General features: G+C 43.0%; 2 protein-coding genes across 13 annotated transcripts; both read right to left on the reverse strand.

The window, feature by feature from the left end:
• Positions 1 to 16,645: 16,645 nt before the first annotated feature.
• Positions 16,646 to 358,814, reverse strand: ST7 (suppression of tumorigenicity 7). Of its 11 annotated transcripts, XM_029614964.1 has the most exons (16): positions 271,498 to 272,136; positions 271,264 to 271,407; positions 187,607 to 187,689; positions 153,254 to 153,413; positions 144,539 to 144,593; positions 143,583 to 143,698; positions 139,704 to 139,779; positions 123,242 to 123,396; positions 109,259 to 109,356; positions 85,703 to 85,817; positions 70,713 to 70,785; positions 69,273 to 69,375; positions 67,546 to 67,696; positions 54,035 to 54,127; positions 43,829 to 43,968; positions 16,646 to 16,971 (listed from the first exon to the last, which is right to left on the reverse strand). In XM_029614964.1, exons 2-16 carry the CDS (start codon positions 271,277 to 271,279, stop codon positions 16,876 to 16,878), a joined length of 1,530 nt encoding a protein of 509 aa, XP_029470824.1. In that variant the 5' UTR covers positions 271,280 to 271,407; positions 271,498 to 272,136; the 3' UTR covers positions 16,646 to 16,875. The 11 variants fall into 11 exon arrangements, with proteins under 11 accessions (XP_029470824.1, XP_029470820.1, XP_029470819.1 ...); XM_029614960.1 differs by lacking the exons at positions 271,264 to 271,407; positions 271,498 to 272,136 and adding an exon at positions 358,605 to 358,814 and having other exon boundaries at positions 67,561 to 67,696; XM_029614959.1 differs by lacking the exons at positions 271,264 to 271,407; positions 271,498 to 272,136 and adding an exon at positions 358,605 to 358,812.
• Positions 358,815 to 390,806: 31,992 nt separating this feature from the next.
• CAPZA2 (capping actin protein of muscle Z-line subunit alpha 2) lies at positions 390,807 to 502,297 on the reverse strand. Of its 2 annotated transcripts, XM_029615642.1 has the most exons (10): positions 502,149 to 502,295; positions 468,563 to 468,626; positions 452,890 to 452,941; positions 428,221 to 428,284; positions 417,227 to 417,433; positions 407,563 to 407,642; positions 401,316 to 401,394; positions 400,293 to 400,364; positions 397,186 to 397,248; positions 390,807 to 391,793 (listed from the first exon to the last, which is right to left on the reverse strand). In XM_029615642.1, exons 1-10 carry the CDS (start codon positions 502,185 to 502,187, stop codon positions 391,653 to 391,655), a joined length of 861 nt encoding a protein of 286 aa, XP_029471502.1. In that variant the 5' UTR covers positions 502,188 to 502,295; the 3' UTR covers positions 390,807 to 391,652. The 2 variants fall into 2 exon arrangements, with proteins under 2 accessions (XP_029471502.1, XP_029471503.1); XM_029615643.1 differs by lacking the exons at positions 390,807 to 391,793; positions 397,186 to 397,248 and adding an exon at positions 397,474 to 398,836 and having other exon boundaries at positions 502,149 to 502,297.
• Positions 502,298 to 576,716: the final 74,419 nt, after the last annotated feature.

The raw sequence follows: 576,716 nt of genomic DNA on the forward strand, positions 1-576,716 counted from the left end.
CAAACTGTTGGTAAAACAGATATCCCTTCTATGATCCCATCTACCCTTGCTTCATATTGGCTTAATGGATATCTAGTTGCTTTTTTAAAAAAAGCTTTGACAATGATAATAGAGAGCATCATATTGAAAAATCAAGAGTTGCATTCCTAATTAGTATACTTTACGAAATAATTTAATGGAAATACAATAGCATTGTTAAATTTATAAGCAATTACTTTATCTATTTCCAGACTGACAATTACAAGACTGAGGACTTTGAATACTTTGCCCCGCCTCTGGAAGAGTATGACCTATGAAACATTTTATTTGCTATTCCATAAAATAGTCAAGGCATGGTTATATAATCAAATATTTGCTTAGCAAATGCTGTGGGTGATTATTTATACCCAATAGTCCATTGGGATGTTTTAAAGTTTTGGTTGTTCTGAAATGTGTTGTTTTATGGTATTTACTATTTGCATTTACAATGTACGGTTTGTATTTTTAATTATAACTCGCTTTTATGTCTTGTGAAAGTTGAGATATATACAAATAAATACACCACTTGGTAAAGAAGTGCATTCAATATTTACATTTTATTTATTCATTTCAAAGGAGGAGCCATAGGTCACTCGAGGGAATCAAAGGTGGAGTGCCTTGAACATTGGAATAACAATCAATGTCTCCAATGTAAATTTTAATACCAATTCAAGTATAGTTAAGCAGAGTGGAATCTGTGGTTGATTGTATCTGATGATCTTAAGATGGCCAAACATGTGGAAGAGGTGACAGTAAAAGCCAGAAAGATGCTTGGGAACATAGGAGAAGAATTGTCAGTATAACAAAGGAAGTCATATTGCCTCTGCTTAAGCATCTGATAAGATCTCATTTGGAATACTTTGTACAATTCTGGAGACCATACCTTGAAAAGTATATAAACTGGTTGGACTTGTCCAAAGGGTGGCTACTAATATAGACAGTGGACAGACTCAAAGATCTAAATATGTATACCCTAGAACAGGGGTCGGGAACCCATGGCTCGCGAGCCAGATATGGCTCTTTTGAGGGCTGCATCTGGCTCGCAGACACGTGTCGCCATACTTCGCGGTTCCCCGCTGACCCAGCTGCTCCCCGGTCCTCCGCCGCCCGGGCTTAAAATGCTATCAGCCCGGGCGGAACGCGGCAGGACAGCTGGAGTCAGCGGCACCGGCGTGCTCTCTTCTCCTCCCCCCCACCCGCGGCCCGGAAGAGGAAGTGGAGAGCATCGGGTGCCTGCGCGGGAAGAAGAGACCACACTAGCGTGGTCTCTTCTTCCGCGCAGGCACCCGATGCTCACCACTTCCTCTTCCGGGCCGCGGGGGGGAGGAGAAGAGAGCACGCCGACTGGAGTCATCCGGGTGCCTGCGCGGGAGTCATCGGGTGTCAGCCGGGTGCCAGCGCTGGAGTCATCGGGTGCCTGCGCGGGTCTTCCCGCGCAGGCACCCGATGCTCTCCACTTCCTCTTCCGGGCCGCGGGAAGAAGAGAGCACGCCGGTGCTCTCTTCTTCCCGCGGCCCGGAAGAGGAAGTGGAGAGCATCGGGTGCCTGCGCGGGAAGAAGACTGCAGCGCGGCTCGGAGGAAAATGAAAATCTTCAACCGCGGCCGATGGGACTCCGCCTTCGCCTCCGCGAGGGCTGAAAATGAAGGAGGTTAGCGTTGGGAGGTGGCTGCTGCTGCCGCGAGTTCCCGGGGGGGGGGGGGGGAGGGGGAGAGAGAGAGTGAATGAGCGAGCAAGCATGTGTGTTTGAGATCCTGTGTGTGTGAGTGAGAGATTGCATGTATGTGAATGATTGAGAGCCTGTATATGTGAAAGAGAGTATGTCTGTGATTGAGATCCTGCCTGTGAGAGAGAGAGCATGAATGTAAGTTTACCATTGGGAACCTGTATGTGTAAGTTTGTAATTGAAAACCTGTTTGTTTGAAAGAGTATGTGTGTATGATTGAGATCCTTTGTGTGTGAGAGAGATCATGTGTATGTATGATTAAGAGCCTGTGTGTATAAGTAAGAGAGAGATCATGTGTCTGTGTCTGATTAACAGCTGGTTTAGGTGATGGAGCATGTGAGTATGTGATTGAGAGCCTGTGTTTAAATGAGAGAGAGAGACCATGTGTGTCTGTGTGATTGAGAGCTGATTTAGGTGAGGGAGCATGTGAGTATGTGATTGAGAGCCTGTGTTTAAATGAGAGAGAGAGACCATGTGTGTCTGTGTGTGATTGAGAGCTGATTTAGGTGAGGGAGCATGTGAGTATGTGATTGAGAGCCTGTGTGTAAATGAGAGAAAGAGAGGACATGTTTGTAAGCATGTGAATGAGAGTCTGTGTGTGAGAGAAAAAGACAGCATGTATTTATGTGATTGAAAGCCTGTGTGTGTGTAAGCGTGAAAAGATAGACAGCATGTGTGTAAATGTGTAATTAAGAGCCTATATAAGTGAGAGAGAAAAAACATTTGTATATGTGAGTGACTGAGAGCATGTGTGTATAGGTGTGTCATTGAGAGCCAGTGTGAGAGAGAGCGCTGGTATGTGACTGAGAGAGGAGAAAGTTCCAAGCAAACCACCCCACCTCCTGCTAATTCAGAACAATCTCAGGACACCTGGATATCAAACGTTCCCAGGTATGCAGAGCAAAAAAAATTTTGTATCCTTATTATTTTTCATTACTGGATCTTTGTGTCTGCTATTTTGAAATATTTTGTTGGTATCTGGAAATGTTTTATATGAGTTTTTAATTATTGGATATTCCACTCATCAGCTGTTTCGAAATATGTTCTTTTTGTTAGTACAGTTTTACTGCTGATGATTTTATATTTCTTGATTTGTTTTATAAGGATGTGTGATGTTTCTTTTTTCCTTTGTTACACTGCATACAGAGACTCTGGCTTGTTGCAGTTTCCAATTCAGTTTTTGTCTGCATGCTTCTTGTTATGCGTTTTGGTCTCTTTATTCTATGTTAGGTGAGGGACAGCACGTGATTCAGGTGAGGTTTTCTGCTGGCGTGTAGTTTCTGTGTAGGACTCTATAGCAGCCTGACTTGGTCCGTTTTCCTAATAGGAGATGTATTGGTGTCTTAAGGCCTGGTGTAATATTTTCAGAGACTTATTGTACTTTAAAAGTGTGATCTTACATAAAATGCACACATTTACTTGTATTTAGTTTTAAACATATTGTATGGCTCTCATGGAATTACATTTTAAAATATGTGGCGTTTATGGCTCTCTCAGCCAAAAAGGTTCCTGACCCCTGCCCTAGAAGAAAGGTGGGATAGGGAAGATATGATAAAAACACTTAACTATATACAAGGTTTCCATGGACAGGAGGCAGGCCTCTTTCAATGGAAAGGAGGCTCTGTAACACAGGATAATGTGATGTGATATTTCTAAGGAAATTTTGCTTTACAAAGATTTTGATGGATGCATGGAATAGCTTTCCTGTGGGAGGTAGTGGATTCAAGGCCAGTATCTGAATTCAAGAAAGCATGGGATAAGCATACAGAATCTCTAAAGGATTGGAAGAGATTTTGTAAAGCTGAGTATTTGGTGTGGATGAGCAGTCTAGAGAGCAAAAAAAAAGTCATATGGCCTATCACATTTCTATGGGGTCAATATTTGAAAGTTGTCCATTTATTTCAGTTATCCATTTTGGGCTAACTTAATCAAACCATTGCATGCAATAGGAAGAGGGGCGTGTTTTAAGATAATAGCCTATTTATCACAATGTGTGCTATTTTAGTGCTTTGCATAGGTATTACTGCAAAGTGCAATAACTTTTTACACTTTGTGGTAATACCACAATTATATTAGAGAGAGAGAGAGAGAGAGAGAGAGAGAGAGAGAGAGAGAGAGAGAGAGAGAGAGAGAGAGAGAGAGAGAGAGAGAGAGAGAGAGAGAGAGAGAGAGTGAACCTAGCTATAATGCCCCTCTAGTAGTTAGATATTATATCTCTATAGGAGGCCCACCTAGTAACTCGAGGTGAGGTTTAGGTAGTAGTGTAGGAGTTAGGGACCACGTTGACATGAGAGTGAGATGTACGAACAGAACAGTACTCTCTTGTGAAGATATGATGTCCTTCGGCGTGAGGAAACTCACACACACAAGAGATTTGTATAATGTTCTCTCAACCTAGCTTGATGAGTCCAAGCTTGGAGGGAGGAGTAGTCTAAGGGTTAGAGCAGTGGACTATGAACCAGGAGACCAGGGTTCAAGTCCCACTGTTGCTCCTTGAGATCTTGGGCAAGTCACTTTACTCTCCATTGCCTTAGGAACAAATTTAGGCCTGCATTTATCAAAATGCACTAAATATCAGTTTTCTTATTTCTGAGAGCTCTTCATGTTCCTTTGTCATCAGCTGAAGTGCATAACACAGTTAATAGCTTCTGTGTATTTACAAGGGCTTGACCTCTAATGCTGTGCCTGTCCACCCAGGCCTTAAGTCCCTATGAGGGCTTGACCTCTAACACTGTGCCTGTCCATCCAGGCCTTATGTCCTTAAAAAGACTTGACCTCTATCCTCGAATGCTGTGCCTGCCTGTTCATCCAGGCTTTACGTCCCTACAAGGGCTTGACCTCTAATGCTGTGCCTGTCCATCCAGGCCTTATGTCCCTACAAGGGCTTGACCTCTACTGCTGTGCCTGTCCATCCAGGCCTTACATCCCTACAAGGGCTTGACCTCTAATGCTGTGCCTGTCCGTCAACAATTGGAATGTAAGAACATAAAAAGCTGACTTAAGATGTTTGGAGCTTGCATATTTCATATGCTCAATAGTTTTCCTGACTTTCATAATATGGGCCATGTTCCCGAAATCTTTCTTAGGTGCCAACAGTAATGTTTCTAGCAGAAAAGAGCTCCCTGGAATGGGTTGGCCCCTAGAGTGGAGCACGAGCCTTCAAAGCATGGCGATGTGGAGCAGGGTGCCATGTGAACAGCAGTTCAACATGGATCAACAGGTACTAAGAGTTAGGCCCCAGGGAGAATTCCCTCTCTTTTGAACAGAAAAGAGCTCCCTGGAATGGGTTGGCCCCTAGAGTGAAGCACGAGCCTTCAAATCATATTTGTTTTTATTAAGGATCCATGCTGTAAAGGATTAGTATTTTGAATTGCCAGAGACTGAGGGTTCCCTTTGCAACGAGGGTTCAGCCGTTAGGACTATAAGAAGCGCTGACATCATCTCCCGCCCAAATCTACAATATCAGCCTATGTTGACTTTGTAGTTTACACAGTGCCTCTGTAAACTATGGGAAGACAGAGGATGAACTAGAGTGCAACTACCATCAAAGGGAACTCTCCCCCGGGGTAGCTGGCCTATCTCTTAGTACCTGTTGACTCATGTTGAACCACTGTTCACATGGCACCCTCCTCCGCCTCGGCCTTGAAAATTCTCGTTTGTATATCTGCTAACTCCACCAGATTTTAAAAGACCAGCGAGAGCTCACTCGCCAATGGAAACACCCCACTCTAGGGGCAAACCCATTCTAGGGAGCCCTTTCCAGCACAAAGGAAAGGGAACTCTCCCCGGGGCCAGCCTATCTTTCTCCTATCAAAACCACGGGGAGCAGACTACCTCCGCTCTTCCAGCCTGTCTTACCCCTATCAGTTTTATGCCACTCTGTCTTGCTGCCATACACCAGATGACTCACTCAATTCCTTGTGGTGTTCTTGCCACTATCATGGTTCCTCAGTGTGTTGGTGCTAGTCTTTCTGCTTGCTATGTTCCCCCTTCATTGTACTGTAGGATGTTGATGCCACTTGTCTTGCCACTTTGCTGTCGTGCTGCCTTCGAGGGTTCATGCATCTGTTATCGATGCTCTCTTTTGAAGCTGTGGTGTGTTTTTTACACTCTCGCTGCTGCTTTGCACCTCTGTTAAAGCACGCTTGCCATTCCTGGTACCCCTTTGCCCCTTTAAAGTGCCTTAGGCTATTCATGCCACTTTGGTGCCACTTTGCCACAGTCTAAGTACCTTAGAGTTCTTTTCTTGTTCTGATGATTGCTCCCTAGAAGTTTCATCAGAATTGATAAGAAAGCTCCAATTCTGCAGCCAAAAATAGGCTGCAAATACTTCCCCCATTGACTTTAATGGGAAATCAGAAAACGAATAAAACTAATCAACGAATTGGTTTTCTCCCCTATGAAACGAATGCAACAAATTTGGGTCCTGGCAAAATGAAAACCGAATTGAAACAAATTTTTTCCTTCTGCACATCCCTACCATCTGCATGGCCCATCAAATACATTTGGGAGATAGACCCTTCTCTCATTAGGGGAAAACCTCCCATTATTTATGTACCTTAGGATGGGGATACACATGCGTATCTGTGTGTTAAATCTTTTACCGCACAGTAAATGCTGTTTAACATGCACAGGCCTGGATTTGCTAATAGGCACACCAGATCTGTGCCTAGAACAACAAAACTCTGGGGGCAGCAGGCTGGCTGAAGATTTACTGCCTTCTGGCCAAATCTCACTCAGCAGGGAACAGCTGTCTGCATCCTGCTCCAGCCCCTACCCTCATAGGGAAGTTAAAGAGAGAATAGAGATCCTCTCGGATTCCCTCTCCCAGTTCTTGCAACCTCCCTTCTCCCCAGATCCTGGAAACCACCTCCCTAAGGCCTGATCCAAGATCCTCCTTCCCTCATCCTGCTCCTCCCCATCTCAGACTCCTGATCCTCCTCTCTTTCTCCCATCTCCCATCCACCCCATGTGTGGACCTCTCTTCCTCTTCTTCCCCATTTCTAGTCTTTTCACTCTCCTCCTGCTTCCCACCTCCTCGCTTCTTCTCACACTCCTCCCCATCCCCAAATCCTTTGTTCTTCTCACTATCCTCCCCCCATCCCCAAACCTCTCGCTTTCTCCCCTCATTCCTGGTCCACCTTGTTTCTTCTCTCTAATCCTCAATAATTCCCCTCCTCCCCCATGCTGGTCCCCTCACTTGCCTCTTCTCTCCCCATCCCTGAGATCTTGTTCCTATGCTAATACTTGAGATATTTTCCTCTCTCAGTAAAAAAAAAAAAAAAAAAAAGCGAAAAAAACAAAATAAATCATACAGATGCAGGTAAAGTTGGGAAAATGGCTTTATTTTTATAGTGCAATATAAAAGATGGAAGTGTTTTCTGATGTGCCTCAGAATTTTCTAATTCTTGTTGCAGAATCTACTCCTGAGCTGCTGCAGTAAACTATGGCGCTGTGCCTTACACATTCTGCTCTCTCTTGCCTAACCTTCTGGTGGATGACACCAATAGTGCCTAGGGGCAGCAAAAACCAAAATCTGTCACTGATGCAAGGTAACATGTTAATGAGCTTAGTAAATGACCACTAATCTGCCAGAAAGATTATGCACAGTACTCTCTCCATAGTAAGGGTGGTGGTGTTACTATTCATTATACTGATCCTATTTTAAAAAAAATAATTAAAATCCTTAGCTCAGAAATGTACATTCTAGCTATTTTATACTATAAATATTAATTTGGTTTGTTTTTGTTTAAAAGATATGCCTTATATTGAGAAGGGAACTTTTTGTTCCATTGCAAAAACTCACTATTTTTGTCAGAGGCAACAGAAAATAAAATACAAGAATTATTGTTAAGTAAATGAACATCCAGTTGAAGTTCCTAGGTAAGTTTGCATACTTTTTTTTTTTTTCCACTTTTGTCCCCGATTGGCAGCTGGGCTAATGTCCAATGAAATAGAGTTGGATAAATAAGAGTTCCATCTTCCAATGAATGGAGAAAATTGTGGAGAACCATTGTGATAGAAAACATATAGAAGGAAGAACATATTATTCTATACATCCATTTGTAGTATCAAATTGTAGATTTATAATGTCTAAATCGGTAATGCTCAAACTGGTCCTTGGCCCCTCGTTCAATGCCTAAAAATATATCTCATGCAAATTCATTAGGAGTATTTGAAAACTCAACTGGCCAAAGGGGAGAGGGATATGAGGGTGATTTGGACACCACTGCTTTAAATAAATCTGCCATAAAAAGAAATGAATAAAAAAAAACAAAACAAAGAGGTCCAAAATCAAAAGCCATTTAGACAGATACATTTTGAGTTATCTGTCTAAATGGCACAAGTGGCATATTCAGCCACTTATCCAGCTAATTATAGCCAGATAACTACTTATCCCCAAATTTTAGATATGGTCTTCTTGGGCCGTGTATCCTCTAATCTCAAACCTCACCTTATACAGGTAGCTGTGCACCCCCCCCCCCCCCCACCCCCAAAACACACACACACACACACACACACAACCACACACATTCCCGGTAACATACAGCAGATAGCAGTGTACTTCCCTTCCCCAATCCCTCCCACCCACCCATTGTACGAGTAGTCCTACCTGCACCCCCCCCATCTCACTCCCATAAAAAAAAACCCCTGCTAGAGCAAGGTCTCAATTCATCCGCTCCCGGCAATCTAGAGCTGCTTCCATTTTCTAGCGCTGGAAGCCTAAACTACACATAGTGGGGCAGATTTTAAAGGGGTACGCGTGTACCCCCCGAAAACCTGCCCCAAGCTCCCCCTGCGCGCGCCGAGCCTATGTTGAATAGGCTCGGCGGCGCGTGCAAGCCCTGGGACACACGTAAGTCCCGAGGCTTTCCTGGGGGCGTGTCGGGGGCGTGCCATCTGGGGGCGGGGCCATGGGTGTGGTTCTGGCCTGGGGGCGTTTTGGGGGCATGGCCGAGGCCTCCGAAACTGTTCCTGGGCTGGGGAATCGTGCGCCGGTGGCTTGCCCGGCGCGCGCAAGTTATGCCTGCCCTTTACCAACAAAGGTGCGGGGGATTTAGATAGGGCTGGGGGGGGTGGGTTAGGTAGGGGAAGGGAAAGGAAGGTGCAGGGGAGTGGAAGGAAAGTTCTCTCCGAGGCCGCTCCGATTTCGGAGCGGCCTCGGAGGGAATGGAGGCAGGCTGTGTGGCTCGGCGCGCGCAGGCTGCCAATTTTGTGCAGCCTTGCGCACGCCAACCCCGGATTTTAAAAGATACGTGCAGCTACATGCGTATCTATTAAAATCTGGTGTACTTTTGTTTGCGCTGATCGCGCGAACAAACGTACGCGCGGGCGCAATTTTTTAAAATCTACCCCAGTGTATGTTTCCAGCGCTAGAAAAGTAAGCTCACTCTTATGTTAGCCGTATAACTTGTCCACTAAATGGCCTACTGAATATTGGCCTCAAAGGGATTAATGCTGAGCTAAATTGTGCAACATGAAAATAAAATAAATTCATTTGCCTGAGCAAACGAAGAGAGGCCATCTCTAAGGGGGTAAGCACACTGCTCACCACAGCCATACAGAGATTTTTTTCCTACAAGGTTTCTGATGTACTTAGTCAATGCATAACTATCAGCAGATTTTGTTTAACTATCAAGTAAAAAGCAAGCATTTGACTTAAAAATAAGTATCAGTGAGACCAGATCCATTTCATGTTCTGATGTGATCATACTTGATTACAATTTTTTTTTTGATTTAGGCATCATCAACGAACAATGAAAATGTATGCTGCAATTCAGTGGATTTCAGTCCCTCAGGCAAATTATAAATTTACTGCAATATTATAAAAGTTCTGTCAAAGCAGGAAGAATTATTACTGTAATTAACTGGACGTTTGCTAAATGATTAAGTCTGAAAGGCTTAGGCTATTGAAGACAAAGGTGTGAAGATTCTTACCTGTCTGTCAAGGTATGCATGCCATAATGGTACCAAAAAACAAACCGGAAATTGATCCAATATTGCAGTAGCAACCAGAAGGAAAAGGATCAATAAACACCAGGAATTCTTATTAAGCTCTTTATTTAGCACAGAGTGTGAAAAAAGCCCGACTCAGGACGAGTTTCGCTCGTTGAGCTGCTTCAGGGGCTATTTCAATTCTTGCAGATGATTATTCTTCATACAGCAGGTGAGCTTTTCCAATGAGCACCGGAGTTGAAATCAAACCTGCATTCCACTCGACTCTCTAGGCAATTTCAGCCGGATGAAAGTCGAACTAGAAGTTCCCACGATTGTAAAAAAGACTTGCAAACACTCAGCGTTTCAACCAGAATGGTACGACCATTTTCTAATTTTAGTATGCCGTTACAGGCGTCCAATAAATTCTTTTTGTTAGGAGGATGTGAGATAGGCATGCAGGACTTTGACATATGTTACTTGGCTATCTCAACTAGAAAGCCCCTTGCTCTCAACTTACCACAATATATGCCTTACCTTTAGCTTGCCTCTCAAAGACTAAAATAATTTCGGATTCTCTGTAAAGGCTGTAAACAGGACTGGACTTCAGGATGTCAACACGGAATATTCATGAGACATGTCTACATAACCTTGATTATACTGTCTGTTTGTATTTTTTGGTATCTATCTTTTGTATGTTTTATTTATATTTTATGTTGTATGTTATATTTTTGCTCAGGGCAATTGCTGGAGTGGCAATTTTATAAATGTGAGTGATAGATACATACATCATTTTATTGTTACTATTATTTAACCAAGTCAGGCAAGAGGCAGTTTTCAAAGAGACTAGATGCCTAACTTCAGGAGGTTGACCTCTTTGAAAATTTACCAGGGCTGAGTGGCTAAATTTAGCTAATCAAAGAGGGCAACCTCAGGGGTGTGAGTGGCTCAGGGGAGAAATGTTAGCTGGTTATTACTGATTTTCAAAGGTAGCTGGCTAACATACATGTCCAAAATTTGGTGCAATGAGAGCTCTCGTAAATCTAGGTGCTATCTTAGTGCCCCTGGATCAGTAATCAGCTTCCACATAAAGCCCCGATCTTATAGAGGCCCCCCTCCTCCTAGTGACCCTGGCACACATTCCTCCCCCCTCCCCCCCCCCTAAAAAAACCCCTCACATCAAATCTCTCCTGGAGCTCCCAAGCTCCAATGTTACATCAAAGCATTTCTGGAGTTGGCAGTACCTTTGCTCCCTCTCCAAAACACTAATCTATCATCAAAGCTCTCCTGGACCTGGTGACACCTCCCCCTCCCCCCCCCCCCCATCCCTGAACCCCAATCTCACTTTAAAGCTATTCTGGAGCTAGTGCTGCTCTTCTTTCAACACTCCTCCAAGCCCTGATCTCACATCAAAGCATTATGGAAGCTAGCATTATCCTTCCTCCCAAAATTCGATGTGCAACCAAGTCTTCCACCAGACCCAGTGCCGACACCCTCAATCTCCACACCCTACTCTCTTTCCCCCAAGCCCACAGCTTTCTCTTAACACTCTGGTAAGCAGGAGGAGTTGTGCGTACTTTTTCCCTGCCGCAGTGCTGAGTTCAAATTGATGCTGGTAGGCTGCACTATGGTGCTCGGGGTTCGGGGAGGTTAGAAGATTAGTGCCAGTTCTGGGACAGCTTTTATGACGGATTGGTGTTTAGGGGAAGGTAGTTCCAGTTCTGGGAGGGCTCTGATATGAACTCAGGGTTTCTGGGGAGGGAGGGCCCTATAGGCTTCAGGGGGACTTTGATGTCAGACTGAGCTTTGAGAGATGGGAGAGCTTTGATGTGAGATCAAAGTTGGGTGTTTCTGAACACATTGGGGTTTGGGGGAATCTTTATTTGAAAGGATCTAACTGCTTTACCCAAGGAGCAGCCAGCTGGTGAAGGTAATTTAGGATAATTGTATTTTATTTATGTATTTATTTATCTCAGTTTTATAAATTGCCAGTTCCATGAACAGCTCGCAGCAATGCACAACATAAATACTGCAAATAAATATTCTATACAATGAATACAAAGCTGTAGAAATTAAAATCACAATAAAAATGTAAATCAGATAAAATAATAAAGGCATTACATATTGAAAATTAAAATAAAATAATATCAACCTTGGTCAAATATATAAAACCATAAATAATTAAATCAATCATAGACTGAACAAATCATATTCTTTCTCCCCCTAATTTCCTATAATATAAAATTATAAAAAGGAAACAAAAAGAAAAATCTTAGGCCCAACCAGGAATAAAAATGTAAAATGTTTAATTTCAGCCAAATTGGTTATGGCTGAAAATTATCCTAAAGTTAGCTGGCAAAAAATAGCCAGATAGTTTAGCTGCTCAGCAGCTCTTTGAAAATGTCCTCTTAGGATAAAATTTCAAACACAATATACCAAAATCAACCCAAGAGGCAGACCAAGATGAAAAGGAGCGGACAAGGTGGGATTTAATTAGTAAAAGCAAGCTGAAGAAGATGAATGCAAGGTTTAGGGTTGTCAGCTCACCCAAGGTTAACCAAACAGGTTGGTCCTAGTACTGGTTTTTGCCCCACTGCATGCATAGAAGTGTAGTTCTGACTACATAAGGGAAATGATTGGGACAACTCTATGCAACGGGACAAAACCAGGACTGGATCAGTCTATTCGATTGATTGGGATAAGCTGGCAACCCTAACAAGGATGCATTTTAAAGGAAGACAGACATGGAATAGTATAAGTGGTATGGCTGTAATTTTGTAATGTATGGGTACCTATAAGCCTTATGTTCTGGTAGAAAAGGGAATCTTCTAGCAATGCGAGGTTCAAGGAGAGTTAGGAGGATCAGTAGCCCAGGATTATAAAGGTGACTTGAGGAAGCATCAGTGAGGGAGTGTGAGAGTGAGTGTTTCCTGGCTGTTGGATTGTTTGGAGCTGATCCAAGAGAGTCACTATCCCCAGGACACTGGGTTTGGGAGCTCATCTAGGAGGCAGTCTTCACCATCAAGGTGTTTTGAGAAATATTTTTCTAAATTGTGAGAAGTGGATTCCTAAGTTTTGAGAGGAATCTTGGGGAGAACAACTGTTCAGGAGCCTGGGGAAGTCCTAGTTTTCTTAGATTGATTTCTTCGAGGATGATGAGGATTTGTCATGCTATCTACTAACTTAAGAAAAACTGACTTTTTTTTTATTTTTCTACATTTTGTATCATTCAGACTTATTTTTTGTTTCTTCCAGTAAACTCCTTTGTTCTGGAACATAAATTTCAGGGTGGACAGCATAATTCTTTTCTTGAACAGAGCAACCCTCTTTGAGGTCCTGCAGGAGAATTCCTGCACCCATCTCACAGAACTCGAGTATTCCTCCACCCTGAGTGATCCAATGTTCATCAGGACTGGGAATGTAGCCCCCTTCCCCTAGGTGGTGGTGGGGTTACTATAACACAACCAAAAAGACATTCACTATGAATTTATGCCTTAAACTATCAAAGGTTCATTGTTTAAAGATGATGGACTCTCATATGAATTGGCCACAGATATGGGTTGTCTGGTACTGCCAGAGTATAAATGTAGGCCCCCAACTACTCTTTTTAAAGATCTTCATGCAAATAAAAACAAGATTCAAGATACTTTCCTGTTGTTTCATCAATTTTCAATTTTCCATGTAGCTCAAATCAAGACCTTTATGCTCACCATTTATTTGCATGAAAAACTTGTTTGTTGACCTTTATTTCTACATATTCAAGAAGACTAACATGGCAACCATTCTATGTTATACTAGGGATGAGCAAACAATATGGAATAAATCCAAAAGCTCCCAGAGCCAGGGGTGTTTAGATAATTTGATTCAAGTTGAGGCAGGCCATGAATGGAACTGGCAAAATCTGGAACATTCACCTGGTTTAGATTTTTTGATGTATTACATTTCTAAATATTCACACAAATCCAAGCCACAATAAATGCCTAGATTTTTGAATAAAAATCAGTCACAGTTGACAATGTTTGAGGCTACTTTTCAATTATTTTAGTATATTTAAGTTGAATATTCACAGATCTGAACCTGAATTTGAATTGGGTTAGAGGAGGTTCACGCACCCCCATACTTCTACAGTTCTTAAAACTTACTATAAATCCAAAACTAAATATTACGTAGCCATGTGGAAACATTTCCTAACAATTTTACTTTGATGTCCCTTAGTCTAATAGTTTATCTCTAGTGGCATATAAAAAGTAAACAAGAATATTTTGAAAAGCATTTAAGTACAGTGAACAGAAAAATATTTCTTATAATAAAATAATATTAAATAATATCTACGCTCATCTTTATTTAGAAAGGAGAAGCCCTTCGGGCTAATGTTTGAATTTCTGAAAAAGTTAAAAAAAAAAAAAAGCCTGATGCATGCATGAGGCAATTTAAAAAGCAGTAGCATAATATCTGTCTGAGATTTTCAAAGGCTAGGATGATAGCAGGTCTTGGCACAGGCTTTCTCTTGGACATGAGAAATGACAGCAATTACAAATACTGTGGTTTTATATCCTTAACTAACTCTAAATCATATTACTCCATAATCCTTCAAATAACCCCTTTAAGTAAAATACATCTATTCACCTCTAACCACATGCATAGAGCTATCATAATGAATTAATGCACTTTCTACAACAAGAGAAAACTGATCCTTAGCAGTGGGCTTTAAATATGATTTCCTTTCTTTTACAGCGGGGAAGACTGGGACAGCGGCCATTAGGCTCTGTCCTGGGGAAGCGTGCGCCGGCAGCTGGCCAGCACGTGGAAGTTACTCCTGCTCAGAAGTAGCAGTAAGTTATAAAACAAAAAAATTGTGGCTAGCTAGGTAGGGGTTAGGGGTCAGTGAGGAGTTCCCTCCCAGTCCTTAATTTGAGCAGACTGAAGGGGAACTGAGAAAGGCTTCCTTGTATTGCCGTGTGTATTTTTTTAAATGTCCCCTGTTGGGTGCGTGACACGACACCCGCCCACACATGCTCGCACCGATATTAAAATTGGCGCCTCCTTGTGTACACGCTGGGAACCACGCGCACATGGACGCACATGTGCGTTTTTGAAAATCGACCCCTTAGTTTTAACTGCCATAAACTGTTGTGGTTTAAATGTTTTCCTCTAAGCTGATATATTTATTTTCAGCCTAAGCAGATTGCTATACTTATGTGGAAGTATTTACCATTAATTTAATTTCTTTTATTAAACTTATTTATTATACTATGATTTTGGCCCCAAGATACATTACCTAATGGTACCTGAAATCAAGTAGGAAAACTTGCTACTTACTGAAAATAAACTATTTTTATCAAGATGCTCTTGATTTTTGTCTAGAAGACATAAGGAAAGTGAAATAAAGGCAACCTTAAAATAAAAAGGATTTCAGCCTTGTTTTGAATTTTAAGTGCGGCTTTTTGCTGGAGTTCCTGGAAACTCGGGGACTAGAGAAGAGTTATGTGTACCAAGGAGAGGCTGGGAGATATAGTAAATCTCAAACTGCCTTAGATGAAAACTTAAGAACTGCCATGCAGTGCCAGACCAGTGGCACAAAAGTGGCCAATCCAGGTCTCTTGGAAGAATCTCAGTCGGAAGATCATTTCCCTGTTCATTCCCAGACACAGCAGGTGGCAATCCCCAAGCCTCTTAGCTAATAATTGGTAATGGATCTGTCCTCCAGAAGCTTGTCCAAACCTTTTTAAAAAAACCATTTATACTATTAACCTTTACCACGACAACAGGGTACCAACAGTTAGAAAATTACAAATATACAAAATAGTACAAACCCTAACTTGTAACTAAGAAAAAAAAGGTGATAATTATTGTATACTGATAATCAGGTTCAAGTGCATGAGAAAAGAATATGCCTGTGCAGCAAGTTAATGTCTGTCAATACTACAATTACACATTAACATAGTATATGCTGGCAGAAAAAGACCAACTGATCCCTCCAGTCTGTTCAGTTGTTTCTATTCACTCTGCTAAGGATACATCAGTTACCAGCCATATAACGCCACAACTTGTAAGAGATCTTATTCAAGATAGGTTTTCTCATCTTACTCCTTTTGGCGCCATCCTCTTGCACAGATGAGCATACTGGATCCCTATTTGGTTTACACCTAGCACCCATCCCTTTCCATGTCCAACCACAAAGCTCGAAATAATCTAAATGGCTGCCAGTACTATTGCTGTCATTTCCAACATTTGTTCTTTAGTAGGCACAGGCTGAGTACCCAGTTGTTGTGATTTATATGTAGAATCTGCTATGAAAATCTATAAAAGTGAATTTTTCAGTTGATCTTGTATATCAAATAAATGCTTGAGCCTCATGTTATCTTTCAGTTCCTACACTGATTATTTTCAGACATTCCCCACTCAATATTTTTTTAAATCAAAGAACAGAATGAGAACAAGGTCTGTGGGATAGAGTGTCTTACCGATATGCTACTCTAGTATTGCTTACGGCCCAGGAAAGGACCACTAACATAAAGGAACAAATGCATTCCCTAACATTGAATTTATGGGGTTTGTGTCTTCTCTTTGCAGGAGAGATGCCCCAGCTGCCAGGGAGTGCTTCCAGCTGTTTGGGAACAATGGAATTTGCACAGTTTTGTTCTTACCTGTTAAGATCCTGAACACAGAATTACCTTTTCTAGCTGTGTGGTCAGCAGATTGACATAAGGCCTCTCGGTCATTATTTCAAATGCAGACCCAGGTCAACAATGACCAAAAATGGCTACCATCTATTAGAGCACGTGAAGTGAACTAGTATGTAAACTAGCACTACTTATAACAATAACAGTAGGCTCAGAACATGGGATCGACATTTCCCAGTTTACATGGAAAAGCTGTGCCAATGCAGAAGTAAACACATGCCAAGTCTTCAAGTATGTGCTGCCAGGATCAAATGGGTATTGAAAAAGTAGTGATAAACAAGTGCTTTGCTGCAATACACAAAAGTTTATTTTTAAGATTTGTTTTCTTTCCTTGAAGGCAAAATATAATAGAACCAAACATCAATTTAATTTTGTACAAAAAAAAAAGTCTGTATATGAGAATGGACAATCCATGGAGTCTCAGAATTTTCCCTTTTTTTTATCATGCTTTCTTGCGGTCAACAGAAGGTTGGCACGTAAGCTATCATGGCATTCAGTGCTGTTGTAGGCCTCCTCAGATCCTTGTTAGCTGGTGCCAGAGACTGGAGGGGAGGATGCTTTCTACCTTCTCCATCACAAAATTTAAAGGAGCAAAGAGAGTGCTGAGGAACTGTGAACAAACCAGACAAGACATGTCAAGAGAAAATTAACCATGCCAGAGAAATGCAGCTTAGTCTAAACTCTTATTATGCCATCAGATTCAGAGAATGCAATACTTTTTGAAATATTTCTGTAGTTTAACCTTTATAGCTCTTGTTTAAAGACTTGTTCAGATCAGTCTGCTATTTATGAAGGCTGCTATCATGCTACCTGTAAATATTGGCCATTGCAATAAGCACATTACAATCAGTAGAAGAACATTTCGTTTGTCGGGTTTTTCTTTCGTTAGGGCTGGGTACATGGTGGTGTCAAAAATGGCCAGTTTCATAGTCTGTTGATGGGAGCGCTAGTCTTGTTTGGCAGCAGGGGCAGTGATGTCATCGGTGTGAGGAAACTCGTGCACGTTCGTGGGGGGGCTGGCAGAAGCAGCAAGCAGGGAGCTTGGGTGCATTTTGGCCTGACATGAAATACGAAAGGGAGCTCGGGAACCAATTTAAATCGAAGAGGAGGACAGTTTTCAGTGGCAGCAGTGAGTTTTGACAGGGGGGGGGGTGGGCTGGCTGCAATTAAAGTGAGGTGGTTATTTTGACATGCTAACTGGAAAAGAAACAAACAAACAAAAAAATCCATCATCTTATAATTGGACCAATACAGCAGTGTTATCCCAGTCATGAAACTGACTCTCAGAAGGATGCTAGGCCCATCATTCCCTATGGGAAACATGAGCATTTCTGGTGGTTATAGAACTTCAGCGAAATCACCAACCCCTGCTCATGCTGCGTCTGATGCCCATTTATGATTACTTGCTCTGTGTGAGTGCTCGCTGCTACCGGCAATGCTGCACACTTCTATGGGAAACCATTCTTTAAACAGAAAAGAACCTGTTGTTCTTTCCCAGTGACTTATCTTCCTCTAGGATTCATGTGGAGAAAATTCAAAGCAGAGAAAAGAAGAGTTGAAGGGTAGGGCCCAATCTTATGTGCTCTTTTGAAATTCTACTTATAAAGCCTCCTCCTGGGTGAATGCTGCTACTTAGCATTGAGAAATAACTGAAGAAAAGTCAAATTAGTGGTTAGAAAGAGATTCCTCCAATAAATATTTTAGTTTATTTCTCTTTGTACATATAGGGAGTAATTTTCAAAGAAGTTACACACGTAAATGTAATATACTGTCATAGCAATTTTCAAAAGCCCATTTACACACTTAAAATGCACTTATACATGTAAAACCTATTGACAATTCAATAGCATATATTTCTGAAGCCCATTTATGCATACGAAAAGGTCAATTTTAACAGCCCGACATGCGCACAAGTTGGGCTTACATGCGCTGCCAGATTTTAAAAGCTGCCCAGATGCGCACGTATCTCCCGCTGCGCAAACATCTCACTCAGTTTCAAAAGGGGGCATGGTCTGGGCGGGGCATGGGGATTCCTGGGCGGGGCGTGGGGGGTTCCTGGGCGGGGCCAAGAGATGTGCACATAAATACTTATGTGCCTGGGCGCACACACAGGTCCGGTGCTGTGTAAATTTATTTCTGTTATGGAGGAGGTGTAACTTAAAAAAATAAAACAAGCTATCCCTTTCTTATGGGTTTAAAGGTCTTGGGTAACTGGGGGGGGGGAGGTGCAGGCTATTAAACCAGGGGGATTTGGAGGACCTAGCTCTTACATGGGTGAGCTAGTGGATGAATTTGTGAAATTGGCAATGCCCTAATTTACGCGGTAGAATTGGGATTTATGCGTCCAGGTGTACATCCATTTAAAATTTGATGCACATCTGCATGCTTCCAGTGTAATTTATAACTTGCGCCCATATGTTCGTGTCTATCATAAAATAGCGCGCGCCCATTTGAAAATTACTGTCAAGGTGCATTTATGCATGTATGACCCAGTTTTAAGTGTGTAAAACTTTTTGAAAAATACCTCCCCTACCTTCTAGTTTTATGAAGGACATAATTCATAGAAGACTGACAGTAAAAATCTTTTGAGATGGTGTGAGGTTAGAATAGCTGGTAGTGTGGGGTTCAGTTTTTTTGGGGGGGTGGTTTATTGGGAAGAGAAAGGGTTGAGGTGATTTTTAGATTTGTTACTTAGTGTAAGAACTGTTACTTTGTGATTTTATTATGCTGCACACTATGTAGGGTGGTTTCTGGTTCTGCAGGTACATAAGAAATACATTGAATGGAAACTAGCATTGCAAATATCACCACTGAACCCACTCCAGAGGAGTCCCATAGAAATGAAAAGTAGTAGAGGAGCTACCTTTCAACGCGGTGCACTAGAGATATGAGCTTTCACCATAATTGGCTTTTTTTCCATATTTGGTAAATTAAATCTTTTATTTCCCTCTTTAAAAATTTTTTAACAGATCTCAAATAGATATAAAGGTGAATTTTAAAAGCCTGACGGGTGCATCGATTAGGGGATGCGCAAATATGTCAGGCCGGTGTGTGCCGAGCGGCTATTTTATAACATGCATGCACATACGCGCGTATATTATAAAATGGCCACTTACCTGGGTGTGGGCCGATGAATGTGTGCACATTTGCGCCTGTTTAAAAGTTACCGACATTGCATGCAGCCTTTTAACCTGTGGTTGGTATGTGAAGATCAAAGCATCTGTGTTTCTTTGTACAAGATTATCTACAATTGAGATAAGGAGTTTATCTAGACAGGAGAACACTCTGGGGCCGATGCAATACAGTGCGCTCAGCCGAGTGCACTGTATAACCCGCAGTTGGACGCGGGTTGTAGAGGTGCTAACTGCACCTCTACAATGCGCGTCCAACTACGGAGTGAATCTAATAGCGCTCATCACTGCTCTCTACATTAATGGTGGGGGTGGAAGGGAAATAGAACCAAAGAGCTAAGAGAAACAGATAAGTATGAGAAAAAATGTGTGAAGCTTGCTGGGCAGACTGGATGGGCCGTTTGGTCTTCTTCTGCCGTCATTTCTATGTTTCTATGTTTCTAAATGCATATGAATGAGGCTAATAGGCATTTACTCCTGATGAAAAAAAAAATGTGTGTCTAGGATGCACATTTAGCAATCAGAGATTAACTCCTGCCTGGAGCAGGCGTTAATAGCTGAGCGCTCTTAAAACTAATACAGAAAAGCAGAAAAAAATGCTTTTCTGTACTGCTTCCTACTTAATATCGTTGCAATATTAAGTAGGAGGAAAAACAAAACTAAATAAAGTTTAAAAAAAAAAAGTAAAAAAAAAAAATACCAGGTGCAGGAAACTGACAAGTGTCCATTTCCTGAACCCCTGGCTGTGCAGTGTTTAGGAAACCGATGCTGATAAACTTCGCATCGGTTTTCCTAACTGGCGGGTGGCCTGGAGGCGCATTAAGAAAGCTTTCTGTGCATATTTATTGCATCAGCCCCTCTGTTTTTGAGAAATAGCATGGTGTGATCCCGGTCCATATAAACATGAAGCTGATCTTCACTGAGCTCAGGGGTCCAGTTCAGCCCATATTGACTGCATATTCAGGTCTGCTTGCCAGGAAAGGCTGAATCTGCTGAACAAACTGGTTCAGCCTTTCCCTATGACAAGCCTGCTGATGCTGAAAGCTTTGAGTCAGAAATTTGCATATCTTCCCACTGAAATAGAATGAGGGATAAAACCTTTTTTATTTAAAAAGGACTAATTTGTTCAGTAGTTTTATTCAGCTTCCCTTCCATGACTTTATTATTATTATTCATTTTGCAGCACATTTACATAAATTTATCCTTCATCCTCCTCTACCGTTCAATCCCCTCCTTAAAATTCCCCCCGGTTATATCAACTTCTTTGCTGCTAGGAGCTGGAGTTATGCTTTGAATCCTGCAGTTCAAAAGGGCAAGCTGGGTTCCAGGAAGAGAAGGGGAGGATGCGGCATGAGGTGGGTTTGGGATGTTGAGGGCATCATTGTGGGGAGAGTGGAAGATGGAGTGGAGAGTGGTGTGCGCACTGGACCTAGCTCCCATGATTGCGTGGCAAGGGGCAGATTTTGCAGTCTGTGGCATGGCGTTGTGGGCAACCAGGACCATGGTGATGAAAAGTATGCAGTGAGACACTGTGGCTGATGTGAATTTTATACCCATCATCTTCTGCAAGGCTATTTAGACAGCAGGATCTGTGCCCTCCCTGATGTCACACGATTCAGGTCAAACTGAAAGGAAGATGCCTCGGCCCTTTATAAATCTCTGGTCTTTGTCTTTCAAACCAAGACTTTGAATTAATAAGACAGATGAAATGATGTGGTCAGGGGTGTAAGGTCTTTGAAAGAGCTAATTCTATTTCAGCTACAACATTTTCTTTGACTTAAATGTTGTTTTCATTTGATCTGCCTTGCAGAGAAACCAATCATTTTTATTTTCACAGAAAGGTAGTCTTGGAAAGCTCTAATGAGCTTCGGCATTCTCTTCTTGTCTTTATACATGATAATACAATTTCTGCATAAAAGAAAAAAATTGCAATGCACTGAAGAAAATACTTCTGAAATATCCAAGCAGTTCCAGCTCAATTGTAAATGCTGAGATCAGACGTATGCTGCCACTGCATCAGTGGATAGGAGAAAGCATGTAATGATTCTGAAGAGAGATTGGTGTTAAGTGGAGTGCCACAGGGATCAGTGTTGGGACCGGTTCTGTTCAATATCTTTGGGCGCAACATTGCAGAAGGGATGGAAGATGAAGTTTGTCTATTTGCGGATGATGCTAAGATCTGCAACAGAGTGGACATGCCTGAAGTGATTTAAGAAAACTTGAAGAGTGGTCAAAGATTTGGCAGCTGGGATTCAATGCCAAAAAGGGCAGAGCTGAATGTGATGGGGGGGGGGGGTGAAAGACAAAGGTGCATGGACCAAAATAGGGATGATAGTGTCTGATGATTTCAAGATGGCGAAGCAATGTGACAAGGCGATAACTAAAACCAGAAGAATGCTGGGCTGCATAGGGAGAGGAATAACCAGTAAGAAAAAGGAAGTGATAATGCCCTTGTACAGCCCCTTGGTGAAGCCTCGCCAGAAGTATTGTTTTTAGTTCTGAAGCCCATATCTCAAAAAGGCTAGAGACAGGATGGAGGCAGTCCAGAGAATGGCAACCAAAATGGTGTGGGGCCTGTATCGAAAGACCCATGAAGATTAGGCTGAAGGATCTGAATATGTATACCCTGCAAGAGAGGAGGTGCAGGGGAGATATGATACAGACTTTAAGATATCTAAACGGTTTTAATGATGCACAAACTTCAAACCTTTTCCATTAGAAAGAAACCAATAAAGGAAGGGGTTATGAAATGAAACTTCAGGGGGAGCAACTCAGAACCAATGTCAGGAAATATTTCTTCATGGAGAGAGTGGTGGATGCCTGGAATACCATTCCAAAGTTGGTGGTGAACACGAAAACAGTCAAAAAATTCAAAGGGGCATGGAATAAACACTGTGGATCTCTAAAGGCTAGAGGACAGAAATGAGAAAAACATGCAGGGGGGCAACTTGCTGGTGCGGCAGTTACTATCCTTAGCAGAAGGCATGGAGATTACTACCCTTAACCAATATGCCTTGATGCTTTTAATTCAATTGCAACACTGTTTCCCACTTAGATGGCAGTGGAGAAAAGAGGAATTGAATTTAGATTATAACCAAGGGCCTTGACTGGGACTGATACACAGACATAAGGGGAAAAGCACAGGACTGCTTCTATGGCCAAGTCCATAAGCAATGCATGTCAAGAGCACTGTCTGAATTTTCAAGAAAACTCATCACTCAGTAAAAAAAATGTTGCTAGCTGAAATGTTTATGGGTTATCATAAGGCTTGTAGATACTTGCACAGAGCCGCAGTTACTACCCCTAAGAGAAACACGACAGACCATTTGGTCCTTTTCTGTCATCATTTCTATGTTTCTAAGTTTATTTATGTTTTAACTACCTTTCTGGAGGCATTTTGCTAGAGTGCCATGTCAAAAAAAGACACAGCTCTTTGGTATAATCACAAATCATTTGACTTATTGGTTGAATGAAGAAGGCAGGCCCCATCAACCACAGCAGGAATTGCACAGCTCAGCACACACCAACATATTTGTGACAAGAAATTCAGCATGGGGCTTTACAGCACCTGCTCGCTCAGAGGCCATGTGGTAGCCTCGCCCTTCGTCCTGCATGTGATTTCTGTTACCATGGAAACCCCTGTGAAAGGGCCTTGTACTGGTCCTTGGCGAGGCCTCACCTCACCTGGAGTACTGTATTCAGTTCTGGAGACCGTGTCTCAAAAGGGACAGAGACAGGATGGAGGCAATCTAGAGAAGGACGACCAAAATGGTGGGGTTCTCCATGAAATGACTTATGAGGAGAGGTTGAAGGACCAAAAGAGTAGATTTTAAAAGGTGCTCAGGTGCGTCCATGTGCGTGTGCTTCCCCGGCGCGCACACATTGGACATGCCGATTTTATAACATGTGTGCGCACATTTTTATAATCCGCATGTGCACGTGCGGGTGGCATACGCAGGGAGGGGGCTAATTTTGTAAATGTATATGCGGCGACGAGATTGGGCCTCTCCCAGTTCCCTCCTAGTCCACTCCAATTAAGCAGCGGACTGGGAAGAAACTTTTCAACCCCCTAACTGACCTTCCTCCCTCTTCCCCTCTCCCCCCCCCCTCATCCCTATCCTATCTAACCCCAAATTTTTTATTTTACCTTTTGTTCCTCTTCAGAAGCAGTAGCAACTTGCACGCGCCGGCAGGCTGCCGGCACGCGCTTCTCTGGCACAGTGGCAAATGGTCGCTGTACCGGCCGCCTCCAGCCCCGCCCCTTGGACCACCCCTTTCTCTGGGCTCGGCACTTCTGCACGTAACAGGGGTTACGCGCATGGCCAGCCCTTTTGAAAATGTGCGTGGTGCGCGCAAGGCCCAGCCATGCACATAACCATTTTAAAATTTGGCCATAGATATGTAAACCCTGGAAGAGAGGAGGTGCAGGGGAGATATGATAGAGGCCTTCAGATACATGAAAGGTTTTAATGATGCACAATCGACAAACCTTTTCCATTGGAAAGAAATCAGTAGAACTAGGGGGTCATGAACTGAAACTCCAGGGGGGACAACTCCGAACCAACATCAGGAATTTCTTCACAAAGAGGGAGGTGGATGCCTGGAATGCCTTCCAGAAGACGTGGTGAAATAAAAAACAGTGAACGAATTCAAAGGGGCATGGGATAAACACTGTAGATCCCTAAAGGCTACAGGACAATGAAGAAAAGAGTGCATGGGGTAACTTGCTGGTGTGGTGGTTACTACCCTTAACCAATAAACCTTCTTACTGTTGATGCAAATCCATCATTCCTCTCTGCTTCAATGGCAGGGGGAAAAGAGGAAAAGGGGAATTGAATTCAGACAGCAACCAACAGCGACCCCGATTTTTATGATTTGGAGAAACAAATAAGCATGGGGGGTAACTTGCTGATGTGGCTGTTACTACCCTTAACCAATAAGCCTGATACTTTTAATGCGACTCCAACATTGCTCTCTGCATCAATGGCAAGAGGTAATGGGGAATTGAATTCAGACAGCAACTAACATGGCCTTTGACTTTTATGATCTGGGAAACTGATAATATGGAGGTAACCTGCACGACGCAGCAGATACTACCATAAGCTTGCTGGGTAGAGTGGATGGACCATTTGGTCCTTTTCTGCTGTCATTTCTCTGTTTCTATGTTTAAACCCAGTTATGCTAAATGCCTTGTCCACATTCTCCAATAACAATTTCTATAGCTTGATTGTGCACTGAAAGTAAAAATAGTTTATCCAATTTGCTTTAAATGTGTTACCCGTTAGTTTTAAGGAGTGTCTCCTAGTCCTTGTACTGTTTTGAATGGTAAATAATTGTTCCCTATTTGCCTGTTTCACTCACTCATGATTTTATAAATCTCTTTCTGCTCATTTGTCTCTTCTCCAAGCTGAAGAACCCTACCCTATTTAGCCTTTCTTCATAAAGAAGCCATTCCATCCCCTTTATCATTTTTTTCTTTCTCTGTACTTTTTTTAAGTTCCGCTATATATATTTTTTTTAGATGGGGGCAATCAGAACTGCACACAATAATTCAAGCTGCAAATGCACCATGAATTGATACACAGGCATTATGATATTCTCCGTTTTATTTAACATTCCTTTCCAAATAATTCCATAAGATTCCATTCGCTTTTTTGACCACCGCTACACCCTGAATATTAATTTTTACCCATCAAAAGTATACTCTTAATTTAATTGTTATATACATTTGTTATATTAGTGTTTCAAGAAAAACCAATACAAGATGAAAAGGGTATCCAGTGGTTTGTAAGTCGACTGATTATATTTATACTGGCCTGACTGCACACCGGAGGCACATCTCTCATTACTCTTCTTGGGCATGACACAAATTACCCTCTTCTCTAGACAACACAATTGGAAGTCTGGGCCAAAGTACTTTTCTGGTTCACTGAATGAAGGTCACTGTGTGCCTTTCTGTACAGACACCCTATTCTCTCACAGCTCAGACATGTTAATAGCCAGCTGCTGCCCAAGGTAGAAGCAGCAACAGCAGCATATCTCAAGCAAAGTCTCCATATTGATTAACATGTTAAACAGTATTATCATACTGTGTAATAGCGAGTCTCGCTCAAGATACAGGCCTCATGGGAAAGGGATACACTGAAGTAGAAGAACTGGTCTGAATAAGGAAATGGATAAAGCACATGTTACGATTCCATGGGATCTCCACTTGTGATTCTGACTCACTGGTCAGGAGTAAGCAGTGTAGGTTAGACAACTATACTTTCTTGCCACAAAAATTTCACTGGAGATTGTTGCAGTGGTCATTTACTGTGTGCATAGGGGTAGGTGACCCCTAGGTTCAGTGTGGCATTTTTGTTTTGGAGTTGGTAAAGAAGGATCCGATATTTTGTAGTCCCCCTCTATCTTATTCCTGTCTATCCTTACCCAGTAGTGGCTACAACCCTGTGCTGAGTAGGTTAGGATATGAGAAAACCTCATCTACTAACCCATATCCATTTATCAGGAAGTGGATCTTGGTGTTTAGAGTATGTTTGTGTTTGGCGATTTTATTTGGGAGAAAGTTTCTGTCTACCCTTCTTACCCATGAGAGAGGAGAGGGAAAGGAGGATTTTTTTGCTTTTTTGCATTCATTTTGGATTTTTCAGTCTTAAGGATCTCAGTAACTCCTAGGAAGAGGTTGGGAGAGAGAAAGAATGCCATATGGAGTAGAGAAGAGAAACCTGAGGCTCCCCACAGGAGTTTCTGCCATGGAGAAATAAGAAAGGAGAGGTTGGGACATTTTGGAGACAATCCTTGGACCACAGGAATTTGGAAAGGGAGATCTGCAAGAGATAGGAGAATCCATTCCATTTCATGCTAGGTAACATTTGGGGTACATTTTAAGACCTACACGTGGGCGTACATGTGCGTGCGCTACCCGACGCGCACACATTTTTGCCTGATTTTATAACTTGTGCGCGCAGGCGCACACAAGTTATAAAATCAGGGATCAGCGTGCGCAAGGGGGTGCACACTAGTGCACCTTGCACGCGTCAACGCCCACGGGCTTCCCCCATTCCCTTCCCCCTAACCTAACCTTCCCACCCCTTCCCCTAACCTTTCCCCCCCAGCCCTACTCTAACCCCCCAAAAAGTTTTATCTAAGCTTTTGCGCGTGCCAGCAGCCTGCCGGCACGCGATCCTCCGATACAACAGCAAATGGCCGCTCTGTCGGAGGCCTCTGGCCCCGCCCCAGACCACTCTGCCCCGCCCACGCCCCGCGACCGCCCCTTTTTGCAAGCCCCGGGACTTACACGCGTCCCGGGGCTTTACACGTGTCGCCGGGCCTTTTTAAAAAAGGCCCGGTGCACGTAATCCCCCTATGCGCATAGGGCTTTTTAAAATCCGGCCCTTTATATTCACCATCGGAAGAAAGGGTACAAACCCTCCTCCCAGGGAAGAAGCTAAATGATCACAAACATATATCAATGTGGATTTTATTTATTTGAAATGATTTTGGATGTAATAAGAAGAAAATGTACCTGCTACCAATTAATTATCCTTAAACAAGTTGAACCGTAAACTTTTATTTTGGAATACCCTACACGTGTCCAGCCAGGTTATTGGCCATTTCCAGTACAAGAGTTTGAGCATGTGCCTACAGGAAGAGAGATTCACACTATGCCTTTGTCCTGAAGATCTAATCTGCTCCTCCACTTCAGAGAAACTACACCAGTGTTTAGTGAAACTTTGTGAGGACTAAGCCCTTGTACTGAATATGATCCCCTGCCTTCACAGCAACCACTGGAAAAGGAGCTATACATGGTAACATTGTTTTTATGTAATGTGTTTGTATAATATTTTATGTATGTTTATTGCTATCTATGTTGAACAAAACTGGAAAGCATGGAATTAATTGAGAGTAGTTAAGGGAAAGTTCCTATATCGTAATTCTTGAATGCATAAAATCAACTTAGAGATTTTATAGCTTGCAAGCCATATCTGGCCTATGGAATAAGTTGAGTCCCACTCTGTAGTGGCGACAGTATGTCACTTCCAGCAGGAAAACACCCCTTAGCTCCAGAAGGGACTCTGCCTTGCTGCAGACTCCTAGGAGGGACCCTCATTGGCCCCTAATCCAGTCAAGGCCATCAGTGTGGCCCTCAGGCTCAAATGTTATCCCATTTTTGGCTTAAACTGTAAGAAGGGAAAGTTAGTACAGGAAGGAGTCAGAATCTTCTGAATCTTCTGAATGTTATTCTTCCACACTACAGAAAAAATGAGGTTTGAAAGTGGTACCTACCCTACAGTTGTTCTCAATAAGCACTCCCTGAAGAGTTGAAATCTGAGCCTTCCATGGTTCATTTTAGGAAACTGTTAAAGGCACATTTGTTTACATGTGTTTTTAATACGAGTGGATTACATTTTATTTTACTTCAGGTTAGTTTTATATTGGTTTCCTTGTTTGACTGAATAGGCCCACTTTTCTGCATTATAGGCTAATACTATTGCGTATGTATGACTATTCATAAGACGTGCCAACTAGTTCTTATATAACTATTTTAAAAATTGGTATGTCCACGGTCCCACTCTTATGGTACATTGATGGAACATGGTCTGGTAGGTATAGGTGCTGGAGCAATAGTTTTATTTCTTATGGTTTTATTGACTTGTTTTGTGTTGTGTGCTTTGTTTTTCATTTGCATTGTGTATTAATTTATTTATTTATTTAACCAATTAATATTACGTTAATCTGTGAACCTTGGCAGATTACAATTCACATATATAGTCACAAAAATAACATGAAATAATATAACATGAGGATTAAAGCATTACAATGACGTTAAAAATTCAAACAAACTTCAAACACAACAATAATACAAATATGGACTACATAGCACAGGTGAGCTGAAAAAGGTGGGTTTTAATGAGGTTTCTAAAGCAGAGGAACATAACAACATAAGAAATTGCCATGCTGGGTCAGACTAAGAGTCCATCAAGCCCAGCATCCTGTTTGCAACAGAGGGCAAACCAGGCCACAAGAACCTGGCAATTACCCAAACACTAAGAAGATCCCATGCTACTGATGCAATTAATAGCAGTGGCTATTCCCTAAGTAAACTTGATTAATAGCCGTTAATGGACTTCTCCTCCAAGAACTTATCCAAACCTTTTCTGAACCAGCTACATTAACTGCACTAACCATATCCTCTGGCAACAAATTCCAGAGCTTTATTGTGCGTTGAGTGAAAAAACAATTTCTCCGATTAGTCTTAAATGTGCTACCTGCTAACTTCATGGAATGCCCCCTAGTCCTTCTATTATTTGAAAGAGTAAATAACTGATTCACATTTACCCGTTCTAGACCTCTCATGATTTTAAACACCTCTATCATATCCCCCCTCAGCCGTCTCTTCTCCAAGCTGAACAGCCCTAACCTCTTCAGCCTTTCCTCATAGGGGAGCTGTTCCATCCCCTTTATCATTTTCGTTGCCCATCTCTGTACCTTCTCCATCGCAACTATATCTTTTTTGAGATGCGACGACCAGAATTGTACGCAGTATTCAAGGTGCGGTCTCACCATGGAGCGATATAGAGGCATTATGACATTTTCTGTTTTATTAACTATTTCCTTCCTAATAATTCCTAACATTCTATTTGCTTTTTTGACTGCTGCAGCACACTGAGCCGACGATTTTAAAGTATTATCCACTATGATGCCTAGATCTTTCTCCTGGGTGGTAGCTCCTAATATGGAACCTAACATCGTGTTACTACAGCAAGGGTTATTTTTCCATATATGCAACACCTTGCGCTTGTCCACATTAAATTTCATCTGCCATTTGGATGCCCAATCTTTCAGTCTTGCAAGGTCCTCCTGTAATGTATCACAATCCGCTTGTGATTTAACTACTCCGAATAATTTTGTATCATCTGCAAATCTGATAACCTCACTCGTTGTATTCCTTTCCAGATCATTTATATATATATTGAAAAGCACCGGTCCAAGTACAGATCCCTGAGGCACTCCACTGTTTACCCTTTTCCACTGAGAAAATTGACCATTTAATCCTACTCTCTGTTTCCTGTCTTTTAATCAGTTTGTAATCCACGAAAGGACATCGCCTCCTATCCCATTACTTTTTAGTTTTCGTAGAAGCCTCTCATGAGGGATTTTGTCAAATGCCTTTGAAAATCCAAATACACTACACCTACCAGTTCACCTTTATCCACGTGTTTATTAACCCCTTCAAAAAAATGAAGCAGATTTGTTAGGCAAGACTTCCCTTGGGTAAATCTATGTTGACTGTGTTCCATTAAACCATATCTTTCTATATGCTCTACAATTTTGATCTTGAGAATAGTTTCCACTATTTTTCCCGGCACTGAAGTCAGGCTCACTGGTCTACAGTTACCCGGATCGCCCTTGGAGCCGTTTTTAAATATTGGGGTTACATTGGCCACCCTCCAGTCTTCAGGTACAATGGATGATTTTAATGATAGGTTACAAATTTTAACTAATAGATCAGAAATTTCATTTTTGTGTTCCTTCAGTACGCTAGTATGCATACCATCCGGTCCAGGTGATTTGCTACTCTTTAGTTTGTCAATCTGGCCTACTACATCTTCCAGGTTCACAGTGATTTTGTTCAGTTCGTCTGACTCATCACCCCTGAAAACCATCTCCGGAAATCTTCCTCTGCTCTAATCTCTTTGGAGAGGGAATTTTAAGTTCAGGGCTGCCAATTTTTAATATTCGTTCTCTGGACTCTGAAAGGCAGGCTACTTTAACAAAATTATTGCTGTGAAAATTGGAGAGTGCAATAGGGTAGATATGGCTGAATTGACTCTGACAGACAGGGAGAAGATTAACCATGGATAGCTTTAAAGATTAGTGTCAAAGGGCGTGTGATAATTCTGCAAACTGTGCTTAATGTGATTTGTGAATTTTTAATTCAGGGGTGGAGTTGGGTTTATGATGTCTCCTGACAGGCCTGTTTCCGTATGAGAGAGAGAGAGAGAGAGAGAGAGAGAGAGAGAGAGAGAGACTGACCATAGTACCTACTCCCTAGTCAGGTATTTGTATCCCTATGGGAGGCCCACCTAGTAACTCGAGGTGAGGGTTAAGTATTAGTGTAGGGGGTTAGGGGCCACTTTCACATTCAACGTGAGACATACGAACATAACAGTGGTCTCTTGTGAAGATTTGATGACCTATGGAGTGAGGAAACTCACTCCAAGATGAGATTTGTGTAATGTTCTCTCCACCTAGCTTGATGGACTCTCTACTTGGGTAACAACAAGCTAGGTGGAGAGAACATTGCACAAATCTCATCTTGGAGTGAGTTTCCTCATTCCGTAGGTAGATGTAGTATACTTGGATTTTCAGAAGGCGTTTGACAAAGTTCCTCATGAGAGGCTTCTAGGAGAAGTAAAAAGTCATGGGATAGGTGGCAATGTCCTTTCGTGGATTGCAAACTGGCTAAAAGACAGGAAACAGAGAGTAGGATTAAATGGACAATTTTCTCAGTGGAAGGGAGTGGACAGTGGAGTGCCTCAGGGATCTGTATTGGGACCCTTACTTTTCAATATATTTATAAATGATCTGGAAAGAAATACGACGAGTGAGAGAATCAAATTTGCAGATGACACAAAATTGTTCAGAGTAGTTAAATCACAAGCAGATTGTGATAAATTGCAGGAAGACCTTGTGAGACTGGAAAATTGGCCATCCAAATTGCAGATGAAATTTAATTTGGATAAGTGCAAGGTGATGCATATAGGGAAAAATAACCCATGCTATAATTACACAATGTTGGGTTCCATATTAGGTGCTACAACCCAAGAAAGAGATCTAGGTGTCATAGTGGATAACACATTGAAATCGTCGGTACAGTGTGCTGCGGCAGTCAAAAAAGCAAACAGAATGTTGGGAATTATTAGAAAGGGAATGGTGAATAAAACGGAAAATGTCATAATGCCTCTGTATCGCTCCATGGTGAGACCGCACCTTGAATACTGTGTGCAATTCTGGTCGCCGCATCTCAAAAAAGATATAATTGCTATGGAGAAGGTACAGAGAAGGGCTACCAAAATGATAAGGGGAATGGAACAGCTCCCCTATGAGGAAAGACTAAAGAGGTTAGGACTTTTCAGCTTGGAGAAGAGACGACTGAGGGGGGATATGATAGAGGTGTTTAAAATCATGAGAGGTCTAGAACGGGTAGATGTGAATCGGTTATTTACTCTTTCGGATAGTAGAAAGACTAGGGGGCACTCCATGAAGTTAGCATGGGGCACATTTAAAACTAATCGGAGAAAGTTCTTTTTTACTCAACGCACAATTAAACTCTGGAATTTGTTGCCAGAGGATGTGGTTAGTGCAGTTAGTATAGCTGTGTTTAAAAAAGGATTGGATAAGTTCTTGGAGGAGAAGTCCATTACCTGCTATTAAGTTCACTTAGAGAATAGCCACTGCCATTAGCAATGGTAACATGGAATAGTCTTAGTTTTTGGGTAATTGCCAGGTTCTTATGGCCTGGATTGGCCACTGTTGGAAACAGGATGCTGGGCTTGATGGACCCTTGGTCTGACCCAGTATGGCATTTTCTTAAATCTTCACAAGAGACCACTGTTCTGTTCATACGTCTCACGTTGAATGTGAAAGTGGCCCCTAACCCCCTACACTAATACTTAACCCTCACCTCGAGTTACTAGTTCGGCCTCCCATAGGGATACAAATACCTGTCTAGGGAGAAAGCACTATGGTAAGTGTCTCTCTCTCTCTCTCTGTCTCTCTCTTTTCCTCTCCCTCTCTCCCTCCCTCCCCATCATACTGAAAAAGGCCTGTCAGGAGAAATCATGAACTGCAATGTAGCCCAAATTGGGCTAATAGTGCAACTTGCATTAACAGCCTTTCAGATAGCTGATAGTACAATACACATGCTTATTAGCATAAGGTACACCCCTTTTTGGTATCGCATGCGATATTGGAAAATGAGGCCCAAAATCTTAAAGCGAATACGCCAGCAATAAGTAGCCAGTAGAGGCTGGCCAATATTGGAGAGATAAGAGAAAGAGTGCTTCTTATCAAGCGAGCTTCAGAGTTCTGAACTAGTTGGAGATCTAGTGTAGAAGTTTGGCAGACCCAGAAAGACTGTATTGCAGTAATCTAGAGAAGTTAGTATAATGATTGAATAACCATATGAAAGTCAAAAAGAGAGAGGATAGTTTTTAAAGGCCTCAAAAGTCGAAGACTGTAATATGACGATTGAACAAATGAATTAATATAAGAATGCAGAGACAGAGAAGAGTCAAATATGCCCCATAGATTATGAGCTTGAAATTTAATTGGAAAGGTGAGTTCATCAATGAAAAACAGGTGGCAAATCCAGTTGGTTCTGAATGGGAAAGTAAAATGATCTCCATTTTCTGGAGATTCAGTGCAAATTTATTGTCCTGCAGCCAGTTCTTTATCTGAGCCAGGCAGGAGGATAGATGGCAAAAAGCCTGGTCAAGTGTAGAAGCAATAGGAAAAAAGAATTGTATGCCATCTGTTTCCTGTTATCCATCTAGAATTGTGGATAGAGTGGGAAATTTTTAAAATATAAATAAATAAAATATACCTACTGCAACTATGTGGCTAATAGGGAGATGCTTTCATTTGTCAATGACATACTCTATATCGTTTCATGCTGTTTTGTAAATAAAAAAAAAGATTTTTTTTCATTTTTATTGCACACAATCAAAATAATATCAGCAGCTCAAAACTGTGCAACATTTTGGATTAGTGTGCATTATTTAGATTTAGTGCACACTAAAAATGAAAATCTAGAAATGAAAAATCATACAAAATGAATTTTAAATAAAATGAAAATAAACTGTAAACAAAATGGAAATATTTATTGATTTTTTGTTTTGTTATTTTAATTTGCTTTATTTCTGATTTATGTATGGTGGATTTTATTATGTTAATCTTAAGTGTAATCCGTTTAGCACGACTTGTTGTTATAGATAGAATAATACATTTTTTGTAAATAAAACAAAAAAAAATTATTGCCATGCCCAGCCCTAGTGGCTAAGCAGACCTTATTAAAAAAATATTTTTCCTGGGAGTAGGATGATAAAATAAGTCCCAGAAAAATTTGCATCTTCTTAGAAAGAGTGAGTTTTGATGAGAGTTCCCTAAAGTTGGCCTGGTCACTCCACAGCCAATCAGCATATGCATGAGATAAATGTTCATACGCTGGATCTGTATTGTGTTCAAGTTTATTTCATACATATTCATTGTGGATATCGTGAAAATCCAATGGGGGGAGGGGGAGTGGAGGGGTGGATGAGATGGCTCACCAGGTTTGGGAAGCCTGTAATGGGATTCATCTGAGTCTGGCTGACCACCTCCAAATGAATGAATCCAAGTTAATAGGCCTCACTGTCAGAGATTCTTTCTCTCAACCCAGATCATAAGATTAATTGCCAGTGCTTACAAAATGTATACAGAGTAACAACACATATATCTGGGGTAGTTAAAACCCCCAAATGAAGCAACTTGCTTTGCTTCCTGGAACTAGGTTTCAGGAGGAGGCACCCTTCCTGAGACATGGTTTCAGATAAGTTACAGAAAGAAAGGAATGCGGTCCGTCTCGTCACTTGTCAGAAGAATTGTTATTCTGAACTTCAGGAAGCAACAGCAGAAGCTGGACAAATTTCCTTGGGCCCTCTCTATCAGAAAGAAACGTAAGCGTCTGTTTACTTTATTGCATGAATTATTATAACCACTACTTATTACCATTGTGTGCTTGATTTCATATTGCTGTTGGCATAACCCCCAGCTGCTATTTCCGGGAATATAAACATGTGCTGACTCAAGAGTCTGCATGTGAGTGTGTAACAGTGAGCTCCAATACAGGATAAGCTGCAGTGAGCTCTTATAAGGCAAATGCTTCTACCCTCTGGGGCTGGCTTGCAACCTGTATTAGATTCTAAATTAATCAGATGGAAAAAAAAGTTAAAAGCAATATAGTTTAATGCTACAGCTAAAAAGTAACAAACAAAGAGTTAAAATCCTTAGGGCCTAGTTTCAGCAGCTAGGTGACTGGGATATTTAATGGTGTGGGCATGCTGCTGAGTATACCTAGCTATCTAAAAGTAAGCCAGGTAAGTTTATTTGGTTAACTTTAGGAGTGCTCTTCAGCAGTCCCAAAGTTATCCAGCTACATTAGCTGGATAATGCTGAAAATTGGCATTATCTAGCTAACTTACAGGGAGATGCATCAAACTGTGGTAGGGCTCTAACATGCTTTACATTGCATGATATATGTGATATTTTGCATCTCCCTACCGAGGTTCCCTCCCTATTACAATGGCTAGAAAATAGCCACTGCTATTACTAGCAACAGTAACATGGAATAGACTTAGTTTTTGGGTACTCGCCAGGTTCTTATGGCCTGAATTGGTCACCGTTGGAAACAGGATGCTGGGCTTCATGAACCATTGGCCTGACCCAGTATGGCATTTTCTTATGTTCTTAATTACCTTCTTTGCATGTGATTTGCATGCATGAATAATGTAAATGCATGCAAAGAGGGTCATGCATAGGCAATCCTGTGCAAATATTTTATTGCAGCCGAGCAAGAAGGTGGTCAGCTGTGATAAAATATCTGTACCTTTTGGGAAAGTGGTAAATGTGAGAGCATCTGTGTGCATGTATATGAAAAAGCATGTATTAGATCATCTGTGTGCATGTGTAAGAAAGGGCAGATATGAGAGCATTTGTGTGCATCTGTGTGCATGTGTGTGAAAGAACATGTATGGGTGTGTGAGAGAGAGAGCATCAACATGTGTGTATAAGAGGAGAAAGTTCACCTTCCCCATTCCCCTGCATTAATCCACGGCATCTCAAGGTGATTGGAAATCAAAAATCCTCAGGTATGGAAACGGTATGGAAATAAAACATCCTCAGGTATGGAAAGCAGGAATTTTTAAAATCCTTATTAGTTTTAATTATGAGGAGTTATTTGATATCTGCAATTTTGAAATAGTGATGTTTGGGTAATTTTAAAAATGTTATATAAGTTTTTAATTATTGGCTGTTATTCTATTCATCAGCTGTTTTAAAAAATTCTTATTAGTATGTTTTTACAAAGTCCTTGATTTTATTGTTTAGAAGAATGGCATTTCCATTTTTCCATTGTTGCTCTGCATACAGTCTGGCATGCTGAGGTTTCTAGTTCATTTCTGTTTGTACTTTATGGTCTCTTTATTCTGTATTTGGTGAGGGTCTGTCTGTGTTATGCATGTGTGACTGAAGTGAGGTATTCTGCTAGTGTGTACTTTCTGTGTGAGAATCTATAGCAGGCTGGCTTGTTCTGTTTTTCTAATAGTAAGTGAATTGGTGTTTTGGGCCTGGTGTAATATTTGCAGTATGGCATTTTAATAGTTAGGGCTTTTATTGTTTGAGGGCTGGCAGTTAGAGCTCTTTTAGTATGGGAGGTTTATTATATTGTAATTTTACATTACAAGAGGTCTAATACCATATGCATTCCAAGTGTGGTTTTTGCTTTTTTGCAGAATTGTGATGTTTTTACCTCAGAAGACTATAATTTCAATATCCTTTTTCATGTAAAATTATTATAAATGCAGAATTTTTAATTGTGTGTGGTGAGGGCAGAGGGGCATGGGCACAAGGCTGTAAAGTTCGCCTAGGTGCCTCATGCCCTTGCACCAGCCTGGAGAGTGTGCTACACTAAGACTCACACTTGGCCAGGAGAAAATGCCGGGGAAAAGGTGGGAAGCAGGTCTTAGGGTTCCTGGGAGTATGGCAGAGTGGCTAACTTCCTAGAAACATTCTCACTGACACTCTATCTGCCACTCCTCTGGGAATTCTGACCCTTACTTTCCCCCTTCTGCAGCATTTGAAATCACTGGAAAGAGATACCTTTTTTTTATTTATTTATAAAGAGACACCTTTTTATTTATTTATTTATTTATATTTAAAAACTTTTCTATACCGTCATTAAGTTATAACCATCACAACGGTTTACAGAAGGGCACGATAATGAACAATAAGGGTGGTATAAATTACAAATTAATCATTTGCCATCATAGTACGGTAACACTTTAAAATAATAAACTAAGTGTGTAAGTTAAGCCTGTTTGATAGGAACATATTAGGCGGTTTGGTTTTAATATTAATATGTTTGTGTAGGTTAAAAATTACAACTTCTAGTTTGGTGCGTCCTTATCCCTCAACTGTTTTTCACCATCTCTTTATCTTTGTAAAAAGCTTGTTTAAAAAGCCAGGTTTTCAGATTGGTTTTGAATATTTTCAAATTTCTCTGTAGTCTTATTTCAATTGGCATGGTGTTCCATAGTACGGGACCAGCTAGTGACAGAGCTCTTTCCTTTTGATGATGTGACCTGTACCGTGCCTTAAAGGTGAGTGTGGGGGGGGGGGTGCCATCTCATCCCTCACCTCAGGCAGCAGATTGCCTTGAGCCACCCCAGATGTGTGTGAGATTGTGTGGGGGAGCACTTCTCTGAGGAGTGCTTGTGTATGTATGTGTGTCTGAGGGAATGCATCAGCATGTGTGTGTGTGTGTGTGTGTGAGAGAGCATGTGTTTGTGTAAGCTTGCGTGTGTGAGAGAAAAAACTTGTTTCAGTTTGAGTATGAGCATGCATGTGTGTGAGCACCTGTGTGAGAGAGGGAGTGTGTGTGTAAGAGCATGTGTGTGAGAGAGGAAGCATGTAAGTGTGTGAGCATATGTGTGAAAGAGAGATTATATGTGAGAGGGATCATGTGTGTATGTGAGCTTGTGTTTGTGTGAGTGTGTGAGAAGGAGCATGTGTGTGTGGGTATACAGATATCTATATATATAGATATATTTTTTTATAATTATATCTTTATTGAATTTCTTATTTAATCATAATAAAATAAAGAAAATACAATTGGTGTACCTATATAATTGCAAGCAATTTTGCTATCAAAAATAAACTAGATTACAACAATTGTATACCCTATAATCCTTGGGAGTTAAAATAAAACTACATCACAATAACAACGTTATTGAAGGAAGAGGAGAATGTACCTGGGTTTAATACAAATTGTATAGACTTTCCCCACAGCTACCTCCTTACATAAACAATGAAACCCTAGTCTTCTGAGCCTTTCTCAGCATTCTTATTTAAAATAAAGGTTTCCAAATGTAGGAAGATCAGTAAACACAAACTTATATGTATGTATGTATTATATATATATATATATATATATATATATGTATATATCTATCTATCTTTATTTGTATATATTTGTATGTATATATTTATGTATATATATATGTATGTATATATGAAAGAGGAGAAAGTTTGTGTACCCCACTCACTAGTCCACAACAATCTCTGGGTGACTGGAAATCAAAAGTTACCAGAGCATACATTTTTTAAATCCAAATTAGTTTTGAGTGTTACTTGATGTCTCTGCAGGTTTTAAATATTTTATTAGTTTTGGGGAAATTTTTAAAAACTGTATAAGTGTTTTTAATTATTGGGTCTGCCAGTTTTTAAAATATTCTTTTTATTAGTATGTTTTTATTATGATGATGATGTACTTATTATATTTATTGATTTTATTGTTTGATGTTTGAGGAATTGCGATGGTTCTGTTTTCCATTGTTGCACTCCATACAGAGTCTAGCTTGTTGCAGTTTCCAGTTCAGTTTTTCCATGCATTTTTTTATTTATACTTTTCGCTTGCTCTATTCTGTATTTGGTGATGGTCTGTAAGTGTTCTGCATGTATGACTGAGATGAGGCATTCTCCTAATAGGAGTTGTATTGTTGTTTTGGGACCTGGTATAACATTTGCAATGTTTCTTGTACAAAGGTAGGGTTGATATTATTTGAGTGATGGCAGTTCATGCTGTTTGGTATAGGAGATTTATTATATTGTAATTGAGTTTACTCATGCCTTTCTGAGGTTCAACCACATATCCAAGACTCGTTAAACCAGACCTAAAATCACGAGTTCCAAGTAGTGGCAGCACAACAGTGCATATAAATATAATATAATGCTAGTGATATTTTTACCTCAGAAGACTTACTTTGTTCTTTTTCATGTAAAATAAATAAATAAATAAATAAAACCTAATATAAATGCATAATTCTTAACTATGTGCATGAAGAGGGCTTGGGGAGTTTGTGCAAAGCTATAAGGTTCGCCTAGGGCACCTAATATTCTTGAACTGGCCATGAGTTCTGGGGAGGGGATGAATCTCCTGAGGGATGTCAGTTTTTAAAGTTTTAATAACTGGAGAGAGCTGGGCTTTTTTTAGTGAGTCGGGGAGCGAGACTGAATAAACAGAGCAGCAAAGTAATTGTTCACACAGGGTAGCAAAAAAGCTAGCACTGGTCCTGGAAAGAGGGGTAACGGGTGGATTTTAAAAGCCCTGCTCGCGTAAATCCGCCCGGATTTACGCGAGCAGGGCCTTGCGCGCCGGCGTGCCTATTTTCCATAGGTCGCCGGCGCGCGCAGAGCCCCGGGACGCGCGTAGGTCCCGGGGTTTTTGGAAGGGGGCGTGTCAGGGGCGGGACCCAATGACGCGGCGTTTCGGGGGCGGGGCGCGGCATTTCGGGGGCGGGACCGGGGGCGTGGTGCAGGCCCGGGGGCGTGGTCCAGGCCTTCGGACCAGCCCCCGGCGCGCCAGCAGTCCGCTGGCACGCGTAGATTTACATCTGCTTCTCGCAGGCATAAATCTACGGATAAAGGTAAGGGGGGGTTTAGATAGGGCCGGGGGGGTGGGTTAGGGAGGGGAAGGTGAGGGGAGGGCGAAAGAGAGTTCCCTCCGAGGCCGCTCCGATTTTGGAGCGGCCTCGGAGGGAACGGTGACAGGCTGCGTGGCTCGGCGTGCGCCGGCTGCCCAAAATCGGCAGCCTTGCGCGCGCCGATCCAGGATTTTAGAAGATACGCGCGGCTACGTGCGTATCTTATAAAATCCAGCGTACTTTTTTTAAAAATCTACCCCTAAGTGTATATTGTTGGAATTGGCATTTATTGTGTGATTGAAAATTTAAACAATCCCATTTCAAATAACAATGCGATGCACAAATCTCCTGTGCATATTTATTATAAATCAAGATAACAGATTGAGCAGCAAGATTGCACTGACATTGCTGTACTTGGATTAATGACTCAAATTAAATAACTAACCATGCCCCAAATCAACACTTCCCTCAACAAAACACACTCTCAGTGACTCAGTACCACTAAGGCAGTGACCAATTGGTATGTTTCATGCCTTAGCCACAGGAACATCACCATGTTCTCTATCTGGCTGGCATAAAATAAAACAGGTGGATAGCAGCTGTACCCCATCCACAACATCATGAGTGGCATTTCCATCAAACGTCAGGAGAAGGTTCATGACAGATTTTGAAAGTGAGACAGCATGTGGGAACGAGCAGCAATTCCTATAGGCCTGGAAACATACTAGTCTGATTCCAGCCTTTCTTAATACAGTATGGGGCGGATTTTCAGAGCCCTGCTCGCGTAAATCCGCCCAAAACCGGGCGGATTTACGCGAGCAGGGCCCTGCGTGCCGGGAAGCCTATTTTACATAGGCCTCCCGGCGCGCGCAGAGCCCCGGGACTCGCGTAAGTCCCGGGGTTCTCCGAGGGGGGCGTGCCGGGGGCATGTCGGGGGGCGGGCCCGGTCGTCGCGGCGTTTCGGGGGCGTGTCGGCAGCGTTTTGGGGGCGGGTACGGGGGCATGGCTACGGCCCGGGGCGGTCCGGGGGCGTGGCCGCGCCCTCCGTACCCGCCCCCAGGTCGCGGCCCGGCGCGCAGGAGGACCGCTCGCGCGCGGGGATTTACGCCTCCCTCTGGGAGGCGTAAATCCCCCGACAAAGGTAAGGGGGGGGGTTTAGACAGGGCCGGGTGGGTGGGTTAGGTAGGGGAAGGTGAGGGGAGGGCAAAGGAAAGTTCCCTCCAAGGCCGCTCCGATTTCGGAGCGGCCTTGGAGGGAACGGGGGTAGGCTGCGCGGCTTGGCGCGCGCCGGCTATACAAAATCCATAGCCTTGCGCGCGCCGATCCAGGTTTTTAGCAGATACGCGCGGCTCCGCGCGTATCTACTAAAATCCAGCGTACTTTTGTTTGCGCCTGGAGCGCAAACAAAAGTAGGCTATTCGCGCGCCTTTTAAAATCCGCCCCTATATCTTTATTACAGTTTCACACATGCGCAATAGTAGACTGTCTTCCCTTCATAACAGTGTACTCTCTTTACTTACAGTTCAATACTGCTTCCCTCAGTACTCACAGTTCAGCTTTGTCTCTGGTCAGTGTTTGGATAGTGTTATGTTACAGGAGTTACCTTTCTCCTGGAGGCCTGGGCCTGGTCTGGTTATCCTCACCTGGATCCCAGCTCTTATTCCCCAGTCTCTGGTTACACCCTCTGAGTCCCATCTACCCCGCAGGATCCTGCCCATACAGCATAATCTCCTTAGTGGATTTAAGGTAGACCAGCCGTCTAGCCTGGTCTTCCACAGGTAAATAGGGGAACACTAGAGGCACTGCCTCACATACCCCTCCCCTCAGCTTGGACCCATCGGTTCAAGCATCCCTACTCCCTCCTGGATCCCATCCAGGAGAGACCAAGACATCCCATTCCCCTTCCTCTGGTTTTCCACCAGCTACGCATAGAAAGGGGACCAAATGACATGCTCTTCCCCATCTCTTAGAATTACTCTCAACAATGTCATGACCACCACCCAGTATGCCGTTCGCATAGTGCTCTTCCCCAGTCCTTTAACTAAGTCCTTTGTTGGCTCCAGGTTTGAATCCCAGCTCAATGGAGCTTTATGGACTGACTGTGGAACCATAAGTACTGGTTCCTCTATAACCAGTTGTGCCCACTTCCTGGCATCTTGTATCTGTACTGTAGAGTGCCTTCTTGGCTCCTCTGTAACCTCAGTTGCGGAGTCTCCACAGTGCCATCCTCTGGACTCTCCATGGACTCTTCCTCCAGGTTCTCGGCAGCACCTTCCTCTGGGCTCTCCGCAGTTTCCTCCTCTGTACACTCTGCAGCACTCCCTCTGTGCACTCTAGCCACTTGCCCAAGCTGGTTGCTAGATCCTCTGAAGCCTCATTCACTGGGGTCTCTGGAGCGCCACTATCTGGGCTCTCCATAGCATCTCTCACTTGTCTTTCTGTGCCTTCTTTCTGGTCTTCTCGTGGGAGTTGTCTCTGGACTTCCAGTAGTGTTTTGGCACCCTGCAGGGTCTTCCTTGGGACCTCCTGCAGCACTGACTTCCACCTTCTTAATCCTGCCTCCTCCTGGGTAGTTTCTTTTGCCCTCTCCAGGATGCTCTGTGACCCCTCTCTCAGGGTTTTTCACCGCCTCTTCTCGGGGCTTCTCAAAGGTGTAATCTCTGGACTCCCAGTTGTGTTTAGGCACCCTACAGGATCTTCCTCAGGACCACCTGTAGCGCCATCCTCTGGCCAATTGATGTTGAAGCCCACTGGCTACTCTGTAGTGCCTCCTCTTGGGCACTCTGTGTTGCCACTTCATGACAAGGCCACAAAGTTCCACTCCAAATAGAAGTTGACCACGGCCCAGTGTGTTTCTTGGTTCTGTTTTTGCTCAGCCCAGGCCCGCTGACTCCTTGCAAGGCTCTCTTGTAACTTCCTATCTCCCTCCTGGAGATTCTGGATCAGTGCTTGCTGGCTTCTTGCTCCCAGACTGTTGCATTCTGGTGCTGCAGTACTCTGGCTGCTCCATTCCAAGTTTTCTTGTGGCTGTACACCGTCCTTGCAGAGTGGCTTGCTGGAAGAGGGCCTGGTCCTGTTTCCATTCACCACACTCACAGCCCACTCTGGCAGCTTTTCCAGGGACACACCCTGTTCAGCACAGCCCTGCTATATCAGTGTTCCTTCCTCTTTTCTTTTTTCAAGGCAAAAAAAGTAAAAGAAAAAAAAAAAGCCTGCATAACCAGCAATAACTAAATCACTTTAAATCTCTATCTACCTCCAGCCAGGCTTCTCCCCTTAGCCGATATAAACCTACCACTTTTTGGCTGTCCCTGCAACCAGATCCATTCACAGTTTCCTCTGTACTTGAAACTTTTAACTTTGTTTTTTTCTTCTTCAGTGCAGCTTCTAAGCCATACCCTTTCACAAGCTACCATGCTCTGTGTACTCCTTTACTTTGTTTTAGAGACACAGGCCCCCTGTGTTCTGTACTACATTTAGAACCACAGGTCCTCTTCAAAACAAACAGACACTTTCTTGGAGGCTGTTTTTCTTTTCTGTGCAAAGCTTTAGAAAAAATGCCATGCATGACACCATTTATTCCCACAGTCCTGAAGACAATCAAGTCTGATTCTAGCCTTTCTTAAAAGGCTAGAATCAGACTTTATTATAGCTTCATAGCTTCACACATGCACAACAGTACACTGTCTTCCCTTCAGAATAGTGTTACAGTTCAGTACTGCTTCCCTCAGTACTCGCAGTTCAGCTTCGTCTCAGCACAGTGTTTGGACAGTGTTACGTTACAGGAGCTGCCTTCCCCCTGGAGACCTGAGCCTGGTCTAGTTATCCCCACCTGGATCCCAGCTCTTATTCCCCAGTCTCTGGTTATGCCCTTTCAGTCCCACCTGCCCCGCAGGATCCCACCAATAGAGCATACTCTCCTTAGTGAAATTAAAATGGACCAGGCATCTAGCCTTGTCCTGCACAGGTAAATAGGAGAACACTGGGGGCACTGCCTCATACAGCATAACATGGCCTCCTTTCAGTGGGCTCGTCCCTGTTTGCCGTAGGTAAGGAGGACAGTTTGTTATATTAGATTGGGACCAATGCTGTAGATCCAGAATGGATGGACTCAGTCCAACAAACTGTATAAACATTGGGCTTAGTAGATGGTCTGGCATAAAAGATGAGATTATTTCACCATATCATCAGCTAATCATTGCAAGTTATGTTTTATTGCCTCTAGGCAGTGTAATAATGTTAAGGGAAGGGAAAGAGATGAGCCTGCTTAGAAAGATACCCATATAAAGCATAAACAAATTCAAAAGGCAGAGCAAGTTTACCATGCTCAATTCCATTCTGAAGCAACAATCCAGACAAGGTAATTACATGCCAAATCATCTTTTTATTAACAATTCTCAATCTAAGAAGTTTCTGAAGGTCAAGAGACCCAAAGGCTCCCAAAGCCAGTGGAATATGACACAGCATCCATGCTCTGCAATTTGCATCCCCTTTCTTATGTGGCAGGTCCATGCACTTCACTATGGGTTTCACAATTTAAGCAAAGCCCTGTTCATTTTATTTTACTTGCAAATGCACTGAAAACAATACTCACAGCTTTTGCAAAGACACCCATAAGCTCTGGGAACTGATGTGTCAGCAGGGCCAGCATGGCTGTGAAGGAGCATAACCCAGCGGTGAAGAGAATAAAGAAAGGGAGTTCCTTTTTGGGGTAGACTGAAACTTCATGAAATGCTGCACAAGAGATAAAAAAAATATAAAAACACCAAAGGTTAATCCAAGACGAGAGCGGAAGCCTCTTAATTATCAAGGTGGCAGTGCCACATGTAAGTCTGTATTTGACTAATCTTTTTCTCTGAAAGGAAAAAAATATAAGTTTTTAGATGGCTTAAATATGCTTAAGTCACTATTCAGTAAGTCAGCAAATGGCAAAGTTATCCAGGTGAAGTTACCCAGATACTGTTAGCATAGTGTATTTAGTAGAAGATAAATTACAATGAATATGCCTAGAAGGCAATGCAGGAGACCTGACAGCCCTCCACAGGATCTACCCCCTTGCCACCAAGTTAACAAAGGCAGGGGTCCCAAAAGCCCCCCAGAGGATCTCTTCTCTGCCAAGTTATCAAAGTAACACGGGGGCTGGGGGGGAGGCCTGAAAGCCCCTAGCAGGATCCCTTCTTTTCTACAGTCAAAAGGAGAAATTACTACTTAGCTGATAATTTCCTTTACTTTAGTGAAGGGTAGGTCAGTCCCAACGAATGGGTTATACACCTCTGCCAACAGATGGAGACAGAGCAAAAGCTGACGTCACGGCCATATAATCTCACCCTGACATCAGCCCATCAGTATTCTCTGGAAAAATCCAAACTGTGGACAAAAGTGATTATACTTGAACATTATTAGCAACAGACAATCATTCGGGTTTCTCGACCAACAGGAACACTGAGCTTAGCCAAAAGAAGGAACATATCTAGCAAACTAAGGGCTAGAGAAGCCACTTACCAGTTGTCAATGAAGAGCTGGAATCATACTTTGCATAGCTCACCCTAAGAAAGGATAACTACAAATTCAAACTCCAGCAGCCATGGGCGGGTCTGGGATTGATCTACCCTTCACTAAAGGAAAGGAAATTATCAGGTAAGTAGTAATTTCTCCTTCCTTAGTATTTGGGTAGGTCAATCACAACGAATGGGATGTACCAAAGCTAATCTCAAAAAGGGTGGGAAGCTGCCAGCAAACCAGTCAAAACTGCTCACACAAAAGCAACGTTCTTCCTAGCCCTAACATCCAAGCGGTAATACTTGAAAGTGTGCAAAGATGACCATGTTGCTGCTCGGCAAATTTCAGCAGGCAACAAACGAAGTTCCGCCCACGATACCGCCTAAGCCCTTGTGGAGTACAGTCTAATCTGTTTCAGTAAGGTAACTTCAGCAGCCACATAGGCTGCCATAATAACATCCTTAACCTAGCGGGCAATCGTTGCCCGTATCACTGGTGCTCCCTGCTTACTTCCACCATGGAGCACAAACAGGCAATCAAACTTCTGAAAAGCCTTAGTCATCTCCAAATACCACAGTAAATGACGCCTGGTGTCCAAGGAATGCAAAAGGCGGTACTCAACTTCATCTCTGTCCCTGTCCAAGGCTGGCAGAGAAATGGACTGATTCAAATGAAACGCCGAAACCACTTTAGGCAAAAAGGAAGGCACAATCTGAAGTTGGACCGCAACTGGAGTCATAAGGATAAAAGGCTCACAGCAGAAAAGGGCCTGCAGTTCAGAGACCCGACGTGCCGAACAGATTGCTACCAGAAAAAAGTGTCTTCAAGGCAAACCATCGCAAGGAAAGAGTATGCAGCAGTCAAAATTGGACCTGCCAAAAACTCGAGGTCCAAGTTAAGGTCCCACAGAGGCACCGGAAGCCACAATGGGAGATGCAGATACTTAACTCCCTGCATGAACCAGGACATGTCTGGATGGGTAGACAAAGGTCCTCCATTGACTTTCCCCCAAAACAAGGCAGGGCTGCAACTTGAACCTTCAAAGAGTTAAGGACCAAACCCTTCAGCATGCCTTGCTGTAAAAATTCCAAAATCAAGGGAATATACACCAAGAGTGGCTGAGTACTTTTCTAAAAACAGCAGGCATCACAAACCCTTCAAACTCTAACCTAGGTTAGAGAAGAGTGGAAATTACAGCAGGCAAAAAACCCTGCTTCAACAACTGAGCCCTTTCAATGGCCAAAACCGCAAGACAGAATCGACCAGGATCTTCGTGCAGAATGGACCCCTGACATAACAGATCCATCCATGACTGTAGCCTGAGGGGATTGCACACTAGCAGGCTCTGGAGATTGGTATCCCATGGCCTTCAAGCCTAACCTTAAAAGGCTGGATTTGGTTTGACTTGCAATCTTCTGGACCAGCTTGCATATCAGAGCCAGAGCAGAAGCACCTAGAGAAGGGCGCTGCATGGCCACTTCTGTACAAGAGTGTTGATGCGATCGCTTCCGGGTCCCACCTGCAACAGAAAAAGCATGGAAACTTTGCATTGTTGAAGGTCACCAATAGGGCTAGATGCAGTAGGTCCCAGTGGTTTACCAAGAGCTGAAAAGTCTCATCTGTCAGCTTCTATTCTCCTGGGTCCAAGTTTCTCCTGCTGAGGAAATCAGCTCTGATATTGTCCTTTCCGGCCATGTGAAAGGAGGAGATGCTTAGGAGATGCTGCTCTAATCGCTTGGCGAATCGCCAGCATGTCAACCAAACCACTTGTGCTTCCTGTTTGTTCATGTTCCACAACCGCTCTGCTGCATTCCAGTGCCCTTGCACCATCAACTCCTGACAGTAAGCCCCCCTAGTCCCAGGGGCTCGCATCTGTCGTGAGTACAAACCAATCCAGTGCTGACATGAAATTCCTTTCCTGAGATGATCCGCCTGTAACCATCAGCCCAACTGGGATCTCACCTCTAACAGGAAGAACTGCGTCACAGCATAGTTCTTCAACTGCAGACTCCATCAGGAGAGCAACAGGCACTGAAAAGGGTGCATTTGTGCCCTCATCCAGGGAACCACTTCTAATGTAGCAGCCATCAACCTACATATAAGACCCCATGGTCAGATGAACAGGGTTCTGCAGGGATCAAATTCTCAGCATCAAAGTGTGGATCAGAGACTTCAGCAGAAATACTCTGCCCCACCTTGAATCTCGAGATACTCCAGGGTCCGAGACAGCTGCAAATCACTCTAGGCCAGATTCTCCACTGAGCTTAGTTCCTGTAGCAAGGAACCACCCTGCAGGAAGCATGAAGACTCTCTTCCACAGTCTTGTTCGAATCAACCAGTCGCCTAGATAGGGGTGAACTAGAATGCCCCCCTTGTGGAGAGCCACCCTTACCACCACCATGACCTAGGAAAAAGGTCCTGGGCGACACAGCTAGCCCGAAAGGCAAGGCCTGAAACTGGAAAAGAAATTCTAGAACAAACCCATCCCAAATAACTTTGAGAACACAGTGATCCAAAGTAATCCGGAACCACCTGTGGTAAAAATGGGATAGATGCCACCTATCTCCTGAACCAATAGGTGAACCTGCAAATCTTCATTGGGAAGACTGAGAGGCTCCACCTCCAGAGTCCATATCCTTTCAAGGTCCTCGGGGGTGAAAGGACAGAGACCTGTGGAAGGGATGGGACTTCTGGGAAGAACCTTTCCTATAAGGCCAAAAACGCCTCAAAGGCTTTGCTTTAGGATAGCCTCAATCCTCCTATCCTGAGCATCCCTTCAATGCTATGCCTCCTTCTACTGGGATAGTGGTATGGTTCGTGACAGACCACACTAAGGCATCCACCATAGGAAAATGCAGCTACTCTCTGGTCTGCGGATCCAAGGGGTATAAACCCACCAAGAAAAGTCCTTCAAAAGACGCCCCTGTGCACTCCATACCAGTTCAATCAACTCCTGGAGTATATCCAGGAGGGGAAGGAAACAAGAAGTCTTACATAGGGTGACCAAAATAGGAACTTTCTTTTGCATTGCCAAGGAGGGTCTTCAGGGTCTGAGAGACCAAACCCGGCAATTCCTCTCTAAGAAATGGAGAAGAGATTGATTTGGGCCCAAAGCTGGGGCAATGTTCCCCTCCACCATCATAATCATTGGTGTTATTTTGATCCACCTGCATTCGAGCTTAGTCAGGTCGCATTGTGCCACAGCACTTGACATGGAGACAGGCGGAGGAGCACTTGGAGCACATAGGCCAACCGCAGTAGGCACTGCTGATTCAGAAGACCGATCCTGTAGAAATGTCTACAATCCCTGGAAGAATCTTCATTCAAAAATTTGAAGAAGGATCCATCAGAAGAAAATAGGATTAAGCATAGCACTGGCAAGTTAAATGTAAGACATTGATAAGACAGGCTAAGAGAGAATTTGAGAAGTTGGCAGTAGAGGCAAAAACTCACAATAAAAACTTTAAAAAATATATCTGAAGCAGAAAGCCTGCAAGGGAGATGGTTGGACTGTTAGATGATCGAGGGGTTAAAGGGGCACTTAAGGAAGATAAGGCCATCAAGGAAAGATTAAACAATTTCTTTGCTTCAGTGTTTACCAAAGAGGATGTTGGGGAGATACCTATTCCAGAGACGGTTTTCAAGGGTGATGTTTCAGATGAACTAAACCAAATTATGGTGAACCTGGAAAATGTGGTAGACCAGACTGACAAACTGAAAAGTAGTAAATCACCTGGACCGAATGGAATACTCCACAGGGTTCTGAAAGAACTAAAAAATGAAATTTCAGGCCTATTTCAATTAATTTGTAAACTATCATTAAAATCATCCATTGTTACTGAAGACTGGAAGATGGCCAATGTAACCCCGATATTTAAAAAGGGCTCTAGGGGTATTCTGGGAAACTATAGACCGGTGAGCCTGATTTCAGTGCCGGAAAAAATCGGAATAAAATCACAAAATATTTAGCTAGACATGGTTTAATGGGACACAGCCAGCTTGGATTTACCCAAGGGAAGTCTTGCCTCACAAATCTACATTTTTTGAAGGGGTGAATAAACATGTGGACAAAGGTGAATTGGTAGATGTGGTGTATTTGGATTTTCAGAGGGCGTTCGACAAAGTCCTGCATGAAAGACTTCTAAGAAAACTAAAAAGTCATAGAATAGGAGGCGATGCACTTTTGTGGATTGAAAGTTGGTTAAAACACAGGAAACAGAGTTTTCCACAGTGGAAACAGTGGAGTGCCTCAGGGATCTGTACACAGACCGGTGCTTTTTAATATATTCATAAATGATCTGGAAAGGGGTATGACGAGTGAGGTGATCAAATTTGTGGATGACACAAAATTATGCAGAGTAGTTAAACCTTAAGTGGATTATGATAAATTACAGGAGGACCTTGCGAGATTGGGCTTCCAAATGGCAGATGAAATTGAATGTGGACACGTACAAAGTGATGCATTAAGGTGAAAAATAACCCTTGATGTAGTTTTATGATGTTAGGTTCTATCTTAGGAGTTACCATACAGGAAAGAGATCTTGGTGTCATTATGGATAATACATTGAAATCGTCGACCCTGTGTGCTGTGGAGATCAAAAAAGCAAACAGAATGTTAGGAATTATTAAGCAGGGAATGGAAAATAAACTGATGGATGTCATAATGCCTCTGTATCACTCCAGAGTGAGAGTGCATCTTGAATACTGTGTGCAATTCTAGTTGCCGCATCTCAAAAAAGATATATTTTAACCAAAGAAAATGCAGAGAAGAGCAATAAAAATAACTGGCATGGAACGGCTGCCCTATGAGGAAAAGCTAAGAAAGTTAGGGCTGTTCAATTTGGAGAAGAGACAACTGAGGCAGGATATGACAGAAGTTTACAAAATTGTGAAAGGACTTGAACAAGTTAATGTAAATCGGTTATTTACTCTCTCAGATAATAGAAGGACAAGGGGGCACTCCATGAAGTTAGGAAGTAGCTCCTTTAAAACAAATTGAAAAAAATTATTTCTCCCTCAGTGCATAGTTAAGCTCTAGAATTCATTGCCAGAGGATGTGGTTACAGCAGTTAGTGTAACTGGGTTTAAAAAAAGATTTGGATAAGTTGCTAGAGGAAAAATTCATAAACTACTATTAATTAATTAATAAGCAATAGAAGCTGGAGATTTATTTAATGTTTGGGTACTTGTGACTTGGATTGGCCGTTGTTGGAGACAGATACTGGGCTTGATGGCCCCTTGGTCTGACCCAGTATAGCATATCTTATGTTCTTAATTCTAACCAGGAAAAGGAGGATGGGTTCATTCCAGGCCCCATAGGCCTGAACCTGACATCCTGAGAGCTAGCGGCTCTTGATGACTCAGCCCGTGGATCAATTAAGGGAGGGGATACCCCCGTCATGTCTCCCTCAGTCCCATTCCCTACAGACCGAGGAGATGGGACCATCACCAGCAAAATCAGAAGTGGGTAAATCGTCCAAAGCATCCAAGCAGCTCTGACACAGGCTTATGGAAAGCTGCAACTGAATGGCCCTGATATGGCATGTAGCAAAAATAAATAAGCACTTAGGCTTCTTCATCGTGGGCACCATAGATGTAATTGTGCAGAATGATAAAAGCTCGTGCCTAGAATATGTGTGCATAAAACCAGCGCCCAAAATGGATGCCCAAAAAAATGGGCACACAAAAATGTGTGCGCAAATATACGCGCCTAGGCTGCATGTCCAACTAGGCGCCCAATCTGGGGGCCCAGTATCGACACCAAGAAATGCAGTAAGTAGGATACACAAAACGGGTACACAGGTGCGTGCAGAGCAGCCCACAGCACAAAAACGTGCAAAAACACTTCACGGCTTTCCACGAATTCAAAAAGGGAGAAGTCTGCGAGCGGGGCCTAGCCAAATGGCTGCTCAACCTGCCATGCCTGCACTGCCTCCTCACCTCATGAAACTCCCCAGAGACATGAGCGGGATACCAATGTTTCTCTTTTTTTTTTTTTAAGTAAGAATAAAGTCCACCTGAGTTCAGCCCTACTTGGCTGAGAGCAGGAATGGGCCTGTAACCGCTAATGAAACTATAGGTCCACGCCACTCAAGGCAACTGGATTGAAGTACTCTATTGAGAGAGGAACTGCACAGTATCACCTCAGGAGGCAAGCAGTGCTATATAGACGTTTTGTCCCAAAAAATGTCAAAATTGGGCACACAACTGGGCACGCAGAGAAAAAGGCATGCAATCATGTCATTGTCTATCATGCGCCAAAGGAGAGAAGCCTGGAAGCGAGGCCTAGTCATTAGGTTGCTTAACCCGCCATGCCTGCACTACCTTTTCACCTCACCGAAGTCACTAGAGACTTCAGTGGGACAGGCAAACACTGATGACACAGACCCTTTCTGCTGTTTTCCTCTCACTGGTTTATTTATTTATTTTTATAAAGAAAAAAACTTTTAGCCAAGGTCAGCCCTCCCTGGTTGAGAGCAGAAATGGGTCTCGGCTATGGGGGAAGAGGGCTAAAGCCTTCACCGCTGAGCCTCTCTCGGTCTGCAACCACTATTGAAATTTCTGGTCTACGGCAGACAAGGCTACCGGACTGAGGGCACTCTACCAAGGGAGGGACCACACAGTATGACAGGCAATCTCCTGAAGGAAAATGCATGTCCACCATGCATTTTGGAGATGGAGAATACTGCGGGCTGATGCAGGGCGGGACTATATGGCCTTGATGTCAGCTTTTGCTCCATCTCCATCTGCTGGCAGGAGTGCATAACTCACTCGCTGGGACAGACCTTCCCGAACACTAAGGAAATATAATTTAAAATGTGTGGGCTTACGCTACCACTGTGGCGTTTAGAACAATGCTGGACACTGCTTGAAGCGCATAAAGACTCTACTGCCTCCTGGCTTGGGTTTGGGGGTTTTGGGGCATTTCAGGTAGGTCAGGAGGCAGGAGGGAGACCAGAATCATAGCATTATATTTAAGTATTTTGGGGGGAGGAAAGAATTTTTTAAATTTGGTATTAGAGGGCTGGGCTGGGCGGCGTTACGTTTTTTGATTTATTGCTTGGCTGCAAAGGAGGGGAGATGCTGTGGGGGGCTGTTGGGCCCCCTGCCTTAACTTTTTAAAATGTGAGCAAGTGGGGAGCAGTTACCCAGCTAACTGTAGGACTGAGATTGCTTCAGCTAGAGTTAGCTCACCAGCCAAACAAATCTCCCCCACCCTCACCTCAGAACACCCTCGAGCCACCTCCTTTTTATCCGTAATAATTTACCAGGTTAACATTTAACCACTGAGAAAGGCTAGAATTTCAAAACTCCGGACTTGTGACAAACCCTTTTGATTATCGACCCAGCTATGAATACTTGCATTCAGCATAACATAATTATATAATACATTATTTTGTTTGGAAGCGTTTAATTCTCGTGTTTTAGCAATGTTTGTTACATCATCATGTCTCCAGCAGGGTCGAGTAGCAGGAGATTAACCCCTACTCCCATTCCTCTTCCACTGTATTCAACAGCATTCAATCTCGGCCAAAAGTCCATGAAGGGATCACCCACAGCCAATAGCTCAAAACCCTGTGTTTCATTCTATACTTTGATCTTAGTGAAAAGGCCATGAAGAGATGGGAAGCAAACAGATGCACACATACACAAGATAAATAAATGTGCTATGGCATACCTTTTGCAGGCAGCTGATAGCTCCTTGCCTTTGTTCACATAGCCTGGGTCACACTCTACTGACTATGGGAACTGGAATATCTCCACCCCACACACAAAAAAGGTCAATTTGATTGGCTCAAACAGCCTGTTCTGCTTTGCAAACCCTTTTAAGGGGGAAGAGGAACACCATTGGCATAGTCTGAATCAACACTATGGAGGTAATTTTCAAAGAGGTTCCACATGTAAAAATAGCATATACACATGTAAGTTGTATGTACGCATGTATATTCTAATTTTTATCTGATTTTTTAATAAATGCCGAGAGTACGCACATATTTTTGTTTTCACTTGCACGTTTTACCAGAGAAAAAAGGGGCATTCCGGGACAGGATTCAGAAGCATGTGTAGTAGTTGCTGTTTTGTAAAACATGTAACTATATACATTACCAAACTTATTTGTACACTTTCACACCTGTTAATTGACTTGCACAGGTGAAATCAAGCTAGTCTGTTATCTGTAGTTTTTGGGTGGGAGGTCTGGGTAAACTTGTGTGGGTTCAGGGTTCGGATAATAGAAGGACTAGGGGGCATTCCATGAAGTTTGCAAGTAGCACATTTAAGACTAATCAGAGAAAATTCTTTTTCACTCAATGCACAAACTTGATAAATAGCAGGTAATGGACTTCTCCAAGAACTTATTCAAACCTTTTTTGAACCCAGCTACACTAACTGCACTAACCACATCCTCTGGCAACAAATTCCAGAGCTTTATTGTGCGTTGAGTGAAAAATAATTTTCTCCGATTAGTCTTAAATGTGCTACTTGCTAACTTCATGGAGTGCCCCCTAGTCCTTTTATTATTTGAAAGTGTAAATAACCGATTCACTTCTACTCATTCAAGACCTCTCATGATCTTAAAGACCTCTATCATATCCCCCTTCAGCCGTCTCTTCTCCAAGCTGAGAAAATATGTGTGCTCCTGCACTACAAATACATACATATATGCGTACTTTCAGGGCAAAAATACAAGGTATTTTATAAACTGTGCGGTTCTCGCCACACAATTTATAAAGTACTACAATAAATCTCCTTATGCCCACTTAAGTGTGCAAACAGTTTTGAAACTTGGGTTCTCTGAGTATTAGAAAAAGCAAAATTGAGCTTCTACTTTATAATCGTCCCATCTTTTAGTTGGTACAGGAAATACATTAGTCTACTTTCTGGCTAATTTTCCCTAATAAAGCATGCACTACAGGAAGTTAAGCATGGGACCTTCCACTAGCTGAGTGATTCCTGGAAGAAACTGTATCCCATAGGCTGTGATACATTTTCATTGGACCAACAAAAAAAAAAGATGGTGGAGTGAACGAGAGCTTTCAGGAGTACATAGGTCCTTTGCCCTGATGCTAAGAGAATGGACACCAAGGGACCTCACATGAATGATAACCTCCTGTTTGCTGGTATAATAAAAAGTATCATACACCTAATTATAAATGAGATTTTGGTGGTGAATGAGAGCAAATAAAAAACAAATTTGTGAAAGATTTAAAAAATTACTTGCATACATCATGTCATAAGAATATAGACTTAGTTCTGAGCAATACAAAAAAAACCATTAAAAATCTCTTTGCTACTGACTTACATGGGAGTAATTCTCTGTCTGCAGTTTCTGTACAGATAGGGTAGGGGTAGAAAAGGTGACCTTTTTCCAAAGGGTAGGGAATCATTCTGAAGGCTAAAAAGAAGAAAAATCAACAAATATAAAATAACGAATACTTCAGATATTACATTCTATGTCCCAAGAATCTTTTTAAAATTAGAACCAGATACTATTATGATGCCTAAAACTTGATGCCAGCAACTCTGAAAGTATAATGGTAATAACAAATTCTGGATAGTATGATCAAGTACATGGAAGTCATATGCGAGCATTAAATGGAGGAACTGAAAGATGAAATAGTTCATTCACCTTCTCTAACTATGGAAAATATATCAAAATAATGCTAAAGATATCCATTCTTTTAATTACATTATCAATATGTACACTGTTAGACAACATAATTCACATGGCCTGCCCAAACAGCTTACCAGCTATGTTAGTATAGGGAACTTAAGTAACTTTTTCAGGGCCAGGATACATTTGAGCCATTTATAAATTCACTCTAATTCAGGCCTCCTGAATTTTGAGTGAGTGAATGAATACTGCAATATACACAGAGATTGTTTTGCAAATATGTTTATATGCTTCAGCCTGTAAAATTAGCCCTCTTTAATCTGTAACAACTATGCTGCATCATTTCCAACCCTTCTCCCTTTCTGGCCAATGATGAGAATCACTTGCCAAATGCTTTTTTTTTTTTTTCCAATCTAATTCTCAATAACCACCTGAGAGCTATAAGCAGAGCCCCAGTTTCCTAAGGTAGATTTTTCAAGGTTCAATGGCAACAGTAGGCAAATTCTGTGACAGAGTTTTAACAATTCTGTGGCAAATTTCCCTGACCGTGCAAAAATGGTTTTTTGTTTTTTTTTTAATGAAAACCTTTCATATTATTTTAATCAATATAATATGCAAATACTAAATTTATGAAGTACAAAAAATAATTTATCAAATAAAGCCCTTTAATTTAAAACTTTTAACCATGAAGTGTCGCTTTTGTTTTGGATTGAAATGAGTGAAACCATCCTTTTTTAGATTTTCTTGAGAAAGTCCTTTCCAAGGGTATGAGCTTATGTATGCTCTAAGGGCCAGCTTTTCAAAGGGGTACGCGCGTACCCCCGAAAACCTGTCCCAAACACCCCCTGCACGTGCCGAGCCTATGTTGCATAGGCTTCCGGCGCGCACAAAGCCCCGGGACATGCGTAAGTCCAGGGGCTTTCCTGGGGGGGGGGCGTTTCAGGGGGCGTGTCGTGATTCGCGCGTCATCGGGGGGCGTGACACGTTCAGTGTGTCATCCGAGGCTTGGCGCCGCGGGCGTGGTTTCGGCCCAGGGGCGTGGCTGCGGGCTCCGGACCAGCTCCCGGACCGGAACATGGAGCGTGGCAGCCAGCCCGGCGTGCGCAACGTTACGCCTGCTTCGAGCAGGCGTAACTTTTGTGATAGAGGTGGGGGGGGGGGGGTGGGTTAGGTAGGGGAAGGTGGGGGGAGGTGGGGGGAGGGAACGGAGGCAGGCTGCGTGGCTCGGTGTGCGCAGGCTGCCGATTTTGGGCAGCCTTGCACGTGCCGACCCCAGATTTTAATGGATAGGCGCGGCTACGTGCATATCTATTGAAATCCTGCGTACTCTTGTTCGCGCCTGGTGAGCGAACAAAAGTACACGTGTGCGCAGATTTATAAAATCTGCCCCTTAGTGTTCTCTGCATCAGCAGTTTGTTCTGCGGTTAATTACACAGAAAGATATGTATGCATATACTGGGGACACACTAACACACACAAAAAGTGGATGAATTAGCACAAGTCTAAAATTTGTCAGCAGTAATGCCACACATCAAGCCTTCTAGGAATTGAAATTAATGCTGTTTCTGACAACTGTGAGACACCAGTAATTGCCGATTTCCAAAACACTTCCAAATCTTTACAGCTGGCGTATGGGTGGCCATATATTCAGGTGCAAGAACTTTTGTATAAAGATGAAAATCTTCTAAAGGGACAACACTGAATCCCGGAATTATATCAAAATCATCTTAACCTCTTTTATTATAATGCCTACATCCAAATCAAGATTTATTTATTTTTTTAAAGAAAATACAAATTGGATTTCAAATGGTTGGAGTCTTTGTAGGTTATGATACCTTTTAAAGGACCAAAAGAAAAAATGTAGTACTGCATGAGTTTTTCAGACTTCACAGACTTCATCTTCAGTTGTCTACTCTACATTCCAAATGGTCAAAACCGTCTCCAAGTGCATGCACAAACTTTTCAGAAATCCAAGGTAAGTTTGACCTAGACTGGAGGAGTTTGGTCTATACTATACATATAGGGGCGGATTTTCAGAGCCCTGCTCGCGTAAATCCGCCCAAAACCGGGCGGATTTACGCGAGCAGGGCCCTGCGCTCCGAGAAGCCTATTTTACATAGGCCTCCCGGCGCGCGCAGAGCCCCGGGACTCGCGTAAGTCCCGGGGGTTCTCGGAGGGGGGCGTGTCGGGGGCGGGCCCGGTCGTCGCGGCGTTCCGGGGGCGTGTCGGCAGCGTTTTGGGGGCGGGTACGGGGGGCGTGGCTACGGCCCGGGGGCGTGGCCGCGCCCTCCGTACCCGCCCCCAGGTCGCGGCCCGGCGCGCAGCAGGCCCGCTGGCGCGCGGGGATTTACGTCTCCCTCCGGGAGGCGTAAATCCCCCGACAAAGGTAAAGGGGGGGTGTAGACAGGGCCGGGTGGGTGGGTTAGGTAGGGGAAGGGAGGGTAAGGTGAGGGGAGGGCAAAGGAAAGTTCCCTCCGAGGCCGCTCCGATTTCGGAGCGGCCTTGGAGGGAACGGGGGGAGGCAGCGCGGCTCGGCGCGCGCAGGCTATACAAAATCGATAGCCTTGCGCGCGCCGATCCAGGATTTTAGTGGATACGCGCGGCTCCGCGCGTATCTACTAAAATCCAGCGTACTTTTGCTTGAGTCTGATGTGCAAGCAAAAGTAGGCTGATCGCGCTTCTTTTAAAATCTACCCCATAATATACAACAAGTCAAATTATAGGAACAATAGAGTACTAAAGAAATATTTAAAAATTATATAAAATATTTATTAATTTCTAAAATATTTACATGAAATGTTATCCCTAAAACAACATTATCATTCTTCACTAAAATGCTTTACAAAATTGTTATTTAAAAGGCATTAGACATATCTAGTGGTGAGTGCAAAGATTTTGAAGTTCAAAGAGTACTAACGCAAAGTTCACTAAGCTTGATAGTCTTTATGTCTCTAGCGTTTTGGTTCCTGCAGGAAGTTTGATAGCAGGTGGAAGGTACAGCTTGCACCTATAGCGGTGCTAGGTCATCTGTCATTTTCTGCGCTGGAAGCAACTGCCCTTCCTTGGAGGCATGCCGGCACCATTTCAGGCCATAAAATTTTCGTTAGAGACTCTTAGGTTTCTCTGACTTTGTAATTTATTCTCACTCATTTTGGACTCAGCGATTTTTCACTGGCAGGACTAGTCGGGGAAGCGACTCCTGCAAAAGGGGTTTCGTAGCCAGCAACAGCATTATCCGTATCTCAGCTCGCACTTCACCAAGAGGAAGTTCTTTATCTGAAATTTTGTGAGGCGTCCCAATAGTAACAGAGAATCAGAAGCTTCAGCCAGCATTTTCAATTTTTTAGCATGGCATTGCTGCTAACATAATTGTCTGCTAAAAGCAGTTCCTTTATGCTTATGACCCTCAGTCCTTCACCCCATAAGTTAGTTCAGCTTTTAGACTTTCGGTGTTCTTTGTACATGGGTTCCCTCTGAGGAAGCCTTCACTGGCGAAACAAGGGCCTTGTTGGGACATTTTGTCATCAGACACGACATACTGTATATTACTAATCCTGGTTGTATGGTGTGGATGTTAGTATGAGTGTGTAGTTATATCTCACAGTTACAGTACTCTATGTACTCACATGTAGTTAATATGTATTCATAAAACATGTATCTGTTTATGTATATGTGGTAAAAAACAACAATAGCATATTACTTCTAGCTTAGATAGTCTTTTATGTATAGACAGTCATTAAGTTCAGCTATTTGGCTTTTAAACATATTCAAATGCTTTGGCATTAATTACAGATATTAGTTTATCATACTAAGATTTTTTTAAACAAATATTGTTGTAAGAAGACAATTTAATGTCATACATAACATTGTATTTAGTTACAAATGCATTAGATTAGTTCACATTAGGAACTGCTCATTTATATTATATCTAAAAGATTTTTGAATAAAGCTTTTTCATTTTAATTGTAAACATTTTACATTAATGCTTTTTCTCCTTTTTTGGCATTGTTTCATTGCAATTTCCCAAAGCACTTTACAGACTACATACATTGCCCAATTTCTATTTCTTCTCTTGCTCTCTCTGTATATAATGGGCCGGATTTTATGATCTTCGAGCGGGCGTAGATTTGTGCGCACAACCCAGCGCGCACAAATCTATGCCCGATTTTATAAAATGCACGCGCCGAGTCCTTGGGGAGCCAAGATAGCTTTCCCTGTTCCCTCCAAGGCCGCTCCGGTTACCGGCATGGTTAAAAGGGGAGGTGAAAGTAGCTATTTTAGCCAAAAGATCTTCATTCAAAAATTGGAAGAAGGATCCAACAGAAGAAAATAGGATAATGCATAAACGTTGGCAAGTTAAATGTAAGACATTGATAAGACAGGCTAAGAGAGAATTTGAAAAGAAGTTGGCCGCAGAGGCAAAAACTCACAGGAAAAACTTTTGAAAATATATCCGAAACAGAAAGCCTGTGAGGCAGTCAGTTGGACCGTTAGATGATCGAGGAGTTAAAGGGGCACTTAGAGAAGATAAGGCCATCGCGGAAAGATTAAATGATTTCTTTGCTTCAGTGTTTACTGAAGAGGATGTTGGGGAGGTACCCGTACTGGAGAAGGTTTTCATGGGTAATGATTCAGATGGACTGAATCAAATCACGGTGAACCTAGAAGATGTGGTAGACCTGATTGACAAACTGAAGAGTAGTAAATCACCTGGACCGGATGGTATACACCCCAGAGTTCTGAAGGAACTAAAAAATGAAATTTCAGACCTATTAGTAAAAATTTGTAACCTATCATTAAAATCATCCATTGTACCTGAAGACTGGAGGATAGCAAATGTAACCCCAATATTTAAAAAGGGCTCCAGGGGCGATCTGAGAAACTACAGTCCGGTTAGCCTGACTTCAGTATCAGGAAAAATAGTGGAAAGTGTTCTAAACATCAAAATCACAGAAAATATAGAAAGACATGGTTTAATGGAACAAAGTCAGCATGGCTTTACCCAAGGCAAGTCTTGCCTCACAAATCTGCTTCACTTTTTTGAAGGAGTTAATAAACATGTGGATAATGGTGAACCGGTAGATGTAGTATACTTGGATTTTCAGAAGGCGTTTGACAAAGTTCCTCTTGAGAGGCTTCTAGGAAAAGTAAAAAGTCATGGGATAGGTGGTGATGTCCTTTCGTGGATTGAAAACTGGCTAAAAGACAGGAAACAGAGAGTAGGATTAAATGGACAATTTTCTCAGTGGAAGGGAGTGGGCAGTGGAGTGCCTCAGGGATCTGTATTGGGACCCTTACTTTTCAATGTATTTATAAATGATCTGGAAAGAAATACGATGAGTGAGATAATCAAATTTGCAGATGATACAAAATTGTTCAGAGTAGTTAAATCACAAGCAGATTGTGATAAATTGCAAGAAGACCTTGTGAGACTGGAAAATTGGGCATCAAACTGGCAGATGAAATTTAATGTGGATAAGTGCAAGGTGATGCATGTAGGGCAGTCAAAAAAGCAAACAGAATGTTGGGAATTATTAGAAAGGGAATGGTGAATAAAACGGAAAATGTCATAATGCCTCTGTATCGCTCCATGGTGAGACCGCACCTTGAATACTGTATACAATTCTGGTCGCCGCATCTCAAAAAAGATATAATTGCGATGGAGAAGGTACAGAGAAGGGCTACCAAAATGATAAGGGGAATGGAACAGCTCCCCTATGAGGAAAGACTAAAGAGGTTAGGACTTTTCAGCTTGGAGAAGAGACGACTGAGGGGGGGGGGGATATGATAGAGATGTTTAAAATCATGAGAGGTCTAGAACGGGTAGATGTTAATTGGTTATTTACTCTTTCGGATAGTAGAAAGACTAGGGGGCACTCCATGAAGTTAGCATGGGGCACATTTAAAACTAATCGGAGAAAGTTCTTTTTTACTCAACGCACAATTAAACTCTGGAATTTGTTGCCAGAGGATGTGGTTAGTGCAGTTAGTATAGCTGTGTTTAAAAAAGGATTGGATAAGTTCTTGGAGGAGAAGTCCATTACCTGCTATTAATTAAGTTGATTTAGAAAATAGCCACTGCTATTACTATCAACGGTAACATGGAACAGACTTAGTTTTTGGGTTCTTGCCAAGTTCTTATGGCCTGGATTGGCCACTGTTGGAAACAGGATGCTGGGCTTGATGGACCCTTGGTCTGACCCAGTATGGCATGTTCTTATGTTCTTAAAACCCTGGAGAAGCACTGTTGCAGATTGAGAAGACCATAGATGGGGATGGGATAGATGAAATTCTGTTTACTGAAAAGAATGTATGGGAAGAGCTAGGCAAAATGAAAGTGGACAAGGCCTGAGGAAGAGCTCTTGATGTAATCTACTTGGATTTCAGCAAAGCTTTTGATACATTCCAGCATAGGAGATTTGTGATAAAATAAAATGATTGGGAATGAGTGCCAAGGTGGTTGACTGATAGGAAACAGCGTGTAATAATAAATGGAACTTACTCTGAAGAGAGAACCGTGTTAAGTGATGTACCATGAGGATCGGTACTGAGACCGGTTCTGTTCAATATCTTTGTGAGTAACATTGCAGAAGGGATAGAAGGTAAAGATTGTCTATTTGCAGATGATACTAAGATCTGCAACAGCGTGGACAAGCCTGATGGATTAAGAAGAATGAAAAGTGATTCAAGAAATCTTGAAGAGTGGTCGAAGTCTTGGCAGCTGGGATTCAATGCCAATAAGTGCAGAGTCATGCATTTGGGATGCAGTAATACAAAACAGCACTATGTGATGGGAGGTGAAAGACTGATGTGCATGGACCTAGAGAGGGATCTAGGGATAATAGTGTCTGGCGATCTGAAGATGGTAAAGCAATGTGACAAGGCGCTAGCTAAAGCCAGAAGAATGCTGGGCTGCAAAGAGAGGGGAATAACCAGTAAGAAAAAGATGATAATGCCCTTTTACAGGTCCTTGGTGAGGCTTCGCGTGGAGTACTGGAGATCGTATCTCAAAAAGGATAAAGACAGGATTTATTGCAAATCTTGGTTCGGGCATATCGCACAGCTTTACGCCAGGAAAAAAGGTGTACTTATTTCCAGCATTAAAACGTGTTATGCTATCGCACAAACTGTTAAATACCCCTCATTTTCACAAACCGTGCCCAAACTCCTTCCCTTTGACTAAATTCTCAAAATTTGCAAACACATCTCATGATGCGAAAAGTAATGCATGCATTAGGGTGATATGGCGGGCATTAGGGCCCTAACGCATTTTGATGAATGACCCAGTTAGTGTTTATGGTTGTGACCATAAAGTTCAATTTTGGTCTTATCACTCCAAATTATTTTGTTCTAGATGTTTTGTGGCTTCTTTAGGCACTGTTTGGCGTACTGTAAGCGGACTATTTTGTGGCATTGGTGCAGCAATGGCTTTTTTCTGGCAACTCTACTAGGTAGCCCATTTTTGTTCATGTGTCTCCTTATTGTGCATGCTGAAATATCCACACTACTTTGTTTCAGATAAGCCTATATTTCAGGAGAAGTTGCTTGTGCACATTTCTTTGCATACTAACAAATTTTCCTGGCAATTGTGCTTGAAAACTTTCTTCATCTTTCTGACTGTGGCTTGGTATTAACAGAACCCATAATTCTCCACTTCTTGACCAGCTTTTGAACAGTACTGATTGGCATTTCAAATCTTTGAATATCTTTTTATATCCTTTTTCTGATTTATAAAGTTGAACTACATTTGCTTACAGATCCTTTGACAGTTCTTTTGCTTTCACCATGATTCAGTAACCACCAAAATTGGTGCAGCTCTGGATAAAATGTACAAGGGTTTCTCAAGAGCTAAGAAATTATTGACACTAATTATTGACACTAATTATAATCAAATCAAATTATAATTATTGACACTAATTATAATCAAACAAGGCACATGTGTGGATACCTACCCTTCATTGCCATCTCCACCTGTGTGGGTCAACCTGAGGTATATTAATTGCCCAAACATTCAAGGATATGTAAACTTTTGAACAGGACCATTTTATTATCTCCTTTATTGCTATGGTTTATTTAATGATTGTGCTATTCTGTGATGTATAATAGTTTAATTTGAAACACATTAAAAATAACAGATGTTTGTCTGATCACTCATGTTTACTTAAAATGCTACATATCTTACAAATTCTGCCAGGGGTATGTAAACTTATGATCACAAGTATATAAATATATATATTTTGGCAGAAGTACGCCTGGTCATGTGATTTTAAAACATTTCATGTTTTTTCTCACTAAGAAATAAAAGTGGTGCAGATTTTTCACATGAAGCTAATAGGCAGCACACTTAAAACAAATTTGAGAAAGTAATTTTTTACTCAGTGAACAGTTAAACTGGAAATTATCATTAGAGGATGTGGTGTAAACAGCATAGCTAGGTTTAAAAAGAGTTTAGACATGTTCCTGGAGGAAACGTCCATAAACTATTATTAGCCATATAGATTTGGGAAAGCCACTGCTTATCCCTGATTATGAGCAAGAAGGATTCAATCTATTCTGGATTGGCCACTGTTAGAGATAGGATGCTGGGCTTGATGGAACGTTGGTCGGACCCAGTATTGCATTTCTTATGTTCTCGTCAATAGCATGTTATTCTCACTGTTACTCAGAATAAAACTGAGGTCAATTTTCCTTGCCAGTTGGTCTATAAATACAATGTTAAAACATCCTGGAAAAGCTCCTGCACAAAGACTGACAGCAGTTCCTAACAATATACCTTACTACAGCTCAGCAAGAAATCATTTTAACAGCTTTTTCTGTACAGCAATATTTTCAGATGTAAATAACACAGTGAAAAAAGTTGCATCTGAAAGCATGTCATTTCTTCAACTTCTAAACTACCAGCATGCATATTTGTTTTCAGCTTAGTAATGGAGATTATAATTAAAAAGGACTAAGGAAAGCTGATTGCTCATATTCCCATGGAGTGACAGGGTTTCATTGCGACTGGGACCATCTCTTGTCTGGTAATCTTTTTTGTAGTTTTGACTGGTGTCTGAATAATAATTTAAAAGTACAGAGGCTGCCCCCATTGTTCAGGCTACAGCGCTGTATGCTGCAAGACACTAGACTGAGCTAGTTTCTTGTCCAATGTGGAAAGAGGGGGTTAGGCACTCAGTGGCAAGGCTGGTGGAAGCACCACCTACAGCAGCAGGACTGGGTCAGCATCAAATTCGGGCCAGCTGCAATAGGTCTTGGTTACCCATCCTGCGGCCGCTGGCTGGAGATGAAAAGCATTGAAAGATGGACCGGATCGAGGGGCAACTATCTCTGCCCCCCTGCCCTGACATCACACCTGTGCATGAGTGGTCCGCAAGTACTCAAATGCAGCAAAGAAGCACACGCATGCAGGGCATGAAGACAGCAGGAGCAGAGCAGTGTAGAAAGGAGGAAGGCTGAGACCAATTCAAATGCAGCAGCAGGATCAAACCATCCATGTGGAGTGCAGCCTCACCTGGCCCATTCTTTTGTGTTCTGCCTTTGCCTTCCTGCAGGCTGTGACTGCTGACAGCACCAAGGAGGACTAGCAGCCAGGCTGCGGGGGATAACCCATCTCTACGGCACTTGTACCTGCCTGCTGCTTGAAAAACAAAAACCATTGGGAGGGCTGACCTAGCGGGATTGGCTTGCTGTGGGACAGAGTGCATTCAGCTGCTATGTCCTGCAGCAGTACTTGGTGGAGCAGATGGAGCCAGCCCAGTCCTTGCCTTCCTTGCTGTTCTGTGATTTGTTTGGGGCATTGGTTTGGGGGCGGGGGGTGGAGAAAGAGGGTAGAATAGAGCGAGAGAAATAGATTGCAGCCCCAAGTGACTAGAGGAGAAAAGGAATTCCTGTTGCAGAGGGAGATGGGATGGAAGGGAGAAAGAGATGCCTGGAGAGGAGTGAGTGGAACTCAGGGAATGGGTAAGGATAGGTTGTCTAGGGACTGAGGAATAAGTGGGAGAGCAGAAATATGGGGATTTAGAGGGCAGAATATAAATAAATAAGAAATAAGAATGAGCAGAGACTCAGACTAAGTGTGTGTGTGGGGGCCTCTGAGGGCTGGGGGATTGAGAGAGTGGCCCCAGTTGGGATGGAAGAATAGGGACTAGTTGGAAAGAGGTCTGGGGATGGGAGAACAGGGATTTGGATTGGGGGGCATGATCAGGGATTAAGTGGGAAAGCAGGAACATGGGAATTGGAGGAAGGAGGAGTGTGACTCAGAGAGAGTGTGTACATCTGTGGCAAAGATTGAGAGAGAGAACATATGAGTGTGTGAGAGCAAGTGAGAATGTGTGTGTGTGTGTGTGAGAAAGAGAGTAAAGAAGTTGTGCAAATCTCCATGACCTTCCTCCTCCATGGGTGACTAGAAATCAATAACCCCAAGTGTGGACAGCATAGGATTTTTAAAAATCTTTATTGGTTTTAATTATTGGGTGTTATTGATGTATGTTCTGTTTTAAATTGTTTTATTGGTGTTTGGGACATTTTTAAAAATGTGTATATGACTTTTTATTTATTGGTTGTTATTCTATTCTTTTGCTGTTTTTGAAATATTCTTAGTATGGTTTTACTATTATGACTGATGTTTATATTACTTGATTATATTATTTGATGTGTTATGAGGAATGTTGTTCTGTTTTTCCATTGTTGCACTATATACAGAGTCTGGCTTGTTGTGGTTTCCTGTTCAGTCTTTGTCTATAGTTTCTAATTATACTTTATTGTCTTTTTATTCTGTATTTCAGAGGGTATGTCTGTGTTCTGCATGTATGAGGTATTCTGCTAGTATGTGTTACAGTAGTGAGCAGGTGTGGTTGACGCAACCTAATTGGTGAACCTATCTATTAGGTCCATGCCAAAAGCTGGTGGACATGTCCTGACTGGGACTGAACAGGAACTTCTCTTGTATCAGCCCTGTTCCCCACAGAAGAACGGTCCGGGTCCGTAGCAGAGATTAGTACTAGGCGGCAGGCAAGAGATTGGTCCAGGTCCGTAGCAGAGGTCAGTACCAGGGAAGCAGACCAAGACAAACAGAACAAGCAAGGACAAGGTACTGAGGGAGTGAGAAGGGCAAGGCAAGGTAAGGCTACGGGGATCAAGACTAGACAAAGCAAGATGAAGAGACAACAAAGCATGCAAGGAACACCAAGTCAAGGCATGAGAGAAGCAACATGCACTGAGGTGCCAGCTGAAAAAGCGGCCGTGGTTTAAATCCCCGGCCCACGCAGACATCATCTTGCTGGTGCTGTTCCTGTTTTCCGCTGCAGGGACCTTATCATCTGGTGTGCACCTAAGGGGGTCCAAGGAGGAGGCAGGATGGTGGCGTCCATGCCGTGATGAAGGCAGCCTGGCGTCTGAGTGGTCTGGTGGTGTTCTGTGGTGAGTGCAGTCAGTCATAGGGCTGTCCTGCGACCAGCAAAATGTTATAGTGTGTAGTTTCTGTTTAGGAATCTATAAGCACTTGGCTTGTTCTGTTTTCCTAATGGAAGGTATATTGGAGTTATAGGGTTTGGTGTAATATTTGCAGTGTTGCCTTTTCATAGGTAGGGATTGTTATTGTTTAAGTGCTGGTAATTAGTGCTGTTTTTATATTGGAGGCTCATTATATTGTAATTGTAATTCAGTTTACTCATGGCTTTCTGAGGGCCAAGTCCATACCCAACAAGTATTACAATAGGCCTAATACGTATCTGTTCTAAGTGAATTTTTTTACAGGGTTTTCTGGTTGACACCACAGCAGTGTATGTAAATATAATATACATGTTGTAAGTTATATATTTTTTTTTTTACCTCAAAATGTCCTTTTTCTTGTAAAGATTTGTTATTATAAAAGCATAATTTGTAATTGTGTGTGGAGAAAGCTGGGGGGGACACAAAGCTGTATTTTTTGATGCATCAATGTTTTGTGCACAACTATGTACCACTGTATATGAAATTATTTTGAATACTGCACATAGTAAAAAAAAAAAAAAATTATATATATATCTTATATAGCACCATGACTGACATCAGATACAATTATTATTACCCATTTCTACCTGGTACAAACCAGCCATAATGGGATAGATCTGGCTTGACGGTTGGTCTATAAATGTTTCATTAATGCGTGGGTACAAGAGCAGTAAATCAACCAATTGGGTTTTCTAGAATATATCGGATGGTGAGTTGTTTACCTTGGACAGGCAGAAGCATGATGGGTGAAACAGTCCCCCCCCCCCCCCCATGAGCATGATAGAGCAAATTCTTATGAGAAAACATTTCATATTTTAAACAACTTCACATGATCCTCCATTGTTCCCTTTCCCTTTGAACCTTTAAAAGGACAAGACTCTTCGGTGGTGAGGCATGGATGAAAGCAAATTATTAGCTCTGATTTTGGTAGCACCTGAATATTCTAAGGAATTTTAGCTCTAAAGCGGTGGTTCCCAACCCTGTCCTGGCGACCCCCACCAGCCAGTCGGGTTTTCAGGATATCCACAATGAAAATGCATGAGAGAACACTTGCATGTTATGGAGGCAGTGCATGCAAATGTTCTCTCATGCATATTCATTGTGGATATCCTGAAAATCTGACTGGCTGGAGGGTCCCCAGGACAGGGTTGGGAACCACTGCTCTCTAACATTCATAACATAAAGAGCCATGAAAAAATGTGTTAATAATTTAGGTCAGATGTGCTATGATTTTACTGTGGGTCTGCTGAATTGGGTACAAAAAAAGACTAGATGGGACTAGATAGGACTAGATGTCAACTCTTGGGATAAGGCACCTTTTGGTTTGTTTATATCTACTCAATACCATCATGCTATACGTTAATGGCAATGAGTAAGCAATAAAAATCATCTTCTTTGTGCAGCATCACCTGAACACCAGGGATCCATCCCTACAACAACAACTATAACATATGTAAAACATCAGTTATCCTAACAGAGATCTTCAATATGGCAGCAATGTGATTTTTAGAATTTTTGTTATACTTAAGGGAATATAATTAGTGGGTAACTGATTTCATCGTGAAGCCTAACCAACACAATACGAGCTTTAAGACCCAATCAGATATGACATAAGAGAATTAAAAGATTAATGATCGATATGGCATATTGATTTTTTTTCACCAGAAAATTTGTTAGGAAATATTAAAAAAATAAAAATAAATACTTACTCCCTTCCCACGTACAATGTAAGAGATTTAAGGCCCCCTCTACCCTCTTCCAATGCTGAAGATGAAAAAAAGCATATGCTATTGCTTCACTGTCCCCCCTTTTCAGAATATGTTCAGGGGGTAGTATTAAACTTTTCATTTCTAGGAGGTACTGAAATAGAAAGAAAAGACAGCAACTGTATTAGATGCATTATATCAGTGCACCTTTGCAATGCCATACAGCCCAATAAGCAGACTGACAGAAATTGGCAGTAAATGTTGGTAATTTTAGGTTTAAGAAAAATCTGAAGATCTATAGACCTCTCTACTAAAACAAAAGTATATTAGTCCGGAAAACAGTCATTAGAGAATGTCATTAATCCATATTTAACTATCACCAATGCAATAATAAATTGTTTACATCACTTTACATGCAATGGATTTTCCATATTGGGTTGCATGTGTACACCTAGAAAATTGGTGCTCATTGTAATGTACAGATGCTGATGCAAATGGTTTACACATCTTAATTTTGCTGGTGTGCTAGCACTATGACTAATTGCTGTACCAAGGGGCAACTGCAATAGGAAAATGGAGCTCTAGTAGTGGAGATATTTCACAAAGAGACGTTCCCTTGTGTTTTATTAAAAGAACATCCCCACCAAGTACTTTGTGCAAAGGAATGGGGGAGACAGTTTTCAAACTATCTGTACTGAGACAAAGATGGTGTGCACTTTTTACCCTCGGGCTTTGCGCCAATTTTCAAGGCAAAAGAATGTACATAATTTTGCTTATAATCTTGCCACAGATACAAAGTACATGTTGTCACTTGCACCTGTTTTTTTCTACGGGTACGTTTTCACTGTAAAAGTACTCATGAAGATGTGAAAATTCCATCTACACATATAGGGGCAGATTTTCGAATCGGCACACACAGGGTACATTTTTACGCGCTACCCGGCGCGCACACATGTACACCCGATTGTACATTTGTACCAAATGTATACCCGCGCGCTTGTTATAAAATCCAGGGTCGGCGCGCGCAAGGTGCACAATTGTGCACCTTGCGCGCGCCGAGCCCTAAGGGAGCCCGATGGCTTTCCCCGTTCCCTCGGAGGGAACTTTTCTTCCGCTCCCCCCTCCTTCCCCTCCCTTCCCCTATCTATCCCACCCCCCAGCCCTACCTAAATCCCCCCCTACCTTATTTCACTTTTTAAGCCTGCCTCTGGCAGGTGTATCTTGTGTGTGCTGGCCGGCTGCCGGTGCGCCATCCCCCGGCACAGCCGCTGTGCCGGAGGCCTCTGTCCCGCCCCTGGACTGCCCCTGGAACTGCACCACGCCCATGCCCAACCCCTTCCCGCCCCTTTTTCAAAGCCCCGGGATACATGCGCATCCCGGGGCTTGCGTGCGCCGCCGAGTCTATGCAAATTAGGCTCGGCGCGTGCAGGAGGGTTTTTAAAGGGTTATGCGCGTATCCCTTTGAAAACCTACCCCATACTTTTTCTCACCCAACCTAAACATGCCCCTGGAATTGTCTTCTCTCCGTGTAGCTAAAGGTACACACATTGTCGAAAATACATACTTTTAGCCACATTGAGGGAGGGCAATTTTCAGATAATGACTAATGTGGGTGAAATGCTTTTTGCTGGCCTAAGTTGCTTTGAAAATTGGCCTCCCCAGCAATAACCTTTCTATCAGTAGCCATCTTGTCATTCAGATGGACATGACCATGGGTGGGGTGCACTTACTTTTGGCACATGTGGGTTGAACTCTACAGCTCTGTGTATGGCCTCCACAGCATTCATCTCTGCTGTACTCAGCCCTCGCCGAGATGCGGCCTCTGGAGAGAATCTAGGAAAGCAAGAAAAAGAATGTTGCTGAAAAACACAAAAAGCAAAGGAATGTAAACGAAATAAACTAAAAGCTAACTCAGCTACTTATGTTTATCCAACATGAACAGAAACTCTTCATTTTCCCCTGGAAAAAAAACATCTTATCACACCAGGAAGCAAGCTTGGAACATCACTTATTTTGTCTGTTGCAAATCTAAACATCTTTATGCTATGGGTACTTTGGGAGTTTGCCAGGACAGAAAGTGCTGGAATAGGAGAAATCAAAGTTAGACAAAATGGAACACTTTTATGCACGTTCCCAACCTAATGCCACTGGGCAGGTTGAGAGAAAAGCCTGGTGCAGCAGCAGAAGCAGGTGGTCTGCTCAGTTGTACCAGCAAGGGTCACATCCCCAGACTGTAGGCAGAACCACATCTGCCCCAGTGTGCAAAAAAAAAAACCAGACCATGCAATCTCTTTCTCACCTCACACCCCACGGCTGACTCCAGAGATGTACTTGGCAGGCAGACAGCACAGGGAAAGCTGTGAGAACCCTTGCCTTGCCCTCCCAAGCTGGAGTCGCTGTGTAGGGAGGAGAGATGTTGCAGTGGGTACTGGCGATCTACAGGACAAAAAAAAATCAATGACTCATATCTTGAACTATGTACACAACTAAATGAATGCCATCTCACCTGAAGAAAGCTGGCAGCTTCAACTTGGTTTCTCTTTTTGAAGAGATAATAGTTAAAAAAAACCCAAAAAACAAACCCCCCCAAACTGTAAATACATTTAAATGCATGATTATCTCTACGGTTAAGTTTTAATAATTTCAGCATACTTTATCCAAAAGCCAGAGCAACTTGCCTGCAATGATAAAAAAAAGTGCATATAGTGCCACCATATTTCTTCCATTAAACTGGTAATAACATTTCACAGCTTCTTTACTAACGGAATTTGCTTTTAGCTATTACACATTATTTATATGAAATAACTTTTGATTAAAACACAGTGACTCTATTGAATATGAAATCGAGATATATATATATTTTATACTGTCTCATGGAGGCTTATAAGCAGTTAGTGGAGGGGGATTCCCCCTTTTTAAATTTTATAAGTTTTGCTTAGGTGGAATATTTGTTAAGCAAATTGATTTTTGCCTAAAGTAAAATCGTATTGCAAGACTGAAGAACCATAGGCCAAAATATTACCAGTTGATGTCCAAAGGTCAAATGATACCGGGCTTCTCCTATATGCTACATGATACAAATTTATTAGCAGGGGCTGGGTTGCTAACGCTCCACTTAGGAGGCTCACTTAGGAGGATTTTACTTTGTGCAGCAGAAGTTATGTACTTACTTGTCCGAGACAGCTCTTGCTTTGAGCAGTGCAGCTGTGTAACAAATTGTTGCTGACTTTGGTAAGCTTATATCTGTCAAAAAAAAAAAAAAAGGAAATCATAAAAACCTTTGGCAGCTTAAACATGTAGAAAAATGGCTGCTAATCACTGTCCTGTACATCTTGAGCTTATAGCATCTAAACTACAACAATCGAGCAAAATTAGTGGTGTTTGGAATAGCTCTACAGCTGTTGGGTTGGTTATGCAAGTAATCTGGCAGAGCTAATCTTTAAAAAAAAAGTGTATAATTAGCCTCTTTGGCCCATGCTGTGGTTTTCTTTATGCCACATGTGATACATCATTCTAGTGAACTGCAGCATAAGTTCACCTAATGAGATGTTTAACCCAGGAAACAGATGCTGTAAAGGAGATCTTTTTTATATGTGCAAGGAACCCTTGACATCCAAGCAACGAGGATACATTTCTGTTGGTCTTTTTTTCTACTTCTGTGTACTAGCACGATATCCTTCTCGCTACACAGCTTTTGACAACAAAGCAAAATGTAACCTCGCAGTGTGCCGAACAAAAAATGGAAAAAAGGTTCAACAAGCTTAAATTCTATCCACACATGCATGTATGTTTTGTGATTTGGGTCATATTGTTCAGTCCATTATTGCTCCAGATGATGATTATTTAATGAGTGAAGTTACAACATATCAAAGCATAGCTAATGAACCTCACTGATCCAGCAGATTCTGAGACTGTGGCAGCTATAACTATGTCTACCATAAATATAGCTCATGTGTGCCAAAAAATCACTTTAGAATTGAATCCTGTTTAGGTCATCTGCATTGTATTGACAAGCCCTAAACCTGAAAACCATAATGTGGTATCTCAGCAGCAGTACACATCTTGCTTCTAATGAGACATTTTTTCCATGAACAACCAGTAGAGCCATCATCACGGTTGCCAGGTTCGTAACACAAACAGAAACACAAAACATTTTTGTACTGCAGTAATTCTGCCTGCAAGTTAACCACTTAAAATTTAAAGCTGAACCTACCATGAAGACTTATTTATGCAGACGATTAAAGGGGTAAGAGAAGAGGAAGAGGACACTGTTCAGTGATTTCTATATCAGTTACAAGGAAAATAAATCGGAACTGTTCCTGATTAGGTAAAGATAGTGGAGTAGGATTAGCAGAAACTGCAAAAAATAAAAATAGTGTAAACAAATGTATTGTTTTATATGCCTGCAAATCATCCAGCGCATGAAGATAAACTAAGTCCCTGGGTCTTCAGGACTCCTTATTCACAGGAGATCTTCAGGGCAAACAAATGGTCTATGATTAACTAGTTTGTTTTGCTGTTTCTATAATAATGTTCTTTAAAAAAAAGTATTGCAGAGTAATGTCAATGAAGATTTTTGAATGTATTATTTATTTATTATTTTTATATACTGATATTTGATCTCAATTGAGATATCACACTGGTTTACAGTCAGGTACTGTAGGTATTTCCCTATCCCCAGACGGCTTACAATCTAAGTTTTGTACCTGAGGCAATGGAGGGTAAAGTGACTTGCCCAAGGTCACAAGGAGTGACAACAGGACTCAAACCCTGGTCTCCTGGTTCATAGGCCACTGCTCTAACCACTAGGCTATTCTCCTCCCCTATTATTAATTCTGTTAATTAAAAAAACAGTTATATAACAAACTTACGATTGAATTTTCTATTTAAAGTGAAGTGTCCATAACAATCTGTGATATGGAAATTAGGAACTAAAATTAAGTTTCAAGTACTCATAGTAAATATATTTTTTCTTTTTTCAATTTTTATTTCTTGAAAGCTGAAAACATTAAATAACACCTACCCTAAACAACTGCCTACAGGAGTACTGTGGTACTTCCACTAATAGACTGACGTATCAGCAGAAGGCCTTGCAACAAATCTAAATTTATTCCCATAGACTACTGCATGCTAGGGAAGAGTGCTACCAATGTTTTATATGAACTAATTATACCAGCTTCCAACGCTTGGTCAACCTAGTGTTATGGCCCCATCGAGAGTATGCAGTCTTGTACATCAACGACATTCTCATCCACTCTACTAGTTGAGAGTCGCACCTTCCCAGAGTAGAGGCAGTACTAAAGTCATTAGGAGCAGCTGGGTTAACCGTGAATGCAAAACAGTGCAAGATAGCACAGAGGGAAGTAGACAGTGGAGTGCCTCAGGGATCTGTATTGGGACCCTTACTTTTCAATATATTTATAAATGATCTGGAAAGAAATACGACAAGTGAGATAATCAAATTTGCAGATGACACAAAATTGTTCAGAGTAGTTAAATCACAAGCAGATTGTGATAAATTGCAGGAAGACCTTGTGAGACTGGAAAATTGGGCATCCAAATGTCAGATGAAATTTAATGTGGATAATTGCAAGGTGCAAGGTGCAAGGTGCTGCATATAGGGAAAAATAACCCATGCTATAATTACACAATGTTGGGTTCCATATTAGGTGCTACAACCCAAGAAAGAGATCTAGGTGTCATAGTGGATAACACATTGAAATCGTCGGTTCAGTGTGCTGCGGCAGTCAAAAAAGCAAACAGAATGTTGGGAATTATTAGAAAGGGATTGGTGAATAAAACGGAAAATGTCATAATGCCTCTGTATCGCTCCATGGTGAGACCGCACCTTGAATACTGTGTACAATTCTGGTCGCCGCATCTCAAAAAAGATATAATTGCGATGGAGAAGGTACAGAGAAGGGCTACCAAAATGATAAGGGGAATGGAACAGCTCCCCTATGAGGAAAGATTAAAGAGGTTAGGACTTTTCAGCTTGGAGAAGATGTGAATCGGTTATTTACTCTTTTGGATAGTAGAAAGTCTAGGGGGCACTCCATGAAGTTAGCATGGGGCACATTTAAAACTAATCGGAGAAAGTTCTTTTTTACTCAACGCACAATTAAACTCTGGAATTTGTTGCCAGAGGATGTGGATAGTGCAGTTAGTATAGCTGTGTTTAAAATAGGATTGGATAAGTTCTTGGAGGAGAAGTCCATTACCTGATATTAAATTCACTTAGAGAATAGCCACTGCCATTAGCAATGGTTACATGGAATGGACTTAGTTTTTGGGTACTTGCCAGGTTCTTATGGCCTGGATTGGCCACTGTTGGAAACAGGATGCTGGGCTTGATGGACCCTTGGTCTGACCCAGTATGGCATTTTCTTATGTTCTTAGGCTACGTTGTAGATCAGGGGCAGGTATGCCCTCTGGTAGATAAAAGTTGTGAGTGTCTGGGATTATAAGCAGCCACAGACTAACAAACAGTTACTCACCTTTCTAGGGTTAGTAGGGTCCTATAGGTGTTTTATAACCCACTTTGCTAACCTAACTATCCCCTCACTGAGATGTTGAAAACAAATACACCTAACCAATTGCCCTGGACCCCTGTCACTCAGGGGGCTTTTGAAGCCCTAAAGGCCACTCTCTGTAGTGAACACGTTTTGAAGGGGGTAGACTTTAACAGGGGGTTTATATTACCATTGGACGTGTGCGTGCATGTGCTTGTGTTATAAAATAGCTGCGTCCATAAGCTTATGATTTTCATATACGGCATAGGTCCAGGAAGGAACATGTGAATGCCGACTTTCTGTCATGGAGTGAGGAGTACACCCTACATCAGGGGGAACACAAAGTGGGGAGTCTTAAAAGGTGTGTGTGTGTGTGACATAATGAGGTCCCTCCCTCAACCCAAAATACAGCAAGACACACAGAGCCATAGAGCCAGACTCAAGAAAAGGAAACCCAGAGTACGGCTCCAGCACAAGGGCTCAGGGGAATCTAAGGCACTGAGGCTGTATCTAGGTCAAGATCACGCTGAGGGTGGAGGACCTAGCAACCCACCTGCAACTGCAGGCAGGGAATTAGGACCTGACCAATCTTGGAGGTAAGACTTTCCCTGAAACCGAGGCTTATAAACCCCCTCGGCAGCAGGCCAAGCTCTCTATGGAAGAGATGAAGATGGACCAGACACTAGCGCAGACCTGCACAGAGGAGAACTATGAGATGGACATTGACTAAGGTCAGTCTTGTGAAAAACTGGACTTGCAGGGAATTAGAGTAATTCCAAGACGAGTTGTTATATAATCCCAGGCATAAGAGGGCATACGTTTGTGTCTGAGTTTTGCTTTCTTTTGTTTTCCCCTGTTAAGCCAGGGTTGAGGAAAAGCTGTTATACAGCCTCTGGCTGGTAAGAACAACTCATGGGGGAGAGAGGTGAGAGAGTTGTTCTGGGCACCTTCCCAATACTAATAGTTGGAATTCATAAGGTGACCCTGGACCCCCGTCCTGTGTTTGTTGATGTGCATTTTGAAGTGGACAAATACTCCTGTGGGATTGGGAGAGGACCAGGGACTGTGGGATCCAGTGACCACACAGAAGCTAGTTCAGTCTTTTGTGTTTTTCCTTTTTCCTTGCGCTTCCTGTTTTTCTTCTTTTGAGGAGTGGAGCTAGAGTTGCTTCCTTTCACTCCAGTGACTGCTGGGCTTCTGGCCCAGGAAGTTCGGAAAGGAAGAATTGGGATGCTACAGGACCCCGAGGCCTCCGCATCTGATGACCGACACCTTACTCCCCGGAGCCTACCTGACATATATAATTTTGGTGTGTCATCCAAAATATCGTGGCGTGTCACCTTTGACATATGTGTCATAGGTTCGCCATCACTGCTCTAGGTAGATTTACAGGGAAAGAAAATAACTTCTTTTCTATTTAAGATTATGCAAATGATGTCCTAGTCTCAACCATCAGGAATGGCAAGTATCAACAAAAGTGAATGAAACTAATTAAAGTACCTATTTGGATGTTACATACACTAAAACATGATGAGGTCTATATTCAGAGAAAGTCCAGATAGCAAACTTCTCTGGCTAATTTTGGAGACATATTCAATAGTGAAGCCACACAATTAAATATAGCCAGCTATCTTAGGCCTGGATTCACCATTCTATCGCAGAATGGTGAATCCAGCGAAAATGGGGGGGGCAGGCCTGTGAAAGCCGGCAGCCTTCGCACCACCGCGGTGTTTTCGCTGCCAGCTTTCGCACCCAATAGCGCCATCGTGAAAGGTGGTGCTATTGGGCTCGCTACTGGTGACGATAACGTTACTTACCTTATCGCCGCCAGCGAAGACACCGCTGAGTCTGCCTCCTTACCGCCCTAACTCCTCCCCTCACCGCCCCGACTCCGCCCCCAGCATGCTATCACACGCAAAAATGACCCCCTTAATTAGTTAGCTGGCTAACTATAGGACAGCTCTTTGACTTGATCAGACTTAGGGGGTCATTTTCCAAGGTGTTATCGCGGGAGATAAATTCGCAAATCACGCTAACATCCGTTAACGCGATTTGCGGAGCATATGTAAAGCAGGAAACAGCCGCAGTGTTAGCGCGGCTCATAGCTACAACCCTTCCATTTGGAAATGAGGCCCTTAGCCAGCTAAGTCATCCAGGTAACTCTGGATATCGGAGTTAGCTGGCTAACTCAACTTCTCCCAGTTATGCCCCTGGACCACCCCTAACTTATTCAGCTAAATCCTAATTTATTAGCTGGATAAGGGCTGAATATAGCCAGATAGATGGATAACTATTAAATTATCCATCTAAATGTTTTTTTAATACGGACGTCCGTATTAAAATAGAAATTTAATTTAATTTTGTCTTCAGTAAATAATTAGGTTGGCAGTAAGTTGGTTTATTACATATACCAATTAACCATTCATCAAGGTTATTAAACAATAGGAATTATAAACTTTCAATAAAGCAAAAGTTCACTAAATCTTCAGAAACAATTCACATTATTAATTGACTTTGAATATCTTTTCTTATAATAATAATCATTTATTTCAGAATACTACTCCAGAGAAATTATATTTAACTTGTCTCAATATTTATCTATTTATTTATTTATTTAAAATATGTATAGTACACCTTATCTAACTTTTACATAAGTATTAATATTTATTCCATTTATCTTTGAGTACTCAAATATTATGTACTGGTATTATTTAAGAAATGTGATTCTTTGTATGCATTTTTTTTATAAAGCGTTCCGAATCTCTGGATGATGCTAAGTATGAAGGTACTTGTTTAATGACCAGTTTTCTCTTGTGTACCTCTCTGGTTTCTTATATGCTAGTTGTATATTATGTTTTTCTTGTAGTAGTAGTCCTTTCTTTTCTCACTCACTATTTCATTTTTATTGGTGCTGTGTCTTTCTCTGATTTTTCTCTGTCCATCTCTTGTTGTTTATATCTTCTATTCCTTGTTGTTTGTCCTTTGTCTAGCTAGACTTTTTCTATATATTTGTGTGCACACTTATCTTTCCTGGGTCTTTATGCAGCTTGGGTATGTGGTTTGCGTTCACAGCTAGGGTGCATTGATTCTTTTACCGTAGCTAGAGATTGTTGCTTGGGTAAGCAGCTTGGGAGTATAGCTTGCAGCACTTAGATTCTGCCCCACAGCCTCCAGGTTGCAAAATCTCTTCTTTGGTCTTTTTCCCTATTACTCTATTCTTTAACTAACATAAAAGAAAAAAAACCTAACTACACTGTCACCGAGTATCTTCACAGTATAACTGTGTTCCCTCTGTATATTGTTGTGATCCCCCCTGTTTCTGCGCTACAGGAGGTATCTTACCTTCCTCCAGAGGCCGCTTTGAAGCCAGGGCCTCGCCTGTGTTCCATCCGGGACTTGCTCCAGGGCCTGAGAGGCCTAGCTGTTCCTGTGGCGTCGTGCCTGTGTTTGGACTTCCTGCTTCCAGCCACGCCCGTTTCTCTAGGGGCTGGCCCGCAGCTCTCTTCCCCAGTTATAGGGCCAGCAAGGGGCGGTCCTGTCTAACTCCTCCCAGGGAGTTGCCTACAACCTCCAGTATATAAGGACTTGCTTGTTAGTTCCTGTTTGCCTTTGGATTGGGTTACACAGTTGTCTGTGGCCTCTCCCGATCCAGGTCCTCTGTGGTCTGCCGTGTCTAGATGGTACCTTGTCTCGTTGTCTGTTTCTGACCTTGCCTAGATGTCTTCGTGTCTCTGCCTTGACCTACATCCTCGTCTGGTTCCTGAGCCTTCTGTCCTGTTGGGCCCTGGAGTGGCCAACAGGAGGGATTCGTCCCACTGGCTCTTGAGCTTCTGCCAGCCGAAGGGGCTTCGGATGTTAGTATCCCAGCATCGGAGTTCCTGCTCGCCTGGATCTTTCCTATGTCTCGCTTCAGCCCTTGCCCTGATGTCTCCAACGTCTTGCTTCAGCCTCTCTTGGATGTCTGCTTCAGCCCTCGTCTCACGTCCTCAGTGTAAGGACTCTGTCTGCCCTCGCCTCTGTCCGGCCTGCTGCCCATTGCCGTTCCCAGCGGCAGGTCCGAAAGGGCCGGGAACAGTCGGAGGACCGTTCATTAGTCAACTTCCCCGTGTTGGCTACCATGGGCATGCAGGTCTGGCTGAGGGTCGGACTCCCTGCTTCTGTTCCTGCCTGCCTGGCTCACCATGCCTGCTCAGCTCACCTCCCACGGTGTGGCTTGGGGCTCCTCCTTGAGTCCTGCCGTGGCCCAAGGGCTCACCACCCGCTTACGACGACCGTGCCCGCGCGCGCTCGTAACATATATGTCTTGAAGACTTGTTGGACTTATTTTTCTAACTAATAGAAATAAAAAGTTAATTATTTATCCCTGTGCTTGGATCTGGAATTGAAGTTGAAGGAACAATTACTGCAATTTATTTATTTATATATATTATTTTGTATACGATATTCTGTACTCAATCATACTGGTTTCCAAATATTAAAAATAAACACAATACAAAAATTCATAATAAAACTCATATGCAATAAACAAAAAATCTAAAATTAGGATAAAACATGCCATAAAAGTTAATAGTTAAATTAAAAATATGAAAACAGATAACAATAAGAATAGAAATAAAAGTGTAAAATAAAAAAACATTGATAAAACATAATGAAAATAAAATAAAAGCAGTAGTAGTCTCTCCATATGTTTATAACACAGTTTTAGATAAAAGTCTAAAATATAACACACTGTTATGTCTACTTTCACAGTTTCTTCTCTGTCTCTCTACTATGTATATACATAGCAGTACGTTCTCTGTAGATTTTGTTGTGTTCCCCTACCTGACTGACCCAGCAGGCCACCGCGGCAGCGTTGGGGGAATCGCCAGTGCTGGACTGTTGGCCTCCGCGCGCCGGCGCGGGCATCCGTGGGGGTCCCCGAGCTTGGGAGCCGGCCCTGCTCCCTCTTCGCGGCATCGGGTAGCTTCCCCCGCGGGTCGGGAATTCAAGATGGCTGCCGCCATCTTAGGCGCAAGGCCGCGCCCCCTCACTAGAATTAAAGGGATCTAAGCCCTTTAATTACCCACAGCTGCTGCCAATGATCCAGAGCAGAGGAAGTATAAAAGGAGGCTTCCTCTGCTCATTCCTTGACTTGGCAACGTAGTCAGGTCTGCTTGCTTCAGTGAGTTCCTCTACTTCGGATCCTTGTTCGTGTCTTGTCTTGGTGTTCCTGGTTCCTGACTTCGGATTGGCTAGCGGTGATTCCTGGTGTGTGACTTCGGACTGGCAAGCGGTGATTCCTGGTGTGTGACTTCGGACTGGCAAGCAGCGATCCCTTGGCGTGTGACTTCGGACTGGTTAGCGACGACCCTCTGGCACTTGACCTTGGACTTCTTCTTGACCATCGTCTCCAAGGGCCCACCTAAGGTGGGCCCTTGGAGGTTCACCCCTGGAAGCCCTGGGGGACCACGGGCTTCCAGGGGTGAAGCTCCAGTTGGCCCTTGCACCACTCCTTGATCTCTCAAAGGTCCACCTAAGTCCCAGCGCTCCGGGTCCCTACGGGCTCCTCCTGGAGGGACCACGGGCTTCCAGTGGTGAAGACACAGTTCCTTTCCTTGATGTCACGACTCTTCGTCTGCCTCCATAGTCGCCTCAGTCTCCAGTGCAGAGGGTCAGCTGGTCACGTCTTCTGTTCCTGCTTTGCCAGGCTCAGGCTCCGCTCCATAGCATTGCCTTTGCAACAGGTCTCCTCGCTCGTCGAGTACTCATTGCTACTAGAGAGTCGACTCTTCCCTGCGTTCCTGATTCCTTGTTGTTCCTGGCTCCTGTTTCCTTGTTCCTGCTCAGATTATGCTTCAGGTTGGCTACACGGACTTTGACTTTGCTTCGCCTGACTAATTTCCAGCCTATCTCCAGACCCAGACCTCTGCTTCGCCTGACCACGCTACAGCCTATCTCCAGACCCAGACCTCTGCTTTGCCTGACTACACTATAATCTATCTTCAGACCTCTGCTTTGCCTGTCTACGATACAGCCTATCTCCAGATCCAGACCTCTGCTTCGCCTGACTACGATACAGCTTCACCTGACTACAATACAGCCTATCTCCAGACACAGACCTCTGCTTCACTTGACTTCGATACAGCCTCACCTGACTACAATACAGCCTATCTCCAGACACAGACCTCTGCTTCACTTGACTACGATACAGCCTATCTCCAGCCCAGACCTTCACTTCGTCCGACTATGCTATTGACTATCTCCGTGATCAGACCTTAGCTTTGCTTGACTACGCTATTGACTATTTCCGTGATCAGACCTCAGCTTTGCTTGCCATTGCCTCCGGATTGCGCCACCCTAAATCAAGCCTTCCATTGGACACCCTTCTGTCTATTTCCTGGATGTGGATTCATCAGGCTTCGGCCTACCTTTGCTCAAGCGCCCTCTATCTGCCTTCGTTCCATTGGCGCCCGAGTTTCCAGGACATTATCCAGTCCAAAGTAGAACTGTACCATTCCTCGCCTGCTGTCTCTGGGCTGAATCCTCTTTTCCTACGACTATACACAGAGGCCCACCTAAGGCTCAACCCGCGGGGAACAAGGGCTGGTATAGGTGAAGCTCCAGCGGCCTCTGCCTTTCAGCCCATTCCACCTGCAGATGGTGGGGACCTGTAGGTCCTTACCTACGGGTTACTTCAACCCCATCTCAGCCCAAGGGTCCACCTCCGACCAACACTGGATCCAGAAGAATAGGAATTGTCAAACGAAGCATTCGAGCACATAGTGGGCTGCTGGGTTCTTCCATTTCTAGACTTGCTGGCGAAATCACACAATGGGAAGGTTCCTCACTTCTTCAGGTGCAGGAGAGATCTGAAGTCTTTGGGCTTTGATGCCCTTGTGCAGAAGTGGCTGGAAGGCAAGCTTCTATGTGCCTTTCTCCTGTGGCCCATGTTGGGCAGAATGATTCAGAGGATCGAGAAACACACAGGGATGGTGCTTCTAGTGGCGCCAGATTGGCCCAGGAAGCCATGATATGCAGATCTGCGGAGCCTCCTGCTGGACTCTCCTCTCTGCTTATTGGTCCACAGAGATCTGCTGTGGAAGGGGCCTATTCTTCACGAAGATCCAACTCGATTTTGTCTTACGGTATGGCTCTTGAGGGGGCTCGGTTGCTGCAGCATAGATACACCACTGCTATGATTTCCACCCTGCTTTGAGTGCGAAAGTTCTCTACTTCCTTAGCCTATGTTCGGGTTTGGCGAGAGTTTGAGGCTTGATGTGAGGAATGAGGGGTTCATCCTCATTTTGGATTTTTTGCAGGATGGGTTGATTAAGGGTTTAGCCCTTAATTCCTTGAAGGTACAGGTGGCTGCTCTTGCCTATTTATGAGGTCAGGTGAATGGTGAACCCTTGTCGGTCCATCTAGATGTGGCCCAGTCCTTAAAAAGGGTGAAGAATCTTCGTACTCCCTTATGGTTGCCGGTGCCCTTGTGGAGTCTTAATCTGGTTTTAGATTTGTTGGTGGGTCCCACATTTCGACCACTGCATAGCCTCTCCTTGAGGTTACTTATTTTGAAAACTGTGTTTCTTGTGGTGATTTGTTCTGTGTGTAGAGTTTATGAACTGCAGGCCTTGTCTTGCTGGGATTCATTTCTGTGAGTGACCCCGGAGGCAGTACAGCGGCGAACTGTTCCATCCTTTTTTGCCGAAGGTGGTCTTGGATTTTCACTTGAATCAATCAATTTCCCTGCCGACACTGGATAGGAAGAGAGATGTGGATGAATATTGCTGATATGGACCTTGAATGTTAAGTGGCATATCATGAGGTATTTGGAGGTTTCTTAACCTCTCAGGAAGACGGACTGGCTGCTTATACTTCATGGTAGTAGTAAACAGATTGAGCAGGCATCCCGGGCTACGATAGCCTGCTGGATTAAGGAGGTTATCATGGCCACGTATGTGGATGCTGAGCAGCAGTGTCATGGGTGGAGGTTAGATTGTTGTCTCTTATTGAAATTTGCCGAGCTACAATGTGGTCCTCCTCCTTACACACCTTTTCTAGGCATTACTGCCTAGATATGCAAGCCCGGGAAGATGCAGCCTTCACATGTGTGGTATTGATCAGATCGCGGCCAGCCCTCCATCCTGTTTGGGTGTACCTTTGGTACATCCCACTGGTATGGATTAACCTATCTGAATGCTAAGAAAGGGTAAATTACTATTATCTGATAATTTTGTTTTCTTTAATGAAGACAGGTTAATCCAACTTCCCGCCCTTGGCTGCCAGATGGTGGTGCAGTTGTCCTCCTGAGTGGCTATGTCTCCGGGGATTACTGGTAAATGTCAGATCCAGTCCATAGATTAGTGATATTACATTCCTTGTCTAAACTCAATGTTTTCCTGTTAAATGAGTATTTGAATGGTTGTCTTAATGGTTATGATCATGTATTTTTAGATCATACCTAAGTAACAGATATTATCAAGTTCAAATAAAAAACACATTGTCAGAGAAAATAAATCTAGTAACTGGCGTACCACAAGGATCAGCACTTTCAGCTACACTCTTTAATATCTACCTACTTCCTCTGTGCCACCTCCTAGCTGGACTGGGTATCATACACTACATATACGCTGATGATATTCAGATTTTACTACCAATTGACGACTCACTGGAAAAAACACTAAATCTAGCAATCATGTACCTTGACATTATTAAACAGCTACTAAACCAAATGGAGCTAGTCATCAACATCGAGAAAACTGAATTCCTCCATCTTGAACGAACAAACATGACAGTCATCTAATCCCCGATCCTACTAAAAAACAATCAGAAAATTGGAATAGCCGAGAAAGTACGGAACCTTGGTGTAATAATAGACACAGAACTCAGCCTCAAACAACACATATCATTAAAAGTCAAAGAAGGATATGCCAAGTCAAAGTCAAAGAAGGATATGCCAAGCTAATGGTCCTCAGGAAACTTAAACCGTTACTAAATCAAACTAACTTCCGAACTGTCCTACAAGCTTTAATATTTGCAAGCACTGACTACTGCAATGCCTTACTATTAGGATTACCGTACACAACATTAAGACCACTCCAAATACTCCAAAACTCAGCTGCAAGAGTTTTGACAGGAAAAAGAAGAGATCATATAACTGAAACACTAGCTGAACTACACTGGCTGCCAATTGAATACAGGGTAAAATATAAAACCCTTTGCATTATACATAAACTAATCCATGACGAAAAAGCAGAATGGCTAAACACAGCACTCCGCATCCACGTCCCTAACAGAAACCTGAGATCCGCCAACAAAGCCCTCCTAACCATCCCCTCAGTAAAAACTGCAAAACTAACTCAAGTCAGAGAAAGAGCACTATCATTGGCCGGACCGTTACTATGGAACACCATGCCATAGAGATAAGACTACAGGGAGATTTCAAGACTTTCAAAAAGAGCTTAAAGACATGGCTCTTTAGAGAAGCCTTTCCACAAAGAGAGCGAGAAAGAGAAAAACGCTGAAAGCTGTACACATAAAATCTTCATACAGCACTAGCACATTTTATGTATGTACGTCATGAGTTTGTCTATTGCACCTTTTAATTTAAATGTATAATTTAACAGTCTTTATCTTAGTCACAGGTCAGATTAATCATCACTAAACTCTTTCGGGCGGATTTTCAAAGCCCTGCTCGCCGGCACGCCTATTTTCCATAGGCCGCCGGCGCGCGCAAGGTCCTGGGTTTTCGGAAGGGGGGCGTGTCGGGGGCGTGTCGAAGGCGTGTTGGGGGTGGGGCCGATCGATGCGGTGTTTTGGGGGCGGGACGCAGCGTTTCGGGGGCGGGCCCGGGGGCGTGGTTTCGGCCGGGGGCAGTCCGGGGGCATGGCCGCGCCCTCCGGAACCGCCCCGGGTCGCGTCTCGGCACGCCAGCGGCCCGCTGCGCGCGTGGATTTACTTCTCCCTCCGGGAGGCCGTAAATCCGTGGACAAAGGTGGGGGGTGGGGTTTAGTTAGGGCCGTGGGGGTGGGTTAGGTAGAGGAAGGGAGGGGAAGGTGAGGGGAGGGCGAAAGAGAGTTCCCTCCGAGGCCGCTCCGATTTTGGAGCGGCCTCGGAGGGAACGGAGGCAGGCTGCACGGCTCGGCGCGCGCCGGCTGCCCAAAATCGGCAGCCTTGCGCGCGCCGATCCTGGATATTAGAAGATACGCGCGTAGCCGCGCGTATCTTCTAAAATCCAGCGTACTTTTGTTTGCGACCGGTGCGCCAACAAAAGTACGCGAACGCGCATTTTTTAAAAATCTACCCCTTAGCCTTTACTATGAAACGATGTTACCGAGATCATCAGGCACGTCCATTACTAATAATAGGAACAGTTGCATATACAATTTACTATATGTACCTATATGTGAACCGTTGTGACGGTATTCTACTAAACGACAGTATAGAAAAGATTTTAAATAAATAAATAAATAAATAGTTGTCCACAGTTGACTTTTGCAGAGAATACTGGCGGGCTGATGTCAGCACATTTGCTGTTAGAGGTACATAACACATTGGTATGCATTAACCTGTCTTCATTAAAGAAAAGAAAATTATCAGGTAAGTAGTAAATTCTCCTTCCTGGGTTACATATTGTAATATCAGTGCAGGGTCTGTAAATGGATCCCTCTAATCGCTCCGCTGTGACTGGCTCCCCTGGAGTTTCTGAGATTATTTTAGATTGTTTTAGAAAGTGTAATCAAACATTTTTACAGATGGACTTCACCTGTAGAAGGGGGGTATCATGATATAAAGAGTTTTAAATACCATATGGGCACTATTTTTCTATTGACATCATCAGAGTAAGGATATCACTGTACAGAAAAGTATGTGTCAGTTTATAATGTGTCTTATATTTACAGTTCATACTGCATTTAGCAGGAGTGCTGCAGGTGAGTTGCCGAAATAAAACATTATTTGTGACAGCTAAAACGTTTCACCAGGAACGTATTTATTTATTTATTTATTTGCAGATTTTTATATACCGGGGTACGTAAGTAACATCACCTCGGTTTACATTAAAACAATAATTCAGCATTGCGCTTTACAATATAACATAGAAACTGAACAAATACAAAACCATGTATAACTTTGTATTAAAAGAATATAATCGAAATATAACAGACTGTGGAAATGGTGAAGAATGGTATAGGACTCAGATCATTAATAGTAGGCTTTTTTAAATAGCCAGGTTTTAAGGTTTTGTTTAAATTTTTTGTGAGAAATTTCCTGGTGTAATTCAGAGGGCATGGTGTTCCATATTGTTATTCCATATTGTTTATTCCATATTGTTATTCCATATTGCTTATTCTATTCTTGCACTTTTTTGCGTATGCTGATATATTTTGAGTGCAAGTGGTGCTCCGGTGTGTTTTTAGGTTACAAACAGAACATATAATGGCGGTCTATCCAATGGAGGTCTTATTATCAATGCTTACTTGTGAAGGAAGACATTTCCATAATTCGGAATGATAAAGCCTTCATGAAGTTATGGAAACTTCATCTCTGAATCCATTAGTGAAAATAAAACTTTCATCTAATAGAAATTGTGAACGTCAGGTAGTAGACAATGGCAGATAAGGACCACTGGCCCACCCAATTATTTTAGATAAAATTACATGTAGACTTACCATCATATTTTGCTAAAACCGCCTGAACATCTGCATACGCCTGCAGTTCCAATAGAGCTTCCAACAAGTTTTCATGAATGTTGAACATGCTTAGAAGAGGGAACTCCTTCATTAGCTAAATAAACAAAGCCAACAAGCTATTAACATAGCATAACGGATATTTACAGTGCACAGATTGAATCTGAATAGTCAGAAATGCTGGATGTCAATCATGGTCACCTTGGCAATGACAGCTAATGTCTTGCATGCAATTTAGGGAATAAACAAACTCTAAGAAAGCGAGAGAGCTTTTATTGCCTTTCATAGGAAGAGTCAGAAAATACATGTTCGTTTTGATGGCAGAAAAAAACATCAGCAGATAAATATTTAGACAGAACCCTCCTGTAAATTGTTCACTGTTGCTAAATAGAAATTGTCATTAAAAAAGTGGTGCTTATGTGAGTCTTAACACATGGTTTAAAGAGGCATCATATAAAGCTTTTAATTTAACTGTGTCGCACAGCCTCAAAATGTAATTGTTGGTGTTCAATGTTACATTTATATTCGGAGCCTACGAGAAGAAAATCTCTAGAAAAAAAACCTCTCTGAATTAACAACAGTTTTACAAATCCTGCACAGCTTAAACAGGTGTTGCGCTCTACAGAGAAAGAGATCTAAAGTTGTCTAGCTGCAGTACAGAGCACGGTAAGGTCTATTTCAAGCAGCAATGTTTCTATCTGAAACGCCGCAGGAAGTCTGACTTTCATGGAAGCCTCTTGTACATGCCTTTCAGTTGGAGTGCAGAAGTAAAAGGTCAGCATAATGCTTTCCTTCAACACAACAAATTAGAGACCAAGCAGGCATTTATGGCTCCCAACGAAAGAGAAAACTTATTGAGACAATACCAGTTCCAAGGTGATCCGAGTGTAAACATTTTATGAGGGGCATTACGCTTAAAGGTGAATTTTCAAAGGGGTTCCACATGTGCAAGTAGTAAGTATGGATATATAATGCTATTTTATAAACATCAAGAGTACATTTTACGGGGAACAAAAGGGGCGGTCCAGGGGGTGATCTGGGACGGGTTCAGAGGTACGCATGGTAGTTGTTATTTTGGATATAGATGCATATTCGTCACCAAACATATTTGTACACTTTTACACCTCCTACCTGACTTGTGCAAATTACATTGCACTTCTCTGTTCCCGCTTTGGGGTTGGAGGTCTGGGTGAATGGGTAGGGGTTGAGAGCGAAATGTTAAAAGGGTCTAGGTGAACTGGAAAAGGACTGGGTGAATTGGTGGAAATGTCGGCAAATTAGTGAATTCCAAGTACACACACACAAGTATTTTCAAAATGTTATAAGCGCATACTTTATAAAATACCTGCTTCCATAATTAAATCTGGGTAGTGTCACAGTTATTTCACACACAAAATATATGCACTTATGTTTATAAACTGGGTTTCTTGCACTGGAAATATACCCATGCACTGAAACATGCATGCATGCTGTTGGAGTTGCACAGTTAATAAAACACTGACAATCTTTGCGTGTCCACTTACTTATACAAATGCCATGCCGCAAATAGGTTTGAAATTTGGGGTTCTTAAAAACAAATGCGCTATAACATTTTACAATCAACTATACACTATTTAGAGGATGGAGGCTGTAAAATGATATAGTGTCAAAAATATCATACCTATTTTATGTATTATAAACACAAAACTAATAGTTTCTTTTACAAATAAATAACAGGTAAGCTGTTCCCAGTTGGCACTGCATGGCTGTCGATCTATAAACGGCATTATACACTTTTAAATACCTCTCTTCTGTGCTCTGCAAGCAGCAGTCAACATGTCATTAACTATTTGAAGTTAACCCTCACGGAGTTTGAGGGTAATGCATGATCTTAAAGAGAAACAATATTTCCTCATTTTGAGCCAAGTTCTTAAGGCTTTAAGAGGCAGAGGCACTAATGGGTAATTTCCCAGTTCAAGCCTGATTCATAAAAATGTGTTTCCGTTCTGAGCCTAGGAGGAAGGTGCTTAACACCCCTGGCCCTAAATATAATGTCCAAGTACAAAATCATTTGCTTATTTAAACATAACCTTAAGTCTGTTTTACAAGCAAGGAATCTGCAGGGTGTAAAGTTGTGCTATGATAACAACCTGCCTCAAGAGTGCTGTGAGGTAAAAAAAAAAACAACCAAAAAATAAACTACTACCCAAGACGTGAACCATTTGCATCATCCGCTCACAAACCCAAGTGGGTTTAATTAAAGGCAACCTGCCTTCTGCTCAGGCCATAATCATTTCTGTGAGTAGTTGAAAGCCATTATGGTATAACTGAAATCAAATAATATTCATTTTCCCTATTTAAAACTGGGTATTAGGTATTATCTAACCTGCCTTAAGAAGAAAGAGCCATTTTCTTTACTAGTGGTGCCATGAATGCACGATTGCCCTCATTCTAGGAAGCTGAACTAGCTCAGGGAAGCAGAGCAGTGATCTGGCCACTAGGCTAAAGTTTTAGCACAGGAAAACCTGTAGTCCAGAAGAAAATGAGTCTGATGTTGGGACCCAGTACTCACATCTCCAAGGATCCTGACTGGATTCTGAAACCAGAATGAAACAGCCCTCTACCCATACTTTGATTTAACTGAACCTGTTACTGGTAAACTCATCTGCTACTTTTTAATACTGCTAGACCAATCCTGTGCTGGCTCTGAACTGTAAGCGAACCAGAGCTATCTACGGTCCCCACACCCAGGGAGAGGCCTCTGGTCTGGGAACCTGACAATCTCGTGCATATTCCTTGGGGCTATCCTGAAAATCTGACTGGTTATGGGGGTCACAGAACAGGTTTAGGAAACCTTCTATAATGCTCTTGGGCAGATAGTCCGAAATGGAGAAGAAGCTAGCTCTCGTTTAGTTTACAAGATAATCTGAAACTGAATCTAAAAACCGCAAAAACAAAAGTAATGGATATTTTCACAGTTTCTATCTGCTGACAGTAAAATAATATTTTGAAAACAGAATCTAAATGAGGTTTTCTTAAAACAACTGCATTTGTGGATGTTAATCGCTGTTAATGTTAATCGCTGTTATAGTTGCTCCTTTGATTTTAATGTATATCGTTGTTATAAATGTAAACCGGAGTGAAGGCCAACACTAATACTTCGGTATATAAAAACTTACAAAATAAAAATAAAAATGATATTTGGAGACAAAAGCATGTCCTTTGAACCATTTTCTAAGGCTGTATTGCTATATACTACTGCACCAGAAAATTCAGGTGGTCACTTGGGTCCCTGACAGAGCATGGGTGAGGAGGCAACTATTGCTGCAAGAAAGATCTCTGCTGGTACAGCGCGGTGCTGAGTCACGCAGGGCACCTCTTTCCAGCTCTGAGCTCGTACGCAGACCCATGTCACGCAACTGACATGGGGAAGGAGAGAAGAATGCTTCCGTCTAGCCCCCAGCTATGGAGGCTCTTCATGTCTATATCTACTGACAGAAAGAGAAGCCTCCTGCAAGCTATTAATGTGCAACACCTGCAAATCAACTTCCTTATAAAATACCTGATTTATATTTCTTCTCTATTTGTTAAAAATAATACAAAAAAAAAACCCAAAACAACACAACCCCAGGGTGATCCTCTTTTTTTGTTTGAGAATGTTTGGGGCTTCAAGACCCTGTTGGCAAATCAAGAAACCCTCCAAATCTCCATAAAAAAAACCTTTAATTTGAAGGACTGCTCTCCTACAAATGATTTATTAATCCATTTCTAGCCAGAGGTTAACTTCCACACCTCAGACCTTGAGAGGATTTACTGGATCTGAAAGCCTCATTGACTGTTTTCAGGGGCACAGCCCCTTTACGTTCAACTTTTATTGCCTTTGCAATTCTGTAAGTGGCGCTGTAAGCCCCTGAAGAACTGATTTCTGCCTTCCAAGATCTTTTATTTGGTTCTGCGTAGCTTATGTAGATACTAATGAAATGATGTGTACAATCTGCCCATTTTAAGGGCAATAAAAACAAAAAAAAAGTAAGACAGTGTATACTGTGTTCTGTGACATGAAGTAACTTGTTCGGTGGTAAAACTGTAATATAACTTTACAGTGCATTCATCTCTCCTTTTCCTTGGCTTGTCCCTCACTTTGTTCTCTCCCCCCTCAGGGACTAAGACCATATGTGCCCCTTACTGCAGCAGCCCATTCCCATATTTTTTTACTATTTTTGGGTCTCCCTCCCTATCCCACCCTGCTGTTCCTGTTGTCTTGCCACATTGGATACGTGCCTGGAGGGTGCCAGGGCAGGCTTTCTGAAAATAATTAATACAGCATCAGCCCCATGTACTTCCGTCTACAATGATGAATGCAGTGAAATGTTAGAGGAAAAAAAAGAGGAAGGGTAAGGATTTTAACTAGCATAAGGCCAAGAAAGGAGGAGGAGTAGCTTAGAGGCTAGAGCAGCAGGCTTTAGACCAGCAAGATCAGGGTTCAAATCCCACTGCTGCTCCTTGTGACCTTGGGCAAGTCACTTTACCCTCTGTTGCCCCAGGTACAAACTAACCCCTGCATTCATCAAAATGCTATAATAATGCCTGTGGTAAGAAAAAGGGATGCATTTATGGTAATTTTAGAATTACCACACACTACCATACCACTTCACACAGGTAGTATTGTGGGGTGCGGTAAAGTTTTCACACCCCACGACATTACTTCACAGCTCATGAAGTGCCCAGATAGGTGTGAGAGAGAAAGAGACTCTTTAAAAGGCCTTTATAGTAGTCAACTATTTATATCTCTTTAGGAGTGCCAGCTGATAGCTTGAGGTGAGATGTTGGTGGTGGTTTAAAGGCCAGTTTTAGAGGCGGAGTGAGACGTGCAAACAGCAAAGTACACCGAGGTAAAGATTTGACGTCCTGGCTCTTTCACATTCATTCAGTTTAAAGGGCAAAGGGATGGGAAGCTGCAAGAAAAGACCACTATCTTTCAAGAAAAGGTAGGTCAAAAACGTTGATGGACACAGGACACATAAACTAGGAGGCAGATATGTTCATTAGCTGCTGTGGAGAAATAATGGCTAAGAGGGAATCAGGGTATCATGATATTCTCTATGATGTATGCAAGTGTGCACTATTAGGGGTGTGCATTCGTTTGCAACGTATTGGCAATCCGCAACATATAGGGCCATATTCGTTGTGTTCATGGGGAAGCGAAACATATCGTGATTCCCACGAATACAACAAATCTTCACCAAATTATTCGGCCATCTAAAGGAGCAAATTTAAACAAAACCCCCACCCTCCTGACCACCCCCCCCAAGACTTGCCAAAACTCCTTGGTGGTCTAGCGGGGGTCCGGGAGCGATCTCCTGCATTTTGATTACCGGCAGCCGACGACCCGAGTGCAGGAGATCGCTCCCGGACCCCCGCTAGACCACCAGGGACTTGTCAGGAGGGTCCCCCAAGACTTGCCAAAAGGCCCTGGTGGTCCAGCGGGGGTCCGGCAGTGATCTCCTACACTCGGGCTGTCGGCTGCCAGTATTCAAAATGGCGCCGATAGCCTTTGCCCTTACTATGTCACAGGGGCTACTGGTGCCATTGGTCGGCCCCTGTCACATGGTAGGATCACAAGATGGCGCCTGCTATCCATTGCTCCTACCATGTGACAGGAGCCGACCAATGGCACCGGTAGCCCCTGTGACATAGTAAGGTCAAAGGCTATCAGCGCCATTTTGAATACCAGCAGCCGACGGCGAGAGTGCAGTAGATGGCTCTCGGACCCCCGCTGGACCACCAGGGAGTTTTGGTAAGTCTTGGGGGGGGGGGTCAGGAGGGTGGGGGGTTGTAGTTAATTAAATTTTAGCCGGGAAACGAATAAGAATGGAATGCATGAACGGATCGGGGCCCCCCCTTGCCGAATGCAACGTATCTGCCCCCCCCCCCCCACAAATACCGAATGTAACATATGCGGTCCCTCTGCACATTCCTACTGTATATAGCATGCATAAATTGCATTGTATGCATTACCATCTTTGCCTATATACTTAACTAGGTGGGTCACCAGTAATAGAAAAAGAATGAGGTATGCGTGCAAATTAAGTATAATAATGCACGTTCTAATTAATTCACACATTAATACTATCCATTTTAACAATATACACTTGCATGATCTCTCTGCATAATACATGGCTATGCACATGCATATATCTGGCCAATTTGCCCATTACTTCTTATGTGCTGCTATATGGCCATAACATGCTATGTACATAGTACCTCCAGACCTACCACACTGGACAAGTCTTTTAGCATTGATAAGCCCATCACCAGTGTTCTCCCACCCCCAGTATAATATATGATGCAGCCTCATTACTAAAAATCTGTAAACCTACAGGCAGTAAGCAGCCTGATTCCATGGCCACCCCATTTACTCTGCCCTTTCTAAGGCATATATTGCAGGTGCTAACAGATGTTTCCAGGGCTTCTGTCTGTAACACAGGAAAGTTTTGTATACAGTGAGTGGTATATCAGCAGGTGCTACATTAGGGATCACAGAGCAGTTCTCTCACAAGTAGGAAAGAGTTCTGAGTGGGAAAGATACAAAAAAGGTGAACATATATGTTCAAGCCAACAAATATTTTCTCTATTGCAGGGGAGCAGCATAGTGAGGAGACAGAAGAAGCTGGACCAAGTGACTCCCAAAGGAGAAGACAGCACTCAAGGGTGCTGCCTGCCAGCTCTGAGGAGGACAGTGAGAGGGCAGATGGAGTTGCAGAAAAGCAGCGAGTGTCATGTACAAACCTACCTAGAAGTCAGCCCCCGGTAATGTTTCCTTCCTGGAAGTAGTCATGTATTCCTGACTGCAAGAGAATGTAGGCATTGTGAGTCTATCCCGGAAACTGGGGGACTACATCCAGGAAGATGCTCTTGGCGTCACACACCACCTGCATATTGAGGGAGTGAAAGCTCTTGCAGTTGTGCAAGTGGCCTCATCTATTCCTGGTGCTCTTGTAGAGACATGAGTGCAATCGATAGCCCTCAAGACAGAGAGGAAATGTGCTATTTGATAGAAATCATACATTATATCATGTTGTTCATGTATTCTCCAAGGGAAGGATATATATTGGTGTTCTCCTGAGCAAGGAATCTAGGACCTGCTCTATACACATAGAGGTGAAAGACTGGCTGAGGCAAGCCATGATGCCTAGAGGTGTTTGAAAGGTGCCAGTGGCAAAGAATGCAAGGGCAGTTGTCACTTTGACATGTACTGGCAAGGCCTGGCCCCTTCGGGTGGTTGGTTCCAGATCCCCCTCTAACTACTGGCATAGGTAGTGCATAGATTCCTTGTTGAACCTGAACCTGTGCATGACTTGTTCCTCTGAGAGAGCCATAACATTTATCTGAGTCCTATATACCCTGAGTAAGGGGTACCTGCTCCTCCTCCTCTGCTCTGTCTTCCTCCTCAGTCGCATAGACCTTCGTATCTAATAGAGTCAGTAGAGTCATCTTAAAAGGGGACTCTCCAGTACAGACTATCTAACCCTTGAATGTTGCTGGAAGAAACACTGGCATTCCCTCTTTATAGGCTTTCATGTCCCTGTATCTCCCCAATCTGTTCCTCTAACCCCAGTATATACCTGTATGTCCCACACAGCAAGCAGTAAGGCTCTTATCTATCCAAGGAACATGGTGTTAAGCCCCCTCCCCATAGTTTGTCTTTGATGCCCCCATATCACCCAAAATTTCCCAGTGTCCATCAGCAGGCCCCCATCTGGCCCTGAGACCTTCCCTCACACTCTGAAGCCTGCACCAGCATCCACTCACCCGGAGAAGCCAAGCCAGTGAATGCCAAAAGAGAACAGAAAGGAAACGTTTGCAAGTGTATGTGCAGATGAGCTGAAGTAACTATACACGCGTAAATGCGCATATGTAAGTGCATACCCTTTACCACATGTCCCCGACACCCCCCCAAACTGCCCGGTTTTCCTGCGCTTAAAAACTACGCTTTTACGTTTATATACGTGCATATATGGCACCTTTATAAAATCCAGATTACATGCATTCTGCTCTTAAACATACGTAAATGGTCTTTTCTTTTGCGCAAGTAATCTTTTGAAAATTCATTTGTAAGAGAGCAATTTCCAAAATGCTCGCATTGGTGCACAGTTGGCACACAGTTTACACCCACAGCCTTAGCACCGATTTTCAAGGGGAGAGTGCGTGAGAACTTTCATGTTGACCCAAACAAGGCCTGGTCTCCTCTCAATGTGGCTAAAGGTCCACATGGAAAAGTAGCACAACGCACAGACTTTTAGCCACATTGAGAATGGGGAAATTTTCAGATGGCTGATTTATGTTGATAAAACTCTTTTTACCTGTGCAAACTTCTTTGAAGATTGCCCTCCCTGTGGGAGGCAATGATGCAGGCAATGCAATGATGCAATGATGCAGGCAATGATGCAGGCAATTAAATAAGGAGTAGCGGCATAAAGCACCAAATGTCTCACTTAATGCTCCTAACTGAACTAGTTCAAACTTTTTTTAACTGTAGTCAACCATCAGGACAAATTGCTATGAAACACTCAATCCCCCATATAAAACACCTTTGGATATAAAACTCCTGTTTGTTACCGAAAACTAATGGCTCCACCCATGTAATGTACGACCCATTTTTTTCTTTGATATAGGTAAACCTATTGTAAACCGTTATGATGGTGAATAACTTAATGACGGTATATAAAAACTCTCAACTAAATAAATAAATAAATAAATAATGAGCTGTTATTGCTATATTATGCAATTAGAAATCAAGATGATAGCTTCTAGATTGACAATGTATCAGTGTTTATTACTTTTTATCATGAATTAGCAACAAGCCTGACTGAACAAAATGTATCAGATCACATGTGAGCCACTGAGAAACTTTCTCTCTAAAGAAATAAATATCATTAGACAAGAGGTATTCAGACAGGGCGTAACAAAAAGGGAGATGAAGCTGCTCCTGTGGATGCTAAATCGATGCTGCATGTCGAAGTGGAAAGTCCAGTAAGTGAAGAGCCAGTTGTGATGGGGAGAAGAAAATCAGTGACAATCCTCACCCAGGAGCCTTGCACCGGAACCCAATAATCATAAGCCCTGGATCTCACCACTAGATGTCGCTGTCGTGCAAGGATGGTGGTTCCTTCCTCCCAAGAGGGGCTGTGAATACTGCCTCCACAGCAACCCCAGCCCCAGCTGATCTGGGGAGAGGTAGACCCGAGCTGGGAATCAGAACTCAGTCTCTCCGCTTGGTTCTGCTATGCAATTGAACCACTGGACTGGCCTTTACTGCTTTCATTTCTGACATGTTTCAGTGGCAGAAAAACTATAAGCACCGGTCAAAACCTCCAGTTATCATCTGACAGGTATTGGAAGAAACTAACACCTCACATTTCCAGGGTTCTTCTCACAAGGCACTTACAGACTTTACAGCAGCAATTCATGATCCAACAAAACCCCTTAATGCATGCTAGTTTTAACTTCATTATGTTATTTTACATGGTACTTGGTCCAAGTGTGTTTATTCTGACAGGCTCCATCTAAAGTATATATTTTATTTTAAATATATATTATCTATTGGGAACCGAAAACACTTATAATTCAATTTAAGATCAATTATAAAAATTCATTTCTGAACAGCTCTGCCCAAGCCCCCAATCAAAATGCCGTTGATGAGATAGGTTTTATGAGTAATATTTGCCAAGATTCATTCTATGCACACTGCTCACAGACAATCAGTCTGAGGTTACTGATCTCCCCGTCGAAGACTGAGACACAATTATGCATTCAGGTGACAGTATCAGGAAATAGAAGGGTGGAAAAAAACCCCTGCAGTTGACTCACCATTCAAAAGGCCAGAGATGTGACACATCTGCTCAATAATTCAGAGAAGAAAGCAAGCAGAGCTGGTCTATGAATGACTGCTGAGAAGATCCATGAGGGGTTAGAAGTACGGTAGTTAAGATCTACTGAAGATATTTTTTTTTTTTAGTTGCTATCATTGTCTGTTTTCTTGGTTGCAGGACTTTAGAGGCAGAGAAGAGTGTAAGTGACTTAGAGGTTAGAGAAATGGGCTGGTTCAAATCATGTTTATGCCACTGACACTCTTTGGGCAAGTCAATTTATCTCTCATTGCCTCAGGTATTCACAGAGAGTTTATAGCCCTCTTAGGGCAGGGACTCATTGTGCCTGGTTGTATTTTGCATTTTGTAAGAAACTTGGAGTTATTTTTCGAAAACGTGGGGTAGAACAGGAATGGAATTATATCTGTACGTAATTTATTGTTAGGTACCCTGGCATAGGGGTACTATATAAAAGCTGAAATAATAAGACAAAGGTTTGGCACATTTCCTAGTTTATTTGTCATACTTGAAGTATGCCTATTTCTCATGCACACATCAATATTTAATATGGAAAAATAAGGCAGAGAGAGAACTCAAGAAAATGTTTTAACCTCTTGTGTTCCGATATTGTTAGACTGGAAAATACAGACAGTGATAGGTGATGAAGCTATCATGTCCAAATATACTGCAAAATAAACATCTGCAGTGAGCATATGCCAAATTCAGAATGAGGGAATTTAATGGAAAGTGTCTACAATTATCAGATTGGAGCCCATCATCAAGGGATCAACCTTTCTAGAAAATATAATCTGAACATATTTAAAAAAACATGATCTGAATGTTTATTTTAACTGTAACTTCATCTACAAGAAACAGGAGGCTTCTAGCATCAGATAACATTTTTTTTTGTAGGTGATGTTTTAGAAGAACGAAATCAAATCAGTGTGAATCTGGAAGAGATGCTACAGCAAACCAACAAACTAAATATATGCAAATCACCAGGACCTGACAGTATTCACCCCAGAGATGTAAAGGAACACAAATATGAAATTTCAGACCTAATACAGGTAATCTGTAACCTATCATTCAAATCTACCTCTACACTTAAGGCCTGGAGGGTAGCAAATATAATATCAATTTTCGAAAAGGGATTCAGGAAAGACCCAAATAACTGCAGACTGGTAAGCCTGACACTGGTGCCAGGAAAAATAGTGGAAGCTATTAAGAACAAAATTGACTTGGCGCGACTGGACGGCGCCCTGCGTCGATTTATATGGAAGGGTGGGAAATCGAGGGTACCGCTTTCATGGTTGAGAAACAGGTGGGGAGATGGTGGACTTGGACTTCCTGACCTGGCCTTATACAATTTGGCGTGTAATATGCGGATCATACGTGATTGGTTGATGACCAAATCCTATTATACTGCCTTGGGAGCAGATTCTGCGGTGACATATCCTAGGACCCCCTCCTATGTATTACAGGGAAGGGCGACCAGTCTTCCCTCGTTTTTAACTCAATCAGCCCTTCTTAAACCGATCCGGCAGACTTGGCTGCGACTTACGAAATTGTTACATATCCCTAGAATCTGTGCTTATTTCTTACCTATAATAGGAAATGATGATTTCCCCCCAGGATCCCAGTCCAAGTCTTTTCACTTGTGGGCAGATAAAGGAATAACTTATATAGGACATTTTTTTACTAATGATGGGGAATTTTTGCAGTTCAAAGACTTCTGTGATATGTATGGGGTGGGGGTTGCGCATACCTTTCCTTACATACAAATCCGTCACTATATTGGGGCGCTACCAGTCGACTCCAAACAACCTTTGGTATTTCACACATTAAATAACCTCTTTCATTTTGATAAGGACAAAATCCCATCTTTATCTAATTATTATAGATCATTACGATGTACAACACGCTTCGATATATGTTCATCGTTGACAGACCGTTGGAACCAGGATGGGGAATTCCTGGTAACTAGCTCCATTTTGAGAGCGGGCTTTCGGCGTATTGCCAAGGTTTCTTCGAACATGTATTATAGGGAACTACAATTTAAATTTCTGAGCAGGGCTTATATCTCACCTCTGGTAGCAAAACAGATGACAATTACGCCACTAGCACTGTGTGCACGATGTAACAGGGATGTGGGTACTCTGTCACATGTCTTCTGGTCTTGTCCCACTGTACATAGCTTTTGGCGTAAAATAGCCCATTATCTAGAAGATATTCTGGATGTGACTCTTCCCCTATCCCCTATGTGGTTTCTATTTGGCTGTGTTTCCCCCATCAGAGTGGTTCCAGACTACTGCTGCAGAAAGCTTGCTTAGTGGGGAAGAAAGTGATCCTGTTGTTGTGGCGCTCCACTGACTCTCCATCGTTTTGGGCCTGGAGAAACCATTTTCATGCCATGATGTCTATGGAACATGTGGGATCTCATGAATCCCCTCGACGTTGGAAAACCTTCCTGCTTATTTGGGACCCATATTTACAAAGCCTACCACATAGAGCCCGTAGTTTGGTGGTAAATGATTGACCCTGCGATTAATGAGATTTTGTAACCTTTCATTGCCTACTTGTTTGTATGTTGTTTTTGATGACACACACCGGGAGGGTGGGGGGGTTGGGTGGGGATGGGTAGTGGGGAAGGGAAGGGGGGGGGGGGGGAAATTTTACTTTGTATGATGTAGGTTATGGGTCGGGTCAGTATCCCACCTGACTCATTGTTGTCTTAACTTAGTGGTTGTATGAAACTCATTAATACCAATTGTTTGAAATAAACTTTGGGAAGGGGAGGGGGGAGGTGGACGGGGATATCAATGTATGGGTGGAACTGTGTTAAGCGTTCTCCTGAGGAGGGTTCAGAAATCAGCCCGACTCAGTATTGTTATGATCTGTTTATTCAAAATATTAATAAAAACGTTTAAACATAAAAAATTAAAAAAAAAATTAAAAAAGAACAAAATTACTGGAGATCACATGATGCTGTGAGGGGATAGGATGCACGCTTCCCTTCTCGGCGCCCTCGCCCAGCATCTAACACCATCCGCTCCGGCAACCATGCAATTTTGCTTTATCGGATAGGTGTGGTGAATACTAAGCAATTGCAGGCTTGACTTGTGGAATGATGGCCTCCCGTCAACAAAAGAAGGACAAAGAAAAAGAGAAAGAATGCTCGCGGGCCCCAGAGGCCCCGGTGGAGGAGGGGGACTCGCTTCCTGTCCCGATTCCAGCTACAGGGCTTGCGGAACTTAAATTAGCGATTCAAGAGACAATTCACCCAGAATTGCTGCTAATTTCTACTAAATTTACCGAGATGTCTGCCTCTGTTGCCTCTTATGAGACCCGTTTCCTTGATGCCGAACATCGCATCTCAGAGCTCCAAGATGGCCACCAGACCCTCCACCAGGAAATGGTAGCGCTGAAGAGCATGGTGAGTAAACATACAGAGCGTTTAGAGGATCTCGAGAATCGCGCTCGCGGATCCAATCTCCGCTTCGTCGGGCTGCCAGAAAGAATCGCGGACACGGACCTCCCGGTTTTTAGAGGAATGGATCCCCCACGCGCTCGATTTACCTCGTGCTCTGGGCCTGTTCTGCATTGAAAGGGCACATCGCCTCGGCCCTAGACGCGCGCCTGATGCCCGCTCGAGAGTTGTCATAGCCAAGGTGCTTAATTATGTGCACAAAGTCGGGGTCCTGACTGCGATCCGCAAGGGGCAGGTGCTGCAGCATAACAACCAGAAGATTTTGGTTTTCCAAGATTTTTCGGCTGCAGTCACCCAGCAACGCCAGGTCATGGCCCCCCTTTGTAATAAACTTTATGCCTTGGGAGAGAAAGTGGTAATAATTTACCCGGCACGACTTCGCGTGGCCTTGGAACAGGGCATTAAATGGTTTTCTGATCCAGTGGAGGCAGCGAAATATGTGCAAGAATGTGGCAGCGTACGAGATAACTCCGTGGGACCTCCTTGAACTGATGATCCTGATGCGCTATACCGGGCCTGTAGTGGTTACCTCGGACACACGGACAGGCTGTTCTTCTTCATGTGCTGGTTGTGTTCTATTTAGTTCCCGGTCTAACGATCGAATATGGGCCCAGTGCAACTCATGTTTCCTGCGTGGATGGGACACAACACTGGTCTAACCATTCTTTTCTTTTTTTTTCTCAAATTAAACTGTTTCAGTGCCGGTGACTGCGCTGGGCCACAAGTGCTCTGGGAATTGGGAAACCACCTGATGTTCATCTCAAGAGCAGTTTGTTTATCTTTTCTGGAGTTCACAGTTTGAGCTATCAAGATATGCTTGTTGAAGGCGCCATTCTGATTCAAGATGGCTAGGCCAGATTTCATCTATGTGGTTAGCCTTCATACTGGTTGAGGCTTTTCTCACTTGAAATGTTCAGCGGTGGGTGGGGCTGGATGGGGGGGGCGGGGGGCGGTGGGCTCTTAAGTGATCTTCTTTTCCTCTTCGGAGGTTTTTTGGGGGTAAGAGATTGCAGTTTGCTCTGGGAGTGGGGGGATGGTTGGCGGGGGACAGGGGGAAGGGGGGAGGGGTTTCTTTTTTGGCTCTGTGCACTCATGGTCCGTAAAGGGGAAATTTGCTTCATGATTTTATGGTTTGGAACGTGGCTCCTGGGAGTCCCACTTGGCTTTTTATGGAGGTCTCAGCTGGGATGGCCTCCATATATCAGAATTTTCATGTACTGTGTTCTGTTTTTCCTTTTCCCATTTCACTCTATAGGTCCTAATTAATGTCTAATAAATCATTGAAATTAATTTCCTGGAATGTTTGTGGTATAAATTCTCCCTGCAAGAGAACAAAGATATTAACGGTTTTACAAAAGAAAGCTGCTACGGTGGCCTTTGTAAAGGAAACGCATCTTAATGATGCGGAACATCGAAAGCTCCTCTTCTTGGAGGAGAAGTCCATTACCTGCTATTAATTAAGTTGACTTAGAAAATAGCCACTGCTATTACTAGCAACGGTAACATGGAATAGACTTAGTTTTTGGGTTCTTGCCAGGTTCTTGTAGCCTGGATTGGCCACTGTTGGAAACAGGATGCTGGGCTTGATGGACCCTTGGTCTGACCCAGTATGGCATGTTCTTATGTTCTTATGTCAATGGGTGGGGGCAGTGCACTATGCCTCGGCGACAACGCGGTCTGCCGGAGTCGCCATTCTAATACATAAAAGTCTCCCACTATCGATTAAAACTGAAATTAAGGATCCCCAGGGACGCTACCTAATTTTAGTAGCAGAATTTGATGGGCAACCGGTTCTCTTGTGCAATAACAGCCCTCGTTTTGATTTTTTTCAAAAATTATATAGATTGCTCCTCCCTTACTGTCATAATCCGCTATGCTGATGGGAGGAGCAATCAGATAGGAGTATCAATCTGATGCATTCCATAGGCAGACTTAGCAATCTGTTGTTATAGACTGCAGGAGATAGTAGTAGGTGGATCCTTGGGCCAGTGGCAGATGACCACGCCCCCAGGGGAAGATCCCGAGAGGGATTACCGGCTAGGCTTAGAGTATTTATTTGAAACTTTTATATACCGGTATTAGTAAGCATACATCATACCGGTTCACATTGTAACTAGTAGGCTGAAATTACAATCAACAGGGAGGGGAAAACCGGGGGGAATATACATAGAGCAGCAAGGCATTGAAGTTAAAGCAATAAAACTGAAACGGGCTATTTACAGGTCTATATATAAAGGCTTAAAACAACTTATTTACAGCAGTCTATATACAGTATGGAGACAGACACACACTAGTTATTTTATTAAACAGGTCTTGAAACCACCAGAGGTGGCAGTAGTGAGCTGAAGTGCCCGGCAGGGCTGAAGTCCCTCAGATACTGGAACAGCGATCCCTGGATGGCTGAGCTGTTGAGAAACTGTAGACAGTGAATAGGCAGGATATGCAGAGTTCATGAACAGAACTAGATGACAACACTCACATATTGGTCTCAGGGAGCTCAGGAGCTGGAAAGGATAGGCCCTCGAGAAGCGAGTACCTGGTTCCAGGGAAAGCTCTGAGAGAGCGATGGTAACTCACAATGATGTAGATAATGATGGCTTCCAAGAAGAAGAGAATCAGCAGATAGTCAGGAACAAGGCCCTCGAGGAGCGAGTACCGCTTTCTGTCTGCAACTTGAAAAGTAAAGAGAGAGAGCGAGGCCCCTGAGGAGCGGGTACCTCTGGTAAGTCCGAGGAGGCAGAGTAGCTTAGGTAGAAACCCCATGCTAACTCAATTTGTTAGCGATATCAGAGACCTTTAAATATCGGAAGCGGATGACATCATCCCAGGGAGATGCCCCTGAGGTTCGCGCCCTTGCTGGAACTTCACACAGAGCGCGCGTGCCCTAGGCTTCAGGCAACATGGCGGATCTGCAGCGTCGAGCCGGTCCGGGGACGCCGGAGGGAGACGGCAGGGAGACGCTGCAGCAGCCAGCCATCCTTCAGACCTGGAGGGAGTTGCCACAGAGGTAAAGAGGGCAGAGTGAAGACGTCGGGCAGCAATGGTCGCAACAATACCCCCCTTCAAAGGGCGATCTCCTCTTTGGGTACCAGGCTTAGGTTTTGAAGTATGCGCAAGGTGGAACTGACGAAGTATCTCTTTGTCCAAGATATTGGTCTGAGGCTCCCAATAGATTATATCTGGGCCGAAACCCTCCCATAACAGAAGGTATTCAAAAGTCTTGCCTCTTTTACGAACATCCAGAATCTCTTTGATCTTAATCTCTAAGTCGTCTTCTGCATCGATGACAGGTGGATCTTGAGTTTTGGAAGATGTTTGTTTGTAGATATCAATAAACAAACCAAAAATCAGTCTAGCTTGAAATCAAAAGGATTGTATGTGATCAAACTGGGGAAACCTCATAAAGGGCCAATACAAGGCTAAATCAAATGCCTATTTGGCTGCTTACTTTGAGGGTCTAACTCCAACAATGTGGTTGTTAGATAGAGTTTATAATCATTGGAAACCCCAGCCGAAAGATGCTTAATAAATATTGTGCCATTAAGCTATCTTATTAGTCCAGTTCAAATCCACTGTTGTAGGAGTGAAATATGGTATACAGACAACTATTATACCAATAAAACACTCACTGTTATGACGCCAAGGTACTCCGTGGGAAACTTCATGCAAACAGTGTATCGATCCCGACACTGCAGTGTTTCGAATAAATTATCTTCATCAGGGAATCACCTTTGAGCATGGAGTGTACTTGTATATCTCGGCTGTATAAACGCACTCTGTAAATGATGGCGGGTATGCTCCTTCATTAGAGTGCTATGCGTGCACTGACGATGTAACAGTGACTTTTGGTGGTCGAAGTGCTTCTTCCTCTTTAGGATTGCGCGACTGCAATCCGTTCGTTTTGAAACGAACGGATCACAGTCACGCTGGCTGGAGCTGGCATTGCTGTGGAGGTGGCATTTATAGTCCCTTGGGAAGACGGGTGTGGGAGGGGAGGAGAAAGCCATGATTGCTGTTAAGGGCAGCACGTGATGGCCCAGATTCAGGTCCTCATGATACAGGAGTCCATACAGCTGCATGGCTCCCAGCTTCAGGATCAATACTGCAATAACCGTACTAGGAACAGTGGATGGAAGGGTCTATTATTGAGAGCTCATGATGCCAGATTCCAATTGAGCTGGAAGGAAAAGGAGAAAGGAAGAACTACAGGGCTGGGAAAAAAAAACAGAGGAGACTTGACGGAATGTGCACCGAACTGTTTCGACACAGGGCTTTGAATGTGTTTTGTCTTAATTGCCTCTTTTGCTATCAACGAAATGCCTGGGAACTGAACATGACGAGTGTTCTGGGGGAGGGAGGGGGGTGATGGTGGCTCTGTAGCAGTTTGTCCTGCAGAAGGACCCGACTCAGATCTTCCACTGGCTGTGGCTGGGGGTTCTGTGGCGGCGGTGTCATGAAGTCGCAGCCATCACACACAGCTGACACTCAGTGGCTGCATTTAGGGCCTATGATTACAGGGTCTGGGGCGGGTGCATGGGCCCTGGCTGCATTTATTGGAGGAAAGTGAGTTGGGAGGGGGATATAAAACAGAGGATGGGGAGTGTTTAGGAAATGCTTGCCAGTATTTAGTGACCCACAGCTTTGTGTGCATCACAGGAAGAGTAATCAAGGTTTGTCCCGGCTGTTCTCCAGATATAGATTTAGCAATGAAGCATAACCCAGTTAATTTCAATGGGAAAAACACCGGTGCAAAACTGGAGAAAAACTTTGATAAATGTTTGTCATAGCAGAGTAAATGGAAGTTATAAAAAAAAAAAAAAAAAACCCACTCAGAAACCAGGATTCTCCAAGCTGGGTATCCCCATAGCCAGGAGACCCGAATCAGGCTACCCCCACCTGGGAGACCTAAGTCTGGGACACCTGCACTTGAGAGACCTGGTTCGGGACCTCCCACTCCATCTAACATTCCAATCCTCCCAACCTACCCCTTGCCCTCGCACTAATCCAGCCCCCCCCAATCACCTACCTACCATTTTAAACTGGACTATCGCGAAGGCAGGAGGAGCCATTCAACAGAAAATGTAAGTATAGGGAGGCCTGTAATATGGGTGGTGAGCTGGGCTACTGAGTGGGTAGTGTGATTAGAGAGGTGGTGGTGGGGCGGGGGGAGTTGTGAACTCTCTGATCCTGTGGCAGAGCCCCTCTGGCTCGGAGCTCCTGGGGCACAGGTTGTTTGGCTCGGAGTCTCATGCTGGGCCAGAGACCCTGCAATTTTTTTGATTCAATAATTATACTTGTAAGTTAATATTAGCTTCCAGCTCTAACCACTGACATTAAAAATGATATTAAAGTTAGTGCACTTTTTACCAAGCAATTTGCATAAAGGGGATACGTTTTTAACAGCTTGCATTGGTGAAAAATCCACAGGTAATTTTTATTCATGCATTTTGCATCATTTTTCAAAGAGAAAGCATCTGCATACTTTCGCTTTGAAAATTATCTCGGGGAAAATAACTCGCACGCATTTACACCTGCCAATTTATGCATTCAGGTTTTCTGAGGGAAAATACGCACAAACTTTTGAAAATGCAAATGTATGGGCAGAAGTGCAAACCCTGCCCCTCAGAATGCCTCCTTCTCCTGCTGCAGGTGAAGCTGCGCACATAGGGCCGGATTTTAAAAGGGTTACACGCATAAGTTATGTGCGTAACCCTTTTAAAACCCCCCTGTGCGCGCCGAGCCTATTTTGCATAGGCTCGGCGGCGCGCGCAAGCCCCGGCACTCGCGTAAGTCCCGGGGCTTCGCTAGGGGGACATGTCGGGGTCGACGCGACATTTGGGGCATTCCGGGGGGCGTGTCGGGGGGCATGGTGCCGGCCCGGGGGTGTTTCAGGGGCGTGGCCGAGGCCTCCGAAACGGGTCCCGGGCCGGGGAATCGCGCGCCAGCAGCCCGCTGGCGCGCGCGACTTACGCTTGCTTCTGGAAAGGTGTAACTTTTAAAACACAGGTGGGGGGGGGGGTTAGATAGGGCCGGGAGGGTGGGTTAGGGAGGGGAAGGGAGGGCAAGTTGCGGGGGGGGGGGGGGGGGGGGTGGACGTTTACCTACACACGAGGACGGCAATTTACTAAAGCATCGTTTAATCCACAAAAATGACTTTTAAAATCACCCTCGTAATTAGCTTATTGCATCAGTAGTACAGTATTTTTAGAGCAATAGTAAAGAAAACGCAGGCCAAATCTTAGTTCACGCTTTTTAGTTTTTTAATACCGCTTTCTTTCATCGGCCTTCTACTTCTTGCACGTCTGCTCCTGTGGATTAGCAGTGAGCAGCAAGAAATGGCAGTTCAGAGCCTTGGATCTGGGCAGCACTATTCCTGGTGCTGGGTCCCTCAATGCAGTGATTCTGTTTTCTAACAGGCCCATACTGTGAAGTGCGAGGGAAAACGGGCGCTCAGCGTTGACTGCCCGCTTTCCCACTGCGCGGCCAGCCATATCTCCTGGGTGCACGATACCGTATTTAAATGAGGGGTCGTGCTAAAAAGGAGGCAGTAGGGACAATAGCGCGTCCCTAGCGCCTCCTTAGCAGCGGAAACCCAGGAGCGGTGGCTGTCAGCGGGTTCAGAAAACAGATGCTCAGTTTTACGAGCTGACAGTCATTTATTTATTTATTTATTTAAAGAATTTATATACCGGGGTTCCTGTATAGTATACATATCACCCCGGTTTACAAGGAACCATAACTATCGCTAAGGAAACGATCATTTAGCGGTTTACATTGAACATTTAGCGGTTTACATTGAACATAGTTAATTTGAGAAAAACATAATGAAACATAAATAAACATAAATAAACATAAATGAACATAAATAGTTAATTTGAGAGAAGTATATAAAATGGTTAACCAGTTAATAACTAAAAAGCAGGTTAATAAGTAAATAAGTAAGTAAATAACATTGAACTTGGTAGAATCTGGTAACAGGATAAAATATAGTGTTGCATATGTTTAAGTACAGTTTCGTGTTAATTTCTTCAGAAAGATGTAAGCTGGGGAAGATACGGAGGATATGAAATGCCTTTTTTCTTGCTCATTAGCTCTATGGGAATGCTTGTTCGAACAACCAAGTCTTAAGTTTCTTTTTAAATGTAGTGTGGCACGGTTCAAGGCGAAGGTCCGGAGGGAGCGAGTTCCAGAGAGAAGGGCCCGCTGTGGATAGAGCACGTTTCCTCAGGGAGGATTTCGCCTGTTGTGTGGTTAGTCTGTACTGATATGCGCTTCTAGTTGGTTTCACTGATGTGTGTAGCTGAATTTGAAATGTTAAATTGAGTGGAGCGATATTATGTAAGGCCTTATGTATCATCATTAAGGACTTGAATTGGATCCTGTATTTTATCGGGAGCCAGTGTAGATGATGCAGGATTGGGGTGATATGGTCTCTTTTTTTGGCATTTGAGAGGATCCTTGCCGAGGCATTCAGGACCATCTGAAGTGGTTTTGTGGTGCAAGCTGGTAGGCCAAGGAGGAGAGAGTTACAGTAGTCCAGTTTTGGGAGTATGATGGCTTGTAGCACCATGCGGAAATCTCTGTACAGAAGGAGTGGTTTTAGTTTCTTTAAGGTTTGTAGTTTAAAGAAACATTCTTTTGTTGTGTTGTTGACGAATTTGTTGAAGCTGAATCCACCGTCTAAGATGACTCCCAGGTCCTTTACTTGTTGAGAAAAGGTATCCGGAATTTGGTTGGCATTCGGAGGAGTGGATGGGACATAGTTTTCCGGTGCTATAATGAGGATTTCAGTTTTGTTTGTGTTTAAGACTAGGTTGAGGCTGGTGAGTAGGTTGTTGATAGCTGCGAGACATTTACTCCAGTGTGACATGGCTTTGTGTAGTGTGTCCTCTATAGGGATGAGGATTTGTATGTCATCCGCATATAGGAAGTGTATAAGCTTGAGGTTGGTGAGTAATTGGCAGAGAGGGAGAAGATATATATTGAAGAGAGTCGGGGAGAGGGATGATCCTTGCGGAACTCCCCTTTTAGATTCGATGGCACGAGACTCTTTGTTATTTATCCTGACCTTGTATGATCTGTCCTCCAAAAATGATTCGAACCAGTTGAACGCTGCTCCTGTAATGCCAATGTCCGTTAGGCGTTGCAGGAGGCACGGGTGGTTTACGGTATCGAACGCTGAAGAGAGATCCAGGAGAGCGAGGAGGCAAGGTTGGCCTTTTTCTAGGTTAAAGATAATGGTGTCTGATAGTGAGGCTAATAGCGATTCTGTGTTCCTAGTTTTACGAAATCCAAATTGGTTTGGGGTGAGGATGTTATTTTCTTCAAGAAAATCTGAGAGTTGTTTGTTAACCACTTTTTCCATAGTTTTGGCTAACATAGGGAGGTTTGCTATAGGTCTGAAGTTGGCTGGATCTGAGGTGGGAAGGTTGGGCTTTTTGAGGAGCGGTTTGAGTATGGCTAACTTGAGTTGGTTGGGAACTTGCCCTTGAGTGAGAGAGCAGTTGATGATGTCTGCAACAGGTTTGGCTATGGTGTTGGTGATCATACTCAGGGTGTTTGAAGGGATATAGTCCGATGGGTGAGAGGAAGGTTTTATCTTCTTGAGAATGTTCTCTATTTCTAAAGTAGATGTGGGATCAAACTTGTCCAGCACTGATGGGGTTGTGTTAGGTTGTAAGGTGGTTGAGTGCAATGATTGTTGGGTGGTTGAGTGCGGAGGCTGTTGATCTGTTGTGTCCAAAGATTGTTGAGCGGTTGAGTGATCTGATTTTTGAATGTGGTTTGGAAGTGTAGCTGCTCCTTTGAGGGGGGCTAGGAGTGATGTGATTTTGTTGTCGAAGAAGGCAGCTAGTTCATTCGCTTTGTTGAGAGCTTGGTCGTCTGGAATGGTAGGCGCAGGAGGTAACCCATGACTCCTGCGCAGGAGGCGCAGGAGTCATGGGTTACAAAAAGGGATGCTCGTGAAATTGAGCATCCGTTTTCCTAATCTGACCCACCTGCACATTTTTTAACCTTTTTGGTTCCTCCGACTTACTATCGCTAGAAAGTACAGAAAAGCAGTACCTTCTGTTTTTCTGTACACTTTTTCGGGCTGCTCAGCGTAAAATGTGCGGCTCGGGCGCATTTGCATGTGATGAGTGCTATTACTTTCAGGGGGGGGGTTGGACGTGCGTTACGGATGCGCTAAACCCCTTATTGTATAAGGGGTCATGGACGTGCGTCCAAAATGTGCATCCAAATAGTGTGTTAAACAGTTTACAGTATCGGCCTGTAAGTGCATGCATAGCTCTTTCCAAACTGGCAACGGAGGAACAACGATAATTGTAAGCTGATTTTTTATTGACTGTTTGCCTGGCACCTTTTGAAATAGACCCATGATATTATGAAACCAATCACACTGCTCAGTTATTTTTTCAACCACGAGATAAACAAAGCAGTCAAAATTATACATAGATTTTATAGCACTTTTCACTTTTTCTTTTAACATAACACAGGGATGGAAAGGTGTCAAAAATCTGCTTTTCACAAAGCTTTGAACATTTTGCAATGGCTAATTATCAGTTTCAGGTGAATTTCAATAGGGTGATTTCCGGCACTGTGATTAGCCTTCGTGTGAATTCTGAACCTGTTTGGTCCAATTCAGCGAAAGTTATCTTGCCTGCAGATGGATGAATAGATTGAATCACTGCATGCGTACTTTCCAGATATGTTGAAAATGTAGTAAACAGTCAGTTAAGATGCTGATACCGATGCTAATGAGAATATATTTCCAAGCCTATTTACTTACTCTCATGTGCAAGGCCACACTTCTTACTCTCCAGTCCAGGTCTTCTCAGGGAACGACTCTACAACACCTCCTGTATTTTACATGTTTTCTCCTATGTCCCCCCTCTCCTATATAGATAACTTTCCGGTTCAGACAGAGCTGCTCCTCAAGTGATTCTTTGGCAAACCACCAAAATGGCCTGTTCCAAGCAGTGCTGAGCTTTCTCCTCAGGGACTGTTGAGTACTGCTTCAGATGCACAGCCAGTCAGTTCAAGGAGCCCTAGCTAGGAAACACGTTCAGATCTCCTGCGCAGCTCTGCGGAGCATTAACAATCAGACTCATTTCAGAACATGCTGCAATCATTATTATACTTAACAATATCGTTTTATACTGGAAATCACAACAGAAAGTGTTTAGGGGAATGCAGACTCACATCTCTCATCATTTTCACCGCTTCCCGGGTCCTTCCCAGCTTCCTTGCACACATCGCGAGCCTCCTTTTAATGTACACTAATACATTGGTGTCTCGTCCTTAGAGAAGCAAAGAGTTAAAAAAAACATGTGTCAGTGTTGTACATTATTTGAGAAGAAATTTAGAAGAAGAAAAAAAATATTTCTTTCTCTATTACAAGTGTTCTTAAGAATATAGGGTTGCGCATACAACAGTGAATGTTGGCTCAATTCACCCAAAATCAGGACTACATTTTACAGTTTAATACATCAAGAATAACTTGAAGCAAAAATAAAGAAGAGACAGGCATCCAATAATCCTTCCATCCGAAAATAGCTCAAACAAAAGTGACATCTGCACCCTTCATTATAGTCCACAAAAGAGAAAGAGATCCAAGAAAAAGAATCTGGGAGCAGGATTTACAGAAAATTGTAAAAAGAAAAAACTTAACCTAAAATATTATCCAGCAGCTACTTCCCCCAGCTATATCACCACAGTTCTAACAGCCAGACCTAACCTCCCCCTCCCTTACCAATCTCTGAGAATCTAGGGAAAAAAATGCAATTGGGAGGGCTCAAAAATACCGTATATAACAAACATTGTCAATTTTTCAGCAGCATTTACATGGAAATTTAATTTAGCAATTCTGAGGCCAGGGAGACAGCCTACTGGTAGAATTCTAGAAATGTTTTCCTGTGTTCCTGGCATTGCTTTGCAAAGGTGACTTAGAAAAATTTACAGCACAAAGCTATTTGTCGACTTTGGTGAATAAAAATGCCCTGAGGGCTTGAATACCTCAGAACAGTTATGCACACCTTTTTAAACCGAACTTCCAATCAGAAACATACAGTACATTAACATATACGTGACCTTCAGTATTTTAATTTATTTTAATTTAAAATATTTGTTACCCACCCAGCTACCATTCTGGATGGGTTAGAGATAGCACTCATAAAATGAACATACATATAACATATATAGAGAGAGAGTTGCTCTCTTGATATCACACTGTCTGGGATTAGGCATGGGAAGAGCAAAGAGCATGAGGTGATGTCATGAAAACCGCCTGCTCACATATCAGTCACTACACTGTGTCTCGTGTACACGAACTCCACATTCTGCTGGAAGTGCGACCCTAAGGTCAGAGTGGCTGGTACACTGGCAAGACAAATCAGATAGCTGAAACAGCAGCAGTGTCTTCTGCCTGTGATGACCACCTTCCCCTTGGGTGGACTCCTTGGGGTGCAGCTGGCTAGAAGAGCTTAGTAGGGGTGTACAGGAGTAAAAATTTCATTTTGTTTTCCATTTTGTTTTTGGGGGTGGATTTCTCCTTGAATTTCATTTCATTTCATGTTTATTTTGATTTTAAAAAAAAAAAAAAAAAAAGAAATTTCATTGGAATTTAAATAGTTTCATTTTGAAAACGACCCAAAATGAAACAGGAAATTTTGTCTCGTTGCCTATTTCATTTCTCCCGAATGCACGTCCCTAGGGCTTAGATAATAGGCCCCAAACCAGGAGTCAGCAGGAACTCAGCACAATCGAACTGGAATCAGGAAGACAAAAATGAGATGAATCAACAGATTTGGAGAAGCGAGGAATATGCTAGAGTCAACACAATGAGATAAACTCTGGAGGCAGGACTCTAACGAGGAGGTCGGAGAACGAGAACCAAGCTCTGGCAATCTGCTGACTGGAAGTCTGGAACATATATGTGTCCAGATAGGAAACAAGAAGGTTTTCAGCACGAAGTGTGGGCCAAGCACCTGGGAGGCTGACCAGCTAATCCCCAAAGATCAGGGGCATCTGCTGGCAGGAGGTAAGAATTACCTATCAGGACTTTGCAAGAAATCAATGGCATAAAAGGGAACATAAAAGAAGCAAAGAAATTGTTCATTCTTGGTGGAAAAAATATTGTCTAATAGAAGAAGAAAGTTAAACAGAATGTTTTACAGGAATAAAGGAAGGTTCACATTTTTATAAAAAAAAACCTTCCTTATAATTAACATTGCTTACTCCTTTACGAGCAGTTTTGATAACAAAGGGGTTGATTCATGCATGCTTGAGCCCTAGAAAAATTTCCTGCAAAAATGTATTTGCCAGCTTGGGTAATTTGACAAAAAATTGAACAGGCTTGATACACCTTGGCAATACCAAATAAATCTGCTTTATGCACGGTTTGAGATCTAGCTTCACTTTCCATTTATATTATTGGCTTCCTTACAATTATCCATTTCCAGACATGTAAAGTTACACTGCTGATGCCAGTTACCTCTGAAAAAAGCAGAAGAAAGTGCATGAAGCATGTTCATGACACAATATCAACACAAAAGCACTTGCCCACACACTTCACTCACAGCTCAGTCTCTTTTACAGTGGCGTAGCCACGGGTGGGCCTGGGTGGGCAGGTGCCCACCCAACTTAGACCCAGGCCCACCCAACTGGCACCGGAACTGCAAGGCTGTCGCGGGATCCCATCCCCGCGACAGCGAACAAGAGAACCCACGCCTCGCGCGCCATCACCGCACACATGGGGAAGCGCTGCTGCGGCCGTATGGCCAACCGGTCTTCCTGTTCGGGGGGGGGGGGAGCGGAAGCGCCGCGCGCAGCTTCCGCTTCCTCCCCCCCAATGCAGGAAGATCAGCTGCCTCTCCTGCTGCCACCCGTTCTCCTGCTATCTTCGGGCCCGCCGAACTTCCTGTTTGGGGGAGCGGAAGCGCCGCGCACAGCTTCCGCTTTCTCCCCCAAAGCAGGAAGATCAGCTGCCTCTCCTGCTGCCACCGGCCTCCTGCTATCTTCGGGCGTCGGGCCGATCTTCCTGCTTGGGGGGGGGGGAGGGAGGAAGCGGACGTTGTGCGCTGCGCTTCCGCTCCCCCCCCCCCCGACAGGAAGTTCGGCCCGACGCCCGAAGATAGCAGGAGTCCGGTGGCAGCAGGAGAGGCAGCTGATCTTCCTGCTCTGGGGAGAAAGCGGAAGCTGTGCACGTGCTTGAATGTGTATGTGTGGATGAGAATGGGAGTGTGTGTGGGTGAAAACTGGAGCCTGGGTGGGTATGTGGGTGAGAATGGAAGCTTGAATATGTGGGTGAATGGGAGCTCGAATGTGTGTATGTGTGGTTGAGAATGGGAGCCTGGGTTTGTGGGTGGGTGAGAATGGGAGCTTGAATGTGTGTATATATGGGTGAGAATGAGAGCCTGGGTTTGTGTGGGTGGGTGAGAATGGAAGCTTGAATATGTGGATAAGAATGGGTGCTTGAATGTGTGTATGTGTGGGTGAGAATAGTACCTTAAATGTGTATATGTATGGATGAGAATGGGAGCTTGAATATGTGTGGGTGAGACTGGGAGCATGGGTTTGTGGGTGAGAATGGGAGTCTGGGTGAGAATGGGTGCCTGGATGTGCGTCTGTGTGTGCATAAGAATATAAGCCTGGGGAGGGATGAGAAAGTGAGAACTTGAATGTGAGCTTGTGGGGGGGGGGGGGGGGGAGAGCATATGAGAGTGACAGCTTGAGTGTGTGAGAGGGAGTCTGTGAGAGAAAGCGTGTATGTGTGTGTGTGTGTGTGGAAGGGAAGAAGACAGTAATAGAAGAAAGACACTGAAAAGGAATTAGGAAATGAGCTATAAGGGAAAAAATGGGAAAAAGAGACCAGGACCAACTGATTAGAAAAATACAAAGATCAGACAACAAAGGTAAAAATATATATCTATATTTGAGATGTTAGCAATTTAAATATAAGCAACACAACCGCTCTCTCAAAATTTATGGACAGGTAGGAGCCGTGTATAAAATCGTAATAATAAGAAGGTTAAAGTACCACAAATCACCGTGAATTATGTTTGTATCATTAAGTAAACCTCATACTTAGGCGTAGATGTGAATGCTATGCTGCATAATTTGGCATTATTTATCAGTAAAAAAACAACTAGTAGACCTGCATGCCTACAGTCCACCCATGTTAACCTTGTGCCCACCCAAAAAATCAATTCTGGCTACGCCACTGCTCTTTTATATATGCTCTGAAATGCTTGTGTGCCTCTGCTCCATAGGAAGCAATAAGGAAAAATTAGCATCAACGCACCTGCTGAAAAGCTGGTATTTGCCTTAAAAATGGCAATGCTTTAGGAAGGTAAACATGATGAACTGCTGTCATGGAAGTCCAGCATGTCTCCCATCTATGCAAGTTACCTTCTCCTTAATTCAATGACAGTTTTTTGTTGTTTTTTTTCATTTTAGGGTACCCACTGGTATCACAGATGGCAAATGACACCGTCTGTTATTCCAAAAAATCATTGCTCAGCCTCTCCACTTCCTTGACAGCAGAGCAAGGCAGAACAGGAAGGAAAGAGGCAGTAGCAAATGCAAACTCATATGGGCCACATAAGAGCTCAATCTCTACCATAACAAGACAGCATCCAGTCTATTCCCAGCAGTCATGTACTCTTACTGGGATCTATGCCTTCATATACCAATGCTGGCAGAAGCCAGGAAACTTTACCACCATATTCATCACTCACCTTAGAAAAGTGGACTATATGATAGAAAAATGCTTCTCACCTCCCACAATCTGCTATCGAGAAAGCAGTACTCTCTCTTTAAAAGTGGCTTTTGCCATAAGAAAGAACAGTCAGTGATTTTCAAATAACTGAAAGTTTTGTCGCCTTTCCCTTTACCTGGTAAGTAATCAAGTAAAATGGCTTGCCTTGTTTCAGTTACATTTGTTGATTTTACCATGAAAGGAAAACACACAAAAATGACAAAATCACTCTCATAGACAAAAATGGGGGACTGCATAGCTGTAGCAAAGGGCCTTCTGGTGACAGTCTAGCTCTGAGCAAAAGCAAATGTATTCATGGTGGAGAGCTTTGGAAGGTTAATAAAAATGGCATAAGTGTGAGAATGAATAATGTCTTATAGTCAGGGCATTAATATACAGTCTATAGTGGCTCCACCTTCCGAGTGTCCAAATATTTTTTGAGCTGTACTGAATCATTTTTTGACCATCCTGACATTCTCTTAAATATTCTGTTTTAAAGCACTTGCTATTTGGCAGACCCCAAATATCTGGCGGTATTTGTCTTATGGAGCCGAAAAAGACAAGGGGTGAATGGATCCCAAGGAAATAATTCCCTTCAGAAAAAATACATCTCAGCATTCCCACAACTATCAAACAACATTCTCCACTAAATCCATCCTAAGATAGTATGCATTGATAGCACTACAAAGTGTGAGCAACCTAGTACAAGACAAGAAGAGGAACAGGTAAAAACATGACTAGGATCACAAACATGGAGATGAACAATTAGTTTTACTTAGGTAAACAAATTAGGAGGCACATGCATTTCCTATATTGATAATATTTCCTTCCAATCAATACAACTTGATGACCAAAAAGCTGTATGAATTCACATATATTTTGCAAGGCCACAATCATAAATGCATGTCCATTACCTTTATGGTCAGCCATCATGTGATTTTCCCCATTGATTGAATGACCAAAGCAGAAGACATCACACCTCATCCACAATAATTTCCCTACTTTTTCGAGTTCACCATACAGGATTCTGCTGTGACATGTAAATTGCTCTCTGAATAGCTACACCTAGCAATATCAGTAAGTAGCATATTTCTATCATTTTTAAATGCATGTAACATTTTGAATAATAAATAGCTTGCAGATAGCTGATTTGCCTTATGTTTGAAAGGTGATAATGAATATATATATATATATATATATCTTTACTGCTATTATGCAAGTTGACTTAGGGATTAGCCACTGCTTATTGCTGGCATTAACAGCATGGGATCTACTTAATGTTTGGGTACTTGCCAGGTACTTGTAACCTGGATTGGGCACTGTTGGAAACAGGATGCTGGGCTTGATGGACCCTCGATCTAACCTAGTATGGCACCTTCTTATGTTCTTATAGGTAACAGGTTATTCATAGTGTATTATGCAATCATGTCGTAAATATGAGAAGCTAAATTGATTTCCATCTTTATATGTTATTCATTGAGGCACACATGCAGCCAATACTCTTGTACTGGTGCACGGTATCAACCGAGATTCCCTCTGTTTATACTACAAGAAGAATCAACTGAAGGATGGGAAAGAACAAGTGCAGTATCCCAAGTAGACATATGTGGCATGCCCTTTTCTCCCTCCTTATAAAATACATTTCTTATATCCTTTCTTAATGCTTGCAAAATTATATTTGCAAAATTACATGTGGGAATGTGGTTGCTGCCTTATTTGTTATGCTGTAGGGTTTTCTGAGTGTCTGATCACGTTTAGGCATGAGTACTATGATCAGTTTTTGTGCACAAGTCTGTGCTAGTTTTGTAGTGAGAACTATTATCATGCTTTGCGGTGCTATCTGTGTTACAGAGTTAATTGGGTTTTATGCTGTCATGGTATGTCATATCTTGGTTTCTTTCCAAACATATCTTTGGAAGTCATGCACTAGTATTTTGCAGGAAAGGTAATTATCTTCTTGGCCTTTACCTCAGGGTCTGATCTTCGACATTAGATCGCTAACAGTAACATTTATTTATTTAAAATTCTTCTAAACTGCCTTCCCAAACTCAAAAGAACATTCAAAGTGATGCAAAAATATTAAGATATATAAAAACAGCAAATACATAAAGTGAAAATAATTAAAAATTACAAATAACCACAGGAGAACACCAATAGGCTGAAATGTAAATATTGTGCTGTTCAATTTCTCCCCTTCCATCCCAAGTTTATTTTCCTTGTTTTTTGTAACTTTCCCTCTCCCTTTTTCTGATTCACTGTATTTAAAGTTCAAGGTTCTTATTGAAAATATTGTTTTTTACGTTACGTTATGCTTTACACTCCTTGTTATTTGTAAACCGGGTTGATGTGATGCCTATCATGAAACTCGGTATAACAAAAACAATAAATAAATAAATAAATAAGTCTGACCCCCAATACAGTCAACAATCAATCACAAAAAACCTATTCCATGCCTACATAACAATACAGAGATAACATTACATAGGAGGCCTTCTCAATACTACCTCATCTCAGAACTAGTCACAATGTTAACACATGCAATTCTTGGCTTCTTGCTTTTCCATCATATGATGACATTATAGGGTTGATATTTCATGAAAGCCTAATGCTTTCCTGTAACATTTTTTTTCCCTTTCTCACCTACAAATTGACATTCTTGTGCTCATCAGGGAAGGTGCAAAAGAGAAGAAAAATCCCCCATGTCATTAGGAAGCAGGGGAACAGATAATATGCTAGAGTCCCCCTACTTTACCCCTGCAGAGTCATTGAAATAATAAACCAGGGGTAGGCAACTCTGGTTCTGGAGTACCACAAACAGATCTGGTTTTCGGGATATCCATAATGAATATATAAGAAGTATATTTGCATGCACTGCCTCCACTGTATGTAAATACATCTCATACATATTCATTGTGGATGGCTTGAAAACCAGAACTTTTTGTGGCATTCCAGGACCAGAGTTGCCTACCCCTGTAATAAACAGTCTGTTATTCATTGTTGTGCCAGGTATTTTCTAATTAATTCTGTAGCATCTGCAGTGATGAATGTATAAATTAATCTATGGATGTTATGGTGTGATAGTTGGTAGTGTTCGTGAGAAATAATAGAGAACTATGGCCTAGATTCATCAAAAAGCTATAAATATAGGGGTAGATTTTCAAAGGGTTGCGCGCGTAAGATACGAGCGCAACCCCTGAAAACCTCCCCCTGCGCACGCCGAGCCTATCTTGCATAGGCTCGGTGGCGCGCGCAAGCCCTGGGACGCGCGTAAATCCCGGGGCTTGAAAAAATGGGCGTTCCGGGGGTGGGGCTGTGGGCGGGGCGCTGGCCCGGGGGCGTTCCGGGGGTGGGGCTGTGGGCGGGGCGCTGGCCCGTGGGCGTTCCGGGGGCGGGACCGAAGCCTCTGGAACAGCCACCGGGCAGGGGGATGGAGAGCCGGCGCACGCAAGTTACGCCTGCCTAACTTCTTCAATAAAGGTCAGGGGGGGTTTTAGTTAGGGCTGGGGTTAGATAGGGGAAGGGAGGGGAAGGTGCGGGGGGGGGGGGGCGGAAGGAAAGTTCCCTCCAAGGCCGCTCCGATTTTGGAGCGGCCTTGGAGGGAACGGAGGCAGGCTGCTCGGCTCGGCGTGTGCAGGTTGCACAATTGTCCACCCCCCTGCGCGCGCCGACCCTGGATTTTATCACATGCGCGCAATAACGCGCACATGTTATAAAATCGGGCATAGATTTGTTCGCGCCAGGTTGCGCGAACAAATCTACGCCCGCACGCATGTTATAAAATCTGGCCGATAGTGAAAATAGCACCTGTGCTAAAAAAGGGGGCATGGTTTAGGCTAATTTCCCTGCTCCCACATCGCACAAGTAATTTCCGCAAACTGCGATAAATTTATCACACAGCATTAATTTTCCTATCGTATGCTGATTAATCCACTGAAGGGGTGTTACCAGGCAAAAAGATTTTTATCGAGAGAGAGAGACCAATATGTAGCTTCACTATTTATACCACTGTAAGAGGGGGCACTTTTAACTCGGGGTGGGGTTTGGGGGCTGGGGTTGGTTTGGGGGGGTCAGTTTTACATACGCAGTCAGAGGTATGAACAGCAAAGTTGACATCACTGAAGATTTTCTGTCATTTGGAGCGATGAAAGGTAAAAGAGGAGTTGAAGTGTACAGTGTACTCTAGGGAGTACACTGTACACTTCAACTCTAGGGAGTACACTGTGCAATTCAACTCCTCTTTTACCTTTCATCGCTCCAAATGACAGAAAATCTTCAGTGATGTCAACTTTGCTGTTCATACCTCTGACTGCGTATGTAAAACTGACCCCCCAAACCTACCCCATCCCCCAAACTCCACACCAAATTAAAAGTGCCCCCTCTTACAGTGGTATAAATAGTAAAGTTACATATTGGTCAGTCTCAGACTCTCTCTCTCTCTCTCCCCCTCCCCCCCCCCCCATCCCCGAACGGCATGTGCAATAAAATCCTTTTCAGTCAATAACGCATTGCTAACATGAGAACAATGCACAGAAAACAGGTGAGGTTAATTCCGGCATTAAACCCCGTGTTGCTGTGTGTTGCTCTATTGCATTTGATGTTAGGAGCCGCTTATTACCATTATCTCTGTCCAAACACCTCCCACTTGCATAACTAATGTGACCTTTGCATATTAGGGCGCACCGTGCTATTTAACACACGCATTTGGGCCTTAATGCTAGCGTTAAGGCCCTAACACAAAAAGATACATGACCCTGCAAGTTTGAAAGTAAAATTGTTGTGGAGCTTATTATGTATGTTATACTATTTCCTATTGATATCAGCATAACATGTAGAGTATCTAAGAAAGTCTTTTGTGAGATTGTTATATGATACCATAGTACTATAAGTAAAGATGGTAGTTTTTGTATTACCTAAGGTATTAAAATATATATGCCCCTTTGATTTGCCAGTATTTTTCAGCATCTGAGATATAGACATGATATAATATGGGTTTGCACACATATAGAAAGTGGATTTGATTTATCTGCAGATTTTATACGGTACTCTACCATGAGGAAGTTGAGTGTCTTAAGTGCAAGTGTGAGTGTGTGAGGTAAGAATGAATGAATGAAGTATGAGAAATAAAGGAAGTAAAGACGAGAATTTAAAAAACAGTGGGTTTAAAGTAAGATATGAGCAAGAGTATAGATGTTGTTCATGAGATACTAGGGTATGCCAAAGTGGTTTTGAAAAGGTAAGCATTGCCATCCCCTGCAAGGAAAGAGGTGTTGTCCTTTTAAAAGTGGCTTTTGCATAGGAAACTTTACACAGTGTTTAAAGGCTGCTAAAATGTTTATTTAGATATTCAGTGTTTAGTAAAAGAAAAGGGTTTATGGCAACTAACTTTCTTATTTAATCTGAAGCTTAAAAATGTTTTAAAATTGTGAAAATCACTCTGTTAAGAAGTAATGGGAGCTGTACAGCTGCAACAGCATTCCGACCTGGAAACAGAGAGATGGATTATTTGGGTAAACAGGTATTTCGATAAACAGGTCACAAACCTGTCGGCTTAGAGAAGGGCATAAATAGAGTATCAATACTATCTTCCCTTCCTGTGAAGATCATTTTTTTCAGGCTGTTTTGAATATCTTGGGTTTTTTAATGCCAAATATCTGATGGATATCTGCACAGTTGCTATTCAACATAACTCAAATATTTCCACCACCTGAGCCTTTGCAAGCCAAAATGAACTGAGGTTAATCAAGTCCTATGTCTATAAAATGAAACAGAATATAATTAGAAAACAGCTGAAGTCCAACAGAATTTCAAATGCAAATATTTGTAGCCTTTGAAAAATATTTTTGAGGCTGATATGTAAGCTGTGTACCATCAGTTTGTTCACAGATGAACTGGTTTAGGCTTTCTCGGAGACCTTGGTCTTGTAAATAGTGTGAATACGTAAATGTATATCTTCTGAAATTGAAAATGCCACTAACTACTATCAAGTGCCCAGAAAAGAATGTTTCAAATCTTGCTGTAGCCTGTTGTTTATGTTTATTAGCTATTATTAGCTGGTTCCAGAAGACACCTTTGTATACAGCATCTTTACAAAACTGGTTTGCGGGTGCACATCCAAGATATCACACGGAGCACTGCATTCTGGCTCACAACAAGCTTCTCCTTAGCACAGTGAAACTTCCTACAGGAATATGTACAATGAATATTACGTGCTTTCTGTTAATTGCTGTTTCCCCCTATTCTGGTGACTTCCTAATCATCTGCAAATGTGGGACCAGAGCCGTGCACTGGCAAAAGAAAAAAATGCAGAGATAGCGCTGTGCCAGAACCCTCTAATTGGCTGAAACACAGGCTACCGATCAGAGATTCTGAAAGGTGGCAGGGGAAAGAAAATTACAAATGCTGCAGGATTTTTTTTTTTTTTTTACTTTTTCCTAATTCATTGCAGTTTTCCTTTTTAGCCTCCTGCAGTTAGTTTGCTTACTTTTTTATTGCAATGTTGAAAACCTTCACTGTATGGGGGTAAAGTATGTAGGTAATTTTGTACCAGCAGCCAAGTTTCAAACAGAAACTATCTGGGTAGTTTCCCTTTGTCCAGAAGCCTAGGAGTACAAAAGTAGCCGCATCCTTTGCCTCTGCTATTTAGGCAGCTGGGATCCTGGGGGAAAACCTAAATGTATATAATTTAAAATTCAAGGAGGTCACATGATGTGGAGAGTCTGGGCAGACATGCTTGTTCAGGCTCCAGGCACTATCCCCCTTTTAATCTCTTGATTTCTGCGGCATCTGAAGAGGTGGAAGCCTACTTTTTCGATAAAAGAGAGGGGTTGATGTCTATTGATAAATACATGCAAAAATCCCCAATTAGTATACCCTTGAAAGGAGGAAAAAAAGAAAAGGAAAAACTGAAGGGGATTCCAGAAAAGATGGCTGCCGAGCAGGAGAAACAAAGTGACTCTCCTTGGAACAAAGTAATTGCTGATTTAACTTCTAAAGTAACATCAGAAGTGGTGGGAGCCTCACATGGAAAGTTGACTAAATTTCAGAGCAAATTACCGAACTTAAAAATACAATTGCCTACTTAAGCCCAAAAATTGAGGTGGTTGAAGACAGAATATCTCAGCTGGAAGATGATTCGAACCACCTCATGACCAAAATTTCAGAATTAGAAAAAAAGATGGGATCTCAGGAAGACAAACTTGAAGACCTAGGAAATAGGTCCAGAAGGAGAAATATAAGATTGGAAAGTACTGAAGACCGGAATTTGGAAGGTTTTCTAGAGAAATGTTTGCCCGAGGCTCTGGAATTGCCAGATATTGTGGGGATAATGGAAATCAAGAGAGCACACTGTTTGGGCATTAAAAGAGATAGAGAAAACCGCTTGTGCATCGTAAATGCTAAAGTTTTAAATTGGGCATATAAACAGCAAATAATTCAGGCCTACCGTAAATGATGAGAGCGGCTGTATCAGGAAAAGCAGATTCACATCTCCAGGATTACTCGATAAATGCTTCCCAGCATTGCAAGGAATTTAATCCTCTTTGTTCAGCACTGGTCAAGAAACAAATGAAATTCTCACTTCAGTTTCCAGCCAAGCTTCGGATATGGCACTTTGGGAAAATTCACATTTTTGATGATCTGGCTCTGGCTAAAACTTTTGTGGATAAATTGCTTCAGGCTGGAGGCAAGTTGTCCAAGTTACACTGGAGCCTGGAGTTAAATTTTGTTATTGTCTGATAAACAGACTACATAACTTTGCTCTATTACATCCATATTCGAGCTATGCCACTAACAGGTCTGACCCTGGCAGCAGAGACAATGGCGGTAGTCGACATGAACTTTTTGGAGGGAGGAAGGTGCTCTATTTGGTAGTGCAAATTTTTGTGTTTTGGATGCCTCACTCCGGAATTGCTGCAGTGTGCCTCACACGATGAAAGTTTCCTTAGCATGTGCTGTTGGTGAACATCTGCGACTTACCAGGACTAATAGCTGTGCCGTGCCAGAGACCATTCCACATGGAAGGTGAGTCAGAAAATCTACATAGTATGTACATTTACAGGCAAGATCAATTGGAAGCTCAGGAGCCGTGCCGGAGACGACTCAGTGAGTACAGAGGAGCCATGCGAATGAGATTGACAGCTCGCCCCGCTGCTCATCAAGGGACTCCATAAATGGCCTCGAGAATGGCTCTAATGTTTTTATTTTTCTTTCTTGTTTTTCTTTTTGTTTTTATATAAATTTTACTAAAGAAATTTTGAGGTCTGCAGAACTTAGCCTAAACCAGCAGAACTTAGCCTAAACCAGCTAAGTTATGGAAGTTGCGCGCTCTGATTTATTGACAGGATTGGATAAAATTCAAAATTCAATTCTATGTTTATTGTTTTCTTTCCTGACTCAAATATTCAGTTTTTCCCCTCCCCTTCTTGGAGCATCTATTTGAAAAGTGGCTAAATATTTATTTATTTACAAGTATTTGTATTCCATAATTTATTACCATACCTACAGTATCTGAATGTAATCCACTTTGAAGTGCCGAAAAGCAGAATCTAAATAAATACATAAATAAATAGAAATAAAAAATAAAATAAATATAGAGGTGCAGTTTCAGCCATTTTGCCCAGGGCAATTTTCAAACCCGGGAATCTAGCCAACTAACTCCATGATTAGGCACCTAGATCCCTTTTGAAAATTATCCTGCAGATTTCCTTGGGATCAGCCTCCCTGAAGATAAACAGACAATTATGAAGACCAAGGACCACATGCTCGGATCATGCAAAATCTCAGCAAAAATGTGCAAGAAGCTTGCCAGTTTGTTTGCAGGCATAATTTTGGAACACCCTATCTTGTGTTCCATAAAGTATCTTACGAAAGATTTGCTGTGGAATGAAAATGAATGCCTTAGACAAAAGATGCATGATTTCCATGTACCAGTATGATTGCAGGCTCCACCTTCTTGATATATCTGAACCAACTAGGAATTCATGGTACTTTGTTTATGACTTTGAATAACTGAGTCTCCTCTTATGTTTATAAGAAGTCCCTAGCTTATTCTAGGGTGGGGAATGTAAGAGTTGTACTGTATATTATATCGGGTTCAAGGACCATGTTAGGAACACCCTGATGGCTTATGTATTCTTGGAGTTAGATTTATGCATAATCCTAATTGGCTGACTGAGTGAAGACTGTTAAACAGTTATACAGTCCCTTCTTCTGTAATAGTATGGTAGAATGGTTGAGTGCTCCTGTAAGACAACACATCTTTCTAAAAAGATAAGGAAGCCAAGATGGTCAAAAAGAAATACAATACTACTGCTGAAGAAAAGTTAATTTTTCTATTTATTTTTACAGCAGATTGAACTAAAAAAACACCTCTCTCTAGCTTTTTTGGCTCAGTACTCTAGAACAATTAGTCACCATACAGAAGTCCTTACTGTGCTGGGCTTCGTACTGGGCTCCGTGATGCTGTAACTGCTGGCTGCGTCTGTAACATCCCTCTCCGGCCTTCAGTGCCTGCTTAAAGAGCTTTTCTGCTTCCACAATAGTTGTGGCTTCTTCTTCAGCCAGTAGAATATACGCCGTAGCACACCTGTCAATCATACCAATGGCAAAGAGTGATCATTGGCAAGAAATCTAAAGGAGCAATTACTGAGCAGCAACCAGGCACAAAACGGAAATAAATACTGAGTATACTGCAAGTTTCCTTGCGCTAATCTGTTCAGAAATTATGTCACTGCCATAATTGTTCACAATCTGTAGTACACAGATAAATGCCAAAGTAAATGAGCATTTCCTTCATCCCGCAGGAACCCATGCACCCCACTGAGCTCTCTGAGACCCTCTGCACCAGGGGACAAGTAGTGAGGGAGTTGTCCGGATAGGGTGCGGAATCTTTTGTCTGTTGTGCTTCAGAGATTCCCAGAATAAGTTTAGCCCTGAAGTCAAACTCAGCTTCATGTGTAGGTGGTGAAATATCTTTCTCTAGGAGCTGTCTTTAGGTTTACAAATACCAAACACACAGACTTCTGTGTTGCTGCTTGGTCCAAATGAGTTTATTATCTGGAGGGCAGGCACAAAAATAGAAACTCATTTATAGTAACCATATGAAACCCAGGTTGCATTACTCCTTCCTGTGCATGAAGTCTGGACCAGAAGGACAGGATTGGGTGCTGACTAAAAACATTATCCACAAAGTACTTTGTCAATTAAATCTATCAAGAATGCATGGGACTTCTGGTTATGCTCTGATTGAGGCAGAGGTCGCACTCTAGTGTTCCCATCTAAGAATGAATTTTTCAGCAATCCTTGAGATAATAGGGGACTATAAAAATGTCATGTCGCTTTCTATACCATCTATGTGGGCTGAACAATCTTCTTTAAAGAAAAAAACTGAGCCAGTCTGCCTGTGGAGTGTTGGCGCTGCCTGCAGAGGAATTGACCTTGGAAGATAAAGGGGAGAGTCAGGATAATGAGGCTGGATCGCTGTCTGCCTGGATTTCCTTGACTCGCTCTAACTACCTCCACAGAAAGCAATATGCAAAGCAACTTCTGCTATGGGTTTCAGTGATGATATCTTTAAGTGGCTCATTACACTTCAGAAGGTGTGACTTGACCCTCCAGCTTGTAGGAAACTGGAATACTGGCAAGGGTGGGAAGCTGTAAGCAGAGTTTTATTTCTACTCTACTCAGTGGTACAGAGGGTCCATGTGATTGTCTATTTCAGCATTTACCTTATATTGACATGGAGACTTACCACTGCAAACCACATTGCCTCATGCTTTACATCTGGTGAGGGTTGGACTCTCAGCTCCTATATTAATTATATTAACCACTGCATGGTTGTTTCCTGAAGCTTTCTATACTTGTATATTATGTGTAGGTGGACCTGTTTTTATTCTGCAGGTGGCTGCAAAAGTACAGTTTGCTATTTTGCATGTGTTGATTCTGAGCTGTGGCACTGAGACCTTTCTTCTCCTTGCTGAATTAAACTCAATTCCAGCATCTTTCTTGCTGAAGATGATTGCACTTTCCTTAGCAAACTTTGGAGATGGGGGTGGACTGGGAGAGGGAGATGGGAGTCTGCAGTTTCAGCAGTATGGGGGCACTTATGGGTGCTATGCTGGGCTCATTCGGTCCTGATGAGAATCCCACCAGAGAGTTTACTGGCGCTTTTGGGGGTTGGGAGAGGTTATGGGCTATGGAGGGGAGGATGTGTTAACAGGTTTCTAGTTAATAAGGAAAGAGGGTGGGAGGTAGGGGGGTTATGAGGAAAGGGGGAGTAAAAGGCATGCTAAACAGTTGAATGTTTTTTTTTGTTTGTCACAGTTATGCAATATAAGACATGTATGATGGTACAGTGGGATTAAGCAATTTCAGGGTTCTGTGGAAGTGGCCAGATTCTTTGGGTACTGTTATTTTATCACTCGTAACTTTAATATTTTCTTGTTCAAAGGAATTAGAGTTAAGCTATGACAGGATTTGACAGAAAGAGATTACACTTTCTACCCATCAAGGCATAACATATACAGCCAGCAAGACTTCTTTTGTGTATGCCACAGTTTGTACCCAAAATCCGGGACAGTAAAATATTGGCCAGTACAATCTCGGATCATTCTCTGGTGGAAGTGTCCCTATGCTTAGGCCTCTGTAAAACCCAGGCTTTTCATTGGTGAATGAATATGGCTATGTTAGGGCACAAACATTTCCCAAATCTTCTCACAGAGGCAATTTCTGATTTCAATATGCACAATCATGAGATTGATTACACACCTGCCTTGAGATGGGAGACCTTAAAGGCCTGTTTTAAAGGTAAAATGATTAGTTATGCCAGTTTCCTAAAAAAAAAAAAGAATAAGAAAAAGGTAGATGACCTTATGGTCAAAATCAGAGTGTTGAAGGCACGGCACAAAAATGTTTGTTCCTATAAACAATTATAAGCCTGCAGAAGAGACTTAAAATCTTTAGAGACGAGTAAGTTTGAAAAAGCCCTTAAATATGCCAAGGTGAAATTTTACCAGCACGGCAACAAGTCTGGAGTTTTTCTGGCAAGGGCTGTCAGAAAGAAGCCTGGAAGGTCTCATATTATGACCACTAAAAGGTCAAGCAGGGAAAATACAGTGGACCTCAAGGAATTGAAAAATTCTTTTTAGAAAATGTCTCCGGATTATACAGTGACTTAGCCCCTGCTGCTGCAGAATCTATTCAGAGTTTTTAAAACTCAGTTAGATCTGCTGCAGATTACTGCAGATCAGAGTGGAATGCTTGAGGCTCCTAATTCCTTGACTGAAATACAGAAAGCAACAAAGGCATTACCGGGAGGGAAATGTCCGGGTCCTGATGGGTATTTCATAAATTTCTTCAAAAGATTTATGAGTGATGTTGCCCCTTTCTTGGTGCTGCTTTATAATAAGGCAGGTGAACAGGAAACTGCTTTGGGGGACCTAGTTGATACCACCATATCCTTGATACATAAGACAGGGAGGGAACCAGAGTCGTGTGGATCATATAGGCCCATCTCATTTCTCAATTCAGATTTAAAAATCTTAGCTAAGGTTTTGCAGCTTCAGCTGGAAACGGTTCTCTCCTTTCTGGTTCACAAGAATCAAACAGGATTTGTGAAAGGAAGAGTTTCTACATTTAATACTAGATGGTTGTTTAACATTATACATATGACCAAACGAAAGGGTATAACGGGTCTGATAGTTTCATTAGATACAGAAAAAGTCTTTGATAAGCTATCCTGGCCCTTCGTATTTACTGTCCTATAACATGCTAGATTGCTGGATAGATTTGTTACATGGATTAAAGCTATGTATGCTAAACTTAGAGCCTGCCTCCTAATCAATGAGTCGCTTTCTTCTTTCATACACATAGCACGAGCTACTCGTCGGGACTGTCCCTTTTTATGACTTTTATTTGACATGGCCATCAAACCTTTGGTGGCAACTATTAGGTGGCACCCTGGGATTTCGGGAGTGCAAATAGGAAAAATGGAACCCAAAATATCTCTTTATACTGATGACGTTTTTATACACTTAACTTCGCTGCAAGTGTCTGGTCCAACATTACCAGATCTCCTAAATATGTCTAGTACTCTTGCTGAATGTAAAATTAACTGGAATAAATCTGAGATCTTCCCTCTGGGAAACAGGGTGACAATTCCTGAATGCATGACAAACTTTCAATTGGTCCTAGCTGGTTTTAAGTAATAGGAGTTTATATCGGTAAAGATTTTTAAGATTTGTATGACCAGAATTTTGTGGGTCCTATTAGTAAAATAAAACTTAATTTACACAATTGGGCTGAATTGGCCATTTTGTGGGCAGGACAGATACATTTCTTAAAAATGAACCTGTTGCCTAAACTTTTGTATCTATTTCAACATGTGCCTTGTTCCATACCATTGAAAGTGTTTGATGGGCTATATAGTTGTATGGCTAAATTTATATGGAGATATAAACAAGTGAGAATTAGACTCTGACAATTATGGATGCCCAAGAAGAAGGGAGGACTGTCGCTGCCTAATTTAAAAATGTATTATTGGGCAGCTAGACTAGTTTGTCTTGGGCGGGCCATGTGGATACCCCCTGGGGGTCACTAGAGCGATTACAGACGGATGTGATTACTTTGGAAATGTTGCCTTTTTTGCCAGGAGAATCCCTGATTAAATGCACTGTGAGTAGGTGAAGTCCTATTTTAGAGCACACTCTTCGGGTATGGACGGCAGATGAAGTTATCTTGCCTGTTGCCCTGATATATGGGAATTCCTTTATCTCAGGTTGTACCTTTTCTAAAGAGATTATAGAGTAGAAAGCGCTGGGTCTGTTTACTATTGCTCAACTTTGGGATAATATAGGTCTTCAATCCTTTAGTGATTTAAGTGAGGAATTTGATTTGCCAGTGCATGCTCATGCACAATATTTACAGCTGTGCGAGGCATTGTCGAGTCTCCTACATATTTCAATACCACTAAAGTCATTGAATAGAATGGGGAAATATCTTAGTGATATTGATGCCTCTGCTAAAGGAATCACAGCAATTTATTGAGGCATTTTGATTGGGAAATTCGGGGCAGAAACTCCACTAAATTTGATTGCAACATGGAACGCAGATTTAGGTACTACGTATGATTACAAGGTGTGGAAGAATATCTAGTTTGCTGTCCAACATAGATCTATATGTACTAGACAAGCTGAGTTAATGATTAGGTTGCTATACAGAGCCTATCATATACCTGCTGCATTCTATTGTCATGTACATTTAATCTCAGACATAGTATGCTGGAAGGGGTGTGGTGAACCTGGAAAATATTTACATATGTGGTGGCATTATCCAGGGGTTAAGCAATTCTGGGCACGTTACGCAGGAAATTTCTGATATTTTAGGTTTTCCTGTATGTATCACTCCAATAATATGTCTCACTGGGAGGTAGGCAGGCTCATTAATTCCTCAAAGATATAGACCATTGGGGGGAGCAAGCTCTTATTGGTGGCCAGATTTACAATTGCAACCTTCTAGAAATTTAATCCTTGGTTAGACCATAGGCATGATCAAGTTCAGGACATTTCAGACATTGAACATCTGCACAATGCTTTGAAAAATGAGACATTTATGTATAATAAAATATGGGGCATAAACCATGATTACTTTAAGATTACTTAAAAATGAATGATGCTGATGTGAACTCACACCTTTGGGTTTAATAAAGTTATTCACATGCCTCTTGTGTTACAAGCTCTGTATGTGATTTACTGTTGCTTCAGAAAAGCATTGTGTTATATGTCAGTCTCTTTGTATGCCAAGAAATAGTTATAAATAAAGAGTTTAAAAAAAAAGAATGCATGGGATGAAATATCAGATGTGTTTGGCAATCCTTACTAGCAAAATGCATGGGCATACAGAAGAGGAGACTTACAGCCACTACCCTCTGCCAGCTATCTGCACTACACACAAGTACCAAAATGTTCCCATTTGATTTTTACTTTTGCCATTAAATCCGATTGAAAAAGTTCAGGACTTTCAGGAGTAGGTCCTAATCACGTTCTTCCCATAAGATTGATTATGTCCACAAGGATGACAATTTTCAAAGACATTTATTTACCCAGGTAGATTGTCCTAGCTGAAAATTGTTCCCCTCACAGTAGCTTAAAGTATGCCCAGGCTTTCACAACATTTGTAATTTTAGCTGGATTTTAAAAAAAGTGTTCTTGGGTGGGAGAAGGAATGCAGGTTGGGGGGTGGGGGTGGAATACAACAAGTATAGATTTGATTTTCACACCTACACCAGCTGTTTTATCACCATTCAGCCGCCCACATAAATAATAGGTGCAAACATTGTGTATATGTACTTGTAGCTAATTTCCAGAAGGGAAATTATTTGGGTATTGAAGAGACACCTACAGCCGAGATTCAGGGTGTACATGTGCTAATTTTTAAAGGAACCATCAATGTCATAGCTGGGTAGAAAGTAAGGGGTAGATTTTAAGACATGCGCACTCGCGTCCATGTGCACGCGCTACCCGGCGCACGCACGTGGACATGTTATAAAATCGGGGGTCAGCATGCGCAGGGGGGTGCACAATTGTGCACCTTGCGTACGCTGAGCCATGCTGCCTTCCTCCGTTCCCTCCCCCCCAAAGCTGACCTTCCCACCCCTTCCCCTAACCTGTCCCCCCTAGACCTGACTTTTATCTTACCTTTTGCGCCTGTCTCTGGGCAGGCACAAGTTGCACGTGATCATTTGTCACAGCAGTAATGGCCACTGTGTCGGAGGTCTCTGGCCCCACCCCGGGCAGCCCCTTTTTGCAAAGCCCCGGGACGTACATGTGTCCCGGGGCTTTATGCGCGTTGCCGGGCCTTTTAAAAATAGGCCCGGCGCGCGTAACCCCCCTTCGCGCGTCCGGCCCTAAGGGAATACAAATTAGGAAAATTTCCATGGAGGTGCAAAGATGGCTCATAACATTATATCTTTACTTAGGGCACGTTCCAATTATGCTGGATGACGAAAGGAACAAGAGGAGACTGCTGGGCCAATAAAAGTAAGGTCAGAGGTTCCAACAGATTTTGTAGTCTCAAAAGGAGGGCGAGCCTAACAGTGACATTTCTAGGCTAGACAAGGAGCAACGGTGGAAGAAACCTAATTTTTTGCCTATATGACCTTAATTCGGAGGCCGATGTAATAAACTGTAAACAGCTTTGCAAATATGTTTTCATGTGTTAAAATAGCAAATAGCATGCATACCCACATTTGCTAATTTTAACACATGCTACCTTTGTTTAACATGTGCAATTTTGCATTTGCAAGTTGATGCAAAAATTAAGCTAAATTATTAATGAATTGAAAAATCATGTATATTAGCTCATTAGCGATTCAGCATTAGTAAAATTATATGCAAAAAGTTTTGCATAAGCGAGATTTTTTTGTAAAATTGAGCTATTCTTCAGGGAGGGTTAGCTAAGTTTTTTTTTTTACAAAAAAGTTAATTTCTTACAAACATTTTTGTGGGAAATTGATGCAGGAATCACTTGCATAAGTATCAAGAGATCAATATTCAGGCAGATTGTTAAATTATCCAGATGAACTTATTTCCTAATTTAAACTGGATATTCAGTGGCATGGGTGCACTGCTGAATAAACCCAAATAACTCAGTTAGCCGGATAAATTTAGGGATGCTTTGTGACATGACTAAACTAATCTGGATAGCTTAGCTGGATAGTGTTGAATATTGGCATTATTCAGCTAAGTAATCTAGGTAACTTTGCTCTAGAATGCCCCTGACGTATCCAGAGGGTAGGGGTTGTGTTAGCAAAGCAGTCTGATAAATCGAAGCCTGAAATGGATGCATTGATGACTTCATTGGGGTACTGTGTTTAGACCCCTTGGATGTATTGGAATGCTTTGATGGGTCTTTGGAGACACACATCAAGGAATCTGGTGCAGGTCGATGATATTGCGGCAGGCTTATGCCATATATCCTTACACTGAGCATTGTGGGATTGTGGGGTATAGGATCCTGAGTACTGTGTAACCAAAGATTAGATGATTTGGTGTGCAATGAGGCCACAGATCAGTGACATTGGAGTATTGAGCGTCAAGTCTACCAGTACTTTGAGTGCATTGAAGTTCTGTGTGTCGAATACATCAGTGGATTGTGCATCGAGCGCTTTGATGCACTGTGTGAAAGATGCTTCAGGACAGTCATTGCATCAGGAATATTGATGCTGATTGTGCTGATGACACCAATGATGGTTATGTCGACTGTGTCTGTGCCAATGCACCTCACTTAAGAGTGCTTTTGCTTCTTCAACAGAAGCTGCAATGGCTCCAGTGCTTGATGTTTCAGCCTGAGTGAATGGGGAAGTTTTAGAGGAACTTCTGCTCAACTCCTTTCCCAGTTAGGTAGACGAGGTTGCACTGTAGGATGAGAACCTACCATGTCTAAAAAGAGATTTACGTAGTTCCTCTATACAAAGTGCCCTAAAACACTGTGGGGCGGATTTTCAGAGCCCTGCTCGCCTAAATCCGCCCAAAACCGGGCGGATTTAGGCGAGCAGGGCCCTGCGCACCGGTGAGCCTATTTTACATAGGCCTACCGGCGCGCGCAGAGCCCCGGGACTCGCGTAAGTCCCGGGGTTCTCCGAGGGGGCATGTCGGGGGCGGGCCCGGTTGTCGCGGCGTTTCGGGGGCGTGTTGGCAGCGTTTTGGGGGCGGGTACGGGGGCGTGGCTACGGCCCGGGCGGTCCGGGGGCGTGGCTGCGCCCTCCGTACCCGCCCCCAGGTCGCGGCCCGGCGTGCAGGAGGCCCGCTGGCGCGCGGGGATTTACTTCTCCCTCCGGGAGGCGTAAATCCCCGGAGAAAGGTAAGGGGGGGTGTAGACAGGGCCGGGCGGGTGGGTTAGATAGAGGAAGGGAGGGGAAGATGAGGGGAGGGCGTTAGAGGATTCCCTCCAAGGCCGCTCCGAAATCGGAGCGGCCTTGGAGAGAACGGGGGTAGGCAGTGCGGCTCGGCGCGCGCCGGCTATACAGAATTCATAGCCTTGTGCGCGCCGATCCAGGATTTTAGTGGATATGCGCGGCTCCGCGCGTATCTACTAAAATCCAGCGTACTTTTGCTGGCGCCTGATGCGCCAGCAAAAGTACGCCTATTCGCGTTTTTTGAAAATCTACCCCTGTGAGCGCAGGGACATCCATCCATAGCTAACCACTTAGTCAGATAAGTCAGAGATATTTACCGAAGAGGCATATTTGAAAATTGCAGTTTGTATGGCTAAATTCTGAATTTAGTTGAATATTGACTTCCAAGCTTTTGTACAGTGCTGGCTCATTGCTGCAAGTTCCTTCATAGCTTGGTTCCATCGGCATCCAAGTATGGCACTGCAGAACCTTCTCTATTTTATGTCCATGACTGATTGCATCAAAAAGGCATACAGAAGGGACTGAAGGAAGAAAACATGGAACATTCCTAATACCAATTAGAGTGGCACCTGGTCTCTACCTTTTGTCCCTCCTTGTCTAGGCCAGCAGCCAGCAACAGGAGCAAGATCTTTAACCAACCATTGTGCTGGAGGTAGGTCTCATGTGCAAGTGTTAATGAGAGAGAACCTGCGGGATAGGAATAAAAAAACCTAGAAAGGAGATGTACAGCTCAATAGTTATTTTAACATATATTCTTATACTATCAATGTCCGTATGTTAATTATACTGCAAGAGCTTCTTTATTTGGAGATAATTTATTAGGTGTTTTAATTTCCCTTCCCTATGAAAATCCAGACTTGCTTTATTTCTAAGCCATTGAAAAGAAAGCAAGTTTGCTTACAGTAAAAGTATTTTTCATAGATAGCAAGATGAATTAGCTATTACATGTGGGTTATGTCATCCGGCGGCACCAAATGGACTCCTATCTTCAAGCTAGTACAGCTTTGAGCTCTACTGAGCATGTGTAGGAGTTCCCACATAAGCGATGCCTCGTGAGCCTACTCCATCTATAACAGAACTAATCTAGTTAGTTGACTTTCCAGGGAGGTGGGTGGTTATTCCATGGTAAATTCATCCTGCCAACTACAGAAAACACTGTTTATTTCCATCAACAAGTATACTGAATTAACCATTACAAGTGGGGAGTCCCACTTGTAATGGTTGCTTACTTGTAAATGTTCCACTTGCAGTGGAACATTTACTTAGTAAGCAACCCGGCCCACACTATGGAGAGTGGACTACAGAGAGAACAGATTTTGCAAAACTGCTTGTCCAAATTTATTGTCAATCTTCGAGAGGTTATTAAGACAGTAGAGGGACATAAGGGTATAAATGGAAGACTAAGCTCCAGCTTTGCAGATATCTTCAACAGGTACTTATTGAAAATGAGCAATAAAAGCAGCCATGGCTCTCACTTGATGAGCCTTCATAGAGTGTGTGACTTGCAGTCCTGCTATAGTATAGCAGTGGTGAATTCACTCAGCTGGCCAGTTAGACAAGGTATGCTTGGTGACTGCTACTACTAGCCTGTTGGGATCATATGAAATAAATAGCTGGGAGGTTTTATATTGCGGCTGACCTTGTTTCCTGTTATATGCCCAGGCTCTTTTGAAGTCCAGAGTATGTAGAGTTTTTTCGCGTTCATGCACATGGGGCCTAAGAAAGAAGGTAGGCAGTATAATGGATTGATTGATATGGAAAGCGAGACTACCTTTGGCAGAAATTTCAGGTAAGAAGAATCACACTATTGTGGAAGAAGTGCTTGGAGTTCGCTGACTCTTCTAGCTGAAGTCACTGCAACGAGGAACACCATCTTCCATGTCAAGAGAAGTTGACTCCGATGAGTCAAAGGGAGACTTCATTAGTTAGGAAAGGACCACATTCAGGCCCCATGGAACAGGTGGCTTTTGTACTAGGAGCATCATATGCTATATAGATCTTTCATGAAACAAGATATCAACGGGTGAATAGAAATCGGTTTGCCATCTAGTTGTGCATAAGCCACTATAGTTCTGAGATGCACTTGCACCAAAGAGATAGCAAGACCTGAATGAGAAAGGTAGAGCAAGTATTTCAGCAGATGATTATATTCACAAGAAAATGGGTCCAAAGTGTTTTGTTGACACTATTTGGAGTACCTATTCCTCTTGAAGGCATAATTTCTAGTTAAAGGTTTTCCAGATGAGAGTAGTGTTGCGACCGTCGATCTACAACGGCTTCGCCCGCCTACCTCTCAATACTTGCGGCTTCTCCCACTCACCTTGGACTACTGGCTGCTGTGACGTCTGTTTGCCTTCCTCTCCGGCGTCCTCGGACCAGCTTTGGTGCTGCCTCCCACCATGCTCCTCCAAGGTACCTTAGGGCGTGCGCATGCACGCCGCCCTCATCTTTATTTTCATGTTGGCGCGAACCTCAGGGGCATCCCCCTGATATGACATCACGCTACCCGGATATTTAAGCCTACAGTATTTGCTAGGTCATCGAGTTAGCAACGGTAACTCTATGGATGGGATTCGCTCTCCATAACGAAGCTGTTCTGCCACTCCAGCGCTATCTGGAATTCTTACACCCTTCGGGGTTGCTAACGGGGTACCCGCTCCTCCGGGGCCTCTTCTGCTTCTTTCAGGTGCTATCAGGAAACCGGTACTCGCTCCTTGAGGGCCCATGTTCCCTGAGTCGCTGCCTGCATCTTCAAACCTTTCTACTTGGAAGACTTCACTAACAGTTTCCATCTGTGAGTACAACTACCATCTTTTCCACAGTATTGCATCACTGGAACCAGGTACTCGCTCCTCAAGACCTCTCGTCTAGTGGAATCTCTGTTACTGCTACGTGAGTACAATACAACTGAGTCTCTCTGCTCTAAGGGATCAGGTACTCGCTCCTCGAGGGCCTGCTCTCCCTGTCTCGGAGCTTCTCCTAATTCTACCTGGGACTCTGAATGCTTCTTATTGTGTACTCATAACTCTCAGTCTCTTTCCACTACAGCACTGCCTAGCAGAGGACTCGCTGTTCCAGCGTTCTGTGGGAGACCTGCCCAGCCGGGCTCAATATCCACTACTCACTACTGCCACCTCTGATGGTTTCCAAAATTGTTTAATAAAAGATTCAAATCTGTGTTTGTGTGTCCAGAGTCTAGCCTGACACTGTGGTCCCTCACGGGACTGCCCCCCCGAGGGCGTGGTCAGCTGCCACAGTGTCCAAGGATCCACCCAAACATCAATAACCATAACAAGTGGTAATTCTACAATCTCTGAAAGTGGAAATCAGTGATCTCTGAGCGCTCAACATCCAAACATTAAGATTGAGGCCTGAAAGGTTGGGATGATACAATGACCCATCTTCCTGAGTTATCAATGCAGGGTCTGTTCCCAGAAATATGGGAGGACTGCTGGAAAGTTGTATAAGACACGTATACCAGATCTGATTGAGCCACGCTGGGGCTATGAGGGCTTCAGGGCTGTGCTCAGCTGAGCACAGCCCTGAAGAACCTTTTGCACTGTTGTGGTGGTAAGTGGTAATGGTAGGAAAGCAGACATGTGGCTTTGTCCCCAGTCGAGGAGGAAAGCCTTTTGAGCTAATCTGTGATTGCTTAGCAGAACTGTGCAAAATTGATTTAGTTTTGTGTTCTCTTGTAATGTGAATAGGTCCACTAATGGTAGACCCCATAAGCTGATTGCTGTAGATACCACTCTTGTATTAAAATACTCTTCTGAACCAATCTGCCAGTGTGTTGGAGATGACCAGCAGCTAGGTGGCCTGCAGAATAGCTTGATTTCTTTCCACCCAAAATCAGATTTTTAGGGCTTCTTGGCAGAGAGGTCACGCTCCCATTCTTCTTTGCTTCTTAATTTAAAACATGGCAATCTGGTTGTCAATTTGAATCAGGATGCTCTTCACCTCAAGGAGATGTACAAAGGTTCATAGAGCTATCTGACTGCTCTCAATTCTAGTAGATTGATTTGATAGCGGCTCTCTTGAAGAGTTCAGATGCCTTATGTTTGAACATACACCACTAGCACCACTTGATAGAGGAGTAAACAAAGAGGGGATCCTTCCTTGATAATTTGGGACGCAGCAACCACTGCATCTCTCATTTCATAGTCACTGTGTTTTGCACTGGAGACAAAAGTGGTTGAATTAGTTGATCTCACTGGGTATATCAATGGCGGTAATGGATATGAAGGATCAGTGGGACCACATAGATGGCCGCTACCAAGTGACTGAGGACTATGAGGAGTTTTCTGGCTGATGAGTGTGGAGAAAAGAGAAGGTTGCAGATGAGCGACATCATGGTGTTTCCTCAGTTAAGAGGAAGAAATGGTCTTTCTTACAGTGTTTATCCAAGTCCCGATGAATTTGAGTCTCTGAGTGGGCTCCATGCTCAATTTCTTGAAGTTGACCCAAAAATCTAAGCGGTGTAGAAGACCTATCATCGAACTCAGGGAGCAGAACACTTTGTGTTGTGATTTCGCTGTGATGAGGAAATCATCCTGGTAAGTAAGATCTATATTCCTTGGTGACAGAGATGAGTTGCCACTATCACAAGGCATTTTTTAAAGACCCTCGGAGCTGAAGAGAGGCCAAATGGGAGTACTTAGTACTGGTAGTGGGAAGAATCCATCTGGAAGTGAAGGTAGTGCCAGTGCGAAGATTGGATGGGTATGCATTCTTCAGATCCAAGGCACACATCCATTCATCCTTTTGTATGTAAAGAAGTATAGTGCTTAGGGAGTTCAATTTCTCTCAGAGTATATGTTTAATTAGATGTCTTAAATCCAAAAGGGGCCTTTATCCCCTTGTTTTCCTGGGGATAATGAAATATTGAGAATAGAAACCTTGCATTTGTTGAATAACTGGGATTGGATCTATTGCTTGTTGTTGGAGAAGTGACTGGACTTCCAGATGAAGCTGTGGTAGATGAGAAAAATCCAGATGCAACACTGAAAAATGTGGAAGGGATAGTAGCCAAGAAAAATGCAACTGGTCCACAGATTGCACAATTCAGAGGACCCAGGGATCCTTGGTGATCTGACACCACCTCCTCTACAAAACATCAGATTCTTCCCTCTACTGGGAGAGTCAAGAATGGATTGTTCAGAAGGATCAAAAACTAAGCCCCATTTAGGGCTGGGCCTCTTGTATGGTTTTTGGCTAACAGTTTTCTCTTTGTCGAGGCCTGGCCAGAAGTGGCTGTTGATGTTGGACCGAAAAAGGCAGCAAATGATACTGTTGAAAAGACTGGTATGGCCTCCTGTGAAGAATGGTCATTTGTACGGATAGAAGTGACATCACACCATGGAAGGCTGTTCAGGAGACATCGAAAGTGATTGCACTGGCACATTTTGGTCCTTTATTTGAGTCACCATCTCCTGGAGCTTTTCTTCAAAAAGATGGTCCCCCAAGCAGGGAAGGTCTGCCAGTTTTTCATAGATATCTTTATGGATGCTACTTGCTTGAAGCCATGCCTTACATCTAGCCCCAATGGAGGTTGAGGAGGTATGTGAAACTAAATCAAAGAATTCATAGACTGATCGAAGTAGGTGACAGATGCCTTCTTCCACATTCAGGAGTGATTGTATATAGTAGTTGCCTTGCTCAGTGGCAGGTAGGAAAGGCTTCAATATTTGAATGCTGTCATGAATATATTGCGCCATATAGAATTAGTGTATAGTAATGCAAGTAGATAGCATTGCACTTTGAAAAATGTTCTTGCCAACGTTATCTAGACGTTTGTGGTCTTCTTCTGGAGGAGAATTTGAATGAATCTGTGTCTTTGCCTTTTTTCATTACAGACTCAACCACTACAGAATAGTAAAGCAGCAGGACAATTCCAAAGCTCAATGATTGCTGGACTCTGTATTTGAGGTCTAGCTATTTAGCTATGGGAGTGACTGAAATAGGAGTTTACCATATTCTCATCTGTAGAACACTGAGGATGTTGTGAACTGGAATAGCTGCTGGTAAAACTGAAGTATCCAGTATTTGAAGAAGGTCAAGAAGCTCAGAATGAGGACTTTGTGGATATGGACACCCATTGCTCTACCCATCTTTTCCTCAAACTTAGAATAGATGAGATCCTCTGGTGGCGAGGTGTGGTTCAGAGAATCCAGAAGTGGGTTGATGGTTATGCCAGTAGAGTCTTCATCTAAGCTTAAAGATACTGGCTCATTTATTCAGGATTCCAATGACAAAGAAGATGAACTGGGAGGGCTTCTGCTTGACTTTGAGGAGAAACACCCTGGTCTAGAACCTCTGAACTACTATAATCCAGTGCTATAAACAATGAAGAACCCCTAATTAAGAGTTCTGATGGTGAACTCATCCCTATTGGCAAGAACAGGAATCCTGTCTGTGGTATCATTATAGCAATAGTGGAAAGGAGAGGCTAGAACGTTCCTTCCTTCTCCTTGGTCAGAGGTAAAGAAATTCTTCATCAAATCTGCAATTTGATTGAGCAACTGATGTGTCCTCTGGCTTGGTGTAGGTGGTAGGACATCCTCTTCTGAGACCAAGATAGACTTCTGCCTGAGAATGGGTGGCCTGTTGGAGGTAAGCAATACCATAGAAGATATTGACTTTGTAGACTCCAAGCAAAGTTCTTTTGCCACTAGTCTGAGCAGAATGAGCACCCTGGTTATTGGAGGGGATAGGGGCTGTGTTGGCAAAGCAGTCTGATAAATCGAAGTCTGAAATGGATGCATTGATGACTTCATTGGGGTACTGTGTTTATATTCCTTGGATGTATTGGAATGCTTTGATGGGTCTTTGGAGACACACATCAAGGAATCTGGTGCAGGTCGATGATACTGCGGCAGGCTTATGCCATATATCCTTACACTGTGCATTGTGGGATTGTGGGGTATAGGATCCTGAGTACTGTGTAACCAAAGAGTAGATGATTTGGTGTGCAATGAGGCCACACATCAGTGACATTGGAGTATTAAGCGTCAAGTCTACCAGTACGTTGAGTACATTGAAGTTCTGTGTGTCAAATACATCAGTGGATTGTGCATCGAGCGCTTTGATGCACTGTGTGAAAGATACTTCAGGACAGTCATTGCATCAGGAATATTGATGCTGCTTGTGCTGATGATACCAATGATGGTTATGTCGACTGTGTCTGTGCCAATGCACCTCACTTAAGAGTGCTTTTGCTTCTTCAACAGAAGCTGCAATGGCTCCAGTGCTTGATGTTTCAGCCTGAGTGAATGGGGAAGTTTTAGAGGAACTTCTGCTCAACTACTTTCCCAGTGAGGCAGATGAGGTTGCACTGTAGGATGAGAACCTACCATGTCTCCAAAGAGATTTTCGCAGTTCCTCGATACAAAGTGCCCTACAACGCTGTGAGCGCAGGGACATCCATCCATAGGCATAGCAGTTCTTTTGGTTGTATTCCGGGACAAGGCATCGGTAACACAATTCATGTCTTTTGGTGAGGGACATAATCTTTCTACAGATACAACTTTTAAAACCACTCACTGTTGTTAACTTCTTCTGGCTGGACATGATGGAAGAGAAGGTCAAATTTCTTTGCTGGGTTTTTTTTTTGTAGCACTGAAAAGTGCTGTTGTGGAGCTGCAGAGGCAACTTAGTAAGAGACTGAAGAAAAAATACTGAATTTGAAAGTTTTTAAGGATATAAAAAAACATTATTAAGAGAGACTGAGTTCACGTCAGTGCTATGCTCGGACAAAAATGACTGAGTCTCGCACATACTCATTACAGCTCAAAGAGACGAGTCTGTTCAGTGCCATCGGATGGCATCACCCATATGTAATGGTTAATTCAGTCTGCTTATCGATGGAAAATGCTGAAGAGAACTTTTGTCTTTTACAATATCTGAATAAAAGTTTACCTGGCAGCTCGAAAAATTCAATATTGTTTGGATTTTAGGGAATTCTTTTTGACATGGTCACTTACTCATTTAACTCCAAAGCTTCGTGTGCTGCTGAAATTCGAGCTTGCGGGTTTCTTTCTCTCCATGCTTTCTGCATTACTGTTCAACAAGGAAAACAAAAAAAAAAAGTATCTCAGTCTGTCTGAAGTAACTAAGAACAATTGCCTGCTCAACTTGAAATCGGTACAGAATACCATCAGGATTTTACATGGTAAGAGGGCAAGATTCAGTTTCTCAAATAATATAAAAAATAAACAGCAATCTGTTTTAACTTTTATTCCAGTAAATGTTTGGACACCAATGGTCTATAAATTTAGGAAAAGCTTGGTGCAGGCTTTGGAGGACTTACTAATACTTAAAGCTGACTCTAGGGGAGCGTACAGGTCCATGGCAAATCAACTATGTGGGGGCCTTCTCCACTATCATCACCATGCCCCTCTCTCTGGGAACAATTCTTTCTAAATACACCCTTCCCCCGAACCCCAAGCACGATATTCTCCCACTTCTTACGCCTACCGCCTCCTCTGCCGGCTTCAATCTGAAGTCTAAACCTGCAGGGCTGGTGGGTGTTTTCAGACTTCAGATTAAATCAGACTGAGGAGGAGGAGGAGGCAGATGCAGGTAAGAAGTGCTGCTCTCTTTCTGCCCATGGGAGAAAGGAGGAGAGGGTTAAAGTGTGGGAAACTGCCCTGCCCAAAGTGAGGAGCCTGGAATAGTCACTCTGATTTGTTCCCTTGCCTCCCAGGGTCAGCCCTGCTAATACTGTAAAATATGTGTAGCTAATTCTCTTTTTGACATCTGGATGATAATCACCACCATGCCAGAAATCATTATTGAAATGCTGGGGTCCTCACACTCTCAGAAGTGACTTTGGCAGATGTGTTGCAATGTATCACTGAAAGAGGGTGGAAAAAACCCTAGTTCTGAGAATCAGGTGTTGGTCTGGACTGCTGGACCCCTGAGAGGTGGAACAGTTGCTCAGAGTACTTGCCATTAGGCACAGTAAAAAGCAGCTGTAGATTTAAACCACTGATAAATGCACACAAATTATAAAGTGCAAAAATAAGGAGGAAGGAAAAGGGAAGCAACTTTACCACTCATAGGGCATTTAAGCAAAACGTTTTCAGCAATAGATGAATGACCAACGTTGGCATCATTATTATGCAGGCCAGCATCACAGTGTTACGCAGTCCGTGAACGAGGGCATGTAAATAAATGTGAGCAATCTAGCTTCATTTCCTGATCCTGATCAATTATCTAGAGGTCAATCACATTCTTATATATTTTTTTTTCACATACTGATTCAGTTGACGTGGGTAGAGAAGTCTTGGATGCTTCTCCGGATTTTTGCCATTAGCAATGGTAACATGGAATAGACTTCGTTTTTGGGTACTTGCCAGGTTCTTATGGCCTGGATTGGCCACTGTTGGAAACAGGATGCTGGGCTTGATGGACCCTTGGTCTGACCCAGTATGGCATTTTTTATGTTCTTATGTTCTTATCATGGTCTCACCTAGCAAACAGAAGGGGAAGTAACATGGAGTCCATATTCAGACGCAGCTAACTTCTGAGTTAGCTGGATAAATGCCTTTGATTATGGACCTCATGGTGCTTAGTAAACCTTCCTTTAACCAGCATAGGTCCAGAAAGAGAAGTCCAGTAGTTATAGACACTGACCCCTTTTCCTGAAGCAGATTTTTCAAGATTCTGCTGCAAAAGCTAGCAAATTCTGTGGCAAGCATGTGCCAAATTTGCATTATTTGCATATTAGAAATGTAATTTCCCCCCCTTACTTTCTAAATCAATTTGTTTTTTAGATAAAAATGGTTGGTGCTGGGGAGGAAGGTGAAGAAGGGATCTGTGGATGGGGAGAAAGTAGATCTTAGAGGAGGGAAATGAAGAAAGGATTGGAGAGGTAGAGAGTTAAGGGTTTGAGGAGGATAGAAACACAGAGAAAAGAGAAGGAAGGTGGATGAAAGGAAAGGGAGGCATGAGAGAGATAAGGGATGGGGAGGAGAAAGAGAAGATCTGGGATCAGGAGAAGAAAGGATTTGTCCCTGGGAGAGAGGGGGAAAGTGAAAGAGCTAGCCGGTGAGTGGTTCCAGTCCCAAAGAGAAACAAATTATTTTATGGCTCCACCCGTGCAGGATAGGCACACTGGGGTGTGGGTTACACTTTCATCCCCATGTCCTCTCTGATCCACTCACTAGCACCCACGCTGAAACCCTTTCTCCCTCCTCACCAACGTGTGCCAATCCTAGCTTCCTTAAAGCAGAGTACAGCGGCAGCAAAGTGGCACCGTAGGCTGTTCCCTCTTCCAGTGCAACAGGGCAGAGTTGCCAACTGGCTTCAAATTTTCAGGACAGGCTGATCCAGTCCTGGGTTTACCCTACTGTATGCAGGAATTTGTAGTTTTGCTTCTCCTGGGGAATGCAAAGGGGAAATTAGAATTAAAAGTCCCTGCTTGCAATTAGGACTGGATCAACCTGTCCTGAAAATCTGGAGCCAGATGACAGCTGGGGCTGCAAAGTTGTCCTTTGAAATGGAGAGAGCGCCATAGTGCCCACGGTTTACAGCATAACCACTCCATCCCCGGGCTGCACAGGAAAAGGAAGCAGCCCAAGACGCCATGCTGCTCCTACACTCTGCTCTAAGGAAGCTGCAACTGGCACTCGGTGAGATGGGGAAGAGGCGGGTAGAAAAGTCATTGCAGCTGCTGCTGCTTCTTACTGTCCTAGCCCCGGTCTCCCACAGAGAAGAAGCAATTCCGCGGGATGGGCTGGATTTTGTGCTCCTTCCCGTGGCTGCGGAGCCGCCGGAGACCTCAGGCCCCTGATTATGGCACAAAACTGTGACACATGAGCCATCCAGGTTCAAAGCCTTGCTTGAATACTTGCTGCGTGATCTTGAATACATCACAGATCTCCTCGTGCTCAAACAGACTGCAGCCTCTTAGTGAAGGGACTTGAATCCACAAGATCTCCAAAGTACAACATTCTGCACTTTGACATCGATATACAAATAGTAAGAGTGCTATCACAGTGCACACAATGCAACCAAATGGGAGAACGGATATTCTTTCAACCTACAGATTGTCTGTCAGCCTTTAAACATAATTGTTACCCATTCCTTTGAGAAAATTAGCTACTCATGCCAGGCTAATTATAACATTGCATTTATGCAACACCTCCATTGAAACTGTAGGTTATAACAAGTTTGGCACAATGTGGCTTGGCTGCCACCGTGGCAACCCCCCCAACCTACTACTACTATTGTTCATAGGTTTGTTTTCAAATATAACCCACATGAGAATGCATGTCAGTAACAATGGTGGGAGGGCAAGACAAGGAGCAAAGCTTTTTAAGTAGGTAAATGCACCTTTATAAGTCTAAAAGTTTTTTTGAAAATTGCTCCCTCCCTCCTACATATGCAGGGAAAAGAACATGCACTGTTTCAGAGCGTGTGTATCTTCCCCCTGCATAAAAAAGAGGCAGAGTTAGGGAGGGGGGAGTGAAAGCATTCATTCTGAAATCTCTGCAGGTACTTTGCATATCTTGCCATGCGCCAGATGGAATTTCTATTTGAAAATGAGACTGCAGTTCCATGGATATTAAATTGCTCTCCCTACATCTTTTAAGCTGCCCCACCTATCCCCTATTGCAAACGTTCTGCCTTCCCTGTACTTTCAGTGCACCTCCAAAAGCCATCCAGAACCCCAAAGGAACCTTTCATGATACTGGCATGGAACGTCTAGGGCTGCAGATTACTTAGAAACAACTCCCTCTCTGCTTCATCGTACGAAGTTGCAGCAGCAGAAGGAATAAATAAATCATGCTCTGCTGCGTGCTCCCTGAACTTTCATGAAACTCCAATAAATATCCATCACTAGCATGGGCTCTTACTTGCATCTGCAGGTCGCACATGATCTGTATCACAGGTAAAGAATGTCTGATGGTCCTGGGCTGAAAGATTCATGTCGTAGTAAGTCAAAGGCTCTCTACCCGTTACCCACGTGTACCTGCAAAGTAGCACAAAGGACTCACGTTTTCTGGTTTTGAGAGATAAAACATGCACGCGGAAGAAACACAACTTGGCTAAGTGACCATGTGCGTTCCAAGCCACCTTAATGAACTACAGCCTGCGGATAGCCATTCTTCTGATAAACCAGGTTAACAGAACTGATGCTACAGGGACAAATGTGCTAAGCATTTTACCCACTAGAGACAAAATGGGAAAAGCCCTTTAGTGCATCTGGCCCTGTGTGTTTAATCCTATATAGTAACAAAGGGTACACTCAACCCCCCTGCCTTCACTATTGTGCAAGAGTTGATTGCAAATGTATGAATGGATCCCAGTTAGTGACTCTTACCATCATAACAATTTGCCCAGCTTGCTTTTGAAGGTGAGATCATAAAACTAAGCTCTATTTAATATACACACATACTCTCAGCTCATGGGCAGCAATCTCTTCGAAAAGATTTGTCACAAAGCCATTTGCGGTTAACATAAAGGTTATGGCCAGCAAGCATAAATACTTGTCTAATTTTATGATAAGCTTTAATATAAAAAAGTTCTCATGAGATAAGTAAAATCAGTTAACTTTCATAATGCTTACAAGATTAATACACTGAAAATATTATATTTAAGACAAAATCAAGGCTCCATTTGCTATAGATTATAACTCTGAAGAGAGCAGAAATTAGGGCTGTGTGTAGATGCAAGAAAAACATTTCTGAAGTACTGTTTCTGCTTTTCTCTCTCAGTGATAATGGTGACATTACTGGGAAGAACTCGAAAACTCCTATCACTTGGAATATCTTAATTTGATTCCTAAATACCAGGCTCCCCTAATACTTACCTGTTGTACTCTGCTCCTCTGAACAGATTTAATGGGTTTCGCCAGACTTTGCATTCTGTGACAAGGAGAGAGGAAAACAGAATAATGCAAGACTGCAATAGAGCATCTATCGGATCATATGGAGTCAAAGCCTGCTTTACCATTTCATGGCCATCTGTTTTTATTTTTCACTTCAGGCCTCAAACAGAAAATTAGAGTTACAAGATCCAAGCAGAGAAAGTATACTAATTGCTGGCAAGAGTCATAATTAGAAGCAGAAGTAGAGAGAAAGAGAGACAAAGAGAGCGAGCCTACCTGGGAATTGATAAAAAAAACCCAAACCATAATTAATTTTGTCCTAGCAGATCTGTGATTTCTCTGGTGCAAACATAGCATCTAGGCAATGTTGCAAATCAGTCACCGATTCAGCTGCAGTCGATTACTTTTCTGCTCTATTTACAAATCAAGAAGCCTTGATGCCAGCTGTTGGCCTTGCTTTAAACAATAGTACCAAGGCTGACAAGTGTGATGAGCAAATATGATCGACAGTTCTAAGAACCTGGAGTTAATTCAGGTGCCCTTTCTGTCTTCTCAAGTCACGGTTTTCTTGATATCTCATAGATCTCTCTCTCTCTCTTTCCACCCCAATGCCAAGACAACTCATTATCATGAAACTCAATTTAGAACAGTCCTTACAAACTGAAAGCAATTATTTCTAAGGATTTTCCTAATATTTCTACCCATAAAGGCGTGCACTACATAAGTATTTATGCTGCTGGCTGAGTCACCTCTTTCAACAATAAGAGAAGTTGTGTTTACATTCTCCGAGTGCCAGAATGTCCAGTTATCATTTATTACTAGTTACATAGTATATTTTGTAGCAAACATCTATAGACAGATATACACATATATACATCAGTATACATCTTATACACGTAAATACAGAAATTGCAATGCAATAGGAGGATTGGGAAAACAGGTAGAGCCCTCACTGTGACTCAGATGCTACAGTCTGATGCTACTTCGCTGACCATGAGTAAATCACGCTTGGTTGATAAGGCGGAAATCTTCAATAGCCTGCCTTGTGTGCGCACAGTGCGCGGGATATTTTAACCTGCATATCTTGCAGCTGTTTCCCTTTGACAGCGAGCAGGTGCAAAGTGTGTGCGTTAAAAGTGTCCATGTGGTTTGCATCTGCTAAGAGTGGGGATGGTCAAGCAGAGGCAAAATAGCGTACGTACTCTGGGAAAACCCCTTCCCACCTCCCTGACCTAAAAGCATCACCCTCAGGGCACCTCCTTTTAATGAGGATAAAAGTGCATGCGCTATGGAAGCAGCGCACACTTATAGCCACCTTGGAGCGGGGCAAATATCAGTCAGAACAAATTGCCCGAGTTATTGCTTTTTGCAAATTGTTCTTTACATACCAGAAGAGAATGCCAGTTAAAGTTCTTGAGGAGTAAGATGGCTCCTTTTAATTCAATGCAGGATTTATAATGTGCTTTTTCTGATTTATAATCAGTTCAGAGCAGCTTACAACACTAAATCAAAGAATACGGCACACCAAATGCAAAGCAATATAACACCATCCTCACAACTTGCCTCCCTCCGATTATTTTTAAAATCCCACCGCATGTACCATATGAAATGTAATTCATGAATAACAAACCACCCAAGTCACCTTCACATCTTACATCCCCCTCCACTATTAACTTCCCTTATTAATCAAAATCCCCTACAGAATTTCAATACAAACATTTGCCCCTCATGTCCCGCATCTCACCAGCTGCTATTACCACAGCAGTATAACCAATTCACAATGAGGTCCTACGCCACTGGACATCAGCCGGTAGTACATATATGCACTTGCCTGAATCTTAACAACCCACTCTTCCCCGTCCCAAAGGGCCACTAATACCAGTTTCAGATCGCCACTCCAACCACTAAACCTGAGTCTCTTCAAACCCAGATTTGCCAGGTATTACATACCAAACAACCACCCCCACAAGGAAGCGATAGACATTGAAGACGACTCTCCAAAATATTATTTATTTATTTATTTATTGCATAGCTTTTTTTATACCGATATTCGTGGGTACATCATATCTAGCAATCTTAGCAAAAAGCTAAGTCTTCAATTGTTGACAAAAAGAACAGTAATAAAGTCTTCTCTTGCCTCAATAGGCAAGGAATTCCATATTTGTGGGACTAAACCTGTGAATGATCTGTTTCTAGTCGGTACTAGTTTTAGTTCCTTCAGGAATGAGATGTGCTTGCTTGCTGGCTAGATCTTACTTTAATTGTCTCCCTGGGCTATAAATCATCCTGACAAATATCTAGCTCCCAGACCTCTCAAAACTTTAAAAGTTAATATCATCAGTTTGCATACCACATGTAAACTCACTAGTAGCCAATCTAAGGCTCTGAGCAAGGTAGTTGCCCCGTCCCACCATTTACGTCCTGTTACAATTAGGGCTTCTGATTTTCAATAAAAACTGAAAACCCTTGATAAAACACTCCTGATAAATTATTTTTTTGGTTCTAACAAAAAAAGAAACAAAACAAAAATAGGCCGCCGACCTTAAGGAACTCTGATGATGTCATCTGGCTGAGGCATGCAAGCACTACCCAGCAGGTGGAAAGCTCAAACCCTGCTGGCATGGGAAGAGGAGGAAGGGAGAGGGAACCCCCAGAGCCACAGACCCCCCCATCCACCCTCCAACTCTCCCAGCCAGTCCCTCAGCCTGTGCACACCCACGCACCAGCAAAACCCTCAGCCACACAAGCCCATTCCTATCCCACCCTACTAACCCCTAGCCACACATCCTCTACCCCACCCTTTTGCTCCTCACCAGCCACACCCACACCCTGCCACCATCCTAGCTACATCCACCCACCCTGCAAGATAGCATTGTGAAGCTGAATTTTGGGATTCGAACTTTTAAATAATGATTGCATCTGAAAACTTGACAATGAATTGATTTACATCTTATTAAATTTGATACAACTAAATAGGTGCAAAAAATTGTAGTTTGTGCACAAAAATAGCAATATATGCTATTTTTAGTACCTGCCGAATACACCTAAATGCCAAAAAAATAATCACCTAAATTTGCAATGTATAAACCAAGGATCAGAAGCCCATATAATCCTGGCCGCTGAATTTTGTATATTTTGCAGCTTAAGCAACATCTTCCTAGGGAGACTTGTATGCACTACAGTGTAGTAGTCTAGATAGACTAAGACTACTGCTTGCATAATTGTTCTCAGTTCTGAAGCCTAAAGAAATGGGTGGAGTTGTTTTACAAATCGAGGATTGAAAAAAACCTTTCCTTGTGACTGCTGCTACATGCTCTTCCATTTTTAGAGAGGAATCAACAAGAACTACTAAGCTTCATACTCCACTCAGTGCTTTTAACGAGGTATTGGCTATGACCAGGAGAGGAACAAAACCAGGCCTTTTTTATCTGACAGCCGTTTTTAATGGAATCTTTTTTGTGTGACACCTTCTTAATAAAATGAGAGGGTATTTTGTGCAAAGTAACCAAGTGATGTTCTTGGTTGTCATCTTCTTCACAATTTGCACTAGAAAATGTGAAAGAGAGGACTCCTGTTATCAGTCTGCTATGCGACTCTGTTGGAATGCAAATAAAACAAAGCAGACACCCTGGGGAAAAATACTAATATAGCGAGATACAAATCTAACTGTGTCACCAAAAGAGAAAATAACAAGATTTTGAATGCTCCAATTAATTCACAAAACAATAACTACATCAACTGCATGCATGACTGTGACAGTCACACAGAATCGGATAAATGTAAAAAAAGATCTGCAGGTGAGGTTGATCTGGTGGCTCAGTGGCAGTGCAATTTCCCGCCACACAGCAAGGCCTGCGTTTGATTCCCAGGCCAGGACTCTGCTCCCTGGGCTAACCGGGGCTAGAGATCTTGCAGAAGTGGTGCTCACAACCCGGGAAAGGGAGATGCCCAGTGCCCAAACTTAGGGGTCTATGTTAACCATGTTCCAGAGGGAGCTGTGATGGATGTGCTGCTGGGGGAGGGGTTAAGTATAAATATTGGAGAAATATTGGAGAAAGTATAAATATTGGAGAAATATTGGAGAAAACACTCAGATAGCTGTGACTGAAGGAGAATGGCAGCACACCCCCAGTAAAGTTATCTGTCTAAATGGCTTAGCTGCGATATTAAACGGCTTATCTGGCTAAATTCTAGCTGGAAAAGTTGGGGGCATTCCTGGGGTGGGAAGTATGCATTCCAGGGAGGATCGGAGTTAGCCAGATAGGTTAAACTTCTAACTCCGAATATTGGCTGTGCCGAAGGGCTGGTCTAAGGTTAGGCAGGTATACATATCCAGCTAACTTTAACACAGCCAGGTATATTCGGTGGTGCCTCTGCGCTGCTGAATATCCTGGTTAAGTTAGCCACATAGGTGTATCTGGCTAACTTAACTAGCCACTTTGCGGCTGAATACTGGGCCCTGTATGTTTTGCAAGGCTTTATGGAAAGAGGAAAAATTTGCAAAAAAAGGGTAGCATACTGGAAGAGAGTCTGCATCTCTCATAGCCCTTTCCGTCTCTTAACTCCATTCCATTTCATCTGTAACACAACCCAATCCAGTACCAGAGTCAAAATGATAAAATGAAAGATGCAGCATACAAGATACAATAAAAAACACTTTTCTTTCATGGCCTGTTTTTATCACACACACACAAAAATCTTCTATTTTAATGTTTCCATCATTTAAAAGGCAATCTTGAATTTGGCTACCTAGATGCAATGCGTCCAAGTACTCTTTCTTACATATCTTGTAGTGAATTGGCAGAGGAAAGGCATCAGGGCAATTTCCCTTGGAAAATTCACTGCAAAGTATGCGCTTACAAAAATCATCCACATATTCTGCGCTTGCTATCATTGCTGATGGAGGAACATGGGTAAAAAATCTGCCTTTCAACCGCCTGTGCCACACAGTTCTTGGAGTTTGTCCTCTGCCTCCTCTGAGTCTACATCTGCCCTCTAGGTAACATGCGCCTGGATAAAAGCAGCTTCCTGAGCCAGAGGTTTGCACAAAGTTAGAGGAGTTGTGACTGTGAGAAGGCGCAGGGCCATTCCTCCACAGGCCAATCACATCCTCTTGTCTTCACTTTACCTCCTGGGTCTCCACATCTTTTTTTTTTCCTTTTTTTCAGTGCGAGTTCCTAATCTCCGTACCTTATATGCCTTCTTGAGGCTAATTTATTCTGCATCCTTTTCCAAAAGAAGGGCAAGGACTCAGGAGTAGAGGGAAGATTTCTCCGGGCTTGATGCTTAAGTGTGTTTTTGGTAGTGCATCAATGCCAGTGAGTCTCATTTTGTATGGACAACTTCTATGAAGCAGGCTGCCTGTAATTTCTTGAATGGGATGGTTTGTCTTGAGAACTTGTTTCAAATATGGATGGTAGCTTTGAAGGCCGAGGAGATATTTGTAGTCCAGTATTGTAAGAGTCTGGAGATAAAGGACAGTACAATTTGCCGCACTGAAACTACAGACCGGTTAGCCTGACCTCAGTGCCAGGAAAAATAGTGGAAAGTGTTCTAAACATCAAAATAACAGAACATATAGAAAGACATGGTTTAATGGAACAAAGTCAGCATGGCTTTACCCAGGGCAAGTCTTGCCTCACAAATCTGCTTCACTTTCTTGAAGAAGTTAATAAACACGTGGATAAAGGTGAACCGGTAGATGTAGTATACTTGGATTTTCAGAAGGCGTTTGACAAAGTTCCTCATGAGAGGCTTCTAGGAAAAGTAAAAAGTCATGGGATAGGTGGCGATGTCCTTTCGTGGATTGCAAACTGGCTAAAAGACAGGAAACAGAGAGTAGGATTAAATGGACAATTTTCTCAGTGGAAGGGAGTGGACAGTGGAGTGCCTCAGGGATCTGTATTGGGACCCTTACTTTTCAATATATTTATAAATGATCTGGAAAGAAATACGACGAGTGAGATAATCAAATTTGCAGATGACACAAAACTGTTCAGAGTAGTTAAATCACAAGCAGATTGTGTTAAATTGCAGGAAGACCTTGAGAGACTGGAAAATTGGGCATCCAAATGGCAGATGAAATTTAATGTGGATAAGTGCAAGGTGATGCATATAGGGAAAAATAACCCATGCTATAATTACACAATGTTGGGTTCCATATTAGGTGCTACAACCCAAGAAAGAGATCTAGGCGTCATAGTGGATAACACATTGAAATCGGTTCAGTGTGCTGCGGCAGTCAAAAAAGCAAACAGGATGTTGGGAATTATTAGAAAGGGAATGGTGAATAAAACGGAAAATGTCATGCCTCAGTATCGCTCCATGGTGAGATCGAACCTTGAATACTGTGTACAATTCTGGTCGCCGCATCTCAAAAAAGATATAATTGCAATGGAGAAGGTACAGAGAAGGGCTACCAAAATGATAAGGGGAATGGAACAGCTCCCCTATGAGGAAAGACTAAAGAGGTTAGGACTTTTCAGCTTGGAGAAGAGACGGCTAAGGGGGGATATGATAGAGATGTTTAAAATTATGAGAGGTCTAGAACAGGTAGATGTGAATCGGTTATTTACTCTTTCGGATAGTAGAAAGACTAGGGAGCACTCCATGAAGTTAGCATGGGGCACATTTAAAACTAATCAGAGAAAGTTCTTTTTTATTCAACGCACAATTAAACTCTGGAATTTGTTGCCAGAGGATGTGGTTAGTGCAGTTAGTATAGCAGTGTTTAAAAAAGGATTGGATAAGTTCTTGGAGGAGAAGTCCATTACCTGCTATTAAGTTCACTTAGAGAATAGCCACTGCCATTAGCAATGGTAACATGGAATAGACTTAGTTTTTGGGTACCTGCCAGGTTCTTATGGCCTGGATTGGCCACTGTTGGAAACAGGATGCTGGGCTTGATGGTCACTTGGTCTGACCCAGTATGGCATTTTCTTATGTTCTTAACCCTGAGAGTTTTTTGCCAGTGTCTTTTCTGACTCTAAGAAGGTAATTTTGAGAAGGATTTACGTGTGAGGGTGGACTTTTGAAAACTGCTACTTTTCATAGGGCTGAACTGTCAAAAGGTTTTACGTGCGTAAACGGGCTTTTGAAAATTGCTACAATATAATGCTACTTTTACGCACATAACTCGTTTGAAAACTACCACCTAAGCATTTCTCAGGTCCGGGGTCCACGCAGTGAACAGGAAGCTTTTGCCGCTCCTTGCTGGGCAGCTTGTACCAAGACGAAGCAGAGCTGATCACATGATGCCATCTTGGCAGGAAGGATGCACAGGGAGATGACAGTATGGACATAATAAAATGACACTTGCTGGATAGCAATGAAAACTGAAACACTTCTATTCTGGGTGCAGTAAGAAAATATAAAAAAAGGAGAACTACTGCTATGGTTTGTAAAAACGGAAAGTTCGAGGTGTTTAAATACGCTGAGCGCCACAGATTCTCATGAGAGCTGAGCAGTGGCTCTTCTCCTCTCGTCGCTTTTGCTCAGGCTGTGATGAGTAATTTTTTTTTTTTCAGACATACATCTCCCCAATATCTGCTTTTTCAGCGGTTGCTATTTGGATATTTTCAGATATTCACTCTCCAGAGGGCAAAAGGAATTTGCGCAAATTCAGCCCACGTATAATAATAACTTCTTTAATTCACATTGTCCAAAGAAATTAACATAATTGCTTGGTTTTTGCCACAGAGATTGTTACACTGTGCAGGGTTACTACCTTGTAAATTACTATAGATAACAATATTGCCAAACAAACACACAAAGTCTGAGTGGAGGCCTGTAATCTACAAATTCAGCCAAAAGTTTTATCTTTGATCATTTACAGTTATAAGATGGATGAGACTGAGTGAGCTATTTGATTGGCTGATTGCACATCCTCTTGCCCTGCTAAGCACTATCTCCATGTATAAAACTGAATTTACCTAACAGCTAAAGCAGTGGTTCTCAACCCATTCCTCAGTCGGGTTCTGAGGGTATTCCTATTGAATATGTTTACATGCGCTGCCTCCACTGCCTGCAGGCACATCTTATGCATATTCGCTGTGCATATCCATACTGGCTGGGATAGGAGGGGGGAGGCCCAGAGGACTGAATGCGTGGAAGGCAATTAAAACAGGAGGGCAGTGGCCATAATAAAAGGGGTATGTGTTTTAGTCCTAAAAAAAAAATGTATGAAATCAAAATGGAAGGGAGATCTAGAAATAAAACTAAAACCGGAGCAATGGAGTTATGACAACAGGCCAGATGAGATTTTGAACCACCACAGAATTACTGTCCTACTGATGTAAGTTGGCTCCATGATTTATTGCTGGCCTCAGATGTATTTCATATTGATTTTTCCAGATGCCTGTCTACCACACACATTAAAAGAGTAAAATACGAGAAAGCACATCTTCCACTGATTCAGGACTTACAGTTGCAGCACACAACTTTCCCACTCAGCTATAACTAAGATGATGGCAAATACCCAACTATCCGACTGCAGAGTATGTTGCATTCGATTCTACTAAAAGTCTGTCGGCCTACAATAACCGGGAAGGATGTATTAGGGAGCCCTTTACAGATGTACAGCGCAAAAGGCAAGGAAGATGCTACGGGATAATGACGACTCTGTTGTCTTCATGGGGCCATACTTTATATAATCGCATTTTAATTACCTTTCATTGTGGAGCAAAGGCAGCCACTCACCTGACACACTTTGTCGGTTGGAGTCAGACTCTCCATTAGTAGTAGTAGAGTTGCTGGGGGAATTGTTATCCACCCCGCCCAGCAAGGGGCGCAAGTGACTCACAGAGACCTGCTCAATAAATGATGTACCATACTTCCGGAAATACCACCATTCAAATATCTAAAATAAAACAGAGAGAGAAGAGATAACAGCCCAGGTGTATGTTTATCAGTTCCTTATTGTGGATATGGAAGCTATAACAATACATGCATAATATTCAGTCTTTCAGTTTTGCATGAGCTATGCGGCAGGCTGCAGCTTCTCGGAGGCTCTTCCTTTTCTTCTTTTTGACTGCCTATTAGGTATAAGCATGACGATAGACTGAGACCTGAGACTCTAAACGCAATTTCAGCAGCAATTCCAGGAATTTACTATTGAACAAAATGGAGCTCCCGATTTTAACTTTTTTTTCATAGCTTAATAGTTTTTTTGTGCTAGGCATCAACTCTGTCTTACCCATCAAGTCCTTCCTGGCAAAGTGCAAAAGCCCTCATTTTATAGTTTTATAGACAAAAAAAAAATCTGAAAAGTGCTTGAAGCATTTCAAATCCTTTTCTGTGTATGGAAAAGTTTCTCTCCCTATTTTATGAACCTATATCTTAATTTTTCACCAATAATTCTCTCTAAATCCTGTTCTAAAAAAAATGGGAGCATGGGCCAGCCCCATGACCCGGGCCATAGCATGTAGGAGACTCAGATTTGAGTCTCAAGGGCAAGGCTTGGGTGTAGGGGTTGTCACTTCGAACGAACAGGCTGGTCCAGTCCTGGGTTTGCCTCATGCCTGGAGATGTCATTCTGCTTTTCTTAGGGAAATCAATAAATGGGAAAATCAAAGCTACTAATTCACGCATGCAATAAGGCAAGACCAGGACTGGATCAGCATTGTCGGCTGACCTGGGATAAGGCTGCAATGCTACTTGGACGTGCAGTGCTGACAACGTACTACAGCTTGGGAAAGGAGGGAAGATGACTCCCACTATTATAAAGATCCTGCAAGCCACAGAGTGGCCCTAAGAGTCCGTATTTATTTACTTATTTATTTATTTATAACCTGCTTCGTCCACAGTTCTCGGAGGATATTCCTTCAACCCTTGGAGCCAACGAGGGTACCAGAGTCACCTGGGCATGCTGTCTGGGATGGTGGGTGTTTATAAAGAGGGGAAAAGGAGACCCGCTTGTGGGGGAATAAAACGGGATACAAGCTTAAGAACAGAATAGACACAAATAAATGTTTAAACACGGGAATGTCTTTAAAACCAAACCCAGCCTTCATTTCCATGTCTCCTAGAACGTATAAAATATAATTTATTTTGTTTATGCTGTTTTCTTTCTCTTTCACTTTGTAGTCAATGTGGCAATGACCTACTCTGCCAGATGGGACCCAGCTCTTAAACGGAATCAACATTCTCCACTGGGACACTTTATGCACCGCTAAAAGCCCCGCAGGAGAATTCCAGCTGTGTAATGCACAGGGACTTACATTTTAATTACTTGCCTTCCCACAGATCAGAAAAGGGATTGCTCCTGCCTCAGCTGAGAAAATTAACATTTCTGACAGGGCTGCACTCTGGCGGAGATGTCCAAGCTACAGCGTTGCATGCAGACTCCTGAAAGCAGTAGATCTCACAACCCTGAACCCAGAGGTGTACTAAGGGAGGGGCGAGGGGGGCTGTCCGCCCCGGGTGGCAACAGGGTGCCACTGCTGATGGCCGGTGGCATGGAACAGTGACGTGGCGGGGGAAACCCTGCTTGCAAAAGCAAGGACCTGCAGTGGCAGAGGTCAGTGGCCGCGCTGGCATTTCCTGGAGCTGGCGTGATGGCAAAGAAGAGGCCCAGCGTTGCCACCAGTGGCAGAAGAAGAAGCCCTGCGATGCCACTGGCGGCTGAAGAAGGGGAGACTGGCCCTGTGAGAGTAAGTGCCAGTGTATGAGGGTGTGTGTATGTGTGTGTATAAGGATGTAAGGGTGTGGGTGTGTGTGTGTGTATATGAGGATGGGTGGGTGATTGATAGAGTGTGTGTGTTTATGTGTATGAGTGTGAGTATATGAGGGTGTGTATGGGTGTAAGTGTATATGAGGGTGGGTGGGTGTGGATGTGTGTATGAGAGGATGCCTGTGTGTGTATGTGATGGTCAGTGTACAAAAGTGTGAGTGTGTGTGTACCTGTGGGTGCATATGTGTGAGAGGGTGCCTGTGTGTGGGTAGGGTGAGAGAGAGGAAGCATGTGTTTGTGAAACAGGAAACGTGTGTGAGAGATACAAAGGAAGCTTGTATGTGTGAGAGAGAGATGGAGGAAACTTGTGTGTCTGTCTCTTTCACACACACACACACACACACACACACACACACACACACACACACACACACATACACACACTCAAGCTCCCTCTGCCTCTCACCAAGCATGTATGTGTGTGAGAAACAGGAGGAGCATATTTTGTTTGTGTGTGTGTGTGTGTGTGTGTGTGTACCCCCAGTTCACGACAATCTCAGGTATGGAGAGTGGGGGATTTTTAAAATCCTTATTAGTTTTAATTACTGGGTGATATTTGATGTCTGCTGTTTTGAAATATTTTATCGATGTTTAGGAAATTTTAAAACATTTGTACAGGAGCTTCTAATTACTGAATATTATTGTAGTCATCAACTGTTTTGAAATGTATATTTTTTAGTATGGATTTACTATTCCGATTGATTTATATTTCTTGATTGTATTGTTTTGAGGAATAGTGATTTTCTGCTTTTCCATTGTTGCACTGCATACAGAATCTGGCTTGTGGTTTCCAATTCAGTTTTTGTCTGCATGTGTGCGTGAGAGACAGAGAGAGCGAGAGAGAGAGAGGAAGAATGTATGTGTAGTGTGTGTGAGAGTCACAGAGGAAGAGGATGTGTGTGTGAGAGATGGGAGAAGCATGTCTGTGTGTGAGAGAGACACACAGAGGAAGTGTGTGTGACTGAGGTACAGAGAAAGTGTGTGTGTATGACTTTTACATACTAATATGCTTCTTCTGTCTCTCACCAAGCATATATGTGTGTATATGAGAGGGAGCATATTGTGTGTGTGTGCGTGTGCGCCCCCAGTCTGCAACAATCTTAGGATGACAGATATGCATTTTTAAAATCCTTAAGGTTTTAATTATTGGGTGTTATTTGACGTGTCTGCTGTTTTGAAATATTTTATTGATGTTTGGGAAATTTTAAAATTATATATTGGGGGGAAGGGGTGCCAAAGAAGTATCCGCCCCAGGTGCCAAATACTCTAGGTATGCCTCTGCCTGAACCAAAGTAGGAGCCAGAGCAGAACTCCCCTCCCCCTCTACCGAGTTAAAATTTCCAGCGTGCTGGAAATCTCCATGTCTCTTTTTTTTTTCAGCAATGATACAAATGTATGCAAAAATGATCCACCACTTTTCTTTTTTTGTCATAGATACTTCAGTTACAGCTATTCCAACCTGATTGCTAGCAGCTCAATGTGGCTGGCCTTATTAGACAGTCTGATAGATAAACTGTTCCAGACTGACCCCTCTACCCCCCCCGCTAAAAAAAATGAGAATAAAATAATTGTGCATGCTGGAAGATATTTGCATAATAGCACATTTATGACTTTAAGTGTCTTCATAATTCATTCATGGAAAAGGCTATAATGAAACTCTGCAGGTAGCCTGCAGGCCCATGGGTATTTTGGGTTTTGGGCCTGCACGCTCATTTTGAAAATGAGAAGTTAGCGGGGGAACACGGGCACCTGCCCGGAAGCAGGCGTGAAGTTCGCCCATGGAGGTACATGTGAAGATCACACAATTAAATCTCTGAGCTCACTTTATCTCCCCTGTCTCTTTTTTCACACAGGTAAAAGTCCATGTGCTGTTACCTGCACTAAAAGGGTGGTAAGAACATAAGAACATAAGAAATTTCCATACTGGGTCAGGCCAAGGGTCCAACAAGTCCAGCATCCTGTTTCCAACAGTGGCCAATCCAGGCTACAAGTACCTGGCAAGTACCATGCTACTGATGTCAGTAATAGCAGTGGCTATTCCCTAATAGCAGTTATAAGGGTTCTGACAGCCCTATTGCAATCCCTTAAAAAAGCAATACTACCAAGTCCCTGCATGTAGTGGGATAAAACCAGAACTGGATCAGCTGATCTTGAAAATCTGGAACTACTGGCAACCCTAAAAAGGGCAGGGGGCAATCTTCAAGCAAGTAAACACCTTTTGAATGACGTATAATCTTGATTAATAAACAAGTAACATCACCACCTCATGGGGTATCAAGCAGACAAAGAAGAACAGAGAACATGTGTTGCTGATCAGTGAATTTTCCCATATTCGGTTAAAAAGTTCTTCCAAATTAAAAGGTAGATTCCATTGTTCCACGTCACACGTAGTATATGAGATTGTTTGCCCATGTGATATGATATATATTGGACAGACGAAAAGGCCTATTCGTACCCACATTAAAGAGCACAAGAGCTGTATTCACATTAGAAAAGAACAGGTGCCACTCGTGGAACGCTGGATAACTTGCCAACATACGTTGGATGATTTGCATTTTTTTGTTATCTGTCAGTTTGATACCTCACGAGGTGGTGATGTAACTTGTTTATTAACATAGAGGGAGCAACGTTTTATTTTCCAGTGGTCTACATCACGCCCATTGGGGTTGAATTGTAATATTGAATGTAGTGTGTTTTTATGAGCATTAGGCAGTGTTCAGGGGTATATTCAGCATTCTAAATGTAGGATACTATATGATATTCTGTTATTAGGTGTTTTATTGAATGCAGTTTCCTTTGTAATGGATGGATATGATTAATTAAGAGTTGTCCTTTTACCTCTTTTACGACTGGTATAGTAATTAGGTGGGTGTTGACGGTATCTGTTTAACATCTTAGATGTATGTGCGGTTATGCATGCTCGGCATTTTTCGAGTCAGGTTGGTGGCAAGGTTTCCTCTATGTAAATGTGGTGAAGAGTTAAAAAAATAAAATAATGAATTTGAAGGGGCTGTGTATTGCCTGCACTGAGTTAAGTAGTTGGGAACCATAGCAATGGCTATCCAGGGAAGCTATTACCTTTACAATAGAGCACTGGTCACCTGCTCACCTGTAACAAGGTTTAAAGTAATGGTACACATTATAGCCAAATTACAATTTTGTTTAAAGAATTGGTATAATTGGGAATGCATTTAAATTAATTAATAATTTTCCATTTTACTAGTCTCTTGAACCAAGGGGTTTTTTGTTTGTTTGTTTTTATATTTTTTAAGAGATTTCTGTTAATTACGAATCAATTCCAAGTGGGGCAGATACTTTTCTTCTTTATTTTATTTATTTATTTGTAAGCTTTTATATACTGAAGTTTGGTACAAACCTTCACTCCGGTTTACAGGTATAACAATGGTTTACAGGTAAAAAAAAACAATGGTTTACATTAATAACTATAATAGAATGGTATAATAACTATAACTATATGACAATATTCCTTTAGTTTTCTCTGCATGACAGTTGGTCAGTGAGGGTGCTGAGCTGGGAAAGGTGACAGAGAGAGAGCCTGCGCTGCTGAGCTCTGTTATTTAGGCCTTTATACTGTGTAAAACACCTTAGAAACACTAACTAAGGCCTGGATTTATCAAAATGCGGTAAGTACTGCATGTGATACCAAAAGGGGTGTGGTTTATGCAGTTTGCACTAATTAGTGCACATTGTCTGAATTTGTGATAGGTGTCAGACCTGTTGTATTTCCTGCATATGAAGAGAGAGAGAGAGTGTGAGAGAAAGAGAGAGAGAGAGAGAACCTGACCATAATATCATCCCCATAGGTAGGTATTTGTATCCCTATGGTAGGCCCACCTAGTAACTCGAGGTGGGGTTTAGGTATGAGTGTAGAGGGTTAGGGACCACTTTGACATTCTACGTGACACGTACGAACAGTACAGTGGTCTCTTGTGAAGAACTGATGGCCTTCGGAGTGAGGAAACTCACTCCAAGATGAGATTTGGGCAATGTTCTCTCAGCCTAGCTTGATGGACTCTCTACCTGGGTAACATCAAGCTAGGTGGAGAGAACACTGCCCAAATCTCATCTTGGAGTGAGTTTCCTGACTCCGAAGGCCATCAGTTCTCACAAGAGACCACTGTACTGTTCGTACGTGTCACGTAGAATGTCAAAGTGGCCCCTAACCCCCTACACTCATACCTAAACCCCACCTCGAGTTACTAGGTGGGCCTACCATAGGGATACAAATACCTACCTATGGGGATGACATTATGGTCAGTCTCTCTCTCTCTCTCTCTCAAACAGCAATGAAACCTTACCACATGGTTACAGCAGCTATCATACAGCCAAACACAATTCAAAGAGGTGTTGTTAAAATGAGCATTATGGCTGTGCAGTGCTATCACATGCAAAAATGTCTTACCACATTTTGATAAATGACCCCCTAAGAGAGAATGATTATTAATATTTATTTGACTGCCAAAGGTAAGAAAATTACTTTAGTGAAATTAAAGATAAAACAGCTGAAGCGCAGATATTTTCTCTGCTTTTATAGTTAGCTGAATGAAAGAAAATTTTGAAACTGATTGCGTGATATATTTCTAGTTTTAAAAAATGTGAAACATTAAATTATACTGAAATTAAAGCCCTATTTAGAACCAGACAAATATTGCTGTCTATATATTTTGCTGCGAAGATGAAGGTGACAGCTGCTGAATTCCAAAGGAAAATTAAAAGCACTTTTGGTAAAAGTGTAAAAGATTTTAATTTTTGGCTTCAAGACTTCTTATTTTCAAAACCTCGTTTCCATTTAAATAGTTATCTGAGGATTGTTTGAGGAAAGAGTGTCTGAATGGGTGTAAGGATCTTGTGTGTTATTTAACTCATTTAAAGAAGGTCTGATATAAAAACACATTAGTTTATTCTTATCCACCTTTCCTAGACGTAGATAGGGAATTGAATTAACCTTTTATTTTGAAGATGGTAAACAAAGTACACTAAGATAACAACCTACACATAGCTAGTAACATTCAAAAAAGTGAAAATTGACAGTCTCAGGGAGACAGGTTCCTTTATTGATTTGTTAAAGTCAGGATAGTAGGAAATTGTTCTAGAGACAAAGTAGTCAAGCATAAGAGATGTCTATCCAGAAAGAAATGTAGCCTCCAAAACATCTCATCTTCATCCAAAGACCAGGGTATGCAAGTCATCGCGGGAGTTATAGATAAGTGCACCAATGATTACACGTGTAAAAGTATTAAAGACTTTAAAACTGTGGAATTTGCAAACACTATTCAACTTATTAACAGAGAACTGATATTAGTAACATCAGCGGTATTATTATCACATAATATAATATATTTATCACATTTACTTGAGGACACTAAAATTTGATAACCTCTGTAAAAAAAAACATTTAAATATTTAATAGCATGGTAAATATTTTATAAAATAGATAGAATTTGTAATATTGCTATACTTGTCTGGAATGTTTTAAAACCTGGTACCAAGATTAAAATATATTTGTGTCATAATTCATGTTTATACTTGTTTCCCAGTAAACCATATTCTCAATTGGCAGTTTAATAAATTTAACTTTAATAATACAAAGTGTCAAAATAATCATTTTCCCTTTGTTGGTGAAACTTCATTGAGGAAAACTGTAAACTGTTAACTTTAATTAATGAAGGAAACCCCCAAAGCCTGAACCACACAGCTACCCATGTGACCATGCATAAAAGCAGTTTACAATTCCCGAAGTGGTTTACGTCTACATAAGTTAGTACTGATATATTGTGTGTGCAGAATGGGATGGCAGTATTTAAAGTTTTGTATAAATTTTAAAATATTTCTGGGTCAACCTAAAATAATCTTTGTTAGTACTCAAATATATATATAGGAGTTGGTTCTTAAGTTTGAATTAATTTATGTGCATTGCTTGATTTAGGCGAGCTATGCCATGGTGGTATCTTGATAGAGAAAGGCATATGAGCTTCTAAATGGAGACATCTTATTGTGTAGCAATCTGGGTTTAAAAGCCAAAATACGGTAAGCACACTGATAACAGAGAATGGAAGATGATTGGAGTGATATGTAACAGCTGGTATAAGTTGATGAACTTATTTGGTTTAAATTGTAGATTTGGAATAAATAAAGATCATACTGATGGCACATGAGTCCAGTGATATGATTCTACTTAGTACATCTTTATGAAATATTGGCACAGCTCCATGTCAACTATATCCCCATTTCATATTGAGCTGAGAGTGGTGAAGATTGGATGTGAGGAATCCCCTGATGAAGCCGTTAAATATGGCGAAACATGGGCCGTATGTAGGGAATCAGAATACAGAACAATTCATTTTTGTTAAATAAAGTAAAACATTTAGGTTTACAATAACATTATTTATTGAGCTGAGGTTTTTGATCAAATAATTACCCATTTGAATACTTGCAGATCAGTGCTGCAATTTTGGCATCGCTGAGCTAGTTTTCGCTGTGATTGCTTGATCGAATTATTAGTGTTGTAAACAAATTGGAATATTATAAGTATTTCTGTTGATTATCTTTTGTAAAAGTGTGACAATTCTTGTGATATGTTTTAAATATATTAGAAATTTAGAGTTGTAACAGAAGTTTGCTGAGCATAGTATGCTGATAATTTTTAAATATTAGATGTAGCCTGTGTTCAAATTGTACTATATATGTAATTAGTATTACTGAAAATGTATGTATGACAGGCTATGTCTACATGTATATCTATGGGAAGGGTGCAATTTGTATTATTTTAAAAATGCACATATATATATATATATATATATATATATATATATATATATATAATGCTAATTTAATTAAAGTTAAGAGTTTTTTGGGAGAATATAGTAGTGGGTCTTTCTTACTTGAGGTTATTTTGTAATATATTAGACCAAGGTTTTTAAGCCTCCGCTCTTGGTTATTACCTAGCAGTTACCCCGCCATAATTACATATCTACCCTCTGGATTATGTATTTGTATGGGTAATATAAAAGGTAACCTTTTCTATACAAGAATAGCTACATCTCTTTGTCATGTATTAAATGCAGCAAAACCGCATGTACCAACCTACTGTAGTTCTTTTGCTACTTTAGGTGCTCTCTACTGTCCAAATGTGTTACCTGTAGAAAGACTACTGCAAAAGAGCACCCAAAAATCAATCCCGTACAATACTAATCTAAAAAATAGAGATACGGGCACACAAAGAGAATTTACACAGGTGGTATCAGATATTTAAGGTGCAAATGTCTGAATCTCCAGTCTTTTGCCTATTAATGGGCTATAAACTCTATCATAAATGACACCAAATTTCAAATCATTTACCACCAAAAAATAACAAGAAAACTCAATATCCACCATCTTCAATACAGTAATACTCACACTCCGAGTAGCATTAAAGTGAACAAATTTTGTCGATCTACATCGGCAGCATATTTAAATGTATATGTTTTCTTATTATGCTGCCACCTAGTGTCATTTGTGATGTTATTCAGTTCACTTTCTCTGCATGTTGTACTAACCCTCCCTATTGGTTATTGTTTAAATGTTGCTGAGCTTCTGATTGGATTTATTCCTGTTTGCTCCCCCTATGCCTTTGTTCTCTTGCTTCTTCTTATTGGTCTGTTGTCCCTTGGAATCCCTGGGAGACCCTTCTTCCTGCTGAAAATTCAGTTTGGAACTAGCTCTAGACAAGGTTGCAGCTTTCCAGGATTCTCTGCAGGCTCTTAGAAGCAGCACTCTTTTCATCTTGCTTCCTTGTTCCCTTGCTTCCTTTCTCTCCTACTTCTGGTTCCTGCTATCTGCTGGGAGTCACAACTTCCTCTACGACTGCAGTCATCTGTCTTCGACTGAGCTCTCATTGTTCCTCATCATAGCTGTATCAGTTCTGTTGTCTGTGCAGTTATTTTTCTTCAATACCATGCTATTTGTAGTAAGTGTCAAACTGTTATCATTCAATAAATATTTTGGTATTAAGGTCTGAGCTCTCTCTGGAAGCTAAAAAAGGAAGAGATCTTCAAGAGGTTTAACTCTCTGTAGAGGTTCCTAAGATAGGACATTGGGAGTTGAGGATAGAATATTTGTAATAGAAAAGTGATACTTATCAAAAGTTGGCCATAGTGTCACAACTTCGGCACAGAACCAGAGCCTGACACCATGATGTTTCAACGATCACCACCTGCATCAGGGGCTAACTGGAACTCATAACTACAACAAAGAGAAAAAATATGTGTTAAAAACACACCAGACTGTGTAACCCTGAAATTCATAAAAACCTCTGTCATTCAAACCAGAAATAAAATCTCCAAAATATTCAATCCAAAATGGCCACATCCACTCCTTAAAAACAAACACTCTCAAAATTCACAACCTAGTCAAATAATTAAACTTGTATTAAACATTCACTCTGAACAAGAAACCAATGGGGCTCTACCAACAAAAAAACAGACCAATAAACCTTCAGATTCAACCCGCTGGATGTACAGTCCCCAATTTGAATATTCATGCTGTTGAAATAGGAAGACATGATCACCACCCTGTGGATTATTGAGGGGCATTTGAAACCTTCATCACAATAATGAACTTCCAAACAATGCTCCACCAAGGAGGCATCATATTTCTGTCGATTAATATAGCTAAGATGTTCAACTAAACTTAATTGTAGAACCTTCTTAGTTTTCCCTACCTATAATAGAGGACAAGGGCACCACACTAAATATATAACTCTCTTAATCTCGCGAGATATATGAAACAAACTGAAAAGTAATAGTTCCCTTAGAATTTGATCATCCAAATGAGATTGTGGGCAAATGGAACTTTGTCCACAAGGGAAATGACCAAAAGAGAAACTAGCCACACTTTCACTGTTGCTCTTTTTAAAGGAAGAGTGTACCACCATATCACGGATATTGTGTCCTCTCTTAAAGGCAAAGGGAGGCTGGGAATCAAATATAGAATGTAGCTGTAGAGTAGACCAATGTGCTTGAATACTATGTTGAATGGCAGTAATTAATTTGTCTAGTAAGAACTTGACTCTTTCACAGTTTTCTGTTTTGCAAGAGTTTATTGTTTGTTCCAACTAATCGATTTGATGCTTTTCAGGTGGAGATGTTTCTACATAGCTTCATTAGAAATTTAAGTTTAAAAACTCTTTTATGGTTCTATTAATGACACCTCTTGAAGGAGTGAAGTGGTATTGACTCATGTTGCAAAATGGGTGCCTCCTGGCCCCAATCATCCAATTATCCATACCTTCTATAAGCTGGTTAAGCAAGATATATCTGAAATTATGTCACATCCATTGCATCCTTTCTGTAACATCTCATGTGCAGAATGAATAGCTTGGAGCGAGTTGAGCAGTTATCATGATATTGTTATCAAGCCCGCATGATCCTACCCTTAGTTTGAAACATAAGATTTAATTTTTTCCTTGATGGTGCTTTGCAACAACTGTGGACCATGGAGAAGAAACATCATTTTTTACAAGTTGATGCCCTGGTCACTCTAGTTATACACCTTGCCCAAGATCTACAAATCTGTTTCACTTTCCTGATTGGCCCATCATCTCAGCAAGGTGTTCTTTGACTGAGCCTCATTCCATTTTTGTGGTCAGGCTTTCGAGCCTATTTGTGTCTTTGTTATCTTCATATATCAGAGATTCCTCAGACATTATTTTGGTATTGGAGTTTTATCAAGGTCCCTTTGATGATTTGTGCCTGTGACAGTTGACATTGAATCACTTTACACAAATATCCCTCAGGATAGTGCTATCCATGTTATACGTGATTTCTTTACAGAGTAATTCTTTACCTGCTCAGATTTCCACTAGTTTATTATGCAATCTAGAATCCCTTGCCCTGAAATGAAGTTATTTCATGTGTAATTGAGTTTATTTCAACAAATCAAGGGGACAGCCATAGGGGCCACAATGGCCCCTGATGTGACTAACCTGTATATAGGTTGGTGGCTTTCGTGTTGTCCTTTTAAAGAACATATTTTGCACAGGTATGTTGATGATATTTTGATTATGTGGCATGGCAATAGGTCTCTTTTATCCCAATTTTTCTCATGGCTTAATTCATGTGATAAGATCCTTAGATGTAAATATACTGCCAGTCTGACTTCGGTTTCATTTTTGGACATAACTATTTTTTTTGGGCATAGGCAGTTTTCTATTCACCAGAAGGAGATGGATCAGAACACCTTATTATTATACTCAAGTTGCGATCCATGAAGATTACGAGATAATCTACCAGTAGGACAGATCCTACAACTATGCAGGTTTTATTCTTCTACTATTGAGTTTAAGAAGCTTGCTGCAGAAATGAAGAAGAAATTTAGGTAATGTGGGTACCTTCCTTCTAATTATTAGATGGGTTGACACTCGGGCTAGATGGGCCAATTGTCCTTTGCTCCTGGAACCAGAAATACAGCAGGCACAGAAGTGTCCCATTTATGTTTTACCTTATTTGCCCTTTATTCATGCCATTCAACACTGTATTTGAAAACATTGGACTACTTTACAGCTACATTTTATTTTTGATTCCCAGCTCCCATTTGTCTTTAAGAGAGGACACAATATTCGTGATATGGTGGTGCACTCTTCCTTTAGCAGGAGCAAAATTGAGAGTGTAGATAGTTACTCTGTTAGTCATTCGCTTTGTGGATGATGTTCCATTTGCTCACAATCTCATGTGGGTAATCAAATACCTAATATATAAAGGAATAATGTACTTTTCAGATTGTTTCATACATTTCATGAATCCAATGGGGGTTCTATATTTAATGTGATACTTCATCCTATGTTATACATAGGAAAAACTAAGAGAGTTCTGCAATGAAGGTTAGTTGAACATCGTAGCTGTATTAATCAACAGAATCACGATGCTTCCTTGGTGGAGCATTGTTTGAAAGTCCATCATTGTTTTCAAGATTTCCAATTTCTTGTTCTTGACAAGCTCCACATTAATTCACGGGGTGGTGATCATGATCTCCTATTACAAGTGTGAACAGAGGTGGATATTCAAACTGGGGACTGTACATCCAGATGGGTTAAATCTGGAGATCGATTGGTCTGTTTTTTTTTTAGTAAAGCCCTTTTGGTTCATTGTTCAGTGTTTGATATGAGTTTGATTGGTTGATTAGGTTGTCAATCTTTGTTTTTAAGGATTTTGTGCGGCCATGTTGAATTGAATACTTTGGAGACTTTACTTCCAGTTTGAATGATGGACGTTTTTTATGAATATCAGGGTTACACAGTCTGATGTTTTTTAAAGCATGTCTTTTCTCTTTGTCTTTCGTAGTTATGATTTCCGTTTAGCCCCTGATGCAGGCGGTTCATACTAAAACATCGGGTTGTCAGGCTCAGGACCTACACCGAAGTTTTGACACTTAGGGCAACTTTTGATAAGTATCACTTTTCTATTACAAAATTTGTTCACTTTAGTGCTACTTTTTGGTATATATCACTATACTGAAGATGTGTGGATATTGAGTTTTCTTGTTATTTTTTGGTGGTAAATGATTTGAAGTTTGATGTCTTTTAAGATACAATTTATAGCCTATTGTGGGCAAAGACTGGAGATTCAGTAATTCATACCACCTAAGCAAACTCTCTTTCTATGCCAGTACCTCTACTTTTTGGATTACCTATAGAAAGGCAATATCAATTTTTTACTTTTTAAGGAATGTTAGAATTTTGTTACTGTATCCCATCTACATTCAGTGCAGAAATTCTAACTTTCAGCATTAAAACATTTATAAGGCATACAAGCACTTTATATTCCATATGCCTCCCAGCAGGACACCCAGAAAGTTCAATTACCCAAAATGTATGGTTAACCCTATACCAAAGTTTCCCAATATTAGGACAATTGAACCCTCAGCACTCTCTCAAAGTCCACCACAATCATCCATTCACACAAACATTCATATTCTCCTCCAAACCACCCAAGTGTATCGTGGCTAATTTAGGTCACAAAGACCTGGTAGGATCCCAAAGAATAACCCTTTGACATCAGGCAGGAACTTAACTATTTGAGTTTTTGCAAGAAAGTGAAGACATGACTAGTTCCCTAAGATAGCTACAGATTTGGGCTTTTTGCAGTCTTTTGATTTTTGTTTGTTTGTGTTTATACTAAGTTGTAAGTTGTTTTTAGATTTTTATGTTTTTATGTTTTTATCCTGTCTGTATTTCATTGTGGTTGGTTTTGTTTCATGTCTGTTTGTTTACTTGTATTGTACACTGTTTGGTATGAGCATTTTTATTTGATAGTGTACACAACATTGGGTGGCCTAAAAAGCCAGAATGGTGGCACAGAAATATAGGAAATATAAATAAATAATATCAATGATTCAACACAGTTTAAATCCAGTTGATTACTACTGGTTCCAAGTAGGAAGTTATTATCTTTGAAAGCTCCAATTTGGGATTACATCAGCTCTTGAATTCTCCCAAAGGAAGATATTGGAGCTTCTGAACAGACAAGAAGGTATAGTAGTCTATATCAGTGCTTCTCAACAGGTATGTCGCGACACACCAGTGTGTCGCCAAACACAGGCAGGTGCGTCGTGTCTCCCGGTGTCCCACTGCCCCGTTGTACTTTCCTTCTCCCTTTTTCCAGCCCCAGCGGGCCAATTGGAAGCCTCCTTCATTCTGCCTGCCCCCACACAGGCCAATCGGAAGCCTCCTCCCTTCTACCTACCAGTGGGAGTAGGAAGAAGGGAGGAAGCCTTTGATTGGCCGGTGAGGCAGGCATTGCATAGCCTGGGGGAGGAGTGGGAGGAATGGCAGTGTCGAACCCCGATGAAGCAAGGCTGCCATGGGAGTCCATCCCGTGGCGGTGAAGAGGAAAACCCGACCCCGACCAAGCAAGGCCGCCACCGGAGCCCATCCCCATGGCGGCGAAGAGGAAACCCAACCCTGACCGAGGCCACCATGGCGGCAAAAATAGAAGGCCCACCGGAGTAAAGCCACGGTGGAACTGGAGCCCATCCCTGCAGTGAAAGAAGAAGGTTTTGGTGAGAGTTTGTGTGTGTGGGTGTGAATGAGTGCCTGGGTGAGAGTTTGTGTGTCTGTGTGTTAATGAGTGCCTGGGTGAGAGCTTGTGTGTCTGTGTGTGAATAAGTGCCTGGGTGAGAGCTTGTGTCTGAAGGTGTGAATGGGTGCCTAGGTGAGAGCTTGTGTCTGAGGGTGTGAATGGGTGCCTGGGTGAGAGATGGTGTGTGTGGGTGTGAATGAGTGCCTGGGTGAGAGATGGTGTATCTGTGTGTGAATGAGGGTGTGAATGGGTGCTTGGGTGAGAGCTTGTGTTTGTGGGTGTGAATGGGTACCTGGGTGAGAGCTTGTGTCTGAGGGTGTGAATGGGTGCCTGGGTAAGAGCTTATATCTGAGGGTGTGAATGGGTGCCTGGGTGAGAGCTTGTGTTTGGGGGCGTGAATGGGTGCCTAAGTGAGAGCTTATGTCTGTGGGTGTGAATGGATGCCTGGGTGAGAGCTTGTGTCTGTGGGTGTGAATGGATGACAGTTTGAGTGTGTGAGTGTGAATGGGTGCCAGGGTGAGAGCTGGTGTGAATTGGTGCTTGGGTGAGAGCTTGTGTGTGTGGGTGTGAATGGAAGCCTGGGTGAGAGCTTGTGGGTGTGAATCGGTGCCTGGGTGAGAGCTGGTGTGCATGGGTGTGAGAGCATTTGTGTGTGATTCAGAGCTTGTATATAAGAGAGCATGAGTGTGATTGAGAGAGAGACTGGTCAGGGAGGTGATGTGTTTCTGTGTGAGAGACAGAGACTAGTCAGGAAGATGAGAGAGACCTAGACTGGTCGTGGGGTCTAATTGGGTGTGTGTGTGTGAGTGACTGGCTGTAGGTGCTAAGGAAGAGGACTGTGAGGACAGAGCTTCAGCAGCCCTTGCTGCTTCTGGTGAGTGCTATTGGCCTGGAAGGGAAAGGAGTAGGAGAGTTGCTGGAGAGGGTAAGTAAAGGTGGCTTTTTTAATTTATTTTTCTTGATTGACTGCCATTTTAATTATTGGGTATTATGCGATGTTTGCTGTTTTGAAATATGTTATTGATATTTGGACATGTTTTAATCATTTTTATGAGTTTTTAATTGTTGGATATTATTCTGTTCAGCAGCTGTTTTGTAACATTTTTAGTATAGCTTTACAATTATTTCTGTGTGGGGGGTCTATAGCAGCTTGGCGTATTCTGTTTTCCCAACAGGAAATGTATTAGTGTTTAGGGCCTGGTTTAATAGTTGTATTTCTTAGATAGGGTTGTTACTGGTTGAGTGTGTTCCATAAAACAGGTGTAACTTTGTATGGATTAGTTTGTGTGCATTATTGCAGATCTTGGGACTATGTTAGGTGCTATATTTCTCTTTCCATTTCTCCAGGGTCGCACTGCATGCAGAGTGGCTTTTTTGGTTTACCATTCCAGTTTCTGTCTTCATATTTATAATTTGTGGTTTTTCTGTATTTGGTGAAGGGTGTGTGACCGAGGTGAGGTATTTAACTAGCATGTAGTGTTACGAATTCAGAAGGTGGACCCCTGTTCCAAGGTAGGGTGGTACTACCCAAACGGACAGAGAACCCGTTAGGTTTCTACCGTCGGAGGGCAAGGCTCGATGAGATGAGTGTTGAAAGAAGACTTCACCCTGGAAGCTCATGATCTCCCCAGGAGGAGCCTGTAGGGATCCGGCCGCTGGGACATACGGAACTCCCTGAAGACTACTGAAGGTCTGGACGCAGGCGCCTCCTGCAGGTCGTGGATTCCAGACAGCTGGTGCCTCCAGCTGATCGTAGGTAGTCCGGGAGTAGAAGTCGAAGAAGAATCCAAAGCTGGTCCAGGGGTCGAAGTCCAGAGAGCGGTCCAAAGCCAGTCCGGGAACAACACAGGAGAAGGGTCTGAAGCCAATCTGAAGTCAATGCCAAGCACTCACCACAGCCGGTCCATAGGTCAGGAGCCACAGAATCAATCCAGCGAGGAGGGAGGAGCAGAAGCGGGACGAAGAACCAAGTGAGAACAGGAAACCAGGCACAAACCTCATTACTAAGGCAAGGTCTGAGGAGCAGACCTTGCCTTAAAATACCTGAACCTGAGGGAGGAGCTTCAGAAGGGAGCCACGACACTGCCTGTCATGGCCCCTTTAAATCCTATCTTCAGCCATGTGCGTGGCTCTAAGGCAGCCAAGAAGGGGGCGGAGTCCTAGTAGCAAGCAGAGCCCTGCGGTCGGCCAGGCAGCGGCCATGGCCACGAGGAGAACGCTGACGGAGGCTCCCTGCCCCTGCAGGAGCCTCCTATGCAACCCGACACCGTGGGTGAGTGTTTGGTCCCGGCCGCGGACTGCCACGGCCGGCGGCCATGACAGTCGGCCCCGGTCGCAGCTTGTCGCGGCCAACGGCCATAACATGTAGGCATTTTTATCAATCTTATTTGTTGTGTTTTCTCAATAGGATATGCATTAGTGGTAAATTACTGTCTTTTCATAAGGAAGGCTATTTTGCCTGGTAGTAAAAGGAGTTTGTTTTGCTTTTACTTGGATGTCATCAGAACCAGAATATCTTTTCTGTATGACAAGTTGTACAGGGTAATGTCCTAGATCTGCTCTGCATTCGTTGCTGGGGGTTGAGGGGATTCCTGTGGACGCAGAGTGCATGTGTACATTTTGCCCCGTGATGGTCACATGTTCAGTGTGTCACGCATGTGAGAACCATCTGTCAGGTGTGTCCCGGCCAAAAAAAGGTTGAGAACCACTGGTCTATATGGATGCTGCCCTTGTGTATGGATCCACTAATGCTGGGCAGTTGAGAAAAGTCCTTGATTTTATCTCTAAACCTGGACTTAAACTCAATGAAGAAAAATGTAAATTTAAACAACCAGATACAATACTTCTAGTCAGCATGGCACTGCACAAAGCCAGGAAAACAGCAATTATAGATCTAAACCTCCCCCCCCCCCCCCCCCCATGGGACACATCACAACTTAAAATTATTCTCGGGCATGATTACATGCTATGAGGATACCTGAAATATCCACATCCTGAAGCTTCTAAATGAATTATGAGCATCTACAACAAATCTGTGGGATTCAGATGACAAAATAGCATTCAAGTAGGCTAAAAAGCAAATATCTGAAGCAGCAGTCCTTCATTTCTTTGACCCAAACAAACCCAAAATAGCGCAGATGCTATTAGTTACAATGTGGGAGGATTACTCCTGCTGCAACACGATGGGAAGAAAATTGAAGCGTTTCCTTCTCCTTACTAAGTTTTTCAAACATTGAGTGCTGGTATGAAAAGGAAAGGATGGCCAGTATTTAGGCATCTGAAACATTTTATCAGTACATAAGAACATAAGAACGTAAGAAATTGCCATGCTGGGTCAGACCAAGGGTCCATCAAGCCCAGCATCCTGTTTCCAACAGAGGCCAAACCAGACCACAAGAACCTGGCAATTACCCAAACACTAAGAAGATCCCATGCTACTGATGCAATTAATAGCAGTGGCTATTCCCTAAGTAAACTTGATTAATAGCCATTAATGGACTTCTCCTCCAAGAACTTATCCAAACCTTTTTTGAACCCAGCTACACTAACTGCACTAACCACATCCTCTGGCAACAAATTCCAGAGCTTTATTGTGCGTTGAGAGAAAAAGAATTTTCTCCGATTAGCCTTAAATGTGCTACTTGCTAACTTCATGGAATGCCCCCTAGTCCTTCTATTATTTGAAAGTGTAAATAACCGAGTCACATCTACACGTTCAAGACCTCTCATGATCTTAAAGACCTCATGTTGTGGATTCATCACCAATGAAGGGCATAAGCCCCTTGTGCCACTGATAAATAGAAGGGATCTTGATAGAGCTGGCTCTTCCATTAGACATATCAGTGGATCACCTTCAGCGCAGCAATTTGGGAGGTGGCACCAGGACTTCTATGCATGAGCCCAGAAACTATGAGCAATGCCAAAATCTTAAACAGCAGTAAAGCAGCTGCAAGGAACAGAAGGAGATGGGAAGAGTCTGGAGTAGACAAAGCACAGAGCAGACCAAGGAAGAGCCTTCTGCTCCCTAATCCAACCCTTCCTCTTCTGTTGTTTCTTCTCTCCCTTTCTGCCATGTCCAGAACAGGATGGGAGGGTAGAAGGCTAGAGATGACAATACAAAGCAAAGAAGAGCCACTCTGCTATCTGATGCAATCTTTGCCCTTCTGTAGTATTTCCTTTTCTTTTTGTCCTGTAAAGAACAGGAGGGGAGAAAGGCGTGTTTGGACTAGACAAGAGTTCAGGTTTTGTCTGAATATTTCTATTTATAATTTGTGGGCACTTATGCCCAAATTTTAAAAGCCCGGCGCGCATAAAAACTGGGGGATATGCGCATGGCCGGGCCTTGCGTGTGCCGAGCACATTTTAAAAACGGCCCGGCCACACACATATCTCCCGATATGCACAGAAGCACCGGTCTCGATCAAAGGGGTGGGCCGGGGGGGCGGGGTCTAGGGGGAGGAGCAGGGCAGGGCAGAGGCCAGCCGGGACAGCGGCTTTTAGGCCCTGTCCTGGGGAAGCGCATGCCAGCACCCGGCTGACTCACGGAACATCTATTCAGATGAAGCTCCAAAATAACAAAAAAAAAAGATAGGGAAAGGGATTTTAGGGGTCGGGGAGGAGAGGGGAAAAGGGAGGCAGAGTAGGAAGGGATATAGGGAAGTTCCCTCCCAGTCCGCTCCTTAATTGGAACAGACTGGGAGGGAAATGAGGAAGCCCTACTCGCGTCGCCGTGCATTATCTTTTAAAATTCCTCTCCCCCTGCGCGTGGAGGACATCACCCGCCCCGCACATGCGCGTGTGGATGTAAAGATCCGCCGCGCATGTACGAGTGTTATAAAATAGCTGCGTCCATGTGTGTATGCGTGTTTTTAAAACAAATCTACCCCTTATTCTGTAATTAGTTTTTCTGTGTTCAAAGTGTGTAACCAACATGAATTATTCTTCTGATGTTAAATTTCTTCATTCTGTTTTTCTAACAGGAGCATTTTTCTAATGCTCTAGATGGCTTACAGCATTTTTAGAATTTAGGTACAATAAGTCCCTTCCAAAAAGAGCTTACCAACTAAGGCCTGGATTCTCTAAGGTCTGCGACCTTAGAGAATCCGGCGGCAACGGGGGGCGAAGCAGGGGACGGGCCTGCGAAAGCCGGCAGCCACTGCACCACTGCGGTGCGCTGGCTGCCGGCTTTCACACGGAATAACTACACCATAAAATGTGTAATTATTCGGCGCAAAACTGGCGGCGATAAGGGTCCTTACCTTTCGCCTCCAGCGATGTGTCCGCAGCGTCGGCCCCGGTGCCACCCCGACTCCTTCTCTTCCGGGGCCGACTCCGCCCCCATTTAGTGATCGCACGCAAATAGTCCCTTTTCGCGTGCGATCGCTTTTGAAAATGACCCCCTAATTGTGTACCTGACACAACAGAAGATAAATCAACTTGCTCAAGATCACCAGTACTGACAGTGGGGCAAATGGTTCCCCTGATTCTCAGCCCATTACTCTAGGCCGCTCCTTTTCTCTACTGGTTTAGGACCCGATGTAATATTTGAATAGCTACCTTTTCATAGGTAGGGCTGTTGTTGTTTGATGCTGTTTCAGTATGAGGTTTGCTATATAAGTTCTGAGTGACTTTTTTGCAGGATTTTGTGTTACTTTTCCTGCCTAGTAATGGAAAGAGTTTGTATCATTCTTACTTATGTGACAAAAGAATTTTACTGGCGAATTTTAAAAGGAACAAGTGTGCGCCCATAAGCGCGCATATCAGAGCACGAACAGAGATACACTGCAATTTTATATCGTGCACGCAAGTACGCGCAAATCATTTAAAATACCCCTACCACGTATATGTGTGAGCGTAATCTTAAGAGGCAGCTCAAGTAAATGTCTGATTTCCGCTAGGGCTTTAGCAACTTTTATGCGCGTATGTAGGGAGATTTTAAAACATGCTCGCTTGAGGGAAAATCCAGTTTTTCCAATCAGTCCACTAGTTTGACCAGTTGATATTGAAGTCTTCAAAACCCCTCTGGTTCATCATCCCGTAAGCCCCCCACTTGACCCCAAAACCTCATCCTAGGCTGAAAGCCCTAAAATTCGAGATCTCCAGACTTGCTCCTCATCAGGACCAGCAGTAAAGTAACGCGGATAACATGCCAATGCGCGTCACGGTCAGCGTTTTTAAAATTTACATGCGTAAGTCTTGGCCTCGCCCCGGAACACCCATGCCCCGCCCCTTTTCCACTCCCTTATTCCTTATGTATATTCAGGAATGTATCGCCTATTTCGTGGTTTCTTAAAATTCGCACTGCTCGTGTGTAGCCCGAATATGCGCGTATGTGGCCGTTTTTGCACAAGCAATGCTTTTAAAATCTACCTCTAAATTGTTTCTCTGTATAGTGAATAGCAAGAGGAAATATTCTAGTTCAGGCCAGCCAGTCATTTTAGAGTCTATCTTCAGCTAATGCTGTATAGATTTCTTTTAATATTTATATTTTATCTACTGTACTTCATAAGAACATAAGAAAATGCCATACTGGGGCAGACCAAGCGTCCATCAAGCCCAGCATCCTGTTTCCAACAGAGGCCAAAACCAGGCCACAAGAACCTGGCAAGTACCCAAAAACTAAGTCTATTCCATGTTACCGTTGCTAGTAATAGCGGTGGTTATTATCTAAGTCAACTTAATTAATAGCAGGTAATGGACTTCTCCTCCAAGAACTTATCCAATCCTTTTTTAAACACAGCTATACTAACCGCACTAACCACATCCTCTGGCAACAAATTCCAGAGTTTAATTGTGCGTTGAGTAAAAAAGAACTTTCTCCGATTAGTTTTAAATGTGCCCCAAGCTAACTTCATGGAGTGCACCCTAGTCTTTCTACTATCCGAAAGAGTAAATAACCGATTCACATCTACCTGTTCTAGACCTCTCATGATTTTAAACACCTCTATCATATCCCCCCTCAGCCGTCTCTTCTCCAAGCTGAAAAGTCCTAACCTCTTTAGTCTTTCCTCATAGGGGAGTTGTTCCATTCCCCTTATCATTTTGGTAGCCCTTCTCTGTACCTTCTCCATCGCAATTATATCTTTTTTGAGATGAGGCGACCAGAATTGTACACAGTATTCAAGGTGCGGTCTCACCATGGAGCGATACAGAGACATTATGACATTTTCTGTTTTATTCACCATTCCCTTTCTAATAATTCCCAACATTCTGTTTGCTTTTTTGACTGCCACAGCACACTGAACCGACGATTTCAAAGTGTTATCCACTATGACACCTAGATCTCTTTCTTGGGTTGTAACACCTAATATGGAACCCAACATGGTGTAATTATAGCATGGGTTATTTTTCCCTATATGCATCACCTTGCACTTATCCACATTAAATTTCATCTGCCATTTGGATGCCCAATTTTCCAGTCTCACAAGGTCTTCCTGCAATTTATCACAATCTGCTTGTGATTTAACTACTCTGAACAATTTTGTGTCATCTGCAAATTTGATTATCTCACTCGTCGTATTTCTTTCCAGATCATTTATAAATATATTGAAAAGTAAGGGTCCCAATACAGATCCCTGAGGCACTCCACTGTCCACTCCCATCCACTGAGAAAATTGTCCATTTAATCCTACTCTCTGTTTCCTGTCTTTTAGCCAGTTTGCAATCCACAAAAGGACATCGCCACCTATCCCATGACTTTTTACTTTTCCTAGAAGCCTCTCATGAGGAACTTTGTCAAACGCCTTCTGAAAATCCAAGAATACTATATCTACCGGTTCACCTTTATCCACATGTTTATTAACTCCTTCAAAAACGTGAAGCAGATTTGTGAGGCAAGACTTGCCCTCGGTAAAGCCATGCTGACTTTGTTCCATTAAACCATGTCTTTCTATATGTTCTGTGATTTTGATGTTTAGAATACTTTCCACTATTTTTCCTGGCACTGAAGTCAGGCTAACCGGTCTGTAGTTTCCCAGATCACCCCTGGAGCCCTTTTTAAATATTGGGGTTACGTTTGCTATCCTCCAGTCTTCAGGTACAATGGATGATTTTAATGATAAGTTACAAATTTTTACTAATAGGTCTGAAATTTCATTTTTTAGTTCCTTCAGAACTCTGGGGTGTATACCATCTGGTCCGGGTGATTTACTACTCTTCAGTTTGTCAATCAGGCCTACCACATCTTCTAGGTTCACCGTGATTTGATTCAGTCCATCTGAATCATTACCCATGAAAACCTTCTCCATTATGGGTACCTTCCCAACATCCTCTTCAGTAAACACCGAAGCAAAGAAATCATTTAATCTTTCCGCGATGGCTTTATCTTCTCTAAGTGCCCCTTTAACCCCTCGATCATCTAACGGTCCAACTGACTCCCTCACAGGCTTTCTGCTTTGGATATATTTAAAATGGTTTTTACTGTAAGTTTTTGCCTCTACAGCCAACTTCTTTTCAAATTCTCTCTTAGCCTGTCTTATCAATGTCTTACATTTAACTTGCCAATGTTTATGCTTTATCTTATTTTCTTCTGTTGGATCCTTCTTCCTTTTTTGCAGTCTACACCCTCAAAATCACAGATTACATCTTCATTAGACACTGTGATATGAGTTCTGAAACATTTAGATAGATAGATACACAATTAAATATTTAGGGGCGGATTTTCAAAGGGTTACGCGCATATATTACACACATAACCCCGAAAACCCACTCCTGCGCACACCGAGCCTATTTTGCTCTGGCGGGGCCGGAGCCTCCAGGCACAGCGGCCATTTGCCGCTGTGCCCGGGATCACGGGCCGGATGTTGGCTGGCACACGCAATCTACGCCTGCCCAGAGGCAGGCGCAACTTATAGGACAAAGGTAAGGGAGGGGTTTTAGGTAGGGCTGGGGGGCGGGTTAGGTAGGGGAAGGGAGGGGAAGGTGGGTGGGGGCAGAAGGAAAGTTCCCTCCGAGGCCGCTCCGATTTCAGAGCGGCCTCGGAGGGAACGGAGGAAGGCTGCGCGGCTCAGCGCACACAAGTTGCAAAATTGTGCACCCCCTCGCACGCGTCGACCCTGGATTTTATAGCATGCACGCGGCTGCGCGCACATGTTATAAAATCAGGCATAGATTTGTGCGCCGGGTTGCGTGCACAAATCTACGCCCGTGCGTAGTTTTTAAAAATCTGGCCCTTAATATAGAGGAGGCAATTTTCAAAACTTTATGTTTTAGTTCAAAGTTATGGGTACTTTTACCCATGGACTTTGCACCAATTCTCAAAGATAAAGTATGAGCATACTTTCCCATTGAACTGTGCCTACTGTAAGGACAATTTTCAAAACAGCCCTTTAACCTGGGTAAATTGGTATGTAAATGGCGTTTAAAAATTGTCCAATTATGTGTTTTTTATAAGAGTGTTCTAGGAGAGGTGGGGTCATTATGACTGTTAAGCTTAATTATCAAAATCTTAGAAAAGGCAGTGGCCTAAGGGTCTGAAAGTTAATTGGGTGTGGAGGGTGTGAGGCTGGAAAGATGTATTTAATAGCAGCCAGAACCGGAAGGGGGTGGGCTGTGTGCAATCTGTTCCCTCCCCCCTCAAAAATCACATTTCCGTCACTCATGAGGGCTTGGAGAGGGGGAGCGTTGGAGAAGTTTGGCCTGGCAGGGCCAATGTGAATTTATTGGGGCAGGGGGTTGCAATTGGGTGACTGGCCCACAGAGGTTTTATTTTTATCTACTTAGCCTGATATGTTTTAAAGGTATCTGGATAAGTAGCAAGTTATCTAGCTAACCTAGCTGGATATACCTGATATTAGGCTAAGTTAGCCGGATAACTAAACCCCTCTCCTAATTCCCCTAGAATGCTTCTTTTTTTATGTGGCTAAATTATAGTCTGTAATTAAAACTAGCTTCCACAAATTGTGTGTGGTCATGAGCTCTTGCATGAATGGTGATTTTTTTCCTCTTATCGACTACTGTAATTGTCTGTACCTTGGTCTTCCTTCAGTATCTTTGCAACCTCTCCAGCATTTGTCGAATGCTACTGGGTGTTTGATTTCTGGAATCAGACGCTATCAACACATTACACCTACCCTTATGAGTCTACATTGGCTCCCTGTGCAACAGCGGATAGCATACAAAACGGGAATGATTGTTTTTAAGTTGATAAATTCAAGTTCCTGTCCATGAGCTAATACCCTTCTCAAACTATATCAACCATCCCACCTGTTAAGGTCATTGCAGCGTGGCATGCTTGATGTTCTTTCAGTTAGAGCTGCTCATCTTATGGTCACTAGAGAATCTGCCTTTTCTATAGTAGCTCCTGTTTTTTGGAACTCTCTTCCAGTGGACTTAAGATTAAGCGATTGCATCAAGATGTTGAGATCATTTTTGAAAACCTTCTTATGTAAGCAGGTGTATTGCTTGCTAGGTTTGCAGGTACTGTTGCCTAAGTTTAGTAGGTATTGTACGCTAATGAGTTTCTCCTCTTTAGATGTGACACCTGTGAGTTTTAGATGCAGCCTACTAATGAGTCTCGTGTTACGGAGAAGCTATTAAGATTAGAGGGGATTTGTTGTCATGTTTGTTATATTTTTTGGTGTTGTATATTACAGTAATTTGTATGTGTTTGTTTTTGCACAGCATTTTGATTATTTGAGTGTTTTTATTTTGTACATTACTTAGGCCATATGTGTTAAGCAATAAATAGATTTTAATAAATGTAAATGTAAAAATAAATTCCCCTCTTGGAAATCTTTTGTCTCCTTTCACCTCCTCTCTTGGGAGTCCAAATGCTCTCTCACTTCTGCCCTCAGCACTGACAATCAAGTCCATGTTGCAGGCTTACTTTTATACATCTTTGCAGCAAGGGGACTGACCCACGAGTTAAAGAGGACTGCACATGCTCAGTTTAGTGGGTCCTGTACATACCAGCACAAAGACACTATTAGCGCTTTGACACTCCAGTTTTATGGGTTAGCATGCCTGCTAATATTGTTCACATGCCATGAAGGCTACTTTTTGTATATATACACTAAAATTTAGTGCATCACGGCTTAAGTTGGGATTTAGTGCACACGTAATATTTTTAAGGACCTGCACAACATGTGCAAAGTGAGGGGTCCATTCTTGCCAGATACCACCCCCGACCCGACCTTTGAAATAACTAGAGCCCACACCGCCAGTTAGAAAACCAAGCCACTTCTTTATTTAGTATGATATGGCCACAGCCCAGCAAACTTAAATAACATTACATTTACCATGTGCCTAACTAACAACTGGCGCTATCTAACACCAATATGCATTCAAATCGTGTCAATGCCTGAACCTTTGAACCCAATTGTGCAATGAGTGACCAGCGCTCTGTAAACTGCTCTGCCTCAGACCGCTATCTGCCCCTTGCAACCCATTTGCCTGACTGTAAAAGCCGGGCAAATGGGTTGCATGCCAATGGGTTGTATGCCAATCTTGCCGTCGAGCGTCCTGGGCCGTCAAAGACACAGCGCTCGAGTGGCAATGCAGCACTGTCTTGCCCCATCTGCCGCAGAAGCGGTGAGCGCGCGTTGGTAGTCTCACGTGCTCCGCTGCTAGCGGGTCAACAAGCGGCTGCGAGCATTCGCCGTGCCCTACGGTGACTGAATCGTCTTCACTTCCTATGGGAGCTTTCCCTTCCAAGCTGGTCACCCCGCCGGTGCTGCAACAATCTCTAACTACCCCTCCCCCCTAATCATACCCCTGTGAGGGAGGGTGGGTGGGGAATCCTCTCTGGCCGGCTTGCAGGAAGGGAAGGAAGGGGTTTCTGATCCCTTCCTTAATTGTTCTCCTGCCAGCCTAGTGCCTGACTGTACCCTCCTCCCCTTCCCTATCTCAAGCACCTTTCACTATCTGTAGCCTGGCCCTGCCCTCCTCCCCTTCCCTATCTCAAGCATCTTTCACTATCTGTATAACTCATACCCATCATCCCCCCCCCCCCCCCTCGACTTCCCTAATCTGATTTTCTTTCCTTACTCATCCCTCAGCAAGCCCCTTCGGGACTCTCCCAGTTTCTGCCCATGTTGTGTCCTGCTCCTTTTGTTGCAGGGGTCCTCACTAACAAGTTTCATGCTCCTTTAACCTCTATCTCGCTGGTATATACAGCAACCTCATGCCTAGCTCATGCTGTACTATTTAAACTCACTGAAACTGTGTTGTTTTTCGCTGACCTGACGAAAGGAGCATTCTTCTCTAAAACTAGTTATAAATATGTACTCAGTCCAATCAAAAGGTAACACCTACAACCTATTTATTTATTTATTTAAAATCATTAATTGTCCGCCCTTCCTATTCAGAGCGGGGCACAATAAGAACATACACAATTAGAGCGCGGTACAACCATGATATATACAGTTAGATGGACAGGCCAAGGCAGGACTTATTTGCTGATCCTTATTTCTATGCGTTCAAGTGGACTAACATGGCAACCATTCTACTTTATGCACTATCCAATAATATACGAGGTGCTTAGCCTGCACTGCCGAATCCCAAATCAACTCAGGGATATTTCTGGTATGTACTCTAGAGGGGTAGATTCTGTAAGGAGAGACACTGCTGAAGTTACATCACACAGTTCCAGTCCCCTAACAGGTGGCCATGCTGCTTGCACCATCACTCAAATTTACTGTGCACCCTCATGCACAAATTCAACAGAAAAACCTCAGTGCTGCTCTCACTATTTATACTTCCTTGCACTCACCCCCAGCACCAACCGAGATCACCTCTCCCAAGGAGAAAGATGATATTTTGCATCATTCAGAGAGAACTTACATGGACTTACAATTGTGACTGTAGTATTCAGGGTAACCTAAACGTTTTAAACCAATCTGTTTCACAGGCCAAATAAATGCATATGTATACATCATATGTATTAGTGGTAGCTATGCTGAATATAGTACCAAACCTGTTCCATTGCCATGAGGACCATATAACTGAGAATAGCTGCTTCATGGGGAAGCCTACAGAACTTCACATTCCTTACTGCAAAGACTGTTCTATTCTAGATTTGAGTCATACCTTTCTACAGGAAATTTCCTATACTCAATGCATGTTGCAGTAACAAAATTCATAAAACGATGATCAAATAGCATATATATAAATCAATTATGATAGCATATAAATATAAAATATTACAGCAAAACTACATCGCTATAACCCCCATACCCTCCAAAAAAAATCCTTACCACCATTCTTGGCCTGACACACTCTGAGCTCTTATGTATCTTATTACTTATACCAAGAATCATACAGTACGGACACTCCTGTTTCTGAGTACAATGGTTCTTCAATCCAGTATTTCCCAGTCTTTTCAAGCCCGTGGCACACCTACATTAACAAAAGTGTTGTGTGGCGCACCAGCCTCCATGGTACAAGCAGTGCGGACATGGAGAACACCTGTATGGCCAGAAGAGCTAGGGAAGCAGCAAAAGCCCCCACCAGTCTCTGACAAATTTTAAAACGAAGGGAGCTAGAGGGCAGAGACAATACATGAACTTGTCATGACAGACCAGCTCCCTCTACATACAAGTGCAGCAGAAGGGAGCTTTCGGTGTGATGCAGACAGCTGGCTGTAAGTTATCTTGGCTGCTGCATGTGGCTGCCACAGCTCCTTCAATGCTGCTGCACCTAACACTCAGAGCCAGCCACATCTAACGCTCTCCCCATCTCACTTAGCCTGGGCCTGGGGATAAGACATAGGCTGGAAGAACTCAACCAAGGAAGCTCAGGACAGGGAAGATGAGGTTCCTGCTGCGCCCAGCATGCAGCTCATTAATTACCACACTCTGGGGCTCATTATGTAGCTAGGGAAAAGAGGCATGCATAATTACACATGTTCTCAGATGCAAGCGCCTGCATGTTTAAGACCGACCACTGGTGTCTTTTGTTGCTGCGAGGAGCTGAGAGCAGAGCCCAGGTGCTAGCCTGGATCAGAGCATCGGGCAGTGGTAATTTTTCCATGGCACACCTGATCAGATATGAAGGCATACTGGTTGGGAAACACTGCTTTAGGCTATCCTGTCTAACACTAGACTTATAACTGTTGCAAAGCTTAGCATTAGTATTTCACCATGCAAAACTCTTGGATGCCTTGGACAAGAAAAGCAGGTGTCTTCTTTAAAGGATTATTGTATGATAGATTGTTTTCTAAGGAGGCTAGGCATTTTGCATATAAACTGTGAATCCTAGCATAAAATACATTGATCTGGAAGTTAAATACGTAAACTTGGTCTGTTTGCAAGGCTTAACTATCAGAAAGACAAAATATAGGGTTATTAGATAACGGTGGATCATCAAAGACAAGCTAAGTCAGTTTTGGTTTTAGGTCATTAAATGTGTGGATGTTTTGTGTCACCTTCTCTAAAGAAAAGTCACCTGGCAACCGAATAAAAGTTCAACAACGCAAAGAGCAAGGTTCTAAATCTGGTGCTGTTGCATCAGATTGTTAACTCCACTGCTTAAATACTGCAGGATGAAACTAATTTTTGATCTTCAAACTGCAGGGAGTAGATCTATTCTGCTGAACGTAGAGAAACTCAGTTAGGTATAGCAGGGAACTGCTGTAACAAAGCATTGAGTTAGAGTCATCGTGCATGCCTAGATGATCCTTAAACTCTAGCCGGCTACGCTGTAATTTAATGGTACAAAGCAGAAAGGTGCATGATCTAAAGAAAGAAAGGGACATAATGAAACAGATAGAAGAGCTATACAACTGAGCATCAGATGCAACGCTTACAGCTGTAAAAGATCTGAAACTAAAGGCTCATAAGATTGTGGATAAAGCCACATGGCACTCAGGTGCAGAAATCTCCCGCACATTACAAATCATTACTCACCTGAGCACTGCCATGGTGAGAAAGGCAGCAGCGTTGCACTAACTAGAGCTGCAAGGTGATGTTAGGCCTGCCAGGGGAGCTTCAGCTTTCCTTATGACTAATAAGTAACTCTTCTGCAAACTTACAATTTATTAATAATTGGGAAAACAGGTGATACAGCGTACCTGAACAAAGGGTTACATGACCAAGTAACGGCTAGCATAGCAACAAGGCTCATTTCAAAAACAACTTTTCAGTTAGCATGTGAGAATGGCTAAAGGTCTGAATTTGGCAGCCCATGCTTAAAATGCGCAATCCTCTTACATTATAAATACATTTTGTTAGTTGCAGTCCAATTGAAAGCCCTCTTTTATTGTTACTATTTGACTGTTCTGTAACATGCTCTGATCTCACCAGCTGGAAGAGCATGTGATACATAAATGATGATGATGATGATGATGATGATGATGAATTATATTTTTTTCTTGTAAGGTTATGTGTGTTATGTTGTAACCCACTGCTATTGCATGGAGTGTGCTGTACATGTTTTAAAATGTTTGCAGCTGTCTTATTTTGTGAGATTATGTTTGTGAGATACTTTTAATTGTGTATGTTTTGTCGGGCACCCTGCAGGGCTTTGGGATGGCTGGTTTATAAATGCAAATATAATCCAAATCCAAAATACAACAAAACCCCATTGAGTTTGGAAGACAAAAGAAGAACGCATCTCCGGCTCAGTAACCAAAATAGTCTGCTCAGCTTCTTCAATAAAAGGCAACAAACAAGTGCTTTTCTAGCTCCCAACTTAACGGAAGCCAACCATTATAAATATATTTCTATATATATATATGTCCGATATCTTTGCATGGGATTTTCTACTCCAAAGAACTGGAATATCATATGCACTCACAGGTGCCCCACACTCACACTTCTCTGGGTAACAATATACAAAAGAGCACATGAAGGATCACAGTTTGCTTTCTAAACTCCATATTCATCATGGCTGCAACTCGCAGCTGTTGAAAACAGAAATGGGAATAGATTCTCAGCCACCAGCACACAGAAATCCCGATTTCTCATGGGGAGGCTGCAGCTTGGGGGACCGGCTCATTTCCTTGCAAAGAATGCCCTGGGCACAGTTATTAAATAATCAGGTCTCTGTTGCCTGTAAACACTGAAGATAAGTAGTTCCATTAACAGTTGCTCTGTGGCACACCTGATCCTTTGTGACATTTTCAGTTTTGCAGAACAAGAAGAGATGGGCGGTCTGCAGAAGTGGGTGACATCCATCTGTTGCATAAACTGGTCAACAAAGGAGTTCTGTAATTTCCTCTCTGCTCTCTCATCTACCCTGTCCTGCAGATGCATAAGTTGTTCTGGCAAAATATCGAGAATTACTAGGCCTTCAAATATGGACTGCATCATACAATGTAAAACGCTGTTCTTAAGTTGAGGGCTATATTTCTGACAGTTTGATTTTCAAGCCAAATAGATTATATTCCAAAAAATTCCCAAAATACATAAAATGAGTTGTAACACAGGAACAAAGACCACAGCATCAAAGGAACGCATATGTGTTGCATCCACGGTCCACTTACATGCATGGATCTAAACAAAAAAAAACAACCCTGATGTGGACAGACACGAAACAAGAAAGTGATCAGGGGCATGTGAAGTAGGTTGCCGGACCTGAGGTAAGCAAAGGTTAAGTGCACAGAAGACAACAGTCCTCTTGGCTCCCAGCAGCAGTAGCTCAGTTTAGAACACTATTTGATGGGCTCAAATAAGAGCTTCCTGTCTTTTCTCCTGGCCAGAGGAGTTCACCACAATGTCTGCTTACAGGAGGGTGGTTAAAGGGAGGCAGAATAAAGTAAGGAAAGTACAAAGGATGTGTGTAAAGACCCTACAATGGTAAATCCCATACCCTCTGAGTTCTCATGTCTTAAGATATAATTTTACTATGAGAATGATGGGCGTCTCAACTGGACAGTAGAAGTCTACTGAAAGTGACCGTGTTTGGGACTCAGCCAATATGGAGGAGATCTTCAAGGGATAAAATATACCATTTAAAAAAATAAAAAATAATACCAAAGCAACATGGCCATATAATAAGAATGAATGGAGTATTGCTTGACAGCTTGCATTAGCTGTTAAAATTCCTCTCTTGGAAGTGACAGAATATCTACCAAAGCACGAATCAAGAAAGACAATTGAACTGGAGGATCAAGCAACGAGGAAAACAGGAGAATGAAATATGCAGCTTTGTGAGTGGAATTTATCGATTTATCCTGTTTTTATTTCTGTTCTCATGAAAGACGTTTTTCAGCATAATCAAAGAAAAGTAGCCTATTGTAGGTAAGCAACCCTATTACATATTTAGGAAGACATCAAAGAAAATGGATATCATGGTAGAGTTGAACAAGGGCTAAATTAATTTTCTGAAACCTCTTATTTGTCTTGTCTGTAAGTTTTGCCTAAACTGTAAGTCCCTCGAAGAAGGGACTGTCTCTTATGTATATCTGTATAGAGCTGTAGGGGTCTAGTAGCACTATAGAAATGATTAGTGTTGGTTGGATATATTGAACTGGCTTTAAACCAGAAACAGAATATTACACAGTTTTGTTTGTATTTATTTCATTTATACTCCACCTTTCAGACATTTCAAAGCAGATTACATTAAGGTGTAATAGGTATTTCCTTGCCCCTCCTCACTAACAGTGTTATTCTGCAGGAAAAAAGGGTGAAGACTGGCAGAAAGCAGTAAGCATCACAAATATCAATGTTCACAAAGAAACCAACAATATTTTCAGAACGTTCTTTTTCAGACTATTTAATAACTTTCTTTAAAAAAAAGCCTCATGAATGAATTTTGGTGAATTTAATGGGAGAAACTTGCAGAGTTTACGTTAAAAGTGGGAAGTGCACCTGCACACAGGTGCACACACCCCAGAGAAATTGTGCATTTCACGGATACCAGGGTGCCTATGCAGCATCCAAGCCTTTGTGCCTTCTGAAAGCTTTCTCCCATTGCTGCTTGTTGGATTCCCGTTTGCTGACCCATTCTATCCCTGGAGAGAGAAAACCCCAGCAACTCTTTCAATCCCTGGGAATGCTAGACCCAAATTCACCCTAGGGGGACTTTATTCCTCTGCTGATTCCGAGCATAAGAGCTAGCCTGAATGATGACGGATACTTGCAAGAAAAAAGCATCAAAACCGATGAAAGAAAGGTAAGTGCCTAGGGGAGAATGAGCAATGAGTACCTGGAAAGGAGCAACAGAGTGCTGAGAGCTTAAGCGAAAGAGCGAGCGTGCACAATGAAAGAAAGTGAAGGTAAGTTGAGTGTGCTTGAGGCAGACAGAGTGCTATGAGTCTGGGAGAAAGGGAGAGAGACAGAAAATGGTGAGTGCCTGGGAAAGAGGGTGAGAGCGAAGAGTTTTCAAAATATACCTTGTTTGTTGATCACATGATTAAGTTTGCACTAGTTTTGCTCTGGCCCTGAACACTTGGTTGCAATATATTACTGTGTCACTTATCACATGATTCTGTTCTAGAACCTTCTCATACCATCCTTTATTGTATTTGCAAAGCATCTCAAAGTCCACCATCATGAATAAAATTCTGCTCATTTTTTTTGTTTTTGCCCAGCAGTATGCTCCTCCTCTTTTGGGCTTCAAGTTCAGTCTGAACTAGTAAACACTTGGCTATAGCACCATGAGCCTTCATTCACAACTACCCTGCGTTTGCCTCAGTTTTAACGCTCCCCAGCTACCTCTCAGCTAGCCTAGCCATTGCACCAACAGTGCTTGGCCAGGGATCACAGTTAGGCTCCCTCTGGACCTGGGATATGCATATTGTGTGTCTAGCCTCTAGATATCGCTATTACGCAATGATTGAGGCTCCTTTCCACCCTCGGGGGGGGGGGGGGGGGGGTTGTAAATTCTGCCTCCACACTTGGCCCAAGAAGCAGAAGCCAGTTTGTGGACTACAACTCAGATCTTCCATGTAGTATCGCACAACATTGCTCTGAACCCACTGCAAACCTGTCCAAAGCCTGCTCAACTTAAAATCACTTTTTTATCTTTGTCCTGCACATTATAATCAGCAGTGTCTGACTAAAAGGGAATTACGTAGCTCAGTGCCGTATCTTAGGTTTCTGGTGATGTTAATAAACCGGAGCCACTTGATAATTCACACTATCAGGAACTTATTTCTAAGGAATATCCAATGAGGGGAAAGTACTACAGACTTATAGTATACAATATATGCGATACCCAATAACAATATATGCGATACCCAATTGTGTCTAAGGAAATAACTAATAAGCAGTCCATCTGAGCAAATATAAAGAGATTTCAATAAGCCAATATTTTCTGGATAGCAAAAGCAAATTTTAAACTCAGCATGTTAATATTTCTATTACTTACCAAAATAAGCCCTGAGATTAATGAGGAAGTGCCTGTCAGGGCAACATAGAACTTGGGAGTTAATGTGTTCAAAAACATACTCACTGCAAAACAAAAAGAGAGAAATGTGTAAGTACAAATGCCACAGCGCAGAAGTCATAAGCACTTTTCTTCAAGCTAAACCACCATTTGTTTTAGAGTGGTTAAAACGTACAGTTAAACCTGGAAAATGCCGCAGCGCCACTCAAAGCCTTTACAATACCCTTCATGACCTGCTATGCTCTTACAGTACAGCGACAGTCAGAAGGTCTCTCCTGGCCCCCTGTCGAGCTCATCTGGCTACCATATAGGCAGCCTTTCCACACCTTCCTATCACCAAGCACGGAGCTACAGCCTGTACAGCATAGCACTGTGCTCCCATCAGTACAAGTCCAGATACAATGTCTACCATTTACAGTACCTCCGTGCAGGGGTGGAAAACTTAGGTGCCATTCAAAAGGTTTTAGGAGCCAGGGAATTTGGTGTTCTTACTTTTTTTTATTTTTCTCACTTTTTCGCTCTTTTTTGTGGTTGCTATTTTACTTGCTATTTTGTTTGGCTTTTTGTTTTCAGTTCAATTTTTTTACTTTAGTTCTTTAAAATATATATTTTTATTTTTTTTTGCTTCTTTTCTTTAATTTTAATTTTTTGCTTTCCTGAACTTCAAGCACTAAGTGCCAAATTTTTAGACACCTGGGTGATCATGCACTCAGGATTTTTCCAGCCCTGCTGCCTTTGTCAACATGCTGGTACAATATGGCAGACAGTAGCTTCTCATGATTACACATGAAGATACAGTTTGCAAGAAACTTCCCAATGTTATGTATACAAGTGCAGTGAGCACAGGCCGCAGTACCCTTCTGTCACTCCACATACAATACAAGGAGCCTTACAATACCTTCCTATCATCACACAAACATTGCATATAATCCCAAAAAAGGATACTTTTTTAATTTGACTACTATATATATGTGATTTGTCTTGGAGTACAGATACAAAGACTGACTTCAGACATTCTATGGGTTGTGCTGAGGAGCTTTATGTGCTGGGAAAACCAGTCAATCCATTCGATTCACCAGTTTGGAAATTTAGTGAGACCAGCCTGTGACCACGAAGAAGTTTAAATCATTCTGAAATATTACAGTCTAACAATTTTAGAGAATAGCATTGTAAATCTGATTATCTTATAGTTATTTTCTATTGTCATCCATATATTTAATAATAGCACCACAATAAATCCTGCTCTGTGAGAGTACATCAGCACACTGAAGGAAAGAGATAGAGACCTTTTAAAAAAAACCACTTGAATTCTTGGCAGCTTGTGACACTTTCTACTGAATCTATATAGAAATTATACACAGATGTGGTTGCACATACATTTTTCAGACCTCAAAGGTCTAATTTTTACATTGATCCCGTAAAATGAACCTGCAGAATGAGATGTTATAGCCAGGTTTTGAATAGGGATTTCAAGCAGACCTCACTGTTTCCAGCTGTATCAAACTTTGTCCATGAATTATCAAAGTTTTTCTTACGTTAAGTGTAAATGGAAAATCCTGGATGCATGAGATTTTTTTGTATCAGTTAATGTGTCTTTAGTTGTTGTTTCTCAACTCCCATATGCTCTTTGACCATCACTAGGTCCTAATGAAAGTTATTTATGTAATATGAGTTATGAAAAAAAGAGGTTTGGATTAAGGGTGTCTTGGGCCCTGGGCAGTACCCCCAACCATGGGTCCACCTACTTCCATTTCGCTAACTCTTAATCTGACCCTGTATCGACCCCCTTTTAGGGGGTCGATACGACTGTCCCATTTGCCCCCCTTCCCCACCGTCTCAATCCCTCCTTGAAAGAACATGTCAGGGAAGGGTGAAATCTAATGGAAAGACACAACATGGCAGGATTAATTTTTACAAAATTCTTGAGTGCAGATGCTTTGGTTCTGTAAAAACTGGATTTCTCTTGCTATTTATCATAGTATAAGCAAGAGTGGACTTCCCAACAAGCATGATAGGCAACAGCCTAGTTGCTGCAACTTTTAGGGCAACCACCGGAAGTCTGCCCTGGCACAGGAAGTGGCACTCCTTTGAGACTTTGACATTATTTAGTGATGGCCAGCTGATGCAACATCGAATGGTGATGCCCTGAGCCTGCTGCAATGTGTAGTTCTGGAGGGGAAACTGCTTCTCCCCTGGCTGGGCATGATTTCAGAGGAGGGCAGTCGGCTGTCCCAATGCCTAGAGGCAGCCAGATGGTTAAATCTGTCTCTGCATATAAGACCAACAAGATTCACCAAGTTTTTCATGTTTGGTTGCCTGCTTTGGAGTTTGACATGGGAAAGGAGGGGGACTGGGTATCTTGTATGGTCATCTACCCTACATGATGATGTACTAAGAAGAAAGAAGAAAAACTGTCCAGGAAAAGGAGCAATATCTTAAAAGCAGTCAAGTTCTATGGCTGGCAGTTGGATATATCTTTAGCAGAAAGACAGAGTCAACTGAACAGGTTAGATGGGTCAATGGGCCTTTTTTGCCATCATCTACTGTTGCCAATAGACTATGGATTGTTGAACTCATTTGACTTTCAGTCTTGGTCCCCTTGACACACCTAAGGGCATTTCAATCAAACAGCCACATATACCCTGCTATGTCTTCATGCTTAAGTGTACTTTGAGACATAAAATACAGGTTTTCTATCAACTAAAATTGAAAAAAGACCCTCTATTGGAAATGATATTAAAAAATAGTTTTTTTCAATGTTCTAATGCTTATCATTAGATGACAAATATGACTCCTCTCTTAGTTTAATATATTTCAGTACTGAGAATTAGGAAATAAGGTCATTCCTAGCTGTCTTGTCTATTGAGACATATACAGGGGCAGATTTTCAAAGCCTACGCCTACTCTGCATAATTTTGTGTCATCCGCGTATTTGATCACCTCACTTATCATACCCCTTTCCAGATTATTTATAAATATATTAAAAAGCACAGGTCCAAGGACAGGTCCCTGAGGCACTCCACCATTTACCTTTCTCCACTGTGAAAACAGACCATTTAATCCTACTCTCTGTTTCCTGTCCTTTAATCATCTTGCAATCCACAAAAGGACATTGCTTCCTATCCCATGACTTTTTAGTTTTCTTAGAAGTCTCTCTTGCGGGACTTTGTTGAATGCCTTCTGAATATCCAAATACACTACATCTACTGGTTCACCTTTGTCCATGCTGGCTGTGTCCCATTAAACCATGTCTAGCTAAATGTTTTGTGATTTTATTCTTTATAACAGTTTCCACGATTTTTCCCAGCACTGAAGTCAGGCTCACCGGTCTGTAGTTTCCCAGATCAGCCCTGGAGCCCTTTTTAAATATCGGGGTTAAACTGGCCACCTTCCAGTCTTGAGGTACAATGAATGATTTTAATGATAGGTTACAAATTAATTGAAATAGACCTGAAATTTCATTGTTTTAGTTCTTTCAGAATCCAGGGGTGTATACCAGTCGATCCAGATAATTTACTACTCTTTTGTTTGTCAATCTGGCCTACCACATCTTCCAGGTTCACTGTGATTTGGTTCAGTTCATCTGAATCATCACCCTTGAAAACTGTCTCCGGTAGGGGTATCTCCCTAACATCCTCTTCAGTAAACACCAAAGCAAGGAAATCATTTAGTCTTTCCTCAATGGCTTTATCTTCCCTAAGTGCCCCTTTAACTCCTCGATTATCTAACGGTCCAACCGACTCCCTCACAGGTTTTCTGCATCGGATATATTTTTTAAAGTTTTTATTATGAGTTTTTGCCTCTACGGCCATCTTCTTTTCAAATTCTCTCTTAGCCTGTCTTATCAGCGTCTTACATTTAACTTGCCAATGCTTACAATTATCCTATTTTCTTCTGATGGATCCTTCTTCCAATTTTTGAATGAAGATCTTTTGGTTCAAATAGCCTCTTTCAGCTCACTTTTTAGCCATGCCGGCAATCGTTTGACCTTCCTTCCACCTTTCTTAATGCGTGGAATACATCTGGACTACGCTTCTAAGATTGTATTTTTTAACCTAGGATTAAACACATGGCTCAAAAACAGAGCTTCTCAATTATCTACAGGTTGTACACTGGCTGGGCAGAAACCTTCCCGACCCTGGCCAGGACCACCAAACAGGGCTTGCTTGGTTCCTCTGGCTGAGCCTGTAAAATAACAAAAACTAACCTCTCCTCTACCTCTCGGGCCGATGCAATTATGTGCGCTGAAAGCGGGCGCTGACTTTTCAGCGCCTGCTTTTTTAATGCATGTACGGCGCCCGCAAGGGGGGGCGCCATGCAATATGGAAATTAGGGGGTTGCGCTAGGAAGGAGGCGCTAGTGTCGTTTGTGCAAACTTAGTGCCTCCTTCCTAACACGACCCACCGTGGCTGCCGGTTATGAAGACCGACGCCAGTAAACTCGGCCTCAGTTTTCATAACCTGTCTGTCTGCCAGTAATAAGAACGGCCGCCAAGTTTATCAGCGGCCATTTTCATTACTGGCAGACGGCCAGTTATGAAAATCGACGCCGAGTTTACCAGCATCGGTCTTCAGAACTCAGCGGTCTGCCGAGTTATTTTATTTTATTTTTTTTATTTTAAAAAAGAAGTACAGAAAAGCAGTTTTTTCTGCTTTTCTGTACTTCTTTTCAATGCGCTCAGGTATTAATGCCTGCTCCAGGCAGGCGTTAATATCTGAGCAATAAATGTGCATCTGAGACGCACATTTATCTTTTTGCATTCGGAGTGAATGAGTAATAGGCTTGCATGTGATGAGCGCTATCTCATTCACTCTATGTTGGACGCGCGTTAAATAGGCGCTAATCCCCCTATTGCATTAGGGGGTGGATTAGCGCCTATTTATCCTGTGTCCAACTGCGGGTTATACAGCGCGCTCAATACTTTGTACTAACATAAAGGACTGCCTCCTGAGCTGTAACAAGGGTGTGGTTATATACTATTACAAGTGGGAGGATCTGAATTTGAATGGAACCTCCCATTAACCATCCTACTCTAACTAGAGGTCTGATACTAACCCCCAGGACTTACCGATAACAGAACGGAGTGTCTGTTACATAGAGAAAGAATTTAAAAAATTTTAGGAGCCAGGACTTCACCAGTGCCCACATGAAAACAAAATGAAGTATCTAAAAAGAACACAAGACAAAACAAAAGATAATGCGATTCTGTCCAATTCATGAACAGGAAGCTATGAGCTGTGGAAAATATACAAATTTGCAATGCAACAATGCAACACAAGATTAAAAGCAAAATTGACAAACCCAAGGTTTACAGAGTGACAGATGAGGAAACAGACTCTGGCATTTATGAAGTTTTTCGATGGGTGCTTTTGAAACTAGATGAAGAAAATGTGCAGGGATGAAAGATATATAAAGCAAGGATGAACATCTGCAGCAGCCTCTGCTAACACCTACTCCTGCCTCCAGTAGAAGAAAACATCTGGATCCAAGAGCTGCTGGAGGTCAATAAGAGACATGATTTTTTTTTTGGTTTAGATTTAGTTTACACCTTTTCATTGGTAACTCAAGGCACCTCACATTTAAATACAGTAGGATTTTCCCAGTTCCCAGAGAGCTTACAATTTAAGGGTCTGATTTACTAAGATAGGTTTCCCATTCTGTGTCTAGGGAGGGGGAGCCAAAGTTTAGTAAATCAGGCCCTAAGTTTGTACCTCAGCTTTTGTGACAGTAGATAGTTGTGGCTTTTGTTCTATTTTCCTTTTTCAGTCCTGAACTTTCAAGAAGGCTCATCACCCAGTAAAAATGTTGCTAGCAGTAAGCCTTTTATCGGTTGCTTCCCTTAAGAGAAACACGGGGGTAACCTGCACGGCACAGCAGTTACTACATTAAGAAGCTTGCTGGGCAGACTGGATGGACCATTTTGTCCTTTTCTGCCATCATTACTATGTTCCTATGATTCAGAAAACCACTGACTTGTAGCCTTACGTTCTCTGGGTTAGAGCCATCCATATTCTTTTTGGCCTCTAGAAGGAAAATACACAAAATACACAAAAATCACAATTATCTACTGTCGCAAAAGCTGATAAGATAAAAAACAAACAAAAGGAACATATTTGTTATTGCCTCAAAATGATCTGAGTTCTGTATTTTGTTTTGGCTTTTTTGAGGAAACACAGATACAATTGTGCTCATGGAGCGGCATATTGAAAGTGTGTTTAGTGCTAGGTAGCTGGAAAAGTCACTTATCTGGCTATCCAGCTGGCCAGGTTGTGCTGGATAACTCACTTATCTGGCTACCTTTTAGCCGGCCAACTGGAGGGTGGGCATAGCCATGCTGCTGAATATCCCTTGTAACTTAGCCAGATAAGTCATATCCGGCTAAGTTACTTACCCGACCAGCACTGAATATCGGGCCCATGTAGTCCCCTTCTTAAACAATGATGCAAGATGCATTTAAAAGGAATACCACAAGGATGTGGCACGTAGAAAGAGAATATTGGCATGGAACTAATACTGTATATCAGCTCTCACTGATAACCTCCATCACTCTATCCTATCTTGTTCCAGTAAAGCACATGGTGACCCTAGAAAAATTAACCTAAATCTGTCAACACTGAGTTCTGACCTTCACAATCTATACTGTGCTGACTGTAATTCCAAATGCCAAGCAATACTTTATACACACTCCTTTTACAGGCACTACATGTCTGGGACTGTGGGAACGGAACAAAGCATGCAAGGAGAGATTTGGCATGCTTTGAGCATGACCTGATGGGAACGAAGCACAAGGATTTTAAATTTGCCCAACAGACCAAATTTCCAAGTTTCTGCAGCGATTCCAGACTGTGCAATTAGCTCTGTTCTAACCCATTTTATGAAGTTCAATATGTGATAAGGCTTAACGATGTGAATCTGCATTTCATGCAGATGCAACCGACCAAACGATCATACAGTATTCTGGGTTTCAGTGTGCGCAGCCATTCTGTGAGCATTTTAAAAAGTTTCCCACTGATATAAAAAAAAGTTATGTGTTAACTGACCCGCCTATATCTTACAGAGATACAACCCTAGGAAATGCATGGTTTGTCAAGGTTAATTAGGTCTGTTTTCCCATTACCTTGCTAGTGTTTTACTATAAGGCATTACAAGGTTTATGAGGTTTTAATCTTTTAGTTCCATATTAGATTTAGAGCCAATTACTAAATCTCATTATCTGCAGTCATCTAAGAGCCTTAATGGCTTTTGTTCTAAATACAAAATCAGCAGGCTTCTCACTTTCTGATAAGTAGTGAGTCTGTCCTTATTATTCTGAAAGCAAATGAGAAGACAATTTGCCTTACAGAATATGTTACATGATTAACTTTTACATTTTAAAAATACACAACTGCTATTATTAAATGCTAAATGCAGAGTTATGCACTTATACAGCAATTTTTAAAAGCATTTACATGCTTAAAATTGGGTTTTACACATGTAAATGCACTTTACCCGTGTAAGTGGGCTTTTGAAAATTGCTACAATATATGCCATTGGATTGTCCACAGGATATTCATGTGTTTAAATGCACTTCATTTATTTATTAGGTGCTTGGTGCAATGTTCTAGGTGACTTACAAGATAAATATACATTAAATTCATTAAAGACATGAATATACACTCACTAAATGGATTTTTAAAATTGCTATAATAGTCTGTTACATTTACACATGCAACTCCTTTTAAAATTACCCTTTATGGCTGCAAAAACCCAAAGGAGAGGTATAGTATAGAAGGTGAAATTCTAGACAAAAAAGAAGAGTGGGATCTGGGGGTGATTGTATCTGATGATCTTAAGGTGGCCAAACAAGGTGCATAAGGTAATGGCAAAAGCCAGAAAGATGCTTGGCTGCCTAGGGAGAAGAATGGTCAGTAAAAAAAAGGAGGTGATATTGCCCCTGTAAAAGTCCCTGGGGAGACCTCATCTGGAATACTGTGGGCAATTCTGAAGACCGCACGTTAAAAGGATGTAAACAGGATGGAGTTGGTCCAGAGAGTGGGTACTAAATTGGTCAGTGGTCTTTGTTCCAAAGTATACGGAGAAAGACTTAAAGATAAAAACATGTCTACTCTAGAGCAGAGGTGGGCAATTCCAGTCCTCGAGGGCCACAAACCTGTCGAGGTTTTAGGATATCCTAATGAATATGCATGACATAGATTTGCATACAACTGAGGCAGAGTGCATGCAAATCTCCCTCATGCATATTCATTAGGGATATCCTGAAAACCAGACTGGTTTGTGGCCCTCGAGGACCGGAACTGCCCACCCCTGCTCTAGAGGAAAGGTGAGATAGGGAAGACAGAGGCATTTGAATACCTCCAAGGTTTCCATGCATAGGATGTGGGCCTCTTTCATTGGAAAACAGGCTCTAGAATGAGGGGGTCACCAGATAAGCAGGGCCGGTGGAAGCATTAGGTAAACTAGGCAACCGCTTAGACTGCCACAGGTTTGGGGGCAGCAGCCTGCTGCTTCCACAAGTCTCTTTCGAATGTGGCAGCAACACTATGGACTTTTCTGGTGGCAGAATCACAGCAATGGAGCCTCCTTTTTCCTGCCTGTGGGCCAGAAGAGGAAGTGTGTTCTGGGCCTGTACAGGCAGGAAGAAGGAGACCCAATCATCATGATCGGAGGCATGGGCCCTGCAGGACTGGAAGAAAGTAGGACTCGGAGGCTGTGAAGCTAGAGCAGTGGCCAGGTCCTCCCAGCCAAAGAGAACTGGAGCAGCGGCAGCAGGGCCCTCCCGGCCAAAGAGAGGATTCAGTGCAGTGGTGGCCAAAGAGAGGAGTCAGACCAGCAGCAGCCAGAATTGTGCAGCTGAAGAAAGTAGTAGCATTTGCCCCAAAAACAAAAGAGAGAGAAGGTCTCCCAACACCACAGGGACCCAAGGAGGCGGCTGCTTCTGCATGTGCTTTCTGGAGAGAGAAACAGAACATGTATATGAGGGGCAGAGAGAGTATGTGTGAGTGGAGTAGGGAGCATGTATATGTGTGTGAAGGAAAGAGCATGGATTTATGTATGACAGCAAGTGTATGTGGGAGGAGGCACATACACATAACGAGAGCAATTGTATGTATGTGCATATGAGCGAGAGGGCATATGGGAGAGAGTGCATGTGTGTGGAGCGGGGAGAGAAAGCATGTGTGTGTGTGTGTGTATTGAAGAATTTGATTGTGAAAAAGAGAGAGAAAATTTGTGTGCCCCCACGCTGCCTCCACCCACTAATCCATTACAATCTCTGTGTTATTGGAAATCCAAAGTTGCCAAATATGGAGAAAGGGTTTTTGTTAAATCATTTGTAGCTTTAATTATTGGATATTATTTGATGTGTGTGGTTTTAAAATATTTTATTGATGTTTGGGAAATTTAAAAAAAATGTTTTTATGAGTTTTTAATTATTGGATGTTATTCTATTCATCAGTTGTTTTAAATAGTTATTCTTTTTATCGGTATGGTTGTTTACTATTATGATTGATGTTTTATGAAGCATCGTAATGTTTCTGTTTTTTCATTATTGCACTACATAGAGAGTGGCTTGTTGAATTTTACAGTTCGGTTTTGTCTGCACATTCTACTCCTGGGGGGATTCTATGCAACTGCGCAGCACAAAATTTGCACAGAATTTTCATTTTTTGTGCAGAATTTGGAGAGAGGCACTGCGGGCTGTGAGCAGAGCCCATCCTGCTTGTGGCTGAAGATCAGATAGGGCCAGCAGGCCATAAGCAGAGCCCATCCCACTCGGATTAGAAGATCAGACAGGCCTAGCAGGCTGTGAGTGGAGTCCATCTGGATTGGCCACTGTTGGAAACAGGATGCTGGGCTTGATGGACCCGTGGTCTGACCTAGTATGGCATTTTCTTATGTTCTTATCAGACAGGCTCGGAGGGGCACGAGCGAAGCCCATGCTACTCACAGCCAAAGATCAGGCAGGTCTGGCGGGGCCTTGGGTGAAGTCCACCCTGTCTGTAACCAAAGATGCAGAGAAAAGAGGCCTGGGAGAACCATGAGCAGAGTCCATCTCGTTAGTGGTGGAAGACAACAGGAGAAGGCCTAGAATTAGATACCAAATAATGCAGCTATTGTTTTTGACGTGGTATCAAACTTCTGTCCTGTCTCTAATTTACCAACACTGAGTAAAATAATTGAAAAGTGTATTCTTAATCAATTAGAAACTCATCTGGGGAAAAAACCAAAGTATTAAATGATTACCAATATAGTTTTCACAAAGGTCATGGGACGGAAATATTACTCCTGTCTTTGACAGATTTGTGACTTCAAGAACTGGATCAAGGGAGAATGGGAATTTTGATATAATTAGACCTCACAGTGGCTTAGGTATTAATAGCATGGTGCTTTCCTGATTTACCTCATTCCTGCAGGATCGTCAGTGTCGGGAACAGATTAGTAGCTCTTGTTCAAGATGGAAAAATATTTGCACTGGAGTTCCACGGGGATCCTGTTTGCCTCAGTACTTTTTAATGTTGATTTGTTGCCACTGTGTACCATACTTAATTCAATGGGAGTGTTTTTTTTATTTATATGCAGATGATATTCAATTCTATATTCCCTGCGTTGATGCAAGCTTCCCATTGGCACATTTCCAACATTCAAACAGATTTGCCAAACTGGGTCAGACCAAAAGTCCATCAAGCCCAGTATCCTGTTTCCAACAGTGGCAAATCCAGGTCACAAGAACCTGGCAGAATCCAAAAGGGTAGATAGATTCCATGTTGCTTATCCCAGGGATAAGAACTGGATTTCTACAACTCCGCCTTAATAATAGTTTATGGATCTTTTCTCCAGGAACGTGTCCAAACCTTTTTTACATGCAGCTTTATTAATAACTTTCACCACATCCTCTGGCAATGAATTCCAGGGCTTAATTATGGGTTGAGTAAAAAAATATTTTCTCTTATTAGCTTTAAATGTATCACCTAATGACTTCATTGTGTGTCCCCTAGTCTTTGTACTCTTTGAAAGAGTAAACAACCAATTAATATTTACTCGTTCCACTGCACTTGTTATTTTATAGACCTCTATCATACCTCCCCTCAGCTGTCTTTTCTCCAGGCTGAAAAGTCGTAACCTCTTTAGCCTTTCCTCATAGGGGAATCATTCCATCTTCGTTATCATTTTGATTGCCCTTCTCTGTACCTTTTTTAATTCTACTAAATCTATTTTGAGATGTGGTGAACAGAATTGTACACTTTGGGGCGGATTTTAAATGCCCTGCACGCGCCGGCGCACCTATTTTGCATAGGCCGCCGGCGCGTGCAGAGCCCCGGGATGCTCGTAAGTCCTGGGGCTTCGTAAAAGGGGCGGGGAGGGGGCGTTCCCGAAATGATGCTGCGTTTCGGGGTGTGACGCGGCATTTCGGGGGCGGGCCCGGGGGCATGGTGCCGGCCCGGGGGCGTGGTCGAGGTCTCCGGACCAGCCCCTGGGTCGGGTGATGGAGCGCGCAGATTTACATCTGCTAAGAGGAATGGAACAGCTCCTCTATGAGGAAAGACTAAAGAGGTTAGGACTTTTCAGCTTGGAGAAGAGATGGCTAAGGGGGGATATGATAGAGATGTTTAAAATCATGAGAGGTCTAGAACGGGTAGATGTGAATCGATTATTTACTCTTTCAGATAATAGAAAGACTAGGGGGCACTCCATGAAGTTAGCATGGGGCACATTTAAAACTAATCGGAGAAAGTTCTTTCTTACTCAACACACAATTAAACTCTGGAATTTGTTGCCAGAGGATGTGGTTAGTACAGTTAGTAAAGCTGTGTTTAAAAAAGGATTGGAAAAGTTCTTGGAGGAGAAGTCCATTACCTGCTATTAAGTTCACTTAGAGAATAGCCACTGCCATTAGCAATGGTAACATGGAATAGACTTAGTTTTTGGGTACTTGCCAGGTTCTTATGGCCTGGATTGGCCACTGTTGGAAACAGGATGCTGGGCTTGATTTATTTATTTATTTATTTCACATTTTTCTATACCGAGCTTCATGGTTGAATACCATATCAGATCGGTTTACATCGAACAGGGAATAGAGAAACTAGTAACAAAAAACTGAACAGTAAATTATAAGCAAAAAGAGAGCAAAAAAGTTACATTGAACAAGGACTATAACTTGGAGGCTTTACAGCTTGGAAGTAAATAGAGTAAAGAAGGCCCGAGCAGGGCAGTAACTTAAACTCAAAAGTCATAATGAGCTCGGTTCGAGCAAGATAGGGCTTGATGGACCCTTGGTCTGACCCAGTATGGCATTTTCTTATGTTCTTATGTTCTTAAGGGACACCCTGCTCAATTGGTGCCCAGGCAGAGAATTGATGGCCCACCCTTACTTGTGAACATCCTAAGGAAGAAAACCAACATGTAACAGGTCCACCAATCCACATTCCCTTTAAATGTTGAAATAGAATATAGTGTGATATACAATCAAATGCTCCAGCCACATCAAGCATCACTGCTATAACAGCACGCCCTGATCCATTTCTTTTAATATGAAATCTGCCACCGAAACTATTAAGGTTCCCATGCTATGTCCAGCACAAAACCCATTCTTATACATATTAAGCAATTGCTTTCCACTTAAAAAATCAACCAATTGAACCAATACTAACTTTTCTAAAAATTTTGACAGTGAAGGTATAATTGAAATAGGTCTATAATAAGCAGTCACTATTGTTTGGGCAACTTGATTTTTTGTAATAGTCTGTATACTGGTATCCCTAAAAATATATACATGCCTTGCAAGTAATACAGTATATTGCTGCATGTTTGTTTACGGGAGTTGGTCATGGAGATTATATTACCTCTGAGCTTGTAAAACTAAATTGGCTGCCCATACGTTATCGTTTCCAATTTGTTCATAAGTTATTCGGTGATGATAAGGCTTGCAATTTGTCAAGGTCTATTATAAAATATATTCCTGGTAGAGTTTATAAGTCTTAAGAAGGGACTCTTTTAAAAATATCCTCTGTATGGTATAATAAGTTGCAATCACCTAGGATTAGCGCTTTCTTTTACGCAGCACCTGTATTGTGGAATGTGTTAGCTAATGAATTGCGGCATATAGAGAATAGAAAAATTTTCTGGAAGCAGGTGAAGGCATTTTATTTTAATATAGCTTTAATATGTAATGGGTGAGATTACGATTTTATATTTTTAAATTGTTTTATTATTAATATATGTCAAAATTGCATTGTCATATGATATTGTGAATGTGCTACCATGAGCCGCGTTGATTATTTGTTATAGATTGTGGATTATAAGACCTCATAAATAAATAAAATGTAGTTTCTGTGTCGGGATCTATAGCAGCCTGACTTGTTTTGGTTTCCTAATTGGAGGTGTATTGGTGTTTTAGAGCCTGGTGTAATAATTGCAATGTTGCCTTTTCATAGGTAGGGTTGTTACTGTTTGAATGCTGGCAGTTAGAGCTGTTTCGATATAGAAGATTTACTATATTGGCTTTCTGAGGGCCATGCCCACACCAAATATGTGCTACAAAAGACCTAATTCCATATGGACTCTTTCTTGGCAGGGTTTTATGGTTGGCACCACAGTAGTGCATGTAAATATAAATATAATATACATATTGTAAATAACAATTTTACCCCAATAACTTTTTCATGTAAAATCTTTTGTTATAAATTCATAATTTGTAATTGTGTGTGGGGAAGAGGGGTCCAACACAGCCACAAACTCCTGGATATCTATCAACACAGACATAGCCAATACACTATGCCCCACGATAAAAAAGGAAATAAAACAATCCACAAAGCAAAGAGCACCATGGTACACCCCAGAACTGAAAATCTCAAAGCGAACACTGAGACAAACTGAAAAACAGTGGAGACGAACCCCCACCTCAAACCTGAAAGACAAATACAGAACTCTACTACACAACTATACAACTGACCTCAACACAGCAAAGCGCAATTTCCACACATCAAGAATTCACGATTACCAATTTAACCCGAGGACCCTCTTCGCCTATGTCAAAGACCTTACCAACCCCATCCAAAATGACAATACGCCAAACTCCAGCAACATCTCCAGTGAAAAACTAGCACAATTCTTCAAGGATAAAGTTAACAACATCATTGCCAAGATTCCCCAAACCCACAATGACTCAATTGACATCCCCCCTCCCATCCACGCATGGTCACAATTCACACCCGTTGCTACCACAGAAATTGAACCTATCATCAGAAAAACCAACCCTGCATCCCACCCCTTAGACCCCATCCCCATCAAAACCCTAAAACTCATCAGAGAGATTATTGTCAAACCAATAACCTACATCATCAACTTATCCCTAGAACAAGGAATCTTCCCAGAAAAACTCAAAAACGCCATCATCAAACCAATCATCAAAAAACCCCAACTCGACAAATCCGACCCAGCAAACTACAGACCAGTCTCTAACCTCCCTTTCCTAGCAAAAATCATCGAAAAAACAGTCAACAATCAACTCACAGACCACCTTGAAACCTATAATGTTCTTCAGCCTGCACAGCATGGTTTCAGAAAACTCTTCAGCACCGAAACCCTCCTCCTCTCCCTCACCGATACCATACTCAGAGGCCGCGACAAAGGCAAATCGTTCCTCCTGATACTTCTTGATATATCAGCCGCCTTCGACACCATCAATCACAGAACACTCCTCACCAGACTTAAAGAAATTGGTCTCCAAGACACCACAATCAAATGGTTCAAATCCTACCTCTCAAACAGATCTTACATCGTCAAGACGAACTCATCTGAATCCTCACAAGTGCCCCTCACTCATGGAGTCCCACAAGGTTCTTCCCTATCCTCAACCCTCTTTAACATTTACCTCATCCCACTATGCAAATACCTTTCAGAGGCAAACCTCACCTACTTTGTCTATGCAGACGACATACAAATATTACTCCCCATAAACAAGTCCATTCAACGCACCATGGAATAATGGAACAAACTCGGCTCAAATTTATCCCATTTGCTATCTCAATTATCACTATGCCTCAACCAAGCCAAAACAGAAATCATTCACATCCACGATGACCATCCCTCCTATCCACTCATGTGCACCCCCTCTGACCACCCAGGAAGCTCAATCAACCCGGGAGTCCCTCAAATCCCACAAACCTCACCCACGCCGTCCACAAGAAACCTAGGCGTAACAATTGACAGCCAACTCAACTTTAAACGACACATCTCCAATACAATCAAAGATGGATTCTTCAAACTTCAGACACTAAAAAAACTCAAACCCCTCTTCCAAGAGCACGATTTCCGAACAGTCCTTCAATCAATTATCTTTGCAAAACTCGACTACTGCAACTCCCTCCTCCTTGGCCTACCAGAAATCCACATCAAACCCCTCCAAGTTCTACAGAACGCTGCCGCCAGAATCATCTCCAACAACAAAAAATCCTCTCACATCACACCCACTCTCAAAGAACTCCACTGGCTACCCATTACACAAAGAATCCAGTATAAAACCCTCACCCTCATGCACAAAAAAATAAACAACAACAAAATGGACTGGCTAAACAACGGAATACAACCTTACCCCACTCATAGAACTCTCAGATCCACCAACACTGGCCTCCTAGCCATCCCCAATCTCAAAGCTGCACACCTCAATGCCACCCGCAAACGAGCCATAACAATAGCGGGCCCCACCTTATGGAACACCATGCCCACCTGTCTCAGAAACGAACCTTCACTGCAAATCTTCAAAAAACACCTCAAAACATGGCTATTTCTAAAAGCTTTCCCACCTGACACATAACCTGCCCAAATGCACCACACCATGCCCCCCACACAAGCATCTCGCCCCACCCCTTTCCCTCCCTACACAAGCATCTCGCCCCACCCATTCCCTCCCTATCACTACCTTCCTCAAGCCCATCCCTTTCTCTCCCCTCCCCCCTCTACCCTCCCTGCTATCCTTACCATAAATTATCCTCATCAATAAGCCACTTATGTACATATGTTATATACTATAGTCTAATGTTCCATGTATTCCTGTTAGTTCTGTTATAAATTGTTATATTTATTACCATGTTATAATGTAAAAGATTCTTATATCCATTTATTACCATGTTATAATGTAAAATAGGGCTGTTACCACCCTATTCCTTTAGTTATCTGGAAACCGATGTGATATCTCGATCGAATGTCGGTATATAAAAGAAATAAATAAAATAAATAAATAAGGTTTGCCTAGGGTGCCTAATACTCTTGCACCAGCCTTGTGGATGAGGGTAAAAGGATGTAGACTGAAGAGTAATCTAAGGAAATATTTCTTTACAGAGAGAGTGGTGGATACATGGAACAGCCTCCCCATTGAGGTGGTGGAGACAAGAACAGGATCTTAATTCAAGAAAACAAGAGATAAGCTACTCCATGGCAGGTCTAACTTAGCCGCATAACTTATGTGGCTAAGACTGAATATTGCCAGTTAACCGCATAACTTATACGGCTAACCAGGAAGGACATAGAATACATGCAGTGCAATATTTCTGCACTACCGCAGCATTCAAGAGGTAATTGGGAGATGAGCCTTAATTAGAAATAGTTATAACATTGTGCCTTATACATTGCAAAGTATACAACAAAATTAGAAAAACATGTTGCCATGTATTTACTTTCGGGCCGATACGGTACAGTGCGTTCCGACGGAGCACACTGTTAACCCGCCATTGGATGCACGTTTTCCCTTACCCCTTATTCAGTAAGGGGCTGAAAACGCGCGTCCAATCCCCCGATCCTAATAGCGCCCGCAACATGCAAATGCATGTTGATGGCCCTATTAGGTATTCCCGCGCGATTCAGAAAACAAAATGTGCAGCCAAGCCGCACATTTTCCTTTCAGAAATTAGCACCTACCCAAAGATAGGCGCTAATTTCTTCGGGTACCGGGAAAGTGCACAGAAAAGCAGTTTTTACTGCTTTTCTGTGCACCCTCCAACTTAATATCATGGCGATATTTTGCCGGCGTCCGGTTTCCGAGCCCGTGGCTGTCAGCGGGCTCGAGAACCAACGCCGGCAAAATTGAGCGTCAGCTGTCAAACCCGCTGACAGCCGCCGCTCTGCTCCAAAAGGAGGCGCTAGGGACGCGCTAGTGTCCCTAGCGCCTCCTTTTACCTGGTTTTACCGCCGGGCCTAATTAGCATACTGAATCACGCGCATAGGAGAGTGGCCTTTACTTTACTGAATCGGCCCGTTTACGTTTTAAAATATATTTGATTTGACTAAATAAGCATGGGATTATTTTTGAAGTGATCAAGTACGTCTAGGCATCTCTCTTTTTTCTCTCTTTCCCTCTCTTCTGTCTCTTCCTTGTCCTCTACTTCACATTTTCCCTAATATTTCCTGTTGCAGCAGAAACATTGCCTCCATCTTTCACCCACAGGGCATCCTGTTTGCTGAGCCCTTTAAACAGCATGTGAGCAAAACTGCTAGCACCCAATTTGAGGAAGATGTTAAATTTTAGGAGTCAGCGTGAGCACATTAAATAGCACTTGACATATGCTATTAACCACATGCCTGCTAGAGCCTATTTTGCATTTGTTTACATGCATGGACACGCTAACATATTTTGAAAGTGGTATAGTGTGCACGCCAAGCTTTCAGGCGTAGGCCCCCATAGTGCCACCTGAAAAGTATCGCAGATTGCACCCTTGTAAAGTTAACTTCAGGCAGTGAACATTTGGTTTATGTGTAGATTCTTTACCATACTTCTTTCACTGACTTTTTGGTTATTTTATTTCTGCAAGTGACAGCTTCCCTTTCTAAACCTGCATTTATTTTCACAAGGAGAGGTTCCATACTCTTTCTTTTTGTCATTTTTTTTCAGACAAGAAAGATACGTCGCCATTGGTTTGAATGAATATAAGGTTTGGAGGCACTCAAAGCAGAAAACATCTGCATCTATTTCTTTCTCTATCACTCAGACCAAGAGACACGGATTCTTTTGAAGTAGGAGTTGTAACACCAAGGCCCAATACAGTCAGGTTGCCCGTTTATAGGTAGCACAGAAGGGGAAAGGCAGGTTCTCAACCCCCAGGCAAATATTAATTACGCTGCATTACTAGTTCTATGGAAACCGATGTGATGTTTCTAACGAATGTCGGTATATAAAAATGTTAAATAAATAAATAAATAAATAAATAAATAATTCCAGCTCAGATTCCCTTATGTCTGAAATGCCCCCCCTTCATCAATGAAAATATTCCAGGGCTTTCAAGGAATAAAATGCTGGGCTAAACCTGGAACTCTTTTGCATCGCTACAGAATTTAAATAAACTTTTAAGAAATCTGCACCTAAATATAAACTCGGCATATTTACCATTAAGGTTAAATGTTACATTTTCTGGGCCAGCCTAGTGGCTCAATGGCTTCGCACTGCTATATGGAAGAACCCCAGTTCAAACCGTGAATCAGTTCCTCCACCTCCCCGGGTCAGTTGGGGATGCTGCAGAGGCAGAGTGGGGGATGGGAAGTAGTCATGGTCATCGCTCAAGGAAAACACCTTAGTGACCGGATGGATCCAGGGGCCATGACTGCAGGGTTCCAGAGGCTGCCCAGGCCCATCACTGCAATGATCAGTGCGTTGCCAGGAGAGGGAGGAAAAAGTTGTGAATGAAGGCTGGAGCCCCAAAGAAGCAAGAAGAAACTGCTAGATCAAAAAAAAAAAAAGAAAGTTTACATTTGAATGCTGATAAAGCTAAGTGCCCCAGTGCACAGGTTTTGTAAAGTTATACCTAAGCAATTCCCCCTCCTTGTGTCAAATCCCATTTCAACACTCCCTTTTTTCTTTCTTGCATGGAAGAGTAAATTGTTGCTTTATTGTACTGGGGAATTGGTTTATTGTATTACAGTTTATCTTTACACTACACATAGTCGACATTACACGCAGTCAATTAAAAGAGCAGATAATTAGAGCAGATAAGTCGGACGATCTAAACCATAGCCTTGGCTGTTCTCCGCATGAAGGTGCCGCGCTGTGTTTTCCCAACCGAGTATGAAAGATCTTTTTAATAATGATTTTCAAAATGTAAAAATTGGCATTTCCGGTTTTATTTACATTTCAACACTAGAGAAATTTAAAATAAACTATAAAAACAATTGCCTGTACAGTGTAATTAAGCAATAACCCTCACAGAAGTCCCGCCAGGGGAGCTGGGACTTTTCAAGCAAATAAGTATAAAATGGGGATTGACGAGGGGAGGGGGGAGTAGGGGGATACTGAGCCCTGAGAGGTAGATAAATCAAAGAAGATTAAAAGAAGAACTGGGTGCTGTCAGTGACGGCCACTGGGGTTCTAACTACCTGGCATAACCTGGCGAGCCACACAGAACAAGCCACATTTTTCCACAAACATTTCCTGTAAAGAATGTTCTCCTTCCCAAGACTCTGCCCAGTACTCTAAGCTTTCTGGGCTCCATTCTAGCTTGCAAACTATGGCTTAAGACTGTGAAATACAAACATTAATTAGTTTGTACATGCCCATCATTAGTGTGTGGTTTTCAAAACTCACTGGCATGGTACATATGTGGTGATGTAGAACAAATGTCTCCTACACAACCCAACTGACTTTGACCATTTGTAAAGTCAAATACAGAAAAATTCATGAAGTAGTTCTGATAGGAAAATGCCTTCCTCCTTGGGGTAGCAGTGAGATCTGGCTGTTTATGGGCCTCTGTGGGTGCTATTAGTCCGAGATGCAGCATTGGTCAAATAGATTCCGTTAACTTTCTTGGTATAATGGACTCAGGAGAATCCCTCTATGATATGATAAGGGCTTTTGTTTTCAGATATTTTATAAAGTATAAACTGTGGGGTTTATTTTTGTAAGAATTTTATAGTTTTAAGTAGCTCCAAAAAAACCATCTGTTTTAGGGTTATTCCCCCCTCCCCCCATCCCTACCACTCTCCCCCTCCCCATCAGCAGATCCACACCAGCAAATCCTCAACATTCCCCACCATTCAGTCTTGTACAACAACCCCCACCCTCGAATCCTTGCTCATTCTGTACTCTTATTCCCAGGTCCGATGCTTGCTGGGCAGCGGAGCCACTGGGAAGAGAAGAGTGCAGGCCCAGTGCAGCAAAGGTACAAAAACAGTGGAGGGTCCAATGCAGGAGAAGGAATATGGCTGAGAGAGTCCTGGGGGCAGTGGTGTTTTCCCAGTTTTCATCCAATAAACACCTATCAATTAACCTGGGATATTTTTACCAATAAGAAACGAAGAGGCCGGGGTAATAATCTGCGCTGAACTTGCGTAACCCCCATGGACTGTGTTTATACAGTGAGTTCCTCTTTAACCAGCCTTGAGAGCGAGAAGGACATAGAGCATGCTCCGCTGGACGCTGTTGCTTTACAGCGCCCATGCTTAAGCACAATGCACATGCTCAGTAGTCAGAGAAACTGCACGTGCAATGAATTCATTTAACCAGCAGGAAGTCCTGCACAGACCCCCCCGAGGAGGCACCAAAACCTGTGCTACCAACAGGATAGCAGTAGGCCAGAGGCCAGTGGAAACCTGAGCGGGTTGCAGGGTTTAAGTTGTGGAAACTCTCTTTTCAGATGGAATAATGGATTCCTAAAAGCTGTGGGACCAGAAGAATGCTCCTAAAGAGGAAGGAACTTTAGGAACTGGACCCCTTGCAAGTAACAGAAAGTCTGAACTTTAAGGAAAGGGACTGGGCAATCAGGACATTTCTGCAATCAGGAAATCAGAAACATAATTGTAGAAAAATTAGCAGTTGCATTCTTTTAATGAATACCTGATTTAATATTATTTCATGGTTGATGAAGAAACAACATTCTTTTCAAGTGTAAGTTACAAAAATAAAGTTACATCTTTGGTTAAACTAAATAACTGTTACCCTCCGCTCTCTGGCCGCCAAAGAGAAAATGAAAACAATCCAGACCCTGAACTAAACTCCTGCCGTGGGAACTTTTAAACCTGTGTGTGTTTTAACTTGTATGTAAGCATGGGTTTTCCACACTAACATATGTAATAGGGGTTTTAGCATGGAAAAAACGTGTTAAAATCGTGCATAAAACCTATGTTAGGATTAGCATATCTCCATGCAAATTGCAGGCTAATGAGCTTATTAGCTATGCAGGGAGGCACCTTAGAATGGAAACTGCCTAGCACGCCTTTTTATTTACCACAGGAAATTTAACTCCTGAGTCAGAGCATGAATTAAACTTCCCACAGTAGAGCAAGCTAACCCACTTCCTGCCACCCAAGTTGAAAAAGTAGTGGCCGAGCTCTAAATTACTAACCCTTCCCTCCCCGTACCTCCCAAAGGTTGCAGGGAACCTCAGCTGGAGGAGGAGGAGGAGATCTTACCTCCTCTGCCTCTACAGTGCTCTCATGTGCCAGCATTTAATATGAATTTATTCACTTTGCAATGATCCCTTCACTCACGGCTAACGGAGAAAGGCCCAATCTCTGTTCAGAATTCTCGTTCTGAACGGGGATTGGTCGCCTCGCTGACAGTTGTCGGTGAAGGGACCAATCAGTGTGCCCCGTAAAGTGAATAATTTAATATATAAAATGTGGTACAGCTGAGAGCTGAACCAGCATTATTGACAGCAGCCCACGTGATATCTTCTCCTCTTCCAGCTGAGGTTCCTCCTCTTCCAGCTGAGCCGTGTCCTCGCCCTCCCTCCGATTCTTCCACAAAGTCTAGCTCGGCATACTTGGCTCCCTGCCTGACCCTCAGCTCCCTCCTGCAGTCCATTGCTCCGGCTCTGGCTGCCGATCCCTTTGCTGCCCCGGTGCTTCTCTCTCTCCCAAACCCCTGGGCTGCTCCTGGCCTTGCTGATCCCTGCTTCTATTCCTTCCACCAACCCCCAGGGCTGCAGCTGCTGATTGCCTCTCCTCCTCCTTCTGGATGGAAACTTCCCATCCGCAAACGCTGTCAGCTCTTCTCTCTAGGATTTCGGGCTGTTTCCCTTGATCCTGCCCCCTCAGCCTCTTTTGGCAGAAGCCCGGGACTCGGGGTCTCCCCGGCCCACCTGCCAATGCACCGCACAGGTGAAACTGAATGGTGTTTTCATTCTTCTCTTTTTATTGGTCTACAATAAAATAAAATAACATGGGAGAGGGTCGGACAGCAGCCATCTTTAAGATCGCTGGATTTTGTCTTTTTTTTTTTTTTTTAAATAACTTTTACTCCTGGGTCATTTGCCTGTGATTAGCTTACTGCACTCCACGGGGCCATGGGTTTTTACTGCGTTTTGTAAAGAAAAGCCTGTGCTAAAATGTTGCTCCTATTTTAGCACAGGTTTTATTACATCGGCTCCAAATTGGCCTGAAGCCATACAGCATCCTTTCTATGCAGTGCTGGGGGTAGGGGTAGCTGTCACCATAAAAGTATGAAAAGAGGTCACAAGGCGATGGGAAATATTCTCAAAAACTCATTTGTCTGCCTCTTTTTGTCTGGGGTTGTGAGGAGAGGTGGCTCTGTAGCCTTTCAGCTTGACGCACTTTGACAGGCTGGCTTATATTTCTAAAGGAATTTCAGTCCTTGAACCTGCTAATACTCTGAGGGTCAAAGCGTGTGTGTGCTTGGCATATGGAGGTTTCAGTTCCAAAACATTTTAAAAACCACCATTACAGAGAACAAAGTAATTTACAAATTCTAAGGGACGATGCTGAATGCTGGTAGATGAAACAATTGTATAACAGAGGGGATATCACATTGATGTACATGGGCAAGGATATTGCTTCTCTTCTGACAGCACTGGGAATATTCAGTGAATGGTGTTCATTCCCAGTAGGTATAATAAGAAAAATAAAGCTAATACCAATTACAAAACACCTCTGCACATATCAAGGTCACATAACAAAAATCCTTATAATTTTTCCTCTTGGAGCACAAGAATGTACAACATGCTGTACATAAAATAAAGAAGTACCCGTATAGCGCTATAGACTATAGCCCTGATTTACTAAAGCTTTTTATCCATTCTCCATCTATGCAGTAGAAGCTTAGGAGTCGATTTCCAAAGACATCCAGCCATATAACTAGCAGGCCGAATCAATAAGAAGCATGGGGAAATGGGCGCTCCGTGTTGAGTGCCCACTCTCCCAACGCGCGCCCAGGAGGGGTGTATTTAAATAAGGGCAGGCATTAATTTTTGAGCGTAAAATGTGCGGCTTGGCCGCACATTTTTTTTTCAGTATCCCGGGTGCATAAATAATAGCCTCATCAACATGCATTTACATGTGATGAGCGCTATTAGTATTGGGTTGGGGGGGGGGGGGGGTTGGAAAAAAAAACCTTACAGTATAAACAGTAGTGGACGTGCGTAAAAAATGTGCGTCCAACTGCGTGTTAAACAGTGCGCTCGGCTGAGCATACTTTACAGTATTAGCCTGTAGGGGTCTAGATCAAAGGCCTTGAAAATCTGCCTCCTTGCTAAATAGCTAAATTTAGCTGCTCTAAAAAACGAGCAGTCCCAGTGGCAAGGTTTGGTCGGATTCGTAGGAAGCAGAGTCTGCAAACTAGCGTTAATTTTCAGACTATTAATCCTGACTGCACAAACAGCAGGTTCAATCTAGCAGCAATTTGTGTGCCCATGGACCATCAATCAAAGAAGCCCGATCCTCTAAACCAAGCCACCCCCTACCCACAACTTCTGACATCCCTTCTCTCAAGCCCCAACCCAAAGCCCAAATCCAATAATCACCCCCTTCCCCAGCTGCCAGTATCCCCCTCTCAATCAACCCTCCATGTCACCTCCTACCCTCAAATTCCAATCCACGTTCCAAACCTCTAATCAAACTCATGCCAGAGCAGCTAAAATATTTCCCTCTTAACTCTCAGCCTAGCACCCTGATACTCTAAACAGACCCCCTCCCGGAACTGCTAACATCTCTCCTTCTCATCCCCAAGGTCAGCACCCCGCTCTTCTAACCAGCACCCTCTTAACCCCGAGGCCCGACACTTCTTAAAAGTATTCTGCCGAGTGCAAAGGGCTCCTTTCACTTTTTATGAAAGATTCATCATTCTGCAAATGATTTCCTTCAGACCCCGCTTTTCAACTTAGCTAAAACCACAGCCCTTGTTTCAGTTGTTCATTAGGAACACTAATAATTAAGCGCGAATGAATGTACTTATCACATATTAATAATTCAGCAAGAGAATTATTCTGGCCTTCTAACTGAATGTTTTGAGCACTGCCTTAGAATTTTTTTTAAAAGATCAAAACACAACAGTTGTCTGGGAGTCTATCATGGTTATTCATTGAGCAGACATAACAGTTAAAAGGTTTTCCCTAATACTGACTGGTCTGTCAATTACTGATGTGAAAATCGTTTTGTGGCAATAGATATGAAATTTAGATGGCTGCCGTTACTTTTGAAAAACTCAGTATTGCCCGAGTAAAGCAAAGTTGCTTACCTGTAACAGTGGCAGGCGAGTTTCCTGAGGACTAACATCCTGCTGTCCTAGGAGAACACCTGTTACAGGTAAGCAACTTTGCTTTCTCCTAGGACAAGCTGGATGGTAGTCCTCACAAGTGGGTGAATCCCTAGCTACAGGCTGGACCCGAAAAAAACCATGGGACCAACAGACACCAGACCAGAGGCCAATGGGCACAACAACAGAGGTGCTGTTGGTACAGCGGAGACAGCCTGAAACTCAAACCAGGGTCCTCAGGTAGGAAGAAATAGGTTCACAGCTGAAAACGATTTCTGAGGACAGACTGGCTGAATCTGCTATCACAACTGCCATCCCTGTCCAGACAATAATGAGCTGCGAAGGTGTAGAGAGAACTCCATGTTGCAGCCTTGCAGATCTCTCCCATTGGAACTGCACGCAGGTGGGCCGCAGAAGTCGCCATGGCTCTAACAGAATGAGCCATGATGTGGCCCCCCAGTTGCAGTCCCGCCTGGTCATAGCAGAAGGAAATACAGTCTGCTAGCCAGGTAGAAAGAATCTGCTTAGCAACAGCCACCCCCAGTCTGTTAGGGTCAAAAGAGACAAACAGTTGGGTGGACTGTCTATGGCCTGCCGTCTGAAACAAATAGAAAGCTAAAGCCCTCTTACAGTTGAGTGTGTGCGCGACCCTTTACCCTTGGTTGGAATGAGGCCTATGGAAGAAAGTGGGCAGGATGATGGATTGGTTAAGATGGAAATCTGTTACCACCTTTGGCAGGAACTTGGAGTGAGTGTGCAGAACCACCCCGTCATGGAAAAACCTTGTGTAAGGCGGATAAATCACCAAGGCATGCAGCTCATTGCCCCTGCGTGCCAACATGACTGCTACCAAGAATATGAACTTCCAGATCAAATACTTGAGAGTACAGGAGCACAGCGGTTCAAACGGTGGTTTCATCAGCTGAGCCAACACCACGTTAAAGTCCCAGGACACCACTGGGGCCCGTAGGGGAGGCCTCAGCTGAATCAAACCAAGCACGAACCTCTCTACTATTGGCTGCACCAAAATGGATGAACCATCAACTTCCTGGTGGTAAGCACCTATAGCACTCAAATGCACTTGAACTGAGTTGGTCTTAAGACCTGCGTCCGAGAGTTGCAGCAGATAAGCCAGGAGGTCCAGGGTTGGGCTGGAGAAGGGGTTGAGGCCCTTCTGCTCACACCAGACTGAAAACCTCCTCCATTTCAACGCATAAGGCTTCCTCGTGGAAGGCTTTCTTGAAGCCACGAGGACCCAAGACACCTCCTCTGGCGGACCACCACAAAGCGGAGATACTTCCTGTGACTTGGGAAGATCTCGATGTGGGTGTAAGCATCTTTCAGGTCAAGGGAGCAAAGCCAATCTCCTCTTTGCAAGAGGGGAATCAGGGTGCCCAAGGATACCATCTTGAATTTTTCTCTTTTAAGAAACTTGTTCAAGGCTCGCAGATCGAGGATGGGATGGAGGCCTCCTGTTTTCTTTGGAATCAAAACATAATGGGAGTAAAACCCTTGTACCCGCTGCTCTCAAGGAATGGGCTCCACTGCCCTGGCCATTATAAGGGCAGAGAGCTCCGCTATGAGCAATTCTAGATTTGAGATGGGACTCCAAAGTGGACATGGGGAGAATCTGGTGGAACAGCCATAAGGTTCAGCCTGTAGACATGCCGGATGATGGACAGGACCCACTGATTCAGAGTCACGGATGGCCACCAGTCCACAAAGAAACGGAACCAGCCCCTGACCGGTGGGTTCTCCAGCACTGGCAGAGACAACTGGCTCATACTCCCTCGCAGCCAGTCAAAACCCCGTAGCAGGGCTAGGCCGGGCCGGCTGAGGCCTGGAGCCCCGCTGTTGCCGAGATCTGCCCCTAGTGCTCGCCTGCTGTGGTTAGGAGCGAGGGGCAGGAGGGTAGTACTTCCTTTGCCTATAAAAGGACATCCTGAGCCCAGGCCTGGAAGACCTCTTAGAAGCCGACGGAGAGGCTGAGACACTGGCCAATAAATGCTGTAGGGTCTCATGGTGATCCTTCAGCTGTGCGACCACATCTTTCACCATCACCGAAAAGGTTATCCCCAGGGCAAGGTAAATCAGCCAGCCTGTCCTGAACCTCTGGGCGAAGGTCTGAGACACGGAGCCAAATAAGACTCCTTGCAGAGATGCCAGCCACAGCCACCCAGCCTACAATCTTGAAGACATCGTAGGCAGCACGCACTTCGTGCTTCCCACACTTAAGGCCCTGTTGGACAACAGCCATAAGGGCTTCCTGAGGCTGTTGAGTTAGGCCATCCACAGCTTCCAGGGCTTGCTTCCAGAGGTTATGGGTGTATTGGGTCATGTATAAAAGGTAGGAAGCGATACAGGCTACTAACATGGAGCTTTGAAACACTCTCCTACCCCTGTTTTCCTTGCCAGGCGGAGCTGAGGCATGAGTCTTCTACCTCTTTGCCTTCTTCAGCACAGATTCTATTACCACCGACTGGAGGGGATGTTGACGCTTATCAAAGCCCACAGCCTGCTGCACAAGATTCACTCCATCAGCCTTCCGGTTCATTGGAGCCACGGAGAGGGGGTGTTCCCAAAGACTTAGAAGTAGCTCCCGGAGAATCTCGTGAACAGGGACCGCTACCATTTCTTTAGGGGCATCCACGAACTGGAGAACCTCCAGCATTTTATGGCGGGCATCCTCTTCCGTCACAAGCAGGAAGGGTATGGCTTTAGACATAGCTCGAACAAACCCCGCGGAGGTCAAGTCCTCCGGTGTAGATCAATGCTGCTCCTCGAAAGGAAAAGGATCTGATGAAAGACCATAAGAATCTGCCGAGGAGGCATTGGAGGTATCACCTCCCCAAGGGTCATAAGGGCTCTAAGGCTCATCGAGGCTGCCCAGAGAGGGAGACTAGGGAGCGCTTGGCGTATCCAGGGTGGAGGTACCAAAGGACCTGAGGGCAACGGGGGACCTGAGGGTCCAGGCACTGGCCCAGGCAGTGCAGGATGGGGTAAGGGGTGTCCAGTGGTGCAGAAGGCACCAATGGGCCCTCGTCCCCAGAGGATTCCCCAACGAGGACTGGCTCGGACACTTTACACTTCAGTGCCCGACAGCTCACTGAGGGATCACGGGGCGCCAGCGACAACTGTGTTGGGAGGATATAGAGGAGGACATCCAGTCAGTCCAACAGTGGCTGACGATATTCAATTAATACTACCCATTGACAACACAATTGAAAAAACATTAAAAATAGCAAATATGTATCTAGATATCATCAAACAACTACTAAACCAAATGGAGCTAGTAATTAATATTGAGAAAACAGAATGTATGCATTTAGAACGAAAAAACACGGAGATTGTTCAAAACCCAATTATACTCAATAACAACCAAAAAATAGAGTTAGCAGACAAAGTATGGAACCTAGGTATAATAATTGACACGGAATTAAGCTTAAAACAACACATATCTTTAAAAGTAAAGGAAGGATACACTAAACTCATGGTGCTTAGAAGACTTAAACTTCTTCTAACAACTGCCAACTTTCAATCAGTACTACAAGTGATTTTTGCAAGTACTGATTACTGTAACGCCCTCCTACTAGGCCTACCATATACTTCGTTAAGACCACTACAGATATTACAAAACAAAGCTGCTAGAATCTTAACCGGCAAAAGCAAAAGAGACCACATCACAGAAACCCTGGCAGAATTACACTGGCTACCCATTGAACAAAGAATTCAGTACAAAACACTATGCACCATACATAAATTAATACATAATGAAAAAGCAGATTGGCTGAACACAGCCCTTCGCGTACACGTCCCAAATAGAAACCTGAGATCAGCCAACAAAGCACTTCTTACTATTCCATCAATCAAAACAGCAAGACTAACACAAGTAAGAGAAAGAGCACTATCCTTGGCAGGACCCATACTATGAAACACCATGCCCCTGGAGTTAAGACTACAAAGTAACAACAAAACCTTTAGAAAAAATTTAAAAACCTGGCTCTTTAAACAAGCTTATCAAAAAGAGAAAGGAGAATAGTACCCAGAGGAAAGCAGGTACAAACAAACAATTGAACAACAAACACATAACCAAAATCAATATGTGTATAATTTTATTTATTTAGCTTAAGTTTCATTTTTAAGTTCATCAATAAAGGATAAAAGTACAATGATAAAGCTAATCTCGTATCCTAAACTGATACAATGAGAAATAGACATGATTCATTACACTTACCAATTAATATTATTTACAAACTATGGGGGTCATTTATCAAAATGCGATAAGGTGTTTTTGCATGCAAAAAGCCCTGTTAACGTGTGTGTTGCAAATTCAGAAAATAGGAGGAGTTAGGGCTAGCCTGTCTGTGAAGACCTACTGCACAGCTGTAACACTGATTTCAACACCTCTTTGAATTGCATTAGGCTGTGTGGTAAGGTTTTGTTACTGAGAGAGAGAGAGAGAGAGAGACTGGCCATAATGTCACCCCCATAGGTAGGCATTTGTATCCCTATGGTAGGCCCACCTAGTAACTCGAGGTGGGGTTTAGGTATGAGTGTAGGGGGTTAGGGGCCACTTTGACATTCTATGTGACACATACGAACAGAACAGTGGTCTCTTGTGAAGATTTGATGACCTTCCGAGTGAGGAAACTCACTCCAAGATGAGATTTGTGCAGTGTTCTCTCAACCTAGCTTGATGGACTCTCTACCTGGGTAACATCAAGCTAGGTGGAGAGAACATTGCCCAAATCTCATCTTGGAGTGAGTTTCCTCACTCCGAAGGTCATCAAATCTTCACAATAGACCACTGTTCTGTTCGTATGTGTCACATAGAATGTCAAAGTGGCCCCTAACCCCACCTCGAGTTACCAGATAGGCCTACCATAGGGATACAAATACCTACCTATGGGGATGACATTATGGCCAGTCAGTCTCTCTCTCTCTCTCTCTGACACCTAGCACAAATTCAGATAATGTTATCGCAATGTGCACTAAATTAGCACAAATTGTAATAAACTGAATTTTTGCATAAACCACGCCCCTTTTGCTATCGCATGCGGTACTTACCGCATTTTGATAAATCCAGGCCTATGTTACCGATCCTTAATGGCACCTGTGTAACTTAATATACTTTAGCATCATTTTTATGTGCCTTAATGTAAACCGTTGTGACTGTCTCCACTGAATGACAGTATAGAAAAATGTTAAAATAAATAAATAACCCGGACACCACAGGTGTCAGCATTCATGCAGGCATCGGCATCAGCACCAGAGTCAGGGAAGGTGCCAGCACCGGTGGCGGGAGCATTTGGCTCCCTGTCGTGCAAAGCACATTCCACCACCAGGCGCACCTGACGCTCAAGCTCCGCCTCGAAAGCCTTCAATGAAAGGGCAGGCTGAAAGGGGAGAGGAGAAGCCAGTTCTTCCTCGGGATGCCGAGGAGGGTCTATGTCTGACACTGAGATCGGTGTGGATGGCCTCTGGCCACCAGACTCGAGGGAGGATTGGGCCTCCTCTCGGCAAGGCCGCTTCGGGGGCAAGGCAGCAAGTGCCGTGGCCAGCAGAGCCCAGCACCATGTGATGGTGTTTCCGAGACTTCCCACGGTGCTCAGCCCGGTCTTTCCCTGGCACCAAGGACGAGGACAATGATCCATAAGTCCATGACTTAGATGAGATAGACACTGGTCGATCCCCGGAGCCTTTCTCCTCCGAAGGCCTCAGGAAAGGAGGGGCCACCAAAGGACTGAGGACGAATGTTTCCCCATGGTCCTTGAGCGTCAATGGCATCGATACTGGAGTGGAAGGGTAGGACTTACCTGAACCAAAAACCTTCTCCATCTTCTCCAGCCTGGCCCGACGGCCCTTTGGAATCATCCGAGAACACAGTTCGCAGCCTGGAACATTGTGCGATGCCCCCAGGCACAGGATGCACACTTCGTGTGGATCCGTTAAGGACATAGTCTGGGGGCACAGACAGAAGTCCGATGCCATCATGAGGCACACAGAAGACTGCAACGTCACTATGATGGGCAGACACCGAAGGAGAGGAAAAATCTCACCAACCGATGAAAAAACAAACAGGGAACCGGAGAGAGACCCAGCGCAGGAAAAAAGGAAGTGAAAACACACACTTCGTGGATATTTCCCGCAAAAAAGAGCACGAGTTCCACCACCATGAGACAATAGGTCTGCGGAAAAGAAGAACCTGAAGAGAGATCCTGCGTATATGCGTGGATAGTGGAATGCTGGGCATGACTTGTGATGTCTCCCACTTGTGAGGACTATCATCCTGCTTGTCCTAGGAGAAATCTGGCTTCCTGTTTCTGCCATAATATAAGCCAATGAAATAAAAAAATATAAAATAGGGAGGTGGTGGTGGGGGGCATTGTTGCAAATATTTCTAAGGCAATTGGTATTTCAAGGTGGCTCCTGAAAGAAAACTGAAAATTTTATAATGGAACTTCTGTCCTCTTGATTGATGACAACTTTGAACAGAAGGGTTTTTCTGCTCCTAGATGTATAAATATGAGAAATGGCGAAGAGTCTAAACTAGAGATGAAGCATGAGGTCAAATAAATATACCTGCTTGGCTAATGCCTACTCTCAACCAATCCACGAGCTCCCTCAGTCCAATTCACAGGATAAGTGAAAATGTTCAGTTTCATAAAACATCTTGGCAGTCATTCTCATCAGTCGCTTAAGCATTTGCACCAAACTTTCCTACAATAGTTAACAGTAATGCACTAAACATGTTTTTTTTTCTTCCATGATATTCTGAAAATTCCCTGGCCTGATGCTTTATGTCATTTTTTTCCCACAGAATAACAATTAATTGCATGGTCTATACCTATTCAAACTATTTCAAATTACTTGTGCTGACAGAGCACTGAGGATCATTATGCAAGCTCCAGAGAGTCATTACCGCCTTCCTGCAGCAGATTGTTGAAGGTTTTGCACCCAGGAGGTTTCACTAGATAATTTAATACTCTTGAACAGGAATGTATCAGGTGGAGTACCATTGTGACTCATTTCAAGTTTGGAAATTAGAAATAAAAGTTAACCAAACAAGTTGTAGGTGATATTTTTTATTGGGCTAAATACATATGTATTTTACATGAAGGTCGGTATAGAAAAGTTCCAAATAATAAATAAATAATAATAATAATTTGCCACTAGCTTTCCAGAGCTATATTCCCTTTATCTGGCCATTCTGCATTGACCTGATGAAGGAGCATAGCTCTCAAAAGCTAATAAAGAGTATCACCATAAACTTTTTTGTTGACTTTAACTTCTATGTATCCAAGTGGACTAACATGGAAAACACACTATTTTATTCAAGTTCGGAAAGTATTTTGTTTATATTTTACGACAGGGGTACCTACACTTTGACTCAAGGCCTAGATGCAGTCTTTGCCTGAATTTTATCTGGCAGAAGGAGCTTGATCCGGCCTGCAACAGCGACAATAGGGGTTTTAGCTGGGCCACTGTGGCGGGAACACATTCTGCTGCTACCACCAGCTCAGATACTTGACGTCAGAAGTGCAAATGGCAGCATGTTAGTGTGGCATGGGCGAGGCATGCCAGTGCAAGGCCACCACTGATTGGCTGTGTTGTGCATTGCTGGTGATAGTCCTGCTTGTGCAGGTGGAGCTACTTGGGCCACAGGCAAGGAGAAAGGCTGCAGCACCACAATAAGGAGTTTTCAGCTGTTGTACAGGGCATTGCAAGTCATGAGAAGGAAGGCACTGGCGGTACTGAGCCATGGGTTCTGTGAGGCTGCCAGGGAAAGCCAAATAAGGATGATACGTGAAGCTTCCAACCATGCTGCCATCTCTTTAGAGCTGTGAGTGAGAGGGCATGGACATTGTCCTATAAAGATGAGGGCTTTGGAGGCTCAGAGTGCAGAAATCCTCATTGTTATAACTCCGATACCAAGTCCAAGTGTCTCTCTTTGGATTAGGATCTCCAGAGGGTGGTTTGCTTATACCATGAATCTGGCATGTTGCAAGAGAGGGGCGGTGAGAGGAAGAGAAAAGGGAGAAGGGAGGGAATGAGATGAGAAAGGGGAAGGAAGCAGAGAAAGAGCAAGAGTGCATGGGGAATGTTAGGATGTTTGCACACCGCATACACACAAATACCCAATCCCACCATCCTTTCACCCTTCACCCCTGACCCTGCCTTCTATTTCCCTAGAGGGGCAGATATTGAGGAAGGGGGCAAGCAGGGGATAAGTTTGTAAGGGGTGGGGCAGAAATCTAGAAATACAGTATTCTGACACATCCTATACTCCTGGGAACCCTGCCCCGCTGCCCCCCCCCCCCCCTTCCTCAGCATTTGAAGTCACCAAAAGAGCCAAATCTGGTCCTTGCCTGTGCCGCACCCCCCCCCCCCCCCCCCAAATCCTTCTCAGCAAACAATTCTCTCTCTTCCTCCCCCCTCAACTCAGCAAACTCTGAAGAGGATCCCCCCATCCGGCCCTCTTGGTGATTTAAAACATCCTATGTGGCCCTTCTCTTGCAAATTTTGGGGACCCCTGTTTTAAGATCTACTGCTACTTTCTCTTTAACACCAGTGTAAGCATCCTAATTTAAAACTTCTTGAAGAGAAATTTCAACCTAGCCAAATGCTACCCACAAGGGCATGGCACTGAAACAGAACATTGTGAGGTCGATATGCAGTGCCATTTAGTAGGTTAAGTTCCAACTTTGCCAGCTAAGTGGCACTGTTTGAATATTCGGCCACGCTGAGTGGCTACCACTGAGCCAGGTAACTATATAGCTAAACAGTTAACTGGAATAAGTGAGGAGCAGAACAGGGCATTCCGGGGCAGAGCTACATATCCAGCTAACTTAGGACCTAACTCACGAAGCCTTTTCCCAACAGATACAGAATGGGAGAAAAGCCTCGGTGAATCAGGCTCTCACAGAGAGATTTACTAAGCCACAAAAGTTTATCATGGGAGGGGCCAAATATCATGGGAGGAATCCCCACAATATTTGGCCCTTCCGCAACAAACTATCATGGCAGTACTGCGGCGTGAATTTTTATCATGGCACAAACGCTCAACAAAATATCACGCCATGATACAGGGCCTTCCAGATCAATGGTGGTCCACCATGGCCAAGCCTGCCGTTGCTTAAAGGGCCTGAGGTCCTAAAAACAGCCCCCCTCACAAATACAAAAATAGCACTCCAATGGTCTGTGGAGACCCTTGCCAGCGTCCAAGGCAGCCTTGGCCCCCTAAAGAAATCCCGCACCCCTCCCTCTCCCCTTAATTTTAAAAAAAAGTGGTCCCTTTGACTTTAGTCCCCCCCTCCCCCCAATATCCCCAGCCCTTCACCTCCCCTTCCAAATAAATTAATATCCCTGGAGTCTAGTGTTCCCACCCATCCAACTCCCCATGTTATGCAGATGATTTACAAATATTTATCCCAAGTGAGGTCCCTGGGGAAGTCCGGTGGCAAGGCTTCAGTCTTGTCTAGCTAAAATAAACAACTGGATGTTGGTCAATGATTTGTTGTTAATTGTGAAAAGACTACAATTTTATGCACTGGGAATAAATTGTTGATATCCCCGCCCTGTATTCAGTATGAAGAGGTTACATTAAGCTTATCCACGGAAATACGAAATACTCTAGACTCTTGGAACACTCAAATCGCAGGTGTCAAAACTAGCAAAATTGGCCTTTTATAATTTGAAATTAATAAGGCCTTTAAGAGATATTTTGGAAATGAAGATGTTAGAGTAATTATACAGTCGTTGGTATTAACTTATATTGACTACTGTAATGTTCTGTACTGTGGGCTGCTGGCCAAGTTATTGAGGATCCTTCATCTGGTGCAGAATGCAGCTGTTCGGGTAATTTTTAATTTGCCGTGGGGTCTCCAATCAAGCCATTTCTAAAAAAGCTACATTGGTTGCTTATTTGCTATAGAATACAGTTAAAGATATTGGTTACTATGCATAAGGTAATTTATAATAAGGCACATATTTTAAGAAACAAGAAATCTTCTTATGTTACCGTTGAGAATTGAGCTCCTCTAGTCAGGAGTTATTAGCAATTCCATTGATGACAAAGTATCAAATGCATAGAACGAGAGACAGGGCTTTTTCTATTGCTGTCCCAGTCATGTGGAATAGGCTGCAGTTCAAAAAAAATGGCGGAGCTGGCGAAGACGCAATTTGTAAAAAGCATTTCTGGTCAGAGAGTTCACATTTTTAGTGCTGACTCTAGAATTACCCCTAAATTGCATACCTCTGATTTTGGGATTAGGGGACGGTTATCTAATCTACAGAGCACCTCCAAACTTTAATACTTAGATCCCTCAGCCAGAGTAGCTCGGTCTTACTGTGTTGTTTAGAAGAAGCCAATCCACAACCTCCTTCAGATAGCAGTTCAAGGCCTGTATTTTATTTCCTTGGTCTTTATTGTACAAAAGATAGATTTGGAGATCATCCATATAAAGAATGATATCCAACTTATTTCTTTAAAATATCTCAAAGAGGTAACATATGTATATTAAACAAGAAAGGGGACAAAGATGTACTTTTTGTGCTCCTACTTGCTTTTGTCACCAGTGACTGCCAATGGACCACAGACTTGAAGCAGGCATGTTAGTGCTGTAAGGGAACTGATATTTTTGCAACCACCAAGGCATGCTACCATATTAAGTCAATTCATCAATGTGCCAGAAAGGAAAATACCAACTTGGAGAAATCACACAGAGAAACTGTATATTTAACTTAGAACTTGAGATCTATTTACTTTCACTTAATTTCAGGCTGAGTGCAGGTGTCTAGACGAGAGATGTTCTAATGTAGCATTTTTTTTAAATGCTCAGTTAATTACAAACACTTGCAATTGAGGTTCATGTTCCAAATACAGTAATAAAAACCCATCATGAAGATGTGAGGGTTTTTTTGTCAGTTTGCATGACATAGAACGTAAAGCTAACAAATCTTTTTTTCATTATGAAAACAATATTTTGCTTAATACTCTACATAAGAATTATTTTTAGTTGAAGCCGCGGCATTGAAAATGAAATGGAAACATACCATCCACAGGTAATAATGAATGCATGAGCACAATGCACTGCTGGGATGAAATATATTTCTCATGCAATGCAACCGGTAACTTCCTCACATACAGGCCAATACAATAAAGCCGCAAGGAAAAAGGGCGCTCAGTGCTGAGCACCCGCTATTCTAATGCGCACCCAGCCACCTCTCTTGAGTGCGCGATAGAATATTTAAATGAGGGGTTGCACTGCCAAGGAGGCGGTAGGGACAAAAGTGTGCCCCTAGCACGTCCTTGGCAGTGGGTGTCCAGGAGAGGTGGCTGTCAGGTGGCTATCAGCTAGCTGTCAGCAGGTTAGGAAAGCGGACGCTCAATTTTACGAGCATCCGTCTTCCTAACTTGACCATCAGCACACATTTAAAAAAAAAACTTTTTTAAACCTTTTTGTTCCTCCGACTTAATATCGTTGGGCTGCTCAGAAATTAGCGCGTGCTCTGGGCATGTGATGAATGCTATGAGTTTCGCAGGGGGTTGGACGCGCATTTTGGACGCGCTAATCCCCTTATGGTATAAGGAGCTGTGAATGTTTGTCCAAAACCCGCGTCCAACAGCGGGTTAAACAGTGCATTCAGCTGAGTGCGCTGTATTGTATCAGCCTGCTAAGGGTCAACGTACTAAAGTACATTCATGCTATTGCAAACATTCACACATGTTAAACACTTGCACTATCAATTACAAACAGTTAACGCACATTAACAGCATCATTAACATGCGTAAACTTGCTTGTCAGAGTTTGAATGCAAAATCTATCCTGATAATTATGGAGATGCAAAAACGTGCAAAATAGTCCCTTGCTTATTAGCGCATCGAGAAAGTGTATGTTAATAGTATGGTTTGACCCTGCATGACATTTCTTATGTTCTTATGTAACATAAGAAATGTCATGCTGAGTCAGATCAAGGTCCATTGAGGCCAGCATCCTGTTTCTGACAGTGGCCCATCTGGGTCACAGATCCTATAAAATAGACCTATTTCCTGTTACTCCAAAGTATGGCGGTGGTCTTCTTTAGCCTACCTGGCTAAAAATGTGTTATGGACTTTTCCTCCAGGAACTTGCCCAAACTTCTTTTAAACCCCACTATGCTAGTCACCTTGACCACGTCCTCTGACAACAGATTCCACAACTTGACTGTGTGCAGAAAGAAAAAGTACTTTCTCCCATTTGTTTTAAAACTGCTGGTAGCTATTTTCATGGAATGTCCCTTGCATTATTATTTGCAAGGGTAAACAACTGTCCTTTATTTAATTTCACCTCTAATACTGTACCTTTCCCTTGGGTTTTTGCATCCTAAAGACATTACTCTGCATTTCCCAGCATTAAATCTTACCTGCCAGACCTTAGACCATTCCTCAAGCTTTGCTAGACCCCCTCCTCATGTTTTCCACTCCTTGCTGGCTATCCACCCTGTCACAGATTTTGGTATCATTGGCAAAAAGACAAACCTTTCCCAACAGCCCTTTTGTTACGTCGCTCACAAAAATGTTGAAAAGAACTGGTCCAAGGATCGATCCCTGAGGCACAGCCCTCCTCAGAGACAACTCCATTTACCACTACCCTTTGTCACCTCCTTCTCAGCCAGTTTCTAGACTTGTTAGTCACTCTAGGATCCATACCAGGGGTGCACAATTTACTTATAAGTCTTCTGTGCGGAGCTGTATCAAATGCCTTTCTGAAATCCAAGTATACTAACTGGTAGTGCTCTCCCTTGATCCAACTCTCTAGTCATTCAATCAAAGAAATTGATCAGATTCATCTGACAAGATTTGCTTCTGGTAAAACCACGCTGCCTCGGATCTTGCGATCCACTGGATTCCGAAAATTGCACGATCCTCTGTTTTAGCAGCAAGTCCATTAGTTTGCTCATCATGAGGGTCAGACTAACTGGCCTGTAGCTCCAAAACTCCTCTTAGCTTTCACTTTTATGAATAGGAACCACATCCACCCTTTTCCAGTCCTCCGGATCTACTCCAGACTCTTTAAAAGCATTGAGAATTTCAGCCAGCAGAGCTTTTCAATTTTTTTTTAACTAAATACTGCTTTATTTGGTTCCTCCTACTTAGTATTGTTATGATACTATAAGGAGGAATCACAGAAAGCAGGATTTTTCTTTTTTTTTAATATGCCTGGGCTGGCGTAAAATTTGCCACATTGCAAGGGTGCATTGACCACACTGAAAATGTATTGGCTCACGGGAATTAGCTAATAGCCTTATCTACATGAATTTACATGTGATGAGTGCTATTAGCCACGCGGTGATTTGGACGTGCGTTTTAGACGCGCTAATCCCCGCACTGGATCGGGGGTTATGGACTCGCATCCAGAACGCATATCCAATGATGTGTTAAGCCATGCGCAGTGGCTTGCGCGTGGTATTGTATTGGCCCCTTTAAGTTTAGTTGGCTCCTCCCAAACTGTTCAGAAAATCGATTGAGGTTTACCTCACTTCCAATCTCATTTGTGTTTGTTTTATGTAGTTGTTTCAGGTCCTTCCACAGTGAATTCCGAACAGAAATATTTGTTAAGCAGCTTTGCTTTTTCCTCATTAGCCTATACATATTCCTCCCCTTCTTCTTTGAGTCTCATAAAGCCACTTTTGCACTTCCTTCTATCTCTAACATATCTAAAAAAAAAAGGTCTTGTCCTCCCGTTTTACCATGTTTTCTATTTTTCCTTCTATTTAAATTTTTGCATTCCTGACTACTTTCCCAGCTTCTCTTAATTTTTCCAGATATTGTTGCCTGTCTTCCTTTTTCTGCGATCACTTGTAGTAGTTTATGAATGCTAAACGTTTCTCCCTTACCTCTTCAGAAAGGTTGTTTTTTTTAGAAAACTACAACTGTCTCTTTTTCCTCTTCCCTTTATTTACATTCCTAACAAAAAGTTTAGTTACCTTTATATTAGATATCCAGTCTCCTAGTCTTACAATGTATATTCATTGTGGATATCCTGAAAACCCGATTGGCTATGAGGTTCCCATGACAGGTTTGGGAAGCCCCGTGTCATACAGCATGGGTTCTAGTACCAATCCCTGTGGTTCTCCACTACAAATTCTTCCCCATTTGGAAAACTTACTGCTTGGTCCTAGCCTCTGTTTTCCATCTTTTAACCAGTTACCATTTCACAACAGGACACTGCCTCCTATGACTTTTTAATTTCCAAAGGGGACTTTATCAAATGCTTTCTGAAAATCCAAATACACTATGTCAACTGGATCACCTTTACCTATATGTTCAAAAAATCTACAAAATTGGTAGAGAGAGATTTCCCTTTGTTAAAACCATGTTGATTCTTCCCCATTAAGCCATGTCTATCTATATGGCCAGTAATCTTGTTTTTAAGAATAGCTTCTATTATTTTGCTGGGCACTGATATCAGGCATACTGGCCAAGTTTCCTGGATCACCTCTGGATCCTTTTTAAAAAATTGGCATCATATTAGCCACCCTACAGTCTTCACATATTGTGACTGTTTTAAATGTTAGGTTACAGATTACTAATAACAGATATGCAGTTTCTATGTTTGAATTCTTTTAGGACTCTGGAATGGATGCCATCCAGTTCTGATGATTTATTACTCTTTAACTTGACAACTTGATTTATTACATCCTCCATTATCACAGATATTTGTTTTAGTTGCTCAGAATCATTACAATTAAGTAATGTAGACAAGCTTCTTCTCAAATTCTCTCTTGACCTGTTTTGCTACTGTTTTACATCTAAATTGCTAGTGCTTATGCTCTTGCCTATTTTCTTCATTTGGATCTGCATTCCATTTTTAGAATGATACCCTTTTGGGTTTATCTGTCTCTTTCACCTCACCATTAAACCATGTTGACATTCATTTGGTCTTTCTTCAACCCTGGAATACATTTTATCTGGGCTTCCAAGATAGCATTTTTAAACAATGGCCACACCACATGCAAACTTTTAACCTTTGCAATTGCTCCTTTTAATTTGTTCTAATTTTCTCATTCTGTCAGTCTCTCTTTTTAAAGTTGTATGCTACTACAGTAGTTTTACTCAATGTCCTCCCTCCATATATCAAATTTGATTGCATTATTATTTTATGTACAGTATGTGCCCTGCCCTGAACTTCAGAGGGTACAGGTAACAAAAATTCTAAATAAATAAATACATAAATGATCACTATTGCTTAGAGGTCCTACCACAATAACCCTGGGCACCAAGTTGTGTGTTTCACCAAGGATTAGATCTAAAATAGCTGCTCCTCTTGTTAGTTCTAGGACCAACTGCTCCATGATGTAGTCATTTATGGCATCTAAAACTTTAACCTCTCTAGCATTTCCCAATGAGACACAGACCTAATCAATACTGGAGTAATTGAAATCTCCTATTACTATTGTGTTGTCAGTTTATTTGCCTTTCTAATTTCAGTTAGAATTTCACTGTTTCTTCATCTTGGCCAGGTGGATGGTAGATACATCCACTGCTATACTTTTACCTGTCTCATACTGAATTTCTATATATAAGGATTTCACAGTGCATTTTGTTTCCTGCAGGATTTTATCATGCTTGACTCTATGCCATCCTTTACATATAGTGCCACCCCTCTAACAATTCAATTTGTCCTGTCACATTGATATAATTTGCTGCATACCTAGTATCAAAGTGTCCCACTGGTTGGATGCAGTACAATAAATGATATATCTGCCAACAAAGGGGCACAGAACTAAAAACTAGAGAGAAGAGAGAAGAGAGTCAAGAAAAAGCCCAACTGATATTTTAAACAGTGTAGATAATACTGCTGCTTTAGTCTCATAGTAACATAGTAGATAATGGGGGAAAAAAAAGGACCAGCTGACCCATTCAGCCTTTCCAGTTATTCCTATCCATGCTGCTAAAGATATAGACCAGTGGCCAGCCACAGAGTATGACCATCTGTGAGATATCACTCTTTATCTGCGACAGTTTTTACCATCTTCCTTCTCTGTACCCTATCCTCTTGGGAAGATAGATATCCCTTATGAAATTTCTGCACTTTGCAACTAGAAAAGTACAATGATAGTGGGTACAGGAAAGCTGCAGCTTAAGTGTAACAGAACTCTAGTATGCAGACACCTGTATTTAAAATACCACAGCTCCACGTGTTATTACAAGCATATTTTGGAAACTAGATTGTGTACTATGAGCTAATTCTGTTGCTAATGTTTTTGTTTCACTTGACCGTGTAAAATATTGATGAGATATAGAATGCACTGTTTGCTGATGGATGCTACTGCACAGTGATAATTTGCAGGCAGACAGCGATATTTCACATTTCCTCTTTTTACAGGGGTGTGTATTTCTAGTAGTGTTATTGATCCAGGAGATAGCTGAAGTATTTTCAGCTTATGATACCTTTAAAAGGCCCAACAAAAGAGATTGCAGCACATGAGATTTCAAGACCACACAGGCCCTTTCTTCATACCATGTGACTTCAGGTTTGCAAGAAGGAAGCTTTTATATCTAGAGAACGTTGTGGGGTGGAAATTGCCTCAACAGACATCATTGTGTGGTATCTAACACAGACTGGTTTCGCATCAGTATAGGCAATTAACAGGTCTTAATCCCAGGAGGTGTTGGAATTCTTGCGACTAGGGTATTATGGTAAAATCTCATCAGGATCGAGAGCAGAAGGTGTTAGTGAATCATGAATTTAGAGGTGGAGTAAAAGTTAACTCAAATTTCCAGTGGCTAGCCTTAGCGAAGGCTGCTGTGCTAGTTTCTCTTCTGCCAGAATGATTTACCTGCGATCCTCCTTTTTGCTCACCTACCTCTCCCAGGTGAGGGCTAAATGAGAGGAACTACAGAAGAAAGAGAAAGGGAAGACAGAGGGACCGATGCAATAAAGTGCGCTCAGCCTAGCACACAGGTTAATCTGCAGTTGGACATGCTAGACTTAACACCCAATGCAATAAGGAAATTAGCGCATCCAATCGCATAGCTAACAGCGCTCATCCCATGAAAATGACATGTAAATGAGGCTATTACCCTCTGATGCAAAAAATTGCTAGTTGAACAGTGCACCCTTTTTAACGCGGCAAATTTTATGCCAGCCCCGGAGCTGACGTTAAGTCATACTGCGAGTCAAGAGTCCATGAAAAAACAAAACAGAACTGGTCTCTAGTTCCTATGACTTAGTATCATTGCGATACTAAGTTCTGCTTACAGCGCTTATAATTAGGGGAAAAATGTAAGGGCTCGATTACAAAAATCTTCTGGGCGCACAATATACATGCTGCAGGCGTGTGTGTATATTGTGTGTGTGAGTTATCTGCGGCGGGATAAAACACACTCGAATTGAGTGCCCGTTTTCCTGGCCCGCGCACAGCCATGTCTTCTGGGCGCCCAATGCTTTTGAACGCTAAGGATGCACAATTTTAGCCAACCGTGTCCTTTTTAACGTGGCAGTTCATGAAAATGTAACACCGCACGCCTAGGACAGGTGGATGTGCGTGAGTTGAAAAAAACGGGTGCCCAGTCTGGATGCACATTTTTACACGCGTGATGTGATATTGCATCGGCCTGAGAGAGAGGGCCGATGAAGGAAGAGAGAAAATAAAGCCATCAACAGGAGGTACTGCAGGCAGCATATATTTCGAACAAGGAACAACACTGTTTAGATTATTAGAGATTGAAATGATGCTCAGGTACAGGCTGAGCTCCAGGGAAATTCTTTCCTTATATGACAACATTCGGACTGAAATCTCACAGCTAGTGGGCATGCCATACTTGGGTTAGTGCAGCTACTCAGCACCTTGTGTTTTTTGGCTAGTAAATACAGTGAGTATAGTGGGTAGAATGGACCAGTCATCCTTTTCCAGACATTTTTGCCAAGAACTACAGGCTATGACAAAATACGTCAGACACTACGTCTAGTATCCTCAACAACGAGCACAATGGCAGCAGATGAAACATGCTTTTTTGTATGCTGCTGGTATGCCAAATTGATTGCACCAATAATGCTCTTACCCTCCTGCCCCTGGTCTGACAGAGAAATGGCATTTTGCAATAGAAAGCACTTCTACTCCCTGAATATCCAGGTTGTGTGCAATGCACACATGAAAATCCTTAATGTTGTTTCAAAGTTTCCCCAGGTGCTACCATAAATCATATCTTCTCACTGTCTGTGCTTGGGCACCAATTCGTAAAATGGAAGTAAGGTGAAGGCTGGTTGCTGGGTAAGTCTAGCATGGCACAGCTGGCTATTGTCACTTCTTTGATGTGGGCACTTATTTAAGCACAAAGGGTGGTCACCACTGAACAGCGCTAACTCTCTGCATATAGTAATGGGCTGACCTGGAGCCAGTTTCCGATAAGTGGTCAGCTCATAGGGGAGGAGGATATCACATGTGTTTGCCTATGTGCAGCTTCTATTTTGATTTATGCCTGATATAAATAATACATGAAAAATAATTATGTATTATTTTATTTTAATGTAATTGTTTTCATGTGTAATGTTTTTGTTTTATGTCTTTTATTTTGAAGTATATCTACAATAACTGTAAACTGCTATATATTTTCAAGAAAAGCTGTATATTAAGTTTACAAATAAACATAAATATACGCTCTAGCCACATCTTTCTCTTTTCCGAAAACAGCAGTTTCTCTTCTTCCTTAGAGGATGACTCTTCAAGCACACCACTATCTTCACCACAACCGGAGGATGTTATCAGCCAGGCGCCAGCACCTCTACCACCACTAAAGGCTGCCCAGTATTCAGTGGCCCTTCCACCACCACTACCACGTTCCCCTCCTTTTTATTACCCCTCCACCCTTTTTCCACTGGGAGCTGAGGATGAAGTCATCATCTACTCCTTTCTTTGGAGCAAGGCCCTCTGCCTGATGCAACAGGCCATGCCTGTTCTTGAGCTGCCCTCAACTGTGACTCCTCTAGCTGGTCCCAGTGCAGACGCTGTGCTGGCAGCTCTGCAGCAACAGAGCCAAAGGCTGGCCAGCATTCTGAAGGACCTCTCCTTAGCCTCTAGGGGTCCTTTTAACTTCACTTTCTTTTTTTTTTTTTTTTTTTTTAATCTTATAGTTCTTTCTCACCTCCCCCCCCCCAACTCTTCCCCCCCCCCGACACACACACATACATACACATTTGCCCCCTTTCCTCCAAGTTTGTTAAAATAAATATAGTTGTGTTGTTAAGAACTGCGGTGTGGTCTGTAGTGTTATGGTTGATTGGGCCATTTGACTCTTACCCATTCTTGGGACGGGAGCTTTGGGAAGACATCACTATATAGAAATGAAGTGAACAGTAGAAGAGAGGGGGGTACAAGGCTTGAGGTTACTGAAACATAGAAACATAGTAATGATGGTAGAAAAAGGACCAAATGGTCCATCCAGTTTGCCCAGCAAACTGCTGGCCATACAAGCCACCTTTATAATTATCAGTTTCCCATACTGTCAAAGTCAAGGCCCTTGTTGGTTGCTGTTTGAGTCCAATTTCCCATTACCTCTTGTCATTGAAGCAGAGAGCAATGATGGAGTTGCATCAACAGCATTAAGGCTTATTGGTTAAGGGTAGTAACCGCCACACCAGCAAGTTACCCCCATGCACTCTTTTCTTCATTCCCATCCTCTAGCCTTAAGGAATCTACAATGTTTATCCCATGCCCTTTGAAATCTTTTATTTATTTATACAACTTTATCTGTTTTTTATCTATACCACTTTTTTTTATCTATACCACTTTTTTTATCTATACCACTGTTTTTATCTATACCACTTCCTCTAGAAGGGCATTCTAGACATCCTCCACCCTTTCTGTGAAGAAATATTTCCTGACATTGGTTCTGAGTCATCCTCCTTGTAGTTTCATTTCGTGACCCCTAGTTCTATTCATTTCTTTCCAATGGAAAAGGTTTGTCGATGATTGTGCATCATTCAAACCTTTTAGGAATCTGAAGATTTGTATCATATCTCCCCTGCACCTCCTCTCCTCCAGGGTATACATATTTAGGACCTTCAACCTCTCCTCATAAGTCATTTGATGGAGACCCACCATCATTTTGGTCACCCTTCTTTGGACTGCCTCCATCTTGTCTCTCTCCCTTTTGAGATACGGACTCCAAAACTGAACACAGTATTCCAGGTGAGGCCTCACCAAGGACTTGTACAAGGGGATTATCATCTCCTTTATCTTACTGGTTATTCCTCTCTCAATGCAACCCAGCATTCTTCTAGCTTTTGCTTTCACTTTGTCACATTGCTTTGCCAGCTTCAGATCGCTAGACACTATCACCCCAAGGTTTCTCTTTTGTTCTGTGCACAACAGCCCTTCACCCCCATCCTATACAGCTCTTTTGGAATTCCACACCCCAGATGCATGACTCTGCACTTCTTGGCAGAGAATCCCAGATGCCATATCTTCACTCACCTTTCAAGCTTCCTTAAATCACTTCTCATTCTCTCTACTCCTTCCGGCATGTCCACTCTATTGCAGATCTTAGTATCATCCACAAATGGACAAACTTTACCTTCTATTCCTTCCACAATGTCTTTTACAAATATATTGAACAGAACTGGTCCTAACACTGATCCCTGTGGCACTCCACTTAACACCGTTCTCTCTTCAGAGCAGGTTCCATTTACCATCATGCACTGTCTTCTGTCAACCAGTTTGTAATCCACATCACCACCTTGGCACTCATTCCCAAGCTTTTCATTTTATTCATGAGTCTTCCTTGTGAGACTGAATCAAAAGCTTTTCTTAAAATCCAAGTAAATCACATCGAGCGCTCTTCCCTGATCCAATTCTCTAGTCACCCAATCAAAAAAATCAAATCAGATTCCTCTGACAGGACCTTCCCCTGGTGAATCCATGCCATCTAGGATCAAGCAACCCACTGGATTGTACATAGTTCACTATCCTTTCCTTGATTAGAATCTCCATTAATTTTCCCACCACTGGGGTGAAGCTAACCGGCCTGTAGTTTCCAGCCTTCTCTCTGCTCCTACTCTTGTGAAGCAGGACCACAATCGCTCTTCTCCAATCACTCGGCACCACTCTCGTTTCCAAGGATCTATTGAACAGGTACACAGCGGACCCACCAGCACATCTCTGAGCTCCCTCAGTATCCTGGGATGAACTTGATCAGGCCCCATGGCTTTGTCCACTTTCAGCTTTTCTGGTTCTTCCCATACATTCTCTTCTGTAAACGGAGTTTTATCTATTCCACTCCCTTCCACAGTCTTGTTAACTAATGACGGTCCTTCTCCGGGGTCTTCTTTAGTGAACATCGAACTGAAGTATTTGTTTAATATTTCTGCCATTTCTTTGTTTCTCTCCACACATTGATCATGATCACCTTTGAATTTCATTATATCTCTTTGGCCCTTTCTCCTTTCTCTGATGTATCTGAAGAATGTTTTGTCACCATGTTTTACCTCTTTGGCAATACATTCTTCTGCCAGACTTTTTGCTTTCTTGATTACTTTTTTCGTCTCCCTAAGTTTTACCAGATATTCTTCCCTGTGTTCATCTTTTTGGGATCCTTTATAATTCTTGAAAGTTGCTTTTTTTGGTTTTATTATGTCAGACACCTCGTTTGAAAACCAGATTGGTTTCTTATTTCTCTTACTTTTGTTTACTTTTCTAACATACAGATTTGTTGCTTTTGTAATTTTTCCTTTCAGTTTGCCCCACTGTTGTTCTCCCAGTCTTCCAGTTCTACCTCCAAGTTTGTCCCCATTTTGACAAAATTCGTATTTTTGAAATGCAAAATTCGGGTCTTCGTGTGACTTCTCCGTGTCTTATTTGCGATATCAAACCATACCGTTTGATGATCATAGTGCTGAGGTGGGCACCCACCCGGACATTAGAAACAATCTCCCCATTAGTGAGCACTAGGTCGCGAATAACATCCTCCCTCGTGGGTTCCATTACCATTTGTTTGAAGAGAGCCCCTTGCAGTGCATCCACTATCTCTCTACTTCTGGAAGATTCTGCAGAAGGGATTCTCCAGTCTATGTCTGGCATATTAAAGTCTCCAACAATCAGCACTTCTACTTTGTTTCCCACCTTTTGGATGTCTTCGACCAGATCTTTGTCCAGTTCTTCCGTTTGAGTCGGAGGCCTGTAAACGACACCAGTAAAAATGGATGAACCATCATCTTTTTCTGGGATAGCCCATAATGCTTCTTTTCTACCCCACATTCCTTATAGTTCAGTTGCTTGGATATTGTTCTTGACATAAAGAGCTACTCCTTCCCCTTTTCTGTCCTCTCTGACCTTCCATAACAAGTTATAGCCCGGTATGGCCGTATCCCAATCATTGTTCATTAAGGATAAAGGTTAATACAGAGCTGCAAAGTTAACCAGTTCTAGGAGGTTATATTTCTGACAAACCCATCTTGATGCATTATGTGACCTACAGCATTGAGTTCTTCCAAATGCACAATGCATTAATTTTAAAGTTTTGACTTTAATATGCAAGGCCCTTCATTCCTCTCAGAATGGCTAGAAGAATATGTCCCCATGCTTTCTTTGCACTCTGCTAGTAGCCATTTGCTCTGTCTTCCCACATTTAAGTGTAGCAGACCCTACGCTCATCCTACCAGTAAGTCCTGGGTGTTAAGTATCAGCTGAAGTGTAGGAGAGTTTAGAGGGGAGGATCCATTCAAATACAGCCCTTCCTTTTCCCAGGGTCTGGAATGGCCATCCTCCTGGTGATGTTATATAGTAGCTCCCTTGCTTCTGCTTGAGAGGCAGTCTGGAAAAGAATTCAGAGGCAGAGAGGAGCTTAGCTTTTGCTGTTATGCAGGCCTAGTCAGAGGAGCCAAGTAAGCCCTGTTTGGTGATCCTGACCAGGGTCGGGAAGGTATTTTTTCCTTTTCAGTCCATTCACTGGTTGGTCTGGATTTTCCCTTCTGGGTACATTTTTTGGAATTTAACCTTTTAAGTGATAGGAGGCTTATTGGAGCCTGTTCAGCTCCTGGGCCCAGGGAATGGGGAATCCTGGGTCTGGGCCTGGGCAGGTAATGGAAGACCTGCCTCCATATCTTCCATGAGGAAAGGGGTGTTAGTGACCTGCTGTAAGGATACACTCCAGTTTTTGGAAAAATTAATTTCAAGATCCAGGAGGAAGTTCTAACTGCCCTTCTTTCCTGACTAGAGCACAGAGAGTCCAGCTTTAGGGGATCCCGCCCATCAGTGATCACAACAGAAAAGAACAAGGACTGCATCAAAAACAGAGAAATATTGAAACCAGCTAATTGTGAGTAAAAGAAACCCATCCAGTGCTTCTAACCCCTGGGAAGAGAGAATGTTTATCTCTCTGTGCAGAGAAAGTTAACAATGTATCCTTGCCAGATGGAACATAAGAACATAAGAAATTGCCATGCTGGGTCAGACCAAGGGTCCATCAAGCCCAGCATCCTGTTTCCAATAGAGGCCAAACCAGGCCACAAGAATCTGGCAAGTAGCCAAACACCAAGAAGATCCCATGCTACTGATGCAATTAATAGCAGTGGCTATTCCCTAAGTCAACTTTATTAATAGCAGTTAATGGACTTCTCCTCCAAGAACATATCCAAACCTTTTTTGAACCCAGCTACACTAACTGCACTAACCACATCCTCTGGCAACAAATTCCAGAGCTTTATTGTGCGTTGAGTGAAAAAGAGTTTTCTCCGATTAGTCTTAAATATGCTACTTGCTAACTTCATGGAGTGCCCCCTAGTCCTTCTATTATCCGAAAGTGTAAATAACCGATTCACATCTACTCGTTCAAGATCTCTCATAATTTTAAAGACCTCTATCATATCCCCCCTCAGCCATTGCTTCTCCAAGCTGAACAGCCCTAACCTCTTTAGCCTTTCCTCATAGGGGAGTTGTTCCATCCCCTTTATCATTTTGGTTGCCCTTCTCTGTACCTTCTCCATCGCAGCGATACAGAGGCATTGTGACATTTTCTGTTTTATTAACCATTCCCTTCCTAATAATTCCTAACATTCTGTTTGCTTTTTTGACTGTTGCAGCACACTGAGCCAACGATTTCAAAGTATTATCCACTATGATGCCTAGATCTTTTTCCTGGGTGGTGGTTCCTAATATGGAATCTAACATTGTGTAACTACAGCAAGGGTTATTTTTCCCTATATGCAACACCTTGCACTTGTCCACCTGGGAACTCTATTTTCCCAAAACCCTGGAAGGTAGAAGTTCCCCTGGCTCTGGAAGCTGATATTCCTGCACAGATTGAGGAGGAGACTGTAAAAGAGAAGATTCTGTGGTGCTGTCGATCAATGTTGTGTCATTGTCATACATTTTCAACAGTAAAGATTTATTTGGACACTAACACAGTGATTCCATTGACTTTTTTGGCACTTACAGTGTATACAAGGATTGCTAATTATTCCCTCACCCCAGGAAGTCAGGAAAGAAGACTTAGTCACACCATACTGGGATCTGAGTGGACTCCTTTCTTCCCCCAGTCGAGAGCACCTACACCTTGCAAAGAATGGTAGGTTGGAAAGCTATCTGGGATCCCTTCCCCAAAGAACTTATAAATTCTTTTATGGCCCCATTGGAGTGCAATATGCACCTGGGGATGGGGCTACATAAGGAATTCCATCTTCAGGTAAACCAGAATAGAGCTTTCTCATTATTGGGCATCCTTATGGAAAGGGCTTCCAAATGATCTGCGTCTCATTAAAGATTACAAGACATTTTGGAAAAAATTAAAGAGTTATCTCTTTGCACAGGCCTTTTCCTGAAATGTTAATGGTTTTTTTTAACAGTGTTTGTTATTTAAAACTATTGTATATGTTAATTTTGTAATCCACTTAGGTTGCTGTTACTAATTTAAAAGGCATATAAAAATTTTTAAAATAAATACATATATTCCTGGTCTGGTTTGCAGCATCAGTGAGAATTACAGGGCTTAAGGGGTCAATGGGGTTCGCCTGTGGGTTTGATTTGAGTTTGGATTGGTGAGGGAACACTGGCCCTGAGGCTGAATCCTCCAGTCTCACTTGCACCCTGTACCAGAAATGAATATGGGATGGGAGGCGGCAAGAGGTGGGGGGGGGGGGGGGGAAGTTTACGCAGGACTGGAACAAGTACCCTCAAGCACACCTGGCAAATGTGCAAGTTCACAGGATTCCATACAGACAACCTTGTATTCATAACTACCACCACAACCCCCATATTACTTACAATAAAATGAAGAGCTGACAATTTCCAAATAAACATTTAATTACTCACATCCTTAACAAAGGTGCCCTGGGCAAGATACAATAAAGCATTTTAACACCCCCCCCCCCCCAAAAAAAAATCAGATAATACAAGACCTCAATAGAAATGGTATCCATGAAGTACAAAAAGATTTCCAAAATCTAGGAAAGATGATAAGACACACTGCAAAGACTATTGCCTTTTCGGAAGTATTACCTGTTCAAAGAAAGGGAAATGAGAAGCTATGCCATACCGATAATTTCAATTCCTGGCTCAAAACCTGGTGCATAGAAAGAGGTTTTTGGATACGCTGGAGGCAGGGCTTTATGGTAAAGATGGCCTACATTTGTCTGAAGCAGGAAGGAGGATGCTAAGTGAGAAATTCAGATCATATATTATCAGATATTTAAACTAAAGAATGGGGTGGCAGGAGATGGCCAATGAAACTGACATGTCACCCCCAAGCAATACAAGAAGTGGGAGGAGAAAATAACAAAATCAATCAGCTCAAAAAAGCAAAAAAGGTGGGCAAGTGCAACAAATCAAGGGAGAAAAATTGGAAAGCTATGACTACAAATGCTTGTAGCCTGGGCAATAAAATCCCAGACCTGCAGGCCCTAATGGTGGAGGCAGACTTGGATATTGTTGCTGTTACAGAGACATGGTTCACGAATACTCATGATTGCGATATGGCCATACCGGGATATAACTTATTAAGGAAGGCCAGAGATGACAGAAAAGGGAAAGGAGTAGCTCTTTATGTCAAAAACAATATCCAAGCAACTGAACTGCAAGGAATGTGGGGTAGAGAAGAAGCATTATGGGCCATTCTAAAAAAAAGATGATGGCGCATCCATTTTTACTGGAGTGGTTTACAGGCCTCCAACTCAAATGGAAGAACTAGACAGAGATCTGGTCCAAGATATCCAAAAAGATGGGAAAGAAGAGAGAAGTGTTGATTGTTGGAGATTTTAATCCTCCAGACGTAGACTGGAGAATCCCTTCTGCAGAATCTACTAGAAGTAGAGAGATAGTGGATGCCCTGCAAGGGACTCTGTCAAACAAATGGTAATGGAACCCAGGAGGGAGAGAGTTATACTTGACCTAGTGCTCACTAATAGGGATAATATCTCTAATGTCCGGGTGGGTGCCCACCTCAGCACCAGTGATCATCACATGGTATGGTTTGATATCGCAAATAGGATACAGTAAAGTCACATGAAGACCCGAGTTTTGAGTTTCAAACATACAGACTTTTCAACATGCGGATGTACCTGGAGGTAGAACTAGAAGACTGGGAGAAAATGAGAGAGGTGGAACAACAGCGGGCCCAACTAAAAGGAGCAATTACAAAGGTGGCAAAACTAAAACTAAACAAAAATAAGAGAAATAAGAAACCGATCCAGTTCTCAAAGGTGGTGGCTGATAGAATAAAAGCAAAAAGAACAGCATTCAAGAAATATAAAAGATCCCAAAAAGAGGAACACAGGGAAGAATATCTGGTGAAACTGAGGGAGACGAAGAAAGAAATCAAGAAAGCAAAAAGTCAGGCAAAAGAAAGGATTGCCAAAGAGGTAAAGTGAGGTGACAAAACATTTTTCAGATATATCAGAGAAAGGAGAAAGGTCCAAAGTGGTATAGTGAAACTGAAAGGTGACAAAGATCTGTTACGATTCTGCTCCCGGGCCTAGCTGCGAGCAGCCTCTCATCTCTCTGCCACCAGTCTCCCGACGCCATCTCTCTCAGCCAGGAGGCCGCCCATGCCATCTCCCGTGTTCCGCAGCAGAGGCAGCCGCCATGCTTCCTCGTGGTCTGGAGGCCGCAGTTATCATCCTGCTCCGTGGCAGGTCAGCCGCCTTCACCGTTCCTGCCTTTCCGGCCTGGTGGCCGCCGACTTCAGCTTCCTCCTGTGTGGCCCAGTGGCCACCGCCGTCATTCTTCCTGTGGCCTGGGAGCCGCCGACACCGGGACTTACATTGCGGCCTAGTGCTGCTCCTGCTCATTCTCTGCAGCATGGCCGCTGCTGTCCCTGGTCCTGCCTTCCTAGGCGTGCAGCCGTGCCTCTTCTTCCTTCTTAAAGGGCCCGCGGTGGGAGTAGCCCCGCAGCCCCTCTTGATGATGTCATTCAGGGTGTCTCCTCTTCAGCCCTATAAGAGGGCCCTTCGCCTGTCCTTCAGGGCCTTTGCAAGGAGTCAGTCCGCTCCTGGACTTCTCGTCATCTCCAGCTTCTTCAAGGCACTCCATTCTTCATGGGAATTCTCTCATCGTCTTCTTCTATGCTTCCTGGTCCTCATCCTGTCTTTGTCTATGGTTCCTGGTCTCTCGTCGGATCCCGTGTCCTCGTCTTCAGATGTTCTCGATGTCCTTGCCCTTAGAAGTCTGATGTCCTCATCTTCTGATGTCCTTGATGTCTTCGTTTTCAGATTCCCTGACGTCCTCGCCTCTAGATGTTCCAGATGATTCTGTCTTCAGATGTCCTCATCTTCACATGTCCCTGATGTCATTGTCTTCAGATGATCTTGATGTCTTTGTCTTCAGATGTTCTGCCTCCAGGCGTTCACTTCTTTCGGCTCCTCTCCTAGGAAGCCTTGTCCTTGGATGTCCTGGTTCCAGATTCGATTCCTAGCTTCCTATCATCCTCTGTTCAGCTTTGAGATGACCTTCTGGTGCATTTTCCACGCCGGGTCTGAAGTTTCATCTTTTTCTGGTTGACCTGTTAGGTGCATCGCTCACGCGGCGTCACTGAAGCTTCTGTCCAGGTCGGAGGCTGCTTCGAGTGTTGCCCGGATTCCTCTTCATGCTGAGTTTTAACCTTGCTGTCCTCTGTCTACTCATCAAGTGTCCTCGTCAATGTTCCTGATGTTCCTCTCTTCATTCTGAAGCCTCAGCCTTGCCTCAGCCTTGCCTTCTTGCCTAGTGTCTTCGTCCCGGCCATGTCTCCAAGTACCTTACCCGACCATGTCTCCAATTACCTTTGCCTGACCATGTCTCCAAGTACCTTTGTCTGGACTATGTCTTCAAGTGTCTTTGTCTTGTTCCAGTACCATCACCTGTCCTCTACCTCTGTCCGTCCTGTTGCATCTGCCGTTTCCAGGCGGTAGGTCAGAAAGGGCTATCGAGTGGCTGGAGGGCTACCCCAGAGACCAGCATTGTGTTGTTGGGTCTCTCCTGATGAGTTCAGGTTCGGCAGAGGTCAGAGCTCCTGGTCTTCAGCCTGTCCGGCCGTGCTTGGACATGTCTTGCCTGCCTCAGTGCTTCCTTGGAGCTCCTCTGCAGTCGTGCCGTGGTCCAAGGGCACACTAATCTCCCCAGAATTGGGACTGCTCCCTAGCGCTCCCACAACAAGACCAATGTGTGGAGAGAAATGAATAAATGGCTAAAATATTAAACAAATACTTCAGTTCGGTTTTCACTAAAGAAGACCCTGGAGAAGGACTGTGGATGAGGGTGAAACTCAATTTACAGAAGAGAATGTATGGGAAGAGCTAGGAAAACTGAAAGTGGACAAGGCCATGGGGCCGGATGAAGTACATCCTAGGGTTTTGGCACCGATTCCATTCAATATCTTTGTGAGTGACCTGGCGGAAGGGACAGAAGGTAAAGTTTGTCTATTTGTGGATGATACTAAGATCTGCAAAAGAATGGACATGTCTAAAGGAGTAGAGAGAATGAAAAGTGATTTAAGAAAACCTGAAGAGTGGTTGAAGATTTGGTAGCTGGGATTCAATGCCAAGAAGTGCAGAACCATGCATCTGGAGTGCAGCAATCCAAAAGAGCTTTATGTGATGGGTGGTGAAAGACTAATGTGCCTGGACTGGGAGAGTGACCTTGGTGTGATAGTGTCTGATGATCTGAAGATGGCGAAGCAATGTGACAAGGTGATAGTTAATGCCAAAAGAATGCTGGCCTGCATAGAGAGAGGAGTAACCAGTAAGAAAAAAAGAGGTGATAATGCCCTTGCTCAGGCCCTTGGTGAGGCCTCACCTGAAGTATTGCGTTCGATACTGGTGCCCGTATCTCAAAAAGGATAAAGTCAGGATAGAGACAGTCCAAAGAAGAGCAACCAAAATGGTGAGGGGTCAGCATGTGAAGAGGCTGAAGGATCTGAATATGTACACCCTGGAAGAAAGGAGGTGCAGGGGAGATATGATACAGACCTTCAGATATCTGAAAGGTTTTAATGATGCACAATCGTCAAACCTTTTCCGCTGGAAAGAAATCAATAGAACTAGGGGTCATGAAATGAAACTCCAGGGAGGATGACACAGAACCAATGTCAGGAAATATTACTTCACGGAGAGGGTGGTGAATACCTGGAATGCCCTTCCGGAAGAGGTGGTAAAGACGAAAACAGTCAATGAATTCAAAGGGGAATGGGATAAACACTGTGGATCTCTAAAGGTTAGAGGATGGAAATAAAGAAAAGAGTGCTTGAGGGTAACTGGGGGTAACTTGCTGGTGTGGCAGTTGCTATCATTAACAAATAAGCCTGGATACTGTTAATGCAACTCCATCATTTCTCTCTGCTTCAATGGTAGTGAGTAAAGGGGATTTGGAGTCAAACAGCAACCAACAAGGGCCCCGACTTTTACAGTTTGGGGAACAAATAAACATAGGGGTAACTTGCTGATGCAGGTTTTACTACCCTTATTCACTAAGCCTGATACTTGTGATGCAGCTCCAACATTGCTCTCTGCTTTCACGGCAATGGTTAAGGGAAATTGGATTCAAACAGCATCCAAGGGCCCTGACCTTTACAGTCTGGTAAACTAATAGGCATGGGGGGTAACCTACTCAGTGCAGCAGATGCTGGCATAAACTTGCTGGGCAGATTGGGTGGATCATTTGGTCCTTTTCTGCCGTATTTCTATGTTTCTATGTTACAATATTAAAACAAACTATAAATACAAGTATCATACAAAAAAATTAACCCAAAGCAATTAAATCCAGTTTTAGCATTAAACACATATCTCAATAATCTCCAATCCACCTCCCCAACACATCAGTCAAATAAACAACTTAAATAAAACATGCTTACTAAATGTGCCCTGTGCAGGTTTTATTTCTGATGGGTGGTATATAATAAATAAATAAATAAATCCATGGATATGGTTCAGCATGGAGGATCCTTGTAATTGATTGCTCATTTGAAAGTCATTGTCAGTTCCTGTACAGAGCTGTTAAGGTTACTGAGCATGTCGATGATGTTCTCCCCCTGCATGTTTAGAACTGCTGTGGACTGTCGCATGTACTCTCATATGTGTATGCACTGCGCATTTTCTTCCAGAAAACCCACCATCCCTTAGACTTGGTGCTGTCATGCAGCTCTTTGCCTTGCCAACACTTCAGCTGTAGACTGGATCGGTACTGGGGGGGGATGTCAGAGAAAGCTACAGGCTCTGGGCACTACTACTGCCAGTTGCTATGGTGCCTGGCAGTAGTAGTGCATCAGGAAAGTCATTGAGAATGCCAGAACTGTCAGCCATGGTCTGGACGATCCAGGAAAGGTAGAGGTCAAACGGCTGGCTCTCCTCGCTGTCTCTTGGCTGAAAACTGGGCAGATCCTGGTCCTGGCTGTACACAGGGAGGATAATGGATTACACAGCAGGAACTTCAAAGGTGCCTTCTGCCTTGCCTGCTGGGGCCAGTTCGGCTGCCAACGTGCTCTCGGATGCACGCCTGTCAAAAATTGGTTGAAAAACACATAAGAATTGCTACCCTCCTTACAGTAAATTATCTAGCCTTTCAGGGTCACTGCCCTATGCAGTACCCCAGCCCTACCCCAACTTACGAGCCTTCCCCTTGCTCTGCACCTGGTACATAGTCTAACATGATGCCAATAACCCATTTAATATAGTTATTGCTTACTCACCAACTTCCACAATTGTGGGCATTTTGGAGAGTCAATGGGCCCCTACATGCTTCCAACTGCATCCGGCCGAATAGTTGTCCTTACCAGTTCCTTCAGGAATGTGCATGGTGTCTCCTCCCTCACCCCATTGGTTGATTGTACTCAATTTTTTTACACCTTCTCTTTGGTTTCTGTGTGCATATTGTGCTAATGGGACTGAACCTGCTTTATTCTTTATTCCCAGGCTACTGACATCTTTGGCTATGAACTTTCAAATTCTCTTCTTGTTTGCCACAGTGTGCTCCCTAAACAGCGCACTGTACATCTTGCACACATGCTGGGTCAAAAGGTCCTTCTCTTCCATGCAGAAGTGGGTATTATGCACTCGCTTCTTCTTGTCCATCTGCTGCTTGCTGCACTCTTGGGAATTCCTATCTCCCTTACTGCTACTACTGCTCTTAAAGGAAATCAAAAACTGAAGTGCACAATACACAAACTGGCAAGTGCAGAACAACAAACACTTCCACACAATTGATTTTCTGACATGAATATAAACAAAAGGCCTTTGAATGGGAAACAGCAAGTTAAACATAGAAGACAAAAAGAACAGCAATCAAAAAAAAAAAAAAAAGCTGAAGGAATCAACAGCTCTGGCTGCTGTCCTCTAACACAGAGGTCCCCACACTATGACCTGTTGGCCAGACCTGGACTACAGAGCTAATTTTTCTGACATTCCATGCTTCTCTTTTCTGTGGCTGGATCCAGTTCCCTTGGGAAGTTGTACTTCTTAACTCATGGTGGCGGCAGAATATAAGAACATAAGAAATTGCCATGCTGGGTCAGACCAAGGATCCATCAAGCCCAGCATCCTGTTTCCAACGGAGGCCAAAACCAGGCCACAAGAATCTGGCAAATACCCAAACACTAAGAGGATCCCATGCCACTTATGCAGAGACCATTCCCTAAGTCAAATTGATTAATTGCAGTTAATGGACTTCTCCTCCAAGAACTTATCCAAACCTTTTTTAAACCCATATACACTAACTGCACTAACCACATCCTCTGGCAACAAATTCCAGAGCTTTACTGTGTGATGAGTGAAAACGAGTTTTCTCCGATTAGTCTTAAATGTGCTACTTGCTAACTTCATGGCGTGCCCCCTAGTCCTTCTATTATCTGAAAGTGTAAATAACTGATTCACATCTACTCATTCAAGACCTCTCATGATTTTAAAGACCTCTATTATATCCCCCCTCAGCCGTAGCTTCTCCAAGCTGAACAGCCCTAACCTCTTTAGCCTTTCCTCAAGGGGAGTTGTTCCATCCCCTTTGTCATTTTGGTCGCCCTTCTCTGTACCGTCTCCATTGCAACTATACTTTTTTTGAGATGCGGTGACCAAAATTGTACACAGTACTCAAGGTGCAGTCTCACCATGGAGCGATACAGAGCATTATGACATTTTCTGTTTTGTTAACCATTCCCTTCCTAATAATTCCTAACATTTTTTGACTGCTGCAGCACACTGAGCTGATGATTTCAAAGTATTATCCACTATTTTTTTTATTTTTTATTTAAGGCTTTTTTTATACTGATGATGCCTAGATGCCTCTCCCCCCCTCCCCCCTCTCCTCCTAGCACTCCTAAATTGCTTATCTCTTAGTGTCTTCCTTTTGTACATATGTATATATTTACAAACCTCATTGATTATTTAATGCAAATTTCCCCTTGTTATTCACACCCTCATTTATTCATTTGTTAACTTGTTTCATTTGTTCAATGTAAAGCGCCATGCCTGGCGTTTGTTTGTGTTACACTGTAAACCGATGTGATATCCTCGATGAATGTCGGTATATAAAAATTTTAAATAAATAAATAAATAAATAGATCTTTTTCCTGGGTGGTAGCTCCTAATATGGAACCTAACATTGTGTAACTACAGTAAGGATTACTTTTCCCTATATGCAACACCTTGCACTTGTCCACATTAAATTTCATCTGCCATTTGGAATCCTAATCTTCCAGACTCACAAGGTCCTCCTGCAACATATCACAATCTGCTTGTGATTTAACTACTCTGAATAATTTTGTATCATCTGCAAATCTGATAACTTCACTCGTCATATTCCTTTCCAGATCATTTACAAATATAATGAAAAGCACCAGTCCAAGTACAGATCCTTGAGGCACTCCACTGTTTATCCTTTTCCACTGAGAAAATTGACCATTTAATCCTACTCTCTATTTTCCTGCTTTTAACCAGTTTGTAATCCATGAAAGAACATTGCCTCCTATCCCATGACTTTTTAGTTTTCTTAGAAGCCTCTCATCTGGGACTTTGTCAAATGCCTACTGAAAATCCAAATACACTACATCTACCGGTTCACCTTTATCCACATATTTATTAACCCCTTCAAAGAAATGAAGCAGATTTGTGAGGCAAGACTTCCCTTGGATAAATCCATGTTGACTGTGTTCCATTAAACCATATCTTTCTATATGCTCTGTGATTTTGATCTTTAGAATAGTTTTCACTATTTTTCCCGGCACTGAAGTCAGGCTCACTGGTCTATAGTTTCCCGGATCGCCCCTGGAGCCCTTTTTAAATATTGGGGCTACATTGGCCACCCTCCAGTCTTCAGGTACAATGGATGATTTTAATGATATGTTACACGGGAAAAAAGTGGTACGAACATGCTCACAGACCTGCGGTTTTTCCTGTGCGAATGCATGCTAACAGCATGCAAAGGAGGTGATTAGTTAATCATAGGTAATGCAAGGAGCTGCGCTAATGCTAGGGCGGGTTTTTTAATGTGGGTTTTTTACCACCATGGTCAGGGCACGAGTTAAGTGTCAGTGCTGACTCGGGGGGCCTATGTCAACGTCCAAGCACCCTGAACGGTCTCGGACGCTGAGATAGGCACTCAGCTAAGTGCCTATCTCGGCGTCCGAGTAGCCAACTAGGCGCTTTTCTGGGCATCGGAACGGCCAGCTTAAGATGCTTCCCTAGGCGCTTTTCTGGGCGTCCGATCGTATAGATATGCGAACAACTAAGCACCTAGCTGTATGCCCAAATGGCAAGGTACACTAGGCGCCTTTCTGGGCACCCGATTGTGCAGATTTTTCTGCCACGAACAGAAGAGCACAAGTAGCCTGATAAGCGGCTGGCTGAACGCCTATCTCGGCTTCAGAGTGGCCAGCACAGCAAAGCGCTTTTCACGGCATCCGAGGAAGGCGCTTCCCTGGACGGACAGATACACGGCCAGAAGAGCATCAAGATTGTTGTGAATTAGCAGCCATGAAAATATTTGCCCTGTTTTCTGCAGCACAGTTATTTGAAATATTAAAAATACTTTCCAGGGTCGCTCACTCACTTTTATGCATGGATTATCGACGCGGGTTTTGAGCACGGATGCGACCGCTTATTACATAAGCCCTGTACCACGCTTAGGTACATCCATTTTTCCGTATGTGTGCGGATTTCTGCATGCGAGTCATTTGCATAATTTATTTTTTTTACATCCCGTGGAAGCGGTAGCTTCAGCTGCGCGCGGTGATCAAAACCCGCGCACATAACGAGCACCTGTTTTGCCGCGGGTCTTATTGCATTGGCCCCACAGAATGTGCTGATATCGAGCAGTCTCAGTTGTTGATTTTTATTTAATTGTCTTGTTAGTATTTTATGGTTTTTAGCTTGCAAACAGAAGACTCAGAAAGGACATGATAGACGTCTACAAGACCTCATGCTTGGAGAAGAATAAACCTCAAGCAAGAGATTGTCTACCCTGTCCAAAAGTACTAGGACGAGGGAGGCGTTCAGTGAAACTGTACGGTAGCAGTTTCAAGATGAACACCAGAAAATATTTGTCAGCAGGAAGGTAAATTGTGGAATCTGCTGCCATAGGATGCAGTTAAAGGAAGCAGCTCAGAAAGGTTCAAGAAGGACCTGGATGCATTCCAAAAAGACAAGGACACAGGACTGGGCTGCTGTACAATTTATCTACAGGGAGCACTTAGGCGAACTTTGATTTCGGTCTGTTGGGTGTTGCTAATAACGCTGCGGCCACTGTCAGAGACAGGATGCTGAGAAAGATGGACCATTGGTCCAACCCAGATTAGCAGTTCTTATGGAGTGAAGGAGTAGCCTAGTGGTTAAAGCAGCGGGCTATGAACCAGGAGACCAGCGTTTGTCCCACTGGTACTCCTTGTGACCTTGGGCAAGTCACTTTACCCTCCATTGCCTCAGGTGCAAACTTAGATTATAAGCCCTCCTGGGGATAGGGAAATACCTACAGTACCTGAATGTAATCTGCTGTGAAAAGTAGAATATAAAAAATCTAAATAAATGTTCTAACTTAGTACATACATGTGAGCTCTGGCTCCTTCATACACAAAAAAGTATGCCAGGGTTCTTTTCTTAATGGTAGGAGAATAAATCTCCAAGGCACTAGAGCTTCTTTTGACCACTGCAGTTCATGTGCACAATCAAGACAAAGTACAAAGGACGTGTGTTTACTTGGTGAAAGTGGAAAGGAAAAATATTTATGAAGAAACAGTCTCTCTACACTTCTTCGGTCCTCTAACATAAAGGGCAGAGTTCAATATTCAGAAAAATTACTTCAGAAAGTAAGTCACTGCTTTTCTCCAATAAGACTTCCGCTTATTGATCCTGAGCTGGATAAGCCTAACCCTTGAGAGAGACCTCACAGCAGGAGCGTTCTGCACACCTGGCCTCTCTTCCCGTCTCCTTCAGGCTTTAGGTGAAAGTTAGAATGGATCTATCCTAGGACTAGGGACAGATCTTCTCCTCTCTCACAGGAAAATGCAAGGACTGAACTTTCCTGCAGTAGGGCAAGTTTCAGTTCCTTCATCTGTTTTCTCAGCTCTTCTTTCTGGAAGATCAGCTCTCTCTCCTCTAGGGATTTACTAATGGTTTAGTCTTTTTTTTCTAAACCAGGGAAAATATCAGGTTGCACCTCTTTTTCTCCTTGAGAGCTCAAACTCTGACCTTCACTCTCTTTAGAGGAACTTCTAGTTTTCATCTGTATGGGTCTTTGCACTCAGGTGATTCCATCATTAAGTAGTGTGAGGTGAACTTCTCAGGCAGGAGAATTCCGGGTGGCAGTAAAATGTGCCCCCACCTAAAACACTCCTGCATCAGCCACCTCACTTTGTAACAGACAACTAAAGACAGGCCTGGCGGGACCATGGTGGATCCTATTCCACTGAGATTCGAAGGGAGGCCTGGAGGGGCCACAGTGGATTCCATCCTGCCGCAGGTCAAAGAGAGGCCTGGCAGGGCCGTGGCAGACCCCAACCCACTGCAGTCGAAGAGAAGCCTGGTGGGGCCTAGAAGATCCCCATGCTGCCGTGACCTGAAGAGAGGCCTGGTGGGTCCACAGTGGACCCCATGCCGCATGGCCCGACTAGATGCCCAGTGGACCCCAGACCACCGCAGTCCAAGGACAAGAGTTACCTACCCCAGTATGGAAAATCACTTCTCAAATATGGCTACCATTTTTTGTGGCCACCACTGTAAGCCAACAGCTGATTAAGGCACTGATTGCCATGCAAGCCAGCAGCAATTAGTGTGTGGTAGAGAAGAGCCAACCTGCATGAGCCAGCAGGAGTTGGGTGTGCTGGAGAGATGAACCAGCCCACGTGAGCTGATGAGAAGAGAAATACGCTGGGTAAAGTCCACTCCTGCTGCTGTCTGCCAATGATAGATCATAGAAACATAGAAATGACGGCAGAAGAAGACCAAATGGCCCATCCAGTCTGCCCAGCAAGCCTTCACACTTATTTTTCTCTTACTTATCTGTTACTCTTGGCCCTTATTGGTAACTTTTTGGTTCCAATTTCCTTCCCCCCTGCCATTGATGCAGAGAGCAGTGCTGGAGCCGCATCAAAGTAAAGTATCTAACTTAATTGGTTAGGGGTAGTAACCGCCGCAATAAGCAAGATACTCCCACTCTTATTTGTTTACCTAGCCTGTGCAATTCAGTCCTTGTTGGTTGTTGTCTGAATATAAATCCTCTTTTCTTCATCCCCCCCTGCCATTGAAGCAGTGAGCTGCACTGGATATGTATTCCAAGTGAAGTATCAGGCTTATCTGGTTTGGGGTAGTAACCGCCGCAACAAGCAAGCTACTCCCCCGCTTATTTGTGAATGCAAATCCTTTTTTCCACATTTTCTCTTGCCGTTGAAGCATAGAGCAATGTTGGAGTCGCATTAACCGTGTGTGTGTTTATTGAATAAGGTTATTAATCACCATGTAGTAGCCGTCATTCTCGCAAGCCACCCCCATGCCTCTTCTCCTCATTCACATCCTCTAGATTTTATGGATTCACAATGTTTATCTCACGCCTCTTTGAAATCCTTCACAGTTTTGGTGTTCACCACTTCTTCCAGAAGGACGATCAGGGGATCAGGGGAGGAAAAAAGAGGCAAGGTGAGCACAAAAGGGGAGAAAGAGAAGGGAACAAGGGGAGAAAAGGACAGAGGGGGTTGATGGGTTGGGATAGGGAGAGAGAAGAGAGGAGAGAGAAGAGGAAGAAGAAGAGGGAGTTAGGGAGGAGGAGCAGGGAGAATAGTAAAGGGGAAGTTGGTGGGCAGGAGAGAGGTAAAGAAGAGAGGAGATAAGTGAAAGGGATCAAGTGGAAAAACAGTAGGAGGCAAAGGGAAAGTATTTTAGGAAAAACTGTCAATGTGGCCACCAGCAAGGGCCACACTCTGAAACAAAAAAAGATGTTTTGTTTTGTTTTTTAATGGAAACCCCTGGCTTAGAAATAGCATCATAAAACCACAGTAACATTTCTTCTCTCCTTTGAAACTCATAACACCTCCATCTGACAGTTTATATTTAAAGAATTTTCTTTCCTCGAAAAGAAAAACTATTTTTATTACATAAGTACAAAATACACAGCACTAACAAGTATTGTTTCCAAGCTGTTTTAAAGGAAGATGTACTTTTGAACTTTGCTTTGAAAAGCAATGGTTTACACATAAAGGTGTATGACCCTTTTCAGCTATTTTGCAAATCATTTGAAGTCATTGTCACCTCTTGATGCTCTGTTCACAGTAAATGGAGATCCCACTTCTCAGAAAACAAAACATTAGTAAAATATAGTGAATGGTCCAACCAGTCTGCCTAGCAATTTTTAAATTATTTTATCTTTTTTTGTTCAGTTTTAGGATATTAGCAACTGCTGCTTTGTGCAGACTACTCCAAGCCTTCTGTGAAAGCAGTAGCAAGCGCTGCTCTATCCAGGTACCCCAAGCCCTCTGTTAAAGGCAGTAGCAACTGCCGCTCCGTGCAGACCACCCCAAGCCTTCTGTTAAGGGAGGTAGCAACTGCCGCTCCGTGCAGACTATCCCAAGCTTTCTGTTAAGGGAGGTAGCAACTGCCGCTCCGTGCAGACCATCCCAAGCCTTCTGTTAAGGGAGGTAGCAACTGCCGCTCTGTGCAGATGTCCCCAAGCTTTCTGTTAAGGGAGGTAGCAACTGCCGCTCCGTGCAGACTACCCCAAGCTTTCTGTTAAGGGTCGTAGCAACTGCCGCTCCGTTTAGACTACCCCAAGCCTTCTGTTAAGGGAGGAAGCAACTGCCGCTCCGTGCAGATTACCACAAGCCTTCTGTTAAGGGAGGTAGCAACTGCCGCTCCGTGCAGATTACCGCAAGCCTTCTGTTAAGGAAGGTAGCAACTGCCGCTCCGTGCAGACTACCCCAAGCAATCTGTTAAGGGAGGTAGCAACTGCCGCTCCGTGCAGATTACCACAAGCCTTCTGTTAAGGGAGGTAGCAACTGCCGCTCTGTGCAGACTACTCCAAGCCTTCTGTTAAGGGAGGTAGCAACTGCCGCTCCGTGCAGACCATCCCAAGCCTTCTGTTAAGGGAGGTAGCAACTGCCGCTCCGTGCAGACTACCCCAAGCCTTCTGTTAAGGGTGGTAGCAACTGCCGCTCCGTGCAGACCATCCCAAGCCTTCTGTTAAGGGAGATAGCAACTGCCGCTCCATGCAGACCATCCCAAGCCTTCTTTTAAGGGTGGTAGCAACTGCCGCTCTGTAAAGACTACCCAAGCCTTCTTTTAAGGGCAGTAGCAACTGCCACTCCATGCAGGTTACCCCAAGCCTTCTGTTAAGGGTAATAACAACCATTGATCTGTGCAGGCCATCCCAAGCCTTCTGTTAAGGGTAGTTGCAACTGCCACTTCGTGCAGGCCACATTCAAGCCCTAATGTTCAAGTTTTCATTTACAATAATGCAAAACCAAATACAGCTAAATTGTATTTATATATTATTTTAATAATGCGCAAAATAGAATACACCGTTTTGTACAAAGCATGTAGATAAAATATGCAAGGTAAATCCTTACCCCACAGAATGCACAATCAAAATGGTAGCGAGAAGAAATGGTCTTATAACATATCCGATACAGTTGCAGAAGTAGTACTTTAGAAGATCTCAAGAATGCAGCATATTTTATGGATACTACATCCCTGATGAAGATTGCTTCATGAGGGACTTGAAGTTGGAGACAGCCCTGGCACTTTTATGGTCTTTCAATTTTTATTATTTAAAAACAAAAAACATTTGAGGATTATATTGTATTCTGTTTAATTTTGTTTTGATATAATTTTTGAAGGTTTTGTATTATGCTTTTATTGTTGTAACACACCGTGAGTGTATGGTTAAGTATGAAATAAATAAACATTATTATTTTATCTTGCAAAATTATCAGAATGTGTACAAGGTTTTTGTTCTGTAAGCAAATTCTCTGACTTTGAAAGCTCTCAATAGCACAGCACTGGATGGCAAAGTCTTTGATTTGAACACGGAGCAAGCAGTAGGTAGCAGTAATGCAGCTTGCTCTGCATCACTCAGTTATTACACCTCAATTCTCTTCATGAGAATGGCTGTTCATGGGAATGCAAGTTGTTTGGGTTTAATTACTCGCCTTTCCAAATCTGAGCTCAAGATGCCTTACAAATTCAGATAAGAGTTGGTAGGTCTTTCCCCAGGGGGCCTGCCATCTGAGAGGTCTATGTACTAAACTGCAGTATTTTACCATTGGGAAAAATACCCTGTCAGCCGCGCATGAAGGAACCTCATCTTCTTAAAGGTCCCAAGCAGCCTGAACACCCCTCCCCCGAGCAATGAAAAAAATCCCTGGGGGTCTGGGGAGACCTCCTGTTCTGTCTCCCTACTTCCGCTTGAGGTGATTCCCGTGGTTCAAATGTTAAAAATAAAAACCCCTCCCTCTCGGCCCTGCTCATTTAATTAAAAATTACCTCCCCAGACCTCCAACCTCTTTCCCTACCCTAGATCTCTAGTGAGCTACTGAGGCTCGGAGTGCCCCCCAGGGCTCCAGATCTGGCACTCGTCATTTTCAAAATGCCAACATTTTATACATTTGCTGCACTATTTTATTCGCAAGAGATTACCTAGCAATGAGCTGATCTGTGTGCATTTGCATGCAAATGAGCTCATTACAATACTCACACTGTGCCAAGTTTGCCAGTAGGGAGAGGGGGAGATATAACATGCGGTATTTAAAATATCAAGGGTTACCACTGTGTTAGGGTGCGTTGCAATTTATTTTATTTATTTAAAATTTTCTAACCCGCACGCATCCATTGCTTGTACCTCATACGCAAATATTAAAACAAGCAGGACCAACCAAATTGAAGGTGTTAAACAACTGCCAGCAATAATCGAAAACAGTTCCTAAACACTGTTATTTATACAAATAACCCAGACCACAATAACAATAAAAAAAAAACCCCACTCACTTTGTACTTGAGGCAACAGAGAGTGAAGTGACTTGCCTAAAAGTCAGAAGGAGCATGTATAAGCAGGATTTAAACCTAGGTTTGCCTTGATTTATAGTCTGTTGCGCTAATCACTAGGCCACTCATTCAGTCCTTCTGTGCCCAGTTTAGGTTTGCAACCACAGTGGCAACACAAAAGGTTCCTGTGACGGAAGCACCTGCCCATTCAGAAGACCGAATCTGTGTAAGTGATTTTCAAAGAGATCCATTATGCTTTTTTTTTTAATACATGTACTTCAGATTAACTGCAAATGTGCTGTAACCCGTAACATCTAAATACAAAACAACACAATCAGACGCGGGTAGGAACCTGAAAATGTCCCGTATTATATGAGGTCTTTACCTTCTATACATATATATATAAAAAAATTATCTGGGACATTTTCAGGTTCCTACCCGCGTCTGATTGTGGGGGTTTTTTATACAGACATAATGTTTACTACACGTTTCTCCCTTACAACTACACGATACTTCAGTTCTGAAAAACACGACAAAACAGCACTGTCAACCCCCAACAACCTAATAAAGAACAAACTGTTCTGTACCAATGACATCGTTTTTGAACGGACAAATACTAACACAGCAAATTAGGACAAGAACCGCAGCAGTTCGCTCCTTTATGACAACATCATCATTCAGTTTTAAAATGCAGACAGAATCAAAATGTGCCTTTTTGGTTTCTGACCTACAGAACCGAATTTGCTTGGGGTCCACACAGTAAAAAATGGACTCCGTACTGGCAGAATATTAACTCTTAACTGTGCACGCAAAGCAAGACTACAGACAGCGATGGCAAACTCCGGTCCTTGAATACTGCAAATGAGTCTTTGTACTAGAGGCTGTTCTATGCAAATAACATGTCATGAAAATTGATTACAAATAACCTACAGACTCCCCATCCCCCACCCAGACTTGTCTGCAGCACTTGAGGGCCAGGGCTCACCAGCGCTGATAAAGGCTGTTAGATGGGCTTACACTGCAGAGGAAGCAACAGTTAAAAGTTCAGGTTTGCATGCATGTAAGTCGTGGAGTTGGGAAACGTAGTACCCGGGAGGGACTCGGGAGGAAAATAATGGGATTCCCAACACTAAACAAGTCATGGAAAAAAAGCAGGTGGGTCTAATGAATACAAGCCTCAGCATTACAGGATGAGAACATTTCCTATGGCAATAACCTTGGTCAATGATGGTATAATAAAAGTAGCCAGGTGGTCTTCAAGACATAAAACAAACTGTTCCACTGGCGAATGTATTACTAGACTATCACATTGTTTCTATGCACGGATTTTAAAGTCAGGGAATGAGTCATCTAAATATCCTTGCCACCCTGGAGAAAGGGCTCTCTCTCTCTCTCCCTGGATGAACTTTACTGATCAAACATAGAAGCTGAACCTTTGAGGTTTAAATGGAGAAATCTGGGACTTCTGAGCAGAGAGAAATGCCGATGAGTCATCACTTTTGAATTTTCAAAGAAGCAAGCCTGTTTATGGCAGCAGAGCTATTTGTATTCTTTCTCGTGTGAATTAGGCTTCAACACAGGCTAAGGGTGATGCAGGTCCCGGGCATATTTTCATCCTGACAAGGAATTATTGACTCGAGTCTATAAACATGGTCATTCGGCATCTACCACCCTGCCCCAACTACCACTTGAGCTGCTGGGGGTGTGTTTTATTTGTGACAAATATTTAACCAGAGACCATCTCAAAAAGGCATGGAGCTTCCTGCAGTACTGCCCCACACTGGCGCCACTGCAGTAAAAGCACGCGGTAAAACAGGTGCTCGTGTTGGGCGCCCGGTTTCCTAACGTGCGCACATCCACAGCCCCTGGGTGCCCAGTGCAGTGGACAGATGAGCTGCTGTGCTAAAAAGGACGCGCTAGGGAAATGGCATTGGGTGCCCAGGAAAAGGCTGCGAGCAACCGTTTTATTGTGCCACTGATACAATATACACGCACAACATCCATGGCCTGTCTATATATTGTGCACCCCAAATTGTTTTTCCCCTTTCATTTTGTCATGATACAGCTTTCTGTGGTTCCTCTGACTAAGTATCGCCACGATACTAAGTAGGAGGCACCACAGAAAGCAGGAATTTTTTTTGTTTTTTTTTATGAGTCTTTGATGCGCGGCAAGGCTTAACGCCAGCTCCGGGACTGGCGTTAAATTTGCCACGTTAACAAGGGTGCATTGGGCGAGCGGTAATTTAGTGCATCGCAGATAATAGCTAATAGCCTCCCCTACATGGAATTTTCATGTGAAGAGCGCTGATAACTATGCACAAGTTTGGACGCACGTTTTGGACGCGCTGATGCCCTTATAGCATCAGGGGTTATGGTCACGGGTCCAAAACGCATTTCCAACTTCTCGCTAAGCTGTGCGTTAGGCTGGGCGCACTTTATTACATCGGCTGCATTGTGAGGAACACCTTGACAGCATTAAAAATACAATCTGAACGTAGGAAGGGCGGGTAATAAATGTTTCTAAATAATAATAATCATAAATATTTAAGTTCAGCCACTTTTTTTCAGCATGTTAATGCTTAGTGCAGACAGAAAGCAATTTCATAGTATGTGACTGTCATGCAGACTGTAGCTTAAATGGATAACAAGTACCTTTCAAAACCTTGTGCACATCAAAGAAAACTAAGGACTTTCAATCATCTTTTCTTAAAGGACAAAAGGCCAGCTTGATGACTCTGTGGAAGTGCTGGCTGGGGATGCTGTGGTGGCAGCATTCACAGCCCGGGTGAAGAGGGAGTCTCAGTCCTTGTGCAATAGTGACAGCTAGTGGCTGCACTTAGGAACTACAATTGCAGGGTTCCAGAAACTGTCACTGCGATGACTGGGTTTTAAGTGAGTTGACAGGGGGGATATAAAAAACCCTGGACAGTTGCAAATGAAAAATCATGACACCATGGTCCAACAGAGACTGGTTCTGACTGAGTTGGAAGCCCAAAGGCTCAGGAGGAAAACAGCTAGCCCCCACCTCCTTAGAAAGAACCAAAGACGGTGAAACACAGGGAAAGAACAGCGGTCTTCAGGTCATTAAATTATTTACAGTACTTATTTGTTTGAAAGATAAGATTTAAAAAAGATGCAAATGAAATGTAAATTTTTTTTTCACTATCTCTGTAAATGAGACTATAGAGTCAGCCACAGCTGGCACTTAGACTTCTCTTACTAACATCAGCTTTCACTACCTAATAGATTTAATAACACAGCAGACAGAAAACAAAACATAGTATTTGTATAGCACTGGATAATTTTTCCTAATTCTTCATCACTGCTAATGCAATGGATAGTCTGGCATTTACTAATATATAACTTATTTAAAGCAATCCAGCACATATAGAGCCGGATTTTAAAACATATAGGCGCGTAAAACCCAGGGTTTTACAAGCGTAGGTAGCCTTATGAGCGCCAGGCCAATTTTCAAAGGCCCAGCCACGTGCATATACCCCGGGACCTGTGTAAGTCCCGGGGTTGCTGAAGGGGCCGGTCCGGGGGCGGGGCTAGAGGCGCCTGGGGGATTGCGTGCCGGCAGGGTGAAGGGGAAGGGAGGTCAGGCTAGGGGGTTGGGAAGTTCCCTCCCAGTCCGCTCCTTAATTGGAGAGGACTGGGAGGGAACTAGGGAAGGCCCAGATGCGTCGCCACATGTATCTGCAAAAATGCTCCCCCCCCTTGCGTGTGCCGACCCAGCATTTTAGAACACGCGCACGCCTGCGCATGCATGTTATAAAATTGTGTGTCCATGTGCGCGTGCCGGGTAGCGCACGCACATAGATGCACACAAGCATTTAAAATCTACTCCAATATGAATATTATGGTACTTGGAGCACTATTTGCAAAATATTGTCAATGGAGGACTGATCATATTTGTAAAGGAGATAGACATGAATATTAAGAAGGTGATACTTCAGATTAAGGACAAGGAAGCGTTTGTGAGTTGGAGAAGTGTCAAGTATCTTTTTTCTTCGCTTACCTCTCCCTATTCGTTTCTCCTGCCACCTTCATTCACCTTTAGTGACTAGCCAACATATGAGAACAAAAAAACCTCTTTTTTATTTCTATTACTAATCTAGAAATATAATAAATGGACAATCCTGCTACAGTATATAGTTTATCACCTGCACGGCATGGCAATTGCTACCTTTAACAGAATGCATGAGGGTAACCTGCATGGTGCAGCAGTTACTACCATAAGTCACTTGCTGAGCAGACTGGATGGACCATTTGGTCTTTATCTGCCGTCACTGCTATGTTACTATATTACAAAACATTCCAGTGTATTACAATAAAGATCAAAGGTTACTGAAATTACTTACTGATTTGTCCTGTAGGCTGCAGTTGCTTTTAACGTGCCATCCAAGAGTTTACTCTAAAAAGTTATTCACAAATAATAGCTTCCAAAATTGTTCCACCTGACTTCTTCTCTCTCTGGTGTTTCATTACTTGCCGTACATATCACTCATAAAGTGAAGCTCGTTGAAGCTGGTGCCGTATTTCAGGATAACTCCACATCCAACAATATACACAGGGAGCTTCAATTTCAGTTTTTATTTTATTTTTCCCAGGAATTTATCATTATTTATTACAAGAACAAAAATTATATTTAACCAGAAAAAAAATGCTATTTTTTCCATTACTTTCTCCTGTTTTTGTTTTTATCAACAAACACTGATAAACTATCATGAAAAATAAAATAAGCAAGTTTTGTTTTCCATAGATAGCTGGATGAATTAGCAATTATATATGGGTAACGTCATCTGACGACACTGAATTGACTCGTCTCTGCAAGCTGGTAGAGCTTTTAGCTCTACTGAACATATGCAGTAGTACCCACAAGGGGATTGCCTCGTGAGCCTCCTCAGTCTATAACTGAGCTAATGCTAACTGAGTAGTTAACTCTCCAAGGAGACGGGCAGGATTGCCATGGCTAATTCCTCCTGCTATCTATGGAAAAACCATTTACAGCAAGCAAACTTGCTTTTTCTGTTGATAAGTAGGCTGAATTAGTCATTAAATGTGGAGAGTTCCATGCTGAAGATTGCAGCAGAGCGTTTACTGATTAAGCAACCTGGACTCCACCGTGGAGAATGGACTACTGTGAGAACAGATTTCACAAAACAGCCTATCCGAATTTACTCTCTGTCCTTGATAGAATGTCCAGATAGTAATGGGATGCAAACTGAAGACCAGTAGCAGCTTTGCAGATGTATTTGAGAGGCACTCAGAGCTGAGAAGCCATTACACTCACTTGTTGGGATTTTTATGAACTCAGTGACATGCAATCCTGCTAAGGTGTAGCAGTAGTCAATGTACTCAGCTATCTTGTTTGACAAAGTGCATTTGGCAACTTATATACCTAGGGGTAGATTTTCAAAGGGGTACGCGCGTACGATATGCGCATACCCCCCGAAAACCTACCCCAAACCCCCCCTGTGCGTGCCGAGCCTATTTTGTATACGCTCGGCGGCTCGCGCAAGCCCCGGGACGCGCGTAAGTCCCGGGGCTTGCATGGAGGGGCGTGTCGGGGGCGGGCTGCGAGTGACGTGGCGGGCCCGGGGGCGGGCCCGGGGGCGTGGCGCCGGCCCGGGGGCGTGGTCGAGGCCTTCGGACCAGCCCCCGGGTCGAGTGATGGCGCGCCAGCAGCCCGCTGGCATGCGCAGATTTACGCCTGCTTTCCACAGGCGTAAATCTGCCAACAAAGGTGGGGGGGGGTGGGTTAGGTAGGGGAAGGGAGGGGAAGGTGAGGGGAGGCAGAAGGAAAGTTCCCTCCGAGGCCGCTCCAAAATCGGAGCGGCCTCGGAGGGAACAGGCAGTGCGCGCTGGGCTCGGCGTGCGCAGGTTGCACAAATGTGCACCCCCTTGCGCGCGCCGACCCCGGATTTTATAAGATACGCGCGGCTACGCGCGTATCTTATAAAATCCAGCGTACTTTTGTTCGCGCCTGGTGCACGAACAAAAGTACGCCCGTGCGTACATTTATAAAATCTACCCCATTATGTTCTTATGTTCTTATGAAAGCCATTCATGCTCCTTCACTGATGTGGTTTATCTTATCCAGTGCAGCCAATGTGAAGATGGATGCTATGGGTCAGAAATTAAAGACAAGAATAAATCTAGACAGACACAAGATAATAAACTACAAAGAAGATTAGGGTTAGACTTTGATAGGGGAACATTTTTCCAGGCCAGAACATTGCATCAATGACCTTATGACGAGGAAACGAAAAAGTAGCTTCACAACTATCCAAGAATGTAAGACATTCAAATTAAAATGATCAGGTACTTCAAATCAAAAATATAAAAGGATGTAATAGGGACATGGATTTCCTCCCCCATTATCAAACATAAACATATCTTTCTCTCTTAGACTTCTCACCACTATGCTAACACATCACTCCCTCTTGCATCTCTCCCTAGCCCCCACCCCCTACACCACCATTTTATTTACATCATCATTGTAATGTAACCTGTGATTTACTTGTATATTTTGGTAACATCACCCTCTGCATTAATCTGCTCATTTTGTTATGACCTGACACAGGGAGTGTAGCTCTTGAAAGCTACTCAGTAAATCAGTCCAATAAAAAGGTATCACCTACAACTTTTTTGTTGACCCTTATTTTTAGCTATCCAAGAGGACTAACAAGGAAATAATACTACTTTATCTAAAGCAAGTGAATAATTAACTTGTATCAGAGGGACAGAGCATTATTGTAGTAAAGACTTGCCTTTGAGGCTGTAGTAAAAATGAATAAAAAATTAAAAGAAATGCCTACATTTTGGGGAAAATATATACGTGTTCTTGCCGAGAAACACTTTTGTATGGTGAAGTCCATCTCTTCATTATAACATGTATGCTTCTTTGTAGAAAATTATACTGAATATAGGCAGCTTAGTGGTACTGTAAAAGGGCAATTAAGAGTAAATTTAGGGGGGATGTCCTCCCATTTTCTCTCCTTTCCCCTCCTGGCATGGAGGAGGAGTCCAGTGGTTAGAGCAGTGGGCTGTAAAGTAGGGAAGCCAGGATTTAAATCCCATGACCTCTCCTTGGACATGTCACTTTGCTCTCCATTATGTCAAATGTAAACTGAGATTATAACCCCTCTGGGGGCATGGATATACCTATAGTTCTCAAATAAAATCTGCTCTGAAGTGTTTGAAAGGTGAAATATAAATTACACCCTCAACACCACTATTGAATCAGCAAAATGTGTGTGTAACACGGCAGTTGTTCTGAATTCACCCTGAGACCCAGGCATATCATTTTCATTGACTAAGCCATGGAACCAGCCACCTAGAAGTAATTTTCTTGAAATGTGCAAACTCCATTTATGAAGGATCAGTTTTCTCTCTTTTATTTCTGAGGAAAAAAGAAGTAAATTAGCAACTTTAAAGCAGCAATACCAGTTCGAGTTTTCAAAATATTATATTGGGTGAATTGCTTCTTCTTCAGGTACATGGCTAACAGGATGGCCCCACGGGCCACTGTTCTCACCTTGATGCCACCGAGAATGGCCCAGGATGCCATCAACATGCTCAGGTGGCTGGGACGCCACTATTTCCTCAATGCTGCTAAGTGTGGCTCCATATGCTGCCATGCTGCTCCTGTCCCAGAACCTCCTTAGGCGTGTGCGTGCGCATGCATCATATGGGCCCCGCAGCAGGACATGCTGGCCTATTTAAGCAAAGGCTTCACAGCATTACCTCGCTTCAGCAACAGGTCTCCTGCCATGCAGTACATGTTGCCTGCATGTTCCTGTTCTCCTGAATTCCTGAATCCAGCCTTGCCTCGTCCAGCTTTGTTTTCAAGCCCTGCCTCGTCTTCCAAACTTGCCTCAACCAGCTTTGCCTTCTAGCCCTGCATCATCCAGCCTTGTCTTCCAGCCTTGCCTCATCCAGCTTTGCCTTCTAGCCCTGCCTCATCCAGCCTTGTCTTCCAGCCTTGTCTTCTAGCCTTGTCTTCCAGCCTTATCTTCCAGCCTCCCTTGTCCAGCCCACCTTGACCTGTCTGACTTGTCCAGTATCTCCTATGTGTGCTTGTCTACCTTGTCTTGACTCTCCAGATCTTGACCTCTTACCTGGCCATGACCACTTTTGCCTGTCACCTGGACCTGACCACTCTTGCTAGCCGCCTGCCTCAATCTTGGCCTGTCTCTAACTACATTAGTCTGCTGCCTGCCCTGACCCCAGTGTGCCTCTAGATTCTCGTTCTCTTCACTGCCAGCCGCCAGAACCCAAGGGCTCAACCTGCGAAGGAGGTGGCTGGTACAGATGAAGTTCCAGACTGTCCTGCCACAGGATGTATTCGTCAGCTGCAGGTGTGGGCCTCATGTGTTGCAACTGGGAGAAGCGGTGGACCCTTGGGCCGGCCTGGTGAAAGGAGGGTTCCTTCGAACAGACCGGGAGGCAGAATCAAGCTGGGGATCTGGCGGCGGCTTCGCCCTGGAGATCCTAGATCCCCCCAGGAGGAGCCTTGTAGGGATCTGGACCGCTGGGACTTAGGCGGTCTCAAGCAGGAGGATCTGGGAGGACTTCACCCAGGGCCCTGGATCCCCCCAGGAGGGGCCCGTAGGGATCTGGACCCCTGGGACTTACGAGGCTGGAGCAGACGAAGTAAGAAGCAGGTCCAAGGTCAAGGCAGGCGGCGAGCAGGGAGCGTCAGGAGCAAACCGGAGTCAGGAACCAGGAAATCAGCAGAAGAAGGAACAGCTGGAGCAGGAACTGGAACAGGCACAGGAACACCAGGAACCAGGAACCAGCGGGACGGCAACTAGACTCTCAAGAGAGGGACCTTGTTGCAAGGCGAAGTTTCTGAGTCAGACGCCGGCCTATATACTCTGCTGGCATCTGACGTCATCCAGGGGGCTGTCCAGCACTTCCGGGTGCTGGACCTTTAAATGCCCCAATCTCGTGCGCGCACGTTGCAACGCGAGGGGGGCGGAGTTATCGACGGGCTCGGTGGCGTCTCCCACGTGGAGACGCCGCAGCTATGCGGCCTACCAGTCCGGGACCCTGGCGCTCCACTCCGCGGTCCGATGCGGAGGTAAGTGGGCCCGGCCCCGATCGTGGGGGAGGCGGTCGGGGCCGCAACATCATGGGCTCACCCTCGAGGCTGCGACAACTACGCCACAGCACAAAGGGCTCACGCACCTGCTATCCATCACACTTTCTTATTTGCCCTAACATAAATTTATTTCTTATATTTCTTTATATTCTATTGGTATAAAGGGTGTGTCTGAGGTTATTTTTTTCTGTCTGTAGTTATTTTTGTCTTAATGTTTTTTGCTTAACGTTTTTATTATACACTGCTTTGTTGTGACATATAGTCAGGAAAGGTGGTTTATACATTTTTTTAGTTGAACTGACTTTTTAAAAATCAGTATAGACACTAGAGATGTGAATCGGAACCAGAATCGGTTCGGATTTCAGTTCCGATTCACATCTCTAATAGACACATACCCTACTGTCTTATTGGCCCAGCTGTATACTTCCAAGTGGGAATACCAACTAGGGTCAGGCAGGACTGAGAATACTGCAGAGGCCTCTGGGAGGGAGGGAGTCCACAGACTGTTGCACTGTAGTGACACCTTCAAGCCAGCGTAGAGCCTGCTGAAAGAAACCATCATCTGGGCCTCTCCACCAAAGACTATTACTGGAATGGCAGTCTGGGACGGGGGAAGAGGAAAACAAACTGGGGAAAAAAATTCCCAGGAGCTGCACAATGATGGCGCATGACGGCTGGAAGCTAATATTGAACAGCAACGAAAACTGATGGTCAATACAATAATTTCTCCTTTCTTGTGTCCATTCTTCAGTTGTTCAAACTAGATTCATGTTTTATGCACTAGTGTGACGCCTGCTTTGGGTTTTGATGAGGGCATGCACTGCATTCCCTGTTTTATTTAAATCCATAATGGTTTGCCTAGCTAGAATGAAGGAGCGTATATAAAAACCTGAACCATTTCCTATCTACTTAGAAATGTAAAAAAATAATCAAAATAGAGGTTTTCATGATTAATTTGTCAACTAAGGGTCTGATTTACTAAAGCTTTTTCTCCCATTCTATGTCTATGGGAAACATGCTTAGCAAAAGAGACACTAAATTATCCAAAAAGAATCTGTGCTCCCACCATTGCTTTAAATCATACCAGGCACAAAAATCTGGAAGATCTGTTTTAGGGACTGGGTTCTACATTTCCTGATGTGTATTCATATTAAGAGATAGCCAAAATAAAGGGCACTATCTCGTTTCACAAACACCTCCAAGATGCCTTTCCACTTCTAAGCACTACAAATGGGGTCTGATCTGAAGCATCCTCTCCTCCAAAGCCACAGCTTGTAAATCACTAAGAGCCTCCAAAGATGATGGGAGGAATTTTATCTTGAGATCAACTGGTTTTTGGAGAGATCTATAGTAGGGATGGAGAGAACTATTAGATGGGTTTCTCCAATCCCTCAACCCATTGGAGATGGCAGAAAAGAATACTTGAGATTAATTAGGAAGGCAATCTAGTGCTCTCATAAGTGCTCTCTAAGCCATGGAACTGGCTTTATAAGCAGTTTATAAGCTTTATAAGGCAACCCAGTGCTCTCTAAGCCATGGAACTGACTGACTAAACTATAAAGAAACAAAGTCAAATAGTGCAATTACATTGAATTATTCAGCTACCAAAACGCATTCCTACCAAAAGCTTGAGAATCTAAAAAGACACTTTTTTTTTTTTTTGAGTCAGTGGTCTATCAGTAGCTGCAGACAGAAAGATATAAGAAGAGTGCCTCCTGTTTTCAATTCTAGTTAATGTCTATGGAAAGAAAAGCTTTTGCATTACAATAGGAAAAAGAATGCAGGAATTCATTTCTGCTGTGTTCCACCATTGCTCACGAGGTAATGCAGCACAATCACATGGAATTCTCGGATCATAGATGGAAACAGGAAACGTGTGGAGGGAATCTGGAGAGCATGCAGACTCTTTTCTGCTTTTCAAGTCTGCAGAGCTGGGTCAGTGCATCAGGGGGGTGGGGTCTTTTACCCTGGAGCAGCACAGATGCCTTGATGTAGTTAGACATGAGTAAAGAATGTACGCTGAACTTCAGCAAACATTTTCCTTACTCGGGAGCTAAAAAAAGAGTTCACTTCTGATGCAGTCAGCTAATGGTATGCTAATCCATTGGGAGTTTTAAAAAACCACACTAACCAGAAACTGTGCACAGGAAGACATGCTTAGCACACAGAAAACATGATTTATGTGCATAAAACTGTTTTCGGCACATAAATCCTGAGTACCAGATCCCTGCACCCACAAACTCCAGATTCAGACTCATATATTAAAACTAGCACCACAAGCGTTACTCCATCTCTGATCAGAAGCTAAATTTCCAGGGTTAATAAACACATGAGTTAACCCTATACACCTCTCTGCATTGAGGAGTAAATTGCTAATGGCTTGATTAACATGAGATTTGCATGGAAGCATGCTAAGTTGTGCACACAGGCTTCTGATTGCTAAACTCCTTGTTAAAATCAGGAGTAAAGTTATACGTACAGAAATGTGCCATGTGCACACAATCACGTTAACACATGCACACGGCCATGTGCACCTTATTACATTAGCCTAAGGCAGAGTGTCTCAAAGGCAAGGATGAAGGAACATGATTATTTGGGGCATAAAGTTGCCCGTCAAAGGGAAGTGAGAGAACTGGTAAATGTGAATTAGAAAACAATTAAAAGAAATGTTGTTAATCCAGGATTATTATTTGTTATTTTAGTTCTGCTTTTACATTTTCTTTCAACTCTGGCTGCTTGTTTTTAGACTTTATATTCAGGAAAATTTGAAAGTTTTAGGTGTAAGAGAGGGCAATGGGCTGTTTAAAACTGTGATGCAGCAGCAAAGATCTAGAAACCGAAGCTCGAACCAATCCAGCAGGACGGACTAATCCTCTTATTTCAATATGCATATTGCTGCTATTCCACCATGGTTGGTAGTTTCCAAATTCACATTTTTTTTCAATCCTGACAGCGTCCCTTTCAGTTCATACACTGCAAATATCTCACCAAGCCAAAATCACTGAGGAGTGACCTAGGGATTAGAGCTGTGTGCTAAGAACTAGGGTTCAAATCCCACTTCTCCTCCCACGGACACTCCTTGTGACCTTGGGTAAGCCAATTCATCACTCATTGCCTCAGGTACCCACATTCTGGAAGATTTCCAAAGGCCTGTGCGTGCCAAAGCCAGGAGACACGAGCATGTCTCCGGCCAGCACGCGCCACGCAGATTTTAAAAAGTGGCCGCGTACGCATGTATCTCTCGGTACACGCACAAATGCAAAAGACCAAAAAAATGGGCGGGCGTGGGCGGAGTATGGGCGAATCCGTAAGTAAAAATGTGTGCATAAGCAATTACGCGCATAAGCAGGCCGGGGTCCCCCACCATGTAACTTTACTTCTGCCATGGAGGAGGTGTAAGTAAAAAAAACAAAGAAACTAGTCTACTCAGCAGGGTTTCAAGGGTCAGGGCAGGTAGGGTAAAAGAAATGCTAGTTAGCTGGGGGGGGGGGGGGGGTAAGGAAGTCTTATCATTTAACTAGGTGAACTAGGAATAGACTGGAGAAATGGGTATTGCCGAAGGCGCGCGTATCTTACAAAATCCCCCCACTTATGCGGTAGACGCGGAATTTGCATGCACCCATATAAAACTGGGCGCGCATGGTCACGTGTCCTGCCGATTTTATAACGTGCATGCGTGTACGTGCATATGTTATAAAATGGACGCGTCCATTTGCACGTGCCGGCAAACACACGCACACGTGAACCTGCGCACCGGAATAAAAGTTACCATCTTAGACAGTAAGAACAGTCATGGAGGCAGGGACTTACTGTACCTGAATACTTATCACCATTGCAGAGCACTGCTTATATATCCAGTGGTGTACTATTATTATTGTTCAGCCAGGTAAGGCGTCAAAAAATGGTGCAAATTCAACATTTACTAACTAGAGCTCCTGGCACTACTTTTCTGCAAAATATTGGTGATAATCCTGATACATATGATATAGTCAGAAACCAGAATGATTTGAGTAAGTGCATTTGTGCATTCTATACATGTTTTGTTTGACTATAAATCAGTCACTGTCAAGTTACATGAAATGACAAATCTGCCATTGCCTCAGGTATTCACTTAGGGGGTCATTTTCCAAGTGGCTCGCACGCGATAAGGGACGTTTCGCACGCGAAAAGTCCCTTATCGTGTGCGATACCAGGATGGGGGCGGAGTCGGCCCCGGAAGAGGAGGAGTCGGGGGCGTCACCAGGGCCGACTCCGCAAAGACGCCGCGGACGACGAAAAGGTAAGGCCCTTTTCGCGTCCTATTTCGCGCCCAATAGCTACACCTTCTATGGTGGCGCTATTGGGTGCGAAACCGGCAGCGATCGCACCGCAGTGGTGCGATCGCTGCCGGCTAGCGCAGGACCGCCCCCCGTTTCGGCCCCCCGCCCCTCATTACCTAAAGTATCGCAGGCCTGCGATACTTTAGAAAATGAGGCTCTTAGTGCCTTATTTACTAATCATTTTTCCTACAGAATGTATGTATTTTATTTATACATAAACTTGTGTTCCAAAATTTCCATGCATCGTGTTTAGTGCAGATTCCAAATAGATACACGTAATCACATAAAACATAAAAGACACATATTAAAACTTACAAAAACATTAAAAAATGTTATAGCTAAAACTATACAGCAACTGATTTGCTTACCACACTCATGACCCTTATGTGTAAACTTGCAAGAAAAACCATACTTTAATTCCCTTCCTAAACAGTCTGATGCCTGCCTCCATTCTCAACTGCAACAGCAATTCATTCCATAATTTTGGGCCAACACGTGCACGAGCAGTCTGCAAATTATAGGACTTACATACTGGCAATGCTAATAAATTTGTACCCAATGATCTCAATGCTCAGGCTGGCTCATACCAGTGCAGGCTTTTTGTAAGTACACAATGAGTTCCTGAGAGTAGTAGTTTGTGTGTAATAATCATTAAGCAAAATTGGGACCTCCATCTAATTGGCAACCGAGGTAAGGTGCGCAGTACTGGAATTATGTGCTCTTTCTTATTAATGCCACAGAACAGCCCTGCAGCCACATGCTGAATCAGTTGCAATGCACATAACAATGAGAATGTCAAACCTACTAATAAACCGAGCCAGTAATCTAAATTACTGAGTACCTATGTAAGCACAACGGTTTTGAACATCTCTGGACTTATGTAATAACAAAGTGCTCAGCACATTTTAAGCCTATAAAACAATACTTTTACTAAATGCTGAATATGAGACTTCATTGTTAAGTGTGGGTGTAAAATAACTCCAAGATTCCGAACTTGAAATGTCAAGGGTAAAAAAGCACTATTACATTGGAACATTAAAAATTTCTTCTACCAGTGAACGTTTTTGTTTTTGCAACATTTAATAATAACAACTCATTTTTTGTCCCCCAATTTTTTACAGCATCCGTTTGATAAATCTGTAATGTAGGAGGGGCATTGCTCTCTTCACTAGGAATAAGAACATAAGACATGCCATCCTGGGTCAGACCAAGGGTCGATCAAGCTCAGCATCCTGTTCCCAGCAATGGCCAATCCAAGTCACAAGAAGCGAGCAAGTACCCAAACATAAATAGATCTCAAGCTACTACTGCTTATTAATTAATAGCAGTTTATGGATTTTTCCTCTAGGAACTTATCCAAACCTTCTTTAAACCCAGTTACACTAACTGCTGTAACCACATCCTCTGGCAATGAATTCCAAAGCTTAATTATACAATTGTACATCATCCAAATAAATATAAAATTGAACTCCCATTGACTGGATAAACTGTCCTAAGGGGGATAAATATATGTTGAAAAGTGCCGACGAGACAGATGATCCCTGTGGGACTCCTGTAAGGAGAGGTTTCTATTTTGAGCTCCCCATCTGAACCCTTTGATTTCTTTCCATAAGGAAAGAAGTGAACCATTTAAGAACTACTCCATCCAAACACAAACTACATTATCTGGATGTTGAGATTATACGGGACAGGCTATGGAACGCCAAAGCAATATCTAAATGGATCAATACCCCTGTCTGACTTTGATCCAATGGGAGAAAAGCCTTTAATAAATCAGGCTTGTAACTTTTTGGGGGCAGGAACAGCACACCATTGTACAGTGCTGGCTATCTCTAGTAGTGCTATAAAAAAAATGATTACCGTTGTTATCTCTCTTTTATTCACAAAATTTACAGCGGAGTAGCCTAGTGGTTAGAGCAGCAGGCTGTGAAGCAGGGAAGCCAGAGTTCAAATCCTGCTGCTACTCCTTCTTGTGTCGTTGGGCAAGTCACTTAACCTTCTATTGTCTCAGGTATAAATTTAGGATTGTCAGCCCTCTGTGGGCAGGGAAATACCTACAGTTCCTGAATGTAATCTGCTCTGAAGTGCCAGAAAGGTGGACTATAAATAAATAAATAAATAAATACCGTGTACTGGATTAAAGATCTTGCATCAGCCGTTCTGCACATTGTGAAGGAGACCAGACAGCTACAGGTTAGAAAGGACATGCTGAGCTCACCCCTGGTTTTGAAACTGCTGTATCTATGGTTTGTACTCCTGCTGTTCTTAGATAAATTTGAATTACAAATTCATAGATGAAATGGGGTAAAACCTAGGCTGGCCTAGCCTGACCCATAAGACATGGATCTATTTACGACCATGCTCCAAAGTAACACTGCAGTAACACAAGCACTCACTAATTTGAGTACTTATGGTGACTTTTAAGACCTACTTAATAGGGTATAAGAGAAGTAGTGACTTTATATTGTACACAATGTGAAGATACCTGGGTTTTTTTTGTTTGTTTTCTTCAAATGATTAGACCAGGGTTAAGCACTGATACTGATGCCATATTAACGTGAAAAGTACAGCTAACGAAACTCTTTTCATTAGGAAATTCAGTTTATTCATGGTTCAAGCACACACTTACCAATCAGTACATCATGCAAGAAGATTGCTGTCAGCCATTACTATCATAATTATCAGCATGAATCAATTACATGGTAACATATAGCACAAACGTGTTACAACTCAATGACTGCGCCTGCTTCTTGGGCAAACAAACTTTTCTATATCAACTACTCGCTCTCCTCTGCTATTATTTCATTATAGAATTTTACTGCCACTACGATATCTACATTCTGTAGTCCACATTACATTCATCCTCTGTTCCTTATGACTGCTTCTGTTTATTTCAGTTTATACTGAGGTACAATAAGCAACACTGGTCTCATGACAAGACCTAATCAGTAGATATTACAATCAGATATCTCGGATACGCAGCTATAGACCACTAACCTTTCTGCAAATGGAAACACAAATACCAATTCCAAACCCTCATTACTTTCTGTCTCTGCAAAACGGAAGAGGAAAGGATTAACAAAAAAAAAAAAAAAGGCCTACCCAATTCATCTCCTGCTTCCCGATTATTCTAAATCTGTCATTTTTGTCTCTCAACTAAAAATATGGAAAGTGCCCGGCAATGCACTTCAGCTCCAGTACCAGTCTGTCAACCTCGTGATTGTTCTGCTAGCTTGAACATGCTGGTGCCTATTTTTTTTAATTAGTAATCTCGTAACCATGGAAACTAAAGCAACCAGCAGTTGTGAGACCCAAGCCCACAATATGTTGGTGACTTTATCAAACAGTCCTGTTCAATAGATAAATAAACCAGTCATCTGTGAGGGGGCCATGTAAAACAAAGCCTGATGCCTCTGTGATCTATTAATGATCCCAAGTTGCATTCTTTCCAAATTATGAACCTTCCCTAAAGGAAAAGACAGAATGATAGCACAGGTTTGTGTATCATCAAAAACACTCTTTGCCAAATGAAGCATGAATGCTAGACTTTCCATGACACCAGGTATTATTCCAAATTGTTGATAATATCACTTCTAAAGCAATGGGAATTTGCTAGCAAAACACAGTAGAACTAAACAGAACACTCAGTATAATGAAGATACAAAATATCTTCTCAAAGATCTAAAAATTATAATGTATGGATAAGAATCAATGCTATATTTCCTTGACCATTCGGCAGTCATTTAAGTTACTGTTGGAATCCTGTTATCTTCATATGTTGGGTCAACGGTCAACATTACTGATAATCTAGTTAAACCTGATACTCCCCATAGCAGGGTAGAAACGTTCCTTGTGTTTTACATTTCCAGAACAACCTTGGGCTATTGTGTCAGAGTCGGTGCAGACCTAGCACAGGAGATTAAGCAAACTAATTAACCCTAAGGATTTGCTAACTTTCCATCTCTCCACAGCAGCCAAATCGCCTTAAATATACCTTCCCTCTTGTGTGGTCAAACGCAATCAGGTGTTCCTTCCAACCATGTCTAGAAAAAAAAAAACAATCAAAGAGAGACTAATGGCCTGATTTAATAAAGTTTTTCTCCCATTCTATTTCTATGGAAAAATGTTTAGTAAACGAGGCCCTAAGTTTTAATGGGCGCTCATATCTGACAGACGTTAAAAGGGTTTTCAAATCCATGTGTTCTAAAGATGTGCACCTTATTCTTGTGTGTCAGAAAAATCAATCACTTGCAATTCAGCAGTATGTGGATAACGCTCATGCAGTCTCCGATGGGTACCCTAAACACAAGCCCCTGCCAAATAATGCAGGAGTTTGGGCAGACTATCACTAGCTAGTACTCTGCCCTAAATGCATCTAACTTGTACCAGATATCAGGTCACCTCAGTCTTATATGCTGCCTAGTTAAGGGATTGCAATGCACCGTCACCAGCTTACCTGTATCTCACGGGTTTCAATGTCAGGATCAAAGAGAAAACATGCAACATTGACCAACAATTTCAAACTGCAGCACATGCTCACTCACTTCTTGTTTTGGATTTGAACAACTGAATATTCATTTAAGTTTATTACCCACAATCGTAAAACCTTGTAGGATTCTCCTCTTTAGTAAAACAAAAGAAAAGAAAAAAAAAGAAAGAAATAGAAGGAACAAACAACTTTTTTTCTTTTTAAAAGCAAAGAAAATTAAATAGGCAAAACAAGTATTCTTTAGCTCTCTCTCAAATACCTCCCGTTCCTGAAACCTATGCATTATTTTATGAGTAGCATTCCTTACAGTGCTTGTACAATACACCACTAGCAGACGAGATCCTATCAGTTCACATACCCAAGTGAAACAGCATTTTCCCAGAGCGGCCTGGCTCAAGCCACACACTGACAGCCCGAGCTGACTCGCTGTCCGTACCTCAAGGATGCACACGCAGCGGAAGGTGGATCCTTCACAAACATCAGCCCACGCTCGATAAAGAGGCTGAAATCACAGATTTTTACATCAGACCTGCAACTAAGGAGCTGGTACTGCGATCGAGCCAAAGATAGCCACAAGGATGCATTTACTTACATGAAGACTCGGTGCCAAACATGGCTGGCCCCAGAAGCTGGTACTGAGGGGTGGTGGGGGGGGAAGCCAAGAGGAAGACAGATGAGATTGGGGGGGGGGGGGGGGGGCCTGCTACACAGCAGGGGTCATCAGGCTAGTCCATGCACTCCAAGCTCTTCTGCTGCCAGGTCCTGGTTTGACAACGGTTCAAGCTTTCTCCCTGCCACCGAAGGAAAGATCTTGTTCAGAAGGGTTGGGGGGGGGGGGGGGAAATACACCCCACTCCTGCGCTGCTATTTTAAATCCAATAAGAGAAGGGAAAGCCAGTGTGTCCCTTCTGCGATGCAGTGAGGCAGAAATAGGTAGCAGAAACCAGATACCGCAATCCACAGCCCCCTGCTCCCGGTAAGACAATAGCTGGGCTTATGCATACAGCGGCTGACGTCAGGACACTGCAAAGAGCGACTGCTGCTCGGCCGCGAGCGAGCCTCGGCGCGGGCTTGAATGGAGGCGAAGCCATTCAAACGGCGAGCTCTTTGTCAGGCATCGCCGCAGACAAAAGAGCCCGACCTATATTTTCCCCTCCCCTGGCCAACGAAAAAGCGAAGGGAAGAAGACGCGGCGCGGAATGAAAATAACCTTGGAAAGAATTTGCAGCGAATGTTTTGGTTTGGCTTAAAAAAAAAAAAAAAAAGAAAGAAAGAAAACCCAACCCCCAAATCGTCATGCCTAAAGCTTCGCTCGTTGTACGGGATGCATGAGGTGAAACTGAAGTAAAGAATGAAAACATTTTATTCTTTAAAAAAAGGCATGGACTTGTGTCTACATGTTCTCTCGAGTCAAGGGAGTGGCGCAAGCTTTAATTGTCTGACTGGAAGCTTTTTTTTTTTTTTTGTTCCCAGTACTTTGGGTTGAGGCAGCAGCAGGCACGGCCACTGCTAAGAACAAAATGCGCGCCAGAATGCGAAAAAAAAAAACAAACAATAAATCACACAAACGGAATGAAAACACAGGAATAAACAAACATAGTCATTTCATGCATAAGCAAAAAAAAAAATCCCTCTAACTCTTGGAGGGGTTTTTTTGTTTTGGGTTTTTTTTATATTTCTTTAATTCCATGTCCAACCGAAAGCCGTTTGTGTCCTAGCAGCACCTAAAGAAGTTACCTCTGCCAGGTTGAGAAAACAAAGCATTTTCTTGCTAATTAAAAAAAAAGGCCATCGAAGACAGATAAGTCCAGATGAGTCACACTCCAGTGCAAACAAAGAGCCGGCTACTGTAGTCCAGGACCTGCAGGGTACCGGCGCTAGTCAGGCCCCTCCGTTGGTCTAACTCTTATACCTCCTTTTATTCCTGCTACATATTAATTCTGGTAGTTTGATGGGGAGCACGTGCACCTGCTATGGGCACGCCCCCTACTTTTAACACTCTTCTCCCTTACTTTATTGTATTTCATACGATTTTTAGAAATGTATTATGCTTGGAGATGTGAACCGCTCGGTGTCCCATTGGGAACGAGCGTTACATATCTTGAAACATAGAAACAGAAATGGCTTCATGAGGTTTCCCATATTATCAGGCTGAACTCTGTATGGAGTGATGAGCCGGGGGGGGGGGGGGGGGGGGGACGACGACTCTGTAATTCTCTGTACGGTGGCGCTCTGACTCATAATTATAGCAGTGGCCAAAAAGAAGGAGCATTCAAAAACCATAAACAATATGTTCTCAGAAGCGCACTAAAATGAGAACAAAAATGGGCATTGTACTGATTCCGCTTGCTTTTACTGCCAAGAGAATTATTTAAAATGTTTTGCCTTGCACTACTGCTGTAAACAAAAATAAAGTAATCCAAGCTATCAGTGAAGCAGGAAGCTGCTCAGTTGTAAGGGTTCACCTTTCAGACTGACCAGCAAAAGAAAAAGGGTGTGCTAGGATCAGGGATTCAAACCATTACATGTTTTGGTTTGGATCCAGTTCAGGCTCAGCTTTGACTGAAGTTGCTCCAGTTTGTTGCTGGTCCAGGCCAATAAAGGTTAAGTAACCAGTTCCAGTTCACATAAGAAAAATTAAATATGATACCTTAGAACACAGGTGCTCAAACCAGTTCTTGGTGCCTCCCCCCACCCCAGACAGCTGGGTTTTCAGGATATTTCTAATAAATATGCATGCAATTTATTTGTATGCATTCCCTGCAGCGTATGCAGATATTTTTCACGCATATTCATTAGGATTATCCTAAAAAACCTATTGGCTGAGGTGGGGGCCACGGACCGGCTTAAGCACCCATGCCTTAAAACAGGGGGAGGTAGCTCCGGTCCTAGAGTGCTACCACCAGGACTGGTTTTCAGGACATCCACAGTGAATATGCATCAGATATACTATATTTGCATACAGTGGATGCAGTGAATGCAAATATTCCTCAGGAAAGGAGTTATTACCCTTGCCTTATCATTTGCAAAGTGGGATGGAGCAAGCTAATAGATCTAAATCTGTTACAACTAGTGTCAGCCACAAGTAGTGTGAAGCTTGCATGGAATAAAAGAATACATGTTTTGAAATACTTAATAATACATTTAGTTGTACAACCAAAGCAACCCCGGGACGATTCTAACATTAGGTAGGGTGAGGCAGTCGCCTCAGGCAGCAAAATTTTGGGGTGGCAAAAAGTGCCCCCCAAAGCACTCCTGCAGTGGCCGCCTTATCTTGACATGAACCTCCTTGTTCTCACCCAAAAGAGGAAGATGTGTCACAAGGGCCTGGCCAGGTGGGGAAAAAGAGGTGCAATCGCTGCAGCCAGAAGGAGTAGGAGCAGCGCAAGCGTGCATGGCCAGAAAAAAGGGAAAGGTCCAGTGTCAGCCCATGCTCCAGGAAGAAAGGAGGAGTCCCATTGGCTGTGTGGGCTGAAAGTGGATGCTGCTGCCATTTGTGCGTTCCGGAGGGGGGGAGAAGAGTGAGTGAGAATGTGGGTGCTGGCAGTTAGTGCTATTTTGGTGTGGGAGGTTTACGATATTGTAACCGTAATTCAGTTTTACTTATGGCTTTTTGAGGGCAAAACCCACACTCAATGCACTTTCCAATAGGCCTAATACCAATTGTGTTCCAAGTATCTTTTATGCAGGGATTTCTGGTTGCACCACAGCAGTGCATTTAAAAATAATATACATATTGTGATTATAGTCAGAAGACTATACTTTCAATGTCCTTTTCAGGTAAAAAAAAGGGGGGAGGACTGTAGCACACGGCTGTAAGGTTTGCCTAGAACCGCCTAATACCTGTGCACTGGCCTCGAGAGAGTGTATCACACAGGCCCCCACCATTCTTCCATCTCCCACTTCTCCAGAGGCAAATGCTGGGGAAAGGATAAAGTGCAGGCCGTAGGGTTTCTGGGAAGTGGCTGGGTTGCCAGCTTTCTGGAACAAGTATCACTGACACTCTGCTGCCACTCTTCAGGGAACTCTGACCCCTGCTTTCTCCCTTCCTCAGCATTTCAAATCACCAAAAGGGCCAGACTCCAAGGGGACCCCCTTCTCTTTGGCCCTCTCAATGATTTGATCTGTGCCCATGCTTTGGGCAGGGGAGGGAGTGGCAGCAGCATCTCATCCCTCGCCTCAGGTAGCAGATCGCTTTGAGTCACCCCTGACGCAATCAAATCAATTGTAAAGCATAAGAAAAAGGAATTAATAAATAATCATACAGCTGTCACTTAGATTAACCGAATTAACTTCTCAAAATTGAAATCCTTTTATATTTTGATGTTTTATTATTTTTATTTTTATGATCGTATTGCTGTTTCTGTTCATAACTATGAACAAGTACATCGCTTTGAAAGAATTAATTGTGAAAGCTGGAAAGTGAGTCATACATTTTCTATAAATAAATAAATATACTTTGACTCAATAAAACTAGGGAAAATAAGAATTATTGACATCAAACAGATCTTATGTTGCATTGGCCTATGATATATTTCAAATACGCTCAACTTACATTATTTTGCTGTCAATATTACATCTTTCTGAAATTTGCCTTCCTTTTCACTAACAAAACATTCTCCAACATCCCCTCATCTTATTGTTTTTTTTCTGGTGACAGAAGTGTGTATGTTGTTATATCATTTCATATTTATAATGTTTCTATCACTTTGTTTTCCCATGCATATTGTTTCATTCATTCTATTTAACTTAGCACATATCAAATTCTCATTCTCTTGTCATTTTGGATGGGAAATTGTACAAACTGAAGCAGGAAATGTAACTGGTGTTTTCATTTCAGCCCACACTTCTTCAAGAAGGAGGCCTTAAAGCCAGCACTCCTCAATGCATGCCATAGGACTTCCTCAGGTCAACAACATTTCTTCCTTCTTTTTACTTCCTATTGTTCCACTACTCTTCCTCTTCTCAATGCTTTCCCTTCCCAGTCTTATTCCCCTCTGCAAACCATTACACGCATCAAATCTACTCTCTACATTTTTTATCTTTCCAGTCATTCTGTCTTCTGCTCTACCTAATGCTCTTGAGGTTCAAGATATTCTCATATCCAGTCTTCACCTCTCTCGCTGAAAACATCTTATGCTTCTCACCCTCATCACCCTGAATGGCCAACTCCAGTTCTCAAGAGCCAATAAGAGGTCTGATTTTCAGTATATCCACGAGATACATTTGCATGCACTGCCTCCATTCTATGCAAGTCTATCTCATGCATAGGCATGCTGGATATCATGAAAACCAGACCTGTTTATGGCTCTTGTGGATGGGAGTTGGCCACCTCTGGTTATCATACTTCTACTTATTTCTCCTCCTCCTTTTTCTTTCATCTGAATAAATCAATTCCAATCCTGGTCTTCCATGGCAACTGTTTCCCCAACTATGTACTTTAACCCGTTGAGGAAATCACAAGCTTTATTGTATCTCTCTGTGCAATGCAGTGCAAGGTAATGCATTATAGTTCAATTTAGCTAATAATGTTCTTTCCTGATGTATTCTATGCTTGCTATGAACAAAGATGTAGACTATTTAGTTTATAATAAGAATAAAAGATATGTAAACAAATTTGTACAAGGTAGTACATCAACAGATTTATTGGCTCCATGGACAAGACAAAGGATAATTATAATTGGCAGAAAATAGATATGTGATCTTTTCCTATCAGTAATAAAATATGTTGTGCTTGTAGGTAATTGCAAATAGAACCTAGGTCAGGCTGACCTGTTGAATAGTTAGATCCTAAAACATATGGTATTTGAATAAAATGCAGAAATGTAACTGTTATTGGTCAAGTTAAGATAAAATTCTTTTAATGATTTGCTTTATCATGCTGACCTTGTGTTTAGAAACATTATATAAGATTGATTGTAATTACTGGATTTCGAGACTGCCCACCGCGAGCCTATTCGGTGTGGTTTTCGCCCATGTGATATTTTTTCCTTGTAAATGTTGCATGTAAAATAAACTTGGTAGATTTGTACTGCAACAGATTTATCTTTGTCTGTTTTAAAATTGTGGAAAGAATCATCAGGGCCATTAGTAAATTAGAAAAATCTTTAAATCTCCACACCAACCCCCCCCCCCCCCAAAACTTATCTGTGTGCCCCCTCCTTTCTGCTTCTTCTCTCCCTTTCTCATTTTCCCGGTGAAATGCCTGCCCCATTTCCAGTAAAGCCTGCTTACAGTCATGACTTCTCTGTCTCTCATTCCTCCCTTCTTCTTGCCTTGATCAAGACTTGGCTTTATCCTGAGGACCTTGCTTCTCTTACTTCCTTCTGACCTGGAGGTTATCACGTCTCCCATACGCCATGCTTGATAGGCCGTGGTGGTGGCGTCGAGCTGCTGTTCTCCTCCTCCTGCAGGTTTCAACCCCTTCTTCTACTTTCAACCCCTTTTTCTATCTCCAGCCCATTCTTTTTTTTCTTTCATTTGAGGCCCACTTATGCCAGGGGTTAAATGACAGCTTTCCCAGATCTGTCTGACTAATAATCGTTTATAGACTTCTCCTCCATGAACTTGTACAAACCCCTTTTAAACTTAGCTATGCCACATGGCCTCGATCATGTACTCTGGCAACAAACCCCAGCTTGATTGTGCACTGAGTGAAAAAATATTTTCTCTGATTTATTTTGGATCTGCTATTTGTTAGCTTCATGGCATAACCCCTAGTCTTAGTAGTATTTCAAAAGGGTAAATGACCAAGCCCTGTTTACCTATTCCAACCTATTCCTGATTTTATAAACCTCTATTATATCCCTCTCAGTCATCTCTTTTCCAAGCTGAAAAGTCCCAGCCTATGTAACATTCTCTTCATAAGAGACATTCCATTCCCTTTATCGTTTTTGTTGCTTTTCTCTGTATCTTTTCTGGTTCCACTTTATCTCCCAATACTCAAGATGTGGTCACACCATGGATCGATACAGAGGCATTATCATATTCTCTGTTTTATTTTCCATTACTTTCTAAATCATTATATTTGCCTTTTTTGACTGTCACCACACACTGAGCTGAGGATTTCAACTTATTGTCCACAATGACTCCAAGATCCTTGCTCTGAGTATTGACTCCTAATATGGAGCTCAGCAATTTGTACCTAGAGTAGGGATTATTTTTTTCTTATGCGCATCACTTTGCACTTGTCCACATTAGGCGGTAGATTTTAAAAGGGTTTACGCGCATAAGTTATGCGCGTAACCCTTTCAAAAAACCCCTGCACGTACCGCGCCTATTTTGCATAGGCTCGGCGGCGCGCGCAAGCCCCGGGACGCGTGTAAGTCCCGGGGCTTCGCTAGGAGGGGTGTGTCGGCGGCCCGGGGGCGTTTCGAGGACGTGGCTGAGGCCTCCGAAATCGCTCCCGGGCCGGGGAATCGCACGGCAGCGGCCGATCAGCGCGCACGAGTTACACCTGCCTGGAGCAGGCGTAACTTTCACGATAAAAGTAGGGGGGTGTAGATAAGGCTGGGGGGGGGGGGGGTTAGGTAGGGGAAGGGAGGGGAAGGTGGGGGAAGGCCGAAGGAAAGTTCCCTCCGAGGCCGCTCCAATTTTGGAGCGGCCGCGGAGGGAACGGGCAGCACGCGCAGGGCTCGGCGCGCGCAAGATGCACAAATGTGCACCCCCTTGTGCGCGCGCTGACCCCGGATTTTATAAGATATGCCCGGCTACGCGAGTATCTTATAAAATCCGGCGTACTTTTGTTTGCGCCTGGTGCTAAATCTACCACTAGGGGTTTAAGACTCCTGTCTTATGCATGTAAATTTCCTTTTAAAAATTACTCTGGGGATTGGTCCGTGTAAAAGTATGCGCAAAAGCAATTTTGAGCACTACAAAAGAGGCATTCTGGGAAGCAGAAATGGGGCAGGGACAGAACTTATACTCATACTTTCAATTTTCAAAAGTATACATGTTAAGTACACATGCACAAAATTATTCCTGCTCCTGTGTATGTCGGCACAGTTCCATGCACACCGGGAAATTTTCAGTGCAGATTTATATTCATAAATCAACCTTGCAAACTCTCTTTAAAGTCTGCAGAGTAAAAGGTCCCTGCAGATTGTTGCCTATGCAGGCTGTTTGAAAATTGCTCTTTAAATTTCATCAGTCTCACAAGATCCTTCTGCAGTTCTGCGCACTCGGGTAGATTTTCAAACAGCGCGATTTGGCGTACTTTTGTTGGCGCATCAGGCGCCAACAAAAGTACGCTGGATTTTAGTAGATACGCGTGTAGCCGCGCGTATCCGCTAAAATCCTGGATCGGCTACCGATTCCGTATAGCCGGCGCGCGCCAAGCTGCGCAGCCTACCTCCGTTCCCTCCGAGGCCGCTCCGAAATCGGAGCGGCCTCGGAGGGAACTTTCTTTTGCCCTCCCCTCACCTTCCCCTCCCTTCCCCTACCTAACCCACCCCCCCCCGGCCCTGTCTAAACCCCCCCCTTACCTTTGTCGGGGGATTTACGCCTCCCGGAGGGAGACGTAAATCCCCGCGCGCCAGCGGGCCGCTAGCGCCCCGGGACGCGACCTGGGGGCGGGTCCGGAGGGCGCAGCCATGCCCCCGGTCCGCCCCGGGCCGTAACCACGCCCCCGGACCCGCCCCCGAAACGCAACGTCCCGCCCCGAAAACGCCGTGCGGATCGGGCCCGCCCCCGACACGCCCCCCTCGGAAAACCCCAGGACTTACGCGAGTCCCGGGGCTCTGCGCGCGCCGGTAGGCCTATGTAAAATAGGCCTACCGGCGCGCAGGGCTCTTAAAATCCGCCCCACTCTGCTTATGTTTTAACAATTTTGATGGTTCATGGCCCTGGATCCCAGTCCCCAAAAAAACATAAATACATTTTTCCTGCTTTCTACTAACCTGCTAGAAACTGTGTTAGATTTTCAGCAAGGTTACAATCACGTTCCATAGAAATCCTCTATGGTAAGGTGTTCGAAATGCAGTGCATTAACAATACTTATTTTTATAGCACCCCTGCACCATGCAACAGTGATTCCAGTACGATAAGTCCCTGACCGAAACAACTTACATTCTAAGTAAAATGCACCACATGATAATAAGCATTGTTTAGCTACAAGCACCTTAACACATTTTAGTAAAATTATACCCTTAGGGGCGGATTTTCAGACTCCGCGAATAGGCCTACTTTTGTTTGCGCTCCAGGCGCAAACAAAAGTACGCTGGATTTTAGCAGATACGCGCGGAGCCGCACGTATCTGCTAAAAACCTGGATCGGCGCGCGCAAGGCTATCGATTTTGTATAGCCGGCGCGCGCCGAGCCGCGCAGCCTACCCCCGTTCCCTCCAAGGCCACTCCGAAATCGGAGCGGCCTTGGAGGGAATCCTCTAACGCCCTCCCCTCACCTTCCCCTCCCTTCCTCTACCTAACCCACCCGCCCGGCCCTGTCTACACCCCCCCCTTACCTTTCTCTGGGGATTTACGCCTCCCGGAGGGAGAAGTAAATCCCCGCGCGCGAGCGGGCCTCCTGCGCGCCGGGCCGCAACCTGGGGGCGGGTACGGAGGGCGCGGCCACGCCCCCGGACCGCCCCGGGCCGTAGCCACGCCCCCGTACCCGCCCCCAAAACGCTGCCGGCACGCCCCGAAAACGCCGCTGCGCTCGGTCCCGCCCCCGACACGCCCCCCTCCGAAAACCCCGGGACTTACGCGAGTCCCGGGGCTCTGCGCGCGCCGGTAGGCCTATGTAAAATAGGCTCACCGGCGAGCAGGGCTCTGAAAATCCGCCCCAAAAGTTTTAAACAAATCCAAGAGGTAACCAATAACCAATGCAGGTTTTCTAGCAAAGGGGTTACCAAAGCATCACTAACTAGCAGTTATTCTCCTTGGCTTTTAAAGACATTGTTAGTTATAATTGGACAATCTCACTTTAGTACTTTATTATTGTCTTAACTTGTATTTTATTATGGTTTGTATTATGATGTAATCTATTTTAATTTTATTGGATGTTTATATTATGATTTAATTTATTTTTAATTTATTGCCTATGTATGTACAGTATTATGTAAACTGCGTAGATTTAATGAATGATGAGGTATATCAAGTGTAATAAACAAATAAATATATGTATGTGCAGAACAGTGAACAGCATTAAGTGTTATACGTGCCTGTTATGCCCGTCGGTCGCAGACGGCTGTGACCGTGTTGCTCACCTCCCTCTTTGCAGCTTTGACTCCCGTGGGAAATGGCCTCGGCCAGCTATCGCCAGCCTGCCTACCTCTCCCGGGCGTCCCTGGATGCCGTGGATGTTCCGACCGCCATCTTGCCCTCGGAATCCCTTAGGCGCGCACGCACGTGCATGGGCCAGTCTTAAGCACATCATGGCGGGAACCTCGGGGGCATCACCCTCCGGATGACATCATTCCTCTCTGATACTTAAGCCGGCTGGCCCTGCCAACCAACGACTTGGCAACGAGTTCCCTCATTGCTGAATCCACTTCGCTCTCTATGGACTTCCCATTCCTATGCTGTCTTCATTGGTGTGAGACGCTCTGGGTAACCGCTCCACGGGGGCTCTTCCTCGTCTCTGGCTATTCACTCCTCGGAGGGCCTATCGCCTTGGACTACTGCTTGCCCCGTTTCCCGGGACTTCTCTTGGAACCTTTGCCTACTGTGAGTACCTCCGCTCTATGGACCACTATCGTACCATCTCTAGTGAGTAACCCTCTTCGGCATATCCCGCACTGCGGGCCATTACCGTGCCAGCTCTAGTGAGGAACCCTCATCGGTGTACCCCACGCTGCGGACCACTACCGTACCATTTCTATGTGAAGGACCTTCATCGGTGTACCCCGTGCTGCGGACCACTACTGTGTCAACTCTAAGTGAGAATCCCTCATCGGTGTATCCCGCGCTGCAGACCACTACCATACCACCTCTTCTGAGGACTTCTCACCAGTGTGCCCTGCCTCACCGACCACTACCTCATCACCTCTACAGAGGAGTTCATCGGTGTACCCCGCTCTGCGGACCACTGCCGAATCTTCATTACAGAGGTATTCCCCTTGGGTTTACCCCACCGCACAGACTTTGTGACTTTCTCTTGCACTCCCCGCTCCATGGGTTGTGCCTCTCTATTTCTCTAATAAAGACTGTATTCCACAGCTGTGTCTGACGTCGGCTGAGACCTCGCCTCCCGACGGTGAGGCTCACAGGGCTCCTCCCTGTGGGCGGTACCATCTCTCATCCTGGCCCAGGACCCACATAACTACAAATCCTAACAGTTCTATCCTTTAAGGAAGTGAGAATGAGATGCGTTTAAGCAAGAGCTTTTTCTGTAGAGGCGCTATCATTATGAATAAGCTCCATTGAGAAATTAGGCAAGAACAGAACTACTTCTGCTCCTGTAAAAAGATACAGACTTGAATGTGATTGATCGGTGATGCCTATAGGAGTGTGTATGCCCAAAACATGAGATACAATGCTAGGTCTATTATCGCAGGGGTGTTTTTGATATTAGGAGAGCTGTAAGGTGGGTAGAATATGAATTTTTGCAGTATTAGAGCTGGATTTCTATGACTGAGTAGACTGGTTATTAACAGTTGCTGATGGAGTTTTGTGAACCTTCACCTTTAATTTCATTAGAATTTTTTGTTTTGGTTTTCTGATTTTTGTGATGTATATGGATTATTGGTAATGGTTCAGTATTGTTATGTTTTTATTTTCTTTTTATATAGCTTTGAATTTGTGAATGTTTTTGTACATCACTTTCTGTGGTCTTTCTAAAGACCACATAAAGGTATTTAAAAGACTCATAAAATAAAATAAATAATACATAAGTAATGAACTTGTTTCAGAAAAAAGATCTTCTAACATCGTTAAGCTCCTTCTTGACATTATATTTCTCTCCTGTATCCATCTTCCTCCTTGTTCTTAATTCCAGCCTGCTCTTCTTGAGTAGATGAACTGGAGTCACTTGGACAATTTCCTTTTTGATTTTCAATAATAAGCTTCAATAATAACTGTTATTAATCAAGAAGACTTAGGGAATAGCCACTACATATCACTGCACAATAGCAGCATGGGATCTATTTACTATTTAGGATCTTGTGACCTGGATTGGCCACTGTTGGAAACAGGATACTAGGTTTGATGACCCCCTCAGTTTGAACCAATATGGTAATTCTTATGTTCTTATATCCTTAAGCTTCACCGTTTTTACCTGAAGAGCAAGATCCTAAGCAAATGAGCCTGTGCAGTGCTCCTCTCTCTTCTTCTCACACATACTGATGTCTTTCTGTCCTCTCCTGCCCCACACACACTCATACCTTTCTATTCTTCCCTCCAATAAGATCCTCTCTCTTCTCCCTACTCCTTTCTGCCCCTAGAAGGAAAGCAGCAGCAAGAGTGGCCAGAACACCCCAAGGCTCCAAAAGTTGGGCAAAGGGCACCAACATGAAACCTCCAAGACTGTATGAGAGGGGTAAATTGGCACAAGTATAGCATGAATAGCTCAGGGTATCATGAAGGTAGAAATAAAGCACCAAAAGAGGCAGAAATCCCACTAAGGCAGTGACAGAGCAACAAAGCAACTGAAGAGTGGCATAAAGGCCCTAAAGCATCATGAGAAGCACAAAATAGCCACTCAGTGGCAATATCACCCCAAGGCTCCAAATGAGGGGTAAAAGGGCACCAACTAAATTGGTAGAAAGCCCTAGGCAGGGAAAAGCCAGAGGAAATCGCTAGAGGAGGCCTGATGCCATTTCCATATGGCATCATTAGATGAAGGAGCTGTCTGTTCAGGCTTGAAGTTTGTCTTCTCTGGAGGATAAGATGCTACTGAGTAGAGGCAAAAAATTATTTTTAGCCACTAGATGTTTAATATCATATGATTCAGGGAAATCAGGAGCTGATTTTTCTTCTGAACCAGTTTTTGTAAATACTGCCTCCATCACCTGAGAAGCAGTAATAATGAAGGAGTGAGTTCCTGATTTTGGGAGCTGCAATTCTGCCTCTGCCTTTTGCTGTGGTATAATATGTCAAAAGCCAAATTCAGGAAGAAACCAATAGTTGTAAGGCCCATAAGGGAAGGGAGTCTGATGACAAAGTGTAAGAGGGCATGAAACCATTAAAGATAACTAAGTAAAGCCTCTGTAAACCAATGGATGGCCAGGGCAAGACCAAGAGTCAGCAAGTACCGTAAGGGAAGGGGATTTGTAAAGAACCTTGAAGACAGCCGGAGCAGAGACGTTTGCACCCTTGGGTACCAAGACTGGCTTGGAGTGATGGTGGCAGCAGTGGAACTGGTGATTAAAAACAGATATGGTAGGAGGCAGAAGGAGGAAGAATAGCATCAAAATGCCAAGGCACCAGGAGGGAAAAAACGGTGCCAGGAGTGGCATGAAGGTCCGAGGAGTGGTGTAGCAAGTTTATTTATTTTATTTATTTAAATTCTTTTAATATACCGATGCTCAAGACCAAGTCTTATCGTATCGGTTTACAGTAGAACTAGGGGAAACCAATTAACACCGATAGAGAAGACAAAGTTACAAAAAACAGGGAGCATAAACATGGGCGTTAGAAGAGAAGGAGAAGTTCAAACGAGTACAACTGGAGAATAATGTAAAAAATAGGCAGCGAAACAAGTTGGCAAGTATTGTAACAAAAGGGGATTTGGAAAGAAGCTCGAAGGCAGCTGAAGCAGGGAAGGAAGCACCCTAAGGTACCAAGAATGGCTTCCCCTTTGAAAGGGGAAGCCATTCTTGGTGCAGGGAGCCTCTAGCAAGGGCATGGTGCGGGGATGGTGTGGGGAGCCTCTAGCAAGGGCTGTCTTCAACACAGCAAGGCCGATTTGCTTAGCTACTCACCCAGGAGCCCGAGCACAGATGTGGAACTGGCCTCTTCTCCTGACAGCAGGGGGAAAGGAGAGGGTCGGTGCCTGGCACATGCACATTTCTCTGGTTTTTATGACTGCTCTCTCTTCAGAGCATGCAACCACTCCACCCCCCAACCCAGGGGAGGCTGGGAAGGGCCCCTTTTTGTTCTCAGCTGCACCAATGCCCTCCCTTCCATTGGAGAACAGAAAGTGGGCCCCCATCCAGTGCATGGCAACCTGCAGCAGTATGGGGTGCCTATCCCTGTCAAAGGCATGGCTATCTGGTTGATTTTACCAGTGGCATATGCTTCTGCCGTAAAGTAAAGAGCAAGCCAGGCACATGTTAAGTATACACGGTCAGTACAGTGAAATTGCGAATGGCTCATTAAATAAGTTAAAGTTCCATCTGTTATTTGGATAACTGTGGTAATTTAGAGCTAATACATGCCGACAAGTGCTGACCCCCAAGACATAACACAGGGAATTGCAAACAGAACAACAGCATCAAAACCCCCAAGATGTGGTGTGCAGTCAATCACAAACAGCACAAAGATGTCAAACCCCCCAAGACATTCTCTGCTGTAACTTTCATGCTCTATCTCACCCCCTTCTGCCCACTTCTCATCTCTTGACAAAACTTTGCTCAGCTCTTTCCTCTAGTTTTTTTGTTCTGTTTTCCTCTTAGTATGTTCATCCTATATAACAGATTGAAAACAGCACATCATCCCCAAGAGATGTTGCCAGTGCCTGAAAATATGTGTATATATATACATACATATTTTTATTTTGCTTAGAAAGGCTAATTCTCTCAGTGTAATAAATGTGCTTTTTAAACTTTGTATTAGGTCATGCTGTCCTAATGAAAGGCATTAGATAATAGCATCTGAAGAGCTTTCCACTTAGCAGCACTATTTCTGAAGTGCCGGTAAATGGAAAGGCAATGTCTGCGCTCCACTCTTACACCAAATATAAAAAGCAACACATTGTGGCAATAGCTCAGCTATCCCAGGGAAAGCAGAGCTAAAAAAGAAAAATCAGCTAGGAAATCCAGTGGCGGACAAAAATATCAAGTTTATTTAACAATACACAAGGGGCCTTATTCAATAAAGATTTTTCTCCCCATGGTAGAATGTCTGTTTTGAATAAGGTCCAGAGTATGTAGAGAAAGAAATTGGGAAGCTGATGTTCCTCACAGTCTTCTGAAAATGTTTGCTGCTTTTACCTTAGCAGCCCATAAGGCAGAGAGATGAAGAGGAGTTCTTCAGAAAATTTACATCAAGAAAAGACTAACACTAATACTCCAGGGGGGGGGGGGGGGCGGGGGGAAATGCACCACAGTGTGACTAAACCACAGCAGAATTAGCTTCCTGACGTGTCATATCGCCTAGGCACATGCAAGCTTATCTCTGGTCCAGCACCAGCATTGGTACATTTCCCTTTTTTCATCCACATCTCAAATGGCATCTTGACCAAAGTTTTTTTTTTCACTGAGTAAATTCTTCTACATCTTTTTCTGGTTGAAAGGCAGTTTTTCCTAGTCCAAGGTCTTTGAATGGTACAAATGCTGGCAATTGGGGTTTTACCCAAACGGCCGTCACATGACCATTGTTTAATTTCTGATAGATCACAAACAAGCCATATACACAAAAAAAAAATGATGAGGACAGTTTTTGAAGTTATTTACCTAGGTGCAAGGGCCTGCTTGAAACTTGCCCTCCTTTGTCCGGCTAAAAGTGCACACAGGCTTTCACAGCACATGTGCTTTTACCTGGGTTAAAAAGAGACTTTCCAGGAGGGGGCAGAATAAGCGGGTTTTATGTTGAAGGAGAAAAAAACAGTGCACTTACATTAGATTTGCAAATGTATGTGTGATATTTTACCGCCCACCCCTCAGTAAGAAGGCCTGAACAAATAGGAAGTGCAACATGCACATGCCAGTTTTAGCGTACATGCATACTACTTTGAGGCTGCAAGTTGGGGTTTTTTTTGTGTTTAAATTTGTTTATTGAGGCTGCAAGTTTTTAAAGGGTGACTATCCTCGCATTACCTTGGAAAATTTGTTGCAATGCATGCAGGCTAAAAGCGCCTGTATGCACTGCAGAGAATGTGGGATATTCAAAACTGGACCTCTTCATGCCCCTCCCCCCCCTTTTTTTTTTTTAAATAAAAAAGGAAGATGGTAAGAAACTCGATATGAGGGGAAGCGTGCGCCAACAGCCAGCCAGCATGCCAAAGTTACTTCTGCTCCAAAGGAGCAGTAAGTATTGAAACAAAAAAAAAAACCTAATAGTTAGGTAGGGGTTAGGGGTCGGAGAAGAGAGGGGAAAAGGTAGAAAGGGTAAAGTGGGTAGGGAAGTTCCCTCCCAGTCCGCTCCTTAATTGGAGCGGACTGGGAGGGAATTGGGAAAACCCTACTCCCGTTGCCATGCTCTGTTTTTGAAAATCTCATCCATTGCGCGTGGAAGAGGCCACCCGCCCACACATGCGTACACGGACACTAAAATCCAGCACGCATGTGCCCACGGAAATCGTATTTTATAATATGTGCTCGCCAACAAATGCATGTTATCAAATAGCCGTGTCCATGTGCACGCACCGTGAACCGCGTGCACATGGACGCACGTATGGACTTTTGAAAATCGACCTCTTAGTGCACAGTTAATCTCTGGAATTCAATGCCAGAGGATGTGGTTACAGCAGTTAGTGTAACTGGGTTTCAAAAAGGTTTGGATAAGTTCCTAGAGGAAAAATCCATAAACTGCTAGTAATCAGTAAGGAAAAGCAGCTTGAAATCTATGTAATGTTTGGGTACTTGCCAGGTTCTTGTGACTTGGATTGGCCACTGTTGGAGACAGAATACTGGGCTTGATGGACCCTTGGTCTGACCCAATATGGCATATCTTATGTTCTTATGTTATGTACAGTGGCTCCAAATCCCTTTTAATTTCTGGCAACACTCTATATCTCTTGCCTTTTCCCCTTTCCCTGCCCTGTCTCTGCTCTTTCTCACTCTCACTCTGTACTTCAGGCATATACTTTATGCAAGGGTTCATCTCTCAGGCTGCTGAAGAGTAATTATGAAAACAGACTTCCCCCAAGCCCAGGCGTTTCTGAACTTTTAAGGAGCTGAGTGGAGGAGGGTTCGTTCCTGCGCATATTTACTTCTGGGATTTATTGTATTTATTTTATTTTATTTATTTAAAGCTCTTATACACTGCCTGTACCAAGGCCCCAGGTGATGTACATAAAAACATCCATAACAGAATAGCAATCAGGTGTAAGTCTCAATAAAGTAATTTATAGTCAAATACAGACTGTGTGAGGGGTCTGGGTAAACTAGAGGGAGTGCAGGCTAAAGAACCAGGGGGTCTTGATGATGGGCAAACTCGTGGATGAACTGGTTAAACCGGTCATTTCCTTAATGCGCACATGTTATAAAATTACCTCACTTGCACATCTAAAAACCGACAATTCCTAAGGAAAATGCACGATAAGCAGATGCGTGCATAAATGCTTAAAATTAGGAGCCCACATATGCACACTAAGGGGCAGATTTTAAAAGCCCTATGCGTGTAAATCCAGCTGGATTTACGCGCGCAGGGGGGTTATGCGCGTCGAGCTTATTTTGCATAGGCTCGGCGACGCGTGCAAGCCCCGGGACGTGCGTATGTCCCGGGGCTTGAAAAAAGGGGCAGGGAGTGGGCGGTCCGGGGGCGTGGCCAGAGGCCTCTGTAGGGCCTCTAGGCCGTGGGATCGTGTGCCGGCTCTTGGCCGGCGCGCACAACCTACGCCTACCCAGAGGCAGGCGCAACTTGAAAAATAAAGGTCAGGGGGTTTTTTACGTAGGGCTGGGGGGCGGGTTAGGTAGGGGAAGGGAGGGGAAGGTGGGGGGGGAGGGCAGAAGGAAAGTTCCCTCCGAGGCCGCACCAATTTCAGAGCGGCCTCGGAGGGAACAGAGAAGCCATAGGGGTTCCTCTAGGGCTCGGCGCGCGCAAGGTGCACAAGTGTGCACCCCCTTGCGTGCGCCGAGCCCTAGAGGAGCATCCGAGCCCTAGCCTGGAGCATCAGGAAATGCTAACACATTTCCTGATGCTCCAGGCGCGGGTCTCAAAGGGGCTGATGCGCCTCACGGTGTTCCCCTTCTGGATTTGTAAAATCGGTTGGGATCTATACCATCCCCTGCCACTTTCTGCAGCAGCCAAAGATTACACCCTCTTTATTTTATTGTAACCTCTGGAACCTTTGGCTGCTTCAGGGGATGGGGGTAGGAAATGGGATCTTTCTAGCCCCTCACTGATTTTACTAATCAGGAAGGACTAGTACCAGCAGCAGTATCAGCCCCTTTAAAAGATGGCAGCCCCAGGATGAGGGGCCACCATCATGTGGTGCTTTGTCGGGTCAGCTAAGCTGCATTATTTTTCCTTGCAATATTTTACCAGGGAAAATACCGCGGTATTCACAGAATCCAGCATTGTGTACCTGTAGTTGGGATTAGTTTTTCCTATGCGAACTTTGTACGTTTCTGTATTAAATATCATATGCCTTTCAGATGACCAGTTTCCTTGTCTCACAAGGTGCATCTGTAGTTCGTCACAATTCATTGCTGTTTAACAACTTTGAATAATTTTGTGTCATTTGCAAATTTGTTCATATCACTTGTTCCCTTTTCCAGATCAACATAGGTTAAACAGCATTAGTCCTAGTACTTTTGCCTGTGTATTCCACTAATGACCTTTCTCCATTTGGAAAACTGATCATTTAGTCCTATGCTCTTTTTCTTGTCTTTTAACCAGTTGCCGTTCCATAATAGGCCACCGCCTCCTATTTGATGCCTTATTAATTTCCTGAGGAGTCTCTCATAGGAGATTTTGTCAAGTGTCTTCTGAAAATACAAATACACTATATCAGTTGTCTCACCTTTATCTACATGTTTATTTACATCTTCCAAAAAATCTAAACATTTTTAATGCAAGATTTCCCTTTGCTAAAACCAAATTGACTGTCACTCATAGGGATGGCAACTTTCAAACTGATGCGCGTGTGCAAATGTGCTCGTGTTTGCTGGTGCGCACATGGACACGCTGATTTTATAACTTGCACACATCTATCCACGCATGTTATAAAATCTGCTACCCGCACACACAATTTTATATCAACGTGCGTATATACGCGCAAATCCCGTCTCATAAGGGGGGGGGGATTTTAGTAAGTATGCGCAGGGATGCAATAGGCCTATTTCGCAGTTCGCTTCAGTAAAGAAGCGGACTTCTTAAACTCCCTACCTAACTTGCCTACGTTTTACCCTACTAGCCCCGACCCCTAAAAGCCCACTGACTACACTTTTTTAAAATTTTACTACTTACACGCTGTCCATAGCAGAAGCAAGTTACACGGTCGTGGGATCCCAGTGCATGCTATTGCATGTAACTGACTTTATGGATGCAGTCCCAGCCCGCCCATGTCCCGCAATTGCCCCGCCCCCCCGCCCCACCCCTTTTTCGCCTAATCTTTTTTATCTGCGTACTGGGAGATACGCGCATGGCTGCAGGCCTCTTAAAATCTGCGCGGTGCGCGCTCATCCCAGTCACGTGCGCATCTCCCGGCTTTGGCGCGCGTAGGGCTTTTAAAATTCACTTTTAAGTCATGTATATTGCCAGAGATTTTGTTTTTAAGATAAGCTGTTATCATTTTGCCTGGCACTGATGTCAAGTTCACTGGTCTATAGTTTCCCAAATCACCCTGGAGCCGTTTTTAAACATTGTCATCACATTGGCCACCCTCCAGTCTTCCGGTATTGTGACTGTTTTAAATGATAGGTTACAGATTACTAGCAACAGTTTTGCTATTTCATGTTAGAGTTATTTTAGTACTCTTGTGTAGATGCCATCTAGTCAAGGTGATTTATTACTCTTTAGTTTTTCAATTTGATCTATTACATCCTCCATTTTCACAGAGATTTAATTTAGTTGCTTATAATCATCAACATTAAAGAATGTTTCAGATGTGCATATATTGCCAACATCCTTCTCAGTGAAGACCAGGTAAAGAATTTGTTCAGTTTTTCTGCTGTTTCCTGCCCTCCCTGAGTAACCTTTTTATCTCTTGGTCATCCAGCTGACTCCCTCACAGGCTTTTTGCTTTGAATGTACTTGAAAAAGTTTTTAATATTAGTTTTTGCCTCTCTAGCAAGTTTCTTCTCAAATATTGTCTTGGCTTGTCTTACTACTGTTTTACATCTAATTTGCCAGTGCTTATTCTTTTATCTATGTTCTTCATATGGGTCTGCTTTTCATTTTTTAATGATTTTTTTTGGCTTTAACTGCCTCTTTCACCTCACCATTAAACTATGTTGGCAGTTACTTGGTCTTACCTTCAACCTTTTTTTTTTTTTTTATAATATCTTTATTAATTTTCATATAGTCAAACATAATCATGCATGTATATGGGCAAGCAGAATCTGCTCCTATATTTTATATCCTCTGTGTATAATGATATGCGCAGGTTATAAAATATGCACAAATGAACCCAGCAACCTGCATGTATATGTAAAAAATATGCAAATACATATTGCACTTATCTGGACAAGTTCCGACTTATCTGGCTAAGTAGCATCCACTACCACTTTCTTGAATTCCCTTCTATCCAACAAGGAAACATTGAGCCTCCAAGGCCTAAAAGACCTTGGAAGCAAGTGAGATGCAAAAGATATAGATACAGCATGGTAGTCAAATTGTACAGGACAAAATGTCTATGTCAGTTACCTGAGCAGCCAAAGCAGGATCACACACAAAAAAATCAAACTGTATGATTCATGCCTGTGAGTAAAAAAGTATAATTGCTACATGACATCCTTGAGCTGACATCCTTGAGCTGAAAAAAATTATGTAGTTCTGTAAAGCCCTCTACAGAGTCTAAATATAATTTCCCTACATACGACCTTCCAGTCTCCCCCAATGCAGAGTCTAGTAGTATCAAGCCTCAGTAAAAGTTCCTGAAGGCCTTTAAAAAACTCAGAGTGTCCCTGATTAGGCCCATAGATATTAACTAAAATCAGGGTCTGGCCAAACAGACTCCCTTCCAAAATTTACATACCAACCCTCAGGATCATAATAGGATTGCTGCACCTGTAAGGGGAGATTTTAATGTATAAGAATACATACTGCTCTGCTCCTGAACAAATAGAATGCTGCATAAATGTGACCGACCCATGACCTGCATAATTTCTAATGCTCACCAACATATTTCTTGTAAAACGTCTATATTAGCCTTACGGTTCTTAAAAAATTGTGAAATTCTAGATCTCTTCACAGGGCAAGAACACATAAGAAATTGCCATATCGGTTCAGACTATGGGTCCATCAAGCCCAATATCCTGTTTTCAATAGAGGTCAATCCAGGTCACAAGTACTGGGCAAGAACCCAATAGTAAATACTAAAGATCCCATGTTGCTAATCATCAGTATTATTACGGACTTCTCCTCCAAGACTTCTTTATGGACTCCTCCTCCAGGAACTTGTCAAAACCTTTTTTAAACCCATCTATACTAACTGCCTTAACCACATCTTCTAACAATGAATTCCAGAACTTTATGCATGTTGAGAGAAAAAGAATGTTCAGCTATTCGTTTTAAATGCACCACTTGTTAACTTCATGGAGTGTCCCCTGGTCTTTGTATTTTCTGAAAGAGTAAATAACCAATTCACATTTACTCATTCTATTCCTTCCATGGTTTTATAGACCTCTATTATATCCTCCCTCATCCTTTGCTTCTCCAAACTGAGCACCCCTAACCTCTTTAGTCTTTCTTCATAGGGGAGCCATTCCATCATCTTTAGCATTTTGGTCACCCTACTCTGTACCTTTTCCAGTGCAACTATATCTTTATTGTGGTGACTAGAATTACACACAGTACTCTAGATGTGGTCTGACTATGGAGCAATACAGAGGCATTATGACATCCTCTGTTTTATTCTCCATTCCTTTCCTAATAATTCCTAATATTCTGCTTGCTTTTCTGACTGCCGCCACACATTGGGCCAATGATTTTTAAATATTGCCCACTATGATGCCCAGAACGTTTTCCTGAGTGGTAACTCCTAATATGGAACCTAACATCATTTAACTAGAGCATGGGCTATTTTTCCATATATGCACCACCTTGCACTTGTCCAAATTATATTTCATCTATCATATGTACACCCAATCTTCCAGTCTCGCAAGGTCCTCCTGCAATTTATCACAATCTGCTTGTGATTTATCTACTCAGAATAATTTTTTTGTCATCTGCAAATTTGATCACCTGGTTAAAAGATACAAAATAGAGAGTAGGGTTAAATGGTCTATTTTCTGAATGGAAAAAAATGAATATGGGAGTGCCCCAGGCATCTGTACTAGAATTGCTGCTTGAAAACATATTTATAAATGAATTAGAGATAGGTCCAGCAGAAACATTAGGCAGGGTAGGCAGTGGCCTAGGTGCCAGAGGGGGGTTTCCATTTTTTGGGTATGTATTTCTTTGAGGAGCTGGGATCATTTGTTGTGTGTGATTAGAGAGAAAGAGAGAGAGAGAGAAAGATAATGTGATGAAATCACTGCCTAGGGTGGCTGGACACACTTCCATTGGCACTGCCCCGAGATGGAAACAACAAGCGAGGTGATCACATTTGCTGATGATATAAAATTATTCAAAGTTGTTAAATCACAAGAAGATTGCGAGAAATTGCAAGAGGATCTTGCATGACTGGGTAATTGGGCATCCAAATGGCAGATAATATGTAATGTGGATAAGTGCAAAGTAATGCATAAAGGAAAGAGCAACTCAAATTATACCTACATAATGCAAGGTTCCACATTGGAAGTCACCAGCCCAGGAAAAGGATCTAGGCATCATCATGGATAATATGCTGAAATCCTCTGCCCAGTGTGCGGCAGCAGCTAAGAAAGCAAATAGAATACTAGGAATTATTAGGAAAGGAATAGAGAATAAAACAGAATATCATAATGCCTCTGAATTGCTCCATGGTGCAAATGCACCTTGAGTATTGTTTGCAGTTCTGGTCACCACATTTCAAAAAAGATATAGTAGAATTAGAAAAGGTACAGAACAGGGTAACCTAAATGATAAAAGGGATGGAATGAGTCCCCTATAAGAAAAGGCTAAAGAGTTTAGGACTTTTCAATTGGGGGAAGAGATGGCTGAGAGGAGATATGAAAGAGGTGTATAAAATAATGAATGGAGAGGAGCGGGTAAACGTGAATTGGTTGTTTACTCTTTCAAAAAATATAAAATTTTATTTAGCATAGGGGACATTCAATGAAGTTATTAGGTAATACATTTAAGACAAATAGGAGGACATTTTTTACTTAATGCATAACTCTGGAATTAGTTTCCAGAGCATGTGGTGAAAGCTGTTAGTGTAGCTGGATTTAAAAAAGGTTTGGACAAGTTCCTGGAAAAAAAGTGGAATAAATCATTATTAAATTGGACTTGGGGAAATCCATTACATATCCCTGGGATAAGCAGCATGGAATCTATCAACCTTTTGGGATCCTGCCAGGTACTTGTGACCCAGATTGGCCACTGTTGGAGACAGGATACTAGCTTGATGGACCTTTGGTCTGACCCAGTATGGCAAATCGTATGTTCTTAAGTTCTTATTTCTTAAAGAGTTTTAGTGGTATTTAGTGGTGACAATAAGGCCAGCCATTCCTCCTTTGAGCCAGAGTCCTCATCTTGATTCACCTCCACCAAAGATGATTTATTCAGGCACTGCGATTTGGTAGATTTTTCAGCAGGAATCGATAACTTGGACATATTCTTAATTGAAAAAAGTTCAGATCTCGACATGGGCAGGATTTGGACAGATTAAAAATGCTGGGCCAGAGGACCTACATCAACCTGTGTCTTCGCTCTAGGCAACCATCACATGACCCTTGATTATGTCAAATTTGATTACCTTATGATCACTATTGCTTAGCAGCCCCACCTCATCTCTAAAATGTCTATAATATTGATATCTTTATACAATAGCATACATTCTATTAACAACAAACACCAAAAATCTTACTCAAAGAAAACTGAATGTGTAGAAATGAAAAATGAATTCAAAATTTTAAATGACCACTATAACCACGCTAAAAGACTGCATTAATGAACTCGGTGCCATGTGAGGTATAATTATAGGTCATTAAAGGTAAGAAATATCTTTAAATGTAATCTCTTGCAATTAAATGTAGATGATACTACAAAAGTATATTTTTCCGAGCTTTTTAGTATGATGTCCCCAGATGACATCAGTTAAACTGGATTTTTCATCACCTCCAGATGACATCATGAAACTGGATAGTCCTTAATGCAGGGCTTTTTTCGTCAGCTGAATTGTTTACCAACAAAGCACTGTTTCAGATAAGTGTCTCAAGTATTCAATTAAGGCTGCTAGTAAGGAGAAGATTTTGGGGTCCCCTTATATCACTGTCTGTTGATACACTCTCTTGATGCAACTCTGCTTGTTTTTCATCTAACCACATCGACCTTTCCACAAAGATTCACAGGTTTCTACTTATTAAAACTGAGAGAAACTGAGGGAAAGGATCCAAAAGAGTTCAAACTATGAAGTTCAAGTTGTGGGAAATCTCCAACTTTTTTTTTAATAGAATAGTGGCATTTCACAATATATACTCTCACATGAAATCTACAATTTATTTTAAAACATACTCTTTAAGAAATCTAAGAAATTATTGTTTTTCCTCTCCAAAATGAAACACTAGCTTAAAACAGACTGCCACTAAATGTTAGGGTCCAGTCAGTGCTCTTCCCAGACCAGTTTTGGTATTTATGTCAACATGGGAGCTGTAATATAAATGAAAACCTGATGCTGATATGTAGCTCACGTCCCATTCTATTTATAGAAAACTAACAGTATTAAGAAAAGCTTCCACTTCATTTTTCTATAATCCTCTTTCCAATATCACACAGTCATTAACTCTATCACGGACACACACAATTTCTACCTGATTCGAAGCTGGTATGCCAGGGCAAGCAGAGTGGTTTTGCGTTCTTGCACACCATGTGCCTGCTGTAACATTACCTTGCAAAAATAAAATTTTCCTGTCAGAGACTGTTTGCACATGGAAATGCCCCTCCTCCCTCCACCAGTGCCACCACCAACCAACCAACCAAGCTAGTGAAGTCTAAAATCTTGCATAAGGGAAGCAGGCAGTGAAGCAGGAAATATCCTGCTATCCTAAAGTTGCCTCATGAAAAAAAAAAAAAAAGTATCTCTGGGATACATCTGGTGAAAAACCAAATGTAAAATATTACGAGATATCTAGTGTAACTCTCATACTCTGTGGAACTACAATGAAGCTGGTTATCCTTGCTAGCATCATAAGTCTTGTGATCCATTAGTACAACAAAAATAATCTTATTCAAAAATTGAAAAAAGTTATTATAAACCACTAGCTTGTTATAGTATGGATCACCATTTATAGAAATGTAATGAATTAGCTAATATTTCATCACTTAAGTCCAAAAAATTATAACCATATGTCTGGGTCACAAATGGAAACTGATTTTTATAAATAATTTTTATCATGCATATAAAATGATGCTTATAAAGCTTGAACTTGCATATATAAAGTCAATATATGTATTAATTGTCCAAGTACTTAGCTGGTTCAAATATCAACTCAAAGTCCAACATGAGGCCGTATTTTGCTGAACGCTGCATCAGGGAATATTTCACAAACAGCTGGTGGGACATGTAGGTCATCTCTTCCATGGAAAACACTTCTGAAGAACAAACGCAATGCACATTTTAAATATCCAAGCAACCAATGAACTTAAAAAATGTCATGATCATCTGACTCAACCTGACATTCAAGAGATTTACCATTTTTTTACATTTTAAAAAATTACTATAATAAAGTCTTTCCCATTTTTGGATTTACTTTGTTTATTTACATATGTTGTCCATTATGGATTTGAAAAACGTACATTGGAAGACTGTCTCGGAAGAACGTTTGGCAGCAACTATGAAACAAACAATGTCTTTATGGACAAAACTTGTGGTCACTAGTAAACGGATTATTTGGTCTGAATTATATACAGATACTCTAATGGAATATATAAAATAACAGATAATACCATGAGGTTTATGATTACAGAAGGAACTGAAGAAGTTTTCAAAAGATTTGGAGTTGTAGAGAAATGGGTGGCTATATTTAATAAGTACTCTCTCGACCTCATGCTTTTACTCATTGAACGGATTAAGAGTTTCACCCAGTCTCTGCAAGTCTCTGTTGAGGAAATTCAGACACAGGAACAAGCTGATACTTTCTTGGAAATTATGGAATTTCATTGAAATAATTTAAATTTACATTAGAAGAATTTAGACTTTCAGTTAAACAGTCATACATTGAGAAGTTTCAGCAAGATGAATCAGATTATAAGCAAGGACTGGAGGAAGAATAAAGCCAGAGACTCTCTTGGTAGTCTGAAAAGAGTGACAGTTGATCTTTCGTCAGATGATTCATCTAGTGGTGAAAAAGTTGACTGAGAATGGCAAATTGGCTTTTTTAGAGCAGCATTGAGGTTCGATCAGAGCACATTGATCATACAAACAGAAAGATGCCTATCAGTTGATTCCTGCAAAGTCATGGAACAAACCCATAACTTGTTCTCAAACTCAACTAAGAATGCAAAATTGTCTTTTTTAGAGAAACATCGAGGTTCGATCAGAGCATGTTTATCTTACAAACAGAGAGATACCTATCGGCTTATTCCTGCAGAGTCATGGAACAAACCCATAACTTGTTCTCAAACTTGGCGAGATCTGCTGTGATAAATTTAATAGGAGAGCCTTTTTCTGAAAATGCCTGTACAGCGGTAGAAAAAGAATTACCTTGTGTTCCTACAGTTATTCATGATCCATTCAAATGCCATACTTCATTATTCATATAGGCATCGTTCTGTTATGTTTGTTTTTTTGCTGATCCACCAGAGGCAGCAAGCGAACCTTCATCAATACAACCGAAATCTAAATGGATCACTCCAGAACCTATGGGCCCACATATTTGTACGTTTAGAGATGTGATACTGCAAGAATTAGATGCTACAGAATCTGAACATTCTTAAGATTCCATTTTGTAAATATCCGTTTCTGCTTTTCCAGTTACCCAGTCAAATTTCGTGTAAATATCCGCCTTGCCCTCCCAGCTTTCCAATCTGTATTTCGACATTTTGTCTCTGATCCTTGTAAAAAGTTATTACTCTGTTCAATTAGTAGTTTGTTGTTCCTTAATTCACAGTTACCGTTCCATGTAAAGGCAATGCCTAAAAGTTTTTAAGTTATCTGTAAACCGATACGATGTGCAAACGGGTTGTCGGTATATAAAAGATTATAAATAATAACTAAATAAAGATTCTATAGAATCTGAACATACTTGGTACATTTAACCTCAAAAAAATTGGCGTGTCAAGCTTTATGTCATCAAGCAACTGATTCGTCGGTTGTTGTCAAGCTCGCCAATAAAGGTGGAAGAATATTTATTTAAAAATGGATTGACAGGCGAAGAGAGAATTTGAAATGAAGTTGGACATAGAAGCAAAAACTCATAATAAAAACTTTTTTAAATATATCCAAAGCAAGAAACCTGTGAGGGAGTCGGTTGGACCATTAGATGACCGAGGGGGTTAAAGGGGCTCTTAGAGAAGATAAGGCCATTGCAGAAAAACTAAATGAATTCTTTGCTTCCATGTTTACTAATGAGGATGTTGGAGAGATACCACTTCCAGGGATGGTTTTCAGTGGTGATGAGTCAGACGAACTGAACAAAATCACTGTGAACCTGGAAGATGTTGTAGGCCAGATTGACAAACTAAAGAGTAGCAAATCACCTGGACGCATCCTAGGGTACTGAAGGAACTCAGAAATGAAATTTCTGATCTATTAGTTAAAATTTGTAACCTATCATTAAAATCATCCATTGTACCTGAAGACTGGAGGGTAGCCAATGTAACCCCAATATTTTTAAAAAGCTCCAGGGGCGATCCGGGTAACTATAGACCAGTGAGCCTATCGTCAGTACCAGGAAAATAGTGGAAACTATTCTCAAGATCAAAATCGTAGGAGAGCATATAGAAAGATATGATTTAATGGAACACAGTCAACATGGATTTACCCAAGGGAAGTCTTGCCTAACAAATCTGCTTCATTTTATTGAAGGGGTTAATAAACATGTGGAATAAAGGTGAACCGGTAGGATATAGGGGTAGATTTTAAAACCCCTGCGAGTGTGAATCCTCCCGGATTTACTCGCGCACCGGCGCGCCTATTTTGCATAGGCCGCCGGCGCGCGCAAAGCCCCGGGACGCACGTAAGTTGAATTCTTGGGTTGGTGGTTGAATTCTTTATTTATTTATTTATTAAAGGCTTTTATATACCGACTTTCTTGATACAAATCAAATCAACTCTGTTTACATCGAACTAAGCAGTAACTATAACCAACCAATCAACAAGAGACAATTTAAAAGGAGCATAAAGTTACATTATAACAAGGATGCCTTAACTGGGAGTAGGAAAAAAGAGAGGGAGAACGAAGATAAAGTACTATATACAATAGAGTATGGGAGGGAGGCAAGGATCACCATTTAAAATTTGATCACCATTTTAATCATTTGAATCATTTGATCACCATTTTAAAATTTGATCACCATTTAAAATTTGTGATGCATTTTGACAAAAATATTATTTCATATTTAGATATTAATATCACTAAAGATCATCATCAGTTAAACATCTATCATAAACCAACTGAGTGCAACAAACTTTCTGCAATATGAAAGCTGTCATTCAAGGAAATTGAAAGCTGCTTTATCCATTGGTCAGTTTTTGAGATTATGGCACATCTGTTTAGATCTGTTAAATTTTTTAAAATCTTTAAAATCTCTTGAATGATGTCAGCTTGAGTCACATGATCTTGACAGTTGCTTGGATATTTAAAATGTACATTGCATTTGTTCTTCAGAAGTGTTTTCCATGGAAAAGGTGAACTACATGTTCCACTAACTGTTGTGAAATATTCCCTGATGCAGCGTTCAGCAAAACATGGCCCCATGTCAGACTTTTAGTGGATCCTTATATCAGCTAAGTATTTGGACTGTTGATGCATATGTTTGCTTTATTCATGCAAGTTCAAGTTTTATAAGCATCGTTTTATATGCATAGTAAAAAAAAATGTTTTAAAAATTAGTTTCTATTTGTGACCCAGACCTATGATTATAATTTTTCAGACTTAAATGGTGAGCTATTAGCTAATTCACTAAGTTTCCGTATTTGATTATCCATATTATAGCAAGCTAGGGGTTTATAATAACTTTTTCAATTTTGGGTAAGATTTATTTTTGTTGTATTTTTGCCAAAGTCTTTCCCATTTTTTGGACTTTTCTTTGTTGAGATCCATTAGGCCATACATGTAACGTGATATGAAAGGTGTGTATTAGTCAGGGAACAGAGATGCACAGAAGGAGTGGCAAAAGGAGAAAGGACAGTCAAGCAGGTAAAACCTGTTCCCCAGATCTGTAACATAGAATCCTAAGAAAGCTCTGTTTAATAGTGAAAAAAGCTGCAAGCCACGCCATTATAACTAAAAGATAATCCATATGTTACTTTACCACTTCAATTTAAAAAAAAAAAGCAGAGCTGGAGAACTGAGTTATGAAGGCTAGCCACCATCAACCATAGTAACATAGAAATGACAACAGAAAAAGACCAAATTAACCCATCCAGTCTTCCAAATTGAGATTCTTCCACTTTGGTTAGATAAGGAAAAATCGGTTCTTACCTGCTAATTTTCTTTCCTTGTGTCCTATCAGACCAATCCAGATGAGTGGAATTTTCTCCCCTATCAGCAGATGGAGACAGAGAAGAAAAACTTTGCTGTACTCTTGGTACTTAAGACACTGTGCCACCTGCAGCCTCCAATAAATCTGTAACAAAGCTAAAAAAAACAACTCCCCCCAATTTCGAGCAGGGAATAAGAACCAGTAGTGAATCTTCCAAACCAGAACTGACAACCCCTTAATCGAGAAGATTTACACACCAGAAAGCACCACAAGAAATGATTCACTGACTGTATATACACACAGAAGAGCGGTCTTCAAACACAAAGGGCAGGACTCTGGATTGGTCTTGATAGACTCAAGGAAAGAAAATTAGCAGGTAAGAATCAATTTTACTTTCCTTATCATCCACCAGACCAGTCCTGATGAGTGGGATGTACCCAAGCCACCCCAAACTGGGCAGGAACCAAAAATACTCACTCTCAACACACTCTCTCCAATTGCCATGCTGTCCAGAGATATCCAGTCTGTAATGTCTGAAGAAAGTATGCAAAGACCAAGTTGCCACCTTACAAAATTTCCTGTGATAAAACCAATTGACAGTGGGTCCCAGAAGCTACTGGAGCCCTAGAAGATTAAGCTATAAGACCTACAGATCTCTAAACCTTGCAAATATATGCTGACACAATATACGTTCTTTAAACTCTCTAGCAATAGAGGCCACTGAATAATACCAAAAAACTGACCCGATCTCCAAAAACCATTTGTGACTTTCAAACATCTCAAAAGAGTCATATGTACATCTAAAATATGAAGCTCCTGATACTGCTCGGAAACACCAGACCATGACCTCCTAAATACAAGCAACTCTACTGACTGAGTGACATGAAAAACAGATATTTCCTTTGGCAAAGATGATGAAACTGTATAAATAGATAATCCATTCTCTGAAAATTGAAGGAAAGGATCTTTATACAACAATGCCTGCAACTCATAAATACGTCTCGCCAAACAAATAGCTACTAAATGCACTGCTTTTAGAGTATGTCTCTCAAGACGCCCTCCTAACTGGTTTAAAAAGGAGCTTGCCACAAGGCTTACAAGGACCAAATTGAGATTCCAGGTGGGACCAGATGCTGACGTGGAGGTTGCAATGCTACACCTCTTTTACCACATCCATATGTGAAGCTAGAGGAGAACCATGTACCTTCCCTCTGTAACATGCCAATGGTAGTTATTTGTACTTTAAGAGAGTGCAAGGCTAAGCCCTTTTGAAAACCAGCCTGCGAAAAGAAAAAGAATCACTGGAATTAAATCCCTAAATTGGAGAGAAGCCAGATTCCTGACACCAGGACTCAAAAACTTTCCAGATGTGTACATACACCAAGCAAGTTGACATCTTTCCGGCTAGTAGCAAGGTTGTAATAACTTCTGCCACAAATCCTTTATCTCTCGATTTCCTCCTCTCAAGAGCCATGCCTCAAGACAAAGGCGATTGCTTCTGATCCAAGAAAATTGGCCCCTGACAAAGAAGACCGGGAACAATACCAAGCCTCATAGGGCTGTCTACCTTGAAATTTATCAGATCTGCAAACCATGGATGCCTGGGCCACTCCAGAGTCACCAGAATCACTCATCCTTGATGTCTCTCTATTTGCCTTACTATTCTGTCTGTTAGAGGCCAAAGGGGAAAAAACATGAAACAGAATCTCCTGAGGTCATGGTTGAGACAGGGCATCCAGGCCTTCTGACCCTGATTCCCTTCTTCAACTGAAGAACCTCATCACCTTGGTGTTCAGCAGATGGCACAGCAACCATTCCCCAGGATCTAACCTTTACCTGCTCATAATTTGCCTACAAATTCTCCACCACAATGTTGTGAGTTGCCAATACCTTTAATGCTGTTCTGCAACATTCCCATTTTCAAGGACACTGCTGGGCTCTTGGTCCCTCCTTGCCTGTTGATATTTGCTACTCCTGTTGCATTATCCGACAGGTCTCTCACCACTTTGTCTCTGACCAGATGTTGAAAAACAATAAGGCTTTCCTGATTGCCCTTGTCTCTAACTAATTGATTTACAAGCAGTTTCTGACACCGTCAACTAACCCTGTGCCATCTGCTCTTGGCAAATGGTTCCCCAGCCACTTAGACTGGAATCCATATTCACTCTTACCTGATCTGAATTTCCAACTCCTCTCCTTTGGACAAAATTGTTCTGCGAAAGCCACCACGAATGACTTAACCTGGCCTCCTCCACAGGAGTAAACTAATCTCAAAATTCTGAGACTGAGGACTCCACTGCGAGTGACGAGATTGCTGCATAAGCCACATATAAGCAGATGCCCAAGGAACCAGGTCTAACATAGATGCCATGGATCCCCATACCTGAAGAAAATCCCAGCCACTGGGAATTTTCATACACAAAAACTGACAGACCTGACTTTGAAGTTTCAATCTCTTTTCCACTTTGCCTACACTCGTGTCAAAATGAGTAACTAGCTTTCTCACAGAACAAGCAGGATGGTAGTCCTCACATATGGGTGACATCACAGGATGGAGCCCAATCACGGAAAACTTCTGTCAAAGTTTCCAGAACTTTGACTGGCCCCTACTGGGCATGCCCAGCATGGAACTAACCCTGCAATCAGCAGGGGTCCCCCTTCAGTCTTCTTTTTTCCACACAGCAGTAGCCTCGCGGTTAAGGAGCTCTGATGATTTCTCACCAGACACCAATGATTTGCCTTCACCACCTTCACCCACTGAAAGTAGAAAGTGTTCTCCTCCAGAGGACCTTTCCTTTATAAATTTTGTGAAGGAAATGTCTGAATTGGTTCACTTCCAATTACAGACTGAACAGGATGATAGGCATCAGATGATGGAGTAGCTCCAACTCATGGATGCTCCCAAGGTAATAACCTCAATCCCTATCCATCAGGTTCTTCTGGATCTCCTGAAGAAGAACTGGGAACATCCTGGCTCCATTGCTCCAGTCCACAGAAAAGCTGACACTACCTATTTGGTGCAGTCAGCTCCGGGCTTTCAGAAACCACAATTGGATCACCAATCTGTAGTGGTAGAATCTGCACAGAAGAGAGCAAGGAGATCAAAGCCTCACACTTCTTTTCCCCCTGACAAGGAACAGAAGTTTCTAGATGCCATTGGTCGCCGAGTCTTCCAAGGATCAATGCTCAGCTCCCGAATTGCAGCTTAACAGCTCTATATGACCCAATATAATAGGGTCATTTTTAAGCAGATACAAGACTTGACGGACTCCCTGCCTCAGCAATTTCAAGATCAGCTCCAAACCCTAGTAAACAAGGGTTTTGAGGCAGGCAAGCATGAGATCAGATTATCTTATGATATCTTTGATACTGCTTCTAGGGTATCTGCAGCTGCTATTTTGGCAAGAAGGTGGGCCTGGTTCAAGTCTTTTGACCTTCGCCCTGAGGTACAAGACAGGTTATCCAACCTGCCTTGTGTAGGAGATAATCTGTTTGGCGAACAGATTCAACGGACGGTGGCGGAACTTAAGGACCATCATGAGACCCTAAGACAACTCTCTCTGATGCCTTCTGACTATTCTTCTAAACAGCCCTTCAGAAAGTACTCTAAAAAGTCATTCTTCCGCCCGAAGAAGTCCTACCTGCCACCAACCAGATCCTGTGCCACGAGACCTTTTCAAACACGTAAACAAAAACCACAAGCAGCTCCTCAACCAGGGCCTGCTTCAGGTGGAATCTGGCTGCTGCTCTCTAGGTGGAAGTCAATAGAACCCATACCCTACTCTCAGCATGGCCTAGGATTCTATTCCCGGTACTTTCTAATCCCCAAAAAATCTGGAGGCGTTCGTCCTATTCTGAACCTACAGGCCCTCAACAAGTACCTCCAGCGAGAGAAGTTCAAGATTGTAACCTTAGGCTCGCTTCTTCCTCTTCTACAAAGAGGAGACTGGCTCTGCTCTCTGGACCTCCAGGATGCATACACTCTTATTGCGATAACTCCATCTCATCGCAAATACCTGAGGTTTCTAGTAGGCCCCAAGCACTATCAATACCGAGTGCTTCCATTCGGCCTAGCATCTGCGCCATGAGTCTTCACAAAATGCCTCGTAGTAGTTGCAGCCTTCCTCAGGACCCAAGGTGTTCACGTCTACTCCTATCTAGACGACTGGTTAATCAGGGCTCCCACTCAGCAAGCTGCTCTGTCGTCCCTCAATCTAACCTTACACACTCTAATTTCATTAGGATTTCTTGTCAACTACAACAAATCCTACTTAGTCCCATCTCAAACCTTGTCGTTCATTGGGGCAGACTTGGACACCTTGCAGGCAAAGGCTTTTCTGCCTCAAAAGCGAGCTGTCACTCTCGTCTCTCTTGCACACTAGCTGCAGTCTCAGCACTCAGCGACTGCACACCACTATCTCATCCTCCTGGGACACATGGCATCCTCAGTTCAGGTCACATCAATGGCCCGTTTGGCCATGAGAGTCATGCAGTGGACTCTAAGGTCTCAATGGACTCAAACAATTCAGCCCCTGTCGACCATTGTCCACGTAACCAACTCACTCTGTCACTCTCTAGCTTGGTGGAAAAATCAGATCAATCTCCGCCAAGGCTTGCCCTTCCAGGCTCCAGACTCTCAAATAACCCTCACCACCGATGCTTCCAACCTCGGATAGGGAGCCCATGTGGCCGATCTGCAGACACAAGCCTCTTGGTCTCCAGAGGAAGCCAAACACCAAATAAATTTCCTGGAGCTTCAAGCAATCAGATATGCTCTCAGGGCATTTCAGGATTGCCTCTCAAATCAAGTTATCCTGATTCAGACGGACAACCAGGTGGCCATGTGGTACATCAACAAACAGGGAGGCACGGGCTCCTTCCTTCTGTGTCAGGAAGCTGCACAGATTTGGGAGGAAGCTTTCTCCCATTTGATGTACCTCAGGGCCACCTACTTGCTGGGATGGATAATGTGTTGGCAGACAAGCTGAGTCGCATCTTTCAACCGCCCGAGTGGCCTCTCAACCCCTCGGTGGCAAACTCCATCTTCCAACAATGGGGATTTCCTCAGGTAGACCTCTTTGCGTCTCCTCAAAACCAAAAAGTAGAGAACTTCTGCTCTCTCATTCACAGCAAACACTCTCAGCCCCAAAGATGCATTCTCCCCTCTCGTGGGCAACCCGTCTACTCTATGCATTCCCTCCACTTCCTCTTCTCTCGAAGACTCTCGTGAAGTTACGTCAGGACAAGGGAACCATGATCCTGATAGCACCTCACTGGCCACACCAAGTGTGGTTTCCAATACTGCAGGATCTTTCCATTCGCAGGAGCATTCCCTTGGGAAAGGACCCGCTTCTGATCACTCAAAACGACGGGTGCCTCCGTCATCCCATTCTTCAAGCCTTGTCCCTGACAGCATGGATGTTGAAAGGTTAATCCTTCAGCCACTTAACCTTTCTGAACAAATTTCCCATGTCTTGATTGCTTCACGGAACCCTTCCACGAGGAAAGCTTACTCTTACAAATGGAAAAGGTTCACGTCATGGTGCTCTTCTCAGTCCCTTGACCCCTTTTCCTGTCCAATCACGAAGTTTTTGGACTAGCTCTGGCATTTATCAGAGTCAGGTCTAAAAACTTCTTCCATCAGAATGCATGTCAGTGCGGTAGCCGCCTTCCATAAAGGTATCGGGGATGTTCCTATATCAGTACAACCCCTCGTAACACGTTTTCTGAAAGGCTTGCTTCACCTCAAGCCTCCACTGCGTCCTCCGGCCCCTTTTTGGGACCTGAACCTGGTTTTGGGTCGGCTCATGAAATCACCATTCGAGCCTCTTCACTCCTGTGATCTTCGCTATCTCACATGGAAAGTGATTTCCCTTCTGGCAATCACTTCAGCTCACAAAATTAGTGAATTACAGGCCCTAGTTACCTATCCGCCTTACACTAAACTTCTGCAGGACCGGGCGGTACTCCGCACTCACCCTAAGTTCTTGCCTAAGGTAATATGAGAGTTTCACATTAATCAATCCATTATACTATCTACCTTCTTTCCCAGGCCCCATTCCAATCCAAGAGAACAGGCTCTGCGTACCCTTGACTGTAAACGGACTCTAGCATTCTACCTAGTCCGTACAGCTGCCCACAGGGAAAGCACTCAATTGTTTGTCTCTTTCCACCCTAACAGGTTAGGGAAGCCTGTGGGTAAGCAGACTCTCTCCTCCTGGTTGGCGGACTGCATATCCTTTTGCTATCAGCAAGTGGGCATTCCATTTCAAGACTGTGTCAAAGCACACTCTGTGAAGGCCATGGCAACTTCAGTAGCACACCTACAATCGGTGCCGCTTCCTGACATTTGCAGGGCTGCCACCTGGAGATCTCTCCACACCTTTGCAGCCCACTATTGCTTGGACAAAGCCAGAAGACAAGATTCCATCTTCAGCCAGTCTGTCCTTCATAACCTATTTACAACATGACGTACCAACACCCTTCCGCCTGCCCGTTAGGGTTCAGGATGCCCTCGGCCAAATTTCATCCCAGTCCTAGTGCCTTGCACGCCTGGGTACATTTGGTGCATTTCTTGGACATCCTCAGCTCAGTACTCACCCATATGTGAGGACTACCATCCTGCTTGTCCTGTGAGAAAGCAAATGTAACAGGTGTTCTAACAGGACAGCAGGATATTAGTCCTCACGAAACCCGCCCGCCGCCCTGTGGTGTTGGGTTCGTTACGTTTTCTTATTTTACTTTTCGGCACTGACTGTAGCTTTTAAACAAGACTGAAGGGGGACCCCCTGCTGGCTGCAGGGTTAGTGCTATGCTGGGCATGTCCAGTAGGGACCAGTCAAAGTTCTGGAAACTTTGACAGAAGTTTTCCGTGTTTGGGCTCCATTCTGTGATGTCACCCATATGTGAGGACTAACATCCTGCTGTCCTGTGAGAACACCTGTTACAGGTAAGCAACATTTGCTATACCAAGTTCTGTGAGAGCCAGCTTGCTCTTTGTAAACTTGACCGCCAAACCTAAAGGCTAAAAAATGAAAATGACTCTGTGGACTGAATGATGACCCTCTTCTGTTGACCTTGCTCAAATCAGCCAATCATTTAAATAAGGATGCACCAGGATTCCTCGTCTGCGTAGTCACAGCCATCACCTCGGAAAATGTGCAAGAAGCCATTGCCAGCCAAAGAGAAATGTCTGAAACTGCTCTCCTAATCCAGAGGAATCTCTGATGATCTTTCCAAATAAGAATGTGCAGAAAAGCCTCTGTCAGACCCAAAGAGGCCAGGAATTCTCTCTTTCTGACCACTACAATTATAGACCGGAGAGTTTCCATATGAAAGGATGCAGGATGCAGTCACTTTTTTCAGATCCAAAATGAGCCAAAAAGTCACCACAACCATAAATGGAGTACTGCCCCAACCTTTCCCTTCCTTCAGAACTGGTACAACTGCATCCATAAGGAGAAACCAATCCAACAAGGAATGCATGGCCGTGGGAAAACCCATGAAGGCCTTGCTTACTGGACATTAAAAATCTATGGTGTAGCTGTCTCTTATAACTGAAAGGAACCATTGATCCATCATTTTCCTGGTCTACTCTATGAAAAAATGGACCAAACATGGCCCCAAACACTCTTATATGCACTACATAAGAGTGGACAGAATGAATGTCACTGAGAACTCTTAAGTCCTCCCAAACTAGGACCTATACCTTCTTGAGTATTCCTTTGCACCCCCCCCATCCAAAAAAAATCTGAGACTTGGCCGAATACCAGTGCTCAGAGCCATAGCCAGGCCATTTAGCACCTATGGCCAACTGATAAGGTGCGCCCTCGCCCTGAACCCAGCATACAACACCACGAGCTGGGAGACTTTGCTACATGAAGGGAGTTTTTATTTTTATTTTGGCCCAGCAGCATCCTCCTGCTCCTTTGGGCTTCCAGTCAATCGGGACCAGTACAGATATCCTGGCACCAGGAGCCTTTATTCAAAACTACCAGGGATCTTTTTTCCCCTATATTTTACATTCTCCTCCCCTCAAGCACCAGGGCTCTAGTCAAATCCTCTCATGGGTCCCCAAATCCATTAACTAAGTTTCATCCCTATCCCGGTCATGCCCTCCTCACATACAATTAAAAATTATGCATTTATAATACCAGATTTTACATGAAAAAGTACGTTCTCAGGTAAAAATGTCACAACAACATGCATATTATATTTACATGCATTGCTGTGGTGCCAACCACAAAATCCTGCAAAAAAAAGCACTCGGAACTCATATAGTATTAGGCCTATGGTTGATTGTAAGCAAGCGGAGAAATGTTCCACACTCAGTAAGTAATCAAAGAGTCAAGGAGAGTGTAGAGCAGGTAGTAGTCCTTACACAATTCAGGAATATTTCAATACTTTATTCCAATGACAACTCCTTTGTTTAAGTACAGCCAAAGTAGAATATTTAAAATTGTTCTCCGATATAGACCCCGTGTTTTGCCCCAAAGGCTGTGTCAGGAGGGACAAGACAGGTTTTCAAATGCTAAAAATGAAACAGAACCCATTATTAGATAAGGACCAAAAATATATCTGGGCATATTGTATAAGTCAAGATATTTACATACCTTATCGATTATATACCTGTATCGCTCCATGGTGAGACAGCACCTTGAATACTGTGTGCAATTCTGGTTGCCGCATCTCAAAAAAGATATAGCTGCGATGGAAAAGGTACAGAGAAGGGCAACCAAAATGATAAAGGGGATGGAACAGCTCCCCTATGAGGTAAGGCTAAAGAGGTTAGGGCTGTTCAGCTTGGAGAAGAAGCGGCTGAAGGGGAATATGATAGAGGTCTTTAAAATCATGAGAGGCCTTGAACGAGTAGATGTAAATCGGTTATTTACACTTTCGGATAATAGAAGGACTAGGGGGCACTCCATGAAGTTAGCAAGTAGCACATTTAAGACTAATTGAAGAAATTCTTTTTCACTCAACACACAATTAAACTCTGGAATTTGTTGCCAGAAGATGTGGTTAGTGCAGTTAGTATAGCTGGGTTTAAAAAAGGTTTGGATAAGTTCTTGGAGGAGAAGTCCATTAACTGCTATCAATCAAGTTGACTTAGGGAATGGCCTCTGCTATTACTGGCATCAGTAGCATGGGATCTTCTTGGTGTTTGGATACTTGCAGGTTCTTGTGGCCTGGTTTGGCTTCTGTTGGAAACAGGATGCTGGGCTTGATGGACCCTAGGTCTGACCCAGCATGGCAATTTCTTATGCTCTTATGTTCTAACAGACTTTGTATACAGGGAGTGCAACGCACAAACCTGACTTTTGTTCATTTAAAGATGCCAAGTAAAGGCACCCAAAAGCAAACCAATCAGGTGAATCCAACAGATACACCGGGCAGCCAATCAGAGGAGAGAGTAAAGAGTCTCAGAGAATACTGCCTTAGATGGAGGCAAGCTGTGTAAATGAGATGTGCTGTGTAAATCAGATGTACAAAAACCTTTACAGAGCAGGAGACAAAACGTCACATAATTGAAATGCACCAACACATGTAACTTAAATGCATAAAAAAAATTGTCACTGTCCATGTAACCATAAAGTAATATATATAAAAAATAATTATTTGTTGTATATACAAATGTGTCATATATGAAGCATCTTGTATCAGATATTTAATTCTAAAAAGCATGTCCTATTTATGTAAGTAATACCAGTAATAACACAGCTATGTGAAATAAACCCATTCAATGTCTCTATTTAAATAATATGGGGACAGACTCTGAAGGGTATGAATCAATCTCTCCGGGAACAGAGGTGCATTTCAATTATGTGATGTTTTGCCTCCTGCGCTGTAAAAGTTTTTGTACATCTGATTCACAAGAATATTTGAGGGGGTGAAGATTTACTTTTTAATAAATACCGGTAACTCTCTATGTCCTGAAGGAAGAACCCACTGACAGATTAGAATTGGAGTTTTGTTTTATTTTGTGTTATGATATATTTGTATAACTTTATGATTGTTATAGTCTTTTTATCACTGACATGAATATTTTAAATGTATATACCATTTCGATTTATTGATAAATGGTATATACACACAATAAAATAAATAAGATTGAAAGTGGCACAGAGTCTTAAATACCAAGAGTTTAGTAAAGCTTTTCTTCTCTGTCTCCATCTGCTGGTAGAGGGAGAAAAATCCTACTTATTTGGACCTGTCTGATGGACAATAAGAAAGAATATAGCGTCCATATGCAACTCAACATAATTTTCCTGATCCCTACCCAACCCATATCTTTTATCTAATCCTTCAATCCTTTTCCTACCACTTTTCTCCATATCAGTCTCAAGTATGTCCAGAATCTGTTACTGTACTGGCCTCTACCAGCTCCACAGGTAGGCAACTTTAGATCTTGCTATCTTCCTTTTTGATTCTTACAAGTCCAACATTTAATCCAACAGCCAGGTCCCTCTCCATGTGTTAACACAAAGCTTTGTAATAATTATTACAACCACAAAAACCAGCAAGGCTACTGTCCAAAGATCTGGCCTCCCCATGCTCATCGAAATATGTGTTTTAATCATGGTCACTCCATGCAGGTTAACCCAGCCATCTTAGAAGCCCGAAGCAGCCCTGCCACCACCGTTAGAGTAGTAAAATTGCTGTTCCTTGTGCATTACCCAATTTAATTCTTGGAAGCCAGGTGCAGTCTTACCAAAGCTGTTAGGGTCATAACTATCACTCCATATAGGCTACCCAATGCCTTTTTAGCAACCTCTCGGGCAAATTTTAAAACGCCCACACGCAAAACAATTTGGGGGTTGCGCACACACTTTCAAAAGGGCCCGGCCACGCGCATAACCCCCAATATGCGAAGAAGTGCCAGGCCAGCTAAAAGGGGAGGACTGGGGAGAGTGTGGTCTGGGCGGGGACCGGCCAAGACAGTGGCCATTTGGCCACTGAAGTGGAGTGGAGACCCAACTCCACTGAGAAACGGGTGGGTCTCTGAGGACTGACATCCTGCTTTCATCAGAGAACAGGTAAGCAATTCTGCTTTCTCCGAGGACAAGCAGGATGGCAGTCTTCACACATGGGTGAATCCCTAGCTACAGGCGGTTCCCCAACAAAAAAAGGGGAACAACAACTGGTGCCAATGAGCACCAACAACTACATTTTTGTTGGCAATAGGCCTTTTTTGAAATATCCTAAGAAGGGGCCTGTCTGAACAAAAACAATGGGCCCTAGGTGGGAACAGATTTGGGTTCTATACATCAAATAAGTTCCGAAGGACAAATTGACCAAACCTGATGTCACATCAGCCATTGCTGTCCAAACAGTAATGTCATGTGAATGAGTGAATGGAACTCCATAGCTTTGCAGATCTCCTCCATGGGGACTGCTCGCAAGTGGGTCACTGATGCTGCCATAGCTCGGCCAGAGTGAGCCTTGACATGACCCACAAGATGCAATCCTACCTGGGTATAACAGGAGATGCAGACTGCTATTGAATTGGATAGCGTCTAATTGGCAATGCCGATCCCGAGATTACTCTGATCAAAAGAAAGAAAAAGCTAGATGGACTATCTATGAGTTTCTGTCCACTCCAGATAGAAGCTAAGGCTCTTTTGCAGTCCAAACTGTGCAGGATTTGTTCACCTTGGTGAGCATGAGTCCTAGGAATAAATGTTGGCAGGACTGGTTAAGATGGAAATTCGACACTTAAGCAGGAACTTAGGGTGTGTACGCAAGACACATCATGAAAAAATCTTAGTGTAAGGTGGATAAGTCATTAAGGCCTGAAGCTCACTGAACCTGTGCACTGAAGTGACTACCACCAAAAATATGACCCAGGTCAGGAATTTCAGGTCACAGGAGTGCAGTGGATAGAAAGGAGCTTTCATCAGCTGAGCTAACACCACGTTGAGGTCCCAGGACACAGCAGGAGGCCTTAAGAGAGGGTTCAGATGAAACAGGTCCCATGTGAAGCATACAAATATAAACTGTATAGAGATGGGCTTACCTTCTACACAGCATCAAAGAGATGTAGAAGATATTCAAGCAGTTTTTATGCTGAGCAGGAGAAAGGGTTTAGGGCCCTTTTCTCAACACCACACAGAAATCCTCTTCCACTTCAGTTCATAAGACTTCCTGGTGGGCGGCTTTCTGGAAGCTACAAGGACATGAGACACATCCTCTGAGAGATCGAGGGGTTGCAGGATCAACTCTCAACATCCAAGTATGAGCATGAGGGCCTGGAGGTTGGGATATTGCAACCTGCCTTGATCCTGAGTGATGAGAGCTAGGGAAATCCCGAGTGGGATTAGTTTCCAGATGGAAAATCCTGAGAGGAGCAGAAAACAAATCTCTCTTGGCCAATGTGGGGCTATGAGGATCATAGTCCCTTTTTCCTCCCTGAGCTTCAATAAAGTCTTCACTACCAGTGGAAGCAGAGGATACACATACAGAAGACCCTGGCCCCAATGGAGAGCAAAAGCATCTGAGGCTGGCTTGCCGTATGTCCTGTACAATATGTGGAACAGAAGAGAAGGACCTTCCTGCTCCAAGGACCTATGAACAGATCCACCTCCAGTGTTCCCCAGAGACAGAAGGTCCAAATCACCATTCCTTGGTCCAGGGACCATTTGTGGGGTCTAAAGGAATGACTCAGTCTGACTGCTGCCCCATTCTCCAAACCGGCCAGATATCTGGCCCTGAGCCTCATCCCTTGAGAGAGGGCCCATGGCCAAATCTAGACTGCTTTGTGACACAGGAGGTAAGAGCTGGTACCTCCCTATTTGTATTTGTAATACATCGCCACTTGATTGTCCATTTTAATTACACAATTTTGTTGGACAGCTGATCTCTGAAAGCCCATAGCGCGTACAGTATTGCCTGGAGCTCCAGGAAGTTGATTTGAAGTGCTGAGCCCATCTACATCTGCTCCCCATATGAGAGTGGATGTATCCATTGTCAGAACAATTTGCACCAGAGGAATTTGGAAGGTAACCCCCTTACCAAATTGGAAATTTCTTGCCACAAGGACAAAGAGTCCCAGAATGACAGAATGACTTGGATGCAGTTCCGAAGATCCTGAGTGGCCTGAAACCACTGGGACCTCAGAGTCCATTGGGATCTTCTCATAAACAGTGCATGCCATGGGATTAACATGCACAGTTGCAGCCATGTGGCTCAACAACCTCAATATATGCCAAAGCTGATGTCTGCTGGTTCACTTGGATTTCTGCCGTGATGGCCATCAGGGTGATAGCCCTCTGCCGTAGCAGGAAGGCCTTGGCCTGAGCCATGTCAAGCAGAGCTCTAATGAGACTTAGGGTAGTTGATGATGAATCCTAGTGACTCCAGCACCCAGATGGTTGAGCGCACAGACTCTTCGGCTCCTACCTAAGCGGAGCTCTTGATCAGCCAATCATCCAGATAAGGAAACATGTGCACTCCCAGTCTGTGAAGATAAGTTGCCACATTAGCCAAGCATTTTGTGAAGACCCGTGGGGCAGATGCCAGCCCAAGCGGCAGAATACAGTACTGGTAGTGCTGTGATTGTGCTTCCAGTGGCTGTGGAAGATCTCAATGTGCATGTAGGTGTCTTTTAGATCGAGAGAGCATAGCCAGTCCCCTTTTTTGCAGAAAAGGCATTAAGGCGCCCAGGGAAAGCATCTTGAACTTTTTTCTTTTGAGAAACTTGTTCAAAGCCCTTAGATCTAGGATGGGACAGAGTCCCCTGGTATTCTTTGAAATCAGAATTCCTGCCCTCGTTGCCCTCATGGAATGGACTCAACCGCTCTGGCCATTAAGAGGGAGGAGAGCTCCAAAAAGAGTACCTCTTAATGATCTACAAGCTCCCAAAATGGGCTTGGGGGGCAATTTGGAGGAACACCCAATAGATTCAGTTTGTACCTTCTGCAAATAATGCTGAGGAACCACTGGTCTGAGGTTACACTGGGCCACCAGTTCACATAGAACTGCAGCCTACCCCTAACTGGGGGGGGTCTCCTGACTCGGGTACCAGGACAGTGGCTACACTCTCTATGATCCAATCAAACCCCATCCCTGGAGACTGAGGTGCCAGCTGGGGCTTAAGGGCTCTCTAGTGCCTGGGATGGCTATAAGGGGCCTGCTGCTGTCGGGACCAAGACAGCAGGATAGTGCCTCTTAGGACAGAAGAAGGTCTTCCTCAACCCCCAGAGTCTTCCTAGATGAGGAGGCCGGGTCTTGGGTGCTGGTGGGGAGCTGCTAGAGCATCACAAAGTGATCACGGATCTATACCACCACATCCTTCACACGATCTCTGAAGAGATTCTCTCCTATGCATGGCATGTCAGCAAGTCGTTCCTGCACCTCCTGACGGAGATCCAAGGCCTGCAGCCAGGAAAGCCTGCGGACACCGATCCCTGCAGCAGGACTCTCGACGTCGCCTCGAAAACATCATAGATTGAACAGCATCCATGTTTTCCACACTCTAGACCATTTTGCACCAGTGACTGAAGGATGTCATGCTGCTGTTGAGGAAGCTGCTCAGGCACCTCTTGCACCTGCTCGAGGATGTCCTGCATATCTTGGTCCATGAAGCCGCCAGTGAAAAATCCTGAAAACGAGAAAAAGATAGACGAAACAGAGAGGAAAAAGTGAGACTCACAGACAGTAAACCACCAGGCTCTGCGGAAAAAGAAAGACTGAAGGGACCCCGCGTGGACGCGTGGTATAATGCATGCTTGGGCATCCTCAGAGAGGCTCAGTCAAAGTTCTAGAAAATTTGACATAAGTTTTCCGTGCCAGGCTCTATTGGACGATGTCACCCATGTGTGAGAACTGCCATCCTGCTTGTCCTCAGAGAATATCTGTGTTTTTTTGTTTTTGCTTTGGTTTCCTGCATTAAAGAATCAGTGTGCATGCAGCTACTACATGGACCTTTTTTTTTCTCTGACAATGCCTGAATCAATTAGTAAAACTTACCTGCATATGTTATAAGGTGTACCTTTTTTTTCTGCCTTTTCCCTATTACTTTCCATTTTCCACACCTCTCTCACTTAAGATGCCAAGGCTATGTGGTTCTGGGAACCCCCACTGACTCAAAGGCTAGAGCAATGTTTCCTCTGAAATCTTTAGCACCATTCATTGACTGACAGTAGCTATAGCCATCCTCCATCCCTCCCCAGGCCTGTGCACATCACCTCTATAGCATACCCAAACCTGACCATTCTCGAAGGATGGGGGAGCTGAATTTGGACTCCCCTCACTGCAGCATGCAGTATTCAGAAATTAGCCATTGGGCTGCTCTGTAAATTTTGCTTTTAAATTATTACTTGTATGCTTCTTTAAGATTCTTCTCTGCATTTCTATTGGCAGCAATCATATTTAGAAAAGCATCAAAACTTGCATCTGACATGTACATGGGATCTTGCTGGCTATAATGTCACAAATGACAATCACTATTCAAACTACAGGAAGCAAAAGCCCTTGGGTAATGTAATCAGTGATATTCCATAAAAAATGGTTGCTCAGAACACTGCAGATAGATTGTAAGGGAATAGCTTAGAAATATGTACCAATAAAAGCTATCAGCAACATTTCAAGTGATTAAGGGTTTTACTGCTAGCCATGCATACTTTTGAAATATTCCACCATACACAAGGGATATAGAGGTCCATATTCAGCTGCTATGCGACTGTGCTAGTTATGTATAACTAGCTAACTTTAGCTCAGCCCTATAGCCTGACCAGAGTCAGAAGGAAACCAGCTAACTCTGAATATCGGAGTTTACTGGTTAACTTAAGCAGCTAACTCTACTCCTCCACAGAATGCCTCCTACCCACCCCTGGAATGCCCCCATCTTATCTGCCTAAATTTTAACCGGTTAACTAGTTACCCAGATAGAATTTAGCTGGATAAGAACTGAATATAGCCGGATAAGCCATTTAGAAGGATAACTATGATGTTATCTATCTAAATGGCTTTTAAAAATGGACCTCATAGCTCTTTATAAAAATATATCCACAACAATTCCCTAAGCTGGAATTGACAGCTAGCCCTGGAACAATATGGATGAGGATAGCTGTTGTGGGAAGATGGATGCCAGAGTTTTGACCTGACTTTAAATCCCATCAGCATCATAAAATGAAATCGCACTTACCATACAATTCTGTACATAAGACTTTGACAAATATGGAGCAGGTCAATAAGGGCCTATTATTTATGATGGGCCTGATTCAATAAGATCTTAATCCATAGACACAGAATGGGAGGAAACCTTAGTGAATCAGGCCCTGTGCCTCCTCATAGGGGACACCGGATGAAATGATCAAGCAGCAGGTTCAAAACAAAAAGAAATACTTCTAGGAACATGGCACAAATAACATGTGGAACTCACTGCTGCAGGATCTTGTGACAGCGAACAGATAAGCAAGTTCAAAAGGGGTTTAGACAAATTTATAGAAGGTCAATCATAGGCTACTTAATCTGTCAGTCAGGATTCAAAGCTCCTGCTGGAAACTGGAATGGGCATGAAAAAGGATGTATCCTGTATCTTCCTGTATCGCTCCATGGTGCGACCTCATCTTGAATATTGCGTGCAGTTCTGGTCACCACATCTTAAAAAAGATATAGCAGAATTAGAAAAGGTACAGAGAAGGGCAACTAAAATGTTAAAGGGGGTGAAACGATTCCCCTATGAGGAAAAGCTAAAGAGGTTTGGAGTCTTCACCTTGGAGAAGAGAGGGGAGATATGATAAAGGTCTATAAATTATGAGTGAAGTAGAATGAGTAAACGTTAATTGGTTGTTTACTCTTTCAAAAAATACAAAGACTAGGGGACACACATGAAGTTACTAGGGTGATACACAAACTAATAAGCGAAAATATATTTTTACTCAATGCATAATTAAGCTCTGGAATTCGTTGCCAGAATATGTGGTGAAAGCTATTAGTGTAGCTCATTTAAAAAAGGTTTGGACAAGTTCCTGGAGAAAAAAATCCATAAACCATTATTAAGGTAGAGTTGCAGAAATCCACTGCTTATCCTTGGGATAAGCAACATGGAATCTATCTGCCTTTTGGGATCCTGCCAGGTACTTGTGACCTGGATTGGCCACTGCTGGAAACAGGATTCTGGGCTCGATGGACCTTTGGTTTGACCCAGTATGTCAAGTCTTATGTTCTTATACCCTGCTTCTTATGCACTCTCTATGCAGTGGTGTCTTTAGACAGAAGTATTTGGGGTGGTGACAAGGAGGCAAGCATAGTATGGAGAAGAGCAAGCCAGAATGACATTTATACACATTATGACCCTATGCCATTAAACTGGCTACAAAAGGTAAATAAGAAAAGGCCCAGGGTCCTTCTGTGCAATAAAAAAATAAAAAAACTCGACCAGTTTCAACCGCCCAGTAAAATAACCATAAAAATTATTTGATTGCCTCATTCAACCAATTCTTCTGCATGGATATGATGTTAGGAGTACAGAACAAGTCAGGCTTCTGTAGATCTCTCCACAGAAGCTACACACTAACAGATTACCTCACCTCAGTCACACATGCAGAACACAGAAAGACCCTCACCAAATCGAATAAACAGATCATCTACCTTATAAATGGGCTCTGACCGACGGCCCGCAAATGCGCAGTAGAGACCAGCTCTACCGCGCATGTGCGGGCGAGCACGTCGATCTGAGCCAGCGTCAGAAAAAAAATGGCGGCGCCCAGTGGCAGCAGCGGGGCGGCGACGGCGGTAGCGAGCGGCGGCGGTACCGGCAGCGGGCGGCGGTAGCGGCGGCGGCGGCGGTAGCGAGCGGCGGCGACGGCGGTAGCGGGCGACGGCGGTAGCGGGCGGCGGTAGCGGCCAGTAGCGAGGGAGGGAGAAGAGAGAGAGAGGGAGGGACGGACTGAGTGGGAGGGAGGGACGGAGAGAGAGAGTGGGAGGGAGGGACTGAGTGGGAGGGAGGGATTGAGTGAGGGAGTGGGACTGAGTGAGAGGGAGGGAGTGAGTGGGACTGAGTGAGAGGGAGAGGGGGGACTGAGTGAGAGGGAGTGGGAGTGAGGGAGGGAGTGGGACTGGGAGAGAGAGGGAGGCAGTGGGACTGAGGGAGAGTGAGTGGGACTGAGTGAGTGAGAGAGGGAGGGAGAGAGGGGGGAGGGAGGGGACTGAGTGGGAGGGAGGGATTGAGTGAGGGGGAGGGACTGTGGGGGGGAGGGACTGAAGTGAGAGGGAGGGGGGACTGAGTGAGAGGGAGTGAGTGGGACTGAGGGAGGGAGTGGGACTGAGGGAGAGAGAGGGAGGGAGGGAGTGGGACTTGAGGGAGAGGACGGAGGGAGTGGGGACTGAGTGAGAGTGAGTGGGACTGAGTGAGTGAGAGGGAGGGAGAGAAGAGGGAGGGAGTGAGTGAGACTGAGTGGGAGGGAGGGACTGAGTGAGGGGGAGGGACTGGGGGGGAGGGACTGAGTGAGAGGGAGTGAGTGGGACTGAGGGAGGGAGTGGGACTGAGGGAGAGAGAGGGAGGGAGGGAGTGGGACTGAGGGAGAGGGACGGAGGGAGTGGGGACTGAGTGAGAGTGAGTGGGACTGAGTGAGTGAGAGGGAGGGAGAGAGGGGGGAGGGAGTGAGACTGAGTGGGAGGGAGGGACTGAGTGAGAGGAGAGGGAGGGTGGAGAGGAGAGGGAGGGGTGGGGGAGGAGTGGGTGAGGGAGGGAGGGAGGTAGGGGGTGGTGAAGAGTGAGGGGAGAGAGAATGAGGGGGAGGTGAGAGACAGAGGGATGTAGCCCGTTTTAACGGGCTTAACGGCTTGTAAAGTATAAATAGAAATGTGCAAACAAAAACTGAAATCGAAACCACACCAAGCTAAACATCGTATGCAACACAATAATGTAAAAACAGAAACATCACCATTCATCATAAAACAAACAATAAGATCAAGAAATATAAAGCTTCAACCATACTAATAAAAGAATAAATATTTCAAAACATCTGACAAATAGATTAGCATCCAATAATTAAAATCTCATATAATTTTAAAAATGTACCAAATACCAATAAAATTTTTCAAAACAGCAGATGCATCAAATAACATCCAGTAATCAAAACTAATAGGAATAAAAATCCTTCACTCTCCATACCTGGGAACTTTTGATTTCCAGTCACCCTGAGACTGTCCTAGATTAGTGAGGGAAGGGAAAGTGGAGGGGCACAAACTTTATCCGCTATCTCCCATACACACATTCTAACATACATCTCCATTCTCACTCACTGGCTCTCTCCCTCACACATACACACACACACACACACACAGTCTCTCACACAAGCTCGATCTCTCTCTCACACACACACATACAGAAGGTCTCTCACACACATGCAAACACTCAAAGGCTCTCTTTCACATGCACACATGCTCAGACAGGGCCAATGCTCAAGACTGGTGCAAGCATCACTTGTGGCTATCACACTGGTATAAATAAAGCATGCAAGGCATTCACCCCCACTCTCTCAACTTAACTACCGGCAGCAGTGGCTCCAGCACAGCATTTCCCTCTTTGATGGCATTGGCTATGGTATAGCACCCCTCTAGATATCACTCTGGCAGGATTTTGCCACCCCCAAAATCTTGGTGCTCTAGGCGACCACCTAGTTTACCTATTGGAAACATCGGCCATGCCGGTGCTAGATTTTGTTTTTCTGTGTAAACTATTACTGTGCTGCTCCTCCCATCAAAAAGTCTAAACTTTAAAAAATGACATCTCCCCACACTCCAGATCTTCAGTCCCTTCCACCATGATCGGTGCAAGGGTATTAGCTGCCCTAAGCAAACCTTATAGCCTTGCATACAACCCCAGCCCTCTCCATGCACATAATTAAGAATTATGCACTTATAATAGATTTTACATGAAAAAGAACAAAGTAGAATATTCTGAGATAAAAACATCACTTACATTACTTTATATTTATATTGACTGCTGTGGTGCCACCCAGATATCTCAGCAAATAACCCCACTTGGAACCCATATGGTATTAGGTCTATTTTAACACGTGTTGAGTGAGTGCTTGACCATCAGAAAGTCATACGTAAATTGAATTACAATTGCAATATAATAAACCTCCAATACCAAAACAGCACTAACTGCTAGCACTCAAACAGTATCAACCCTACCTATGAGTATCACCCCTACCTAGGAGAATACTTCATCTAAGTCACACATGCAGAACACAAACAGACCCTCATCAAATACAGAACACAGCAAGAAACATGCAGGCAAAAATTGAACTGGAAACAGAAACAAGTCAGACTCTATATGAAGTGCAACAATGGAAAAACAGAACCATCTCATATGTCATGCATCATACAGTACATTACAGGAACATTTTGCAAGGCACAAGAAAGATACTGCACCACTAATTAAAAATCACACATTCAAACCAATATAATATATACCTGGCCATCACTCATATTCACACCACTCATACTAAAAATACATAACCCCATGGATAATGAATTAAAGATACAAGCTCATATGTATATCTACCCCATACTATCTCTTCAAAGAATTAGAACTATGATGTTTTCTTCAATCGATAACAGAAGAGAGGTAGATTTAAGGACATGGTTTGCACGGCTGATAGCACACCATCTTTACATTGGATCTGGTAAGGGATTGATTTATACCTGCATGATCCCACGTATAAAACTGGGGTGGCAAGCCATTTTTTGGGGGTGGCACTTTGCCACCCCTTGCCATCCCCTAGTATCGCCGATGCCTCTAGGCACCCACTGCTTGCCAATGTCAGAGACGAGGATGCTGGGCTTGATGGAACTTTGATCTGATCCAGTTTAGCAGTTATTGAGTTCTTATTTTTAAACGGCCCTAAAAAATGAATCTTGTATCACAAATTTAGCTCTGAAATCCTTCCTCCTTCCATATCCCTGATATACAGTAATCACTTCTGACAGAAGATTCTGTAATAAGCTTTGAAAATGTATGTTAGAAAATATATATGCTAGACCAAAGGAAGGAATGGAACAACATTTTTCTTTTGTTTAAGAAAACTGTACTTGCTGGTCACAATATATTTGAAAAGTTAAGGCAACATATAGTAAACTTCACCTGTGTCAATGAAAATGCTGTAGCTTTAAATTAGAACGACAATTCTCTTCATCAGTCCCCAGCAATTCTCCTGCATTTCGAAAGCATTATATCTTACTTCATTGCTTCAAAATGTTTGATGAGCATGTGCATTTAAAGCAACAGTACCACAAACTTTTTCAGATAAGTTAACAAAACAAATTCATTAAAAGCTTCCTTTTGGGGACCAGCCCCATTGGCTCATGAGGCTCAGTTCCTGGGTCAACTGGGGATGGGGACATCATAGCCCAGGGGGCATCATTTAGTAGCCGGATTTAGGGCCCATGATTGCAGGGTTCCCGAAGGAGAGCCCTGATGCGAGAACTGTTGATACATGGCCCCCAGATAAGGACTGGGCTAGGTGAGCTGAGAGGGAATATCAAATGGGGGGGGGGGGGGGGGGGGGGGGGGGGGTCCCTGGGAAGCTGCGAATGAAGGCTCATGGTGCCACTTTCGAATTGAGCTGGAAGCCCAAAGGAGCAAGAGGAAATTCCCGGGCTCAGAAAACATCATTTGTGGCTATCACACTGGTGTAAATAAAGCATGAACAGAGCATCAACAGCTGTGGAAAGGACATAAGGAAAGATAAATTTAAAAACAGTAGCTGGGGATATAATTTAAAATGTATACTTTTCTTTAAAAAAACCAAAACAAAAAACTTTAAAATTATAAGAAATAAAATATATGGGCTTGATTTAACCAAATGTGGGTAAAAAAAAAAATTATTCCATCAAATGTTTAAAACTAATAACTAAGAAACAGTGGCATAAGCTCAAATTAAGGGCCCCCAAGTGACAATTTTCAGAAAGGATCCCGAGGGCACAGGGGTCTCCACCTCAGAAGATCCGGGAACAGATGTTCTTCCTTGGGCCCATTTGGGCCCAATTTGCACCACTGCTCAGAAGTCCTGCGTATCTTGGCAACAAAAAGAAATAGCCACCTCCCTCTTCCAGACGGCTTCCAAGGCCAGCCCTCTGTTCAGAATCACTTCAGTACAGTGCATGATCCCCGTTATCCCTCTCCCTCTCCATCAAGATGTTTTCCTTGTTATTTGTTTTCCTTGTTATTTGTAACTGCTTTTCTGCACTATTGTTTAAATGGTAAAGTTTATTATAATTACACCCCTGTTTCTTGTGAACCAGCATGATGGGACCACCGTCTTGAATGTTGGTATATAAAAAAGTTAAATAAATAAATAAATAAATAAATAAATAAATAAAATAAGATGTGATCTTCTAGCATTCCCACGCCTCAGGGCTTGCTTTCATCCAAGGGCATTGTGCGGAGGGAAACTAGCTCTTTACTGTATCCCGCATGGAAAGGGAGCCTGCTTTGAAGGTGGAGAGACAGTGGTGTGCGGGTCTGGGGATCCAAATTAGTTGGAAGGAGTGGAAAGGATTTTGGTGCAGAGCACATAAATCCTCTCTCTGTGCTAAGGCGGCAGAATTATTGGTCCGCTTGATAATGCGCTCTCACAGATTCCCGCTGTTTTCTTTTCCCCTCCGCTTTTTCACATCTTACTCTCCACTTTGCCAGCGTGGCTGTGGTCTGCCAGGTCTTATTTGCATGTTTGGTGGGAAGGCCCTCTCATATCTGCTTTTTTTGGTTGCGGTTGGGGAGACTTATTGGGCAGGTTGCTTGCTGTTCTCTGTCTTTGAGCCCAGGTCTCTGTCTCCTTGGCTTATGAGGGTCCCCAGAGGACAGACAAATATAAAAGATTATTGATCCAGCAGTTGTTGCACACTGCCCACTTTATTATTGCCTGGAAGTGGAAGTCTGTCCCAACTCTGGAGAACTCAGATCCACTCTGTAACCTTACTTGAGAAATTAACTTTCATGTTGCGTGACAATGTAATCTACTGTGATAAGATATGGAAGCCATATTGAAAGTTCTTTCATTCGCTTTAAGTTGTTCTGTGTACATTTGGGTTGCTTTCTGATACCCTGGTTTTCCTTGCTGACCATGTACTGTTTGTCCGAAGCTCTGTATATGTTCTGACTCTGTGACATAAATAAAAAGTTACTAAAAAAAAAAAAGGATTTGATCTTCTGTCCTCTTTAGCATCTGAAATTGGGCAAAGGAAGTGCTCTGAGCATGTGCTGACCATGAGACCACCTCAGACTTAAGGCAAGAAGCTAGAGACGCTCGTTCACACTTCATTCATCATATGGCCTCATTTGTAAGGAACTCAAGATCATTTATGTAGCCCAGCTCCATAAGAATCAATACGGAAAATGATAAAAGTAGTGAAACAGAAATCCTTCATTCCTGGTGGAAAAATATTACTAAGTAGAAAGAAGTTATAAAAATGTTATACAGAAGCTAAGCAAGACTCATAAGTATGTGAAGAAAATGCTATGCATATTTTGCTTTGTGAGCAGCATTGTGTATTACTGAGGATCATCCCCTTCAAAACCATGAAACATCGTAAATTCATTCTGTAGCATGCACTGATAGCTCTATACAGCAGAATACTAAGCAATCTAGTGCAACCCCGTTACTGTTTTAATTGGTTATGGTGGTATGTTTTCTTTATGTTATTATTGTATTTATTGGCCATGATACACCACTAGTATTAAAACAAACCAAGTGGATTACAAAATCAAACTGGTATGCTCCAGTCATCCTGTGCAGAAGGCAATAATGGTCCAGCCAAGTGTGTACTGAGTATGCCCCAGTAGGTGACAGAGAGAGTTCTCTGCTTACATTTGCAGCAGATAGTGATGAGTCAGTAGTTCTCTGTTAATGATGCCAGCCCAAAGGATCCAGCTCCTGGTAGAGCAAGTTTAATTGCAGCTCCAGAGGGATAATGATAGCACCCTGGTTGGAACCTCCATCCTAGAGGCCTGAGCACATTATTCAGGAAGTGCAAGTACCCCTGAGCTTTTTATTGCACCATTGGGCAATGGATAATTCAGGAGTAATAGCTGTGGAATTAAGCTGCATGGAGGAGGATAAGTGCCAGGGGTAAGAGTTGTCTGTTAAGCGTCATCAATCAGTTCAGAATTTAGCACCGTATCATTAGTTACCCTTCTTTTTCTACCCTATGAACTATGGTGTTGTGTTTTAAGATCTGCAAAACAAAGGAAGGCAGTTTGGACCTCTCTGATAGAGCGATGCAATAAGGAACACTTGGCTGTATGCACATGTTATTATGCAGTTGTTTGCACATTTTTGAGCGTACAACCTTATTCTCGATTTAACAAGCAGTTTAACATACAAAAATTGTGCACACAAATTATTGCTCTTCATGTTTTATGTGCACCGTGCATAGTTTTGTTCGCACATTTCAGTTTAGCATGCTTTTTTAATTTCTTTTTTTTTTTTAGATTTTTAGCCCTCGCCTTTTCATTGGTAGCTCAAAGCGAGCTACATGCAGGTACTGTCGGTATTTCCCTGTCCCCAGAGGGCTGACAATCTAAGGGCTTGATTTACTAAAGCTTTTTCTCCCATTCTATGTCTATGGGGAAAAATGCTTAGTAAATAAGGCCCTGAGTTTTGCAGCTGAAGCCATGGAGGGTGGAGTGACTTGCCCAAAGGTTTTGAATCCTGGCTTCCCTGTTTCTCTCAACCTACTGCTCTGACTACTAGGCACCACCAATACATCAGCACCATTAGCTTACTGCATCAGCAATTAACTCTTTTTTTTTTTTTTTACTGCATGAGTAAATTAAATGTGCAGTCAAATTGTGTGTGTTTTTCACTCACATCTTTTTAGTTGTCAGTACTGGTTGTTCGGCTGCATTACACAGGCACTAGATACAGTGATAGAGGGGAACAGGATTTCCTTGGCAGAGGGGAGAGCAACCAAAACCCACTTTTCCGTCCGCACGCTCAAATTATTAACAAGCATCCCTCAGCCTAACTGCTGTATGAATAGGGCCCTTCATCTTCCGTTTTTATTTTATTTCTCCTAGGAATTTCTCGGTGTTTATTATAACAAATAAAAATGGAAGAAAATCAATGGGGGAAAAAAAAAACGAGTCATCTTTTTTTCCCCACTGTTTTTTTCCTACATTTTTATTCATTATAATGAATACTAAGAAATTCCAGAGAGAAATACAATAAAAAAAGGAACACGAAGATCCCCTATGTATGAGCCAGGGGCGAAAAGGTTTACACTAGCATCAAAAGCACACAGGGGAGACAGGAAAAAAAAAACACAACACATTGCCAACTATGACCCCACACAAGAATCCATGAGCAGATGTGGACAAAGGCTGAGCTATAAGGATTGTTTTAAAAAGGAACTCGTAGAAGGTAAACAGCATAGGGAACTGGGAAGAAGCTGCCAGAGCCAGATGCAGCTGGCAGATCCCTGGAGTACGATTCAGTGCAGGCAGCTGATGCGCACAGGGACACAGCGTGTCAGCACCACCACCGCCGCCGCGCAATATCAAACAGCCCTCCAGTTTCTCCCGTCACAGAGGATTCATTTCAAACGCTGAACTCGCTTCTCACTGCCGAGCTAACAAAAAATGTTAAAATTTCCCTCCACCACCACAGGGATCGCCGCATTTAATAATTCTTCATGAGAAATCAGATTAGACTTGATTTGGTATCCTACCACCAGCATCTCTTATACTGACGGGCTTTCCAATCATGGAGGACAGTGTGGGGAAGGGGAGAGATGGTGGTTTGTGGCAAGCAGGGGAGATAGAGGAGATGCGAGGGTTAAGAGGGAAAAAGATTTACAAAACACTTCTATTTCAAAATTTCCACCCAGCCCAGCAATTCAAGTAACAAGTTCTCGACCAAGAGCCACATACGGTGGCTCCTTCCAGAAACTGGTAAACATGCACCATAAGTCCGGTCAGCAGTCATCACTGTGGCTGACACTTCCTCCCAGCCCGGGCCAGCCCAGGAAGCAGAAGCAGAGAATTGAATTTGGGTCTTCTGTACAGCGTTGCTGAAAGCAGTGGCGGTTCATTCATTAAGGCAAGGTAAAACAGGCACCTCAGGCAGCAAAATTTTGGGGCAGCAGTGAGCGTCCCCTGAAATACCCCTTCGATGGCCACTTCACCTTGTATACAGATGCATGACGCGGATGGGAGGGGGCTTAATGATGTGCCTGTGGGGTTCCCACGCCCTGCAGACAGAAAGAAAACCTCAGTGGCAGCGCTGAATGATGACATACCTGCAGGGTTCTTACGCCCTATGGGCAGGAAGAAGGCCTCACGGCAGCACCGAATGATAATGACCCACAGGGTTTCCACACCCCATGGGCAGGAGGGTGAGGGAAGAGAGAAGAGGGGATGAGTGAGGGAAGAGAAGAGAGTGAGTAAATGAGAGGGATTGGAGGGAAGGGAAGGGGTAAGAAGTGAGTGAAAAGGAAGGGGCGTGAATGAGAGGGGAGGGAAGGGAAGGGGTGAGAATGAGCAGGAAGGGGAGGGAAAGAAAGGGAAAAGGCTGTGAGTGAGGTGAAAGAGGGGCAAGAGAAGAGGGGGAAAAGGATGGGAAGTAGAGAGGGAGCAAGACTATATGAAGAGGGTATGAGTGGGGGAGAGCGCAGGGCACAAGGCTGACCAGGCAGCTGCCTACATCACCACAGTTTGGGTTACAGCATAGCAATGGCAGGGCCGCAATGATTGCAACTTCTTGTTCTTTCCTCCTGTTTGGGCCTGGAAGAAGAGGTTGTGTCACATTCGAGCTTGCACGAATGAGGAGGAGGAAGCATAACTGCTGCTGCTGGAAGGAGTAGGAGCAGCACCGACTTATGTGCCCAGAAGAAAGGCACAGGTTTGGCCTGCTCCCAGGGAGGAAAGAGGAATAGTCCCTGCATCAGCTGAAAGTGGAGAGTGTGCATTCCAGCGGGGGAAAAGAGTGAGCATGTGAGCGAGTGTGTGTATGAGTGAGTGTGTGAGAGAGCGTGTATGACAGGAAAACAGAGAAAGTATGTTAGAGACTATGTGTGTATATAAGAGAGAGTGGACAAAATTTGTGTGCAGCCTCCTCCCCCATTAATTCAAGCCAATCTCAGGGCAACTGGAAATCGAAAGTTTGCAGCTATGGAGAGTGGGGAATTTTTTTTTTTATCTTTATTAGTTTTAGTTATTGGATGTTAATTGATATGCCTGCTGTTTTGAAATATTTTATTAGTTTTTGGAAACTTTTTAGAAAATGTTTATATAAGTTTAATTTTATAAAGCTAACGATTAGAACAACAGTTTTGAAATATTTATTTTTTTTATTAGTATGTTTTACTATTACAAATCATGTTTTATATTTCCTGATTTTATTATTTTATGAGGAATGGTGATGCTTCTGTTTTTCCTTTGTTGCATTAGAAACAGTCTGCATTGTTGAGGTTTCCAGTTCAATTTTTGTCTACACATTTCTATTTATACTTTATGATCACTTTGTTCTGTATTTAGTAAGGGTCTGCCTGGGTTCTGGCTTGTAAACAAGGTGAGGTACTCTGCTACCGTGCAATTTTTGTGTATGTATCTAACGCAGCCTGGATTGTTCTGTTTTCCTAATAGGAGGTGTATTGGTATTTTAGGGCCTAGTGTAATATTTGCAGTATTGCATTTTCATGGGTAGGGTTGCTACCATTTGAGTGCTGGCAGTTAGTGCTGTTTTGGAATAGGAGGTTAACTATATCATAATTGTAGTTCAGTTCACTTGTGTTTTTCTGATGGCCAAAACCAATCCAAATGCATTTTATAGTAGGCCTAACACCAAACGGGTTCCAAGTGTCTGTTTTGCAGGATTTCCTTGTTGTCACCACAGTAGTACCTGTAAATATAATACACATGTGGTGTAAGTAATATTTTTACCTCAGAAGACAGTACTTTGAATGTCCTTTTTTTCATGTAAAATGAGTTACTATAAATGCATATTTAATTGCGTGCAGTGAGGCCACGGAGGGAGGCGGCAAGGCTATAAGATTCGCCTAGGGTACCTAATACCCTTGCACTGGCCCCATGACAGTGCATTATTCACAGACCCTCACCTTTCATCCATTTCCCACTTCTTCAGGGGACAAATGCTGATGAAGAGTGGGAGGCAGGTGGTGGGTTCCAGGGAGTGTGGCATGGTTGCCAGCTTCCTAAAAATATTATTTATTATCCCTGATACTCTATCTGTCAGCCCTCTGAGAACCCCAGCATTTCAAATCACTGAAGTGTCCAGACTCCAAGAGGGACTGCCACGCCCCGTTGGCCTTCTCAGTAATTTAACTTGCACCATGCTTTGGACTGAGAGCACCATCTCATCCCTCACCTCATCTCGATTGCCTTGAGCCGCCTCTGGCTGCAGCCACAAAATACTTGTAAGTGACATGCTTCTATCTAGTATCCATTCAGCACACACACTGAATGTCATATCTTGGTAGCTAAACTTTCTAATCTATAGCCTGGTGCAGGAGTCTCAACCTAGTCCTCGGGAACATAAGAAATTGCCATGCTGGGTCAGACCAAGGGTCCATCAAGCCCAGCATCCTGTTTCCAACAGAGGCCAAACCAGGCCACAAGAATCTGGCAATTACCCAAACACCAAGAAGATCCCATGCTACTGATGCAATTAATAGCAGTGGCTATTCCCTAAGTAAACTTGATTAATAGCCGTTAATGGACTTCTCCCTCAAGAACTTATCCAAACCTTTTTTGAACCCAGCTACACTAACCGTACTAACCTCATCCTTTGGCAACAAATTCCAGAGCTTTATTGTGCGTTGAGTGAAAAAGAATTTTCCACAATGAATCTTATGCAGATTCATTGTGGATATCCTAAAAACCTGACTGGCTAGGTATATCCTGAGGGCTGAGTTGAGAACCAACGGGCTAGAAACCAAGGTTCAAATCTCATTTCTCCCATTGAAGGTCCATGTAACCCTGGACAAGTCTCACCTGTTGCCTCAGGTACCCACTTAGAATGCAAGCTCTTTGGTGAAGGGCCTTATTGTGCCTGAATTCAAATAATACTGCCTTTGGAAAGGTGGGATAAAAATCCAAATTATTATCCTCTTTCTTTTGTATTTATGTTTGTCTTTATTTTATTCCTTCTCCTTTTCTTTTCTCTTCTTGATTCATCACATCAAAAAGCCTCTTTTTATGTGTGGTTTGTAACACTGTATTTTGTGGGCGTTTGGACTCAGTACGCTCTATTTCTATACCATGTACATTAGGTTTAATTTGCAGTAAAACAAGTCTGCAATAAAAGGGGAGAGTGAGGAAGGTAAAGTCAGGAGGAAAATAGTGAGGGAAAGAAGCATGGGGACTTGGAGGGGTGGAAGATGAAAAGTGAGAAGGGCTAGAGAGGGGGCAATGGAGGGTGATCAGGTAAACAGAGGAAGGTAAACAGGAGGGTGATCAGGTAAACAGAGGAAAACGCTTCAGAAGTCTCACTTATCAGGAACTCGGCAGGTTGGGAGTTATATTATTTAGAGGCACAGCATCTTTGCAGAGTCTTGAATGCATGAATCAGTCACAATTAACAGGTCAAGTGCCTAATAAAACTTCAATTTTCCAAATGGTATCTTTTTCATTTAATGGTCTTTTCAACACCAGAAGATAAGAGTTAAAGCTTAAGTATCAGATTCTCCATATAAGCCGGCCAATAGTGTATGCAGGACAAGTTGCTATATTACTGAAGAATATGCTATTACTAAGATTAAACATCTTTAGATATATGGAAGCATTTTTAGCCTATTTTATGCATCTAAAATGCACCTTAGCAAAAAGGACATTTGAATACTGCTTGTTTGAAGTGCCCATCCCTATCCTTGAGACACCCTTGGAATACCTCCAGAGACAAGGCTAGTTGCTAGTATTATTCAGGCAGAAACCAAGCGTTGTTGCAGCATATGAAGGCATGCAAAGTTGCCATTTTCCACCTTGTTTAAATGTAAAATAATTACCCCGATCTTCAAAACAGTATACTCTTGGAAGGGATTTGGTAAAGTACCAATGAAAACAGAAATGCAGCTGTTTGCTGGCAGAGTCCAAGGCTGCAAAAAAAAAAAAAAAAAAGCCATAGCAACACAATTCCAGGTTCAGGACTAAGTGCTTTCCTGTTACCATGACAGCAGGTCACTCTGCCCAACTCGAGGCCTTCCCCAATTACCTTCACGGCAGCTGCCCAAAGACCACACTGCCAGGCAGCACTGGTAGGGCTCTCCTAGCTGCAGGTGATGGATTTGAAAAACTGCCATTACTGGAGGCAACCACTTTACCATTGCCTGTTAATTACTACTTATACTCATGGCCAGAAATCAGTGCTCATCTTTTCTAACCTTTCAGTGCCAGGACTCGGGTCTTTTACTAGTAATTGGAAACATGAGGTCTAGGCAGTAAAGGTTTCCAGCCATGTACGTCATTATACTCGTCACATTACAGATAATGAATACACACTCCTTTCTCAAGGTTGTACAATTTACAGTCAAGCACATGAAAAGAAAAAACATGCACGCTGAGAAGCAAATTCTCTGTAAACCAATCTTCTTTGCCCTTTTAAAATAAATATATTACCAAATGCCTGAGATATGGAAAATTATCTATGACTCATGCCCAATACTTGTAATTTGAGAGCACTAACTACACATTGTGTTTTCTGTAAATCACGTTCTATTTACCCATTAGAACTGCAAGATGGAATTTTTGTCTCAGCACTGGATGTGATCGTGTACTGTTTTGTTTTTTTCAGTACACAAACCTTTAAAATATTTCTGGAACCATATATCCTGGAAGGTAATGATTCAAAGCTTCTAGCTGACACCTGTCACTCTCATAGCAGGGTATCATGAAAAGGCCCAACAAAAAGGTCTGACTTGACTCTAAAGCTATTTTATAGTTTGCAAACTCTTTATAGATGGTTGCTATAAATTGCAAGTGAAAGTCATTCTCGGAGGAGCGAAACTACAAATAGGTAATTTTTCTGGTTTGAATTCAACTGCTGAGATTGTATTTTAAAAGGGGATATTTTTTTCTTAATTTTGTTCTTTTTATTTTTTTGCATTGCTTTTTGGTTTGTTGGGTGTTATTACTGCTTAGGTTTAGAAAGGAGAAGTGGAAGATAAAGGGGTCCTCCCACCCCACCCCTACTCCTACCTTTCATTCTAACTTTGAGTAATCCACCGATTAGAGGGTTGGACAACTCAGCCTGATATTGGTTGGAAGAGAAATACAAGGAAGTAATTTAGATAAATGTAGTCATTTGTGAAATCAGAACACTTAAATAAAGTTCAGGGGGAGCTTAATTAATAACATAGTAAATACTTCAGGTAATTTATTTTTAGTTGATCTGATCTTTAGTAGCTAAGGTAACAAGATTCTTTATAGAATACACAATTAATAGATACAAAATCATTTTATAAACTAAAAAGGGATTTTGGAAAACTGTACAACTGTTCCTATTAGTGACCTTTGACAAATAAGTGCAAAATTAACCCTAATCAAAATTATAAAATACATAAAGAACATTACAGATTAAGATCACAGATTAGGATAAATGACTATTTATCAGTTGGAGAAAAGTACTTCTTGAAACCAGGAAGGGAAGGAATAGCAATTAATTTATGTCATTTTGTGTCGTCTGCAAATAGAACAAATTAAGTACATTTCTTATTTGCTTGATTGGTAGTGTCATATTTGATCATTGCAGTAATAATCATTTCTAGTTGCTCTGTTTTACTTTTAAAAACCATCAGCAACAAGAGTCTACAAAGGAAGCAACGTAAAACTACATACCTCATATATTTATAAATATATTTAGTACTCTGAAAAAATAAAATACTTCATACTTCCAAGCATCAAGCAAGCAAGCAAGCAAACAGGACCACAAACAGAAACTCTGAGTGTGGAGGTAGAAGTTAGAATTCACAGACTAACTAATTTTACTTACAGGACAGTTGAGGAAAAGGCAGGGACTTTGGTAGGTCTTTCTCATTTCTTTCAGTAGGTACCAGAAAGTCCCAACAACTGAAAGATGGCTGAGAAACATATCACCAAAGCTGTCGCTGCTGTTAGCACTTGTATTGCTGTCCAGACAAATGTCTTGATCGACAGTGAGAAACCAGTTCAGTGTGAAAGATGTCTGCAGATTCACTCCCTCAGGAAGCAGGTGGAGGAAGTCTGATAGGAGGTGGTGAGACTACGAAGATTCTGGGAGAATGAGGACACATTGAGACATCAAAGAAGATAAACTCAAGCAGAGAAGAAGGTAAATCTGGATCCTGGTTATTACAGCTACTAGACTCTTCACCACAATTCTGATTTCCCTTGAGCTGAAGAACTGGTATGCAGTCCTGGAAACAGAGTAAGAGAAACCATCCCAGAATGGAGGAGGAACCAAAACGTGCAAACTCCAAAGCTCAAGTCTCCACAGCCATGGCACCTAGGAGGAGGACGGAAGTGGTGGTTGCTGACTTGCTTTTGAGGGGCATGGAGGCAGCCATCTGTTGACCAGACATTTTGACATAAGAAGTGTGCTGTCTGCCAGGCACTAAAATCCAAGATATTACAAAGAGATTACCAAAAATTCTCAAACCTATTAACTACTATCAGATGCTGCTCATCTTGTTGGCATGAATGCCACTGCTAGGTAGCACACAGATCATATCGAAAGCGACTTCATGGCCATGGTAGAGAGGGTAAAGCAGGTGGTATTCTTCTCCATCTCCCAGTCAAGGATAAAGGCTCCGGCAGGGAAGCTCGCATTTGTTAAAATGGGTACCTTTTTTGTTAGGAAAGTAAATAAAGGAACGAGGAAAAAGAGGCCATTATAGTTTTCTGAAAAAGTAAAGGAGAAAAAGTTAGCATTTATAAGCTTCATTATAAACTATAAGAGATCACAGAAAGAGGAAGACAGATGATAACATCTGGAAAAACTAAAAGAAGCTGGGAAAGTAAGTCAGTAATGTAGCAATTCAAATGGAGGAAAAACTAGCGAATACGGTAAAATGGGGGGGGGGGGGGGGGCAAAACTTTTTTTTAGATAAATTGGTGATAGAAGGAAATGCAAACGTGTGAGACTCAGAATGTCTTTTTTTTCCTCATTCACTGATCTTTTCTGTTCCTTTTTCTGTGGTTTTCCTTCTATCTCTGGTGTCCCTCTTTCCTTCTTCTCTCCTTCCTTCAGAGTGGATACTTTAATACTTTCTCTTCCTTCAAGTTTTCTGACTTTCTTTCTTTGTTCCTCCTCCTTTTTCATCTCCATTATTTCCCAGGATCCCCCCTCCCCCACACACGTCCAAGGTCTTCTCTCTCAGACCCCCTCCCCCATCCTAGCCCTTTCTTTTTCCAATCCTTTTTCTCTCTCTCTCATATCACGGGTCCTTTCTCCCTCTCTGTCTATCCAATATTTTGTCCTCTATCCCTCCCCATCCGGTGTTCTTTCTCCTTCTCCCTGCCCCATATCCCTGGATCTCTCCCCTTATTCCAGGTCTTTCTTCCTCTTAGGAAATATTTCTTTAGAGAGAGGGTGATGGATGTGTGGAACAGCCTCCCACTGGAAGTGGTGCAGACAAAAACGGTATCAGAATTCAAGAAAGCATGGGATAAAAACAGGGGATCTCTAAGAAAGTGATTGCTAAATTAATTGAACGGATGGGTCATACGGTCTTTTTCTGCTGTCATGTTTCTATGTTTCTCTGTTATTCCTGAGTCATTCTCTATCTCCATCTTCCCAATACCTGATCCTCTTTATGTTTCTCTCCTGGGTCCTCTGCTGCTTATCCAGGGACTTTTCTCTCTTCTTCCTCTTCCTCAGTCCCTGGTCCTCACTGTCTCTCTCTTCTCCTGACCCCTTCTGGCTCCCCCTTGGCCTGACCCTTCTCCTGACCCCTTCTGGCTCCCCTTCTGGCTCCCCCTTGGCCTGACCCTTCTCCTGACCCCTGACCCTTCTCCTGACCCCTTCTGGCTCCCCCTTGTTTTCCCTCATACCCAATTCTGTCTCTTCCTCTCTCCCTCAACCCCTCCAGTGATATGGCCCAGTTTGTCTTCCCCAATCCTCTCCCAACCTGGCAAGAGCAGCAGTGCATAATGTTAACAGCGTCCTGTACCACCTCCCCCAGTATTTACCATCTTTTTCACTGCCCCCTTCCCCATCAAGCATTCGCCCCCTTTCCTTCCCACAAATCCTGAATGGAGCTCTGAGTTGTTCCATCCTCTGCTGTCATTTGAGTTCCAATCTCTGCGGCACAGACATCTAAGGCCTGGGGCAGTGATTCTCCATGCAAACAGCAACAGCGGAGAGGAGTCTTTTACTCCAGGCAGCAGGTAGGGTTGGGGGGGGGGGGGACGACAGGTGGGGGTGGGCTGGAACAGGGAGCATTCACTGTCACAGTAAGGGCTCCCTCCTTCTTCCCTTCTCTTCCAGTCTTCCTTAGTGCTGTCCGGTTGCTGTGGGGACAGCAAGCAAGAGAGGAGTTGGAGCAGCAAGCAAGAGATTAGGGGCACTGTTCAGTAGAGTCCAGGTTGAGACCCTGGAAGGACGATCATGCCGAGGCTGCCATCACTGCGGCACAGGAAGACCTTTCCCAAATCGCACCAGCTGCCACGGCACACTGGGTGAGAAGCATTCCTCTACAGTAATTTGCACGCTGGTGGGACAGCATAGTCTATTGGTGGTGCAAGCTCCCAAGGCATACAAGGTGGTAGGGCACTAATCTTCACCGCAGTTGTTCAACCCTTAGTGCATCAGTTTCATAATGACTGTCCTTTAGCTATAAGGTACACCTTTATCTCACAAGCAACCATTATATATTCTCTATTTACAGAACAGTTCAGAAAATTTCCCAGGACACAGGCAACATGATTGATCAGCAAGCCCTGCAGAAGTATTATTTTGGTTAAGGTAACGGGAAGACCAGAAGTCATTTGAGTCCAATCTTAATCTAATGATCCTGCAGTCTAATTATACTTAATCTACTTACTCTGCATGGTAATCCAGAGAAAACCCCCTCTGCATCTGTAGCCAATTCTGCAGTGAAAAAATAAAATCCTTCTCTATCCCAAATATGGTAATCATTGTTAAGGCCTTGGATCAGCATGTCTTCCTAGATTAATTATATCATCTTAGTCACCAGTCTCTTTTTCCTCCAAAATGATATCCAGTTTCCTTTTGAAAGTTATGTAGTACTGTATCCATGAAGTCTGTATCAGGAAAAATATTTCTTTATTTTACTCTTCCTTCTCCTGAAGAGGGTGAAATCTATTCTAACTGAGCAGATGCCCATGTCTTGCCTGCTGAAACCTGTATGCCTGCATACCTGTGGTTCAGTAGAAAGTTTTAGCTTAAGAAACATAGCTTAAGTCTCCTCTTGGACTGTTGTATAAGCAGAGGTGGAAACATCCTGGTCGCCTGGGTGACTACATTTTATTCCTGGTGCCCAGAGCTGGTTCTTCCACAGAAAAGCAGTAAAAACTGTTTTTCTGTGCACCCTCCAACTTAATATCATAGCGATATTAAGTCGGAGGTCCCGAAGGGTGTAAAAAGTAAAAAAAAAAAGAAAAAAAAAATTTAAATTATGCCGGCGGCTGTAGGGCCGAAAACCGGACTCTCAATTTTGCCGGGATCCAGTTTCCGAGCCCATGGCTATCAGCGGGCTCGAGAACCAACACCGGCAAAATTGAGCGTCAGCTGTCAAACCTGCTGCCCGTTTCTACGGCCCGGCCTAATTAGCATACAGAATTGCGCGCACCAGCGAGTGGCCGGTGTGCGCGCCGGGAGAGCGGGCATTCGTCCGCTCTCCTGTGTTTTTACTGAATCGGCCCGCCTTTGAGCTGTGCATACTTTAAGGTGCTTTTATGGTGAGCAATTTTCAAAAAGCCCTTTTAGCAAGCTAAATGGATATTTAGTCATATAAATGCTTTTGAAAATTGCCCTCCTTATGTCCAATTATATGTTTTTACAAAACTGATCTGGGAGGGATGAAGATGGAGCAATCATGACTGTTGGGTTTGATTATCAAAATCACAGAGGGTCTGAAAGGTAATGGAGGAGGGGGGTGCAAGGCTATAGTTCACCTAGGGTGCTGGCAGTCTCTTAGTCACCAGGACATGGAGAGCTGGAGGTGCAGCTGTGGCCTAGTGGAGTCTCAGCCAACAAGCCGTGGAGGACAAGAGATGCAGCGATGGTTCAGCAGATGATGGAAGATGAAGTTAGGTGGAAAAGGAAGCAGGGCATTGGAAGGGGGAGGAAGTGAGCAATAACCTAAAGAGAAAGGGGACATAGAGGCCGGGGGAGAACAGGAAGAGGAGGAAATGGTTGAAGGAAAAAAGAGCAGAACACCCAAAAAAGAAATAAAAATGCCCCTAAAAACTGAAAGAGAAAATAAAACAAAAAGCAAAAGCTCATCTTTTCCCTCTCCCCCCCCCCCCCCACAAAAAGTAGAAAGAACAAAAATACACAAAATATAGAGAAAACGGAAAGAAAAAAAAAAGCAGTAAAGACAAAAAGAAAACCAAACTAGTAAATTTATAACGAAAAAAAATGTTTTTCCCACAAGCTCCTAAATATTTTTTTAGCCCTGTGTAAAAGGGAAGCGTCACTCTTCTGGGTGACCGCTTACACCGAGGCTTAATTTGTAGATAAAAAGGAAGTGGGGCGGGGCCAGGGCCAAGTGTGACCCGGGTGAGGGGGTGGGGCCAGTACAGATTGTGAACTCTCCCTCTCCCAAACGCATACCTGAACACACTCCTCACACACTTCCTCCTCCTCCTTACTCCAATGATCCTCCATCCCTGGCCCCTCACCAGGGCTCAAACCCCCCCCCCCCCCAGCCTCCAGAACCGATTTTACACTATCGGCTCTGCTCCACTTCCTCAGGTCCCGGACAAAGGTTGGCAGAACAGCATTCTAGGTTGTTCTGCCAGGAATTAAGCCCTGGGTAACAGACACAAATAGGGGTAGCACTAGCACATGTCTGAAACTTGCTTTTTCTTATTGTGCATTTCTGAAAACCGTTGTGATAGTGAATTAACAACGGTATAGAAGAGTTTTTAAATAAATAAATACTGAAGTAGGCAGGGTTGAAGCCTTGACAATTGACACTACAGCTCACAAGTTACAAACTTATGCTAATTCAACCTCTTTTTGAGCCTGTTCTTTGTGCTGCAGTATCTGCTACAGGCTCCTCTCCTGGTCCCTGCAGAATAGAAGGAGAGAGTGAGGAATAACAATGGGGGAAGGACTGAATTGGGAAGAAGAGGAAGCTGCTCTGTCTGCTCCAAGCTCACACCTGCAGGCTGCCTGGAAGGGAGGGGCTGGAGCACAAGACCCTCACTGCTCTGGAACTCTATTCTAGGCCGTTTCCCCACAATTTAAGCCCTAAGTTATATTATACATATAGGGACAGATTTTTAAAAAATACCCGCGCGCGTACTTTTGTTCGCACAACCGGCGCGAACAAAAGTACGCCGGATTTTAAAAGATATGCACATAGCCGCGCATATCTTTTAAAATCCGGGGTTGGCGTGCGCAAAGCTGCACAAAATCGGCAGCCTGCGCACGCCGAGCTGCACAGCCTGCCTCCGTTCCCTCCGAGGCCTCTCCGAAATCAGATCGGCCTCGGGGGTAACTTTTTTTTTTTGTTCCCCCCCCCACCTTTCCCTCCCTTCCCCTATCTAACCCACTCCCCTCGGCCCTACCTAAATTCCCTCCCCCACCTTGTTTGATGAAGTTACGCGTACCGGCTGGCCAGGCCCCGACACAGGCCGCTGTGTTGGGGCACTCGGCCACGCCCCCGGACCGCCCCGGACCGCAGACACGCCCCCCCGGACCGCCCATTTTAGCAAGCCCCGGTACTTATGCGCATCCCGGGGCTTTGCGTGCGCCGGCGGCCTATGCAAAATAGACGCGCCGGCGCACGAGTGCCCTGTGCGCGTAAATCCGGCAGGATTTACGCGCACAGGGCTTTTAAAATCTACCCCATAGTATTTAAGTATGTGTATATATACACACAGATGTAACAGGAACCGAAGGTATTCACATGTATTCCAACATCTGAAAGCTCCGGATGGATTTGATGTGAAAAACATATCAGCAGGATGTAAAACGCTTCTAATGAAATGCATTGGTGTCACAGATAGGTCAAGATTTAGCGCCACTTAGCCAGATAAATAGGGACTTATCTGGCTAAGCGGTAGCCACTGAATATCCAACTATGTTCAGCACCATTTAGCCTGATGTGTTTATCCAGCTAAATAGATTGCCGAATATCCTGGGAACAGGCAATGGGTGGATCAAGGTGGGGCAACTTATCTGGTTATCTTAATGGGAAATTTTCCTATATTCAGCCTTATCCGGTTAAGTTAACAGCAGATCTAAAGTTATCCAGATATAACTTACCTGGCTAACTAGAACTAATCCAGTTGTATTCAGCAGCATAGCCATGCTGCTAAATATCCTTTCTAAGTTATTTGGATAAGTTATATCCGGATAATTTACATAACCGGCTTAGAATATTGGGCCCAGAATCTTTAGCAGGAAGGCTGAAAAACGTTGATCCTTGTGACCAAATAAGAGGACATCTCCCTCCTAAAGCAGAAGAGCTGGGAAGTTTGCATTCACTTTCGCCACGGTCTTCGGAACATGCTAAGATGTCCATTGTCCAAGAAAATTGCCTAGCTCAGATGCCCAAGTTGTTACTGGCAACATAACAAAATCCAATTCAAACTATTAGTGCCAGCACCTTTTTTCCAGGGGAAAAAAAAAAAGCTGAAGTAGCTATGTAGCTTTTTCTGATGCATAAATCCTCTCTTTGTGGAAGAAAACGTGATGGCCGCAAAAGCTGGAGTTTGACCCATGAGGAATTAAGACTCTCGAAAATAAGGTTTACAGCAAGAGTCTTCATGGTGGATTTTTTTCCACATTAGCAAACTTTTTATGAAGGGTTTTCTGAATTAAAGTGACCTTTGTTATGCAGCAATACTATCAGAAAAGGTTCAAGTAACTAACAGCTAAATTTGAAATCCCCTGCGTGCGGGGAAAACGGGGGTTACACGCGCGGCCGGGCCTTGCGCACACCGCGCGCATCTTCAAAGGGTCCCGGCCACATGCGTAACTCCCGTTACGCGCAGAAGTGCCAGGCTCATGAAAAGGGGCGGGGAGGGAGACGGGGAGAGGCAGAGCTGGAGGCGGCCGGTACAGCGGCATAAATTCGGAAATAAAGAAAATTTAAAAAGGTAGGCCCTGAAAAGGGGTAGAGGAAGAGAGGTGAAGAGGGAGGGAGGGAGGGTAGATAGGGGGGCACGTGCATGTTATAAAATCGTGCGTCCACGTGCATGCACCGGGTAGCGCGCGCACATGGAGGTGCGCGCATATTTTCTTAAAATCTACTCCTTACTGTGCACAAACGAATCCATGCCCATTTCCATTTATTTTTTGGATTTGCATGTGACTCCTGAGATAAAATAAGCATTTCAGGTTCTTGAAAACTCCCACTATTTAAGCATTCCCATCACTGTGGACCTAAAGAAATTTAAGATGCACTTTTATGGTACATCATGAGAAACTTGTGCTAGCAATTCTGTAGTACACAAAAGGTATGACTCCTGCCAAAAACATAACCCCCAGAGACAGAAAATTGAAGGCAAATATAAAATTACAAGACCATGAGGGGACGGGGGCACTGTCCGTGAAAGCTAGTCACAAATGTATTTTGTTAGCCCGATAACTTATTAGTTGACCTCAAGGTCTAAAAAGGACAGAAGAACCAAGAATAAGGCCAACTAATGGAGGACCTAAGCCAAGGAAACAAACAGATATTTCAAGAAGCAGGATTTTGCTGTTCCACCTTTTAAGATCTGTGTGAATGAATTTTGCTGTATTGTCATGAGGTTAAGAGAGGAGCAAACACTGCTCTGACAATGGTCAGGGAGCCTTACCGACGGTAACAAAATAATACTGCTTCTTTTCTCAACACTGAAAGCATGTAACACGAGGATGATGCTGTTCCAGGAACAAAAAAAAAAAAAAAACCCGACCCTGGGCAAAGCTGCCTAAAATCACAGCAAGTCAGTAAGACAGGAGGGAAGAGAGGAAAGAGAAGAAATGCCAGAAATGGCGTCACAGGAATAAATTCACAAAGAATAGCGCAGGCACTTTACAGCACAAAAAAATAATATTATATTATCTTAATTAGTAGTAAGATTAAAGTTGAGATATGTCATTTTTTTCCCCAGGGCTTTTCTTATATCAGAAATGCATGGACTGTGACAGAAAGCAGTTTCTCACCAGTGTCTGTCTCCAGCTAGAAGATATGCTTCATAAACTCTACTAATTGTTTTTTTTTGTCTTTCTTTTCTGCTTCAAGCAGCAGCATAAAAGCATAAATGACAAAATTACTTTCCAAAGAGCTAACTACCACATCCTAATATTTTGTACACATCCTGGCATTAGATATACCAGACAGTCCAAATAAGATTACAACATTAATACCGACAAAAAAGTAAACAAGGTTACATTGCCCAGATTTAGAAAAGCTGAGAAGTCCAGGGAATAAGGATCTATGGGGGTACTTCTGTAACACTGTGCAGACGCTAGCCCACAAACACTGGCATAAATTAAACCAATTTCGAAAGCGCACAAGCCCACATTGAAAATTATCCCAGCAAAATGATGTGCAATGACACCTGCTATCTGGCATGTGTACTTTTGCTGAGAGAATTTATAGGCATACTTTTTGAAAAACTAAATTATGCACATAAGTCCTAACCCTGCCCAGTCACTACCCCCTGGAACACCTCTCCCCTATGTGCATACAAGTACACGCACACTGTGTGTGTGTGTGTGTGTGCACGCAAAAACTTATGCAGATATCAGCCGTGCAATTTTTTAGTGAGCCATTTCTGTGGATATAACAGTACTTTAACGCCAGAAATCTCTTTGAAAAATTACTCTCCTCGGGTCTTTTTTTTAATAAACCCAGAACGAGCTCCATATAGAAGTCAGCTTGGCCTTTTAGGGCAAAGCAAGCCTTTCAGGAGTAACTGTTTCACATAGCAAGCATCTCCAGATAGTAACGCTTGGTCTTATCTTCCAGTAAATAGCTATAGCGTGTAAAAGCAACTGATCAGTAACCAGGAACTGAAAGGAAGACAGCTATCTCCCTAGAGACAGAAAGCTGCAGTCAATCTTAAGCGTACCCCAAAACTAACCAATATTTCTGCTTCTGTTTTACTCCAGAATTGTCTCATAGAGATACAATCCCACCATATATGCATAACGAGTCAACCTCACCCCAGTTATGCCAGCAATTGGAATGGAACAGGAGGGGAATTTTGTAAAATAAATAAAGATTATTGGTAAATTCTATGCAGCAAGCAAACATCTCTTACTTTTTTTAAACAAATTGAGATTTTGAGAGCTTTAATCCATGTGCATTTCCAATCAACATCACTTAAATGGATGCCTTGGTCCTCAGCTATCTGAAACCCATACCAAAGAGACTGAAGTAGCTGGTCAAGTCAGCTCACTAGAGTGAATTCTCGACTACTGAATTCTCAGGAAACCCAACCTTTATCATGAGAACACAGATGAGCCTCGCACGATTGCCAATATAGATGATAAGCATCTGCCAGGATAGAGAATTCTACTATAAGGTCACTGAAAGGCTTTAGAGAAAATGCTCCACCCCACCCCACCCCCCTACTGCCCCTTAACACATCTTACCCCATCCATGAGTCCAAAATGCCTAAACGAGCAGGATTGATCCCCAGGTGCTCCTGCCTCACCTGCTGGCATGTAAAAATAGCACCAGCTGACCCTGTGGCCAGTGCCATTTTGTTATATGAAGGTGCTTCTGTACAACAAAATGGCACTGGCCACAGGGTCAGCTGGCGCCATTTCTACATACCAGCAGGTGTGGCCGGAGCACCTGGGGATCCTGCTCCGCTTAGTCATTTTAGGCCCGTGCACAGGATAAGTTTCAGGGTCGTGGGGAGGTCAAGGCCCAGGGAGGAGGTGTCAGTTTGTAAAGTGTGGATCACTGGAGGGAGCAGGGCTTTTTTTCGGCAGGGAAGGGGTACCCGGGACAGAAATTGATTGAGAGTGTGTGAGAGAGAGAGAAAGAGTGTGAGACTGAGACAGATGCATAGGCATAGTTTGTGAGGACTGGGGCAAGGGCTAGGGAGGTCATACAGGTGGGGGAGGGAAGGGGAGCCAACTCAGCATTAGCCTCTTGGGTTTGGGGGGGGGGGGGGAACAACCCAGCATGTCCCTCCCAAACTATGCTTATGTGAGAGAGTACGTGAGAGCGACAGAGTGTGAGACTGAGAGTGTGTGAGATAGAGACTGACAGAAAGACCAAGACAGGGTCTGTTCCTATTGTGTGTTGGTTAATTAAAAAAACAATTAAAATTAAGTATTAAAAAAAAAAAAAACAGAACAAGGAGGGGGCAGCACAGCAATTGTTCACACAAGGCAGCCAAAAAGCTAGCACTAGCTCTGAGTGCTCTATCGATGGCCCAGAATCTTCAAACCAAACCTTGACATCAGGAAATAAAATAAGTAGCAAATGAAATACTAGTGTTGTGTCTCAGTGGTGATAAAATAGAAAGAGAATCTAAAGACTGCCAGGAGGCTCAACTGTGCGCACTTTTAATGCACGGTTCTGCATAGATTTTTCTGTGCACAACTTTGCTCCCGTTTAAGAAGGAGTTTAGTGCACAAAAATATGCACACAAAGGTGAATAAAGATATGCACACAAACTAGCTCCCCTCCATGCAAATCCTGTGTTCATCACACATTAATGATCATTCCCCCAATGCAGAGAGGTGCGTACGCTTAATTCAGGTTTTCTTAACGTTACAAATTTATCTCCTAACCAGAGGTAAAGTTTCTGGGGCTAATGTTAGTCTATGATGCTAAATCGGGAGTCTGCAGTGCAGGGGTCCTAAACTCAGGATTTATGCGCATAAATCATGTTTTATGTACTGAAAACAAGATTTGTGTGCAGAATATATGCATAAATCAGTCTTGTTTCAGGTATGCTAAGCATGTCTTTGTATGCACATGTTTGGGTTAGCGAGCTTTTTAACTCCTGATGTAGTAACTTACCATTAGCTCAAGGGTGCTCAAACCATCCTTGGAATCCCTCTCCCGCCAATCAGGTTTTCAGAATATCCCTATTTAGTATGCACAGAGCCGTAGCCAGGCTATTTCACACCTATGGTCAAGTGAAAAAGTATCCCAAGCTGGGATACTCAGTTAAAGTAGCGGGGCTTTAATTTTCATTTTTCTTTTGACCTAGCAATTTCCTCCTGCTCCTTTGGACTTCCGGCTCAATTGGAACCAGTACAAACGTGGTACCAAAAGCCTGCATTCAAAAACTGAACTGGAAACACCAAGAAGCCAGACTCTGCATGCCGTGCAGCACCAGAGAAATAGAAACAGAAATACATTTCCTCCTGCATTGTGCAAAATAAAAGATATCATGCGTTGTACATTCCCAGAGCTGACATAGCCCATTACTAAACTGAATATAAACTGCTTTTTTCTACCCTTGCTGTCTGGACATTTTATTTTTTTCTAATCACTTTGGTCCTCATCTCATACTGCTTTCCTCTTCTTGATCTCCTAACTCCTTCACAGAGTCTCCTGTTCATTTTACGTTTCATCTCTCTCCTCCTGTCTTCTTCAGTTCCTTTCCTACATCTCTTGTCTAATATTGATATTTCCTTTTCTTCTCCTTTTTCTTCATTCTTTTTATCTCTGCCTCTATCCAAACATCTAGATTTCATCCCCCATTCTCTCCCTCTAGTTCTCTGTGCTTTCCCATACACTTCCCCAACTCTCTCCTCTATTGCCCCCCTCTCAGTACTCCATCTCCCCCTCATTGAGTTGATCCTTTTACCTACAGTTATCTGGCTCCCTTGTCTTTCCTCTCAACAGCTTCATCCTTTCTTGTTCTCTTGAAAACCCCTCTCCCCCATCCTCTTTCTCCTTCTTCCCCCTCTCTCATCTTCCAACCAATCATACTTTCCACCCTTCCCTAGGGCCAGGGTATGGGTGCTAGGCAGCCTAGGTAAAAGGTACAGAGAAGGGCAACCCAAATGATAAAGGGGATGGAACAGCTCCCCTGTGAGGAAAGGCTGAAGAGGTTAGGGCTGTTCAGCTTGGAGAAGAGACGGCTGAGGGGGGATATGATGGAGGTCTTTAAGATCATGAGAGGTCTTGAACGAGTAGATGTGACTCGGTTATTTACACTTTCGAATAATAGAAGGACTAGGGGGCATTCCATGAAGTTAGCAAGTTGCACATTTAAGATTAATAGGAGAAAATTCTTTTTCACTCAACGAACAATTAAGCTCTGGAATTTATTGCCAGAGGATGTGGTTAGTGCAGTTAGTGCAGCAGGGTTCAAAAAAGGTTTGGATAAGTTCTTGGAGGAGAAGTCCATTAACGGCTATTAATCAAGTTTACTTAGGGAATAGCCACTGCTATTAATTGCATCAGTAGCATGGGACTTCTTAGTGTTTGGGTAATTGCCAGGTTCTTGTGGCCTGGTTTGGCTTCTGTTGGAAACAGGATGCTGGGCTTGATGGACCCTTGGTCTGACCCAGCATGGCAATTTCTTAAGTTCTTATGCCACCATGCAAAGCCCTCCAAGTTGGCAGGCCTCACTCTCCTGAATGCAAGCAAAATTGGTAAACTAGTTGTGGTAATCTCACAAAGCACAAACAGCCTATGAGCTTGGAAACTTTGCACGGTTGACAGCATTTGGGAGATTTTCACATGCCAGGTGAGAGCAGGTTGGAGAATGGGCATTGCTGGCTCCCTTTGGAGGAAGCCCTGCTGGCACAACTGTTTCTCTTCCTCCTTGGCTCTATTCAGGAGTGGCAGTAAGGGGGAAGGGGTCATCTGCCCAGGAGCTGGTTGTTGATAGGGACACATCTATTGTATAACAATATATTGATGTGAGCAATATATCCTTTTTCTGGATACTTATCCCAAAAAGGTTGCCGACCTGCGGCCTAGAGTACTGATTAATATACCTTTGCTTACTGTAAACTGCGAGGCAACTATATTGTAGTTTTAATTATAAAACTGATAATAATCCACCTTGAGTCTGTTTTAGGAATAGGTGAAATATTAAATGTTAATAAACAAATAAATAAAAGAGCAGTGCTAACAGAAATGTTTTAGGTAATTCAGTTAATACTTACAGCCTATACCAGGGGAGGAAACATTCTCTGAAAAACTGGGTTCCAGACAAAATTGTTTGGGATCTGGGACAATTTTGTTCTCCAACTTTTTTTTTTTTGCCTTGTCTAAATCATTTTGCGCTTGATTGTATTTCAAAGGTGTTTTGTTTTATTTTTTATTTTTTTGTTGTTTGGGTTTTTTTTGTCTGTTTCGGTTTGTTTTGCTTATTTCACTTTTTGCCTTTCTTTTTCCTCCCTCCATCCTCTCTTCCCACTCCTCTCATCTTTCTCCTGGGCTGGGGGCCAGCTCTGCTCCCTTCAGCCCAGGGGTGGGGGTTCAGGCACTGGGCCACAAACTTTATGTCCACGCAATCTTTTCAGCCTCGCCAGAGATGCTAATTAAACTCTCGCCAGTTTTGTTCTGAAATGTATTTAATTCCTGATTTTATGCATGTTTAACTGTACTCAGCTCCAAACTTTAGAGGGCATGGTCTATAAATTTGTTAAATAAATAAAATAAATCACCCTAGCTTAAGTGGGAAGAGACAAAGTGGAGATTTACCAAACTTTTGGTCCAGTGCAAAAGTGACTTCAGATTTCTCAAGAAAAGTACTCTAGTATCGTAAGGAGAAAAGCAGACAGCCACTCATTGACTCTAAGTAGCGCTTTTTCTTTGGGTACAGTATTTTCTATAGCATGAAATGATTACCATGGTCTCTATGTACTAAGCACTTCTGCAATAGACATAAAATGGGAGAAACTCTGTATGTGGCAAAACGCCTCATATGGTAACATTAATATCCTAGGACTATAGGGTTATGGCCTTTGTTCTTCGCCACACACTTCAGGACAAATATTTATTGCCTCCAGTCCACCACATGGGCTATAGCTCTGGCTATCAGATGCCAGCACTGATTTCCGATCACTGTTCCTAGCGAAAAAAAAAAAAGTCCTAAGTTAAGAGATCATTAAGTATAAAATGAATGCTTGACGAACATAAAAGCATTACCTGTCTTAGGAGGAGGATGGCTGGTATTTCTCCCCTGCTCTCTGTGATATGTATGCTGTGCGAATCTGTTCCATAGTCCTTGCCTGAAAACCTATAAGACACTGGTTAAACATGATTTTCTGCTTCAGAATAATCTCTTTTAAGGACTGCCCTCTAGTGGCAGTAATGTGTGCAGCTGTCCATCTACACATGCCCTCATACAACAACAGCCTACATGCTATTGAGATACAGAAAAGCCTTACGGGCACAAATTTAGTGCATTTTTAAAGTCTGAACCTAAGGAAGTAAAACAGTACGACAGGGTCAGCCCAGAAGCTCTGCAGCAATACTTCTGTCGCCCATTCAGAGGGCCTGGGTTCCATTTCAGAGCAGGCCAGAGCTTGGGATGCCACGGAGGCAGGCATTCACAGCCCCGAGAGGTGGAGGAGGGAATCTCAGTCATCGCTCATCAGCGACACTTAAGCCTCCATGAACCAGAGGGGAGCCACAGGTTGTGGCCCCTGGTCGAGGACTGCTGCTACAATGGGCTGAGTTGGGAGGGTGGGGGCGGTGGATATAAAAGCAGAGGGAAAAACTCCAAGTAGTTGGTTAGGAAGGTTCATGGTGCCATAACACAACAGAGGACGATTCTCAATGAGCTGGAAGCCCAAAGGAGAAGGAGGAAACTGCCAACCCAACCTCCCACCACCATAAACAGAAAAAAAAAGTACATCAATAGCTTCAATGCGCCTGCATAACTTTCAAAAGAGTTGGATCAGTGCTGTCATTGAAAGTTAACCGAATAAAGCATTTTATTAATTCTAATGGCAATTTGGTAGTATGCATGAACAAACATAGCTGTAATTGCCAAAACACAAGAGAAGGGGTCCAGATGACTGGACTCACACCATGCAGAGAATCTGTTCCACTTGAAACTGTAAGACTTCAAGGTGGACGTTTCCTGAGCTGAGATTAGAATATCCTCCATATCCCTGGGAAGGAGCAAGGATACTACTGTTTGCTTCACATTCACACCATGAGGGTCAAGGATGTAATATTTGAGTGACAGAGTATTCTGTCCTAGATGATAAGAGTCAGATATAGCCCTAAGTTGATCGGAGTCTGAACTGACAGGCAAAGGAGGTAAGAGTACCACACCTGACACAGCAAAGCCAAGGCTATGAGAATGATCCTCAACCTGTACTGCAAAATCTTCTGGACCATCCTGGCAATGAGAGGAATTGGAGGGTATGCATAGAGCAGACCAATGCTCCAGTTTAGCATGAAAGCATTGGGAGTTGATCTATAGGTGCTCGGTTTCATGGAACAAAATTGATTTACTTTCTAATTCTCCAATGCAACAAGTAAATCACTGGGAATCTACAAGGGAAGAAAGGTCATTCGCACCCTCCTTATCTAGAATTACTCGTGAGGTTACAGGACTCTGCTGAGCCAGACTACCAGTGTATTCTGAATGCATGGAAGATAGGTCGCCTGGAGGTATGAAATGCAATGACAGGCTCACAACAAGATCCTCAGAGCTTCTTCACAGAGACCATGAGTCCTTTTCTTTGCTTGTTTATATAAAATGTGGCTACCTGATTTCATTTGTATCAAGATTCTCCTGTCTGTGAGCAAGATTCTCCTGTCTGTGAGCAAGTTGATCTTCAGATGACTTTCCACTTGGGAACAGACCCCTTGAGTCCACGAAAAACTGATGTGTGCCCATCCCCTCTGGTGCAGGCACTCTAACAGTACCACTTAATGCACTGAGACATGGAAAGGAAGGCCTATCACCAGAACCTCCTGGTTTATCCACCACTGAGGAAAGACTTGTATCTTGGGAGTTACTGATATCTGATGAGATAATGGTTACAGAAGCAATTAAGGATGTGAATCGGGCTTCGGACGATTGAAAATATCGTCGATATTTTCAAAATCATCAGAAATCGGGGGCTCCTCCTGAAACGATAGGAAAACCCCACGATATTGATCGTGGGGGTTCTCTTATCGTTTTGGGGGAGGGCGGGAAAAACGGCACACAAAATTAACCCCTAAACTCACCCTGACCCTTTAAAACTAATCCCTTTGCTTCCCCCACCCTCCCGACTCCCCAAAAAACATTTTACAGGTACCTGGTGGTCCAGTGGGGGTCCCAGGAGCGATCTCCCGCTCCCGGGCCGTCGGCTGCCACTATTCAAAATGGCGCCGATGGCCCTTTGCCCTTACCATGTGACAGGGTATCCGTGCCATTGGCCGGCCCCTGTCACATGGTAGGAGCACTGGATGGCCCGCGCCATTTTTAAAGATGGTGCCGGCCATCCAGTGCTCCCTCTTTTTTGTTTTGTTGTGTTGTGTTTACATAAACACAACACAACAAAACAAAAAGACATCCACTAAACACAGAACAAATAATCACTAGTTGAAATAGAGATTAACAGAAACCAGGCCTATATTTAGGCACAGGCAACATAGGCAATTGCCTCCTGTGCCAAATTTTTATAGGCACCAGTATTACCACCTATGCATGCCTAAATCTAGGCCTGCTGCCTTTCATGGCATTCCACCTCCCTTCTTGTGCAAGTCCAAAGCAGCAGCAAGCAGTTGCAGGAAATTCAGCATGGGGCCTCCTGCAACCCTCGCATACTCACCAGCCTGCAACACCCTGCTCCCTCTTCTTGTATGTGCAAGGGAAAGGGGTGAGATGCCGCAGGGCTGGTAAACATGCGAAGGTTGCAGAAGGCCCCACATTGAATTTCCTGTAACTGTTTGCTGCTGCTTCAGGAGCCACAATATAGAAGTGAGAAGGTATTGTTTCAGCAGGGGGGCCTGGGGAAGCAATTGTCCCCTGATCTTGTTTGGGGGGAGGGAGTGTTGGGTGACAAACACAGACAAACCCCTCCCCCTATTACCTATAGGTACTGGCAACATAAATCCAGCTTTGCTGGAAATGGAAGCTCTTCTTTTATCCACAGATCAAGTATGGGAGAGGTTATAAGAACATAAGAATTCTATACTGGGTCAGACCAAAAACCCATCAAGCCCAGAATCCTGTCTCAGACAGTGGCCAATCCAGGTCACAAGTACCCTCATAACTAGGGATAAACAAAGGCTTTCTCAAGCCTACACAGTTAATAAGAATTTAGGAATTTTCCTGCAGGAACTTGTCTAAATCCTGCGTCTCATTCCCTACCCTTACCAGGAAACAGAGGCTCTTGCTAGGCTCTTGGGGGATGATATAATAAGCCACACTGAGTCCACCACAGTTTTTTACTCGTAATTTAGTGTGGGTTTTTCAGCACTAACATGTCTAGGTATGTAAAAAGAGCTTTAGTGCCTAAAAACCCACATTAGAAAATCCAAGGTAGACTTAAAAGTACGATTGTATTAGTGTGCGATTTTGTCCTTTTATGAGAGAAAAATACTGTCATATAGTTATAATGATTAATGCAATCTTAAGAAACAGTTCTTGCTTCATGCTTCATGAACCCCACCTTTTCTCCCTAGAATTACACAAAGTACAATATTGATTATGTCAAGGTCAGCACACACCCACAGGTTCACCCTCCTTTCTTCCCCTTCACTCTTTTTGCTTGAAGCAGCCTGGCACATCTTACAGTTTCCCCCCAGCACTCCCTTCTTCTAACTTGAAGACTGCAAAGCTCCAAGGTCAGGAACAGATAGATACTGAGCACATAATGGAAACACGACTTAATTAAAAGCATAAGACTGCTACTTGCTTGAAGCCAGTTAGCATATTAAGAGTTATTTTATCACAGCACAAGTCATTTCAGCAGAGGCTAAGCACTGAAGTATCTGGCAGCTGCCTAGGACAGAATGTGTTAGGTTTAGGGAAAGTACAAAGCTAGTGGTCACTATATGGTGAAGCAGTAGACAAGGACAAAGAAGTCCACCATCTTAGGGAACATACGCAGTATGATTTTTCTTATCAGTAGCTTGGCAATGTTTCAGGAAAACTACACAAAGAAATCCAAACAGCGCATGTCCTATTCAAAAGACATATATAATCCCAGCACATGCTATGACAGATACAGATTCTCTGCTGAGAGCTGACACATAATACAACAAATCTAACACTGATAAGGGATCTCCAGCGCTGACATGTCTCCAATTGAGAACTCACTCAGCTGATTTACTAGTTGGAGACAGCCAGGAGACACTCTTTACCAAGAAAAGGTGACAGCTTCCACTAGGCTTTAGTATATAATTATACCCTATTAGTTTGGGAAATTGCTCGTTTATTGTGCTTTATTGTATACATTTTGTTTTATTTGTCTCAAGTGTTCTCATAAGCATCTGTGTTGTACATATATTATACAGAAAATATAGGGGGTAATTTTCAAAAGGAGTTACACATGTAAATGTAACTACTATTGTAGCAATTTTCAAAAGCCATTTACTGGAGTAAAGTGCACTTACACAAGTAAATCCTATGGACAATTCAATAGCATATATTGTAGCAATTTTCGAAAGCCCACTTACTCAAGTAAAGTGCATTTACTTGAGTAAAACGCTGTTTTACTCAAGTAAATGCTTTTTAAAATCAGGCCCATATCTTTTCATTATTTCACAAAAGACATAATGAGTGTTGTTATTCTCCTACAAGTAAATTTTCAAAGGCCCGCACACGCAAATACCAGGATTTATGCACTTTGCCAGGCCTTGCATTCACATGTGCATTTTATTTATTTATTTACTTAGTTATTGAGTTTTATATACCGTCGTTCGGTTTCGCCAGCACAACGGTTTACAAAGTTTCAATGTTTAACATCTTTTTTTTACAGCAGGTCCAGCCACGCGCGTAAACCAGCACCATTCGATGCTGTCCTGGGGAAGCACACATTGGGGCGGATTTTAAAAGGAGCGCGAAAAGCCTACTTTTGTTTGCGCTCCAGGCGCAAACAAAAGTACGCTGGATTTTAGTAGATACGCGCGGAGCCGCGCGTATCTGCTAAAAACCTGGATCGATGCGCGCAAGGCTATGGATTTTGTATAGCCGGCGCGCGCCGAGCCGCGCAGCCTACCCCCGTTCCCTCCAAGGCCGCTCCAAAATCGGAGCGGCCTCGGAGGGAACTTTCCTTTGCCCTCCCCTCACCTTCCCCTCCCTTCCCCTACCTAACCCACCTGCCCGGCCCTGTCTAAACCCCCCCCTTACCTTTGTCGGGGGATTTACGCCTCCCAGAGGGAGGCGTAAATCCCCGCGCGTCAGCGAGCCTCCTGCGCGCCGGGACGCGACCTGGGGGCGGGTCCGGAGGGCGCGGCCATGCCCCCGGGCCCGCCCCCGGAACGCTCCCGACACGCCCCGAAAACGCCGCACGGTTCGGGCCCGCCCCCGACACACCCCCTCCGAAAACCCCGGGACTTACGCGAGTCCCGGGGCTCTGCGCGCGCCGGTAGGCCTATGTAAAATAGGCTTACCGGCGCGCAGGGCCCTGCTCGCGTAAATCCGCCCGGTTTTGGGCGGATTTACGCGAGCAGGGCTCTGAAAATCCGCCCCATTGGCAGCGAGCCGGCATGCACAGATTACTTCTGCTCCAGAGGAGCAGTAAGTACTGAAATAAAAAATTTGAGGTTAGGTTAGGTTTAGGGGGCAGGGAGGAGAGGGGAAGAGGGAGGAAGGTTAGGTAGGGGGAGTAGAGAAGTTCCCTCCCAGTCCGCTCCTTAATTGGAGCTGACTGGGAAGGAACTTGGGGAGGCCCGATTGCGTCGCCACATGTATTTAGCAAACATTCCTCCCCCATGTGCGCCGCCTGCACATGCATGTGTGGCCATCGGATTTTATAACATGCACGCGCATTCCCAAAGAAGCCACTATTACAGTGATGCAAATTGCAGGGTAATAGCCTTATTAGCTATTGCCTGACACTTAATATTAATTTGTTCACTCCTTTACTGTCTGCCAATTGGTCCCGCCACTGTCACATGTCAGTGAAAGGACCAATCCCCTTTCAGCAGTCTGTCCTTATGGGGAAGAGCCCTACTAGAGGAGGTAAGGTTTTCTCCAGCAGTGGTTCCTGGGTGGGGAGTGGGATTTAGGGGGCTGGGGAAGTACATGGTTCAATTTAATTTTCTAAGGGGAGCGGGAGGGGGCTGGGAGAAGGATCGGCCCTGGACCTGCCGAATGACTTAATTTTAAAAGGTGAGCCAGACCTGCCACCAACTTAATTTACTGTGAGCCAAAGAAAAAAAGGGGGGGGGGGGGGGCAGAGAGCTGGGAGGACCAGACTCAGACTTCATTATTGCGAGGGAGTGGTGGCTCCACATGCTGGAGAGGTCACGGAACTTAGGGGTTTTTTTTGGGTTTTTTTTCTTTTTAGCACAAGTTGGCATGCAAATATACCAGGCGTACAAAGAACATGCTTTTTCAGTTTGATGCACTTTTTTTTTTTAATTCCTGGTCTATTTGGATGTCATTAGTTTACTGCATCCTGCGGGGACCTCGTTTTTTTTAACACTTGTGTTAAATAAAACCCGAGCTAAAATCTAACTCCAGTTTTAGTGCAGGTTTTATTACATCAGCCTCTGGGTCTCTGGACAAAGGCAAACCCTACAAATGGGTCAGGTAAGTTAGTCCTCGGTCCAACTTGACTCCCAGAGAAGTAACAACTATCTGAAAGAGGAGATGATGACCTTCAATATAGACTGTAAGCAGTAGCCTGATTAGAAGATTTTTCTGGTGGACGTTTGTCCTGAATATGCATGAGTCAGATGTGTATGCAGTGGAGGCAGTGCATGCAAATCTATCTCATGCATTTTCATTTGGATATCCTCAAAACCAGGCCTGTTTGGGGCTCTTGAGGACCACAGTTGGCCACCCCTGACATAAGCAAGGCCAAACAAAAAGACTTAATAACCTGATGAATGTTTATTAAAATTAATCTCTCCACATAACTCCTTCAAAAAAGTGAAGCAGATTTGTGAGACAAGACTTGCCCTGGGTAAAGCCATGCTGACTTTGTTCCATTAAACCATGTCTTTCTATATGTTCTGTGATTTTGATGCTTAAAACACTTTCCACTATTTTTCCTGGCACTGAAGTCAGGCTAACCGGTCTGTAGTTTCCCGGATCGCCCCTGGAGCCCTTTTTAACTATGGGGGTTACATTAGCTATCCTCCAGCAATATTGTAGTGGATTCAAAAGTATCAGGGCTTATTGGTTAAGGGTAATAACTACCGCACAAGCAAGTTACTCCTATGCACCCTTTTTTTCATTTCCATCCTCTAGCATTTAGAGATTCACAGTGTTTATTCCATGCCACTTTGAATGCTTTGACTGTTTTCGTCTTCATCACCTCCTCCGGAAGGGAATTTGAGGCATCCACCACCCTCTCCATGAAGATGCTGGTTCTGAGTCGTCCCCTCTGAAGCTTCATTTTACAACCCCTAGTTCTACTGATTTCTTTCCAATGGAAAAAGTTTGAAGTTCATGCATCATTCAAACCTTTCAGGTATCTGAAGGTCTGTATCATATCTCCCCTGCACCTCCTCTCTTCCAGGGTGTACATATTGAGATCCTTCATAAGTCTTCCGATGCTGACCCCACACCATTTTGGTCACCTTTCTCTAGACCGCCTCCACCCCGTCTCTATCCTTTTGAGATACAGGCTCCAGAACTGAACACAGTTCTCCAGTTGAGGTCTCAACGAGAATCTATACAAGGGCATTATCACCTCCTTTTTCTTACTGGTTATTGGCCACCCTCCAGGATTCAGGAACAATGGATGATTTTAATGGGTTACAAATTTTTTTTAACAGATCCGAAATTTCATTTTTAAGTTCTTTCAGAACCCTGGGGTGCACACTATCCAGTCCAAGTGATTTGCTACTCTTTAGTTTGTCAATCTGGCCTACTATATCTTCCTGTTTCTAGTCACCCAATCAAAAAAATTAATCAGACTTATCTGACAGGACTTTCTCCTGGTGAATCTGTACTGCCTCGGGTCCAGCAACTTACTGGATTGTACATAGTTCACTATTCTTTCTTTCAGCAGAGTCTTCATTAATTTTCCCACCACTGAGGTGAGGCTAACCGGCCTGTAGTTTCCAGCCTCCTCTCTGCTCCCACTCTTGTGAAGCAGGATCACAACCGCTCTTCTCTAATCTTGAAGCACCACTTCCATTTCCAGGGATCTATTGAACAGCGGACCTGCCAGGATATCTTAGAGCTCCCATAGTATCCTGGGATGTACCCATGGCCTTGTCCCCATTCAGTTTTCCTAGTTCTTTGCATACATTCTCTTCTGTAAAAGGAGTTGTGTCTACCCCATTCCCATTTACAGTCTTGTCAACCAGCAATGGTCCTTCTCCAGGATCTTCCTTATGCATGCATCCAAGCATCCTTCTTGCTTTTGCTGTCACCTTGTCAACCTATTTGGCCACCTTAAGATCATCAGATATGATCATCCCCAGCTACTGTTCTTATTTTATGCACAGAAAAACTTCACCTCTTATATTAGGTGTTCTCATCCCAATCCTCGGGACATACCTGCCAGCCAGGATATCCCCAATGCAGGCAGTGCATACAAATCTCGCATCCATATTCCTTGTGGATATCCTAAAAAACTGACTGGCTAGATGTGTCCCAAGGACTGCTCTACACTGTACTGCTCCCTTGGGTTTTTGCAACTCAAATGCATGACCTTGCATTTTTTAGCATTAAATCTTAACTGCCAGGCTCTAGACCATTCCTCAAGCTTCAGTAGATAGAAATATAGAATCATGACAGAAAGAGACTACACGGCCTATCTAGTCTGCCAGTTCACACCAACTACTCAGCTTTACAACCCCTACCACACCCTCAGAGATCCCTGTGTGTAGACCTTGCTTTCTTGATTTCAGAAAATGTCCTTGTCTCCACCACATCCACGGGAAGAGTGTTCCATTCATCCACTACTCTCTCTGTAAAGATCCTGCCTCATTGTTTTCCACAGTGTGTCGACTCAGTATGCAGCAATAATCAAAAGAGCAAATAGAATGTTAGGAATTATTTGGAAAAAAAAATGAAAAAACAACCGCAAATACAATTGCTCTGAATCAATCCATGGTGGACCATACCATGAGTATTATGTGCTTTTCTGGACACCCCATAATAAAAAAAAATATCACAGAACTAGAAAAGGTACAGATAAGGCCAATAAAAATTGGGACTACTGGTCTGACCCAGCATGGCACTTGATCTGTTCTTAAGTTGCGGGTGCCTGAGGCTTCAAGCTGGGACTAACTGTGACTGCGACTGATAGTGGTCGGATCCCTGTGGACGTTAAAGCTACGGCATGCTAACTCCCGAATCCATCTCTAAACTTATAATGTAATTCTGGATACTAAAGCGATAACTTGTAAGGGCCCCCAAAACCACCTTATTTGTTTGTTAAGTGCCAGAAGTAGGCACTCCAATGAGGTAGTCCAAGTAGGATCACAGCTATGATCAACAGAGACCCAAAGTCAGCACTGCTCTTTACTTGGCATGGCTAGCTTTTTTTTTTTTTAACTAATTTTCAAGGTTTTTGGTTTTCATTTTTAAAGAACTGAGTAAAATATATACCAAGGCAGGGTGCATCCCTACTCTACAACAAAAAAGAGAAACGATGATGCATTCCCTTAAATAGTAATAGCCACTGAGGCAACAACATGGGTACAGAAACACAACAAAAGTTGTACGTAGTTTTTTAAGATGACACTTTAAAAAAAGGAAAAATGTGTATACTGAATTCTCTCTTGAATAAGGCCTGATGTCAATTTCCAGTGTTAAAGATACAGAACAACAGATAAGGATAGGTTTTAAGGAGATGTAGTAAACATGCCCAGACCTGGTAAGGTGACACCCCAACCTGACCCTTCACGTTGGACCCAGTAACAGAGGGAGGCAGATTTTACACAATTATGTGCTTTTGTTGTACTGTGAAAAGGCACTGCTGGTGCAGTACATGGGCATGAGGGTATGGCGCTCTCGTTGCTGTTTACCTTGGATTAAACTCTTGCTTTCTCAATATTCTGATAAACAACAGAGCTAGTCTTGTACTAAAAACTGTATTTAAAAGGCGTTACCCCTCACAAATTAAACTTTGTCCTCTAGATTGCAGCCAGACAGATCAGTCTAAAGGCAGAATCAGCTTGATTGAATTAATGCATAATAGCTTGATTGTACAGTGCACAAATTGAAGATTAATTCAATCTTTTATCAAAAATAGCACTTTTAAAATGCAAAATGTGCAAATGGAGGTTAACAAGTTGTAAATCATACCATTCTATTGGATTAATTTACAGCCAACTTGTTTGTTGGCCTTTATTTCTAGGTGTTCAAGTAAAACTAACATGGAAACCACATCACTTTATTTAAAATGCAAAGCAAACCACAGTTTAGATTGCACTGACAGACCACAACACATAGTTGAGTTAAACTGTTCTATATATCCATCATGGCCTGTAAGATTTTCAACCTTTGCATTGATAATGTGACATGCAGCTCTGTAGGTTTCTGCCTGCTGCCGAAGCCATGTGTACTAAAGTAGATTCAAATTAAGTCATAATAATTTGGAGTACAAAGGCACTCTTTCAGTCATGCTGAGTACCTATCAGAAAAACCTTTGATCAATCGGACCCTAAGTGTACAAAAGCGAGAGTATGTGCTATGTGGAAGGGAGAGAATATGCTTCAGTTATAATTCACATAAGGTGCTGATCGATCCTTAGCGTAAGGGCTAAGGCCTAATGTAAGGAGTGTTTACTAAATTTCCCTGCGTCAGTTCCCTTTACCATCTCCAAGGGCGACAGCCCTGGTTATAGCAATCATGCTATTATAATGTATGAAAACAAAAAAAATCACCTTCTATACTGAAATCAGCAGGTTGCACAGTCTATATAGGATACAAAAAAAAAACAAACAAAAAAAAGTCTTCAACCCCAAACATGCACAAGCGCCGTGTCATGTTCTTTGGAAGAGTGAACCGAAGTTGACAAGTACAGAAGTAAACTACTGCAGAAGGGAGCTCCAGTCACATTTTAACTTTCTCCAGATCTGTACTAAAAATAGATGCATTACCCAGCATAACCCAACTAGGGACACGTAGAGCCGCCAGGGACTGTTCCTGGCTGCATACACAAAGCTCCCCACGCACATGTGTGCAAACACGTGGCCGCGCAGGCGTGCGCCCGGCTCCCAAGCAGTGGCATCCATCAACTCCGGCCGCAAGCTTAACCGGATCAGGAAATGCGAACGCAGCGAGACCGGGGGCAAAAGAATTGAAAACCAGTGCAATGTTGGCCGTCTGCCTTTTCTTCGGCCCTTTGTGAGCGGCGATCTCGCGCGGGCTGTCACCGATCGGCTTTCGCTCCCGCTCCCGCTCCTCACCCAAGCGGTCACTGCATGATCCTTCCTCCCCCCCCCCCCCCAAAAAAAAAAATGGAACCTCGACTGACTGGCCCCCGGCCGACACAGAGCCCCGGATAGTGCGATTCCTTTCTTCGATCTCTGGGTCGCCCTCGCTCTCCCGGGCCTGGAGTGTTTGGCAATTGGGAGAAGGCGCTAAGACCCCCGGGGAACCCACTAGCCAGGCGGCGCGTGGATCCAAATCTAAACAAAAAAAAAAATCCCCAAACTTTGAAGCTTTCCCATGCACTCCCGTTTCCCAGGGTGCACTCCGGAGAATGCGGAGGAAGGGAGGCTGCCGGCCGCCTCGTTCCGATCGAGCCCGCCAGGTGCAGACGTGTCCCGTGCGCTCTCCCAGCTGAAGCCTGGCACATTTCTGAGCCCCAGCGGAGGGTACGCGCCGCCGCCTTACCTGTGCTTAAATTGTCGTTGATCTTCAAAGGCACCCGCAGGATGTACACCAGGAAGAGCATGATGAAGAACCACACGGTCCAGAGATAGGTCCAGGACCAAACGATGCACGACTTGAGCTGTTCTAGGAAGCCTGTCCCAGCTTCAGCCATGTTTTCATTGCTGTGCTCTTTGCTGCCACACGCTCACATGTACGCACACACACACACACATTCGGGCTCTCCTCGGCCAGCGCTGCGATGATTCACTCCTCCAAAAGTAGGACTCTCCCTGCTCAGTGTCTGCCGCCAGTAGCACGACTCCCCTGATCCCCAAACATCTGGCGCCTTTCAAACATAATTTCTAAATAGCATTTTGTCTCGGAATGATCGGTGATGGTTCAGTTTATCCAGCAGCATGGTGATGACTGCCTGACATGGGCCTCATTGACGAAGCATTTTTCCCATAGACACCGAATGGGAGAAAAGCCTTAGTACATCAGGCCCATGGATTAGAAAACAAGAAAAGTTTGTCAAAGAAATAACTGGGGTGCTGGTTCTGTCACTGTGTTTCTCCATTTTTGGGCCTGTAGGACAGCTATATTACCCTTACTGGGCTCAGAAGAAAACTGCAGGCTGTGATGCCCTTTGTTGAGCTAAACGAGCTTTAACAAATAGGTTCTCTGTTATGATGCACCTTTTTTTTTTTTTACAACTTTTTTATTAATTTTGCAACGTTATTAATAAAAACAAACTTTGATGTGCACAATAAATGGGCAACAATAGGAAACAAATCAATATTTGTATTTATTTATGTTTTTAGATGCTTTATATACCATCATTCCATCTGAGAATCACTAGATCACAAAGGTTTACAGGTTAAATATTCATATTTATACTATGTGTTACAAAGGTAAACATACCAGAATGAAAACCAGAAAAATGAAACAACACCATCCAAGTAGATAGTGGATGCCCTGCAAGGGGCTCTCTTCAAACAAATGGTAATGGAACCCACCAGGGAGGGAGTAATACTTGACCTAGGGCTCACTAACAGGGATAATATCCCTAATGTCCGGATGTGTGCCCACCTCAGCACCAGTGATTATCAAACAATACGGTTTGATATTGCAAATAGATTCAGAGAAGTCACACGAAGACTTGGGTTTTGGATTTCAAAAATACAGACTTTGTCAAAATGGGAACATACCTGGAGGTAGAACTAGAAGACGGAGAAAATGGGAGAGGTGGAACAACAGTGGGCCAAACTAAAAGGAGCAATTACAAAGGCAGAAAAGTAAACAAAAGTAAAAGAAATAAGAAACCAATATGGTGATCAAAGGAGGTGGCTAATAAAAGCAAAAAGAACAGCATTCAAGAAATATAAAGGATCCCAAAATGAGGAAATCAGGGAAGAATATCTGGTGAAATTGAGGGAGACAAAGAAAGAAATTAAGAAAGCAAAACGTCAGGTGGAAGAAAGGATTGCCAAAGAGTTAAAGCGAGGAGACAAAACATTTTTCGGATGTATCAGAGAAAGGAGAAATGTCGAAGTGGTATAGTGAAATTAAAAGGTGACAAAGATCAATGTGTGGAGAGAGACGAAGAAATGTCCGAAATAGTAAACAAATTCTGCAGTTCGTTGTTCACTAAAGAAGACGCTGGAGAAGGACCGTCACTAGTTAAAAAGACTGTAGATGGGGGTAGAGTAGACGAAACTTTGTTTACAGAAGAGAATGTATGGGAAAAGCAAGGAAAAACTGAAAGTGGACAAGGCCATGGGGCCGGATGAGGTACATCCCAGGATAATGAGGGAGCTCAGAGAAGTTCTGGCAGGTCCGCTGAAGGACCTGTTCAATAGATCCCTGGAAATGGGAGTGGTGCCGCAAGACTGGAGAAGAGTGGTGGTGGTCCTGCTTCACAAGAGTGGGAGCAGAGAGGAGGCTGGAAACTACAGGACGGTTAGGCTCACCTCAGTGGTGGGAAATTTAATGGAGACTCTGCTGAAGGAAAGGATTGTGAACTATGTACAATCCAGTGGGTTGCTCAACCCGAGACAGCATGGATTCACCAGGGGAAGGTCCTGTCAGACAAATCTGATTGATTTTTTTGATTGGGTGACTAGAGAATTGGATCAGGGAAGAGCGCTCAATGTGATTTACTTGGGTTTTAGTAAAGCTTTTGATACGGTCCCAGATAGGAGATTCGTGAACAAAATGAGAAGTTTGGGAGTGGGTGCCAAGGTAGTAGCATGGATTGCAAACTGGTTTACTGACTGGAGACAGCGTGTAATGGTAAATTGAATCTACTCTGAAGAAAGAACAGTGTTAAGAGGAGTGCCACAGGGATCTGTTTTGGGACCAGTTCTGTTCAATATCTTTGTGCGTGACCTGGCAGAAGAGATAGAAGGTAAAGTTTGTCTGTTTGTGGATGATACTAAGATCTGCAACAGAATGGACACGTCTGAAGGAGTAGAGAGAATGAAAAGTGATTAAATAAAACTTGAAGAGTGGTTGAAGATTTGGCAGCTTGGATTCAATGCCAAGAAGTGCAGAGTCATGCATCTGGGGAGCGGCAATCCAAAAGAGCTTTACATGATGGGCGGTGAAAGATTATTGCGCACGGACTGGGAGAGGGACCTTGGGGTGATAGTGTCTGAAGATGACGAAGCAATGTGACAAGGCAATAGCTAAAACCAGAAGAATGCTGGGCTACATAGAGAGAGGAATATCCAGTAAGAAAAAAAGAGGTGATAATGCCCTTGTACAGGTCCTTGGTGAGGCCTCACCTGGAGTACTGCGTTCAGTATGGTGCTCGTATCTCAAAAAGGATAAAGTCAAAATAAAGGCGGTTCAAAGAAGAGCGACCAAAATGGTGAGGGGTCAGCATTGGAAGACTTATGAGGAGAGGCTGAAGGATCTGAATATGTACACCCTGGAAGAAAGGAGGTGCAGGGGAGATATGATACAGACCTTCAGATATCCGATGATGCCCAATCGTCAATCCTTTTCCATTGGAAAGAAATCAGTAGAACTAAGGGTCATGAAATGAAACTCCAGGGAGGATGACAGAACCAATGTCAGGAAATATTACTTCACGGAGAGGATGATGAATGCCTGGAATGCCCTTCCGGAAGAGGTGGTAAAGACGAAAACAGTGAAGGAATTCAAAGGGGAATGGGATAAACACCGTGGATCCCTAAAGGTTAGAGGCTGGAAATAAAGAAAAAGAGTAGTTGGGGGTAAATGGGGGTAACTTGCTGGTGTGGCAGTTGCTACCCTTAACAAATAAGCCTGGATACTGTTAATGCAACTCCATCATTGCTCTCTGCTTCAATGGCAGTGACTGAGAAAAGGGGAATTGGATTCAGACAGCAAGCAACGAGGGCCCCAACTCTTGCGGTTTGGGGAACAAATACACTTGGGGGTAATTAGCTGTTGCGGTGCTTACTACCCTTAATCACTAAGCCTGATACTTGTGATGCAATCCAACATTGCTCTCTGCTTCCACAGCAAGGGTTAAGGGAAAATGGATTCAAACAGCATCCGAGGACCCTGACCTTTATGGTCTGATAAACTGATAAGCATGGGGGGTAACCTGTACAGTGCAGCGGATACTGGCATAAGCTTACTGGGCCGACTGGGTGGATCATTTGGTCCTTTTCTGCCATCATTTCTATGTTTCATAATAACCTCAATATGGGGGGGGGGGGAGGGGACAAAAACTATGAATAGTTGTCATTCACTGAGGAGAGCTGGTCACCGGTCCTTTCAGGAAACCTGAAGTCTAGAAACACACAATTGGCATTATTCAACCTAATCAAACATTTACATAGAAATAAGCACAAATGTGGCTCCAAAGGCCAGCACTATGCTTTTTAGCCAAAAAGTCTCTCTTCAGTTGAGTTTCACATCAAGAAAAAATTGATATGCTAGAACCAAGAAACACATTTTCCTTAGAAAGAAAAAAACACATTTTCAAAGTCTACAGCTTATCTGCTTCTAGTGCATATGTAAGAAGTAATGTTGCTCTAGTCTGTGTCGCTTCATGTGAATTCTGTCAGAAAGTTCCCAAATCACCGGTATCAGTAGGTAATGAACTCCCATATGCAAGATAAAAAAAACCCCAAAACCTTAGTTACTGGGGGAATGGAGTCAACCGGGACCTTTAAAAAAAAAAATCAACTTAAAAATGTCAACATCTCCAAGGGAGCAATCGTTGTTTTAGGAAAATGTAAAGATTTAACATCTGGAATGATTCTCAAGCATCTGTAATTTATGATGCAAAATGGGCCGGATTTTCAAAAGGTTACGCGCGCCGGGCCTATTTTAAAAAGCACGGCGATGCCCGTAAAGCCCCGGGAAGCGTGTAGATCCCAGGGCTTGCAAAAAGGGGCGGGGCCAGAGGCCTCTGACACAGCGGCCATTTGCTGCTGTGTCAGAGATCGCGTGCCGGCAGTCAGCTGGCACGTGCAACTTCAGCCCCAGGGCTGAAGTAAGTTTTGAAATAAAAAAAAGAAGTCATCAAAGGTGGGGGGGAAAAGGCGGGGGGAGATAAGGGAAGGTGGGGTGGGGGGTAGGGAACGGGAAGGCAGCGCAGCTCAGAGCGGGCTCGGCGCTCGCAAGGTGCACAATTGTGCACCCCCTTGCGTGCACCGACCTCCGATTTTATAACATGCGTGCGCCTGCGCGCGCATGTTATAAAATCAGGCGTACATGTGCGCGTGCCGGGTAGAGTGCGCACATGTAGGCCGCACGCGCTGCTTTTAAAATCTACCCCAATATGTTTATCTTGAATCACTGCATCGTCACAAATCTGTACGGCCTTGCACTGTGTTTCCAGATTCACCAATTTAGCTGTATGATCTTGCATTATCTGTTTCTGTAAATGAACTTGTGTTTGTAATTTGCCCATTATCTACCCTACTAGTTAGGGACTGCTCAAAACCTCTCATAGCGCTCCACAAGTCTCCAGTGTGATCGGGGCTGGTTTTTCATCCAAGGGGGTAGATGTATCAGGAGGAGCAAGTGGTAGGTATTGCCCTCATTTCTGAAGATTGTTGTTGTACCTGCTCCAGTTGAGCAAGAGCCTGCCCACCTCCAGAAGGACCCACAACAACATCACAGGTAGGTGTGGACACACCTGCAGGGCTCACCTTACCATCTTCCCCTACAGTGGAGGAGGGGGGCATGTAAATTAGAGCTCAAAGTCAAAGATGAAAAATCTAAAGCAGTGAACAAATCGCCGAGTTTTCTGGGCCCTGGATCCATGGCTGAACAAAGCATGAAACCCTCAGTAGAAGACTGGGAAAGAGAGGTGGGAATCCCAGTTCCAAATGGGAGAGTCCCGTTGATCCCTTTTCTTAATTTTTTCCCATAGCGATCCTGATGGTACTCGGTAACAGAGAGGGAGGAATATTACTCACAAATCAAGACCTTCAAATCTATTCCTAGGGGTGTGCGCCGCAGCCTCAGATCTTTCTAGGCCCTTGGCACTGTTAGATGATGTCAGATGCCGACGACCGACCTGCTTTAGAGACAGAGTCAGGCAGCCAATCAAGGAAACGGCTGATAAAATCTTCCTCTTCTCTTATGCCCCCCCAATCAAACTATATTTTAACCAGTTGCATAGCCAGAACTGATTTTTTTTAGGGGGCGGGGGGCTCAAGGTTAATATGGGTAGGCAATAGGCATAGAGGTCTCAGCCCTACTAGTTGTACTCTTATCTATAAATAATGTCATGCTGGTCAATTTTAAAAGCCTTAAGTGTGCCAAAACCAGGAGATATGCTCATGTGTCGGACCCACGTTCGTCACGCCGATTTTAAAAGGCCCGCAATCACATATCTCCCGTAACGCGCACAGAACATTTTTCTGAAAAGGGGGCGGGACATGGTCTGGGCGGGCCAGGTCTGAAGCCTGACTTCAGCGCGTAAGTATTTACGCGCCTGCGCCGGGGTCCCTATCGCGTAACTTCTGCTATGGATGGCGTGTAAAATAAAAAAGATAGGGTAGCCAGAATTTTAAGGGTTGGGGCTGGTAGGGTAAAAGGGAGGCAAGTTAGGGGGGTTAGGAAGCCCTCTCGTACTGGGGCGAACTGGGAAAAGAGGTAATGGGATCAGCATGCGTGTCTAGAACCCCCCCCACACACACACACACACACACACATGAGCGAGGTGGCATTTGTTCGTGTCAAGAAACTGCACATGTAGACACGAATAGCTGATTTTATAACGAGCACGTATGTGTGCATATACACACGCATGTTTTAAAATCGCAGCGCATATATGTGCCCGTGCGCAGGTCTTAAAATTTACCTCTCAGAGTGTACCTGACAATAACGGCACCCTTATTTGTGAAAAGGGAGCAATACAAATATTATACCCTAGAACACTAATTCATTATATACTGAGCAAACAGAGCAAGTCAGGCTGCTTCAAATCCCTACAGAGAAAATCCATGCTAGCAAGAAATACATTTTTTAAGTAATGATGTTCTTGCATCCTATTGATGTATTTTGCTTCAGATATCTCAAATGTGCTCCTCCTTTGCAGTTGAATCTTTATCTGGTAATGAAGGCCTAAGATGGATGCCTCACCCACATCTGTATTGAATCTACCTTATAATCAACATCTAATATTGAGGATATGTGGATTTTACATGCAAGAAAAAAAATATATATATTTTAAGTATATTGAGTAGTTTTTGGACCAGTGATTAGATTGTTATGATCACTGCATTTTCTGTGTAGTGCTCACATGTGTGATGGTCCCGTAACAAACGTAGAGCCTGTGTGATAACATGCAAGTGATCTTTGGCTTTATAAGTAGGACAGAATAGTCTGGACTCTGGCCTTTTCTCCACAAAATCAGCTTTATTATTTATAGCAGAACAGAAAACAGGTAGAAAAGTATGCTTACCTCAGCAGTTCTAAATAAAAAATCTTATAGAAACTGCCTTTTCCTTGTCCCTAGGACTTCTCTGTCCCTCCTGGGCCTGCTCTCTTATTGCCCTGGGACCAGAATTCCCTTCTGGGCTTTGCCTTCAGATGGATCAGCTAAATGCCTAGTAATGTTTTTTTTTAAAAAGATCTTGGTAATCACTCTTTTATGTACCCATCCCCTTCCCCTCAGTTTGACTTTCCCAGATGGAGCGCCTGCTCCTACCCGGGTTGTCTCCCAGGGAAGTTGATTGCCAATCTTATTTTCCTTTCCCTTACTGAACTGGGACTGTCTATTTCTTTTCCCAACAGAGGGGAGGGTTGGGGGTGGCAATCCCTAAGACAGAGATTAGCTCCCCTTCTAACGCCTGTATGTACCCCCGGCCAAACTCAAGGGAGCCAATTTTGAGTGGGGGCTTGTTTAACTCTTCCAGGGTTATGCTTGCCTACCCTTTCTGGAGAATTAGTTAAGGGTTCCCAGAATGCCCACAGTTCCTCCTTTGTCTTGGCGTCCTTCATATAATTGTTCCCTCTGATCCATGTCACCATGCAAAGTAGAGACAATGAAGCCCCTGGCATGCATCTTTCCAGTTAACCACTCAACTTTTCCCTTTGTACTTAGGAGAATAGCAGCCTGTGTAAGAATTAGCATCTCATACAAGTCAGAAAGAGTATCCGAGTTCCATTCCTCTCTTCACATTGTTGTAGAGCTGTTCGATACCATCAAGGGTCAATTTGCCCTTTTCCATTTGAATAAATTCGGGACTTCCTCAAAGGGAGTTGTCTAGCAAGGAGTTTTCGTCATACTTGGTTGATCACGCTTTAAGGTGGGCCCACAGAATCTCAAAATCCAGGAAATTGCATTCCAAGAGAACTGAATATGAGGACCGTTGGAGTGTCCCCATTTCAAAGCTGGCCTGTCTAGCTGACGACCCACGTGAGACCCATGTGGCAAGGCCTTGCCACTGGTCTCCATAAATGTATGCTACCTACAGTCACCTGCAGTTCATAATTAATATAGATTCGCTTAACCGGCTCCCTCCGAATGAGGAGTTTACCACTTCCAGAATCATCCAGAGCCTATGCAGGGACTCTATCTGACCCACGTAGGACCACAAAAGCAAAAAGGCTGGAATGAGAAGTATCCACAAAGCTACAACTATGAGGTGTTGTCAGGTTGGCACTCATAGCTTTTTCTTCAGTCCCAGGACCTTCATTGGCAAAGTGGCTCTCTCTGCAATGAAAGCAGGCCTGTGGGCCTAAGGCTGTTCTTTCTCTAAGTCTTCTGAGGCCTCAGTGGGTGCACATTTTCCTTCTTTCTTATTTATCATTTACTATAATACTCCATGATTACCTTGCCATTTCCAGCATTATTTCCCTTGACCTCCTCATCTTTGGCATTGATCTCCTTCCTTAGGTCCTCTCCTAGGCCCATTTTAAGTATTATAAGAGAGAGTAGGGGTGGCCAGGTCAAGGCAGCTTGCACAGCTTATGATGTCTGAGTCAGTGAGAGTTCTTGCTGATTGAATTGTTCCTGTAGCATACCAGTATACTGGTTTTGTATTACTGTCTGTAGTTGCTGCTGCCCCTCTAAGAGAGCCTGGAGTAAACCTTCCATGCTGGTTTAGTACATACTCTGCTGTAGCCAAGGCTTTCAGCTCCCAGAGGACCACCACCCTGCTCAAGAACATAGCAGAAAAAAAAATCTACTTTTAATTTTGTTCTTTTTGAAAAAGGGAGAAAATAAATTTCTAAGCCTGTCCGACTCTGACACTATGTCCCTCATTATCTGAGTGGAGCTAGCTCCTTGGCCCACTGTATATTCTTTCAGGACTGGTGCTGCAGCCAGGCCCCAGAGGAAATAAATATTCTTTTTAGCATGGCTCTCTGTTCTGTATTTTTGCTTAGGGCAGAAGTCCTTTAGCACAAGCATTTACTCTATGTAGATGTTAGAATAGAAACAGAGCCCCCCCCCCTCATTTTTTATTGCCTTTTTTTTTTTCTAGCTTGGATCTCTGTTCTGTGCAGGTGCTTAGAACAGACATCCCACTGCTGCCACCATGTGTGATATAACATGTGAGCAACCTTTGCTTTATAAGGGTGCTGGAGGATAGAATTGTCTGGACACCAGCCTTTTCTCTGCAGAGTCAGCTTTATTATTTACAGCATAACAGAAAACAAATAGGTCTTCTTACACCAGTATTTCTAAATCAAACATTATAGCAATAGACAGTCTTGTCGTAGGAGCTGCCTTCTTGTCTCCAGGGCTTCTCTGTTCCCTCCTGGGCCTGCTCTCTTATTTCCCTATTATTAGGGAAATGCCCTGGGGCCAGAATTCCCTTCTGGGCTGTGCCTTAAAATGGACTAGACTAAATGCCTGGTCCTGGTCTTTTAAGGGGATCTTGAAATTCACTCTTTAATACATGCCTGATATACAGTCTGATTTACTAAAGCTTTTCTCCTATGCTGTGCCTATGGGAAAAAATGCTTAGTAAACGAGACCCATAATTTGATGTTTGTAGCCTCTAGAAGTTTATTACAAAGAGCTACCGAAAGGATCTTTTTTATTTTGTAGGACTTCCTAGCAAGAACTTCCAAAGGACTAATAAATACAAGCTCATTTTAAAAACTGTGCATTAAAAATGCTACTGATGGGACCTGAAGGGGTCTTTATGATTGTTTCTTCTACAGAAGCCACGTGCAATAAAGTAGGTTTAAACTCAGTCATATAGTAGTTCCAGTGCAAAGGATGGGAATCTTACAGCCATGCTGCTAATGAACGCACATTGAAAAAACACTATTTGGTTAAAAAAAAAAAAAAGTGCATGAAACTTCTTCCTTCCTTCCTTCATCAGGTCCCAGCAAATAAAAGAACAACTCAAGAGTTGGTCAAATATATATTGTTAGTCCTATTAAAAGGTCTTACTCATAACTTGCCTGTTGACATTTTTATATTCTTCAGAGAAAACATTTAGGGGTTTGATCTTGCATTGTTAAAGAATTAATAAAGAGTAACTTTTTCCTTTAATTTGAATTGCACATTTGAGGGAGGTCTACCTCACTTTCATTCTTATTTTTGGCAGTTTTCTGTTCTTCAAAGTTCTTCCTCAGTGAACACAGAACAAAAATATTACTTAAGCAATTCTGCTTTCTCCTCATCAGCCTCTATATATTGCCACCCTTTTATCATTGAGTCTTACAAAAATGGGAGAAAATCAGTGGGAAAAAATAAGTCTTTACAATCTCACTTTTACATTCCCTTTTGTCACTAACATCCCAAAAAGTCTTGTCCCCACCTTACTTTACTATATTAGCTAGTTTTCCTTCCATTTGTGCCTTCGATCTCCTGACCATTTTGCCAGCTTCTCTTAGCTTTTCCAGATATTGCTGCTGGTCTTCCTCTTCTAGTTTATGAACGCTAGCCTTTTCCTCTTACCTTTTCAGCTACTGCTTTAAAAAACCAGAGTGGCTTTTTTTCCCCTCTTCCCTTTATCTATTTTCGTAACAAAAAGGTTTATTGTACTTACAATATCTCCTTTTAATTTTGCTCACTGCTCTTCTACTTCCCCTAATTTATCCCAAACAGTTAATGCCGCCTTAAAGTACTCCCTCATCTGAAAGTTTTCCTCAAGTCCAGGAACCTCGCCTTTGAATGAACCACCACTGCCTGGGTTCTAATACTGAACCCTACCATCCGGTGATCCCCCACTATGAAATGAAAAAGACTCCCCATTTCTAAGCACCGGGTTCAGGATCATCTCTGCAGGTATTGGCTTTGTTGCCAGAACAGTTTTTCCTGCAGATAATTCAGGATTTTGCTTCTAAATAATACCACAGCTGGAATGTCTCAATCAACATCTGGAAGATTGAAATCACCGACTAATAGCACCTCCCCTTTCATAGTGATTTTGTGAATTCAATTAAATCTCTATCCATTTCTTCTGCCTGTGGTGATCTGTATATTACACCAATATAAATGAATGTTCCAATTCCTCTTTCCACATTAATCCACAGTGCCTCCTCCTTACCTTGTACACCCTTAAGCTTATTATTATTTTTATATATATATATATATATAGCACCACTTCTCCCATTCTTCATTCCCAGTCCTTCCTGTATAGATTAGAGCCTGATATAACTATTTCCCAGGCATGGTTCTCTGTGTATCACATTTCTGTGACTGCCACTCTATCTAAATCAGCCTCTTCCATGACAGCTTGATAGTCCTCGGAAAGGTTTACTTACTGCTTACGTTGGGTAGATCCTCAGCTAATGTCCTGAAGGTGAAAGGCTCTGTACTATATCAAATTCATCCAGCCATCTGGTATGAAGTCTCCAAGAGTTTATGTTTTCTCATGGAAGAAAGACAGGGAGGAAATAAATCTTACTCCAACTTATGACCTCCTGAGAGTGAGCGCTATATTCAAACCTGTCTTCTTGACTGCAAGGAAAAATCTCTCATATTTAAGAGTTGCATACTCTATAATCAGGGATTCCCAACCTTTCCGGAAAAGCAGACCCCTTTTCAGCCTCAAAAGGTTATGCAGACCCTCACGTACTTCTCTTGAATGTTTGCATGCCATAGCAAAACAGATAATGGTATGCACTCCAGAATCATCCATAATGTATAAAACTTAATATTAAATAATGCTTATTCATCTAAACTGAATAAATAGGGCAATTTCTTAAGCTATTTAAAAATTGCCCTCATACTTGAAGGTTGAAGCGAGCACTGGCCTCCACCTCCTATTCCAGCTGCAATGGGGAAAAGGAAGCAAGCTGGAAAAGGTTCCAGGCTGGCAACTTGTTTTGACCCGGCAGAAAATTCAGCACCGGTCCTGCAGACCTGCAATCGAATTTTCAAAGGGAAACTGCCTGCGGATTTTCCTTTTGAAAACTCGGGCCGGTGGGAGAATGCCTTTGTAGTGTACTTTGCATCTGATTTGAAGCAGATGCGTGAAAGTATTCGCAAGGATTTCAGAATTACATCCCTGCATGTTCCTTCCCTCCCCCTATCTAGCCCTGCTCCTTCCCCCCGAATAAAAGTCTGTATGCTGTTCACAGTGCAGACATTTTTACCCTTAGTGCCAGGGAGAAGCAATCTTTAGAAGGCCTTGTTACATGAGTAAACAGGTTTTTACCCACATAAAAGGTTTTGAAACTTACTCTCCCTGGAAAATGACCCCCTTTTAGTCTGCTTTTCTTTTATACTCTGTTTTCTTTTATGATTCTCACAAACACATATAGAAAAACGATAGTCACAAAATAATTTAGATTTTAGAAAAAGCAAAACAATAGCCTGCTTTTCAAAGGGAACAATGCATATGAGATCTCCATGTGTCTGTGTCCCCCTGAATAACTTTTGTACTTAATGTCACATCAACACCTGTTGTCTCTTTCTCCCTCCTCCCTGGTCTCTGGCAGTCATCTCTCCCTTCTTCCCTCTTGGACCATGGTGGTCCCCTATCCCACCCTCTTGACCCCTCTCTCTCTACCTCTAGTACTGCATGATTCCTGGGGGTCTTCTCTCCTGGGATAGGCTGCTCTCACTCCCTTTAACCAGGTCAATCATGGATTCCTGTCTCCCTCTTTATCCTCCTTTTCTTTCTTCATTCCTGTCTTTCCCTTCAGACCGTTAATCCCAGTCCCATTTCCTCCTTCCTCTCAGTCATTCTACTCACCTTTTTTTAGTGCAGCTCTCCTCCCCCTCTGTCAGGCCAGTAGCAGAGCACGTGATAGACGTGCGAAATGTTTCTCACCACTGCTCTATATAAAACTCTCATTCCTGAGGTAAACCAAACCTTGTTTGATAGTGCCAATACATTTTAGCATCTTTGTTTATGTGAAATGCAAAGAGTAAAAACATGTCATTGAGCATTGATTAAATTGTATTTATTTAAATCTGTATTCACTTTTCAGGCTGTATGCATGTGTCTGGTTTCATGTACACAGTTAATCTGAGATAAAAGCGACAGGCAGACATGAGATTCTTCTGCTTTGAAGTGCCAAAAAAACAGAATATAAATCAAATCAATATATAAATAAAATACATGCATGCATACTGTTTGGTTTGTTTTTTTGTTTTACTTTTTAGCTGTGAATGAGGAGCCCAGCATTGCTCGGGTAGTCTGCTCTAACCGTCTCCATGTGTGTGTGCTTGTATGGCTGCCTGTGTACCTGTGCATGTGTGCGGGTGGCTATTCCTGGGTGTGTGCATGTGTGAGCCAGTGTGTGCACATTGTGCAAGCTTGTGGGCACTTCTGCATGGTAGCATGAGCTTGTGTGAATGCTTTGTGCAACTTGTGTACACACTTGTGTGAACTTATGTGTATGCCTATGTGTGTATGCTTTTGCCCGTCTTTCCTTATATGTGAGAGCTTGAGAGACGGCTTTGCAAGACGGAGCATATTAGCGAACAATACCCGGCATTGCTCAGGTTGTCTGGTCAATAACAATCTGTTTGTGCATCTGTGTGCATGTGTGGGTGCCTCTCTGCCTGAGTGTGTATGTTGGGGGGGCATGTGCCTGTGTGTATGAGTGCATGTGCTTTTATGTATGTGTGATTGGGGCAGCCTGTGTGTGTGTCTACCTGCATGTGTGTGCCTGTATCTGTGTGCATGTGGTGCACCTTTGTGTGCGAGGTGTGCCTGTGTGTGTTTTTGACAGTGTTTTGCAGGCAGACATATTGTCTTTGCATATTGTACCTTCCACTGTTCCAGGCACCCACATGATGGCTGCAGACAGACACGACAATGTGACCAACACAACCGACCAACACTAACCTCATCTATATCTATATCTCTGTATCTATATATAACACTAGCCTCATCTATATCTTTTTTTTTTATCCTAGCGTGTAGACAGATGGACTCAGGATCAGTGGGTTATGCTTTCCTGAGAGCAGATGGAGATGGAGCAAGCTGACACAGTATATATATACTCCTGCAGTGACCCCAGTCTACCAGCATTCTCCATCTCCAAAAGATGGTGGACATACATCTTCCGATGGGGATTGCTCTGAATTTTGGAAGGAGAATTTTAAATTGAAAAATGAAAGCCCATGCTTCTCTGTGGTGATTTCCATGGTCCCTCAGATGCGTGCCTTGATCCGGTAACTGATTCCTGGCATAGACTTAGCTGCTTGTGTGGTTGAAAGGCAGCGGGTGCAGGAGGCCGAGTGTGGCGGTGATGGCCATTGCCCTCTCCCCACGCAGCCGGAGAACGTCTCTGTACTCAGCTGGTAAGTGCTGAGCTCCGGTAAGTTTAAAAAAAAAGGTTTCACTTAGAGACAGGAGAGATCCGTGGTTCCTAGGCATTGATGCTCTCGTACAGGTTTGGCTGGAAGACAAGTTGCTTTGTGCCTTTCCTCCTTGGCCCTTGCTGGGCCAGGTCATTCACAGAATAGAAGTCCACAAGGAGCTAGTACTCCTGGTAGCTCCAGATTGGCCCAAGCATCTGTGGTATGTGGACTTGTGGAGACTCCTGGTGGAAGACCCTCTTCATCTTCTGCCACACATGGATCTGTTGCAGCAGGGGGCGGTTATTCATCAGGATCCGGCTCGGTTCTTTCTTATGGTTTGGCCCTTGAGAGGGCTTGCCTGTTGAAGCATGACTTTTTTTTTTGCGGTATTTGCTACCTTGCTCCACGCTTGGAAGTTCTCCAATTCTCTAGCATATGTGTGAGTCTAGAGAGTGTTTGAGGCCTAATGTGAGGAGCACGGTGTTCTTCTTCAGTCAGTTAAGATCCCACTTATTTTACAATTTTTGCAGGATGGGTTCACTAAAGGATTGGCTCTTAATTCCTTGAAGGTTCAAGTTGTGGCTCTTACATGTTTCAGAGGTGTGGTGAATGGTGTTGCCTCGTCATCCCATCCTGATGTGGCTCATTTCTTGAAAGCCTCCCTTGTGGTTGCCGGTTCCATTGTGGAGTCTTAACCTGGTGCTGGATTTTTTTTTTTAGCGGTCCCTGTGTTTTGACCGCTGCCCATTCTTTCCTTGCAGTTATTGACCCTGAAGACAGTGTTCCTGGTGGCAATATGTTCTGCGCATCATATTTCTGAGTTGCAGGCATTGTCTTGCTGGGAGCCGTTCCTTTGGGTGACTCCAGGGGTGTTGCAGCTGCATACTGTTCCATCCTTCTTGCTCAAGGAATTTCATCTGAATCAGTCCATTTCCTTGCCATCTCTGGATAAGATCAGAGATGTGGAGGAGTATTACCTTCTGCGTTCCTTGTATATTGTGTGCTATCTGGAAGTTTGAGCCTTTTTGGAGGTCAGATCGCCTGTTGTCCTTCATGGCGGAAAGAAGCAGGGTGAACCAGCTTCGTGGGCTACGTTAGCTTGCTGGATTAAGGAAGTGGTCACAGCCATGTATGTGGATGCTGAGAAGCCATTGCCTGCTTAGGTTAAGGCTCATTCCACTAGAGCTCAGGCAGTGTCATGGGCGGAGGTTTGTTGTCTCCCGTCGAGATCTGCCAAGCTGAGACATGGTCCTCCTACATACCTTTTCCAAGTTTTATCATCTGGATGTGCAGATCCGGGAGGCACAGCCTTTGCACGTGCAGTGTTGACTGGACTGTGGAAAGCCTCCTGCCCTGTTCGGGAGTAACTTTGATACATCCCATTGGTCCTGAGTCCTTCTGTCTACAAGTTAGGAAATGGAGAAATTACTTACCTGATAATTGTATTTTCCTTAGTATAGACAGATGGAATAAGCTTCCTGCCCTCGGCTGTTGACTGCTTGTGTTCATGGTCCTCCTGTGGGGATACAAATCCCAGGGGATTACTGCTAAGTGTTCATCTAGTCCCTAGAATGGGGTACCTTTGTTCTTGCTCAAGTTCATTGTTTAGTGTTGGTTGAGTACAGTTATGGTTGACTGTTTTTAAGCAAGTGTTTTGCTAGTCTATTCACAGTTGCTTTTGAAGAAAATACTAGCAGGCTGGAGTCAATGCAAGAGTTTATATACTGTGACATCAGCTTGCTCCGTCTCCATCTGCTGGCAGGGGAGCATAACCCACTGGTCCTGATTTTGAACTTGAGACTCATTAGATCCTAAAATAATATAAATAATAGCTTTGCACCTCAAAATCCTTTTGGCACATCATGGTGATGTAAATTATTACCCTATAATTCTCCAATATTTTAAAATTTAGAGCTGCTCTTCCTACAATTGCAAATCACAAGTTGAGAAAATAATTGCTCATCCATTTTTTACTCTCAGAACCGAGCTCCCAACCTTACTAACTCCTGGAGGGCAGAGGAGTGGAATGTAGGAAACAGGAAGATAAAATAGAAGCACTAATTAAGAACATAAGAAATTGCCATGCTGGGTCAGACCAAGGGTCCATCAAGCCCAGCATCCTGTTTCCAAAAGAGGCCAAACCAGGCCACAAGAACCTGGAGTGTACCCAAACACTAAGAAGACCCCATGCTACTGATGCAATTATTAGCAGAGGCTATTCCCTAAGTAAACATGATTAACAGCAGTTAATGGACTTCTCCTCCAAGAACCCATCCAAACCTTTTTTGAACCCAGCTACACTAACTGCACTAACCACATCCTCTGGCAACAAATTCCAGAGCTTATTGTGCGTTGAGTGAAAAATAATTTTCTCCGATTAGTCTTAAATGTGCTGCTTGCTAACTTCATGGAATGCCCCCTAGTCCTATTATTCTAAAAGAAAATTCCAATAAAAGTTACATGGTAATATTTATGGGGTTTAAAGTATTCAGCACTGTGCAAAGTAAATGGTATGACTGTAAGGTCATGGTCTTAAAAATCTAAAGAGCGATCTTCAAAGGGGATTTACCTGGGCTGGGACCTTTAGCCACAGATTGAAAGGTGTGGGCCTGGGGCAGGTAAAAGAAAGTACCCGCAGGGATTTCATTTTGAAATCCTCTTGCATGCTTCACATCTGTGGCAAACCAAGTGTCTGCAAGTACATTTTGCATCTACAATGTTCGCTGGCCAAAATTTTCAAAGGCAAAATCTGTGAAGACTTTCCCTTTGAAAATTAGGTTGTAGAACTACCCGAGCAGTTTAAATATTGCCCCTCTCCCACCCCTACTGTAAACAGAGGTTGAATCATGATATCGTGAGCAATGGGAAGGGGTAAGGTTAAGCATGGGTCTAGTCTCTACCTATTGAAAATAATTCTGATACAGGGCTTAATTTACAGGACTGGAACCTGTGGGAAGGATCATTACCAGTGCCCCGGGGGAAAGGGGGCGGGAGAAGCGAACCGTGTGCGAACCCCCCACCCCCATCCCACGCGTCCGCAAAAGAGCGACTCGGGTCTCGGATGCCTCTCACGCGATCTCGCCTCGACGCCCCCACCGCGAGCGAGGGGCATGAGAGAGGGAGTCCACCGTCCTCATGTTTCTGCAGTGCCAGGACGAACCTGCGCCTCCGGACACGCGGCGCATTCAACCAGCAGGCCCGCCTCCTCCTTTTCTTGTCCCGCCGGCTTCCCCGAAAGGGAGAAAGAGGGTGGGTAGGTCGCCCGGCACCCTGGACGGATTGACGTCCCCAGGGCGGGGAAAACGGCAGGCAGGAGACACCTTCCTCCTCACCCCACTGCGTGGCCTGGAATGGAGTTCCACCACGTCACATCAGTGGATGTGTTCTGTTCCAATCCCTCCTCTCCAGGCAGCTACAGGGAAGAAGATGGAAGGGGGTAAGCCTGGAGCAGACATAGGAGATTTCACCACTCAGCTCTCTAATCCAGCCACTTTCCTATTCCGTAAAGAAGAAGAGAGGTTGTGTAGGATCTTGAAGCAGACACTGCAGAGCAAAGAACAGATATGAACCGTCTGCGGAGTAGATCCTCTTCCTTCATCTGTATAGGGGATTGTCCTCTGGTCATGATTACCGACCTCACTGGAATCGCTTGGGTTTGAATCCGATGTGTATGGGCACTGCCATCTACGTTGGAAGCATGGTATATCCATTGGATAGCCTTCCTTTGGTCCGCTGTGGAGGGTGATTAGCACCAGAGTTGCCACCTCTTATACTAGTCATATGTTGATCTGGCCTAGTGAGGGGGGCAAGCATTGCATGCCCATGTTGCCTGCCTCGATCATTAGCAGGTTATGTATAATCCCATGGCTGACGCCGCTATCATTTTCTGATTGGTTGACACTTGCTGGCTGGGCACTGTGCCCTGCCACTAATCCAGCCGCAGACCATGGTCCTAGGATTTGGGTAGTCACATTTTGTTTTCCATTATGCCGACTGTTGCCCAGGGCCGCCAAAGAAATTTGCCGAATTTGGCACTTCGTTTTCCCAGTCTGTAACACATTGTTACAACCCTAAGTCATCCCTTCCTCCAATGAGTTGAAGGGTTTGGGCCCCAAGTGACGATAGGCCAGCTTCCTCAGCATTGCTGGCAGCTAGCTGGCCTTCAAGGTGTTCCAGTTAAACTCATTGCGGCACCTGTTTTATGAGAGGGTGACTATCCGCATAGAAGATTTTTGCCCCGGAGGAATAGAGGTAGACCTGAGATCTTCCCTCATTACAAAGAAGCACAGGGAAGCTGGACTGTACTGTAGCTTAGATCACTGGCGCCCCAGACGCAACTAACACTGCTTCATCAATATCCGAAGCGGTCATAGTATGCCATGAACCTCCACCCTGAGGTCAGGCAACCTCAATCAACATGACCAATGTGCTGGATAGGAGAAACATGCTTTCTTCTTACGCAAACCTTGTTAGGCCTCATCGGAGGAGAGCATCGGCGGTCGGTGAGATGATTCTAGCACTTCCGGGATAGGCCCCTTCAAGAAACTCTTCCCGGTGGAGCAACGCCTCCATAGGTCAGCGTACTTCCAGCATCGACTCTGCACATTGATGCATCAGCCAACTCTCTCCTGCACCTCAATCAGGTCACAAGACCTCTGCGCTGGCGAAGGGAGGTATGCAGCTTGGGATCCTCCAATGGGAAGATACACGTTGCCAAATGAGCCGATGTCCCGGCTCAACCAGTTATTCAGACGCTTCGACGCACATGCTTCAATGCATCAGATGCATTGCATCGATGAAGCATGTAGAAGCCTTGGCTTCAATGAGACACACAAGTGTGTCAGAGTCAGTGAAAGCACTTGATGCATCGAGTGGATGGAGGCGCTTCGAATGGATGGACATTCCACCCATTCGAATGGGGTGCTTAGAGTCCCCGGCTCGCCATAGGGCCTTGCCAAAAAGGCCCTCTCTGTCCTCGCTCTTGCGGAAATCCCATCACTGTTTCCAGTTTATTGATGTTCCACTGCCGCTCTGCTGCATTCCAGCGCTTTTGCAGCACCACCTCTTTACAGTGAGCCCTCCCAGTCCCAGGCCCTCGCATGGATACTGAGTACCAAACCAATCTAGCATCGTCAGAGAAATTCCTTTTCTAAGATGACCTGCCTGTAACCATCAGTCCAACTGGGATCTCACCTCTAACAAGAGGCACAGCCTCCCACCATAGTTCTTCCACTGCAGTCTGCAACAAGAGATCAACGAGCGCTGAAGAGGGTGTGCCCTCTCACAGGGAACCACTTCCATTGCCTCAGGTACAAACTTAGATTGTAAACCCTCTGGGGATAGGGAAATACCTACAGTACCTGAATGTAATCCACTTCGAAGTGCTGGAAAAAAGTGCGAAAAGTGGAATCTAAATCTAAATAAATAAATAATGCAGCAGACATCAATCCCAGGACCTGTAGATAAGAACTACAGCCAGACAAACAGGGTGCCACAGGGATTGAACTCATAGTATCAACGTGTGGAACCGAGACTGCTGCAGGAATACTTTGCCTTGCATCAACCCGAACCTCAAGATACTCCAGGGTCTGAGACTGCTGAAATCACTCTAGAGGCCAGATTCACCCCTGAGCCTAGTTCCTGTAGCATGAAGACTCTTCTGTGGTTTTGGTTCGAATCAACCAGTCATCTAGACAGGAGAGAACTAGAATGTCCTCCTTGTGGAGAGCCACCGCTACCGCTACCACTACCATGACCTAGGGGAATAAAAAACGGTCCCGGGCGCTACAGCTAACCTGAAAGGCAAGGCCTGAAACTGGTCAGGACGATCCAGAACAGCAAAACGGACTGTTGAAGTTCCCAATAGAAGGAAACATACATCCAAGTATGGGCCTAAACTACCCTTCTTTCTTGGGCATGACCAAATAATGGAATAACGGGCTGTATATCTCTGTGATTTGGGAATGGGAATCACTGCTTTCATGTTCAACATCCATTGTAATATCACTTCCACTTCTACCCTCTAAGGGGAGTTAGAGACCATGAAGGCATTCGGAGGAATGCGAAAAAATTCTAGAGCATACCCATCCCATAAAGCTTTGAGAACACATTGATCCGAAGTAATCTGGACCTACCTGTGGTAAAAACAGGATAGATGCTACCTATATCTCCTGAACCAACAGGTGAGCCTGCTAACCTTCATTGGCAGACCGAGGGACTCTATCTCCAGAGTCCATATCCTTTCAAGGTCCTTGGGCGAAAGGACTGAGATCTACAGAAGGGATGGGATCTCTGGGAGAACCTCCCCTATCAGGCCGAAAACACCTCAAATACTTTGCTTTAGGATAGTGTCAATCCTCCACTCCTGAGTGTCCTTCAGTGCTGCACCTCCCTCTACCCGGATGGTGGTACTGTTTATGGCAGAACACACCAAAGCATCCACTCTAGGAAAAACACACCACTCTCTGGTCTGCAGATCCAAGGAATATACACCTGCCAAGATGTGTTCTCCTTTACAAAAACGCTCCATTCCAGAAGTCAACTTCTGGAGTGCAACCTGGAGGGGAAAGAAATAGAAAGCCTTTCATAGGGTGACCAAATTAGGAACTTTTTCCTGCTTTCCCAAGGAGTCAGTCCCAGCTGCTCAGAGGGTCTTCAATGCCTGAGACACCAAACTTGGCAATTCATCTCTAAGAAAGAAATAGAGTAGAGTTTGATTTGTTCTCCAAAGGTGGGATAATGTTCCCCATTACCATTGGTATCATTCTGATTCACCTGCATTCGAGTTTAGTCAGGCCACATTGTGCCACGGTGCTTGGCTGTGGAGGAGCACTTGGAATGCACGAATCAACCTTAGAAGGCACTGGCGATTCAGAAAACTGGCCCTGTAGAAACATCTACCAACCCTGGAAGAATTCTACCCAGGAAAAGAGGATGGGTCCATTCCAGGCCCCACAGGCTCATATCTGATGTCCTGAGAACTAGCAGCTTGTGACGACTCGGCCCATGGATTAACCAAAGGAAAGGATACTTTAATCGTGTCACCCTTTGTCTCAGTCCCCATAGACTGCTGAGTTGGACCATGGCCAGGAAAATCAGAAGGGGGTAAATCACCCTGTGCATCCAGGCAGTGCTGACACAGGCTTAAAGAAAGCTGTGGCTGAATGACCTGAAGTGGCATGCAGCACAATAGTTAAGCGCTTAGGCTTCCTCACTGCAGGTGGCATAGTTGCAAGTGTGTAGAATGGTGAAAGCTTGTACTTGGAATATGTGCTCATAAAATCTGTGCCCAAAATGGGCACCCAAAAAGTGTGCACATACATATGCACGCCCAATCTGAGCACCCAGTAAACCAAGGTGCCTAATCAGGACGCACAAACAAATGTATAGGCATGCACTGAGCAGCCCACTGCACCAACGTTGCATTCAAAGACCTCACGGTCTACCATGAGCTCAAAAAGGGAGATGCCTGTAAGCGGGGCCTAGTCAAATACTGCTCAACTTGCCTTGCCTGCATTGCCTCCTCAGCTCACTGAACTCCCCAGAGACGCGAGCGGGACAGCCTATGATTTTTATCTGTTTTTCTTTAAAATAAGAAAAACGTTCACCTGAGCCCAGCCCTCAGTGCCTGAGAGCAGGAATGGGTCCCAGCTACTAAGCCTTCACCACTGAGCCTCTCTCGGCCTGCAACCGCCAATTGCATTTTAGTAGGGATGTGAATCGTTTTTTGACAATTTAAAAAAATCGTCCGATATTTTTTAAATCGTCAAAAATCGGTACAGTGCGTGATACAATAGAAATTTTCACGATTTATCGTGAAAAATCGTTACTCCCGTTAGTGGACACTAACGGGAATTATTTGGGGAGAGGGCAGGAAAACCGGCACACCAAAACAACCCCTAAACCCACCCTGGCCCTATAAAACTAATCCCTTACCTTCCCCCACCCCCCCAAAACTTTTTACGAGTACCAGGTGGTCCAGTGGGGGCGCGGGGACCGATCTCCCGCTCTCGGGCCATCGGCGCCATTTTGGCTGCCACTCAAAAATGGCACCGATGGCCTGATTAAAAAAAAAGCCACCCGACCCTTTAAAGATGACCCCTTAGCTTCTCCCACCCTCCCGATCCCCCCAAAACATTTTTAAATTACCTGGTGCTCTAGTGGTGGTCCCGGGAGTGATCTCCCGTTCTCTGGCCGTCGGCTGCCAATCATAAAGATGGCGCCGGCCATCCAGTGCTCCTACCATGTGACAGGGGCCGGCCAATGGCACGGATACCCTGTCACATGGTAAGGGCAAAGGGCCATCGGCGCCATCTTTATGAGTGGCAGCCGACGGCCCGAGAACGGGAGATCGCTCCCGGGACCACCACTAGAGCACCAGGTAATTTAAAAATGTTTGGGGGGGGGGGGGGTTGGGAGGGTGGGAGAAGTTAAGGGGTCATCTTTAAAGGGTCAGGTGGGTTTTTTTTTTAATCGGGCCATCGGCACCATTTTTGAGTGGCAGTCAAAATGGCGCCGATGGCCCGAGAGCGGGAGATCGTTCCCCATGCCCCCACTGGACCACCAGGTACTCGTAAAAAGTTTTTTGGGGGGGGGGGGGGGGGGGAAGGTAAGTGGTCAATTTTAAAGGGTCTGGCCTCACTAAAAAAAAAAAAAATTAACGATGTGAATTGGAACTGATTTCGATTCACATCTCCAGCGATCAGATTTTTTTCTCCCTCCAGTCGAACCCAATTGGGCACACGATTCACATCTCTACATTTTAGTTCCAGGCCCCTCAAGGCTACTGGACTAAAGCACTCTACCGAGGGAAGGACCACATGCTATCCCCTCAGGAAGCAAGCAGTGCTGTAGCGGTTTTGTTCCCGCCCTCCCCCTTCCAAAATGACAAAGTTGGGGGCACAACAGGATGCAGATGCTCGCAGCAAAAAAGGCATGAAATCACCTTGTGGCCTATTTGCGCCAAAGGAAAAAAATCTGGAAGCAGGGCCTAGCCAAATGCCTGCTCAACTCTCCATCCATTTTTTAGCTACTCTCCTCACCTCATCGAACTCCAAGAGATATGAGTGGGTCAGGTGAATGGCAAGGTAACAGACCCTCTTCTCTTGCTTTCTTCTCGCTGTATTTTTGTTTTTTTTAAAGCAAAAAATAAAACTTAATTGGGCTTAGCCTTCCCCTGGTTGAGAGCAGAAATGGGTCCCAGCTACGAGGGGAGAGGGCTAAAGCCTTCACTGCCCAGACTCTTTGGGCTTGCAACTGCTATTGGAATTTCTGGTCCACGGCAGTCAAGATTGCCAGACTGATGGCACTCTACTGCGGGAGGGACTGCACAGTATCACCTCAGGAGGCAAGGAGTGCTATACAGCTGTCTCGTCTTTCTATTATCTCTTTTTGATTCCTTTTTTTTATTCATAGGCAATCCCTGAAGGGAAATGCATGTCCACCATTTGCTGGAGACAGAATAGGCTGTTGGGATAGGACTAGATGGCCATGTCATCAGCTTTTGCTCCATCTCCCACTGCTGGCAGTGGTTCATAACCCCACTCTTTGGGATTGACCTACCCAAACGCTAAGGAAAACAGGCATTATATTTGTTGAGATCTCAAACACATGCACTGATCTTACCTGACCCAGAAAATTCCTTTGGGACAGTCTTTTCCCATACACAAGTTAACATGCCCAGTTTCAGAACCTTATTGGAAAACAGCATATTTAGAGCTGCAAAGTTTTAGAAGAGCATTTTCTGTCCTCTACCATGCTGAAGCCAATATATATAACAGAAGACAGTGATATAAAACATCCTTACCCCAGTAACAGTAGAACTTGCTAGCTCCTGTGCCCCAACTGATACTAACTCTTCAACATGGGCTAAGTTATGACATTTTAGCCACTGCTACTAAATTAGTCATCCTATTAACATGGTTCTACCAGTTTGGTTAAGCCACTTTCCTTTGTGCTGCAATTTGCTCCAATTTTGTCCATCTACTTCAAATATCTAAAAGTAGAACTTTTCCGAAAATATTGTGAATGAGGGTGTGCATGGAGACCAAAACAAACTGGGGTAAGAAGCTCTCTGCAGTTTGTTACCAACCAAGTGAAACTGAGCCACGGATAGTCATCTTAAAACCCTGAGGGAACAGCATTTGTACCCAGTATCTTGGTGCAGACCTGTGTGAGTAAGATAGAATAATTAATTTGCTCTTTCTTTTATTGTTTATAACTTTAGAAAAGCAAGTTTTTAAATTTAACAGAAGGGTAAGAGCAATCAAGTTGTAAACTGTATAGGACCCTGGCACAAACACACATGCTGTACTAATTTTTTAGACAAGTTATTTCTACAAGTCCTCCTTTAGCCTTCAGAGCAAATACATAACATTAGAACAGGCTTTGGCATTCAGCAAGTTTATTGTAAACTAGATTTTCCATAACTTTTACATGTGGGCGACATCTGACAGAGCCGAGCCAGACCACTATGTAGGCATGTGCAGGAGTTCCCATGGAAAGCACTGCCTCTTGCCCCTCAATTATAGAGTTGAACTCTTGTGACTCAGTAAGGCAAGCAGATGGACATTACTTATGGCTAACTCATCCTGTTGTCTACAGAGAACACCATTTACAGTAAGCAAACGCTTTTCTATCAACAAGTAGCACTCAATTAGCCTTTACATGTGGGGAGTTGCAAGCTGAGGGCTGTACTGCATAGCACTTACTGACATGTAACGCGCTCCCCCGAGGAGAACAGACTATTGGGTGAAGAGGCTGCATAAAACTTGTTGACTAAAATTACTGTCATTCCTTGAGAGATTATCCAAACAGTAATAGGTAAAGCTAAAGGTATGCACTGAAGACCAAGTTGCAGCTTTGCATATGTCCTTAATGAAAACTGCTCTTAGAAGAGCAACTGAAGTAGCCGTGGTATTAACTTAATGGGCCTTGACAGTCTAATCTGACGGCCATAATGCCATATAGTTCACTAACCAAGTTTGTTTACCAACAGTTATGCCCATTCTATTAAGGTCACAGGAGACAAACAGATGAGAAGCCTTTTTAATGTGGTTGATGACTTTGTAAGCTTTAAGCTATGGCCCTTTTGCAGTTCATTGAAGCAAGGACCTTTTTGCATCTACATGCATGCGATTTTAGAAAAAATATAGGCAAAAGGATAGCCTGATAGAAATGAAATGCAGAAACAACCTTCAATAAAAATTTCAGATGAGGGCACAATACCATTTTGTTATGAACACACTCGGGTCAATATCCAAAGCACATTCAGCCCTATTTAGCCAGATAAGTGGGACTTATGAGGCTAAGTACTGACCGCTGAATATGCACCCATGTTCAGCAGTCACTGCTTGGCCATGTAAGTTCCTTATATGGCTAAAAAGCACGCACAAAATTGGCATGCACTGGGCAGAGAGAGTTAGACAACTTATATGCATTAGGTATAAGCGTACATCTAAGTTCAGATGCCCCATAGAGGTCTAAGCTTAAGCTGGGCAGGTTTATCCGGCAAAGTGCACACATATACGTGTATATTCATCTAAGTAGACTGTAGATAAGGTGAATAAGAAATTAAAGCCTGTAGTTTGCTCGCTCTTCTGCCTGAAGTGATTACTTAAAAAAAAAAATATTCCAAGCAAGAAACTTTAGTGGAACAGAATTCAATGGTTCGACAGGAAATTTTAATAAGTGTAATAACTTTGAGCTCTCAGGGTACAGCAGGGTTTTGCAACTGGGGATTTGGTATGCTACACCCCTTTCATGAAACAAGACTAAAGAATAACTGGAGATGGGTTGCTTTTCTGCCATGAGAGCACTCAAATGTTCCCTTACAAAAGACATGCACAATCCTAATGAGGACAAGAAGAACAAGTACCTGATATCATCTTTAGGATGGCAAGCAGATGGATCCAATGATGATTCTTTGCCAGGTGCAATGTAGCATTTCCACTTAAATGCATATGATTTTTAGTGGAAGGATTTCTTGTTGAGATCATATCATCCTCCATCTCTTTAGGAAAGCCCATTTAGATATCAGCAAGTGCTCAATCTTCAAGTAGTCTGGTTGAAATGGGGCGACTGGTTTGGTAGAACTGTCTTCCCTCGAGTAAGGAGAGACAGTGACGCTCCCAGTTGTATTGGAGGATGTAGAGAGAATCGGACAAGGTAGGCAGGAGTACCACACCTATCTGAGCCTTGCTGGAACAATGAGGATCACATCCACTTGGTCATGTATAATCTTTTTCATTGTCCTAGCTATCAACAGTAGTAGTGGTGGAAAATCCATACAGCAGACTAACATCCCAACTGAGTAGAAATGAATCATGCACTAATATGAAGCTGGAATGGAGTAGAATACTTTGACTTTCTGATTGCTTTCTGAAGCAAACAGGTCCATTTCTGATTGTCCCTGCAGGGAGAGATCACGCATCATCTTTCGATCAGATGATAACTCATGGGGCCAGAAGATCCAGCAGAGATCAGCCAGTGTGGTGGATATTCCCAACAGATAAGTCCCCTGAAGAGAGGCACTGTGGTTGACAGACCATGTTCACATCTGCTGGGCCTTGTAACAGAGAAACAGAGAGCTGGCTCTGCCTTGCCTGTTGACGTAGTACATTGCTACTTGATTGTCTTGTTTAAACTAGTATTCTTTTCCCCGTAGCAGGTGCATGAGGGGATAGAGGAGCACCTGGAACTTTAATAGATTTATCTGATACTGCCACACTCCAGTGTTGACCATGTTCCCTTTATTTAGTGGTCACCTATGTTAGCTCCACAGCCTCTATTGGAGGCATCTGTTGCTAGAACTACTTGATAAAGCAATAGCCAGAGAGGAGACCCATGTTGAGTGTTTGGCTCCAGCCAGCAATAGGGACATCTGTTCAGTCACTTCTATCAGATGAGAGATATTTGCTGTTGATCCCACTAAGACTAAAGATCTTATTAGAAGTCTTACATGTTGTAGAACACACTGTACCACATGAACTGTGGCTGTCATGTAGTCAAGAATCACCAACATGGAACAAGCCATGGACCAATTTCATCCTCTGCAGTAGCCCCTCATATGGCAACTACTTTGACCTCTGGCAGGAACATTTTTTCCTGTATCAAATCTACACAGTCCCAATGAACTAAATTCTTCAAGTCAGTACTAGGTGCAACTTACCAAATTCTAGACTGAAGTAGCTGCATAGTTTTGTGTAAGGTCTCCAAGAGTCTGGTCTTGAGGGTTATTAGCAAGTCCTCCAGATAAGGGAACACTGATATGCCTTGACTGTGAAGATGTGCTACTGCTACTACTACTGTCAGGCTGGGGAGCTAACATAGGTGACCACTAAATAAAGGGAACATGGTCAACACTGAGTGTAAGAATCAGATAAATCTATAAGAGCTCCAGGTGCTCCTATATCCCCTCACACACCTGCTATGGGGAAAAGAATACTAGTTTAAACAAGACAATCAAGTAGCAATGTACTAAGGCAACAGGCAAGGCAGAACCAGCTCTCAGTTTCTCTGTCACAAGGCCCAGCAGATGTGAGCATGGGCTGTCAACCACAGTGCCTCTCCTTCAGGAGACTTATTTGTTGGGAATATCTCAGATAGAAGGTGGAGGAGCCATTGACAGTCCAAAGGGAAGGACTGACTGATACTGTTTGTCCTTCACTCTGAAGCAGAGGTATTTCCAGTGGGATTGGAATGTGGGCATTGGCATCTAAGATCCAGTACGCACATACAAATTCCTGCTCAGATAAAGGGGAGAATGGTGTGGAGGGAACTCATCTTGAACTTCTCCCTTTCCAGATGTTTATTCAGTCTTTGTAAATCTAGGATGAGTCTCAGACCCCTCAATGTCTTGGGGATAAGGAAGTCCCAGGCTCCGAAGGGGAAACTGGCACTACTACCCATTGCAGAAGTAATGTGTCCAGTTTGAGATGAAGCTGGGGCACATGAGATGGAGGACTGAACAGTTCTGTTGCTTCAGTAGATGGGAGAAATGCAAACAGTACTCACATTCCACAATTTTCAGCATCCATGTTCCTGGTGCTCTTTCTGCCTGGGAAGGAACTTTTGGATCCTTCCCTCCCCTGAGGCGGTGGGGAGAGAGGCCTTGCTTCCCTCAAAAACTGGGTCCTGCTTTTGCCTGAGGTTGTTGGGATGGTTTAGACTGATGCCTTTCTCTTGGGCATACTCTAGCTGGAACCTGCTGTTGCTGTGATGACATAAGCAGGGGTCAGTAGTCTTAATATGTCTGGAAGAGGAGACACTAGAAATACACTATCTTGTAGGAATAATATGGGTGCCTTTAGGTTGAAGACAGTCAATCATTGCAGTACTGCATGATTAGTCCTGGGGGAATGCTGTGCTACTGCAGAATTTGTGTAGAATCCCCCCCACCCCACGCAGAATTATCAAATTCTGCACAGAAAATGGCAGAGGAGACCCCAGCTGGCTGCAACCAGAGGGCACCATTCGCGGCGAAGATGAAGGCTTCCAGTGCGCCGGTCGTGATGAAGATGAAGGCCCCCAGTGTGCTGCAGAGCTTGTGCACCATTCATGGCAAACATGAAGGCTCCCATGTGCCTCGGGATGCACTCCACTCGCAGCAAAGATGAAGGCCCTTGTGAGCATGAATGTGGGTGAGGAGGGGGAGGGGATGGATGATGAGAGATGAGGAGGTAGGGTGAGAGAAGGGACAGAAGGTGAGAGAGCAGGGGGTGAGCAGGAGGGTGTGAAAGACCAGGGAGGGTAAAGTAGGGGGTGTGAGAGAGCGGAGGGGTGTTGAAGTGTCTGTGCCAGCGAGAGGGAGCCTATATGAGGAGATTAAGTAGTGTGTATGTGAGAGAGATTGGGAACTGGCATGCATGAAAAAGGGATCCTGTGTATACGAGGGTACTAGCCTGTATGAAGGGATTGTGTATGTATGAGAGCCTGTATGAAGGAGTGCATAACACACAGGTACATGAGAGGGTGTATGCATGAGAAAGGGAGCTTGTGAAAGTGTGCATGCAAAAGAGAGGGACCCTGTATGAGGGGATGTATGTGTGCAAGAGTGAGGGGGCCTGTATGAGGGTGTGTGTATGTGCACTAGAGAAAGGAGCATGTGTGTGAGAGAGGGAGGGGCAGAGGGAGCCTGTGTGTGTGAGGGGCAGTACTGAGAACAGGGTGGAATGGAGATAGAGTGGAAGAAGTTGAACCTAGAGATGGAGGGGAGCGATACTGGCAGGTGGAGTTGGGGCCTGAGAGGGCAAAGTGGCCAGGGGAGTAGGGAGAGAGAGTGGAAGGGACACTTACAGTGAATTTCTAGGGAAATTCTGCTCAAAATATTTTAAATTCTGCATCTTTAAGCAACAACTTTTTTCTGTATTAATTTAAAATATAATTACTTAAAGACAGTCATGTAAATTGTGTTATTTTGATCAATATAAAGTTCGCAGAATTTTACATTTTTTTGCACAGAAATCCCCCAGGAGTAACTGCATGTTACTCGCTGATCTGGGATATCATTTCCCTGAGCTTGTCCATTGTTCCAGGGATAATCTTTTTGGGGATAACTACCAACTTCACATGGACATTTCTTCACAGACTAGCTCACAACCAGGCTATCCTCCATGTATCTATAGCTGCTGCCAAACTTTGTGCTGCAAATGAGATGATGCTCACATTCCTCCTCATTTGAGAACTTAGCGCGATAATCTTCATGCTCCTTACTGTGGAGTTCTAAGGCAGACTTGAGTTTGTCAAAACAACTGTGTTGATATTGTACCAGATAAAGTTGATTGGCTATGCAAGCGCTCAGCATTGAACTTTGAAATAATTTTCCCAGAAAGTGTTCAGAAGTTTTGGGGGTCTTTCCTAAAAGGAGTACTGAAGAAAATCCTCATTTTCTTTGCTTTCTTTTGGGCAGACTCCATTACACAGACTGATGCATAAATTGGACCAGCCCAAATATGTGCACCAACTGTATCCTGTATTTGAGGTCCAGTTTCTTTGCGATCTGTTGACAACTTGCTGGATTTCCCACATTCTCAATTGCAGATTCTGTAGAATGTGGTCAACCGGGAGAGCTGCTGGTTCTGATAAACATCCTCCATATTTTGGAAACCTTAACACCTCCATACATGGGTCTTTATTCTCTCTCATGTAAACACCAATGGCCTTCCTTAATTTGTCTAGGAATTTGGAGTAGGATGGGCTCTCTGGCAGGGAAGAGTGCTCCACTGGTTCTTGTAAAGAGTCTGAAGGGATGCCAGTGGAGCCCTCTTCTGAATCCATTAGTAGAGGAACACTCACCCAAGATTCCAATGAAGACTAGGATGACCATGAAAGTGTGCTGCTAGGTAGGCTCTCAGAAGCTTAGTAGGAAACCTGATGCCATACGAGGATCTGCTTGAGGGCTACCCCAAGTGAAGGTAGCACGAGAGTGTGCTCTATCATCTATGTAGAAATGGATGGGACTCCCACAGGAGTGTAGCCAAGTGGAGGCAGGGAGGGATTTAAGGTGCTCTCGCCCTGTTTGGCAGCAAAGAAAAAAACATGTTGAGCAAGTCCATCGTTTGATCTGTGGACTAATATGTCCAATGGACTGGTACTGGTGACGCTGTGTCTTGTTCAGAGACCAGAATCAGCTCATCACAGTGGATATTTCTTGAACTTCATGGAGGGGCACATCCACTGGGTCATCTGTGCCTGTATTGTGGAGATCAGCAGAATAATGGAGCAGATGGATGTTGTAGCTTCTTGCATGTTAGAATTCAGTGTCACAGATGACAGTGGGATTTGAAGAACCTTTTTCAGGATCCTCATGTCAGTAATTGCATCATTGAAGGTTGATGCATTGATGAAGTCAGTTGCATCAAGGTCTTCTACATTGATGGCATGAGCCGGGCCAGAGTCCCTGAACAATATGCATCCAAGGTGCTTTAACAGTGTTGGGTCCTTAGTTTTTGTTGCCCCCACCCTTGTCTTCACAAAGGGCTCATGCGTGATACTGAAGGGACAATGAACTTGTCCCCAGCTGGTGCATCAGGGTCCTGCAACTGCGACACCGAGGAGCTTCACACACTCACTCAACTTATGGAAGCCCATGAGTGATCCAGGATCTGCTTGATCCCCAGGCTGGATCCACAACAGTGGGTGCTTTGGCTGAGGCACCCTTTTGTGACTCACTGTCTACTGAAGCTTCTTTTGCAGAACTCTGCCATCTTGTAGGCTCTGGTGTTCCAAGTCCTGGGAGACATGTGGCCAGTGTAATAGCAATTGGCAGAGTTATGGTACGGCCTCAGACACTTGTAACAGATGTCATGTCTATCTGTGATTGACATCTTGCGTCTGCAATCTTTGAAGCTAACAACTTTGAGCCCTGGCATTCTCCCTACTTTTCCTCCTCCCCTCTACTTTATTTTTAAGCACTGAAAAGTGCTGTTGAGGGCTGCTGAGAAGGCTTAAAAGAAAATCAAGAGAAAGATGCACATCCTGGCTATAGCATGGACAAAAAAATGACTGACGGCCTCAAGGCAGTGATTTTTACAGAGCTCTTGCACATGCTCAGTACAATAAAAGCTCTACTGCATTGAGAGCGAGGTCCATCTCGGCTGGATGATGTCACCCACATGTAATGACTATTTCAGTCCTGCTTGTCAAAAGAGAAAAGAACTTTCTAAACATATTTATAGTCTAAGGAACATAAGATGCAAGTTGCCTTTACTTATAAAGGGCCTCATGTACAAGATGGAATAAATGATTGGATAACGAGTAAACGTTAAGCATATTTTTACCATTTTCCTGAATATTTGCTCTTTCAACAAATGCCAAAAATGTCAATGAGTTACTCAACAGTATCAAAATTGTGATTTCCCCGATTCTTATTTATATATAAAGCAGATTCTTACATTTAACCAAGATAGTACATGCATTTCATACCAATACCCAATGTATCTTCAACTGTGGCTCAGAACTAATGAAGCATCACAGAACTCAAGAAAATAAACATGCTGTAAGTATAGTGTACACATTTTACAAATAGTACATCACCCACACAATGCAAATAAATAGAAAATTTGCATTTTAATGTCACATTGAATTGTAGTACATTTCAATCCAGGGAGAAAAACTGACAAACATGGTAAGGAGTATAAGATTATATATATATTACAATTTGCCTTGTTATAATACATTTGTGGCTGTGTAATAAAAAGTAAGACCTCAAGGGCAGATGGAATCCAAGCTGATTTAAATAGCTGACAAAACAAAGCATTAAATGCACAGATACAATATATACTTTCATTTGAAAACCTTAAAACAGAATTAGACCTTTGTCTTGTTTAGAAAAGGCTCAGTTAAACACCGAGTTAGCAAAATAAATGTTATCTCCAAAGGTTTTAACACAATTAATACATAAAATGCTTTGTCGTCTTACATGTTAGAGACACAGACATTTTCTACAGCAGCACGTGGCTAAATTCATGTTGATTCTTGATCTAGAAATGTCCATTTCATGTCCCCCACTTTCAAAGTTATTTGTACAAATTTCAGGTTGCCCTTTTCAAAATGAAGTACTAAATTAGAGGGTTATGTGAAATATTTTTAACAACCTGCAATGCCAACTCAAAGCTAAGGCATGACTGTTTTCCCATGAAAGTAAGGATGCAACTAAAACTGAAAGAATGTTTCAGGTGTACATGATTTTACAGTCCTCTTCAAAAATCAAACTAAAATTAAAAAGAAAATAATTAGCTAAGCTTTGTGCTCTAAACAAGCTACTTAATTACAGTGATTTTCAATGGCAAAAGCCCATGCTGACTGGGCAACCTTACAGTTCAGAATACTTTTGCAATCATTTTTTTAATTTGTATACAAGGACATTAGAATGATCCAGTCATGCAATGTTCATCTTAGGCATTCTGCATCTCTTTTCCAATCTTGTAGCTAAGGATTTTGTTCCAGTCAATCTTGGTGCGGGTAACTGGCAACTGTCGACGTAAGGCCTTGAAAGTAGTGTCAGACATGGTTTGATAGTTCTCATTGATGGCAGTCTGTTAGAAACAGTGAGAGTGAGAATTATGGGGAAGGCTAACAAAACCACACGTTTAAATTGAGTAGGTGACATTTTGTGTGACATGGAGCACTTGCTGCAGCATTTCACAGCACTGCAACCTATTTTTCCAAATTGAAGATCCCAAACATGGAATGTATTTTACCACAGAAATAGAGGCTTTCCTCCAGTTGAGCTGAAAGAAGATCCCTTTTATATCACTTTGCCATGTGATTAATACAATGTATGCTCCCCTCAAATGATCACGTCGTTTAGACAAAATGACCATTTTCTATGAAGTGGTAGCAAAAACAGTTTAATCTATATGAATCATTGGTCCTGCTCCTAAGCCATCTCTCTAAAGGCCAGGAAACTTTTAAACAGATGAAATTCACACACACAACACTTCAGGGAGGTTTGTTTATTCTGTTAGAACTTATGTTTATCTGCAGATTTATTCTCTTTTTTAATCTGGTCCTTTGTATTTGTGACTTTCCTTTTTCTTTTGCCCAACTGTTCTGCCCTCTTAGTTTTGAGTTTTCCATTTCCCTGTGTTTGAATGGCTTTTTATCATCTTCAGTTTCGTATTTGCTTGCTTATCCACTTTATTGCAAATATGCAGGCTGCTTGCTGGACACTGAACAGTGAATTACAAATGTATAAGAAATGTTCCCTTATCTACAGCAAAGACAGGAATATATAGTGCAGTCCCTAACTTTACACAATGCATTTAAAGCATGTTATGGCTTTAAAAAGTTTTGTAGTTTAAAAGTAGTTCAAATTCACAGATCAAGAAAATTAAGAGACTGTATTGTAGCATTTGAAGTGGAATTGGTTCCATTTTTATTTGCAGCACAGCATGGATATTCAAACAATAAGTTTAAAATTAAAAGTCTAGCTAAACAACATTTGATTTATCTAGTCTTTAGCTGAATAAGGATCAGCACCTTATATCAAAGGAATAATTAGAAAAGGAAACTATATATGTAACAGTTTGCAATTTATAAAAATGATCAAAAACCCTAGGACATACACACCCAGTGTGTGTTTATTTCAGATATATAAAAAAAACAAAACTGAAACACGGTTTATTCTAAAATCCCCAGGGTGCTGAAGAGCCTACCAATAAAAGTTTTCAGGTCATGCAAACCTTTGCCATTGGCTGCATAGGTTAATCATATTAAAACCAGAAAGGAAGCTGTGGCAAATTGTTATTTATTAGGGCTGGCAAATTAAAAATAAAAAGAAATCATTACTCAAAGCCGAAAAAGAAAATTGTGCTATGGGTATAATTAAGTATTTTGAGCTCATCCTGTTCCAAGCCACAGAAAATATAAGCTGTTTTATCTGCCTATGCATAAGCCTGATTAGATCTTTATGAATACGTGGAGTTGCTTGGGGATAGTTGATTCTCTATATAAAATGATGAACTGTACTGTGTATGCACACTTTGTCAAAAATGCCTGCCTATACGTCAGTCTCCAACCAGTCTCGTATTTATACCTAAATTCTTCTCAGCTAGTTACCTAGGAATTAATGGAGAAAACCCCAGCACTCAGACAGGTGAAAAAAAAAACAACCCATTACAGTCAGAAAATAATCACTAAGTTTCAGTGCATGAAGAACTGCTAGCATGCAAGGCCAGCATATGTCCAAACGTAAACCCCTACACCTTATTTTTATTTTCTATCCTTCCTTCAAATCTTTCTATGAAGGGACAGCATTTATAGGTCACAAGCTACTAGATACCTTTTCCTTACATTTCTGAACTGCAGTCATGGCCTTCTACAAAGGCCAGCAGTGATGTCTTTTAAAACATTGATAAAGGATTCTAAAAGAAAAGATGGTGACATGGACTGGCTCCCATGATTTACCATAGGAGGAAAAGAATTTAATATAATTTTTCCTCGCTTGGGAGATGTATGAGCAAATAAAAAGCTGCCTGCACTTACTCCTGCTCTAGAGGTCTTGAAGAGATGAATAAAAACAGTATTTACATGGGTGAATAACTCTTTGAAGGTGGATGTACTGAGAAAGAAGCCCAATGATGGAGACTAAGGCAGACTCCAAATACCTTGGGCTCTTACAAATAAATTTCGGAGTTTTTCAAAACTGCACGAAAAGCCATGAATATTTCCCTTTTACAACAGTAGATACTTGGGAAAACCTGATATTCAACCACTATTTGCCTAGTGGAGGCCCTAAGAGTATTGGGGGGGGGTTTGGAAATGAGCCCATAGTGAACAGCCATGCAAATGTTCAATAGAAATGGGCTGAGATTTCACTCAGGCTCGACTATCTGTGAGCAGCGCTTCTCAACTAATGTGTCAAGCACCAGCTGGTGTGTCGCGGCTCCTAGTGTCCCACAGCCCCAATTATACATCCCTTTACCTTTTTCCTGCCCCCGTGGGCCAATCGGAAGCCTCCTCCGTTCTTCCTGCCAGTTGGAGGAGGAAACCTCTGATTGGCTGGTGGGGCAGGAAGAAGGGGGGCATCTCATAGCGCGGGGGTGGGATGGTTTGAGGGGAGCTGGGAGGCATGACAGTGTCCAGGCCTGTGGCGGCGAAGAAGTCCGACCCTGTGGCTGCCACGGGCTGAAGTGCTAAACACAGCGGGAAGCCACAAAGAAAAAAGGCCAGCCGTGCCGATAGAGTAGGGATTCCGCAAAGCAGCAGTGAGTCGCAAGCATAAAGAGGCCGGTTGCTCCGGGGATCTTCCCTCCCCTGATGCAACAGTGAGCATGGCAAAACCGCATTTAAAGTAAAAGTGCCACTCAGCCATGCTGATTACAGATGGGGCAATTGGAGCTCCCAGCGGCCGTAAAAGCAGGCAGATGGGGAGCCTAGGGATATCCTGACAGCTAGAAGAAAGGCTTGAGTGCTGTGGCATATTTTCTAAAATAAATGTTTGCTGCTTCAGTGCGGCTGAGAAGGCAGCAGCAGTACTGGGAAATCTGCAACTGCGAAATTAAAGAGGAACACAGCATTGGGGCTCTAAGCAAAGTGTGTGAGACAGAGACTGGGCAGGGAGGTGAGAGAGAGAGAGACTGGACAGGGAGGTGACTGGGGTGTGTGTGTGTGTGTGTGTAAGACAGACTGGTCGTAGGGTTTAATTGCGTGTGTGTGTGACTTGTGGGCCCTAAAAGAAGAGGACCGTGAGGACAGAGCTTCAGCAGCCATTGCTGCTCCTGGCATGTGCTTTCAAGGGAAAGGAGTAGGAGAGTTGCTGGAGAGAGTAAAGGTGGCTTTTTAAGTTTATTTTTCTCGATTGACTGCCATCATAATTATTATGTGATGAGTCTGCTGTTTTGAAATATTTTATATTTATTTGGACAATTTTTAATAATTTTTATGAGTTTTAATTGTTTGACGTTCTGTTCATCAGCTGTTTTGAAACATTTAATATAGTTGTACAGTTATTTCTGTGTGGGGATCTATAGCAGCTTGGCTTGTTCTGTTTTCCTAATTTTATTTATTTAAAAGTTTTTATATACCGCACATAGTGACATTTACATGTCCGTCTAGGTGATTTACAGGCACACATACATAATTTAAAAGACAAAATAATACAATATAAAATAAGTTCATACAAAGTGGTAGGCCTTAATGCAGTACGACCAAAAATGTTACTTATGATATTCTGTAATCGTCATTAAACAGATAAGTTTTTAACATTTTTTTGAATTCTTTGCAGTTTGATAATAGGCAGATATTTTCAGGAAGAGTTCCATAGTATAGGACCTGCTACAGAGAAGGTTCTTTTTCGTATTAGGGCTAAACGGTTCTGACAGATGGAATTTCTAATAAGCATTTGTCCATAGATCGGAGCTGTCTTGATGGTTTATAAATACGCAACATAGAGCAAAGCCATACTGAGTTAGGATTATAGAGTAGGTTATGAATACTGGATAGAATTTTGTATCCATTACGGTGGATTATGGGGAGCCAATGTAGATGTTGTAATATGGAAATTATGTGTTCTTTATGCGGTAGGTTATAAATCATTCTTGCACTTTGGATAAGCTGTAAGGGATGTAGTGTGGATAAAGGTAGTCCTAATAACAATAATCTAAGTTCGTTAGAATTAATGCTTGTGTAATTGTCCGGAAGTCAAATGGTAGTAGCAACGGTTTAAGTTTTTTGAGCATATGTAATTTAAAGAAAGATTTTTTTTAACAGTTTCAGAAATATGTTTGGACAGTGACAGCTTTGAATCAATGATTATACCTAAGTTTCTTGCATATGGTTTTATGGGTATATGTTGTCCAAATATGAAAGTTTGTGGAGGCTGATGAATAGAATCTGGTACTGTTGATAAGTAGATTAGTTCAGTTTTTGCTGCATTTAGTTTTCATCTAGTTTAGTTTTAATCTAATAGGAGGTGTATTAGTGTTTACGACCTGATTTAATATTTGTAGTGTTGCCTTTTCATAGATAGGGTTGTTATGTGTTCCATAATGCAGGTGTAACTTTGTGTGGATTAGTTTCTATGCATTATTGCAGATCCTGGGACTGTGTTAGGTGCTATATTTCTCTTTCCATTTCTCCAGGTTTGAACTGCATGCAGAGTGGCTTTTTTTGGTTTTCCATTCCAGTTTGTCTCCTTATTTATAATGTATGGTCTTTCTGTACTTGGTGAAGGTAGATTCTGTGTGTGTAACCAAGGTGAGGTTTTTACTAGCATGTAAGCAATTGTATCAATCTTATTTGTTGTGTTTTCTCAATAGGATATGCATTAATGGTAAATTATTGCCTTTTCATAAGGAGGGCTATTGTGCCTGGTAGTAAAGGGAATTTGTTTTGCTTTTACTGAGATGTTATCAGAACCAGAATATCTTTTTTTTCGCATGGTGAGCTCTGCATCCATTGTTAGGGGTCAAGGGGGTTCCCGTGGATGCAGAGTATATGTTTACATATAGCCCCGAGACTGTAATATGATCAGTGTGTCACGCATGTGAGAACCATCTGTCAGGTGTGTCCCGGTCAAAAAAAGGTTGAGAACCACTGAGATAGAGGAAAGCAAATAGAAGCTACCTATGCAGGAATGTCTTTCCAACAGCCATTAGAGACAATAGGGAAAAATAATGGGCAAGATGCATCATTTTACTACAAATATTTCTTTACACAAAATATTTTCTCTCATGAAAAACTAACAATAGTTTATTGAGCTATAAACATTTGTTGGCCATATTGGGTTGTTTCTTTATCCAGGATCACAACATCCAAACAATTTTCCGCAGGATACATTTCAAGTGATCTTCAAATCTAGGCACCAAAATGCTATACCCATTTAAGATATGTCATCTTGCCTTACAAATTCACGTTAAGAGTAACAATCTCATAATTGATCAATTTATGAAAAACATTTAACAACTAGCATTGCTAAATAAATACCTGGTACTCATTTTCTGCAGCCTCTATAATTTTTATAAATTCTTTTGCTGTCTGCACTTCATTCTAAAAAAGAAAAAAAAATAGATAATACTGCAATTTCATACTGCACTCTTGCAACTAAAGTGTTGACTAAATCCAGTAGTTAATAGGTCTATAATAAATCAACCGTGCCTTCACAGCAAGTGTCATGGTAATTTATGACCTATGAAATTTATCACATAGCTAGTTTTCTGCCAACTGCAGCTGCTTTAAGAAGTGTTCCTAGTGCATGATTGATATGTATCTCTCTTTTTTTTTTTTTTTTTTTAACTGTTTAACATGAGGATCAGAATTACAGAGATTGCACAACCATATTGTTAGAAAAGAAAAACTGGGGGGTCAGGCAAAAACCACAGAAAGGGCATTCATTGAATTACTGAACAGTGCAGAAGCTCCAACACCTCATTGAACCAATATTAAGGTCTCGTGACCCAGTATTCCCAAAAACTACCTCATATTTTGTCATAAAGTAATATATGTTTCAGCATGTGAGTCACTCTTTCAATCTTGGCAATGTGCAATGCCTGATGCATTGGTAGGTGCAGATTTCCACATCAATGCAACTATCTCCCAGCAAGGATTAAATGATTCGCCAATATCTTTTTAGATGAGGACAGGTGCCTATCATCTCATTTTCCCAAAAGGCACAATAAAGGCATAAATGTCACCTCAGCACCCATCATTGCTGAGACAGACTCCCGAATGCTTGTCCAAAAAACCACCACTAGAGGGCAGTCCCACCATATATGAAAGTAAGAACCCTCCAACCTGCAACCTCTCCAACAGTCTAGAGGAGCCAGGAGAAAAACATACATAAGGGACATCTATAACATCGATGTAACAGCCTGATCACCACCTCCGATCTCCTCTTAGAAATCAAAGTCTTGTGGGCCACCCTCCAAATAGCCTTCCAATCCACTGCATCAAAAGTCATCTGAAGGCTCCTATTCCAATCATGCACCAAATTCAGAGGTGGATCCTGAGAGCATACACACTCCATTATAGCCCTGTAAAATTTGAAAATGCTATGTCTAGGGATGTCTTCCTTAATTAACAAACACTTCACCAAGTTTAGCAACTGGGGAGTCCAACTAGCCTCTCCATAGCTTCTCAGCACCTCCAGTATTCTTTCGGAAAAATGAGAACCCTCAGCTACAGAGAACATCTTGAAACTATATAGATGAGTGTTGTTTTCTTCTTGCCATAGCTGGCCCATGAAATTTCAACCACTGCTTCCACCACATAGAGGCATCTTTACAGTAAGGATAGACACAGCTTACCCCACAAGGAAGACAACACAGATATCCACCCTAAGCTGATCCCAGTCTCTGGCAAACCCTCCTCCTTATCTTCAGAGTGTAGGAAGTAAAAGGGACCTTCCCTACTGACTCACCGAATCCATGCCAAGTCAGGTGCATGTAACAGCAACTGTGACAGGTTCCTACCCTCCACCAAGTGCAATTCTATAGAGTACATGGCGTGGCCACAACCCTATGCAACCAGACCATTGCACTATGCATTCGTGTAGCCCAATATACCTGTAAGTTGGGAAGCTCCATTCCCCCGTCCTCCTTGTGCTTCCACAAAATGCGCAGCCTTTGTGGAAATAACACTGTTAATGTTAATAAAGAATAAGAGAGGTGACATGCTGAAACATGTACGTGAAACGGGGAAAGATTCATTTTAACCACAGTAATGCAGTCAGCCCAGGATAGATACAAATGACCCCATTTCTGAGTGCCCTTCCGGATCTTATCAAAAATAGGGCCAAAATTTGTTTGAGAGATTAAAATCATGGGGTACAAAGACACCCAAATAAGTAATACCGGACTTGCCCTCCTAAAGCCCCTAAAACAACTAGGAATATCCCCCCCCCCACCTCCCCTATCGGAAAAATCTCCGACTTACTATAATTAACATGATATCTGGACCACCTACCATACTCAGACAAGAGCCTAAGAAGCACTGGCTGCCAAAAAGGGGATATGAAGCTCTATTTCAGCGATGGCGAGGGATCACATGACCAACATGATTAACTTAATGTGCTTAAAAAAATATTCTTAAAATATGAAATACGTGAAAATCAGTGTATACATTCAAGTGCACCATTACTTTGCATTTACACACCAATTTAATCCAAGCCATCTTTCTCAACCGAAGGCTGAGGAATTTCTTTAATTGTCTCAGAGATGAACCATTTCAACCACCACTTGAGCCTTGCCGTAGCAATCTCAATCCCACCCGGTGTGTGATGTACCCTTCTTGAACTATTAAAGATGTACCCCTAGAGACTATATGAATACAGAAATGAATTTCAATGGAATACACATTGAGAAGCTTATAAATAGTTCTCTCCACTAAAAAAAGGTATGGAATCTAAGCATTCTTAGTGTCTAAAATATTGAACTGATTAAGCTTTGTTCTATCCAAATAGGTAAAGAATTTTTAAAAAGTATTTTTGTAAAATTTTAAATTAAAATATTTCCAAAGTATTAAAGACATCATATACTGCTCCTACATATGTGGGTACTGTATGGATGTTGTATATTTTTCTAACCAAAGTGGAAGATATTGAACTGGGCAGAATGGATGGGCCAATTTGGTCTTTTTTGCCATCATTTATGTTACTACATTATACGACAAGATTTAAAAAAAAAAAAAAAATTCAGTGTAATTGGTATTTAACTAGGAAACAAGTTACTGAAAGAAAAAAAATTCACACTTATTCAATTTCAAACAGGTTAAACTGTATTCAATAGGAAGACACTTGTGTAGTGTGCAGGAAACTCCCATGACTTTTGCAGAATGGGTTTCGAAATGCCAGCCAAGAGGGAGTGTTTGGAGCTTTCATGGAATATTTATAGGGTAGCACTTTTCATATGGATCAATGCATTCACATTGCTGCAAATAAAGTAGAAAATGAAGCCAAATTTCCTTTCTGGCTACATAACAAAATTTCTAACTATAATGCCTTTTTATAATCGCTCATTTACACAGTAGTTCAGTTTGGTATCGTCAAGCTTTGTGATTTGTTAACATACAAAACAAACCATAAAAATAGTACTTACAGACACAGTTAGAGATTCTTGTACATCTTTATGGCTCACTAGCTGAACATTACCATCTTCATAATAATGAACCTATACAATAAAATATATAAGCAATATTTTCACAGATAATATAAATAAGGTAGGAACATCAATGTGAAAACAGTATTTCACTTAACGATAAATGAATCCCTTTGTCAATGAGTTCAGATAAATCAAAACATTCATCTACACCTCCTGCCATTTGTACACCATTTCAAGAATTACCTTGTTACTTTACAATTTTTTAAAAATAGGTTTCTCCAACACAAAACCTTCTCCTTGTACATACACCAATCGTTTCTGTATGTATAGAAAATCAACTAATTTTATGCAGTTATATTTACTGCATAGACACTTTAAAAATGGCCATGAGCATAAAAATTCAGCACTTTCATGCGTGGCCGGTCCCTGCACGCACCACGTGCATTTTCAAAAGGGCCCGGCCACGCATGTAAGAGCAGATACGCGCACAAGTGCCAGGCCCTGAAAAAGGGGTGGGGTAGGAAAGCATGCGCTGGCAGCCGGCCAGTGCACGCAAACTACTTCTGCTCCAGGGGAGCAATAAGTAATAAACAAAAAAAACAAGTCGGTAGAAGGGTTTAGGGGATGGGGAGGAGAGGGGAAGAGAGAGGGAGTTTAGGTAGTGGGGTAGGGAACCGGGGGAGGCTCGATTGCATCGCCACATGTAGTTAGCAAAAATTTCACTCCCTGCACGCGCCAACCATGAATTTTATAACATGTGCGCTCATGCTATAAAATCGGCGCATCCATGTGTGCGCGCCGGGAACTGGTATAGGTTTCATTATAGCATTCATTCAAAAAAAGATTTTGTGCACCTTCAATTAAAGTTTAGAAGATTTTATGCAACAGTCTTACTATCTTGTTTCATTTGGACAACTTTAACAAGAAGCTAGAGTGACTTGACAAGGTTGCCATCAGTGGGAGCAGTTCTCCTGATTTGTAGCTTTAATTACCAAACAGCATAACACAATACATACATACTTGAATTTTCAAGATGCCAACCACCTGAGTGGTTGAGGGAGTGATTGTAAACTTCCATTCTGATCGCCAACGACCATTCCTAAAATAGAAGAATGACATAGGGCAAGAAATTTCAACAAATATTAAGATTCAGATATCCTATTTTGTCCTATTTTAGCAAGTCCCAATTTTAACTATTCTTGCTCATGTCAGTCCTCTTCCTGTTTCTGGCAATCTAGACCTAGGTGGCCAACCCTGGCTCAACAGCCAAACACCAGTCTGGTTTTTGGGATATTCATAACAAATATACATACGATATAGCAAGTCTGCTTACTGTAAACTGTGTTTTCTATAGATAATAGGATGAATTAACCATTACACTTGGGAGACATCATCCAGCAGCATCTGATTCATCTTTCCAAATTAGTAGAGCTTTGAGCTCTATTTAGCATGTGCAGGATTCCCTGGGCAGATGTTGCCTCATGAGTCATTTCCTACTACAGCTAATCTAGCTATGTAGTAGACTCTCCAGGGAGGCGGGTAGGTATTCCATGGCTAATTCGAGTTGATCCCATTGGGAAAGCAGACTCCATTGGTAGTGGTGGCTGTGAAGATGGGTCAGTGGAACCACACGATGGCAGAGGCCCTATATCCAAGAACCAAATGAGAGGCCAAATTGGAGTACTTTGTACTGGTGGTGGGAAGAATCTATCTGAAAGTGGAGGTAGTGCCAATGTGAAGGTTGAATGGCTATGTGAGCATATGCATCCTTCAAATCCAAAGCACATATCCATTTGTTCTTATGTATATAAGGTAGAAACTTGCTGGGGTAGCTCATTTTGAATTTTTCTCAGAGTATGCGTTTGTTCAGGTGTCTGCAAGTCGAGAATGAGCCGCAATTCCCCCATTTTCTTGGGGATAAGGAAGTATAGGGAATAGATCCCCCAATGCCTATGGGGACAGTGGAACTGGTTCTATCACTTATTGGTGGATTAGAGACTGGACTTCCAGTTGAAGTTGTGGTAAATGAGATGGATCCAAATGGAGTGCAAAAGAAACACAACCAGTACCCAGACTGCACAATTTGAAAGACTTGGGGGGGCCTAGTTGATGTAATGCCACTCCCTCCATGAAAAGTTGGATTCTCCCCCCTACTGGGAGAGTCAGAAACAGATTGTTAGGCGGGATCAAAAACTAGGTCCTGGTTTAGGTTAGATCTGTTGTGTAGGTTTCTGTTGCTGGCATTCTCTTTATGAGGGACTGGAAGGGGCAGTAGACAGTATTATGGAAGAGACCAGTAAGGCCTCCTTCGGAAGAATGGTTGCTTGTAAGAATAGAAGTGACTACTTGCTGTAGAGGGCTATTTGAGAGCAGTTGAGAGCAACTGCATCACTATATTCTGGTCTTTAATCTGGGCAACTCTCACTGAGCTTTTCACCAAAAAGATTTGTCACCTAAGCAGATGAGATCTGCTAGTTTTTCGTGGACGTCCTCAAGGATACTGCTCACTAGCCCCAGTACAGGTGGATGAGGTATGTGAAATGGAATCAAAGGATTCATATACTGATAGGAGATGGCAACAGATGCCTTCTTCCACATCTAGGTGTTATTGCGGATAGTAATTGCCTTGCTCTATGGCAGCAAGAAAGGCTTCAACTTTTGAATGCACTCATATACACCAAGTAGAAATGATGGATGGTAATGCGAGCAGAGCACTGCACTTTGAAAAATTTTCTTTTTCAAAGTTATCTAGAAGTTTGTAGTCTTTTCCAGGAGGAGAATTTGAGCAAATGACTGTTTCACTTTCTTCATAGCAGATTCAACTACTCTGGATTGGTGAGGCAACTGGACAACCCTAAAGTCTGGTGACTATTGGACTCTGAATTTGAGGTCTAACTTCCGAGTGCTTGGGGTGACCAAAAATGGGAGTTTTTCACGTTCATTTGTAGAGCACTGAGAATGTTGTGAACTAAAAGGGCTGCTGGTTTGGCTGGAGAATTGAGTATTTGAAGAAGCTCCAGGAGCTCAGATCAGGGGTCTTTGTAGACATGGATACCTAGTGCAGTATAAAAACAAAACCAAAAAAGGAGGTGTATCCTGAGATAAGCAAGGCAGAGGTAGTTAATTCTAGTGTCAGTCTTTCCCACTCAACCCTTGATTTTTAGGCAGGAGACACTTTCTCATTAAAAATCAATTAGGCTCTTATCTAAATCATACTATTGCACCAGCCCTTATTGAGAGTTTAATCATCCTCTTGTAGGACACTAGCAAATGTAAATTTAAAGTACTCTAATTCCAACTCCCTTAATATCCTAAACTTTCTAGGAACTCAACAAATTTAAGATGAGGCAGCAGTCCAGCAACAAGAGGGGGGCTTTCCAGTCTTTTGCATTGAGTGTCACATGTATGATTTTTTACCCGCCGGTGAGAGATTGTATGTGTGCACCCGGTGCAAAGAGCTCCTGGCTCTCAGGGGACAAGTCCAATCTCTGGAGGCTAGAGTGGCTGACTTGGAGGAGCTGAGGCAGACAGAGGTACATTGATGAGACCTTCAGGGACATAGTAGCCAAGTCTCAAATCCAGTCTGGCAGCCCCAGTGCTGCCTTGGATCAGAAAGGTCTCCCAGTTGGAGAACATCACCCCTGGTGTAGTGCTCCTGTAGCAAGGACCCACTCGCCAGGTGATGTGTTGTCCTCTCGCCCTAAGAACAAGTCTCCCAGGGCTACTGCCCAGGCTGGAAGGGTTAGGTCAGCCATCATAGTTGGTGATTCAATTATTAGAAATGTAGATAGCTGGGTGGCTGGTGGACGTGAGAACAGACTGGTAACTTGCACACCTGGTGCGAAGGTGGCCAACCTCACGTGTCACCTAGATAGGATTATACAGTGCTGGGGAGGAGCCGGCTGTCGTGGTACATGTGGGCACCAACAATGTAAGAAAATGTGGGAGAGGTTCTGGAAGCCAAATTTAGGATTTTAGGTAGAAAGCTGAAATCCAGAACCTCCAGGATGGCATTCTCTGAAATGTTTCCTTCTCCATGTGCAGGTCCCCAGAGGCAGGCAGAGCTCCAGAGTTTCAATGCGTAGATGAGACGATGATGCAGGGAAGAGGGATTCAGTTTTGTAGGTAACTGAGGAACCCTTTTAGGGAAGGGGGAGACTTTTCCAAAAGGATGGGCTCTACCTTAACCAGAGTGGAACCAGGCTGCTGGCACAAACTTAAAAAGGAGATAGAGCAGCTTTTAAACTAGAAAAAGGGGGAAAGCAGACAGTCTCCCAGCAGTGCATGGTTCAGAGAAATGTATCCTTGAAGGATACTAATGAAACAGGAGAGTTAGTGCATCCCAACAGAGAGGTTCCAATAAAAGCAAACATAGTCCATGTGCTATATGCAAAAAATCACCGAAGCTAATGATTTCCAAATTATCCCTATCAACTGAAAAGCAGATTATTAATACAAACAAAACACACACTTTGAAATGTCTGTATGCCAATGCCAGAAGTCTAAGAAGTAAGCTAGGAGAGTTAGAGCGTATAGCAGTAAATTATGAGATTGACATAAATGGCATCTCAGAGACCTGGTGGAAGAAAGATAACCAATGGGACAGTGCTATATCAGGGTACAAATTATATTGCAATGCTAGGGAGGATCAACCTGGTGGAGGTGAGGCAGTTTATGTCTGGGAGGGTATAGAGTCCAACAGGATAAAGATCATACAAGAGACTAAATGCTCAATAGAATCTATATGGGTAGAAATCCCATGTGTGTTGGGTAAGAGTATAGTGATAGGAGTATACTACCGTCCACCACAACAAAATGGTCAGACAGATGATGAAATGCTAAGAGAAATCAGGGAAGTTAACTGATTTGGCAGTGCAGTGATAATGGGAGATTTCAATTACCCCAATAAATAAATGTAACTTCAGGACATGCTAGAGACAAAGTTCCTGGATAGAATAAATGACTGCTTCATGGAGCAATTGGTTCAAGAACTAACAAGAGGGAGAGCTATTTTAGATTTAATTCTTAGTGGAACATAGGATTTGGTGAGAGATTTAACGGTGGTGGGGCCACTTGGTAATAGTGATCATAATATGATCAAATTTGAACTAATAACTAGAAGGGGGCAATAAGTAAATCTACAGCTCTAACAATTTTCAAAAGGGAAAACTTGATACATGAGGAAAATAGAAAAAAAACTGAACAGTGCAGCTGCAAAGGTTAAAAGTGTTCATCAGGCATGGACATTGTTTAAAAATACAATCTTAGATGCACAGTCCAGATGTATTCCACACATTAAGAAAGGTGGAAAGAAGGCAAAACGATTATCGGCATGGTTAGAAGGTGAGGTGAAAGAGGCTATTTTAGCCAAAACACATCCTTCAAAAACTGAAAGAATCCACCTGAAAAAAATAGGAAAAAGCATAAGCACTGTCAAATTAAGTGTAAAACACTGATAAGACAGGTGAAGAGAGAATTTGAAATGAGAATGGCACGAGGCAAAAACTCATAATAAAATTTTTTAAAATATATCAGAAGCAAGAAATCTGTGAGGGAGTCAGTTGGATCATTAGATGACCAAGGGTTTAATGGGGGTCTTAGGGAAGATAAGGCCATTGCAGAAAGACTAAATGAATTCTTTGCTTCCGTGTTTACTAATGAGGATGTTGGGGAGATACCAGTTCCAGAGATGATTTTCAAGGGTGATGAGTCAGATGAACTGAACCAAATCACTGTGAACCTGAAAGATGTAGTAAGCCAGATTGACAAACTAAAGAGTAGCAAATCACCTGGATCGGATGGTATACATCCCAGGGTTCTGAAAGAACTAAAAAATGAAATTTCAGATCTGTTAGTTAAAATTTGTAACCTATCATTAAAATCTTCCATTGTACCTGAAGAATGGAGGGTGGCCAATGTAACCCCAATATTTAAAAAGGGCTCCAGGGGTGATCAGGGAAACTATAGACCAGTGAGCCTGACTTCAGTGCTGGAAAAAATAGTGGAAACTATTCTAAAGATCAAAATCACAGAGCATATAGAAAGACATGGTTTAATGGAACACAATCAACATGTATTTACCCAAGGGAGGTCTTGCCTCACAAATCTGCTTCAATTTTTTTTTTGAAGGGGTTAAAAAACATGTAGATAAAGGTTAACCAGTAGATGTAGTGTATTTGGATTTTCAGAAGGTGTTTGGCAAAGTCCCTCATGAGAGGCTTCTACAAAAACTAAAACGTCATGGGATAGGAGGCAATGTCCTTTCGTGGATTACAAACTGGTTAAAAGGCAGGAAACAGTAGGATTAAATGGTCAAGTTTCTGAGTGGAAAAAGTGCCTCAGGGATCTGTACTTGGATCAGTGCTTTTTAATATATTTATAAATCATCTGGAAAAGAATACGATGAGTGAGGTTATCAAATTTGGGGAAGATACAAAATTATTCAGAGTAGTTAAATCACAGGCGGATTGTGATAAATTGTAGGAGGACCTTGCGAGACTAAAGTTCATCTGCCATTTGGATGCCCAATCTTCCAATGTGGACAAGTGCGAGGGTGTTGCATATAGGGGAAAAATAACCCTTGCAGAAGATACATGATGTTAGATTCCATATTAAAAGCTATCACTGAGTAAAAAGATCTAGGCATCATAATGGATAAACAAACTGAAATAGCTCAGTTTGCTGCAGTCAAAAAAGCAAACCATGTTAGGAATTAGGAAGGGAATGGTGAATAAAACGGAAAATGTCATAATGCCTCTGTATCGCACCTTGAGTACTGTATACAGTTCTGGTCACTGCATCTGAAAAAAAGATATAGTTGCACTGGAGAAGGTAAAGAGAAGGGCGACCGAAATGATAAAGGGGATGGAACAGCTCCCCTATGAGGAAAGGCTAAAGAGGTTAGGGCTGTTCAGCTTGGAGAAGAGACGGCTGAGTTTGTGATGTATCACTATTCTTGAGCTGGAGTCAGAAGGCTCCTCTAATTAGCATTTTTTTTTTTTTTTACTAAAACAGAGGCAATCTCCATCCTCACAGAAAAAGTAGCATTTACCACTACTAAAACATCACAAAGGGCCAACATACTAGAGGGTTTTTTCCCCATTGTGTCTAGTGGAAAAAAGTTTAGTACTTCTGGTCTTAAATAATGCGCCCTTGGTATGCAGAAACACTTGGGATGAGAAAAAAAAAAACTTAGGAAATTAAGATCTACTGCAATCATTTAAATAAAGCAAAGGACAAGTTGAAAGCAATTTTATGCAAAACTTACCAAAAGTTTTTTGCTTGAAACTGATGGCTTTCTATACATATAATAACAGTTTGCTGTCCATCAATTGTTTTACTATACACCTGTGAAGAAAAATTCACCATTAAGTCTTTCTAGAAGTACAGAATTTCTAGATTTAAAAAAAAATAAATCGTGATTTATATTCCACCTTTCAGACACTTCAAGGCAGATTATTTTCAGGTACTGTGGGTATTTCCCTGTCCCCAGAGGGCTCACAATCTAACAGGCCGATACAGTAAGGAGTGGTAGGAAGAGGTGCGTTACGGCCGGGCGCACCCGCGTTTGCTGCACGCACAGTTCGGATCACCTACCGCTCGATACTGTATTGAAATAGCATGCAAATGCAAGCCGCGTCCGAGGAGCATCCGGGAAGCGTTAGGCCCGCGCAATCCATTTTACTGTGCCAAGCACAACGTTTGTGCACTAAAAAGTGTGCCCAAAAGACGAGCGCATGTGTGCGCAGAACCAATACACTGAGCACACCGATGGCCTACAGAGGGCAGAACACGCAGAAGAGCACACAAAAAATGGCTGCCACGGTCTACCATGCAGCATGTAAGAAAAAAGCCTTAGTGCAGGGCCTAGCCCTCCAAGGGCCACAACCCGCCAGGCTGCCCAGTTCCCCAACCCCAACAGGAGCAGGAACAAACGTTGGCAAGGCACACCGAGAACAGAGACTGGAGGAAGTCCTGAAACCCCTCTGTCTCCGATTCAGGTAAGAAACTTTTTTTTTTTTTTTTTAAACTTTACCTGAGCTCAGCACTTAGCAGCTGAGTACAGAGATGGTCTCCGGCTGTGAGGGGAAAGAGCATCTGGCGTCACCGCCACACGGCCTCCTGCACCCGCTGCCTTTCAGCTGAACTAGCAGCTAAGATAACGGGAAACCCAGCTACCAGACCAAGGCACATCTCTGAGGGACCACAGAAATCGCCTCAGAACTCAACTGGGGGAGGGACCTTTAGGTATCATCTCAGGAGAGTGGGGATCTTTTTTCCTGAATTTAGAATTTAAAATTTCTCCTTTCAAAAAGCTCAAAGCAATCCCCAAAAGGAGATGCTCGCCCACCATCTCCTGGAGATGGAGAATATTGGCAGTCTAGGGTCACTGCAGGGTTATGTATACTGTGACGTCAGCTTGCTCAGTCTCCATCTGCTGGCAGGGTAGCATAAACCCACTGGTCCAGAGTCCATCCTGTCTACAAGCTAGGAAATAGCTATATTAACCACACTGAAGGCTATGATTGTTCATCCATTACCTATTTAATATCTCTATACTTTGCTTATTCAGAAAGGCCTGGAAAAACAAGAATAGGTTAAAAGGTTATTTGTTCAAAAGGGAAACTGAGTTGAACTCATGATTTTGCAGGACAATATTCTGGTTTGGTTTTATTTATTTATTTTAAGTTTTTCTATACCGGCATTCACAATAGATATCGCATCATGTCGGTTTACAATTAACAAGTGGATAGGTAACAAAAAAGGTAAAAACTAATATTTATCTTATTAATAATAATAAAAATAATAATAAAACATTAAACAAGAGAAGGCTAAGGTATGCAGTTACAATAAAACAAGGGAGTAATACAACTTGGAGCATAGAAAAGAAGCAGGGGATTAAATCGAAAGAACGTAAATGCCAGTCAATACAGGTTTTCATGTAGGCTGTAATATGTAGGTTCCCAAAAAGCAAGAGGATAGGCATACACATGTATACACACTATTCTGACAGGAAGAACACTGAAGAGTTCAGTCTGGAAAGGCTTCACAATTTTAGCCCCATCAGATTTTAGTGACATGGGGAGGTGTTGAAAGGACCAGAGGAAAATCTGTCCCTCTACATCATTTCATACACTGTACTGAATATGTAAATTGTATTCACAATATTAAAATGATAGTTCCATGCCTCTGAAAGGAATATCATCTAGACAGCTGTGCTCACCTGACAATCTTAAAATTCATGTTACCAGAAAAAGATTGTTTTGCCTTTGTGAAGAAAACCATTATTCATCAAGTATAGCACTTTAAGACAAGCAAACTGGCTTTAATACACAATATGCTCAGTTTAGGGCAGTGCTTCCCAACCAGTGTACCTTCACACCTGATCAGATGTGCCATGGAAAAGTCACCACTGTCTGATTCTCAGATCCAGACCAGCACCTGGGGTTCTGCTCTCAGCACCTCACAGCAACAAGAGACATCAGCAATAGCTCTTAAACATACAGAAACTCCTTTCTTAGAACATTTATAGTCACATATGCTTCCCCTTTCTAGCTACAGCATGAGCTCTGGAGTATGAAAATGAATAAGTACCATGCAGATTATGGCCAGTTAAGCCCCGCTTTGTTTGGCACACATCTTCCTCCTTTGAGTATTTCCAGCCTCTGTCTTATCCCTAGGCTTAATGAGACAGGAAGAACATGCTCTGAGCACTAGATGTGACTTATTCTGAGCGTTGGGAGCTGCAGCAGTGGAGGAGCTCTGGCAGCCACATGTGCAGCTAAGGTAACTGAGCTGTCTGCCTATGCCACACTGGCTTCTCCTTTGTCTTGCACTTGTATGTATTAGAGCAGCGCTTCTCAACCGTGGTGTCGCCAAGCAGCAGCAGGTGTGTCGCGTGCTACCGGTCTCCCGCTGCTCTTCCCCCCTCTTCCTTCACCGAGCGAGAGGCAGGCTATCTTCCACTGCTGCCTGGCAACTGTGGCTGGGCCTTTTCTTCTTCCCGCACCTGGCCCGGAACAGGAAGTGATGTGCAGTGGGGTGCGCAGGAAGAAGAAAGAGCCGTGCTGCATGAAAAAGTAGCAGCGGCGGCCCTAAGCAAAATCAGAAGCAGCCAGAAATCAGTACAGGAGACAGCAGAATTAGCCTCCCATGACCGATGGGATTCTTCTTTCTTGGCCTGCGAGGGCTGGAGGAAGAGGCTGCTGCAGCTACCATTTGTGCTCGGGGGGGGGGGGGGGGGGGGGGGGGGGGGGGGTTTGGGGGGCCAGGAAATATGAAAGACAGCCAGCCAGCAAGTGAGAGCATGTATGTGTGATTGAGAGTGTGCATGTGAAACTGACAGAGCCTGTGTATAAGTGAGAGCATTTGATTGAGATCATCTAAGTAAAGTGTGTGAGAGAGCATGTGTGCGATTGAGAGAAACTGGTCAGAGAGGTGATGTGTGTGTATATAGGAGAGACAATGGAAGCGACTGGTCAGGGAGATGAGTCTGTGTGTATGTGTGTGAGAGAGAAAGTGATTGTGGGAAGGAGAACCTGTGCATGTGGAGAGAGCTAGCATAGGAGTGAGAAGCCTATATATGTAAGATAGAACATGGAAGTGGGAAGCCTGTGTGTGTGTGCGTGAGAGACTGATCGGGAAGGTGACTGGTGTGTATGTAAGAGAGAGACTGGTCGGGAGATGATTGATGTGTGAAAGACAGAAACTGGTCATGGGGGTGTAACTGGTATGTGTGTGAGAGACAGAGAGATTGGTCGTGTGCCCTAAGGAAGAGGACCACGAGTACAGAGCTTCAGCCACTACTGTTTCTGGTGTGTGCTACTGGCCTGCATGGAAGAGGAGTAGGAGAGCTGCTGGAGGGGGTTAGTAAAGGTGGCTTTTTAAGGTTTTTTTCTTGATTGACTGCCATTTTAATTACTGAATATTATGTGATTATCTGCTGTTTTGAAATATTTTATTGGTGTTTGGAGAATTTTAAATAATTTTTATGAGTTTTTAATTGTTGGATATGATTCTGTTCATAGTTGTTGTGAAACATTTATTCTTCTTATTAGTACAGCTATACAATTATTTCTGGGTTGGGATCTATAGCTGCTTGGCTAGTTCTATTTTCCTAATAGGTGTATTGATGTGTAGGGCCTGATTTAATATTTGTAGTGTTGCCTTTTCATAGGTAGGGTTGTTACTGTTTGAGTGCATTCCATAATACAAGTATAAATGTGTGCAGATTAGTTTATGTGCATTACTGCAGATCCTGGGAGTATGTTAGGTCGGTTATGTGTATGTGGCCGAGGTGAGGTATTTTACTGTATCAGTCTTATTTGTTGTATTTTCTCAAGAGCACATGCATTAGTGATAAACTGCTGTCTTCATAAGTAGGGCTATTGAGCCTGGTAGTTGGAGTTTGTGTTGCTGCTACTGAGATGACACTAGAACCAGAATATATTTTTTGTAAGATGAATTGTACGGGGAATGTCATAATTCTGCTTTACATCCATAATTGTGGGTCAGAAGGGTTCCTGTGGATGCAAACTGTACTTTTACATTTAGCCCTATGATGTCATGTGTTCAGTGTGTCATGCATGTGAGAACCATCTGTCAGGTATGTCCCGAAAGAAAAAAGGTTGAGAACCACTGGTATAGAGAACTAGTCCTTGATGATGGGATCATGTGTCTTGGCCTCTCCCATTCTTTGTTTAAATTTTCAAAGAGACTGGCAGGTTTTTCAGTGCTTCCCTAACTCTTCTTCTGGCCATATGAATTGTCTCCATGTTTGCACTGCCTGCTCCATGGAGGTTGGTGTACCACACAAAACATTTGTTAATATAGGTGTACCTTGGGCTTGAAAAGGTTGGGAAACACTGCTTTAGGGTAAGCTCCTACAATACATGTAAGTCATACAAGAAACGTCTCAAAAAAGAAATAAAACAATTTCCACAAATCATAACAACCTTGAGACGATAGTGCCATTGAATTGAAGATTGAACAAAAATATAAAACAAAAATTGAAAAATTGAAAAAGAAAAAAAAGAAAAAAGGATACAAATGATTGCCGCAGATGATTAGAGGTCTGGGCGGCTCTCTTTTTGAAGTCACAGAGAACACGCTGTCAGGCTTGATGATGCGGCTATATACTTAAAATATTTATATTTTGGGAAGCGGTAATTCAATATAAGATTTTCTGATGTGACATTTCCTTTTTGTGTATAGTCATACAGGAAAACCAGAACAAGCTTTTAAGTCACAATAAATCAGAAACCTACTAAACTGCAGATCTCTAAAAATAAGTTTCCTGACTTTTTTTTTGAACTCCAAACAGCATCTGCATTAAGGACAACATTATCTTCAAACTCCCTGTTCAAAGTTTTTTTTTCCCATGAATCTAATTGATTTGGTTTTTCTCTAGGTTTACTCATTTCTTTTCTTGTAGAAGATTGTTTATATTTTAGCACACCAGAACTGCCAGTTTTGGGTGTGGTTACCTCCTAAGATTTTATAGGTTAAGCGTGGTCTATAGTATTGGAGTATGTAAGTAGAATGGGTCATTTGTTTTGATCTGCCAGCAGTTACTGTGTTTTTATTATAGTGCTATAAAATACAAGACCTCAAATGTCTTGTACAAAGATAGATTTCTTCTCACAGAGGCCTATATGTTTGTTTGAAATTTTTATCCAGTTCGGAAAGTTCTTAAAACATTGTTTTAATTGCCTTTAATGTATTTTTCCAAGCTTATTCAAATCTCTATGTTTCAAACTGTACAACCAAATAACCTATTTCTTATGCTTTGAAATATATCCTACTCTTCATATTTAGAAGGAATGCTTAATTTTTCATACAAACAGACCTTCAACATGGTTGATATAAACTGGCTTTGTTAAAGTGCTTCTCTATGAGCGCAAAGCACTTTGATAATCCAAATACGCCCAAGTGCTACCGTAAGAGCTGCTTAGCCAAATAGACTAAAATATAAGATCTCTGTCTTCTGCACACAATTTAAGACAAATAGGAAAAATATTTTTTTTACTCAACACAAATTCTGGAATTCATTCCCAGAGGATATGGTGAAAGCTGTTAGTGTAGCTGGTTTAAAAAAGGTTTGGACAAATTCCTGGAAGAAGAGTCCATAAACCATTATTAAAGCTGGAAGTGGGGAAATACACTGCTTATCCCTGTTAAGCAGCAAGGAATCTATCAACCTTTTGGGATCCTGCCAGTTACTTGTGACCTGGATTGGCTACTATTGGAAATAGGATATTATTATTATTATTATTTTTAATTTTTATATACACCGAAGTTCTTGTGGGAATTACAAATCACTCCGGTTTACATAAAACGATGAACTGCCCAACAGCGGAAGGGGGCTTTACATATAACTGTAGAACATAAGGAACAATAAAACCGGATGTCAATTTAACATAGTAATAATAAATATAATATAATATGTACATACAATTTAACTATTTAACGTAGTGGTGATGACCTGTCAAATCTACCATATAGATACAATAAGAATAATATAGTGAACTTATGGACTCAAAAATTGATTGTGAGGTTGTGGAGTCCTGATAGTAGGAATTGGTGAGATGTCAATAATTTAGGGATACCTAGTATTTAGGAAGTCCTCCTGTCTAAGTATCATTGAGAATCTGGGAATGCTTGTTGGAAAAGCCATCTTTTGATATTGGGCTTGATGGACCTTTGGTCTGAGAGTATGGCGAATCTTATATTCCTATTAGGTTTTTAACCCCTCTAGGGATATCCAGGTTTTAATTGTTGAGAAAACAAAGCAACAGGCATGGAATGGGAGCCTTCCCCACACTGGAAAACGACAGTAAAAAAATATTTTTATTCATGATGGATGTATAGATTAATAAAGTGTTACTTTAGGTAGTGCTAAACTCTTAAGGATTATATCTTGAAATGCAAACAATGAGCTGGAAGCCTAAAACAATCATGAGAAGACTACTGGTCAAAAAATAAAAAATTCCATGGTAATATACAGATTCAAATTTACATAAGAATTTATGATTTCAGGTATTTATTTTGTTGACTGGGATAGCTTTTAAAGGGCCAACAAAAAATTATATTATGTGAAATTTCAAGACCAAGCAAACAAAAACAAAGACTACAAAACTATTTTCAAGCTGTGCACACCCAGTGTGATGCAAGGTACTTCAAAAAATTCTTTGATGATGAAACCGCATCAGCAAGCCTGACAACGGCCGTGTGAATCACTTGCCGTTCGGACCACTCGCCATTTGCGGTGTTTATACGTCCGTGCAGAATGCTTTTTTATATTGTTTCAAAAATTTACGATATCTGTTCCTCCATGGAAAATTAATATTAAGCCCGACAACGGCCGGTGTTTCGCGATCAATATCGCTTCTTCAGGAGTCAATTGCAAAAGATCATGGAACAGATGCTGTTTAAAAACAGAGAAAAAAATGTGCATGAAAAGAAATATGATATCGTGAATATACTTAGCTTAAGGTGTCACAGCACGCAAACCTTTATCCCGGACGATACCGTCTCCACAGTTGATAAACTCCAGCAGGACAGAGTACTCTGAAAAAACCTACCCTTTAAAAAGCCCGCGATTTTGAGCACGTTGTGACGTAGGAACGTCATCCGAGAACCATTGCTATGGCAACACATCAACAACCAGCTGTGAATGAACGTGTAACGTTTCATTAAGGAAACAATAACCAAAATGCCCTATAATGAACAGGTAAATATACTTGAGATTAATTTAAAAATAGCTCTGTATTGCTTTTTATAGAAACACTTGATATTCTATTGCTGAGTTAAGTCCATTAGGTGCTGCTGTATCTAAGCGGTGTATCCAACGTTGTTCAGCGCGCAATAACTGAGTGTTGAAATCTCCCCCGCGCCAGCTAGGGGTCAATTGCTCCAGTACACAAGATTTTAAATCATCAAATTCATGATGATATTGAAGACAATGAGATGTCAGCGGGGCGGTCAACCTACCCGTGGTAATGCAAGACCGATGTTCTATGAGCCGAGTTTTAAGTGCTCGCTGGGTCTTCCCCACATACCAAAAATTACATGGGCATTGTATCAGATATATAAGTCCTGTGGAACGGCAATTTGTAAACTGTCTTAAAACCCAGGTAAAATCTATTTTCGAAAAGTACAGGGAAGATGTGTCAATCACCACATGACACACTGTGCAGGATCCACATGAGGTATGTGCGCCTATCTGAGCCATGGGTTGTGGAACACGTATATCAGAGTGAACTAATAAATCTTTGAAATTAGAATTTCTAGTAAATGCAAAACGTGGGATATCTTGAAACTCATTGTAAATCCGAAGTAAATGCCAGTTTTGAAAAATAATGCGTTTCATGACCGAGGTCATTGATGAAAATGGCAAAACGCAGGTGAGAACCTCTGTCAACTCTGTCTGTTGTGGTAAGAATAACCAATCCCGATTAGTGTACTTTGCACGTGTGTATGCGTGTTTAACACAACGTGGAGGATAACCTCTTTTCAAAAACCGATCTGTCAAAGATGCAGCCTGACAGCGGAATTCTTTTGAAGTAGTGCATAATCTCCTTAGCCTAAAAAATTGGCTCACTGGTAGATTCTCCTTTAAAAATCGCGGATGGGCGCTGGTGAAATGCAAAAAGGTATTAGATGCAATTTCTTTCCTGTAAATGGTGATCTCAAAACCTGTGGGTTTCTTCAAAATCTTAATGTCCAAAAAATTAATCACCTGAGAATTGGTCTCTGACGTAAAATGAAGATGGGAGTTGCACGTGTTAAGCCAACTCAAAAATGCCTGAAAATCAGAGGTCGAGCCAGTCCATAGTAGCAGCACGTCATCAATGTATCTCTTCCATGTTTTAATATATTGACCAAAGGGATTATTGTGGTATATCCATTTCTCTTCAAAAACAGCCATGTAGAGATTCGCCAAATCTGGAGCCATGGTTGCCCCCATGGCAGTGCCACGGGGGCATCTGTTCCATGATCTTTTGCAATTGACTCCTGAAGAAGCGATATTGATCGCGAAACACCGGCCGTTGTCGGGCTTAATATTAATTTTCCATGGAGGAACAGATATCGTAAATTTTTGAAACAATATAAAAAAGCATTCTGCACGGACGTATAAACACCGCAAATGACGAGTGGTCCGAACGGCAAATGATTCACATGGCCGTTGTCAGGCTTGCTGATGCGGTTTCATCATCAAAAATTTTTTTGAAGTACCTTGCATCACACTGGGTGTGCACAGCTTGAAAATAGTTTTGTAGTCTTTGTTTTTGTTTGCTTGGTTTACGGTGACAAGACTAGATTTGGTTCTTTTGTTTTTTGCATTGTCATAAATTTCAAGACCACACAGGCCCCTTCTTCATTCACTATAATCTTTTTTGTTGGTCCTTTAAGAAGGTATCGCCACTGCCAGTCTAAAGTTTTCTCTAGGACAAATACCCTTATCATCCAATCACCCATCCTGAAGCAGATATGTTCATAGAAGTATTTTATCTAGATACACCAGAATACAGATTATTGCATGACACAAATCATCTGGAAAAATTGCCCTTGCTGTAAAGAGCCAATAAGTTCTTTATGCACAAAACAAGTGACTTACTGAAAAGTCACACAATAAGAACATACGAAATTGCCATGCTGGGTCAGACCAAAGGTCCATCAAGCCCAGCATCCTGTTTCCAACAGAGGCCAAAACCAGGCCACAAGAACCTGGCAATTACCCAAACACTAAGAAGATCCCATGCTACTGATGCAATTAATAGCAGGAGCTCAGCTGGAATTTGTGCACTAACCAATATGTGACACTGCACATGATGCCAGCATATGCCCCAATAATGAATTCAAATACGTTTGCAGATCTAGCGCCCCCCCCCCCCCCCCCCCCCCCCCCCCCCCCCATCTCAACTACTTACCGTGCAGGCACCCCCTGGATAATGCTCTTTTATGTACGCTCTCACTGCAACATCCACTGCATTCCTCCAGGACTCTATTGCATTCTCAACTTCATAGGGCCTTGGATCACTAGCTTCCTTTCTCAAGTGATCAAATTTGAAAGCAATTTTGTTTTTTGGATCCAAATATTTTCCATTGCCCAGGTCTCCATGCTCTGTAATTAACACCTAGTAAGAGAGAGTGTTTTAAATTGCAAGCTCATCTTCCCTACAACTCTTTGGTATCAGACAATTTTATCAAAGATGCATAACATTTTGAGGAAGCTAAGCAACTGATGTTCCATGGTCTCTAATCAGCCTCCAAAAGCACAAATACAATTATTTTTAGCATGTATATTAAAGTTTTAAATAAAATCCCAGCAATACTCATCACATGAACTATCTCAGATGCAAGGGTGTAGATCAGGGGTGGCCAATCTATGACTCGGGAGCCACATGTGACTTTCATATGCAAAATGTGGTTCTTGCCCTCCTGGCCACATGGAACTGAGCAGCAATGCAGAGTACAGGAAGGGAGGGACTGGAGCAGAAAGCACACACAATTGAATAAAGCAGAGAAGAATCATTCTGCTCTAGCTCCTCTCCCCTCCTGACCTCCCAGTGATGCTGATTGCTGCAGAGGCAGAAGAGAGGGGCTGGAGCAGGGGTTCTCTGCTCATTTCTGCTCTATTCCCCTACTTCTGCAATCAGCAGCAGTGACGGACAGAAGGGGAAGGGAGGGAGTGAGGCTGAAGCCAACAGGACAGCAAAGAGTCAGCAACCTGCTCCAGATCTCAGCATCCTGTCCAACCCCCAGCCCACCTGCTGCCTAGAGCAGAGAGCTCCTCTTTGGGATGCAGTCTGAAAGGAAGGAGCTGGAGGACACAGCCCCAGGACCAGCAGCTCACTGTGCTTCCAAGGCTAGAGATTCAGCTGGAGGCCCAGAAGAGGAGAGAGAGCTCCAATCGGGCCAGAATAATTTGTGGCGAGGGAAAGAGGGGAGACTGTAGTTAATGAATACTTTGGGGCACAAGACATGAAATTAATGTTGGGGGAGGAGAAGGAACAGGATGAGAGAGAGACTGGTGTGGACAGGGTTTGGGGGGGGGGGGAATGAGAAAGACTGTGGTAGGACTGAGAACAGGATAGGATTGAGAGAACATAGCAGGGACAGGATGGACATATTGAGAGAGAGGTATAAATATTGTCACCTTCCCCCAACCCCTTATCTTTTGGAAACATGAGGCTCTTTGGTATTGTGCATTCCGATTTCTTGGCTCTTGGTGTGTGAAAGGTTGGCCACCCTTGCACTAGAAGATGTATTATGTTTTGTTTTTTTAAAACAGTCATTACATATTTCACATTCAATAGCACAGAATTGGCATGGCGACATCCAAATATACAGGACATTCTGGGGAGGTGAACTGTTTTTTCCTTTGAGGGGGGAGAGGGCAAACATAATTTGGAGTCTCCATTTAAATCCATCTCCTCAGATTTTGAGGGCAGTGTTAAGGCTGTAGTGCTGACATATTCCTGACTGATAGCCTAGAAAACAGCAGCTGAAGAGAGTAAACCTTGGAAAAACAGACTGTTACACACCTAATTCTTCTATTATTTTTGTTAGGTCTCTAATTTATACCAATGATGCAATCAAAATGCTAAAAAGCATCAGTATCCTTGCCTAACATATGCTGTGCTCCGTCACACGGTTCTCTTTCTTGTCAGTCTGGACATAGCCTGTGGAACTGCAATACTGGATATCAAGCAGATAAATTCAACAAGCACAAAAAAAAAAGCAATGAAAGAAAAGAAAAAAACAGTTTAACAATTTCTTGCCATGTTTCCCCAGACATTACTGGCTGGCATTTGCTATGGATCCATTATTCTCATCATGCTGTCTCTTTGGCTCTAAAATGCCATCATGTCTGCTACATGCATCCAGTGGCTTAGCCAGAATTGATTTTTTGGGTGGGCACAAGGTTAACATGGGTGGGCTGTAGGCATGCAGGTCTACTAGTTTTTTTTTACTGATAATGCCAAATTATGCAGCATAGCATTCACATCTACGCCTAAGTATGAGGTTTACTTAATGATACAAACATAATTCATGGTGATTTGTGGTACTTTAGCCTTCTTATTATTACGATTTTATACACGGCTCCTACCTGTCCATAAATTTTGAGAGCGCGGTTGTGTTGCTTATATTTAAATTGCTAACATCTCAAAATATAGATATATATTTTTACCTTTGTCTGATCTTTGTATTTTTCTAATCAGTTGGTCCTGGTCTCTTTTTCCCATTTTTTCCCTTATAGCTCATTTCCTAATTCCTTTTCAGTGTCTTTCTTCTATTACTGTCTTCTTCCCTTCCACATACACACACACACACATACACGCTTTCTCTCACAGACTCCCTCTCACACACTCAAGCTGTCACTCTCATATGCTCTCCCCCCCCCCCCCCCACAAGCTCACATTCAAGTTCTCACTTTCTCACCCCTCCCCAGGCTTATATTCTTATGCACACACAGACGCACATCCAGGCACCCATTCTCACCCACACACATAAACCCAGACTCCTATTCTCACCCACAAACCCATGCTCCCAGTCTCACCCACACATATTCAAGCTCCCATTCTCATCCATACATATACACATTTAAGGTACTATTCTCACCCACACATACACACATTCAACCACTCATTCTTATCCACATATTCAAGCTTCCATTCTCACCCACCCACACAAACCCAGGCTCTCATTCTCACCCATATATACACACATTCAAGCTCCCATTCTCACCCACCCACAAACCCAGGCTCCCATTCTCAACCACACATACACACATTCAAGCTCCCATTCACCCACATATTCAAGCTTCCATTCTCACCCACATACACACCCAGGCTCCAGTTTTCACCCACACACACTCCCATTCTCATCCACACATACACATTCAAGCACGTGCACAGCTTCCGCTTTCTCCCCCAGAGCAGGAAGATCAGCTGCCTCTCCTGCTGCCACCGGCCTCCTGCTATCTTCGGGCGTCGGGCCGTACTGCCTGCCGAACTTCCTGTCGGGGGGGGGGGGGGGGAGAGCGGAAGCGCAGCGCACAACGTCCGCTTCCTCCCTCCCCCCCCCAAGCAGGAAGATCGGCCCGACGCCCGAAGATAGCAGGAGGCCGGTGGCAGCAGGAGAGGCAGCTGATCTTGCTGCTTTGGGGGAGAAAGCGGAAGCTGTGCGCGGCGCTTCCGCTCCCCCAAACAGGAAGTTCAGCGGACCGTTTGGCCCGAAGATAGCAGGAGAACGGGTGGCAGCAGGAGAGGCAGCTGATCTTCCTGCATTGGGGGGAGGAAGCGGAAGCTGCGCGCGGCGCTTCCGCTCCCCCCCCCCCCCGAACAGGAAGACCGGTTGGCCATACGGCCGCAGCAGCGCTTCCCCATGTGTGCCGTGATGGCGCGCGAGGCGTGGGTTCTCTTGTTGGCTGTCGCGGGGTTGGGATCCCGCGACAGCCTTGCAGTTCCGGTGCCAGTTGGGTGGGCCTGGGTCTAAGTTGGGTGGGCAGGAATCAGAATTCACAATGAGAGCAGGAATCAGAATTCACAATGAGAGCATGGACTTAAGACTGGGACAGTCAGAATCAAAAATATGGGAATAAAATAGATGAAGGGGCTGGCCCGGTGACTCAGTGGCACAGTGATGTGGAAGGCCCCCAGTTCAATCAATGATTTGTCTTCCATTCCCCAGGTTGGTTAAGGATGCTGCAGAGACTGTTGCAGTCCCCAGGAATGAGTTGTGGTCATCGCTGATGGGCGACTTCTAATGGCCAAATTCAGGGCCCATGACTGCCAGACAGCCTTGGTGCATGGCTCCTGGCTGAGGACTGTCGTCGTAATGACCAGACATGTTGGTGTTGAAAAAGATTATAAAACAGGGAGAAAATCCCTAGGTAGCTGTGAATGAACTCTCAAAACATCATGATCCTAATATGGGTAATGGTGAAGCGTTATTTTTATTTCAACTTTATGCTCATTATCCACCAGAAGCCTGAATAGTTTGTACTGCCTTCAAACTGTTTTGGGAAGTCATGAAAACAATTAGTTTTGTAATTAATATGATGCAATTTGAGAGACCTTCCTACAGTTTAAAGTTTGAAAGTGCAGTTCAATCAGCTTCCGAGGAAGAAAATAACCCCAGAAAGCGAACACAATGCTGTTTATAGGATAGAAATCAAGGGGTTCAGCTTAACAAAATGAAATGAGACCATACCAATACATAAGACCTTTGCAGTGAATATTCAATTTGAAGTCACTACTACTTCATGGCCAATTTAACTGTACATAGCCTGCAAATAAAACAGCACTATGCACTGGAAATCCAAGAAAACAGTACAATCTCCAAAGAGGGCTTCTCGATAATATTATCAGATTAGATTTGTGTTAACAACTCAAAAGACGTGCTGTGCACCAAACCACTGCTTGTGCTCTTAACAGAGATTAAAGAAAAATGCCTTGGGGGTGCTGAGGATCTACTAATAAGGAGCAAATTGCAATACATTCTGATTTGAACAGAATGTTTTGCTCTGCAACTATTTTAATTTTGTGATGACTTCTTTTACATTAATTAAAACAAATGATTAGTGATTTTGTTTACTCAGGAATGAGGATGGGAACAGAACCAGATACCCTTCAGACAGAAAAGCTTAACTTAATTTGCAAATGCTAGTGGAGACAACCACATTTTGGGTAGACTTGTTAACTTAAGAGCCAAATGTTATAGGTAAAGACAATTTAAAATTATATATGTAAAAACATAGAAGAAACATGATGGCCCATCTAGTCTGCCTATCCATCCCATTTGTCTAAGCTTACAATGCCCACCACTGCCTCAGAGATCCCGTGTATTTATTCCATGTGTTCTTGAATTCAGATATTGTTTTTGTCTCCACCACCTCCATTGGGAGGCTGTTCATGAATCTACTACTCTGTAAAGAAATATTTCCTAAGATTACTCCTGAGTCTACTCCCTTTCACAGTCATCCCATGACCCCTTGTTCTAAAAACTCATTTCCATTGAAAGAGGCTTGCCTCCTGTGCATGGAAACCTTTAAGATATTTAAATGTCTCTATCATGACTTTCTTTCAGGGTGTACATGTTCAGATCTTTAAGTCTATCCCTGTATGCTTTAAAGCAAAGACCAATGATCATTTTAGTAGCCACCCTCTACTCCAATCGGTTTATTCCTTTTTAAAGGTGCGGTTTCCAGAACTGTATACAGAATTCCAAATGAGGAATCACCAGGGGCAATATAACCTCCCTTTTTCTGCTGACCTTTCCTCTGCCTATGCAGTCAAGCATCATTCTGGAATACTATCACTTTATCCAGCTGTTTGGCCACCTTAAGATCATCAGATACAGTCATTCCCAGATCCCACTTTTTTCAGGCTTAGAAGAATTTCTCCTCCAATACTGTACCTCTCCCTTGGGTTTTTGCATCCTAAATGCATTACTATTTTTTAGCATGAAATCTTAGCTGCTAGTCTCTAGATCATTCATTGACCTTTGCTAGATCCCTCATGCTTTCTACACCTTCTTGGCTTTCTGCAGTTTTTAGTATCAGCAGCAAAAAATAAACCTTTTCTGATAAACCTATGTCGTTCTCAAAAACATTGAAAAGACCGGACCCGGTACTGAACCCTGATGCATACTGCTAGTAACTCCTCCCCCCGCTCCAAAGTAAGGAGAAATTACTACTTATCTGATCATTTCCTTTCCTCTAGTAAGGGCAGTCAATCCCAAGGAGTAGGTTATGCACCTCTACCAGCAGATGGAGACTGACATCACTGCTATATTGTCCCCCCCTGACATCAGCCCTCCAAGTATTCTCTGGAAAAGCCAAACTGTGGACAAAACTGATTATACTAGATCAACAGCCAAAAATTCATGTTTCTCAACCAACAAGGAGGAACATATCTAGCAAACTAGGGGCTAGAGAAGCCACTTACCAGTATTCCACGAAGCGCAGGAACCATACTCTGCATAGCTTGCCAGAAGGCGACTAACCACAAGTTTAAACATCGGCAGCCGAAGGCAGGTCTGGGATTGACCTGTCCTTCCTAGAGGAAAAGAAGTTATCAGGTAAGTAGTAATTTCTCTTTCCTCAATATTTGGGCAGGACAATCCCAATGAGTGGGACATACCAAAGCTAATCTCGAAAATGGCAGGAGGCTAGTGGTCCAATTAATACCACTTGCGCAAACACTGCATCCTCCCTAGCCCTAAACATTCAAGCAGTAATGCTTGGAGAAGGTGTACAAAGATGATGTTGCTGCTCGGCAAATTGCAGCAGGCAACGAGGTTCCGCCCATTACACCGCCTGAACCCTCATGGAGTGCAATCTACAAAGGCTGCTGTATTAACCTTAACCCAGTGGGTGGTTACTGCCTGCGTCGCTGGAGCTCCCTGATTACCTCCACTATGGAGCACAAACAGGCGATCAGACTTCCTAACAGTTTGAGTCATCACCAAGTACCACAGTAAATGATGCTTGATGTCCAAGGAACGCAAGAGACTGCACCCAGCTTCATCTCTGTTTCTGTCCAAGGTGGGCAGGGAAATGGACTGATTCAAATGAAACTCCGAAACCACTTTTGGCAAAAAGGAGGGCACCGTCCAAAGTTGAACCACACCCAAAGTCATACGGAGAAAAGGTTCGTGGCATGAAAGAGCCTGCAGCTCGGAGACCAGACTTGCCAAACAGACTGCCAGAAAAACTGTCTTCAAGGTAAGCAGCCGCAAGGAAAGAGTATGCAGCAGTCGAAAAGTTGGACCTAGCAAGAACGCAAGGACCAAGTTAAGATCCCACAGAGCCACCCGAAGCTGCAACAGGGGACCAAGATGCTTAACTCCCTGTGTTTAAAAAAGGATTGGATAAGTTCTTGGAGAAGAAAGTCCATTACCTGCCATTAAGTTGACTTGGAAAATAGCCACTGCTATTACTAGCAACAGTAACATGGGATAGACAGTTTTTGGGAACTTCCCATGTTCTTATGGCCTGGATTGGCCACTGTTGGAGACAGGATGCTGAGTTTGATGGATCCTTGGTCTGACCCAGTATGACATGTTCTTATGTTCTTAAAAAACAGAACACATCCAGATGAGAAGTCAAAGGCCTTCCCCATTGACTCTCCCTCTATAACAAGCCAGGGCTGTAACTTCAACCTTCAAGGTGTTAAGGGCCAAACCCTTAAGCAAGCTGTCCTGAAAAACTCAAAAGATCAAATAAATATCCACCTTGAGCTTTTGAGCACCTTGCTCAGAACACCAGGCCTCAAAGACCCTAACACAGGCTAGAGAAGTAGAAAATGTCCAGGCCCGAAATAGTGGAAATTACAGCAGGCAAAGAACCCCACTTCAATAACAGAGCCCTTTCAATGGCCAAACCATAAGACAGAATCGATCTGGATCCTGACATAACACATCCATCTGAGACGGTAGCCTCAATAGTCCTTTCCTGAGCATCTCTCTATGCCTATCTCCTCCTGTAAGTTATTTACTTATACTTTGTTTCTCTCACTCACCACTATGGAAATTACTGTTACTGGGAACCTCCCTCCATGTCGCCCTAAGCTCTCCTTTCACCAGGAACTGGCAGCTATCCCAACTACTACCTTTCAAACTCTCCCTCCATTTTTCTATGTACTGCACTTTGCATTCTGACCTTTAATGCTCAATCAGAAAGAAAGTTTCAATCATATTTGACCTAATTTCTTCGCATGCTCCTGATGCAGTGCTTATCACTGAAACTTGGCTACATGATTATGACAATATCCTAAACGCTATCTGCCCTAATTAGCTACACTTACTTCTCCAAATCTCGCCCAAGTCGACAGAGGTGGTTTACTAGCTATCATTAAATCATCTCTTCTACCATGCAAAATATATTAAACCATCAAAGCCCATTTGAATTACTGCTTACCACGTCTGCCTTTAACCTCTGCACAGTTTACTGTCCCCCGGGATCTATTGCAGATGACCCTTCCAGCTTACTCAAAACCCTGGCAACCTTACCGGTTGACCGGTCCAAAATCATCGTAACAGGCAATTTCAATTTACATTATAACCTAGATCCAATCCCTCAACTGCTAACACACTTTTCAGAAGCATTTTCCGGCCTAGGATGGACCCAACTAATAGATTAACCGACACACAAATTAGGACACACACTTGATCTCGTACTATATAACACCTCCATTTCTTTGACTGCTTCTATTTCTCCTGTTCCTTGGTCAGATCCCTTTAGCATTAAACTGACAGGTTTCCATACTCCAAAACCCACTCACTTTCACCCTGATAAACTAATCTACAAAAGAAAACCGATTTGGCAACCACCTTTCAGTACAACTTGCTTTGCCACCCAAGCCTGACACTCAGACATAGATAGCAATTCATAAACTGGTCCAATGGTGTCCATCTATGACACTTTCGCCCCCAAAAAGCTTTGACAAACTTGCTCACTTGACCACACCCCCTGGTATACTACAGAATTATGCCACTTAAAGACGCCACCTTGAGCGGCAATGGCGCAAGAATCCTATCCCAGAATTAAAAAATTATACTTGTCTCAACCATTACAAAAAGCAAACACCAGTAAGAAAACATATCATGCAAAAAGAATTTCTGCCGCTAATGGTAATAGTTACGTTTTATTTAACCTCGTGAAATCCCTGATAACGATAAACGACCAATCGGATCACCTATCAAACTTTTTGCAACAACATTGCAAGCCATTTTAAAGATAAAATTTCAACTTTTTCATCAAAATTTAACCATTTACCAATCCCGCACATCACCCAAGCTTCCCCTTCCTATTCCTGGGCTGAATTCTCCATTTTGACAGATGCAACAATTCAAATCCTTTCAAAAATAAAAATCTCAAATAGTCCGTTCAACCCATGTCCCGGTAAATTACTTCGCGACATCCGTGAATCTTTAGCACCATCATTAACTCATTAATTCATCACTAACAACTGGAATCTTCCAACTTCACTCAAAAAAATCAATTCTCTCCATTTCCAAGAAAAAAACACCTGATGTTAACCTAAGTAACCACTGCCCTACAGCATCCCTCACAACCACTGCGAAATTAATCAAATCTGTCGTTCTACACCAACTAAATGAATACATCGAAGACAATATTTTACACCTGGGAGAGGAAAGAAACAAGCAGCCTTGCACAGCATGACCAAAATAGAATCCTCCTTCTGCATTCCCAAGGAGTCAGGTCCAGCCAATCTGAGGGTCTTCAAGGTCTGAGAGATCAAACCCAGCAACTCATCTTTCTAAAAGAAATGGAGAAGAGTTCTATAGGACTCCAAATTTGGGGGAATGTCCCCTTCCTCATCAGGAGAGCCATCTCCATCATCATCGGTATCATGATCCACCTGCATTCAAGCTCTGACAGACTGCGCTGCACCATGGCGCTTGATTGTGGAGGCAGGCGGAGGAGCACTTGGTACGCATGGAACTACCTTAGTAGGTACTGCTGACTCAGAAGACTGGCCTTGTAGAAATGTCTGCAATCCCTGGAAGAACTCTACCCAGGAAAAGGACGAGTCCATTCCAGGATCCATAGGCCCAAAACTGACATCCTGAGAGCTAGTGTTCCCTGAGGACTCAATTCGTGGAGCAAGCAAAGGAGGGGACACCCCTACCATGTCTCCCTCGGTTCCACTCTTCTCAGACCGAGGAAATGGACCGTCGACTGCAAAATCAGGAGACAGCACATCTCCCCGAGCATCCAGGCAGCAGTAACAGACAAAGAAAGCGCTGGCTAAATAGCCCTGATGTGGCATGTAGCATAATAGACCGACTTCTTTGCCGTGGATGCCATTGCTGTAAGTGTGAAGCCAGATAAAGGCTTGCACCTTGATTACCCACGCCCAAACTGGATGCCCAGGCGAGAATGGATGCACACACAGAAGTGCAGGTGTGTGCCAACGGCCCACGGCAAAAAACAAAACACGTGAAACTAGCCTGCGGCCTACCATGCGCCAAAAGGGAGAAGCCCGAGAGCAGGGCTAAACGACTGTTCAACCTGCCGTGCCTCACAGAACTCCCAGGACACTTGAGTGGGACAGCCAAATAGAGGAAACATCCTTCTCCTTTCTTCCTTTTTTTTTGTTTTTAATAAAAAAAACTCTTAACTGAGCTCAGCCCTTGATGGCTGAGCAGGAAGGGGTCCCAACTTTTTTTTTTTTTTGGGGGGGGGGGGGGGGGGGGGGGGTTAAAGCCTTCACCGCCGAGCCTCTCTTGGCCTGCAACTACTAATTTGAATTTAGGTCCATGCCAATCAAGGCTACTGGTCTGAGGGCACTTTACTGAGGGAAGGACCGCATGGTTTCACTTCAGGAGGCAAGTGGTGCTACACAGACATCTCGTCCAATATCTACTTTATTTTCTTTTTTATTCACAGGCACTCCCCTGAAGTGAAATGCATGTCTATCTGCTGGAGATGGAGAATACTGGCGGGCTGATGGGGCGAGACTATATAGCCGTGATGTCAGCTTTTGCTCTGTCTCCATCTGTTGGTAAAGATGCATAACCCACTCGTTGGGATCGACCTGCCTGAAAACTGAGGCAACTCCATTTACCACTACCCTTTGTTGCCTCCCACTCAGCCAATTTCTAATCCAGTCACTCTATGTTCCATACCAAGGGCACAATTTATAAGTGTCAAAGGCCTTACTGACATCCAAATAAACTACATCTACACTCTCCCTTGAGATTCAACTCTCTGGTGACCCAAACAAAGAAATTGATCATATTTCATAATACAATCACAGACAATTTCACAGCTGGTTTGTTCTGAATGGTTCCCTATAGTTATTTTTGAGAGAAACAGCATATATATCAAGTCTTCAAAGAATTAGAGTACATTTTTTTGAAACGTATAAAGAAAACATTTTAAACCTACCTGATCATCATATCCATCAATTTTCACTGGAGTAAACTGGTCCAAGTTGTACTGTGCAAATGCACTGAAAAGAACATTAAAAATCTTAAAGCAACTTTACCTTTAGCCAAGCTATTAAGGCTACATTAAACAGTTCAGCAATTAGCCTACTGCAAAATACTTTTTAAAAGGAATAAAGAAAAAATGATTAAAACAGAAAGGTAACTAAAAGCAGTACTTCAAACACATTCAGCTACCTCAACAGGGTTATATATTTTATAGCTATAAAAAGTGTTGCAATTGCACAATGGCTTGGACTCTTGCCTCCTTTATGAGGGCTGTGACTGCTCACTTCACAGGGCATAATGGATTTAAATCTCGATTCCCTTTAAGTGGATTCCAACTTTTATGAACTCAGTACAATTGGGGACTCAAATTGCAGACCGAGATTTGTGCGCATTCCATGCAATCTGGAAATCTTTCCCCTTTGCTTCCAGGAAACAGTTTCCTGTTACTTTTCTGTGATATAAGGAAGAGAGGAAAGACTAATTTTCTTAAAGGAAGACTGTGGTTTAGATTAAAGGCTGGGAAACTGTCAGAAGTATACATATGTAGTCATCAGCCCAAAGACCGACATTTGAAAGTGCAATAACTGCAAAAAGCTTTTGGTCTTCCAAAATGCTGAATGTGTGACTTTTATAAGTGGACATTGCTTCAAATCTTGGATATCAGAAACACCAGCTATCATATGGCAACTAACCTTTGCTGAATTGGGAAAAGTTTTCAATATCTTGCAAGAACAATGCTGGTATCTCATGGCAAGATTTCCACTGACTGATTTGGAAAAGTGTAAGTAACTAGGAGACAATTGCTGGCAGAACTCTGAACACTCACTCTCAAAAGAACTTATTTACCAACCAATTCACTTACACAGTACTAACTGAGGATAACTGCAGTAATAAGTTACTGTAATACCAGCACTAGTGAAAGACTATGTACATACAAATGCTACAATATCCAGTATAATAGTCTTTTCATCATTTGACACAGAGACCTGCATGAGAACACTTCAGGACATTTGGGAAGAGAGATGGCCACTGGCAAGTCCCAGTTTGTAAATGAGAAATTTCCATAAAGGGTGGGATTTGTAAATGTTTTCCTATTTTAAAACAGAGCTGATCACACAAAAAAAAAAAAAAAAAAAGAGTTACAAGTTTAGAGTAACAGAATACCAAATGTACCTTATTTGCAGAGATATGTTTGATTTTAAACAGAGTCACTGAGGTGTTGTGAATTATTGTTGTAGCCAGTAATAAGGTTTTTAACTCAAACTGGAGATCGCTGAAATTTGTCATAAACAAGTGTGATGTGTCTTGTCTCGTATTATGAAATATTTTGTTAGGAAGCTTTATTAAATCTGGGTGAATTATTTTTTGGATCTAACAGTGTGGTTACTTTTGTTGTATTTGATGTAGGGGGGAGCCTTGAGATAAACAATGGACATTTATTACGGTGGTCTTACACCAAATTAATTGAGGTGATGAGATTTGGGGGTGGATTTAAGACAATTCACCAGGGTTTATCCCCCTGTAGTTTACAGTATTAGTGTCCAATGAACCAGACCTACTTGATTGCACAGAGCTAGCTGGCCTCTGCACAGATATCTTCATCTTCACAGTGTTCCTGAAGCTGTAAAGTTGGTGTTTTTAGGCTCTTGGGGACATTCATCCACATCTGTAGCAGTCTTGCTCATGAGTGAGACAGAGACAAATGAGATTTTGTGGCCATCATTGTTTGCCATTCTTTAGCCACACATGAAACAGCCATGGAACCCAGGCTTGTCAGCCATGGCACCGCATTGAGAAAAAGAAAAAAAATAGCATTTTCTCTCTTTTTTTTTTTGTTTTGATTGGAAAAGAAGAGGAAAAGCAAGTTTGTTTACTGTAAACTGTGTTCTCCATAGACAGCAGAATAAATTAGCCATTACATGTGGGCAGAGTCATCCAACAGCGCCGAATGGACTTCTCTCTAAGCTTACAGAGCTTTTGCTCTGTTGGCATTACCTCGTGAGCCCCTCTCAGTCGAGCTAAGTACAGTTAACTACGTAGTCAACTCTTTAGGGAGGCGATTGCAAGTGCCCAGAGATTGAATAGTGTTTTCCGTTGATTGTTGCAGGAACCATTCATGTAGGCGAAATACTTTGCTAAGACAATCTGCTAATGTACTTGAAGCCACTGGAAGATAGGTTGCTTGCAAGGCAGCTTAATGTTTGCATGCTCATTCCCATATTTATTTGATTTATCTTCTGCTTTTTGGCACTTCAAAGTGATTAAATTCAGGTACTATAGTTATTTCCCTATTCCCAGGGGCCTTACAGGCCAAAGCAGTACCGTGCGCAGAGGCCAGTTTATGACTCACACGATTAGACGTGCGTCCATAATCCCCATTGTAAAACAGATAAAACACATCCAAAACGCACGTCCAATCAAGCATATAGCTAATAGCCTTATCTACATGTACTTTACATGTGATGAGCGCTATCAGCTAATCCCTGCAATGCAAAAGGTTTCTCACATGCCCAACGCATCCTTGCAATGTGGCAAATTTTATGCCAGCCCAGGGCTGGTTTAAAGATCTGCCACACGCAAGGGCTCATTATAAAAACCAAAATTTTTGCTTTCTGTGATCCCTCCTACTAGTATCGTCATGACACTAAGTAGAAGGGACCACAGAAAGTGAAATCATATAAAAAATTATTTCTGGGCCCCCAAAATACAGCCACAATATACACGGTCCAGGCCATGTATATTGTGGGTGTATATTGTACTGGTAGCAGGAGAAAACAGACGCTTGCATAGAGCGTCTATTTCCTAACCTGCACAGACGATAACCTTTCCTGGGCGCCTGATGCAGAGGAGGCGGGCAGGGATGCACAATTTGCCCGGTGCTTCCTTTTTACTGCGGCAGCTAATTTTAATATTAAATTGAGTGCCCGGGAGAGGTGGATCGGCGTGTGTTAGGACAGCGGGCTCTCAATCATGAGTGCCTGTTTTATGTGTGCCAATATTCCAGCAGCCTATATGTTTATATATGAAGCAACAGAGGGTAAAGTGATTTGCCTAAGGTCACAAGGAGTGGCAGTGGGATTTGTCAAATGGCTCATAGCCCGCTGCTCTAACTAAGCAGCTAGTCCTCCATATCAGACTAGAACCATGCCTCCTAACTTTTAGGAAAGGACTTAAGACTTGGTTATTCAAGCAAGCTTTCCCAGACACAATCTAATGACACAATCCAAGGACTCAATCCAAGGACTCCCCAAAACATTCAACCATTAACAATACCATTTGTACATAGTATTTAATTAATTTAATTTGTATTTTGTCTAACCAGTTATTCTTTCCTATCTCTTCCTTCTTCTCCAAGTTCTGTGACCCTTGTTAATTGTAACTGTTTCCTTCGATCACCACAGTTTTAGTTTGATGTATTTAATGCACCCCGTTTCATGTAAACCAGCAAGATATGTCCTCATGATTGCCGGTATATAAAAACCTTAAATAAATAAATAAATAAATAAATAAATATCTTTACCGCCTTCTCGTAGAGGATCCATATCACCGTGCCACCTTGTTTGCTGAAACAGAACATGGCTGCCTGGCTGTTGGTTTGAATGAGAATGCTCTTCCCCTGGAGATGTGTTGTCAAAAGCGTATCCGATTGCTCAGAGATAGATCTGAATCTATTAAATTGCTAAATCCCCTTGAGTTTGGAAGGAGCCTGTGTGGTCGCCCAATCCTTTTGTGGAGGCATTGTCACCAATGCTACTTTGTAAGGAAGCAAATTAAGTGGTGCCCTCTCTGAATATAAAGGATTGAAACTACTAGCAGAACTTCAGTTTCAGTTTCATTTCCTACATAGTAAATGGAAGAAAAAGACCAAATGGTCCATCCAGTCTGCCCAGCAAGTTTCTTATGGGAGGACCTGCTGCTCCATGCAGATTACCCCCATCTCTCTGTTAACAGTAGTAACTGCTGCTCTGTGCTGGTTATCCCCAAGCCTTATGTTAAGGGTAGTAATATTTACAATCAAAACCAAGTTAACTGTCAAAACCTAAGAAAATTAGTACTAGCAACATTTTTATGGTGTGCATAGCCTTCTTGATAATTCAGACAATGCTGCTTGAACATACTTTGCTTTTCCTGCAAGGCATCATTGAAATAAAGAGCTGAGTTAATTGATCCCATTGGGAATGGGCACCTCACTGTAGGAGTTGCATGTGAAAGCAGTTCAGTGGAACTACATTAATTGCTGCTGCTATGTCTCCCAGAATGACAATGTCCCTGCCTGTTGTCCGATTTGTGTTTAGCTTTCAATATACCAGGGTTCTGAGTGTGCATTCGCCCAGTCTGACAGGAGGAAGGTTTTTCTGGCAGGAAATCTATGAATTTTATCCTCTGGATGGGAACTATACATTTTTTTTAAATTTACCAGGAAGCCTAATGACTGTAGGAATTGAAATGATTTCTGCAGAGAGGTGAGAACACCTTCCTAAGAATTTGCCGTCACTAACCAATCGTCTAGGAAAGGGAAGACCTAGATGCTGTGATGACAAAAGTGTGCTGCTACTACAGGTGAAGTCCCTCGGTGCTGCTGATAGTCTAAAGGGGTGTACTTTTACTCCTGGGGGAATTCTGCGCTATTGCGGAATGCAGAATTTGCGCAGAATTCCCCCTTCCCGCAGGTTTCCTCTCTTGTTGCCCTTCCCGCAGATTTCCACTGTCACTTCGCCGATTTTCTCCCTCACCGGAAGAGGATTAAAAACCGGAAGCGCATGGACAGCGGCCATTGCAGCACGGCAGAAAATAGCAGAGGAGACCCTGGCATGCCACAAACGGCACACCCAGGCCTTCATCTTTGCCACGAAAGGAGTGCGTCCCACGGCATGCCGGTGAGAGAGAATGTGTGTGTGAGAGAGAGGGGAGGGTGACAGAGCATGTTTGGTAAGAGGGGGGTGGGGAGGGTGAGAGAGCAGGAGGGTGTGAGAGAGCATGGGAGGCAAGAGGGTGGGTGGGGGATGCTTGAGTGTGGGTTTCAGAGAGAGGGAGCCTATATGAGGAGATTGTGAAGGAGTGTGTATGTGAGAGAGATTGGGAGCTCATGTGTATGAAAAAGGGATTGTGTGTATGTGAGGGTGCTGGCCTGTGTGAAGGGATTGTATATGTGAGGGAGCCTGATTGAGGGAGTGTGTATATGTATTAGAGAGAGCCTGTGTGTGTGAGAGAGGGTGGGACAGAGGGAGCCTGTTTGAGAGGCAGTACTGAGAACAGGGTCAAAGTCTGGGACTGGCAATAGAGTGGATGGGGTTGAGCCTAGAGGTAAAGGGGAGAGATATTGGCAGGTGGAAGAGCTGGAGCCTGAGAGGGCAAACTGGCCAGGGGACTAGGGAGAGCGAGTGGAAGGGACACTTACAGTGAATTTCTAGGAAAATTCTGCTCAAAATATTTAAAAATTGTGCAACTGTAAGTAACAACTTTTTTCTGTAATAATTTAACATGTAATTACTTAAAGACTGTCTTGTAAATTGTGTTATTTTGACCAATATAAAAAGTTTGCAGAATTTTCAGTTTTTGTGCGAACTCTCCCGGAGTATACTTTGTACTGATAACTAGAGGAGTCTACTACAAAGCATAGATAAAGCCAATTGGAGTGATAGCAAATGTTGCTTACCTGTAACAGGTGTTTTCACAGGACAGCAGGATGTTAATCCTCACATATGGGCGACATCACAAGATGAAGGACAATCACGGAACACTTCTTTCAAAGTTTCGAGAACTTTGACTGACCCCTACTGGGCATGCCCAGCATGGCACTAACCCTGCAGCTTGCTGATAGCAAAAGGATATGCAGTCCGCCAACCAGGAGGAGAGAGTCTATTTACCCACAGGCTGCCCCAATTTGATAGGATGGAAAGAGAAAAACAATTGAATGCTTTTCCTGTGGGCAGCTGTACGGTCTAGGTAGAACACTAGAGCCCGTTTGCAGTCAAGGGTATGCAGAGCCTGCTCTCCTGGACTGGAATGGGGCCTGGGAAAAAAGATAGGTAGTATAATGGATTGACTGAGATGAAACTCCGAAACTACCTTAAGTAAGAATTTAGGGTGAGTGCGGAGTACTGCCGGTCCTGCAGAGTTTTAGTGAAAGGTGGATAGGTAATTAGAGCCTGTAATTCACTAACTCTGCGAGCCGAAGTGATTGCCAAAAGGAAAATCACTTTCCATGTGAGATATCGAAGGTCACAGGATTGGAGAGGCTCGAATGGTGGTTTCATGAGCCGAACCAGAACCAGGTTGAGGTCCCAAGAAGGGGCTGGAGGACGCAGAGGAGGCTTGAGGTGAAGCAAGCCTTTCAAAAAAACATGTTACAAGGGGTTGTACTGATATGGGAACATCAGACACCTTTATGGAAGGCGGCTACCGCACTGACATGCATCCTGATGGAGGAAATTTTCAGACCTGACTGACAAGTGCCAGAGATAGTCCAGAAACTTCGTGATTGGACAGGTAAAGGGGTCAAGGGACTGAGAAGAGCACCATGACGTAAACCTGTTCCATTTGTAAGAGTAAGATTTTCTCGTGGAAGGCTTCTGTGAAGCAATCAGGACACGGGAAACTGGTTCAGAAAGGTCAAGTGGCTGAAGGATTAACCTCTCAACATCCATGCAGTCAGGGACAAGGCTTGAAGATTGGGGTGGCATAGGCACCCACCGTTTTGAGTGACTAGAAGCAGGTCCTTTCCCAAGGGAATGTGCCTGCGAATGGAGAGATCCTGAAGTATTGGAAACCACACTTGGCGTGGCCAATTTGGTGCTATCAGGATCATGGGTCCTTTGTCCTGACATAACTTCAGGAGAGTCTTCGAGAGAAGTGGAAGTGGAGGAAATGCATATAGGAGACCGGTTGCCCATGATAGGGAGAACGCATCTCTTGGTTGATAATGTTGGCTGCGAGTGAGAGAGCAGAAGTTGTCTACTTTGCGATTTTGAGGTGACGCAAAGAGGTCTATTTGAGGATGACCACATTATTAGAAGATCGAGTTCGCTACTGAGGGGTTGAGAGACCACTTGTGCGGTTGAAAGGTGCAACTCAGCTTGTCTGCCAACACATTGTCCACTCCCGGCAAGTAGGTGGCCCTAAGGTACATCCAATAGGAGAGGGCCGCCGCCCATATCTGCGCAGCTTCCCGACACAGAAGGTAGGAGCCCGTCTCTCCCTGTTTGTTGATGTATCACATGGCCACCTGGCAGTCCGTCTGGATTAGGATGACTTGATTGGAGAGGCAATCCTGAAATACCCTGAGAGCATATCGGATTGCTCGCAGCTCCAGGAAATTTATTTGGTGTTTGGCTTCCTCTAGAGACCAAGATCCTTGTGTCTGCAGATCGGCCACGTGGGCTCCCCAGCCGAGGTTGGAAGCATCGGTGGTGAGAGTTATTTGAGGGTCTGGAGCCTGGAAGAGCAAGCCCTGGGGGAGACTGACCTGATTTCTCCACCAGGCGAGAGAGCCTGATTGAGTGAGTCTGTTAACATGGACAGCGGTCAACAAGGGCTGAATGGATTGAGTCCATTGTGACCTTAGAGTCCACTGCATGACTCATGGCCAAGCGGGCCATTGGGGTGACCTGAACTGAGGACACCATGTATCCCAGGAGGATGAGAAAGTGGTGTGCAGTCGTGGAGTGCTGAGACTGCAGCTGGTGTGCAAGAGACACGAGAGTGAGATCTCGCTGTTGAGGCAGAAAAGCCTTTGCCTGCAAGGTGTCCAAGTCTGCCCCAATGAACAATAAGGTTTGTTGTAGTTGACGAGAAATCCGAGTGAAGTTACAGTATGTAAAGTAAGATGTAGGGATGACAGAACAGCTTGCTGAATGGCAGCCCTGATTAACCAATCGTCTAGATAGGGGTAGACGTGAACATCTTGAGTCCTGAGGAAGGCTGCAACTACGATGAGGCATTTTGTGAATACTCGTGGTGCAGACATAAGGCTGAATGGAAGCACTCTGTACTGATAGTGCTTGGGGCCTACTAGAAACCTCAGGTATTTGTGATGAGATGAATTATCGCGATATGAGTGTATGCATCCTGGAGGTCTAGAGCGCAGAGCCAGTCTCCTCTTTGTAGAAGAGGAAGAAGAGAGCCCAAGGTTACCATTTTGAACTTCTCTCGCTGGAGGTACTTGTTGAGGGCACATAGATCCAGAACTGGACGAAAGCCTCCCGATTTTTGGGGGATTAGAATGTACCGGGAATAGAACCCTAGGCCTTTCTGGGAATAGGGCACTGGTTCTATTGCCTTGGACTGGAGAAGGAGGGAGACTACCTGTTCCAGAAGGATGGAGTGACTGGATATTCTCCACATAGGTAGAGGTGGGGAGTCCGGTGGAATGGAGAAAAAGTTCAGACGATAACCTTGAGCAATTATCACTAGGACCCACTGGTCTGAGGTGACTTTGGTGCCACCTGTTGTTGAAATGGCACAATCGACCTCCCACTGGAATGTGGGGCAATGGTAGCTGGCTGCTGCTCTCTATGCAGGAGTCAAAAACCGGAAGCAGTGCCTGGCTGAGGAGCTGCTTGCTGTTTTTGTTTTCGTGTCTGACGAGACTGGGTTTTTTGAAACGGTCTCGTAGAACGGGTTCTAGTTGGTGGCGGGTAAGATTTTCTTCGGGCGGAAGAATGACTTCTTAGAGTCCTTTCGGAAGGGCTGTTTTGAAGAGTACTCAGAAGCCATTAGAGAGAGCTGTCTTAGGGTTTCATGATGGTCCTTGAGTTCCGCCACTGTCTGTTGAATCTGCTCACCAAACAGATTATTTCCTACACAGGGCAGGTCGGATAATCTGTCTTGTACTTCAGGTTGAAGGTCAGAAGACTTGAGTCAGACCCATCGTCTTGCCGAGATAGCAGCTGCAGGTATCCTAGTAGCAGTGTCAAAGATATCGTAATATGATCTGATCTCATGCTTGCCTGCCTCAAAACCCTTGTTTACTAGGGTTTGGCGTTGCTCTTGAAATTGCTGAGGCAGGGAGTCTGTTAAGTCTTGTATCTGCTTAAATAAGACCCTATTATATTGGGTCATATAGAACTGATAAGAGGCAATTCTGGAAAGAAGCATTGATCCCTGGAAGAAATGGCGATCAATGGCATCTAGAAATTTCTGTTCCTTGCCTGGGGGAAAGGAAGTGTGAGGTTTTGATCTCCTTGCTCTTTTCTGGGCAGATTAAACAACCACAGATTGGTGATCCAATTGAGGTTTGCAAAAAGCCTGGAGCTGACTGAACAAGATAGGTGGTGTCAGATTTCCTCTGGACTGGAGCCACAGAGCCAGGATGTTCCCAGTTCTTTTTGAGCAGATCCAGAAGAACCTGGTGGATAGGGATGGAGGTTATTTCCTTGGGAGCATCCAGGAATTGTAACAGCTCCATCATTTGATGCCTATCATCTTGTTCAGTCTGTAATTGGAAGGGAACCAATTCAGACATCTCCTTCACAAAATTTATAAAGGAAAGGTCCTCTGGAGGAGAACACTTTCTGCTTTCAGTAGATGAAGGTGGTGAAGGCAAATCATCGGCATCTGGTGAAGAATCATCAGTCCAGGTGTCGTAGGGATTAGCACCTGCTCCTCTAGTAACTAGAGGAGGATGGGGCGGTGGGATTCCCGAAGGTCCTGGTCGAGGCTCCGAAGGACTCGAAGGAATAACGGGAGGCACTGATGAAGGCATCGAAGGCACCGGTGCAGGCATCGATGGATGGCTCGATTGTGCCGGACGCAGGCACTGATGGGTGGATTGGTGGCATCGGACGTATCGGCATCGACGGCTGAGGCAGAACTCCCGATAGAGAGATGCGGAACGGTGTTTCTCCTCCCAATGACAAAGCAAGCGGGGAGGGTACCGGAGCCATCGGTGACCCGGGGTCCATCGGTGGAAAAGCGGCCATAAGCGCTTCCATCCTCGAGAGCAGCAGGGCCAATGCTGCTGGAATCAGGTCAGTGGTCTGTTCCGCAATCTGTACCGGAGAAACCTGGAGTCGATGCATCGCCTTGTTGATGGCCTCCTGAACCATCCGGTCCAGTTCTTCTTGGAGACCTGGAGCAAGCAGCCCTGGCTCCGGAACAGAAGAAGGAGGCAGAGGGATAGCCGGAGGGACTACCGTTAAAGGCGGAGTCGCGGCTCCTGATACCCTGTTGGGTGAGGGTTGCCTCAGTGACCCGGTCACTGAAAAGGTCGGTGACTTGGACGATGGAGAGGTCGATGATTTCGCTCCCTCGATGCAGGTGGCCATGTTTATCTCTACGATCCCCTCGGTCCCAAGAGGGAGTAGAGGGTGTCAAAGGCTGAGAAGTCATTGATGCCAGACGGTCACCAGCCGGAGGTCAATGCTGGCGCAAAGTTGACTGTGCCGGTTCTGACTACATCGATGCAATAGACGACGTTGGGGTTTGAGCATGGAAGAGAAGTTTCATCTTCTCCATTCTAGCCTTGCGACCTTTTGGTGTCATAAGAGCACATTTGGTGCAGGTTAGGACATCGTGCTCACATCCGAGACACATTACACATACTTTGTGAGGGTCTGTGATGGACATGGTGCGATTACAGTCCGGGCACCGGCGGAACCCCGATGCCATGGCCATGAAAAAATTGAGCTGCGGTATGGTCGACGGCCAGTAGGCCGCGAGGGCCTAACTCGACGGTAATAGACTGAAAATGGGTAAAAAACTTACCCGAGTACCGCAGCTTGAAAAAGTTGAAGGAGGGACCCCTGTGGGGTAAATTAGATTTTAGTAATTCCGTGAGGAAAATTCCTGTCAGGAATCTCTGCAAAGCTCCTTAACCGTGTGGCTACTGCTGCGCGGAAAAAAGAAGACTGAAGGGGGACCCCTGCTGGCTGCAGGGTTAGTGCCATACTGGGCATGCCCAGTAGGGGCCACTCAAAGTTCTGGAAACTTTGACAGAAGTGTTCCTTGATTGGGCTCCATCCTGTGATGTCACCCATATGTGAGGACTACCATCCTGCTTGTCCTGTGAGAAAAATTGGTACATGAATATAAGTATATCAAAATTCATGGGAACATTGATTCCCCCTGCCAGATAAAGGGTAGTTCCATTTGAATTTCTCCTGTAACAGATTCTTGTTCAGGTTTTTCTTAAACCTATTTTATTTATTTAGGTTCTTTTAATATACCGATGCTCAAGACAGGTCTTATCGTACCGGTTTACAATAAACTAGGGGGTACACCAGTTAACATAGAAAGCGAAAGTTACATTACAACAGGGAATGTAGAACAAGGTCGTTAGAAGAAAAAAGGGATAGATTAACACTTTCTAACTAGAAAGCAGTGCATGTAAGCAGAGAGCAATAGCTTACATGGTAAGATTATGTACAGTTTACATAGTGAGTCTGTTTAACAAGTTATATGAGAGAGCAGTTCTAGCCTAACACATCCTTTGTGAGGCGGAAAGGAGGACGCAACAGAGGGGTGTTGGTCCGTGTGGGATACCATAATGCTTCTTCATGGATATGCTTGGGCGAACAGCCATGTTTTCAGTTTTTTTCTGAATGTGGGATGACAATGTTCTTGGCGTAAATCTGGCGGGAGGGAATTCCAGTGATGCGGTCCAGCGGTTGATAGCGCTCGTTTTTCAATGGAGTTGTGTATGACGGATTTGCTAGGGGGAACCTTGAGGGTGCCTCTGTATGCAGATCTGGTTGGTCTTACTGATGAGTGTAGTTCGAGGGATATGGTAAGTTGGAGAGAGGATTGCTGGAATATGGTTTTGTGAATGATGGCGGGTGTCTTGAAGAGAATTCTGTAGTGGATGGGTAGCCAGTGTAGTATTTTTAGAATCGGTGTGATGTGGTCCATACGGCGAGAGTTTGTGAGGATCCTGGCTGCAGCATTTTGCAGCATCTGAAGAGGTTTGGTAGAAGAGGCGGGGAGAACAAGCAGAAGAGCATTGCAATAATCGATCTTTGAGAATAGTATGGCTTGCAGGACAGAGCGGTAGTCATGGAAGTGTAGGAGGGGTCTTAACTGTTTTAGGACCTGTAGTTTATAAAAGCCTTCTTTAGTGGTGGTGTTAATGAATTTTTTTAAGGTTCATTCTGGCGTCTAGGGTGGCTCCAAGGTGTCTCACTTGTTTTACTAATGGTATTTTTGTGGTGTTGGCTAGTGGGTTATTATCATTGGGGGAGATGACCAGCAGTTCGGTTTTGGACGTATTGAGAACCAGGCAGAGGCTCGTGAGAAGGAGATTGATGGCGTGAAGGCAGCTGTTCCAATAGTTTAGAGTGTCTGAGATGGGATCCTTGATGGGGATTAGGATCTGCACGTCGTCCGCATAAATAAAGTAGGTGAGGTTGAGGTTGAGTAGTTGGCATAGGGGGAGAAGATAAATGTTGAATAGGGTCGGGGAGAGCGAGGAACCCTGTGGAACTCCTTGCTTGGATGCTACGGGGGGGGGGGGTGACTCTTTGTTGATTATTTTTACTTTGTAACACCTGTCGCTTAGAAAGGATTTTAACCAGAGGAGAGCAGAGCCTGAGATGCCTATTTCCATCAGACGGTTGATGAGGATTGTGTGGTTAACTGTGTCGAACGCTGCAGAGATGTCTAGCAGAGCTAGCAGGTAGGATTGACCTTTGTTGAGGCCCATCAGGATGTCAGTTAATGAGAGTAGGAGAGATTCTGTGTTTCCTGAATCCGAATTGTGATAGTATAGAATGTCGTGGGAGTCTAGGTAGTCTGTGAGTCGAGTGTTGACCGGTTTTTCCATTAGCTTGGCTATGAAAGGTAGGTTGGCAATGGGGTTGGATGGGTCCAAGTTAGGTTTTTTTGTAAAGGTTTCAGAGAGGCTGTTTTTAAAGCTCCGGGACTGTTCCGTGAGTGAGGGAACAGTTTATGATGTTGGCCAGAGGTTTGGCGATGGTGTTTGGGATTGTAAGAAGAAGGAGTTTGGTTGGAATTTGGTCTATTGGGTGCGATGAGGGCTTCATTTTCTTGATGATAGATTCGATTTCCAGGGATGATGTAAGATCAAAAGATTCTAGAGACTGTTTGTGTATCGTAGGGGAGTGGTTTTGACTCGGTGGAGGCTGGGTGTTTGGAGTAGAGTTGGAAGATGTCAGCGGAATAAGTAAATTTTTGATTTTGTTGAAGAAAACTGCCAGCTCGGTGAATTTGTTTTGTGCCTCTTCTTCAGGGATGATTGGAGGAATAGGGGTGGTGAGAGCTGCAACATATGAGAATAGTGTTTTTGGGTTGTATAGGAATCCGTGTATTTTTTTGGCGTAGAAATCCCTTTTGGTACGAAGAATGGTGGCCCTATAATAGATCATTGCGGTTTTGTAGGAGGTCAGTGTGGTAGTGGAGGGATCCTTCCGCCAGCGTTGTTCTTTATGTTGTAGGTCTTGTTTGAGTTTTCTTAATTCTGTAGAGAACCAGGTTTTTTTGTTAGTGCGGGCAGGATTGATATCTTTGGATGTCAAGGGGCATATTTTATCAGCTACTGAGCGGGTGATAGTTAGCCAAGAGTTCATGGCAGAGTCCGCATTTGAGAGGTCCAAGTTAGTTAGGTCCTTGGTGAGAGTGTTGCTGAGGGCTTCCATGGAACATGGTTTTCTGAATTGGATCGAGGATTTAGGGATGTTGGTGGTCGGTTTTTTCTTTATGGATAGTTCAGTTTCAATCATCAAGTGATCTGACCAAGGAATGGGGTACAAGGAGGAGGAGAAGTGGGCGAGATCGGATCGTTTGTGAATATTAAGTCTAACGTGTGTCCTGCTTTGTGCGTGGGTTTGTTAATAAATTTGTTTGAAACCCATGGCCAGGAAGGAAGAAAGGAGGGCTTCGCAATTGGTGGAGGGAGAAGGGGAGTAAACATGAATGTTGAAGTCTCCTAGCAGGATAGCTGGTGCATTAGTATTGATGTGTTTAGCTACAATTTCTATGAGAGGCAATGGGTCGGATTCTAGGAGCCCAGGCGGGGCGTAGATAAGACAGATTTGGAGCTGGGTGGATTTGAATAGTCCGATTTCAAGTTTGGTCGAAGTTTTAATTGCGTGCTGGGCTAGTCTCAGTTCTTTTTTTGCGGCTAGCAGTAATCCTCCCCCTCTTTTTTTTAGTTCTGGAGATAGAGAAAAAGTCATATAGTTGTGTCGGTAATTGGTTGATTAGGGGTGTATCCGTGTTTTTCAACCAGGTTTCAGTGATTGCGCACAGGTCCGGTTGGGTGTCCAGGAAGTAGTCGTTGAGCAAGTGAGATTTTTTTTTTGACAGGGATTGGGAGTTGAGGAGGGTTAGAGTGATTAGAGATAGACCTAGGAATTGGGTTAGTGGGGAAATCATGATGGGAATCAATGATCTCTTAGATCTTTGTAGACTGAATATGGGTGAATTAACTCTGTTGAGGGATGAGTGTGGGATAATAGGGATAGGGAAGGTTTGTGTCATGTTGATTATTGTAAGAGTTGGGATGATAGTTTGAGCCTGCTGGGAGAGGAGTGGTTAATGGAGGCTAGCAGAGCTGGATGGTTGCTGTGCGAGAAATAGGTGCTGGGAGGTAGGTTGGTGGTGGTAGAGGTGAGAGGAAGGATTGTCGATCATATGAATTGGGTAGGCTTCCGTCACACTAATTGTTAGGTGGCGTGGTGTTGTCTCCAAAGGCAGAGAGAGCCAGTGGAAAGGTGGATTGCGGTTTCTCTCTTCTCCCTTCTCTCAGAGGCTGCATGAAGGGGCGCACAAAGGGGCCTGCCCCTTTGACGCGCTCCTTCGGCACGCAGCGCCTGTAGGGCTTTTTTTTTTTTTTTAAACCCCTCTCCGAGTTGCGATTGGCTGGCCTGGCTGCAGGGGGACCGCAGGGCTGAGTGGAGGGACGGTGCGGCCGACTTGCCTCGTGGTCGGCGTCCTAGACTCGCCGTGGGCAAGGGGGAATCAAAGGATAGGATAGGTCTCAATCTGATTTTCTTGGGGATACGGAAGAAGCAAGGAGTAGAACCTTTGGCCATATTGATGAATGGAAGTTCTTTAGCATAATTTAAGTACCTGTTAATTTTCTTTGAGTCCTGGCAAACCGGTCCAGACGTGTGTAATGTCCTTCCATAAGCAGATAGAGACAGAAAAACCTCTTTTCTGATGTCATCTCCTCTATATAACTTGGTGTAGCAGAACAGGATGTCAATAGAATTACTCAGCAAACGACTGATAGGCTTAGCACACCCATCCCCCCCAACCAAACTTTCAAATGACATGAAGGAAAAAACCCCAAAATAAAGCAGGAGTTGCTTATCTGTAACAGGTGTTCTCCAAGGACAGCAGGATGTTAGTCCTCACACATGGGTGACATCAGATGGAGCCTGGCATGGAAAACTTTGACAGACATACTGAGCATGCCACTAATCAAGCATCCACGCAGGGTCCCTCTTCAATCTTTTTCCGCGAAGCTAAAGCTTCGCAGTTCTGGAGCTCGTGTTTTTTCTGTGGAAATTCACTTTCTCTTCCTTCCAGTGCTGCATCTAGTCCTTTCTCTTCCTTCCAGTGCTGCATCTAGTCCCTCTGTGTTCATCTTGCTCCATCGTATAGTTCTTCCTGTTCTCTCCCCTTTGGAGCCTGAGTTTGGTTATCCTTTCACCTCTTCTGCAGGATGCTCTTATTACTCTATAGTAATTTTCAATTATCCTGTTATCCCTTTATTCTTTTTTCATACTACTACCTTGTTTTGGCCTGGTCTGTCAGATCTCAAGGAAAGGAAATTAACAGGAACTTAAATTTCACCTTCCTTATTGTTCTGCAGACCAGTCCAGATGTGTGGGATGTGCCCAAGCAGTGACTACTGCAGGCAGGATGAAGCTAGGAAGAACCTCCAAGATCCTGGCCCCAAAGGCTGCATCTTTGGCCTTCCAGTTCAATTATAAAGCTTAACAAAGATATGTAATGAAGACCATGTTGCTGCCTTGCAGAATTCCTGCAGACCCCCCCTATTTGTACTCCACCCAGAAACAGGCTTGCGCTCTCAGAGTGCGCACACTTAATCTTCTGGTACCTTTCTACTTCCCGATGATCGCCTCTGATCCAGCTTGATACTGATGCTTTTCAAGACTGCATACTACTTGCACAGACATCCAAACAGCACAAACAATCATACCTCCATACCAATATCTATATATGTATTTATTTTTCTGGCTCAGATACAACTGACACTACTTTAGGAAAAAAGGAAAGTACTGTATGTATCATTTTTGGAAAACACTGAATAGGGATCCCTACACAACTATGCCTGACGTTCCAAAATCTCTCATTGAACTGATGGCTGCTAGGAACTCTGTTCCCAATACTAAATTCCTTCCTTCGGGACTCCAAGGGGTGCCCAAATGGGGCACTAAATACTAAATTCAGGTTCTACGCTGGCATTACCTCTGAAAACACACATTTGGAGGAACTGACAAAGAACCCTTCGCGACCTGCCCCTCTAACCGGTCAACGCTGCCCCTAGTTCTCAGTGTGTTAAAGGCTAATCCCTTGACCAGGCTCTTTCCAGAACTGCAGTATCTATGAGGTCTGCACCTTGTGAGTGAAAATCTTTGGCCCGGCACACGCCTTAAACACAGGCTATTAACACCAACACTGCAGGTAATCCCTTACTCAGGATGCTCTGGCTGCCTGCAGCTTTAACTGCATTCGCAACTTGCAGGTAAGAGACTTCCTCTACTTGTGTGATGAAATGCGCTCCTAAATACATTAGGGAGAACAAAGACTGTGAAAGACTTTTCTCTGTTCACTATTCATCCTATAACTCCAGTAACTGCTGGCCTCAATGAGCAGCTTGCTGCACTCTCCCAATGATTTGGCTCTGATCAGCCAGGTTTCCAGATAGAAGTGGATGAAAACTCCCTCTCTGCAGAGGAAGGCTGCTGCTATCATCATCATTTTGGTAAAGATTCACAGCGTCATGGTCAGTCCAACTCACATGGCCCTGAATTGGTAATACTTGTCCAATACCATGAAGAACTTCTGATGTCCCTTTCTGATGGGGTTTTGCAGACAGACCTCTGACAAGTCCAGATGTGAGAAATACTTCCTTCCGTACTGTCATTACCAATTTTAAAATTTCCATTCATAAATGGGATACCCACAGTGTCTTGCTGATGTGCTTCAGATCCAGCCCTAGCCAAAAGATAACTTCCTTCTTTAGGGCATCAACATAACTGGAGTAATGTCCCTTTCCTATTTCTGCTTCTGGGACCAGTACTATTGTTACCTCTACACTATGGCTTCCAACTGGAACTGTCGATCCTGTGTTGCCAAATTGGCAAGCCTCTGTGGCTAATCTACACAGGGACCTGGAATACGGGCGGCCCATTCAAGTGTATAACCATGCCCACTTGTCTCTGGGCCCCCTTTGTCTTCTGCAATGTGGATCCACTCCTTACAGAAAACTCCCAGATTGTCCCCCACCTATGGGACAGAGGAGTAGACCCTCCGATGTTTTGTTTGGTGCTTCTAGGTACAAAGGGAGGCCAAGAATTCTCATTTCGGATCACATATGTTCCCTTGAAACTGCTGCATTCCTGTTGATGGCCTGACCTGTGTATTAAATGGTCTACCTGGTCTATACTGCCTGGCTGTGGATTCTTCTTAGTGCATTCCTGGATCTGTCTTCAGGTATTCTCTGGGATCTGACTCCCCCCAATTTCTTGCCAGCTTCTCCAATTCTCTCTGAAGTGCAGGCACTCACTGAAGGGCAACCTACTCAGGCGGGCTTTGAAAACAGAGTCTGCTGGCCTCCACCACAAAAATCTTCATGCCATCATTACCATCGCTACCTGTTTAGTGGATGCCCTACTCAATTCATTCTGAGTGCCAGCCAAAAATGCCACCCCAGATTCACCTCTGGCCATGACTTAGTCCAGGGAGCTCTGATTTTCTGACCCCGACTGCCAGCTCTAGGCCCCACACTCTGCAGATCACTGCCTGCAATCTTCTCCAAGGAGATTTTTAGAATAGATTCTCTTACTATCCTGAGAATCCTTCAAGATTGATCCATGAAGTATAGATTGCACAACTGAAACCACAGAACATTCTTTATCTAATTAGAAAGGGATGAGGCTGAGAGTGCAATGGTGTTCATTTTTTCTTTTTCAGGAATGGCTAGAGTCTGAGTCTCTCTCCCGCCACCCCCACGCTTTATGCTCCTACAGTCAATGTTTGTCAATCCCAGGCCCAAATGGGAACTAGAATTTTCTTGTTGAGCAGAAAAAAAAACTGCATCACAGTTTGCCATTAAATGTTCAACACTACTGAAGTATGCACTTGATAATGTAGTGTCCTAGTCCTCTTCAGCACGTGTCACTCAAACAATATATCCTACTCAATGCTGTGTTTATATGCGATACAGCAAATACATTTTTTTTAAACTACCTTACCTTTACAGGAACCTCATACGCATTACCAAACATTCTCTCATTCACTTTTTAAAAACGTAATTGTCCTTTCCTTAAATGTTTTGTTTTTCTTCTCACTAGGCCTCCAATACAGAGCATAACAGCACCTCTGTACACTTAGGTTTCTAACTCTCAACTCCAACTGTTCCTCTAACTGTCCTTTCTTTTCTTAGATCTTAAGATTCATTCTCTTGCTGATGTCATTGGTACAAATAGTGCACAGCACTGCTCACTATACATGTTCTGTTCTCTTATGTTGAATGTTCTCTTATGTTGAAATAAATGAACCCAAATAAATTTGGGTTCATTTATTTCAACATAAGAGAATTTTTTTAGATACTGTTTATTAATCAATTCCCTTTTTATCTTATTTTTTTTATTTGTGCTGAGTCTCTAATTGGTTTACCTACTCTCACCTGTTCACTTGTAACTAAGGAAGCTTTTGACATCGTTCCCTAGTTACTGCTTTACTTTTCAAAGTTGTTTTGGTTTATACTACATCAAACAGGGGTGTTCGGAACCTACCAAATAGACTTAATTACTTTAACTTTCCTAAACTTTTATATCTTTTCCAGTTATCATAAAACTACTTCTCATATTTTCTTTTGCCTTTTCTAGTATTTTTATTCATTCTAATTCTTTCATCATTCACACAATTATGATATGTATGTATTTCATCCAGACTGCATTTAAACTGACTTCCAGTCTGTATCAGAATGTTAGTTCAGACACTGGCCACAATTTACACCCCTCTCCCTTTTCAGCACTCACCCAGTAGTTCTCCTCTCTCAGTATTTGCCCCTCTGTCATGAAAGGAAAAAGTCATCCACAGTAGAGGACTGAAATCAGCTGTCTGCTGCTAAACAGCTGATGTTTTCTCTACTTCCTTCACTCCCTGCTGTTTCAGCATTAGCAGTTTCCCCTAGCAACAGCCACAGTACTGCCAGACATAGCTCACAGCTCTTCTCCTGATTTCTGCTCTGTTTACTTCCTTTTCAGGGCTCAACTTTATTCCCTGCCTCTCTGATTGTATCAAATCTAACTCAGCGCTGCTCACCACGTCCTGAGACAAGCAACAGACAAACTTCTTTTCCTGACTGACAGGCCAATTCAGTAAAGTCTGCGGGAGAGCGGGCGCCTGTGCGTGCGATGCAGTATTTAAATTAAGTCCGGTGGTAGAAACGGGCAAAAGGAGGCGCTAGGGACACTAGTGCGTCCCTAGCGCCTCCTTTTGGCCCGGAGCAGCGGCTGTCAGTGGGTTTGACAGCCGACGCTCAATTTTGCCGGCATTGGTTCTCGAGCTCGCTGACAGCTACGGGCTCGGAAACTGGACGCCGGCAAAATTGAGCGTCCGTTTTTCGACCCGACAGTCGCCGGCCGCCTTCAAATTTTTATTTTTTTTTTTACGCTTTGGGGCTTCCGACTTAATATCGCCATGATATTAAGTCGGAGGGTGCACAGAAAAGGAGTTTTTACTTCTTTTCTGTGCACTTTCCCAGTGCCCGAAGAAATTAGCGCCTACCTTTGGGTAGGCGCTAATTTCTGAAAGTAAAATGTGCGGCTTGGCTGCACATTTTACTTACTGAATCGCGCGGGCATACCTAATAGGGCCCTCAACATGCATTTGCATGTTGAGGGCACTATTAGGTTCAGCGGGTTGGACGCGCATTTTCCGCCCCTTACTGAATAAGGGGTAAGGGAAAACGCGCGTCCAATGACAGGTTAACAGTGCGCTCCAGAGTGCACTGTACTGTATCGGCCTGTATGAGAATACACTGGCTCTCCCTGCAGGTCCTCTTTTTTAGGTAAGCTTCTTTCTAATTCATTTATTTACATTATTTACATCTATATTTGTAAAGTAATCCCTTCTCTAATAAATATAACAACCACCACCACCAAAGGCTTAAAAAAACACCTGCCCTTCCAAATCTTACTTTAATTTTCTGGACTTATTAATTCACAAATTGAGATAACTTAATATACTAGATCTTTTAAACAGGACTGTTGAAAGTTTACATTCCAAGAAAAAAACAAACAAAAAAAAAAAAAAGCAAACTTCTTATCCTGAGCTTGCAAGACCTACTTAAAATATATATTTACAAATTATTAGTGAGTCATCCAAACCTTCCAAAAAATTCCAACACCCCAAACTTATAATCAAAATTCTATAAAATATCCCTTTAGCCTTTCCCACCTCCCACCCCATCCCCCTCCTATGCACACATATAAACTTAGCCACAATTATTCTGCCCCAAACTCACATACAACCATAACCAGAACAACAACTTTTTAAATCTCATCTCAGGAACAGCATAACTAACTTTTTATCCATAGTTACAAAATAAATTATTTCCAACAATTCAACTCTAGCAACCATTCTGACCTCAATATTAGAAAGCAACCACCTCCATATCTATAAGGATTTAATAAAAATGCCTTGTAATAACTGTAGAAAAAAGTTCCTCTTTCAAAAGCTTGAGCCATAGAACACTGGCAATTTCTCTCAGCAATTTCAACCTCTTCCCCTTGATAAGGCACTGCTTTTTGTTTTAGAGGAAGGTATTCCTTTGTTTCATCCAGGATTTTGGGAATTTCTGCCAAATCCTCTCACCATTTCAGACCATTCCATTCAGACCTCACGGACACCGGAGTGAAGCATCATGCATATTTAATCTCCTGTTGTATAACAAAATGTTTAACTTGCCAGAATCTCTATTTAAAAATGCATCTTTTGCCAAATCCTAAATAAAGAAAACCTTGTTTCTCTAAACACACTGATCTTTTTTTGATGGGCCACTCAGAAATTTAACAATTATCTGGCATGGTCTCTGTTCACTCCAGGGCCTACTTAGGCCCTAGTACAAGTCTTCCCAAACCTGTCTTGGGGACCCCATATCCAGTTGGGGTTTCAGCATATCCACAATGAATATGCATAAGATAAAGTTGCATATACTGAGTCTCCATAGTATGCAAAATTCTCATGCATATTCATTATGGAGATCCTGAAAACCTGACTGGCTATGGGATCCCCCCAGGACAGGTTTGGGAAGCCCTGCCATACTAGGTCAGATCAAAGATCCAAAGCCCAGCATCCTGTCTCCGATAATGGTTGATTCAGGTCATAAGTACCTGGTAGGATTCCCAAGAATAAGTCCAATCCTTCTTGCTCATAACCAAAGATAAGCTGTAGCTTTCTCAAATCTACATGACTAATAGTGGGTTTATGGACTTTCCCTCCAGGAACTTGAGGCTTTTTAAACTCAGGTATGCTAGCTGCTTTAACCACATCCTCTAGCAACAGATTCCACACAAATTGTTTGCAGATTGAAAAAAATACTCTGATTTTAAATGTATTATTAACTTCGGCGAGTGCCCTTAGTCCTAGTATTATTGGACGGGGTAAATAACCATGCCTTATTTTTCTATTTCACCCCACTCATGATTATATACTGCTCTTTCCAGACTTTTCTAATTTGTTTAGCCTTTCTATCCCTTTTATCATTTTGACTGCCCTTCTCTGTATCTTTTTCTAGTTCTGCTATATCTTATTTGAGATGGGGCAACCAGAACTGCAGCATTCAAAGTGCAGTTACAAAGGCATTATATCTTGCTGTTTCATTTTCCATTTCTTTCCTAATTCCTATCTGTTTTTTGACCACTGCTGCACACTAGACTGTTGCCTTCAGCTATTGTCTGCTTTGATTTGAAGATCTTTTCCCCGGGTGGTGACATCTAATACAGCAGTATCATGCAAGTATAGTTTGGATTATTATTCTTTATAATGTATTACTTTGTACTTGTCCATATTAAATTTCATCTGCCATTTAGTTGCCCATTTCCCCAGTCTCGCAAGTCCTCTTGCTATTTCTCACAATTGGCTTGTGATTTTACTATTTTGAATAATTTAATGTCATCTGCAAATCTGAATCTCATTCACCACTCTTTTACAGATCATTTATAAATATATTAAAAAGCACTGGTCCTAGTACAAATCTCTAAAGTACTCCACTATTAACCTTTTGCCATTGAGAGAAATGACGATTACCGTAAGTCCTACGCTCCTAGAGTGCTTTGTTATATTTTGAGGCTTATCTCAACATCCTATAATTCTTAATTGACAAATTCACCAAAATGTTTCACGACTTATTTGAACAAAAGGAGTAAAACAATCTCTGATCATGGCAGCCTACTTAAAAAAAAAAAAAAAAAAAAGTGAATTGTGTATGGGGAAGTTGCACCACTCTAAACAACCTTTCTGTGGTGGCATTCCACGTGAATCCCCCCAAGGAGTAACTATTGCTGCAGGGCCAACAGTACTAGCTGTGGTCTGTGTTCTAGAAAGTCAGCAAATAGTACAGCTTCTTTTAAAACCATACAGTCAAGGGATGAAGTGTTTGCATGTAGTACAAATACATATCTATCTTATCTAACCAAATCTCTTAGCTTCTGAATTTTCTATATGACCAAAAGGTATTACAAAATGTCTAGTATTCATCTCCGCTTGTGATGAGAATTATAAATATATCTTGAAGCAATCGTACTCTCACCTACAAAAAAGTTCTATTGAACTGACTTAATTTCAAAAAATTCAAAAAATGAATTAAGGAAAAAGAGGTAAGTTTCATATTAGAGATGCACGCCTCCGCGGCATTGCCTCTTTCTTGTTATTTAATCATTAACTTGCCTCCTTCCTCCTTTGTGTGTTTTTTATTTATTATTCAAAAAAAAATTTTTATATGTATTTTTTAAAAGTATGAATTTTTTCTAAAAATTAATTATTTTCTCCACCTTGCATAATAGGATCATTTAGATTTTTTTCTTTGCCAAAAATTTTTTTTTATTAAATGTTCAAGTTCTTTTTCCCTATGCTTGGGGAGAATGTATTAAATCAATTATTTTAATATAAACGCCTTCTATTTCAAATCTCCTGTTTAAGGGAAATTATTTATGAACGCCAATCTCTTGCACTTTAAATAGCCACTACCAAAATGAAACAGTTTATGACTTATCTCCCGACACAGCTGCGTTTCGAAATTCTGTTCTTCCTTCATCAGGGGAGCATATCCGTTCTTCTTCTTGTTCTCTCAAATGTTCAACGATTCGTGACTTTTTCAATCCAATTTTTAAAGCGCTGATTAACTTCCTGCGTTCGCTCTCTCAGGCTAACAAGCTAACAGAGCTTGTTAGCCTGAGAGAGCGAACGCAGGAAGTTAATCAGCGCTTTAAAAATTGGATTGAAAAAGTCACGAATCGTTGAACATTTGAGAGAACAAGAAGAAGAACGGATATGCTCCCCTGATGAAGGAAGAACAGAATTTCGAAACACAGCTGTGTCGGGAGATAAGTCATAAACTGTTTCATTTTGGTAGTGGCTATTTAAAGTGCAAGAGATTGGCGTTCATAAATAATTTCCCTTAAACAGATTTGAAATAGAAGGCGTTTATATTAAAATAATTGATTTAATACATTCTCCCCAAGCATAGGGAAAAAGAACTTGAACATTTAATAAAAAAAATTTTTTGGCAAAGAAAAAAATCTAAATGATCCTATTATGCAAGGTGGAGAAAATAATTTTTAGAAAAAATTCATACTTTTAAAAAATACATATAAAAATTTTTTTTTGAATAATAAATAAAAAACACACAAAGGAGGAAGGAGGCAAGTTAATGATTAAACAACAAGAAAGAGGCAATGCCGCGGAGGCGTGCATCTCTAATATGAAACTTACCTCTTTTTCCTTAATTCATTTTTTGAATTTTTTGAAATTAAGTCAGTTCAATAGAACTTTTTTGTAGGTGAGAGTACGATTGCTTCAAGATTCATTACAAAATGTCTGACATCACATTTTCATTTTAAATTAAAATGATCTTAATCATTGAGAAAAAAACATTGTTGCCAAAAGGATGCTTTGATCCTAGATAAGAAGAAAAAGCAACAACCAGTAGGATTAAGAAAGGTAAACTAAAATGTCCAAAATTAAAATTCAAACCAATCATAAAACCATTTCCATAATTTCAACATTTCATTAAGAGAAAATGACAGCCTTTTAAGTTACATTGCTATACTGATTTACCTCTTCTATTTATATGGGATTGCAGATTATTTCATCACTTACTGGATCATGCAGAAGAGCAACATGATTCTTCATTTAAATGTGTTAACAGCATGTAATGTCTTTAGCTCTACAGGAAACTGGTACTTACTGGGCTGCTCCTTCCCTGAGAAGATTATCATTGTTAAGCAATAACCGAACATCTACAGAAAGAAACACATTTCATGAAATAAGTTACCGGTACATCACAAATTACACTGTAAAACAGAAACACCACCATAGGTGACCAAATATCTACAAATCTTTATCGCTTGCTAACACTACAAGTACGGTCCATCATTTGCAGCCAACTGCTACAGGGGATGAACAGTTCCTGGGGGCATTTTTGCATCTAGGGAAATGGAGCAGTGAATGTGCAAGAAAACAAAATATTGCACTTTCCAGGCCTCTCAGTTTCCCAACATTCTTCCTTTTAGGGAATTGTCTATTACAATTTTTACATTATTAAACATATGGGATCAGGTTCTGGACTTTCATGCCTGAAACTAAATAGAACATTACAGCAGAGGCAAGCAAATGTTTTGAGTCATGCTCCCCTTCCATTCATGCAATTGGTATAGAGAGAGATTAAAGATCTAGGAAGAGAGATTAGAGATGTATATATGGTAACAAGAAACCAATACTGCAAAAACAAGTTTGATTTCTCACTCTTATATAAATGTACAAGAGTACACCCCTATAAACATTTTATATCATTTTGCTCACACTTAGAGCACACATACTAATCAGCCACACAGTCACTCTGCAAATTCAATGCTATCATATAAAATCTACTAATCACTCACTAGCAGTTATAGATGCCATGTTTCCCAGATAATAAACCCTACCCTGAAAATAAGCCCTAGCTTTATTTTCAGGATTTTTGGAGTAGGGCTTGAAATAAGCCCTACTCCAAAAATAAGCCCTAGTTATAGGTGGACACGCGGTTGCACCACAAGACTTGCCCAAACCCCCCCCCCCCCCAAAGACTTACCGAAAATCCCTGGGGGGGGGGGGCAAAAACAACAAAACAAAAAACCCCACCTCCCAAACCCTCCCCCCCAACCCTTCAAATTTAATTCATTGCAACCCCCCATCCTCCGGACCCCCCACCCAAAACTTGCTGAAATTCCCTGGTGGTCCAGCAGGGGTCCCATGAGCAATCTGCCGCTCTCGCGTTTCGGCAATTTTTGGGTGGGGGTCGCAATGAATTAAATTTGAAGGGTTGGGGTGGGGTGTCTTTTTTTTTTTTTTTACAACCCCCGTCTGCCCCTCCCGGGTTTCATTTCGGGAGGGGGGGGGGCGACTAAATAAAATCGTCCCGAACCGCAGAAAAATGAAATTTCCCGCAGTGGGCCGATAACGAAGGCCGAACCGAAAGGATCGGCTGAAAATTGAATCTGATTGGTGAATGAAAGAGGAGGTGGGCTTAGCCTTGTCCTCATTCATCAATCATGGAAAAAAAAAAAAAAAAAAGACATCCCCTGAAAATAAACCCTAACCATTTTTTCAGAGCTAAAAAAGAATATAAGACCTGTCTTATTATTGGAGAAACACGGTATCTGTGCATCACCACTAAATTCACATCCTAAGTACCGTATTGTTTGCTCCATAAGACACACCTAGGATTCAGAGGGGGAACATTTAAAAAATAAATAAAAAATGGTGTGTTAAACCGGCTCTGTTCCCGGGTGTTTATGGAGCAAATTAGGGGAGTGCATACAATTTTGTTTTGTCCCCATTTCGTTTTCGGGTCTGGGGAGGGCCATTTCGGTCCACTCCCCTAAGAAAACTTATCGTTCTCTTTCTGTGGGAAACCCCCCCCCAAACCTTTAAATTTAATTAACTACAACCCCTCACCCTCCTGACCCCCCCCCCCCCCCCCAAGAACTGCCAAAAGTCCCTAATGGTCCAGCCGGGGTCCAGGAGCGATCTCCTGCACTTGGGCTGTCGGCTGCCAGTAATCAAAATGGCGCTGACGGCCCTTTGCCCTTATGTCACAGGGGCCAACCAATGGCACCAGTAGCCCCTGTGACATAGTATGGGCCTTCAGCGCCATTTTGAATACTGGCAGCCGATGACCCAAGTGCAGGAGATTGCTCCCGGCCCCCCCGCTGGACCACTAGGGACTTTTGGCAGGTCTGGGGGGGGGGGGGGTGTAGTTAGAATTATTATTTTTTTTTTTTTATATTCGCTCCATAAGACGCAGACACATTTCCCCCCCACTTTTGGGGGAAAAAAGTGCATCTTATAGAGCGAAAGATACAGTATGTTGTAGATCTTGTGCAGCATCTTTTCAAATATTGAGAATTCCTGCAAATTTTTTACATTAAATGTAATGAGAATACTGTCCTTTGGGAAAAATTGATAGAACAATTCCCAGATCTTAGTCCCGTTTACATGAATGGCATTATTCCCAAACAGAAGATAGATTACCTTCACATGAATGAAGTAATTTCCAAATCCCAGTCCTGACATAGGCCTTTATTTCGCCCCTAACAGGACTTCGTCAGGAGCACTTGATTTCCACATTATATGCTAGCAAAGTCAAATGTTTTTAGGTGAAAACAAGTGTATCCTGATTTTCCATTGCCTCATAAGCAAGCAGACTCAATACATCAAATTTCAAGCTCAAAATATGTTAGAAGGTGGCATCTTGTTTTCATATTAAAACACCCAATGCAGTGTGCTCCTTTACCAAATCAATCTTTAAACGACATGTTGCCGCTTATAAAAGAGTAGTGAGTTGGTATCTATCCTGAACTTGATGTAAACTTGCCAAAGTACAGGTAGCCACACTGCCAGCCAGTGGCTCAAAGCCTGTTTTCTTTCTTTTCAAGTTGCTGAAAGGAGTAAGCTCACACACATGGGCAAGAGGCAAATAAATTCCTTATATCCCAGACAGGCAGTCTACACCCAGACCGACGAGACAGAGATGGGCAGATAGCTGGAGAAAGGGGACAACACACCACAGACAAGTGGTAAGGGCTAGAACATTTTTCAGAAAACGTGCCAGTCAAAATTTTAGTTTAGAAAAAAACTGTCCCATCCTGCTCAATGTTTGTACCTTTGTATTTTTCTTAATTTGCTCATCTCTATTTTATTATGTTTTGATTGTCTAATTTTTTTTAATCCTTATGCCTATTCTTCCTTCCTTCTCTCCCCTCCACATCTTTATTCTCTCTGGCTTCTGCCTATTTCCCTCCCATACCTCACCACTTCTTTTCTCCCAAGTGGGCAACAGCTGCGATCTCCCTGACAAGGACCTGGCCACTGCAGGAACTCCTCCCAGGCTGAGGGCTGAGGCTCAAGCTAGCTCTTCCTGGGGTGTAGAACGCCATAGTGGCATCTCCTGTGTCTAATTTTACTGCAGAGTAATCAGCTCCCTCCCCAGGATCATCACTTTGAAGCAACTGCTCTCCTCAGCTCACTGAAAAAGGAGCATGGCTAAGCCTGACTTGCTTACAATATCATTAAGCTCTGGCAGATCTCTCCTTCCTAAAATTGCAGTACTTTCACGACACCAAGACTCGACAGTGCAGCTATTTTTACTTTCCTACTTTGGCAGCCAGCATGCCCCCCCTTCAGGATCATTCATGCCCCATTTTGCTCACCCCTGTATTAGCGAGACTAAGATTTCAGCTATGAGGAATGTGAGGAACCTGGCTGCAGTGCAGCCCTCCTGCCTGCAGGGGACCTCAGTGGGCCACACACTGAGCTGCAAAGGCTTTGCATTGAAGACTCATGCTACTCTCTCAAAAGGCCTAGTTCACCATAGCTCCCTGCCTCACCTTAGTTTCTCCTAGATGTGGCCACTATTCCTAATCTTGTTACATTGCTCGACCATGTTCTGGTATTTAGGCCCCACTATAGTGACCTTTCTAGTTTGTGTTCTGTCTTGGTTTGTCTATGTGTTTGCCTCTCTGTCCATTTGTCCTTGTTCTATTGGTGCACTCCCCTGTTTGTTCTGGGGGCACCTTTCTGTCCCCTGCTCTATTGCTGCTTTAGTGGGTGCCCCCTGTCACAGTGTGCACCACTGTCTAAATCCTGCCAGCCACCAGAATCAGAGCGCTCAACTTGAAGAGGAGGCGGCAGGTCTGTCAGAAGAACTTGATTCCTAGCCAGCTAGCAGGGGATTCAGCCTACTCCCTGGCTTGGGTTTTATCCAAGCACCGGCCAGTTGTGGCCTGACAAACAGAGAATGATTCTAGGCCCAAGAAAACTATTAAGAGAAATTACACAGGAAGCTGCTCTAAAGTTTCTGCAATCTTTGTAAATATTTTCCACAACAAAATAAAATTTTCCAAAGAGAAAAACTTGCAAAATGAAGTTTCCCCCCCCCCCCCCCCCCCCCGGATAATTTGGAGCCCACTCCAGTTACTCTAACCTATTCCAAACTGCCTATGGAACAGATGAAATTAGAGAGCCACAGGGCAGAGAACAGCTGTACTGAGTCAAGACGTGCAAAGCCCGAACCTTTTGGTTTGGGTTTCGTTTTCGGCCTTTGAAATTCAGGGGACTAACCTGCACTAATTCGTTCGGGTTTCGGAGTCCCCGAACCAAGACAAATGCACATTCCTAGTACTAAGGTATGCCACCTCTCAAATTACAAAGAAAATAACTTCTTGAAGTGAGTTTCTTCTTGAAAGTCTTACATTACTACACTTCAGTACTAAACACCCCAAAAGAAGCATTTGAGCACAGCAAACTTTCAAGTTATCCTCCCTAGCAATTTAAAGTTTGTCTTGAGATTAGACTTTGCATGTGACAGAATTCTGGCACATAGGATTATAATTAAAGGCAGGACAAGATGTGGGCCAACTTTGAGCTCCTTTTAACTTATACTCTACTAAAACAGCAAAAATCACAAAAATTAAACTTCACCTCAAATGTTGATGTCAAACATAACAACTGGCTTAGTAAATCAGTTTAATTGGGGCTTTAGATATATTGTGGGTGATCTAGCCATGCCTGTAAGTCATTTTAATATGACTTACAGTTAAACTGCTATTGTCTTCTGTAAAGGAATGTATGTTAGACCCTCCTTAACAACCCATGTCCAGGCATTTAGCCTGGTACACCTTAAGCCATGGACAGAAGGAAGTTCCGCTCCAAGGGCTTTCTCCTTAGAAAGGGATAAGAAGTTAGGCCAAGGAGAACACAAGAGCCCGAGGGAAGAGAAGGAGCCTAGGGAAGGCCAATACTGCTGTCTTTTGTTTAAGAACTGCTAAGGTAAGCAAAGCTGCTTTGGTTACATTTTTTCTATGATTAATGAAAGGTTTGAGCAAAGAGCTAGCATTTAGCCTGAATCTATTCTCTGGCCAGCCACAGAACACTCACAGTGCCACACTTCCAAACATAAAATACTGATCAAAAGGGTAAAATAGGTTTTAATTGATAATTCTTCCTTGAATCCTGCTAGACCAGTCCATTACAATTGGGATTCTCCCCACTCCTCAGCTGTCAGAGAGGCATGGCTCCTGATAACCTCACTGTTTGTCATAAAGGGGAAGTAGCCACAGGCCCTTTCCAGCATAACACTAACAAAGCAACTGGAGAAGGATCCTGTTTAACTTCTCTTCTCCATATAAAAAAAACCCACACAAAAAAAAAAAGTATCTTTCAACTTCCTCCCACCTTGGAGTGTGAAGAGGGAAGAGAGAAAAAATGAAAAGGCCCGAACGGGTCTAGCAGGACTCAAGGAAAGGAAGAAATTAGGTAAGAACAATTTTTCCTTCCTTTTAACCTGCTAGACTAGCCCATTACACTTGGGAGATAAAAAAAAAAAGCTCCCCCTAGGCTGGATGGGAGACGGGGCTACTTTAGGTCCCCAGATGCAAATGCCATATCCTCTTACCTATAAATCCTGCCTATACTACTTGGAAAATGAGTGCAGGGATGATCAAATAGTGGGCCTGCAGATCTCTTGTAGAATGAGAGTGGAGTGCCCCTGGAGCTAGTCTACCATTATGTAATTAGGCTGAAATGATTGCTTCTTTAATCCACCTTGCTTATGTGGCTTTGGACGCTTCTTCCTTTCTTGGTCTCTCAAAGATCAGCCTATCCAATATCCTGATTTCATCTTCAAGTATCTTAACATGGTGTGACACAGTCAAGAGGTGCTGTCTTTCATCTTTACCTTTATATTTTCTTCTAAATGCTGGTAGTGACAATCTGCTTCAGGTGGAAGGGGGACACTACCTTCAGCAGAAATAAGGGTACCAGCGGAAAGTGATCGAATACAGAGAAATCAGCAAGTGGTTCTCTGCATGAGAGGACTTGTAACCAAAATGCATCTGGCAGAGCAGATTGCTACTAGAAAGATAGTTTTTAAAGTCAGATCCTTAATAGATACTTACTTTGAAGGCTCAAAGGGTGCTCACACTCGTGTTCTAAGCAACAGGTTAAGATCCTACAAAGGAACAAGTCTGAAGGGTGGACAAAAGCACAAATGCCTATATGATGTATATGGAATTTTAGATGGCATTAACCATGGAGGAAGCCAAAAAGCATTTTACTGTAATTTGGGAACACCTGTTATTGATTTTGCCTGAATTAGAGCAAAGTAAATTGTGTTTTCCACTGAATAGCCACTGCTATTATGACTTGGAGAACTCAGCTAAATATATAATTTGTACATGGGAATTGTGTTATAGCAAAAGTATTATTTATGCGACTGCTTGTATAAGATTGTTTACATTAGTACATCTTTATCAGGTATCCAATACTCTGTGGTTTTTATAACTGCTTAGTCACGTCACTGTGATCACTGACTATGTTTACCTTTGTTTGGGGAGAAGAATGTGTCTATTCAATGCTTTGTTTCTACTGCCTTTTAATAAAAATATTTACACACAAAAAAAAGCACATTACAGCCAAATATGCCATTTGTGTAACTTTAATGCAGCCCCTACAGCAGGAAATGGGTGCTACCTGCACCCCCAGTGAGATAAGTGCTAAGCCTTTATCCAGGTCCTTCTGCAAGAAGTCTAGGATTTGTAGGACATCCATGGGGAAGTCTTATGCTCCCTACAATAAACATTACATATCCTCCTGATATAGGATATTAAGGTTAAAGGCCTTTGAGCTTTTAGCATGGTCATCACGACTGCTTGATAACTTCTGCCTTGCAGTCATGCCTCAAGACAGAATGGAGCTGGGCCTTACATTAGTATTGGACCCTGACACAGCAATACCTGTTTTCAGGGGTGCAGCATGGAGGTCTCCACTAGAAGCCTTATCAGGTCCACTTATCAAGGCCTCTTAGGCCAATCCAGGGCTACCAGGATCATCTTTGAGAGTTGACTTATCCTTTTTATCACTTTGCCTAGCAGGGGCCAAGGTATAAACATACAGCCCCAGATTAGGGAGCCTATCCCCCCAGGATACTGCCTCCTTCCAGTGACTGAAGAATCTGCTTGCCTTGGTTTTGACCTGGGTTATCAGATCTACTCCCTTTAAATCCCACTAATCCATCACCACCTGGAAGGATTCCTGGCTGAGTTCCTTATTCCCCTAGGTCCAGCCTGTTCCTGCTGAGAAAATCTATCTGCACATTCTCTTCCCATGCAATGTGAGGTGCTGACAACTGGGATAGATTCCTCTCTGCCCAGCTGAGAATCCTGCACACTTCCTCCACAAGCCTGGGACTACAAGTCCCCCCCCCCCTGCATGGCACTGTCCAGCAGACTCAAGACTGCCTTTCCCTTCACTCTCTGTAGAAAAGCTTAAAGTGCCAACTTGATGGCTCTTAGCACCTACTTATTTATAGGCCAGTGGGCTTCCTCTTCCAACCAGTTCCCTTGGGCCATCTGGCCCTGGCAAGGAGTTCCTCACCTGCTCAGGCTTGCATCTGTGGTTACGAAAGCCCAATCCGGCAGTTCCAAGTCTACCCTTTTTATGAGGTTGGAGGAATCCAATTACCAGTCAGACTCTCCTTTGCCACTCAATCTTGAGATACTGGAGACCAGCAGGCTACCAGTGCCTGCTACAACAGATGCATGTGCTGTCATTAGCCTCAGTAGCTGCAGGTAGCCCCATGTTCCAGGACAACATAGATTGCGAAAGGCACCTACTTAGTCTAATATTTTGATGGTATTCTTGGACATGAGGATCACCTGTCCTTGTGCTGTATCTAGGATAGCGACTAAAAACGCCAGTGACTGCGAGGGCTGCAAATTAATCTTTGCATAATTTATCACCCAGCCCAGCCTTTCTAGGAGATGGACTACCATGTCTGCTAGATGCTGCTTCTCCTGGATAGTTTTTACTTTGATAAGCCAATTGTCCAAATAAGGATGCATCAGTATTTGCTGCTTGTGCAGAGGTGCTGCCACTATCATCATGACTTTGGTCAAGGTCCTGGGAGTAATTTCAAGACCAAAAGATAGGGCCTGGAACTGATTGTGCTGGCCTAGGATACAAAAGTGCAGATGCTTTTGAAATACAGGCCCAATAGGAGATAGGCTCCTGCCAGGTCCAATGACAACAGATATGTCCCTTTACTAACAAGCATACAGGAGAAAGGGTTTCACTCCAACAGCAAAAGGAGATGCAAACCAAGTACACAGTCCAAAAGTGAAATAATGTTTCTCAAGAAATCTTCTTTATTACTTTGTAAATGGAAAACGGCTACTCCAAAACACTCATCATGGTATAGTACAGTCGTCAACCAGGTCCCCCGACACGGACCCATGTTTAGCCCAAAGCTGCGTTGGGAGGGACTAACAGTGTATAATTTCAACCACTGTGAATAAAACAGAAATTTAAACATGCATAAAGTACTGCAGACTGTATAACAGGGCAACCTTACAAATAAAGCCAGGACACATATCCTAACAGATAGTCCATGTTGAATAAATGTACGAGTCAAAGGATAGCGGGTCCATGTTGAGGGACCTGGTTGACGACTGTACTATACCATGATGAGTTTTTATGGAGAAGCTGTTTTCCATTTACAAAGTAATAAAGAAGATTTCTTGAGAAGCCTCTCTTTACTGCTGCCATAACAAAACAGAGGGTTTCCATTCTGAAGTGGGTGACCTCAAATACTTGTTGATCCCTTTTAAATCTAACACAGGATGAAAGTCCTGTCCTCCTTCGGGACTACAAAATAAATTGAAAATATTCTATCCATTATCTTGGGAAGGGACTTTGAATATGGCTTCCAAGTTCCATAACTTCTGCAGAGTTGCTTCTACAAGTAGGGGTAAATCATAAAGGCACTTGATATCTGGGAGGCACATTCAGGTGCATAGCCCCTTAAAATTATATTGAGGATCCACTGGTCTATGGTAATCTGGGTCCACGCTGTGTAATACCACCATAGGCATCTGCCCACCTGACTTATTGCCAATGTTGAGCACAACTGTTGACAAGTCTTTCTGCTTTTTGGTACCTCGAAAGGGCTGGGACTTCCCCCATACCACCAGAAAGGCCGCTCACCCAAACCCTTTCCCCTATATTTGAAATACTACAAATGCAGACCTTGCACACTCGACCAGTCGCTATCCTCTGGGAGTTTCTGGGTCTTAGAATCCCCTAAATCATTTATTAATTTCTCAAAATAAGCAGTCCCCCTCTGAAGGGGAACTTGCAGAGGTGTGATTTAGACAAAGTCCATTGCCCAGTTGCAGAGCCACAGCAATCTTCTGGATGTGCCCCCAGAGGTGGCTGTTCTAGAGGATAGCCTGACCAAGTCATACATTGTCTGCTAGAAAGGCAAAAGCCTCCAGGAGAGCAGTTTCTTGACTCTCAGGCAACTGTTGAATCCAAGCAACATAGCCTCCGCAGATCAAAACCTGAATAATCATGGCCCCATATGAAGAAAGCCTGTTTCGAGACTGCTTCAATTTTTCTCTTGCGGATCCCCTTGGAGCAGTCTTTCCTAATGGGATGGTGGTTCTACGGGCTACCACAGATATCAGTGAATCTACCCTTGGCATCAGTACAGTTTCTCCATAGTTCTGCCTCCTCTGACTCCCCCTTGTGGGGAGACCCACTCTGCCATTACTATTCATCTTAGGGCTTCATGGAGGGGAAAGGTTTTTGAAGGCTCTCTCACCCCCTAAAGTAGTGGTCCCCAACCTTTTTTGCACCAGGGACCAGCTTCAAGCAAGACCATTTTTCCATGGCCCGGCAGGGCGGGGTTGGATTTTAGTGCATACTTTAATTATGACATATATAATGTGAATGTGACTCAACTCACCATAGGTTCAGAATAATGAGTGGGAGCACTGGGCTTGTTTCCCTGGATCAGTGGGAGCACTGGGCTTGTTTTCCTGCAACAAGATGGTCCCATCTAGGGGTGATGGGAGACAGTGACACCTGAAGTGTGTTCCTTATGTCCAGTCTACTCCGTAATCTCATGTCTGAGCGAGAGTTGGCCCTTTCTTTCATGCGTATATGTGAGGTGGAGGGAGCTCTCGCCCACCCATGAAAGGCATGGCGGCACTCTGCCTTTGTTAATTCTGGTTTTGTGGCTCTGAACGTGTGAAAGGTTGGTTACCCCTGTTCTAGCCATTCAGCTCCCATCTTGACACATCCATGCTGGAAAGTATAAAAAACGCGAATCTGATTTCCAGAAAGCCTTTAGAGACGGGAGCGCGCGGCTACCACCACTACTACGTAACCCGTGCTCACGCTGCTCTAGCAGCGATGGGGGATTGGGAGGAAGGAGTGGGCGAGGCCGAATCCACCCTCAGGCTCCGCCTATCTCCCTCCTCCTCCCCCTCGTTCGAGCTGACAGTCTGCCCCGGAAGTCGTCACGGGCTCGCGCGGTTGGCTGCCCTGCCTTTACTTCGCCTGCTGGGCCGGCTCGGGCCATGCAACGATGGCAGAGTGGAAAGAGGTGGATGATGTGCTGGTGCAGCATGTGGTGAGGGACATTAACAGCGCCTTCCAGAGGAACCCCCAACATGTAAGCACCGGACGGGGGGGAGGTTGTAACTTCACTGCAGGGCCCCATAGCCTCAGAAGGAGCTCCCGGGAAGCCCCTCTCTTGGGGGGGGAAGGGGGCGCAGAGAAGGGGAGTTCATTTTGTATATTTAATTAAAAAGAAAGAGGAGCGGAATCAGAGAATAGAAAAAGAAAGGTGTTACAATGATGAAAACTTGCAGGTAAACTTCTGGTGCGTAAATGTAAAAGATTGACTGTGGACGTGATTTTGCTGTGAACAGGGTTTGGGGGCGGGGGAGGCTTTAGACCAGGAGCAAAGACACTGTGGCCAGATCGCCGCCCCGCCCCACCGCACCCCACATAATGTGCTGTGCTGGGAGCCGCATCTACTGAGGCCAGCCCACCGCAGAGCAGAGCACACCGTCAGTGTTTAGTGCTGGTCTGCGGCGGTGCCGCGGACCGGCAAACCCCCCCCCCCCGGTCCTGGTCCGTGGAACCCTGCCCTAAAGTATGGGGTCACCGTATGTCGGGTCTTCAGTCATAGAACCTGAAATTTTCAAGGTTTCCTGCATGTTTGTAATGAGGGCCCACAACCACGGCTCTGCACCCCCATGGCTCCCTGTTTCGTTTTTGCTGCAGACATACTGCCTCTCCATTTTTTTTTTTTGTTTTTTACTTTAAGTATGGAGAGCAAACATGACAGCATATACTTAATTAAAAAATTGTGCAACATCGTCAACATCTTTAACCGTATCTATTCAATGAATGAGATGAACTCCTTGCCAACCTGCCAACTGCTTGTCCACTGATGAAATGTTTAAATCGCATAGAATCCCACCCAGTAAGGACACCATATTCTATGGTATATTGAAGATTTGTGATTTAGAGAATATGTAAGTTTTTCTATCCCGACAGTACAGAGGGTACCAGTGTGTAAGTAGGGGAATCAACTTCCAAAGAGTGGCTATAATGAAGCGAGTAGCATTTGATTGCACAGCTTACACTGCCACTTAGGCTCTGACCTCCCATATCCCCAAGCAGGCAGCCAAAAGCAGAAATACGTGTGTATCCAGATATTTCTCCATTTTTTTTTTTAAACTTATGCTTTTCCCTTACAGCCGGGGGAGGGGGGAAGAAAAAAAGAGAGAAAGAGAAAGAAAGAGAGAAAGAAAGAAAAAGAGAGAAAGAAAGAAAAAGAGAGAAAGAAAGAAAAAGAGAAAGAAAGAAAAAGAGAAAGAAAGAAAAAGAGAAAGAAAGAAAAAGAGAAAGAAAGAAAAAGAGAAAGAAAGAAAAAGAAAAAGAAAGAAAGAGAAAGAAAAAAAAGAGAGAGATCCCTTAAGCCTTTACACTTTAAAATATTGCTAAGGTCAGATCTTCTGGGATTCTCAGTCTCAGGGGTCTGCTCCTAAGGGCCCGCGACTTGGGCAGGGACCCATTTGGAAGGCAGCTGCATTGGAGAGATCAACCCAGAGAGATTGCTGTCCCAGGAGCTCTGTAGACTACAATACAGGGTCACACCACAAGTCAAGAGCTCTCAGTCAGTCTACACTTGTCCACAGTTGCAGAAGAAAACAGATTACTGGCAAGGGTCCACAGTTACTCCCTCCTTTATGACCAACAATGAGTTCATCAGGGGTGTGTGCCCTCTGACAGCTAAGAAGTGGGGAGAATCTCAAATGTAATAGACTGGGCTAGCAGGTGAAAAGGAATTAGACTTAAGACCAATTACCTGCTAAAGACCTCCAAACTGGATAGAATACCACAGCTTTCTATTGCCCAGCTACTTGCCAATAGCAATTATATATCCCCCTCCTTGTTAGTACTGAGAATTTGAGTAAGAATGACTTGTAACTCAGCTTTTCCTTTGGTTCCAACCAGAAGATGTCTCAGTCCTATTTATGTAATTTAGTTATAAATATAAACCAAACCGCCAGTCAACTGGATGATTTACCATCATGTGCACTTGTGTAAAAAGTGCAATGTGAAGATGCAACAAAGCAAGAATGAAACTGGAAGCAGTTCTGTTGTGACAGGCATTTAAACTTAAGAAATATATTTCAAATTACAAAGCTGATTGAAAGATACTAACCTAAGAAAGTGGTGCTACAAGGACAGCAAACTAAGCAGTACTTAACAGAATTTCAAAAATTCCTCCAAGACTCACTTGCCAGAGAAGATATGCACTTGCATCTTCTCTCCCTTCCCTCTAACTGCCACCTTTTGCCAGTCCCCTCCAGTTTCTACTTTTTTCTCCAATTCCCCATAGCCTATCAAATGTTATTTATATCCCGCTTTTCCGAAAGCTCAAAGCTGGGGAACAATAAAGAGACAAAAATACACAATAAAAGGATTTTTTAGACGAGTGCAGCATTCAACACTGTTGACCATTCTTTATTTCTTATCTAGCTGAAATCAACTTTGCAGATAGGGCCTTAAAATGGTTTGCATCTTATTTTTCAGATCACTCAAGTCAAGTAGAGTGGTTTGATCAGTTACCTGACACTATGTTATTGCCTTCAGGGGTCCCACAAGGTTCCATATTTTTCCCATTTTAATATCTTATCTTTGTCACTAGCCACTCTTACTCAGGACTATGAATGTTAACTTCATTTCACACAGATATCCAAATCACCTTCAAGATTCTCTATTTTTGATCTCTCTAACCTCAGCTCTTGCCTGGACTGTGGTGTTTCTTGGTTATCTGGCCATCATTTACAAGTAAATCCAGTAAAGTAGGAAGCACTTTGTTCCGTTTCAGATGCTCTTCTCCATCACGATTCCTGCCATGGAAGGAACTAATCTCTCTTTTAAAAGCTCCGTGACTACTTGTGGGGGGGGGGGGGGGGGGGGGGTTGTCATTCTTGATCTGCAACTTACTATGGTTCTTCAAATTTCTTCTATAGCCAAAAAAAGCATTTTTTCATCTTAGGTATATTTGCCATTTACGTCCTTTTTTAGGGCCTAATGATTTGAAGATGCTAATCCATGTTTTTATTATATCAAAAAAATGACTATTGTAACTATCAACTGAAAAAGATTACAATTACTTCAGAATACATCAGCTAGACTGATTTATGGCCTTAAGAAATCAGAACATATCACTCCTATATTACAATTCCACCATTGGCTTCCAATTAGTTACCATGCACGATTCAAAATACTATGTCTCACTTTTCAAGCTTTTTAATACTAGTTTTCCTCTCTACCTCAGATTTCTAAATCCTTACACAACTGTTCGTTCACTGTGTTCTTCTCAGAAAGGTCTTGGAGTCAACTAGGGATTCGCCCTTTAATTAGTAGCCCCCTCCCCCTTTCTCTGGAACCTTCTACCTTTTGACATTCATGCAGAAGCAAATCATGCTAAATTCAGAAAGGCAGTCAAGGCCTGATTTTTTTTATCCAGGCTTTTAGCAGTGCTTAAATAAGTGAGTCCAGTTATTTGTCAACATTTGTAAATGTTTAGTCTATGAATATTTTTAATAATTTTATTGGTTACTACTTATTAAAACTTAACCTGCTAATAAAAATATCAATTTGATTTTGTCACTTATGTGTTTTTAATTATACACCTATTTGGCTAATGGTTTATAGGTGGAATATAAAATTGATAAAATAAAAATGATCACAAAGCATAAAACAGAATGCAAAGACCATCCCCACCGTATTCTCCCCTGCCAGTCACTCCATCTGCATGCTTTCTGCTCACCAACTTCCTTCTATATATTTTTCCATTCCTGCTCATCTCCCTTGAAAGATCAGCTTTAGCAGGCTCTGCTGAGGAATGGCATTTGATCTGCAACTCTCCCTACCTCCACAGGATCTCTTTCAGCACAAACAGTGAAGCGGGACCATAAATGATGCAGGACCTCCAAGTAACTACTGATGCTTGTGGCTTCCATTTGCCTCAGCTGAGCCCTCTGATTTTCCATCTCAGTCAGCACACAGGGCCTTGCACTTATTCTGTCAGGGGCAGGCAGCACAAAAGACCTAGGACTGATTGACCCCCAGATGCATATGGCAGCATGCAGCAGAGGGCCCAAATGAGCTGACTGCTGCTGCTTGGCTTGCCTCAAGACTTAGAGTCCTTTCCCCTCAAGTATCTTACTCCATCACTGCTGTTCCTGCTCAGTCACAGCAAGCCATGTCCAGTGCCCAGGGTGTACTGCTGCTGTGTCTTGTTCGGCCCAGGAATGAAAGGAAGCAGCAGCTCAGGAAGAGGTGATGTTGGGGGAAAAGGTAGTGCAGCATACTGAGTGCACAGTGATCATGCTCTGTACATCACCTGCCAACTCCCATACTAAAGAGTGAAAAGCCTATTCACCCATCCTTCAAAAATCAACTCATCTCAGGCAAGTGGATTTTCAAATCCCTTCATGTTACATGGCAATTGTTTCTGGTAAAAACTGATGTCACTAATTCAGAATTGTACTTTCACTACAAAATGCAACACAAGAGCTCCCAACTGTGTTTAATAATTTCTTCTTAAAATGTTTGCTAAATATTAAAACTTTAAAAACATTTTTACAATGCCTTTCAGCATAATCCATCTACAAACACTTTTCCCCATTTATTTTTTTTTTGTTTATAAGGGATATTATTTTAAGACTCAACTGTACTACCCAATATAAAATCTGAGGTACCGGAGCAGACAAAATGCATGCTAAAAAAAGCAGCCTCACTTTAGTCTGACAAATTGTACACTAATGTAATTTTACAAATTTGGTTGTCTGGAGATAAGTTTACACAAAATGGGCAGAACAAATGGTGAACGACTAGAGCTGTTCCAAGGAAAATTGAATGACTAAACACAAAGTTACAAAGCAATTTGTCTCATCTGTTTTATATTAACAGGATCTAAAAAGAGTAAAGCATTTATTTCTATTACTTACCATTGAACACCTCGTTAAACTCTCCAGGAGGAGAATGAATGATGAATTTTGCTGCGACACGTACCTTGTAAAGAACAAAAAAAAAAAAAGTTTCACTGAATACATTCATCTGAATGTGCAAATGTACTTTCAAACAAACATTTCTAGAGTAACATAATACTGTGCATCAATGCAAATTAACATCTTGCTCAGAAATTGATCTGAGCCTAAAGGTCACTGCTCTTTACAAAATACATAACTTTCAGTCAATAAGAACATAAGAACTTGCCATGCTGGGTCAGACCAAGGGTCCATCAAGTCCAGCATCCTGTTTCCAGAGGCCAAACCAGGCCACAAGAACCACATGAAACAGTCTTCCAAAAGTCAGTGTACAGAAGTCCTCTAGTTTAAGGGACATTAGCAAAACAACAAATGATGTGCAATCTCCAAATCTGGACTATAATTCAGTCAGGTCAATATGCCATTACAAAATTTAAAAATTATCCTTTTAACATAGCTATGTCTGAGTCACTGTCCACAGATGCTAAGAAAGTGTTAGAATATAAGATATGCCATACTGGGTCAGACAAAGGTCCATCAAGCCCAGCATCCTGTTTACAACAGTGGCCAATCCAAGTCACAAGTACTTGGCAAGTATCCAAACATTAAATAGATCTCAAGCTACTACTGCTTATTAATAGCAGTTTATAGATTTTTTTTCCTCTAGGAACTTATCCAAACCTTTTTTAAACCCAGTTACACTAACTGCCGTAACGACATCCTCTGGCAATGAATGTCAGAGCTTAACTATGCGCTGAATGAAAAACGTTTCTTCAATTTTAAATGAGCTATTTGCTAACTTCATGGAGTGCCCCCTAGTCCTATTATCTGAAAGAGTAAATAACCAATTTACATTAGCCTGTTCGAGTCCTTTCATGATTTTGTAGACCTCTATCATATCCCCATCAGTTGTCTTCTCCAAACTGAACAGCCCTAACTTCTTTATCCTTTCTTCATAGGGGAGCCGTTCCATGCCCTTTTTGGTCACCCAACTGTTTCCCCAACTTTTTCAAGCCCAAGGCAAACCTACATTAATAAAAGTGTTTGATGGAACACCAACCTTCAGAGTATTTCTGAGGGAATTCTGCACTACTGCAGAAAGCAGAATTGCGCTACTGCAGAAAGCAAAATTCCCCTCCTGCGGAGAATTTCCATTTTCTGCACAGAATTTGGAGCAGACTCCAGCATGCCGCATCATGACAAAGAGTGCGGGTCCTGGCAGCTGTGAGCAGAGCCCATCCTGCTCGCTGTGAAAATAGCAAAGGCCCTACTAAGTGTGTGTGTGTGAGATTTGAGAGCTGGTGTGCATGAAAAAAGGGATAGTGTGTATGTGAGGGTGTGCGCGAGAGAGAGAGACAGACAGGGAGCCTGTGGGAGGGTGTGCGCGCAAGAGAGAAGGAGTCTATGTGAGAGGGTGTGCATGTGCGAGAAAGAGAGAGAGGGGAGATCAGAGGAAACCTGTGCGAGGGTCAGTACTGAGAGAGGGGTCAAACTCTGGGAGCAGAGAGAGTAGAAGGGTTTGAGTCTAGAAGGGAAGAGAGGACAGAGAGAGTATGGAGGAGTTGTGGGCCTGAGAAGGCAAAGTGAAAGGAGACACAATGTATTTCTGCTCAAAATATTTAAAACTCTGCATCTTTAAGTAATAACTTTTCTGTATTACTGTAGTGTAAATCTCCAAAGGGATTGTTTTGCACTAATTTACCTTAGAAGCACAACATATATTGCAAGGGAAGAGTTCAGTAACCCACAATCCAGTGGGAGCACAGAGGAGAGGATCATCTTGCTGGTGGCTGAAAGGAATCAGTAAGTTTTGCTTGGGAAAAGTATTGGGGTGAAGTTAACTATTGGGGAATATTATTTAGTGTGTTTGTGCTTTTACGTAAAAAGGTTGAAAAGCTCAGTTCAGTTACTCACCTTGGAAAGGTGATTTGGTTGGTTTGATTTATTAGGTACCAGCATTTGTTAATCAGAACAGCAGTGAGTCACTTAGGATAGCTTCCGCTCACGGCATGCCAAGGTCTTCTCCATCTTTGAAGAGAGGGGAAAGGCCTACACATGTTATGCCAGATCCTGCCAAATTCTATGCAGGAGGGGAATTCTGCACTCCACAGTAGCGTAAGAATTCCCACAGGACTAATCACTGCTGATACTCCCAATGCTTAGAGTTAGTCACATCCAGTGCTAAATGCATGTGGCTCCCCATCTCATTCAGCCTGGGAATAGGACAGAGGCTGGAAGGACTCCAAGGGTGCAGCTCAGGATGAAAGAAGAGAAGGAAGTGCTGTGTGCAATATGCAATAGCTTGTTACTGTTGCTAGTATTAGCAGTGGCTATTTTCTAAGTCAACTTAATTAATAGCAGGTAATGGACTTCTCCAAGAACATATCCAATCCTTTTTTAAACCCAGCTACACTAACTGCACTAACCACACCCCCTGGCAACAAATTCCAGAGTTTAATTGTGCATTGAGTGAAAAAGAACTTTCTCCAATTAGTTTTAAATGTGCTACATGCTAACTTCAAGGAATGCCCCCTAGTCCTCCTATTATCCAAAAGAGTAAATAATAGATTCACATTTACCAGTTTTAGACCTCTCATGATTTTAAACACCTCTATCATATCACCGCCCCCCCTCAGCTGTCTCTTCTCCAAGCTGAAAAGTCCTAACCTCTTTAGTCTTTCCTTATAGGGGAGCTGTTCTATCCCCTTTATCGTTTTGGTTGCCCTTCTCTGTACCTTCTTCTTAACTATATCTTTTTTGAGATATGGCGACCAGAATTGTACAAAGTATTCAAGGTCCCACCATGGAGTGATACAGCGGCATTATGACATTTTCCGTTTTATTCACCATTCTCATAATTCCCAACATTGTTTGCTTTTTCGACTGCTGCAGCACACTGAACCGATGAATTCAATGTGTTAACCACTATGACGCCTAGATCTCTTTCTTAGGTTCCATATTAGGAGCTATCACCCAACATTGTGTAACTGTAGCATGGGTTATTTTTCCCTATATGCATCACCTTACACTTATCCACATTAAATTTCATCTGCCATTGGATTGCGTTATGGATTGGATCTGATTGTTTTCTTTGCTTTATACATGTTATACATGTGAATTTATAAATTGCAATAAATATAAAAAATTAATACAGATAAATAAGGAATTTTTAATTTTGGTAAGTGCTTGAAATAATTCAGGTAAAATATTTAAGTTTCATACATAATGCATAATGGCTGCTGCAAACTACTTAGAAAGCCATTCTGGGTGCAGTATTTGGCATTATTTATTAATAAGAGTACATCTAGTAGGTCTCATGCCCACCCAAAAAAACAGTTCTGGCTAAGCCACTGGAAAATGGTGTCCACATTTCACATCAACCAAACAATAGTGCTGTCCACATTCTTTCCAAGACCACATGTGCACAAAGGAGAACAGGCTCTTCAGGCCTTAAGCTGAAATGGAGCCCTGGCTCATTACTTACAGAGGACTGTCAATCATATATTTCTTTGGATCCTAACAGACTGGGAAGAACAGTGGCCAAAAGAACTCTTCCAAATTGGCTAGTGAATTGTATTGTACTCCTCTACATTCTAGCTGCATCTGGTTAAAGATTCTGTCAAAGTTCATCAAGTACAAGTCTTGGCTACCTCAGTGGCTCTCCCAAGGCCAGTTCTATTGAAGATATTTATAAAGCTACTACTCTGTCATCCATTCACACCTTCACATCCCACTACAATGTGGATGGTATGCCCCAAAGAGACTATCTTTGGACAAGCAGCACTGTATAGCCTGTTCACCCAGTTGTCAAACGGAGGAAGAACTAGAAGACTGGGAGAAAACGGGAGCGGTAGAACAGTGGGCAAAACTAAAAGGAGCAACTACAAAGGCAAGAAATCTGAGTGTTAGAAGAATAAGCAAAAGTAAGAGAAATAAGAAACCTATCTGGTTCTCAAAGGAAGTGGCAGATAAAATAATAGCAAAAAAGAACAGAGCTCAAGAAATATAAAGGATCCCAAAATGAGGAACTAGGGAAGAATATCTGGTGAAACTGAAGGAGACAAAGAATTCAAGAAAGCTAAGTCAGGTGGAAGAAAGGAATGCCAAAGAGGTAGAGGTGACATTTTTCAGATAGATCAGAGAAAGGTCCGAAGGGGTATTATGAAATTGAAAGGCGACTATCAATGTGTGGAGAGAGATGAAGAAATGGCAGAAATATTAAATACTTCAGTTCAGTGTTCACTAAGGAAGACCCTGGAGAAGGACCTTTGCTGGTTGACAAGACAGTAGGTGGAGATGGGGTAGATGAAAATCAGTTTACAGAAGAGAATGAAGAGCTAGGAAAACCAAAAGTGCACAAGGCCATGGGGCTTTGTGAAGTTCATCCCAGGATACTGAGAGAGCTCACATGTGCTGGCGGGTCTGCTGCATGACCGTTCAATAGATCCCTGGAAACGGGAGTGGTGCCGAAAGATTGGAGAAGAGCAGTGGTGGTCTCACGCCACAAGAGTGGTAGCAGAAAGGAGACTGGAAACTACAGGCCAGTTAGCCTCACCTCGGTGGTGGGAAAAGTAATGGAGACTCTGCTGAAGGAAAAGACAGTGAATTATCTACAGTCAGGAGGATTGCTGAACCAGAGGCAACATGGATTCACTAGGGGAAGGTCCTGTCAGATAAATCTGATAAGATTTTTTTTTGATTGGGTGACTAAAGAATTGGATCGAGGTCGAGCACTCTATATGCTCTACTTGGATTTCAGCAAAGCTTTTGATACGGTCCCGGATAGGAGACTTGTGAATAAAATGAGAAGCTTGGGAGTGAGCACCAAGGTGGTGGCACGGATTACAAACTGGTTGACGGACAGAAGACAGCATCTGATAGTAAATGGAAACTATTCTGAAAAAGAGCAGTGTTAAGCGGAGTGCCACAGAGATCAGTGTTCAGACTGGTTCTGCTCAATATCTTTGAGAGCAACATTGCGGAGGGGATAGAAGGTAAAGTTTGTCTATTTGTAGATGACACTAAGATCTGCAACAGCGTTGCCACGTTGAAAGTAGAGAGAATGAGAATTGACTTAAGGAAGCTTGAACAGTGGTTTAAGATATGGCAGCTAGGATTCACTGCCAAGAAGTGCAGTCATACATCTGGGGTGCAGAAATCCAAAAGAGCTGTATGCAATGGGAGGTGAAGGGCTGTTGTGCACGGAGCAAGAGAGAGGGACCTTGGGTGAAATAGTGTCTAGCGATCTGAAGATAGCAAAGCAGTGTGACAAGGCGATAGCTAAAGTCAGAAGAATGCTGGGCTGCATAGACAGTGAGAAAAAGGAAATGATAATTCCCTTGTACAGGTCCTTGGTGAGGCCTCACCAGGAGTACTGTGTTCAGTTCTGGAGACAATATCTCAAAAGGGACATTGATAGGATGGAGGCTGTCCTGAGAAGGGCAAACTGGTGGGTGGTCTCCACCAAATGAGGAAAGGTTGAAGAACCTAAATCTGTATACCCTGGAGGAGAGGAGGTGCAGGGGAGATATATCAACCTTCAGATACCTGAAAAGTTTTAATGATGCACAAACAACAAACCTTTTCAGTTGGAAAGAAATCAATAGATCTAGGGGTCATGATATGAAAACTCCAGGGAGGATGACTCAGAACCAATGTAAGGAAATATTTCTTCATGGAGATAGTGGTGGATGACTGGAATCCCCTTCCGGAGGAGGTGGTGAAGACAAAAACAGTGCAAGAATTCAAAGGGGCATGAGAAACACTGTGGATCTCTAAAGGCTAGAGGATGGAAATGAAGAAATGGGTGCATGGGGTAACTTGTTGGTGTGGCGGTTACTACCCTTAACCAATAAACCTTCATACTGTTGATGCTACTCCATCAGTGCTTTTCTGCTTCAACGGCAGGGGGAAAAGAGGAAGTAGTTCAGACAGCAAACAAGGACATTAAATTTTACAGTCGGGGAAAATAAATAAGCATAGGGGTAACTTGCTGATACAGCTGTTACTATCCTTAACAAATAAGCATGAAACTCTTTATGCAATTCCAACATTGATCTCTGCTTCTACAGCAGGAGGTAAATGGGAACTGGACACAGAGAAACCAACAAGGGCCCTGACCTTGATGGTCTGGAAAACATAAGTACAAAAACTGCCATAAGCTTGCTGGGCAGACTGGATGGACCGTTGGTCCTTTTCTGCCATCATTTCTATATAAATGTTCAAATAGTGCCACATATATATTCGACTGCACTGAGATCTGGACTTTGACTTGCCATTATAAAACATTCACCTTTTTGTTTTTTCAACTACTCCTGTGTTGCGTTGGCATGGCGCTTGGGATCACTGTCCTGCTGAAAGTTGAACTTTCTCCTAAGTTGTAGTTTTTTAGCAGACTGAAGCAGGTTATCTTGCAATGTTTCCTTACACGTTGCACCATGCATCCATCCTTCAATTTTAATAAGATGCCCAGTCCCCACTGAGAAAAAGCATCCTCACAACATGATGGTGCCACTGCCATACTTGTTGGGATGGTGCTTACTGAGGAAAGAGCTGTGTTAGCCATACATATTTTGAATTTTGGCCAAAAAGCTCCATTTTTGACTCATCTGACTACAAAACCTTATCCCACATTTTAGCTGGGTCACTGATGCTTTCTGGCAAACTCCAGATATGCTTTGATGTGTTTTTTCTTCAGAAATGGCTTCTTTTTAGCCACCCTCTTATAGGCCCAGTTGTATGCAGAGCTCTTGATATGGTTGACTGGTGCATCTCCACTCCCGTGTCAGCCACGGAACTCTAGCTCCTTCAAAGTGATTGCTGGCCTCGGTTTCCCTCACAAGTCTCCTCCTTGCTCTCATACTGAGTTTTGATGGACAACCTTATCTAGGGAGTGTCTGGGTGGTAGCTTCCATTTCCTCACAATTGATCCAACAATGCTCACTGGCATATCCAAGCACCTGGATATTATTCTGTAGCTTATTCCTATCTTTAATTTTCTTAGAATGCTCTTTGGTCTTCATTTTCATAGCTTTCCTTCAGATACAGTCTGACCAATGGTACTGGAACTAGGGGGTCATTTATCTAGAAAAGCTGACCTTTTTAATGATTCATAGGTAGAGGCCAATTGTAAACCAATTGTTAGAGCAATGATTCAACCCCGTAAACCTGGAGCTTTCACAGCAAGCAGCATTAACAGTGTTTAATTTTATTTCACAAAAAATGCAGAGAAAATGAATTGTGACTTTGAATGTTTACTTTAAGAGCATACTTGTTTGCAATAAACATACTGTCTGGAACAGTATGTTTGTCATTTGTAATCCTCATAAATCTGACTTTTTCAAGCCACTGTATGTGCAGCACAAAGTGGGGACTAGCTATCTATGCTCTGCATGCTACCCATTAATTACCATACTCTGGAGCTTGCACAGTTTCTAGGAAAAAGTGACATGCACGATTATTATGTTCTCAGAAACTAGCTCCTACACATTTAAAGTCACTGCTGGTGTCTCATTGCTGTGAGGTGCCATGAGCAGAGCCTAGGTGAAAGCCTGGATCTGAGCATAAGAAATTGTCATACTGGGTCAAACCAAGGGTCCATCAAGTATCCTGTTTCCAACAGAGGAAGATACAGGCTACAAGTACCTGGCAAGTACCCAAAAACTAAGTATATCCCATGCTACTGATGCTAGTAATAGCAGTGGCTATTACTAATGGTACAATAAAAAATGAGTCTGTATGAACACCAGATGATAAAAAGGTCAAGACCATCATAGCTCTATGCTACAGTCTGCTCATCTGGCCCATGCATTCTCCAAACTGGCCAGGGAGGGAACGTAGGGTTGGCTGCCATCTCCCAACCAAATGTGCAAGGCAATATACAATATTTACCTAATTAACGGGCTGATTCAGTAAAAACGTGGGAGAGCGGACGAACGCCCGCTCTCTCGGCGCGTGCACCGGCCACTCGCCGGTGCGCGATGCAGTATGTAAATGAGGTGGTGCGGTAGAAACGGGCAAAAGGAGGAGCTAGGGACACTAGCGCGTCCCTAGTGCCTCCTTTTGACCCGGAGCGGCGGCTGTCAGCGGGTTTGACAGCCGACGCTCAATTTTGCCGGCGTCGGTTCTCGAGCCCGCTGACAGCCACGGGCTCAGAAACCGGACGCCGGCAAAATTGAGCGTCTGGTTTTCAGCCCGACAGCCGCCGGCCCAATTTAAATTTTTTTTATTTTTTTTTAACTTTTTACACCCTTCGGGACCTTCAACTTAATATCGCTATGATATTAAGTTGGAAGGCGCACAGAAAAGCAGTTTTTACTGCTTTTCTGTGCACTTTCCCGGTGCCGATAGAAACTAGCACCTATCTTTGGGTAGGCGCTAATTTCTTAGAGTAAAATGTGTGGCTTGGCTGCACATTTTACTTACTGTATCCCGCACGCATACCTAATAGGGCCATCAACATGCATTTGCACGTTGAGGGCGCTATTAGGTGCCGCGGGTTGGACGTGCGTTTTCCGCCCCTTACTGAATAAGGGGTAAGGGAAAACGCGCGTCCAAGAGCAGGCTAACGGTGCGCTCCGTGCACTGTACTGTATCGGCCTGTTAGTGACTGTAAACACAAACTGTGTGTGTGTGGGGGGGGGGGGGGGGGGGAGAAGGGTAAGAGTAGGAAAACATGTTAAGGTGAAACGTTAATTAAATGCCAGCTGGATGCAAATTAGTTGCATCAGGCAGTGGTGATTTTTCAATGGCATACGTGATCAGGTCTGAAGGCACCCTGGTTGGGAAGCATTTTGCTAAAGGGCATATTTAAGTTCTGGGTACAAATCTGGCAAAAAAAAGTACAAAATGCCTGCAAAATTTTAAAAGAGCAAGTCTTCTATGAACTTAATTTTCTGAATCTTCAAAATGAAAAAAAAAATCCCACAAAAAAAAAATTTGTGAACACAAAACCTTTAAAAAGCACTGCTTGACTCCTGCCTGAAAATGGTAAACTATTGATCTACATTCCACATGTGAGCTCCGTTCAATACAGCACCATGTCCTAGGCTAAGAGGTAGTTCATAAATTTGCCTTGGCAAAACACTTGTCAAAACTCATTATCTTTGTCTATAAGGTTTTGGAAATTCAATTTTGAAGTATTTAATGTTCAGTCTTTCTTAGCTTCTAGAGTACACAAACCAATTATGAGCAATATTAACATTTAAGCAAGTGCAATAGTTTTAACATAAAAAGGTAAAGTTAATAATGAAAAAAATATGGTGAGAAGCCTAACATTTTGTAAGTAAACAAAAAAAAAAAAAAAGATTTGTGAACACAAAACCTTTAAAAAGCACTGCTTGACTCCTGTCTGAAAATGATAAACTATTGATCTATTCGTGCATTGATACAAATGAATACCTGTAGCAGGTCCTTCAGCTTGTCTGTTATTTTAAGATTGTTTATTATGTGTTGGAAATGGTTTATGAATGTTATCCTTATACATCGCCTAGGCCTTTTAGAGTTAGGCAATTCATAAATTTTTAATAAATGTAAATATATGCACTGTATCAAAATTAACTGTCCCTTGGTTTATGGTCATATTAGAAATGAAGACTAATTCAATGTCCAGGCCTTCTATAGCTTAAAAGTCCAAAGTAATAATTCAAACCCCTAAAAAAAAAAATTAAACACTTATGAGACTATTAATGTATTTTTATTGGCTTTAATACACAACTCATGTGAGCTCTTGCCTATGGCACTACTTCCAGTGTGGATGCCATGAGGCAGAGGACTTGGAGGTAGTCCCATGTCATGGGACGAAGCTCGCTCAACAGGGCTCGCAACTGGGTCATCAGTTTTGATCTCCTTGTCAGTGTCAGGTTGACCTTCTCTTGTTTGGTGTCGAACCGGACTCCCAAGTATTCTAGAGATGGGAGGGCTGCAGACAGCTCTTGTTTGTGTTGACCAGCCACCCGAGGCTCTCCAGTAGAGTCTTGACTCTGTAGGTCGCCTGGTGGCTTTCCTCTGGGGATTTCGCCCTGATCAGCCAATCGTCTAGATAAGGGTGTACGAGGATTCCTTCCTTCCTCAGTGTTGCCACTACCACCATGATCTTGGTGAAAGTCTGGGGTGCTGTGGATAACCCGAATTGTAGTGCTCGGAACTGGTAGTGATGGTCTAGGATTGTGAAGCGTAGAAAACACTGATGCTCTTGATGGATTGGAATGTGTAGGTAGGCTTCCAACAGATCCAGGGATGTAGAACTCTCCCGGTTGTATCGCTCTTATTACAGAGCGTAGAGTTTCCATGCAGAAGTGAGGAATCTTCAGGTGGCGGTTGACAGACTTGAGGTCCAGGTTGGGCCGGAACGTTCCTTCTTTCTTGGGAACGATAAATACTGGACATTATTCCATCTATTTTATTTGTTGTGAGGGCACCAGTGTTAAAGCCTCTAAGGCAAGTAATCTGGTCAGTGTAGCTTCCGCTGCCATCCTCTTGGAAGGGTCATGGCAGGGGGATTCCACAAACTTGTCCGGAGGGAGATGGTGGAAATCGAGGTAATATCCCTCTCGAATGATGGCTAGGACCCACTTGTCCGAAGTTATGGCGACCCACCTTTGGTAGAATAGGGCAAGTCTGCCCCCTATGGCTTCTTCCTTTGGACGGGTCGGCTGATTTTCATTGTGGGGTGCAGCTGGGGCCTGGGCCGGCTCCCCTTTTGTTGTGCTTGTTCAGAAAGGACTGGCTCCTGCCTGAGGGGCAGGATTGATATGTGCTTCTGTATGGGTTGAAGCTCTGTGATCCTCTGCCCCTGGAAGTTTGGGGGGGGGGGGGGGGGGGGAAGGTCGCTGGTTTCTCCTATTCCTTTCTTCTGGTAGCCGCAGTGGTGGGGATTCGCCCCATTTGTTGGCTAGTTTCTCTAGTTTGCTTCCAAACAGGAGGGTTCCCTTGAAGGGCATCCTTGTGAGTCTAGTTTTGGAAGATGCGTCGGCCAACCAGTTTCGGAGCCAGAGTTGTCTTCTGACTGCCACTGCTGATGACACTCCTCTAGCTGCGGTGCACACAAAATCAGAAGCAGCATCCATGAGGAATGATACTGCTGGTTCCAGGGCTTCCCCAGGAGTATTGTTCCTGGTCTGTGATAGGCAGGCACGTGTTGCCACGGCACAGCAGGCTGCGATCTGTAGAGAATTAGCGGAGATGTCAAAAGACTGTTTGATGATTGATTCCAGACATCTGTCTTGAGCATCCTTGAGTGCTGCTCCTCCCTCAACCGGGATAGTAGTGCGCTTCGAGACCACGCAGATTATGGCATCCACTTTCGAACATGCCAGGAGATCTTTGGCAGCTGGGTCCAGAGGGTACATGGCTGCCAGGGCACACCCCCCTTTGAATGTAGTCTCCGGGGCATCCCATTACAGGTCAGTTAACTGCTGGATGGCTTGTAATAGTGGGAAATGAGAGGTCTGACTGAGTCCCTCTAGTTGGGGATTCGTCTTAGGTTCCCCCGAGGCACTTGTGCCCGGGATAGCGAGCTCTTTCAAGCTGTGTGTGACCAGGTCTGGAATCAGAACCACTGGAGGGAGCTCCCCTCCCTCCAGTGGTTCTGATTCCTCATCTGAGTTGTGTCCCTGAAGGTGGGGCTTCTGGGCATTGGAATCACTTCCCTGGGCATAGAGGGTCCCGGGATGCTGGGGTCCTCTGGTGGAGGTTGTGGCCATATTATTGGAGGCCCCAGTGGCATGTGGACGAAGATATGCAGGCCTTTGAAGAATTCCACCCAGGAGATAGATGCTGGGTCTAGATTAAGAGGCGCTGTGTCCCTGGGGAGCCCTGTTTGAGGGAGAGTCCCGCTGGGAGACGCTAGGTCCGGCGTACTGTTCGAGAAGCTGGAACACTGTACCGGCTGGGGAGGGCCATGGGCTGGAAACCCCAGGGCCTCGGCCTCCTCATGTTGTGCAGCTCTAATGTGGCATGCTGGGCAGAGGCCCTGAGCCTTGAGTTTCTTTTCTGGTGGTGCCATGGCTTGTGCGCGTAAAATACAGGGCCCGAGTGGCTTAGTTATGCGCTCCGGTGCGTCAAAGTTGTGCGCATAGGCTTGGTACGTGCTCAGGGAGATGTGTGCAATGTTGTGCACACAGATTGAAGTTATGTGCCCGCACAGTAAGAGCGTGGCTATGCTCGTCGCTTGTGTGCGCATCGTTGTGCGCATGGATCGGGGTGGTGGGCACATCAAAATGGTGACGGCGACCACCTTGTAGGGTCTCCCTGTGGGAGAACCCTTGGATCTGACCGGTGGCACTGGTCCCGGCTGGCGAACTGTGCAACTCCTCGAGCTTCGGAGACCGGAGACTTTTAAATAGATTTCTACCTTACCTTGTCTCTGCGCTTCCCAGTCTCGTTCTGGGCGGTATCTGGCTGGGGGGGGGGGGGGGGGGGGGGGGGAGGGAAAATACCTTCACCGCTATGCTCGAAGTTGCACCCGCTGCCTCTCAGCCTCACCCGGTATCAGGGGCTAGGTCCCCACTGAGGGTCGGCCACCGGACCAAGGCTTACCTCAGATGGATCGCGGAAATCACCTTGGGAATTCTCAACTGGGGGAGAAACCCTATGGGTGTCACCGCAGGAGAGTGGGACTCATCTGTAGAGGTAAGATTTCTTGTTTTGGTTTTCTTTGCTAAATTACTCTAACGCTGTGCTAGTGTGCATAGAGTCCCAAACTGCTATGAAGATGGAAAATACTGAAGAGCTGCACTTCCTGCAAGAGTATATGTACTAGGGCTGACGTCAGATTGAAATCTGATCCGTCTCCAACTGCTATCAGGAGTACACTATACCCATCGGTCCTGAGTCCATCTGCTACACGCTAGGAAAGGTCGTCTTAATTTTTAGCAATGTGATTTCAGATGATCTCAGATATCTGCCTATATACTCACACTTATTCACCCTGAGTAGTGATTATCAGTGGAATGAAGAATTCAGTATTTTCTGGTAGAAACAATGTTGCCACAAATTACCACGTAAAAGCCACCTACAAGGTATGGTGAAAAAAGTGGGAAGAGTTTGTTGGAAGCATCTACCTGCATGTATGGTGTAAAAAAAAGATTTCTACCATTCATGTGTCCTAGGAAACACTAATGTCTTACCCTCCTCTCTCCTAGATTTTTTCTCGTCTTCCATAACTTCTCTGACCTACCTCATATGTCTGCTTATGTACCTCATCCTCTTGATTATTCTGAAGCCCAGCCTCCCCCCTCCCCCACATAACAGTGAAGCACCCCAGTCAGACAACTTTTCAAAATGAGTGAGGATGTTGAATACAACAAGTTCCACCATCCCCTCAGACACCATTAAAGGAGTTTGTTCAAGCACCCACAGAACCTGCACCCAGATCCTTTCCATTCCTCCCATCCCTCATTGTCTCTCCACTGCCACATGGCTCTCTTCTCAATGTTTCCTTTCCACACTATTTAGATCTTAGTATTGCTGGTAGCTACGGCAGGCAGGAAGCATTCCCTTCAGACCTAGCTATTTCTAACTCCACCCGTGACCTGTTAGGAACGCTGAAAAATCAGGACCAACTATGCCCAAGTACTTCTTGCTCTCCCCTGCAGCAGTTCACACTGAATTAATTGCTCATGTAAAACCAGTGCAAACATTGAACTCCCAGTAGCAAGCAAATGAACAAATACATACTGCTGTGACAAAAGCAGAATTCTCTCAGAGAAGACAGCTAACTAAATAAAACAGAATGGGGAGAGTGCAGACACTACAAAGTCTCAAGCACTGTGACCTCAATGAGAAACTATTACCAATGTCTTGGTAATAGGCATGCTTCTAGAAAGAGACAAAATGTGATTTTAAGATATGATGAAAGCAGGTAAAAAAAACCCCAAAAAACTGTTGGGTAGACTGGTCTTTACCCGATGATATTTACTATATTATGGAAAACAGGGGAAAGTCCGTGAAGAAATAGTGATTCGTTTTAGATGCTACCCAAGAGATACAAAATTTATAAAAAATACAAACATTTGTATACTGCTTCCACTTTAGGTTTATTAACAAGGAAGAATGGAAGCTCATTGCTTTCGGTAAACCCAACAATGACAAGATAGCGAGTGCAGAGGAAGATTTTGCTGGTGGCTGTAGAGAATTGGCGAGCATGGTTTTGCTGAATAATTTTGGGACTTGAAAGTTTGGGGGAGAGGTGAAATTGTGGGGTAAATGAATCTTTAGTACAGGTGCTTAACTAAAAAAGAAAGCTAGGTAATTTTTATGTATGCACGCCTAATTGAAAGACAGTAAAATTACCTAGCTTTCCTTTCTTTCCCGTCTGCTGCGCCGATGGTGTCGGCACCGACTGTGGCGGTGTTCTGCCTTGTGTCTGCTCCGAATGATGTGGCGCCGTTTTGTATGGCGCCGTCCTCTCCGCACTGTGTCTAGGCCTTTTTGGCGCAGCAGATTCCTTGGGCCTTGCGCCAAAGCACTGTGCTCCCCGGATCTCTCACGGGTCAGAGTCGAGCGGCTAGACCGATTTCGATCGGGTAAGTCAGAGCCTTGCTCCCCGGGTACCTGTCTCTCCCCTGTTGCTCTCGGCCTTTAGGTTTCCCATGAGGCAGCCCTTCGAACAGAGTGCGATGATTTCTTCACCGGGCCCGGTGAAGAATGGGCCTCCGATGGGTCCGAGAGGCTCAACAGTTCCTTGAGACAATAGGCCCGTTGTTTTTTAGCCCTGGGAGACATCCAGGCACAAAATTCACATTCTTCAACGTCGTGGGTGACGCAGAGGCAGCGGTAACATCGGTCATGGCCATCCGTGACCGACATTACCTTGCCGCAGCGACACCTCTTGAATTCCGATTTAGACATTGAGGAGAAATATGGCTCCACGTGCGATCTCGCGTGCGGAAAGAACAGACTGAGGAGAATCTGTTACTTCCTGTGCAGGAACACACGCACAGCTGCAGGGGAACTAAAAACTAACCTCTGCTTAACAAGCTCCACCTCCCGGACCTGATTGACAGATCCCTGAACAGCATGGCTAATTCAGCCCTGCTATCGACGGGAAAACATTTGACATCTTTGAAAACTGTCATGCCCAACATCTCTGATAACGTGCAAAATATAGAATTCCACAGATCACTAATTCCTGGACACTCTCACCACATATGTAAAAACGTTCCAACTTGTTTACAGTTTCGCCAACATTGACTAGATAAATTAGGGTACATCGTGTGCAATTTGTGTGGGGTCAAATACAAGAGATACAGCAATTTATACCCATTTTCCACCAACAAAACAGAGATGGAACTTCTACCAATACTTTGGTAACAGACATCCCAATTCTTATCAACTTCCACCCCCAAGTCCTTGGCCCAAGCCTGAACTTGTTTAGGAGTATCCCGCATATCTCCCAAAAGAAGCAGATAAAGCTTAGAAATCATTTTTTTTTTTAAACTTTCCCGTCTGCACCACATATATCCTCAAAGAGTGATTTATCAGGTGGGAATTGCTGCCGCTACTTAACTTGAAGTAAATAATGTTTTAGTTGGGAATACATAAAGATATCAGTTGGGGGTAAATTGTATTTCTATAAATTCCTTTTTATTAATATTAATAAGCTGCCCCACCACCCTGATGCCCAGAGTATACCAGCGTGTAAAATAACCACGTTGTATTCCTGGAGGAAATTCCCTGTTATCACAGATGGGAGTACTCCTGTGCAATGATTGGGGGCCTATCAATGCTCTTTTATATTTATCCCATAAGCACAAGGTATGAGACGCGTAGGGGGACAATTCTCGGCCCACTGTCCTGTTTGAGCGTGCCAGCCAACTCTGCCATGCCAATCGCAGACAGTTAGAGGCTTCATCAATTAACTGCCTGAAAAAAACAATGGGTATCTAAATGCCAATCCACTACCACCTTCAACTGAGCAGCTAAGTAATATTTTTTAAGATCTGGCATACCCACCCCACCATATAATTTTGGGCGATATAATACTTGACGAGCTTTTCATGGCGGCCGCCTACACCAGATAAAGTAAAAAATCCGTTTCCGTAGTAGCTTAAAATAACTATCAGGAATTTCAATAGGCAAGGTTTGAAATAGATATAACAGATGTGGGAGATGTTCATCTTGGCTATTGCTATTTTACCCAGCCAAGATAGATTTAAGGAATTCCAAGCCACTAAATCCTGATAAATCTCCTTTGTTAATGTTTCATAATTCAGCGTAAATAAATCTGCACCTGTGCCCATCAGATTAATGACGGAATATCGAATATTATGCTTCGCCATTTAAAGGAATAATGTGATTGTAAATGATTGCGAACAGAGTCATCAAGGCAGATCGGAAGCAATTCCGTTTTATCGTAATTCATTTTAAAACCCAAGACCTTACTATATTGTCCTAATTCAGTAACTAAAGCTGAAAATGTAGATTTGGGATGGCTTAAGATAAATAGGTTATCATCTGCAAACATCGAAATTTTATACGATATTCCCCCTACCTCTATTCTCTGAATAGTTTCATTGTTGCGAGTTTTGGTGGCAAATGGTTCCAGCACCAAAGCAAATAAAAGGTGAAAGGGGGCACCCCGTCTGGTACCCCTCCCCACCATAAATCAGTTTTAGTAACTCCCATTAATTTTAATAAATGCTTCAGGAGATGTGTATAATTGTTGAATCCACTGGATAAAGTGGGTTCCCAATTGGAATTTCTCCAAAACTTAGAATAAAAAAACCCCAATGTACTCGATCAAAAACTTTTTCAGCGTCGACAGACATTAAAATAGATGTTAAATGTCGACATTTAGCTAAACTAACCAAATTCAATACCTGAACATTGTCAGACACCATCCTCCCAGGTACAAATCCAGATTTGTCTGCATGTACTAACGTAGGTAGAAGGGAGCCCAATCTATTAGCTAATATTTTGGCCAGTATTTTCAAATTTTAATTTATTTTATTTAAATTCTTTTCTATACAGTCGCTAAGTTATATACCCCATTGCAACGGTTTACATTTAATAACGAGATTGGGCGGCACGAGCCACAATGCTTAACATCTTTGCCTAGTTTAGGCAAAATAGTTATCCCTGCTATATTAGTATGTGGACTAAGTGGGACCCTTCAATTAAAGAATTGAAAGCCTTCATGAGAAAGGGGTGCAACTTGCTCATTATATATGTTTCATAGAATTTCCCTGTGAATCTGTCTAGACCTGGTGCTTTTCCAGATTTCAATTCCTTTATCGACTGATTAATTTCCACTAAAGTCACTTCCTTATTCAATCAGTCACGTGTTGGTCAGTTAAAGTGGGGAGTGATACCGTTGACAAATAGTCCACAATGTCATTGTGCTGTACTAGTGTCAAGCGTATATAAATCTTTATAACATTGTACGAAGCGTTCCCTGATTTGAGCAGGTTTGTAAAGAAACAAACATACTGTGAGCATCCCTGATTTTCAATATTTGGGACTGCAACTGCCGTTTCCTTAAGGCATGCGCTAATAACCTACCAGCTTTATTACCGCCTTCAAAATAATGTTGTTTGGTAAGATTCAAGTAATGAGCTGTTTCAGATATGTTTACTTATTTTTATATACCGACATTCGATCTGACATATCACATTGGTTTACAGTAAATAAATGGGGCTAATAGACATTGCTTTATTATTTCTTATAGTATAACTTAGAATCAACATTAACATTGATTATGTTCATAGTAGCAAGCAAAGAGTATCAAAGGTGCTAGGGACGACCTAGCTATAATTGCTGCCGAGCAAGATAAAGCTGTTGTAGGTCAGCTAATCTTCTATGTTTTTTATGTTCTAGTTCTAAAGATCTAATTGTGCATTCCAATGATTGTCGGTGGTGATTTTGTGATTTCTTCTTGTAGGAAGACTGCACTATCAATTATCCACAAATCACTGCTTTGAAACCCTTCCACACAGTCATCAGTGAAACCTCTCCTGTGTCATTCAGCTCTACATATTCATTGACTGTGTCCCATATCTTTTGTACTATTGCTTTATCCTCAAATGAAGAATCATTACATCTCCAGAAGAATAGTCCTGTGTTTTCCTGTAGGGCATTTAACTCACAGGTAATGGGTGTATGATCCGACCATGTAATTATATCAATAGAGGTATGCGTTGTGCAAGAAATAAGCGATTTATCTATCAGAAACATGTCAATTCTAGAGTACGAGCAATGAGCTGGTGAATAAAAAGTGAAATTTTTAGTATTAGTGTGCATGAAGGGCCAGATGTCAATAAGCTCAAAATGTGCTATCAATTGTTTCAATCCCCTGTTCTGTGTGGAAGACAGGGAGCTCTTTCCCTTAGGAGGTGTCCAGTATTGGGTTTAACGTTACATTGAAATCGCCTGTCACTATTAAAATGATCCCCTGGAAACAGACATAACTGGTGATGTAGATTCTGATAAAAGGAAGCCTGATTAAGTGTGGGGCAGTAAATGTTTACCAGGATGTGTGTCCCTTGCGGTGTGGCCATTTGTAAAATCAAAATCCTGCCTTCAGGGTCTAAGTGCAGAGCCTTAAAATCCGCACATACATGACTGGCAATCAGAATACCCACCCCGCCATATTTATTATTAGCCCGACTGGGAGTTAGAAATAACGGAGGGTAATGTGTTTCCCCGTAATAGCCCTCTATCCCTACTCCTTAAAATGTGTCTCCTGCACAAAAAGAATGTCAGCTTGAAGACGTCAGCCATTAGACGTCGAGCCTCCTTAAAAAGCATACTCCGTTTAAACGGGGAATTCAATCCCTTCGTATTCAAGGCGGCTAGCCTGAACGTGTACCCATTGTAAAATATCTTTATACGACACTTGAGGCAGACCCAGCACCCCAGAATTCAGAGTAAATCCAAACGAAAGGAGAAAAAGGAACCATAAAGATAAACTGTTCCCCTGTAGATTACCATTATGTGGTTTAGTGCAAAGGTATTGATCTAGTCCCCTAAGAACAAGATTGTGGTCAATCGCATCCAATCATAGTAAAACCCAGAGCCCCTTAAACATCCCCCCCAACCCTCCATGTCATAGCAGGCTGATATAACAGCAGCCTGTAGTGTGCCGCGGTGGTGGTTAAACAAATCAGCAGATTCATCCTACTTAAACATAGGGAGAGTTGTGATTTAGACTACATCTGGAGAGAGCGCAAAGGGGCCAGGAGGAACAACTCCCCCCGGGACATAATTGTCTGCTACTGGGAATTTCGCCAGAAGGAGATATTTCAAGCGGTCAGGATGGACAACCAATTACAATGGCAAGGCCACAATATATTTGTATTTACGGATTTGTCTCCGCTAACATTGCGGAAAAGGAGTTTTCACGGTATTACAAAGGCCTTGCGATGTGACGGTATACAATATAAATGGCTGTGTCCTTTTGGGCTCACATTCACGCTGGGAGTGCCCATCTAACAACCAATACCCTCTCTCCTACTTCACAATTACATAGTAAAACCATCTCCATCCGTAAACCCTGCTCATCAGATGACCTCACCCTAGCATTCGACAAAGTATCTAAGAACCTCGACCTTACAAAACCAGATATCGCCCTACTTTCCTGGAATAAGCTCACCACAAATATAGCCAATGATATCTGCCATATAGTCCACAAAGTAATAACCCCCTCACAAACAGAAAAAAAAAACCCATGGTACACCACTGAATTAAAAAAGATAAAACAAGACCTCAGATCTAAAGAGCGAACGTGGCGTAGACAACCCACACCCGCTCACAAAGCAACCTACAAATACACTCTACATACCTACCGTCAAGCCACACTCCAAGCCAAACGAGGCTTCTACTCAAAAAAAAGTCATGATTATCAATTTAATCCAAATGCTCTATTCTCGTATGTTGCCAAACTTACAAAGCCCGCCCCCCCATTCCTCCCATGAAGAAAATGACAAAGATAAATGTGAAGAACTTGCAAAGTACTTCAAGAACAAAATCGCCAACATATTCCTTCGTTTCCCCACCAAGCCCTCCCCCACAGACCCTCTCCCTAATAACAAAATCTACCTAGGATCCCTTGACCTTACCACCACGAAGGAGATTGAATCCATCTTAAAAAAGATGAGACCGGCTACCCATACCACAGATACAATCCCCTCGAAAACTCTACTTTCCATACCCACAGCCATCGCAAAACCTTTAGCTGACAATTAATTGCTCCCTCACATTTGGAATAGTCCCAGACCCGCTTAAACTTGCTGTCGTCAAGCCACTTCTAAAAAAAAAACAAAAACCTACCCTCGACCACAATGACCCTGCCAACTACCGGCCTATCTCCAACCTACCTTTTATATCCAAAATTCTTGAAAAGGTAGTTAATATGCAACTCACTGACTTCCTCGAAGACCACAATATCCTACACCCCTCACAATATGGTTTCCGTAAAGATCGTAATACCGAAAAGCTATTACTCACAATAACAGACAGTCCTCAAAGGCATGGACCTTGGCCAATCATACTTACTTGCACTCCTAGATATTTCAGCAGCCTTTGATATGGTCAACCACCAAATCCTAATCTCCCGTTTAGCAGAGATAGGTATCTCCAACACAGCCCTATCATGGTTCTCCTCATACCTCACCCATAGAGAGTATGTAGTAAAAATTGATAACTCCGAGTCTTCGCACATGCCCCTCACATAAGTTGTCCCCCAAGGATCCTCCCTATCCTCCACCCTCTTCAATATATATCTATTGCCACTCTGCCATTTTCTCTCTAATCTAGGCCTGAAATTCTCTCTGTATGCTGATGTACAAATACTTATCCCCATTCGGAAATCCCTCAAGGAAACCATGCAATTCTGGGAAACCTGCCTAGTATCCATCAACTCCCTTTTATCCAACCTGCACCTTGCGCTTAATGCATCAAAAACAGAAATCCTGATTATCTCAAATCAACCTGACCATACTCTCCACCCCACCTCTCAATACACCACACTTACCCATACTCCTCTGCTCTCTGTAAGAGACCTAGGTGTCTCCCTAGATCAACACCTAAGTTTCAAACCCTACATTAAATCGCTTCTGAAGGGGGGTTTCTACAAACTCCATTCTCAAAAAACTTAAACCCCTCCTCCACACCCACGATTTCCGTACAGTTCTGCAGACAACCATTCTATCAAAACTGGACTACTGCAACTCCCTTCTCTTAGGCCTCCCTGCATCCACCAAACCCCTTCAAATCCTACAGAACGCCATGGCAAGAGTTATCACCAACACCCATAAAAGGGACCACATCACTCCCATTTTAAAAGACTTGCATTGGCTTCCTATCTCTTTCCGTACTCAATACAAAACACTTACTATTCTACACAACACACTCTACAAAAACAATCACCCCTGGCTCGAAGAAATGCCACTCTTCTGATCCTCTAACCGCCCTTGCAGGTGCCTTTCACACCCCACCCCTCAAAACCGCACATCTCACCATCACTAGAGAAAGGGCCATCTCCATTGCTGGCCCCACCCTGTGGAACTCCCTTCCTGCTGATCTCCGTCTAGAACCATCCCTCAATCGGTTCAAAAAAAGGAATCAAGACATGGCTTTTCAAGCTGGCCTATCCAGACAACAATCAAACCTAAAAACAGTGCTCCTCTATGAACCGCCCTAGCTCCCTAGCCACCTCCTTCCCCCCCGTACTACCCTCCTACCCTAGTCCCCTTCAACTCGCCTTATTTGTACATATGTATATACTGTTAACCCAGCTTTGAACTGCACATTGCAAGCGTTATAATTTTTGACTTTGGTTTTAGTTATTAACTTGGTTACCGATCTTCCTCTTCTCTCTCCCACTCCTCCCTCCCTTAGTCTGGTTACTTGCCCTTTGCCCCCCCCCCTTCTTATAGCCTAGTCCCCTATTCGCTTTCATTGTAATTTCCTTCTTCTAAGTTACTTGTAAACAGACATGTGTCCTATGAATGCCGGTATATAAAAAAAAACTCAAAATAAATAAATCTCTGGAGCAGAGCTTTCCAAACTTTTCATGTTGGTGACACACTTTTTAGACAAACATAATTTCGGGACACAGTAATTCAGTCTACTAGCAAACCAGAGGTTGTATGCAGTGTAACAAAGGAAAAAAGAAACATCACCCATCCTTATAAAACAAATCAAGAAATATAAAATCATCAGCAGTAAAACTGTACTAACAAAAAGAACATATTTCAAAACAGCTGATGAGTGGAATATCCAATAATTAAAAACTCATATAAAACATTTCCAGATACCAACAAAATATTTCAAAATAGCAGACACAAAGACCCAGTAATGAAAAATAATAAGGATACAAACATTTTTTTGCTCTGCATACCTGGGAACGTTTGATATCCAGGTGTCCTGAGATTGTTCTGAATTAGCAGGAGGAGGGGTGGTTTGCTTGGAACTTTCTCCTCTCTCAGTCACATACCAGCGCTCTCTCTCACACTGGCTCTCAATGACACACCTATACACACATGCTCTCAGTACTCACATATACACATGTTTTTTCTCTCTCACTTATATAGGCTCTTAATTACACATTTACACACATGCTGTCTATCTTTTCACGCTTACAGACACACAGGCTTTCAATCACACACATACATGCTGTCTTTTTCTCTCACACACAGGCTCTCAATCACATACTCACATGCTCCATCACCTAAACCAGCTCTCAATCACACACAGACACACATGGTCTCTCTCTTACTTATACACACAGGCTCTTAATCATACATACACATGATTTCTCTCACACACAAAGGATCTCAATCATACACACATACTCTTTCACAAAAACAGGTTTTCAATCACAAACTTACACATACAGGTTCCCAATGGTAAACTTACATTCATGCTCTCTCTCTCACAGGCAGGCTCTCAATCACAGACATACTCTCTTTCACGTGTACAGGCTCTCAATCATTCACATACATGCAATCTCTCACTCTCTCATACACACACACACAGGGCCCCGCGGCCCGGAAGAGGAAGTGGAGAGTATCGGGTGAGTGCGCGGCAAGAAGAGGCCACGCTAGTGCGCTCGGCATCGGCCCGAAGAAAAGAAGACTGCAGTGCGGCTCGGAGGAAAATGTTCAACCGCGGCCGATGGGACTCCGCCTCCGCGAGGGCTGAAAATGAAGAGGTTAGCGTTGGGAGGAGGCTGCTGCCGCGAGGCGCGAGTTCCCGGGGGAACTCCCGGGGGAACTCGCGCCTCGCGGCAGCAGCAGCAGCCTCCTCCCAACGCTAACCTCTTCATTTTCAGCCCTCGCGGAGGCGGAGTCCCATCGGCCGCGGTTGAACATTTTCCTCCGAGCCGCGCTGCAGTCTTCTTTTCTTCGGGCCGATGCCGAGTGCACTAGCGTGGCCTCTTCTTGCCGCGCACTCACCCGATACTCTCCACTTCCTCTTCCGGGGGAGGGGGTCGGGAAGAAGAGAGCACGCCGGCGCCGCTGACTCCAGCTGTCCTGCCGCGTTCCGCCCAGGCGGAGGAGGACCGGGGAGCAGCTGGGTCAGCGGGAAAGTGTGGCGATACTTGTCTGCGAGCCAGATGCAGCATATCTGGCTCGGAGCCATGGGTTCCCGGTCCCTGCACTTGCCGGTGTGTCACGTGCACCGGGCTTGCGCGACACACCGGCACACCTCAGGCGACACAGTAAAGTGTCGCGACACACACTTTGGAAAGCTCTGCTCTGGAGAATAGAGTAGCAGACCTGGAGGAGCTAAGGCAGAGAAACAGAGGTATACAATAGAATAGAAGGTGGATTAAACCAGGGGAATAGGGAAATCCCCATGTAGTTGCATATGAAAAATGTATGGTTCCAAAGCACCAAGAGAGACCAATTTTAATTGAACTGAAAACACAGAAGAGCAAGGCTAAAACACCCCATTTATATAAAATGCTAGTAAAGAATAAACTGTTAGGATATCTTGATTCTTTTAAAAGGTGAAATTATGCTTACTTGAAAAATTTTTTCCTTAAATCCTGCTCGACCAGTCCTTGTGCATAGGATTTCTCCTCCTAAGTCGATGACAGTACACACCTTTATTATGCCCTCACCCTGCGCCATAAAGGTAGGTGTGGCCTCAGACAGTCTGCCAAAGCACTGTGCCAAAGACCAATCCTTAAACAAACACTCACCCATCCTAATCTAAGGCTCCATAAGGCCATCCCTGAGTGAAGGAAGAGGCAAGAACATGAGGGGCAAGTGCAATACACTGTCATTGTTGCTTCCTAGCCCTGTGTTCCTGGATAGGTCCTTGACTGGCTTAGCAAGACAAGAAAATTATCTGGTAAAAATAATTTCATCTTCCATTTCTTCTTGCTAGGCCAGTCCTTATGCATGGGAATTACCTAACCTGTGCCTCGTAGAGATGGGAGGAAGACAGGACTGTTAAGGATTCCTGCCCCAAAGGCAGGGTCTCCATTCTATAATACTTCACAAAGGAATAAAGATGACCAGATAGCTGCCTTACAGATTTCCTCCAGAGAGGCTGCAGATGCCTCTGCCCATGACCATGCTTACATCCTTGTAGAGGAGCACAGCCATCACCTGTCTGCCAGAAAGAAGGAAAGCAGAGGTTATCGCTTCCTTGATCCATCTAGCCCAGTGGTTCTCAACAGGTGTGTTGGGACACACTAGTGGGTTGTGAAGTCCCCGGAAGGTGTGTCGCAGAACCAGCAGAAGACTGATCTTTCCTCATCAGTCTGGGCAGGAGTTGGCAGACATCTCTTTTACTGGGCATGAGAGGAAGCTGCTTTTGTTTCCTTCTCCTCTTCCTGGCCAGTGGGAGGTTGCTCCCTCTTCCTTCACCCAAATAAGAGTGTGATATCACCAGCTCCTGTTCATATGGACCCAGCAGGACACCAACTTTATCTTCCTCTGCCGGGCCTGGCAGTGAGGTTGCTGATGCTCGCTTCACTCCATGAGGCCTGGATGTGAAAGCAGGAGCATGAGGGAGAGAGATGCATGCTCTATAGATCCACTACTGCTGCCTCTTATCTTCCTCTCCTCAATGCTTCTTGCCCTCATTTGCCACTGAAAAAGAGGATGGGAGACTCTGCATTGGACTGAAGTCTTTTCTGCTGGCTGGGAGCCAGGAGGGGTAAATGTACTAGGCAGGAAGGTGTGGGAAGACAGAAGACAGGAGTTCAAGAGTCTGCTGGGCAGGAAAGCATGGAGAAATAGGGAGTCAGGAGTCTGATGGATAGGAAGGGTGGGGGAAAGTAGGTTGGGGGCGACTGGACAGAGAAGAGAGATGAAGTGGAAGTGTGGGGCTGCTGAGCAGGAAGGGGTAGGAAATGTGTCAGATGTATTCTGGGTAGGGAAGGGAAGGGGAGAGGGAAGGGCAGAAAGTTGAGTGGGGGAGAAAGGGAGCACAGGGAAGAGGATGTGGGGTGGGGGTGTCTGGAATGTTGGAGAGGGATATGAGCATGTGAAGGGATGATCGAGTAGTTGGGAGAAGTGAGGGGTGATGAGGGCATGGAGGGCAGTGACTGGGTACAAGGCTCATACTATGTCAGTTTTGAGAATATGCATTTCTTCTCTCTGAATTTTACTTAGTATAGGAGGAAATATTTTTGTTTCTAGTCTCAAGTTTTGCACTGCATGCAGGTGGTCTTGGGGTTTTCCTTCCACATTTGTAATCTTTTATTCTATATTTGCTGTAGGCAGGTCTGTCTGTTCTGTGTGTATGTTAATGAGATAAGGTACTTTAGAGATTTGTATCAGCCTTATTTGTTGTATTTTCTCAATATTATATTGCACTGGTGGTGAACTGCTGCCTTTTCATTGGTAGGGCTATTGCTGTTTCATTTCTTGGAGTTAGTGCTGCTTCAGTGTGGTAAGTCTGATAGACATGCACAGAGTGGGGTTTGTTTATTATTTTACAATGTACCTGGTAGTAGAGGGAGTTTATGATGCTGTTAAGATGACACCAGAATCAGAATATCTTTTTTAAATGGTGAATTGTACAGGGAAATGTCTTAGTTCTGCTCTGCACTCATTGTTAAGAAGTGGGGGACTCCTGTGAATGCAGAGCATATGCTTATAATTACCGTATTTTCCGGCGTATAAGACGACCCCCCCCCCCTTTTTTATACATATTTTTAAGAAAAAAAATAATTTTACACTCAAACAGGAGCAACCCTATCTATGAAAAGGCAACACTACAAATATTAAATCAGGCCCTAAAAACCAATACACCTCTTATTAGGAAAACAGAACTAGCAAGCAGCTATAGATCCCCACACAGAAATAATTGTAAAACTATACTAATAAGCAGAATAAATGTTTCAAAACAGCTATGAACAGAATAACATCCAACAATTAAAAACTCATAAAAACTATTAAACATTCTCCAAACACCAATAAAATATTTAAAAAAAGCAGACATCACATAATATTAAATAATTAAAATGGCAGTCAATCAAGAAACAAAACTGAAATACACCAACTGAATTGCCTCCATGGCAGCAATTACATCTGAGTCTTGTGATCGGTCTCCACTAACTTTGCACACCTAGATATATCAATATTTTGCCATTTGTTACAAAGTTGTTCAAGCTCTGCCACTACAGAGCGTTGATGAACAGCAATCTTCAAGTCATGTCACAGATTTTTGATTGGATTGAATCAAGGCTCTAACTGAGCCACTACAGGACATTTAATGTTTTGATCCTTATTTTGAAGGTGGACTTCCATCCCACTTTCAGCTTTCTTACAGAGGGTAGTAGGTTTCTGTACTTGTATCCAATCATTGCCCCTTTTATCCTAACGCGTGCCCCAGTCCCTGCAGATGAGAAACATCTCTAGCATGATGTGGCCAACACCATGCTTCACAGTAGGGATGGTGTTATTTGAGTGATGTGCTCTGTTGGGCTTGCACCAAAATGTAACACTACATTCAGTAGTGTAATTTGTAAACAAAATTGCAGGTAGACCAAAGTAGTGACTTCCTTCTTACCACCCTACTATACAGGCCAGATTTGTATTTTATTATTTAAATTTAGAATTGTGGCATGTGAGATATTTTGATCAGTCTTGGCCATTGAAGGCTGTAGCGCTTTCAAAACTGCCACTGGCTTCTTGGATGCCTGGGCCAATCTGGAACTACTAGTAGGACTAAACCCCTGTAGAGCTCGATTTTGCGAATGACCCTGCCCAGGAGGGGACACAGAGGGAAAGCATATAGCAGCTACTCTTCCGTCCAAGTCTGAACAATAGCATTGATCCCCAGGGTCAACTGATCTCTTCTGTGACTGAAGAATTGGGGAACCTTTGCATTGTGAGATGCGGCCAGCAGGTCGATGGACGGAAGACCCAGCAATCTACTTGTAGCTGAAAGACTTTGGCAGACAACACCGACTCTGCTGGATCCAGACTTTCTGTTCCTTAGAAAGTCTGTTCTGATGTTGTCTTTTCCTGTGATATGGGAGGCTGAGATTTCCACCCATTCCATAAGGTGATCTATCTCCTGTGATACTTGCTGGCTTTTGGTTCTACCCTGGTGGTTAATGTAGGCTACTATTGTTGCGTTGTCCAACATTATACTGACCGCTTCCAGGCGTTTATGATCCAGAGGCCCTCTTCCTTGGTCCAATGCCCCTGGGCTGTCATTTCCTGACAGTGAGCTCTCCAGCCCTGGAGGTGTGTCTGTTGTGAGAACCAGTCAGTTCGGAGGGGACAGAGGTCACCCCTGCCCAGATGAGCTTCCTGCAGCCACCACTGGAGCCGAGAGCATACTTTCATCGGTAAGTGGAGGCGAATCAAATAGTTTTGAGACAGTGGGTTTCAACTGCAGTGTTTGCAGGACAGCAGGGAGCATTGAAGTGGTCATGTGTGTCCCTCGCTCACGGCACTACTTCCAGGGTTACTGCCATCAAACCGAGGACTTGAAGATAGTTCCACACCGTTGGGCGTATCGTGTTCAGATGCACTTGGTACATCAACATCCTTATCCTCGTGGTCAGGAGGAAGACCTTGCCCTGCTTGGTGTCGAACCGGACTACCAGATATTCCAAGGTCTGGGAGGGATTGAGACTGCTTTTGTCCAGGTTTACGACCCAACTGAGTTCCTTAAGCAAGGAGGTTACCCTGATGGTCACCCATCTCTTCCATGGACTTTGCCCAGATCAACCAGTCGTCCAAGTACAGGTGCACCAGGATTCCCTCCTTTTCTCAATGCTGCCGCTACAATTACCATAATCTTGGAAAATATTCTGGGGATGGAAGCCAGGCCAAAGGGCGGTGCCCGGAACCGATAATGGCAACCCAGTAACACAAAGCGTAGGAAACTATATTCTTGCTGGATTGTAATATGTAGGTAGACCTTGGATAAGTCCAGGGAGCTCCTGATTGTACGGCCATTATCACGGAGCGCAGGGTTTCCATGTGGAAATAAATCACTCATGGATGTCTGTTGACACTCGAGGTCCAGGATGGGGGGCGAAAGGAACCTTCCTTCTTGGGTACGATGAAATATAGCCCTCATCCTGAGGAGCCTTAACTGGGTAGTCTCCACTGCCTGCTTCTTGTGCTGGGAGTAGCAAGGAAATATCATGAATATGTCCCAAAGAGTGCTGTGAAATTCCAGCACATATCCTTCTCATATGACCTCCAGTACCCATTTATTGGAAGTGATCGATGCACCCTTGGTAGAAGAGAGACAGTCGACCCCCTATGTCCTCATTTCAAGGTTGGGTTGGCAAAACTTAATTGGGGTGTTCAGGCTTGAGCAAGTCCTCCAACAACAGATTTCATAGGTTGACTGTGCGTTGAGTGAAAAAATACTTCCTACGAGTTGTTTTAAATCCGCTGGTCACTAATACTATGGGAGTGCCCTAGTGTTTGAAAGGGTAAATATCTGTCCCCTATTTAACTGACTCATGATTTTATAAACTCCAATCATATCCCCTTTCAGTCAACTCTTTTCCAGGCCTCACTCCATAAGGACACTTTTCCATCCCCTTTATATTTTTGTCACCCTTCTTTGTACCTTTTCTATATCTACTATGTCTTTTTTGAGATGGGCAACCAGAACTGCACACAGTACTTGAGGTGCAGTCGTACAATTAAATCTATACAAAGATATGATAATCTCAGTTTTATTCTCTACTCCAAATAATTCCCAATATTCTATTTGCTTTTTTGACCACCTCACACTGAGCTTAAGGTATTGTCTACAAGGACTCAGGTCTTTTTCCTGTGTTGACTCCTAACAGAACCCTGCATTGTGTAATAATAGTTGGGATTATTTTCCCTACATGCATTACTTTGAACTTGTTCACATTAAATTATATCAAACATTTAAATGCCAAGTCTCCTAGTCTCACAAGATCCTTCTGCAGTTCTTCACAATCTGCTGCTGTTTTACGACCCAAAACAATTGTGTTATCTGCAAGTTTGGTCATGTCGCTCAATTTTTTTTCTCCAGATTATTTATGAATATGTTAAATAGCACAAGTTTTAATACATACCTCTGGGGCACTCCACTAACAACCTTTCACCAGTTGGAAAACTGACCATTTCATCCTACCCTGTTTCCTGACTTTTATCCAGTTATCAATCCACAATAGGACATTACCTCAGATCCCATATCCTCCCAATTTCCTGTGGACTCTCATGAGGGATTTAAGGAAGCTGGAAGAGTGGTCGAAGATATGGCAGCTGAGATTCAATGCCAAGAAGTGCAGAGTCATGCATATGGGGTGTGCAAATCCAAAAGAACAGTATTTGATGGGAGGTGGGGGGCACGGAGCAGGAGAGAGACCTTGGGGTGACAGTGTCTAACGATCTGAAGTCAGCAAAACAATGTGACAAGGCGATAGCTAAAGCCAGAAGAATGCTGGGCTGCATAGAGAGAGGAATATCGAGTAAGAAAATGGAAGTGATTATCCCCTTGTACAGGTCCTTGGTGAGGTCTCACCTGGAGTACTGTGTTCAGTTCTGGAGACCGTATCTCCGAAGGGACAGAGACAGGATGGAAGTGGTCCAGAGAAGGGCAATCAAAAAAGGTGGAGGGTCTTCATCGAATGACTTACGAGGAGAGATTGAAGAATCTCAATATGTACACCCTGGAGGAAAGGAGGAACAGAGGTGATATGATACAGACTTTCAGATACTTGAAAGGTTTTAATGATCTAAGGACAATGACAAACCTTTTCCATTGGAAAAAAAAATCAGCAGAACCCGGAGTCACGATTTGAAACTCCAGGGAGGAAGACTCAGAACCAATGTAAGGAAGTATTTCTTCATGGAGAGGGTGGTGGATGCCTGGAACGCCCTTCTGGAGGAAGTGGTGAAGACCAAAACTGTGAAGGACGTCAAAGGGGCGTGGGATAAATACTGGGAATCCATAAAGTCGAAAGGAGGTGAATGACGAGAAGAGGCATGGGGGTAGTTTGCGGGAATTACAGCTACTACCTGGAGATTAATACCCTTATTCAATAAACATACTCACTGTCAATGCAACTCCAGCATTGCTCTATGCTTCAACGGCAAGAGGAAATGTGGAAAAAAAGGATTTGCATTCACAAAAAAAACAAGGAGTAGCTTGCTTGTTGCGGCGATTACTACCCCAAACCAAATAAGTCTGATACTTCACCTTCAGTGCATATCCAGCATAGCTCTCTGCTTCAACGGCAGGGGGGAAAGAGGAAGAGAGGATTTTTTCAGGCAACAACCAACAAGGAATGAATTACATAGTCTGGGTAAACAAATAATTATGGGAGTAGCTTGCTTGTTACGGCTGTTACTACCCTGAATCAATGAAGCCTGATATTTCACTGGGAATACATATCCAGCGCAACACACTGCTTCAACGGCAGGGGGAATAAAGAAAAGAGGAATTATATTCAGACAACAACTAACAAGGACTGAATGGCACAGGCTGGGTAAACAAACAAGCATGGGAGTAACTTGCTTATTGCAGCAGTTGCTACCCCTGACCAATTGAGCTGGATGCTTCGCTTGGATGCAGCTCCAGTGCTGCTCTCTACATCGATGGTGGGGGTGGAGGGAAACTGGAACCAGGGGGTTGCTGATGGGGGCCAAGAGTAACAGATAAGTATGAGGGGGAAAAAAAAAAAAAAAAAAGAGTGTGAAAGCTTGCTGGGCAGACTGGATGGGCCATTTGGTCTTCTTCTGCTGTCATTTTTCTGTTTCTATATATATTAGGGACTTTATCAAATGCCTTCGAAAATCCAAATGCACTATGGGCCGGATTTTAGAGGATTTACGTGCATATGGAGGGGGGTTACACGCGCAGGGCCTATTTTAAAAAGGCCCAGCGACGCGTGTGTAAGTCCTGGGGCTTTACTAAAGGGGCGGGGCCAGAGGCTTCTGACACAGCGGCCATTGCCGCTGTGTTGGAGGATCGCATGCTGGCAGCTGCCGGCGGAGGCAGGCGCAGAAGTTAAGACAAAGGTTGGGGGGGGGGGGGGGGTAGGTAGCGCGGCTCGGAGTGTAGGTGTGCGCACTGGGTAGCTCGCGCACACATGTATGCCTGCGCGCACCCTTTTAAAATCTACCCTCCCTGCAGGAGGCCTGGTCATGATATGGTCCCAGGAATAGGTAACAATAATTATGTCAGTTGGTGACTGACATTTTTCCTCACTGGCAGAATTTAAAGCCCAGCGGTCTGGGAGACATTTTGGTGTTGCATGAAGCAATTGTTGAGAAAAAATGAAAGGTGATGTGAGGAGATTTGCTTAATATTTTCTGTAAAAGCTGAACAGTGATTGGCCTGCTGCGTAAAAGGCTGGCAAATAAAACCTATTTCAATGCCACTGATTGTAGTTGTGTCTGGATAATTGGGCAGCAGTTCTGGATAAAGCAAGAATGGGAGCCTTGCTATAATATATAAACACATATAGCACAGAAGATCACTAATGGCAAAGTAGTAAAGGGAAACCCAGAGATCAAGTGGGGTTTATGGCATTACAAAAAGAAACAAATCTAGTAGACAAGATAAAGAACATAAGGCCTAACATTTTTTCTATGAGACCTATACACAATGTATTTAAAATAAAGTAAGCTTTCTTTTTATTTCTCTCCTACAGCAAAAGTGATTTCATTTCACTCGTCTTTATAGAAGATTTTGCAGGTTCTAGTAAACATTTTCTTTTGCATAACTCTTGACAGGCACCCATGCACAGTTCCTAGTACTTGGTACAATCAAAAATGAGTCTGTATGAGCAACAGATTATAAAGAGATCAAGACCACCACATCTTTGCTAGTCTACTCATCTGACCCATGCATTCTCCAAATTGACCGGGGAGAGAACATAGGGTTGGCTGCCATTCCCAACCAAATGTGCAAGGCAATACAGAGTATTTTCCTAATAATTTAGTGAATGTCAAACTTTTTGATACTGGGGGGAGGCAAGAGTAGGAAAGCGGGCAAAAAATGTTAAGGTGAAACAATTAAATGCCAGATGGATGCAAATTAGTTGCGCAAAATACATTAAAAATAATGGAACAGTGCTGTTTTTCTGGTTAAAACAAACAAAAAAAAATTCCGAGGGCAGATTTAAATAGAGGTCACACTCCTATTAGCACGGTTTTAAATTTATTTTGGCTTCGATCACTAAGTACCAAAATCAGAGTGAACTGCACCCACGTTGTTTCACTAGAAAATTCTCAAATCACACAAAAAAAACACCAAAACAAAAAAACACAGAGTTGCGTTTTGGAAAAATCAAGGCCTCCAAGTTTCTGTAAATACATTCCTCGCCCTATATTAAAGCTATCGTATTTTTTGTAAGGTTTTCCCCCTCCATATCCGATTCTTGGATTTTAAACTAGATCCATGTCAGTTATTTGTATATTAAGTGTCCGATGCGTTGCATCGGTACCACACCCTGAGCCTCAGGGAAACACGAGATACTGAGGCGGTAGGAAAAGCCTTTTTTTTCCCCCTCCCCAGCTGCTGTAGGCTCCCTCGCCAGCGATATTAGCCCTCTCAGGGCGGAGCGGGGAATCTACGGGGCACATCTTCCGGCTTCAGCCCGTCAGCCGGAGTTTGCCCATTCAACCCGGGCGCCAATTAGGCGGAGACCTCAGCCAGGCAAAGAGGGCAGCAGGTATGGCCTGGAATTGCCCGGGGGGGGAGAGAAGAAGAGTACAATTAAAAGAGACAGAGAAGAAGGGGTGGGAGTAGTCTCGTAGTCTCCTAGCCCCCGCCTGCGCTGGAAAAAGAGGGGGGACATCACTAGCCCTGTCGACACTAGGCCTCCCCTTTCGGCGCCGCTTGCTCCTATTTTCGTGCTCGGACCGTACAAGGAGAGGAGTGGAGAAAGGCAGCGACTCTACCCCCACCCCCGGCAGTAACTGACATGCCGGCGACACTGGCCACGGAAGAGCTTAACCCGAGCCAGCTAAAAATACACCCAAGGCGCTCCTTGCAAGCCTTGCAAAGTGGAGAACGCGCAGAGACACCGGAGGCAACCCCTCCTCCGCCGCCGTGTGCAAGCAGCCTCCGTTCTGCCGCATCCGCTAATCCCGGGGAGGGGAGAAGTGCGACGCCCGCGCACGCTTACCTTCTCCTCGTCTGTCAGTTGCTCCTCCATATCCGCCATCTTTCCTTCTGACCACAGCCTCTGCTAGGCAAACTCCGGCGGACTGCCCCCATTGCTTGACGTCATAAGGGAGGGGCACTCGAAGCGGGCTCGCTTCCGGGAGAGGGCGGGGCTCGACTGAACGCCCCTCAACCACGGGCCTGGGTGGCTGGCAGGCGCGTTAGGTATGCGAGGTAGAGTGAAGGTATTTCTGTACCTGAGAGGGTGGGATGTTTGAGTTCTGCTCGCCCTCAGATATGAGGTGGCGGTGGATTTCTTTCTCCCCCCTGCTCCCCCCCATACTACCTTCTTCTTAATAATATTCTCAATTAAATACAAGGCTTCTTTAACCACTTATGAGGCCCCCAGGCAAACTTTGGTAGGTGCCCCCCCCCCCATTTTTGTTTTTCCCACATTGAAACAGCCCCCAGATAAGGATCAGAGAAACTCTACTATTTCAGAGTTTATTTTACAGCAATGCCTAAATTATTACCAACAAAAATTGTCAATACATAAATAGTTTCAGAGTACAGTTTTACTATTTGCTAATCATCCTTTCATTTTTTTTCTCTCATTTTGGGCATCTCAAGAAATATGGACAAAACTTTCTCTATATATAATTTTATTCCTAAATTAAGGAGTTTAAGCACACACAAAAAATGTTTACACAAACATGATTTGCATACAAAAGAGGATATTCTGAAAACCAGTCCTGTTTGTGGCTCTCGAGGACCAGAGTTGACCACCCCTGCTGTAGGTATTTCTCTATCCCCAGAGGGGATGTTATTGATAGTTTACATATTTCCAATAGCAGGCCTGCAATTTCATTTCTCAGTTCTTTCAGCACTCTGGGATGTATACCATCTGGTCCAGTTGATTTGTTACTCTTTAATTATTTGCCCTAGTACATCTTTCAGGTTCACTGAGATTTGTTTCAGTTCCTCTGAATATCATTTCTGGCATGGATATATCTACAGGAATTATACAAGCTGGTGAAAGTTGGGACAATTTGTTGCATTTAAATAAATGATTGGTTAGGACTAACCTGCATTATGGGACTTTAATTGAATACTGCCGGGCTCAAAGAATCCCTGAGGTTTAAGAATAACTAAAGAGCCAAAGTTATATGTAGAACATGAGGAGTTCTTAAACAAGTGGAACCAGATCCTCAACAAATGTTCCCTAGACTTGATGCTGCTAATAATTGAAAGAGCTAAGACAACAGCAGACTTATTACAACAAGAACAGGAACAATTAGTGGAGAGGATTAAAGCCCAGAATGAGGAAATATTTGAAAGTAAATGGAAGGATCATCAGAATGTGATACATAATTTCACGGAAAAATGCTTAGTAAATGAGGTCCTTAGATTGTAAGCCCACAAGGGCAGCCAAGGCCCCAGACAGACCAGCCGCAGCCGACCGCGAGAGAGAGGGACCACCCCGGGACCGTCCAGAGGACTGCCCACCGTAGATGTCATCGAGGCCATCGGGTAAGGGGGATTTAAACGGTGCCCCTTACTGCGACGAGCCCCTTCCAGTGCCGGCTTGACCCACCGCCAGCAGCAAGGCCCACGAGGGCAGCCAAGGCCCTGGACAGACCAGCTGCAGCTGACCGCGCGAGAGAGGGACCACCCGGGACCACCCAGAGGACCACCCACCGTCGACATCATCGAGGCTGCCGGGTAAGGGGGATTTAATCGGCACCCCTTACCACGACGAGCCCCTTCCAGTGCCGGCTTGACCCTCTGATCCACCGCCGGCAGCAAGGTCCATGAGGGCAGCCAAGGCCCCGGATAGACCAGCCGCAGCCAACCGCGAGAGAGAGGGACCACCCCAGGACCACCCAGAGGACCGCCCACCGTCAACGTCATCGAGGCCGCCGGGTAAGGGGGATTTAAATGGCGCCCTTTACTGCGACAAGCCCCTTCCAGCACCGGCTTGACCTTCCATCCCACCGCTGGCAGCAAGGCCCACGAGGGCAGCCAAGGCCCCGGACAGACCAGCTGCAGCCGACCGCGCGAGAGAGAGGGACCACCCTGTGACCGCCCAGAGGACCGCCCACCTTCGACATCATCGAAGCTGCCGGGTAAGGGGGATTTAAATGGTGCCCCCTTACCACAACAAGCCCCTTCCAGTGCCCGCTTGACCCACCGCCGGCAGCAAGGCTCATGAGGGCAGCCAAGGCCTCGGACAGATAAGCCGCAGTTGACTGCGAGAGAGAGGGACCACCCCGGGACTGCCCAGAGGACTGCCCACCGTCGACTTCATCGAGGCTGCCGGATAAGGTGGATTTAAATGGCACGCCTTACTGCGGGCGTTGCGTGACGAAGGAGCGCGAACAAAGGGGCCTGCCCCTTAGAGCACCCCTTTGAGCAGCAACGTTGAGCGCCCAAAAAACTTCAACAACCGAACAACAACACTCAACAATCACAATGCAACCAAGATATCTCAACATGCCTCACCCTAACCTGCAAAAGACAACATCCAAACCCCATCCCACGATACCCCGATGACTAATCAACACACACACAACAAAGACACAACAAAAAACATGATTTTCCTTATGTTCATGCTCATTAACACACAATCAATCACAAAAAAATTCATGTTAATCTCAGACAACTTACAAGAAAAACAACCAGACTTCATAGCCATCACAGAAACCTGGCTAAAAAACACAGATCATGTCATAACAAACCAGATCGCTCACAACCTATACGACCTCTTCTCCATACCCAGAACAAAATGCAAAGGAGGAGGATTAATGTTAATTATCAGAAAAAGCTTTGAAATGAAACTAATACCCCACTCTCTCCCACCACAATATGAAGTAGCCCTTTTTGAATCCTCAAAATTGCAGATATGCCTAGTTTACTGCCCCCCCCCCCCCCCCGGCCTACTAGACCGTAATATTTCACCTTTAATAGAATTCTTCACAGCCAACCTCAACCACAAAAACCCATAATAATCCTAGGAGACTTCAATCTTCACACCGACAAAACACCCTTATCACATACATCCCAAACACGACTAGATGCACTAACCACCCTCAACTTCTCACAGAATATTAAAGACCCAACCCATAAAGCAGGACACACCTTAGACCTGATCTTCACCAATGAAAAATTCCTGAACAATTGTTCCGTATCCTGCCTCCCAATTCCCTGGTCTGACCACTACCTAATACATGGGCAGACAGCTCTACAATCAAGATCCAACTCAAACGAAACCATCAAAACCAGCTCTACCTTCAGACCACCATTCCTCCTCAAACCGCTACAACATGAACTCTCACAACAATTAACAAACATAAACCTTAACAATATCAACACCGCGACCCAATCTTGGCTACAAATTACAGAACAAATTGCTAACACCATCAACCCCGAAAGATCTAAAATCACTAACAAATCAAAAATAAAAAACGCCAACCCATGGTACAACAAACAACTGAGAGAAACCAAAACAACCCTCAGAAAAAAAGAAAAGGCTTGGCACAAAAACAAATCCACACCAAACCTAATAAAGTACCGCAGCTATTTAGCTTACTACAAAAACCTGATCAACACAACCAAAAACTGCACTCACAACCCAAAGACCCTCTTCAACATTGTAAGCAACCTCATTGCTGACACAAACCCAACAATCACTCACACAAATGCGAATCTAAGTCATGATCTAGCCATATTCTTCAAAAACAAAATCCAGAAAATAACCGACACCATGGACTAAATTCCACCACAAAACACTATCCTAGACATGAAAAATATAACCCCATGGACCACCTTCGACTTTGTATCAACCACAGAAACAGAAAAATTGATTAAATCCCTAAACCCTTCAAACCATGACCTAGACAAAATACCAATAAACACCCTCAAAGAAATATCCCATATCATCACACCAGTAATTACCAACATCATAAACAAATCATTAGAAGAAGGATCTCTCCCAGACAGCCTGAAAATCGCTATAATAAAACCCATTCTAAAGAAAAAGAACCTAGACCCTATAGATCCTAACAACTACAGGCCAATATCCAATCTATCCCTCATCGCCAAACTAATCGAAAAAGCAGTACTAAAACAACTCAACGAACATCTCGAACTGAACAATTGACTTTGGAGAAGAATGAAATCTTCAATTTGGTTTCCGTCGCTGTCTTAGTACTGAATTACTTTTAATATCTTTAGTTGATTCCATTAAACGGAGTCTCGATAATGGACAACAATTTATTTTAGTTTCACTTGATATCACCTCCGCCTTCGATTCCATTGATCATCAAATTTTGTTGTTTCGTTTGCGGGAATGTGGCATTTCAGGCACAGTGCTTGCTTGGTTTGAGAGCTATCTTTCAGATCGCTCTCAAGTCATTAAATTTAATAATTTACGCTCTTCCATTCAACAGATGAGATCTACCCCGACGACATTCAGTTCTATATAAAAGTTCAGGAATCTTGGTCTGCAACAGTTGATTCATTATCGTTATGTATGAATACCATCAATCGTTGGCTGAAACATAACAAGCTGTTATTGAATACTAGAAAGACTTCTTTGCTGCTAATTCATAGACCACATTCGCAACCTTTACATGATGCTATTTCAATAGATGGTTTTTCATTTCCTCTTCTTAATCCCATTAAGAGCTTGGGTATATTGATTGATTCTACTTTATCATTCAAACCTCAAATCAGGTCACTCATTAGATCAGGCTTCTTTAAACTTCGACTTTTGGCAGGCTTACAACATTTGTTGTATGATGTAGACTTTTTGATGGTCATTCGGGCCATAATTTTTCCACATATTGATTACTGTAACAGCCTATATATTGGCTTACCCAAGGGAGTAATTCACTCGATTCAACTTTTATTGAACTCAGCCGCTAGAGTAGAATCTCCATCAAAGCGTTTTGATAGGATTTCTCCTGTGTTATGCAGACTCAATTGGCTACCTGTTCATGAGCGCATAATATTCAAGATAGGTATGATAATGTTTAAGCTTCATGCATCTGATTCATCTGTCTGGTTTAATGCGCTCTTATGAATCTATAATCCTGTTAGATCCTTAAGATCATCGCAATTGAATTTATTAGAGATCCCTTCAGTTCGTCAGGCTCGACTTTTTAATACCAGGGAAACCTCCTTCTCTATAGCGGCACCAACCCAATGGAACCTCATCCCTTTTGATCTCCGTGCTTTGGATGATGTTAAAAAATTTAAGATGTCATTTAAGGCTTATTTGCTCAATCGTGTATTTAACATCGTTTAATGCAATGTGAATGAGTGAATATAAGAACTGTTATATGTGACTCTCCCGTTTGGAATCATCATTCGATGTGAATGTGTTTCAATATGTCAGGTTAAGTGACTATAAGGATTATCACTCTATGACTCTCCCTTTTCGGATAGCCATTTAATATTACCATATTTGATGTTTTGGTATGGTTTCTATGAAACCTAAATATAAATATATTTGAGTGTGTTTTGTTTGCTTTTGTTTTTATTATGCATGTATACTTTGTATATCGCCTAGGCCTACTAGTGATAGGCGATTAATACATTTTATTAAATGAAAATGAAAAGAAAACAACATATTTTACCCTGCCCAACGCGGATTCAGGAAGCACCATAGCACAGAATGCAGTCATAAGAGGCTTAAAAAATGGACAGAGCTACTTACTCATACTACTCGACCTATCAGCGGCCTTCGACACAGTTGACCACAAATGCCTGATACAAGGAGTCGCTGAAATCAGACTAGCTGACTCAACCTTAAACTGGTTCAGATCCTTCCTCCACAACCGAGCATTCAAGTCAAAATTAACAACACCAAATCAGAATTAACACCACTAGAAACCGGAGTGCCACAAGGCTCCTCACTATCAGCAATACTATTCAACATCTACCTTCTCCCACTATGCCAACTCCTATCTAACCTCGGCATCTCTTACCTCATATATGCCAATGACATAAAACTCATCATACCAATAACAGACACAATTGAGAACACACTCAACCTTGCAGCCTCATATCTAAACAACATGAAAAACCTCCTAAACCAACTGAACCTCGTCCTCAACATGAACAAAACAGAATGCATTCTCCTCCAAAGAAAAACTACAATAACTAACACACATAACACCATCCAAATTGAAAACATGAACATTGAACTCAGTGACAAAGTAAAGGACCTTGGAATCTGGATAGACTCAGAAATAAACCTTAAAAAACATATATCTGCAAAGATTATTATTATTTATTATTTAATAGCTTTTATATACCGGCATTAGTGCGAGACATCATGCCGGTTCACATTTTAACAAAATGAGCGGAAAATACATTAAAACAAGGAGATGGGGGAGGGGAAAAACAAAGCCAACTGGCCAACGAGAGTGCAGGTTTGAGAAGAAAGAGAGAATAAACAAAATCAAAATGCAGATTAAATAACTGAAACTAATTACCACAAATCAGCATGATAATTACAACAGCAAGGGCATAATATGATGAGATTACTAAATAATGAAGGGGGAAAGGAAAAGGGGCGGGCACGGAGTTCTCGGCAAGGGAGGTTGGGTCATTGAAGGAAAAGGGGGGGAGGGGCGTGGGATGAGAAGAGCAGGCAGAGGGGGGGGGGGTGAAGGCTTCAAGGGAAAGAGAGACTAGAGGGAGGGCTCAGAGGCAGGGAAGCAAGGAGACTAATCTGGGTAGGCCTGTTGAAACAGCCACATTTTTAATTTCTTTTTGAATTTATTCAGGCAGGATTCTAAACATAGCATCATGGGCATGGAGTTCCAACATGTTGGGCCGGTGATAGAGAGAGCTCGTTCCCTAATGGAAGAGAGGTGTGCTATTTTCAGAGAAGGGATATGAAGGGTTCCTTTGTGAACTGTTCTTGTAGGGCGGCTCTGTTGCACAGCACTAAAAGGTATATCCAGCCACAGGGAGTTATGAGAGTGAATGGATTTGTGTATTATCGTGGTTAGTGTTTTATAGATTATTCTGAATGGTATGGGGAGCCAGTGCAGGTCTTTCCGAATAGGAGTGATATGGTCCGTTTTACGGGTGTTAGTTATGATTCTGACAGTTGCATTTTGCAACATTTGGAGCGGTTTTATAGTTGCATAGGGGAGTCCAAGAAAGAGGGAATTGCAATAGTCACGTTTGGATAGGAGGGTGGTTTGAATCACAGTGCGAAGGTCCTGAGAGTAAAGCAGGGGCTTGAGTTTTTTTAAGACATTAAGCTTATAGAAACCATCTTTGAGAATGGAGCTCACATATTTTTTCATGTTCAATTGAGGATCCAGGAAGACTCCAAGATCTCTTACAGAGGATTGATTTATACTGTATTTGCGTGTAGAGTCTGGCAGTAGGAGGGGTTTAGTAGGGTCGTGAAGTAGGGGTGGTTTAGAATAAGGATGGGGGGAAATAAGGATGGGGGGAAATAAGGAGGAGTTCAGTCTTGTTTGTGTTCAGAGCAAGATGGAGATTCGTGAGCAGAGCATTTATGGGCACCAGGCAGGATTCCCAGTGCTCCAGGGCATCAGTGATGGAATTGTGGATGGGGATAACGATTTGAATGTCGTCTGCATATAGATAGAATTTGAGTTTGAGCTCGGCTAAGAGATGGCATAAAGGGGTGAGATAGATATTAAAGAGGGTAGATGAGAGGGAGGAACCTTGTGGTACACCATGTTGTAGGGGGTGGGAGGCAGAGATAGCGTTACCAATTTTAACAGAGAATTTTCTGTTCGATAAGTAAGACTTAACCATGCAATCGCTAGGCCCGCAATGCCAATGGTTTCTAAGCGGTCTAGAAGGTGGTTGTGACATATGGTATCGAAAGCTGCGGAAATGTCAAGGAGGGCGAGGAGGTAGCTGCAACCCTTATCCATTCCTATGAGGATGTGGTCTGATAGAGTGAGCAGAAGGGACTCAGTGTTGAGATGTTTTCTGAAACCGAATTGTGAAGCATGCAGAATGTCGTGGTTTTCTAAATAATCCATGAGTTGCGAATTAACAACTCTTTCCATTATCTTAGCAATGAAAGGAAGGTTTGAAATAGAGCGAAAGTTTGCGGGGTCTTCTGGACCAAGGGATGGCTTCTTAAGGAGGGGTTTGACCACTGCTTGTTTGAGAGTGTCAGGGACTGAACCAGTAGATAGTGAGCAGTTGATGATGTCAGCAATTGCTCTTGATATGGTGTTGGGAATGGCAAGTAGAGCTTTGGCAGGGATGGTGTCACTTGGGTGAGAGGCGGGCTTAAGTTTTCTAAGAATGGATTCGATTTCCTTGGAAGAGGTGAGGTCAAAAGAGAGAAGGATGGGGGAGGAGGGAGAAGGTCTCGAGAGGGGAGAAGTAGTAGAGTCAGGGAATCTGGAGAGGAGGTTCGTGATCTTGTTGTGAAAGAACTGAGCAAGTTCGTTACACTTGGCATCAGCCTCAGAGTCAAGTATGACAGGTGAAGAGGGCTTGGTGAGAACGGAAACATATGCAAAGAGAGCTTTGGGGTTGAGTCTGTAGTCATGGATCTTGGCAGCATAGAAATCTCGTTTATGCTTCAAGGTAGAGAGCCTGTAATGGTATAGAGCAGTTTTATAACTGGCAGCATGCTGAGGAGTGGGATTTTTGCGCCAGATTCTCTCTTTAAGTCTGAGGTTATTTTTTAGTGTTTTTAATTCCGTGGTGTACCAAGGATTGGATGGTTTGGAGGCAGTATTTATGACACGTTTGAAGATAGGGCAGAAATTATTAGCTATCTCTTCAGTAATATTGCACCAAGAGGATAAAGCAGAGGCAAGGTCAGAACAGTCAACATTGGGCAGGGCGTTGGAAAGGGCTGTGGCAAGTTCCTCACTGGGGCAGGATTTTCTAGCTATTATAGTAGTGTGTTGTGGATTAGTTCTGACAGAGGTGAGACAGCTTTCAATCAGATAATGGTCGGACCAAGGGACTGGGGTGCATGATGGAGTGGATACAGACTGGATGGATGAATTAATGAAAATTAGGTCCAGCACGTGGCCGGCTTTGTGGGTAGGGGAGGTGATGATTTGTTGGAATCCAATGGCAAGGAGAGTGTGAAGGAAGGTGTCACAAGAAGAGGAGGGAGCTGGAGAGTCAACATGGAGATTGAAATCTCCAAGGATAATAGCCGGGGTGTCAACATTAATGTAGTCCACTATGAATTCTATAATGGGAGAGGGATTGGATTCAAGCAGGGCTGGCGGGGCATATACAAGGCAGATTTGTAGAGCTGGGGATTTGAAGAGAGCAATTTCTAGTTTGGAAGGAGAGGTAATGTGGGTCTGTTTGAAGTTTAGATTTTTTTTTTTTTTTACTGCAAGAAGATCAAAGAAGGCTTCTCCAAACTACTAATACTAAAACGACTAAACCATAACGACTTCAGAACCACACTACAATCCCTAATCCTGACAAGCCTGGACTATTGCAACTCCCTGATGTTAGGCCTACCCAAAGCAACCACACGACCACTCCAAGTCCTTCTAAATATGGCAGCCAGAGTCCTTACCGGTACCAAAAACCAGACCACAATACCCCTGTGCTAAAATCTCTGCACTGGTTCCCCATAGACAAAATAATTGAATTCAAAGCGCTAACCATGCTACATAAAACCATATATGCAAATGAAATCAAATGGCTAAATGTTGTAACACACCCACACATTCCACGACGAAACACAAGATCTACAAACAAAGCATTGATAGAAATTCCCTCAGTCACAGCAGCCAAACTCACTACAACCCATGACAGAGCATTCTCAATAGCAGCCTCTACCCCAGGGGTGGGCAATTCCGGTCCTCGAGGGCCACAAACCAGTCTCGTTTTCAGGATATCCCTAATGAATATGCATGAGAGAGATTTGCATGCAGTCTGCCTCAGTTGTATGCAAATCTATGTCATGCATATTCATTAGGATATCCTAAAACCTCAACAGGTTTGTGGCCCTCGAGGACTGGAATTGCCCACCCCTGCTCTACCCTCTGGAATAAACTCCCAGAAAACATACGACTACTGAGCAACTCAAAAGTCTTCCGAAAACACCTCAAAACATGGCTATTCCAATCATCCTACAGAGAGGACACTGGATAAGAAAAACATGATCACAGCTATCACCCACCAGAAAAATACGAACACACCACTTACCCACCAATTTGCAACATCACGCAAAAACCTTTCTTAGCACTTAGCACATCAACGATCTTCATTCAACCCACGACCAACTCATGAACCTACAACCAACCCCATCCTTCATAATCTTCCTTTACCTACTAATTATAACCCACTACAGTGATCACAAACTACAATCAATTACACTGTTATACTTTAGAATTGTTAAACGTTATTTGGTTTCATTGCTTCTTAAACGTCCCTATGTATTATTGTTAAACGTTTCTATGTATCATTAGTTCACCTGCATAACGTTTTATGTATTGTTGGTCCTATTGTAAACTGTTGTGAAGGCCAGTTCCAAACAACGGTATATAAAAAGCACATAAATAAATAAAGTTGCTGATGAAAGACTTCTTAGGAAATTAAAATGTCATGGGATAGGGGGCAGTGTCCTATTGTGGATTGCCAACTAGGGATGTGAATCGTGTCCTCGATCGTCTTAACGATCGATTTCGGCTGGGAGGGGGAGGGAATCATATTGTTGCCGTTTGGGGGGGTAAAATATCGTGAAAAATCGTGAAAAATCGAAAAATCGAAAAATCGAAAAATCGCAAAACCGGCACATTAAAACCCCCTAAAACCCACCCCCGACCCTTTAAATTAAATCCCCCACCCTCCCGAACCCCCCCCAAATGACTTAAATAACCTGCGGGTCCAGCGGCGGTCCGGAACGGCAGCGGTCCGGAACGGGCTCCTGCTCCTCAATCTTGTTGTCTTCAGCCGGCGCCATTTTCCAAAATGGCGGCGAAAAATGGCGGCGGCCATAGACGAACACGATTGGACGGCAGGAGGTCCTTCCGGACCCCCGCTGGACTTTTGGCAAGTCTCGTGGGGGTCAGGAGGCCCCCCACAAGCTGGCCAAAAGTTCCTGGAGGTCCAGCGGGGGTCAGGGAGCGATTTCCCGCCGCGAATCGTTTTCGTACGGAAAATGGCGCCGGCAGGAGATCGACTGCAGGAGGTCGTTCAGCGAGGGTTCCGGCGCCTCGCTGAACGACCTCCTGCAGTCGATCTCCTGCCGGCGCCATTTTCCGTACGAAAACGATTCGCGGCGGGAAATCGCTCCCTGACCCCCGCTGGACCTCCAGGAACTTTTGGCCAGCTTGTGGGGGGCCTCCTGACCCCCACGAGACTTGCCAAAAGTCCAGCGGGGGTCCGGAAGGACCTCCTGCCGTCCAATCGTGTTCGTCTATGGCCGCCGCCATTTTTCGCCGCCATTTTGGAAAATGGCGCCGGCTGAAGACAACAAGATTGAGGAGCAGGAGCCCGTTCCGGACCGCTGCCGTTCCGGACCGCTGCTGGACCCGCAGGTTATTTAACTCATTTGGGGGGGGTTCGGGCGGGTGGGGGATTTAATTTAAAGGGTCGGGGGTGGGTTTTAGGGGGTTTTAGTGTGCCGGCTCACGATTCTAACGATTTATAACGATAAATCGTTAGAATCTCTATTGTATTGTGTTCCATAACGGTTTAAGACGATATTAAAATTATCGGACGATAATTTTAATCGTCCTAAAAACAATTCACATCCCTATTGCCAACTAGTTAAAAGTAGAAAACAGAAATAAGGCTAAATGGTAAATTTTCCCAATGGAAAAAGATGAATAGTGAAGTGCCCCAGGATTCGGTTCTGGGACTACTGCTTTTTAATATATTTATAAATGACCTGGAAATGGGAACAACAAGTGAGGTGATCAAATTTGCAGATGACACAAAATTAATCAAAGTTGTTAAACCACAAGAGATTGTGAGAAATTGCAAGAGGACACTGCAAAACTGGTAGACTGGGCCTGCAAATGGTAAATAAAATTTAATGTGGCAAGGGCAAAGTGATACACTTAGGGAAGAGTAACCCAAATTAGAGCTACATAAATCAAGGTTCCACATTAGGAGTTACACTTAGAAAAGAATTTAGGTGTCATTGTTGAAAATACGTTGACATTTTTTGCTCAGTGTGCAGCAGTAGTCAAGAAAAATATATATTATTATTAGAATTCTAATGAATACATGCATGGAACTTTTTATAAAAGAGACTGGAGCCAGAGTTCCCTGGATCAGCAGGCAAAGAAAATGTAGCGAGTGGCTCACTCCTCAGCCCAGCGTTGCAGCTGTGGCAGGATTCATATTAACTGCAGCTAACAAATTAAAAACAAAAGAAATAAACACCTAGCTCAGCTGAGCTCTCTACTCAGGCAGGAATAAGTCATGTAGCCTGTATAGAAAAAAATTAAAAAAAGAAACTGCAGAGTTAGTCCAAAAAAACTAGAATGGAGCTTTAAAACTTTTAAACCGTTGGATCTCTGGGTGGGCTGGCACAATCTGTCAGGGCCTGATTAAGATACAGGCACAATAGGCTTTCTTCATCAATAGTTCTAATGAAAGGAACATAAATCAAACATAACCTGTACTTCCTGTCTTACAATAATGCAAGAAAGCAAACAAAGTAGCCATGAAGGCTTCCCTTACTGGCAAGCAAAGAGCGAGATCCAAACAGCTTGACAGAATTCAGCGCAGCCCTCTTCGGACCCAGCCCTAAGGCAAGGGAAAAATGTTTGTACCGGCAGAGAACTCTTTGCTGGCTAGAACTTAAAACAGCAGAGCTACAAGGGTTACTTCTGGGGGAATTCTGCGCACAAAAACTTAAAATTCTACAAAATTCTGCAAACTTTATATTGGTCAAAATAACACAATTTATATATATTTGATTTGTTTTGAATGAGCTACTTGCTAACTTCACGGAGTGCCCCCTGGTCCTATTAAGTAATTACTTTTAAATTAATACAGAAAAAAAGTTATTACTTACAGATGCAGAATTTTAAATATTTTGAGCAGAATTTCCCTAGAAATTCACTGTAAGAGTGTCCCTTACACTCGCTCTCCCTATTCCCTTGGCCACTTTGTCCTCTCAGGCCCCAACTCCTCCACCTGCCAGTATCTCTCCCCTCCACCTCTAGGCTCAACCCCTTCCAATCTATCGCCAGTCTCAGAGTTTGACCCCGTTCTCAGTACTGCCCCTTACACAGGCTCCCTCTGTCCCTCCCTCTCTCACACACATGCTCCCTCTCTCTAGTACACATAAGCACACCCTCATACAGGCTCCCTCTCTCACACACATCCCCTCATACAAGCTCCCTTCTCGCTTGCATACACACCCACATAAGCTCCCTTTCTCTCTCGCACATACATCCTCACACAGGCTACCTATGTTTCTCTCTCATGCACCCCTTCTCACAGGCTATGTCTCACACATACACAATCCCTTCACACAGACTAGCACCTGCACATACACCTGATCCCTTTTTCATACACATGCGCTCCCAATCTTTTATACACATATACACACTCCTTCACAATCTCCTCATACAGGCTCCCTCTCTCTGGCACCCACACTCAAGCATCCCCCCCCCGGCTCTCTCACCTCACATGCTCTCTCTCACCCCTTCCTTCTCACTCCCCTGCTTTCTCTCTCACCCTCACTTTCCCCACACTACCTCTCCTCCCCCCTCCTCTCATACCCATCTCCCCTCTCCCTGCCTCCCCCTCCCCTCTCTCACACCCCCTCCCCTCCCCTCTCTCACAACCCTTCCTCTCACACCTCCTCCCCTCTCTCTCTCTCACACCCCCTCCTCTCATAAGAACATAAGAAATTGCCGTGCTGGGTCAGACCAAAGGTCCATCAAGCCCAGCATCCTGTTTCCAACAGAGGCCAAACTAGGCCACAAGAACATGGAGTGTACCCAAACACTAAGAAGATCCCATGCTACTGATGCAATTAATAGCAGTGGCTATTCCCTAACTAAACTTGAATAATAGCAGTTAATGGATGTCTCCTCCAAGAACTTATCCAAACCTTTTTTGAACCCAGCTACACTAACTACACTAACCACATCCTCTGGCAATAAATTCCAGAGCTTTATTGTGCGTTGAGTGAAAAAGAATTTTCTCCGATTAGACTTAAATGTACTACTTGCTAACTTCATGGAATGCCCCCTAGTCGTTCTATTATTCGAAAGTGTAAATAACTGATTCATATCTACTCGTTCAAGACCTCTCATGATCTTAAAGACCACTATCATATCTCCCCCTCAGCTGACTCTTCTCCAAGCTGAATAGGCCTAACTTCTTCAGCCTTTCCTCATAAGGGAGCTGTCCCATCCCCTTTATCATTTTATCTCTGTACCTTCTCCATCGCAACAATATCTTTTTTGAGATGCGGCGACCAGAATTGTACACAGTACTCAAGATGCGGTCTCACCATGAAGCGATACAGAGGCATTATGACATTTTCCATTTTATTAACCATTCCCTTCCTAATAATTCCTAACATTCTGTTTGCTCTTTTGACTGCTGCAGTTCACTGAGTCGATGATTTTAAAGTATTATTCACTATGATGCCTAGATCTTTTTCCTGGGTGGTAGCTCCTAATATGGAACCTAACATCGTGTAACTACACCAAGGGTTATTTTTCCCTATATGCCACAGCTTGTACTTGTCCACATTAAATTTCATCTGCCATTTGGATGCCCAATCTTCCAGTCTTGCAAGGTCCTCCTGTAATGTATCACAGTCAGCTTGTGATTTAACTACTTTGAATAATTTTGTATCATCTGCAGATTTGTTAACCTCACTCGTCATATTCCTTTCCAGATCATTTATATATATATTGAAAAGCACCGGTCCAAGTACAGATCCCTGAGGCACTCCACCGTTTACCCTTTTCCACTGAGAAAATTGACCATTTAATCCTACTCTCTGTTTCCTGCCTTTTAACCAGTTTGTAATCCACAAAAGGACATCGTCTCCTATCCCATGACATTTTAGTTTTCTTAGAAACCTCTCATGAGGGACTTTGTCAAACGCCTTCTGAAAATCCAAATACACTACATCTACCTCTCACACCCCCTCCCCTCTCTCTTACACCCCCTCCCCTCCCCTATACCCCTCTCCCTCTCCTCTCACACACATACATTCACTCTCACTGAGGCCTTCATCTTTGCCGCAAGTGGAGAACACTCCATTCATGGCACACGGGGGCCTTCATCTTCGCCACGAATGGCGCGCTGGGGCCTTCATCTTTGCACACTCCATTCACAGCATGCCGGGGTCTCCTCTGCCATTTTCTGTGCAAGGGGGGGGGGGGGGGAATTCTGCGCTCCGCAGTAACACAGAATTCTCTCAGGACTAAAGGGTGGTGGCTCTATCTTTGGGCTGATGAGCTTCTGGCTGGGCATAGCCCAGCCCACAATACCTGGAAATTAACAGTACTACAGCGTCTCCAGTTTTTCATCATAAGATTAGCTCATTCAGAAGGGCTTCAACCTACCATTCCCAGGATCAGAAGATTCCCCAAGGGTCCTCACAATCATATACTAAAACTATGCTGGAGAGATGTAAGCAAAAGTTTATTTATAGAAAATTCTCATCTGCCCAGTCATAGTTCTGGGTGGAGTACAATAGCATATACATAAAAGTATAATTACATACAACTGTGCCTTAACAAAAGACAATATAGCATTTTTCCGATGGGTCTAAATCAAAATTACCAACATCTTAGGTAAATGCAGCAATTTGTACCTTATGCATAAGGAGCACTTGAGTACATTTTCTAATGTGAGATTTAGGTCATTCATGATCTATGGGGTTCCATCCTTTTCCAAGGCAAATTTATTTTCTAGTCCTTGAAATACAGAAATCTCACTTTGGAGTGTATCCTGTTCTATTGTCCACTGTTCTCAATCTGTTATTTGAGCTTCTAGATCCCTGCATAATGTTTACAGATTTTCTATTTGTAATTGAGAGGATTGTTTAATTAACTTCCAGTTTTCCCTTTTAACTGTTAGTTCCTTATTTTCCTGTTTTAAGGATACCACCTGCTGTTTTAGTTGTGCATTGTCTTTAAGTAACTTCCTAACACTAGTCCACAATAACCATAGGCATCCTGTTTGTTTCTGACAGTTAGTAATTGAATATAGGTTCCAGTATCCCTCAAGCTTTGTTTCTGAATCATGGATTAATATCTTCTGCACTGAAGTCCAACTATGGAGGTAGACCAGGATCTTGTATTATTTTTTTCATGATTACAAGCTTGCATATTAGCTACATCCATATCGAGCGACATCACCACATTGATCTAATATTGATTAGAAGTTTGTATAATTTCAGAATTACCTAGTCTATAGCGCCTTTGATTGATTATTGCAATTTATATCCCGTTCCATTCACATAGATTGTGCTTGGAGTAAGTTACAATAAAATAAAATAATAGCAAAAACAGACACAGCATAAAACAACAATAAAATCGAATTCAAACTTGCAGAAGGCTAAACCTTGAAGATGAAATTAGTCTAGTGATAACAAAGATATTTTTAATTACTCCCTAAATTGTCAACTTATCTCCTATGACTTTATAATAACAAGATAAGTCAGTGCTTCATATTCCTAACAGTATACTCACTCCGCTACACTCCTGTCTCTGAGTTTTGAGGTCTTATAGTGAATTGGAACTCCCCTTTGGTTCACAAAGGTGGAGGTATGAGTCTTTATCTGGTCTATACAGAGAAAGAGACAGGCCCATGTTTATTTTATTTATGGGGATGGGGCCAACCTTTTTTGTTTCTTTTTCCTTTATTTCATTTGTTTGTCATTTTAGTTTTAAAGAAATTAAAAGACATGAAAAAAAAACCAAGCAAAAATTAAAAACAAAATGAAAACCAAAATGACACAAAAAAGAAATGTGCACACCCCTAGTTTGCACTGACAGAGTCGTCTCAAATTTCTCTTCAAAAATAGAGAGAGCACATAGCTGCGGATTTCTAGCAAATTCTAAAGATCCTTGAACACAAAACAGAATATGCAAAGGTTCAAGCTCTTCTCCCTTGGAAGAAAAAAATGAACAAACAAGAGAATACTATCTCACTCTCACAAGACAGTATCAAAATTGGGTAACAGGCTCACTATTTTGGAGAAGACAAGTGAGCTTCCCACTAACAAAAACCAGAGAAGGTGGATAAACCCCTCTGTGAGAGGAGGCTAGCATCCTTGCTGCCTCTTCTTCTCACAGGATGTCGACTCCCTCCAATGTCTTGTGGATGCATCTGCATAGACTATGAGAAAAGGAACCAGCTTGAAAGAGGATGGACTCTGTTGATCACTCCATTGTTAGCTATACATCCATTACCATACCTGTTGCTGGAAATTTACACATTAGCTTATGGTAGAGGCCTAACAGGAGAAAGAATGACCTAAGTAATCTAAACTCTCTTTACTTCAGTTCTAAGACAATGATGTCTTCCTTGTGAACTGACAGGCAAGCCAAGCTCTGAATGATCACCTATATTTGGGATATTTCCCGCCTGATTCCATAAATCCTGATAATTCTGCAGTTGTGCCTAATTGAGATCAAGGAACTGACCCACAAGTGTTGGTTGGATATCCAGGTAACCAGTTTATTGATTTGAATTTTGAATCTGAAAGAGGTGAAAACTACTCAGTGCCAGTAGAAGACATCTAGACTGTTAACACTTGATTCAATATGACCCTTCATGGCTGAGACTGGAAGTCACCTAATTCCTGTTCACTATAATAAGTGACATAAATTGAAGATTTTCTGTTGACCATTTTTGAATGGAGTGGCTAACGACTGTGGTCTTGTTTGATATTTGTGTTCCTATGCTTTAATTTTAATAGTAAAAGTACTTCTTGGGAACCTGTCACAGATGTGAGCCCTTGGGCTGTGGCACGGTTGACCTAGCCTAGCAAGTGAACATTCTAGGTTCATGCTGACAGCTAGAGGATTCGCTCTTACTAGGACTGGAGCTAGGGCTTCACCTATACCAGCCCCATTCCCTGCAGGTTGAGACTTTGGGTTCCAGGGGCTGGCAGGACTTAGGCAAGAGTCCTGTAAGGCGTGGTCAGACTAAGTTGAGTGTTGGGCAGAGGACAGGGCTGGCAGCAAGAAAACAGTATCCAGGTCCAGGCCAAGGTTGGGGCAGGAGACAAGAAAGCAGTATGCAGGTCCAAGCTAGGGTCAGGACAGGTGGCAGTCCAGAAAGGTAGTCACTAGTCAGTATTTGTAGCAGAGCTCAGAACCAGGAATCAGGCAGAGAAAGATGGACAAGACAAGGCACAGGGGACCAAGACACAGGCAAGGCAAGGTAACAGAGAGGCAGGGCAGACAAGGCACTCAGAAAACAACACGCACTGCAGACAAGGCAGGAGGACCTGTTGCTGAGGCATTGAATCAGAGTGTTGAAGGGGTTTAATACCCCACCGCATTACATCATCCAGGAATGCCAAGTGAGAGCTTTATTAGTAGTGCAATCGCATGAGCGTGCACCTATGAGCAGCATCGGTGAGTGGCTCGCATGGCATCCTGGGGCCTGATGTTAGTGTCTTGCGGCATCAGAATGAGTGAGACCAATCACAAGAGCATCCTATGGCTGGCCAAACATTACAGAATCTTAAGACTGTATGTAGACTGGTTCTTGCAGATCAGAATGGGATCACATTGTCTCCAATTAGTAGAGACTTGAAACATGTTTTTCTGTTGATAAGCAGGCTGAATTAGCCATTACATGTAGGTGATATCATCTGGCGGTACTGAACGGACTCATCTGTCCTAGCTAATAGAGCTTTTAGCTGTACCTAGCATGTGCAGGTGTTCCCACGTGAGCTCTAAAGAAGTTAGGGCTGTTCAGTTTGGAGAAGAGACGACTGAGGAAGGGTATGATAGAAGTCTACAAAATCATGAAAGGACTTGAACAAGTTAATGTAAATTGGTTATTTACTCTCCAAGATAATAGGACCAGGGGGCACTCCGTGAAGTTAGCAAGTAGCTCATTCAAAACAAATCAAAGAAAATTCTTTTTCACTCAGCGCATAGTTAAACTCTGGAATTCATTGCCAGAGGATGTGGTTTCAGCAGTTAGTGTTACTGGGTTTAAAAAAGGTTTGGTTAAGTTCCTAGAGGTTAAATCCATAAACTGCTATTACGGTAATTAATAAGCAATAGTAGCTTGTGATCTGTTTAATGTTTGGGTATGTGACTTGGATTGGCCACTGTTGAAAACAGGATGCTGGAGGACCCTCAGCCAGTCAAGTTTTCACGTTTTGATACGCTGAGCTACTAAGTCTTGCTTTATCAATTGAAAGAAATTGGTTTATCATCTACCATATTAGTTTGTTTAATTCTTGAGTGACTGGTTTCAACATGTAGTTCTGGGTGGGTCTAGGTCTTCTTTACTAAAGTTAGATACCGCTGTACTGCAGAGTTCAGCACTGTCTGAACTATTTTGTTCATTGTTCTATTTTTCAGCTTTTTTAAAATCTTGATGTTGGTTTCAGGCTTTATGCCAATGACATGCAGTTTTACTTCCTGATTCAATCCACTTGTAACGCCCCTCACCTCTAGTTTGAAGCACCTCCTGCATCATGATGCATCGCAGGAATATGGCTGAACTTCCTGCAGTTCCTGAGCCCCTTTCATAGGGCCTGCTGGCTGGATTTTCTGTGACACGCCCAGGTGATATCACATCCTGCCTTATATAAAAGGAAGCTCAGCTCCAACTTCCAGTGCCTTCTCAACAGGTTTCCTGCTTGTTCTGCAGTGTTAGTTGCTACAGCGTGTTCCTGCCTTGCTCTTGGTTTTGTTCCTGTCTGTTCCTGTTTGTGATTTAAGTATTCTGAACAATTTTGTATCATCTGCAAATTTGATTATCTCACTCGTCATATTTCTTTCCAGATCATTTATAAATATATTGAAAAGTAAGGGTCCCAATACAGATCCCATGTCTTTCTATATGTTCTGTGATTTTGATGTTTAGAACACTTTCCACTATTTTTCCTGGCACTGAAGTCAGGCTAACCGGTCTGTAGTTTCCTGGATCGCCCCTGGAGCGCTTTTTAAATATTGGGGTTACATTAGCTATCCTCCAGTCTTCAGGTACAATGGATGATTTTAATGATAGGTTACAAATTTTTACTAATAGGTCTGAAATTTCATTTTTTAGTTCCTTTATAACTCTGGGGTGTATACCATCCGGTCCAGGTGATTTACTACTCTTCAGTTTGTCAGTCAGGTCTACCACATCTTCTAGGTTCACTGCGATTTGATTCAGTCCATCTGAATCATTACCCATGAAAACTTCTCCAGTACAGGTACCTCCCCAACATCCTCTTCAGTAAACACCGAAGCAAAGAAATCATTTAATCTTTCCGCGATGACCTTATCTTCTCTAAGTGCCCGTTTAACCCCTCGATCATCTAATGGTCCAATTGACTCACTCACAGGCTTTCTGCTTCGGATATATTTTAAAAAAAATTTTACTGTGTGTTTTTGCCTCTACATTCAACTTCTTTTCAAATTCTCTCTTAGCCTGTCTTATCAATGTCTTACATTTAACTTGCCAATGTTTATGCATTATCCTATTTTCTTCTGTTGGATCCTTCTTCCAATTTTTGAATGAAGATCTTTTGGCTAAAATAGCTTCTTTCACCTCCCCTTTTATCCATGCCAGTAATCATTTTGCCTTCTTTCCACCTTTCTTAATGTGTGGAATACATCTGGACTGTGCTTCTAGAATGGTATTTTTTAACAATGACCACGCCTCTTGCACACTTTTTACTTTTGTAACTGCTCCTTTCAGTTTTCTTCTAACAATTTTTCTCATTTTATCAAAGTTTCCCTTTTGAAAGTTTAACACGAGAGCTGTGGATTTGCATACTGTTCCTCTTCCAGTCATTAATTCAAATTTGATCATATTATGATCACTATTGCCAAGAGGCCCCAGCACAGTTACCTCTCTCACCAAATCCTGTGCTCCACTGAGAATTAGATCTAAAATTGGTCCCTCTCTTGTCGGTTCCTGAACCAATTGCTCCATAAAGCTATCATTTATTCCATCCAGGAACGTTATCTCTCTAGTGTGTCCCAATGATACATTTACCCAGTCAATATTGGGGTAATTGAAGTCTCCCATTATTACCGCACTACCAATTTGGTTAGCTTCCCTAATTTCTCTTAGCATTTCACTGTCCGTCTCACCACCTTTTGTGTTTCTCTCCTTGACCTGAATTTTCATTACTTTGACCTTAGCCTGGACCTTGACTTTGCTTTGCTCTCCTCCTGCCTTGACCTCAGCCTGGACCTTGACTTCACTTTGCTCTCTGCCTGCCTCATCCTCAGTCTGGCCTCCAACTTTGTTTCTTCTACCCAGCCTAGAAAGCTCTGCTGGTCTCCAGGACTTGCAGGCTCAACCTAAAGGAGAGGCGGCTGGTCAGGCAGAAGATCTCATCTTGGGGTGTATCAGCTGCCGCCTGTTAAGGCCCATCTTGTGCTCACACAAGATAGGCAGTACCACCTTAAAAGCGGCCTAAGGGCTCACTACCCTCACTTCATGACACCACTATTGCTAATGCTCTTATTAAGGTGTCTTACTCTCTCTGCTCCATCAGAGATTGGTTGTCAGAGAGTATGCTTGTCTTGAACATCAAACAGACAGGGATTATTTTTCTGTCTAGATTTCCAATCCTGGATGTTTCTACTGACTTCCACTTTGTCAGAGTGAAGATAGCAATTTCAAATCAGGTTCAAAACGAAGGTTTTCTGATGGACACTACTTTATCACTTTGATATCAGGTTAAGAATATGATTAAAAAAATCTGAGGTCCATATTCAATAGGCCGTTTAGTGGATGATAACTTTAGGCTGGCATATTCAAAGGGAGAAAAGTCCCACTATATATAGCTGGATAACAAAAAACCTAACCAGCTATTTTTTAAAATAGCCGGGTAGATTTTTTAGTTATGTGGTCTTGTGTGGCTGCATAACGCGCTACTTAACCGTATATCTTGAAAAAGATATCCGGCTAAGTAGCACTGTTATCTGCTAAAGAAAAATATGTTGCCCCCATCCCCTCCACCCCCCCCCCCCCCATGCTTCCAGTGATGCCTCTGTGAGAGCAGCACTGGAAGCGCTGGGAGCTGGGTAGAGGGTTCCTCGCTCCCGGCGATAAAGAAAAAGGTATTGGGGATGGTGAGGGGCAGGGGGATGGTGATGGGGTGTGGGAGCCACAATTTTCCCTAGTAGGTGGCTGGGAGCGGGGTGGCAGGCTGAGCTCCTTTTATAGGTAACATCGGGATTTGAGATCGGCTTCCAAAACAGGGCAAATCTCTACGATTTAAAAAGGTTTAGGGGGCAGCGGATAGGATACAATGTAGGCATTGACTTATGCTTTGCGGGGGGAGGGAGGGAGGTCATGGGGCAACTTTATTTTTTCTTTAGTAGATGCCAGTGCTACTTAGCCTGATATCTTTTCAAGATCTGGCTAACCTAGCTGGATATACCAGATATTCGGTATATCCAGCTAGGTATATCCAGCTAGGTTATCTGGCTAACCTAGCTGGATATACCAGATATTCGGCTAGGTTAGCCAGATATCTCAGCCCCTCCCTGAAACGCCCCTGAAATATCCCATTTTTATTTGGCTAAATTCTAGCTGGATAAGGGCAAAATATAGCTGGGTAAGCCATTTTGATGGATAACTATTATATTGAGTAGAAAACACATTGTATCGAACTCTTATCCTCTTTAATGTATCAACTTAATTTTTAGATTTTTAAAAAATGTTTAAAAAAAAACTTAATTTTTAAACGCCTTGGACCTTCATACCACCCCGCGATTTACAAGTTATAAATCTTCACTTGTGTATTCACTGCTCGGGGTCACTTTTTAATCATTGGTCTGCAAAAATAATTTTTTAAAGTATATGTGGGAACATTTTCTCCTTTTTCTTAAAAAACACAAAGAATGGTACTTCCCTTTTTGATTTGAAGACCAGAGTCCAGAGTCCGACGTGATGTTACGTTTCGCGTGCTGCTGCCTCAGGGACTCTTCGGCTTGTTTCAGCTACTGCTGTCTCAAGGAATCTCTGGATATTTGCAAACATGTATTCCAACAGGGAGGGTCCATTATATCTCTTCTGCAATAAAACTATTTTAGTTTCACGTATGATACAGACATTTACAACGGGAAAATGCACATCATGGACAACTATCTAAAGCCCTTAGCGAAGCTGCTTACCAGACACTGCAACCATTTTCTTCTTCAGCGTTTAGGTATTGTCGGGCTGAAATCGAGTCTAATTTATGCATGTAGCTCACACAGCTCACGTGGCTGTTAACATGCTATGATTGGCAGACAATTTTGTATGTTTAGGACAGGGAAATCACATGAATTGAACCCATTCAATCTCCTTGTTTAAACCATTTGGTTTAACTGATTGTAATTGAAAAATCCACCTTTGCTCCTGTTGTCTGAGCCACCTCACTCTATCTCCACCTCTCCAGTCTGGTAATACTATTTCTAGTACTGTCCACCATATTTCCTCAAATGTATGATTTGAATCTTTGAAATGGGCTACGAGTGGTGCCTCCATTTTGCCGGTTTCTAAGCAACTCTTATGCTCTGTCAGTCTTGTGCAAATTTGGCATTCCAACATATACTAAATCTAGCTGGATATACCAGATATCCCTGAAACGCCCCTGAAATATCCCATTTTTATCTGGCTAAATTCTAGCCTGATAAGGGCCAAATATAGCTGGGTAAGCCATTTTGATGGATAACTATTATATTCAGTAGAAAACATGTTGTATCAAACTCTTATTCTCTTTAATGTATCAACTTAAGTTTTAGATTAAAAAATTTTTTTTTTTAAACTTAGTGGCAGATTTTTAAAAAGTACGCTGGTGCAAACAAAAATACGCCAGATTTTAATAGATATGTGTGTGTAGCCGCGCTTATCTTTTAAAATCCGGGGTCAGCCTGCGCAAGGCTGCGCAAATTCGGCAGCCTGTGCGCGCCGAGCCGCGCAGCCTCTGGATTTCCATTTTCATAGACTTGTTATTACAGATATTATTTTGATTGTTTGAATGCTGTTTCCTTTATTTTCATTTTATGTGATAATTTCCTAATTCAGTGGTAATTTCCTATATTTGTGATTTAGAATTTATTTGAAGTTTTCATTTAAAGAATATGTGATAGCTCCTATGCTAGTAAAGATAGCCTTGACTTTTCCAGCATATTGTTTTTATTAGTAGTTTAGTGTTTCTTAGGAAGCCATAATTTCTTGTACATTTTGTGATATGACTTTCATATCTGAGGTGCTCAGCTGTTCTTTATTTGCAAGGTTTTTGGGTGATATGTTATTTTATCTGAAACCCTTACCCTATTTCCTCTAGCATAATCTTTTGGTAACCCATCTAGAGTTAACTATGTTTAATTGTGCAATTCTTCCGTTTTATATTTATACTGAGAAAAAGCAATTGCTTAGTTATCCAGAGACCGATTTAACTGTGCCTATTCTGCACTTATGGTCCTACTATAGATTCATATCATACTAAGACTCGTGTAGCATTGAATTGTCTGTCTTATTGGAATTGAAAATGAGTGCAAATTCATATGTTGGTTTGTGATGTCGGTGGAGAAACTGAGGAAGAGGAATAAAATATACATGTAGATATATATCACTGACATGGAACACTTGTGGAGTGGAATGCAGGCACACATTGATCCTTTCTGGACAATTCTTTTTGTTGTGGTTTTTTGGAGGGGTATCGCAGGGGGACATTCGGATTGCATTAATCATTTGTAAAATTAACATACTGTACTCAAATTTTTATTTTTTCCCAGATGTTATTTAAAATCATTCTCACTCATACACACTCAAACGCACTCTATTCATTCATAAAACATATTTAACATTAAACAATCCTTATGCATGAAGACTCAACATATTCTTGATATTTCAATCCTTTCTTTTGTTTTTCACTTTAACATAAATCCCTGTTTTTTACATGGATCACACAATACACATCTCAATACTTTTATACCAGTGCATCAAAAATTGAATCAATTTCTCTTCTCCATCAATCCCTTGATCTTTCCATTAATCCCTCTCTTCTCCATCAATCCCTTGATCTTTCCAATAATCCCAACAGGGCCCTCGTTTCACCTTACGGCTTCATCAGAGGAATGTTAAATCAATGATTTGCAAATGTTCTTAATATATCGGTATATTTAAGATATCCTGCCGAATGTGTAGATACACCATAAGAACTCCAACTTTCTTCGATTGAAATTCAAATTCTTTGTATAAACGCTCACAATCCGCTATCTTCACACCTCACATCAAACATCAAAAGATATTTATATTATTTCTTCGATTCCTTCTCTCAAACCTTCATACTGCCATTACGCTATCCATTCAATCACCGCCAAACTGCTTTTTTTGGCTACTACTGATATCATCCGTAAACTTTATCCTTCCGTTCCGTCTTGACCGCGGAAATTTTAACCTTAGAACGCTTAGTCTTGCATGCCTCCGAGCAGAATTTAGCCTGCCTCACGGCTTTACAAACGCTTTATGTTGAGTGCAGTATGTTAGTTTTGTAAATGGTTGGTGTGATCTGAGTGTCTTTTTGTGATACTTTTCTGAAAGATTACAGTGGAGAGGGTTGTCTGGAGGGGATTGATGTGTGCTTGTGTTCCACTCCAGAGGAGTGTTTTATGTTATTGATTATTGGGCACGAAGAAAGTGATATATTGCCTAAACTTTTGGGTTTCTATTTTGTAGATATATATCTATATCTGTATACTGCATATATATTTCATTTTTTTACAATGCTTTTTTTCTAGGAAAAACAAGTGCCAGTACTCATGGCCCTTCTTGGGGGGTGGGGTGGGATGGGAAGAGGCAACCACCTAGGGTCCCACCCCCTTGCAACTAGCCACAGAGCCTATGAAATGACAGCTTTGCAAATACATGAAGTGATGAAAATAACGGAATGTGATTAAGTAACAACTAATTAATCTCAAAAAAGATATAATTGCGATGGAGAAGTTACAGAGAAGGGCAACCAAAATGATAAGGGGAATGGAACAGCTCCCCTATGAGGAAAGTCTAAAGAGGTTAGGACTTTTCAGCTTGGAGAAGAGATGGCTGAGGGGAGATATGATAGAGGTATTTCAAATCATGAGAGGTCTAGAACGGGTAGATGTGAATCGGTTATTTACTCTTTCGGATAATAGAAGGACTGGGGGGCACTCCATGAAGTTAGCATGTGGCACATTTAAAACTAATTGGAGAAAGTTCTTTTTCACTCAACGCACAATTAAACTCTGGAATTTGTTGCCAGAGGATGTGGTTAGTGCAGTTAGAATAGCTGTGTTTAAAAAAGGTTTGGATAAGTTCTTGGAGAAGTCCATTACCTGCTATTAATTAAGTTGACTTAGAAAATAGCCACTGCTATTACTAGCAACGGTAACATGGAATAGACTTAGTTTTTGGGTACTTGCTAGGTTCTTATGGCCTGAATTGGCCACTGTTGGAAACAGGATGCTGGGCTTGATGGACCCTTGGTCTGACCCAGTATGGCATGTTCTTATATTCTTAAAGGACACGGGCAAAATATTGCATATACCGCAAAAGTTGTTTGACAGTTAAATCCACTTGGCAGTGCAATTACCTGACCCGATGAGGTCCTAATGGTTGCTTGTGAAGATTTAAGTGGGCAAAAAATACATTTTGAACATGGTTTGACACTCTGTTACTGTGGGAGGATTGTGACAGCTTGCGTGGGCCACGTGATCTTTAATGTTTGAGCCTCCAGAGAACATAATTCTAAGTGGCTCTTTAAACAAAGGGTGGATTTCCTGAAGGATAGCCCAGTGTTTACGGATGGCTCGGCTTACAGAGGCAGATGCTAATGTATGTCTCAATACCAGAGTTTGTTGGTTCTGTTCCCTCTTTGGTGGTTTTTGCAAAAATAAATAATCTCTATTGGCATACAGGGGTATTCTCGCTGTAAAATGCGGTCTGCCATCTGTTTGGCTTGAGTTTTGTAATCTGCCCGGTCTGTGCATAATCTCCTCAGTCTCAAGTGAAGATTAATAACTTGTAAACCGCGGGGTGGTATGAAGGTTCAAAGCGTTTAAAAATTAAGGGCCTGATTTTAAAAAGCATTTACTCACTTAAAACTGGATTTTACTCGAGTAAATGCACTTTACTCGTGTAAGTGGGTTTTTGAAAATTGCTACAATATATGCCATGAATTGTCCATAGGATTTGCTCACGTAAGTGTCCTTTACTCAAGTAAATGGCTTTTGAAAATTGCTACAATAGCAGTTACATTTACACGTGTAAATCCTTATGAAAATTACCCCCTAAGTTTTAAAAATTTTTTTTTAAAAAATGTAAAAATTACATTGATACATTAAAGAGGATAAGAGTTCGATACAATGTGTTTTCTAATTAATGATTTGTTCATTGATCGCTGAATAATTCAATATTTAATGTTGGTGTTTAACTATTATATTGTCCATCTAAATGGCTTTGAATGTGGACCTCTTGTTATGACTGGGCAGTGGGTAAGCAAGAGGTGGACCCTTGGGCCGACCTGCAGGTACACAAAGAGCAGGCCGGGAGGCGGAGTCAGAGCTTGGCAGGAACACCCGGAGCCTGGAATCCCCCCGGGAGGGGCCCGTAGGGACCCAGGCCCTGGGGACTAGCACAGTTCAAGATAGTCCAGAGGGTTCAGAGAGTTCAGGAATGGCTACCAGAGAAGAGACAGGGAGCTGGGTAGCCGGCGGGTCACTGAAGAAGGCGGGGTCTGAACTGGCCGTGGGTAGGAGGCAAGGCCGCGAGCCTACCCGGGAGCAGGAGAGATGTGTGACCAGCGCAGGAGTCCGAGGCGGACCGGGATCAAGGCAGGCAGCAGGCTAGCGAGAAGTCCGTGAGGCAAACCGGGATCAAGGCAGGCAGCAGGCTAGCGAGAGGTCCGTGAGGCAAACCGGGATCAAGGCAGGCAGCAGGCTGGCGAGAAGTCCGTGAGGCAAACCGGGGTCAAGGCAGGCAGCGGGCTGGCGAGAAGTCCGTGAGGCAAACCGGGGTCCGGAACCAGGAGACAACGAGAGCAGAAAGTAAGAACAGGAACAGGAAGCAACTAGTCAGCAGGAAACCTCGTTGCAAGGCGTCTAGTGAGGGACTGGACGCTGGTTAAATCTGGAGCAGAGCGTGACGTCAGTAGGCGAGGCGGAGCCGGGCTTCCGGGTGCTGTGCGCTTAAGAGGACTCTTCTCGTGTGCGCGCGGGGCCAAGCAGGAATAGGCCTGTAATGGCGTCTTCCTCGTGGGGACTCCTCGGGCGGCGGCCCTATCGAGCCTGGATTCAAGCGGTTTCCTAAGGGAGCTGAAGCGACAGTAAGCGGGCCTGAGCCCGAACATGAGAGGGGTGGTCGGAACCGCAACACCTCTCTTTTTATAGGCTTTGGTAACTCAGACAATTGAAGCCATTCCTCTCAGAATCTGATTAAAGAGCCATGCTGCATGCTTTACTAATTTAGATAAGAACATAAGACTTGCCATACTGAGTCAGACCAAGGGTCTATCAAGCCCAGCATCCTGTTTCCAGCAGTGGCCAATCCAGGTCATAAGTACCTGGCAGGATCCCAAGAGGCAGATAGATTCCAAACTGCTAATCTCAGGAATAAGCAGTGGATATCTGCAACTCCACCTTAAAAATGGTTTATGTACTTTCCCTCCAGGAACTGGTCCAAACTGTTTTTAAACACAGCTACACTAATAGCTATCACTACATCCTCTGGCAACAAATTCCAGATCTTAATTATGCATTGAGTAAAACAATATTTTCTCTTATTAGTTTTAAATGTCTTACATAGTAACTTCATTGTGTCTCCTAGACTTTGTACTCTTTGAAAGAGTAAACAACCGATTAACATTTACTCGTTCCATTCCAATTATTATTTTTTAAACCTGTATAATATCACCCCTCATCAGTCTCTTCTCTAAGCTAAACAGTCCTAACCTCTTTAGGCTTTCCTCATAGGGGAATTGTTCCATCCCCTTTATCATTTTGGTCACCCTTCTCTATACCTTTTCTAATTCTGCAAAATCTTTTATAAGATATGGTGACCAGAACTATACACAATACTCAAGATGAGTTTGCAACAAGGAGCGATACAAAGATATTATGATATTCTTTGTATATTGGTTTTCCTCAGTCCACATTAAAGGCATTGCAAATAGTACAATTGCAGCAGCATGAATTATTATTGGTATTAGTTATAAGGGGCATATTAGTCCCATTTATATCAAATTACACTGGCTACCTTTTATTTATTTATTTGATTTATATTCTGATTTTTCAGATACTTAAAAGCAGATTACAGTCAGGTACTAGAGTATTGGCGAGTTAAGTTTAGGATCATATTGCTCATCTTCAAGGCTCTTCATGGCCTAGCTCCTAACTGATTCAACTCAATGTTAAATATCTGTCGGCCGGTTCAGGTTCTGAGGTTGTCTTCACAAAATCTATTAGTCATACCATCATTTCAACAGATCAAGGGACAAAAACCTTATTACTGATTCAACTATATGTAAAGACTTTAAACCCCTGGCTTTCACATAATCATTTAAAATTAAACATAGCAAAAACAGAACTCCTTTTTCTATCCACTATTTCTGATTCAACTCGCTGCCCACCAGCAAACTTTATCTTTGATAACCATCCTATTACAATCACAAACTGTGCTTGAAATCTAGGCGTACTGCTAGACTCCAGGTTATCCATGAATTTGAATATTTCAGCGTTAATTAAAAAATCTTACTTCAAATTACATTTACTCAAAAAACTAAAGCCACTTCTCTTTCCATCTGATTTACGCTCATTTGTTCAAGCACTCATCCTGTCAGGTTTAGATTATTGCAATGCTCTATACTTAGGTCTTCCAGCATTTACTATTCATCTGCTTCAACTCATTCAAAACTCCACTGGTCGTCTAATTTCTAACACCCCACACAGAGAGCACATTACTCCTGTTCTCCAATCCCTCCATTGGCTTCCTATTCTTTATTGTATTCAATATAACTTACTATCCTTTAACCATTTGGCTATGTCCCATTTTAAGACTGTACCGGCCACCCCGTCAACTAAGATCCATGGACAAATGTATGTTAGAGGTCCCAAAAATAAAAACAGCCAGACTGGACCTAACCCACAGGCGCGGCTTTTCAATCACTGGTCCAATATTTTGGAACTCTCTCCAGGACCATATTCACCTTATTTCAAATTACAAAGATTTTTAAAAGGCACTTAAGATGCACCTCTGCTCTAAGGCATATGGTAATCCTGAAAGTTCTTAGCTCCAATTCTTACTCCCCCTTAACCTTAATCTTTTAACTTGAATTTATTTGTATCTATTTGTATTTATTTGTATCTATTTGTACTTGAATTTATTTGTATCTATTTGTATCTATTTGTATTTATTTGTATCTGTTTTAAGAACATAAGAACATGCCATACTGGGTCAGACCAAGGGTCCATCAAGCCCAGCATCCTGTTTCCAATCCAGGCCATAAGAACCTGGCAAGTACCCAAAAACCAAGTCTATTCCATGTTACCGTTGCTAGTAATAGCAGTGGCTATTTTCTAAGTCAACTTAATTAATAGCAGGTAATGGACTTCTCCAAGAACTTATCCAATCCTTTTTTAAACACAGCTATACTAACTGCAATAACCACATCCTCTGGCAACAAATTCCAGAGTTTAATTGTGCGTTGACCGAAAAAGAACTTTCTCCGATTATTTTAAATGTGCCACATGCTAACTTCATGGAGTGCCCCCTAGTCTTTCTATTATCTGAAAGAGTAAATAACCGATTCACATCATTTTATGCTGTTTATAATTATGTTCTTAATTTTTATGTATGTACCTTTTGTAAACCACTTAGATCCACTAGAAATTGTATAGGCAGTATACAAGAATGTTTAATTAATTAAATAAATAAATAAATAAATAAATAAATAGTTTAAAAACCTACCAGATAAAAGCCCATTCAACCCAATCAAATGCCTTTTCTGTATCCAGGCTAACCAACAACCCATCAGATTTCTTCAACCTGCCAGACTAAACAGTCAGCAGTGGTTTCAAAAGATTAGTAGATGATACTCTACTGGATATGAACCCAGTTTGATCTGGAGAGACTAAGGAATGAATAATCTTGCCAACTCTGGAAGCCAAGATTGCAGCGTAGATTTTAATATCCTGGTTAAGCAAGGATATGGGTCTATAGGATTCAAGGTGTAACGGAACCTTTCCAGGTTTAGGAAGTACCACAACCGTAGTCAAATTATGCCCCCATCTCAAAGCACCCTCCAGCATACGCCATTGTGAACATATGTTGAAGAGGCTCAAGAATGTTATCTCTCAACATTTTATGAAATTTGCGTCCAAACCCATCAGGGCCTGGTGCTTTCCCCAGTTTCAGGGAGCAAACAATTCCCCTTATCTCACCCGCTGAAATAGGAGCATCCAGGCTCAACTGATCCTCATGGGATAATGTAGAAAAAAATTTATATGGGTTAAAAAAAATGTTTGCAAGGCCTAAGCCCTGGAACTGAGTATGGCTTCTGCTTTCATAGCTAAAACTAGAAAAGGGGATACATTTATACAACAAGCAAATAAACCCACATTTATGCCACTAAAATGTATTTTTTCAACCAAGGGATTACTGGTTACATTCTCTGAAAGAATGGTAGGCTAAAAATATCCATATATTACCACACAGCTGATTGCTTACACTGAACTCACCAGATTTTAGCTATTTTTGAGCTAAAATGTATGGTTTCATCAACCGATCATTGTCAAGTATTTCTCCAGCAATAAGGAATGAGACTCGCCTAACCCCCACTGATACGAACCAAAATCCTATTCTCTTCTTTTTTTTTTTATAGATAGTAATAGGCACAGCAGTTCCAATGTTCTCTATCTGAAGCTCATGTTCTCTTGCAGAGACCTAAAATAATTTTTGTGATGCGCTCTCATGCACATCTATTTATTTATTTATTTTATTTATTTATTTTGGATCTTTTATATACCGAAGTATAGCAATCTGCCTTCACTCCGGTTTACATGAAAAACAACTTAATACATAGAGTTAACATTGGAACATTGTGAAAAACATTACATGAACAAATTTACATGTGAATGAGAGATTTCTTAATGGAACTATTATAACATTTTATATAATTTGTTAAAATATTTGTATTTCAAGGCCAGACTAATGGCTCAGTAGCAGTGCTGTGCACTACCATGTGGGAGATCTGGGCTTGATTCCCAAGCTTGTCTTCTTGTCGGGCTATCAGCACCACTTACAGGCTAGAAGAAAGATACATGCATACCAGGATCTAGAGAGAGTTAGTCTGAAGCCCATGGCCAAGCATTGTTGCCATGGCCAGGTTAGATAGGAAGTGAGTAAAAAAAAAAAAAAAAAAAAAATATCAAGGGGGAAAACCCAGAAAGTTGTGAATGGAGGCTCTTGATGATATAACCCAACAGAAGCTGGTTCTTATTAAGGTAGCAGCCCAAAAGAGCAAGCGGCAACTGCTAGGTTAAAAAACAACAAAAAAAGAAAATTACTTGCATTATTACCATCTGTTAAGAGCCTAATCTTCTGAAAAACTGATTAGGATGCTGTGCAATCTTTAAAAATCAGCTGATAGATTTTAGGTTTCCTTCATTTAAAATGAAATCACATATCTTCATAGAGAATGGAGTTCTGACAAATGGGGCATGTTATTCAATGTGCTTACCCACTGGAATCCAACCAAGTTAAAGCAGAAACTGGAATCTTGCTCTCAGCCCTTCATGCAAAAACACCTCTGCAAAGAGCTCTTCAGAAGTTTAAGCTGTTACCTACTATTTCTATTTTCAATTATGACGCCATTTATAATACTACCAAAGACCCTGTCCTCAGTTATTTATGAATCTAGGAAGGACATATGGCAGTAAGTACCTTTGGCTTCACCTCAGGCACTTAGCTGTTCCTGCCGGGCCTTATTGGACCGAAAGTGCAGAGTCTTACTGCTTAATTACATGACAATCAAATGTGCTGGTTAAGACAAGGTAGTATACTCTACAGGGTAAGTCCATAAATTTTCTGAATAATGTGATATCATTCCTGTGATTCACCAGTCTTGTGGCCAGGGTTGTAATAAAAATGACACATTTTGCCTATCTTCTTTTTACTTTTAAAAGGAAACAAGGAAGGCTGAGATTTATAGCTTTAAGTGACTCACTCCCTCTGTTCCCTTAGGATTAGGCCATTCTTTAGCTCCCTCTGCATTATGCCTTTGCATAATGTCAAACAGTTGCCTACCGAGGTATATGTGCATAAGACTAAAACTGCTTTTGTTGAATATTAGCTTGATAAAGCCTAGGGAGCAGATGACCAGACCCAGGAATCAAACCCAGTTCTTCCTCCTGGCAGGGTGCAGAACTTGCCACTGGGCCAGCCCTGAAATGAGCTGCTTTGAATTTCTGATAATTACCCAGTGTGTGTCAGGGTCTGTATACCATTTCAAGTTTTGTGTAGTATCTGAAGATATTCTGTGGTTCCAGATTCCATGAGAATGAAAAAGCAAACAATTTTCTGAAGTTTGTTTAAAATTTTGTCGGTGGCCAATTAATTTTAATCAATTGTGATTCATATTTTAGGCATATGCAATTAATAGTCAGTTGATTGGCTATGATACCAGAAATTATACTTGTGATTGGTGGATCATTAGTTTCCCTGACTGGTTACCTGGTATTCTTTAATAGTCTCCCATGCAAATACTAGCCAGATTTGACCCTGTTTAGTTAGGATCAGCATTCATTTGTTTTTGAGGGAATATCATTTTAAACAATATTTGGCTAGTTGGAAGACCTGTATGTACTATGAATATATCACGTACTGTCTTTCTCCCATGGCTTATTTAAGGAGTTGCAAGATTATGTGATCCTTTGAATTTGAAGAGGTTTTTTTTTTAAATGTTTATATAATATGTAAGTTATAAGAAAAGATATTTCAATAAACTAACAATCAAAGCAAAAGGAGGATAACTTTTAAATATGTGCACGCGGGCCCATAAATATCTCTGTATGCTCATGCCCATGTATTTTACATCGTGTGTGCAAATATGTGTGCATAATATAAAATATGCTTAAATGTATGCAAAAATATTCATAAGTATTAAAAAGATAAACGGGAATGCATTTTTATGATAGCCAGATAAGTCTTAAAAAGCTTTACCCAGCTGGTTAAGTAGCAATATTCAAACTTATCCAGCTAAGGTCATCAGCTAACTTTAGATCTGTTATTGAGCAGGTCTAAAGTTAGCCGGTTATCTTATGCAGCTAACTTTAAACTTAACCGGGTATGTTCAATGGCACGGCTGCACCACTGAACATCACGGCTAAATTAGCCGGCTAAAAGTTATCCGGCTATCTTACTTAGCTGGCTATGTCTGAACATCTACCTCATAGTGTGTAGTTTAGGCTTCCAGGGCAGCTTTTGAAGAAAGCTGCACTGGAGCATGCCCTGAGCGGGTAGGTGCATATACTGCTCTAAGCAGGGATTTTTATGATTCGAAGAGCTGGGGGAGAATCCGAGGGATGGAAGGGTGCAACATGTAACATCTTTAGACTGAGGGGAGGGGGTGGGGGGAGGGGTGAGAGGGAGCAGAGGCAGCAGTACTTTACAATTGTGATAGATCCAGAGGAGGGGGGGGGGGGGGGGGGCGGGGAGCAACACCCACGAACCTTGGCACATATTTAACTAAATTTAAAAGGGGATTGGGAGTAGGGATGCATGGCATGATTAGGCATTATGGAAAGTTTGTTGGAAAGGTTGAAAATCTGGCCGTCAGCCCTTTACTACTAATAATTTTTTTTCTTCAGTTTACAGCACTAGTTGTCCATATATTTTTTTAAGATATTCGGTTAACTAGGAAGCTATCCAGCCACACAAGGCCAGATAATGTAAGACCTGCTCTGAAACAGTTCTAAAGTTATTCAGCTAACCTGGACAGATATAATTGAAATTTGGCTTAGTTAGATAACTTTGGCATCCCAGAATACCCCTTTTTTATCTGGCTAAATTATAGCCAGATAATGACTTATTCAGCTATAATTTAGATGGATAAGGGGCTGATTATACCAAACAGAGCCATAACTAGCCTATGGCCATAGGCGCCAACTACCATGGAGCACCACTCACAATGTGGTTTACAAATTGCCTTCCCTTCTCCTGAAAAAACCTCGGTCTTCCAGAGCTCTGCCGCAGCCAGGAGAAAATTAACTGCTCTGCCTGCTCATGGTGTCCTCACTCCCCTCAGCATCCTCTTTGAAGAAGGAGGCAGGAAATCGTCACTGGAGCAAAAATATAAATGCTGCTGCTCAGCTGAGGTGCACAGGCCATGCCTCCCTCTGCAATCAATTACTACTAGCCCAGAGGAACTCGGCTCAATTTAATGCCAAACAAATGTTATATATATAATTTTATTTCACAACCGTATCAAAAAATACATTTTAGCAAAAAATGCTGAGTGCAATAAACAATATCCACATTTAAAATATTCACATCATACTCACATCCATACCACGCATACCATCACAACACACTGTTAAAAAACATCATGTACATCAACAATACTGATAACGGATCTTATATTCCCCCAATATTACAACGCATTATACTTTAAAAAATATTTCGTTGTTATAACAGCTACCCAGTGTCTGCAATTTGTTAACAAACAACATACTATATTCTTCTAAATTAAACAATACTATCAAGTTTTATAACAGATACCAAGTATCTACCATATATAATCAGATAATAACATGATATGTTGTTTAATTTATACAATGTAATACCCAACACTATAATGCCCGACGGGATACCCGTTTCACCCTCCTTTGGGCTTCTTCAGGGAAAATTGCTGTATTATTCACATGAGCACCGTGTATCAACGTCTTCATAATACGTATTGTTCAATGTCCATATGCCCATCCTGCATCATTGAATTCCATGGTGTTCATTGTGTGGATATCAATTGCACAAAGCAATCAATTCTACAACAGGTCTATCCAGCATGAAAACACTGTTTCCCACTGATTTCTAAACGCTTAACTTGCAACCACAGGTCTGCCAAAAGTACGTTGTCAATTCATCATTGATTTATCGTGGGAAACTAACCCAAAATGTTTCAGTACCTCACCAGGACTTCAGAATAATCTCCATCTATAAATATCACTTCAAAAAGTTTGCTGCGACAGACGCCGCCGCCATGTCCGGGTCTTCACGAAGAAGACCCGACCCGGACATGGCGGCGGCGTCTGTCGCAGCAAACTTTTTGAAGTGATATTTATAGATGGAGATTATTCTGAAGTCCTGGTGAGGTACTGAAACATTTTGGGTTAGTTTCCCACGATAAATCAATGATGAATTGACAACGTACTTTTGGCAGACCTGTGGTTGCAAGTTAAGCGTTTAGAAATCAGTGGGAAACAGTGTTTTCATGCTGGATAGACCTGTTGTAGAATTGATTGCTTTGTGCAATTGATATCCACACAATGAACACCATGGAATTCAATGATGCAGGATGGGCATATGGACATTGAACAATACGTATTATGAAGACGTTGATACACGGTGCTCATGTGAATAATACAGCAATTTTCCCTGAAGAAGCCCAAAGGAGGGTGAAACGGGTATCCCGTCGGGCATTATAGTGTTGGGCATTACATTGTATAAATTAAACAACATATCATGTTATTATCTGATTATATATGGTAGATACTTGGTATCTGTTATAAAACTTGATAGTATTGTTTAATTTAGAAGAATATAGTATGTTGTTTGTTAACAAATTGCAGACACTGGGTAGCTGTTATAACAACGAAATATTTTTTAAAGTATAATGCGTCGTAATATTGGGGGAATATAAGATCCGTTATCAGTATTGTTGATGTACATGATGTTTTTTAACAGTGTGTTGTGATGGTATGCGTGGTATGGATGTGAGTATGATGTGAATATTTTAAATGTGGATATTGTTTATTGCACTCAGCATTTTTTGCTAAAATGTATTTTTTGATACGGTTGTGAAATAAAATTATATATATAACATTTGTTTGGCATTAAATTGAGCCGAGTTCCTCTGGGCTAGTAGTAATTGATTTGATTAACAGAGGATGCACTTATGTACATCCCTCTGCAATCAGTCATATTTCCAGTCCTCATATCTTGGGGGATCCTCTCAGGAATATAATTTCATTAAATCTAAATAAGGCAATTAATGAACAGAAAACTCTGGTTTTTAAATGCATCACTCTAGCTTTTGCAGTACTACAGCTTTAAAGCACAAGTTAAATTTAATGAGTAGCTTTTAAATGTATAGCTCAGTAGTACTGTGGGTTTCACAGTACACAGTACTACTATAAGGTTTCTATCCCAATAGTGTACAAATTTTCTCTTGACAACATTAACATTTAGCACTAATTAATTCATTTGTTATCTGTAATGTTCCTATGCTAATAGTATGCAAGCTTCTCTTGACAGAGCTAACAATTGACACTAATTGATTCAGCTTCCATCTCTAAAGTTTCTTTCACATTCTCCACACAATTTCCTGATTTCAACAGTACACAGGGCTTCTCCTGACACCATTAACAATTAGCAGTTCACTAAAGTACTGAGGGCTTCACTGACCTGACTTCCCACTTAAATTCCCTTGGTTTGTTGCCCTCTCTTATTAACAACTTCAGTTCCAAACGTTTTTGTTTTTTTTAGCTAACAGTTTGTTAGGGGCAGTCTTCCCTGGCATCATTCTGAAGGGGCCATAGCTTCAAGGTGTATTCTACTCCCTCTATTTCCAATCCTGTATCCAATTCCCTCAGAGCTTCTCCAAAACATTTCATTTTCCTGAACTAAGTTTCCCAAAGCCTCTGTAAGTATAGCAATAGAGTTTCTTCTTAATAGCTTAGGAAATAAACTTAGCTTAAGGGCCAGGACGTTTATCAGGCTCTGACTCTTCCTCCTCAGAAATTTCCTCCATTGCAGGTTGTGCTCTCCTCCCATGTGCCCTTTTTATAGAACCTGGAGCTTGTTACTGAGCTAGTATTGATTCTACTCTGACTTAAGCTCCTCCCTGCTCAGGTTCTCATAGAAGCTAGCCAGAAGGAAGCTGGGAAATGTAGTCCATTAGGGGCAATCATCTTAGTTCCGCCTTATTTTGCTTCAGAACAGGTTCTGCCTTATAGTTTAGAATTCTGTCTTTTGCACGGGGACTAACCAAACTCCTAATGTTTATCACAGTAGAATAATAGCAAAGAAGGAAAATATGTAGAAATAAAGCATGCACATAACATTATCAACAGAAACAGAAAAGTTGCTGTAAAAGCAGGACAGCATTGAATAAACTGGAAAACATCTATGGAGACAGGACACCCCACCTGAAATTGTAAGATTTCACTATTGACTTTTTAATTAAATATTAATAGCAACAGTGCAGTCAATGTAAGAAATCCAAAATGCTCATACTTCTTCATGAACTGTCTCAGTTACAGTTCTAACAAAGTTCTTTACAGTCCCTTGTCTGGCAATCTGTATTTCAACCTTATGGATCTTCTCATCTCTGCTGGGCATCGACTTGGTGATAAGATCTCTGGGTGGTGCCAGATTCGTTTGGGTAAGAATGGTAGCAGGAGTCAGGATGGCTGGAGATTTCGGGTCTGTTGATACAGGAACCATGGGTCTGGCACTGATGATGGCTGAGACTACAACTATCAGAGTGGTCAGAATGAGCATTGTGCATCTTGGAACCCCGGTGGAGCAGTGTATTAGCAGCTGCTTTTTACTTGAAACACTGATAACCATAGCAGTGACCTGAGGACGGGTGCTGCATCCGGTTCAGGATTTACCAGTTCAAAGCAAACTATTGAGTTTGATGTTGTCTCACCACTGCTCCAAAGAAATTCTGGCCCTGTTAACCAGGTAGTCTGCATTAGGTATGCTGAAGAGAAAAGACCTTGTGGCATGGTTAGCAGGGTTCAGTTCAGTTCATTGGCAATACAGTGCCACTGTTCTTGCTGGGTTGATTTCTCATGTTCACATACACATAAAGCCTCCTCCTCTGATTGTATATATAATCTAAAACCACTTTACTGTCAGCATACAATTTAACCATGTTAGGTTGCAAGTCTATTTCATTTAGCAGGAATTCAGCAATTTCCACTGCTAACACTGCCCCACACAATTCAAGTCTTGGGACAGTATGGTTAGTCTATAGAGCTAATTTAGGCTTGGATTGCGAGAATGGAGAATCCTGGCGGTAACAGGGGGGCGGGCCTGCGAAAGCCGGCAGCGATCGCACCACCGCGGTGTTATCGCTGCCGATTTTTGCACCCAATAGCGCCACCGTGAAAGGTGGTGCTATTGGGTGCGCTACTGGCGGCAATAACGGGTCTTACCATATCACCGCCAGCGAAGTTCCCGCCGTGTCTGCCTCCTCGCCGCCCCGACTCTGCCCCTGGCAACCAATCGCCAGCGAAAAGTCCCTTTTTGCATGCGATAGGCTTACAAAATAACCTCCTTAGCCTTACCAAGGATAAATCTCACATGGGGCTTACCTTCATTGTCTATTATCTTCAAGTTGAACACTGCAGCTATGGCTTTCACTGAGGCTCTAAAAAGACCAGATTTCTCAGTATTGTGTTGTAGTGAGAGAAACAGAGGTATACGTACATGGAATCTGGAACCAATCAAGAACTTGTGGAGAGAATCTCAACGCCCACCACTCCCCTATCATCCTTAGTGCAGCATAATCGATCAGGTTGTCCCATTCTCATGTCTCTGCAAAAAGCTCTCTTAGTAAAAACTTTCCTGGTATAGTGACTGGGGCTACAAATCCAAGTGGGATGCTGGCGGTTACAGCAACAGGCTAGTTTTTGAAGCAGATTAAGACTCCTAAAAGGCTGTTTGTTAAATCTGGTCCAGTAAGAAGCACATCATTCAGAGAATGATGCTTAAAACTGATGCATGAATCAAATACAACCCAGATTTGACCAGGTTTCTGAGGATAGTATACACCAAAGTTAGGAAGATATCAGCACTCTTCTCCTTCTTTCAGTGGCAGAGCTGGCTCTGCATGACCATTTTCATGAAGGCCACAAAAATTATCCTTTGTCTCTGGTTTTCTCTCCAGAGTCTGACGCAAGGAAGGAAGTCAGGACCAAGCCTGCCCTCTGTTATTGGGAAGCCGAGGCCTGGGCATGCCACCCAGCTGTTTAACTCATCTTTGAAAAATCCCCTATTCATTCTCTTCAGGAATTCTTTGTCTTCCATTGAAAGCACAGTGTTCCATCTCCTGTAGTTTGGAACACCGTACTTCCACGATCTTCTTCACAGTTTTCCGTTGTGGAAGTGTTCAAGTAGGTCTGTGCAGCATCAATTGGTTGTTCTTTGTAGCCAGGCATTTCTTTAATGAAGAAATGATTAAGACATAATTTGCAAAAATATATATGTCTATTTTCTAGCACACTGATAGTGAATGCATTAGCAATATCTGGCTTGTGTACACTGTCAATACAAACATCTCCTACTATTACCCAATCAAGGTCCAGTCTTTGGGCATAAGAAGTGGTGTGAAAACCGTTGCATTGCTGATGAACCTTACAAAGTCTCAGTATATTCCTACCAAGTAGAACAAGGTGGAGCTGATACCATGCAGACTCTGGAATAGGGATTTCATTTCTGTTGTCTGATAACTGATTGCATTCTGTATAGGGAGAGGTAGCTTAATGCTGCCATCTACAGCTTTTATCACACTACTATTCACCTTCCTCTCAGAGGTCTCTATTGTTTCTACACATTTTCTTAGTGCGCAGGGTGAATTATCTTCCAGTATGTTAAACAAATGGAAGAACTCTGATCTGGCCAATGATCTATTACTTTGATCATCCATGATTTTATATACCCTTACTGATATTTCAGGTTGTTTCTTAGGATGCACCTTAACAAGACATAGGGGTATATTTTAAAAGGTTGTGCACGGGCGTACATGTGTGGGTGCTACCTGGCGCGCACACATGTACACCCGATTTTATAACTTGTCCTATTCTAACCACCCCCAAATGTTTTGTTTTACCTTTTGCGCCTGCCGGCCGACTGCCAGCACACAATCCCCAGCACAGTGGCAAATATGGCCGCTGTGCCAGGAGCCTGACCCCGCCCCTGCCCCTGGACTGCCCCCTTTTTGCAAGCCCCGGGACTTACATGCGTCCCGGGGCTTTACGCCCCCTTTTTGCAAGCCCCTGGACTGCCCCCTTTTTGCAAGCCCCGGGACTTACATGCGTCCCGGGGCTTTACGCGCGCCGCCGGGCCTTTTTAAAATCCGGCCCATAGTTTTGAGCAGGATCTGCCACCATGTCCTTCTCCACAAACTTCTGTGCATTTAGGAATGACTTCTGGCAATACTATTTGTTCTTCACCTCCTTCCCTGCCATCCTTTGAGACAGGGATAGATGCTTTAGGGGAGATGATTTCTGCATTATCTGGGTGCAGGGCAGTAATATGTTTGTCATTGTTAAACTCTATATATTTACATTTTTTAAAATTTATGAATCGCCTAACACAAAATGGCCTAGGCAATGAACATAATAACTTGCATAATTTAAAAAAAAAAATGTTCAAGAATAAAAACTTAAAAATACAATGAACATAAAATCTGACATAAAATTAAAAACTTAAATAACATTGACAGAAAATAAATAACTCATAAACGTTATCAGAACTGATAAAATAAAGTCAGAAAATTAATAAAAACAAATAAAACATCTAAAAATGGGCTAACTTAAAAAGAAAAGTTTTAATTTGTTTTCTGAAATCTTTTACACAGTCACACTGTCTAAAATAGATAGGTAGCAAGTTCCAGAAAACAGGACTTGCAACTGAGAAAGCACATTCACGAGTAATATGTAATCACGCAATTTTAGGGGAAGGAAGCTCCAGAAGTCCTCTTTGAGAGGAATGCAGAGTTCTGGAGGATTGATAAAAATTTAAAATCACATTGGCCCAAACACATGAATGGTCATTTAAAAGTCTGAAGATTAACATTCCCATTTTATATTTGATCCGCTCTTGAATTGGTAACCAATGGAGCTCAATCAGTGTGGGAGTGATGTGATCATTCCTTCTCAAGCCTGATATTAATTAACCTGGCTGCTGTATTCAATAGCAACTAGAGTGAGCGAAGAATTGTGGATGGGATCCCAGTATATAAGCTATTGCAGTAATCTATGATGGGGAAAAATTGAAGCTTGTAGAACTGTACGAAAATCGGGAGGGGGAAGGAGCTTTTTGAGACCTGAAAGAACTTGGAGTCTGTAGAATCCTTGGGAAATGACATGTTTGATTTGAGAATGGAAAGAGAGTATTGTCCAGAATGAAAAAATGGAAAAAGAGAGAATTAGCAAGAGTTATAGTCTTATCAGTGAGAGATGACTAAGGACTGTGAATGCAGATTAATTCAGTTTTAGACATATTAAGGGCTTAATGGCTGCTTTGCAGAGTTTAGAGAGGTGATTTGTGGAAGTACAGTATCTGAAATTGTTTCCTAATTGCTTGAACAAGTTTTTAAGTTCACCCGGCAGATTTTCTCTGAAGCCATGGCACTTCTTCAAAGGGTGAGGTTTCTCATGGAAAGGGCATTGTCTGTCTGGATCTTCTACCTTCCTGTTTGTGGAAATATAAAGGGTGGAAGGTGTAGATGCCATGGGTGAAACTTCTATTATATGTACAGCTACAGGTTTGTTTGTTTTTTAATATTACCATACCTTTTAGTTGGTCCTTTTTCCCAGGGGTGACTTGGGCTGGTCACATCTGATGCTTCAAGCATAAAACTGGGATCATTTCTCATCACCGCTAAGTTCCAGATGAACCTGGAGAAAACTATGAAAGGTGGAAGAGCAACATTAGTGTCTAATTTATATCTTGAAATATGGGAAGCCCATTTTTCCTGCAGGTTGTAAGGCAGTTTTTTCAAGATTGGCTTTACTCCATAGACAGCGTCTAGTCAGCGGAGGCCTGGAAGATATGGTGTAAGGATAGGCGAGCAAATCTTCAAGGCTGGAACAGGAACCTTGCTGACTCCAGCCGTTCTTTGTACAACTAGTCCGCCACAAACATCAGTAGACTGCCTCTCTTCTTCTATTGGTGTACTCTTACATAAACATCAGTAGACTGCCTCTCTTCTTCTATTGGTGTACTCTTACATAAACATCAGTAGACTGCCTCTCTTCTTCTATTGGTGTACTCTTACATAAACATCAGTAAACTGCCTCTCTTCTTCTATTGGTGTACTCTTACATAAACATCAGTAGACTGCCTCTCTTCTTCTATTAGTGTACTCTTACATAAACATCAGTAGACTGCCTCTCTTCTTCTATTGGTGTACTCTTACATAAACATCAGTAGACTGCCTCTCTTCTTCTATTGGTGTACTCTTACATAAACATCAGTAGACTGCCTCTCTTCTTCTATTAGTGTACTCTTACATAAACATCAGTAAACTGCCTCTCTTCTTCTAGCAGAAGATTTTTCGTTAGATGTTTTGTTTTTTGAGTTGATATATTTTGAATTATTTTTGTTTATTATAGATTCTGCTTATTTTCATCATCAAATTTTTTTTAGCTCATGTAAATTTTGTAGCTGCATCCTCATGTTTTGAAAAAATATGTACATTTTGTGTTAGCCATATCGCTGATTGAAGGTTGTTTGAAGCCACCATTTGATGTTTCTTTATAAAGATTTTTGTCTAATATATATCCTTTTGAGTTAGTGTGCATATGCGTGCTACTTTTAATATTGGATGTGTATGAGTCCCCTGAAGAAGCTGGCTGTGTGCTGGCGAAACTGTGGCCTATAGTTGGTAATATGTGTGTTTTTTAATTCATTTATGATTGTGCACATATTAGATTATTACAAATTGTTCTGTATTTTTATATTTGTATAATTGTATCTGACTAGTGTCTTACTAATTATACTTTCCTGTTTGTATACCTTGGGCTCATAACAGAGAGCATTTCTTCCTTTGGAACAAGTATATAACATGAGATCACTTATCAGCAAGCTACTCTATGCTCTGAGCTCACGAGCCAGAATGCTTCTTGTGTTCTTGGGTCATATGGTAGCAGCCATCCATGTAGTTCCTCAGACCCATTTTCATATGTTGTTTTCATTGGGTTCTGCCCTCTCAATGGTATCAGTTAACTCTTTTGTAATACAAATCACAATGGACATGAAAAGAAAATTGCATTGGTAGTTACACCCCCGTTCTCCAGGATGGAGCTCCTTTTCGAATGATTTCCCATCAAATAATACTGGTGAAGAACGAAAGGATGGTGTACTCTTAGGGACCTTTCGGTGTGCAGGGTACTTGGTTTAAAAAAAACCCAAAACATTTTCAAATTAACTAACTGATTAAAGAAAAGAACAGCGCTGAAACTGGGAAGAGATGATGAATTTGAAAAGAATAAAAGGTCTGAGGGACCCGCCCCTCCCCCCGACGTCATCGCTCACGGAACTGATCCGTTAAAAGCGCCAAGCCAGCAGGCGCTGTGCGTCGCGCGACAAAGGGGCACTCCCCTTCGTGCATCCCCTAGTTTTAATATTCCCCTTGTTATCTTTATTCCCTTGTTAACAATTTCTACTTTATAATTGTTTTACATTTCTGACAAAGGTAATGTATGCTTTTTAATATAATTTGTTGATTGTTCTATGTAATGCTCAAAGGCGAAGTTATGTTTTTATTGTAAACCGGTGTGATTTGTATTTTATACAGGAATGTCGGTATAAAAAAGTTAAAAATAAATAAATAGCAGTGTACGTCTCTAATACCTTCATACAGAGAGAGTTCAGAAGCTCCTACTCCTGGAGATGTGAGGCCTCCTGATCCCAGTTGGGTTCACACATTTATCCCCCTCCCAGTAGGGTCCCACCCACAGAGCTCTCTCTTCTTGTAGGATTTAAAGTGGACCAGGCTAGACGCCTAGTTCCACGCAGATTAAGGAGAAGTTTTAGGGCCACTCTTTCACATACCCTTCTTTTCAGCTGATATCCGCTGGTCCAAGCGTTTTCACTCCCTCTGCATCCCAACCAGGAAAGTGCCTCATATCCCCACTCCCCTTCTTCTGGCCTCCCACCAGCTTGGCTTGGGGTTGGGGGTCTAGGGTCAAGCTCACCCCCACACATTAGGATTACCCCATACAGTACTGTTACCACCACCCACTGTACCTTTTGCCCAATGTTCATCCCCAGTCCTTTAACTGAGTCCATTAATGGTTCCGGGTTCTACTTCTTCCCTGGCCAGACTCCTTGCATTCCCTGTGGATATGCCTGTGGTGGCTTCTTTTCCACTCACTGCAAATGTTGCCCTCCTCCAAGCTTCCGCTCTCTTTCAGTTGTTGCCAAGCATTTTCTGACTCATCTGCACCATCTTCACCTGTAGCACTTCCCTCTGGCCATTCTGCAGTAATGGTATTTGGGCTCTCTGCAACACCACTTACTAGCCCCTCTGCATTGCTTTTCGCTGGCTCCTCTGCAGCGCCTTTGTCTGGCCAGCCTGCATGGACTCTCGTCGGCCTCTCTACTGTGCTTCTCTCTGGCTCCTGCATGATGCCTTCCATAGGCCAATTGATGATGCATCCTGTAGGCCATTCTGTATTGCCCCCTTTTGGGCAGCCTGTGTTGCCTCTTCTGGACCAGGCTATTAAGCTCCACCAAAAGCTTTCTGGTATCTCAGACTCAGTCACTACAGGTTCAATCACCTTGTATCCATCCTGTTCTTGCAACTCTGGGTCTGTTTTGGCTTCAGGCCAGTTACTGCTTTCAGCTGTCCCCGAAGAGGAGTCTCTCTGAAGGATCAAGCTGCAGTCATGTGATTCACTCAGGTGCTGTGCACCCTCTGCTTCCAGCTTCATCTCTGTCAGACAGGCAGTGGCATGTGCCTAGTGTGCTTCCTGTTCTTTCCTGGCATTTGCCCAGAAAATCTGTGTATTTCAGGGCATTTTCTTGTAGCTGTATCTGGAGGATCTGAACTAATGCTTGTACATTCTTTCTCTTGTCCGACTTCTTGTGCTTTGTGCAGCTTCATCTTGCTGCTGGAGGTCATGCCCTGTGCATTCCCCCCTACACACACAGCCTCAGGTAACTTTAGTCTCTGTAGGGTCCATGCCCTGCTCCTGCACACTGTTTCTCTCTTTTTTTTTCTGTCTGTGCAGAGGTAAAATGAAAAAAAACCCCCAAAACAAAACCCCTCCTTATCTAGTCATTTACTCTTTTAATTAGTTCCCTGACTGAAGCAAGCGGAATTTGTTCCCTTACTCACTACAAACATAAACCTCTTTTCCCCTATAGGCCTTAAAGACCACTCTCTATTGAAGGGAATTTTTTTTTCTGTGCTCTTTTTTGAGCCAGTGTTTTAAATCTTCAGTGATCTGCAGCATTAGCAGCACTTCTTCTGCTTCAAACCTACTTCTTTAGGTAGGGTACACACCGTGAATTTCTCTTTCTTTTCTTTTTCTCCCCTAGGAACTTGAGTTTTCTCTGTACCAAGCATAGAGAAAAATCCCTGAACTGAAATCATATGTAAGGATAGCTGAGCAAATCTTCATAGGCTGGAGAAGGAACCACACTGACTCCAGATTTTCTTCATGCAACTTAAACTTTATTATTTCATTCCAACACAAACATAAGAAGACTCTTATATAAACATCAGTAGACTACTTACCGTCTTCTAGCAGTATACTTCTCCAACAGCTTCATACAGAGAGGGTTCAGAGTTCCTACTCCTCGAGGCATGGAGCCTCCTGATCCCAGCTGGGCTCACACACTTATCCCCCTCCCAGCAGGGTCCCACCCACAGTGCTCTCTCTTCCTGTAGGATTTAAGGTGAACCAGGCTAGATGCCTGGACCCACACAGATTAAGGAGGGGTTTTAGGGCTATTCCTTCACAAATGGATCAACTTTAGTTGCCTCAAATTCCAGTAGTATATCTCTAAGCTCTTGCAGCTTGTGATTATCTGTTTGAGATTTTTTAGAAATTTCTCAAACCTCTTGAACAGAGCATTCTCAATTGCATCTGGGCTACCATAGCATTGTTCGAGTCTTTGCCACATTACAGTAAAGCCCACTGAAGGATTGTGATTGTTCACTGTCATTGGTCTCTTTACATGTTGGTTCGTAAATGATTTTTAGTTACATCCGATATCATTCTTGTATGTAAAACATTATATTAATTTATGGTTTACTGTCTGTACTGCCTGTTATCATTTATACCTGTTATCTGTAAAGCCTGTTGCTAATTATTGTTTATTGTAAACCGCGGTGATGTATCTTTTTACGTACTGCGGTATATAAAAATCCCTAAATAAATAAATAAATAAATAAATAAATGTTCTGAAGATTCACTCTCCAACCATTTCATTAACAGGCTAATCTTCTTATTTGGGATAATGTCCACTTCTGCGATAATGCCTTTGAATATAGATTTCCATGCTCTGTATTTTTCTGTACGGTCATCAAACTTGATGAGCCATGCATTGACAAGCTCACGATGGATCATGCATTTAGCAAGATCTGACATGCCTACGGTCTCAGTCTGTATATGAAGATATATTTGTAGGATACTGTTGAACATTATATGTCTTTGTTCATCACCTGGCATTTCAGTTTTGAATATTAAATGTGTGAGATTCATCAGGTGCACTCTGGCTATGTGACAAGCATGTGTCAGGTATCCTTGATGGAGGCAAGATTACATCCATATCATGACCCCAGTACACATAAGGTGGCTGAGTGTGGGCATGAGGTGGTGAATCTCAGTTCAGACATATCTGGATCTGGATCTAGTGGTAATGCATCCATGCTAGGGCATGTGTTGATCTGGTCTCTGTCAGAAGTGATAATTGCATCATCAGAAGACTGTATTGTTCCATGCATGTTAACCTGCAAGGCATGAGGGTAACCTGCTACTCTGTGCAGGTTACCCTCACGCCTTCTGTTAAGGGTAGTAACTGTCAGTTCATGCAAAGGAGGAGGAATAGCCTAGTGGTTAGAGCAGTGAGCTACAAACCAGGCGACCAGGGTTTGAGTCCTGTTATTGCTCCTTGTGACCTTGGCCAAGTCACTTTACCCTCCATTGCCTCAGGTACAAAAAAAACTTAGATTATAAGCCCTCTGGGGATAGAGAAATACCTACAGTACCTGAATGTAAACCAATGTGATATCTCAGATTGAATGTTGGGATATAAAAAATAATAAAATAAATGTTACCCCTCCATGCAGAAATGTTAGGTGGCAAAAGACATTGCCTATTGTGTCTCAATTTAAGTGTGTGCTTTTCAATTTGTTAATTTCAATTTATCATTTGCCAGGGCTTTTTTTTTTTTAAATTTTTCAAGTCATCTCTCAACAGAGTATCAATGTGCAAATCCTTCAGTATTTTCCATAATCAATTGCAACAACATTCAACAGAGTGACGCACCTTTAGCACTGTAATTTGCCATCCTTTGAGCAGGGCTTAGAGGTCATACCTCCCAGGCAATTAGAACCTAGAACACTCAGTTTTCTTCAGGATCAATATGGCTGCACTCTGCGCTATATTAATAATACTGTCACACATTGGTTAACTACAAAGTTTGACCACGCACCTTGCTATAAAGAAATATCAAACAGGAAAACGTAATATGAGATATTATATCTCAGAACACATTTAGATAAGATAACTAATGCCAATTACCACATTTCTGTTGCCTGCAGAGGTAGGCTTAGTACATTCCTGTGTGCATGCACATATAGGGGTAGATTTTCAAAGCGGCGCGCAGGCGTAAATGTGTGCCGGCGTGCACACATGTACACCCGATTTTATAACCTGCGTGCGCAGGCGTGCGCAAGTTATAAAATCAGGGGTCGGCGGGCGCAAGGGGGTGCACAATTGTTCACCTTGTGTGTGCCGAGCCGCGCTGCCTTCCCCTGTTCCCTTCCCCAAACCTAATCTTCCCACCCCTTCCCCTAACCTTTCCCCCCAGCCCTACTCTAACCCCCCCCCCCAAAAAATTGTTATCTAACCTTTTGCGCCTGCCTGGAGGCAGGCTGAGGTTGCGCGCGCCGGCAGCCTGCCAGCACGTGATCGTCCAACACAGCGGTAATGGCCGCTGTGTCGGAGGCCTCTGGCCCCACCCCCAGACCGCCCCTTTTTGCGAGCCCCGGGACTTACATGCATCCCGGGGCTTTATGCGTGTCGCCGGGCCTTTAAAATCCGGCTCATAGCTTTTTTGTAAGCCTTTTATAAAAATACTGGGTGAACTCAAATGCAGGTTCAACCGTACATGGAACCATGTCGATCCATATTGCTGTAGATATTACCCTGATCATAACTGGAGAGATCTGCTTATAACATTCAGTAATGTGCTATCAATTTCTTATTATGGAGCTCTTGCTGTCAGTTTCTCATCAATGGGAGTGCATTAGCTCTGCATCATCTGATAAGTGTACTTTTACAAGCCACCCAGGAGTTAGAGGTCTGGGTTCAAACTATACTGGTTCCTGAAGATAATTTTGTTTGTGATAATTCTAATTTTCTTTTCCACTTAATATAAGTTTATATTATGGAATGTGAATCCAGAATTGATATTTGTCCTTCAGATTCTCTTTAATACTAAGCAGTTCAGCTAGAAATTCTATCCAAAAAATCTGTTAAACTCCAGAGTACTGAAAACTGGGTCTTTTTTAAAGGCTGGTGCTAAATTTTGGAATGACCTGCCTAAGGTGGTCAACTTGTTGACATTTCATAAAACTGTTAAATTGATGCTGTGTCTAAGGCTATATTTAAGATATGGGAAGCGGAGTCTGATGGAGAAGGAGGCTATGGGTTCTAATGCTATGTGTAGGCCAAGCTTCCTTTCTGAAGGTGAGGATTGCTAGATGGGTTTATGGCTCTGACTTTGTTCGTATTTGTTTTTATGCAATGTTATATTTTCATGATTGTACACTGCTCTGAGCATCTTGGACAAATGAAACAGTGTATGAATTCCAATAAATACGTAAATAAAACAGATGACAATTAAAGGCTGTACTATTTATTCCATAGCTCCTAAATGTCAAGAAGCTTCAAATGAATACACTTTTAAATGCAAAATAGATTTCATTTGTGAAAGTTTAAGATTCTATCCATTCTGAAGCAGCTGTGAAAGAAGGCCAGGTTACAGGTATTAGACTTTGGGTTCAGTATATTATAGAACCTATTTACTGGCTTACTCATAACAATTTATAATGGAACTGGTCACACCAGACCTGCAATCAGTCACACACAAGTCTGAAAGTAGAATTGTCATAGCATTTAATGAGTAAAGCAGCTCTTTTATTCTGGCCAGGCAGCCAGTAAAAATACAATAAAATGTTACCGCTGGCAGAAAACACTACACTTTAAAGATAATTCTTAGATGTAGTCAGCCTTGGCATACTCATACCTATTACCCTTTGGAAAAAGTCCTTCTCTCTGTGTTACTATTTTACGGACTCCTCTATTCTTTGAGCATGACTACCACCTCACTCATTCCCCCTTCTGTGGTTTTTTTGGGCGGACTTCTGCCTTTTCCACTTTGGAATAAATAACTTAATAAATTCTATACCCAAATCCTGGGCACGTGTCCAGTGCAGGGGATTTCAGATCTGTTCAGCACATCCTGCTTTTCCTGCACATTGGTGAAAAGTGGAAATGATGAGGCAGGACAGTTATAGAAAAGTGCAATATGAAATGACTGTTCATCTGCAGTTGCTTTTTTAAATCTAAAAAGCCCAACATCAGTTTCCTCTGAAAATGCTCAATGAAGTCATCTGTATATTAAAAGCAGTTTTGTTCCCAGTATTTAGTTTCTAACAGTCATCCCTAAATGTGTACAATAGCGATGACTGAACTTGTGCACTAGATGGCACTATTGGATTAAGTTGTACTACTTTAGTTTCTATGGCCTACAAGCTTATAAGAAGAGATACATAAAGCAGTTAGCTTCCTTTAAGACAAACTCGCATTTTGAACAAAGGGTCTGTATACATTGCTCATAATTTCTGCCTTAGTCATGTAATCAATACGGATAATTCATTTTTAACTGCTGTCCTATCTTTGGTTCAATGCCAGCTGGTTAGAGGAGGCATTTGTCTTGAAACGGTAGTACTGTAATATATTATCTAAAACACTTAGCATAACACTTTCAGCACTTTAGGCAGCCATTACATTACAAAGTGCCAATCTTATTACTAATTTTAAAGCATAATTATTTCTCATCATAAATTTGGTGCAGTAGTTTGCCCCTGACATGGACTCATCTTTCACCTGATCTGCATCAAGCACCATATAAAAAATAAACAGTGTAGGAAAGATGCTAGCAATAGTCTGCACACCATGGCCTTTCACCCTAACTCTTAGATATATATATGAGAGAGAGAGAGAGAGAGACTTTAGGAAGCTGTCATTATTAGTCAATTATATCACTATAGGAGAGCCAGCTAGTAACTCGAGGTGAGGTTTTGGTGGTGGTCTAGCATTTTGGGGCCAGTTTTACATGCAGAGTGAGACGTACGAACAGCACGGTAGACCTCAGTGAAGATTTGACGTGATTTGGAGTGAGGAAAGTCAAACTAAGATGAGATTACTTCAATGTTCTCTCACATGCAGGGATCAGCATCACTCAACCACTATGTTTTATTTTATCTTGGGGTGGAGGTGGGGGCAATTTGGCTCACTACATTTTATAAAGTCTTTGTAGTGGGCAGGGGAGGGGAGGGAAGTTGTGGAAATTGGTTGCTGCTTGGTCCACTAATTTTTTTTTAATTATTTTAGATATCCAGCTAACATTAGGACAGAATATTTTCTAACCAGAGTTAGTTGGTTAACTTTATCTGTCTAGAGCTGAATAGCAGCACTAGTTGGACAAAGTTTAACCATGTCTTGGGAACGCTTCCATCTCTGCATCTTTTTATCTGAGTTACCAGGATAGCAGGAGGAAATTTTCAAAATCACATTTTTAGTCTCGGCAACTCCAAAAGTTGGGAGCAGGGAAAGGATTTACATGCATACTTTTGATATTCGGGGAAATGCCATTGCTTAATTCTGCTTTACAAAAATACAAGACCCAATACCCTATAACATGTAACTAAATACATAAAACAAAGACCTTAGCCAAATATAACAGGTCTTTGTTTTATGTATTGCTTAATTCTGGGTATTAGCAGCATGGGATCTACTGTTTGGGATCCTGGGCACTTTGGACCTAGATTGGCCACTGTTGGAAACAGGATACTGGGCTTGATGGACCGTCAGTCTGACCCAGTATGGCTATTCTTATGCTCTTATGCCCTAGTTTGATAGTACCCTGGTAGAGAGTCCATCAAGCTAGGACGAGAGAACATTGTAGAAATCTCATCTTTGTGTGACTTTCCTCACTCCAAATCACGTCAAATCTTCACTTCACCAAGGTTCGTACGTCTCACTCTGCATGAAAAACTGGCTCCAAAACCCTAGACCACAACCAAAACCTCACCTCGAGTTACTAGCTAGCCCTCCTATAGCAATATAAATAGTTGACTACTATTTGTGCCACCCCGAAAGCTCTCTTTCCACTCCACTCCCTCTCCCCTCCCTCTTCCTATGCCCAAAATGGAATTTGCAATATTTATTGTGAATTGCGTTTTGGCTATTTCAGCATATTGCACAGCTTAATGCCAGGAAAAAAGGTGTAGTTATTTCTGGTGATAAAAGGGTGCGATAACATCCCTCATTTTCATTGATCCTGCCCAAACCCCTCCCCAATACCGCCCCTTTGAATAAATTAGAAAAATTTGGATTTACGCCGTGCGTTGCGATAAATATTGCATGCGTTATGGCATTATCACAGACATTAACTCCATAACGCATTTTGATGAATGACCCTGTTAGCTACTTTTGATGTTCTACCATACAGATAAAAAAAATAAAGCTTGAATTATTTGAAGAGAGCATGTGTGCTTTGCTGAAGACTTCAAACATGATTTAGTGTTTGCAGCCTCTAGCTCTTGTAGAATAAGGACTGTTGGCGCCATGGCTGCTCTGTTAGCGTTGCCAACCAGAAGTCCAAAATTCAATTCCCGTCTTGGATTGTGGGCTTGGCTAAGGTATTGTGCTGGACTGCCCATTTTTGAATTTCACAGTGTGTGCCAGTTAGAGCTGGAGGTGCTGTTCAAATATTCTTCTCGTGTAAAGACCAATGCTAGTATTAATTCTACCATGATCACCTATTGAGATAAAGTTTATTTTTGACTATTTAGGCTTACAGCCTTTGCTGTGTTATTACCCATCCCACTACCCATTTTTCATAATTAGACTTTTAGAAGGCAGAGACCTTTTGCTCAGTTAAAATGGTCCATTTTAGTTCTACTAGGAACCCCCTTTTTTTTGAGGCAGCTTTTAAATACTAAATGGGTTCTCCCTGATCATGGCTTTGTTGTTTTAGCCAATGTCTATAATAATGATGTTCCTGAAACCTCTTATTTATTTTGTCTTTCTGTCTTGACCATGGGGAGTTTCCCTATTAAAATTATTTATATATGTATATACTATATGTATTTATTTATTCTGTTTCTAGACTGCCTGTCCAATCTAAGGTTCTAGGTAGACTACAACACATTTAACATAAAATATATCCTACAAAAGCAAACTCAACCAAATATGACTAAACCAGCTTGTTAAATGAAAAATAAATAATAAAAACTGTAAAATTCAAAACAACATTGCCTAAGTATATACCACATTCAAAATCAGCAGAGGAAATATCAAGATCCGTCCAAAAATGCTAACAAAATGTTGCTTATGTAATTTTAGCGTACACTAAAGCATTTCAGGACTCATCAATTTTCAAAACCTAGTAAAGTACATGTATTGAAAATATTGTGTGCACGATATCTGAATTCAAGAAAGCATGGGATATAAATGCAGGGAATCTCTGAGGGAGCGATAGGAATTATAAGGGCTAGATAAATTAGAGAGATGGTCAAACTAGATGGGCCATACGGTCTTTTCTGCCATCGTTTCTATGTAAATGTAGAACTGAAACAAAAAAACAATATGTACATGGGAAAACAAAACAATGTAAAGGACATAAAACTGAAATGAAATGACAGAATTACATGGAATAGAATTTTTCCATGCACATCCTTAGGCGATATGCTTAAACTGAAGAATTCTCTCCAAATTTCAGAAGAACTTTTCCACTGTGTACATGGCATAATGTGCCTATTAGTCAGTATTTCCTATGCTCTCCTAGAAGATGAAACATATGTGGAACTATAGCATTTTTCATAGTCAAAACAAGGGTGTACTATATTTATTTATTTATTTATTTATTTTAACATTTTTCTATACCGTTGTTTGGTGGGAACCATCACAACGGTTTACATTAAGGCACATAAAACGAAGCTAACGTATCTTAAGTTACATAGGTGCCATTTGAGGGTCGGTAACATAGTTTGTAAATAATATTAATTGGTAAGTGTAATGAGTCATTTCCAATTCACATTGTAACAGTTTAGGTTACTAGAATACCTTTAACATTACTATATACCTCCTTCTAGCAATTGGCATGGACTGCTGATGCCGATGGGCACTTTAGTTATGGAATCTGTTGCCAGAGGACATGGTCAAGGCATAAGAACATAAGAACATAAGAAAATGCCATACTGGGTCAGACCAAGGGTCCATCAAGCCCAGCATCCTGTTTCCAACAGTGGCCAATCCAGGCCATAAGAACCTGGCAAGTACCCAAAAACTAAGTCTATTCCATGTAACCATTGCTAATGGCAGTGGCTATTCTCTAAGTGAACCTAATAGCAGGTAATGGACTTCTCCTCCAAGAACTTATCCAATCCTTTTTTAAACACAGCTATACTACCTGCACGAACCACATTCTCTGGCAACAAATTCCAGAGTTTAATTGTGCGTTGAGTAAAAAAGAACTTTCTCCGATTAGTTTTAAATGTGCCCCATGCTAACTTCATGGAGTGTCCCCTAGTCCTTCTACTATCTGAAAGAGTAAATAACCGATTCACATCTACCCGTTCTAGACCTCTCATGATTTTAAACACCTCTATCATATCCCCCCTCAGTCGTCTCTTCTCCAAGCTGAAAAGTCCTAATCTCTTTAGTCTTTCCTCATAGGGGAGTTGTTCCATTCCCCTTATCATTTTGGTAGCCCTTCTCTGTACCTTCTCCATCGCAATTATATCTTTTTTGAGATGCGGCGACCAGAATTGTACACAGTATTCAAGGTGCGGTCTCACCATGGAGCGATACAGAGGCATTATGACATTTTCCGTTTTATTCATCATTCCTTTTCTAATAATTCCCAACATTCTGTTTGCTTTTTTGACTGCTGCAGCACACTGAACCGACGATTTCAATGTGTTATCCACTATGACACCTAGATCTCTTTCTTGGGTTGTAGCACCTAATATGGAACCCAACATCGTGTAATTATAGCATGGGTTATTTTTCCCTATATGCATCACCTTGCACTTTTCCACATTAAATTTCATCTGCCATTTGGATGCCCAATTTTCCAGTCTCACAAGGTCTTCCTGCAATTTATCACAATCTGCTTGTGATTTAACTACTCTGCACAATTTTGTGTCATCTGCAAATTTGATTATCTCACTCGTCGTATTTCTTTCCAGATCATTTATAAATATATTGAACAGTAAGGGTCCCAATACAGATCCCTGAGGCACTCCACTGTCCACTCCCTTCCACTGAGAAAATTGCCCATTTAATCCTACTCTCTGTTTCCTGTCTTTTAGCCAGTTTGCAATCCACGAAAGGACATCGCCACCTATCCCATGACTTTTTACTTTTCCTAGAAGCCTCTCATGAGGAACTTTGTCAAACGCCTTCTGAAAATCCAAGTATACTATATCTACCGGTTCACCTTTATCCACATGTTTATTAACTCCTTCAAAAAAGTGAAGCAGATTTGTGAGGCAAGACTTGCCCTGGGTAAAGCCATGCTGACTTTGTTCCATTAAACCATGTTTTTCTATATGTTCTGTGATTTTGATGTTTAGAACACTTTCCACTATTTTTCCTGGCACTGAAGTCAGGCTAACCGGTCTGTAGTTTCCCGGATCGCCCCTGGAGCCCTTTTTAAATATTGGGGTTACATTTGCTATCCTCCAGTCTTCAGGTACAATGGATGATTTTAATGATAAGTTACAAATTTTTACTAATAGGTCTGAAATTTCATTTTTTAGTTCCTTCAGAACTCTGGGGTGTATACCATCCGGTCCAGGTGATTTACTACTCTTCAGTTTGTCAATCAGGCCTACCACATCTTCTAGGTTCACCGTGATTTGATTCAGTCCATCTGAATCATTACCCATGAAAACCTTCTCCATTACGGGTACCTCCCCAACATCCTCTTCAGTAAACACCGAAGCAAAGAAATCATTTAATCTTTCCGCGATGGCCTTATCTTCTCTAAGTGCCCCTTTAACCCCTCGATCATCTAACGGTCCAACTGACTCCCTCACAGGCTTTCTGCTTCGGATATATTTAAAAAAGTTTTTACTGTGAGTTTTTGCCTCTACAGCCAACTTCTTTTCAAATTCTCTCTTAGCCTGTCTTATCAATGTCTTACATTTAACTTGCCAATGTTTATGCTTTATCCTATTTTCTTCTGTTGGATCCTTCTTCCAATTTTTGAATGAAGATCTTTTGGCTAAAATAGCTTCTTTCACCTCCCCTTTTAACCATGCCGGTAATCGTTTTGCCTTCTTTCCATAGTGAAATTCAAAAGAGCATTGGACATGTTTCTGAAGGAAAAATGAGCCAGGTAGTCTTAGGAAAGTCAGCACTTCTCCCTGAGAGTGAGATACAAGAAATAAATCAGCTATTGGGGATCTTCCGGGTACTTGGGAGCTGGACTGGCCACTGCCAGAGATAGGATGCTGCACTCAATGAACTTTCTTACTCAGCATGGCACTTATGTACTTATGTGTAATGAAATAAAGTCATAGGAATCGCTGGAAAAAATGTAAAAAAAAAGGTCGTGGTTGGCAACAGGATGGAAGTATTGGAGCAGCTTATACTGGAGCATAAAGGTTTGCTTTAGTTTTGACATGCCAGGAAGCACCTATGCTAGTTTGCAAATTTTTTTTTTCATAAGTTCTCTTCCTTGCACTCTTTTTATGTGGTTACCAGCCCAACTCTGCCTGGCAGGAGGAAGGGAAGGGGAATCGTTTTCTGGCCAGTGGTATTCTTACCATCCTCTGCTTCTGTCCGTCTTCACCAATTAAAAAAATACCATGACAGTGAGGACAGAGGCAACTGAATGAAAGTTTCAGGTAAACAGATTGGTGGCACACTCATCCCAAGTGTTACTGTTTTTCATAGATAAGCAAGCAGCTCTAGAGTATACTGGCAGTCACCCAAGCTCAAGGTTTATATATAGCTTATATCGGATGTGTGGGAATTTACTCACCAGGAACAAAGCAAAATGGCCATTCTGAAAAAATTTCAGCTTTTCTGGCGGTGTTGGACTCTGACCCTTAGACCATGATTTACACCTTAACTACCCACATCAGAACAGTTCCTCTTCAGAGGTAGAAAATCTGTTTCCAAAGCAAACGTGACCTATGCTGAAAACATACACAAACTGAAGATGTATGTGAGGTAACGATATTACTGATTTTTATTCTATGCATATACAATGTAAGTACACTAGAGGGCGCAGATACTGATTAATGGAGTTCTTGCAGTGCATATATTTCTGTCAATTTTTGACCACCAAGACTGAATAAGATTTAAGTGAACATCACCTAGTAAAGACCAGTTGAGATAAGTATTACAGCAATAAGAGTATCTTGGACTTAAGTTAAACAATGAAAGCAATATACCAGAAAAGCTATTTCAGTCTTTATTTCCAGACCTCTATTTGAAATGATTCCTGACCCTCATAAATAGTTAAATATCTAGCCTGTGACATTTTTCTTCTCATGCTGCTGAAAACTGTTTAGTCTTGCTTAGGGGATAGTCATCTCTGTCCCACTGAGGTTCATGCCTTTGTTTTTGTACAACTCCAAAATCTACTAGAATATTACTATTTAGGTTACAGGTACAAGTGAATCTACGACATTGGTTTACCTGCATCTGTTTTCATTGGTTGCACAAAGCTCTGTAGATTTGATTTGTTATAAATAAAGGTCATGGTGATAGTATACTGCATACCATATTTTACTGTGGCCCATTTTAAAACAGGACTGTATTTGTTTTAAACTGCTTGAATAAACACAATCATTAAGCATTTCTAAGTAAAATGAGCTTTTAGCCAACATTGTGAATCAAAGTGCTGCTTTGTTAATCCTAACCAGGCCTCCCCATACATCTCAATTACACTGCTTCATGGAGCAAGGACTATCTCTATTTTATGTATCTGTCCAGTGCTGCATATGCTTAGTGGTGCTGTAGAAATGTTAGGTAGTCCTAATAGTAGTAGTAGGAAGGTGATTGTTTCTTAGAGAGGGATGTTCTCATAAGTTGGCCACACCTTTTATGCCTAAAATAAGTCTAAAAATACAGGGAATTTTAGGACAAAAAGAGGGGATTTGGAAATAAAAGCAAAAGAGGAGGCAAGAGAGCTAAGAAAGTAGAAAGTTAATATTTCTACAAAATCATAAGGGTCCTTTGTTAAGTGAGTTGGAATACACAACTGTTTACTGTTTATGCACTTGCCTGCTTCCTGCATACAGATTAGCTAGATGGGTATCTTGGTAGATAAATGTGACTGAGAATACAACATAATGGATTTTATTATACTGTTTTCATACTCAGACTCTTTTACTCCTGAATTTGTTTATAGTATTCAGTTCTGCATTATTTAATCTGGCTCTGCTCTCTTTTTTTTTTTTATTCTGAAATAGCTCCAGAATTAAATTTGTAATAATTTTGTTGCCTGTTTGTACTAAAAGACCAGTGTACTAAGATGTGTTGTGCTTTGTAAAAGCATTAATTTGTGAAAACTAACAAATAATGTTGGTTTTTCACATAAAATGTAATTTTTGCAAAACACTGCAAAGTCTGTGCAAAATAGGCAATGAACTGGAGCATGTATTGATATTGCTATAATTCTATTATGTTTTTGTAATATGTTTTTTGACTTTCATTTTATTTTTGATGAATATTATTTGATTGTAATATACTTTGAGTTCAGTTTTCTATAGAAAGGTGTGAACCGAACTGATATAACACACCTAACAATGATACAATGCATCTCATTGTCTGTTTTCACATAGATAAATTTCACATGAAAAAAATGTAAAAATTGCATTTTTGTGTGAAACAACTACAGCTTATGGAGGTATAGTTAAGATTTATTTTGCAATAAAGTCTCTTTATCCCTCAGACTTTACCATAAAAATCACCACAAATTGCATTTGAATAATATTTAAATAAGCTGGTATCACAAGAAAAAGTTTGCATAGTACAAGTTAATTCCTCCAAACCCACTCATCAGTTAATACATTGGCTCCTTACTCTGGGATTGACTACTAGAGGTGTGAATCATGTGATTGATCGTCTTAACGATCGATTTTGGCTGGGGGGGAGGGAAATCTTATCGTCGGGTTTTTTTGTTTTAAAAAATCGTTAAAAATCGTAAATCGGGGGAGGGCGAGAAAACCGGCACACCAAAAAACCCACCCCGAACCTTTAAAAGAAATCCCCCACCCTCCCGAACCCCCCCCAAAATGTTTTAAATTACCTGGGGTCCATTGGGGGTTCCCGACGCGATCTCCCTCTCTCTCTCTGGCCACGGCTGCGTTGAGAAATGGCGCCGGTAGCCCTTTGCCCTTATCATGTGACAGGGCAAAGGTAGCGCCGGCGCCATTTTGTTTCCTGGCTCCCGTCGTCACGCCTGCTGGAGATCGCCCCCGGACCCCCGCTGGACCCCCAGGGACTTTTGGCCAGCTTGGGGGGGCCTCCTGACCCCCACAAGACTTGCCAAAAGTCCAGCGGGGGTCCGGGAGCGACCTCCTGCACGCGGGCCGTATTGCCAATCTTCAAAATGGCACCGGAGCTACCTTTGCCCTCACTATGTCATAAATCGGGGGCATTTGTATTGTATCTGCACTCTAACGATTTTGGACGATTCACATCCCTATTGACTACAGAATCAAATTTAATGCAGCATTAGCTATTTCTGAAATAATTAATCCAGCAAGAAACCTACTTTTCAGAAAGGATTACTTAGTGCAATATTAATGAGACCTTACTCCCTATTCACTTTGCAGTGTGAATGCAAACAGGGAGTGAGTTTAGCCCCAAGTTGCACTTGGATCAGAATTAACAGCCCCCTCCCCCCCACAATTTCCTGTGCCATCTCAGGGGTAGATTGGAAAATTCTGCTGCAAAGTTTCAGAATTCTGTTGCATATATGTGCCAATTTGCATAAATTTGAATTTTTTGAAAATTAAATAAAGAACATTTATTGTGCATAATAAAAAAAAGTCATTTTCCACCTAGATAAAGGTCATGCCTACCTACTGATACTCCTCGACCTATCGGCTGCCTTTGATACTGTTAATCACTCCCTCCTCCTAATTCAACTAGCGAACATTGGAATAACAGGCTCTGCTCTTGCTTGGTTCAAATCATTCCTAGGAAACAGAGGATACAAGGTAAAAATACACAATAAAGAATCTCAGTTTTATCCTTCCTCGCTAGGAGTTCCGCAGGGTTCCTCCCTTTCGCCCACGCTCTTTAATATTTATCTCCTCCCCCTATGTCAACTATTAACCAAACTGAACCTCAAATACTTTCTGTACGCGGATGACGTCCAGATCATCATCCCTATCAAAGAATCCCTCACAAAAACTATTAAATTCTGGGAAAATTGCCTGCTACAAATAGACAACCTCCTCTCAAGCCTAAATCTAATTTTAAATTCTGCAAAAACCGAACTTCTTCTAATTTCCCCTGAAAACAACAACCCCACCTCAAATCTACCAACTGGCTTTCAAACATCACAAGTAAGAGACCTAGGGGTTATCATTGACAATCGGCTAAATCTAAAATCTTTTATTAATCAAACTACCAAGGACTGCTTTCATAAACTTCACGTCTTAAAAAGAATTAAACCTCTTTTTCACTTCCATGACTACAGAACAGTCTTGCAATCAATAATCTTCTCTAAGTTAGATTATTGCAATTCCATTCTATTAGGTCTCCCGTCTTCTCACACTAAACCCCTCCAGATGGTTCAGAACACGGCGGCCAGAATCCTGACAAACACAAGAAAAAGAGAACACATATCTCCTATCCTCAAAGACTTGCACTGGTTGCCAGTTCACCACAGAATCTTATACAAATCCATTACCACCATCTACAAAGCTATCCATCAACTCTCTCCGCTCAACCTTCAATTCCCATTTAAAAAATAAACCTCCACCAGACCAATCAGAGAGTCCTACAGAGACTCACTACAGGTTCCTCCGCTCAAAACCTTTCAGCACATAACTCTCAGAGACAGAGCATTCTCCACAGCAGGACCTACTCTGTGGAACTCCATCCCACCAGAACTAAGACAGGAACCCTGTCTTCCAACTTTCAGGAAAAGACTCAAAACCTGGTTATTTATGAAAGCATATCCAGAAACCAACTGAACCTTAATTCACCTTAATCAACTCTGACCACCCAACAGGCAAAGGCCAATCAAAAACTGTGCCAGGTTTGGGCAGTTTTTCGATCTTCTGTTAAATTAATATCAACTCTTCACTGTTCCAAGTTGTATTACGACCCTGTTATATTGTAACTGCTACTTTTTTCTGTTGCACCTGTTAATGTTATTATTATTCTCACTTTCTGCACACCTTGTTTATTGTAAACCGGCATGATGCGATTTCCATCGCGAATGCCGGATTAGAAAAAACTCAAATAAATAAATAAATACATGTTAATTTTTTTTTTTTATTTAGGAGCTTTATGGGTGAGGAATTTCAGGTATTGATGTGGGGGAGGAGAGGAATAAGATCTCAGGGATGGGGAGAAGAGGAGGAGGAGGAGGAGGAAAGATCAAGGATGGGGAGATAAGAAGAGGGAGGATCAGGGATGAGAAGATGAGAAGAGAGGGGACAGAATAGGGAGAATTGCAGATGGGATGAAGGAAGAAAGATAAGGATGGGGATGAGCGAGCAGAAGAGGAAGAGGGGCATGTTCTGGGATATGGGATGATATGGAGGGGGAGAAGGAGATTCCAGAATCTGAGGGGGAAGATTAATCTGGAGAGAGGAAATGGAGGTGTGCTTCCCCTGGTTCAAGCCCTGCTCCCCCTTTCACATTCCCACTCTTCCCTCCATTAGAAGACATTAGAAATTCTTGTGGTCTGAATGGTTCAGAGGACTGACACAGGGTTATGAACCCTTTAACCTCTAGGTCACTGGGTCAATGGCTCTGGTCAGTAGAGGCCTATGTGAATGTGAAATGAATTATCAGTATAATTCTTGTTCCTGTAGACAGATGACCACATTACTATAAGCCACTCTCATAATTTGGCACTAACTGGCACTGTTGCTGTCAGTCCCAGCAGGGGTCAAAGACTGCATAAGTACAGAGATTCATTTATCTTCTCCCACTTTCAAATGACATCAGGTGCATTTTTAGAGCAGCATGGAGAAACTTATTCTGCCTTTACCCATTCTGTATGTGTTCTGTGGATAAAACAGAACTTTGATTTTCAGCGTTGTCAATCCAGCAACTTTTCCAAACACTAAATTCACTACAAAAAATGTAAACAGAAAAAGTTTGGATCTAATGCTTGTGATGTGATTGCTTAGAATAAGATCCATGTTGTTTAAGCATGCATGTTATATGCACACTAAGGTACGGAATATGCTATTAACCATTAGGGATGTGAATCGTTTTTTGACGATTTAAAAAAATCGTCCGATATTTTTTAAATCGTCAAAAATCGTTAGAGTGCGCGATACAATACAAATTCCCCCGATTTATCGTTAAAAATCGTTAATCGGGTACGGGAGTTATTTGGGGGGAGGGTGGGAAAACCGGCACACCAAAACAACCCCTAAACCCACCCTGACCCTTTAAAACGAATCCCTTACCCTCCCGAACCCCCCCCAAAATGTTTTAAATTACCTGGTGGTCCAGCGGGGGGGTCCCGGCACGATCTCCCACTCTCGGGCCATCGGCGCCATTTTGGCTGCCACTAATAAAAATGGCGCCGATGGCCCGATAAAAAAAACCCCACCCGACCCTTTAAAACTTACCCCTTAGCCTCCCCCACCCTCCCGACCCCCCCAAAACCTTTTAAAATTACCTGGTGGTCCAGTGGGGGCACGGGGAGTGATCTCCCGCTCTCGGGCCATCGGCTGCCACTAATAAAATGGCGCCGATGGCCCTTTGCCCTTACCATGTGACAGGGATGCCGTGCCATTGGCCGGCCCCTGTCACATGGTAGGAGCACTGGATGGCCGGCGCCATCTTTAAAGTAAGGTTTCCACTGGTTCTGTGGAGACTTGAGGAGACAAAGGAGCCCTTCGAGATGGCCATGACAGTACGAGAGGTTTCAATAAAGAAACATGAAATGTATTGTGGATACCCATGGATCTTGGTAGCTGGAGTTGGTACGTTACTGCTCCAACACGGCGGAGAATTGGGAATGGCCCAATGAAATTAGGTGCCAGGTGCTGAGAGGGTAATCGCAGCCTGGTTCCTGTATGCAGTCTAGAATAAGAACTCACAATATCTGTGTATGAGGTGGCTTCTGTAATAGAAGAGAGTCTTTGGAAGGTTTTAGGAACATAGGCCCTCGTGGAGCGAGTGCCAGTTCCTATCTGTAATAGTATTTCACAAGATATAGGTATACGATAGCTTCTGAGATAGAAGAGAGTCTGTGAAGGGTTCTAGGAACATGGGCCCTCATGGAGCGAGTACCGGTTCCTATCTGCAATATGAAATAGTAATGTACCAGATATAGGTATACGATAACTTCTGAGATAGAAGAGAGTCTGTGAAGGGTTTTAGGAACATGGGCCCTAGTGGAGCGAGTACCGGTTCCTATCTACAATTTGCAATGACAACTCACGATCTCCATACCTGCAATAACGTCTTAGACAGAAGGGAGTCTTCAGAGATTAGGAAATTAGGACCTTGTGTAGCAATTACCGATTCCTGTCTGTAATAGAACTCACAGTGTTCACGTCTGCGATCGCTTCCAGGCATTAAGGAGTCTTCTGAGCATTCAGGGACGTAGGCTCTCGAGGAGCAAGTACCGGATCCCATCTTAGCAGTCTGAAATCAAGAAGAGAGAGCGGGGCCCCCAAGGAGTGGGTACCCCTTGGTAAGTTTGTGGAGGCAGAACAGCAGAGAAAGATTTCCCCCTTGCTAACTCGATTCGTAGTAGCAAACAAAGACCTTTTAAGTTGGAAGCGGATAACGTCACTACAGGGAGACACCCCCAAGTTCGCGCCCTTGCCGGTACAAACTCTGGAGCGCGCGCGCATGCCCTTACGTCATCAGGAAAACGGCGGATCCGCAGCTTCAGGCCAGCCCGGGGATTCCAGGAAGACACGGCGAGGAAAAGCCGGGGCAGCATCTGTCCGTCAGATCTGAAAGGAGTCACCACAAAGGTAGAGAGGGTGGAGCGAGGGCGAGAACAGGCACAAACACAACACTTAGACTGAAGTTACCCTCCTCTCGATTTGCTCCTTGCTATGTTGGACCATTTCCAATCCTCCGATGTCTTGGCAATGCTACCTACAGTCTGAAGTTACTACCTGGATTGAACATCATAATGTCTTTCATGTTTCACTTCTGAAACCACTCATCATCAGTGAATTCTCTTCCAAATCTCAGGAACCATCTGTTATCAATGCAGAAGATGACCTAGAATACAAGGTTGAAGCCTTCCTTGATGTCCGCAAACGAGGCAAAACCTGAGAATACCTTCTCTCTTGGGAAGGTTTTGACCCCGAAGAAAATTCTTGGGAGCCTCTGGCTAATATCCTTGACAAAGAGATGCTCCATCAGTTTCATCTCTTGCATCCTTGGAAACCAAAACCTGGTACCCGCAGAGGAGACCGCCCTTTGAAGGGGGGTACTGTTGCAACCGTCCCTTCCCGACGGCTTCACTCCACCTTCCTTTCTTTCTTTGCACCTTCTCTTGCTGTGGATGGACACCTGGCTGCTGTGGCGTCTGCCTGCCGTCCTCTCTGGCGTCCCTGGACTGGCTTGGGCGCTGCCTCCCGCCATGCTCCGCTGGTACCTTAGGGTGTGCGCGCCGCACGGCTCTCACTCTTATTTCTTACTTGGCGCGAACCTCAGGGGCATTTGCTAGCCTTTGAGTTAGCAAGGGGAATTCTTACGGATGGGATTCGCTCTCCGTACCCAGCTACACTGCCTCCAATCTTCCATTGGACTCTTAGCGCTAACGGGGTACCCGCTCCTCAGGGCCCTCAGTTGCTTTTCAGGTCACTATCAGGAAACTGGTACTCGCTCCTCGAGGGTCCATGTTCCCTGACTTGCTGCCTGCTCCTACCTTCTCTTCTGCCTGGAAGGATTCGCTATTTTCAACACCAGTGAGTACTACCATCTTCACCTCGGAGCTGTTCCCTGGAACTAGGTACTCGCTCCTTGAGGGCCTGCCTCCGTTCCAGTCCTGGTGCCATCTCCTACGTGGAACCGCTGTGTGAGTACATTACCTTCAAGCCTCTCAGCTCTCAGGGATCAGGTGCTCGCTCCTCGAGGGCCTGCTCTCCCTATCCTGGGGTTCTCCATACTGGGGTTTTGTGCATATTCCACTGTACTCATTATTCTCAGTTCTTTCCACTACAGCACTGCTACTGGAGGAGTCACTGTTCCAGCACCTGAGGAATACTAGCCCAGCTGGGCTACTTCAGCTGCTCACTACTGCCACCTCTGGTGGCTTCATCACATTGTCTAATAAAAGATCAATCTCTGTGCTTGTGTGTCCTAAGCTGAGCCTGACCTGTGGCCCATCATGGGACTTCCCCCCCATGGGCATGGTCAGCTGCCACAGTGTCCAGGGTCCTCCCAAACCTTACTAATTATAAAAGGGTGATGGCGTTAAGCCCACGATAGTCGATACATGGGCGTAATCCTCTGTCCTTTTTTTTTATGAAGAAGAAGCCCGCTCCTGCTGGAGTCAGAAGGTCTGATGAACCCCTTCTCAAATTTTCTTTGATATACTCAGGCATTGCTTGAGTTTCAGGAAGGGAGCGTGGATATGTCCTGCCTTTGGGAGGCGTGGTGCCCAGCAGAAGTTCAATAGGGCAATTGAACTTTCGAAGTAGAGGCAGTGTATCAGCCTTTTGCTTCGCGAAGACATCCTCAAAGTCAGAGTACTGGGCAGGTAGACCAGTGAGAGTCGTGGTCTTCAAGACAGAAACTGCTGGAGACATTTGTTTCAAGAAGTGCTTCTGGCATTGAGGGCCCCACTGAACCAGCTGGAGGGACTGCCAGTCAAATTGGAGTCTATGTATCTGAAGCCAGGGAAGCCCTAGGATGACTGGGTGTGTGGAATGTTTTAAGACATTCAAGGATATTTTCTCTTCATGGTGGGTTTCCACAGTGAGGGGGAAGGCCACCGTGCGATGAGTGATTCGTCCAGGGAGATGTTCCCCTTGGATTGATGCGATGTGGAGAGGCACCTCTAGGGGTTGCAGGGGAATCTTCAGAAGCTTGACGATGTCGTCCATGATGAAGCTGCCACTTGCTCCAGTGTCAATAAGAGCAGTGGTGGCGAAGGAACGGGATTCCATGGAGAGGGAGATTGGAAGTAAAAGTTGGGGGCCAGAGACTGTTGCGCCCAAGCTCGGGACCCCCGCAGGCTTATGCTTTGAAGTTTTCCAGGTGAGCTGAACAAGACTGCCGCAGGTGTCCGGAGGCACCGCAGTATAAGCAGAGACCTTGCTTCTGGCACCGAAGACGCTTTTCGGGAGCAAACGCCCACGGTTAACTTGCATCGGTTCTTCTGTGGATGGAGGTGGTAATGGTAAGAACATAAGAACATAAGAAGTTGCCATGCTGGGTCAGACCAAGGGTCCATCAAGCCCAGCATCCTGTTTCCAACAGTGGCCAATCCAAGTCACAAGAACCTGGCAATTACCCAAACACTAAGAAGATCCCATGCTACTGATGCAATTAGTAGCAGTGGCTATTCCCTAAGTCAAATTGATTAATAGCCTTTAATGGACTTCTCCTCCAACAACTTATCCAAACCTTTTTTGAACCTAGCTACACTAACTGCATTAACTACATCTTCTGACAACAAATTCCAGAGCTTTATTGTGCGTTGAGTGAAAAAGAATTTTCTCCGATTAGTCTTAAATGTGCTACTTGCTAACTTCATGAAATGCCCCCTAGTCCTTCTATTATTTGAAAGTGTAAATAACCAATTCACATCTACTCATTCAAGACCTCTCATGATCTTAAAGACCTCTATCATATCCCCCCTCAGCCGTCTCTTCTCCAAGCTGAACAGCTCTAACCTCTTTAGTCTTTCCTCATGGGGAGCTGTTCCATCCCCTTTATCATTTTGGTTGCCCTTCTCTGTACCTTCTCCATCGCAATTATATCTCTTTTGAGATGCGGCGACCAGAATTGTACACAGTATTCAAGGTGTGGTCTCACCATGGAGCGATACAGAGGCATTATGACATTTCCCGTTTTATTCACCATTCCCTTTCTAATAATTCCTAACATTCTATTTGCTTTTTTGACTGCTGCAGCATACACTGAGCCGACGATTTTAAAGTGTTATCCATTATGACGCCTAGATCTCTTTCCTGGGTGGTAGCTCCTAATATGGAACCTAACACTTATTTGCTTTAGTACAAGTCTGGCTCTCATAGAAGGGCTGAGGTCTCCTGTTGAGTCTGACTAGCCCATGAAAGAAAACACACACACACACACACACACACACAATAGTTTGAGAGGAAGTAGCAAACCTTTAAGGAGGCTGGACATTTTAGCCTAGTAATTCACTGTGAGCAACCCCCTCCCTTAATACGGTTGATTTGGAATAAGAAGTAGGTTACAGGAATGGTTATTACTGTCACAGCTTACAGGGTATTAGGAGTAATCTGTTCTATGTATTCAGCCTCTCTTCTATATGGACTCAAAGCAGCTTTAGAATACATTAAAACAATTCAATACACTGACTTCGTTTAAGATAAATGACGAAAGTCCGTCACTAGATCGCAACCAATTGAATTTAGTTTGAATAGACAACGACCTAAAGAGAGAGGCCTGTATACTGTTGTGCTGTTGATGGCCCAAGCCCTTCAACTGAGGGCTTGGGGCATGTGCTGGGCATTGAGCAGGAGGTCGGGGTGCTTTCACTTCTTGGTGCCGTTGCTGGAGGCGATGGTCGATTCTCCCAGCGAGGGAAATCAGGTCCTCTAGAAATATGGGAATCTCACGGACAGCGAGCTCATCTTTGAGAGCAGGAGACAGGCCTTCTAGATAGAGTGCCCGTAGACGGTCTTCTTGCCATCCTAGTTCTGTGGCCAACATGCGGAATTCTACCGTAAACTCAGAGAGGGATTTTGAGCCTTGGCGGAGGTGGAGAAGATGATGGCCCGCAACAGCCTGACAACCAGGGTCTTCAAAGGTTCGTTTAAAGGCGGCGATGAACTGAGACAGTTGGGTGAGGATAGGATCAGAAGGTTCCCACAGTGGAGAAGCCCATGCCAGGGCCTTCCGCTCAAGGTGTGAGAGGATGAAGGTGATCTTGGTGGATTCCTTCAGGAACAATGAAGGCTGCAGGGAGAACTGCATGAAGCACTGATTGAGGAAGCCTCGGCAGAGGCATGGATCCCATTGAAATGAGGAGGAGCTGGCAGAGCCAGTGATGCTCTTGGTGGCAGTGTGGAAGTCAGGCCCGCGGGATTGGCCATTACTGCATCCTGCAATTGAGAGCAGAGCTCTTCTACTGAAGATGCTAGAGTCTCTAGGGCTCGTCGTTGCTCTTGGATAGTTGAGGCCAGACCCAGGATGTTCCGTATGGCGGGACCCTCTGCTGAGTCCATGGCCTTGGCAACCTGTTGCACCAGGAGGTGGCCCTTGGCCTAGTGAGGATTGGTAGGCTCCCTGGTCAGACCCAGAGAGCGCCTGCCACCAGGAGGCAGAGCACAGGAGGAGACAGAGACTAGCTGGAGCTTCACCAATAGCAACCCAGGGTTCCCTCAGGTTGAGCCTTTGGTTACCTGGGCCGCCTGGTCTTAGGTGGGCCTCACAGGATCTCCGAGAGATAAAGTTCAAGGGTGTGCCCACCACGAACAAGGGTGCGTGGTCGATGTCCAGGTCAGGGAGTCCAGGAGCCAAAGAAGGCCAGAACAGAGTCTCTGAATGAAGAACGAGGATCAAGGCCAGAGTCAAGTATAGCGTGGTCAGCCAAAGCAGGGGTCAATTTCAGTGGTCAGTCCGAGGATGGTCAGTCAGGCGCCGCGGAGTTGGGTCCCACCCCTAGCCCTTTAAGAGGCCGAGCGGTCCGCACGCACTTGCCTAGGGACGAGCCCGACCCCACGGAGGATGCCGAGCCCCACCATGAGGCCTGGTCCGGAGCGGAAGTGCAGGGGGACCGGAGACGCCGCAAACTGGGAGCAACTGTGGAGGGGACGTGCTCGGAGCTAGTAGAAGGCGTAGCAAAGTGAGCAGGCCCGGCCACGGAGCGTACACGGCCATAAAGCAGAACACTAACACCTAGAAAAATCAAATGCTAAAGACTAGTACCGATATCGATTATATGATAATAAGTTAAAACATTTGGTGTCTTTTAACAAATGGCTAGATCAAAAGACTAGTACTGAAATGCCTTCCTGAGTAAAGTGCAAACTGAAAGACCTAATTTGCAGAGGGATATATAAGGCAAGGCATTTCCTTATTTTAATTGGATGAGCTGAAAGGACCAGAGAGCGGATCCTTTCAGAACCCCTGAGTTCGTAAAGTCTTCCAGGTTTCTATGAACACTGGCTTATATACATCTATATCTTTATTTCTGTCTGTTTCCTATTTACCTGTATTGATTTGGGTACAGCTTACTGTATTCAATTTTGATATTACTTATCTTTTATTTATTATCCATATATTTACAACATTTAGTAAATTAAGTTTTGTTTTTGCAGTATTTGTTTATGCATGTTCTATGACATAATACCCCTCCCACAGCCACCGTGTACACCTGCAGTGCAAGAAATGCACGTGACCTAAGAGAATGGTAACCATACAATATGCTTGTTTTTTTATTAACAGTGGATTTGAAATCCATCAGCATCACATTCCATGTCCATGGCTACCCGCAGCCTTTGGTATAACTGGATTACCAGAAGAGCTCAAGGCATTTTTATGACCGTAATCTTTCCCAGGGACTGAATTTACTAAATGGTGAATTTTGAAAAGAAATGTGCACACACAAAATAGCAGATGCCCACACAAAGACAGTAACTTTCAAACCAGCGCACATTGGTGCACAAACGTTGGCCGATGCCCAGGGATGTGGCCATTTTATAACATACGCGCATGTTATAAAATAGCCTGGTCACGTGCACATGTGTTCCAAATTTTTAGTGGCCACACGCATGTGTACGCAAATCCCGTTTCTACTGCATAAATTGTGGAATTTTAAAAGGGATGTGCGCCATTGTCATTCCTGGTTTTACCAGTTTGTTCCCAGTTCACTCATTTAAGAGAGAGGTCCTCCAACCCTTCCCCCCCCCCCCCCCCCCCCCCCATGGTTTGACAGCCTTCACTCCTCCCAGTTAGCCCCAACCCTTAAACCCCGCAGATCTGCCTAGTTTTATTTTTTAACTTACACATCATCCATAGCAGAAGTAAAGTTAAGCGGCCGGAGGCCTTGGTGCACACCGGATCACATGTTTACATGCACATCTCAGCTTCACGCACTGAAATGCCCATGCCCCACCCAGACCAACCCACGGTCCTTTCTGCAAATGTTTGAGATGTGCACTCTGCAGGAGATACGCGCATATCTCGGTGGCTTTTACATTCAGCTTGGTGCACGCAAGACCTGCCATATTTGCGCATCCCCTAATTAATGCACATTAGGTTTTTAAAATCCACCTGAAATAGCGTATATTCATTCTAGCTCTATTTTATAAACCTTGCACATACATGCACAAGTACTGGTGCGTGAATACATTTGCACACATAAAAAAGGGGTGGATTAGTAGTGGGTTGGGCATTGTGGGGTGGGGCCAACATTTATGCATATGAGTTGTGATTTTATAACCTGCGCTTGTGGTGTGCGTACAACTATTACCTGTGCATATTTGACTTCTGCTATTTATCAGTTGTAAGTCAGAATAGAATTCTTTATAGCTAAATATTGATAGGGTGAAAGGTCAGGGTAAACTTGCGGGGTGTGCAGGCTGAATAACCAGGAGGATCTAAATGACCTAGAGATAGAATGGGCAAACTGGTGGACTAATTGGTAAAACTGGTAATTTTCTTCATACACATTACAAAATGTGCTGACTTGGGTGTGTAAAAGCCGACAGATGCTAAGGAAAATAAGTGACTATTTCCTTGTGTAAATGCTTAAAATTAGGAGCACACATCCACGTGAATAGGCATATTTTATATAATGTGCGTGCACTTGTGCGGACGATATAAAATTCATGTGCATGTGTGCTCGCGTCCACATAGGTGCATATGTGGATGCATGCAAGTTTGTTTTTAAGTTATCCTCCCTGTGAAGTGCGCATTAAAGCACTGCAGTAATGCACTTTAGAAATGTGTGCTTTTAGTGCAAAAATATTACCCTTCTGTTGCTATAAAAGCAGACAGGTTAATGACTGTATTAAAACAGATGCAAATATTAGCATAAAATATTTAAATGAACTGCTTTGCATGACTTTATTTTAGTAGTTCATCTAAATATTTTATGCATTAATGAGGACATATATGCATTGGCATTAATACAAACCCATTAATATGTATTAAGCTACAACACAAGTGTTAATGTGTGTTAAATGCCTGTGTAACCCCTAACACTATAGTAAATAGGCCCCTTAGAGAGTTCTTCCATTTCCCGATTTATAGTCTCAAAACATTTCAAAGCAAGAGGTTTTGGGCATATTCTCATGTGGCATGTACCAAATAAGATTAATTTTTGTCCTCAGTAGTGGATTGCTTGTTGGCATTAGAGATGATAGGATTGGAAAGTACACCAGACCTCTACAAGCCTTCTTTTTACTCGATGAATAAACTACCATTTCATCAGCTGCAATCATATGGGGAATGTACTTAAGATAGGCTAAAGAATTCAGCAATGAACTTACTGTTATTAACATTTTTTTTTTTTAAATCATCCAGTTCAAATGCTATGGAATGGGTCAAACATAATTGATTAAGCCATCAGTAACATCCACTCATCTAACTTAAGTATTAGTCCACTTAGAATTTTAATGAATTTACATACTGTGTGTTGCTTCATCTGAATAGTAAACATGAAGACATGGGAGCAGTACAGGTCTAAAAATGTCACATAATTTTATTTCAGAAGATTTATAGGCAGGGCTGGCTTGACCATTAGGCAAAGTAAGCAGTCGCCTAGGGCAGCAGCTTCTGGGGGGTGCCAAAGAGCAGCTATAGTCACAGCAAAACAATATTGCTGTTTTGGTATGGTAGGTTTTGCTATCTAGATTCCAAATGTCTTTTTTTTGCAGGGTTTTGTGTTACTTCACAAAGTCTCGCGTAATGGAGGGAGTTTGTGTCACTGTTACTTAAGTGACACTAGAATTTGATGTTTCTTTTATGTGGTGAGTAGTAATTTGAAACATCCTACTTCAGCCCAGCCAGCCATTTGAGATGATCTTTGGCCAATGTGGTATGGATTTCTTTTAATATATAAATGTATGTATTTATTTTATTTGCAGTTTACTTCCCAAAACCACAGATGATATTTTCAGAATCTATGAGATTACTACTACTTAGGATCTCTATTTGAAAAAATTTCTGCACATTTCTAATTTAAGGTCCCTGGTTTAGTCTGTATTTGGTGAGAATCTGTGTTTTGCATCTTCAGACCTATATTAAGGGCATTATTACATCCTTTTTCCTGCTGGTTATGTCTCTATGCAGCCCAGAATCGAACTGGCCTTAGCCAATACTCTTTTTCATTGCTTCGCTATCTTCATATCATCAGACACTAATCACTCTGATGTCTCTCTCCCAGTCTCAGTACATCAATATTTCACCCCACTTCATGTACAGTGTTAGGGCTTTGGCAAACTGTTATGGCTAGCGTCAGTCTCGAGCAAGCACTCAAGGTTTGGCATACCAAGGCTCTCTCAGTGGAAGAAAAGTGAGGTGTGCCCTTGCAGTGGTGAAGACGGTCCAGGTCCCGGCCACTCCGCCGACCTACACTCCCCAGGAGACCACACTATTATGGTGGTCTCTGAACAGTCCTCCGACCATTCCCAGCCCTTTCGGACCTGCGGCAGGGAGCAGCAGAGGCGGCAGGCCGGACGGAGGTCAGGTTGGCACAGGACTGAAGCGGAGAAAGCAAGGCCTTGGAACTTGGAGCAAAGCATAGAGGAGTTCAGGATGAAGACAGGAACAAGAGGGATGAGCAGGACCCTCAGGTGTCCTAACAATCCATTGCCAACGGGTGGCCCCAATGGACGGTCGCGGACCACACTGTCTCCTTCGCACCCTACACAGCCAAGAGGCTGGTCGCGGACCACGAGAAGAGCGGGAGAAGCTCGGGAAGTCACACAGCACTGGGTAGTGGAAACCCCTCAGGTCCTCCAGAGTTGGAACTAGGAATCAGAAGCAAGAGTTTAGGAACTCGGAACAGAAGTAGGAACTCTTGGAGGCATGGGTCCCACATCCTGGAGCATCAGGACTGGAACATCAGGAACAAGCAGGAACATCAGGACTAGAACATCAGGAACAAGCAGGAACATCAGGACTGGACCATCAGAAGCAAGCAGGAACATCAGGAAGTCCAAGGGAGATATAGCCTAGGTAGACTAGCCCATTACCGAAGCAAGTACTGAGTGAAGAGGAAGTCCTTTTATAGGATAGGAACAAGCAACTCCCTGGGAGGAGTTCAGATGAGCCACACCTGGCTGGCTCTTATAACTGGAGAGAAGAGCTGCGGGCTGGCCCCTAGGGAGAAGGGCGTGGCCCAAACCAGGAAGTCCAGGTGAAGACCGAAACAGGCCTCAGGCAGACCCCGAGGACGTCGAAGGCCTCCCAGGCCATGGAGCAAAAGCTGGGCAACCAGATCAGGCGAGGCCCTGGCTTCGGAGCGGCCTCCAGAGAAAGGTGAGAGGCCTCCCATAGCTCCAACTACTGGAGAAATCGTAACATACACCCCAAAATGTATGACTCTGCAC

This window comes from Rhinatrema bivittatum, chromosome 9 (assembly GCF_901001135.1).
Source record: "Rhinatrema bivittatum chromosome 9, aRhiBiv1.1, whole genome shotgun sequence".
Classification (NCBI taxonomy): Eukaryota; Metazoa; Chordata; class Amphibia; order Gymnophiona; family Rhinatrematidae; genus Rhinatrema; species Rhinatrema bivittatum.

What these genes read in the sequence shown, in the direction of transcription:
- ST7 (XM_029614959.1), bottom strand. Translation starts at nt 358,755, where the DNA reads ATGGCTGAAGCTGGGACAGGCTTCCTAGAACAGCTCAAGTCGTGCATC. An exon ending in TAATCTCAGGGCTTATTTTG is followed by an intron (nt 153,414 to 187,606) that starts GTAAGTAATAGA and finishes GTTTTATTTTAG; the next exon opens with ATATTTGAATGGTGGTATTT. An exon ending in ACATTGTACGTGGGAAGGGA is followed by an intron (nt 54,128 to 67,545) that starts GTAAGTATTTAT and finishes TCTTCTTTTTAG; the next exon opens with CCTTCAGAATGATTCCCTAC.
- CAPZA2 (XM_029615642.1), bottom strand. Translation starts at nt 502,187, where the DNA reads ATGGCGGATATGGAGGAGCAACTGACAGACGAGGAGAAG. An exon ending in TTTCAAGCAAAAAACTTTTG is followed by an intron (nt 401,395 to 407,562) that starts GTAAGTTTTGCA and finishes CTTCTATTTTAG; the next exon opens with GAATGGTCGTTGGCGATCAG. An exon ending in AAGAATCTCTAACTGTGTCT is followed by an intron (nt 397,249 to 400,292) that starts GTAAGTACTATT and finishes TTTCTTTTTTAG; the next exon opens with AATGAAGTGCAGACAGCAAA.